The sequence below is a fragment of the Nomia melanderi genome, chromosome 4 (genome assembly GCF_051020985.1).
Source record: "Nomia melanderi isolate GNS246 chromosome 4, iyNomMela1, whole genome shotgun sequence".
Classification (NCBI taxonomy): Eukaryota; Metazoa; Arthropoda; class Insecta; order Hymenoptera; family Halictidae; genus Nomia; species Nomia melanderi.
The window spans coordinates 13,672,017-14,105,641 of NC_135002.1; the positions used below are offsets into that span (position 1 = coordinate 13,672,017).

The window sequence follows — 433,625 nt, forward strand, 5'->3', positions numbered from 1 at the left end:
TTCAAACTTTCGTTTTTGAGATCGAATATAAAATGTTTAAAGATCTGTTGCTAGCTGTTGAATCGCTCCTGATTTTCTTCAAAATGATGTGAAAACATATAAAATTAAAAAAAATTAGTCTTTTTCTCACTTTGTTTTTAATTAAATGCTCATTACTGTTAATGAATGACTATTAATTGTACCACCAAATGTCGTATTTTAAAGTACATATACAACGATATATTTTTCAGTGGATTAATAAGATTAATTATTGAAAAAATTTATGTACTTTCGATATATCGAATTCTGTTTAAGTGTTAAAAAGACTGTATATTTATTTATCAAAGTATTTCTCTTCATAGATGAGAAATATGTAATCGTTTCGTGTGGTTGGTAATTTTCCGACAAGAGTACACGTTATGCCACTTGTTCCTTGTTTCCACTTGTTTTTATCAATGCTTACATGTCTGCACACTTGTTTACGTTTGATAACACAATATATTATTAGATACGCGATAGATTAATGTATTACACATTAATTTTATTCATAGTCATAGCTGAGTTGAAATAAGGACCGGGATATTTATAAACAGACTACGGATGTTTATGATACTACAAATTTTTAACTTACAGAAAACAATTAAATAAGGATCGATGTACTTCGTTGAAATTCATGAAAATCACTGAAGACCCGAATAAAATGGAAATCTCATTAAATTGCAATGTTAGAATTGCACAGAATCTGCAATTTATATATAAGTAAACAAATACATTTATCGTTGAGGGGTACGAGTTGGTTAATTTGAGATTGTTATCGTTAGCGCTACTTAAAATCGATACTGCTTTCTCAGCAATCCGACAATGCACATTATTAAATTCAAGTATATTACAAAACGTTTTGTTATCCTCCACTTTTTAATTAATTTAATTATGTTATCAATGAAAAGTAAAGAAATTTTTATATTCTAATAATATCGCTACTGCGACATATTGTGCGACATCACTTTGAAATGAATAATTCCAGATTTTCGAGAGATTACATTGATTACTTCTTTGGTTTCGGAATATATGGAATAACAAATTTGCTGCGAATCTGTATTCCATTAGCACAATAAAAGCAATTAAGATGAACCTATTAATTTCATTTTAACATTAATCCCGTGCTTTCGGTACATCTACTTCGCATTACAAAAATCGTCAATGATTAAAAATAAAAAGAAATATGATATAAATATCGAAATGTGTATCGAGATCCGCTAAAGTTAATAAATACAACTATAAATGTAAAAGACGATTAATGTAATGACTTCATAAGATTATTATGCACGAAGGATTAACACTATACAGTGAAACTAACTTTGTAATCGTTCAGTTTGCGAGACATTACACAACCATCTCTGCAACAAAAGTTACAATTTAACCCCTTGTCTTACGATTTATTATATATTTATTACGAATGAAAATTTACTATAACAATATTCATATATAGTATTTCCCTCAATTATAATCAACTGATAAGCGATTAACAATAAAAATTAAAATAAAAAATGGGAATATTTACATTGAATAAATTCAATTTAAACTTTTCACCGCGTGTCTGACTGGATGCAATAAGACAAGGGGTTAACAGCGGAGACTAGAACGAAGGTTTACCAGCTGATCTAATCGCAGCGAAATCGTTTAAACAGTACAACAGAACGTGAACTATAAACAACAGTTAAAGCTTGCGAGGGGTGATCGGGGAAATAGGTAACTTACACAAGTAAATTAACGACAGTTTTCTTTACACACATCGTACAAATAAATGGCCACTGCGTGACTACCAATAAGATTGCCATAAATCAACCCTCTGCGGACGAATGTCGTCATTCCGACAACATTAGGCTTCCCATATTTACAATACAAACTTGCAAACAAACAATCGAATTATCCAAACGGCTGGAGACCCACAGAGAAATATTTCCCTTTTTCTCCAGCATTTAGTAGTTCGATACACAAACTAGCTCCCCTGCGAAAGGTTCTGAATACAAACAACCCTCAAATTACAAAATCATATTATGCAATTAATAATCTAGTACATAAATCGCATGAGTACCTACGTTCTCGATAACATTGAATCATTGCATCCTTTTAATTGCAGGTCTCCTGCAACATGGTTTTGAATAACCCAGAACCAACTGACCGTGTCATTCGACGGTCGATGGTGCTTCTATAAAAGAATCCTCGTCCGCGAAGGGTTAAAACGCAACGAAAAATCTATGAAAATGGAAGAGGCAAACCAGAGGGTGGAAGCGGAAAATCGGAAAGGGTTAAAGTAGCTCCTCGTTCTCGTCCGAGACACCGTACATCTGGGGCCGGCGTTCCAGTAGTTGTTGCTCCCGTTGTTTCTGCGCCTGTTGCTTTTGAAGAAGCGCGATGCTGGCAGCTTTGTAGTTGATCGGCCCGTAGGATCGGTAGTCCACATCGGCGTAGTCGAGATCCGTAAATTCCGGCTTGAAGGGCTGCATAAACAAAACATTACAAAACGGATACCTTAGTCTGCTTCGATTGTACGGCGGTGGGTGTGTTCGGTTGCGTTTTCAACGTCGCGCGGAATTCGGGGGCATCTCCCTTTCACCCTCGTCTTTTAAGCCGGAAACGTTTCAACGGAACGACGGCAATTCGGGTTCAATGTACCAGCGAAGAAAGATAGGGGAGGGCGTTCTTCGTTGGACCGTTTCTAAGCGATTTGTTTCGCGAGAACCTTCCCTTGGCCGGACGAATTAAAATTACCCAGGACCCGGAGGAATTGATATGCTTGTTAATTACGCTCGTGAATATTCCAGACGAGCCGGCCGGATAAGGGGCGATGGACTGTTGTGACCCGGGAAAAATCCACGAATGATTCTTCGCGTATTTTTGGAGGAAATGTGAAACAAATGCTCGACTTTCGTTTTGGTATTTTATGACGTTAACCATTTGAGTGTTGTATACCCAAAACTTTCCGCGTGGAGGGAATATTTTTTCGCTCGTCTGAAATCGATGAATTATGTTAATTTATACAATTATGTTGTAATTAAATTGTAATTGTAATTTCTCGATTTCGCCAAATTTAATAATAGTAAGACACAAGTATATTAATCTCATATACTTATAATTATCACCACGACACGGTGTTTATTGAATCAAAGTCGCTTTCTAGTTGAGACTAACTATTTTGAGAATTTCAAGGTGGAGTTGTTTGGTCTTCTGTACTGGACGCGGGAGATGAAGATTGTTTCCGATTTAAGCGTTACTCGTATCACGTTGTGATGCGAATTCAATTTATATTGTCAATGTTAGTGCCACTGATGTTTAGAACTTTGAGAATTCAATGTATAGAAATGATTAATTTCCATTAATATTTTGATGAAATATTTTCATGTATTGTACAAGGTTTTGCGATCAGTGCATATGCAGCTCGAGGTGCATTTTGTGATACGACGAAAAGGGTGACGATATTTTAGGCAACATAAAACGGAATTGTAAAAAATTGCTGATGAATTCCTAATTGAAAGCTTAAATTTCGATTTTCTAATTAAGGGTTCAGTTTTGGTTTCCTGTTATTCGAAATAGTTTATTTATCAGCTAGAAAGTAATTTCCTTCCTAATGTCGCTTTAAATGGTCAGAACGTTTTGGTTACGACGTTCACGAAACTCAGCGCCGCAAACGGAGGACCAACCGGCGTGTACCGGGATTTAACGGATTTTTTAGCTGTTACCGTAACTGCGGTATTAAATCGCTAAGAAATCTATTCTCGACGTTAGTATACAGGTAGCAATTGCATTTTTCGGTTTCGTGCGCCCGAGGCTAGTTTAAGCTGCCAATTAAAGGTGGTATATGCAGACAGTACCTTCTGCTCGGGCTTTCACGTATAAATACGGTCCTTTATCGAGTGGGATTAATTCGATGCAACGTAAACGTATTTCTATTTGTACCGTATATAGCCAACTACCAGAACACACACCACGAAGGATCTATATACACATTAAACAATGTTCAAGACATGTGAGTGCGCGTTAAAAAATTGTACAAGTAAATAATCAACAATGAATTATCATTTCTTGATACCAGGAAAATGGTATGTCATGTCACTTTATAATATAATAAATAACCCTTCGTGTTTATTACTTTCTCTTTAAAATCTTCTCAACAAGTCTGACTCGATGTCCAAGCAAAGGGTTAGTAAACAACAATAACTAAAAAACAAAACAATAAAATTGAACAACATCGGTACAAATGTACACAAATTTAACAATGTTTTGATTAATATTTTTGAAATTACATCTTTGCTTATCTTTGAGAAAAAAGTGCATAGAAAATATCGAGATCTTCGTATTAAGAACATTTTCCGTGCAACTGGAGGAACGATCCGAGCAAATGATATAATCGCGGCAAGCGCCAAACGAAATGCTCTCCGATTATCACAAGGCTGCGCAACGCGACAGCGGTTATTAATATAAAATGTTATTGATATTAACATTCCCCACCGTCTTGGAGGGATATTAGACCCGTCGGTTTGCCGGCGTTTGCTCGTTGATGGAGCAGTTTCGGCGATAACTCGAACTCCGGCATGCACAATTAAACGCAGGAAAAGCGATGTCGTTATTTCAGCGGTAAATCAACGCGTTTCTAACCGGCCGGTTCTAAACTTTCATGAGCGCGTGTAGGTGTTGGACGAGTTTATTGTTCGGCGAATAAACCGTGTTACTGCCGGTAGAATTTTAATGGCCAATCACGCGGACGTCGTTCGTTAGCGAACGCGATAACGCGAATCACTGCTTTGTTCATTACTGATACTTCGCAAGTGTCATACCGAGCCATTCCGAACGAAATTTAGTAGGTTGTACAACGATGTTTTCGGCACGGTGCCCGAGCCGCGCCACTCTTTCGCGCGTTTCCGGTACGCACCGATGAGAAAGGAATGGTTTCAATAGAGAGGCACTATTGCAGGCTTCACGTTTTGTTACGTTGCCGTTTCGCGCGGCAATATAAGACTATTTTCAGATTTCCATGCGTCCACGCGATTGCATTAGTCGCGGGCTACAGCCGTGAATCATTGGGTTGCAATAAGTGCAACATTCCTGGCGAAAAGTATTCGCTGAAATGAACCTCGGTAGAAAATGTTTTCATTGATGATAAAGGGAAGACGATGGTAACTGGTGTGATGCATGCATAAATTATGATGTAACTTTTAAATATGGACGCGCGGTCTTACAGACCTCTATATGAAATATCGTGAATTTTGAAACCAGTGAAATTTTCGTTATATAGTTGATGCTGTTGCTATGTAGAGTTATTTAAATAAGTAAAAACAAATAAATACAATAAATTTTGTTATTAGTTACTGCGAACGAGAATATATAACATTGATCCGTAATTTTCAGACTTCTATTCAAAATAACCTATTCCTGATTTCTTCTTTTTGTAATTATTACAAAGATAAGAGACGTTTCTTGGAGAAGTTATTAAAGAAATTGATTTAACAATACGCAATTTAATTGCTTGATAGTTCTAGTGTTAAAGGTTAAATTCACGTCCATACTTAAAGGTTAACCTTTGCTGTACCGATTTTGAGGACTTATGACCTTGGTTGAGATCATGCGGATCCATAACTAGATTCAGCTAATACAGATACTGTGAACTTATATTTTGTTGTTTTATTGCTCCTTTTTGTTACTAAGGAATGTTATGTTAATGGAATAATTGAATAATGCAAACATTGTAGGAAAAATAATAGTCATCAGCTTAGGCGTGGTACAGCGAGGATTAATGTAACGGTGAATACATCTGTTACTTTAGGAAAGTATGGAATATGAAAGTGGAACAGCGCATTTATCATCTTTTTAACCACAGTATTAAAAGTGCGCTTAGTCACGCGATTTAGTCATTATTAATTTCTATACCTTATTTCTTTTTTGTGTACATACAATTTTCTGTTTTTAACATGTGTACAAAAACATCTTTTAGTGATTATGATTGCAACTTCAATCGAATACTTTCCGCTAGGAATAGTATTTCTGATGGTGACTAAGTCGTAATCGTGAAACTTTGAATTGAATTTTTAGATCAATCAGTTTGTTAACGAAGTATTTTTTTCAATAAAGTACCTCAATATTCTTTCCTTTGATCTTTGCTTATTCTGAACGAACTAATATATTACAACCCAATAATTCGTTTAACTCTTTGAATACCTGAACGGAGCAAGTTGTGAAAGTTATGTTGCTTTGTCTAAAAATCATGAAACAGTAACAGTTAATCCTTTGCACTGGAAGAATTCTTACAAAAGAATGTTTATATACAATAGATAATTGGGAGGGTTAACTAAACAGAGATGCTGATAATGTATTACATTAAATTGGTGCACATTAAATTCTAATAAACTTTAAATGAATTTCATTTAATTATAACATCAATATCAACTTATTATATCAATATTATTTAGTATAAATATAATTTAATTTATAATATTAATAATTACTTACGAAATTTTGTATACAAAAATTTGTTTCTTTTTTCTACAAATCTTTATACCGTTTCTACGAAGAAAATGTATAAGTTTGTTGCAGGTCGAAATTAAGGCAAATTCGTTCATAGCATTTTTTATCGTTTTCTCTTCGTGGGATTAGTATTTACTTTAAAAAATACTGACACGTCGGAACGTTTATGTTTGAGTGCAAAGGACTAAAAACTACGGTAATGAAAGCCGGCTTCAACATACAGAGTTTCGTGATCTACGTGTTGGTACGTATAAATACTGGATTGGCCGCCATACTGACAGACACGTCTAAGCAATACGACGTAATTCATAGAATGCAATGTACCTACAAGGCATGCCGGACGCCAATATGTCCTAGAAAATGTACGTATCGCTCTTTGTCTGCGGACCCTCCTATGAACAAACATTTAGATACAATTGGCATGTATACCGGCAAAAATTCGAGTTTCGATATTTACTTTTCATTCTTCTAATTTATTGTTCTCGTTTTCCGTGAATTTCAGACAAATTAATTCTTTTCATTCTTTTTGGATAAGATACATTTTGGCTTACACTTTCTTCGCAAGATATTACTAATAAATAACTCCTTACAGTTTTTAATGGAAATAATTCAACATTTTGTTGTCTTTTTAATAACATATGAGCGATTTTTAGGTGACTTGGGAATATATTCAGAACTGAAATGCCTAAAATAATCCGGTATTGTGGTTCACTTGCATTTTCTACAATTTTATTGAAATCGTTCACGATCCTGTCTCTCTAAATACTGAATCCGTGACGTTTTTACAAACACATCGCGAGAAAAGGTCAAATAAAGATTCCGTTTACGGAATATACATATATGAATGTTGCATTATTTTAATAGTTGAAAAATTCCAATTCATCCTCCGCAATGTAGAGTGAAGAGTCTGGTCGACAAATTGATATACTTACCAACGAAATGGGCGATGCGACGACCAAACAAACGAAAAACGAACAAATGTAAAACCAATTAATTATTATCATTAAAAATATTACATTTATGAAATAATGTAAACAAGCTTTGAAAATCATTTTGAAAAACAACGAAAAATGTAAGCAAAACAAGAACACACAAATGCAAACAAATACGGCATGCAGTTTTTTTTAATTGAGCGGGAAAAGAATGTGTGAATTAATAATGAAATAATGGGAAATAAACAAAATGGATTCATTCGTCCTACCTGCATTTATACAGTGAACTGAAGATATAAACCAAAAAGAATTCGTTGAGTATGATAATTATGTATTAGTGGCTTTCATCTTGGACCTGTTACATTTGATGACGTCATAATATTCATTTTCTTCAAAAATTAATGTGCTTTCAAATGACTAATTAATATCTTTTTTAAAGAATCCACACTGTCAGTTACAGTAGCTAATCAGCTTTTGTCAATGTACTTCCCACTTATGAAGAAGACTGTTTAACAAGTATTAAGGAGATCGTATAGTAAAAGGTTTGTACAAGTATAACTAGTATAATGAAAACTATATTATTTATCAAAGGGTTTTCTGAAAAATTCCTATAAAATTTCATCAAACGATTCAAAAGAATTGTGATAAACAATTAACCCTTCCTCCGTCAAGTGCATATTTTAACAACGTAATATGAAACGAAACCAAAGAAGATGTTGCAATCCTTTATTATCAGTTTAATGTGCATTCAGTGTACCCATAAATCCATTAATTTTACTATACCCAATTTAATAATTTCCCATCTGCGTAAAGTTTCGCGTGTGAAACTCCTGAGACTTTGAGTTTATTCATCAGCTCTAACTCTGATGTTACCTATCTGCAGAACTGTAACTCTTAAAAACGACTTCCTCCCTTGCTCCCATTGAAGGGTAGAAGCAAGAGCTATGCTATACAGCATCGCAAAGTACAGTTGCCCTCAACTTCGTGTCAACTGGGGAATTCTACTCTGTAAACCAACCCCCCAGAGTAAAATATTGAAGTCGAGATACATCATGTTGGTGTATGTGGTTACAGTTGATGTATGAACAGTAGAAGAGATTTTAGAGAAACCTACATACACAACGTTGTCACAAAATTTTGTGACTGACAATGACCTTCTTCAGATAGCGTTGTTTAGGCTAGCGATCATTATTACTTCCATACAAAGTGAACCGTATAAAATGCTATAAGCTGTTTGAAAAACGTGCTCCAAGCGACAAATTTTCGTTGTTCACTTTTTTTCATGTTGCAAGTAGTGCCTTTATGGAAAAGTATATTTATGTTCATATTACATATTTAACTCGTGTAATCAGACTTTTAATTTTATGAGAGAATTTAGTATTTTAATTATATTGAGATCAAAATTGCCCTCCTCGAAGCACGCGAACTACTTCCCAGCTATCGAATCACCGATAGAATCTTTTCTGTAGACCTCTTGAACATGTGCAGCAACCTTGCTTGGAAATATCGGAAATCTTCGTTTCCTCCTACTTGCAATTTCATCCTTTTTTAAAAGCTTTAATCTAAATTCTTGATTGAAATTAAAAATGTAGAATTAAAAAGGAAGAGTTTATAATTAACATACAAGTAATATTTAACATGAACACAATGGTATAGCAAAGTAATTTGACATTAACAACATTGAATGTAATGATACTTTTTTCCACAAAAATAACTACAACCAATCATTACGGAAGTCCAAATATAAACTGACAACGCAGGAAACACAAACGACCTTAACATGTCCATTCTAACCTCGGAAGCTAATTTTTTTACAACACTATATACGGTTCTAGCACACTGCAACATTTTCCTTAGACATTTTTCCTTATGTCCAAGAAAAACAGAAACAATCGGGAATTCCTGATAGCTCCCTCCATATACTCAACGTACTTAAGAGAAAAATAATTCTCTCAGGTAAAACCGTTTTCATTCGAGCCACGAATTCCCCATTACTCCAGGCCGAAAGCTTAATACTCAGAAAAACCAAAGAACTGAAAAAAAATGACACAAACTCTCTTCCCAAGATTCCATCAGTCTAATCGATCTCCTTAATACCATGCAGTCCATCAGCACCGTAGAACTGAGACAGCGACTCGATCGCGCCGCGGAGGATTCCTAGTCGCTCGCTACTGACCTTTCAGACATCGATCTCCTGACCGACGTCCCGGAAGTGCAGCTCGGCGTACTGCATTATCGTCGGCGCGGACGGCGATCGTCCGTCACCGAGATTCGACGAGGAGGACAGTCTTTTCGATTTATTGCGGGTCTTGGTGTCGGCGGGCGGATCCGCGTAATACGTGCCCTCCCCTTGGCAACGATTCGACTGCCGTTCCCAGATCTGTTGCCGGCCGGCCGGGTTCAGCCTGTGATACTCGGTCGGGCACTCCGCGATGTTGTCCTCGTAGTAATGGGGATAAGAGATTTTACATGTCTCGGGTATACCGAGCTCCTGCACTTGATGGAAGCTGGTCTCGCAGGCGGGCGTGTTGAATGCGTCCGACCGCCTTGCCTCCGATCGCCTTTGCTTCTGCTTGCGATCGCTCCTTTTGTGCTTCCGGTACTTCTGGCCTCGCTCGTTCGACCGATTCACGTGGCGGCGCGATTGCTGCTGTTGCTGCTGCCTCGCGTCCTGGTTCGCCGCGTAGGTTTGTTGGTCCTCGTCCGGATGCACCACGGACAAGTGATTGACGGTCTCGTGATGCGGCAGGGTGGACGGACGGTTGTTAGCGTGAACGAAGGAGTTTTGCAGGGGGCTAACTATCGAGGAATGGTAGAGGCTGCGCGTTAGTGGCAGTGTTAGTTGGCTCGAACTGTTGCTCGGTAACGGGTAGCTGTACTGCTGCATTTCCTGACGGTGTTGCTGCTGATAATGTTCTTTGTAGTTGTATAGGCTGTCGGTCTGCAACAGGCATGGGTTAGTCGTTGGAAGTTCAGCCTGGGGTCAGTGGGCCGCGCGTGGGTACACGTTAGTGCCGGTACAAATCGTGAACATGAAGGAGGTGAAATAGTATCCCGATCGTTACGCTTTGTCGCTTGACGTAAAGCTTGCTGAATTGGTTGCCGCGTTCGGTGAAATGTCTCGGAGTGAAATTTGTCTTGTACGCTTGCTATATTGTGTTTACGTCTCTCCGGGATTTAACTATTGCAAAAATATTATTGTTTCCGGAGTGATTCATTTATAGTTTTATATTTACGTTTTATAACGAATACAGTGAATCTGATTTTTACTGTATACTTTCTACGAATTTGCAGAATTTCTAATCAATTAACATAAATAAGTTAAAATTATTGTTATTCCAACATTGTTTAGCGCGAGACTCACTTTTTCTCTTTAGAGATGAAGAACAGAATGTAAAGGTGTGCGATACTTATTCACCTTCAACTTGCAAATTTGTCTGTGAAATCTACTAACAAAGAAATGTATGGAACGTAATGTAATGTTGCACCGTAGGGACGAATCTCTTTGATTTCGATGATTTTCAATAATTTAAAGTCATCATCGTTGCACACATTTCTTAGTTGAAAATAGTGCAGCACGGAAACATCTTTCGAAAACTTTCTTTACCAGAACGATTCGGATGTTCAATTAGTAGAATGAGATTGCTACGGTCTTCGATAAAAAGCATCGTGCGGTGTCTGTAAAGCCTCCGAAATAATATTTTACCTCCTTTTATGGATAAGGTTTAAAAGCTCACCCTTAAAGCGCGCGTGCGCGCGTGTTTGTGTGGTGGTAGCTGTGTGAGTGAGAACTTACTTGATGCGCGGCCGACAAACACAAGGACGGTCGCTACATAGGTGGCCAGATCCAGCTTAGCAGGGAAAATATGATTTCCGATTATAATTCGGCTTCCAGTAACTCTACCTCCTATTTGCTCGAAGCTGTTGTTTTATATCTATTGCGGACACGTAAATCGTACTCATGCAGTCGGTGCGATGCTAATTATTACGTTGGTGCTTAAAGGATAAGGATATACTTTGTATGCTCGATATTCGTTGCTGCTGCATTCTCTTTGCGTACATATGTGTCTTTTAATCTCGAATGCTTTGGCGTCTTCAAAGGAATCGCTTCTTATGTCATATCGCAGAAAATATAATTATACAATATTCATTGATGCGTCGCGGTCTAATTGGTTACTTCTGATGAATCACTTGCCTGCTTCAAGGATTATGTAAATTGGAATGCATATCCAGGAAATTATATAATTAACACGTTTTTATTTTTGCGAAGGATTATAGGTTCGATCTGACATTGTTTAAAAATATAGAAAAATTATAATAATTGACAACGGTCCGGGTTTGTAATCTATAATTGTGCCTATTAAATATATTTAAGAATTATTATGAAAGAATAATGTTATATCCGTCTAAACCTAACGGAATGATTCGTCAATGAGCACGTGTTTTAGAAGCATGAAAATAATGTATATAATAATGTTAACTCGTTTTCGAAAATTAATTTCACTAGTAACAGATATAGTTCAATAAGTTCTAGTATATTTGCAAAATGATTTCCTTATTCAGCATCGTAGCTCAATCGAAATACATATCGTTTACCTGGATTCAACAAACAGTACATGATTGTAGAAACATTATCTGGAAACATTATCTATAAGACGTCTGTTCCCAAGAACAGATTAAACCTATTCTAAATAGTCCCCCGTATATACAGTATGTCGCTATAAATGTACTATTACATCCCGCTGTATCCTTCTCAAAAATGTTAATCATTCACCCAACGACAATTTTATTGTTAGATTCCAGCATATCGTACGCAAAGACACCCGACTAAAATCCACAAAATTTGAACAACATATAAAAATTCCACAGTTTTGTATCATCGCATTCATTCGTGCGCGTCCCAATGAATGAAATGAATTACACCTCAAACCAAAAACATGAAAAACAATCAGTTAATCAAATACCATAGTTCCAATACTCCCCGAGTGACAACAACCATAAAAACAAAATCCCAATCCCATCTATCCCGGTGCGAAAAGAAAACAAAAAAGGTAAAAAAATTAACCAGAACAGGGAGAAGAGCACACGAGAACGATTCAACTACTCGATCTAACCCCGATCGATCCAGATTCGTGTCTGGCTGAGGCAAGAACGGTGCGACTTCTTTGGTGCGGCAGCAACGTTCTCGAGCATCGAATGCGGGCACGTACTACCAAAGAACATGAGTAGTCGACAAACCTTTGTCTTAGGCAACGAAGCGTTTTTTGGCGGGAAGACGGGAAGGGGGACGTTTTGATAAGTGTGTTTCGAGGGATCGGTTTTCCTGGATTTCCTCGGCGCTGGAACTGGCGGTGTGGTCGGCGGTGGCAGCGTTGGCAGCGCTGGGGCCGACGTAATGGCCGCTACCGGCGTAATGGCTGCCGCCGCCGCGTCCGACCGGCTGGACTGCACGGATTGATGGGTCGTCAATGACGGTGTGTCCGGCGTGACGATTGTCGTCAACGTGCTGGTGCTGCTGTTGTTCTTATGCGGACACTTGTATATCGGTATAGCGTAAAGTTGGTACTTCCTGTTGTGCGGGTGGTTCTCGTGTCGCCGGCAGAGCCTCAGCGAATAGAAGTGCGATCGTTTATGCTTACGGCGACGCGGCTTCAAGCTGTTGTACTTTGGCACAGGCGAGTTACCCCTGGGCATGTTGTAATCGCTATAGTGCGGACCTAGGTGGCTCCTGGTCGACTCGTACCCGGAACTACCGTCGCAGAGCGATGTCGTTCTGCTGAGCGGCCGCGAGCCGCAGCCAGCGCTCATGATCGCGTGATGCAACGTGCCATGCAAAGCCGAAACTCGGGCAAACATAGGGGATACCAACTAAAACAAAAGACAACCGACGGCTACTTATCTATCGACCCCGACTCTTCGCGCTCCAGTTCTTCGTTGCCACCGACGATCGACCTTTGCGTTCAGCTACGATTGAAGATCCTCGAGTTCGATCGTTGTTTTTTCTTATTAAATTTTTACGCGGAAAGGGGAGAATTTTAATACGGACGGAGGCTGGAAGCACACGGAGATTTTTAAGGGAACGTAATTTTGAATAAGCTATACTCGGATGGTGGCTTGAACATTGATTTGAAAACTGATTTTCTTGTAAGAAAAAAAAGGTACCTTTATTAAGTTTAAAAGGGGGTAATTGTTGTTGATATTTTGAAGTAAGTTTGGTGAGTTTCTTTTAATATTGGACATAAACTCGTGAGTTGTCGATCAATCCCTTGACTTATAACTTTTTTTTGAACAGTCTGGAATTGCTTTGTTATTAATTTTCTAGTAGGGAAGCGAATTATATGCTTATAGTAGTAAATTCATTAGAAAACTTTGCTTTATCATGATATTTGAATCGTACAATATTAAATTCATTGTAAAGTATTCTGCATTGTAAATAAATCACTTTAGCTTAGAATATTTCCAACTGCTTACGCCATTGTCGCGTCAATATCTACAATTATTAATCACCAAATTTATGCTTGCTTCATTAAAACACGAACCTTCTCGCGTTCTAATTGAAAAGCCAGAAATATTCAGAACAATCGGGACAATTCAACGGGCAACAGCAGGTCGCGCGAAGCACAAAGGATCAAATTCGATATTCTTGAAAACGGCGCGATATGATTAAATTCGACGAGAAACGCGGGAAGTCACGGGTTTACAAATCTTGTTCGTATTTACCAGAATCTCCGAATTCGTGCGAGTCATAACGAACGCGGATCCTGGAAAGCGGAGAAGACACGAGGCAGTAATTGAGATCACGGGGCGGTTCAAAAAAAAACAAAGGAAAATAAAAGGAAAATAAAATTCGCTCGCCAGGCATCAGCGGTTATTGTCGTTCGAACGTCGACTGTGTGTCGCGGGCTAACAAACAAACAAGCCGGGGCTGGCTCGAAATATACACCGGCAGCGGAGCCGAGGTCTGGTCATCGAGACGGCTATTGTCAAGTTTGCCTTCATTTCAATCTCAGCGCACAGAATTGCTAGCTAGACGGGTTCAAGGAAAATCCAAAGGCACTGGACGGATGAGAACGGCGGAAGGAAACGGGGCGAACGAAAAACGTAACGAAAAAATGGGACAGGAAGAAATGCGAAAAAAAAGGAGAGCTGGCAACGCTTCTAGCGAGAGCATTAATTCCGTTGATCCGACATAATCGCACCTACCTGGAGGGTCGTGGGTCATCGTACCGATAATTGTTGAGCGTGCCACTCGTCGAGGGCGTTCGGTGCCTCGTAAACAGTCCAAGTGATCGATATTTTCGTTTCAAGGTGACCACCTCGCGTCACGCAACACGCGCGTCCGTCCGGCGGGTTTATGACGGCGGGTCGTGATCAGCGAAATTAATTTGTTACGCCGCGGTGCTGCAATTCCGACACCGCGCCACTATGGATGCGACATCGATCAAACGGGTCGCGGTGATGACGATTTATATTACGTTCGACCGTTCCAAATGTTTCTCGATGGACACACTGGACACGACGCGACGGGTCGCGGTTTCCACGGGTTACGCCTGAACATCCATTCATTAACCTCACCCCGTGCGATCGTTCGTTGCTTCTGCTTCATTAAGGACTGTTTCCACGGTGCTGCCCCCTCCCCTCTCTGTTGCCATTTCAGTCTGCGGCACGTATTCCACGCGTGTTTGAAAAGTCACAGGGATTTCGACCGATTATCCGACCGATTTCTGCGGCCAAAAGGGCACCAATTTTTTTCGACTGTGTGTTTGATCAAGCGACGTCGGGCTTGTGAGCTTTTCTTCTTCGATCGTTGTGGAGATTAGTATGCCGTTCGTAACGTACAATAGAATATATTAGTCGCGATTTGTAGTATGTTTGTGACACGTTGAATGCCATAGGGGTCACCGGTGATCCTCAACCAAATCGACTTACTATAATTCACTCAATTAAACAATGATCATTTGAAAATATTATAAATAATGCTACCTAATGCGGTGACATTCAGCTAGATGAACGTGCAATAATAATAGTTCAAATTAATCAACTGATTTAACCGTTTGGATGCTAAACAACTTTTATGGATATTTACCAAAAATGTGAAAGTGACTGGGTGTGTATGCAAAAAAATTAATAAGAGTACTTATCTAATGAGATCACAAATATTGTGTTATTACAAAAAAATATCAAAAAATAACATTTATTCAAATAAAGTTACTTTGATTTATTTCTTGAAAAACATAGTAAGAAAATTATAATTGATACTGATAAACAGAAGCGCCTCCGTGCTCTACGCAATTTTGGCACAACACAAGAAGCGCTATAGCGCTCCTCAGCACTCAAACGGTTAATATTATATTTTTTTCTTTTTATGTATTTTGCTCCATTGAATTGTGCGACATTCAACGTGTTAACCCATTAAGTGCTGAATACTCCCAGCCAAAACGTTCCGTGAGGCATATTTTTTTCCTCGTCTGAAGATCGATGGATTATGTGTTTATGTATTAATTCATATGATTAAGTAAGTCGTAATTAAATTGTAATTGTAGCTCCTCAGTTTCACCAAGCTGAATAATGCTAAAATTAAAAAGATCGAAAACTGCATATATGCGCCCATAGTTCACAGCGATGACTTTCGTCGAACGTATATATGCATCTATTCCACTCAAAGGGTTAAAGATGATATACTCTTTTATTCGTAACGATATACGGTGATTATTGCTTTTTGTTGATATTGCAATTGATGGGGAAATGATTTTTCGATTCAAAGAGAACTAAATTTCGAAGTTAAGGATTGTTTAAAATTATAATATAGCGAATCTATATTCTGGATAGTAGCTTAATCCTTCGCCCTACGATTTATTTTTCAGTTACGATCGACACAACTACTTTGCCATTAATAATTTATTGAAAATAGAGACAAATTTTAGGTATATTCTATATCTATGTTTGCTCTAAAGTATAACAGTTGACAACAGAAGAGTATTATTCAATTTGTGTTCACAAAAATTGAGTAATATTTATGTTCATTAGGTTCCGTTTAAAATCTTCATCGCGAGTCTCACACGTTATTAAAAGGCAGGATTAATTAGAGGTGAGGATATTCTGTGGTATGTTCCTGGAAAGAAGGGACAATAGCTGACCATCCTATTCCCAGTATATACCCTAATGTTACTAATCTAATGGACAGCTATTGTGATAGTATCTTCATACTTTTGGGGTGAGACGGGAACTGTATTACTCCCAATAATATTTTTTTCATTTGCAGATGATAATGGATAATCATTAATTAAATAATGAAGTTCAATGACAGGTGATATAATTTAATGAAACTAGTTGGTTTGTTCTATTATTTCTTATCTCTAAAAATATTGTTGATGTATTGATATTAAAATTGTATAGGACCAATTGCATCGTTTCAAATTTATCAGAGGAGTGGCGTGTAAAATTGTATATGTTAATCGTTCATCAATTAGCATATTAGGCTCTTCAGATCGAACATATATTATAATGTACGCCGTGTTATCGCTTCAGTATCTAATAAAATATTAAAATTATAATAGCTAATATACACTCTTGCTTTGATCCTATTTCTATCAGAAAAGTAGTATACTATCACTATTTTATTCGTAACGATGTTACTATTAGTGATATATTGAATGGTGGTCCTTCGTTGTTAAGTAAGTGGACATAATGTTGTACAAGTAAAATTTGTAATTAGTAATAAATTTGTATTAATAATAATTTTGTAAAACTCAGGTCCGCAGGTTAATCGCTTGAACAGCTTCAGTAAAAAGAAAACTCGCGATTAGTGTCAATGTCATAGGACAAAGAAAACAATACTCGAACACAAAAGATTTACGACAAAGGTGCAGGGTACTGTGCGACAGATAGAGCGGAAGCGCGACTCGGTTTACGACCAAGTGTCAATTATCAGATTTGCAATTATTGAAATGGATGTCCATTCGCAGATCGAATGTAGTACATGGTGAAAGGGCTTTAAATGACGTCGCGTTGCATCTTTGATCAAGCACTGACTGTTTCGTGTAATCACAGGTGCCCCGGCAGGGTGGCGTGAAATGGAAATTGGCCAACATTTATCGATTTGCTGATAATTTAGCGTCTACAGGAAATTGATCTCCGTCTAGGTGTTGCTTTCAAAGCGCGAAGGCGCTAATGATATCAAATGACCATCGCTGACGGCCGTGAATAACGATCCCGTTGGACCTCAGTGTTTATAAATGTCCCATAATCGTTCCTATTATGCGAAAATGCGAACAAGACAATTTAAGCGCCGATCATGTAATCCACTTAATTATCAAAAATTGTTTGCAATTTACATTTCCTCTCTGGATTTCCGAACATAACGGCAGGCACTATAAATCTCAACTGAAAAGATAATTAATTAATCAAGCGATTGCTCGATTAAAAAACAGAAACAGATGTAATTCATAAACACGTTCAATAATTTTTGAACAATTTCTAAACACATTATATGTATGATTTTGTTGAAATTACAATATACACTTTTTTCCTTCAATCTTCGCTCATGAAAAAGTATAGTTCTAGTTACTTTCTTGTACACTCGTTTCCAAAATCTCGGTCTCATTTATTGGAAAGTTTGTTCGAGGGTGAGCGATTCCTCCCACGTAATTTCCCCTAGTTGGCAGTGCATTTTGTGTCACTGCATGAACTATAACAACGACGATACTTTAACAGGCTGAGAGGATGACAGAAGAAGTTCCCTTCCGTGTCTATTTCCGAAATTTGGACCACTCCAACGAGAAAGGATCAGCAGGAGGCAACTTTTATTCATTGTTATATTCCCTTTGATGTCGGAAACGAACGGCTGGCGCACGTTGCCAATTTTAAGTTAAGCGTTTCCTGGGCGAAATAGAGTTGCAACGGCAGCGAGAGCCGGGAAGATCCGTTGTAGACGGTTCGTCACGACGTTTTTTGGGAAACCTGTTTTGCAATTCAAAGAAAGCACGCAATGCTTTCGAGGTATCAGCTTTGAATAGTTGTTACGGAGTCGTCTCGCTCGGCGCTCGAAATATTCCAACCCGTTCCTCTGTGGAGCCGGAATTTTTTCTACCTCGGTAAACAAAGGAGAAAAGGAAAAAAATGCTGGTACTAAGGAAACGAAAACTAAATCATCCTTGTGTGGTTAGACCGTTTGCACGAAGGTGAAAAGTTTCTCTTTGCTTTACCCATGTGTGTTTTACTGTTAATGGATTTGTAACGCGAGGGAAGAATCGGCGACACGTATGTAATTCTGTAGACGGTTCTATCGATGTAGTACAAGATGTACGGTTACCCATATATTTTATTAAGTATTCTATTGTTAGAGTAATAAAGCATTTTACTATTGTTATAATGAAGTATTTTATTATTACCACAATGAAGTATTTTATTGTTAGTGTAATAAAGCAATTTATTATTATCACAATGAAGTATTTTATTACTAGTGTAATAAAGCAGTTTATTATTATAAAAATCTACTACATAGAAGTTATTTTTGTTAAACTTTCAATCGACTCGAAATTCGAAATCGTATCACTGTGACGTATGTAGCAGCAGAAAGCAAATTCAAATTAACGAAGAATGTGCTTTGTTTGGAAATCGAAATCACCATAAGTCGCACTTGTCGAATAAAGTTCAACAGGGGGATAATGTTAATTATACAACTTCGATACTGCATCAGAGTTTCTGCTGTGTTGTTGAAACTAAAGTGTAGTTCCAGTGAGAATAATTTTGCACCGAGTACAATACAAAACTTTAAATGTCGTCGAGCTCGAGCCCGGGTATTATTTCTACGGTGTTTTCTTTCCGGAATAATTATGACTTATTACCAATTAGTATGCGAACTTCGCCGATAATGCTCATTATAAAACATAATATAATTACGTTTTCTTAGTGAAACAGTTTTAAAAATGTTTTATTAAGTTTAATAACTCAAGATACGCAAAAAGACTGATACAAGATAATCAATAATAATCTCTGACACAATTACAGACCGTCATTAAAAAAAAAATAGTAAAGGACAAATGAAACTGAAAAAAATACCTTTCTCAAGTATAAATATCCCAAAAATTCCAAATGTATTTATGTATAAGGTCGGGGCCCTTCGTTTTTCTTTAATCAGTCATGATCTAAATATTACAATTGCGAGATCATTCAAGATGAATTACCACTGAACAAAAGGAAACTTCATTAATGCTGATTCTGGTGTAACGTTATGTTGACCAAAAGGTCTCGGCATATCCCAAATAAAGTTTCAAGAAAAACTTCATTTCTAATTAACTATCATTAAACCGTGTATTGCATACTTTATTTGGAAGCTTACTGTCTTTTATTTTACTCATTTGTAATCATTATTAGTATGTTACATAATATAAACGCCAAATTAAAAAGTAAAATGACAGGACTTTCTAGCTAACCTACTATTCCCAACTAACACCACGTTCAATCAACCTTTAATACTAAACCTACCAAATGAGTCAAAATGTCCAATTCCTGATTTCTATTTTTACAATTATTGAAAAGGTAATCAACGCTTCTCTGGGAAGTTACTAAGGAAATTGATTCAGTAACGCGCAAATTGAATTACAAATAATTCGAAATAGTAACATATTCTAGACCGATAACTCGCGTTTTCATGCCCCAACGTTGTTGCCTGGTCACGAGTTAACTAGTGCCAGTATTTACTTGCATCAGTTATTTCAAGTTTTGAAATGCAGGGCAATATAAAATATTACAAAAGCAAAATATTGAAAGCTATATAAAAGATATGTTCAAAGTTTCATTTCAATTCATTATGTAGAAATAAAGTATATCGAAATTTATTTAGATTGTTCCACTTCATATTTAGTTCGGAATAATAACCAGTGACACGGGATAATTTCTGCGTAAAATTTTCGGTTAACAATGTGTTAATAGACGCATTCTCAGAGTTTCTACAGGAAAACTAATTAAAGTCAATTCTACTGCTTGGTAGTTTTAGTATTAAATATGGACGCGTGGTCTCACAGATCTCTACATAAAAACATCGTAAATTTTGAAAGCAGTAAAATATTTGTTATACAGTGAATAACACTGCTATGTAGAGATATTTAAATAAGTAAAAACAAATAAATACAATAAATTTCCTTATTCATTGCTATAGAAGAAAATATTTAACATGAATCGGTAATTTTCAGACGTTCGTAGTTAAAGATTAATTGTTATGAAAACATTTAACTAACAAAACAGTTCGGGTCAGAAGGAATTTGTACGAATATCCCCAATCCAGCACTACACACGTTAATTCTAGAATGCTGTCGATGCACCGACTCAGGCGAAGTCAAAGACTGCGGTTTGCCAGGAGAAGGAGAATTCTATCAGCTTCACGCGGGACCAAGTGAATGTTCAACAACGTCACTGCATAGTTTACGATTCTGTCGTGCGCGAAGAGAGGTTAGGTTAAACTCTCCCCCTTATTTAACCAAGTGTCCGACCCCCTCTCCTAGCCCCTGTTCGCCTATAATGACCATATTGGAAGCAGGAACGGTTCGTATCCGAAGTAATTGAGTATGGACAGAAGCTGAAAGCGAAGAGGCAAGAAAGGGGATATTAGTCGGGGCCCTTTGTAAGCTATCTTCGGGTTTCGGGAGCATTTACCAGACGTGCCCTCGTTCACTGTGGATCCATATTTTATCGCGTAGCGCTGCTCGACCCGCGACCCCGTCATAATGGATTAATATGTAGATTATCGATCGACAGTTACATTCCGAGTTCAAATATTTATTTATTGATAGACGATTGTCAGGCGTGAAACACAATTACCTGGAATTACCGGTTTCTGCGGCCGCGACTGCTACTGGTCATTACTACTTTATGTTGTTTACTGGACACGTGTATTATAGTTATAAAGGAGAACGTATGTTTACGTTGATAACTTGTTGCTGTGCAGTGAGATAACGGTGTCTGAGTAATCTGTATTTGTGAGGTGTTTATACGTTATACATAAATATGATGGACTATTAAGTTTATGGTTTCGGTTCTGCTGAAGGTCTTCTGTTGGAAAATAAACGATTTTGCGTGTGAATTTAATGGTTGTAATTGTGATTTTCAGATTGTTGAAAGTAGGAAGAACAGGAATGTGTATTTTTAATTAATTTTATCAAGTCGTGTAGGATTGCAAAGAATATTGGAACATAATTCAAAATGGTACCTATGAATATATGTATGTGCTCAGAATTCGAATTGGGTATTAAGAGAATGATTTATATTCTTTTTCACTGAAGCATTTTTATCATATTTTTTCTGCTTCGTATTTAATATAAAGGGAGAGTAGAAATGTATCATACGTTCCTGAAAGGTATATATATATATATATAAGTATAAAGATTTGTATGCCACTTCATTAGAAGGAATTGCACTCCCCTTTTTCCTGCAGCATGTAACGATCATTCTTCGTATACGTGTGCCCGCATACACACGTATGCGTAATAGAAAAATATTCCTGCAGAGAAAAATGCTGCATTGCTGTTCTATTTTCCACAATGTACCATCGATACCACTTTTAACTCTTTTTATCAATGGAATTATGTTCTTACTTTTTCCAATACAGAGTCCCTTTGTCGTTTTACAGTTTTAACCATTAAGTTCTTATATACTTGTAAGAGAAAATTTACAAATTAAACAATAACTAATGCTACAAAATTTTTAAATTAATTTTGAAATCAAGTTGACCAGGGCATTACATTAAAAATTGTTAATTATATATTAAGTATAAGCGAGGAAGTTCTGTAACATATTCTGAAAAGTTGGGGCATCAAAATGATAAAACGGACCTCTTTACAGGACATCCTTTTTGCCTTTTATCTTTCACATAATCTTAAGTTCATTTCACGTAGAAACCCGAAAAAATGAGATTATCTTGAAATTTTATAAAACGAGCACTATTTAACTAATCGATTTCGAAATTTGCATAATAAATTCATATTCTCCTACAAAATGCGCTCTATATAAGAGTCTAACGGTGTAAAAAATCTACTATTACAGTGTCTGCTGAAATTCTTAACTATAGTTTTTAAACAAATTTTTAAATTAAATCATCCACACGAAAAAGGAATGACTTCTCCAACTTTTACCAATTTCAATGAATCACTACAAAACTATGTATACATTTACCCTAGACATCAAATTTTTACCAGCTTATAAAGAAGAGTACCTATTTCTTTCGAAATAGAAATATTTTTACACGAACATTATAAAAATACTTGAAGCGTGTTACAGTAATTGTTTGATAATTATATACTTGATATTCGTGAAGATACGAGGTGGCAATTTCTCCTTAAAAGCAAATATATTTTATACAGACTCTATCATCCCATGAGTAATGTTTCATATCGTCCCTCTTTTAATAGATTCTTTAATGTCATTTTCGAAATGGTATGAAAAAATATGTTACAAACGAGAAAAAATCATAGACAAAAGTTAACGCTATTATTAATTAATTACACTAGTATTAATTTTTTACACCAGAAGTTACAGAAAAAAAGCGACGTAACTTGTGCGACTTAACGTTATAAAAATACTCGAACCGTGTTACACTGGCTGGCTGGTAGTTGCACCCTCGATATTCGTGAAGATACGAGGTGGTAATCTTTCCGCCTCGAAAGGAAGATTTAATAGATGATCATTAGTCATCCGCATAATGGAGAAAAAGCCAATGCAGAAATGAGCAGGGGTTGAATATTAACGGTGAACCTATTCCTAATTACGTTCTCTGGGGCTTAAAGCCTCTCACCACAAATGCAATACACACTGCATAGTTCCTTCTACCAGCCGCGCCGCCCGGTTCTCTGTGTTTCTCGCGTTCCCCGCGTTCCTCTTCGAGGGAAGCAAGGCAGCCTCAGACTGCCGGTACTCCGGCACTCCGGCACTCCAACCTCTTATAATGCGATTATTTCACGGTGACTTTCTGTGCCACGTTTCGCGGTTGAGAGCCTCGAGTATTCGTGTGCTCCTGATATTTTCGACCCCCTTTTATCAAATTACCTTCATTCCTCCCTTGAGTTAGCCTCTCCTCGGCTCCATGGGCCGATTCGCGTAAGCAAAAACGTTTGACCTATTACATTACTTCATCAGAAAAAAGAAGGAAGGGAAAAAAAGGACGGTTTTTTACGCCTTCCTCGTAAAAAAAATCTGGCTGTCTTATAGACTTTTCCAGGCTCCGAACATTTCTCCATCGCTTCGCTCCTCTATTACGCTCTCCATCGGCGTGGCGTACATATTTACGATGCAAACCGTATTTTCGCGTAAAGTAGGTCAAATTAATTTTGTAGAAATTCTGACATGCGAGTAATTATTTTCGCTTATAAGTTTTAGGCGTTGCAGTGAGAAAGTGCTGTATTTAATGAGATAGATTATTTAGCACAGTAGTTTTATTTACTTAGTTCTTTAAATTTTTTGGTAACCAAGGGAGACGAGCGAAAATTCTGGTTCAATCAGCAAAAGGAATAATTGTGTAAGTGTGACTTTTCATTGATTTTACAGGAATACGAAGAACAATTTGATTTATAAAATTAACGCTTCTCAAATTTGTTCATTGTTCCTTTAAAATTTCAAAAGGTTTCGCAGAATAGATTTAAGTACAAAAAGCTGTGACAGAAGTTCCGCTATCAGGTATTCAATAGCGGGGAAAAAAAAGTTACGTTTTTATTCACGGGAGTTGTTTTTATTTTATGAGAGTAGATCCACGCGGGCTTTTCACCGAGGCAGCTTTCTTTCGCAGCTTTGTTATTGTCGCGCTCGATTTCATTCTTTCGTTCTCCCTATTTTATTTCGCAGTCGAAGTTGCGTTAATTAAGGGAAACGCGGCCCCACCTTCCGTCTAATTGTAATTTAAGGAGATGGCAATGCGTGCCTTGAAGGAGGCACTCAATTTAAATAAACGTCGCGCAACGATACACTTTCAATCAAACAGTGTAACACATTTACAGCTACGCGATTTTTGTTTCTTTCCCGTAAACATTGTCTTCCTCCTTCGCAGTAAAATAAATGTTACTAATAAGAATTATAAATTGTTCAGTATTAAACTTTATTTTATAACGTTCTCTACTTAATTGTATAAGTAACAACTTTTAATAAGCGACGCTATTCCTCTCTTTATAATCGGTTAGATCGCATTAATTTAAAAATAATACCAATAAACATTTGAGAGTTTCGAAGGAAATTTATATAATAAATATTAAAAAGTGAGTTGCTGTAAAATTTCTCTTAAATTTGTGAGTTTCATTCAATGCATTTTTAAAATATAGAAATAACGGGTATAGCTATTTCAGTTAAAATCGATTGAACACCCTGCACGATTACATAGAAATGAAATTTTAAAACTGCATAAAGAACCGCGTCGCCCATGTATGACTCTATTTACTCCACTACGCTTTTGTTCCATTTTATTTCGACCTGAAATTGGCCAGTTAGAAAACCTGTAAGCTGGGATTAGAAGGTTTTCTTTCTACCTCCGACAAAATTGTTTGGATATTACGAACGATATTGACTTTATTGACCAACTGTGGTCAGACCAGCTGTGTAAAAGATTAACAGAGTGGTTCGGTCGATGGTGTGCAATTTATTAAAAAATTTCTTTTGTAAATAGAGGTGAAACGATGTTGTACATTCGAATCGTATGATTGATAAAACTCGTTAAGACACGATTTATTACGAAATGTTTTCACTAGTTTCAAGAAATTCAGTTTTACAATTCTATTCAACCCTTTGCCTTACAATAACGTCTAAGACTCGCAGTGAAGATTTTAAATAGAATTTAATAAACATAATTATTACCAAGTTCCTGTGAATTCAAATGAAATATTATTTTCCTTTTATCAATTATTATACTTTAGAGCAAACGTGAATATGGGATGTGTTTAGAATTTTTTTCTTTTTTCAATAAATTATGAATGACAAAATAGTTGTTATAATATTCATTAAGAAAAACTATTTTCCATCGTAATTTTATGTTTGCAATTATATTCTTAAAAATTTGAATTTCCATAAAGATCGTCAATAATAACGTTTACCAACCTTTTCCGTTCTTAAACCCTGCTGTAATCTTAAATCACCTTTTATCTCGAAAAATGTGATCACAGGTTTTTCAGAATCCTCCCTTAATTTCCGAACTGTATTCTCCAACAAAGAATCGCTCGTAAGTCAGCGAATATCGGATCGCCACGAAGTCTGCAAACTATCCTAGCGCGTTCCTTCAGTTTCAACGTGACTGGACGGGACAAATATACATCGTATCGGCAAATGGAATATATGAATGATGAAGCAGAAGCACATGGACAATCACGGTCGTAGCGAAACGAAACGGACCCGTGTTTGCTTTGTTTCATTTTCGAGCGACGCAGCAGTGGTGCAGCCGCGCTTGATTTTATTGGCCGAAAAAATACGGGATCCCGATTCACGAGCCGGCGTTCCATCGTCGAACGCCTATCAGATGCAAAGTTACTCGCAAATGTACCCGCCCACTTACTTATATAGTTTTCCGATTAGAATGATAGAACTTTATCTTTCCCACTTTTCGTTTAATTCGTTTAATTTATTATTAATTTATTATTAAATAATAAAACAATAAATACTTGATTATCTTTTATATTCCCTAGTTTAGATTAATTCAATCAAGTGTTTCTTATTTTATTATTAAGTGTATACGATGACATTATAGGTGAAATACAATATCATTCAAATGATCAGTATGACTGTGTTTGGCGAAGACAATACGAAAAACTGAATGACTATGGTGCATAAATCGACTGGCTAGAAATATTTTGTGATTTGACAAAATTAGACTTTCGTACGGAGTTGTGTTAAGTTTATTGGTAAGTTTCCTGTTTCATCGAAGAAATTACAACCTGTTGACGTTCTCAGAGAAAACATACAATCTGATTTATGTGCCAGAGTTATCAAACACTGACTTTGTTGTATTTATTCCACTAAACGTACTCGCGACTATCATTTAAATTATATCATATTTCACGTACAACATCACCATATACATTTAATAATAAACCAAAGATGGGTTGCGATTTGTAAGTCACCGCGTTAAAAAATATACAGTCCACCAAAAGAACATTTCTTAATTTGATAGTGTATCACATATAAATGAGCGGATACTTTTGCAACTGAGTTGTTTACGAGTCAAAGTGATTGACTCCATTTTCTCAATAGCTCCAAAGTTAAGTGTTAAAACACTTAATTGATCATTTTCGTACATAATCTCATCAAAATGTCTTCTTTCTATTCGATAGAGACAGTCACTTTAACGAATGAACGGTTCAAACCGCAGTTCGCAGTTACTGACGACGATAAGCGGCGTGAGTGAACGCGTTAAGAGACACAAAAGAAAAGTCATGCTTTTACGAGCAACAACGGTAACAACAATAAATTATAGCGATGTGGAACAGTTTGGTATCGATTCTTACTGACCTTGTTAGGCGGCGCTTGGATCCCGTGGAAAGGTAGATTCTCGTAAAACGTCTTCGCCCCGGACTCGGGAAGACCCTCCGACACGCTGTTCACGTGATTGTTATTCGCAGCTTGATTGGGATCTGTAAGTGCAAATGAAACATGACTTTGTATAATTGAACGCTGGGGACATGGAGAGTGCCGAGATTCAGTTGAGTGAAACCTACGAGACAGTACACGTTCGGAAAGTTTCTATGGAGGACTGTTCCAAGTAGAGAGTTTGCCGAGTGCGAGAGAGAGAGAGAGAGGGAGGGAGGAAGGAGAGGGGGAGGGGGGGGGGAGAGGGAGAGAGAGAGAGAGAGAGAGAGAACGAAACAAAGGATACAATTTATCCGACGACGCGGGGGGTGTAATTGTAAACGCTATCACAAGTGAAGAACTAGATCATATATCTATTCTTGTAACTGCACGACTACACGAGGTATCTAAATGTATGATCTTGATGCCTTTATCTGGCTGTGTAGGTCTTTTATAGACGGAGAGTGGAGACGAAGTGTCCAATTTCTCTCTCACAAATTAATTTACATTTCGAGGAATTGCCGAACCTTAAAATTCGTATATTTTGTGAGTCAATTATTGAACATACACTTTATACTATTTCGAGCAACGTTAATTGAAAATGTAAACTAATCTTTCTTTAAATCTGGGGAGAATTAAAGGTAAATAATTTTTGTAAATATATTTCATGTAATATAAAGTGTAGATGTGGGTACCATTATTAATAATGTGGAAAAAGTAGTTTTAATTGATCTGATCATTAGTTCATATAATCTTCTCATTTTTCGTGATTTTGTAATTTGCAATTTATAGTATTAACATCCATCTTTGATTTATTTTAGTGATTTCGTTAACGTGATGAAGTACGTTTAATATCTGCATTCATAAAAATAACGTAGATTTTTCATTTCCACGGTGCATAACGAGAAACTCTGTAATTAAAAGTGTCCTCGTATCGTATGTATAAACACACCGTGCGTATTATTTGCATAGGAATGTTTCTACGTTCAGGATTTATAACAAAGCTTCACTGACACTAAATAAATTCATTTCCACTCTATAATTAAGAGTAAAATACTTCGCATATAAAATCTGTAGAATTATTCTACATATTGTTATTAAACTACCTTCCTCCGAGTGTGAGTGTTCTTAATGAAAAAAAATTTACCATCGTTATTTCTAATTTTTAGCCCTCAATTCATAGATCGTTTAAAAGAAATAATTACAGACTGCGTATCTTGATGCACTTATAAAAAATTCGATAGTGTAAAATTGCACAAAATGCACACAGTACCAGAAAATATATGAAACGTATAAAGTGCAGAGTTTTTTTATAACATTCATTAAGAAGAACCTTTTTATATAATAATTCTATTGTTATAATTATATTGCGAAAATTTCGAATATGCATAATGATCCGCAGTCCGATTATAAATTTTCTAGATAGTAAGAGTATTAGTCATTGCAGTATTTCAATAGCAATCCTGTACGTGCAAACATTTCGAGCTGTGATACAGTGTCCGATTCACGAAGCGGCTAAATATCATCGCATCAGAGTTGGAGCAGTTCGTTTCTAATGGCTGACGGAAGTTCACGCACGATCCGTGCACACGTTACACACTAGATATTACGTACCTGCGCCCGGCTTTTTTCGCTTACGGGAGACGTTGCCCCGATTCAATTCGCACGACGATTCCGCATGCAATATCCTCTGCCGTGGCGCTATTCTTTTGTAAGTCACAGCTAAGACAAAAACAAAAACACAAACACACAAAAAAGAAGCAATTACACGGAACACATAAAGCATTTTTCTCCGTGCTGCTGCCTGCTACGTGCGACACATTGACAATAATTTATTGCATTCACCTACATAACGATTCCTGCATACAATTCTTCGGGAACATTTCAAATCTAGTTTAAACTTTTATTGGTTTCTTGTGAACATTTTGAAAACTAAAAGAAAACACTGGTTTTCACCGAGGAAAAAGTCGTTCAAAATAATAACCTTGACAACATATTTCAGAATCATCAAAATCGACCTATATTATTATATAGTTATATTTATTCATTAACTTTATATACGTATAACTTGTGAACTAATTCCTAAACCTGAAACTTAAAATTTAGACATCATAAAATTTCTTCATCAATCACTATCAATAAATGTAAAAATAGTTTTAAAAAAAATGGTGCCCTGAAGTAAAGTTCAGGCAAAATCGGTTCTATGGACACTTCGATATCCGATATAAATCGTACCTTTGTGATTACGTTACCGGATTTGTTGCTCCCATGACGAATGAACTTTATAAACAAAAAGGAAAAAGAAACACGCAAGTAACTGCCGATGAAGCATTAACGCGCTGTAAAATGTATCAGGATAAAGCAAGTCCCGTGCAAACAAGTTTTTATTGAAAACCTGTTGAATTTTATGTCGTATCATTTTTTTTCCTCTGATTCGCGAGCGTTACTTTGATACCCAATTTCATCGACTTCGCGATGATTGAAGTTAATAGGTTCCGCGTGAGCCTCCGAGCGATGGACGCCGAGTCGAAGCTATCGAACGTGTCGTAACTAATTCGAATGAGAACGAATTAAATGGGAAAAGTGTGTACGCGGTTATTTATGCGGAGTATTCTATGATCGGGAAATCTGCGATCAACGTAAAACCTATCGCGTGCGATTGCCTTATATTTCACAAGACCCACCCCCCCGCGCGGATTCGTTCTCGTAATTAAATATTCCGCGTTGCAAGCTTCGGAACGACGCTATTGTACACTAACCGCTATAATCGCGAAATTAATGGCAATTCGTTACAAAGGATCAACCGAGGCCGCTTTTATCGTTCGCGAATTGATACACGAAATTGCGCAATTTTTCGTACGAACGAGCATCGAATCCCTTTAATACACTCAGCATTATCAAATATTCGGCATACTTCAATGAGTATCGGCAGCACTGCGGCTGAACATAATGCAATTGCAATGTGTAAATTGTGCGACAAATTGCAATTTGTTGTGACTCCTTCCGTTACACTGGATGCATTAATGTGCTTTGCTTTTGATAAGAAGAAGTTACAAATGCATTAACTTCGAGATTGGTATTATCGTAATAAATACCGTTGCCATATTATTCTGAAATATAAAGTATAGTAAACCTGAAATCATCGAAATGGGAATTGAGAATATTGCGATCTATTATATTCTATTGCATGATTGGTTTATTAACCATATTGTTGCACGTGAATGTTCCAGTATCAAAATAGTGTAAACCCAACTGTATCACTTTCAATTTAACCTTTCCTAAACAGTTTGTGCTGCAGAAAGTTACGAACGGTATCATACATCAAAAGTGTCCTCTAACCTCGTAATGGTGATACCTTGTTTAAAAGTATGGATCAACGTTGTGTCCCTAAAAGGACGCGATGGCAATTGACTCGTCAAACACAGTACCTACAGCTACCGCAAAAGCGAAACAAATTAAAAGTAACACTAGATTTAAATAAAAAAATCAGTTCGTTACACAAAAACTGCTATTTTTTCATATAATTCATAGCTAGGAGGTTAAACCATAACAAAAAGAAAGTACTATATCAATGCATTTAATTCGTCACGCGGGACTGCCACAGTCTGCAGCTCGGAGTTAGGGTCGAACAAATTAACGGATTAGCCGCGTGGCGCGTCGTACCCTGGGTAAAAGGTCGACATGGTTCAAGTGTCCACGTCTCAGGCATGCACAAATTAAAGCGATACTCGTCCCTGTATCCTCAGCAGACTTACCTGTCTTTTCCCTAGAAATACCGGGCAAAGTAGCCTGTTCTTTAAGTTGCACTCCAAACATGGCCTTAATCTTATTAGCCCTGGCAAGCATACCCTCATCGTTCAGGGAGGTCACAGTCAGGCTCCTCTGCGCGGTCTCCCTCCGCCGGCGGAACACTTTGGCCGGCACTTTGGTGATTGTCGCTTCCATCAGGAATCGATCGGTCACAGGCACGTCGGCCTGTCTGCCGATCAATTCGTTTCGCAGGGACTCGCTATTGCGAACGCTAAGACCCGACCGCAGGCTATGGGTCCGATTGATGTGCACCAGCACACCGGGTTTCAGCGGCCATCTTGGCGCTGGTGTCGGGTGCACCGGAACCTGGGCCGAGTGCGAGGACACCGTTGGACTCGGTGGCCCGCCGTCTGGACTGTGCAACGATCACGTTTCACACCAGATTCAGGTCTACTGATGTGTGTCCACGATTCGTGGTTACAGGACATTATCGTCGAAAGTGTATAACACTAGATTTATAGAATGAGTCAACTTAACGCATATTTAATTTTATAAACATTGTTTGGTAAATGTTTGTCTATTTTGTCTGCTAGTTGACTATACAGAAATTTTATTAGCTAAAATAACATGGTTCACGGAGAATTTTAAGATTATTCTACCAAACTTTTTATCAATCCCTTTGTTTCAGAGTTATCAAGGTCACTTTCAGTTTTCTATAGGTAAATCTACAATTTTTTACACTGATCTTTTTGGGGAATACTGAGACGAATTCGAAGCAAATTATAACAAATATTTTTTTCTAAACCTAAAAAGACTGACGAAAACTTTTAATTGGAAGAATTTTACGAGATTCTTAAAGATTCTTAAAAGGGAACAGCATGCAACACTGTTGTACATTTTTTAGTCCTGTTGGTAGATTAGTATTAGTCCGTTATTGACTTGATCCCTAGTGTACTGTTTGTAAACATTTCGTTCTGTACCTTGAGTCACATTAAATGATATTGAACGTGGATTATTAATAGTGTTTCGTGACCTGTGTGTACTGAAAGTAACCTTGATAACTCTGAAAAAAGGGGTTGACAAAAAATTTGGTAAAGTTATCTTAAAACTCACCTTGAACCACATGTTATTTTAGCCAACGATATTTCCGATTGAACCGCTAGCAGCAGAATAATCAAAGCTAATCACGCTTCGTGATCGACCTTGTATATTAGTTATCCACTTTTAAACTCCTAAGATCGAAATAAACGAATATCAATTTTTTAAGAACGATAAAATAAACTGTACAGTAAACATCCGTAAATCTAGTGTTGATCGCAGGAAAGTTTGCGAGGTTATGTTTGGAGGGATCTGAAGTCGATTGCTGTCTCATTTTTACTTGGATCGTTTAAAAAGGATTTTTATTGTTAAAACTTTCAGTTATCAATGCAAATTTACTGTCTCCTTACTTGAGATTTAACTTTGCATGTAATGCCTTCAATTGCTTTAGCAATCCAAAGTTTGAACAATGAAAACTCTTACAGTATATAAAATGAAAATGTGACTTGCACTGATTGACTACTGAGCCTTCCATTTGTTCGAATTTATAGAATATGTATATTTCTATAGAATGTTTCACTAAATTTCTTCCGTTGAAAAATAATGTTTAATAATGCTTAATGTAATATTGGCACTTTAGAAAATAATTTTCTGTTACTTTCAAGCGTGGACACACTGTGCGGTGAGTCAACGAAAGAACCGACTTGGAATAGTTAATTGTGACTGTCTGATAGCTGTCTCTGATTAATGAACTAATCAACCACTTACATTGTTGAAGATAGTTATTATAGTTGACAGCTGAGCAATATTTTAATCAACTGAAAGACGATGATTAATGATAGCATATAACAGGTCGCCTACAATGTTTTTTTCTTTGAATAATTAATAAATAATCTTCTACTTGTGACGTTGAAACGTTATCCTGTTGTGTAATAGAAAAATCTTAATGTTTCTTTATAAAATGTGAAATCACGGAAAAATTGAATGTTTCTACGTGGCAATATTCGCAAAACTTGATGCTTTTAAATTTGTCAGAATGTTCTTATTATCTGTTTCATTTATTTATTACTACCCTCTTTTCAAAGGGTATTTACACAATCTAACAAATTTCTGAGTACTTCGATGTGTATGTTACGAATGCGAAGAAAGTAAAAGGAAAAGCGAAGGTTTTAATGAATGGAATTTTTTCATTTGTTACATCGATCCTTTCGTTGACATCACTATGATTTAATTCCTTTTCAATGGCACATTGTTCTCAAAATAATCGATTCAGATGTACATCGCAATTAATACGGCTATCTCAAAAATTGAAACGAATTGCGTATTAACATTTGAACATAATATTATCATTAAAACATTTCCCATACAAAATGGAATCTCACGTTGTTGTTTTCAACATCGAAAAGTCTCATTTAATTTTCCATATTTAATGACTTTTGCTTATTAGACATAATAAGTACGACATACCTCTGGTAAATCTAATATTCCCATATTTACAGTCGAAGTTGCTTTAATATTCCGAGTGCAAACAGCGTTCTTCGGAAACTGCCTTTTATTCCAGCATGACCGAATAATTCCCGGCAATGTAATTTAATGGAATTTAATTACTTGTGGTTCAGAAAGTATGAGGAGTTCTTTGCGGGAGGACAGCGGCTACACTCAGAAGTTTAAAACAAAAACATTTATAACGTAATTCGATGCGACGCAACGAATCGTGCTCCCAGCACTGCCGATTCGAATAAAAGTTATTTTAATCTCAAAGTAACAATTAATACAGAGACCACATGCAAGAATTTACAAAATTACAAAATAATATACAGAATGCAATATACTTCAAACGTGTGCCGCAGATGTATTATTCATACGAATCGATCGTACGATATGCATTAATCACTGATCCATTGCGTCACATTACTCGACTCACATACCAAAGAATCACATCCTTCCGATCCCGTAATGTTTGATCAGCAGAAATATTCCCGTTTATAATTGAAAAATACCGTTTCGCAGCGTTCGTAACACAATCTTCTCCGTTTAGTATTCTCGAAAACTGCCAAATCAGAGAGCGTGCAGTCCCCATTATCGGAAGAAATGCATTTCACTTGGACACGAGAGAAGTAAATTCCTATTGGAATCGATAAAGTAAAAATAGCAGTGGAGATGAGGCTGCCGCTGCCGGTATAAATCGTTGGTCCTCCGTTGCTCGGCTATTAAAACATTAAAACTTGAATGCTCGGGAGGAAAACCGGGAACGGCGCGAGATTGCAAATGAAAGACATTTATCTTGGAGGTATCTTTCAATCTTTCACGACTGTACGATAAGGAGGATCGCTCGTTTCGTTCCGCTTCAACCGAAGGGACGATATCGACTTTCTGCTGATCAGACATTTGTCCCGAGCTTCCCGAAGACGTTCGAATAACACTACTGGAGAATATGGACACAGCACTTAAAAAAGGTTACTACCCAAGATAAAAATTGAAGAGGAGAATCCTTTTGATTGCTTTCTGCCCGACTCCGTACAAAGTAATCTATTGAACGTTACGCGCCGGCTGTGCGCCGGCTCTTTGAAACTTTTTAATTAAACTTTTGGGACAATCGGATCGCGTTCCAAGTATTTCCAGAATATCCCCTTTATTTCTTTTGCGTTCTATTCAATTTCGAAATATTGTGGCAGGCAGTTGTTTGATTGATCGAATCTGAATGCTCTTGTGAACGGCGCCGAACGTTTCAGGTACTCGAACAGTTTGGATTAATGATTTTTCTTTTCCCGGGGGAACACCGTGAGCGAGAGAAATGCAAATTGTTCCTTGAATAATCGGTAGGAACGGCGCAAGTGAAACTTGTTGCGTTAAAATCGGCAGAGTGGAAAACTTATTGTATTTTTATCAGAAAATACAGCCATTTTCGCGTAAACGATGAATCGAATATCGTATATGAATATTAATCGCATTAAAGGTAATTAATCCAACGCGTCACTGATTTAAGTAAGTAAGATTTTTTATTTTCCTTCTTTCCATCTACACATTTACTTTTAGATCTACAATATTTACTTTTTAGAAGCAATAATACGTTCAACAGCACAGGATACAATTAAAACTGATTTAAATTGCGAATAAACATTACTTTAAACGTCACTTCCGTTTTTTCACAAATCCTTCCTCGATCACAAGATTTCCATACTTTCTGCTTTCTTTTCCTAAACTATCAACGTTTCTTAACGCTAAACATACCAGTACTCTATATAATTATCTATTCCTACTGTAACCGGTCGAATAATTGGTTACGAAACAAAGGTAAACAAGTTAGACGATAAATCTTTCTCAATGTAAATAAAAACAAAAGGAAGAGGAAACTTGAAAACCTGATTAATTGAGCAATATGAGAATTGATAACGTTAAATGTTAAAAACGGTTATTTAATCGAAATTTTAAAAACGGTTATTTAATCGGTTACGGTACGTTTGGTGTTGACAAGCATATCCTTGCACGATACACTGCCATTTTGCATAAAGTCCTTGCAGCAAATCGAGTACAAAAACAGTCCCTTGACCCACTGCTATCGATCAGAACTCCCACGTTTCTCGACCTACTGAATTCCCCGTGATCCGACACTTTCCATAATCGTTATACTCATGTTTATTTATCATGCAACCTCGCATATGATTAACGAACGTTCTAAACATTCCTACGACGACAGTCAAGAGCGGGGAGCCGAAAAATTCATATAATCGAAAGGATTCTCCATTTCAGGTCACGACTTGAACGACAGCCAACTCAATAAGAGAGAGCTTTCCACTCATCGGGCATGCAACCCTTCACCTACCTTTCACCTCGGAAATTGTCGCTGCGCCGGAATAGAACCGGGACCATTGTAACGGAGATCGGCCAGCGTAACTAATCATACCCTAAATTATGCAACAACCGCGGCAGTGCTACATTCGAATAACAAAGAACTGTACGCCACCCCTATACATTTGCACGTGCAACCCCTTACCTGCCTTACCTCTACGCAGACTTCGACAGTAAACTATTATAAGTCGGAAGTGGTCACTAAAGTATACAACGGAACATGCATTCAGCCACTGTGCAGCATAAGAGGGAGTGTGTTTGTGCGCCAGAGTGAGAGAGAATGAGAGAGGGGTGAAGAGGGGGAGGGGGTGCAGACTTCCTGTGAGATTGGAGATCAGAGACAATCTCGTGCACACTACACGTATTGTGGGGGTAGCTGTTACACGAACTCACACCAATAAAGTCGGTAAATCATTGTCCTAATAATACGTACATTCAACACCTTACACGATTAAACGGAAACTTCACCGCTGTCTCGGAACTAACGAGAAAGATCACACGAATAACTTATATCGTTGGTAGGCGTGGGCAAATAGTATGGGGAGATGTTTACTAGTGAAGTTATTTGTTTGCGTGTTGTACAGAGTATATGAAACAGTGTTATTGGTTATTCTGCTTCTTATTATTGGACGATTCATTTTATATTCGATTTAAATGTTAAATGGTGTTAGTATTCGATAAATATTTGTATACCACGTAGAATAATGTGATACACGTTGAATCAACATTGAAAAAATTATAATTAACTTCTCGTTACTCATGGATTCATTTTTTTATTGGCAATCTTGGGATTAAAGTATTTAAAATTTGTCATGTTTTCTTCCTCTGCTGTGATTATTGATAACCAACTAAGCATCGTTTCAAGTTTTATTTTCTCATGTCAGAGATTCGAAAACCGATTTACATTTTATTCTTTCGTATCGAATTTATAAGTAACAGTAAGATACAGAAGATAAGACAATCTTATATAAAAAGTCGACTTATTTGGGATTATTATCATCATTTCAATCCCAAAGAGAATCTTCTTGAAATCAAAGGAAATTAAAGCATCACGTGAAAGCTGACACGCGTGAATTCGATCGATTAATCGTGTCCGAAGATCACCGAAGATCGTGTTAATAGCCTCGTTCTAATTGAATCTTCACGAGAAAAGAAACTGCAACCGACGTATACACACAACTAACAACATCCTACGCAACGTGCAGGAGGTTAGCACCGCAATACTGGATTATTTAGCATACCGGTGCGACGTGCTCGCGAATGTGTCTCATAAAGCGAAAACTCCAATTGTCAGTCACTTTTCGGCAAGTAGAAGCACGTTTCGGTAATAGAGCAGCCCATGCAGACGCGAATGCCAAGCTGTCGGAAGTCAAAGTAATTCCGTGAAATAAAGAGAAACTGGTGCGCGAACGGAAGGCGGGCAAACGGGAAACGAAACGAAACGGAAAGAGCGGCGGCCTGGCGGAGGTGCGACGGAGGAGGGAGAGGCAACCAACGAGTCGAGATTAATGGAATAGAAAAAGAAAGGGTGTAGAGGACCAGACCAAAAGGAGGAAAGAAAGCGTACACAGAAAACAGAAAAGAAAAGAAAAGAATAGTAGTATAGCAACGGCGATGCGTTGTATTTCGTACTTACTGTTCGCGTTCCTCCAGCTCGACCACCCGATTACTGTCTGTGTTTTGTTTACCAAGTCCAAATTAAAAAGTAGAGCAGAAACGAATCAGTTTTTCTGTGTTAGTGAGAAACTACCGAAAACGAGACCCGGTGCCAGCTGCTGTGCCCCCGAGGACTACCGGCTCGAAAACCTCCTGAAGTCTTACGTTTAATTGGAGACGTTCTTTTCGAGTTTGAAGTTTACGACGGCGTGAATTTAATTAACGCCGGCTAACTTCCCGGAATATCGTGTTAAACTCTGGCGGGCCGGGTGTTTCGCGAGCCGCGTTTCTCGACGAACGATCACTTTCCTCGTTCTTCAGCGTTTCCCCCATTTTCTTTAGTTTTCTTCCGTTTCACGCATGCAAAATAGATTTACTGAACATTTTCATTTGGCCGACCGCGAGTTCCGGTGCGATGTTTGTCAACTTGCGCGAGCGTCCTTTAGGAATAGAACTTTGTGGATCGTGTTTTAGTAGTGATAAGATTCCAGTTGATAGCGGAGAAAAGATGGGCCTTTGATTTTTAATATTGTTCGTGTTCACTTAGAATTTAACACTAAAACTACCGAACAATTAGAGTGACTTATTTTCGGCTTTTTATAAAAATTGGAACAATGTCTTGAGATTCGAAGGGCCTCCTAATCGTATGTCTGCGTAAATATAGAAATTTAATTGAAAATCTTTCGCAAAAACATCTTCATAATTTAAATACTTATAAAATATTATAAAATTTCTGTAATGGGTTACCTTGATTCTTCCGGTAATTTTAGTGTTAAGTGGAATTCGTAAAATGAAAGCATGAAAATTGTTTGAAATGAGTATAAATATTTGATGGGCACAGATTCCGATCCAGCGAGTAATCGATAATGTATGTGCATATCGGTTTAAAAATGCAATGCACAATTTCATTTGAAGCGAAGTGGATTTTATTCATTAAACGTGAAATAATTAAGTAAGACGCGTGTTAGGGGAATAATTAAAACGAACAATAATTTTATGATAAAATTCGACGAGAATATTCTGTTATTAATCAACACTGATAAAGGGCGCGTGCAAAACTTTCGAACATCTCGTTAATATCGTTTGAACGCTTTAAATGGGGTGAAACGATATAATTCACTGCATTTGCAATTCTTCCCGTTCAAATTAAATGTTCATTAATGCGCGGCAGTAAAACTGTCTCAGTGATATAGTTAAAGTATTTAAATGAAAGCAATGGCCAGTTGAAATCCAATGAACGTTTCTTTAGTTTTAAATGCTATTTAAAATCAGTCGACTGATTGCACGATTGCATGGACGATTAAAATTAACTGGTTAATTAATATTTTAGTATACGGTATGAATTAATGACGATACTTCTTTACGGCGAAAGAAATTGTTGCTGATCGTTCTTCGCACGAAATGTCCAGGAGGTAATCGATAAAATTTTCGCGTTTCCTCGTTCGCACAGCAACACGCCACCGGTTCGCATATTTAATAATTTGTACATGTATATGTAGTTGTCTTTCGCATCCAAATAGGAAATTCGCATTGTCCATCTACTTTACACGATTACGTAACATAATAGACATGCTTTCTTTGTAAACTAGCATGAACGATAATAACAACGCAAAGTAATGTATGCGGGTGCATGGTTGATGCAAACCTGACTGCAGCCATCCAATTACGCTCTGAAGGTTCTGTCACGAAGCTGTTTTTTCTTTATTGAACAACCTCGAATCCGATGCATGAAAATCTTATCTGGCTACTCTAATTACTTTCACATCATTTTTGTTACATAAAGCGTAAACATTCTAAAGTATTAATAAAACTTATAAAAAAAACAAAAAGAAAAAGAAAAATTTTTTAATTTCTTTCGTTTCAATTATAAAAGATTGTTGAACAGATACTTGTTAATTTCGGAAAATAATATGAATTATATAGGGAATTTTATTTGCAATATAATGTAACAGTTAACGGCATTTATTAACAAATTTAATTCAACAGAAAATTAGGATTTCATGCTTGAAAAATGAGTATTAGGAATTCCGATATATTTAAAATATATTTTAATACGTCGATCGTTTTATTCTTACGAATACGAAATATTAAATTCGATGGCTACGGTCAGTCAAAATGATAGAAAATGTACTTTCAATGACGGACGATGATTCAATATCTTACACAATGTTTATCCTTTGTACTGTACTGAGTAGAGAACTTTTTAATAAATTTCTTCGTTTCTACGCGGAGCAATGCTACTCGAAAACGAACGATTTTATTATACAACGGAAGCTCGCTCGTTGGCTCTCATTTAAACGTTACTTTCAGACATTAGCAAGCTTACGCGTTTCACTTTGCTGTAATCAAGCAACATGCGATCTATTTAAATGACAATCACTCTTGAGAATTTACTATTGACAACCTACTGAAACGGCCTCGAAAAGAATTCGAATCGATAACAAATTTTACGACCTGGTTATCAATCTCGATATGTCCGTGTATATATTTGTCATGTCGCGAATTGTTATGTCGATAGTCATGTACGGTGTGCTTTTTATTTTGTGAATGGACAATGTCAAGAATGGTGCGAGTAAAGTGCATGAATGTCAATGAAACGAGATCTCGTGTCAAAAAGGGATGAGTATGACCTGTCATGGGGATTTTCTGCGATACATTGCAAGAACAATTATTATGGAATTCTCTGACTAATCTATTGAGATCAATTGAGTGTGATTTTCTTAAGATCGTTTTACGACAAGTTTGCATTACATGTTTTCAATTTCCGTGCGAAGATCTATTGAAGATATCACAATTAAAATATGCACATTCTTGTATAGTTACTAAAAATAATTAAATTAATAATTATAATTATAATAATAAGTAATAAATAATATTTCATGCGCATACCAAATTGCTTCTGTACCACAGAATTATATTTATTTAAGTTTAAATCTAATTTTGAATTAATATATATTTCAAATGAATAATCATTTCTGATAATTACTAGTGCTGTACGAATAAATATATCATCGTTAAAATTGTGCAAGTTTCATCATGAAGTAGAAGCGAAGTAAAATATGATTTAAATATCTGTTACATACATCCAATTAATCTGTTCATTCATTTCTTTAGTTTTAATGTTCATAATACGATTTTTAATGAGATCAACTTGTATCATTATACATGAAAAATTCAAATATATTATTGCTGCTTAATATATTTTAATGAAATAATCAGTCCTGATAAAATGTAATATTTTTCTTAGTGGTAATTAGCAAAGTTACGCAGGTATTTAGATATTTCTTTGAAAAGGAGATTCCTCGATGTGATAATTTAGGCTAATTGAGAGTAGCGACTGATTAATGAACAAGTGGATTGGAACGCGTTCGTACTGCGTAGATGACGCATCATTCGAATAAGTTCGAACGGTCTTCGAATGTGAAGAAGCTCGCGTGTGTTAAAGTTCGTACGCCTTGAGACGTTTGAACGTTTCGAAACAATCGAGCACCTCCGGCTCAATCAAATACGCTCGAACTCTTCGGTCTTCGAGACTTGGAAGCAAACTTGGAATCGACGTTCTCCTTATTCTGCAGTCTCGAGGATCGCTTGGCGACCAAAGATCGAGCAATAATGTAAATACCTTGTAACTTTTCTGTCAATAATAAGTCTATTATTAAATATATTGATATGTTTAAAATAAAGTTGTCGTTTTCTGATAATAATAAGCCTGTTATCAAATGCTTTATAGTTTTCCCGTTAATAATAAATTTGTCATTCAATTTATAGATATTTTTAAAATAACGTAATTGTTTTTAATAATAATAGGCCTGTTACCAAATGCTTTGTAACTTTTTTATTAATAGTAAGTTCTTTACGAACTTTATAGATATCTTTATAATAACGTAATTGATGACAATAAACCTGTTATCAAATGTTTCGAGGCTTTTCCATGAATAATAAGTTTGTATTGAATTTATAGATATATTTAAAATAACGTAATTATTTTGTGATAATAATGAAAGATAATTATTTTTTAAAACATGATGAACCCAAAGATGAATTGACAGTATCACTTTCAACGGTATGTAATTTGAGATTCGTTTCCAATAATTGAAATTACAATATCATTAAGAGAGTACTCTCATCATCGATTTTTTCTGTATTATAATTATTGTAATGCATACTTATCGTAGAACGTTATCTTTGAAGTTTATATTATCGAGATTATGCTCAATGTTCGTGAAATATTCATTTGTAATGATGGCACAATTTTAATTTGGACTTCTTCAAGATTTTCCGTTAATATTAGATTCTGAATAAGTAAGCATGCTTGTAACAGAAATTATTATAAAGCTGAGCGATGTATTCTGTTTACGCGAAATAGCTTTCAGTTTGATCAAAGAATTATTAAGGTTTAGTGACGGCATATATTAGGAAACTAAATGATTTTCTTTTCTCTTCTTCTTTGTTTAAATTACTTCGTTCGTTTGTATTAGTATGTAAATCTCGAAGAAAGTCCATTAGGTAAGCTATGTCATGCGAATCGTTGTAAATTGCAGATCACAGTGATAATTATAAAACATTTAAAAGAATCACTTACATTTCATCTGGCAACGCTTGCGTCTGCAGACGATGAAAATCACCACGCAGATGATAATTTTCACAAGTATAAGGACAACTGCAGATACGATGATGATCAGAAGGAGATTTCCTTCTAGCTGATGCCACCAAGGTATATGGCCTGGAATAAAGATCGAGTTGATAATATTAACCCCTTAGCGTACTATTTACTTTCATTACTAAGCTCGTGTAATATTTTACTATCGACAATTTGTAAGAAATACAATAAAATTTTCCATTCTACTTGAGATGGAAATTTCATTTGAAGATAATACATTAATAATAGCAAAATAGTTGTTTGCTTTGATCCGTGGGTAATGAACAACATTGATTCTTGTTAAATTAGTTTAGAAATCTTCATGACGAGTCTCACTCGTCATTGTACGGCAAGGGGTTAATAATAATTTTAAAATGCACAAAACATATTGAAACTTCGTCTTTCCTTCAATTTGTATAAACGTGTACATATTCAAAGCAAAGCATATTAGGCATATTTGAAACAAGAATTTCTCAAATTCAAAGCAATTTCAGCCTCAAAAGTATTATGTCTAAAATATCAAATATTAGTACAAAAGTTCAATTAATATTTGGAAAGCGTAGTAGTTATAACATGAATATTGATAAAATAAAAAATTCCGTGAACCTCATTTTACTGAAATTTCTATTCCTCGATTTTCCGTTCGTTGAAAGGTAATATCACAGGGTATTCTTTTTCATTCAAACTAAATACCAAATTTTTAAATAAATTGATCAATCGGGTGCTAAGCAACATTCCAATTGTTCGTATTCTTTCGTACATACTGTAACATATGAACAAAGTAAAATGCTACTGCTTTTCATTAAATAGTAGAAAAAGAAAGTGATCGATCCTTGAAAATTTCGTTACAAATATTTTCAAAATAACGATCCGGGGAAAAACTTACTTCGATGTCCGTGGTGAGCTAAGAAAGAATGAAGACATCAGAATGTTTCTTATCTTCTTAGGTGAATTATTTGCAACAGTATTCTTCTATTAAATATTACGGTTATACAGTAATTATGAATTCAATTACAATTTTGCAAATGCAAATTAATCGTTTTGATATATACATTTCCCTAAGCAATTTATTCATATTTTCTTTGTATACGTATTACGCGCGTTTTAAATCGTACTAAGAAAGCAGGTCATCCAATTAACAAACATGAATTTTCACCAAGCTTACTTCAGATGCAGACAATAAAGAGATCTTTGACAGATATTTTTTAATATGTAAAACAATAATACGTTGCACATGTATTTGATAATTTGAATCCTTTAACGTTTCGCGTTAATAAATCCTCGTGTAATGATATTCGAGTTATTAACAAAGTTCCGGTCTCAAAGGTTTTGTCGACAGTTCATTTTGTTCGATAATAATTCCATTTGAATTTAATATTCCTTAGATGGAAAAGTTAATTATTCTTAGACACCTCATTCCTTTCGTCACTTTGAATAAATTACGAATATTAATGTTCGCGTTTCGGGACTATTAAGTAAGTTATTATATGACCGTAATTTTTTTTATGATTCTAGGCCAAAGAGTTTCAAATGAGGAATAAAATATTTTCATTGAATTTTTCTGTTGAAAGTTTTGATGGAACCATTAGCAAAAGCCGAAAAGTAGAATATGTACAGAGATCAAGTAAATTGGTAAAACTTTCTCGGATATATTGATTAAAACAGCGAACGAACGGAAATTTATAAAAATGTATCATTCGTGAAATATTTTATAAGTTTCTGATCATTGTGTTTTTTTAATGACATTTTGAAAGTAACATATAAATAAATATTTGCTAGAAATAAGTAATTTAAAAGTTATTACATATCTCGTTCGACTAGTATCCGCGGAAGTAATGTTATAAATAAATATAAAACATATTATTTCTCTGTTTTCTTTTATATTAGTATATCCTATGATTCAGCAGGGAAAATATTGGGTTAATGCAAAAGTGTTGACATTCTTTTATTAAGAAATAGAAAGAAGGGTTCTGAACTGTTCACTGGCTACACCAAAACTAAGCAAAAGCGGAGAAAGAGGTGTCCTTTGTACACGTTATAACAGTTTGAAAACAGATGTTATTTGTTTCGAAGAAAAAAATTTGTTTGTTACGCACGCACAAAAGACGTAAAAACTTTTGGATCAAACCGATATTATTGTCGTTTTACATGTGAGAATATGTTTGGTAAGCGAATATATGCAAAAACGGTGTTTGGCGATATATGGGAATGTTGTTTTGTCAACTTTGATAAAATACTGGGGTACGTTCCACGTTTCTCGAAAGTGTACAGAAGAGACGAAATACAGGGAAACTTTTATAACAACATTTCCAGAAAACTTTGAGAAGTCTGTGCTTTCGGTTTTTGTGCTTTCGGTTCTCTTAATCTCACGGTTATAGATTCTCGAGCCCGGACGTGTGCACACGAATTATAGCTGCAGAATATAATACGAGAATTACGAGTGGAATGTAATATCAAGGGACGAAAAATGTCCATGACAGCGGAATGCATTTTGTGTAAAAATTCACATGCGGCTGGAATGGAATTTTCTTCATAATTAAACCGTAAGTTTTAAAACCTGGTTGGCACCATGGTTCATTTACGACACGGCGAAACGATTCATTCCTATTTAAATAAACGCTTTTGAATTAAATAGCAAAAGAGTGCTAAATGCAAGACCCAATATAAAGAGATAAATGATGAGATTTTTGCTCGCGTTGAAACTCTCTTAATGGTCTTTAAATATCGGTGGGGCAAAAAACAGTTAAGTAATTTCATTATTATTATTTCACTGTTATCCAATCACTTGTTGAATGAAATTTTTTATTAATGTACGTAGAAAAATCGATAAACGAAAATGTAAGGAACTTAACGGGATATTATAAAATAACATGTAATGAAAGAACTTGAATTTTTCGAAGTTTCTAATAACGATTTCTAATAACAATTTAAAACATATTTAATTCCTGATCGCATAGATGTATATATACAGTGTTCCGTTTTTATGCAATTTAGTAAATGCGATGAAATAATTAAAACAGTAGTTTTAGTATTAATGTTATTATATCGATATTCTGCATTACCCCGAAATAGAGAAAGAGGATCTTGCATTTTTATGTTTCTCATTTATTAATTAATGGACATACAGGCCAATGTTTTTTTTCAAAGTAAGTTTAGTTCATTTATTTTACTTCTCTTCTTAACGATCACGTTAATTTGATCGGTAATCCTTTACTATGTAATAACATTATTAAAAAAAGAATAATTATTTTTCAACTTACCTGGTACGTCCCGCTCACAAGGATTGGAGTAGCCGATGGTGTTGTTCGCGACACATACGTATGTTCGGAAATTGGTTACCGAAGTATCGAGTCGAATATAGCTCTTTCCATTTCGTATCTCGGCAACCTGTTCCAACGTGTCGTTGTCACTCTTCAAAGACCAAACGAAATCGGTCTCTTTCGGATTAGCTATCGCAGAGCACACTACATAATCCTTGCCGTCTATTCGTTCCTTTTCCACGTGACACTCTGGCTTAACTGTGAAGAGGAAAATTGCCGAATTTGATTTTTTTTTTATGTCAACTTGGAGACTCACGTTCTTCGAACATTTTCGATATTAAAATATTCGTTTTAAATATCGATTTATGTCGAATAAAAAGTTTGATGTTTATAACAAATTCTATCGAATCTGATGACTTTTTAACGTTGAATTTTTAACCCTTGAATCTTAAAAGTTAATCAATTCATATTGAATAATATAGAAAGATGCTCCGTGACAAAATCAACAAATTACGCGAGTACGTTACGAATAATACACCAGATGAAAATTGTATAGACATAAACTATACACATAATCAGAAGGGTATAATTTTCGTTTAATTACTTATTTGCAATTCAGGGATAATTAAACATAGTTCTATTGTTGATTTGTAATCATTAAGGGATATTTAAAGATCCTCGAGTTTTATGAATGGAAGTAAACATGCTCCCTCTGTATGCATCTACCAAATATGGTTACTGATATTATTAATTTTATACAGTACAATATTTCGATTTGTATTTCGATAATTAGAGTCGGTCGTTATATGTCATATGTTATCAAAATATTGATATTAATGAAATTTTAATAACTGAATTTATTACAAAATCAAAATTGCAAATTACTCATTCGTGATTTTCATCTTATATTAACATGTATTGTAGAATCACGATATATTTTACATTTTCTTCTATCTGTCACTGAATATCTTGACACTTTGATGGTTGCTGTCACGTAGATGTGAAGGCGTATAAAAATGCTTTCAGGTCATGGATTTGATGGTTACGTGTCAATACATATTATGTGCTTTCATCGAAAACTGCTACTTTTGCTGCCAACATATTTCAATTATCTGAATAAATATACGGTAATTATTTTAATTACACTAAAAACGATTCCATAAATTCTGCAGCTGCCAAAGCGTTAATGCTTAGACTACTAACGGAATAATGCGTCCCAGAGCGTACTTAAAAATTTCAATCGGGTAAATAACCCGCTCAAATTGCACTGTTGTTCGTCCCACAGGTAGTTTGGGGTCTATTTTACGAAACAAATCAAGTTATTTTATCTAAAAATGGAAATTATTCTATCGTTTGTGCGTTTTGTTGCAATTCACTCTTGATTATTTATTTTACCACGTTCAGTGTCCATGTATCATATAAAATTCCAATGCACACTTCTATTAAATATTAAATACACTCTTAAAGTGCATCGTAAATTTACTGGACATGTGAGAACGATGTTTAAGTAATTTGGCATGATATTATAACAAATTCTACTGATTTCTAATGGACGTGTATTGCATAATGAATCATTAGACCTGGACAGTGAAAGTATTAACATGCTGGCCGCCGGTGGTATCCGATAGTCGGAGCTTCCAAATCGCTCGAAAACAATTACAAAAAAATTCGTGACAAATCAAAATAATAGTTACTCGTGTAACTACATAATACTGTAACATAAAAGCCATGACACTGAATCATTAATAATTAATTTCAATACCATCTTCCTTCGTTACCAAAAAAATAAGTAATATTATACAAAACACTGAAGTTTCTCGTCGTGGTCAACGAGTTAACATAATTATCCCCCAAACTGAAAAAAAAGGGTTCAACAGCTTAACAATTGAATAAGATGTTTGGTTCGGAACGATTGTTCGCAAACGTTGGCCGAAGTTCGCCAATCTCGTCACGGAACATCTTATATTTATATGTCTTTTATATCACCGCTGGGGTCTGCAATGACCCGGCCATCGCCGTACAAGGGTTAACTACCATTGCGTAACCCAGTGCAGCGGTTAGTATCGGAACAACCCGCCTGGGTCAGCTAACCGTATCGCATAAAAGCGAAATTACCCGAAGTCTCTAAATGAAACCAGCAAGACGGCAAACATTTTCAGCCCGCCATTACATTTTATTTAAAAACGGCCGCTTTTTTCCGGTACAAAACACTTTATCCTGGGATTCTAAATCTTCCTCGATAATTCGCATGCCATGAAAAGCGTCTCTCGTTTCGGTCGGCAAACGGTTTCGTTACTTACACTGAACGTTCATGATCATGGAAATGTTACGGTTTCCATGGCGGTTCGACGCTTCGCAGTAGTAAGTTCCGTTGCTGCGTCTCGGCACAGCGACTTTCAAGTCGAGGTCCCGGCCCTCCATGATGGTGTCCGTCGAGCCTTCACGGAACCACCGGAACGTAGGCTCCGGCCGCGAACTCGCGTTGCAGCTCACTCTTTCCGGTATCGTGTCGACCGTGACATTTACTATTTTCTTCGAGATCGTCATATTTTCCGGGGGGACTGGGGAGAATGAAATACGACCTTTTAAAACGGTTGTCTCCGTTGGTAGAATGCTCGAGCGAGATGATACGCGAGCTGGTTAAAAGTTGTCGATCGACGAATCATGGAACCAGTCACTTGTTTAAAGTAACATTTAACTATCATTTTAAATTTAATTATATCTATTATTGTTCCAACCTTTATAATATTAAGTTCACATAAACTCGAAAGTTGAGACTATTTAAAATTAAGATAAGAAAAGTTAAGAGTCATTTAAAAATGTCCTTTTGTTCAAAATAACCCTTTAGAGTTGAATGCTGCAATAATGGCGACTTCAAGCTTTGACAAAGCTACAAAATAGTTGCAAGTGAATACTTCAATTATTCAAATAACAAGAGATTGACGTACGATTCAATGTTTTACAATATTTAATATCTTTTATGTATAATTCAGTCTATTATGTGAAGAATTTTAATTTAACAAATCCCTCGCAAAAGATCGATCGAGAACAAAGTCTGCCACGTAAGAACTACAGCTAACGTGCCAAAGAAAGAAAAACAAGATTAAGATCACGTACATTCCACGTGGAAATGAGTGCTGCTGTTCACTCCGGGCCCGATGTTGTTACTGCTGCTCTGACAGGTGAATTTCACGTTATCCTCGAGCCGGTCGAGTTGACCGCTTGGCCAGGCAGTCAGGTTCCAAACGAGGGTCGACTGGATGCTTTCGAAGTCGTTTGTTCGCGGATCGGGCTGATGATAGACGTTGGAGACGTAGTAGCGGTTCGTTTTCGAGAAATCCATCGGTATGTCGTCCCTCAGCCAGGAGATATTGCAAACCGGCGCGCACTCTACCCAGCACATGATGCTAACGTTCGGCGAATTGTACACGAACCCGTGATAAGTGTGTAGCTTCTTGATAAAGGCGGGCGCCGCTATTGACAATCAAAGAACAAGTTTAACCGTGTTTTCGAGCGATCTCCCGGTGACATTGTCGCGGCTGGCCAGAGATAAGGGGTGACGCGATCGTTCCCGTCGATGTCGGAATACCAGCGATTTTCTGACCCAGAATGTACTATCGCGACTGTCACGCGTTAGTTTCCACGCTGTTGTTGGAAACTCTCCCGGTATCGATGTTTGGTGCATCTTTCATGGAAGCCGGTGAGTTCGCGAAACAATGTAAGAAGCGGGGCAAACGTATCGTTCGATTATTTGCCAGCGGAATTTAATCAATGCCGTTTTCCCGCTATTCGATATTTCAACTTTCTGACGGGAGCTCGTGAGATCGAGGAAAGTTCTTTTTTTTAACGAGTGTTCGATGGGCTCGAAATCTGACTTCAGATTTGAAAGTTCGGTTGCAACTTTGGTGATGTTTGAACGCTGTGGAAGAAATCGGTGTTGTTCAAATGAAAGTTTATTTTGAATTACCTAATTTATTTCGTGATTTTAATGAAGATTTCAATTTGTTCGTAAACATATTACGCTGATATTGCCACTGAACGAAATGCACATCGAATAAAGTTGGATATTATGGAAATGTTGTTATGCGAAATGCAAAAACAACTGCGATGCAGTAAACGTTTCAGGGCATGTAAACAAATTGCATAAAAACGGAAATCGTGTTTATGGAAATTTCAAGATACGAATCATTAATTGTAGATACAGCACGAACGCCATAATGTTATAGTTTCGTTGGAACGTTTTATGTGTGTTATTCGTAATAAGCAGTTGTTTATTAGTCGCAAAACAAGCGTCGTATCGCATTAAAATTGCATTGTTGCTTTGAAATATCTACACGAGAAACTCAAATTACACGTACCTACTAAATGCGCGAGAATATCTTAACCAAACTTAAATCATTAGAACTGTTAATTTCAGGAAACTGCTACCACCTGAATGTTTAGAGTTAAAAACCTCTTCGAATTTCAATATTCGGATATCAATTAACACTAGATTTACGGACATTTACTGTACAGTTTGTTCATTTAGATTTTGGAAATTAGAGGTTTAAAAGTAGACAATTCGGATACATATTTGCGTATCAGCATCAATCCAAATCAACTCAACCATTTACCAAATATTGTTCATAAAGATCAATATGAGCCAAATTGGTTCGTTCGATAAATCCAGCATTAAAAGACAAGAATACACATAACAAAATACTTAAAAGCACCCAATTATCAAACGACGTACACATATTTATACAGTCCACCGCGGAATCGCATTCGAGACGCAAAAAAGAGAATGGAACAAAAGAATGATCAATACAACTGCGTTCACGGTATCATATGCATCTCAGAATCCAGTACTTCTCATTCGATAAACGGAGAAAGGGAAACAGAGAGAAAAAAAAACAGAAAATGTCCGCTTCGATTCCAATAAATCACGAGAAGATAAAGGCAGAGAAATGGGTCACGGCTTTTTTCCACGCAGCTATTACAATGCCATTTCTCCGACTTCTATACGACTTAATGTCACGCGCAAGACGTATGAGAGATTTATTCGCGCACAGGGGGAATTAGAAACTTTTACAAACTAACTTTACAACTCACCAGATACGTCGATAAACGTGGTGGCCGGGTCCCCGTCGCCGGCCTCATTGTAAGCGAGACAAGTAAAGTTCGCTTCAGTTTCCAAATTAACCGAGTCGATGGTGAGGGTAGTCCCATTCACATCTGGAAGCCTGTGAAGGCCTCGTAACCATTTAAACCCAACTACCTTCGGCCGTCCCGGGTCCAGGACGAAGCATGTGATGGTCAATGGCCTCTTCTTTATTACCTGCTGAGGTTCGTACGAGATCGAAGCCGGGCCAGGTTTGTCTGCCGTTCCCAACGATACGAAAGTCATGTACTCGTTTGTTACTATTCCGCCCTAGAGTGCTGCGCACTTTTAAAAGTCATTTTAACACGTCCACCGTCCGTAGTTGTACTACCATCGTGTAACTTTGCGCTTTGGCGATCCCATCGCCGTCTAATTTCCATTCCCCGCAGACCCGGCGGCACTGCACACCGCTAAACAGCCCTTCAACCCTTCCGGGAAGAAGGGCAGCGACGAGCGAGCGAGACGGAATGAAAACAACCGAGTTCTTGTGTAGGACTTTATGCCCTGAATTATGGAATTTTCTGCTTTCGTTGGTGTTAATGGGAAATGGGAAGTGAAACAGTGAGGGACACATTATCGTTGCATCTATGGAGTGTTCTCGTTACTAAAAGTTTCGGTTAATAATGCAATTTGTGACAGTGAAATTCGAGACAAATTAAACTGATGTAGTGAATGGTGTATGTGGTATATTATAATATTGTATGGTTTGTACTGGTATGGTCATTATGCTTCGAAAATACGAAAATTATTTATTGTATGAGTTTGAAAATAAAGAACTGTTGAGGAATGAAAGGGAACTCGTATGACGAGTTAATTTTATAAGTAGTACTGTAGTTGCTTTAATAACTCGACATTTTAACGATGAAAACTCTTTTAGACTCTTGGGTAAAACGAAAATGTGAATTACACTGGTCGACTTCTGAGTTCTACAAATGTTTCTTATGATTGTTAGCGCGATGCAGTGTTATGTTAAATTGAACGAAACGAAATTTATAGAATATTCAAATATAATTTGACTCACAGTAAAGTTTCGATTAAAATGATAATTGAAACACTGCTTCAGGGAATAAAAGGTTACGAAAGTTCTCATATGTGGATCACAGGACTGTGAACGTGTTAACGTACTATTTTAGACAAATAAATATCCTTCATCGAAACCTTCTTTTCTCTTCAAGACGTAATAAACTATTCCACCATAATTATAAAACATTCAAAATTGAAATCATGTTAAAAACGATTAAATGAGAGTTACCGTATAGAATATGAGAGTCAAACGTTACGGAGATATACAAAGAACATCTAAATACTCAACAGAATTCATGGAAAGGGACAAAACGATCTCCATCACGATAAAAGAACAAAGTTCAAGTAAAAAGTCCGGAGTCCACTCTGCTGGAACGCGGAAAACAATTAACGGTCGCAACGATAAAGAAAAAAGAGATCGCCGACGCAACTAGGACACAAAAAGTTCCTGTTCGCGAATCTATGCAGTGGCAAAATAATTTAGATCAACGAACTGCGAAGTCACCGACATGTTGAAGTAGAAAAAAAAACGAGAAGAAGATTGGATCAAAGGATTAAAAATTAAAAGAGCTTACAATGGACTATGACAGGCGCACTCGGTGAAAGTGGTCCCCAGCCAGCGTCGTTTCTGCCCTCGCAAGAGTAGTTCCCGTGAAAGGAACGACCTACTGCTTCCAGCAGCAGCTTGCTCGGATCAATATCGCAGAAAATTAAAGATTCCTCAGTGGTTGTGGTGGTCGCGGTGCTATTCCTCGTGCAATCCGGAAGTTCTTTCAGCAGGTCTCCGTCCAAGTACCATCGGACAGAGGTCAGGCTTGCTGGATTTCCAGAAACAACTTCGCAGGTCAAAGAGACGTTCAAACGGTCCGCCTCGTTCACGGGCGTCTCTGGATCCATTATCACTTCGACCACGGGTTTATCTACGAGCAAATAGACAAGCAAAGCATAAAGTAATAGTGCTCCACGAATTTCAATAGAAAGTCAAATAACAAGCGATATTAACGCTAAGTTTAGGGAAAGTGACAATTTGACGCATATTGAATTTCATAAACAGTGTTTGGTAAATATGCTGTTAGATGAATATATATCCTAATACCCTAGTTTTAAACTTTTAATTTGAGAATATAAACGAATATCAAGTTTTCTAGAAATAACAGGATAAACTGTACAAGTGCTCTTAAACCTTGAAATAATTATTATTTGGCCATATTAAATTATTATTAAGATTATATTAAACTTTAAGCCTAGTGTGTTAAGGAATACAGTTATTATTTGCTGTTTCCTTAGTGATACGGTAATATTATTTATATTCAACTGAAAATAAAAGAGCCGGTTCTTTATGATAGAAATAGATATTGAATTTGCCAAACAAAATGGGTTTCTCATGAATAAATAACGATTTATATATAATAGATAGGTATATCAGTGATTTAATCGTTCTCATCTGAGGTAATCTATAATTAAACACCACTATATTGAAGGTATCACACTCTCCAATACACAGATCAGATTTTTGCTGTTTTGGATGTTTAAAAATCTATCGCGAAAAATTAAACACTCCAACTATATCCTCTGTCAGTCACTTACAGCTGCAATTCGATTCACAAAATCCATCAAAGGTAAACGTTAACCTGTTATCCTAAGAAAAAGTCAATCATCCCGACGGAACGCATAATTGCGCGGTGCTCGTTCCGCCGTTCCTCGGGTAGACGCGTCTCATTAAAATGGATCTAATCAATTTAAGAGAGGAAATATTTCCTCCTCCTCCCGCGTCCCTCTCCCCGTTACTCGGTCGTCGAACGACGAACTGTTTTAAAAGTCTCATGGCTCATGCATTTTTTACGAGACCCGGCCGAAGCATAAAGATTTATGTTCGCGGTAAAACTATTCAAAGTAAAACATGCACGTATCCCGGAGGCCGGTTGTTCGACGCGCGAAAACGAGGAGTCTTATTTACACTGCACGGGATCAAAGATAAACGGCCAGGACAAGGGACCCGAGATTTAGGGACCAGCCGGGAACCACCTAGACAGAAAACTCAGAGGAATCCAATCAGCAGATTGGCTGGAACATTTTTTATCCGCGGGGTAATCAAGATTTCAGCAAGTTCAAAACAAAAGAATCTGAAGACCGTCCGCGGAGTTTGCCCTGCACAGCGAACGGAGCAAGGAAAAACAACCGGGCAAGGGGGAAGAAGCTAGCAGGCGGGCCGGCGAACTAATTTTCTACATTCGAATTCTCGGTTCGCTTCGCGGACTGTTTGTATAAAATACAACGCTCGAGAGTGTTATTAAGACTGCAATTAGAATTTCATTGTGCTGTGATCCTGTTTACGGCTAGGCGACGTTTACTTTTGATGGAGAATTGTTCATGCAATGGGGAGCTCGTTCAATCTGTGCCGCGATACATTAATGTGTCGGTGCGTCGCGCGGCGTGGGATGAAATCGCTCGTTTTCCACGGGACAACGGCAGATATCGATTTCGTTTCCTTTAGCCTGTTAACTGTGGAATTTAGTTTGAAGAATCTCTCGTTTTGCGCGTGATAAAATGATGGAATGAAGTGTGTACTCGTCAAACGCGGAACGAATGCAGCTAGGGTATACTTTAATAAAAAACCAAAGCAAAAGAAAGAATTGCATGTTTATCTGGAAAAATAAAGAATTCATGGTTGAAAGAATTAGTATCATTTGAAGCTTGAAGATGATGTGTATACTCGTCGAACGCAGTTAACTAGATAACATTACTTAACTTTATATCGATTTTTCTATTGTCGGATTAATCGGTTTTTCAATTTTTGTGCTTTTGTTTCTGTTTCGAATAAGAACAATTTATCATCTAACATGTTTGCTTTTATTTGGTAGTTTACAGTAGGAGAAGTGCCGATATGCTTGGTGTTAACTCGTTCACGTCGGGATATGATTCTATATGTTTAATTATAGATCGTAATGATAACAGTGTTTGCACAAATGATGTTGGAGTGCATTATTTTATCACGTGCCTGGCTTTCTGACTTTAGTTGCTAATTGTGAGAAAATGTTGATAAATAGTTTGATAAATAATTTACTTGTTGCTGTTGATTAATTTTAATATTATAAATTGGCTGTGTATCACTGGTAGTAGATACCGGCGTGAACATGTTAATGCGTTTGTTTCTATAACAATCTTTATAGTTACAATATTTTACTAAATGCAACAAATCGTCGTTATAAATTGAAAATAAAATTCAAGTGAAAAATTTAGTCAATTTCCTACACGTTACACTGTGAGTTATTATTTTGTATAAAAACACACGTAAACGTAATTTATTCTCTTTTGCGCAAAATATGAAATATCGATCGTCACAAATAAATGGCGCTGTTAAAGAACGTGCCAAGATGTTCATAAATTGAATATTGTATTGCTTTCAATGTAAGGCTGAAAAGCGAGTGATCTACGATTAAGATCGTCGGAATTACAAAAGAAATGAATATTAATGATGAAAGTGATTATTTCGAGTCTTGACTTTTAGGGACTATCTTCAAAAAAAGACTCTGTCCCGAATGAATGAATTAAATGAATGGTTATTAGTTTTTTATTTGGACAGAGCCTTTAGTGAGTGGAATAATTATACCGAATCTATGCGTCTTTCTATTACGGTTTACTTTATCTTGGAAATAGTTTTGAAAGCAATAAAAACTTCTTGGAATGAATGAAAATATTAATGGTACGGGGTATGTTGTAAGGGTAAATTCAGTGGTAAAGTAATTCAATAAAGTTTAAACACTTTTCTTCACGGTTGGATTCATAAACAGAAAGAAGAAATACGAATAAGAGTTTAAGATACCGGCTGACATTAACTTTCTCAATATTTTTGTTCTTCCCTTCAGATTTATGATCAGCATTTCCTCCAACAAGTCCGCTATCTTGTACGTGCTTGACCGAAATGTAGAGCAATAAGCGTCAGACGCAACTCCAGCCCGACAGTTTAGATATGCTGAATTATTTTAACACTGCTTCCAGAACTTTCATTGAAATTGGCTAACCTTGCGGCTCATAAACATTGCACAATATTGGAAAAAGATCATTGTAGTTCCAAGATCTACTTTCCTATTTACGAGAAACTTTTAAGTATTTTATAATTCAGATTCTTTCAATTATTATCCACATTTCCCTTGAAAAATGTTTAATTTTAAATCGGGGAAAATATTTCTTAAGCAAATGATCGTTTGTAGAAATTACAATTGTAATTCTTCATTTTTTAGTAAAATAAAATAATCTAGTAGTAAAAATCTGAATGGCGAAGGGTGTTAAATTAAATTGTAACATTAAATTTTATTTTCATGAAAGTGTTTCGTCACATCGAAAGGAAAAGATTTTCGAAAAGATCTTCGCGCGAAAAAATAATTGAGAACGTAAAATATCTTCACAATTCTTATAATTCCATTATTCGAATATAATTCAATTTATAAGCGTTGAAATTCCCTCCGATTGACTCGCGTAAAATGTTTTTACGAGTAAGCATGATCGACGTTACCGCACACAGAGAAATACAAGCAACGGGAAAAATAGTTCCGTTCCGTTTCGCATTACAGCAATTTGTCGCGTTTTAGTCTGGTAAACGATATTTATGTGTCCATAAATTCTCGCGAGCACCGCTTTAAAGCCAATACTGGAACGCATAGACCGTTTGCCTTTTTCATTAACAAATATAATCCATTCAATTTTCTCTTCGGAAACCGTTTTTCAAACTATTGATCGCAAATTCGGGAGATGATTGCAAAAATTCATCTGCGATTGCCAACGCAGTTTATCAGCTAAATTAAAATCATTACTAATTAACGCTTATTTATCTATAATTTGTCTAACGACACATGTCTCTTCAAAATCATGAGGAGATCAATTTGAACGTATATCAATTACATTCAACTCATTTATTTGTTATATTTACTTATTACATGAGTCGCTCTGAAGCCAGTGCAGTTAAGTCGATTTTTTTATATTTTCTGATTTTTATAAATTTTCATAGAATAAATGTAGTATCTAGAATATTTAGGGTAGATTAAAATATTGTAGGATGAATGGTTTGTTGTGCGTGCGTGAGGGCGACCAGGTCGTATTGCGACGGACCGGCGCCGGGATGTTTGGAAAATAGTGTGACTGCGTTTAGACAATTTCGAGTGGCTGAAAGAATGCGAGGAAGAGTGTCTGGGACTGAGCGACTGGACCGTGAGAAAAGTGTGTACGTGACTGCGTGAATTTTGACTATGGACGAAAGATGCGAGTGAGAAGGGTGCAAGGGTGAGAAAGACAGAGCGAATGGGGGTGTGTTAAAAGCGAGTGGAAATGCGTGCATGAGGACATTTTGGTGAGCGACAGCGGAGAAGAACATTTTTGGTGCGAGAGTCGTGTGTTGTATTTTTACGTGTTGTCCGTATTGTTTCTTTATCTTATTAAATATATATTGTTTTCCTAATTCTCTTTTTACTGAAGATCCACATTTTCAATATCATCTAATAGTAAACATACTATATAAATAATATCCTTTTTAGCTATTACAGGATTTACTTGTTTCTTCGCTTTTTCTAGGTCAGAAACCACATTTTTATGGGAAGAATAAAATTACTTTTAACATAAAATGTTAATGAAATGAACACAAACATTTATTTACTACTATTAGACGGTACTCCGGAAACGTAATAACTAATAAATTGAATATTTTTAATAATTTTATTTTTAATAATAATATCTTTAATTATTATAATATTATATTTTATAAAATTTAATTTAAATCAGAAATTAAACACTTCAAATAATAAAAAATATTTTTAAAAAGTATGTTTCTTGCATACAGTGTGTTAATATAAGGTTGAACAAGTTCATATATAACAAAATTAAGATATTATAACTTATATAAGTTAAATTAACTTAATAATTCCCAATAGACAGTTTTTAGAACTCAAATGCTCAGAATATTTAGTACTTAAATACTAAGGAACGTTTTTAGTACTTACATAAAACGGAAACTTCAACGAAATCTTCCGACATGGATGCACCCACTGTATTGTTCAAGATGCATCTGTAAGTGCCCATATCGTTGGCAGATGCATTTTTCACGGTGAGTGCTGTTTGCTCCGTGATGCCGCCTTCATAATGGTCTTCAGTTAAAACTATTTCCTTATCGTCCCGTAACCTAGAAAAATAAATAAAACGTACAGGAAGTAAGTGTTTCCGGATTTTACGGTAAAAAACGCAGATTTTTAAATATAGGGCAGGTCTAAAATATGATATTTTCGAAGAAGTCATATGTCATACGCATTTCGTGATTGAACTTTCTGCGAAAGTCTTGAGCTTTCATTTATTACTTAGAAGATGTTTAAAAACTTGTAACAATTAACAATGATTTTCTTTTATTTCTGTATTTATTTATCCATACATCTATTTACCTGTTTATCTATCTATTTATCTATTTATTTATCTATACATCTATTTACCTGTTTATCTACCTATTTATCTATCTATTTATCTATCTATTTATCTACATATTTATTTATTCATTGTAATTATATTCTTTTTGAATTAAACTACATAGATTGACGAATTCGCACGAGTCTCTAGAATCTTGTAATTACCGTATTTTATAGAGATTTTTATATCTACTTCATTAAGGTGTGCATCGCGGTTTTTCTAATAGAACTTGCTCTCGTAAAGCAAATGCTGAAAATTGAACTCTTGCGAGTACCGTCACGTGCATTAGCTTGAAATTTGGTTTTTAGAGCTCCGCGCTAGAAAAAACGTAATAAATCATCCAGACAGATTCACACCTTTTTATTTTGACGTTTCAAGTGCTACCTCCGAGTGATGTACGCGAATGCTTGAATCCCGGTCGTTCAAGGTTCACCAATGCGAGCATTGATGCTAGATATCGTTTCATAACGTATAAATTTATGAGAAATATAATACATAAAGTCGCGATGGTATCGACCAACGGTAAAATGTATTCAAACACAATTTAATATACGATTCCTTACTAGTTTATTTCACCAGGTTCTAAATTCTATTCTTTAGAATTTTCTTCAAGAAATACATTCGAAAAAGTCCCATCTCGTATCTCCGCGTGTCTCCATATTTCAACTTCCTTCTACCTCTCATGAGAATCAATGCGTTTTCTCTTACAAAATGACCGCAATTCATGTGAGTCAGATTCAATTTCAGCAAAGCTCTGTAAGCAGGTGAGATCGGAATCTTTTTCCATTGCATTTGAAACTATAAAAAAAAAGATATACTTCGTAACCGTTCTACGTCTGGATTGTGTAATGTTTAAAACCGCCTTCGCGAGTTGTAACTCGCAGTTCGCTCGCAGACAGAAACGAAACTAACCACAGCGATTTCTTTTTTTTTTCTTTTTATTTGGAGAATCATAAATCACTTAAAATTTCAATTTCCTGAGAAGTAATAGTGGTTTCCGTTGGATATCTTTTCGCATAAGTTACTCGAGCTGTTCCCGTGGCAACGTTCAAAGACATTTCGAGAGTAGCAGCGAGAAACGTTATCGAACGGAAGTTATGTATTCCTGTTTCACGTGTCATATTAACCTTTTGAATTCCAATATCGGTATACGGTCGATAAACATGTTTACGATTAGATACGTTAGTTTGTGACCCGTAAAAATTTTTTGTCGTAAACAGCGCTGCATACAGGGTAAGTAATAGCGGCGATTCAGACATTTGATGCGAGTTTTGAAGCCTTCGTTTTGAGTTTTCACGACGCCAACATGTACATACATTTCTAAATGTAGGAAACATCCTATTGGTTGTCCGATAAAAACGGCAGCTTTTCAGCTGAAAATTTTCCACTGAATGCAAGTAATTCATTAATTAAAAATGATCACATTAGTTCCGTTTCTTTTCGTTAACCCTTTGCACTCGATAGTTTTTCATTAGAAATATTCAACATTTTCCGATGAGATATAGATGTTATTCTTCGAAATTAGCTAACGACGAAACGTATAGGAATTAAGAAACAAAGCTATTTTATTTCAATATTTCACATCTGTAATTATACAAAGCCTAATATTATAAGACTTTATAATTTCGGTATATCATATCAAGTGTCAATTGAGAGTCACTTCTGAAGCGCAAAAGGTTAAATAATGACTTTTCCAAATAACTAAAGAATTGAATCTCAAAATAAATGAAACAGTACGAAAGGAATATAAAAATCTATATGAAATTTTCATTTCATTCAAACACGTTTTCCAGTGTTATTACTTGAAAAAATCAGGGCAGAAATTAACCTCTTGTTCTATAATATCGAGTCAGACTCATGACGAAAAATTTCAACTGAATTCGACAAATTTAAATGATACTTATGAAATATTACTTGTCTATTATGAATTTTTAACCTATAGAGTAAACGTAGACACCAAATAAACATCAAATTCTTTTCTATCGCTACTAAATTATTAACGATAAAGTTTAGTAGTAGTCAGTGGTAATGTTAAAGCAGTTTTATCAAGCACAGCTGTAAAAGAAATCATAGGACAATGAATTAACGCGACAAATCGTGCGAGCTGGCTTAGATCGTTGATAATCTGAAATGTATAGTGCAGTTTAAACATGAATTTTAGAGAGGAACGCGTTGGAGACCCTATATAATGTATTAAGTCGATAAAGAATCTGTATTGTCGTTGGCGAAGTTCAATCCAATCTTCACGAAGTAAGGATTAACTTCTCGTTACTTCCGTCCTGTTTTATAACATAGTTAGTCGTGGTTGGACGAAGCGCTATAAACTTGCGAAGCTGTGTACCGTCAATAAACCTTCTCAGCAGTTTTGCAGGAAAGCGAGATGGGATTCAAAGCAGATGCTTGTACTTTGACGCCTTTCGAGGTCTCTCAGAATGACATAATTATTATATAAGGGCACCGAGGACGAAGCTGCTCTAGTATATAAGATATGACTCTACCACGCCCATAAAGCCATCACTTCATTAGATTCCTGAATATTAAATGCGTTTTTCTTTAATAAGACAAACCACACGTTGTTTAAAATTACAAAATTGTTTAAGATAAAGACAAACGTTTTGGTGGCACAATTTAGTTGCACAAGAATCTACCATTTTAACCTACCTGAAAATTTTTCACTAAAAACATTCAACTTTTTACGATATAGACATTCTTTAAAACTAGATAATCAGAAAACATACAAAAATTAAGTAATGAAACTATTTCATTTAAGTATTTCACATATCGATGGAATTGTACAAAGCTTAATGTTATATATAATACTTTGTAATTTTACTATACTAAATCATTTGGCGACTGAGAGTCACCTCACGAGTGCAAAGAGTTAAAGGAGTTTTACAGTTTATATTCTAAATGAAATATAAACTTACCACGTTACTGCTGTTAAAGTGGCTGGATTCGCTTCGTAATCGCAAAATATTAGTATATCTTCGGTTTCGTTGACAGTGATGTTCTGCGTTTTCATTTTGACTATCGGTGGATCTGCAAAGAAAAGTAATGTTTCGTGTAAATTCTTACATAATAATTTAAATCAATTTCGTCGATTTTTTTTACTATTAAATTTATTTCTTAGAGAAGGGATAGAAGAATTTTCTATTGTTTTTCATCTAGATCAAACATACTGATATCGTATGTTGTATACATTTTTATAGTGTCTCACCGCGAATTTCAGAAACGTTACCGACTAAACGTGGCAAAGTAAAGTTTTACGAATTTTTCATGAAAAACAAATTGAAGAGTCTAGGAGAAGATAAACGGTGTGTTTAGTCAGCCAGCCTTTGAAAAGGAAGGTTAGGTCTACGGAGGCGTACGAAAGTTTGAAATGTTTCCAAGCTACTCGAAATGAAGGCCATAGAAATCTTTAGCGTCCGATGTACCTCTAAAACCCATGGCATAAGACTTTGAAATGTAACAAATATAATTCCGATAAGTGCAACTGAATTTTCCAAAAGAAAATGCTGAATTACTCAAACTTAACAATCCACAAATATTGATCCCCTAAAATCATAAATAACAACCATTAAAACACCTGTATTCCGAAATACTAGAATTCCTTTAAAAAGCAGGTAGCAGCACTACAATATCATTTAATAAGACACTTTTTCACACAAAAACCAAGACGTTCCTCCATCAAAGAACCATCCTTTCACCCAAAGATGGAAGAAGCCCAAACGAAAGGAAAACATTTCAAAAGAATATCGCATCAATTCTCCCCAGCAAATACATAAATTCAGTCGCATCTGTCCGCAGACTTTCTCAAAAACTCTTAACATCATCCTTCCCTCTCTCCCACGCGTTGTCGCAGAAAAGAATTTCTAAAGGAAGGCTCACTCTTCTAGCCTACAAAGTACTCGCCCATCCCCCGTCCGCTCGTACGCGCGAAATTCTAAAACTGCGGGCGCTCGCGTGGCCGCTCGTCGTCTAATAGTTAAAGGCAACAAATCCACGTAAAAAGCGGAAATGTGTCTAGAGTTTTTTGTTTCCGAAAATATGTCGTCGTGCACGGCGGCGGCGTGTCCGGAATGAAAAATAAAACGCGCGTGCACGGGAAAACGCCTAGGTAGCAGCGTAGGGCGCAGGTTCGTCCGCGTTCCGAGATATGTTTAAACACAGCAGCGCAAAATGCCGGGGCATAAAACAAAACCCCTTTTCCCTTCCTCCTGCTCCACCGCCGCTCCTCCTCCCACCATCGTTCCTCCTCCCCTCACCTCTTTCTCCGTAAGTACATAGTCGTGAGAGTGGCCTGTCTAAGGGGAGAGAAGTTGGAACCGCGCCAGCTTCGAGTTTCTCGTTTCCAATCCGTAGATAGCTTTCGTGCTGGCTACAAAACGAAACTTCTCCCCGTCGCGAAGCGACGTAACTGGAAACATCAACGAGATATACGGCTATCTATCTTTCTTTTTTCCGTATCGCGGCAACGGGATCTTTCCACCCCTCTGCCGCCCTGTTCCTTTCCCACCCTTTTCCTTATTCCGCCCTCTCACCCACACCGGAGTTCTGCCTACAAACGTAATTGAAAGATACAAGAAGTTGCTTATAAGCGACGGGATTATCGGGAACGTTCATCGGGATTTAGCGCTTTCTCGCGACGCTATCTCGACATCGGGACCTTGGGGGATGTCCGAAATCTCAGATGTCCTCGATGGAAACGTAGTTAAGTGTACTCGAGACCCCTGATTTTTGGCTGAACACGTTTGGCTTACTTCACCTTTCACCGTTTCGTTTCTATTGTCGTATATACGAGCTGCGTACTAGGAAAATCGGTTGACACCTCCACTGCCATGAGAATTTCGAACGTTTTGGGCTGTACGTAAGTTAATGCAGAAGTTTCGGGTAAGTATCGGGAAAATCGTGAATAAGTTTGAACTAATGAATTTATTGTTTTTTAACGCTTTGCATTCGTATGTCTTGCTGGAGATGACAATACAAATTTGTTATACTTTATTTGTGGTATTTTAGATAGTACCATATTTTAAAAGATTATAAAAATTAAATCTTATAATAAAAATACATAAAATAAATAAGAAATTTGAATTCTATCGCTATAAATTACTTTAATTCATTTCCTGAAAAATAAATACAAGTTTATACCCAACAATATTGAAAATAAATCGGGTGCAAAGGGTTAAAATATTTTCTTTTGCTGCATACTGCAACAAAATTGACTACATATCCTTTTTCAAATTGGGATGTTCTTGGCTTTTCATTTTGATTCTTGCATCAACAATTGAATTCATCTGTATTTTCACATGACTCTCTGATAATATTTTATTCTCATGTGTAAGACCAGAGTTGTCTCCATGATTAAAAAAATTCGGTCATCTCAACATTATGCATCATTATCTATTCGTTAACTACATCGCATCGAATATGTATTATTTAATAAACGATTCACGTGAATCGCAGTCAGTCTGAATAGTCATTTTCAATTTTCCCCCTCCTAAAAATATGATCGAACATTAAATCGCCGGGGAACGACCTATTCCGGTTAATTGAAACTATGATTACATTTTTTAACTCTGGGATGAAGCAGCAAGTTGGTAAGGGTGCGATAAAACACGAATACACCACGTGGGTACAGAGCCCACGGCGGTGAAGCGTAACTTAATTTCAGGTCGAGTATATCGGATGTTGATCAAACATCGCAAAAAATTAGGTCGAAGAATGTCGAGACCGTTATGTACTTTTATTCCTTCGGATCGCTACGGCTAAATTAGAAGCGATCCTTTACGACTTTTTGCGAGCTGATCGTTTACCGTGGAAAATTTCCTTTTAACCGTAGTTCCCTCGGTTTCCCGTATTTTTGCGGCCGACAATTGTACGAGAGAATCATTTGTCTAAGAAGGGTCAGACGACAACGATCACGACACTGAGCCAGAATCTCATCGGAAATTATTTTCAGACGAAATAGTTCATTTCAATGAAATTTATTTCACTTTCTTTACGTGTGACATTGTTACCTGTACTATATGTAAAATACTATTCAATCAATTTTCCAAGACGGAATTTCTTAAAGACTCTTAAAGTCTTTAAGAAATTCCGTCTTGGAAAATTGATAAAAATATATAAACTCTCAGTTTCAACAGGTTTGTGTTTATCATTTTTATTTCATTGAATTGTGATATAAAGAGTCAAGTTCTTATGAAGTTTCGAAGTCGAACAGTACCTCTGTAATTTGTCAGCTTCCATTTCATTAAATAAATTCTCTCGATTTCGCTCGGTTTTTGTGGATGTTGGTTCGTTAGCCAATGCATCGAAGTGTTTAGGTTAAGATGTAGTATTGGAAAACCCGTTTACTTTCCGGGAACCGCGGAAACGTGTGTGCGAGTGTGAGGGGTATGAATGTGGTTGTTTCTTTGAGAAGAGGAAGAAAACCGTACGAGTCAAAGCTGACTTGTGAGCTGCGGTCAACGAGTATATTCCTAGCACGTAGAGTTTTTATTCTTTCCCTTATTTGCTTTTGATTTAAATATTTCATTGTTCGATATTAATGGATACCGTTAATTCCTTTTTAACGCATTGAATGCTGTGTTAAATTTATTTCTGAGATAACGAAATTAATTACCAGCAAAAAGAAAATAATAAAATAAAGCATATATATTTCATTCTGAATAATACGCAATTAAAAAGATGTATATTTTATCTTCTGCAGTAAATTATTAAAATGATTTCAATAGAAAATACTTTGTAATTCGCTAATGACTTGCACAGCTCTCAGCGCGTTAATTATTTATTCCTTTCATTTAACTACTTCACTGTTTGATATTAAAAGAGATGAGAATCATTGTGCTAAACTCATTTCAGAGACAAATATAATAATTAGCCAGCAAAAATAAAATAAAACATATATATTTCATTCTGAAGAATACGCAATTAAAAGTAGAAAATACTTTGTAATTCGCTAATGACTTGCACAGCGCTCGACGCGTTAATTATCGATTCTACATTAATATATAAATGTATTCTACAACAGTACAATAATATTTCACAATTTTCTCGATACATTATTAAAAACAGTGCTTGTGTGGTTGTAACTTGTGGCATAAACAGAGGCATCGGCAATAGTAATCTCTCACTTACATAAAACTTCAATCGTTGTTGACTCTTTCATTGGTTCCAGGTTTTCGTACCGTGTGACCGAGTTTTCGGCGTAACACTTGAACGTTCTACCGTTGTCGTACTCCGAAGCGGTAAAAGCCAAGTAACTTATGGTTTCCGACGTGCCGTTGTCCTGCGAACAAAAAGTGTTAGAGGAATATTAGATCAGCGAGGCATTCGTTGCCAAGCATTTTCAACGCCACATCAACGTTCAAACTTGCGGAACAGAGTAATATTGAATCATACGATAGTTTCCAGTGTCTACGCTACATTAAATTTTATTATTTTCGAAATCGCAGTTTTACTTTTCTTACCGGGCACTTTGTACTTCGCGGAACATCAATGCCATTATTTCCTTTGCCCCTTAAGGAGGATCATATTTATGGCAATTGTAAAAATGTTGCGCAAGCAAATGTAAAAACAATTGTCATAAAATTAATAATAATAAATTCCATATATTTTTTACACATGTATCTCAAAATAATATGTACAATACATTTTATTGTTAATTTATCGTATTTTTAATCACTCAAAATCTTCACATTCGTAAAACACTTCCCATCGCGTTTCAGATTTTATTCTTAATTCTACAAAATTTTCACTTCCATCAATTTTTTTCCATCGCGCTAGTTTCTTTGAAAACATTTTCAACAGTTGCAGCTTGCACAAACCTTTTATCGTGAAACGTATCATAGGTTTTGAGGTTAGAACAATTTTCCAAAATGGAACAATCCGTTCCGCAAAAAATGATTTTCATCCCCTGTCCGCGTGTTTCATATTTTTTTCTTTGGCGTTCGTTTCTATATTCCACTGAACAGAGAAGAAACGAAAACTATGTTTGTTTTCTGCTGAGCGCAAAAGCACGTAACAAAAACAAAGAGAACAAAAAACAAAACAGCGACGCGTACCGGAGTGACCGAATTAGAGAATAGAATTTGCGGAGCCATCGCTACAATTATTTTGCTTTTTTCACGCCGCAGCTTAACTCTACCGCCACAATCCATTCTCGCTAAAGGAAACGTTTCGTACGCATGGACGATGATTTCACTCGGCTTAACGAATAAGAAAGCATTCGTACATTTTTTTTCTTAATCGCTGGCTGATTCTCAAGGCAATTCGGTATACAAAAGTTAATTAAAACCGAGGGGTAGCGCGGGTGAGAGAGATAATTGAAATAAGCTACCTTTGTGAGGAACTAGATTTTTTAAATCATGTTTATATGCTAATTTATTAAACAATTGCAAGTTTGCAATGGTTTAAGGACGTCTGGCGAATAAATATTCGTATGTTATTCGTCGAAATTAAGTTTGAAATTGTTCGGAACTTCATTTTTATTAATCAATTTGTTCACTACAGTTTGAGGCTGTATTTTTCGACGAGAACAGTCGTTTCATAGAGAAATGATTTTCCCATTAAGAATGATTTCCACCAGAGCTTTTTTTAAACAAATTACGGGAGAAAAGTAAATCTCAAGGAAATTACATATTTATTTTATCGAGCAAACTTTTGCACAATAGTGTACTCCTGCGAAGATTCAAGGGATATTCTACTTTAAACCTACTTCAACGTTTTAAACCGTTAAAGACATTCAAAGCCGAAGCCTATACAATACAATCTAATGCACAGAGCAATACACAGCGTGTTTGGGTTAAGTCTCAAAGCCATTATGATCACAACATTTACTTATAATTCAATAAAAATAATAGATCGATTGCAGATTAATGAAATTGTCGAAAGAAAAAGAATTTTATTAAAAATGTTTATCAATCAGTGATATTCTATTTTCTCATGCTGTACATCCGATTCAATGACGTAAACATTTCATGTTGCATATGTTCGTTCGTTCAATGCCATCAACGATAGAACAGCAAGTTACTCCGCTAACTAGATCTAAGCGATCTACGAGTACTTTATTAAGCGGACAGAGTTCGGACATTCGGTTGAAAGTTTCCTTACGATCGTCTTCGCATCCCTGCTCTGTGCTTCTGACTCCTTCAACCATCAAATTCGCATCAATGTCTAATAGCTCCGAGTCTTTAGCTGTAGTGCCTAACTATTAGGTGAATAGCATTGAAAAGAGATTCTATTAATTTTGCTAATATTATATTCTCGAATTTCAATCTGTTTCAGTAAAGTATTGTCAATTCTTTATAAATATTACGAGAATGAATTTATATATTCGATCTTTATCGTCGTGTTTGCAGAAAAAAATGAATTTATTGAAAATTTAATATTTATTTTATGACTTCGGCAACTGTAAAATAGAATAATTTGTTTTGATTCGCGGTTGAATCTAATTAGAAATGACTCTAATGCAGTAGTATAAATGAAGTAGTTAGCCATCGTTTGTGTTTATTTCCTTTTTATTTCTGTGCAACGTGATAATTTCTACCTGTCCGGTGGTTCTGGTGTTAACAATTCTGTAATTCAGAAACGACAGAAGGGTACGAAAAATGATAGCGTAGCCACCGAAGCGGGTCCACTTAATCTAGCGTTCACCACGATGTTTACCGTCGACGAACGTTTGCGGCATATAATTACTTGGCTCTATGTAAATTTTGTCTGTTGGCGAGTTCGAAGCTGCGTGATTCAGTCATCGAGTCACTCGTGCCATAATCAAGCACTCGATAAACAATGCTAATTATGATCCGTGACGCGCTAAACGCCGAACGCTAGACCTACAGGAGCGCAGACATTCGTGATAATGCGATTCACAATTCTGGTATGAGCAATTAATGACTCGTTAAATCCGAACACGATGCCAACCGCGATCCGCCGATGGAAAGTTGAATTTCCGGGAATCGGAATTAGTCGGAATTCGTGATGCGGATCGTTTTGCGCGTCGTAACGCGGAGGCTGATTCACCTGAAGCTCGGCGTTGCTTACGATCGAGGAAGATTGAAATCGCGTGTATTTAATTATGGATACACGATCGTAAGATATATTGCAATTTGTAGCAATGTGACAAGATTAGTAATGTAAACATTGTGGCAATTCCGATTTATGAGATCTACACTGTTGCTCAGAAGTTCGAAGACACGTTTGATAATTATGATTTTCAATGAAAATAAAATGAAAATAATGTAGTTCAATAGTTCTTGCTTTAGAGGAGTTATTTGAGGTTTTCTTGAGGTTATTTGTATTTTGTCTGTAGCAACGTTTCAATTAATGCTTAACCTACCGAACAGTTAAATTGACTTTCTTAAATTCCTCTATACAAACTTCAAGAGTGCAGCTATTGAGACTTTAATTGTTTTATAATTCAATTTGCGCATTGCTAAATTAATTTCGTGAATAAATACTTAGGGAAACATGTGTTATCTTCTTAATAATTGTAAAATGAAGAAATATGAATTAGATCATTTGGACCCGTCTGGTAGTTTTAGTATTAATGTCGTTGTCTGTTAAATGACCGGTTTTAAACTTTGTTTTAAAATTTTCCATTTTTCTACGTTCAGTTAACATTAAATTAATCCTTCTGTTATTCGATTAATCAGTTTTTCAATTTTTGTCTTGTCTCCTGTTTCTGTTTCCAGTAAGAAATATTTATCGTTTAACTTGTTTACCTTTATTTTATAACCAGTTATTTGACTGGTTACGGTAGGCACAGGTATGCACAAATTGTCTGTATGTTTAGTTTAAGAGATTTATAACAAATGTTTTGTTTCATATTAATGTTTATCGTTTGAATTGAATATCGTCTGAAATTTCGTATGTAAAATCTAACTTTTAAAAAATGTTTTTATTAATAGATTATGATTCACGGGTTATGTATTCGGTATAGAACGTTGCACGCAAAGGTTTCATACTGTATTTCATTCTCATATTTCGGACCTCATATTCGAGATGAAGAGAGAGTGGAACACTAAAAGATACTTTCCAGTTACACAAATATTTTCCAATATCAGTTATGCCTTGCCGCAGCACAATGGGCACGAAAATTCGAGCTTTGAAACGAATTCAAATTACCAATTACAGTATGGATCACGTATACCGCCACACAAACGATCGTAATACAATACAGTCCATCCGGAAATTGTTCCGCTTTTTCGGAAATTTTTATTTCACCGTATTTTGTTACAGTTGAGCGAGATTATTTTATTCAATCAAACCGTGTAATCAAATTCAACAAGAAAATGAAATGTAAATAATTGTGCGTAGCGTAAATAAAGAGAGAAAAGAAAACTATGGATTAGTAATTCAATTATAAATGATGTCTAATGTTATAAATTCATGCAAATTCAAATTTTTAAGAATTCTAAAATTATTAAGAATTCTAAAAAACAACGTATTTCGGATTTTACGTTTTATCGTATAATACATTTTGTGCAAGTTTGCACTCTCAGATTTCCCATGAAGTGCATACAAATCCGAAATCCTTTAACAATAAACGTACTGTGACCGATCATATGACCGATATTCAAATCTGATTTAAAATTCTGCATTTTCTTTCAACCATTAACTTTATATTAATTCTTCTATTATCCGATTAACCGATTTTTCAATTTTTTTCTTTCCTTTCGTTTATGCTTCCACTAAGAACAATGTATCATCTAACTTGTTTGTCTTTTTTAATAACTAGTTATTTGACTAGTTACAGTAGAAGCAGCTTTCTATAAAGTGCCGGTACGTTTAGTATTAATTACATTCCGTGAATATTTGAAACGCAATTACTCTTAATAAGAGCGGCGAAAATGATGAGCGAGTTATCGTTTCTTGAAAAGCAAGCAAGGAAAATGATCCGATTTCTTATTCAGCCATCTAAGTTGAAGTGACTTTATAGCTTCAGATATTCCCATAATGGATTTATGATGGCGGCGGAGCGTACAGATCTACGACATACGTGTATGCGTTATTATGGCGTCGCAGAGCGAAATGACATGTAATGATTTTCCGATGCGAGAAGCCTGGAACACCTTATTCATCTGTGAAATCACTTTTTCATGCGCGACTAAGGGTGCCTCACTCTGTTCAGTCAAGAGCTCATGAATAATTGACTGTCGATTGTTTGGTACACAAAGTACATGTCATGCAGGCATTGTTAGGCTATATCGGAAGTCAATGTACAGCTAAGGAGTAAAAATAAATTTAAGTATTTGAAAATATTGTTGTGCGATTGTATTATTCTTAATGAATGTACTTCCCTAAAAATGTTCGTTATTAACAATGAGAACTTTGTATTGTACAGTTCACACAGAAAGTAATAATCAGATGCAGTGGCTAAGACAGATTGACCTTCTAGAGAACACGGTTCTATAAATTGTTTAATTGTATAAATGTTAGATCATGATTTTCTTGAGATAAGTAATCTAAAATTTACACTACTGAGTTAATTTTGAGAACAAGAAACTTTAAGAGTACGTGCAAAATTAATAGTTATCAGGCAAAATATATTTTTTGTATTCTTGAAGAGAAAAATAAAAACAGAAGAATTTTCTGAAAAACAAAAGTTCTGTACGTAGGGTAGGTAGGTTAGGTAGGTTAGGTAGGTAGGTTAGGTTAGTGTAGGTTAGGTAAAATCGCAAATCACGAAGAAAATATTAGGAAGGAAATATCATCGTCCTGTGAAAACACATAAAATGAAGAATAGATAAAGGGAGGTGACTTCTTGTTCATAATGAGACCTCCGCTTTACATGAATTCTATCAGTGATCTAATATTCTAGATGAAACTTATGAAGGAAGGCGGTAATATTCAATTCATCGCGAAAAACTGAATCAATCATCGAGTTTAGCTTACTTTTAAAATCAGATCAAATCGACTAAACGTAACAAATTACAATCACTTTGCAATATGAACAAAATGTATACGTAAAAAGTGATTTCAATGGGTTAATAATTAAAAAAAGCTAGAGTGCACTTTCACCTTCCAAGACCAGCTAGCATTTAAAAAAGAATGAAGAATGTTATCTCATCTTCATCTAAAAATCTATTTAAAGATGGAAATACGAAACGTAGAAAGTGGAACTAGCTATTCTTTTTAATTAAGCATCGTCGTCGAGGACGTCCAAAGTGAAATATAATAGTGTCCATAATTTTACAAAGGAAATAGAACGTTGGCCGTGTCACATTAATTTTGCAAAATCGCCACGTACAGTAATTTTAAGACGGTACTCACGTTCTCCTGCACTTTCGTTTCGAATATACCGAATCTGTCGTTGCTCTTGTCCAAGTACTCGGTCCCGTTCTGCCAGGTGACATTTGCCGCGGGTCGCACCGCTTGTACACTGCACTGCAGCAAGATGTTCGTTCCTCGCAAGACGTGGCCCACAACCCCGTATAAATCCATCTTCAACGGTCGGACTGGAAAAGATGTCACGTCGTAAGAATATTTAAACTTGGCCGAAGACGTTAGCCCGGGAGAAACAGTTAAAGTGGTTAATATTGGAAGACACTTAGGATAGTTCGGGTGAAGCTATTCTGTTGAGTCACTTCGCGTGTCAGCGTATTTTGTTGCGGTAAATTACGACGGAAACACATTTCGTTGAGATTGCATACTCCGTTTGCGTTTTATTTCGATAGGCGAATAACATCAGAATGATATCAAAATTATTTAGGAACGACGTAGGAGAATAATGTAACTATACATTTACAATTCAATATAACAGAATTGGAAGACCGTAAACTCAGTGTTTATAGTTTGCAATACGTGGTTCGTAGATTTTCTACACATAGAATTTTAAATTTCCTAAAACTCTTTGACCGTTTATAAAACTCGTTTTAACCCATTGTCCTGCGATTTTTTCCGTAACTGCATTCGTTAGGACTGCTTCATGGTTACTAATTTACTAGGAAAATACAGGAATTTCATTCTCATTCCATCTCTACATTTACTTTAAAGCATAATAATTGATGACAGATATATAATATTTAATTTCGACTCGAAAGAACTGAATGCTATTTGTATTTATTAAATTTTCTTCGAAATCCTCACCACGAGTCCCACACGATATTATAAGACAAGAGGTTAATATTACACATCTTTGTATAACTACTATAATTATTATCTTAACACATTTACGTGTTAAGGCGTGTACCACCGGTGGCTTACTCTTCGACATCTACATAAGACGGTGTGTACCATCAAATATATAGTCCGTTAGACTGATTTGATAAAGAGAAAGAATTGCCATATAGCTGAAAATTAATTTATAAACATGTTAAATTCACGAATTACAATTAAATAACCACGTTCGCGATGCATCACCCTGCAAGCGCCGCGTTGCATCAATGAATGTCGGGGTCCGAAAATTACAATACACCCTCGAAACAGCCAGCGCGACGCGACGCATCCCAAATCCCTTAAATTTTCATGTACGACCGAACGAAACCGCATAACGTCTCGTCCACCGAATCCATTTAAATTTCCCTTTGGGAGGTGAGCGGCAGATACAGAAGAGATGCGGGACGGTGCAAACACGAGGAAAATAAACGATAAACCCGGCAAGGAACGTATTATTCAGAAAATCCAATTACCGTGTTACGCGAGCTTGACAGTAATGCAACCTTTACCCTTCGACCTTTTTCATCTAACAGGAACGCGAAGTCGCAATTGATTCATGACACGTTCCTGCGCCCGCTCGCGTTCGTAGAAAGTAGACAATGTCTGTTCGGGTATTATACACCACTGAGAAGTTCACTGACTACCTACAAGCTAAATCTGCACAGGGATATGACTAGAAAAACTCTTAAGGTTGTATGCACACGAGCGACACGATTTCGCTGTGACGTAGCAGCGGTGACGCTGCGCGATTCGGCATATTGTTACTTTTAATCTTTAATCCATTTGTATTTATTTGTTTTTACTTATTTAAATATCTCTACAAACCCATAGTATCAACTATGTAACGAAAATTTCACTGGTTTCAAAATTCACAATATTTGATGTAGAGATTTGTGAGACCGCACGTCCATACTTAAAAAGTACGACGTTTCTGATCTCTAGCCATCGTCCTGACATGGCTCTGCGGTTTGCCAAATGACCTATGATCATTGCTACACCGTTTTGTCAATCGCCTTAAGGCCCCCTACGGTGACACATGGACCGACACAAGCGATGAGTTTGAATTGTTGTCACTTTTCGTATAATATATTGAAATATTCATATCCCACAGACAATGAAAAAGATTCAAATCTATCGCTTGTCTCGGGACGTGTTTCCCTCGTATAACACGGTACTCTAAAAGCACGGTCTCGCTAGAACACGGTGCAAAGATTGTAACAGCCCTCCTTTAATACGTTATTCTGATAACACGCTTTCCATACAGCACGATGTAATAAACTTGGACAATCCTCGTATAGCGCGAATGTTTCCATGACACTGAACAGCTCGGTTGATGGTACCCTTACAGCACGGTTTCGATGTAACACGGAACGAATTAGTGTTTGTAGAAGGGTTCACTGTAGTAGGATGTCCAGAGAATATTGGAATGATTATTACGAATTCCGTGAACATAGGAAAATCGTAGATATGGGGATCTTAGTAGAAAGAAATCGTATGTAGCTTTAGTTTGCAGGTACTGTTGGGAGACTTAATTCTCAGTTAATCAAGTACACTATAGCTAAATAGTGTAACAGAAACGATGGTTGTACGCTAAGCGCCACGAGGATCTTGAACGTTCTATACGTGATTTGTTCCTTCGTAGCGAAGGTAAATAGGAACAATTATTAATTATTTGGCATCACAATTATTACATGACACTGTTGTCAACTTATTTATATTATTAAATATTTTTAGCCGACAACAGTCATCTTGCATATTGTATTTTTTTTCAAGCAATTCAGAAGCGTCGGTCATCGATGCGTTAAGCATGATTTTAAAAAAAGTTGCTTTAACTGCGGATTCGATCATCACGAATTTATGCTTTAGTCTTCCCCTTGCCCCTCTACACTTTTAGCTTCTTGGACATTCCTCAAGACGTAACAGCTATACTATGGAGTGTAACACGCTGTGATTTCTCCGTTGACATAGAATTTTGACCAGCGTTTTACAAATGTATCGCACGCTAAGTATTATAAATAATAAATAACATGTTGTATTATCAACATGTTTTGTTTTCTCCGCGCGATACACGCGACAAGTGGCACCTCGACAGCGTATAACAGTGTATTTCACGGTGTTGAACTTGTTCAGTTGCACTGAAATACATACAGTTTACATTTCAGTGGCGTCTAAAATGCTCGTGTAGTCTAGACTTTAGACATGAGCTTACATCGTCCAACATAGTCGGCCAACTTCTGAGAAGCATACTACACACGTAAACGATCTAATGTAATAAGAAAGGCTGAGCTGTTGTCTGCATCTTGCCATCTCTTATAAGAATAATATAGAAGTGTATAAGCACAGGGACGAGACGGCTGTAAGGCGTGAATATAGGAAGATTGAGAAACTCCGAGGGTTGCATAAAGAGGGTCTGCGTCTATGGGTATGAGCTGGAGAAAGGCCGAGAAATCAGAAAGTCAAGTTGCATCAAGGAATTCGACGAAGTCTCGCCGTCATATAAAGATCAAGCCTCTCTGCGCGGAACCGGTGGCGATTTCAAGGAAATTATTCTGAATGGTTGAAGTTGTATATTGTTCTCTAGGTGTGTCTAGTAGTGACACTGTTTGGGATTGTAGAGTGAACAACGCTGTTCTGGAAATGGGATTTAGAATTAATCATGTATATGCTGCGTAAGGTGTTGGCGACATTCATTGCATCGAGCAGATCTGCGCATTGTTAGCATTTAGAATGTTGTGGACGGGTTTGTATTGTCAAATGACTATGTTTGAGAATAGATTTCGAAGAATAGATTCGTTTTATTGTATATTTTAATGATATTTATGTTATATTGCTAATAAATGATAGTATTCATTATTATAAATAATAGTATTTATTAATAATATAATTTATTTCTTATAGAAGCGTGAACTAAATGATATATAAACGTTTGTCAGATTTTATTTAAAAGCGACTACTTTTATGTCCGTTCTATTGAAGTTACGATTGTCATTAAATTGTTAACGTTGCGTCTTTAATTAAGTTTTCATGGCTATTCGAAGTTCATGCGAAATAACAGTGGAAACTGTATATTTTTAAGTGTTTCCTGGTTCAATAAATTACTTTCATTTCTGTCAAGTAATACAAGTTGCACAATTTTAGTTGTAGGTATTATAACTCCATTTATGGAAGACCCGTATTTTATTTGGGTTTATTGAAAGTCATAAACTGAAGTGTAGACCGATATCGAAGGACTGCTTGTATGCGTATCCTATTGGGACTCCAATACTCAGCCTCGGGGGATTATGTTACAGAAATTCGGTAGTTTGAGCATTTTACTACTTTTACAGGAGTAATCGTTAATGTTCGCCCCGATGAAAGCGGTTGCGGAAAATTTTTTCGAAACGTTGCGGTCAATTTTTATTTTTAATCCGACATATACGAAACGAAAATTCAAGTTTCACCATATTTGTTTATAAAATATAATGTTATTTTATGTGTCGTAAAATTTGTATAACTAATAATACACTTCATTAGAAGTGATACTAGATTTTCATATACCAATACATAAGATATTTGTTTTTTAAATACTTCTTAAAATATAAATTTAGCCTATTTTCGGAAATTTTTTAATCTTAATAGTTTCGCTGTATACGTACTTTTCAACTTCAAACAATGATCATAAGTATAATATTATCAAGCTGTATCGTTCCTTTGCACCCCTAAATTGATATCAGAATCCTGTCACAGTTACGGATTTTCATAAATTGTTTGAAACTTCAAAATTGGAACTATGTAGTTAATGACATGTTCAATGAGGTATTAGGGGAATGATGCATCGCGTGAAAGCAGTAATTAATGGATACGTATAATATGCAGAAGTATTTAACGCTTCATAGCACAGTGCTTTCGGCATTGTTCTCGCCTAGCGAGTAATAAAATTTCTAAGCGGTAGTGCAAATGGCAACATGTTCGCTCGCTATCGCCAAGAATCGTAAAATCACGCAGGGATTTCGGAAACCAGCCATAAAGTTCACAAGCGAAAACTTTCGTTTGTCGTGTTTGGCCAGCAGGAAATGAAGAGGGAACGGTCCAGATGGGAAGTTTGACTTCTGTCATCTCGGCTATCTGTGTAATTGAACTGCAACTGCAAACGTGGAACAATTTGCGGATCGCGTTGCAACCGTTTGCTGCAAACGTGGATCGCCTGTTAATAAAAAAGTTTCAGTGAAAATAAGTCGACCATCCTCGGAAAATTGAAACTATTAAAACAGTAATTCGCAGGTGCTTTCGAAGGAACTAAAAAAACATGTTTTATGAGAGCAATTTCTCAATACATTAAATATTAATTTTGTAAAAGGAAATGTTGTTTATAATCAATATTTCATACTTTAACTACCATTATGGAGAAAGAATATTTAAAAATGCGCAGTTTGAATTAATTGTCAGATATTTCAAACTTTTTAAAGTAGCCTCAACAAAGTGACTCGGGGTTCTATTGAAAATTTAATCGGAAAGCGAATATTCTTTGACAATAGAGAGATTGAAACAATAAAGTCATTATTTAGAATGTATTGATTTGTGAAATTAAATGGATTTATATGTGTACGGCGGATTAAATGGGCGAAAAAATGTTTTATGTATGAATATGAGTTAAAAATACGGAGTAACATTTTAAAAAAAAGTTAATTCAAAAATAAAGCCTATAAAATTTATAAAATCTATAAAATCTATAAAATCTATAAAATCTATAAAATCTATAAAATCTATAAAATCTATAAAATCTATAAAATCTATAAAATCTATAAAATCTATAAAATCTATAAAATCTATAAAATCTATAAAATCTATAAAATCTATAAAATCTATAAAATCTATAAAATCTATAAAATCTATAAAATCTATAAAATCTATAAAATCTATAAAATCTATAAAATCCGTCTATAAAATTATGTAAACAACTCGAGTATATCGGAACAATCACAGCGCAATAGCAGCAACCATCATCGAAGAACCCATTCGCCCAGTCAAGACATTCGATGAAACCGACTGTATATTGCGGTCTCCCGCTTTTTACCATCGCGCAAGTTCAATTTCCGGCTACTCCGACGAGCCACTCGCCGTGGATCTCGGGCGTTGCTTCCTGAACCGAAGAAAACATTAAAAAGTTCACATGCGAGGATCCTTCAGCCTCGTCCGGGCGCGAATAAACTGAACTTTCCCATTTCTTTTAGCTCTCCTCCCCACTCCCCTTGCCCATCCCTTTTTCCCGTGTCGAGGAAAACACAGAGAAGAAACTTTTCTTTAGACGATTACACGGGAGATAATTTTCAAGTGAAACCGGGGTGCGAGCAATCAGTGAAACGACGCGGGAGGAACGTGAAAAGAAAGACTGTCGATTCGGAATAGGAGGTGAACAGAGAATCTAATATTGGAGATTGCATTTGCCTTGAACCACCACCTCTCACCCCCTCCACCTCTCTGTCTCTACTCATTCTACCAATTCCTTCAACGAGAATAAAACGGAAGAAAAAATGACAAGCATCCCGGTATTCTCTTTTCTACCGCTCTTATTTTTAACGACGCGCGCGCATTGCATCGCTTTCGTGCTGCCAGCCCCGCGGAACCGCACCGAGCTCGGACCTGTATCCACGATCGTAACCCACTGCGAAAACCGTCTATCGGCTCGGGTCTCGTGCGGTTTCAAAGAATAATAGGGAAATTTTTCGACGAAGGTAATAGGATTCTTCGGGGATAATTGAGAAAAGCGAAAGTAATTTTCCTGAAAACGGAGTTAAAACTGCTTTTCACCAGCACCGTCCGCGCTGCCTCTTCCACGACTCCTCGATCGCTACGTCGATTACTGTCCTTACACTCTTGTTTCAAGCGTTTTCTTAAATCTATTTTTGATTGCTCGTAACGCTGCCCTTCTGCGTAAACCACGATCGAAATCGTGTTTCTTTTCCGTTTAGTGATAGTTGAGTTTTAAACGGGAAATTGTATTTTGAAGGCTAAGCACAGCGATTTAATGTGAATCGTGATCTTTTGGTATTTGCTACGGAGATGTATAAATTGTCTTGGCGATTATTATTGAAGATAGTAGAAGCATTTGATTTCGAAATTTCAAGGATTTGACATTGATAAGAAATCTTTTTACATGACTAGTAACGACGGTGGTATTGTAGGTTTTACTTTTAGATTAGAATTTACCTCATTTAATCCTTCGGAGAATTGTTGTCAACTTTCAAGAATTGTTCCTGATCAAAGTCTTACTAGAAATATGTATATATGCATATCAACGTCTCATTACTCGAATAACTCAAGTATCTACTCATTCGCAGCCTTCGATGTTAGATATCAAAGCTTAATCCCTTGTTCTGTGATGTCTTTCAGAACTGTACTTAACGAAACTACTGCATTGTTAATAATTTAGTAGAAAAAGAACAGAATTCGACGCTTTTTCTACGTCAACGTTTATTCTAAAGAGTTAGAGATTGATAAAAATACATAAATAACATTTCGATTTATCAAATTCGGTTCCAAATTTTCACCACGAGTCTGATATGATATTACAGAAGAAGAGGTTAAAGTGGACATCACAGTAACATTCATTCGCAAAGGGGTAATGCATTTCCGTAGAAATTTAGTTTCAACTATAAACAACAAATCGCGTTATCCGTGCATGATACTTCGCTTCCGAAACGCTCAACTGTTTCTTTTTCGACTACAAGATGGCTCTTGAGAGAGGCGGCACTTTGACGAAGCAGATTCCAGCAGAGCCGAGTTTTTAAGTCTAAAATCGGTGTAGATGCGATTGCCAGGTCTTGTTTGCCCATAAGAAGCGGGCGTGTCTGCGAACTCTGGCGGCTGTCTTTCGGCCGACGTTTCTTTTTCAGCCTTTTTTTTCCACCCTGTCGTTCGACGACAGGTTTCGAGGCCCGACTTTTGACAGCAGCTGCGCCCGCCGTGAGACTTTCGCAGATACGTTGCGGCCACTCGCGACGATTCAACTTTAAATCCCTGGCAAGTCGTTAAAAGCGGCTTATTTAATCGATTTATTCGCGACCCACCACCCGCCGCCACTGGTCCTCAGATATCGGGAAGGAATGAAGTTTCTGGATGAAGGCACCGTCTCCTCTATCGGTTCAATTGAACATTGAATCTCCGATGAATCATTTTATTCCGGATTCCCTTATTTTGTCGCGAAAACTTTTACGTCCCTTTCATTTGTGATAAGACTTATTGGCAGAAGATCATGGTTGCAATTATTGAATGTTACATAATTTAGAGTGTTGCGGATTATCGTGTTTAATAATCACTGCAAATTATCCATTCGCGTGTTATTATGGTGATTTTAATTATCGAGTATTATAAATTAGAGCTTTGCATGGTATTGTGTTTGCTGGTAACTAAGAATTATGTATTTATATTTTGTTAGAGTGATTATTGCAATTATTAAATATTATAATTTAAAGTTTTTATGTGTTATCATCGATAGTGATTACGAATTGTATATTCACGTTTTATTATAATAACAATTCTGATTATTAAATATTACAATTTAGAGTTTCGTGTGTCATGTTCAATGGTAATTGAAGATTATATATTTATGTTTTAACATAGTGATAATTGTAATTATTAAGTACAATTCGGAGTCTCATATGTGTTTGTACTTAACAGTAATTACAAATTGTATACCTGTGTCTTATTACAGTAATGATTGCAGTTTTTGTTGTTTCATAAAATTTAATAGGTGGAATACAATGGTCCTATTAAATCGAATCAGTCGAACTTTTATCGAATTTAAGGAGCGTGAAAGTTCAAGCACACGCCGAAAGCAAGTGTGCTCATCTGAGCGCTCGCCCTGAATGAGCATCATATAAATCTCAAACGAGCGACGGTTTGGACGGTATTGACGTTGAAGCAAGCGTGAACTGAACGCGAGCCGCTTGATCCGATCAAGCTTCTCTGCCAGTACTTCAAAGTGGACACACGATTAATTGTCACTGTGCGAACGTGTTTGTACGGGCTGCCATCGCACGCAACACGGCCGGGGAGTACACAATGGACTTAAGAAGAAATCCTTTTAGAGTTCATCGACATTCCCCGTGATTATAAAATGCCGAAGAACGTAAGGTATAAGTTAATCCATAATAACAAGAAAAATGATGTTTAGATCTCATAAAAATGTTCATTTACTTTTTATTTCTTACTAACTTGCAGAACACTGTGAAACTATTCAGTAAACTATGTTTTATTGGATATAATTACGAGAATATTTTCAGACACAATAAACAAATGTTTAAAAATTTTATTTCATATAATATTCATTTGAAATATCAACTCATAATTTTGTATATTATTTATCTTCATTAACACTAGCTTTACAGATATTTATTGCACAGTTTATTCTATTGTTCCCAGAAAAATTAATATTCGTTCATTTAGATTGTCGAAATTAGAGGCTTAACAACAGATAATTACGATACATATTCGTGCAATTGCATCAATCAAAATGGACGTAAACATTTGCCAAATAATATTTATAAAACTCCATATCCTTCAACTTAATGCGTCCTTAATGTTAATAAAACATTTCATATTGTCGACCTTCACCAAAGAAATGTTACATTTCAGATATATTCGAGATGGAAATGAGTTTTTCCATCGTAATAGACTAATCGAGTCCATTAATCGTTTACAATATTCGATCTAATCGTCTACGATATTTGTTCGGGCGTGAAAATTATTTGGAGTTTGTGTGTTCACGGCTTCCTCGTCGCCAGGAATCCAAGGAAGTATAGCAAAAAGCAGCCGTTGTCGATGTATTCGTGGCGCCGATAATGCCGGCGGATCCTTCTATTGAATTCCGGATAAAAATAGTCATTATTTCTCCGCGATTAAAGCTGTGGAAAGGGTCGAAGCCAATTCAACCGTGCGCCGCTTAGTAATCTTGAGTAATTTATAGGCTATCGCGGTTTTAAATGAAACTGCTGGTGGCAGGGGCGCGAAAACTGCCGATCGTTTGTATGGAAACACCGTACTACTACGGCGGCGTGGGTAATAACATAAATACGTAATAACTAAATTTACCGGGAAACTTTTTGGAGTGTCGCATCCAAATCCGATCAAATGGCTATCAACGAGCGACACTGGTTTCGCGGATACGAAAACAAGATTAACGAATGCACGCCGGCCAATCCTTACTCCGCGAGAAATAAGATTAAACGAATGAAATAACTTGGACGATAAAATGGCAATAACGAACGCGATTCGAATTTATAAATAACGTAGCATTAACTGTTTGATCGGTCATGAATTTTCTTGGATGCAAGCTCAACATGTGGAGCAAGATGCGTAGTTTTTGTTGCTTGGATAAATAAAAAATAATTTACTTTAATTAGTTAACAAATCTAAAACCACCCATTGAAAAATTTGTGAGAGTGAAATTCGGCGTGAAAAATTGCAATGCATTAGGCTTGATTTATTCTATTTACTCTATTTCCGAGTTCGGTAACTTCTCTTGTTAACATATTGTATAATTTTCATTAGTCACTATTACTCTCCTAAATTTTCTACTTGCTTATTTGTTTCATCATTATAAAACTGTGATCTCGAAGAGAAAAATGAATCCAGTAATATTTTCACTTGCTCCAAAAGACGTCAAAATGTTTGCGTTAACTCAATATGATGTAAAATGTAATATTCAGCAAAAAAAATAATTTTGAAGTTTTATACTATCAAAAATCAGTAAAGACACGTGGCAAGAAGTTTCGGTTAATTTAGTTTAATTTAAATAACTATCAGAAATTAATTCTCAAATTAAATTTTTCGTTTAGCGAGTTAATTAAATTTTTTAACTGAAATTATGTAATTGTGAAACTGTCAACCACATTTCAGTTTAATTTGTAGGTAAAGGAAATAAAACGTTTCTTTCGGAACGACGCAACTGTGAATTAATACTCGATTAATGTATAAATAAATGAGTGTTATTAAAATCATAGCAAGTGCAGTATCTCGATCAGAATACAGCTCTCAGAATGGAAATAGTTCCCTGATCGGATAATAATTACAGAACGTGATCTGTAAAGCTACAAAAGCGGGTTCAATTATAATCGCGCCGGTTTAATTCGCACAGCCTCACAAGGAATAATTGATTGCCACTCGATACATTGTACGTGTGACGTGACGTGTACGGGGATTTATATTCAGCGTATCGTGTCATATTAAGGAACCGAAATGTACATACGTTACAATAAACATATGTATCACAGAAAATATGAATCATTATAAATGACAAGATGATAATATTTATAACACTGAATTGTGTAATTACATTTATTACACTTATTTATTAAATGTAAGTATTATATTTACATTAAACCTAACGTAGATTTATGTTCTACGTAAAAAAATATTTATGACCATTCTAATACTATATTTCATAAATATAATATTAAATTTATTTTATAATATTATCAACTTATTAAACATTAGGCACATTTTAAATATTACACAATTTCTTTCAAATTTTTAAGGGTATCGGATGTTTGAATTTCCTTTCTAAACGTAAAACACGTGAAGATGTCTTGTATGTCAGGTCACTTATTTTGATGCTGTAGCTCCTTAGAATTTCGCGATACAAGAGTGGCTTTGACGCGAAATTCTTGAATCTAGATTTGCTCGGTTTGTTTGCTTTTACAGCAGTAATGCCTCTACGCATCTCATTTGTACACAGCGAATGCATCGAAGTATGCATGCGCTTTTCGACGAATGTAATTATTTACTCATTAAATCTTCAAACGATTATTATTATTACTAAGGCTGTCTCTCTGTTCGTAAATGTAAATTACATCGAGCGCATGAGTTGGACTTTGTAATTGTTATCTAAAAATCTGCCTTTTCAGTATATTTCGTAGATATTGTTTGGCCTAACATTCTAGAGAGGGACGAAAAATAACGTGGATAGGATATTTGTAAAAAATAACTTTCGCAAAGATATTGATGTATTAAATTTTCCATATTTTTCAGCATTTCGAAACAATCGAATTTTCTGGGTAGAATCGTATATAACTTTTTCCATAGGTGGATTTACTTTTTCGAAGAATTCTTGTATTGACTACAAGAGTTTCATATTTACTATAAAATGTAATGCTATTAAATTTCTTGGAGCGCGATAAATATCTGGAACCCTTCAGTAAAAATATTATTCATTGCACGTTTTAGTTTCTTAAAGCTTTAATAAATCGAATAAAACAATTTGCTCGTATCTTTCATCAAGTGACATCTGCATTAAAGCACACAAATAAACATTATAAATGTATAAATGTATTGCGAACTTTTAAACAAAGTGTGTAATATATAAATATATATTGCATGAAGTATAGTATACATAGTACCACAAATTAGGATATACATTTAATTTTCCTTGAAAATGCGTAGAATCTTTCTTAACTTTTCAATTCAATATTCATAAACTGAATTTTATTTGTGTCTTAATTAATCAAGAAGCATATTTCTCAATTGTGTTCACTGAATTTTGGACGTGATTGAATCAGTTGCGATTTGCAGGTAATCCCAAAATAAATCAGCAAGAATATTGGTGAAATCCAACGGCGAAGCATTCCGATCAACTTAATATATCGCAGAGCGGTACTATTTTTCTTGCGGTGACAATGGTACGGAAACGGTGCAACGCTCGCGTTCTGCGGTAACAGACACGGTCGGGCGATATAAACGCGGTGTAACACAATTTCTATCGTGGCGATTACTTTACGGGAACGTTGTGGCGTCTTCATGCTGCGGTATCGAACGTACGAACCTCGTGTAATGTACAGATCATGGCTAAACCCTTTATGTCCTGAATGATCTATGCATTTGAGGGTTGCATTAAATTAAATTTATGCAACGTATTGTAGAAAACGGATACCAAAAACTCAAAATTTATTACAGCGACTACTTTCTCAATATTTTTGTGCCTAATAAATCTTTAAAAAATACAACCTGTACAATCTATCATTAATATTGACTTTTCACTATAAACTAAGAATCATGTTACTCACGCGAACGTTAAACTAAACATTCTATAAAATATTAAACTGAAATATTGATTCTGAAATATAACTATTAATAAAAATAGTATCACGTAAGTAGTAACACAAATAAGCTCAGTTGCGATTATAAAAACGTTCTAATTCTGAGAATGTAATTATTCATTGAAAATCCGTATAACTGTGACGAATAAAAATTTGTTTATGGTCAATTTAAAAACTCTATATCGTTATTTTATAGCGACATGAAGCTAACAATACAAAAACAGGTTCAGACGTCTGTGAGGGTATCAAGATTTAATATTAGCTCACCTCATAAGAAATATCGTTTTTTTATGCTCCTTTCCAGTATACAAAATTAAAATTAATTAATACTTTTTTAAATTTATTTAATACTTTTGTCATCGTCGACGTATGATTATCACTGTATACGACTTTTTCCTGTTCTTCAATAAATGTTTTAATGCCATTTTCGAAATAACATCGAAAATAATAATATCAAAGAAATATCTTATGCAGTAAGATAGGTGTTACTTATGGAACGACATAATACAATATTTATCGGAAAACAGAGGGCGCTGACGTCTAAAATTCCCACGATACAGAGATTGTAGACACGACATCGAAACATTGAAGCGAAATGTAATCGAAAGGAGACGTTCTATTGACACGCAATACCGCAGATTTGAGATGGCTGTCGCGACGCGTCGATGGTTCACGGTACGATACTCTCCGGAGTCCTCATCCAACGGTATGAGGTACGTGGACTTCGCGGTACGTAAATTGACAGGGCGCAAATTTGGGAATAGCGAAACGCGGGGCTGCGTTCTAATGGAACGCACTCGGAACGGCCGGATTAACGCTCCCTATCTGTTTCATTCGCCTACACATGTCCCGCTTTGCTATCCGATCGCGACCGTAAAACACGGTACACCGAACGCTGTGGTCTGGGGAGCAAAGAAGTGGATTTCGAGGTGAATGACTGATAACCGAAACTTCGGTAATCAAAATCAGATATACAAGTTAACCCCTTACCCTATGATTTTTTTTTATTAATTATAACTGATGCAACTACTTTAGATTAATAATTCTGATTGATAATCTATCGGAGAAAGAAGATAATTCTATAATCTCGTTTTGAAGTATGATCGATCTAAATATTTTGGATTGATAATTCTCATTGATAATTTATTGAAGAGAAGAGGAAAATTCTGTGATGTCTTTTTAACTACGGTCGATCTAACTACTTTGAATTGATCATTCTTATTGATGATTTATTGAATGAAAGAAAACAATTCCATGATTGCTTTCTCAACTATGATCGATCCAACTACTTTGGATTGGTAAGTTTCATCGATAATTTATTGAAAACAGAAGAACAATTCTATTATCTCTTTTTCAACTCTGATCAATCCAGTCACTTTGAACTGATCATTGTCATTAAGAATTTATTGAAAAGAACAGTATAAGTATAGGCATATTCTATGTTTATGTTTGCTCTAAAGTATAATAATAAAGTATAATCGCCTACTACATATACAACTAAGAAATTATAAAATACAAACTGCAATATTATTTAACAAATGTCCATCACAGAACTCCTAGCAACAGTGTAAATTAATGAAGCTCAGCTATCTAAAAAACCAGCTAATCAGCACAAGAAACTAACAGAGAGAAATAAAATGAACAGAATACGCTAATTTCACGAGCTGCTACTCAAAGTTAGCATCCATCTGCAGGACGAGCATTATGAAAGAATACTAATGATAACATTTCAAATAACATAAGTAATTTTTATTCGATGTCACTAAATTCGGATTACGTATAAACAGTACCGCGTGAATAGTGTTATAATTTACCGCGTAAATAAGAAACTCGCGTAAAAGAAGTACCGCGTAAATGAAGGGCCTAGTGTAACTGGAAGTTTAACAGGTTGACTGCCAGTGATAGTTTTACTTGTCAGGATGCCGACATTGTAGCGTCGAATATTTTTTGTTCAAAATAATATAGCAGTGGAGTACTTAATACCTTTATTTTATTTGAAGCACAATTTGTCATTTGTTTAATATTAAAGAAATACATTTCGATCGGAGTGAGCAGTAGTGAATCTATTAAATGGAACTCTGCCTTGCTGCGTAGGGTCTAGTGGGAAGCAAGATGCGTATGTACCTACGTGGAAGGACACTTGGCCTCGAGCTATCGATTTCGACGCGTGCGACGCCTTTAATCGCCTTATCAACTCCATTGCACGGCCGAGAAACTGCGGGAGATTGCATCCCTCTATGGCCTGCGCGATGTAATTAGGCCGTTGTCACGGATCCGCGTAATTTTCCGACCGAGAAATAGTCCGCGGTCTGGGAATCCCCGGCGAAACATTAGTATTCCGGCGACGTACCATCGGATCTGCTAATACGTCACTGTCTATAAGGTATTTCAATGGGGCAGCTGGATTTTTTAACGACCCTCTTTTATAAACCTTTTTATAGCTCGTACCTGCGGCTTCGTTGGTCAGGTTGTTAATATTATTGATCAATTATTAAATTGCCCGCGACTTCGTTCACGTGGAGTTTTTATTAGGACAGTTTCAGGATACATGGCCATATTTTCTTTAAAACTTTAATGGGAACTAAAAGCTCTAGAACGTCAGATTTGATTTTTAATATGAAGTTTAATTATTTTCTTACTAAATAATTTACATTATTCTAAATGAAAAAAATGTCAATCGTAATAAGAATTGTATTAATTACTTGTACGAAGTAACTGAAGTGGTCATTTCTCTCGTACGGTTATCTTTTCCGGAATTACTCTATGCGTAATTATTTTTTTACGCGACGGGGGTATGTAAAACTGTCACAGTAAGATTTTTGAAATATGTATTTAATAATTTAATAAATATTCGATACTTCGTATTTTAGTCCACTTGTACAGTTTTAAAAATGGTAAAATACGTGTTAAATTATTTGTTTCCATTCAAACTGTGACTACATTTCAGCCCTTTAACAGTTGAATTTTGGAAAATCAATTCTCAGTAAGTTTGTATGTCATAAAAAGAAGCTACCGTACAAATTTCATGTTTCGATGAATCAGTTCGTCAGTCAGGACATTTCTCATCATATAGATAGATACGTGCGTGATAATTTTCCATTGATATCACTTCCAAGATCTCCTTATTTTAATGAAAACCAATGAACGCCTAGAAAACGTTCTCCCATTTCACGAAATTGCATAACTTTTTGGAATCCAATCAAATAAAAAACGAATAGTAGATACCCGTGCAATTCACGTGTCAGTGAAGGTCATCTGTCGCAGAATAGTTTCACTGTGGATGTTTCAACAAATATTTTCCACGCGTGTTTTGGAAAAAACGTGAACCCAAAGTGAAATTTTTTTTTCGTACCATGTCCTGAACCCAGAAAGGATTTCCAGAATGGGAATTTCATAGAAATGTTTTTTTCTCCGCTTTGTTGGAACGAATTGTTGTTGCTGTTTGGCGCGAAGAAGATAGAGGAAAAGTGAAAAGAAAAGGGAAGATAGGCTTGTCACATAAAAGATCGTAACTTTAACTCGTAATCTAGTTGGTGCTGCGACAGGACAAGAACAGTTTTGTCTTTTCCCCGTTAGTTCCCCGGTCATATATAATTCGAAGAAAGTTTGCACCGTGGAAGAGGGATGCGTGAGAAATACGGAGAACTTTTTGATCCCGCATCGGGACACCTATTTATTCCCTATTACGATGGCTTACTCGCAATTCGTTCTACGGAGTCAGTAAACAGCGTCTACAAGGCTAGTTGTATGCGAGGGACGTGTAACAGAAACGAGATAAATTATTCTGATTTACGAAGATAGACTCAATTTTTCTGTTTTTCAACCTCACATGGTATCCAATTCGATTTTACATTTTGGAATTTTGGAATTTGGAACGAACGAACCTTCTACCGGATGTTGTCCTTCAAAAAGTTTCTTTTAAAAAGTGACTTGGAATTCTGATATGATTTTTAGAAAGTTTGTGATTTAAGATTCAGTGATATCGGAAATGTGGGTTTAAAAGGATATTGCGTTCCTCAGTTCAAAGGAAAATGTGTAGGCATTGTTTCATTAAATAAGATTTCTTTTCATGGAATCAGATGTTTTATACCACTGAATAAGTAAGTTTTGACTGAACTAAGTTTAAAAATCTATTAATTTCTAATTTCTAATTAGGTATGTTAGCTCTTTCATGGAGTATTAAATTGGTTCCCATTTATTATTGATTTAGGGATAAATTCAATTTAAATGAAAATGTTGGCAAAATATAGACAAATTTTTTTTACCAACGTTAATGTTTAAATTAAGGTTATCTGTAATCTTATCGTGGAAATCAACTTAATAGTCTGTGAAACAATATGGTAAATAGTATAGTAAAATAAAGTAGAGGGCAGTAAACAATATAGTAAATACTATAGTAAAAAATAGTATAATAAAGAAATTCTGCAATATGTATCATTCAAAATTTGCTCTGATTTCTATGGTGTCGCGAGTAAATCTGTCATATACTATAATAATGTATTAAAATATAGACCGTCTTATAATACAGTAAATGATAAAAATTTACTGTCATTTCTTGCGTTACAGTACCGTGCATTGATGCTCCACTAACATTGTGTGATATTATTTACCGACAATTCCAATCTAAATCACGCGACGTTGCGTATTCGGCAATTTCGTGCAGTAGTTACGGATTGATATAGATCAGACGTTTCATGTGGTGCTACACATGGTATAGTGATCCTTACTTAATACTAGAGCTACGATCCGTATTGTCCTACCTCACACCGTGCATGTACTTGATGCGATGCAATGTATTGCCGCAGCATTATCTTGTCTTTTACCGGAATTAAAGATCTATATCTTCAACTAAAATTTACAGCAATCACTATTCACGATGGCGCCGGTATTGCTGTTTCGCCCGAGTTTTGAATTACCACGCACGCTCGACGAGAAATATTTCCACCGTCGGATTTATGTTAGAATTACGTTTTTATAATTATTTTTATCGGTTTATACGCACTGATGCATGTTAGCACATAAAAGTCTGTAAATAAATATACATATTTGAGTAATACTTGATGCAATCTCAATTTCTTTTGAATGCACATATTAAAACCTTCCGCGATGGAAATGAAATTTTATGTAATTTTATTTTATTAACTTTTATATACGAACACGTGAATTAAAAATGTCACGGAAATCAGTAAACCAATTTCTTTAATAATTATTATAGATAAGTGAAATTTGACCCATTCGGTAGTTCTAGTGTTAATAATTGTTTTAACACCACGAAATGATAAAACCTTTTTCAAGCATTGAACAATACAAAATATATTTTAGAAACCAAAAACCAATTAAAGTCCATAGCTTAACGCGATGAGCACAAGCCAAGCTTAAGCAAACATTGTTTTGTCGTTTTTATCGATTGTGTTGCGTCATTGTTCATTGTTACGCAATAATTCATCCAACGATTCGAGTCAGAAGCTGTAACAAAAACGTATGATTCATTTACTGATTTCTCTATTTTTCGTTTTGTGCACTTAATCGATTTGGCAAATGAATGGCTCATATTTCATTACTGTTTTCTATTCTCGAGAGTTTTGCTCGATAACCGATTACGCGATTTTGAATAACGTTGTTAACCTTTAAGTATGGACGTGAATTTAACTTTTAAGAATGGAAGTTTGAAAATTACAGATTAATGCTCAATATTCTTGTTTGTAGCAACTAATAATAAAGAAATTTATTGTAATTATTTGTTTTTACTTATCTAAACATCTCTACAAAGTAATAGTATTAACTAAAAAACGAAAATTTCATTGGTTTCAAAATTCACGATATTTTATATAGAAGTCTGTCAAATCGGATGACCATACTTAACCTTTTGTTTTCAACGTCGGTGTCGCTAGTATAGCGACATTATCTTTTTCTCTGAATACAGTGTTACTTTACGATCGGGAGGTACTACAAGTATTTGATATTCTCTACAGTATTTATATTCAATAAAATATACTAACCTCACAAAATAATCTGTATTTTTTAATATCCATATATTTATTATGAATCACCTATAGAAAAATAATCTTAAAAACAAATATTTGCTTCGACTAGTTGGTATTGCCTAACCAAGAAAATGTGCCGGTCGTAAAGGGTTAAAGGTTAACAACCTTTATCGTTTTATTATGTGCGACCGCTAAGGTGGTATAATGATTTCCGAAATGAATGCAGATACTGCAAATAACGCGTTGCCGAACTAAGCTTCAACACGTTATACACTGCGGGAAGGTTTGCAACAGTTTTTCGCTGTTCCGCGCAATAAATTTTGTCTGCTGCAATCTCGACGAACAGAACAATAAATAAACGAACAGGAGCAGCGGACCGAGCAAGTCTGCTGGTTTTTATGCGTTCATAACATCTGAAATCGTATAAAATGCAATAAAATAAAAGCATCAGCAATGCTTGACGAAGTTTATATTTCACATGTAACCCATTAAATGGGGAGACCCATTTCTATTTAATTTCGGCTTACTGAACAAATTTTAACGAACATACATTTTGGAACTGCGAGTAAAATATATTTTCCTGAAAATGTACGGAGAAATATGAGTTTTTTCGACTGGTCTCGACCCCGTGGCGCGTATTCACTCTTTTTGTGTTATCAGGTGCGTTGCCTTCAATGTTCTGGCATTACAGCTCTATTAATTGGTTCTAGCTGTACATGTTAAATTAATTTCAGATGATATCGCAACAATGTTATCGCTGTAACAATATAGAAAAATGCAAAACAAAATACGAAATAGTCGGAATTCCAATAAAATTCACTTCCATGGTTCCTATAATAAAAATGAGATTAATCGATTCATTGTTCGGTGATTTAAATTTAAACTAAATTCAGGAGATGTAAATCGCGAGAATGCTTGCGATTCATAATACAGGCATCGCGTTAGGCACGTTGAAAAGAACGAAAATAACTTCGCGCGGACAAATGGTACCAAAGCTGTAATAAGAGATTGGCGGAAGTTGGAAAGAGATGGATCGACCGGGATGAAATCGGGCAGTAGAAAACCGTCGGAAATAAATTAGGGTCAATCAGATTAAAGGGAAACTGTGTGCAGGAAATTCATTAAAAAGGTGCGTGACTCCGGCGTCACCCGGTTTGTTTGGAGATTGTGAAGGCTAGTCCACATTGGGAGACAATTGTTTCTGGACACGTGACCGCAGACAATATACAGATAGCGAGAGACGAAACATGAATATTAAAACAGTTTGTAGACAAACGTTTGGCATATATTTTTCGCTCATTGTAATGGAGAACAGGAGACAAAATCTGGAAACAAGTGTTGAAAGAAATAAGTGGACAAATGCTTCCATAATAGCGGCTTCGAGTTTCAATATCTAAAATTGAAAGCTGCAAATGAACAACTCGATTATTTAAATAACGAAAGGTTGATACATGATTTTTTACTTTTCTGGTATTTAAGGCTTCGATACATAATTCAGTTCTTTATGGAAAGAGCTGTTAGGAATTCCACAAATTCTCGATGACAAAGAGTTAATAGTTTTCCTTGTTTGGAAGTTTAAAATTTGAATTTACTGATAATGGAAATATCCACTAATTTATTTGTCTTATTCGCATTAAAAATTTCTGTTAATTTGTTAGACACGTTTGTCTACGTCACTCGACTAACGGTAGATATACTATAAGGTCTACTGAACAGTTTTGCTTGATAATATCACGCAAAACTATAACTAAAATATAGTATATAGATATACTATAAGGTCTACCGAACACTTTGCTTGATAATATCACCTCAAGTTTCCAAAGATGAGTTATTCTGTAAGAATAGAATCCACAAATTACCATTTCACTGAAAAAAGGTCACTAGTGATGATGGAAATTGTATTGTTCAATAAATATTAATATATGCATTGAAAATGTATTATTTTCTTTTAATTTGAAAAGAAACATTACTACTTTCCTGCAAAAATTGCCAGTTTGAATTAGCCTTTACACGTTACGAAGCAAAGCCTAGCGTCGAAACGAAACGCTGGCGGCGTGGAACGAGGGAAAAATCGGATATTCCGTGGCCAGTAGAGAAGGAGCGGATCACGCGCACGCGCGCAAATTTTTATTATTTTTTTTTTGTTTCGTTTTTAACGAGTTCAGTTTTAACAAACGACGCGGAACCGAAAGACTTTTTTAATGCCACGGCCAAAATGATTAATGACTGTGACTGGCGAGGTTATAATTTACTGACGGCCGATTCTCTTTAACTTCGTTCGTGATTCATAGATCATGCTTAACTTCCGAACTTTCCCGACAGAAATTGATCACGAACTGGATCTTCCTGTATCGTCGTATCTGATATTAATCTTCTCTTCCCTCTTTACCGTCGCAACAACGGAAATCGTAAATTCTAATTGAATCTTCGATTTAACGCAAGGAGTGTAAGTACATAGATAGTCTGGGATAATGCAAACCTGCGACGGTGTTACAACATTTAACAGTGTTCTTATACAGCTTGAGACGATGTGTTTGTATTGAATATAGTGTTGCTACAATTAACATAATAAGTTAATGAGCAGGATATTTGAAAGTATACGTGGTGTCTTTAACGTTGACCATACCATGAACCGGTCAGATGACCGGTTTTAAAATTTGATTTAACCAGCTAACTGTGTTTGACGAGTATACACGTTATCTTAATGCTTGAAATGATACTAATTATTCTAAGGATGAATTCTTTACTTTTTCAGATAAGCATGTAATTATTCTTTGTTTTGGTTTTCAGTAAAATATATCCTAGGTGCATACGTCCTGCGTTTAATGAGCACACCCTTCATTTGTTGATTTTATTGCACGTGCCAATTCCTATATTGGCGATTAAACAGTTTCTCTATTTTTGTCATTCCTCTTGTTGCTATTTCCACCAATCAAAATTTGTCATCGAACATGTTTATGTTTATTTTGCAGTTATTTAATCAGTTACGGAAAAAATAGGTATATACAAAGTGTCGGTGCGGTCAGTGTTAAAAGATCGATTCCCTAAATTAATGGAAAGAAAATGTATTATTTTTTATCAGATCAACAGTATATCTAGTTGTCATATTCAAAATTAAAGATCAAATTGTTGTGCTAAAATTAACGTAATATAGTTAATGTGCAGAATATTTACGGGGTGTCTTTAAAATACCGATTCCATGCATTAAAGGAAAGAAAGTTCATTATTTGATACCATATCGACAATACGACTACGTTATCATCTTCCAAATTACAAAGATCAAATTGTTGTGCTAAGATGAAAATAAAGATCGATTCCATACATTAACGGGAAAAAAAATCAAATGATAATACACGTGAAAAGTGACCAAAAGTAAAACGACTCCTCCGCTTCCGTTTCCCTGTTAAAACTCACCTTCCAATTCCAACGAAAGCTAAAACCCTAATTACTCGAAAAAAACACACGAACCCGTCATATCGGGGCGACGACGTTCGAGAGGCCCGAATCGATACTAAGCCCGATGGAGACTGAAGGAGAAACGAATCTCCCACTTTTGACCCTCTTTCGAAACTTATCCTCTCGACCCCCGGAGAAGCTTCAACGAAATGTTCAGATAATGAATACCCGAAGACCCCGACAGCGGGAGGAGGAAACTTCGCCGAGATTATTTTACTCTCCCCCTCTGGTTCTCTCTCTTATTCCCGGTCGATCGGGATAGCGATAAAGAAACGCTTATCGTCTCGAGTGAATCACTTTTCGCGGGACACCGGTGGTGTCGGTTCGGGCGGGACACGGGAATGGAGATTGCATGCATACAAACGCGTCCCGTCGATACACTTACAGTGAACATCCAGTTTGATGTCGACGGTGAGGGGTTCAACGAGCGCTGTACTGTTGACTTTACACGTGAAAGTTGCGCCCAGCTCCTCGCGCGTGATTTGCATCTGCAGCAGGCTACTGCCAGTACCTATCCCGTTGTCACCGATCGTCGTTGAGCTGGTTGCTGAAAACACAGCCGTGCAGACGTGTTTAGATGTGTTTTTAGATCGAGTTTCGTGATGGGTACGTGCTCATCCCCGGTTCGCGGGAAATTTCGCGTGAGTCTTGACGGTGACTGCACGACATCGCGCACGGAGATATCAAAACAGAGATATTTCGTTATTTTCTGTTTTTCTGAGCTCTTGGAAAGAAAATATTCATGCTTCGTGTAAATATTAGCGAAAGTTATTGTAATTATTAATCTTTATTGTAGTAATTGATCATATTTTCGCTGTGCAATTTTTGTAACTCGAAATTCGAATTGTCATATAGATATTGAACAATAATTTGATAGTAGACAATATTTTCTCTTTTTTTCTAGTTAACCCCTTGCCGTACAATAACGTGTTAGACTCGTGGTGAAGATTTTAAATAAAATTTAACAAGCATAAATATTACTAGGTTCTTTTGAATTCAAATTAAATATTGTTTCTGTTATCAATCGTTATACCTTAAAGCAGAAATTAATGCAGAATATACCTATAACGTTTTTCTTTTTCTTAATAAAATATTAGTGACAAAGTAGTTGTATCGATCATTGTTGAGCAATAAATCGTAAGGCAAAGGGTTAAAAGCTAAAATTAGAAATTTTTCCGAAGCATACTAGTAAAATAACGTATAACTCTAATTTTACTTGTTATTTCTCCGATTTTCTTTTTAGTTTCCCTGTTTTTCTCAAGGAATAAAAAAAAGTAATATATAAGAAGGGTGATTCGACGAATCCGCGACAATTTCGAAAATCTCCGGGCGAGAGCGTTATCTCGACACGGAATAAGGCGAGAAAGCGGAGAGGTTTAGCGTCAATATTTTTGAATCTTACCTTCCAGCGGTTGGTCGTCTTTAAACCATTCGACCAAAGGCACTGGTTTCCCTTTGCCGCTTTCGCAGTACAACGAAATCATCGAGCCCTCGATAATAGGCCCCAAAGTAGTGCCGGTGCTTAACGGGTTCTTTGTACTCTCGTCGATGACACGTACAGACTTCGGATGCACTGAAACAAAAAGGACGTGCGCGGTTGAATTGAAAGTCGGTCAATTACGCGGTTAAAAGGTGGCTCCGATTCATCCCACTATTATTGCTTCTATTCAGCAAATACGGTCGCTTACGCTGCAGTCTTTGCGTTCCGACGTTTCGACTGATTGTGTATCGGTTTTTCCTTCGGAAAAATTTGATACGGTTTACGAATATAAATGTTTTCGCGATAAATTCGGCCGGCTAATGTGGAAGTGTAGGGTGTCGGTGAAAGGAACGAGTATTATTCTTTTTAGTGGTTTATTCTTTGAAATATACGGACGATTTCTGTAGCAGTTTATTCGATCGAATATGCTACTTACATTGGAAACTATTGGTTTATTAATAACGTATTATTATAATTATAAATAATTATTGGATAATTATAAAAGTAAATTAAACAATCTGTTAGGTAAGGCTTTAATATTAACCCTCGATTTATTTTCAATGTTGTTGGGTGTAACCTTGTGTTTATTTCTAGGAAAATGAACGAAAGTAACTTACAGCGATAGAATTGAACGTTTTATATTTATTTTATTTGTTGTTATTATAATAAGATTTAATTTGTATAATATTTTAAAGTGTGCTACCATTTCAAACAATTTCCAACGTTCTATAACAAATTTATATTGTCATCTCCAGCATGACATACGAGTGCGAAGGGTTAAAAATATATTTATTTGGATTTTACTTAATGACTGTTTTTTAATTTAGATTTATTGATTTAAACAAACTGTACTGAGTTTTGAAGATTTGTAAGATTAATCCCTATAATATACACAGGATTTCATTTATTTAATAATATTCGTAATTTCAAGCAAATTCATACAATTTATTAAATTCGCAAATATCATTGCTTCCTTTTTAAGTTAATTTGTAAAACATTTATTCTGGATTGTATGAAACTTCAACAAATTTCATACGTTTACACGCGCGGTTTTTCGAATGTTCCTACATTTATTTGTATATTACCGAGTTTCAATATTTCGTTGCACAGGTGAACGAATGTCGACAGTTTTTTTAAGTAATTAAATTAATTATCCTAGTTGGCTGTCAGTTCAAATAAAATGCAATTTTCGTCGGGTATTAAAGAACCATGCGTTTCCCAGTAGATATTAACGGGACTGAATGTACGTTGGTGCGTTTTCAGATTATATAAAATAAAAATGAATAATTTTGTATTGAACGTTAAACGTAACCAAAACGTATAACAATTATTCAGAATAGAATGAACCGACTAATGAGATACACTGTATAATGCACACAGTTTTCTGGATATTTCGTATAAGCTGTCGTATCATATAGAAAAAAATTCATCAGAAAAATTTGCTTCCTCAAAAACATTTGACAAAATGAAACAATAACGACATTTTCACTGCACACATAAACTACACAATAAACAAATAAATATAAAAATATCCCAAATACCAACAACAAACATTACCATAAATATTACCAAAAAAGAATCTTAAAACTAATCACATAACTCCATATCTTCATACCCGCAATCGAATGTCCCTTCAAATTGCACAAGAATAAAACGAAAATCTCAATATTTCATGTAATCGCATTTTCCAACGTTTCTTACGCAAACGCCCTCAGCATTAGGGGGTGCGTTTACTTTCCCGCAGACAAACAGAGTCGGAATTTCGACGAACGATTCGCGAACGAACCGAAAGCGTGAAAAATAAATTAGCTCTAGTTTGTCCTTACGGATGCTCACGCCTAATGAATTCCGTTTCAGCAATGCCAGTCGCGACCGCGCGAAAGAGAGGGTGGTTCTGCTCGCACGAGAATCGTCGAGAGCAAACTTCACGCTGAATATCACAATAAGATCTCCGGTTGTCCTTCGTTCTCCCATTCGTCTCTCTCTCCCTCTCTCTCTCTCTCTCTCTCTCTCTCTCTCTCTCTCTCTCTCTCTCTCTCTCTCTCTCTCTCTCTCTCTCTCTCTCTCTCTCTCTCTCTCTCTCTCTCTCTCGAATTTAATATCTCTCTGAGTTTCCGCATCGCCGGGACGTTTCGGATTCAGTTTTTAATTCGTGTCTCTCCCGCGACACAGGAGAGCTTCTCCATTGTGGGGCACGCTGGGCAAAAGCGGGGCTGGTCTCAAAACGACGAAGAGAATTGAAGCGGACCACCTTTTCCCGTGGACGAGGCCGAGCTATGAATAACCTTTTCACCGCGTGCAAGTGCTGTTTCCGGGAAGCTAAGCTCGTCGCCGCCGGTCGCTGACCAGCCGGAATTTCTACGGCGGCCGCTGAATGTCAAGTAACTGTTTTCCCTGAAAATTCATCTTCCCTCCACCGGCGAGCGTCGTTACTTTATTCCATCGTGACGGAAACTCGGAATCGTTCCTTCGTCTCGCGGCTTCCGAAGGGAAACCTGCTCGTTTGATTGTACTCCGTTGATTTACGCGATGTCTCGCAAGGAAAAAACGTCCGGTTTCTGTGTTAGAGGAACATTGAAGTCGCGAATTCCAAGACAGTGCGAGTATGACCTTTAACACTCCTGTGCGAGTTATTGATTTCATTGTTTTTAGCTTACCCAGACCTGTTTAATACTAAATCTACCCGACGGATCAAATTGCCCACTTCAGAATTTTCATTTTGCAGGTATTTAATTATGAAGGCATTTTTACGAAAGATTTTAAATGGAATTTGTGTATTTGTAAAGATACAAGACTAGGAGATCTTTCAAATATCAAGGAACGTATTGTTCTAATTGTTATAAAAAAATCGAAATCAGTCTCTCTAATTCCTTGGTAGTTTTAGTGTTAACAATGCTGGACGCGTACATGTAATGAAGATGTATCCGTAGCCAATGTTTGTAGCAAGAATAAAATAGGTAATGAATGAATAAACGAAAATGAAAAGATTGATTTTCTCGAAATGCTGATTGATTGACTTCTGTTGTTTTGGAATTCATGGCTGCAATTTTTTTTTGCGAGGGAATACTTTTGCAATTGGGATTTTTGTAGTGATGTTTCATGAATGTTTTAGATTCAGGTTTTCGATTATTGTTGCACCGAGTTTGTTTTATTAGAGTAGACCGTGGTAATTGGATCGAAATAGGAATTCACTTCACATTTGTTATATTACACATTGTATTTCTCAGTTTTCCTTTCTTATTCGCGAGAGGAAGATTTGAAAATTTGTTCTTATTATTAATTGTCAAGTATATTTACTTTTATACTGCCGACCAGAGAATGAGCCGATTCACCTCGTTCTACCCGGTATTATTTCGATGCAGTTGTTTTAAGCGGAATATTTAACGTTACCATTGATTAGTAGCTTTAATGCTTTCACGGCCTGGAATATTACATTCATAAGTGGTTTTCGGGTGAGAGCAATGGGAATTATGTCCAATAGGAATTTGTTCCCAACATTTCGCCATCATTGCAACTGGCTTCATCAGGGATTAAAGACAGGCTGATACTGGTGTGTGCCTAGGAAGACTGTCTTTATATAGATATCTGGTTCATGTTCCAGATCTGTACTCACCAGTAATTTTTAATTGGTTAAAATTAAGTCAATTAAAAATTACTGGTGAGTACAGATCTGGAACATGAACCAGATATCTATATAAAGACAGTCTTCCTAGGCACACACCAGTATCAGCCTGTCTTTAATCCCTGATGAAGCCAGTTGCAATGATAGCGAAACGTTGGGAACAAATTCCTATTGGACACGGCTCCCACCCGAAAGCCATTTATGAACGTTACTATTGATAACTCACATTTGGATATCACATTAAACGATGTGTACTACCAAATATGTAGTTCGTTAAATTGGTCCGAAAAACAGACAAAATTGCTATATATAGTTGAAAATTAATTTACTTATTGATAATTCCAATATTTTCAAAAATTTTCACTTATCGATATATTAGAATTTTATGGAACATTTACAACTGTTTTAAGCTCATTTTCATCGTAACGAAGCGTGTTTCACTGACCACGAATTTTTTATCTTTGGAAGAGGAGCGATAAAAATTTTGCAAGAACAGCCGAATTTTGGGGTGAGAACGGAAAGGGATTTTTCGCTGTAATTACTGCCCTACGCATGCCACGTTACTCGTTATTTGCTTTATAAAGTGAGATCCGCGGACACCGTAGCAAAGAGTGGAGCGCCAAAGGCATCGTTATAATCCAGATTTGACATATTCCGCTTATCCCGGAGATCACGTGGACCATGTAACGTATTCGTCGTAACGGTTCCCGTGGATTTTTTGACATTTATGACAGTCTGATAACTGATTGTTCGTAGAAATCTTCGTATTCCGGGTGGACGACGTATTACTGCGAACTAACTTTTGAAATATTTTATTTTATTCAAATCTCAATTAAACTTCGGCAGCTTAAATCTCCTTTGCTGATATTCATAGAAATTGAATTTAAATTTTGACCCTTTGTTAATTAAACATATTTTAGATGCTACAAGTTTTCTGTTACTTCTACTCGAGGAAGGTCTCGAGAATTTACGTTAATTAATGAATAAATGAAGTTTAAACCTCTTATTTGTTCGTGTTTGGGAATAATTTAAATTACACAAAGCATATTCTAATCTGTGAGCCTGGCTACGGGACTGAAATGCGTTTGCAGTCAATGCTCTTTGAGGGTTCTAACTGCAAACAGTGTCCTTTTGGATGTCTATTCAAACGCCTTGTCAGCATTACAACTAGCTTCATCAAGAGTTTGATGACGCACTGTCATTGATACGTATGACCTACATACTGATAAGATATTGTTGTTCTAACGTCAACTGACTACTAATTGTAAGTATAAAATTTGTAGAAATTTATAGATCCTTACATAATACTTATAGATATTTTAAAACGATTATCATGAATTTCAACCTTCCACAATTTCTATTTAAGTGTAAAATTTGTAGAAATTTGTAGATCCTTATATGATGCTCATATAGATATTTTACGATTATCATAAATTTCAATCTTTCCACAATTTCCATCCATAATTTTTAAACGTATATCTATTCATTATTTTTCTAGGTAACAATAAAAAGATTTTTTTTACGTTAAAGACTTTTCGTTAATTTATACAAATTTATATGTAATTTGCCCAATGTTTGATTACACGTAGTAGGTAATTTACAGGGTAATCTGAAATCCAATACGAGAAGAGAGGAAGCAATAACGATCCCAGTTTCGTTTTCGAACTGTTAACAATTAAAATCTGCCAATAACAACGCGCGAGTAAGGTTTTTGTCTCTGTCTCTCGCGAGGCACGTCACAATTCGCGCCTCTACTGACCTGCCTTACACATGCAACTAATGGCGGATCGTCATAAGCCGTCAAAGCCATTTTTAACTCTTTGCCTGCGAAATATATATGTTGGATAATATTTTTCTCAGTTTCGAACATTTAATGTTTTTTCCTGAACCAATGTAATAATACTAAAAAGATTTCTTGTTTTTAACCATATAAGCTTCAGTGAATTATTAACACATTCGCGTATAATAACGAGTTATTAACGTGATGAGTGAATTCAAAATGCACAGTTACGTGTCACAGATTGCATTAATCGCCATTGCTTTGAGTGCAAGATAGCTACTGTCATTTGCTGTATGAATACCGATTGATTGTATACAGTTTCAGTTATTATCTTTCCATGTAATTATGAAGCAATTACTCAACGCAGCTTGTCTCTTAACGCAGCTTGCAGCGCGAATGAGTTAACCCTTTACAGTTGAATCTCACTTTAATGGTGACTTCAAACTTCAACATCTATAATCGAAAGCAGCAGGTAAATAATTTAATTATTCGAATAACGAGGGATGGGCACACTTTTTCTAATATTTACGACTGCAATGAATTCGGCTTTTTATAGGAAGAATGTTCAGAAATTAGAAAAGTTATACTGCACAATATTTCGAATTACAAATATTTATTATTTTACGACGAAATATCGATAATATTGTTTACAACTAATACAAGAAAAAAACCTTTGTAAATTAAAGAATGAAACCATCTTATTTCAATGCTTAAAGTAAGCTAAAAGAAATTCAAAAATATAACTATTCTAAAGGGTGTCCCAAAATAAATGCAAGATTTGAATTAAATAAAAAACACAGTTTTTTTTCTTTAAATTGTTATTCTTTTATTGAATCGTAAAGTACACAGGATAGGGTTATGTATGGAATAACACACAGGGCAAATGGCCTTCACGGCTTTGCTGGCACATACGTACTCTTTTGCCGAAATTTTCCATGACCATTTTGCATAAATGTGGCTGAATTTCGTTGATGTAGCGTTCAATTTTCTCCTTCAATGCACACGTGCTTGCTGGTTTGTTGGCATAGACCTTTGACTTTAAATAACCCCATAAAAAGAAATCCAATGGTGTTAAATGACACGATCTAAGGGGCAATTCTTATCACCGAAACGAGAGAATACACGGCCAGGAAATATCTCATGCAGTAATTGAATTGTTTCACGGGCTGTATGGCATGTGGTACTGTCTTGTTGAAAGCACATGCCGTCCACATCAATATCATTCAATTTAGGCAGAAAGAACTGTGTTATCATGTCGTGATATCGAGCATCAGTAACATTCACTGCTCGACCAGCTTCATTTTCAAAAAAGTATGGTCCAATGATGCCTCCAGCCCAAAATCCGCACCAAACAGTGACACGTTGAGGATGCATTTGTTTTTCGACAATCACATGTGGGTTCTCTGAACCCCAAATGCGGTAATTTTGATGATTAAAAAAGCCATCAAGGTGAAAATGTGCTTCATCGCTGAAAATGATTTTGTTCGAAAAATTGGCATCCACTTGCTGTTGTTCAATAATCTATTCAACGAACTCTCTTTGCTGTGCATGGTCATTAGGCTTCAGTTCTTGTGTCAATTGAACTTTGTAAGCATGGCGATACAGATCTTCAGTGAGTATACGCTGTAGAGAGCTTCTTGAAATTTGCAGTTCTTGTCCACGACGCCGAATTGATGTTCCTGGACTTTCACCAACACTCTCGCGCACTGCTTCGATATTGACATTTGAACGGCTTGTTTTTGGACGACCAGTGTGTTCAGCATCACCAATTGATCCAGTCTGCCTGAATTTTTCAATTACTCTCTTCACAGTTGACCAAATTAAATCACTATTCCGACCATATTTTGTACGAAATTTTCGAACTGTGGCCGCCAGACTTTCATTATTTTTGAAATATTGTTCAACAATGAAAACACGTTGTTCTATCGTATAACGCTCCATTTTTACTAACCCTGAACTATCAGCTGTCAAATGGTTTTTTTAATAGGGTTGTTAACACTGTACTGCGCGAATGGTGATAAATTCAAATCTTGCGTTAATTTTGGGGCACCCTTTATTTTAATCGTATGGCAAAGGGGTTAAAGGTTGATGCGTTGAACGAGAAGTTATCGCGAGTCGATCGGTAGTCCAATGAGCCAACGAACCGTCTAAAATAATTTCTAGCAGGTAGAAGATCTAATTGGATTGGCCGTGAGGCAAGTGGCCCTTCGCACAGTTTAAACAAGGTGAATTGGTGCTCGGCATAGTTCGAGACCGTAACAGCACTCCAACCGATAAATTGGCCTTTGAAAGGCGCGACACAGACTGGAAGAACCCGCAGGAACGACCGTTACAATAAGTTCCACTGAATTACGGGGTTTAATTATAATTCTACCCGGGTGACGATACTCGGCCTGTAGACGGGGGCAGAGGGTTCCTTTTGTTGTCCGGCCGCCTTCACGCCAGCCCCCGTGCTAGCGAACTTCCACCGTGGTTCATTGACGTGGGAAAAGAGCAAACCCGCAGGAAGCTTGCGGCTTATAGAAACTTATGTGGCACGTGCCATTTTCATAATTCTGTGCTGGTATATATACAATGCCGCAATAATGATTTCACCATTTTCCTTTCGCGGTTCTCGAATTTTACTGTCCGTTCTGTGGCTCTAATATTTGGTATTTCGAGAATTTTATTATAATAATATGGATATCTATTTTTGATAAACTAATATTTAATAATTAATATTTATCTTTCATAAATTAATACTTATTAATTAATATTTGTTTTCTTATATATATTATTGAAAGTAAGCAACCAATGACTAGGAACAATAAGGGTAGTAGCACTAATTGTAAGATCAATAAGTCATTCACCAGAAGATACCAGTAGAAAACAGAGATACAAAAATTTAATTTCAAATAATACATGTAATCGTAAGAAATAGTAAAATTCACATTTCAAATAAAAATACCGTGTAACTTTTTGTACTCTTCTGAAAATATTTAGAGAACAATTTGATTGTAACATAAATTTTACGATAAACAAACTACGAATCAGTTATCCGTATGAATATTTGTAATGGTATTTGCTACTCGGAATGTCTGGCAATTTATGTTGTTACCGATGAAAATTTGAAGCACAACGAATCTTGTAAGAGCGTTCCGTTTCCGGGGATTTTTCACAAGATCTTATCGTGTGGGCGAACAACATTGAAGGTGAAACGTGACAGCAGGTGAAAGAAATGCGGCGCGTATGCACGAAATGAGTTTCAAGTTTTCAAATTTCATTCCGCCGGCTAGAATCGCGAGTTCTTTCGCTTACGCGTTTGTGTGGAGGAAATATAGAAAACTTCCGAACAGGCATTAGGTTGATGTAAAAGTTCCGCCATACGTTTTCAGCGAGCTGCATACACAGAAGTTGAAACTTTCATAAAATAAAATCGAATCCGGCTTTTTACCTTCCTTTTAAATATCTGACGGAACCCGTTATGCGAAAATTGCCTGCAATATCGATGCTCTTGATTTGGATTCTTTTTATGACATATTAACTAATAAAGGACCGATTGTCATATTAAAAATTCTAAAAATTAATTATATACACAAAAAATATTTATTTTTTATATCTAGCAGTTATCATTTTTACGTCTTCAATGGAATAATTTTATCATTATAAAAGAATTACTGGTTCAGAATTAATCAAATGGACATTGATTTACGATACGACACGAAGTATCATATAATATAGAATTTCCTTTCGAATATCTGTCACACTTTTTTTCACGTCGGATTAATTAAAAAATTTCGAATAAACGAGGAAAATAGGATCTATGAAATTCTTTAATTTAGTTAATGTGTATATTTTTGTAAGTACAAAAATCGCCCCTGTCATAAACCAGACGAATTCTCGCGCAGCGGCGAGGATTACGCGCGGCCATGGGTGTGTGCCCGCACTTAGGTAGGCACGTACACATGGGCCCACGTAACGGGTTTTCCTTCGTTGACAAACCGAATGTACGCGCAACAGCGAGGACTACCTGCGGACAAGGGTGCGTACTCGCATCGGTGTACACCCTTGCACGTTCAAGTAGCGGGATTTTCCCGCTGTTGCCAAATGTATTTTTTATCCAAAACTTCGTCGATCTCTTGTTTCCACTCCGTCAGCATCCCCTTCCAAACATCCGAAGGAGGGGTAAAAAAGTTTACTTGTGGGTGCAAGAGCTCCGACGAAGGAGAGTTCACTTACCGCATTCGACAAGAACAGTTCACTTCCGAGAGTTCACTACACGCATTCGACAAGAACAGTTCACTTCCAAGAGTCCACTTACCGCATTCGACAAGAAGAGTTCACTTCCGAGAGTTAACTACACGCATTCGACAAGAAGAGTTCACTTGCCGCATTCGAGAAGAACAGTTCACTTCGCGCATTCGACAAGTATAGTTCACGTACAACATTCGACAAGTACAGTTCAATCAACACATTCGACAAGCTCAGTTCACTTTCAAGAGTTCACGTACCACGTTAGAAAACTACAGTCACACGAAAGACTCGTTCACAACTCACGCGACAACCACTCGAAATCACACTCGAAATCATCGTGCCGGATTCGAGGACTCGTCTACTAAAATCTCGATTCGAACAAAATGTAACGCGAAGACGCGACCACTGCTCCACCGACGGATCCAGGTGCCCAAGATTAATTTGGCGGGCATCACGTGTACGGTCAACGTAAAATCGCGAAACCATTCGAGTCGCGATCAAGTGTCGACCCGTCGATCGTAACGTAACATTTTCTGGTACTTTCGAGCCGGAGCTGTTACGCATACACATTATCTGTTGTCACTGTATTTCTAAATAATTCTGCATTCATGTAGCGCTCCTCGTCATACAAATGCGTCAAGGTTTCGTTGGAACAGTTTCCAAGCTAAAGACACTCGTGTTATAAAAAGAAATGAGAACTTGAACTGCCTGCAGCTATGTTTCCTGACAAGAACGAGTGATCTCCGGTATGAAACACGTACGTACGAAAAAAATGTGTCGTATGTAATTTTGCACCTTAACTACGTCACTTTGTCATCAGGAACTAGCGAGGAATAAAAATAGCTGCAGCCCCTGATCAACAAATTAGAGCCACCCATAGTTTGAATATTTTTCGCAGTAATCGTGAATTAGAAGGTTAAAACGACATTTAATAATAACTTTTATTAACTCTTAAAGTATATACGTATAAATTACATGCATTTGATGATTGTATCTTCGACTTTGGAATGATTTTGTTAAATTTTAATCATTTTTGCTGTCAAATTTGCTACTGTAGAGGTAGGTGATGCGTACACGAGAGTTTTCAATAAATTCCAGACATTTTCAATGTGGTTCATGTCTGGAGAATACAAAAATTTTACTGCTCGCACAATAAACTCTCAATAACAGTACATTATGTATAATAATATTCATATTATTACTATTGAAATATATAATATATATGTATATCTTTAAGTAGTTAAAAAAAATGAATACTAATTAAATTTTCGCCTGTTACTTCCACAATTACTGCCAGAAAACTACGACTGGCTTTAATTTATTGATCAGCGACTGTATAATTTAAAAATTATACATCATAAATAAATTAAAAACACTTTCATTTTATGCTTAAAACTGCAAAAATAATTATTTTGGATTTACAAACGTATTGAAATATTAAAATTAATTTTTAAGTAATTCTTACATGAATTCGTTACTGTGTCCTATAAAAAGGAATATCAAAATTATAACAAATTTTGTTGTAAGCAGTGGAATAAATATTTTGCCGCAGACACTCGGGAACTTGAATAAAATTCACCTTCTGACTTGTGTTTATTGTTGTTCTTTTTCGGTAGTCGGTTTTAACGATCGGCGTTGCCCAGGTTATTATCGTAGACTTTACACATTACGTAGACCTTTCTGTGCTTGTACTAATTGTGAATGCACATAACGAGACGCTACTGTACCCTGTTTTCTAAATATACACTAATTCATTAATGTGCACACGACCCTTATGAGAATAAAAATCATTTACGAACTAGAAAAAATTTCTCACAGCGCGTTACGAACAAATGAACATTTCATTTTCCAATGCAGTTTTCAAACTGTGAAGTCTATTATTCCACAATTTTCTATCAATTACAAATATTTCCTTCGAACATATAAAAGACACATTTCTTGTTATGAAACGGATTAATAGAACTTTTCATGAAACAAGAGACGAAATTTTACTAGTCACCAAGTAAAAATTTAATTTTATACGACAATCCTTTAAGATACCACGCAACCGGTCTGCTATTTCACCATTTCCCTTCGCTTATTTGCTTCGAATATCGAAAAAATCAAGCTACATGTTCATCAAACGACTAAATATTTTACTTTCACTAGTTTATCAACTCCGCTAGGTTTATTTATTTATCTTGTTCACTTCTGAGCCTACAAATTGGACTAGCTGTTCAAATACGCATTCTATAAACACTTCCGCCACGGTTTAGGCTCGCGTCCCCTGTAATATCACTGGGCGAGATCTCGGTTTTCCGTCTAAAATTTCAAAGTAATTGGCATCCCTTTCATGTAGGTAAATTCAACCGCACTTTAATAGTATGACATGTTGCGTGTGTCAAGATAACCGGTTCAGTGGTTTAGCTGCTACCACTTCGGATTAGTACTGCGGCTTTCTCGTTTGCGGAATTACTGGGATTACCTAGATTACACGGATCGTACAAGTACGATACGTCTAATACGAGTTATTCCGCGCATATCTTACTGTCAGAGATCGCAGGCGTTTAATCGATTAATTAAATTATAAGCTGTCACTAGTTACGATGTATGAAAAGCACTCCTCATGGAAATTGCGCGGTATCTTTCTCACCAGGCATTATGGAAATTGTGAATCTGACTGTAAATACATAACTATCTTTCCGCAATCGTTGAAACGAACCTGCCAAAACAGGTGAAATATTTCCGGGGAGAATTCACTGAAAATAAATTACCGTCGGTGGTGATTTAAATGAAAAACTTAAAAATTTGCGTTTACATTCATTCATACTTCTGTATTCTGTGAGATTATTTTAGTATTTTTATTTCACGTTTGGTAAATACTATTTTGTTTTCATCAGAAGTTTATTTTGTATCCAGAATACTACGACCTGTTTATTTATAATCAATTACTTTTTTTACATTGTATTATCGTTTTAAATGCTACAAGTTATCCTTTCATTTCTAAAATAACTCTGTTTAACTTTTAAATATAAAAAGTAAACGAGAATCAAACAAGAATATTTAACATTAATCGGTAATTTTAATGTTAAAGGTTAAATTTACGTCTATACTTAAAGGTTAATGTTTGCAGGTAACAAGAACCGTGTCTATCCATGAATTTAAAGCCAAGTAAACTTACCAGTGACGTTGAGTATAATATGCTGCACATTATTGCACTCTCGATTCACTGTCAAGTACGTAGCCTCGCATTTATACAATCCTTCGTCCTCTATTGTGACGTTCGTAATCTTCAGGTATGCCTTCGTCGAATTCGTTGTGTACTCTATGTCCGACCTGAAACAATCGAACAAACGAACCAATTAAAACATCATAAAACAATCGTAGAGCTTAAAACGATGAACGGAAATCTAGTACAATCGATAGAGGAAGTTATCTTCCTGCGAAACGCGATTAACGTTCGAATCAGGACAGTCTATAACTAGAATAACATTCTTACTTGTGTACGGATTATACGCAGTTTGCTGCCATTAATATAACACATTTGCAATCCTATTAGCGTGGGGTAATGAATAGAACAATGAATCGGATCAACCTGCTCGTTATATTGCTAAATCGATAGCGCTTTACTTATGCCACTAAGGAAACAATAGCATTAGAATTTATGCGACACAATCGTGAATCCTATTTGCTCGTTGCTATTATGGCGACTCCTCTAGCGCTACGGATACAATTGCCGTACCTGTTTAACATAATTGAAATTATTTAAATTTTCCTCTTCGACTGTTCGCGTTTTCTCATCCCTGCTTCTTTCATAGGGGGACGCAAACAGTAGCAAACGCATTCGTTATTGAGTGGACATTCATAAATATTTAACGATTCCATGTGTTCTACGTAGGCGTGTTACACTAAATGCCAGAAGTTAAAGAATGTAATTAAACATAGCATATTACATAATGGAAATGTGTTATTGATTTTGATAGCAGAAACACGCATGGCGAGCATATTACAACGGTAGGTGTCTTTCTCGTGATTGTAAAATTAGAGCGAAGCTTCGGTTACGGTCATTATTGATTATTTCGGTAATTACAATTCCGAATGTTCAGCGTTTATATCGATATTGCAGTTTCGTTTTGTTAGTGTGAATGCTTAGGCCTTTGTATCTGGCGGGCATCGCAACACTCGAATGATAGTGGTTACTGTTATTAACCAGTGCGTTTGTTCATTAATACGATGCGTTTCTGTTGATTCCGGGTAGAACGATCCACGGATCGGCTGCTCAAATATGTGTTCTAAGCCCTATGGAAAACAGTTTGCTCGGGATTCTCCGTGTTATCCGCTCATAGTGTCTCCACAACAGTTACTTCGAGGAATTGAATGAAACAGGTTGACGCAACAAACTATTGTTAATATTTTAAGTAACCACGTTACTATCACAGATCGAAAAACTTCAGTTAATTATATTACGAATAAAGTCAAATTTCACTGGAGTTATATTTGTTGCATCTTCAACTTCCATTTTCAATGAAGCACGAATGTTCTTAGTTTGATCTCCAATTTCAAAAGACAGATTTTTAAATTTAAAGAAAAGGATTATTTACATTTTTTATATTTTAAAACAAATAATGTGATAATGCTAACACGAAATTACCAAGAAAAGAAGATCCAATCTCTTTTCTTATACTTTTCCTTTCATTTGAAGAATACTATCCACATTCAAATCTTAATTATTTAAAAAAAAATTAAGAGATAGTCCTTCACTTTTTTGCTATTTAAATATTTCATCTATAATTCATTTTTCTACGGAAAAGGTTTTTGATACTTTCAAAAATCCTCGTCTGCAAAAGGTTAATCACTCTGCACACTCCTTCGGATTGCGAACCGCTGCTTTAAAGAAACGTCTGCAGTGCGCACCGCAAATTCTGGCGGCGGGAAAGAAGCAGAAATCGCATTAGCCGAACGGAGAACGAAACCCAATACACGCTCATAACGGATAACAGGTGAAACGTAGCGGAGCCTTTGATCCGAACAGGAAGCGCAGGTGTTCGTCAGATGAAATGGCTACGGCGAAAGCATCAAACGAGACTAAACAATCCTCCTTCAACGATTACAGGAATTCACGTGCAAACGTTTGCGTTCCGCGAGTCCGCCATTGTTTTGGTCCGACTACCGCGTAAATTTAAAATCCATGAACCGGGCTCAAACGAGGCCGCGAATCGGTACGCGTGTGTTCCATTATGACTCCATCGAATATCTTCCGTTTCGTCGAACCCTGTTTTTCGCGCAACACGCACAAACAGAGACATATTTGCGTTCATCGGGAAGCTTAAAACGCTGTTCCATTAACATACCGATTATCGTGGTAGCCAACCATGTCCGGCGCTCGCGCATTACTTAGGAATAACTACAATAAGGGAATTGAAGTTGATTAAAAATATTCCGTGACGAAAGTAACTAGTATATGGAAATATGTGAGGGAATAATTTATGAAATATTTGGGCAATGAGCTGGGAAAACTGAAGTAACGGGAAGCAAAATAGTGTTTATTAACCATTTGTAAGTGCCAGGGGAAATTTTCATACACATTTAAGAAATGCCAGACAATTTTAAATAAAGATGTATGATTGTAAAGAAAAATTTCATAACATTTTTATACAATACTAAAAACATGTTAGACTTCATTTACTACTAATAAAATCCAAAAGAAACTTTTCGCAGGTACATGAAGGAGCGGTGTATCGCTTCTTGGCACTCAAAGGGTTGAAATTAAATGAAATAGAAATGTAGGATTGGATTCGACTAGAATGGCTCGATTCAATTTTTTATCTCGACCAACTCAAGACTCTCTTAAAAATTCGTGTCTCTACATGTACAACGTTAAAATTATTCTCTCTTCTACAAGCATTTTTCTCACTCGCATTCTCGATAAAACATTCGAACGCACTCTGTCAAAATTTTTTGAGGTTTTGTGTCATGACGGGTATACTTGTTCAAAGCCAGCTAACCGGTTAAGGGAATATTCATTTTTGAAATAACTAATTTTATAAGTATACATTACTTGCATGTTGTTGACAGCAATGTAATCTCTACACGCTCTTTCTGAGTAGGATTTAGCATGTAATAACTGCAAGTCGTAGTAAGGCGACTATAGCGCTTCTTCTAGAGCATTTTTTCTTATTGCGTGATCCGCCGCGTTGTGCGAGTCTCAATCAAAAGAAAAATGTAATCGGTGAAATCACCGTACGGACTTTTATGTTCTGTTCATTAAGTATAAATATGTGTACAGATTTCTACATTCTCTTTTCTATATTGTAAAGTTAATTAAACACACTCGACATTTAAAGTACAAAACTTTGTCGTTTTCCAACTTTTGAAATTTTTTTCCTCCGTTTTTCCTATCGTTGTATTATTCTCGACTATTATCGTTTCAAATTCAAACTGTTCAGCTAATAATTTGTCAAGGATAAGAGTACTCTTATTATTAGCATTGTTTATATCTAGCATGGCAGATATTTTAGTGGGCGTATTTTCAATCAATAATTATACCGTCTCGCCAACGGGAGTAATAAAAATTGTTGAAAAGATTATTTGTAAATATGAACACGTACGCATACTAGAATAAGGTACACACTTTTTAAAGAAGTCGCAATAGCTAATGGGTTGAGCGGTTCATCTTCTAACGCAGCGTGTCGTTAATCTGCGCCCGATTCACAGGGCTTTTTCGAGCGTTCGTCGGAAAGAACGGCAAACACCAGTGAGAGGTCGTTAAATTCTTTATTACACAGTCTGACACGTTGAATAATAGGGCATTGAAGCCACACGCGAAAATCGTGTGCGGTAATACCTTGCGTAACGCGGGTTTGATCAGTGCAGGTGTTGTTGCTACCAGTAGTATTATTTTCGATCGAGTTTCAATGTCGGTGGCAATTGCGATTGCAAGTTTGCTTTATTAAGCTGGATATTTTACGGAACGAAAGATAAGAATGCAGTTGTTGGGAACGATCGGCTTCCTGAACGTGAAGCTTTTTTGATATTTGAAAGTTGGAAGCAATTGCGATCGTGATATTTTATTATGTTACCGAACATTTCACGGAACGAGAGAAAATAAAATTATTATTATCGTTGAATTTTTGAAATGTAAGATTTATTGAAAATAAATTAACAATATACGAGGCATTGATCTATATTTATATTTCTAGTCAAATATATTGAAAAAAGAATATATTTATTTATTAAAATACTTAAAATATATAGTGTAACACTAGACTTACGGAACAAGACAATTTCACTCATACTGTCTTTTATAAACATTATTTGGTAAATTTTTGGGTCGATTTTGATTGATGCAGACGCGCAAATATGCACGTTAATTGTCTATTTTTAATATTAGGTTTACGGACGTCTATTGTGCAACTTGTTCTACTGTTTCTAGAAAATTGATGTTCATTTATTTATATCTTGGAAATCGAAGGTTTAAAGATACACAATTAAGATGTATACTCGTGTAATTGCGTCAATTGTAATCGACTTGATCATTCACCAAATAACGTTTGTAAAATTTAATACGCCTCAATTTGACGCGTTCCGTAAACCTCTAATTTCCGAAATTTAAATGAACGGATATCAATTTCTCTAAAAGCGATGCAATAAACTGCACAGTAAATGTTCGTAAATCTAGTGCTAAATTTTGCTCTATTTTCATTTGTTTTAATATCGGTTACTAGTCTTTGCTAGTTCCAACGGCAGGCCACGAAATTCAATTTTGATTCGGGAAAAAGCGCAAGCACAGAATTACGGTAATTCCATTGAGTTGTGTAATCTGTACAATCTGATACAGATTTAATATAATTACTAATTATGGGCAGGGTCAAGATTACCCTATTAGCAGGACGGAACACAGAGGGTCGGTCGGGACATTAATCAAGCATTCCGTTTGTCAGATGGTCCGTCCCGCAGATTGACATACGAATCGCCACGAGCATTCTGCCCGATCCTTTAACCTCCTGATGACCAATATCACACTATGACACGGCAATGTGTTTCTAATCGGCAGGATCAACGGTGTCAAAATGCTTACGTCATTTGATTAACGATCTGATACAAATATGTATAGCGTATTGACTATCCAGACGAAACGCATGCAATACTTGCCTCGATAAATTTCTGTGAGTGTTGTATTCGTAAAACAGATGTGGGATGAGTTTACTGTGCAATGATCAACATTCAAAATAACGATTTATGGAACAATATCCGATAATAGAAGTAAATAGATTAATTACAAACGAAGATAACTCCTCTTCTTGAATAATCAATCAGTACTACTGTTAATATTTCATTTATTACTATAAATGATTGTACAATACTATTATTCTGAATTGATTCTGTTCACACATATTTTCTAAAATGTTCATATCCAAGGATCACAGTTTTTAATATTTTTCTTTTTATGACAAATATTTGATTTCTTCGAAAAAGTATAAGCATCGTTACAATTATTCTGATTGCAGTGAGTATACAAATGGAGTGAATATCAGATGGTCATTATTTGTGTGGTCTAACTTAATCTATCCAAGGATCAGTACGAGAAACAAAGTGCACTCGTTGTTTAAAATGGATGCGAACTGAAGTAGAGTAATTTTAGCGTATCGCTTTTCCAACGAGAGTTCTGGAGCGAACTCCGTTTTTTCCCCCCAAAGTTTTAAAGACACTGAAAATGTCGGGGACGTTAATTACCCGCTTCCGAGAAACTAGGCCGGTAATAGGTAGCGTGGGGTCGGCAATTAGAGAGATAGAACACGACGAAGAACGTTCGAAATTAGCCTGCAACGAATTAATCCGAAGTATAGGGAACTGTTCGTGAATTCGGTGAAATTACGAAATCACTCTTATTACAGTGTTAAACAAAATCGCCTGGAACGTGTATTATTTAATCTGATTAATTTCATTATTGTAAGTCGTTCGCAAAATTTTAATTGGACACCAAGAATGCTTATATAGTATCGGATTTTCAGGAATGGTACTACCAATTTTAAAAATAATCAAATACATAATCCTTTCATTGTCTCTTTTTTCGTATCTTTTATGCACGAGAAGAATCGTTACATACTTCTAATTTTTATTAATTGCATTAATTTCTCTTCTTTTTTGCAGTAATAAAAGTGTGAACGTTGAAGAGATATCGACATTTCATTATTTAATTTATCATTGTAGAAATATGCAATAAAATCGAGCGTAATATTTTGAATTTGCTTTGTCAAATTTAAACACTGAAGTATTATTAATGATTTTATTTTCCTTATTACGTTGCTCGTTATATATTATTTTATAAATTCGCTTTGTCCATTGCGAATGTTGTTTATGATATCAAATATTCGCGTATTTGTAATTATTCCGGTTTCAAAAATAATTTGCGCGATGCTGTTTGTTTAAATATTTGGGTTTTTCCTTTATGAAAACGTTAAGCACTTCCATATGCACTTTGAATTGCTGGGTGCTTTGTATATACACGTAAATTATAGTTGGTATACGAGCCACAGTCGTGTGCAACGCATGATCAAAGCTAACTTGATTACGAGATGATCTGTTAATAGGTTAATGTTAAGATAATACTCACAGCGTAATGGAGAGTGAGTTATGCCCCGGTGAATATGTGAACAGTAAAATGTAATATCTGTAAATTATAGCCAGCAAATTCAGATTTGTTTTGAGATAAAACGTGTAAACGATGCAGAAAGTATATAAGTTATCATTTTTTCCTCGGTCATAATATTGCAGTATTCACTGTAAGTAATTACTCATTCAAGCTTAGAAGTTCAAATTGCTTGAAAGGAGGAACGGTCAATAAGCATTATAATTTCTCAATTATGAATGGCATTCAAACTCTATACCATTGATTTCATATTAATTTAACATTAGAAAACAGTATCGATAGCATTAGTATCTAATAGATTAATGTTTTATGTAATAATGTTATAATGGTTAATAATATTAATTATAAATAATAATATTATAATAATTAATATTCTCAACTATTAGGACATAAAAATATTGTAACCTTCGATGCAATGTCTGTTAAACCGATCATTTGTATCTCTGAAAACAATACCAATTGTAAATTCAGTTTTATCTTTCATGTCAACTTGGAAAGTTACTTTCAAAAGGGGAGTTTCTTGAGAACTGTTGTTTTTATTCTCTACAGTGTAATACACACGAAACTCTCAAGTGAATAGGGGAACATAAGAGCTACTTTCATTTCTATATGTTTTCGAGTTATAAGAAAAATGTCCAAGAACAGTTTTCATTTATATTTAATAAACCTCTCGCGTTTAACTCGTGCAATAATTAACAAAAATACATATAAATATTTATTTATTAATTTAACAGTGACGAATACACCAAACCTGTGTTTTTTTCATTATCAAAAATGTACAAAATTTATATTTTGGTAAGTCGTGCAGTTCTTTTTGTTTCTCTCGGTTTCTCTCAATTTTTCTACATTTCTGTAACGTTCAAGGAATATTACATAAAACTTTTACTATCTTTTCTCCAGCTTTTCCTCGTTATCAAAGTTGCAATTGCGAAAATCTTTGACGCAGGAACATCATCCGGGTGCTTCTTTTATCGCTTCCATCAAACTGAACTCATTCCACAAAGGAGCGAGAGATTAAGTTCGCCTTAAATACCTACGACACGTAATCCGAACTCGGAATTTAATGAGCTTGGAATGGAGATGGAACAGGATAACACCGTGGGCCAGGAAGTACATTGAAAATGAAACGGTCTTTCTCATTACTTACACCGACGCCATTTTGATCCACCATAAGCTGTCTAAACGCGCGATAAGTAATATATTTGCGACTTCGCCCGTGAATATTGTCAAACGACAATTTATAGTAGGAATAAATAAAATACGAATCAAACTTCTATTGAAGAACCGCTGAAAATAAAAAATTCTATTAATATCCACAGTTTAGTCCTAACATTTTGAAGACACTTTACTGACGATCGAAGCTTTCAAACTACTTGAAAAAGATTACAAAAAGAAAATTAAAAATTAAAAAAATCTATATCATAGCCTAGTTTGACATGTACACGGTCACCGTTTGTTTCAGTGGCAATCTTCATAGTTACAGTATTTTATTGAAAGCGACAGGTCGTTTTCATATATTATGATTATAGATAAAAACACAGGTGAAAGTAATTTAATTCTCCTTATGGTAGGTACAAAATGTTGAACTTCACAAATGCGTGACGCTGTGTAGTATGAAATATGTTAAGAATTATGATACTAAACCATTAACTTTAGAAGTACCGAATGTTGAATATGGTCAATACGTAACCCTTATAAAAATTGAAACAATAGATCTTCTTCGGTATCTTTATATATTCGTTATAATATTCAAGCGAAGCTACTCAGTTTCCAAATCATTTCGAATATTTTACACTTTCAAGATATTAATAATTGCGAAATAAGGAAACTGAAACCGATCGTTTTTACAGGTGAAATAGTTTTAATGTTAATAGCTAATTCATTCTAATATCATTTTCCTTTGTTACGAAAGAATAAGTAACTCTATACAAAACGCTTAAAATGTTTAACCCCTCCTCCTATAATATTGAGCTAGACCATGATGAAAATGTTCAAGCAAATTCGACAAATCTAAAAATATTTGTTTATTTTTCGTACAAATAGAATATTACTTATATATTCCCAACCTTCATTTTTTCGAGTAAACGTAGACACAGAATGAGCATGAAAATTCTTTTTGTGTCTACTGCATTATCAACGACAAAGTAGCTTTATCGAGCACTGACGCGAAAGAAATCATAAAACAAATTAAACAAAATCGATATCGATTCGGACATCGAACTTATCGTTCGCAATCATGCAGTATCGTTCAACCCTTCTCGGTTGGCTCCTTTCTCTGGAAGAGGTTCATGTCGGAGTTCATAAGAAATAGCACAGCGGGTTAGGCAAATACGTTCTGGAAGGCAGTCGTAAGTTCCAGGCAATTTTCTTCTTTGCTGTAATCACTTCTTCCATCGCGCCTTTGAACGACAGAGGAGATGCAGCAGCGATGAAAAACGGGAAACGAACGCGGAACGATGAAGACGTATGCAACGGCGCGAGCGGCGGTCCCGGATAGCCGAAGAAAAGAACAAGATAAGCTGAACGGGTGGGTAAATAGACGGGAAGGGAACTAGATAGGCGGACATGTAAGTAAATTGAGGACGCGGGAATTAAGGAACATCGTGTATGACGTATGATGATGACATAGCTGAAGACAAGAAGATATATGAAGCATCTCGGCATATGAAATATTATAGAAGAAGGAATGCGGCATGAAGTACCGGAAAACATGGCATTTTTGGTATGGCATTTTCAACGTAAGAAAATAAGCTTGAATTTGTATCCTTGTACTGGAATTTTTGTGTGCGAACTTTAAGATAGTAAAAGTTTATTCTCGGCATGTTACTAGACATTTAGAAGTCCTGAGATGTGTTGATTGAACGTAGCTGTAGCGATAAAATGAATTTTATTATATAATATAATTAACAGACTGCTACGAAAATCTTCAGCGTTTTATGAGCATTTACTCTTTTCTAGCGAAAATAAAAAAATTGTCAATTATTTGGAACCACAGTGTTAGGTACTCTTGGCTACCGTAATGGTGGTCGAGCTTTGTTGAATTTTGCACATGGTGTGTCGACTAATGAAACTTGTACGGTTCGAAGGACCACCCGATATGATCGGGAACAAAACTTAGAAATGAGTAGGAGGTGAAGTGGACTTTGACTCTAGTGTTATGTGCTTGATCGAAATTGCTACTTGATACTTTGTAATCCGTACTTCCTACTCCGTACTCTGTGCTATGTACTATTTGAGTTGATACTTGTCTAACGTGTTTCTCCAACTTGTCTTGCTCAACTATGTGTATCCAACTTGTGTTTCTCAACTGACTGGACCTCCCAGAATCGTCTTCGACGACACCTTCGCAATGTCGTCTTCGCGGGGGTGAAGACGCTCTGGTTGGCCCTTTTAGATCTAGATGGTAGTGGAAGGGAGACACAGTCCCCTCCCTTCTTGGGTCTTCCTAGTTGCTAATGTTAATAACTAATTCGTTCCGTTTGCAATCGTCGACCGTGGTAGGTAAAAAGCAAGAAACGCTTTGGCCTTAATAACACATGCTAACAGACGGGCTAGAGAGTTAAAAATGCTGGTGACTGGACGCCAGATGTGAACAATAGACAAGGAAAAGCTACAGCAAGAATCGCGGGCCTTATGGGTTCAGGGATTTATGGCTGCCACGGTCCCTTCTCGTAATACCGTAAGGACGATTGCAAGTTGCGACGGGATGAAGGCTCTTATTGTTACGAAAAACTACCAAATGTACAGCTAAGTCTTAAAAAAGATAAAAAGTGTATACAAAACTAAAACTACGGTGGTTTAAGGGCCCGAACGAAACGGTAAGGCTATAAGTGGCCTTAACACACAGTTCTTACGAATACACTATCGTTTACTTATTTACACTATTGTACATTTTTATTCAACGTTAGTTAGTTCATGAGTTATAATTGTTTTCAAGTCATTTGAAAGCTCTAATCACCAGTGACCACCGTAGCTGGTAATAATAATTATTTTGTGTGTATTGTATGTATGTATATTTGTTCGAAAGAATGTCATTCGACGATTTATTTTAGTCAAATATGCACCGATGATAGATTCTTTTATTTGGAAAAATGATTTGAAATGTTATTCGAATAAAATTTTATATAAATAATGACCGTCATTGCCTCACAGTACGGGCAATTTTCGAAATGACTAACTCGAAGGTTTTTCAATTTCTCAGTGCGTGAAATTGAGCCTCGAATCCAGCAGTTTAACATGCAAGTGGTCGGGATCAAAGGGAATCACGAGAACTCATTGAAAATTGCTTTCAAAGGTCAAATATGAACGAGGTCAAAAGTAAACTTTTCGGTTTGAATCAATGTTCGAAATAATCAGTTCAAAACTCGGGCAACTTCTTATATGAAATTGAAGTGCAAGGTCTACAGATTAATATGCAAGTGGTTCAAACGAAAAACTATTACGAAAAGCCATTGAAAATTGCATTCAAAGGTCAAGTATGACTGAGGTCAAAAGTGAACCCTTGAGTTCGGAGTGATTTTTAAAATGATTAACTCGAAACGCTGAGAACTTCCTATATATGATATTGAAATGTAAGATGTACAGCTCAACGTGCAAGTGTTCCAAATGAAAAAGAATCACGAGCGCTCATTGAAAATTGAATTTAAAGGTTGAAAATGACCAAGTTAAAAAATGAATCCCTGTAGTCGGAATAATTTTTAAAATGATTAACTCGAAACTCTAGCAACTTTCGATACATAAAATAGAAGTTTGAGGACCGCAGTTTAATACGTTACTGATCCGGATGAAACTTACAAAATTGTCTCTGTACCAAGATAAAAATAAGAACGGACTATCTCTATTAAAGGGATAGAGCAACAGAAACGAGCCGATTAAATCGGAAGGCAGTAAATGAGAAAAGTTCGAGAAGAGTTCCTGGATGCGACGATAAAAGTTCCGAAATGTAAATGAACATAAAGCATTACGCTATTCTTTCCATTCTTGCCGGGCAATCACCCCCGTTGTCAGCTGATAAGTGTTCATCCAAAACTGCGCTGACGTTTTCAATTACACTGTGCCTGGCATTATCGAGCGGTCGGAAATTTTTATCGAGCGCGTATAATGAAATTGTTAACGGCTTGAGAAAAAAATCGAACATATAAAATAATGAATATCTCGCTGATATTGTGATTGAAGAACTCTTCGTTCCTTGTTTATTTTAACGTCGTGTGTAACAATTAATACTGGATTTAGGGATATTTATTGTATAATTTATTCTACTGTTCCTAGGAAATTTCATGTTCGTTTATTTGGATTTTGAGAATTGAACATTTACTAAATAATGTTTATGAAATTTAGTGCCCGCCAAATTGACGTGTTCCGTGAGCCTAATGTTAGACTGTGGCTGTGTATACGTTTATCAGAAATTTGAAAGTGCAGAATTGCATAGAAGGCACACAAAACGAAATAACATATGAAACATCACAAATGTAATGTATTTTATATTTTTTAGGAAGAACAATTTTCTATCGTAATTCTATTTTTCTAATTATATTCTCAAACATGTGAATTTCATAATGATCCGCAATCTATTAATAATAATAGAAACATTTTATGAAAAATATTTCATTGATTTATTTTATGTAAAATGTGAAATATTTTAGAGCTGATTAATTTCTGTACTTGATCATAATTGAGTAGTGCAAAAAATTGGACCAAGTATGTACTTGAAATATATAAATTGCATCAAAATATGTTTAATGCCAAGTCCACCCTTACACAACAATGCTTTTAATTGTACTCAGCAACACAGAAGTTTCATTCTCGAACTGATGAAATCAAACTTTTTGTTGGTAATGTACGCCAATTATAAAACCATTAACAGTTGAATGGAAAGTTATTATGCAGTACCATAGTTGGACGTAGTTTTTATAGGTCGTTAAAGATTCTCTTGCGATTACAGAATTCCATTTTATTTCCTTGGTGTAATGTGAATCGGATTGGTAAAGTTTTCTTTAATAATGGAACTTCTGTGTTCTTGAGTGGCTGGCGTTCAACGATAATGTAGCTTATTGATTGGCAGAAGTAATAGGAGGAAAATTATATAAGTGATATAGATACTTGAGTACGCCTTTTTGCTTCGATATTGATTACTTGCTGATTGTTATTCAACTGAAAGTTTTTGACAATCACGAATGCAAGAGACTTGGCTTCCATAAGATGTTAAAAGTAAAAGAATAAGGAATATTAATTAGTATAACTCAACATTATTTAGTATTACTCATTGTTAACAATTTAGTATTTTTTTTTGTTCTGAATATTCAATATTTTGTTATATTCAATATTATTTAGTATTACATTTTTCATTACTGAAAATTTATTGTCTTCAATACCATAAGGTTAGCTACAAAGTACATTTTTGAATATTCCTGCACTTTAATGCTTAGCAAACTGCACACGGCATTCTCTTTATAATGTAGCCGTCAGAAATTTTCGGAATGCCGTAGTAAAGCATGAGCAGAATTAATAATCCCGTTCGCTCCGTTTGTTTGTTGGATATTAGTCTAATCTTTACGCTGTGAAAATTGCACTTATCCAGCGAATACGAAACTCAGCGAAATGCGACTCGAGGAACGGTACTTGTGAGATGCAGGGTAATTTCTGCAAATCTGAAGCAACCGTCTTGCATTTTTGTTCCTATTAATTTGGCGATACGAAACTCTCACAGAACACTGTACTTGCAAAGTGTGTCACGAAATTTGCTACAGTCAGACATTAAAATTGATTTGCTTTTCAGCGCGTTACTCAAATCAGGTAAATAAAATTATAATTTTCAAAACAACTCCTCAAATTTGATATTTTTTTCTCTCTGCGGTGTGTTTAATGTAAACAATTCCCCGATATCTCTTTGAATCAGTTCACTGGTCATATTTCGCTCCAAAATACCAACAAATAAGCTATCACACCTCTCTGATTCAATGAAACCCAAAAAATATCGGGAACATTTTGTTTACGCTTGACCAACACCGATACGTTTAATCCTTTTTCAGGAATAAAAGAACCGAATTATCCAGTATTATGCAATTAAATAGTGAGTCTACATTATTCGGATATTCGTCAACAAGCAAAGTAGATATCGACGACTACGATTAAGTATATACAACTTGATATAATATACAATAAACGTGACTTTTGTTTGAAGATATATAATTTAATATATTGACTTCCGAGTAGGAATGAGCAACCAAATTTAAACTTCCAGAATGAAAATAATCTATATCCACATATATTTATAAGCTGTTGGAAAGTAAAATAATTTGAACGTAAAAATACTCTTTCAAATATCTAGAATTTAAAGTTAATTAATCTATAACCTCACCAATATAATCTACAAGTAATTAATTTTATAATTAATTAATAAAAAATGAAAAAATTCTTAACAATGTCGAACTCGTTAAAAAGATAAATATTCTGCTGGTAAGATTGAAACGCTAAAATTCTTATCGTCATTCACGTACCGCGAAAGTGTTGGATGTCGCGAGATGATTCGAAGGAACCTATACAGGTGGTAATTCGGGGATTACGTCGGAGGCAGTAATTTCGGAGAGAAGAAAGATATTACATGACCGCATTAGTGGTTCTGAAAAGGGGCAGATCACATTGGAATAACAACACTCTTGAAAGAAGTTGGCTCTTCTTACGCGGCTTCTTTAATTCCGCAATCGGGGTCACCCTTTATAAAAAGAGTACACGCTTGGAAACGTGGCTTTCTTCTCTCAGGATCTCACGGGTCAGAGATTCAAAGGGTGTTTTACAAACGTTGTAATAATGAAACTATCCGTCAAAATGATACAGGTATCAAGGGAAGACCCGGGGAAACGAACGAGTGGATGAATACCGTGGATTTCTTTGCCAGTGTTCTACTTCTATTGCGATCAAGCTCCCGCATAATCTGAATTTTCTAGTAAATTCACTCCATCCTATTTCAGATCGTGCTTAAACATTGAATTAATGCTCAGAGCGTACTTTTTTTCCTATCCTTTCACATTATGCTGATTATATTCTGAATAATTAATAAATAAAAAATAAATAAAGTGTAATATAATTTGGTAATTCTAAAAAGTTAATGTTTTATAGAACCTCTGTTAGAATTAAGTAAGAGTTATTTTTTAAGGTATAATTAATGTATAAATATTTTGTGAGATGCTACTATATTTATATAATATAAATGATTTTCAACATTCTTTTTTCATCGATTATTTGATATGATACCATAATTAAAAGATCGCGAAAACTCCATCGGACTTAATTTGTTTACTGAACCGTATATGCGTGGTTTTATTAAATATTGTATCGATGAAGTTTCAATATACATGTAAATCTCATGGACATTAATTTCGTTGATAAAATCTCTTTCTGCAAATAAATAATGTCGTTCATTTCGTTCAGCGCGATTTAATTAAATTAGTACTTTTGTATACATATCCATTTAATAAATATTTTGTCGATTAAAACTTCCTTTCTTCGGACATGATTGCAAAGTAAAGAGATAATTTGAAAGTCACCTACTAAGTGTTGATAAAATAATAATAACGAAATACTAAAGAACAAAAAGCTTCAGGCATATCTTACAATTTAAAACTTTTACTCTGTCGTCGTTTTCGAGGATATTGTGTCTGAAAAGTTTTTATGTACATATACACGCGACAAAGCTGCAACAATAAACGTTTACTCTCACAGACCACGTTTTCGTTTCGCTTTGCATTCTAGTTTGTGTAGTGCAATCTTGATATCTTCTCAAAATGTAAACGCAGAAATGTAAGGAAATGCATAGCAAAGAACGTGACGCCAAATTCTGGCATCTATACATGTCTGAATTGTTTAGAAAATTGGTTTTTCGGTGAATTGAAAAGGTCCTAATTATTTTTCATTCCAAATGAACATTTTTGTATAAACGACTTATCTTTTCCCCCTATTTTAAAGCATTTTGCGAGAAACATGATTGAATACTTGAATGAAATTGTTCCGGCACAGTTTATTTAGCTTAGACTAAGAAGTAAATTTTGGAAACATTTTATTGCTAGCTGCAATCCTTAAATCCGGTATCATAAATGACCAGCTGTCGAAACTAGCATGTCATTAAAAAGCGGCAGCTCAACCACCTAAATCCCCAAGCGCACAGCCACCGGTACCTTTGCAGGTCAGAAGTGACAACGTACCCCCTACCTCCACTACTACTAATGTGGGCGTAGGTCAAAACCATGACTAGCAACACCCCAAGTGTTTTAGCTTCTGATTTGTCACTAAGGACACCGCCCTATCGCAGTATTTTTATATATATAGAGAGACATACATCATAAGTTCATAACAATCACACTGTACTCACTGGACAACACACACACTTTAACTTTGTAAACACATACACTTCCTTTCACTCAATATTCAACAAATACAGTCCACTTTCGAACGAGAAAAGGAGAACCCTTTTTTCCTCACATCCATTTCACACAAGGTTAATTCGGCGTGTGAAAGTGTTACGCCAAGTCCACTATTACTGTCTGGACAGCGTGCACGACCAGAAATAAAAATAATTATTCTAAAAATTAAATTAGTTTGCAAAACAAGCTTAAGGCATATATACGTATAAATTGAAAACTCACAGTGAAATCTTTTTGTACAAAACTTCGTTTCCCAGAGAATCAGAATTAAATCTTTGATACATACTCGTGATATTATTGCTGATGTATCTGACTATCATCGACCTGTTCTACTTAGAGAAATGCAAGTACTGTGTGATACATGTGTACCTACATCTCATCGAGTTTACCATTCTCTATCAATGAATTTATGTAAAATAATTGTGAGTACTATTAATATCAGATTCTTTTTAATTCATAACCTTGAATACAAGTAGGAATAAATTTTAATGATCCACATTTATAAGAACAGTTTATGTTCCAGAATTCTCCTAAATTTAATGACTAATTTAATACAAGTTCTTCACATTCAAAAGTTATTTACATTTTAAAGAGTGTTTACATTTTATTTAAATCAAATCAGCACAATTCGGACTTTACATTTTACAGTTACTGAAATCAACACATGTTTTTATGAGAAATTGTTTAGTAGAGGCGTTACAATAAAAGTCGCATTAGATCTCAACAAATATACCCCTGTAAATCCTGGAGGAAATTAAAAACGAAACACTTTCATTGCTCAGTAGGTTTAGCGCCAGGGATTTAACAACGAACGAATGTACGAAAGTCGTTTTGCAGTCGCCGAAAACATTCTCTGCGCTGGTTTACGACGTAGTCGCGGAGAAGGTCTAATTTATGACACCTTTAACTGTCCATCGTCCCAGCTTTCTGTATACTACAGTGACAAAATCTGGAACCATGAAGGAACGCTTCGAGAAATACCAAAAGTTCCACGTTCCTCTTCCACCGGGTAGGAGTTAATGACCATATTGCTCGGAGTGTTGTAACCCGATTATTGTTACTCGTCTAACTTGAGAAGTAAATGGAATTATGATCTTGATATTGTCAATAATATTAAAGATTAATAAATATTTCATAATGAAAACTATCTATTTCACTATTTCTACATTAAAAATCTGGTTTTTCGAGCCCCCAGTAACATTTAAACAATACACCCCTAAATAATCCTCTAGTCCTCACAGCCTTGAAGTAGCACGTATACCATTTCAAAACGTGATTCCTAAAATTGACCGTTGCCTTCTCGAATATTCACACGTTCAAATGAAAAAAGAAAAAGAAAAATGGCTTTCCTGACTAGAGTGACCCTTCAAGAGATGCAAGCGCAATCGCGGCGGTGTCGAGAAAGTTGGTCGGACCCGGCTGATTTATGGGAGCGTGCTGGCGGTAAATTCGTGATATATATTTTACCTGACGGCGATGTCGTTGTTGCTGCGCGTTATCCCGCCGTCCTCGCTGAAAATGAAGATACGCGTCGTGCCGCGATACCATTTGATGCTGTGGAGCCCTTTGCACTGGGGTGATTTCAGAACGCACGGCAGCTGCACCTCTGTGCCGAGTTCAGCCCGCTTCTCGCTCCTCAGCCACGGCTCGTTGCTTCCTGGAACAAACGTACGCAAACGCCGTGAATTGCGCACCGTTCGTTCGTTCGTTTGTTTGCTTGTTTGCGAAAAGGATAACGCCCCGGCGAAATCATTTTATTCGGCGACGAGCCGCGCGCGGGAAACGTGACCGTTGTCCCGTAGACAGTTCGGTTACGATTCGCACGCGAGTTGTTAAATCATCGATACGCGCCGCGCGATTCACGCTAAGGACGCGAAAACTCGTGTACATTTGCAAACTGGACGATTCTGTGAACGTTGCACGCACGTCCGATGAAAATCTGCCTCGTTGACAGGTTTTTTGATTACGTGCGGAGGATTGACCAGTTCATCATGGGTTTTTTGGTCTTTTAGCAAAATCGATGGTGGAATGTTTTGTTAAGAATAAACATACCGTGACAAATGACCGGTTTTTAAATTTGATCAAAATTTTGCGTTTTCTTTGGGTTATTTCACTTTATGTCGATTCCTATATTGTGTGATTAAACTGTTTTTTCAATTTTTGTCTGTTCTTTCGTTGTCTGTTTCTACTGAGAAAAGTGTATTGTCTATGTAACTTGTTTACCTTAATTTTGTAAGTTATTTGATTGGTTAGTACTAAATACAATGTACCTTTTCATGAAATATTCAGAAAGGAAATAAATATGGTTAAGATTCTTAACATTACTCATTAATGTTTCATATCAAGATGGGTGATGAAATCATTTGGATTTGTTCATTGATGAGAAAAGAGTTGGTATTATTGTTCCATAAATAATATAATTTTGTACATGCTGACTTCTACTGTAAATAATTAATACTTATGTCTGCTTTCTAATTGTCGATGCATTGACTATGTTGCGTACGACCTTTCCTCACTTTTTGATTAATTTTTTAATGCCATTTTTTAAAAAGTTTTTAGTAATATTTTCGTGAGATTAGAAGTACACTTTTGTTCACGTTGTATACAGAATTTTCCTTAATAAGGACTTTAGAAAAGTTTTACATCCTGCCTTTATGAAGATACTGTAAAATATCTACCAAAGGAAATTCTGGAGCTTATAAACAGTGTAATATTATTCTCTTAGACATTCGAGAGTGGCAGAAAATGTTCTAGTCTCAATATTTTCTGTTTATCAAGTTACAAGTACTTTCTGTCCCGATCACGTGTACGGGCGTTTATGAAATGTCAGCATACGGAGTCAATTCCCTCGATGACCCGGAACGCATTTCACGAAATGAAGAAGTACGGGAACGTTTCAATATTTCTCTCCTATCGTCGCTGAAGCTATAAATATAGCGCTTTTTACAGAGATATGAAATGATAAATCACACTGGATGCACAGCGCCGTACGGTACGCGGGATTCCTTTTTTTTTCTTCTGTTAATCTGAAAGCGCGCATTGAAATTTACAACGGGCTGTGCGTTGTTTTAATTTTATATTTTGTGGCATCTCCGTCATAAGCCACGACGAACGATCACATCATTTCTCGGTTGTTTATCCATCGACCACGAAAAAATCAATTGGGACGTTCCAAAGACAAATCGGTTTACGGTGATTCGTTTCAACACAAGTTTCTTTATCTCCAGTAGCATCATCGCGGAAATTATCGCCTCGTTATCTAAATATTAGATGGTGGCGAAGATGAACGTTGAATGCCAAGCCAGCCCTAATCTACATACACGCTCCTGATACCATGTTGTGAACGCGGCACTAAATTTCCCAGTCACAACTTATGATAAACAAGAGCATAATTCTTGGTTAATTCTCGTGAAAACTCCGCGCAGTCAGGTGAGAGACTGCGAAACTTTGTGAAACTGGAACCGCCACGGAAATTGACGACTTAAGGTGATTTATTAGCGGTTTCTGCGACATGGGGTATTTCATTCGTGACTACTCCAAGTTTCCGTTGATCGAGTGAACGTGTTTGGGAAAGAATATATGAAAACCGAGCTGAATGAGGTATATACTTGACCCCTTGTTTTATAATATCGTGTCAGACAGTTGGTGTGGTGAACATTTGTAATTGTATTTGATTAATATACATGTTATTTACCTTTTCTGAATCTTGTCAAAACGTGTTATCGCCAGTGATCGATAAAATGATTGATTCGTATAAAATTATTGATTAGAAATTTGTTAGAATTGTTATTTACGAAAAAGATGAACGTTTTATGGGTCACTCTCGTGTTAAAGTTCAAAGCGTATGGTTTGTTCTATAATGTATAATTAAATACATATCGTGTTATTGGATTTTGTCATTGGACAATATTCCAGACAAACCTGGCACATGTTGGTATTATATTATCGTGTTATTGTATTTTGTTATTGAACAATATTCCAGACAAATCTGACAAATGTTGGTGTTATATTATCAATCGTTAATTATTGGAGTAAACGCAGACATGCAATAAGTATCAAATTATTTTATTTTTCTTATAAATTATTAAGGATATAACAGTTTTATACGGCACAGTCTAGAACAAAAATCATAGGGCAAGGGGTTAATAATCGATGAAGTAACGGAAACCATTTCGTTCTCGAATTTTTGAGGAACAGGTTAAATCAAGTGGGAAGATTGGATATTCGTTTACGTGGTTCCGTCGGAAACATATTTTCTTGTATGAAATTCAATTTTACGCGCCTCATCCGTTTCTTCAATTTTCCAAGTGTCGTGCCAACTGTTTCAGCAATCCCCCCTACGAGCCGCATAAACACATCGCCCATAAAAATCCCGTTCACCGCTGAATCGAAAAGCTGTCTCAAAGGGGACAATAATCAGACAGTGGGTTTCGCTTGTTGCAACTTATCCGTGTATCGAAAGTCGATACAATTTTCATGATACGTGACGCGCGAATGAATAAAATACTGTTAAAGAAAATGCAGTGCATACGGAATAAATCACACGGAACTTTCAGCTTGTGTTTCTTTCTTAATGATAACGTTCGTACGTCTCGTGGGATATTTGTTTCTAAATAACCTGATTGTTGCGAAACTGTCTGAGGTATGCGAAATAGTTCTCGGTATTTCTAGTTTTATAATTCTCAGGTATTTGTGATTTAACATTATTACATAGAAATGATGATAACAAGTTATGGAAATATTTATTTGTTATGTATTCTCATTTTATTGTTAAATAAATAATCGTTGGACGAATAGAAATATGAAATTGTAAGAATGCGATAAGATTTACGTAATTTATAAAACTAATTTATGTTAAAAGTGCTCTCGAATTAGACTTAAGATGAAACACTCGGTAGCTTACCATAAAAAAACATTATCAAGCGTGAGTCCCCGACCGTAATCGAGAAAGTGAACATGAAGATAAATTTTATTATCAAGTTTTATTATATTTTCCTTAGTTAATCGCGTGAAAAAATTTAGAAAGAAACCTGACGAATTATAATTAACGAAATACATATTTCAAAGTTTCTCAATTTTTTGCTTGAAAATTTAAATTATAAGAAATTTGAGGCTTTAAATAATTCGAATAAACGAAAATTTCGTGGTGAAATTAATTTTAATATCTTTCTTCTTTTTGTGTTCAAACTCGAAGCAAATTTGGTCTCTTCCAACGGAAAGGGTCGATAGCAGGGATGTGTCAGGAAAGCGAAAATGTTAGAAGGGGAAGTGTGTTTGAATATGTAGGGAAAGAAAATCTGTTAAAGGCTCGGGGTCGCGAACGGTAAGTGACAGAAGCTATGTAGATCTGCTTATCTTCGAGGGGAACTGGATCCCAAAACCCTATCACACCGCAAATATTATATTCAAGTGATGAATAATCTAGAATGTCGAGATGTCCCGCATTACGGTTTCCATTCTCGTCCCCTGCGAAGTAAAATGGCCGTTGTTTAACACCCCTTAGCGTACAGTGAAATGGCACTGGACCTCGTAACTCGTTCTTGACTTCAAAAATACGGTGGCGATCTGTTTCTCATTGAATATTGATTCGCTATGAATGCTCAAGGAGTTGATCAGTTCTTCGATGAAGCTCACGTAGGTGTAAGATGTTTTGTAATAGTGTTTGTTGGGTTCGTGCAGTGTGAGGGAAAATTTCATTTTGACAACATGCGAAAAATAAGAATAACGAACCGAAGTTGTATTCGCTAATAATTATTAAATAGTTTTGAATGAAAATTTACTCAAATAGGTTCGATTAAGAATAATACATTAAAATAAATAATTAATTATTAAAATGAATAAAGATTGAATTTTAATTAAAGATAATTATTTTGAATAAATAGATAAAATATGTGAGTGATATCCACGAATATTCGAATGACTGGAATTTATTTAACTGTTTGTCTTAGATAAATATTCTTCGAAACAATTCGAATAATGCTTACTACTTTGTTATATATATAAAAGAAATAGAAAGAAAGAAATTTTTAAATTCTACTATTAATAATTATATATATATATATGAGACACTTTTCCGAGAGATCTTCAATGGGATGAAGCAGTTTTGTCTAAACGAAATAATTATCATTAGCTTACACTTTCCTTTAACAGGTTAATGGTACACGATAACCTAAGAGTGCAAATTGAAAGATGCCCTCAAGAGTAGAAGGCACTATTGGACACAGACCAAAGAGCCACTTTACAACGTCTAGTAACTCGTAGAAGTCTACTATCATGTGTACGCCGTAACTCCTTTATGCCTGCACGGTAACAGTTCATGTTCTTTGATGAAACAAATTTCGGAAATGCTCTTTGATACTGCCAATTTCATCCTGACACCTCTGGAACTAGCAAATTTCTGCGTTGAAATGTTACACGTTCATTTGACACTGTTATAAGGAGAAATTCGTGAACACACTTTCAGCAATTCTATTCATTGATATTTAAATAATATATTAAACTAACTAAAGTTGAATTATCTGAACGACTAAATGGAACAGTTACTTGTATTTAGATTGACGAGAGCAAGCTAAAGTGAAGAATTAAAACGTACGTTAATACTTCATTTAACGAAAAGTAAGATCATTTATACTTCTCGGTGAGAAACATGATATTTAAATACGAATTTATTTCGCAAATTGGAGAAGACAAACGAAGCGTGTAAGTTCAACACAACTGAGCGTGAAAGTGAATCGTAAATGTGCCAAGTACGATGTTAATCATTCCAATTAGTAGCTATTAATAATAACGAATAAAAGTGAAATACGAGTGGTTTCAGATTCAATAGAGAAAGATAAAGTTACGAGAACGATTCATTCTGTTTATCACATTAATAATTGTTCGGATTATTCAAGTAAACTGATTTGGCAATTGAAACGATTAACTATCCGGTGAATAATCGATTAATCGCGCGCTAGTAATTAGGGTGAAACACACGGAAACATGTACCGTACAGATCGTACAACGAGTCTAACACAGCTGGCTGAGTCCTAAATATATTCCGACCGAATAAGTAGGTTTTGTTTTACGAATTACGTATGCAACGCTGTTCTCTGGAACAGCTTCCTAGATTTGATACATTTTTGTGAGTTCGATTATGCAACCGGTGGGATGAAAGTAGTCGTGAGTTGGAAATATAACACGAATGTTTGATTTTAAATTTGATACGTATTTACATAACATTTGTTTCCATGTCTAAAATAAATGAACAGTTTTACTTAACATTTTCTGACCAAGCAGGAATAAAAGAAAGAAGTTATCATAATATCATAATATCATAATATCCTAATATAATAATATAATAATATAATAATATTATTAAATTCAATAATATGGAACGTATTTTCAAATACAAGCCTTCCGTCCATCGAAATCAGCAAAGAAATGGGAACAGATTTCCAGGAAATTATTAAAGAGAGTGCCCTCCAAAGTTTTCCAATTATAAACTTGATTGAGCATCGCTTTACATCTCATACATACAGTCGATACTTTAACGCGACCGCGCGTCGGTAGACGCGAAAAGACAAACAGCAACATTTAAAATCACCAGCTGCGAATTGATTCGCGGTGATTCTTCAACGCCTGTTTCCATTACAGTTGGTCTACGGTTTCAATCTGCGGAAAACGCGGGACCCGGAATTTATTAACGCAACGTAGGGTGTTTATTATGATCCGTGTCGGCCGAGCTTTATTTCTGCCTGGCGGAATTACGTATTCAGGTGTCTGAGCCCATCAAGGGGTTAGGAATCGCGCGTGCTCGACCGAGGCCAGTGCATGCCCGCCGCGCCGCTTAGATTCAGCCAGCGAGAGAACCAATTTTCAGTGAAACTTTTTGCATCAACATGTAAATTGCCTCGAAGAATGTGTGCGTTACGAGTGAAGACACGGGGCACTTCCTACGGCTGGGATAATGGGAAATTAGATGATCCGTCATAGGTAGACGCTCCTCGAACAAAGACTTGATTCTGACTTCAATTTTATTAGCTCATTTCGAATCCATGAGTACTGTGATTCCTGTAGGTACATGTACTGAAAACTTGGATTACATTCCATTAGAGAATGATGCTTTGAATTTAATAATTAGGTGCGATGATTTTTGTAATCAGAGTGGGCATTTCTTTGTGATGTTAGATTGTGTTGATAGATGTGTATGTTGTAATTAAAAGATAATATAGAAAAGATATAGGAATTGTTTAGAACGTCTATTTTTTATTATTATGAAGATTATTGTTTAATAAGGCCTAATGATACAAGATATTAATAATATAACGTATTTAATATTACAAGTTATACATTTTTCATTTAACTTACCGCATAATAATGTATTAGTTTGTCCCAAAAGTTTCATTAGTATATAATGTCATTGAATTATACAGAATCCGATCTGATGTATACCTTTCATTTTTCTAGAACTCTTGCAATACCATCTTTCTCAAATTTCTGCCGAACTAAAACTAATATAATTATTTTTATTTAACATTTCAAAGTATAAAATGCGAATTTTATATTTGAATGAGTTGTTCACGGAATAGCTTTTCATTGAACTAGGGGTAACAGCATAAACGCTTCATAAATTCGGCTATTATATAATATATTTGAGTTACTGTGCGTTTACGGTTACTATGTGAGAATCACTTGCGAAAGCATGTCTACTTGCGTTCATCGAAATGGATTTCTAACATTCGAACACGACGCATTGGTTAAAAGGAGACACGGCAGCCATAAAGGGCAGAATTTCGGCGGGGAACGGGTCCAATAAACTAACTTCCGCTATATCTGGCATTTTATACTTCGACAAGATCCATAAAATCCGGGGAAGTCGTTACAAAACTGCTTGCCGACGGGGTTTATCTTCGACGTAGTTTTGCCTCGAACAGGCATTTGCCCCTCAAATTTGCACGTCCGTTTACTTTGGGATTTCAAAGTTTGCAACAAGTTCGTGTGACCCTAGTATGAAACCAAGCGCCCGTTAACATTTTGCTCGACTCAACGGAACCGATTACTCGCGGCAATCAAGGAATCATTCGTACAGAGTAAATCAATTATTACAGAGTAAACGACAATAGAAAATGATTTGAACAGCGTTATTATAATTCTTATTTTTGACCATATTTTGTTATGTTCAAATGGAGTAACACTTTTGACTAACTTTTTGTCTTGCAATATTGTGTTAGACTCGTGGAAATATATCGAACAGAAATGAACAAATGTAAATCCATTCTATCCTTTTTAGTTGAAACTAAATGTTATTTTTCTATGAGAAATTCTTAATCTTTGAGATGAATGTAGTCATAGGAAGAGCACGGAATTCTCTTTTATTTCTAAAGAATTATTAACAGTAAAATAGTTGCCATGTAAAAGAAATTATAAAGGTTAGTTATATTGATTTCATTTAATGGATATTATTATCGTATTTTATTATTACTAATTTAAATATTCTCTTTTTAAATTAAAATATATGAAACACAAAGTAGAACTATTTCATTCGAGATTTTAGTTTTGACAAAATCATACGTGAATATCTCTCGAAGTAACACATTCGATACGAGTGATGCAATTGATCGGGGACTATCGTTCACGTGAAAGTAAGTGGAAAAAAGTGTAGACTGACATTTTTTAGTCTATGGTCTCGTTTCCAAATAAACTGCGCACTTTGAACACGTTCTGTTGCCAGTTAACTAAATGCATGTGTGCTCGATAAATCTGTAAATTGGATTCGAATTGGAAACGAGGTTTTCGACGACAAAATGTTATTCCGCATTTTTTACTTATCCTCTCTGCGAAATGACTACCTGTCGATTGAAGTAGTCTTACTAACACGCTTAGGAAAAGCTATAGGAAAACTTTTTAATTTTATTTTCTTATAATATCTCTAGTATAATAGTAAAATTAAATACACGAGTATATACCATTTGACGCAAAATGCTTGCTTTAAATTAAAAATTTTAAGATATGTTTTAGATATTTTTTTATAAATTTCTCACGTCCACTTTATTTTTCCTAAGTATTCTACTATTAATAATTGACAGTGAATGTAGCAATATAGAATTTAGTAGAGATAAAAACAAATTTAACAGATTATTTCAAATCTAATTTAGCATATAATTTAATATGTTGACTATATCTCTTAAGTATAGAAATATTTGTTTATATTTTATAAATATATCGTAATTGTGATAATACTTTCATTATGTTAGTATTCCATTTTAACGAGAACACGAAGCGAACACCGAAAATCTTCCATAACCCGAAACCGTCTGTTTTCCCAAATGCTATTCGGATCATCGATAGATGCCGATGCACTCCAGAAATTTCATCGTTCCCGAAATTTTTCGACGCAATCTCAGCGTCGTCGATAGCCCGACCACTCCGTTTTACCTAAGCATTCGGGTTGGTCGATTTTACAAGGGTTCCACGCCCGAGAAAATTATGCCAGGTACGTGGTTCGCATGAACTGAAAATTTCGATTACTGCCAATCCTCGACTAGAATTTTAACTGATCTTTACCGAATTTTACAATAATAATAGAACGATACCACGATTTAAATCATTGATTTCTAAATTCGTTTTAACTACGTTATCCGTCTTATCATCGAAAAAAAAGGTCAACTTAATGTTACGTAGTAGTTAACAATTAAACAGAGATAGACCTTTTAATGCAATATTCGATACTCGATACTCGATACTCGATATTCGATATTTGCTTTAAATAAAGAGGATTATTAGGCTGTGTTCTCTCCGCTTTTTAATAATTTTTCATGATATAATAATTTATTGATCCGAACGTACAACTTGTTCCATGAGCAAATAAACGGATTACACAAAAAATACTTGAAAATTGGAAAACAATACCGTGATCCCAATTTGTTTTCGTTCAAATGAGCTTTATTTGGAAATTTCTAGATGGACTAAATTTTTTACAGCATTCCTATTATTACTTATACAGTACAGCGTCAGTGGTTTGAACGTGTCCGTAGGGTTAATGGACTACGGTTAAAAACGAATTCGTTTCTGTAGCGTCATTGCAATGTTTTACCGGCAGCGGCGCGGGGTTCGATAAATAATGAAGTTTCTTGTCGCTGGTGAGTAAAATTTACGGTACACGGCGCAAAATCCGAGTCAAATTTTGTATGTCACGAAGAAAACGGTGCAAACAATCTCGCTCGAATATATCGTTAATTGCATAAAAACTCGAGTTAATTACGAAGGAATTAATAATTCTGTTAATGGCGTCGGTCGGCGAGTCGAGTGGCTTTTAGAAGTCATTTCAATCATAATTCCCACTGCACGTTTTTCCCATTTGAAATTGAGTATTAAGTCAAATTGTCTTATAATTTTTCACGGAAATTAACTCTAATGCATTTTCGTAGAAAAGTGAAATTTATGCAATTTAATTTGTAATGAAAATGAATATAACTCGATTGAACTTACTTTGAATGAATAACTTGATTGGTACGAACCACTTTTTCACATTTTTAATACTTTACGAACAATGTAACCGTTCTGAAATAACTCAGACACACTATACGTATGCATGCTTTTACTGTGTTACACAGTGCTATGCTACATTCACGGCGAAAACAATAGTAGTTCACAAACTGCATCGAACTACAGTCATTTTCGCCAATTTGCAACTTGCTCTTCGTGTTGTGCGTTACTTTGCACATAAAAGCCGTAACACGGGGCTAAATTTTTGGAAATAACGGATAGAGGAACGCAGCAGTATAAAATATGAGTTAAAAAAAGATAACTCGATGATTAAACTTTTTAAATATTTTGTACATTTCACGGAATGTGTATGTGAATGTTATTAAATTGTTTGTGTGACTGGTTCACAACGCATTTTCTTCTAAAATACGTGAATCAGCTTTAATGAAGGTTAATAAATAATTTCTCTTGTTATAAAAATATGAATACACACAGTAGCAAACGATACTCGTTTAAACAGAAGAATTTTATATTTTGTTTATATTTAAACGAATATTTCATTCTAAAGAATGTACATGTGCATTTCGCATGTTTATATTTAATTCAGATCAGAATGCATTCCAAAGGTTACTACCGGCGAGTTATAAGTTTCCTTCAGTTTCCAATTTCAACGAATATGTACCGTGCCCATCGCGAAAAATATTCTTCGTCTATTTGAAGTATTCGATTCTCGAAGTTTTCCAAGCGAGAATAGAATTCGAAAAGATAGTGTGTACAATGTAACCAGAATCCACCTCACGCTACCACAAACATCAAAAAGTTTCATCGAAATTCTATTGATACGTAACAAACGCAATGAATTAAACGTAGCAAAGAATTCAATCACGAATTCCACTGTGTATTAAAATATACACAAGTAAGCTTCAACTAAGTGTTAACTAACAAATGATTAATAAAATCAATCTTACAAATACTAGACAAGCCAAAGTCTTCACATTTCAACATGTCTACATTACAATATAAACAAACATTGGAAATGTCAAACTAAAAGACAATAGAAAGTTTCCAAATCTCCATTGTAACGCAATGAAGAGCAACTAAACCTACTAAAATTATTCCTCAAACTTCGTTTAAAAACACGACACGACTATTAATTCCGACCCCATAAATTAGCCCCACGAAGAAACCAATAACCCACAATCAACTCTATATTTCATTACCAAAAGAACCACGCGAAATCAAATAAACCTAAAAAAAGCAGTATCCACTCAACGCGAAACTTCTAGGATGGCTAAAATATGACACTGTTCCACGGTTCAAAAATTATTCGTTCCGGGCTCGAGTTCGCTCGCGCTGCACTCGATCCTTTCCCTGACCATAGTGTGAAACCGCCATGAAGCCGCCATTCTCCTTTGTCTGCCGCATCCAATGCAGAGGCCCGACAACGGATCGATTTTCGATGTGAAGATGACGTCCGATCGAGTGGCTCTTTATCAGCCGATAAATAAGGGGTCGGGACGCGCTTAGAGGGCCCATGAAATTAGAAGCGTTTTGGAAGATCGACAGGATACGCGGGGGAAGGATGAGGCAGCGAGGGCTCGGAAGGCGCGGGGTCGAGGGATGGTTCGAATTGAACATTAAAATGTAAAGTAAGCTGCGGCGGCGAGAAACGAGCGTCGCTCGGGACCACCTGCAGATAACGACGTCCTATCATGAAGCCAAGAAAAACTTATCGACCCCGATACTACGACATCCTGCGTGCTTAACCCATTTCGGAATTATACAAATTGCGAGCGCATTAGCATAAGAACAGGCAGGGAGAGCGGGGCCAGCTCGTTCGGACCCGGAATAAAACACATTCGGATGATGAAGCGTCGAAATGACGGATCGGCCGCATATTAACCGATGCGGCGCTTGTATACGAGGTGGATCTCGCAAATATAATGTCGCAAATATTTCCGGCGCACGAGCAAGAATGTAGTAAAAGTTCATTGTCGACTACACGCCGGTTTTATTTCTCGAATCGTTTACTTTACTGCTATCTTTCCCGCGGCATTGCAAAATAACGCGAACCCTGGTTATTGGACGGCGGATCTTTATGCGAATTACTGTTTTAACGGATCATCTTGGAAAATTGGGACGGAATGTTTATTTTGTGGATTGGGAAATTAAAATTTGTAGAAGTTTTAGGGTTTTACTAATTTTTCTAGGTATGTATGGAGATTTGTAGCTTACTTGCAGGTGTCTTCTTTATAAGTTGTAAAAAGATATTTGATTTGTGTAAGAGCTTTTGGACGAAGGAAATGTGGATAGTTTTAGTATAAATTGCACCTTGCAATGTAGGATAGTTATACGTATAAACAACAACGGACATTTTTGCAGATTGTAATATTTGATTAATTGGTTTTCTGTGAAATTATCATCGGGAAATTAATAGAACACGAAGAAAAGGAAACTCGGGAATTTAATAATTATTTTTGAAGTTTTCCAAGACTCTTAAAGTCGTCCAGTAATTGTAGAATAGATCAAAGCGGAAATAAATCAAAGTATACATTTCATAAGGTACATAAGAAACTTGCTCGCCCTAATTAAATGGAGCAAATTGAAAACAAATAATGAATCTTCACGAACCAGTGGAAACGGACAATTATGTCTGCCGCGTTGATACATTAATAACTTGGAACGTTATTACCTTGGTTCTCCGCTTCGACCTTACAAACGATTTGTAATGGATTTTATTCTGGTCTGCCTGCCGAATGGGAGAACGTTCGATATTAATTTGCAGGGTGAAACAGTTAGAATGAATAGAAATGAGTTTTCCCTATGCGTGTACGCGACAACGTACAATTCAATAATAAATTCATACGAACATGAAAATCAATAACGACAATCTTTTGTAATTTTTCCATGTTGTTATAGAACATTTACATTTCTATGATTACAGATGTTGTATAAAGCATAAAATTCGTTGTAAGTAATTACAATCATTACAACTCATCGCGTTCAAAAATATTTTTTATTAAAAAACGGAAAAGCAATATTAAAAGTGCTAAATTATCTGTCGTCACTTTATGTTATGTAAATACAGCAAACGATGAATTGTTGAGTTAACTCTTGAGTGCTTACTATTTTCATATTCTACAGTAATAGTCAAATAGCCATTCACCAATTTACCCAGAATGAAACCTTAACTTTCTAGTAGAAACAATATTATTTAGAATATATGGCTATCAATTTACAAACAAAGACCAAAAACTACCGAATAATCAAATCAAACGTTCACAAAGGAATAGCAAAATTGAATATCTCGAATATTTGACAAACTCCGAAGACTACAATCCGTGCCAATTAATTTCGAGCATGCTGCAACATCGCATTCGCAGTAAACCGAAACCGTAATCGCATTAAAGTCTGGGGCGGGCGTTATCGCGCATGAAAGAAAATTTGACCGAAAACAGAGGGGGAAGGAAGTAATTGAAATGGCGTGGGCCGCGAAGCATATTTGAATGGACGATAAAAGCGCGGGCTATTGAGGGACCGATGAGACGGACGCGAGCAAGTTGGATGAAATAGGAACGCCACGGCAACGCGGGCAGCCGCGTTCAATGAAGCCACTTCTATTTGCGGCGGATTCGAGCACCGCGGGAGCAGGCGCCAGTTAGGAGATTGCTTGTTGATACATATTCGCTAACAAGTTTATCGGGCGTTGTACTCGTCAAGACGATTGGCACAATTAAATGTTAATAGAGCACGGAACTTCCTGGGCGCCGTTAACGACGATAGCTTCGCTCGACAAAATGGCGGCGCGGCACGGCGCTGCGTTCAGCGTCCCGGCAACGCTCTGCTGATGATGGCTCGGCGACGACTGCTTAATGCGATTAACACAATGTTCCTCGTACGTTCTTCACTCGGCGCGTATTGAAGCGCGGATAAAAAGAGTCTGGACTTGATAATGCGCCAGTATTCCGCGAGGAATACGCCGCGTTTTCTTTGTAAAAATCGTCCTTAATGTTTTCTGGCGGGAGCTCTCCGGACTTCCAGCTGGTTAACTCGGCGAGGATTTTACGTTTTCCGTTAGAAATTCAAGCAATCTCGCCGAATAAGAAATCTTTTCACCGAGCTACGCTGAGAAGGCACTTTGAACAATTTCCATTATTTCGAATTAAAGATAGTTCCGTGTTTTGTGATGCTTTTCCTGGTCTTGGTAATTGGTGGAAATCGTTTGTAGCGGGATTCGGATATTATTAAATTGGAATTTTCTTTTGTGAGGCGTGGGAACTGTTTTTCAGTTCGTTTGCTTTAGGGTGGTTGAAGATTTTGGTTTAAGCGTTAATGCGTAGATTGGATATTATTATTGATGGGATGAAAGGATAAATTCTATGAATATGAATGGAATTTAATCTCTTTTATATACTATGAATTGCGATGCCAGACACAAAATATCTTTTATCATATTGCTTACTAAATGGTTTGGTAAAGTACTGTATTTGTAGATTTAATAAAGCATAAATGTATACCATTCGCGATCAGCCGGATAATATAATATATTAATTAGTTTATATTTTCCATAGTATATGAAATTTGCACCTATGAATTTCAATGAAATGTAACTTTGATTTTCAATTAAATCACACGAATTATAATAATTAAATGGTGCATCAAATTTGAAATCAAGAATGTCCATTTCCCTTTATGTGAAATCGCTGATTAATTAAGTAAAGAACGATGAATTTAAGTTACTGTCATTTTTTATCTGAATAGATATTACGGAAATGATGAATATTGAGTTTAATATTCGATAATTATGGAAATTAAAGTTCTTGTAACTGAGAAGTGATCAATATTATCATTATTCGATTGAAAATGAATAAATTTATGGACCAATAAATCGATCATTAAAAGTTAAGAGATAAGAAATGGTTTCATGTTATCATAATCGGACGATTAACATCAAACGAAAAGAATAATTGATAACAAACGAATACAAATAATAATTAATATTAATAACTGTAATGTATTTAAAATAATATATACACACAATTTCATGTATAAATAAATCTGTATATTATATATATATATATTAAAAAAAAAACTTCCCAAGTTAGAACACAGTAAAATGAAAGCTTAAAAAAAATTGAGCTCAAATTTAATTTCTTTCCTGATTCGACGGAAGCAAGTATTTCATGTATTCATCGAATGAGGAAGAGAAAATTCATATTTATCAAATGAAGAATATTGATGTAACATGTTCGAATTAATAACGACAGATAAATATTAAATAATTCGAAATGGCTGTGTGAGTTATTAAATAGCTTGCTACTATTCAACAGCAATAAAGGTAATTACACAAAATTCTTGTTTCGTATATTTCAATAAAAATTGATATTGGAGTAACATTCGGTAAACTATCAAACTTCCGTTGACTCGAATAGTTTCTATATCCCAGGCAATGGATACGAACCAAGTGGTGCATTATGCATTGCGGGAATTATTCACATGACATTCCGGGTCACGAGTTTCGCAACAAACAATAAACAATCGGACAAGGAAAAACGGCGTTACATTTATTTCGATTGTACGTCCGTCGATTACCGGAACGCGGGTGCGCGGACGGCTAGTTAAGGGGACGAGAGTGATTAAATAAAGCAATATAGCAACACTCGTTCGTTTCTTTCATTGTGTTTCGTTTTCACCAATGAACACTAAATAACCGAAACAAGTCACTGTACATGCAATTTTCTAAAAATATTCCACCAGAGTAATTACTTTATATTTTTAATATTCACGAAGAAGCAACCAGTATAGTAGAAGTTATCGCAGAAATACATGTCATGTCGAAGCTATCGCAAAAGTTCATCGTCGTGTATAAAAATAAAAGTTGTTTCATTCAGATATCACTGTTTCATTGAAGTATCAATCAAAATCATTGATAATTCCTTTTTGTGGACGAAACTAAATGTTATTTTAACTTTTATCAAAACTCGGTGTCCTAAATAAAGACAGGTTTAACGTTGGAAGCGAGACAGGGTGTTAATCATTTTCACATTCTCATCTTCTTTTTAATCGTTTGTGGCACGTAACTTCTAAATCATGAAAATCTATTTGGTGATTTGAAATATGGGAGACACGACAAGTATGTATTTTTACAGTTTGAATTCAAGTTCCGCTTCAAGATTGTTAGGTACTCGTGGTTACCGTAATGGTGGTCGAGCTTTGTAGGCGTTTGCACGTGCTGTGTCGACTAATAAACTTGTATGTCTCGAAGGACCACCCGATAAGATCGGGAACAAAACTTAGAAATGAGTAGGAGGTGAAGTGGACTTTGACTCTAGTGCTATGCGCTTGATTGAAATTGCTACTTGATACTTTGTAATCCTTGCTTCCTACTCCATACTCTGTGCTATGTACTATGTGAGTTGATACTTGTCTAACTATGTGTTTCCAACTGTGTGTATCAACTATGTGTATCCAACTGTGTGTATCAACTCATTGGTCCTCCCAGAATCGTCCTCGACGACACCTCCGCAATGTCGTCTTTGCGGGGGTGAAGACGCTCTGGTTGGCCCTTTTAGATCTAGATGGTAGTGGAAGGGAGACACAGTCCCCTCCCTTCTTGGGTCTTCCTAGTTGCTAATGTTAATAACTAATTCGTCCCGTTTGCAATCGTCGACCGTGGCAAGTAAAAAGCAAGAAACGCTTTGGCCTTAATAACACATGCTAACAGACGGGCTAGAGAGTTAAAAATGCTGGTGACTGGACGCCAGATGTGAACAATAGACAAGGAGAATCTACAGCAAGAATCGCGGGCCTTATGGCTGCCACGGTCCCTTCTCGTAATACCGTAAGGACGATTGCAAGTTGCAACGGGACGAAGGCTCTTATTGTTACGAAAAACTACCAAATGTACAATAAGTCTTAGAAAAGATAAAAAGTGCATACAAAACTAAAACTACGATGGTTTAAAGGCTCGAACGAAACGGTAAGGCTATAAGTGGCCTTAACAAAGATAATAACGGGAATTTACTCGCATGATCAAAGCGTGTTTACGAATTGAAATCACATCGCGAATTCGAGGAATAATAGAAAAATTACATAGGCGGTTACAAGCTGCAAACACTCCGTCACGAAGGGTTAACTCGTTCGCGACCACAGTGATACAGTATGACACAGCGACTGGTGTAGGGAACATACTGTTGAGTTAGAGCCTATGAACACGAACGACGCGATCCCGCCGCGATTCAAGTACAATCTCGCGGTTGTAACGCTGATGATTCTACATAGATGTAAGTATTACATAATATTCGCTGAATAAATCGGTCTGAGGGTTAAAAGTGCGTAGGGGCAAGGGGACTCTTCCATTGACAACGCTCGGTCTTCGGCGCGTGCCAATACTGAACATGCGCGAAAGGGTTAAATGTGTAGAAATTATATGAATAACTTATCACGGAAAACAATTGCAGCAAAGGCTCGGTTCATAGTAAGAGTATTTCAAATGTAACCGTGGTCGCGAACGTATTAAGCAATTCAGGATTTGAAAAATATCGCGTCTTCTCTGTTCTCATCGAGAGAACCGCACTAATCGCAGACAGACGACGAATTTGACAAGTAATATTCCCCTGAACCTTTATTATACGTAAAAACGCTAGCGGCGAACCGATAATGACGTTATCCGACGCTTTGTCCCGCTATTGATCGGCAGCACACTTTACAGACATCTCTTTTGTGCTTCTTCATTCCGGTCTCGCGCGCCCCTTCGCGTGTATAAAGAAAACGTACCTACGCGGGCACCGCGTGCGGCCTCGCGCATCTCCGCACGAGGAAAAGGAAGAAATGATTCGCTGACAGGATATTAAGCCGCGATGATGTAAACGTGAAAGGGTATTCTCGCGACCTGCTCTAATTTCACCGAACTATTCCAAAGCCGCATTCAGAGCACTAAAAGGATTAAGAAAAAAAAAGAGCTCCAGTGGGATTCGCGGCCCGGAAAACGCAAATAACGGGAATCTTTTGGGTTACATTTCTCTTTTCTTTTTTAACTGGGTGCTACGGTAATTTTGTAACTATTGACAGATTGATGATTAACGTATATTAAAAGTAAATTAACGCATTTGCATAATGAAGAAGTATAAGAAAGATGATGGTGACCAGGAAAATTGAGTGTGTACGTGCGCTAATAATGCAAATGGGCTAATAGAGTAAAATATATAGTCTTTAGTGCGTTAAGTATTCTATTAAATGATTGAAATTTTCCCGATAGTTTGAAGGGTTTCAATTAAAGGTAAAAGCCAAGAGGTGAGATAATTAAAATAGTATGTAGTATTGTGTTACAGAAACTGTATTATCTATTACAGAATTTCTCAAATTACATTCCTTCTTCCCTCTAACTGCAAGTTATGTTAACTTTGTGAACGTTTATATACAAATCATTAATTTGTATTAAAAATAAATTAATAAAGAGAAATAGAGTATCCTTAATATACTACATAGGGATACTAGAAAATAATAGAACATTTTTTAGATAATTCGAAGGTTTTCAATTAACAATACAAATAAAGTGTTTTCAAATCATTAAACCAATAGGCAGTATCGCTTTAATAACTTATTTTGAGAATAAATAATATTCTGTCGGGTTCCATTGTGCTATAGCTTTTCAACAATAGCGAGAAATATGTATACCTTGCTTGACCTGGCGCGCCGAAACAACTTATAAGAGTTTGTTGATGCGAAAGTTACAATACAAAACAAGATTTAGTGTGACATGGTGGCGCGACACGTGATGCAGTAGATAAAACTGGGTGCGACACGTCCAGCGTGTCACGTGGCAACCAACGTGTTAAATTCAATATACTAGGGGATACTAATTTTTAACGAAACACGTGTTTCAGAGTGTACGGAATCACACATTGGATTTAATAATACGCAGATTCCCATGAAGATGCACTTCTTCATATGATAAATGTAATATCGAGAATATACTTAATGTTCTCTTAACGAATGTTATAATTATTCGACGATAGTAAAACTCTCTTATTTCATTAAATGTATACATAGAGTAATTTTTCAAGCAGAATTACGAAACGCTCTGAATATTTTAACCTTTAACAGTCCACAATTTTCTATTAACTCCTTGTAGACGAGACTGTCTTAACAGAATGCTCTATGACTTCTTTCCCAATCGCACTCAACAGAGGCATGTTACTGCTCACAATTTATTTAAAAAGGAGGAAAATTCTAGACTTATTCTATATCTACGTTTACTCAGAAGCATTACAACTAATAATAGAAAAATAATATTCACTTCGGTCTTGGAAGAATTAAGTGATATTTATAATTGTTAAATTCTATTAGAAATCTTCACCGAGAGTCTGACACGATATTGTAGGGCAGAAGGATAAACATTTAATATGTCTTTTAATAAAGAACTGAATTATTCATCGAAGTCTGAAATACTGAAAGAATAAAACCACATGTCAGTCTCTCGTTAGCTGAACAATTAAATTATTCCTTCGCAGTTTCCGATTTTATATATCTGAGTACAAAGTAATTATTGCGGTGACATTTGACTGCAATGGGTCAGTAGTAGTATATACATATCTATATCATAGTATGTTATATATTATCCATTATTATTTTCACTGAGAAAATTCTGAAATGTCGTCTCCAAAGCTGAAAACATTTGGTGGACGTTTGGGAAGTAATATGTATAAATTCCATAGATGTCGATAGTAGGAAGTTGATTCTTTGGCAAAATGTCACTAAATTTTTCGATCCGGACCAGTGTGCAGCGCTTCGCAAATTTGCCATTTTACTCCCATGGAATCCGACGCGAGGCGCTGAAATTCTTTTCGTCAATAACGTAGCACCTACTCATCCACCATTGAAATTTAAAATCCGGGAATCATAATATCGCGTTCCGATGGTGAATCGTAAAACGAATGCGCGCACTACCAACGGGAATCAAACTCCACAGAATTCCGAAAGCGTCAGAGCGTGAATCATTACGCTGCCTGATAAAATCCTGCGACGCTGGGTAAGCTATAATGTTTTGCCCTTATCGCTTCAAAACTACGATCCTTTATATCCATATTTACATTGGTAAATACATACTGCCTTCATGTTTCATTGAATGAATTCGCTTGAAAGCTTTGAATATATGGAGCGTGAAATAATATGAAGCAAAACTTGAGAAAAAATAATGTTTTAATAAACGTGTATATCATTCCAGATGTTACGTTCGACTTACTCATCTCGAATCATAAACTATCAACAGCAAAGCGACTTAGCATAATCCCATAATTACAAACAATATTTGGACGCCACGTGTGACGCAGTGACAAGCTGCAACCGTAAAAACCCGTAACCGTAAAGACCAAATAAATAATTGTAAATCACGACGATGACGAAACAAACCTAGACTTTTGACAATTTCCCACTCTAAGACACAAAATAGACACACCAGCGACCAATGACAAAACACAACTTTCCTTTACGCAAAGATGATTACAACTGATCAATCCTGAAAAACTCAAGTCTGCATAAAATATGACACTACGAGAACCAAACAGAACGCTACGAAACCTCTCGAAAGACACAACTCCACAAACGCGCAACATTCACAAAAGTCGCGAAATCGGACTCTGTACGAAAGTCCTAAAAAATCTGTGTAATTACAATAAAGTGTTCCTTTTATACTAACATTTCACCGTGTGTCACTCTCCGATCGAGGCAAGAACCCACCCGTTTTCATGGCAACCCTTCCGTGTGTTACGACAATGCAACACTAGATTTTATTAAGAATAATTCTTTCTGTTAAGTTTTCAACGATGAGACTGTAACGGAATTTATTGAATATACGTATATAAAATCTACTAAATTGTTATAAATTATTGATATATACAATATAAACTTGTTCAGCATTCGAAGAAATAGTTTCTTCTTATTTACAATTTTAATTGAGCTTCGGTATCTATTTTATATTTAAATTTATTAGAATTAGAATTAGAATATTGAATTCAAATGAACAATAAGCCACCCTAATTAGATTAATATTAATCTTAATCCAAAATTTTCCTCCCACAAATTGTATAACGTTTTAAGAGAATGTTAAATATCTACGTGCACTGAGCGTACCTATAATTTTTTTAATGGACATCGATATTAAATCAGAATTAATAATGGGTTACGCCAGTTAAATCGATATTAATCTTAATCCGGAATTTTCCTCCCATAAATTATCGGATACCGAAACAGGCTGATGTTATTTTATTTCACTACTTACGTCCCCCAAGAACAATCATTATTGAAATGCGGCGAGCTATATTCGAAGTAAAGCAATCCCGCAGCGTGTCATTTATGAAATTTATAGATTTACCAATATCGGCGCAGTTACTTTAAAAGCACGGCGACACGTTACATGAGGGTGTTTGAAAACTGCGAAATGTAAATTCCGATATTCGTGCAAGAAACGTTGGGAAACAGAAAGCAGAATAATAGGATCCACATTATTTGCTGAAAGAAGATAAAATACAGTATCTGTAATGCTTCTATTCACATCCCCTACAATTCTTCGCGGTTTGTTTCCTGGAGAATGTTATTATTTTAGTGAAAAATGAATAAGAAAGTTTGAGTACATTGTCCAGAAAGTTAAATCATAAGCATATTTCGTTAACGTATTTTTTTGTTATAGAAGAAAACATATAAAATATACTAATTATTATGTTTTATTTATTTATTCCATAAGTAGAAAAAGATCTATGGTCTAATTGTATCAAAAAGAAAGTCATTTCTTGGACACCTTATCTATTTTAATTAATTTTAATTAATTTCACATGTTCACATGAATGAAATACCTTTTAAAGGACACCAGTAGCACAAATTATGCGCCATTTTCTTCAAAAATCTGCCCGAAAGTCGATCCCAGCTTCCTCCCGGCGGGTTTCATAAAATTTTCAATTGAATCCCGTGTTAGCGCCGAAATGTCACGTTAATAAGGCTTTTATGCGGAGGCCTTTTCGCAGCGAGTGTGAACCAATTTATTTTAGAGTAGTCTATAATGGTTTCCCTTTGAGGAGCAATTTTACTAATAATCCCTATTACGTTGTCGATAACCTTTTTCCAAAAAGCCTGTCGCGTTCTCTGACACCGATGACATTTCAAACAACCCAGGCGTCTGGTTCGCACGCGAATAATTAATGCACTATCGACACGACACAAAGGCGTCGCATAAAAACAACGTTCCCGCGTTCAATCTCACGGATCGTTAGATCGTTCGACGCGTTCCGTGTCGCGTGGGCCATCGATGACCCGATATAGGATATATCAGAACACGTGGCCATAAACTCTTTGGTGGATTTCATCCTTTGCCCTCCAAAGGTGACCCTCAGTCGCCATTTTACTCAAAAAAGCAACATTATGAAATTTAAAGTTCAAATATAGAAATGAAATAATTTAGTTCATAAATTTATGCAAGATTCTTTCTTTGCGTTAATTGCGAATAATATTGCCAATATTTTGTTATGAAATAATAAACATTTATGATGGAAAATATTCCCGAGTGGAAAGAATTAATATAACAAGAAATAAAAACAAATTTATTTACATCACGTTATATAAAAACAACTGCCACGTTCAATATTATGGGTCGACAGATCGTTCAACGTATTTCGCATGACGTTGGTCGTCGATGACCCGACACAAGGTAGTATTAGAAGTTGTAATTTAAAACACAGCCATAACTTTTTCGGCGGGTTTAATGTAATAAAAAATAAAATTCAGTTTCTTCTAAATTATGGTGTTCGTTTTATTATTGTATTGATTTTTCATCTGCTTTCATAGAAATTGAATTCGAAATGACCTCTATCGCTTTGCATAAAATATGTGTTGAAGTAGGGTTGCAATCAATGAGACCATTGAATGTGCATCCATCATTCATACATTTTTCTATTCGATTAGATATAAAGCATAATTCGACAAAGTTCTTCAAATAAATTTACAATCTGTGTACGAAAACCACACATCTGTCAATCCTAGAAATACTCAACATCATTTCCAATTGAACTGACTTCACTTGAAGTTCACTTGAAAAATTTAAGAACCTCTAGACTCAGTTTTCACTGTGAAAACAGCGGTAGAAGAATATTGAAATTCAAGATGTAATCACTGTCCAGAAAATGAAAGAAGGCGCGAATATAATTTCTGCATCATGCTGATGGAAAAGTTTTATCAGCGCTGCATGTACCTACACGCTGTTTGTTAACTATTTCTCACGCGAATTAGAATGCATGTGGGACGAAACTCGCGTAAAAATGACAGCATGGGGTCTTGCGTGATTCTCGCCGCCTTGCTATTTCTCCTACAAAAACAGAAATAGATTCATTTTTCGGGTCACATAACTTTTTACATGGCGGCTCCCTTGACAACCGTGGAACGAATTTCGTGAAGCGGGTTCGAGCCAGATTCAGAATACAAGTAGTTGCATTGGCCGCGGGAAAGGGGAGTCAGTCGCGACTGAAAAATCTTCCCAGGCACGTTTCCTAACGTAAACGAATACCTTTCTCGTTGTTTTCCGCCGACAATAAGTCACCCGTCCGGAGTGATAACTCGATGTCTGTTTATTTTGGGGACAGCGTTTCAACATACCACAAAAACATTTTCGTTTGTCGCTTACTTTAACCGAAAAATGTCTTGACAACAACCAAGAACCGTGACGTCTTGTTGATGAACTGCCATTTAATCTTTCAAGCTTATTGAACCTTTTATAATTCTATCATTACACCGGCTAACTGGTTCTATATTATCATGTACATATTATCATGTCCACCGAAATTCCATAAAAAGGTATTTTAAAATGTATTCTTAAGTTTTGTTAGATTTTGTAGTTTTTGTAATAAATAAAAATTACACTTTTGGAAAATGTACGATCGTTATTGTTTAGTAACAACGATGTACCACCTGAGATTTTCTAGAGTATAATAAAAAATATTAATCTCTTATAAAATTTTATCACTATATCACTGCATATGTATATTAATGGACACGAATGTATAGTTCGAAAAGAAATTTTAATTCGATACACTGGACGTATTAAATACTTTAATTATTTTTACTATATACATTGAAAATACAGGCGATAATTGCTTTATTAATAAATAAATTGAGGGTATTTTGCGAACACAAACATTCGTAGATCCAACTGCATAAGCTGGGGTTAAACAGATATTCGTTTAATACATTAAAGATTCAGAAATCGAATTGAAATTAAACTTCGTTAATCTTTAACTACTAATCTAAACTAACTACATATCAATAACTTTTCAATATCTATTCATATTCATATATTTTATTATAATTCTGCGTTCTTTTTCCCAAAATATCTGATATGAAATTCAGTTTCACAAAACCCACGAAACATATTAAAATACACGCTAACGAAAATCTATAAAATTGAATGCCCAGCAAAAAACATTTTTTACGTTTATTTTTGATGAAACGAAGTATTTTCTTAAATAAACTTTATTTAATTATTTCATTGCCATAACCAGATGATGATGCAACAAATTGTGCCGAAAGAACTAAATATTTTCTACAGATAAATTTAATTTGAACTAATTCAGAGAAATTTAGAATATTTCTAATAATCTGTTAACTTTGGAATACCATTGAAGTAACATAGAATCGAAAACACAGTTAAAGAAAAACATGATAATTAAATCAAACAAAACTCGTTATTAGCGAGCTGATTTAATTCAATATGTACATATAAAACAAAATTCGAGAACTGACCCTTACAGGGAGAAAAAGGGAAAAAATACATACGTAGTCGAGGTTGCGCGTTATTTTACGTTAACACTTCGCTTGGTTTCTGGGATACGAAGCTCTGAAGAACGAAGTTTGTAATGTAGGAGATGCTGAATGGAATACTGGAGTTTCCGGAAACACGGCGACCTACATTTCTCATTGGAAATACGCACGTCGTAACTGCACGGTCCTAAGAAAACGCTGACTCGGTGTCACTGACCACCGAGCTTTTACCAAGTGGATAAAAACGTACGGACGAGAGAGCCGATTGCGCGACCGGAAGAGAAGTAGGTAAAACATTCAAAACGATGCTTTGCCTAAACGATAATATTGCGGTTTCCTCGTACCAAGTAGAGTTGGAAACACGTTTAAAAGGAATGGTTCTGTGTGCCCGAGCCACTTTGCCTCGAAATTACAATATTAACGGTATTCTTCTTCGTTTTAAAAGCAAGCACGAGTCTGTTACAGAGAAATTCATGTATGTCTACTATATCTAGAGTTGTCGTTATTCATGAATACTTTCTTAACACTAAAACTACCAAGCAGTTAAATTAATTTTTTGAAATTTCTCTGTAGAAACTCCAAGAGTGTATTTATTGAGACCTTAACCAGTTATCTGCGTTCGACAAGTATACACATCATCTTAAAACGCAAAATAATGCTAATTTTTTCAATGATAAATTATTTATTTCTTCAGATAAATGTGTAATTCTTGTTCGTTTCGCTTTAGTTTGTCGTTAGAATATATTATAGATGCATTTGCTTTGCGTTTGACGAGTATACACTTTATTATTTGATTTTATTACGCGCGCAATGAGAGATTCCTCAAACTAAATTCCACAGTTAACTGGTTAATTGATTTACATTTCAGTTCGTGCATTGCTAAATCAGATTTTCTAATAATTTATCAGAGAAACATTTGTTAACTTTCTAATAATTGGCAAAGAAGAAATATGGAATGGGTCATTTTGAATTATCTGGTAGTTTTAGTATCAACATGTTGACTGCTACCAAAAACTTCAAAGTTGAACGTTTTCATTGGACATCGATTATTTAACAAATTATAATTGATTTCAAGTAATTCGGAAGCTCTAATCATCGGTGACCACAATGGCAGGCAACGTGTTAATGCAAGGAAACTAAAAGAAAGCTAAGAAATAGAAAATATTTTCATTTCTGCCGAAAGTGTTTATTCTACAAGGAATGTATAACATCATTAGCGACAAGATCATTTTCGCATATGGAGCGTTTTTGAATTTCAAAGTCGCCCGAAGAAACTTCTGATGCTACTGCATTTAACGTCTGTAAACAGTCTTCGAGCGCTTTCTTTAGCTCAAAGGATCCTTTCCAAGTTTTAATATTAACGGTAGTCTTTTGCCGGTTTAATGCTAACGTTTCATTCGTTTCACGAATGGTAGGCACGTATAATCGAGAAGAGAAGCTTGGAATCGGGTCAATTTATTATAAAATCAAAATCAAAAGGTACACATTAGACAATGAACCAACGAATGAATTATCATCAAAACTGAATCACTCTTTTCATAAAAGGTCTCCTTTGGTCCATGAAATAAAATATAAGTAGTGTATTTATGTAATGAAATATAGTGGTTCCAATAAAGGACAGATAACATTTCCAACAAAAAATATGACAAAAATGTAATAAATCCAGCTCAAAACGCTAGAAACTCTTGAAAACTGCTAATAATAGAACCCATAAAATACAGGAACAATGCCTCGAAACTTCAAAACGACGCAGAAACCTACACACATCTCTCTCCATGAAAACTGATAAATCCATCACTTTCATCGAAACATTCCAATAGCGAAGTCAACTCTGACAGTCACTAATAGCGATGTTTCGCTTCTTTAAATCCAGTTGTCGCTGTTGCGAGACTGAAACCGATTCCGTGCTATCGTCTGATTAATTCCGCGCCAGACAAGTAAATTTCAGTCTGATTATCCGCGGTTCGCCGGCTCGCTGCCATGACAGATGTGTCAGATGTCCAATGGAACCGGAGAAACTTGCCAATCGGGCACGGCGAATTATTGAAACGTTTGATTCCGAACTACGACGAGGACGACCATGCTCGAAGGAGCGGCGGCAACGAGCGAGCCGGATGAAATATTACGGGACCCGAGATTCATGGCCGCGAATATCTCTATAAACATTTCATTCGAGTCGCGCTTGTTACGGGGCGCCGGCTTTCGCGGGCTGATGCATTTCCGAAGAGGAAACGCGACGAAGTTTGTTACCGCTCCGCGAACAGAGCGGCAACACCGAAGGGACGTTATTGAATGTCACCCAGTACTATTTTCTTCCTCCCGGCGGGGGATCCCTAGAAAATTGCTGAATGTTGCCGGGGTATGCAAATGACACCGTGCTCGTCAGCCTGGGACCTCTTCTTTATATAACCGCATTTCTTTCCGCGAATCGATAGTGATTGATGCGCTAAGTTACGATCAACTTCGCGGTCTGCGGAGACTGATTTACAACAGATCGGCGGGGAGAATTTGTAATTCCATCGTCGCATCCGAATAAATCAATAACCGGTAATCGTGAATTCTTCGGATGCTTGATTTTAACGGTGTGTTTTATCGGTGTTTATCTTTAGCGGAGAATTGAGTTCTGATTCGTCTGGCTGATTTCACTGCGAATACGAGAATTTGTTGAGAATATTATAAATAGCTATGATCTAGTTTTTGTGTAATGATTGTGAAATAGTAGAGTTGAATTGGGATTGTCAGAAAGTTCTATTAGTACTTTATTTATTTTTCCTGATCGACGCAACCACTCACTAATTGACAATACGGTTTTCGTTAAGAATTGTATGTTTTTACTTGCACAGCTCTGTAACTTAAAATCAATGTGTAAAGGAGTCTCATTATGTCCTTCTGATTTCTTTTGTTTTAAAGCGAAGTGAGTCTAATAAATTATACATTGTTAAGTATTTGTAATTAGTCGATTAATAGGTTTGCAGTAGAATTAGTAGCATTAATTCAGATGTAACAGTGAGGTTGACGATTAAAATATGCTTGTATGCTTCTTATGCTACCATGTAACATACAATTACAGACCCGACTGTTTTAAAACAGAGAACGCGCTTTTTTACGTCATGACATTAAGATTCCGCGACATTAACTGTGGAAAAACGTGCGAAACTCTCTCTCTCTCTCTCTCTCTCTCTCTCTCTCTCTCTCTCTCTCTCTCTCTCTCTCTCTCTCTCTCTCTCTCTCTCTCTCTCTCTCTCTCTCTAGCAGAGCAGTTCTTGTTAAGCGCAACGAAGTCTTCAAGGTACCCGAAACAACGCGTGCCTACAGAAATATTGCGCCACATTCCTCGCTGCGTTTTTATAACGTGTTTCGGAAACTCAAATTACACGGAATAAATTTCTCGCTCCAGTTGTTCGCAGACGCTACCGCATCGAGATAACGGCGACCGAGTTTTACGATAGAGGAGTTTCAGGGTAGATTTTAACTGGAGACTGCTTCTCGGTTCTATCCGTCGAATAAAAAGATGAATACATTCGGGGGAATCTATAATATGGATTGAAACAGTACGCTTTTTTTTAGAGTATAAACTTGAACGTTTATTCCTTTCGTTATCATTTGAGTTTCTTATTATATATCCATCAATTAAGTTCTATTAATATTTTTCAGTGTAATCGTTACGTGTGACAGAAACTCTGATCAGCGAGAAATGTAATGTGTGAATTATTCAGGAATATTTTTTCAATTACAATCATTAAAAAATTAATATTACATGTCAATAACTGAAACGATTTCATCCTGAGAAATTAAACGAATTTAATGTATTGTATTTGACAAATTTTTTAATGAATTTTCTTTGGAAAAAGGTAAAATACTATATTGTAAAATACTAATATATAAAATACTAATGTTATTTTTGTGTGTTTTAGATGTAAGTTTTAAGAAAATTGTTGGTTGGATACAGAAATCTCCAAATTTGAAAGGAATATAAAGGAAGCCGATCCTTCGAAGTTGTCAGAGAGGTTTCCCTTGAGCATTTGGGCATATCAAAATTTGAAGCAGCACTAGACCTCTAAGTACTTACTTACGCGCGTACTTGTTGCATATTCATACGAATGAAAGTAGTAAAGTATTATAGTATACCGGACGTAGTCTTGAATACTTATGTTTGCAGGTAGGTATAGGTAAACATGTACATAGATATCAACTTCTATTAGATCAAAGAAGTTAAACTGCTTTTTGTGTGGTGAATATAATGTAACCTTGATTTTGTCACTATTTACCATTATTTATACCACTATACTACAATAATTACAATATTAATATTTGCCATTAATACCATCGCAATCTTTAACACGAATAAAACCACTTTTATTTTGTTCGTTTGCATTCCATACAGAATTGATCAATTTCTATAATTGACACATCACACAGTGAATAAATAATGATTGTAATACAGAATTTTAATCAATCAATCTGAATGGCCTACATAATTGTACTATACATTAGATCCGACACTTAAGGAAAATCTGTTTTTAGTTTTTAACAAATTTATCAGTTGTTTGTGTTAAATACCTTGCCACGTTTTAATGTAAGAACTCCTTGATGCAAAGAAAAAAATGAAATTATATCGAGCGATACACGCGGAGAACTTTTGGTGTTGCTTTGACAGACTGAAATTCATCAACAATTTCGAAGTGAGCGTCGACGAGTAAACATGTCTCGTCCGAATGAATTCCGCTGTGAGCCATCATGAAATTAATTTCGTGATATAGTTGGCTCCCGTTGATTGTGCGAGTGTTTTAATCAAACCCGCTGACAGAAAATAGAGTCAACAGCATCTTGAAATAAATTCGAATGTATTTTCCTCGTTAAGGAAAGGAACATTTATTGACCGTTCAACGTATAATAAATTCATTTTCCGTTATGCAATTCACGTAAATACTAGCTTTCTGTTGTTCCAATTAAAAACACAGTTAACATTCGCTAAATTGTCCAAGCTATTAAAAAATTCATGCGATGAAAATTATTTCTTGTAAATAATTCAGTACTTAGTTTAATGAACAAACCAGTTTACAAATTATTAAACCAAAATTAAGATAATATTACGCAATATTATTAACGCAAAATATAAAATACTATTACTGTAGTAATTTTGAGGTTTGTATCAGAGGTGCAGTGGGCAGAAACAGTAAAATTGCTATAGGAAAATAAAGAATACGTTTATTGAGATATGGTTTAAAATACAAGATCTATTCTACGCGATGATTCGGATGTGACTGAGTGCAGCCAGCGATGGGACGTTTAATTTATCTATTATCCGAATCTCCTATTACAAATTTGGAGAGATCGCGTCCTAGCACAATTACACCAAAATTTCTCAACTTTACTCGCCAAAATACGAAAATAAAATTCCTAAATTATTAGTTTAAACAATACTAAGTTCCAAGTACTTATTAAACAAACTATGAGATGTTACATAGAAACTCGCCAACTTTAATCATAAAACTCACCAAAGTAACCAAAAGTAACCAAAGTAACGCATCTATCTTCCAAAAAATGCTAAAAAAGTATCAGTAGAATGTGCAATAAAAAATAAACTGAAATTAGCAGAACACTTTCCAAGCCCTCCTCAGAGATTATAATCGTCAATCCCCCTTCTGTCATCGCGCAAATTCCCCTCTACAGTGGTTCATGTGCTACATTCAGCAGATTACGGCAAGAGTTCAGTTTCATCCCCCAACGAAATTACTCGACGCTCGACCACTCGTTTAAATTGCCGCGCACGGTTTTCCCTTCAGAAAAAGGGAAGAGGACATGGAAGAAATCGTCTTAATCCGTCCCCAGCCGGGCCGCGCGAAACATTAAAAACTCAAATGGTCGTTCGGAGCGCACCGATTATGGATAACAAGGATAAGCTTCAGGAACCACACGAGCGTAACAATGGCGTAAGGCACGAATTATTCGCCCGTTGTAATTTAATACCCTGCCCGGGGTCTCGTGTTTCCCGCGAAAATCCCTCCGCGACAGAAACCGAAGGAAAACAACGTGTAATCAGGGTTCGAGGGAAACGCGTGATCCTTCAATTAATCCTGTGGATTTTTATTATATTTTTATTGGAAATTTATCTTAGAGAGTAGTTGCTTGATAGAAACCAGTGAAAACAATTTTGTTATGATTATAGTAATTACAGTAGGTAAATAATAATTGTACTGTATGAAATTGTAGTAATTACACCAACGATTTATCGATTGTTACAGTAATTATTAAGTATAATAATCGGAGTTCGGGAGAACCACGCGAACCTTCAATTAATTCGCCGCATTCCGAATTTTTATTATATTTGTTCGAAATGTATCTAAAGTGCTGGATAAAACAATATAACTAATTTTTGTTCTCATTACAGTAATTACTAAAATTATAATTCACTGATTATATTAATTATTAAGTAAATACTAATTATGCTTTACTAATTGCTAACTGCACTAGTAATTACTTATTATGACAATAATCATTTATTATAATTCATTAATCGTGGAATAATACAATTTAAAAATGTGGAATATTTTCGACTTCGAGTAAAAGTTCTAATCTAGTCACGTTCGACAAAGGAATGAAAAAGATTGAACGGCTATTCGTTCGATTCCTCGAGAGTTTTATCGCAATCATTTAACTCAAAAAATATGTTTCAACAGAATATAATCCTTCAGCGGCGAGAATGACGCTGATCCCCGCCTGTGGGACTTCTGATCTAACCACGTGCATTTTCATTCAGTTACCGCTGATTGAACGATCTTAATTGGCTACGACGGTCATTCCAATCCCTGATACCGCAATCCTATGCAGGGAATAAAGTGATTTCCGATAGCTAACCGTTCACCATCAATGATACACGCGGCGAATGAATTATTTTTCATACGAATCGCTGTCGATAGCCGCCGCATTGTTACCGGCCGGGTACAACCCAATGCTGGACGTTCCTTTGGTTTCCAGAATCGTCGATGAAACTTTGGTCGATTCTACTACCCGCATACGCTTTGAGCCGTCGTTTGAAGGACGAGTTGTTTGAAAACGTACACTTGAATAATTTTATTGCATTCGGCGGTACCATCGTGTTGTTCCGCTGTTCACAGTTGCGGCGAATTGGAAAATGTGGCGAGCGGACTTCGCATTTCTGCACGTTTATATCAAATATGCGTATGACTACATATAATGTACAATTAAATATTAAGCTGTTCATATCGTTTATAATTTCATTTGATTAAAAAAATTATGTTCGTAAAATTCTATTGAAAAATTGATTTATACTGTGCATATTATTTTTACTCGTTAACTTCGGTTATTATCAATTGTTTTCGGAAAAAAATTATTTCTCGTGAGAATTTACGGTTTAGTAATAATCTTTCAAGAATTTACATCTTAAAACATTATTTTGTTAGTAAGGACTGTACCAGAGTAGTTCAATCTTATGCATAAATTTTATGAAATAGAAAGTTTAATGTTAAACTTAAATTGTATGGTTTAAGGGGTTAATTGTCGCGTTTAACAGAAAAATTGACAAGACAATAGGTTTTAGAAGGAATGTAGAGTATTTTATAGAAAGTAATACAGGTCCACTGAATCTAGGGTAGCATTCGAGCGTGTTTACTTCGCCGAGAAAGCTGTAACGTTGTTAGAGTCAAGCTTTACCGAAGAATAATTTCCGGTAGCATCTATGTCGAGGAAACCTTAAAATACTATATCAGAACTTTGCTCAGACGTTCCGGTTTCGACAACATTGTCTCTACAGATCAGACATTTTCTACCCATTATTTTCGCCAACGAAGAATAACATTAATAACAAAAAGTGTAAAAGAGATGTAAATAATACTTATGTTATTGTGACGTAGTCACCAATTATCCCCAGGAAATACTTTTGCAATTCAAATCGCGGTTGGAGATTTGTAATCAATGTTTCTGTATCTGTCATTACCTTCGGTAACAATAGGGTACCTTGTACAGTTAATTGTGATTGAACACGCTAATTATGTCATCAAGAATGAAAATGCAAATTTATTAGCTGCTCGTTTCTATAACGTCAATGAACATTTGCAGCGCATACTTATACGAAACTGCAAATGTGTAGCCATTTTAGAGTTTCCAGTGGTATAGAGCGACATTTGTCAGACTGTACAATTCCATTTCTGTTTCAGGTAGTATGAAAGTTGTAATTATCATTTTTATATGTAAAAATTTACATGCAAATATTTTTTGTGTTCCTAACAGTCTAGTTCACCGATCAATGAGTTTTAAAATATCGTAGAACCTCGATTATCCGATTAATTTGGGCGAGTGAGTTCAAATAAATGGAGGCTTGAGAAGAAATTTTTCGAAATATATTTATATAATTCGATCGTATATATTCCGAGACATCATCTAAGAATCAGACTTATTGAGTTTCAGTTCAATGAACACTCTAGAAAGTCTAGATTTCTGAAGATTATGCCTTGGTTAATTGGCACTTTATCTGCAAACCCGTTAACTGGCTAATTATCAATGTTTAACAATGTATAATCTATTAAAATTACTCTGCTTCAGAACAAAAGAAATCAAAACGACATAAATTCCCTTACACTTTAATTTTAAAGTTACAGTTGCAAGTAGAGCTTTGTAACTAACAAGTGGTTGTCTCGTTCAGGAGCGGTAGATAAAGTGTTACGATCCTGTTATAATGTATATTTTAAGCGGTGTTTGGTAAAATAATGTTATTTCTCCTTTTTATCGAGATGAAATGTAATCCCTCGATCGGAGAATGGACGATTACCGCGATATTTCGTGTTCCACAGCCGCCATTCCGGGCAGATGAATGAGGCATCAATTAGCAAAGACTAACGCACTATCATTGAACAGAATTATGCATAAACGGTCGTTGCCTTTTGAGCCCGAAATGGACCGATCATATTTCATTAAAATTTAATGTCAAAAAAATTCAAAGGAACAGGTTCACCACTGTACGCAATCCTCTCGGAGGTGGATTAATTGGATAAAAAAATCTTTTAGCTCCGAGGGAAAAAAGCTTTCCAACGATTGAGCGCTATTCTTCCGCGACGGACGGAAAATACATTTTCTTTCCTTTGAAAAATGCAATTAGTGCGTCAAATTGCATGACGAAATAACGAAGAAAGATAACTTGTAGGAGTATTTACGTTATTACCATTCTACAACGGAAATGAAGGCGAAGAAAGTTTTTTTTCGTTTCGGAATGGATTTCGATGTTTTCTTCCTTGAAATGCTACCTCGGAGAGGTTTTTATCAAACACTGTTTCTTTCGATAGATGTACGTCAATCGACGATTTATCGTTGACCCTTAAAATATTGAGTGTTTCATATTCATTTTTATTTATATTTAATTGCAATTTAATTACATAATAGTAATTTTCAGTAAAACAGATTTATTTATATAATAATAAGTAAGAAATGAATAAACAAGATCCGAGGTAAATTAGAAAAACACTCAGAAGGCAAAGCGTTCAAAGACATTACATTGACTGAATAATTTCGCTGGAACACAGTTGCGTTCTTATTGACTGATAAGGTTTCTCACGGACGCAAATCTTAAGACTTCCTATTGACTAAACAGACTTGTATAGTACTTGAGCTCGTTGAGAATACTATCGACCAGTAGTTAAACGGCGGCCAGTGCTTAAGCTCGTTTCTGTGTTATTATATAAAGAACTGAATTAGAGAAATTGAGCCAAGTAATTGGTACTATTTAATTAATCGATTATTCTTATTATATGAATCCTAACGAAACCGCGAATCGATAGAAAACCGTTAACAAGTGCTTCAAACAAGTTTATCCTAATTTTATTTCAAATATGCTTTCCTTTGAATTTATATGAAACACATTTCATGTAACGCTGACCAAACAAACATTCGTCATTATTTCGTTCCATATTTCGTAGACTTAATTCCTGGATTTATGTTGGCTACGAACTGTTCGTATACGTTAGCGAATGCTGTGTATTTGTAAAATATTCAACATATCTTCTTCACATGATCATACACAGAATATGTTCCAGGAATAATTTCGAAGCTTTGCATACAAAATATTTGATGAAATTCATTTATACACGCAGTCGGTATTAACCAAATATCGAATATTTAAAAAATGACTGGGAAATACTTTTAATTTATGTTGCTGCGTCTATAATTTAAAAAAAAACAGAAGGCTATTACAATAACAAATTCGTGTTTCAAAGCAACTTTTGAAACGAGGAAAACAGGAATAAGTAATCTCCTTATTTAATAAAAGAAACTACATCACGGAATGCTGTAAAAAGCTGAACAGGATACATCACGCGAATGATACTGAATAATAATTTTCCAGTTGTTTAAATATTAACTGAACCCTGCAACAGCAAAAAAAGTAGACAAGAAGTAAACAATAAGAAAAAGCAGAATATAAAATCAGTGCAAGTGGTGCTTAAAGGCAGATTTTCTTTCTTAATTCAAAGTGAAGTTTTTGCTGCAGTGCAGAATATAAAAAAAGACCAGAATATACAAGAGTAAGTTAGTCAAAAACTTCTGTTGCATTTTTTAATGAAAATTAAAGAATAATGTCACTCAATTAATCTATACTGATCTATGGATTACGTATTTTATTAAAACATTTTCTGTTGTTTTCTAGCTCGTCTATTTTACAATATTTATTGATGCATTATAACATAAACGTCACATTGAAAAGTAAAACAAGACTTTTCGACCAACCGAATACTACGTTACACGAACTTTAGTGATAGTAAAACTAAAATGATAGGAAATTTGAATATCACGAACACAAACGATTTTCAAAAAATAATTTCAAGCATAGAAATTGCACTATCTGTTTCATGAAATATAAATAATTTCAGTTGTACAAAATATAATTTGTACAAAAAGTTATCAATACTTTCGATCACAACGAATCTTTCACTATTCATTCCTCCTAACACTATATTACACAAACATCAGTGACAACAACACTAAGATAACAAGAAACCTGAATATCACGAAAACAGACTATTCTCAAACGAACAGTTCCACGCGCAAAAATAGAACGAAATGAAACGAACAATTCCCTGAAATACAACGCGAGCAATCGATGTAAGTTTTAACAACACCGAATTTTCGCGAAACGGCTCGCTTAATTCGGCGCGGTTATTGGGCAACAACTTACCGGCCCGATTTTTCCGTGGTCCGGCGCGCGGCGCGGCGCTGTAACGGTAATCGTCAATTCGGAACAACAGCGCGCGATTTAATCAATTTCGCGCACTTATTAAGGCAAAAAATGGACTGACCGCGCGGCCGACTGGTGATAATAATACTCGTAAACGTAACCGTCGCGTCGCCGGCCGATATCGCGGGCCACCGATATCGTAATTACATTGTTCGATTTTATCGATCCCGTGAAGCGCGACTGAGAACCGGGGAGAAACGCGCGGAATTTTATCGCGATAAGAAAGCGGTGTGCTGTTCCCTCGATCGGTCGCGCGGAAGGAAAACACGCGCGAAAGGACCAGGATTCCATCCTTTATTCGTAAAATAGATGTAATACACATCCGTCATATTGCTTCCTTCCATTTTCTCCGAAGGGAAACAGTCCGTATCCACCATTGTTCGATATACCCTTCCCTTCCGCACCTTTTCTCCGACCACTCTACTGCCCCGCCCTTTACAGCCACTTTCAACTTACCCATAACTTCGATGCACTGTCTTTCAATGGGAAAAGCTTCTCAGGGAACGTATCTATCGAAAATACATTTTCTATAGAGAACCATAGTAACGCGACCATTGAGAACCCGTTGAATCGAGGAAAGGAATTTCGTGAAACGTAAAGCCACCGTAAATTTATTGTTCCAGGGAGCTTGTTTCATCAGTGACGCATGCACTCGGTGGTGAGACGATTTTGACTGAACGCTGATTGCTGCTTATTCCGTAATTGGTATTCGATAATCGTCTTCGTTTTTCTGGAGTGTTGTTTGGTTTTGTTAACTTTAGGTTTACGGGCATTTATTGTCCCTAGAAAAGTTGGTATCCGCTCATGAGAAATTATGGTTTTGAAAATAGACAATCGGGATATATATTCGTGCCATTGGGTCAATCAAAACCATGAGACATTTACTAAATAATGTTTATAAAATTCAATGTGCGTCTAATCGACGAGTTCCGTAAACCTAGTGTTAAATATGTACTTTTTCTTTTAGTTTAAGTTATCATTTAAGCATGTATGTTTTTATATTTTATCTCTTTTTGTAACACTTTTCATGTCTAAGTGCTCCTTTTCATTTTAGATTACTACCTATGACGCTCGAACAATTAAAAAGTATATTACTTAAAGACGAAATCGATAACAAGTGGTTATTAGCGAGCGTATTTTATAGGATTCGAGATTGAATTTCGATTGAATCGAGTTGTGAAGTTGGAAAGTAGCACGGTCTCGGCAATTTACAGATCGTCTCTAAACAAGCGGTGAAACAAAACACTCCGGATCGCGTTGGTTTCTTTCGCCCCGGGGCTGTAACGAATTGTTCGAATTCGCATTATGAAGTTTCAATGATATCGACGACTTTGTAGAAACATGAAAGACCGTCTCGATCGTGCAATTATTAAAGCCTTGTCATGGTACCGGCCGCTCGGAGACCGTCGTTTTTCCTGTGAAGAGACTTTGATAAACAATAGTGGCGAAGTATTGCCAGGTATATACAAGGCGATCCTTCAATTCTAACCGCTCGTCGAATGAACGGTAACGTCGTAAGACTCCCTCCTGTTCTTATTTGTTAGCCGTCTTCAGAGAATTGCAATTTCATGGAGTAGGTAATCTCAATGCATTGCTTCGTCTACTGTCATAGATATTCGAGAGTAATTGCGACTTTATCGATTCACTTCACGTGACACTAATAAATCAAATAAGGGAAAAAAGGACCGATACCCGAGAACTCCTATTATTTTCGCTAGAAATTACAAATTGTCCTGGAAATATTATAGAAAAAAGTAATTGTTTGTCTCGTGAAATATAAATAACTTTACTTGTATATAATTTTAATTGCATGAAATTAATTGTAAAAAATTATGATTGTATAAAATATAATTTGTATAAAGGTCTATCAATACTTTTGGCCAACGCATGTTTTATTTTTCATTATTAATCGTCAGAGTAGAGAAGAAAATCGTTAACAGATTATAACAATTGCAGATATAACCAAAAACAAAAATTTTCTCTCTTAATAATTTGTTTGAAAAATGAAAATAAACTCGTTTTGTTAGAGGAAAGGAGATACTGAAATCCAACCGTGATTTGTTCTTTGTGGATAGAAATCACAAACAAAGTGTTCAATTTCATAACCGCTGCGCAAAATATGTGTTCGATCCTGACGTATCTTCCTTTGAACTGGAAGTTCTGATTTTCAAACCTAGATCGAAAAAAGCCTGTCTTGACAAAAAGAAGATCTTTTATAATTCAAGTTCTGCCATTTTTAATTTTAATCTTGCTATTACGTAACGTTGTGTAAATAACTATTTAGATATATTAATAAAAACACTTAAATCATTTCATTGATTGATCTGAAAAAATGTTTCGATTTCCGTAAAATATGATAACCGAGTTTATGCCAGTAAATATAATAGTTAGCGTTACAGAGATTGGAATGAGATATAATAACAATGGAACATAGTAGCTATAATTACTACTATTGTAGACAGATACTAAATGTAATTGTGAAAGTAATAGCCAATTATATATGTGTACCTATCCTGTTCTGTATTACCAGTCTATTATCTGTTATTACAAAGCAGAATGCAATTTCACATACGAAGCAAGTGAAATGTGTAGAATACACTTTTTTCTGATCCAAACATTATTATAGAAAGGACGAAATATGAAACTCAGATGTGTAACACCTAAATTCTACTAGTTATTACTTATTTATCTGTTACTCACAATTTATAGTTCAAACAGTTCTTGTACTGATATAATATTATTTTAATATAATATTGTTTGCTATATTATTATAACACAGTTATAATATAGTTTAAACTGAATTTCCAATATTGGGACAAATGTTAATCAACTGACCAGAATGATCGTACACGAATCAAATACATATCACAGATTACATGGATACAGTCCCCTGTAATTGTCATTTATAATTTACGTTGACCTAAATTTAGGGACAATATAACTATTGCGATGATATAACGCTTGGCATTGCGCTCGTCCTACCCAGTGCAAACGTGGATCACAAACAAATTATTTGGTAACTAGCCTGCGGTTGTTTATATAAATTTAACAATATAATTTATTTAGCAATATAATTGGAAAAATAGAATTATAGTAGAAAATGGTTTTTCCTAATAAAAATGTCTATTTCTAAGTTTGTCACTATGACGCTTATTTTATTTTCACTTTTAAATATTATCAATATAAATATATTTTTATATTCTATAAAATTAGAATTCCATGCTGGCAATTTTCAAACGTTTCATACGTAATAGAATAAAATACAGAAAATGCAAGATCAAGTTTTTTTAATAGAATAATGTTTATTGTTGTATAATACTGTACACTGTCCTTTACTAAATCTGCTCGGATTACTATATGTATCGTAATTACGCGGACGAATTTAATAGCTATCTGCACACGAACGATCAGGCCGAAATATGTTTATCCGTATAAACATCTCGAAATTTATAAACCATGGAATATATCGACCACGGTGAATAATTTAAACATTCTCTACAGATTGGTATTGGCCAAGTGATCAAATATGATACAAATGTATAATAATGTAGCAAAACACTCCGCAAATAGTCATCCGCACTAGTTCCTATATGAAGAGTGCTGTGATCAACGATGCCGAAACGTCCAAATATAATATTGAATATTGAACACGAGGACATTTATAATATCTGAACTTCCAGTATGTGAAATTGCTTTTTTTCAGCGGTAATTAAATACGAAGAATATTTCTTCATTTTTGACAACGCAGAGTTACTGTTTCGAATGCGGAAAAGCAATCAAAAAACAATTATTGCGACAAAGCATCTATCTATCATGTGAACCATGTTTGCTGATAGTAATCAAGTGAAAATTATTCAAAAAATTGTACTAATATTGCAGTTCACTTCATCGAGAGGTCAAATGGCACACTGGCATAGTTATGTGTCTCGTGGTGGCTCATTTTTAAACTGTACTCTGTTTGCGTTCCAGCTCATTGGCTACCGACCAGAGGTTTTAATTGATCAGCGGAGCAATTAACGAATTGGGAAAAGGGAGCTCCAGATTGGGTTCATTAATTGCCAGGCTGCGAAAGCCTCAAACCTCTAATTAGAGTTCGCATTCAGACTGTCGACCAGGAGCGTGCGTGTATAATGAAATTTATACTTGGATAAAAGTCAGATACATTGAGCCTTTCTCTACATCGATACAGCTACATCGACTAGAATATTTCTAGCGAAAAACTTTCGAATGCAAAGATGTTAATACACGCCAAAATCCGTGACCTCCAGTTAACCAGTTAATTTTGGAAGTTAGTTTTAAAAATATTTTACGAAGTGTGAAATAAAGTCAATTATCGACAAGTATAGACGTCGAAGGCGGGACAAATGTACCTACTATATATTAAAATAAAAATACTAAAGCAAAAAGGAAAAGAATGACACGTATATTCGAAAAACTACGTAATCAAGTTGCTAAAAAAGTTAATATTACTTTTGGTGTTAGGATGACAGTTATACTCGTGACAGTTATACTTGCAACAATGAATTATTTATTCTTTTAGATAAACATGTGGTTCTGCTTCGTTTGGCTTTAGTTTTTCGTTAGAATATATTATAAGACGCACTTACCCTGCATTCCACGAGTATACACTGCATCGTTTGATTTTATCGCGCGCTATGAGAGATTTTTTAAATGAATTTCACAATTAATAGGTTAACTTGAGTTGGAATTACGAATCTCGTTTGCACGTATTCTCCGTGCGTGACTTAATTTTGCATATTATTTTATAAATCTGCCGTATTGTAACCAAAATAATTTTCTTATTTTCATAAATAACTTTGAATGAAGTTTCACTGTTTCAGATTATTTTTGTAACAGTTGCGTCCACAGTGTTGCGGCAGAATTAACACATTATTGACCAGTTACGAGTTCACTCGTGCTTTCATGCCCAAACGTTGTTGACCAGTTACGAGTTAACTCATGCTTACACTTAGATTAGCTATTGTAGAGGTCCCACGTTAGCCAAGCCGACCTTTTCTTCAAAAGTGAAGAGGGGCAAGGGGACTCTTCCACTCATGACGCTTAGGGCTCGGCGTCCACCAATAATGTCCATGCGTCCGAAAGCCGAGCGTCGTGAGTGGGAGAGTCCCCTTGCTCCTTTCCACTTTTGAACCAAAGGTGGGCTTGATTAACGTGCGGACTTTACAGCACTTCAATTGTTGAAACGCATGGCAATATAGAATATTGCAAAAGCAGAATGTTCAGAGTTATATAGAAGATATGTCCAAAGCTTCATTTCAATTCATTATGTAGAAACAAGGTGTACTGAAGTTTATTTGGATTGTTTCACTTTCATATTTAATTACGGAATAACAACCGGTGACATGGGATGGGGTTAATGTGTTAAATAGCATGAGCAGAAATGTTCGAGATGAAGTAAATCGTAAGGCAAAGCATTAGAGATTCAAAGCCATTTCGAGCAGCGGCGTCACAGCCTACCTAAAGCCTTTAAATTTCTATGCATGTTTGTACTGACGGAAACGGTTTCTTTGTTCGTACTCGCGACTTTATATTCATTACTTCCAGGAGAATAGGCTATGGCATCTCATAAAGTCATGTAACACGTGTCGAGAAATTTCGCCAAAATAATGTAATTCCACGCGTAACCCATTTGACTAACGAAAAATCCGTTTAGTTCGACCGCCAGTGGGAAAATGACTCAATTCTAAGATTTTCAGAAGTCGTCGGAAAGGCTTAATCAGCAACGAGACTCCATAAGCTCACGAGCATTTTCAATTCACTGTATTCATTTTTCTGTGCATTTAATTTCAGGGACTAACGTCGCCGCATAATCAAACTCCAAGCACCAGCCAATAAAGTCCATTTTAACCCTTTGCACTCGTATGTCATGTTGGAGGTGACAATACAAATTTGTAATGGAACATTGGAAATTGTTTGAAGAGGTAGCATACTTTAAAAGATTCTAAAAATTAAATCTTATTATAATAACAGCAAATAAAATAAATATAAAACGTTAAATTCCACCGCTGTAAATTACTTTAATTCATTTCCCTAAAAATAAACACAATTTTTCACCCAACAACACTGAAAATAAATCGAGTGCAAAGAGTTGATTTGTAATAAATAAATCAAAGTTATTTGGAGTTTACAGAAAGGGGTTAAGATCCCTCATCCCTAATATTTCCATAGCCTCCTAAACGAAAATCGAGGGTGCCGTAACTCTTCGCCGATTTTACGACCGCGCCGTATCTCGTTCACCGCGAATACAAATCATCACGAATCATTATCAGCAAACAATCGAGTGAGCCCAGATAGGAGAAAGGGTACGGCGGGAAACGGGTCGAACGGTCTGTTTTAACTGGCTGTAATCGAGGAATTGCCTTCCCTCCACCCAGAGCAAGGGTCCGCGTCAATATTTGCTCGCGTCTTGTTACGAATAAACCCGATGTTTACGAAGCGTCAACATAAAGGAGATGCGCATGAATTTATCCCGGAGACGTGCATGTGCATAGAAGGAGAACCGACCCGGGGCCCGTGTGTCTGCACTGATGGCGGGCATGAAAAACGCATCGCGTTTTATCCGGAAAAGCGGCACGGAATAAAAGAACAGTATATGTTGACAAACATGCGCGGCCCGCTGACAGCAGCCGCTGAAGATTCCACCCGTACCGGGTCGAGCAACGCCTGAATTATTCAACGCGGGTTATTAATAATTAATACACGGTTTTTTCTTCGGGGTTGAAAGGCCGCCTAAGTCTGTGCCTCGTAATAACGCGGACAAAGTGCACCGAGAACGACTCGCGTTCGGATTTTATTAAAATGCGATGCCCCGCTTGGACCTCGTGTATATCTTTAATTGATTAAAGTCAGGTAGATTGAAGTCAGCTTCTCCACAGCGTTGCGCTGCTGGTTGAGGCTGTATCTTTACTGTGAACGCATTCCCGATTGGAAATCGTTACCATCCAGTCTCAGAGAATTATGTTGGACGATGAACATATTTATAGGAAGAAACGCGAAGATTAGGGAGACGTACTTACTTTGTAGAATGTTGTGATAGATTCAGAGTAGGGCAAAGTGCGATTCTTGGTTAGAAAATTAGGGCTGCTCTTAATGCCATATTTGAGATGATCAGCGATGAATGTCTTTGATCATCTGATACCTATGTCTGGTTGTTTCTTCATATTAATTTCTTATAATACATGTTTAATTTCTTTCATGAATTAAGTTAATTTTAATTACATTAAGTTAAACTTAATTCACTTTTCTCCGTATTAACGCTACAATGGAAAAATTATCATTACCTTTTGGACTTAATATTACGACCATCGCGAGAAATGTTGAAAACTATGGATGGCACTAATTTTTTGATCAAGGACTGTATAATAGTTCGATTAAAAATCTTTGCTGTACGTGCGTATGTTTGAATATTTTTGAATATACAGCAACCTAGTGTAACAATGAAAACACAAATCGGTTTCAGATTTTGAAATTGTATATAAATGTATCTTATTAATTTCTTGTTTACGAAATGAAGGAGAGATCAAATAGAGAAATTCGAAGAATCGAATAACGTTTGAAACGTCGTTGCCACGTGTTTCATAAATGACGTCTTCATTATTTGAAATTCGATATTCTCCCAACAAAGAATATTTTCTCCCTTGCGTAATAGCACGATGTGGAAATATGTGAAATATCGTACTATGAAATGTCAGAATACCCTTTGCAGCGAGGTTCGAATGTAGAAAGAATGTAATATAATGCTAAAGTATTATATTTCTGGGCACAGGTATATACCAATGTACGGGCGAATCTCTGATACTCTCGACATTCAATACGCATCGCTAATATTCCAGTTCTTATTTGACTCGGTAAAAATGGAAAAATAGTTCATATTCACTTAATTCCATAATATTTTTCCTTTCCACGAAGTATAATTGAAAGTAAGCGGAACACATTATTCGGCGAACAAACGCGCCGATTTAGCAACAAATTTCGTTTACGGCGTAACTCGGGCATTAAATAAATCACATCCCGCTTCGACTGTTTCTTGAAACTGCAAAAGTTCCGGGATAAATTTTAGCCACGTTGAAAAAATGTTGTAAGTCCACCAACAGCTGGCGCAAACTTAAACGCAGATGCGGAGAATTGACATGGGCACCTATGCCTATTGTGGCGTATTTGCAATTCCGAAAGTTTGAGGTCTGTCAACTTTGCGTGCGCGTCTTGAGATCGTGCAATCGTTTAAAAAACAAGCTTTCATAGGGATCCCACGTAATTCTGCTTGATTGTGGGGGGAAAAGAATTTTTGGTAATTTGTGTTGTCGTATAAGATGTTATTGGATGATTGTCATGTAACATGTCAGCGGAACTGTAACGCAGAAAACATAAAAATAAAATAAACAATATGACTCTTCTGTATTTTACTTCGTTCTCGATTAAATTAATGATTTAATTAATGCTTCGCGTGATCGTGCGAGGGAATTTCTTGCCTTTTTACGTTACTTAGTCAAAATAATTTTCATCAACCGGTGTGTGTGATTTTTTACGAGAGGTGTGGAAAATAATGTAGTAAAAGGTAAATAAGAAAGAAAATAATTAGTAGAAGTAATGATGAAAATCTATGTTTAAGGATTATTTTAAGAATAACTTTCTTTCAAAGAGTATAATGAATGATAGTTCAAGAAAAATACTTGTATTGTTCTATTATATCTCTAAGGGATCGTAATGATCACCAAAGTTAAGGATTGACATTGCAGTAAATCTGACGTGCAATTGTATTTTCTCATTGCTGTAAATCTATACGAGTAATTTTATTATTGTTCATCCAGTTTAAAGAAAGGATTTTTACGTCATCCAAGATTAACAACATCGCATGCATGAGCCCAATAAAAATTATAGCGTACGTGTGCACTTAAGCTTCATTCAGTTTACGTGTTTGACCATTAGGGACTATTTCCATTTATTTGAATGTTGGTTGATATCGCTAATGGCGTGATAGCATTTGTTTATCACATTAATTTGACGTGGAGTGATAGTCAGATGTTAGCGAGATCGATAGAACTCGCACAGCATCGTATAACGGTTACTATGCTGTGATTTCTGTATGTACGAGGAACGAAAACTTTAAAATTCAATACAACGGAAATTCTAACTGAACATAATACAGTATCACTTTACACCTAATTTGAAAAATGATTTTCTAAACGTTTCAACGTTTTTAAATACCTACACGTTTGCATAAATATAGGAAGCCCAATAGTTGCGTCACTACAAGTAGAAATATTAGCTATTGATCAGACGCGGTATCAACCGTCTTTCAAAATATCCTCGACATAAATAGCCTGATACTTCTTTAATGATCAGCGTCAAAGTGCATCAGTCAATACATAAAATATTACATAGATAACATGAAGAAGTAATTCGGAGAATGAATTTCTTTTTCTGTTACATGCGTCTCTTAAAATAATGTAACTTTGTAACGAGAGGTTTTTCATACAATTATATGTTATGAAGATTGTTTCGGGGTTTCTATTAAAATTCTTTGTCAAGTATAAAACCTTTTCTTTCGCAATTAAAACTATCAAGATGTTGTGTACGCGTTTTCTATTCGAAAATCTTATAGTGAAACCCGTACGTCGCACGCCGACTTAACTTTGTGCGAACTGTTTGGAAAGTGGACTGTATCTAATTACTTCAGTGAAAAATACTTTAGTGTTTATTTTTGGTTAGTTCAATAATACTCGTCAGCGGCGAGAGTGTACAACGACGTCTATGTTCCGTCTCGTGTCTAGTTCAAAATTTTTCTTGTGTCTCTCGTCTCTGTACCTTGCGTGGGTTTTTATAAATCTTTTTTGGTAGGGGTGTACAAAATTTGTCTGAGTGGGAATCAACCGGTGATCCTGGAGGTGGTTGCCGATTGCAGCCCCCGGGTGACCCACGCAAGGGTCTTGAACGTTCTTGACACCGACCATAGCGAGTAATAAAACCAAGGATCGCCTCGACTTCTGGCAAACAGATGTAAGTTGAAGTTACGGTAAATCTACAAACTGGCAAAACGTGCCGAAGCAACTACGACTAAATTATTAAAGTAACGGTTCCTTGGGCTTTTATTTCTGCTATGGTAAAAAATACTCAGGGCTCCAATGTGCCTCGCAGAAGGTGTCGTCAATAACCCTCCTAAAGAGATTTAGCGACGCGACACAAGATATGTTGGAAACTTTGTAGTAAACATTTAATACATCGACTGCCATTACACACATACATTGCGCAAAAAATATTAACCTCCGAGGGCAACTCACTTTTTTCCATTTGTTGACAACATTTCACTACAGGAATATATCTTTGGTCATATTTTACACAAACTATATAAATAGTTGTTACAAATTCTTTTATCATTATTCATATTTGAATGACTTATATGTAGAACACAGATGTATGTCGTATACGACTGGCATAGGAGCCAATGTGTTAACGAGTATGTCTTTTGTGTATCGAAGAGAACTCGATTTCTATCGGATTCAAATTGACCGAGTTATTCTCGGTCCTAACAGACCTACTTTACATAGAATGTATTCGATGATCTACGGGGCATCAAACAATTCAATTAACCCAAAGCGACGTATCAGCGTAATCGTCCTCCAGCAACTTCGTCTTCCGCCGCGAGCTCGTTCATCTATTGTCCCGTAATCTCTCGAAACGCCGCTTTAAATGAACAATCGCATCACAGAGGTGGAATAATAAATATTACCGGCTTGAGCACTCTCCCCGTTGCGTTTGTTGATCCGTTCGAGGAGACTGGAATTAACGATCGCATGGGAATCTGTGACTCCGTGCACCCAGAGAGAAAGGATTAACGTTACCGTTGTTAGCATGAAAACCAACATAATTAGAACATTCGTGTTTGTTCGTATATTCCTCTTAAAAAAAGAAACAACCGTTGCACAAAAGCTTCGCAGTTTGATAATTACCGCTTCAAACATTTTTCTTCGAAATAAAATTCAAAATAAGAACAAAAATAATCTAAAATTTAGTTAAACATTTGTCAGTTCAATTCTAGATTTAATTAAAATTTTTTAATATAATTCTAAATTTAATTAAAATTTTTAATTATTGTTGTAAATTTAATTAAAATTTTTAATTATTGTTGTAAATTTAATTAAAATGTTGGATTGTAATCCAATTTTCTACTTACTAATTAAAAATTGAAATATTGATTTGAAATAAATTTTGAACTGTCGGCTATACATGCGAAGCGAACTGTTTTTGAACTAGTTTTTAACAAGCTGAATTTAAGAGAAATTACACGTCTATTATTTATACCTGAATCTCGTTTCATCTAGTGAATAATTAATGCGCTTCTTACTTACTGCATTCCTATGTTCTTTTCATTTCAAACGGAATGAGAGACGGCGTTACGTGATAGATAGTCCGACTGATGAACAATTCACGCAATGCTACTAATTTAAATAGCTCTGCATCAAGTTTTCAATCATTCACGTAAAAGAAGTGACGTTTCTTGATCCGAAATACAAGCTATAGTTTTAATGCGAAACGTACTATTCATTTTTAAATAAGACAAGAAAAATGTCTGTAATTATAATTCCATTTTTCCTTGAGAAAGGTAAATTTCTAATAAACATATTGAAATTTCCACATTAAACGTATTAGTATGTGAACGTATTGTCACGAGGTGCAGTAATTGGGTCGTATGACCTGCTTAATAAAAGTAAATAGACTGCGGATCTTTATGCAAAGTTAAAAATATTTAAGAACATGATTGGAAAAATAGAGTTACGGTAAAAAATATTTTTTTCTAAATTTTAAATTTTGATAACGATAATCACGATCTTTACAATATATTATAAATATTAATAATAGTTAATAATATACTTCGGATACTTAATAGATTCTTTCATATCGTACGCATTCCATGCAATTTTGCGTTTTCAAATTTCCCACAAGCGTATAAACATCCGCAGTCTAGCGACAATTACTCAGAGTATGTAGAAATCTCCAGATGGGTCTATCCAGGCCCTCTTACCGTACTCCGAAGATGACATAGTCAGTATCTGTAAGTTAGCTTACTCGAGAAACACGTCGCCAGGTATTACAACATCTTCGCGCAGTGTCCAATGATGACAAACGTTTATTTGAAACGCTTCATTACCTGTAACAGACAGAATTGAACACTTCAATGTAACAATGTAGACAGATCTTGCAAGAAGAAATTTTGCATTGCTGCTCACGCAATTAACTCTCGAAGTGCAGACATTTTTAACGACGTCGTTTTTATTTTTATTTAATCCTTTCAAATTCTAAATTCTTAAAATCCAAATTTAGATGTCTTTCTTAAATCCAATGTAATTAATTAAGAGTGATCATTAGATTTAAGTGGATAATGAGTTAAGTGATGTCTAAAAATACTGAGTAAAAATCAACCCGGTTACCGTCGTCCAAGGGCCAACGTATCGTTAACAGAAATTATTTTTGACTATATATACTTCAGTATTATCAATAAGTTAACAAATCACAGGTAGATTAAAGCAGATTAAAGATCTATTACTGTTAACAAATTTAAAAGCCTAACGACTTCAATTTCCAGCAAAGATGCACATTTTGTAGGACGCGCGGCTGAAATAGACACACGGATTGTCTTTGGAATTTTCTCCGTGCAACAATATACAATATTAGTGCTTTGCGAAGTATTTGATTGTCACTGGTAATGCTACCATTAAGCGGGAGAGTTTCAAATTGCAGAGTAATCGATGTTTAATAACTTCTGTTAAAGTGCGCTACACTTCAAATAAAATCAGTAGAACTATCGTCTAGAACATATAGGAAAATGATAGTAAAATACGAATAATATGTATCAAGAGTGATAAAAATTATTAAAAAGATATAAAAAATCTGTGATCAAATGACATTTGAATTTGAAGTATATGTATTGTATAATTTATTTAACTATCAGTACTTCAAAATACTACAAAATCTGTATATTCATTCACTGTTTTTACCACTTTTCATTGGTTTTACAATATTCTAATATAATAAATCGCGCAAAACGAAAGTTGCAAAACAAGCTATTTGCAGAGAACGTAGCACGCCTAACCATCCATCAAATTGAAGACGGGAAAAGAGAAAAACATTTGTACATCTGTATTCACGGAAAGACTATAATCAAGAAGCACGAGCAGACTCGTGAAATTACAGGTCCGCGTGTATCATGGCAGCATCTAAATGCATCTAAATGCACAGTTAAATTCACGACGGTATAATGGTATGTTGTTCCACGTACGTCTCGCGACAGTGTACTTACACGAGTGTTTAGCTCCAACATTAACCTACATTCGTGGATTGATACTCCTTGGAACGGAGATATCTGCTTATCCGATTTCCTACCGCAATGGATCGGATGCCCATTATCTACGACCCTTGAGCGTTCATAACGGTGCCAGAGGGTTAGGGCTCCGGTTACTTCCGGCCTGAACGCACGCGTAGGATCCTAACCGTGCGACAATGCATTTGTTAGGATGTCGACGCGTTTTCGTTTCACCAACGGATAGAACTGTCAGACGCGGCGCGACGGTTCGGGGGCTCCGGAGTTCATTAATATTTTCTTCGTGTCAGGAAAATTGATGAAGGGCTCTCGATTATACGGCGACAGGTGGGAAATGGTTTCCCAGGTAATTTACGGAATGACGGAAACGCTTCAAGGTAATTGAGCCCCGGCCTCTGCGCCAGACAACGCCTATAAAACACGCCGAATTTTTACGAGATGCCACCCGATCCGAGAAACGTCGGGATTTCCTACATCTTTTGTTGCATTTGTCATCGTTCGCGCGGAAAATTGAACTTGACTGGATCCCGACCGCGGATTGACGCCCGTGATTTCCACGACGTGTCTGAACAGTTTGCTTCAACGCGTCCCGTCACTCATGCGCGAGCGGAGCAATTCTTTCTTCGGACATCGAAATTAACCGTCCGCCGACAATACGGAACGTTAAGGGGGAATGTCTTGTTGTGGCAGCGAAATCGGTTGATTTAAACGTTCTGATACTTTTTGGGAAATTTTTAACTGTGAATGTTATTTATTTTATAGGTGTAAAGAGTCGTTTAGGAATTGTAAAAGGTTTTTGTTTATTTTTTTATTGCTATTGCATTGTTATGTGGGATCGTAGGTAGCAAATCCGGCTCGAAGGACCAAAAATGTGTAGTGTGTCGTAGTTAGCAGATCCGGTTCGTATAACCAGAAATTGTTACGCTACGATCGACGTGTGATGCCCGCCAAATTAATCTTGGGCACCTGGATCCGTCGGTAGAGCAGTGGTCGCGTGTTCGCGTTACGTTTTGTTCGAATCGAGAATTTTGTACGAGTCTGTCGTGTGATAGACTCGAAGATGATGCGTGATTGAGTTTTCCGAATGTTGTACGAGAACTCTATTTGTCGAACGCGTGTCGTGAACTATGGAAAGAACAGTTTTGTCGAATGCGTGTGTATGACTGTCTTGACGAATGCGGATGTCTAACTGACTTGTCGAATGCGGATGTATGACTGTCTTATCGAATGCGGATGTATAACTGACTTGTCGAATGCGGATGGATGACTAACCTTCGTCGGAACTCTTGCACCCACAAGTCAACTTTCTTACCCCTCCTTCGGATGTACGGAGGGGGATGCTGACGGAGTGGGAACAAGAGATCGACGAAGTTTCGAGTAAAAAATACGTTTGGCAACAGCGAGAAAATACCGCTACCTTGACGAACGTGCAAGGGTGTACCCCGATGTGAGTACGCACCCTTGTCCGCAGGTAGTCCTCGCTGTTGCGCGCACGTTCGGTTAGTCAGCGACGAAAACCCCGTTACGTGGGCCCATGTGCACGTGCCCACCTAAGTACGGGCACGTACCCATGGCCGCGGGTAATCCTCGCCGCTGCGCGAGAATTTGTCTGGTTTATGACAGGGGCGAATTTTGTACGGGACAGAAAATGCGAGGCTGACTTGCACAATGGCCGAAGCCGGGCCCCGGATCAACTGTCCCGAACGCTCGATCGTGTTTGCGCCCGTGTCATAAACCAGAACCGTGTATCGACGTGCCGCGGTCCTCGGTATCCCGAAAGGCCCCTTGTTCCACGACGGAACATGCATCGATTCTTATTTCGCTTATTTTTTTTCGATAGTGCAACTATTATTGACTACGGTGTAAAGATTATAATATATTCATTAGAATCCGAGAAGAAAAACGTTCCTCTATGTTAGATAGTTTGTGTTGGGACTGTGATAAGTTTTGATGAAAATTATACAAAAATTGTATGAGTTTTATGTTTTTCATAGGAAAGTCTATTTTAGTCAATTCAAAGTTTTTAGATCGAAAATTAGGAGTGATTCAGAATAATTACCCCCGAAGTAATTATTTCAGACAATGTAGATGTCAAACGAGCGAGCTAAAAGTACTCTTGAATTAAATGGAATAATGGATGGTTTGATGGTTTGTGAAGTGAGAATGTTTCATACCAAATTTGAACCTACTGTTTTGATTGGAAAGGTATGCACTAGTGAAATTCGGGTTTCGGTTTCTGTTGTTAATTCTCATGTATATACACTTCCTCTCTTTTGATTATGTAATATTCATTATTGAAGTCATTACAGATTCTATATTTTGACTGAAATTTAATCGAAGGTATTAATTACTGAGAAGTTAATGGTCAGGTTAGTAAATTAAAAAAATAATTCAAATTGTTTGGAAAAAAGAATACAGTAAATAATTCAGTCATTACATTTTAATTTAAAAAAATTTTAAGAACATAAGCAAAACAATTTATTTGGCCTCACAAACTTTTTTAGGAATTTTCTTCTGATGCTTAATGCTGTTAAAGTACGCATCTATTCTATACGATCTATTCTATATCGAAAGTACATTTAAAAACTGTTTAGTTTCCAATTGATTCATAATATAATTATTTTGCTTTTTTCAAACCGCTTATCCAAAAAATCATTTATCCGAACGAATTTGTCTCTCAATCAGTTGAAATAATCGGCACCGTACTGAAATAAAAAAATATGTTGCATTAAAACTGAATGTATTCATGTCACAATACAATAAGTCGTATGCATAAAAAGAAATAAAAACTTTCATTGGGAATTTTTTAAATAAATATTCGATTCTGTATGCGTAAACAATAAAATATTCATTAGACTCAGTATTTATTCAATTTTCCCGTAAATACTTCAAATTCGTATGCATAACACTTTACTAAAAACAAGTGAATACTATCGTAATTTCAAGTATATCACTAGTTTGCTTTAATGTCCGCTAATTTTCCGTAGTATTTCTAGTAAAACTTATTAAAACCATAAAAGAAGAGTAAAATCTAAAGAAATAGCAATTCTAGTAACGGATTATGCACAATAAGGAATCTAGCATTTGCTTTTACTTACACTTACTACTTGCAAACATTTATTTTTCTTCTATGCTACGACACATGCAACATAGTGTATCTATTCTTTCAATATCGCGCTTATGGATTAATGCGAACAATTGCGTGCGCATCAGCATTCGAACAGTCAACGTCCTTGCTGTGATAAATCGTTAATCCGCTTCGGTTATTGTTCAGACGGCCTCGGCGGCGAATTAATAACGCTCTCACTTTGAAACGCGGACAGGAACTACTTTCGATTCGGAGATTACACGATGAAAACACGCGATACGTATCACCGATACGATCTTCCCGGCAAAATCCATATCCAGGTAAAGCGCGAAAGCTTTCCACTTCGGTCAGCGCTCTGGATTCACCTCAATGGAATATCGATAGGTGAAAAGGGAATTTAATAATTAATCCTCCGGGATTATGGACTCTCAGAGAATAAAATATTCAGCGTATTACTTTCATTTTGTATGTTTGAAAAAGAAACAACACGAGTGAAGGAAATACGCACAGTGAAAGCTCGGTCATGGAAAACTGATTAGAAAAAAGTTTCTCGTATGAACTAATTATGTTGTTCTGATACAACAATGGATATTCATTATACTATGTTTCTGAAGCCTGTTAATAGATATTATATTCGTTTACTGTGTTCCCATACTACGGCTGTACTGTTTGTTTCAATTAATTTCGAATGAACCTTTATTTCTTGTTTTCCTGCGCCTGTAACTTGTTTATGATACATTTGCAAGGCAACATATCAGAAGTATTAACACGCAGGTTGCTGCAAAAGTTTTGGGAATCTTTCAACGTGATAATCTATGTTTTTCTTAGTGAAGGTTTATATTTTTAAAGTTAAAAAGAGCCGATACAATTGGAAATGTATTAATGTTGAAGAAGAATATTTTGAAAAACAATAAAATAGTTGATACATATTAATTTTATGGACCACCGTTTATGTTTAACAACTGATAAACAGTCTCCGATATGAAAAATATAATTAGTCGAACATTTATGAACTTATTGAACTTTAACAATATTGTAAATAGCAATAATAATATAAGTTGTCTACCTTTTAAGTTGGAAGTTTAGCTGTGTACCTTTTCAAAAAATTTCACTTACATGATAAATGCGGTGAAAGTAATTTTTCGTTAATTACCTGTCAAACGTTAATTGAATTTTTTATGTATAAACGGTATTAACAAACAGGAAATACCAAGCGAGCAAACGCTAATGGAAATATCAAAATACTGTCACGCGAATGTTCCAAACGAATCTGGGAATTAGAATGACGTGGTCCTTCCATTTTCATCGTGTCCACGTATTTGTCTGTCGCATTGGTACAGATTTGCGAATTGATTTCGCGTTAGCCAGATTATAGAGAATCGATGCAATTTCTGATATCAATCAGGCTATTTCCACCTTGTTTTGATTACCTTTGTCCAAGAGGCGTACTGTGCAATTTTCGTGACATCCTGTTGGCTACGTGTTCTCCAATATTGACGAGTATGCAATTACCTCTATTGTCTGCTTAATTATAACTGCCTAAGCCGATGAAACGATGTTACCGAGAACGGAAAGTGTCACGAGTAAAATTTAAGTCCCGAGCGTCGTGACGCGTGGATGAATGGAAATTTCGTTATTAGTTCAGTTCTTTGTTGTCAAACGAAACATAAACTTTCCTCGTAAATAGCTTCCATAAAGGTGGAGCTCATTACTGAAACAATTCATAGTCCCGCCCCGATCAAACCTCTTCATAAAAACGTTATCAGGAAATCTTAGAGAGTGCTTAAAATTGGAGCCATTAAAAGTGAAACGATATCCGTTTTTCAAGCTTCTTCCCCTAATTAATTATTTATCTTTAAAAAGGACTCCGCAATTTATCTACACTCACAGATATAATTACAAGATATTGTACGTTAAAGTGGATCGATGAACAGAAAATTAAAAAACTGATAGATATGCTGCCAAAAATAACATGACAATAAGAAGGTATTTTTCATTCCTTAGTGGAACAGAACATTCCAGTTAAGAATGGAAAAAAAAATGATAAATCTGTACTATAGAATCCTATAACTTTAATAAAATTTTTCCTTATTTTTCGAGAAACAAGAGCGTTCAAAGTACAGCACTTCAATACAGACATCGAAGCAGAAAAGACCTTAAAGGCAATTTTGAAGACTCTCTCAAAGAAAATCTTTGAGCATACCTTTGATATTATCTTCTATAAGTGAGAACAATAGAAAATCTCTTAAACCCGGAGAACTCCGAGTTAAAAAGGAAACAGAAGTATTAAATGTTAAATAAAATAAGTTATAATACCATAACATTCCATAGCAATGTTGGAAATACTCAATTTGCTTATTTTCAAAACCACTTATAGAAATATCTTACTTATCATAAAAATGATAAATACTTTAAGTTTCAGAACCCATTACATTAATCTTTTAATTATTTTTATAAAAGCATTATGGTCTAACTGTCGCTTAGTTTAATTCACCGCATGAATGCATTTTTTAATTATACCATTATATTTGAATTATCATGAGCATTATTAACGAGACCATGAAAAGAATGTCTGCAACGTTCCCATGTAACCACGGTTGCTGAAACAAAAGAAAGATTCGGCTACTTCGAGAAGTGACGAAAGAAAGAGGATTGACGAAAAAGCAACGTTCGGGAGTATCAATCGATAAGAGTGATAGATTGACGGATGAATCGTGATTCTATAGCAGTGGTTCTTAACCTTTGTAATGATCGGCTTGAATCTAAAAATTAGTTCGGCGTCCTCTTGAAAAATATGTTTCTATTCCTTTATTTAGGAAATTACATCTATCGCAAGATAATTTATTTATTAAAAAATAAACATATACGTTTATATACACATACAAAACAATATCTCAATTTTTAATGTCTACATTGCTGTTGTTTATTTATAATAATACTTTTGAAGCGAGGCTCCTTTTTCGAAAGAGCCAACGCATCAGTCATCACTTAAATTTAAGCGATTTCTGGCTTTTATTTTTATTTCAATCGAAAATTTAGAAACTTCTCTCGCACCTCAAGTTAAGAACCACTGTTCTATAGATTCGATCCTTCGACAAAAAGAACAGGAATAGGGCAAGAAAGAAAAGAAAGGGTCGCGGAGAAAAATGAGAACGTAGAGGAGTGGAGACCGCGCGAAGGAATTTATCGGTGTGTGTACGTGTGCACAAGATTGTAAGAAACTGTTATAATATACATTCGATTAATTTTACTGTTTCCTATTCATGGTTGTTAGTGTAGTAAAGATTTTCCCTAACACACAGTTTAATTTGTAGAACCTGTTAAACGTTTGAAACCTCATTGAACCATGGAAACGACATCATTTTATATCCTCATTATTATCGTCGATGTTATTCGGTTGCTTCATATTTTGGCGTAACATTTTTAGAAAAATACTCGCAACATGGGATATTGTGGGGGCGGTGATTTCCGGCGTGCACGAGTGGATATTATTTCTTTCACAATTCTGATTGGTAGAATTACTTTACTGATAATAATTTAGTGGAAAACGAAGAGAATTTGATGTTTATTGTGTGCTTACGGTTACTCTAAAGGTTGAAGATTCATAATAGACAAGTAATGTTTAATTTACATGAACAATAAATAAATAACATTTAGATTTGTCAAATTCCATTGAAAATTTTCATCACGAATCTAACTTGCAGGAGAAGAGGTTAAAATCAATATTTTAGAAAAACCAAGGACTCTAAATGTACCAAACATATTAGTTGAAGTATGTAATGTGTGTAATGTGTGGAGACGATAGAATGTTCTAGAAAGTGTGCGAACAAGATAAATAGAGAGCGTGAATTGATTTTGATGGATTGTTGAGTTGTGAAATTGTGAGACTGTAATTTTATTAACATTTCTTACATAGATAATCATTTACTATTATATAAGTATATGTACAAAACCGTTTGCAAGTGTAACATTGACCAGATATACCTCTCGCCTGAACCAATATCATTCCACAATAAAAAAAATTATTGACGAGACTCATATGTTTCCTTTGGAAGTTTACAATGTCAAATACATGGTTACAAATCGGAAGGGTATTGGAATCAATGAGGTACGCTCCTTCAAAATCAAAAAACAATCAAATTTATACGAAAAACTTGTTCAGAACGATGACCTTAACAACATATTAAAACGACATTCAAATCAGCGAGGAATCGCTGATGTAAATAATTACAATTCTCTAATATTGTCCTAACGCCTGATTAACTATTATTAAATAAATCGCTTATTAAAGAACAGAAGAAAACAGGGAAATGAGCATTTATTGCGCGAGAATGAGGTGTGAGGCGTTTTCTTGAGGTATCCAATACACTTTAATTGACTTCGATCGTAGTAACCGCAATAACAACAGTTTTTATCTTTCAGAATGGAACGGCCGGGGAATAAAAACGATTTCGCGTTATCTCGATACTGACAAGCTATTAAAAAGACTGATGAACGCGAGTAACGCGAGGCGTTCCTTAGCTGCATTTTTCACCTCCGCTCACGTTGCGATTACTGTCAAGAGCCTGCGATACCGCTTACCCATTCAAATATTACATTTCTCTCCCCGCGTTGCGGAATGCATCCTTATTTCGGCTCTCAACGTCGCCACTTAAGGGAATGATTTCTGCTTTATTCGATCGCATGCCAGAAATTACCGAGAACGAAATGAATAACTCGCGTGGCTCGCATAAAGGTATGCAAATTATTTTCTACGCTATCGATGGAATGTTAGGACCACACAGCGCACTTGTAAGTTTATGGACAAATTAAGAAATAATCGATGGAAATCTAAACGTCTTCAATAATAAAAAAAAATTATAGAAACGTCTTGTTTATCAGGCTATTGAATGAAGCATATTTATCCTTTACAATGTTTAACCCTTTAAATTACAATGTCGTGTCAAACTCGTAACGAAAATTTGAGAAATCTACGTGTTATTCATTTTTTAAAAATATAAATTAAATATTACTTTTCTATTATCAATTGCTAATCGTTGTAGTAAACGGAGACGTAGAATACGCACCAAAATTATCTTTTCTTAATAAATTATTCACGATAATGTAGTTGTCCCGATCACAGTTAACTCCTTGCACTTCGAATTTCTTTTGCATTTTTTCCCGATAATTCTATATTATTACCCTATTTTATTTGAAATGATATATATAATGATACATTTTAAAAAACAGATTGTAAAGAGCAGGGTAAATCATTCTTCTTACTAATAATATTGAAAAATAACATAACAATATAATCTATTTTAAAAATATGAATCAAGAGGTTAATTTTATTACTAAACACTCGTACATAAAACACATCGTGAAAACGTTTACAGTCGGCGCACGACGTCCACATCGAGCTCCGCCAAACTAAAATGTCAAAGTGGCAAGGAAACTCCTCCACTCAGGATGCTCACGTCAATAGCTATAGAACAACAATTGATGTTATTGGCTGAGCTGCGTGGCGAAAGCAGACGAAACAGAATGCGACAGACTGAGATGTAACGAACACTGGCGTCGCATTTCGTTTCTGCGCGGCGGCTTGTTAGGTTTACCGAATTCCGGGGACGCGGAGGCTCGGCTACCATGTCTCCTGCAAGACCGAGGTGAAGCGTGCAGTTGAGTCCCCTTGCCCCTGAGCACTTTTAGTTCGACGGAGCTCGTCGGGGAGCAAATTGTAAACGTTTTCACGATGTATTAAATGTACAAGTGTTCTATAATAAAATTAAACATTGTAAAGGATAAATGTGTTTCATTTAATTGAAAACAAGAAATTTCTATAATTTTCTATAATTACTGAAGACGGTTAGATCGCCGTCGGTTATTTGTTCATTTTTCCAGCCTCGATTTTCGACATAGGGTCATTATTGGCGCGCGGCAATCATAAATTAACGAACGGAGGGAACGGAAAGGACGGATGCGACGGAATGCGACGGAATGGGTCGGAATTATAGAGAATTTGGTTCTCTATTGAAAATTCTGCGCTATCTTTCGTTCATTTAACTTTACATCAATTCCTATATTGTCAGATTAATTAATTTCTCAATTTTGGTCTTCCCTTTTGTTTCCGTTTCCATTAAAAAAATGTACTATCTAACTTTGTATACCTTCATTTTCTAGCTAGTTATTTAACTGGTTACAGTAGGAACAGTGCCGATGCGGTTAATGTTAACACGTTAATAAATTACATTAACTTTTTTATATTATATTCTTTTTCTTAAAGCATTAACTGAAGAAAAGCCGATGTCTCCTAAACGAAGTCTTGAGTCTCACAATCAGTATGCAAGAACCGATACGCGTGGTGCTGTAACATGAACCTAAAATCTGTGGCCGGTCCGCAAGACCGGCAAGACGTTTGACGTGTTAAGGAGGGATTTACAATAAAATTATTCAATTGCCCGAAACTCGAGAATAAAAGTGAAAATGATGAAACAACTTAGAGAAAATTGCTAAGAAAAGTATTTGCGATGTCTGAAATAAGTCGAATTGACACGTATGTCATGCATGGCGTTAAATCTGCAGTGACGGGGTCATTAATACGTACGAAATGATATGGTCGCTCGATAGCTCGCACGTATTGATCTCAGAAATCGGTTCGAACGTTTGAATAATCGCAATAAAACGGGCGGTTCATACGACGAAGGCATTGCCAGCTACTGAATACGTATCGCAACGCGATCGCCAGTTTTCTAGCGACTCGCGCGCGAAACTGCCGGCAACGAACAATTCCATTAACCTACAGATGGGCCATAAATTGCCGACTCAGGGGCCACTATTTTAATCTTTATTCTATGTTCCCTTGTTTACGGCTTATCCCAGCATGATGTACAACATTAATACAAGAATTTAACGCCGGCACGAAGATTCTCTGACCGGTGCTATGAGTTATTTACGGTTCAGCGGCGCCGTCACGAAAAAGACGATAGTACACTGTTCGATTCAGGGAAGGATAATACAGACTTCAAAACAGTGGTGTGTATCCAATAAAAAAGTAAATTATTAACACTTTATCTACCGCAAGCCTATTAATCGACTTTTTAGTTTTGAATGCTTAAAAATTGCAATGGTTTAAAACTGCAGTAATCAGAAGGGCATTACGAAATTGACTTATACTTCCATTTTGAAATCACAAAGCTTTGCAAGTGAAAACATATGTTAAATTTATTAAGTGTTAAGTATAAGTAAAAGTAAATTCCATGTTCCTTATTATGCATGATCTTTTATTAGAGTTACTAGTTTTTTAGATTTCATTATTTTTTATTATTTTAGATTCCACAGGAAATACAACGAAAAATTAGCCGTTTCTAGGTCACAAATATTCATTGAACTATTGTTAGTCTGTCCGCGTTAATACCTATTCGTAGTGCTTTGAACTTCGTTATTGGTCTACAACTCGAATTTTTGCATAATTTTGCGACCCATTAGTTTGCAATTAATTTCAAAATTTTCAATTATTTATGACAGGTTTTCGGTAATTTTTATATGGAGGATTACTTTGCGAACAGATTTTTCAAATTAGATTGTAAAAACAGATAATATCTATTTACAGATAATATATTAATAATATTATGATATTATGCAGTTTCATGCAACAATTTTTAGGTGAATAAATAGGAAATTTCGATATCGGTAAATAATTAGGGGCGAATATATTTATGGGGGTAAGCTATATTAAAGGATATTATTATTGCTTATCAATGCTTCATTCATTACTAAGTTAATTTTTACATAGTTCACCCCCTTTTATTAACAGCAGAGCGACGTTGTTGTTAAGGAAATTATTAAAATATGCGCACGGCATATTGCCCGGAAAGATACAAAGGGTTCATTTTTCGAGTTGCGCGTTCTTTCTTTGTCTCTATTACCGTAAATAAATTGAGATTAAAGTAAATTTCTGCGTAACACAGAATAAGCTTTTGAAACACAGTTTTGCTTTCATGCAGTTAGCAGGTATAATTAATAATGTTAGAAAATACATTTAGAAAAAAATAATTATCTAGATTTATGTTAAATAATAAGTTATATTACCTGACCAGTATATTATGTACCGGTAAGGTACTAGCAAAGTGTTTCAAAAACGTTCACATAAAAGAATTCACGGAATGCAAGGAGAAACGAATACAGAAGTTTTATGAAAAAAGAAAAGTTTTATGAAAAAAGGGTAGTCAAATTATCGAACATATAAGAAAAGATTATGCAGCAAAATGGTACATATTTAATTGATTAAATGTAAGTCTAATGTTAAAATGAAAAAGACATTTTTACGAAGAAATGCAAACGGACTTTTCACTCTAATAATAGTCCGAGAATAAGCAGTGTTAAAGCTTCAGACGGGTGAACACAAAAAACAAGAGAATTTGTCGCTTTGATTTACAATTACGCCGTCTCCTATGAAGTATTAATCGAACTAATTTGATGGCCGTTTTAACGAAGGCTGAAAATCCTCCGGGTTAAGAGGATTTTCTTCTTGGAGGGAAATTAAGTTTCACTTCCGGTCGAGGGTGAACGCGCTACCAGCAAGTGCAAATTTTCCGGGAGCATTTACGCAGCAACACAGCGGGATTTATTTTGTCGGATGAAAGCGTTCCTCGTTCGTACCGAATTGTAATCTCTGGACAAGTTGGCATCGGAACGAGAATCTGCTGGAATTACTGGATTTCAGATAGTGATTAAGTGGAACGCGTTTTCCGAAATTATGCCCAGGAGAGGAACGCCGACCGAACGAGCGTTAAATATGCCAAGAATTACTAAATTGCAGAAGAAGGATTTAAATCACTGTCCCCGTTTGGTTTAGCAAGCGACGGGAATTGAAATTAATTAAACAAACGAATGAACGTGAAATTTTCATTTTCGGCACGGCGATTTCTTTCTTTCCCGGGCGTGTTTATGTCGATTATATCAAAAGCATCGAGATAATGGAATTTAGAATTTTATCCGGTTAAATAAGAAACTTTCCAACGAATGACGAGAATTCTATTTCTGAACGAGAATAAAGGAATACGAGAATATATCGTATCCCGTTTCTCTAGCAAAAAATTGTATTCTTTTCGCAGAAATACGTGTAACTACACAGAGTTCTTAGTAGAGAATTCTATTTGAGAATTCTAGAAATTTCAGAGAATTCTATTTCTACACGAGACAAAGAAATACGAGAACTTCTTTATTCATAGAAATACACATAATCGTACGCAAGTACGCAACCGTACCGGGCGACCGTGTAAAGTGCCAAATCCGCAAGTGAACTGATTGAAAAGCGAAGTGCTGGAAATATTTGATCGAATTATCGATAGCGACGTTGGCAGAATTACGTCGTTACGGAATAGCGCGGTTTTACAACTTTTTATTATAGATTATATATCGTTTTAACCGCTGCGTAATTTTCCTAGAGCCTGTTTTATGGGGAAGGAATAAACCAGTTGATATTGTCCGATCGAAAATATCATTGATTTCAATGAAAACCCGATTAAACGACGCGGGAAGGGTCGGAAAATACGTACCGCTGACGTTCCCTTTTGTTTCGTAGAATCTAACTCGGTGTTTGGCCGTGTTTACGCAGCGATTGCAATAAATAAAGGCATTTCGTACGAACCGTTACGCCAACCGGACGCGATTCGTATGGTTTCCTATTATTGGCTTACAAAATATTCATGCGAGCAACGTACGTGTGGAGGCTATGACGGTGTCGTTATCTGATACCAGGCGATTCGGTACAAACCCACGCAGCAATTGAATATCGTGACTCTAATTATAAAAACAATTTCAGATTTAATTAGAAGATAAAGTGTTTGCATGCAGCCCCCGCCCCCCTTGCACGCAGCTTAGACTCGAGCCTCTTCGAGGGTATTCGATCAAACGAATTAATTGATCGTCATAATAATTATTCGCCTGATAAGAGAAGTAAATACAGTAATAACAGTTGGCGGAAATAAAATATTTATATAACAAGGAATATATTCGTGTTCATAATAGAATAACAAATCTGTTTTTATTTAAACTAACATAATAGGATAAGACGTCTTTATGGTACAAATTTATATTCATTATTTATATTTATTTATGGATTTATCCACAGATTCAAATACATAGATGGCTGTTATTGTCAATTCTATTATTAATAATTTGTTTCTATGCGAAGTGTGAAATGTGAGAATTGAACAGTGGGAGTGTTCGATTATTTCTAATTGAGAATTTTTTGGCGATTCTCTTCCACTTGTTTACAATATTTAAATGCGTTTTGAATGTTTGCATGTTTCAAGTTATATTCAAATATATATAGTATATTCAAACTAAAAATGTGCCAATATTAAGTACACGTATTTATATACATAGATGAACCAGTAAGACACATACCTAAGAACAGCTTCCTACATCTGGCTTCCGTAATTGGATATTTTTCTTGTACCGAGTTCTGTGATATCAGTAACAACTAAACCATATGACTGCATGTACAGATATCTAACTATTTTATTTTCCTGTAACCGTCAGTTTTATTATGTTAGTAAATGAAATATAACTGAAAGTTTTTTTTATAGAATCTCGCAGTAAGATAAGTGGAATATAAAGAACTTCTTAGTCAATTATATTAACCCCTTGACCCCCATAATTTCTTTCACGATTCTGTTCGATAGAACCTCTCATAATTCTTATTCAACATCCTATTGCTTATAATTCACTAGAAGAACAAACGCATTTCATGTTCACTCTATATAACGACGTTTCCTTTAAACCACTGAAATCGACAACAGAAACATAATCTTTAATTTCGAATTCAAACGGGTTGAATGACTTTGAGTATCGCAGAGTATTGTATGATAAGGATTTAATTATTCCTATTCGAAGGATCGTACGATGAAACGAACGAACCAACGGAACAGTATATTTCGTTTAACACTAAAATTACCGAGCAATTAGAATGACATAACTCCAATTTTTTATAAACATTAGAATAAGACTTGAAGCTTGAAGAGTCTTCTAGCCTTGCATCTGTACAGACACACAAATTTAATTATAAGTCTTTCGTAAAAACGCCTTCATAATTTCAATACTTGCAAAACAAAAATTCTGACGTGGTAGTTTTAGTGTTAACGTATCGTATACTCGAAAAGGTATGTATTCGATTTCATCCGAAGTGATTCTGAAATCTAAATCCGTCGTCGCAAAGCTCATCGCAACCCGATTCTTTAATTGTTTCGTTTTTTGCCCGGGAGCGTGCATAGAGGCCGCGGATAAATCAAATACCATCGATTGCCCACGATAAATTTCAACGGGAACGGTTTGCAAAAATAGGAGGGTTGGTCATAACAGCGGACGATAAAGCGCGGCGCCGTCCATTGTGTTTCGTTACGTCGGCGGTCGAGTTGCAAATAAACGCGAATAACAGCGACACGTTATCGCAGTGCGCGTTTAATGAGCCCGAAACGCGTCTAGCGCCGCGCCCGCTCGGAATCGCGTTCGGGCAACACGCTTTGCAAAAAGGGGGAACGATGACCAACAATCGACGCGGACGCGTTGCTTAACCTTTGGTATTATGATTTTGCTGGCGCCCCTGCAAACATTCCCATCGATGGATTTTTGTTCGTATGTTACCGTGGAAATAAATAAAAAATTCGGTTTTCAAATTTGGTTTCGGTTTAAATTTATATTAATTCCTGTATTACCTGATTAGTTAGTTCCTCAATTTTTGTCTTTTCTTTGGTTTCTATTGCAACTAAGATAAATTTATCGTTGAGCTTGTTTATGTTTACGTTGTAATTAAATATTCGTTTTGACGACCACCCACTAACGATCGATACGGTTCTCACCGTCGCGTAGGAGTGTGCTTCTACTTGTGAAGCCCTGAAACTTTAATTTAAAAGTGAATCTGACATTAAAAATACAGCATATTTAATTTACATATTTCTCATACTTTAATTTGAAAGTACGAGGAAATCTCATTGTGTCGTTTTGATTCGTTTCGTTTTGAAGTAACGTAATTTTAAGAGATTATCGGCAGTCAACCATTTGCAGTTAAAAAGCCGATTAATAGGCTTTCAGGGGATAAAGTGTTAACGTAACATTCCTTAACAATAAAATAAGAATCACCAGTGCTGCGAGGGTTAAAATAAGCTACTCGTTTCTCGTAACTATTTGACGAACGTCTAAAAATACCCGGCGAGTTTAGCACGCTCGAAATCGTTGGCCCGTGACTTTGTCTATTGTTACTTTGTATCAAGGGATTTTCGTTTTTCAACCTTTCTCGTTCCGATCGAGTGTCATACTGTTTAAATTTAAGGGAGGGCTAATTTTCTTCTTTCCTTTTCCTGTTTTGGTTCGTATATTTTATCTTTGGCACCAGCCGTTCAGTCTTTAAGTACTTTCTGAATACTGATTCGGAAAGTCAGACACGCCATAGTAAAGATTTAATAACTTAAAGTCAACTGTTTAAATTTAATAGTTTAACTCCCTGCCTTTATGATTTTTTAATGATTATTTCTCTTTAAAGCTTGATTAAGCTTTACATTTAATTAAGGTAAGAAAGAATTCTATGTTAATCGTGAATTTATTTTTACTATAAAGATTAAATGTTTGCAAGAAACAGATAATATTTACATTCGAGTTGGAGGAAAAAAATAGTACTCATATTTGGTAAATTCAGTTTCAAAATTTCATCACGAGTCCCACTCGACATTATTATCCAAAGGGATAATATGTAAATAAGCACACATTGGAACCACAGTGTGAAAATGATTTTTAATAATTTGTATAAAGTACTTTCATTATTAATTGTATATTTCAATGAATGTATTTTTCTAGGAACTTTTCTTTCTGTAACACTTTTACGATCAAAATATCAAAAGAAAGATAAAGAAAAGAAGATAAAAAGGGCACTTGAATAAATTAAATCGAAGTTGAATCGCTCGTTGGCTTACCGAGAAAAAACGTTGTGTGCCAAGTTTTAACCCTCTATTTTCAGTGGAAGGTAGTTACAAATGAAATTCGGATTATCGGGTTTCTTTTTATTTTTCCTACCTAATCGCGCGCAACACGAAAATTTGAGAAAATCTGGCACTCAGTAATTGTGCAGTAAAATTGTTACTAATTTGAACAATTTCTAAATTCTAAAGCACAGAATGAAAACAATGCGCAATTTATTAAGTATAATAAAAAGTTCTTTACAATTTTTCAGTAAAATTAATATTTTGCTTAAAATAACGTACAAAAATTTAACCGTTAAAGCAATAACCATTCTTATTTATCACAATCTGTCACTTTTTTGAAAGCCCACTACCGCAATAGAAATTCGTTGGCTTGAATAAAATGATTTTATTTAATCAAATCGGGTTTTCGGAAAGAACTTTTTACTACACCTAATACTTTTAAGCAGATACTTTCGCAGTGCACATTTTAACGTAAGTTATTTCTCAATTATTAATAACTGCTGAGGATTTCGATTTGCTCGGAATATCAGAGAATATTTCGATTACAGTTTCAGACAGAAGCGATCCCGTAATTCAGCATAGGAGCAAGACCCGCTAGATTCGCCGCAGGGAAACGATATTCCACTTCGGAATGATTAAAATCCACAACGTGGCGTGTCGACTTCCCAGTATTTAAAAATGAAAATCCCGGATCCATTACTATCGGTGAACTCACGATCGCACGTTTAAACGCAAACTCTACGTCGCTTATTTGCGTGAGATCATTCATATCCTCGGCCATGTTGATCACGGAGATTTCGCAAGAGCGTGACTGAATTTTAAAGTGACGTTTTAAAACGTTCCGCGTCCGATCAATCGTCACATGACATTTCTGTGAACGCAATTCTAAATGTTATAAGTAGACTATTGATCTTCAGGCATTTTATAGAAACAGGAAAATTCAAAGTTGAAATATGAACATTCGAAACGATAAGGAAAAATGTGTGAAACATACGAAGCACAGTGGCTATTGTAATGTTTCTTTGGAAAAACGATTTTGCATTGGAATGTTGTTTTCCTAATTGTACGCAGAAATAAATTTGAATTTTCATAGAGGATGTGGAGAGAAGTCATAAGTTGCGTTAACGTTTCTTTTACGAAGAAAATGCTATTTTTGAGACCTATAACTTTGGAGGTCCACGACTTTGTGAATTTTTGCTCACATAAAATAATCGTAGTCTATACCGGGGCTATAGTCATACTTATTCTAAAGATAATTCTTCTCTTTCTTTTAAGACGTTTCAGTGAGTCGCAATTGTGCACGCCAGAAGATCCATATTTTTTAAATGACCTCCATGAGGTTGCAAAAAACCCCTATAAAATATCATTTATAAAATTATATAAAAATTTATTCTTGTATTTGAAAACTTAAGATGTATGTGAACAAAATTACACACTCCAAACATGTTTTTTCATTACTTTATCAATCCCACAAAAAATGTCAAAATTTTCGACCGAGAAAGTATAAGATCCCCGTAATTGATTCGCCTGCGATGCTCACTGTCGACCACTAGACTATTATCGCACATGCATATTCATTCGAATCGAACGAATATTTTTGATCGCACGATTCATTTCCAATGTTTGGAATATGACCTCCGACGAAGCGTTACTAGAGATGGGAAAGGTAGATTCCGGGAAAATTAGAACCAAATACAAATTACTACTCGAGTTCACTTGAATCGAAGCTAATTTCCAACTTGTTTGAAATTTAATTTCAACTTGGAAGTTGACAGAAGTGTCTGTTGATTGCTCCCTTTCCTCGTTGAAGAGACACATTCACATAGAACAGTATGAAGCAAATCGATGGACTTTGATTTCCTTACTTTCATATCTTCCTTCCGTGCACCTCAGGTTTCAGGTAGGTCATATTTCAATTACTTTATGAAGGTACTGTAATATTTCCTTGATATTAAAATATTTTTATAATTAATGAAAACAATTAAAATACTATAACATAAATTGAATTACTATCGATTTACACGGTGCACACTTAATCAAACTTCATTTTTTGTAATAATCAATTTACAGAATTTTCAAACGATTCTGTAATATTTCTATTGTTCATTATTAATGTCAGAAAGTAAATCAAGATATTACAGAAAGAAGCAAATAGCGAGAAGGTATAAAAATAAAAATAAAATAAATTAGAATGTATAATATAAAACTGTTATGAATTACTACTTCAAAATTGTATAAAAAGAAAGTAAATTAGAATATAAAAATATTCTACTTTAAAATTACATAAAGATAAAATTAATTAAATTTTAAAATATAAATATTCTACACCAGATAGCTACCAAATACAGGAATTAAATATCGAACGCAACCCCTGCGATGCAATGCAATAAATTCAATACAATGACTTTTTACGCCACGGTTAATCCCGACAATTCACATTCATCGTTCTCACGATTTTGGTAAGTCCCTGATACTGTTCATCGACCCTGCGAAATCATTTACGTTGAACACGCGCACAGCGAGATTAAATATATCTTCGGAGTGCTTATTACGCCCGACAACGTCCGAATGTACGTGCCTTTATTCCGAAATTATTCTTCCGAAGCTGCGACTGGCATTTATTAGCAATCCAACAAAAATGAAAAGGAACACTAGGAATATTCGTACAGCTGGCTGGAAATTAAGTGGACGCATAAAAGGTACAGGGGATGTGAAATGTGTCTAATAACATCGCAAAAATCGTGGCAGTCGTTATAGCATGTGTAATTAATATCATCAAACTCTCGTCTCATTTTTGGGAAGTCTATACGGCGATTAAAACGTCTGTTGGAGAGAGCGAGGATCATCGGCTAATAATATTAGATACCGGAAGAAGTTCACGCAGTTTGTTTGTTAGCAATAAATCGAGTCCGATTTCAATTAGTATTTCACTAGTTTAATAAATGAAATTGGTGTTAGCAGCAAGTTATATTTAAGACGTTGGTATCAAATAAAATTAAATTATTTTACAAAAGTATTCCTAGCGTTTAAATTTTTATTCAAGAATATTTCTAAAGCCCTTCGGAAATAAATACTCGGTTTAACAGGTTCACGCCGGCATCTATTACCGGTGGTACACAGCTAATTTGTAACATTAAAATAAACCAACGTTAACAGGTAATTTATTTACAAAATTACTTATTTACATTTATACACAATTATCAACTGAAGTTAGAAAACTAGGGATGTAACAAAAGAATGCACTTTAGCATTATTTTTGCGAACATTCTTATAATGATCTGTAATTAAACGTGTAGAAACTCATCTCCTCGTGAATGTGTTAAATCGCTGCCGCGCTTCTAAATATTGCTCAGCGAGCACGATGTGAATTTTGGTACGAAAACCGCGTTCGAAAAATAGAAAGGATAAATATGTACATGTATGGTGTACATGGCGTATAAAATTTCCGTGAATGAAAGAATACGTACATTAATTTTAAGTTTTATTTGTAAAATATCAATAATTAAAGCAGTAACCATTTATTGAGTAAATAATAATAATTTAGAAATGATACATGCGATTATATTAATTCTAAGGTAAACAGTGTTGATTAAAACGAATGTGTTAAGTAGAGTCATTTCGATTGTAATACAATTTTATGTTTTCATATTCGACTTCGAAGTAGTAATTGATATATTAGATAATGAGGAAGAAACTTCTGAAGATTACGCTGTTACTGAGTTTTGCTATACTGCACTGTTGATATCAAATTATATTCGCTACTGTAAATTCCCAACGCTTCGTCGATTATCGATACGTCATTGCATCGACAGACGATTTCAGTTGCACGTCAGTTATTAAAACTTCCGTACACTGCAGAAGCTTTTGCAGTTAAAAATCAAATTCCTCCTGACAAGCACTCTTGAAAAGTTTTCATTATTGTTACACTTTCTTCTTGACCTTCATTCGATTAACAATTCCAGAGAGGAAGTTGAAAATAAAATTGTATTTTCATGGGTATTAACCACAACTTGGAAACCACGTTCAAGTGAATTGCTTGAATGTTCAACAGTATTGTATATATTTTTCATGAAAAACACTATAAAATAATCGTCATAAATAAGTGAAATAATTGTAAGTACTAATTGTAAGTACACTTACTTTGAAGGTAAAACATTGATAATATAGGAAAATAGTTTCTAACTTCAATTTACATACAATGAATAATATTGATTTTTATTAAGCCGAATGAAAAATATTCACCGCAAATTTTACTCGTCATTACCACGGGTTAGCACTAGAATCACAGAACGAGTCAATTTGACTCATATTGAATATTATAAACATTATATGCTAAATATTCAGATCGATTTTGATTGAAGTAATTACGCGAATAGGTTTCCTAATATTACATTTTCAAACATCTAACTTCCTAGATCTAAACGAACATCAATCTTTCTAGGAACGATCAAATAAAACTGTAGAATAAATATCCATAAAAGTGTTAATCATCCTAACAAGTTGAAGTTTTACTGTTGTTTCGTCAAGATAAAGCTTATTAAATTATACACACATTTTTTGCGCGAACTTTATCGTGCGTAATAAATGTCGTACTAAGGTAACCACGGTTGAATTTATTATTAGAATAGAGTTCGGCTACGGTTTATGCGTCCCGTGCAACGAGCTTCCGGAAATTTAACGATCGGAAGGACAGAATCGTCCCTGCAAGTAATGCAATTCGCATTTCCTCGAGCGACAACAGTCAGGGGACTTTTGATATTCGCATTCCTCTGTAGCATCGAAAGCTTTACAACTTCGCTCGAAATGTTCTCCCCTGCAATTGGACTACTTCCAAACCATCTGCACTAATTCTGTCTGACTTACAAACCGCATCACCGGATTTGCAGAATTTCGGAAAGCAGGAGAGCAATCGACACATTGTACGGGGACGATGTGATTGAGGCACGCTCGGGAACGTACCAACTCAGCCTGTGTTTTACGTACATTGGCTTCACTGACTCCGTTGCCGCTCCTGACGCGCAGGTTTCGAGAAAAACTTCCAATTTTTGACACGTTGCTCGGGAAAATATAAAAGTAACGCGCGCTCGCCCTTGGTAAACGCTACCGAATAAATTTTGGTCCGATCTTTGGAAAGTAACAAAGCGGCGCGAACTTTTACAAGATTGAAGAAGATGAAAAAAGACGTTTCCTTAGAATCACATTTTTACCGAAACTAATAGGTTATTTGAAAGTATGAATAATTTTATAAGCAAATAATTCGTTTCACGTTGTGTTAAATTGATTCACAGAATCTAACAAATTTTGATCACTCTAAACCATTTCAGGATGTGTTACATTTTTTTGATTAGGCGCTTGGAAATTTTTTAATTCGCGCAATGATTCGTATTTCTCTGATTCCATAGTTAAATGTTACTTTATGAGAAATGTGGTGAGCATTAATTGTAACTGATCTACGCCGAGCATCGATTTGTTCATTAAAACATTACACTAATTATGATTGTAATTAACTGCAGACTCGATCAAATATGACTTATCACTTCGCTTGTGTACTTTATTATAAACGATAATTTCGAAAATTATTTATGCATAATTAATCGTTACCGTTTTATGGGCCGTATGAAAATACAATGCACATTTAATGGAAGCTCCTACGTTTAAAAGTGTATATAATCGCTGCTCAGCGACCGAGATTTTTTAGTCGCGATCCACTTTTCCGGTACACTTTCTAATTCAATTACTCGGCTTTGTAGTGACATTTTGAAATTTCGACAAATTAAATTGGAGCTCGAGATCTGCACTTTGACATGCAAGTGGCCCGGATCAAAAAGAATCACGAGAATCCATTGAAAATTACATTTGAACGTCAAAGGTGACCAAGGATAAAAGTGAACCCTCGAATTCAGCTCGATTTTCGAAACAATCGACTTCCAGTAAATGAAATTGACGCTCGAAGTCGATTACACGAAAACCTATTTGAAAAGCATTTCAGTCGAATAAAACATGATTCATTATCCTCAAATAATTTCGTTTAATTCCAAACTTCTACTCGAAGTATTACCCGAGGAAAGTTTTATTCGAAAAATATACGTGGTTTGTTATTCGCACAAAATTCCATTCGTATAACGGCCAACTAACTCTGCTGCGTGTTCGTGCACTCAATAATGCTTTCGCCACTATAAATCCGATAAAAGGAGGAGCAGTCGCAAAAACTCCGCGTTGTTTGGAATAATCTCGAGTGAACCTTTACGGAAAACTAGCATTAAACGAAGTACGAAACTATAAAAGGGAGAATTACGCGCGTCGCAATCTCCCGAAATAAAAAGGGGCGTTGCATCTTCCGGAAACCGTATTCGCTTGATCGCGACGTAAAGAAATTATACCTATCCGGGGAATGATTAAAAATTCGAATTACTTCCGACCTGTGTAAACTTCGCGCGATTCACGTCGCAACATCGACCGAGTATCATCGTGCGAAGAGAAGAAGAATTGAAGATGTCGTAACCATGAAGTAAGAGGAAGTGGAAAGGAATGAAAAAGAAAGTAAGCGAGAGAACTGAGCGAAATGCTTCCTCTGTTACATATTACTCGCCGACTGTCGCAAAGAGAATGCGACACTTCGATATCGGTTACGTAAGAAGAATCAGTAAAGCGCAATAATGAGATTTCGGGTGCTTCCAAGGTATTCAATTCCCCACCTGACAAAATTGCGTGATCCCTCGCCGAGCGCGCGGCCAAGCAACCGTGAAATGCGGCATTGTGACCGGAACACGTGGAAACGTTACTTTGGTGGTTAACGCGTTGACTGCCATTATGGTCACCGGTGACCGACGCTTTCGAATTGTTTGAACATAATTAGAACGAGAAAATCGATTTCGAATAAAAATATTTAGTAATGTTAGTAACTGGATAATAGCGTAAACTAGTGACTACTGACTAGACAATAGTGTAAACTAGTGACTACTGACTAGATAATAGTGCAAACTAGTGACTAGTAACTAGATAATAATACAAATTAGTGATTATTAACTAGATAATAGTAAAACGTAAGAATTGTGGCACTAAATACTTCATAAGTTTTCATTAAGAACTATTGTTCATGAAAATATTTAATTACATTCTTCTGGATCAAAGCATTCGATCAAAAGAGTACCAACAATGGCTGTCTCGTTGACTTTGCGGCGCACAGTGGTGTATTTTCCCGATCCGGCCGGTCAAAAGACCATTTTAAAAGCTTTACCTGAATCGAAAAATTGTACTCTGAGATAGCTGAATGTGTGAAGAACAATGTCCATGTTTACTAGTATAGAAAATTTGCAGAAAATCAATAAATTAAACAGTTATATAATATGTATGATGTATTAGTATGTATTATATATTACATCATGTAATACATGATATATAAATATATATTTTTTTACATAATTATATGGAATTATATATAATTTATATTAATAAATTTATTGTTATATGCCACATAATTGCATATTATTGTATATTATTACATTACATTCTCATATTTTTTTGTAAAAAGTCGATATTAAAGTTGTCTTTAATTTTGGCCGCTCAGATCGGGCAAATACCCCAGTGTGCGGCACTTGAGTTGGTTCCGTATGACATCCGGTCGCGGATCGGACGAGTTACACGCGTCGTTGAGGGATCGCTGTATGAAACAATCGCCAGCCACGGGATAACGCACGTCTCAACGGTTAACCAACGCGATGGCAAGTAATTACCCGTTCCGCATCCACAACCCCATTAATTCAGGAAGGAGAAGCAATTACTAAAGGAGAAGCTAAACCAACTTCCAGCACTTTACGCTGTCCTAATAAACAGCAACTCCGAATTACTTTCGTGTTACCATGCCTTTGTGCCGCGCGGTAATTAATCCTTTTCACGAGATAACTGTGACCCCCTTGCGTGAGCTAAGAAACTGGAGAAGACTCGTGGAGGAGGAGGGCATTTTTGCGTACTGTGGATCAACATGATTGAAACTTGGAGTTACAAAGATAAAGGATTCTATATCCTTTGAAACACTTTATAAAATTAGTTCTAACGAAAATACATCAATCCTTTTCATTTGTAAAATAAAATAAAATTTGTCCCGACAGCGGGAACATCCAAGTTTCTAAGTGAGTATCATATTTATGCTAGGATGGTTGAGAGAAAGATAAACTGAACTGCCTGCAATACTAAAAATTATTTGAAACACTTGCATCAAGTCAATGCCAGTTACAATAAGTATATACTAATAAAATGATTAATACACCGAAGCAAATAATCCTTGGTAAGTTATGGAAACAAAATGGATAGGAATAAAACTGAACTTTTCTTGAAATCCGAGCTGAATATTACCAACCTTATCAATTCCCTGGATAAAGGTACGTTAACCTTTTTTCGTGTGAGCATTTTGTAACAGAAAATTGCCTGTGATTCGAACATAAATATCAAACAGAAGACAGGAAACATTATTTTTACGCGTTCTAAATTTTCTCTGAGATTACATCCACTCGTTTCGATACACTTCGTGCACGCAGTTTACTTGAAAACAGGAGAGGAAGAATTCAGTTTCCGGTGACTCGGATGCGAGAAAATTGAAAAGAATGAAACGTTTAATCTACCAGATAACTTTGCCGGTACTAGTGACTCAACCAGGGGGATCTTCTCGTCCCGTGAAATTACTCATCCTTCTACAATTACGTTTCAAGTACGAAAATGAACGCTTTGTTTTTCCCTGTCCCCTACTATCCTTTCCCATTAGTACCGCTATTTCGTTTGTAATTTTACCACCGATAAGTGTTACAAGCAACAATGTGCTCTGCAATTAAATATTGAAGCCAATTTTCAGCAACTACAGGTTGGAAAATGTTCAATCAAATATTTGTTACGCCGCTGTCCATAATGAAAAATATCGACGCAACGATATTTATGATAAATACTATTATTTCTGACTGTCGTTTAATTGACATACAACGTTAATTGATTTTGTATTGAAATTACATATGAAATTTATTCGTATGTGAATACGGAAATGAAATTCGAATAAACAATTCTGTTCTATGTTATTGATCCCATTATCGTGAACATAGGGGAGAGGGAATGTTTCAAGCTGAAATATAAATATTCGTTTGATTTTTCCTGATATACGCGGATAACGCGTAAAATTCAGTTGTTGCATTCCAATCACTGCTCAATAGCGATATCTATTTCACTCCGGGGGCCACGACCGGCGAGGAGGGTAGGGGACGAAACAGAAGGGAGATTGCAGCCAATGAAGCTATTACAGAATTATGTCCACTGTTCTGTATAATCCTCTTATGATTTCGGATGCAGAGAACCGATTATAAGTTTAAAATTAAAACGGGCGGGGAAGTTAATATTTCGCGCGATAAATTCGAAAGACATGAATCGTTATTGCCCGAATATAATCGGAAATGCGTTACAAAGAAACCGCATTTGTCAATTTAAAATTTTAACGCCACGTTTTACGCTTCCACGGTTGTGCTCATGGTTAGTATTTCTGTAGAGAGTATTATTTTAATATTTATCGCCGTTTTAAGTGATAAAAGTAGTAAAAAGTTTAGGTGGTAAAAAGGAAAACGTTAAAGTCTTTAAAAATTTAGATTTCACTGAGTACTAAATATTAGAAGATGCCACAAAGGACATTTGCAGCCTAGCTGTCGTCTATCCGTATTTTCTGACAAACAGCAAAGGGCGTTGCTATGTCGCGCTTTATATAAATTAAGAGGGAAATGATGGCAAATGACCTGGACAGCTCATAGCCAAAACGTTCCACGGCGAACAGAAGCCACGGTGACCTGTACACCTAAATACCTTATTAAAATGTTACCACGAAAATACCAAATAATAATGTTACCTCGAAACGTTGCTTGTTCTTACAAATACAAAATTTAAACCAACAGCCGAATTTAATGTACATCACGAATTTTCTATTTACTTTATTTCCTTATTTGATAAAATACATTACCGATTGCTGATTGTTTGGCAAATTTTCTCTTCAAACATATTAATCGAGGAAATTAATAAACATAATTACAACAATCTCAATCTGTAAATATCGCAAATATATTACCATGTTTTCCGAAACAAATAAAACTTGATTAAGCATTTATGAGGCTCCGTGTGTACAATATTATTTCGCTTACTTTTATTCATAGAATACGTTAATATTGTTTCATAAAAAAGGAACCCAAGTCACCCTGTAAATTTACTCATGAGGCTGATTCTCTCCGTATTTTCTTTTCTCTGCCTCTTAATGTGCTGATGCATTCACCATGGTTTCCCTGCAACCTGCATATTCTTTCTTATATCTATGGCTTTTCCCTTCATTTTCCGAATCTGACGATTGTTGTGCACGTTCTCCTGCGTTTCTTAGACTGTCTCAATACCCGTGCACGGTAGCGCTTTTAGTCCGCTTTACTTTGTTGCATTGTTCCGCTCTTTGTGCACGGGCCTCTCTAGATTGCTTTCGGCGCTGCATCGTGCAACTCCTTTCCCTTTCCACCCTTCGATATCCTGCATCAGGATCCTGTTTTTCTCGCAGCGTTTCATTCACATCTTTGAAGCGGCTCAGTAATGGCTCTAAGAAAGCGGGAAGAGATGGAAAATAGAAGGAGAGTGCGTTTCGTCTAGCATCTGCTAGCACACTCATCAGTAAGGCTACCTTAGCAGATCCCTATCTTACAAGGCAACCTTTTCAACTAGCACGCGTCGATTTTGATGAAACTTATGCGATACATAGTTGTCGAGAAAATATTACATCGTTCTATAAGTTCGTGTCACGGTGTGTTGAAACATTGTTGACCGATCAGATTAAAATGTAGAATATTACAAAAAAAAATATTAAAAGTCATATAAAAGATACGTCTAAAGTTTCATTTCAATTCATTATGTATAAATAAAGTATACTGAAGTTTATTTAGATTGTTTCACTTTCATATTTAATTGCGGAATAATATCGGTGTCAACAATATATTGACACTTCTCGCGTTGAGAAGATGAAAGAAGAGCAATACGAGTTTGAACTGATTCACTGTAGTTAGTAGAAGGTATTCGAGAACGACAGGTTACAGATAAAATTATTTATTATTTAATTAATTAATTTTATAATCTATTTATGATTATAATTACGACTCACCCTCGAATGACATTCTGTCTCGTGTAAACAGGAATATAAAACATATAAGTATTTCATTGTCTGAAAATTTGTTTTTTACACTCGAAGTTGAATTAGCAGAAAAAATGTTTATGACTTCAAAGCAGAATATTTATGGGTTCCTACAGGGCATTCTAGACCACAAACATACTAAACAAAGTTCGTACGGAAACCTGTGGTATACACTACGCAACAACCCTGCGAACTGCTGATGAATGTTCCTGTCAGGTTTTATAGTTTGCAAACACTTCGGAGAACACGTCGATGGAAATGAATTAAAAGTATATTAATTACGCTCGCGATTCGTCGTAAATAACGAGCAGGCTAGCACCTTTGCCGCTGGATTCGCGATCGATGGAACAGAGACAGGTCTGGAATTTTTAATTGCTCATCGACCATTATTTCGGACAATTTCGTAATGTGTCGTTTACCGCCGAGTGTTGTATCGATTCCACTGAACTTCATTTCATCGCGTCCTACGAATAAAATTCAATCGCACACGCCCACCGTTAACCGGCTCTCAAGCCCTCGAATATTCGTTACACGAAAGATTTATTCCGATCCACGCATCGATGGCGAGCCGAATTAGAATGAATAAAAAAGAAAATATGGAAAACGAAGATAAAAATGAAACGAGGTCGACGGCTTCGTCACGGTAAAGTAAATAATTCCTGTGGTCGAATACGTTTCAGTTTTCGTTTCGTTACGTCGTGATAGTCTATTTAATACGTTTAATGGCAGTTTTTTTTCGTCGGCGAAAACGAGATTGTTCGAGAGTATTCGCCATGTAGCGGCACTCATTCGCAGGACGAACGAGAACAAACAAGCACGGAGTTTCATCTGCTGCTTTTTCGCTTACGAATTAATATTTAATCGCCGGTTGCGCGATATAGCGGACCAAATAGAGAGATGGAATGAAAATTTAATGCAACGCGTTTTACAGAATTGCTAGGGAAAGGGCGGGGGGAGACGCGTCGAATTCTAATCATTGGAAAAATGATTATAAATTCTGTAATTACGATTCACATTTTAAACTATTCGTTTTAAGGAGTATGAAAAACGATTACTACCGATTCGGTGTACGTACGTGATTGATTAACCTTCTTCTTATTTCGAGTACTGTATACTAAACAGGTAATCCATTTCTACTTAGAATTTATACATTTTTTCGTCGTTTTAATCGGTCCTTTGCAACCAGTAGTGAAATTGTGAACGTCATTCCGCTTATACTATGTACTATTATCTGTAGTATGATATAGTAAGAAGTTAGTACAGAATTCTTCAATTTAAGAAACTTCTTTTCTGAAAGTATAAGAAATTAACGGGTTCAAGACTGTCAAAGATTCTTTAAAGTATTCAGAATCTACGTTAGAGAAGAATACATGCTAAATTTGTGCATTGAACATTTAATGCGTTAAATGCCATGTTAGTCACCGATGACCGACATTTCCGAATAGCTAAAAATAATTATAATATATAACCTAACTGATGTCGAATGAAAGTATTTAATAACGCAAGTAAGTTGACAAAAGTGTCCTGTAAGAATTACGGTGCGAAACAATTGATAATCTTTCCTATTTATCTTTACCACGAAAGAATTAGTGTTAGGTAAAACGCTCAAGATTTCCGTGACGCTAAACGCGTTAAATCGTTTATTTACAACTTTTTATTCGAGATGTGAAAACTAGATTTTGATAATATGAAGACATTCGTCTTCAAACAATTGAATTTCGAGACGTTAAATTTCAAAATTTTTTATTTGATGGTCGCACATGTTGTGTAAATTTCTGCAGAATGTTCTCTAGGGTGAAAGTACCATTCACTTTCGCAGCAGTCGCTGGCCACCAAGTTTGCGGAGGAATCCGAGGCCCGAACCCGTCCCTTACTGCCAAAAAATGTTTCCTCTTGGGCGAACAAAAGCAGCCGGGCCGCAAGCTTCGCCCACCACTGTTGGCAGACGCATACTCTTTCATTTTCGGGTGGTTTTATTTCATGCAACCACCGAACAAGTGGACGAAAGCAAATATCCATTCTACTTCGCTTATGTTGTTCCGCAGAAGCAAACACTCGCGCTTCCAAATGGATGTTACGGAAATCCTAATTTGCAAAATGTTTTCTTTCGCTCAACTGACATTCAACGGTTCCTAAAAACCGTGATATTAGAAGATAATAATATAATATTTGCGCTTGAATCAGATCTTTGAATGATACCTGAATATATAAATTAATTTATAATACACCTGACCCTCGTTTTACGCGAACGAAAATCACCAAAATAGAGCCTGTCGGTTCAAGAGAAAACAAAATATTGAAGGGAAAAGCTGGTATAAGTTTTAGAAATACATACTTGTTTCACATAGTTTAACAAAAGAAATAATAATAATGACATTTTGGAAAACAAAAGTATATTTTATTCGCTGTGACTAAATTCAGATTGCGTAAATTGAGATCGCGCGTAAAAACTACCGCGTGATGTTCCAATTTACCGCGTAAAAAAGAGGCTCGTGTGAAGAAAGTCCGCGTAAATCGTGGGTCAGGTGTATTATCAATATCTTAGAAAGTAGAATTTAAAAAGTGTAATTGTATATACAATAAACCATTCAACTCCGTAAAATTTCAATAGAAATATGAATTTCATGTGTAAATTCAAATGCACCGTACTTGTCTACTTGAACAGTTACCTTTAATCTAACTAAATCCAAGTAGCATTAACACACAGTGAAACTCAAAGATTAATCAACAACGTCAAGAATCAGCGGAACAAATCAACGAAACGACAATGAATATTATAAAAATATCCCATTATCGATCGTAGTAACAAACCTTTACAACCAGTCGATCGATAAATCGTCATATGCACGAGATCGTTCAGCTCCCTTCAGCCTAACGCGGCTCGTCGCCACCTATTTCATGCAGATTACATCAGCTTATAAAACGTAACCGTGTCACAATACGTACCCTTGGCCTCCCTCGACGAATTTTCCAACACTTCGTCGGACAGGATCGGCCGTACCCAACGGCCGCGTCCGGGATGTTTTATAGCCAGATCCTCGGTAGCAGTAGCAAAATATTAGTGGGAAATGGTATTGCGGAGCCGGGTCAATGCACTTTTGGCACACGGAGCTGCGTTGCACCGGCCGTGAGAGAGGGATCGTTACACATGTATATATACATACGGGCACACAGTCGCGTTGCCTGCCGTTGAGACTGACAATGAATAAGTACGGCCCAGCGTCCTGCAGCCGGCCAATGTTTGCCGGACATTTGTCGCCCGGCGACATCGACATCATCTTACTTTTGTCGATCCCAATGAAACAACGGCGCACGGCTGTCTCTTTTCCTTCCCCATCACTTTGGAAATTCTACAGTGGTTGGTCGACTATTTACGTTAGGCGAACGCCGTTATGTACTTAACCCCTTGCCTTATAATAACGTGCCAATTTCGTGGTGAAGATTTTCAAAAGAATTTAACAAACATAGATATTAATCGATTTTTGTGAATTCAAAGTAACTATTTTTCTCCTGTTATCAATTATTATAGTTCAGAGTAGACATAGACATAGAATATGCCAAGAATTTCTGTTCTTTTTTCAATAAATTAGTAATAACAAAGTAGGTGCGTCGATCATAATTGAGAAATAAATCGTACAACAAGGGTTAACACTAGATCTATACGCGTCTGATTTTCTAAACAATATTTGCCAAATGTTTTTACGTCGATTTTAATTGTTGATTACCATTGCCATAATAATATTAACATATATTTGGCGTATGATATACCTTATTGTCGCTTTACCTATGTCAAAATATCACACATATATGACATTTATATAAAATGCTTTGGTTTGGTTTATCTACTATGTTTTAAATGTGTAAAAATTATATGAATAACATATCAGGTGAAACAATTGCGAGAAAGACATGGTCCACATTAAGAATATTTCAAATTTAACTGTGATTACGGACGTATTCAGCAGGGATTGAAAAGGTTCCGGAAATAACTCTTCGAAACTGTTACATATCGGTTCCGCTCGAAGCAGATATAGAGAACCAAAATAAAGTTATAACTGTTACATATTAGGTATATCGGTTCTGAGCTATATCGGTTTCGGTTACGACTCTTCGGAACGAATATTATGTCGATTCTACATCGGCTTCATAAGTGTAATTTTTCGATTCTGCATTGAAAAAAGAATTGAAATAAGGCGTATTACATTGCTAAAAACAAATTCAGCAAGTATAAATATTACTCAACCCTTTTCGAATTCAAATTAAACATTATTTTTTTATTATTGATAATTATGCTTTAGAGTAAACATAGACATAAACAATCCCTATTATTTATATCTTCTTTTCAATAAATTATCAATGGCAAAGTAGTTATATCGATCATAGTTGAAAAATAAATCCTAGGGCGAGGAGTTAAAATGAAGTTAGATTAAATAAATGGTAAATGCGTTTTTTGTTCTTGTTTCCTGAAAATCTTTATTTCCGTAGTACCTGCTGACACGAGTTTGCCACTTCGATCTGAACTATTTGCCTTTAACCAGTTAACTGCGTTCGATGAGTATACGCATCATCTTAAAATCAAAACGAATACTAACTCTTTGAACGATAAATTATTTATTTTTTCAGATATACACACTTCATTATTTGATTTCATTGCGAGCATTATCAGAAATATCTGAAATTAAATTCCACAATTAACAGGTTAACTAAGTAAAATAAGTTGATAAATTAGTACAGAAGTAAAAAAATGTTCGAAAGAAGCTTTAACCAGATGAAATGAAAGGCGAATGAAATTTGCTGAACATCTATCACTCGCTGATATCGACGTCACCCTTTTGGCGATCTCGATGAAACAACCGTACAAGACCTCTTCTCTTTTCCCGTCACTTTTACTTGAATCGAAAACCGCGGTAATTGAAATAAGGTGGCGAGGGCGGGGATGAAGCGTTCTCGCGTAAGATTCAGCGATCCTTAAAGGAACACTGAAACGCTTTCTCACTTGGGAAGGAGTACGGAGTATTTAAGGAATTTCAGACTAAAGCGTGGAGATATTTTCTATGTCGTCGGTTTGAGATTATAAACGCGTTCGCGTAGAATTCGACGGAGGAATAATATTATATGATCGTATTAATAGGTGCCCCCTTAACTTCTTTTTATAAAAATATATTACAAAAAATATTCTTAAACTGCGTTGCTGTCAATGAAATTTAATGTTAATATTAATTGTTAAAATAATATTAATTGTTAATTGTTAAAGTAACTATTGGTTGATTAACGTTGTAAAGTAATGACTACTTGTCAATTTCCTATAAGTGCGCTTTACAAATTGTTAATAATGGCATAAGATCTTCACTATTTACGCAGATTCATCTGCGTGTATGTTTGTATATATGTTTGTATGTTTACATCTCAACCATCAGGTATCAAAAAAATAGCGTTAGATAAAAACGGCTGTCTACTGACTGCGAGGCATCAGTGTCGTTGGCGCTGTTCGCAGTAATGGATGCATAGTATAGAGAAAGGGAAGGAGAGAGAGAAAGAGATTCGATTGCGTCCTCTACAAAATAAACTTCGTCTTTAAAAAACATATTAATCGTGCGTATCGAGTTTTTCCCTTAAAGTCTCCTACAGTGGACTGAGCAGTATTTAAAATACAGTTCAGTAGTTAATGTATTGATACCACTTTTTGTGAAACATATAATATACTGTATTATTTGGCACCAGAAGATGCATGTGATCAGACTTACTGCATGTTTCATTAATATTTAGCACTTGACTGGTATAATAGAATAAAATTGGTTATATTTCGCACGCGATTAGAAAACGGGTGTTTTTCGATTGAATTTTGCTGACCGACGAATTGCAAACGTTTGCGAACGAATTTTTGTCTGATACTTGTCGACCGAGAGATTCCGAGTGAACGTGTTCGAACGAGCGTTTAAACGTCACTGTTGATTCGAATAAATGTTGATTCGAATGAAATCACGATTTTTTTGTTTCGAATAGCGGCGTGCTTGCCTGAATGGCAGCCCGACGGTGTCGATTGTTTCCCGAATTAATTAGATTAAATCGCGTAAAATAACGTTGCCCATTAGTTTGAAAGTTTGTTGATACGCACCTAACAATCTATAACTCAAAACAAATAAGCAATTATGGGGACAAATCAAAATGCGTTCGTAGAAGCAGACGACGATCTCTTTACTTCAGTGTTAAACTACAATTATTCACGGGGCATTTAATGTTCAAAAAATTGGAATACATTCGACTAATTGAAACGTCGCATAGTGTAATATTTACCCGATCTGAGCGGCCAAAAGTGTATATCAAAAATTTTACCTAAAGTGTACAATTTTTGCGGTTTGAGATAGCTGTATATGTGAGGAACAATGTCCTAATAATTTTTTATCCTTGAAGAACTCGAAAAGTATTGAGCTATCCCAAAAGTTAGGCATTTTTCGATTACGCGTTTTACTTTCGAAATTCTTCGCAACACTTTCCATATGTTTTGGAAATGTTTTACGAATATTTTTCAGTCTGGAAGTTGTTCAGACAACTATATTCAGTGGTTTATAAATTTCATTACCTTTGTACTATGAACTTTTATGTAAATATTCATATTTGAACATAACTAATGCACTATGGATGTTTCATACAGTTGGCCAACTTCACGAATGATTTTATCATAGATTAAGATGCGTCTGAGCATTCTTTCAAGCGCAATTGTATTCAGTAAAACTTTGAGACTGTGATCCAAAAATAAAAAGGTTGACATTTTTCCGCCATTTTGTTATAGATAACTTTTTCTGGAGAATTGAAGCCACTTTTTAAGGTCATTAAGTTTAATGCTTCGAAACAAATTTTTTTCTTATAAATTTATATGACTTTTCTTCGAGAATTTTTCAATGGAAAGTAATCCTTTAATTTTGCACTCTAATATAGGAAGTTTACAAAAAGTCAATAAATTAAACAATTATATATTATGTATGATGTATTAATATCATATATACTTAAATGTATAATTTTTAATTAAACGTACAAAATTATGTATAATTTATATTAATAAATTTATTGTTATATGCCATGTAATTGTATATTATTACACACTACTATTTTACATTCCCATATTTTCTGACTATTTTCAAGTCGCCCAAATCAGGCAAACACCCCACTGTGCGTCGTTCTATTTCCAACCGAGCGGAACGAGCAAAAGCTGCGGCTTTTGTCGATTCGAATCATTAACTGCCGGAGGATTCTATAATTACTGTAATTTTACATACGCTTCGTGAAACGGAATTTCAGTGCCGTCACTAAGCGACATCACTGAATAGTCAAATGTTATTTTATTTCTAATTTACTATTCAAATATTATGATTCTCTAATCTCATTTCGTTAATACTAACCAAAATTTAAATCTATTAACCTCCACAGTATTCCCATAGAAACAAAAAGCTAGTGCACCATCGGAATTTCGGTAAAGCTCTGAAAAATATTTTCCTTCCTTTCCGAAAAACAATTAGCAGCGAAGCGAAAAAAAATTGTTTCGAGCGCCAGTACAATTCGCCCGGCTGCAAATTACTCCGACGTGTATCGGTCGACGAATCTTTTGGCTCGGTGACAAATTCAAGACACGGTGCGTTTTTAGGAATGCTGAATAATGAACATTGTAGCAATTTTATTACCTGGCTGTCCATCGACGTGTCATACCCGTTATACGTCATTCCCGCGGACGAGCCGCGATCAAATAGAACGGGACGCAGCCCGGCCTCGTTCCGTTCGAATTTTAATCAAGTTTCCACTACTCGCCGTTGCGAAATTATAATATTTTGAAATGACACGAACGAGTTCAGCCGTGCGATTAACGCACGACACCGTTCGGTGTAAAATGGATTTTAACGGGGACGCTAATTTCATCAATAACGTTGACACGCAGCTGTTTGTACTCTTCCCTACCGTTATAATGCCGTGGACTGCCAGATTTGTATCCATTACCTCTCGAAAAAGCGAGAACAGTTGAATTATCCGGCTAAATGAAGAATTCTTTGCCAGTACACACAGAATAACCGCTAGTAAAAAAGATGTTCGTTCTATATTCCAACTAGTTTATTGAAAAAAGTGATTTCCCCTTTTCTCAGTCTTTGTTATATCATACGAATAATTATAAATTATGTATACCTTATATTAATGTATTTTCTTTCACATTTATGTTTATTAAATAGTGCTTTTTGCTTAAAAAAACATTTTGAATAGATCGCTATTACCTTTGCGATAATAATAAAGAGACAACAACTTCTGTTCCTGCAAACGTTTTCTCGTGATTATTGCTGAAAGTACTTAAATAAACAAATAGTCAAATAGTTGTATAAGTTAGGTTTTATTCAGTCTTTTCAGTATTTCAGTAATATATTAATAAGAAACTGTGTGTACAGTTATTTTTGCTCTTACATTCCCGTTAATGCATCCCGAATACCGGATACGAGGCTAATAAGCGTCCGTAACGTTATTTGGCTAATTGACTCGTGAAAATCGCAAATTACACACGTTAGCTTGGTGCAGTTATCTTTAGCAGGCAAGACTAACACGGAAAGCACGTCTTTGGGCCCCGCGCATAAGTAATTGCTTAGAAATCTGCGAAGCGAACGATGCGAAACTAACAGAGAAATTAACAAGTAATTTCTTTCATTCCAACCGCATTTACCGCAAACGATCATTCAGTGCTGTCGATAACATCGCTGATTTACATATTTTTTCATATTTACGGGGGTCAATTATTTATGCAAATCAGGGCCAACGCATTGCATCGATTGAGAAGGGGCGAAACACGATCACGCGATTTTACAATAGAATACGAGATTCAGCGATTTCCATCTCGAAACAGACGGCGGGACGTCTAATGAACGGGCTACGATTAATCCTTCGCCGTGAAATATTAATTTATTAACGCGCCGAGCGTGTGTTACGGGCGTGGTTTAAATGAAGCAACTGTAGCCTCGCCCGTTCCTCGTAGAAATTTAGATTTATGTTTGTTTTTGCGACAACTAGGAAATTGTGAATCCGCGTGTCCTTTTGGAAATAGAATCCATTAATAATTCGGTGCACCCTTCACGTCGTGAGAGACTATATTCCCATTCGATATTTGTAATACGGAATGAAATGTGCGTGGTGCTTCATTTGCGAGCAGAACACTTAATCCTTAGACACTGCAGCAAATATTAATGAAATGTTGTAGTATTCAGTAAGATGTGACCTTTTTTTATTCTTTTAATTCTTCAATTTAGTCTCGCCCAAGTGGTACTCTGCAGCCGATCTGGAACGTTTTATGTCATTGGTTTAATCATCTTGACTCTATATTTAACACTGCAGCAGTACATCGTATAACAGTATGCTAAAACGATAGTACTAATTGCGATCTTCATTTGAGTAACCTGAGTAATCATAGGTCAAAAACAAAATTCGGAGAATTCAAATAGCTTACTTTGTAAGGATAATAATTTTATCGACGATAAACATCATAAATGTTAACCATATACTTCTTAAATAAGTTAACATTTTATGTATAGGAAAATTAAATTGCAGAATGCACGTAAACCAGACCAGTTTTGCTAATTGGCTAAATTTTGTGTCTTTTGAAACTATTAACTTGCAAACGTTAAATAACAACGTAATAAGGGCAGCACTGCACGAAGAAGGTGTTATAAAACAATTATAAAAAGTATACATGAAAACATGATGATAAAATTATTATAGGCTTCCCCTCTATCAGTGATTTTAAAGAAAAGCCTACTAGTTAGGATTTAATAAAGTCTATTACGTTTTAACCCCTTGCAATACAATTTTATAACAATTTTAATAAAAAGAAACGAAATAACATTTGATTTTTATTTAGATGAACTAAAAATTCTCATGTGCCTCACACGTCAGTACGCTGACAAGAGATTAACATAAAGCACTGAAACAACAACGAAGCAATATAAAAAGTAGCAGCATACTAAGAAATAAACATAATGTAGCGTCAACGCTGAAGTGTTCTTTATTTTCGGTTATTTCGTCTAATACCTCAGTTTATTATTTGGAAGCTGTAAACTGGAACTATCCAACGAGTCGTTAACCGGCTATGACACAATCTACCTAGCAACGGGATATTTTTATGTTTAGGAGAATTCGTAAATTCCAGACAGAAAATGCATAATGGCCGGTTTAACAATAGCTCCTTTTATTTGGACAGCCAATAAAGTGGTCCACTCCTTTTTCGAGAGCAGCAACCTCTTTACTTAGGTATTTATAGCGAACAGCGCAAATCTGGAATTTACTTTGATGAAATTGAACTATTCCCCCTTCAGCCTGAGGGTAAATCACCGAAACAGCCATTTGTAGTGGTCTCAACGATTCTTTTGATCTTCCATCAATCGCATTGTTGTACATGTTACCATAGCAAGGATAATTTCCGGTTGGAAAGTAATGGCGTCGTATCTATAGTATGCCTAGTTTAACAGCAAAATCTTTTACAATGACTTTTTTTACTTTTTCTTAATGAAGGAAAGTAATTTTATTTAAATAATATCATTATTACTCTTTTATATATCATTATTATTATTATTATATATGATGTTAAGGTTATCAGATAACAGAAACATGTAACTGAAAATAAACTTACAGTTAACATTTAAATTTTCAACGATGAAAATATTAATTTAAAAATTCACAGATCTTTGATATTGCCCTTTGTATCAGGTGATTATACGTGTTATTAACACTTAAAGAACGGTACATGTATATTTACGTTTTCTTATATTAATTTGTTTCGCAAAATATTATACCAGTAACAAATATTACACGCGAAAATCAGTATATAACTTCACAAAGTTTTATTAATAATGATACTAATTTAACTAATTTAACTCTTTACGTTGAATGTTATCACAATAGCGACCTCGAGCTTTGATATCTGAAATGAGTAATTTAATTATTCAACACGCGAGAGATATTAAATATTACAAAATAAGAGAACCTCACACATATCAAATATTATACTGCATAATTCAGTTTTATGAAAAGAACTTTTCCAAGTTTAAAGAATTCCGGTCCAAAAGGATTAATAAAACAGCAACACGTTAAAAATACGTTTACAGCTTGATTTCATTTCCTCAAAAATGCTCGGAACTGAAGAAAGATACACAAAAAACCAACCTTCTATTAAGGGTTATACCGGAAGCGAGTAACATAAAGTTGGATACAAACTATAGCAAACGAACTGTTCGCACGAAACTGAACACTAGAACTACCGAACGTTTAACACGATTAATACGTAATCCTTATAAAAATTGTAACAGTAGATTTTTTTCAGTTTCTTCATATATTTATCATAGTATTCAAGTACAACTATTTATTTCTCAAATTATTTCGAATATACTTAGCACTTTTAACCAGTTAACTGTGTTTGAGGAGTATACACATGAACTTAAAGCTTGAAATGATACTAATTCTTTCAATCATGAATTCTTTATTTTTTCAGATAAACATGTAATTCTTCTTTGTTTTCCTTTGGTTTTTAGCTGCATTTGTGCTGCGTTTGACGATTTTTTGATTTTCTTGTGTGCGAAACGAGAGATTTTTCAAACTAAATGCCACAGTTAATAAGTTAACGTATCGATAATTACGAAATAAGAAAACTGTCATTTTGACGAGTGCGGAAGTTCCAGTGTAAATTTGACGTGTCAAGTTGCAAAGCGACGAAGTATCGACGCTGAAGCTGCGCCACGCGAAAGAAAATTTTGCCTCGTACAGATTGATTAAACGAACGGGGAAAAAAATCAGAGCCGAGAGGCGTACACTTTCATGAATATTGAGACAGCCGCAGGTAGCGTCTATGATTCCGAGAGACGATGTTTGAATACTAATCTGGAAACACCGCGGAGTAACTTCGAAATTTAGTTTTAGCCACGCGATATCCGAAACGAGTTCGTTCCGCGGACCGACTGCATACACTTTCGCGGCCCGAATTAAGTTGTAAAGCGAACTTCAACGCGATTAACATGTTTATAAGATCCGCGATGGGCGCGGCGCGATTGCTCCCGCTATTAGCAAATTGTTTTTGACGGTGTTAAGCCGGATCCACTGTCATTCTCACGAACTACGACAAGAGAGTTTAATGAAAACGAAATGCTTTGATATCTCTGCCCCGCGGCGCACGGGACAACCATCTTTGTCTAATTATACCGCGAGAGAAAATTATTTTCCACCAATTTAATTTCCTCTAATGATGCTCCGCGCCGTACGCAGAGCGACATCTAATTTTGCCGTTCTGTTAATTGATAAAGCTTATATGATAGAGCTTACACATTTTTTATTGGTTTTCGATAACCGCGATTGAAATGAAATGTTCGATTGAAATAAATGGTAGGTAAATATTCGTAACGAGGATAGTTAAGAAGATAGGATGAGAGGAAGACAGTAAAGAATGTTTAATCAACGGCAACGAAATCTAATGGATTTTATAAGATCTTCATTGATTCATTAGAATTTGAAATTATTTAATTATTGTAGCTTCCTTAGTTCTGAAGTTTTGAACTATATTGACACTTTTACTTGCCTCGTCGAACTCCTTAATTTTCAAATGCTAAACGAAATATGTCTTCTTTCGTTGAACTTAATTACGAATTTAATGACATGGAATATATTTAATGAAAAATATTTTTAAGTAGTTAGAAATATTTGGTATTCCGAGATTTCACTTCATTTCTTTTGGTTCACCGCGTATATGTGACATGAAAGGAATTTTGTAAACATTGAAATTTCAATAAATAACAGAGTCAATTCCAGAGCAAATTCCAATTTTAATAATTCAGGATATAATTGAAATCTATTTCGTAATATTCCCGCCAGACTCTATTATATACGTAATTCAATGTAAACGCGGAACATTCTTCTATTTGACAAGATCAATGATGTTTAAATTAATATGAATCGCTGTTAATTAATATAATACGAGCAAAATTTGTTTCACTATATTCATAAAGTACTTCAATTGATGTTATGATAAATTACAGGAATATCGTTTCGAACACAATCCCTATCTCACGCAAGTTTATTTCAACAACTTAACTACGTTTGATGAGTGTACTCGTCACCTTAAAGCAAATATAATAATATTCATTTCTTTCAAGAATTAATTACTTATTTGTTCGAATAAACACACGTCTCTTTGTTTCGCTTTATTTCTCCATTACACTATATAACCGCATTTTCCCAGCGTTTGACGTGAACACTCGTCATTGATTAGGTTATAAATAAAAATTAAACATTATAAACTAAAATTGCCATATATTCCAAACACAAAAGAGAAAAAAAACAACTTTTTCAATAGATACTTAACTTTAATTTTAATTCACGTAAAAAAGACCAGTGTTTACGGAATAATAAAACGTTTACCGGATTTTCATCCCTAACTTGCGAATTTTTATTACTTGGTAATTAACACTTGCAAAGCTTAACACGGTAAAATATTCGGAAAGCGGTGCCCCATTCGAATCGTGGCCGAATAAAATTAAAACCGGGTATCTCGTCCGCGAATCGAATTTTCCACTTATCTTGCTAAAACCCGTCAGAAGCAAGTCGGGCCTCGTGCGGACAAACATTTATCAGTCCCGGCGGAAGAAAAATTTCAGGAGATTACACAAAAGTTAGAGAAGATTAGGCGTTCCACTTTTCCGCGTTCAGACGAGGAAAGAGGGGCTTGAAATTCTCGCCAATTTGTAACTTCCAAGATTTTCCTTGCTACTGTTCATTTGTCGATTAATTCAATTTGCTGATGCAGCAGCCTGACGATTTTCCCGCAGGCGATGCGAGCACAATTTATTGTAAAACTTCGATCGCGAATGCAGTTAGAGAACTTGAAATAGTGAGTTATCACTGAACACGGATTTTGATGAATTTATAGGAAATCAGCAAGCAGAAACTGCATACAATACAAAGAAATACATAAAATATACGAAGTGTAGTGTTTTTCATAATGCTCGTTAGAAAAATACTATTTCCCATCATAATACTATTATTCTAATTGTGTTCAGAGAAATTTGAACTTGAATAAAAAGATCCGCGATTTAGTTGTCACAATACTCGTTTCGGATTCAGTGCGCTTTCGTTTTTATTCTCATTTTTATTTCGTTCATTCTCGTTGTTATATACACATCTGCAGCTGCCGTTCGCTGGTAGAATCCATCAGACAAGGTTCCGGCGTATAAATATCGAGGTCACAAGTATTAAGCTTCTATTGTACTAGTTTCCCAGGATCAGTGAGCGAAGGCAGTATGACCGCGTAAAATTTACCGTTCAGAAAGATACGAGGTTCAATTTACTGTGAAAGTATACATATACTATCAATACGAGGATACGGACGCGGAACGTAGCGTTTAATCCAGCAACTGCATAATAAATAAATTATTTATCCCTGAAGCAATGTGAAATTGAATAATTTCATAAGGATGATTCATGAACGTTTTAAATGCTGAAAAATCAAACCGAAAATGTTGCATTGAATATGTTTCCTTAATAAATTTGAAATAAATGAAATGAGAACGTAAACTCCTTCCAGTTTTATGTAAATTACAATCGAAATGTTTTTATCATCTTGTTTCGCGACAATCGAAGCCAAACAGATTGCAAATACAGAAAAGAGGAATAATCCTTCTCATATGATTGTTATTGATACGATTACTTTCTCTACAGCTTTCAATCCGTGAAAATATTAATAGCACGCGACGACGTCAATGAAACGAGATAACAAGCTTTATTGAGAGGCGAATTTTCATCGAATAAATGCGAAATCTCTCTGATACATCCGAATAAAACTCGTATACCTACGTCTCGTTTGTTTTCCCTTGAACAATTCATTGATCGTAATTAAAAGTAACAATAGACGATATTTGTTCTAATTTTAAGAGATTCCCGATTATTATTCCTCGCGAGTCGTAATTTTATACGAACGTATCTCTTTTCACTTTTTTGTTCATTTTCCCACGGAGAAACACCCCATTTGCTGTTACATTAAGCGTACCAATGAATATTCTGCTATTTTATTTAATAATCGGCAAATGTAATTTGAATGTAATACATTTACATTCTTTGCACAATAAAAATGGCGGCGAGCGTGGAGAAGATATTGATACTCTGACGGAAAATATTGGATGAAAAATATTAAACTACACAAACACAACGAATTATTCATTGTTTACATAATCGGTGTATTTTCACAGCAATTCAGTACTATTGGCAAAAACCTGTTCAATATACATTTTATTTTAACTTTACTATATTTATTGAATTACAGCACGTCTGTGCCATACTTCTCAACCATTTTGCTTTATCCTCGATTCATTTTAACTGTAATAACTTCAAATTGGAAATAGAACAAATTACATATTATCTAAATCAAAAGAAATAAAAAATTTAAATAATCAAATCGAATATATCAATTATTGTACTATCCATTGTCTAACTACCAATTCTACAGTGTTTGCAGAAACAACCACACAACTGCATCTTCTGAACACTTCACACTCTTCACCTCGCTCACTAAATCCAACATACAGCTTCCCAAACACATCGTTCACGTCTTCGTTTTTAACGTACCATGGAAATCACGTACCGTGCATTTCATTCATATTCCCGATCCAGCTAGCCGCGCCCACCAAGCACACCCATTGACCATCGTGTAAAACAATTTCGATCCTATCTCTCAATCTAGCGGACTGTTGTGTCGTTACCAACAATGATCGTTCCATTAGAATTCCCAGTAAAAAGAGAAGGACGATCACCTTATCGAGCAGCTTCGACCAGGGAACCACGGAAGCAAACGGGTTTAATTAGTCAATCAGTGCAAACGACCGCGGCGTGACTATCTCTTAGCCGCCAATTGCGCGTCTTGCGAACATTCCGTGCGCTTCTATTTTGCCATACGCGAATCACATCGGCATCCAATCACACGCTCGATCAACCAAACCGACGGTATCGGTTTAATTATGGGAAACACGATGGAGCATTGTGCCGGGGCGCAACGACAGTCCCACGGACTACTCGGACCGTCCTTTGTTCCCGCAACCGTTTCGGAAGTTCCTACGCGGCATCCGGCCCGCTATCTTCATCCCAGACGTTTCACCGATTGCACGGTTTTGCATTTCGCTGGGCGAAGCGCCCAACCCAATTTCGAAAATCCCGCAAATCGGAGCACGCCGGCCGCCCGGCTGACTGTTCGCTGCTGCGTTCAAGAACCCCGGCGAAATCGGACGGCGGCCGCTACGCCGATAAGCCCATTATGTCGACACGAATCTCGTCTTCCGGTTAATGAACTGCGCTTCGTTTACACCGGACGTTCCACCTTCTGCAGCCAGCCTGTCGGCCCTTCCGCTCATGTTCCACTGACGTTCAACCGCTTAACCTTTCGAGTGCCAGTGGACAATCTCATACGTTCTCGGGATATGATGGGAGATTTCAAGGGGTTTGGTTGGGTGACAAAATGGAATATTTTGGAAGTTATGTAAGTCTGTTGGTATTTTACGTTATTTATACCTAACATAGTAGGTAGGTAGGTAGGTAGGTGGATAGGTAGGTAGGTAGGTAAGTAGGTAGGTTAGGTAGGTAGGTAGGTAGGTAGGTAGATAGGTAAGTAGGTAGGTAGGTAGGTAGGTAGGTAGGTAGGTAGGTAGGTAGGTAGGTAGGTAGGTAGGTTGGGTATAAATAAATTTATCATAATTTTCCACGTAATTGTAACCACAAATTTCAAATTTATCGATGTTGACGTCAATAGTTATCGCCTTGCCTAAACACAATGGAAGATTGAAATTACGATAATCGATATAAATTAATCGATATTGAAAGAAAATAGGTTGAAATCTAAAGGATAAAGAGAAGAAAAGAACCTGCAGCGCAATTTCTTTACACAATCTTCGTTTGATCATTGCTGGACAAAGGGGATGCGACCCATAACGTGGAAATATTTACCCAATCACAATTTCGTGGAATCATCTCAGCGATCGTCGTAGCCTCTTCAAGTATCCAGCACGTTCGTCATCGACGAAATAACGCGGAGCAACGAGACCTCCATGAAAAGGTACGAAATGGCTGTTTGCGCGACAGTTCGCCGGCTTATTCAATGATTGGAAACATGGCAGCAGAAGGAAAGCTGAAAATTTGATTCTTCCTTTCGAACGGAACAACACGTGACAGTTTTCTCGATCAAAGAACACGGCGTTAAAGCCGAACGACTGCGCGCCTGTGATACAGCGTATAGGAATGAGTGAACGGGTAACAATATTGTCGCAAAGCGGAACGGGCGTGAAAGGCTTCGATTTTTGATCACTGTATAACAAAGAAAAACAGAAAAAGGGTTGACGTTAACGATCGGCTTTCCCATTTTTTTCCTCTTATTTTCATTCTCTCTCAGTCTCTCTTCTTTTCTTCGTTTTTGTTCTTCTTTTTTTTTTTATTTTTAGTCCGACGCTGGAAACCGATTACACGACCGTTTCGTAGCGCCGAGAATCGTTTATCCCCGCGAGCGAAGTTATTATCGGCGTCCGGGGTTAATCAAAATTACGCGGGGTCCGCTTGGCGTAGGAATTCTTCTCCTTTATGAAAGTCATCTTCTTTATGAAGCCGGGTGAACGAGCCGCGGCAACGGCGGCGGCGTCGTTGCTGCACGTCTCGCCGCGCCGGATCGCAGAAATTCTATTCTTTCCGCGGAGCTAATTGACCGCGCCGTGAAGTCACGTATACGTCTTAATCCGAGGCGGCCGGAAATGAAAGGATTTAGCGTCCGCGCGGCCTGCCAATGGGCGATCCGCTATTTTCTTTTTAATAAGGCGGCCATGTAGCGCCTATTCAAACGCATCTTGACCCCTTTCGAGGTGAACACGCCGCGAACGGGTAGAGAACAATGAGGAGCATTGAATAATTGCGGGGTTTACTGACACGAGTTCTTATTCTCGTCGAAATACGTAATGAACACCGTTAGATGGAACGAACTGGATATACGCGTCTTTTGCAAGGATGCAATCAAGAACTTTTATGGTAATTTGATTTGTTAACCACTCACTCTACTTATGATGTCGTGTGCTAAGAATTGACTGAATTTGATTTGATGTAAATTATGTACCCGCTAGAGAGACATATAATGTTACCAGAATAGCTCTGTCGAGGTTGACTATTATAATCCTGATTAAAGCAAAGCCATTTTAATGTAATTTTCTACAATTAATATTGAATGTAATTCCACTATTTATCCTAAGTAATTATATGCTATAATTATTACTAAGATTGTAAACAATTTTTCGTAGTATTTCATTACGTTTTCAAAGAATACTTGTATTCTGTTTCAGTGTAATCAGAGATAATAATTTCAATGTATCAAATATCTACTCTGACTGATCCCCTTGAATCTCACGCCTCATAAATTTTCCATTAACAATCATACGTCATCTAGGCCCAGGTCCCTGTCAAAACTATTTTGATGGGAACGAATACAGTTATATGCAATCGATCGATGCTTTATGCCGTGAGTGGTTAATAAATCAAACTCCACCCGAATGCGACTGCATCTGGCTCAACGTATTGACTCGTGAATGGTTTCGTGCTTTCCCTAATCTCTTTTCTATTCCCTAGTTGCAACAATTCTCATTCTCCTCGGTCATTCCATTGCACATAAAGATGGAAATTACCGTTGCTAATGTGCACGAAGAATATATTTGTATATAAAATTTTACTTTAAAGAAGAATATGGAAATTGTAGAATTGTAAAATTGTAAAATTGTAAAATTGTAAAATTGTAAAATTGTAAAATTGTAAAATTGTAAAATTATAAAATTGTAAAATTGTAAAATTGTAAAATTGTAAAATTGTAAAATTGTAAAATTGAAAATTAGATTAACGACGAAATTAAATAACTCTCATCTCTTAATTTGAACAAACCATTCGAAAAGAGGATAAGGGAAGAGCAATTCGGTCTAAGAAGAATGTAACATTCTGCTAAAAAAGTGGAAAATAAAAGCACAGAGTTTAATCTTTACTCTGCTATTTTACATTTCTTAATTAAGCTTCTTCTCTGGGTTTTAGAGGAACGTAAACAACAACAATTTTCTACTTTTTTCTGTACAGTTACGACTTAAAAGCATTTTGAAAGGACATAAAACATCGGTGGATATAATCATGTATCCCGCTACTTAAACGATAAAATCTTTCGCAGTGGAAACTGTGTAGATACTCCCTAAACGTGTTCAATTCCAGCGCAACTTTTTTCAAGTTATCTTTAAATACATCACTTGAAAAAGTTTCAAGCGGCCACAGCAACGAGATTATCTCACTAAATGTGTATGGACGTGGGGATATAGTACTCCCTCGAGTTCCGCCGATTCGACTCGAACGATTTATTTAGGAGGCGTGACGGTTTGAAAATTTTTCATGCTTAATGACTTATTTAAGACTGCTTTTCGTTGGCATCGTTTTATGTTTCTGCTACTGTACATAACGCTAAAATATTTATCCAACATGTTCACTGTTTTATCAATTTATTTATACTATTTTATTATTATTCATAAAGAGAAGTTCAGTGTTACTTATAACTCTTTTATCTTGCCTATGTAACTACATTATATTGTATCTGTATTTCTATATAATATATTATACCTGTGAATAATATTCGACAAACTATCTTCTCAAACTACTGAAACAATTACATTAAATATCTGCAATACTTACAACATTCACAATGCACATTAAGAAATCATTCTCTTAAAAGTTGCTCCTCAACGAACCAAATTTAACAAAATGAAAACGACACTACTACTACACAAAATACAAAAATTTGTACATTCCTTCCATTTTCCCTGTAATACTATATTATTTTATTTATACTCAAATCCGTTAAGAAACCTTTATAATCAATTGTTCTATCATTATCGATCAATTAATATATTATTATCAACTCCAATACATTCAACAACAACAAAAAAGCACTCTTCAAAGTTTCCTTCTCATCGATCGTCATCCGCCGATCACTTTATTACCAGAAACTCCTCGAAGCCTTATCAAAAGAATCTCTCTCTCTTAAAACGTTCGCGCATTATGTCTGGACACTTTATTGAATACCACGTTCTAACTATTAACTTCTCCGAAGTAGTACCGAAAGAGCAATTCAACTTGAAACCGGTCGACTTTGCTCCCTGTTCGATATCGGCCGGCGTCGCCGCACCCCTCGCACCTCCACGAAAAATTACGAAACCCGGTTCATCGAAGTATGGCCAATGGGCGACCTCTGTCGTTCCGATTCATCGTAAGCTGTCCCCCTTGCCACCCACGCCACCCTTCCCGAATTCACCGGACCGAATCTTTCCTGATAAAAGCCTCTTCGTCGTATTTCCTTCGACCGTAACAATCCACGGCCGTTCGGACCATTCGTTCTCCTTATCATATTCGATAAGAATTATTATTCCTTGCATGCTCACACGCCGTCGCTCGTGTTGGTCGATCTAGCAACGTATCAGAATTCATTGTGTAACATCCTGTAAATATTTGAGTATATTTGACAGTACGTTTGCGGACGTTAATTGTACAGTTTGTTCTAATGATCTTAAAACAATTGACGTTAGTTCATTTAGATCTTGGAAATTAGAGGATTAAAGGTAGATAATTAACACTTTGTTGGTCGGCAATTTTACGCAGAAGGTATCGCATGTCACCGGTTATTATTCATAATACAAGTGCAAACACGAGTTACCTCGTGACCGGTCAACAACGTTTAGGCATGAAAACACAAGTAAAATCGTGACCGGTCAACAATGTGTTAAAATATACATTTTTGTTATAGCATTAATCAAAATCGAGGTAAATGTTTGGTAAATAACGTTTTTGAAATTCGATATACGTCAAACTGTCGCGGTCCGTAAACCTAGTAATAATAATAGACTCTTATCACATGCGAGACCAATTATACGTTAGGTGTGTAATGTATCCAGCCAAAAAGGCCAATCCCATCGTGAGTAACGTCTATGAATTTTTGTTATCAATTACATACTTAGTAATGAAAAACCAATTTACTTGACTAATTAATAGGAAAACTAAAACTTTTACAAAATGATTACAAATGACGAATGGTAATGGTGAAAGTGATTGTCAGTCGAATTTTCGAGTGTTGTTATTTGTAATTGTTATTGCTTAGTAGTAATAGTTTTTATCGTCATTTTTAAGTTCTGAAATCTCTACAGTCGTATCTCTTTTGAACTTTTTTAAAGCATCTACAATTGAAACACAGGCGACGAAAGATCGCTACGTATCCCGTCGTAAATATCGGGCAGCTGGAACCAGATGTCAATGGTACATGTAGTAACGCGGCTGATGCAGTGTTATCGCGGTGTACTGTTACATTGTACGCAGATGCTAAGTGACAGAGGGTTAAGCCTCTTTGCAAAACCATTGCTAGAGAATAGTACTTTGTACCTACCATGTTATACATTCTATATTTTTCTGACTCATATATACAAAACGAAATATATGAGAAAGCAACTAAGCTGTATCACATTCTGCAAGGTACCTTTTAATATCTCATGTAATTTCTCACAGACAAAATTCTGAAAAATTTAACCCTTTGCAAAATTATGACACAACAAAATTATAGAGTTTGACATTTAATATTAAACTTTGTACAATGCATGTACATGTGAAATATTAAAATAAAACAGCCTCTTTCTTTAATTTATGTACGATTTCTCGTTAAGTCAGTTTGAAAGAATCTCGCTGGTATTTCATTAAAAAATGTTGAGTATTTCTAATGAAAAACTTCTGGAGTGCAAAGGGTTAATTATTCTTTGATACTTTGACTTCCGTGTCATCTGAATTCGCGCAACGTAATTTTATCATAATTTTCTATGTAGACTTTAAAAATTGGACGAATAATTATTGCAAAATCATAATTAATTCATAATCATAATTTTAATACGTTTGAAACATTATATAATTTAATTATTTCTAAAGCGAGTACATATTATTTCATGTTCGGCTTGAGTAGCTTTCGTTTAAAAAAATATCTTGAAGGTAGGCTGGTTAAGAGTTTACGAGGGGTGAAAGATCGCGTGTATACCGAGACCGATCCCCGGGTGTGACACATCGAGACAAAAAGGAGATGGGACGACGCGAGGACGAGGCCACTTCCCTCGGAGAAAAGTATGAACAGCGTCTGTCAGAAGGGTGAATTCTATTGTCACCGGGAATGGGGTGACGCCGAACACTTACAAGACTGGGTACCTGTAATTCTTCATCCCTCGGGTCTAATACTGGAGGATGTCGACGGATCGATGATTCCCAGATTGATCGTTCGCTGCTTAAAATACATCGGGCACCGTGTAATTTGTTGGGCAAACGGAAGAAGGCTGATACTTTTATAGGAAAAAATCGAAGATTAGTAAAAATATTTTCTGTGGGAAAATGTAAATTAACGAACATGGTTGTTTAACATTAAAGCTGCTAAACAGATAAACTGACCGGTTTGTATTTTCTGTATAAATTATGAAAAGATACTTTTCTTAAAATTTCGCTCTTTTGAAATTTTGATTTATATTTTAGTTTTCGTATTATTAACACTAAAGCTACAGAGCAATTAGAATGACTTATTTTAAATTTTTTATAAAAATTAGAACAATATGTTCCTTGAGATTTGAGTTAAGATTTTGAGTTAAAATAATTTATTCAATAGTTTTTATAGTTATTCTAATGTTTCCATAGTTGTAAATGGGGAAGTCCAAAATATATTATTTCTTATGAAAGTTATGTAACTTATACGAAACTTGGTCTACAAGTTTTAAACTGTCGCAGTGAAAAACTGTTACATGACTGTAAGGGACGTGGTTTTCAATCATCATGAGGATCCAGGATTCAATTGTAAGAGGATTGGGTAACCTCTGATCGATGAGTAACAGTATCCTATTTCTGGTAACTGTTCCGTAACAACTGTTCTTAGTGCACCGTTCGAATTTCACATGTTGCTTCGGGTGAGTACCGTCAGGTTCGGTCGGTTCAATTGATGCAAATGAAAGGGTCTGTACAAGAACGGTGGCTTAAATTTCCTGTTAGAGATATTTGAAGCTTCACATTATGTAGTCATTAATTTAAGAAATAGTAATACTAAAGTCGAAGAGTTTAAATTGTTAATCTCATTATTTATAATTGCTTATATTGACCGTTTATTTTGAAAGTGGTGTAAGTCCATTTTTGAAAAAAATGAGATATCACGTAATTCATGCTTAATTTAATGTAAATTTTTTATGTACAACTAGTTCGTGTTTAATTTCTTAAAAAATTCCCATGTTTTGTACAATTTAAAATTGGTCGGTAAATGAAATTGCATAATCATCGATTATGAAAATAGTTTAGTAAAATACGCCTAAAACAAATTTATATAAACAAATTACATATTGATAAAACAGTAGAAACATTGCCAGACTTCATATAATTTGCCTAAATTTTTTAATTAACAGATATGTTAACCTTTCATTTTCTCGAAACAAGAGAAAATGGACTTACACTACTTTCAAAATAAACGATCCATATATAAACTGCAAATAGTTTCACTAATTGTTTCTAAAAAATTTGTTTTTAAAAACAAACTCGAAAGTATTGTATTAAACAAGAAATTACTTCTTTAACTGAAGATGTTTATTAAATTACTTTTTAATAAAAGCACGAAAATAAAACAATTTCATGTATTATATAATTTCTGAAAGAGACAATTAGAAGTTTGAAATAATTTCTATCTACTTACAGTCAATTAATGGAACGTCAAATTATTCTTAATGAAGATTAACTCATTACTACGACCTTAGATAATAGCCAATTGAAATTAATCGACTAGAAAACCTCTTAATTATAGAGAGTGAAGACTGATTTACTCTGCTTTCTTATCTTTTATTACTAAAATTACTTTCTCCTTTCACTTGTTAACCGTGTTCCATGTAAGAAGACTGTCACTTAAAAACCTCAGCATTAAACACCGTTCAACACCGAGCGATACAACTAAAAATCAAAGTGTAATTTATCTATGCAGCCGCCATTATCCCCAATGAAAGATAAACTACCAAATCCAAATACAAATCCCCTCTGTTGAAAAGTAATCCTGATATATCTTTATTTTGTCCCAGCGAATAAATACATTCCACTGGCGTCACCGCCGAATCTTCTGACCGAAAACTAACATCGGGCGCGATCAATCATCCTCGTGTCGTTAGGTTGAAATTAATAAATTCGATAAAGAAATATAGTCGATCCCCGGCGGGTAATGAACGAAAAAATTGAGTCCGGGCGGCTGAGTCGGATTTCTAAACGAGAAATCTTCATTAATATTTCATCAGTCGGACGTTTACTGAATACGCGATCGCCGGCCGTTGATTAATTCCTCGCGAATGAGTTACTGTACGTGAGCACGTACATGTTTAAATCGGATCGGCGTTACAATGGGGTTATTTCCGCGATAAGCGGCTTAATCCCGCGACCGGCCGAGAAGTTTGCCAACTCCCTTGTTTTTTTGCCGCTGCTATCTGTTGTTCCGCCGTTTCGTTCTAACGAGTCGAATTGGGTCGGTTTACGTCTTATTTCGGATCCGTGAATAGGGTCAGGAGATAAAGCCAATTTATTTACAATTTCCCGGTGAATTCTTGTTAGTAAAAATTGTGACGACTTAGCTCTTAAAACTGGATTTATGGGCATTTACTGTATAGTTTGTTCTATCGTACATCGAAAAATTAATATTAGTTCATTTAGATTTTGTAATTGGAGATTTAAAAATAGACAATTAACCCTCTATAGGCCTGTGTGATTTATTTAATTTTTTAGTGAGTGAGTGAAATTAAATGATTAATCAACTTAAGCTTTTATACACGCAGGCGTAAACGTTCAAAGTCGCTGTAAATTCACATTTACAAGATACATTCGTTTTAATAAGATAATTAAAACTATTAAATATATTAATTTGTATTCATAGGTTGATATTTATTAATTTCATACTATATAAATTTTGTTACTGTCACGAAAAAAATTCTTCTCATAGAGGGTTAAGATACATATTTACGTAACTGCATCAATCAAAGTCAATCCAAACATTTACCAAATAATGCTTATAAAGTTCAATATGAGTCGAATCAACTCGTTTCGTCAATCTAGTGTTAATGATTGATATTATAGTATTTCAGTAACAGTCCTGTCACCCATAAAACGACAGTGTTGGCTGAACATAGAGAAAACACTGACAGGACTTCTAATACAATAAATCAAAAGATATATCTCAAACTATAGCAAACATATAACAAAAATGAAAATAAAATTTTTTACGGTTAAGGGTTGGCATGTATTTTATGCACGTTTGAAATAGTTCCAAACCATATGTGTTACAGTTCATATGTTACAGCTTGTGCGAAAGGAGAAACGGAAATGTACGGTTTTATTGTGTTACGGCAGAAATTTATGATTGCAATGGACTTATTTACGCTTCAAATGTAACAATTGAAGTGTTATAAGTGATAATGCGACTTCTGTATGACTTACTTTTTACAGTAAATGTTGAAAAGAACACGACGAGAAACGTAAACAGAAACGACATGCCATTTCAGACTATTTCGTGCATACAATCTTTCCGTGACATCTATACCATACCGTTTTATTTAATAGTTTACTAGTGTAACGTTCAAGATATTAAATATACACGCACGATAAGAGTCCAACTGATAATATCCCTAGACCAATAAAAGTAATATAAACCGCGAAAGAAAGTGACAATTTCATTTTTAAATACCTCTATTTAAATGGGTTGTTGCGGACAATAAATTTAACAGTATTCATTTAACTATTCGCCAACGTCAAATATGCTATTCACTTTTAACAAAGTAGAAATTGATGGACCGTGAGAATTAAAATATTTGAGCAGTTTCTTCGATGCGTTTCCTGTCACGTAGGGAACCGAAGAAGTTACGATAGTGTCTGTTACATTTAATTCTCAGTCAAGTTAGTTTCCATTATTTAATTAACTTACTACCAAGAAAACTTAAACACAACGACGGCGGCGGCGGGCACAAGGGACAGGGCCGAATTCAAATTTCCCTCGGAACTTTAGAATATAATATCGGGTAGTACGCGATAATACAAATCCGAGAGGTCATCAAGATGTATCTCGGCATTTTAACACTTTCAGCTTACGCCGTAAGTCGTCGCTACTTTTCTTGCATTACCCGGGGGCTTAATTCATAACCCCGTGCATTCGTACTGCGAACTGCACCATCGAGATTCGCGGCCATCTAATTTTCTTATGTAAATTACGTTTTCACGCTCTTCCAATTTCGAGCAACCGGCAGCTGATCTAGCTACGCGCGATTTCGCTCCCAAACAATTTACTTCACGGCGTAAACAATTAAGATAAAAGCGAGAAATTATGGACAACAGTGCTGTAGCTTTCTTTTACATCCGTTTCAATATCGCACTGTACTCGTTTAAGATACTAGAAGAATAGATACTAAGAAAACAATATATCTTTTAATATTTTTTCTACTGTGTCAGCAGGAAATCCTCACAAATTAGGATGCTGAGGTGTAATGATCAAATAATTAGTTAACTAATAAATAATATTAGTAAAATATATAAATAGTAAAATAAGTTCCGTTCTGTATGGAAAATATTAAAAATAATGTAAACGACAAATGACCAATAAAGTTTCTGAATAAGAGTAAGTGGAATCGTGTAAAATACAAAATATGAAAATAATGAAATTCTGTTGAAATAAAAGGAAGTAAATTTCAATTATAAATAACATAATAACTGGAATGAAAGCACGTGTCACTGATTATAGGTTTATTAAGAACATAATGAAAAGTATTGAATAGAATTTGATATAACAGTGTTAAAAAGTAATCACGAATGATAATGCAACTTTCAGATTTGAAAAGAAAATAAGAAGCAGTAAATATTACTCGTCGTTAGAACGTAATAATATTTTACAACAATTTCATAGCTTCATTTTATGTTTTAAGAATTTTTATTATTTATCATGAATGTGTACGAATTTTACGTCTTCAAAAGAATGTAATATTCTCGTTTTACGTGGTGCTGCGATATCATAAAATTCGACATGGATCGAAAATTTTAATGATCCGTTACATTCATGAAACATTCTATGAATATCAGAATATTTGATACATCCTGTAATACGATCATTGTGTATCTTCTTTATTCGCGACCGAAAATGACACAATGCAAGTCGATTTCCATTCCGTAGTTTCTCTTCTCGCATACAGCCCGCACCAATTGAAATCTGAGCGCGGAACCCTATTATTCGAAATGAGAATACAAATTGATGCGTTATGCCATCGCAATTTTCAAAATTATCAAAGCAGTTTTATGCGCGTTCACAGAATTAACGGTGCCGCGATGGAAATCATTTTTCCAAAAATATCGTATGCGCGCAAGCGTGATTGCAAAAGTAACGAAATTTACGGACTTAGGCCGTAATTACAAAAACAACAAAACTCGTCGCACCGAGCATAGTTAAACAACTAACAAATTTTGTCAACCAGAACGATTTTCGTTTCGCGTGTTGCTTCCCAGGGTACCCGTGAAAGCGGCTTCCAAGTCGTTTCAATTTTCACCGTACCATTTATCGCGTTTAAACAGAATTTAGGTGAGACCTGGAACTCGTCCCTCCGTGTCCTCATCCATAAAATAATTGCAACTCTATAAATCGTGTGCTCCGGTGTCGCAGCACGCTTTGTGCTAACATTTTTAACTATTTTACAACAAAGAATGACTGAATTTCGTTGTCACGTTGCATTTAGATAAATGTCCGCGTTATCGTGCGAGATATTGTTCATAATTATGTAGATATCTGATATAAACATCACAAAGCGGCGATACTCCATTTCCTTACTATAACGGGATATTACCGTAGGTAAATGAAGGAATAAAATTGTAGCATTTCACCTAAGAGTTTAAAAACCACTATCTAACCACAATCGCAGAAACATGAAACATTTCCAATAATTTTGCAATACATTCAAAAAGTCTGAGGATTCGACTTTTCAATAATCGATTAACCATTTACCTGTTGTAGCATTGAAAATTGATCTTTCCAAAAGCAACCTCCAAAAAATAGTGATATTTTCGCAACGCGGTCAATGTTGCCCAAGCAACCGTAACATTCAACAATTTTCATCAAACTCAGTGATCACCGTTGTCGATTTCAGGTATTCAGCGTTGATCGTTGCATATAGAAAATAAAACTCATACTACACGCCGTTTCATTTAAATTTCTGGAAAAACTAACTGCAGAATGCTAACCTAACCTACCAACATCACGCAATTACCAAACTCTTCCATTATCACCAACAATAACGCTTCAATTAAAACGACGACTACATCAATGAACTATCCAGGTCAATCACAATTAAAGCCTCCCGCCGATCAATCATAAACCGATCAAACACAAAGTCACGCTCAACCTCATCCTCTTTCCCACGAACAAATACATATAATTACTTTCCTAGCCAAAATCACCAAACCCCAAGCGACGGCCATAAACTCGCCGGGCGCACATCGAAGCCAGTGAAACGACGATCGACCGCAGCGTAGCCGACCCAGAAACTAACGAAACGGTCGCATCACTCTCATAAACCGGCGTCTGTCGTTAACAGCCGGCGTCACAAGGGAAGTCCCGCGATCTGCGTCCAATTTGAAGCCATCGGATCGGCGATGGGGAGCGACCCGGCCGGGATGGGATGGATGGGGGGTGACGAAGGGGCTTCCGTCGGTGGAATTCCGACAATTCGCCGAATCCGTCGGGTCCCGTGCCAAAACCGAGTTCCGTGGCAAACGGGAAAAATTCCCTCCTCCATTCCAGAACGTGACTCGGGGGACCATGGGGCTGGGCGGAGGAGGAAGATGGCTCCGTTCGCTCTCTTCACCGAGAGCGGAAATGGCGCCGAATGATCCGCGTAACCTTACACCCACCACGCGCGCGGTCGAAAGAAAAATATGGCGGTTTTCCTGCGCGATGTATCAAATTTCTTTGGCGGATCAGGCCCGCGCATATGATGCGTGAAGCCGTAACGGTGTCACGCAAAGGGAGCAAGAAGAGGATGGATTCCGCGACGACGCGGGGATGACCGACTCTCCTCCCGTGGGAACGAATCCGTTCGACTAGTCGAAACAGCCGTTCTGAACCCCCACGCACGCCGAGAAATATCGCTTTATTTCGGATCGGAGCCAACGGATATTGCGGACCGTTTACCGGCCGACAAGCCGCCGTTAACCTTTATCTTATTGACGGTAGAGAAGGAAGGGGGGAAAAAAGACGGAGAAAGGAGTTAGCCTCGGGAAACGAGGACTCGATACACCACCGGAGGGTGAAATATTCCTCGGCTTTAACCCATCAGTCGCCGGGGGGGGGGGGGGGGGGTATTAGACCCGCTCCTTGTACCATTTTTCCGTCTCTTTCGGGGACTCGGGCTTGACAGTGAATTGATTAAGCTGCGATGGCCTCGTTTGGAACTCGGGTCTAGCAGGGGTGGGAAGATTGGTCATCGCCGAGCGAGGAGCTGTTTGATTTTCTTCAGTGACTAGGTAGACTTTTTATGGCTAATGAAAGAGAGTTGAACGGGTTTCACGAGGATTTGAGTGATTGAAATATTTTGCTTCTTTCTAGTCGGGCTGGTTGTGTGAGAGTTGTGTATTGTGAAGTGGAAATTAAGGTAAGTGATAATTGTTGGAGAGGATTTTGAAAATATCTGTTTAGAATACAAATATTTTTTGTTTGGGAAGCATCGTATGATGTTGCTATAGTTTTTACATCGTGAAGTCTACAGTAATTTTACAGATATACACATCGAGTACTAAAATTCATGTGAGGTATTAATTAATTTCCTTTCATTGATTTCTGATATAAAGTAGTTGAATCAGTTTGACAGTGCATTGACAGTGCCACGAATATCAATTTTGTTAACTGTAAACGGTGTTCTCGTATAACAGTTATAATAAATCTCGTTCTCCAAATAGGACATTCGCAAATATTAAAAACCGCTTCAGATATCGAGGAATTCTTTTCACATAAATTTCCGTTTGCCTAGTGCTGCGATATAAAAATCTGTCGTCGGTAATTTCAGCGGCGTGTAAAAATTTCATGAAATGTTGGGTAACGCGGAAGCCTCTAACGGGGACGGTTAAAAAGAGGAAAGATAGTATAGACGGAGGGATATATATTTAATGTTTAAGTCTCGCGGCGGACGAACAATAAATAATGGCCGCGTACGCATAAAATGTCGTGGAAAAAATTACAGGATGAAAGCGCGTAAATTTGAGTCAGCCCGGACGAAGAGGAGAGGAGAAGCACAGATAAAAATGATAAACGTGTACGTGGAGCGCGTAATAAAAACGAAATTTGTAGGGCGCGTGAGCGTAATGTCAGCGTGGAAACGGATGTTCAAGCAACGGTCCCTCACCCCTTAACTCCTACGCGGGTATTAATTACGGGGTAAATATAGAAATAACACGTGTTGCTTGTCACTGGGATAGTACCTTAGGATAAGTACCCTCTAACAAGCTATGCAGCGACTATTTTTTTTTAAGCTGTTAACTTATAATTAGTAAAGCGTCCGTTATCCAAACGTCCCTTAAAAAGTGCCAGTTATCCGAAATCCGATTATCCGAATAATTTACTTTGAGGAATTATAAACCATTCATTTGATTAATATCGATTTCAAACTGCCCATTCCAGTTATAAATTTACAATTTGGCATCATCAATTTGAACTCTTGCTTAATGAATATTAACTTATTCTAAGATTGAAATATAGATTACTTCCTAATATTGTAATATTATCTGTAAATAACATTTTGCTAATTCTGTATCAACTATTGATAGATAATAAAGGCACATAATATTATTAACCCCTTGCCAAATGGTATCGTGTTAGTTAAAATGACATTTTCTTTTTTTAATATAAATTGAATACTACTGTTCTATTATTAATCATTAACTTTTGAAAACTAGATATAGGATTGAAATAGAAAAGTATCGAGTCCTTTTCGTATTCTAATAAATTATTAACGACAAAGTAGCTGTATCAAACACAGTTCTAAGAGAAATCTTGGGGCAAGGGGTTAAAACACAAATGATAAAGATTATAAAAACGGTCGATTGTATTTATTGTCGAGTAAACATATTTTCTATGTACCTACGAAACGAGTAATATGGTTACGAGCTGTCGCGTAAATAACAAACATTCGAAGCCCGAATATTTCTTTTAGGAAGCTCGTCAATCCCTATTAAGTCTTTCAGAGATTCGTCTCGTTGAAACCGCAGAATGCTGTAAATTTGATTTGCACGATGGGACACTCCTAACAGCAATATCCATTCTCCGCCGGTGACATTGTAAATGTTCGAAGCGCACGGGATGTCAACGCAATTATGCGTATGGATTTCGCAACCGCAGTGGCATCAGTAAACCGAGCCACGCCGACGGGGGAAACAATCACGTTAAAACCCAACACCGACCGTCGACACGTTACTTGACTCGCGTCAATTCGATGAAAAATTACTTCCGATGACGTGCCTCTCAATACCGGCTGCCTTCGACCGTTCGCTCGAAAATCGACTCTTAGAGGCACGTGATAGAAAAAACGTGATGAGCAGACTGTGGATATTTATGCATTTTCGGGAAATTCGGGAAATGAGAAAGAATATATAAAATATCCAAAGTATAGTGACTTTTATGTCTCTTAGGAAAGACTATTCTATTGTAATTTTATATTTTCTTTCTAATTATATTTTTAAATTCTTGAATTTTGAAACCAGTGAAATTTGTGTTATATAGCTGATACTGTTGCTATGTAGAGATATTTAAATAAGTAGAAACAAATAAATACGATGAATTTGTTTATTAGTTGCTACAAATGAGGATATTTAATATTAATCGGTAATTTTCGGACTCCCATAGTGAAAGGTTAAAAGTTTGAGTTTGTATAAAGACCCGCAATTTAGTCCAAAACTCAATAATACAGTCAAAAAATGTTCGGCTCAATACACGCGTGAAAAATATCCAACAAGAATTCAAAATGTTCCAGTACGAGTACGAAAGCTCCATAAAAACAGGTGGCCAAAGAAGAGATATAAATAATGAGAATCTGATTTCGAAGAAATATCTTCTAAACGAAAATTTCGTGTTTTCTCGAACCTGTAACGCTTACAAATACGATACACAATTCGCATACATAATCTATTAGCAGTTTCCTCCAGTTTGCGATAAATGAACCCATAAATCTAAGTCCTTGCGTTGCGTGAGAGTTTACAACATGTTAATTGTCGTTGACGACGGAACGACGAGAAGTACAAATACAAATGACTCTGACTTTAAGCCTTTCAAAATGTACAATAAGAAACTTTCTTAACACTAAACGTACATCAACCTATAAATTTTCTTTCGTTCATGTAATTTTATTTCAATGCCTAAAGTGTTGGTACATTTAATGTTAACAAACAACGCGTTTTAAATAAATCGCAGCATGACTTCAACTTTATGAAATGATGTGCAATGATTTTGCTAAACGCATCGAAATGTTTGGAAAATTGAAAATCTTTATCGTTAAAAATCAATGAAAAAAATAGAACGTTCTACCCTCAGACTTGTTTTCCATCATAATTGAACCGTCGATTTTATTTTGCTGTGTATAATTTCTACCGATAAGTACTCTACAGCTCCTTTTAATTAAAATTTTATTTCACTGCTTTCACGTTGAAACTTTCTACGAGGATATTTATTGAGTGAAACCAATTTAATGTAATCTGAGTTTATGCATACTCTTTTTTCCTTTCAATTGGTTTTGACCAAGAGACAAATAATTAAGTGTACAAGTTTGAAGTACGCTTATGGATTTCTATCGGTGTTCGAGAGTCACCACTACCCATGCATTTCGAAATTTCATCTAACGAAATGAAAGGTATCTAGAGAAATGTTAATAATCGTTTTCGTAACAAATAACTAATGTAACAAAATGTTGTGATATATTTTCAATTGGTTCCAAAAATAATTATATGCTCGACCGGTTTGTATAAAGAAAATTAAAAAATGTCGTACTTATATTTCAAAGAAATTCTCTGTATTCTACAAATGTTAAAATATGGACAAGAATCTCACCGTTAAATGATGGCTTATTTTAAAATACAATTTAAAACAATATAATATGTCTTCATTTAATTCATACATTAATATTTGGTATACTACAATATATTATATATACAATATACGTATAATATAAATATACTCGTTATCTATATTTGAAATACTGACAAATATATATTAATATATCACTAAAAAATGGCCACTTATTCTAAAGTTAATTAATACAAGCATGTAATTGATAATACCATAAAATATTCACAGAAAACTGATACACGTAGAAAAGTTTCTAATCTTTTCACGATTATATTGTCTTGAAAGAACGACCAATTCCCAATAGACGGATGAGGCATCTATCAATCACATCATGATATCAATTATAGCGACGTGAATTCGATCTACACGCAAGCGTATTACAGGATGAGAAAAGCGTGTCGAGTACTCGATGTGGTACACGTATTCGCATGCGTGATCACTGAACCTAAATAATAGTACAGTCGTATCGGAATGATGCGATTATTATAGGATGTATCACGTGCAATCAACTCGGCGCCCCTGCCCTTCGGAGCGCACTCCAATTCACTCGGCCTAAATCGCGAATATTGACGAACTACGGGGTCACAGGGAAACAATAATCCTACTACTCTGTGTCTCTCGAGCAGTTGTTAGCCGACTCGAAATGAAACGAGGTTGTCGAAACGTGTTTTAGACTGTTTCACTGGTAATATTAACTATCAATGAAAACAAGTGTTTTCATGATATATACTGTCAAACTGTGATCAAAGTGGAATGTTTATAATTATAAATAAAGAAAAATAATAGAAGTGGAATATTTGTAATTACAAATAAATAAAAATGATCAGAGCGGAATGTTTATAAATATAGTCAAAGAAGAATATTCAAAACTCTTTTCGATAAGTAGAATATTCCTGCGTATCGAAATTTAACCGTAAACAGTTCCTTGCAAAGCTTATTCCATGTATTTCATTAATTTTCGACGCTTCAATTTCGCAAATAAATTCCCCGGTCTTCACTAGGAAGAGAATTCCTGCTAATTCTGTATGAAATTGGCCACTGTGCATGCCTGCTCGCTTTTTCTCCGATCTGAAACAATTAGCGCGGTGACTGCTCTCGAAATTTGCAATTAACGCGTTCCATTTCTTTAGGCTGACACGATATCAATTTGAAAACGTCGCTACACCGTCAATTATTTCGTGTACTGTCTGACAGCTAGCATTAAATACTAATTAATTTTCGACTGAATAATCAACATGTATGTTCTCAGACACCTACTTTTTATGCATCAATTTCCGCGCTTTTTCACCATTGTGATATTACGAATTCACTTTGCTTGCAGATGTATGTGTTTACCCATTATTTTAACATTCATCGTCAAATCAAAATCGTTATTGCAAATTTTTATTATGAGTTTTTGAATTAAAATCTAAATTTTGGTTTATCACAGATAATTGACGTGCTCAGACAGAATTCAGGTAGAAAAAATGCTAACCCCTGAAAGTGATATTATTTTTAGCAAACATATTCTATTAACACATTTTATAAATATTCTTATTATTCGCGGCATAATAAAGGGATTCCACTCGTGTACAATGAAGTTAATGTTACTTTTCAGCAGCGATTTTTGTAAAATGCACTCTTCTGCCTTGTACGTGAAGAACTCGTAAAGCAATAGTCCTCAGACGTCAAATGCAACTGAAGAGAGAATTTACACATTTTGAGTCTTTTTAGCGAAATTTCATCTAAATAACTACTATGCTTCCGTTAAGGCAACTACATAGACGGTTTAATCCGTTGATTGGATTATTTTAAAGCAGCAATGAAACAAAAGTCGCAAGTAGGTTGTAAATCGTTGGGCAAAATTAATTTAAAGAAACATTTTAATTAAAATAAAGTAAAGCAACATAAATTAAAATTTCGTTCTTACCTGAAGAATTATAATAAAGACAAAATACCTGCATGCCTAAACTTTTCTAATCATCGAAAGAAGTCTAATCATAAGATATTAAACATAAAGAAAAGAAAAAGAGTTAAGAGTAATTTATTCCATAACACACGCTAATTTAACATTGTCATCAGAAACAATAATAAAATCAAATCGAAGAACACTCCAAGAAATAAATAACGAAAAAAAGAAATTAACACAAACTAATATTAATGAATTATCTCGTCTGCCTCGAGTAACAAGCTAAAGACCGTGGCAATTCAAACGGCAAGAGGTTAATCACCGCTGCGTCTGTATCGTCGATAATAATCCGTGTAGCAATTCAATTTCCTTTAATTCCCTTAATTATTAATATCCCGGTCGGTACCATGTCACGCTATTAAACGTTCAATTATACCTTCGTTATCGCCACGAAATCGTGTCCACGTGAACGAGAACAGTTTCCGATAAGATTGTCAGGCTCCCGGTATGGTTTTCTGTCAATATTTTTCACGGGACACGTCTCCAACGTTGATCCGCCCCCAACGTTCGCGAACAATGTATCGCACGATACCGGTTCGTATTGAGTCCAACAATGGGCCTTTATCGGTGGCTCCTGCTTTCCGCGAGTAGGCTCATTCACTTGAACCGACCTAAGAAGTTTTCCGTGAAAGCGACGTAAATATTTCATATCCACTCAGTCAACCGGAGACTTTTTTAGATATCCAGCAGAGACTTTTTCAGGTCTCTGTATAGACCGGATAGCTTCGTTCTTCATGAAATATTCTGACATTAAGACTGCCAGTGACACTGTTTCCTGGTGGCCAAAGGGTACAGAGGTAGTTGCGAGAGAATGTCGCGAAACTGTACACAGTGTACCGTTTCAATGGGTACAATTATAAATTATCAACTCTACGATATTTTATTGTTAATACTAAACGTATCGGCACTATAAAACCGGTCATTTGACCGGTTACGTTTAGTGTTAAAAAAGAATTATTCTAGTATAGAGAAGTTGCTGTATCTCGAGACAGATAATTCAGAGTGGATACTAGTCTGCATTAACAGCTTTCTTTCGGGAGATCTTCGGTTTAAAGTGGAAAATCTTGTACGTGTTTTATTTCAGTTTAAATCAGAGGTGAATGTTATTCGAATTTATTTGTTTATTAATGTGTAATGTGTAATAGTAAATGGAAAGTTTGTATTCTAAGGAATAATTATCTAAGATAATTGGCAGAGCGACGTTTCTATAGTTGAATTACTTGGAAATTATTCTATTCGTTTGAGTAATTTAGATGAAAAGATTAGTTGCGAAAGAAATTTGGATGAAACAATATACAGTGCATGAAAAAGTAATAATAGGAAAAGTTACTACTTGACTGACTACTTACATGTATTCATTAGCATCGAATACGAATTCGTTCGCTGAAAATTTAATTCGGTATTATCACCTTTAATCAATTATACAAATAAAAATTTGCTGAATATTCACGTAGCCACGACAATATGAAAATTATTAACGGAAACAAAGGTGGTTCATACGTTTCATTTCAGTGGCAGAGATAAATGAAGCGATGCGTGCATCGAAACGTTAAAATATTAAAGCGTTTTACTTGTTATTTCATGTGTCAACATTTATCACATTAATAATTAATTATAATTAATATTCATTAACTAGCAGAGTTAATATAAAAGTTCGGGATTGTTTCAGATTGTTTAATTCATATTAGAACAGAGCTGAAACTGTTGTTCAGTGATGGGGTCATAAAATAGTGCATAGGAGACACAAATGGGCCAATAAAACAGACATTAAACTCGACATAAATTTGATCAGAATTTCCTTAGAGACATTCGCAGCACATTCGGAGACTGGCTTCGCTAGAAAATCTTGATATTGTAAAGCCTGTTTACATTTCACTGAATAAGAATAAATAACAAATCAGAAAATGCTGTATTAAGCTAATTCGAATGTAAAGAAACTATACAATCGTAAATGCAAATGAAAAATGTACACTGTCGAAACAAGAAATATTACTTCTCATTCATTCTGTTATATGGAAGGAATAAAGAAAACTTTGCAGTGACTCTGAAAGTCGCTAGAAATCAGGAAAAGTCAAGTAGTTGAAAAGAAAATTATCTTCGACAGGGTGTTATATATTCCGCGTGATACGTTCGAAAAACAATTCACCGTTGCGTCGTGATCTATCGCCGCTAATGGAAACGATATCGTACGAGCCATAAACGTATAAAAATTACGAGTAAATCATAGTCTGCGTGATTTAAGTGACACGTTGTAAATTTACCAATTTATCTATCGCGGAGATTTTCGCCTGACGTGCACGCGTTTGTTACGTGAAAGCGCCGGCCGGCTCAGCTCTGCGTGACTTTTAACTTTCCTCATTTTTACTCTTTTTTCTTCTGTTCCATTCCGAGCACGAAGGACACGTAGAAAATATGTATTTGGAACGGGAAGAGGTGGAGTAATGGAATCAACCTTAGCTGCATTAAAATATGTTCTACGAACCTGATCGTATTAACGTGCCTTTCTATTCAGACTGACTTCCATTTACGAAAAAGAATTATTCCATTCTTTCTTAATACTCCAAAAACTACTTGTATGATTTCTCCTTTCCATTTTCCTTCCATTTTCCATTAAGTAACATACCTTTTACTAATTAACACATCCCGTGCCATCGGAAATTTCGATTATATTTTGCTTATGAACTGTATTGATTTTTTTAATAGAATATTAAGTTACATTCAAATTTTTGGTAATTTTTATATATTCTGATATCGTTCCTTTACGTTTTCACTATTTCGTAACGTGTACCATGTGTCTCTTAAAAATATTTTCTTATAAAAATCGGCGTATACCATATGTGGTATCACAAATTCTTTAAGCTGTTTGAGAAATCGCGCAAATCACACAGTGAAAAGTATAAACAAAAATGTTAATCTCGTTTCTTCTTGATGATTCTGTTGTTCATAGTAATATTTTTATATTATATTCTTTAAATATTTCATTTCATTTTATTCACAACTCAACGATTCTTGCGACTAACAAAGGAATCATTTAACACAGGCATTCACAGTGTAACAATAAATTCAAGAATGAACATTGTGTTTCTCGCATTCAATGAAAGCCGCATAATAACATTAAGAACCGTTTGGTCGGAACGAGGAAATCCGCAAATCCAGACAGTTCATTTCACGGTGCCTGTCACGTAAATCATAATCACGTTCGATTGTACGGAAAATGCCGCAGAAACTGTCCGCGCCGCGGAAAATTATTTCAAAGCAAAGGGGTCCCGAGCTGAAGGAACACTTTTAATTTCGCAAATCTCTCCGCTTGATTTTCCGGTTTCAAACGGGTCTACACCGACGGAAAAGCCAGGCCAGCGTTTCACAAGGATAGATAACGAAGTTCAAAGGATTTTTGGCAAATCCGCGACTGTCTGGAGCCACGACAGTTCCGACTAGAACACTGACATTCGGAACGACCGACTGTTTGTGGTGCATTGTCCCGCGTCCCGGTCGCCAGCCCAGCGTGGATTAGTGCATCGTTAAAGGATCCGGGGACGCAACGTATAATGAGATCCTCCTAGTGCCGACTCGGCCCCGAAAGAACGACAAAAGAGACGTCCTTTCGCATTTTGCAAGTCGTTTCCTGGCTGTTTACCCTCCTGCAGAATAAGTTGTCTTTATTGTATGTTCTTCTCCTTCGAGTCACATGCTAAACCGTTCTGATCATTCTTTTATCGGCACCAGGGGAGAGAAAATTTTCCTTCGAAAGTTTATTTTGTTGAATGTTTAACACGTTCACGCTGGCGCTGTGATTCGGGTTTCTTTCTTACCTACCGGCAAAATTCTTAAAATTTGTTTAAATGTAATTATCAAGAAATAAATTAATTTTTAATTATATATGGCAGTTTTTTGGTATTTATTAAACCAATTTCGCGAATTGTGTGTTCGATGGTATACGCCGTCCAATGTGATATCGAAGTGTGACCAAAGTTGGCGTGCTGGCACGAAGTGATTACTTGACAAATGCAAACGTGAAGATAGAATAAATGTTTTTAATAATTATGAAAATGATAGAGAATGCAAGCTACATTTTTCTGTATTATTCTGTATTCTTATTTACTGTTGTTTACTTTTCACTATTATATTATTATTTACTATTCTTTTTGTCTTTTACTATTATATTATTATTTATTATTGTTTACTATTTACATGAAATAATATTTCATATTTTTACTTTTAGATAATATTAGATACCAAGTATTTATTAATTATAGAAAGTATGATGAAGTATGATTTAAGATACTACCATGATATCGACAAAGCTTCCTCCACTTCAAAGCAGCATCGTGCCAGAAGTTTGAAAACTTCCGAGCTTCCGAAACTTACAAGACTTACCAGATTTTCGTGATATAAAAGACTTTCGCGATCTCAAAGGCTTCCAAGGTTGCTAAGACTTACAAGATATTCTGACCTCGAATAATTGCTAAAGTTGCTGCAAGTTCTACCATGATTGAATTGCTTGTAGATTGGAAAGTGAAAACCTCATATCACCGGCGTGGCTAAATGCCCCTTCATTCAACAATTCTTGAAATAAGGCCAATTCACTAAAAAATACGTTTCCTATCATTTCTCTCACCAAAAAGCTAATATAATTTTGATTACACGAATTAAAACGAGTACTAATTTTGATTAAATATTTACAGAGTAAAATAACGGCGAATGGGAATATTAAAAAAAATAGAAAGAAACCTTAACGCTTTGAAACGCTGAACCTCTCAGAAGTAGGAGAAAAGGGGTAATGAAGCCTTATTTTTTAAATGCAACAAGTCATACAACATTCTCCCAAGACTCATTGCAAAGCACGAAACTCCTACTTTCCTCATCTGAAAGCTATTTTTCGTTACTATGTAACGAACAGACACAGTGTACATTGTTTTTTTATTTCGAAAACTTTACACTCGGTACTAAAAGTGTTAACTGGTCCCTGGGATTTAGAATAGAGCTTTATCGTGCGTAATGTACAGCTATGGAGCCCAGAGACGTTGAGCAAGTTCCTAATCTCGGTGAAACCGGCCCGTAAATCTTGAATCTCTCCGTTCGAATCTGGCATTCCCATGGATTTAAGATGGGTTTACGATACGGGAGAGAAGGGTAGTTGACATTCTTCGGGCGCATTAGGCTCCTGCGAATCGTATGTTATTCGAACACGCAAGGACCTCGCTCTCAAAACTGCCAGAAACTTTAAAGTCTTCTCGGTTAAGGGAACTTTAAACCTTCGCCTTCGAGATTGTGATTGCAAACAAGGGAAACGCGTGGAAGTCGAGGAAGTAGGAATTCGAATAAACTTGAAAAACATTTCTACTTCATTCTTCATTAAAAAGGATCTTTCGAACTTAAAATTAATTTAAACTGAGGATTGAAATAAATGTTGAACTTAACATTAAAATACAAAATTAGTAACTTGATTTAACGATAGTCAGCATCAACAGCTCCGTTACATATGTTTTCTGAATATAAACTTAAATCTTATAATTTACAAAATCATGAGAATGATAAGAAAATATTTGTAATTTGATTGGAAAAGGTTTACGTCTAAAGGGGTTGAAACTGGATTTTATTAAGAAAACCCAGTGAGAAAAAATACCAGAAAACTTTATTTTCGCGATGCGTAATGCATGCAACTTAAATCGACAAGTTAGGTGGACGTTAATAAGAAAAAGGAGGCGAGCGAGAGAAAGAAAAGGTAACTACGTTCTAATTAAATTGGAGGAAGTTGCATCGAGTACAAGTCTGTCGCTTCCGCTGAATAGCTCAACAGCTGCCTTTAAAAGTTCCGATAACTTCCGTTGTGGCCCACAATTCCATTCCATCTCCGTAATTGAAATGGCAAGTTAGTTCGACCTCAAAATAGCTTCCTTGTATTTTCGTAACGAGGAAGTTTGCAGCGCTATTAAATAACGCCTTAATGATCCACGGCGATGCGGCCCTCCCAACCAGAATCAGTTGAATTTTTGCCCAGGCACAGACCTTTCCGTGCTACCTCTGTCCAACTTATCCGGTACAAACTGGGCGGCCCAACTTGCGGCTGTTTAATTCGACCTAATTAATGAGACGGTTGAACATGCGAAACACTTCAACCCCTAACAGCAAATGAGGCATTGGAAGCTTTTTTTCTTTGCCAGATTTATCAGAGTTAAATGATTAGCGAGAATTTAGTAAGTTATTATAAAATATTTAATTTCCTACTCCGTTGCATATTTTACATGTAAGAAAATTACTATCCGTTTAATACGGTTAATTGCCATAAGAAATCAAATAACCTCGCAGGACACTTATAGTTTTAAATATGAATTTTAGAAGAATTTACTTTGTAATAAATATTGTATAAGAGGTAGTTTACTATAATTCACAGTAACATCTGGTTTTTTAAATATTTGGTCTTAGGTTATGAAAACAACATATTCGAAGACAAGAGTTGACGAGCTTGACTGCTTTCAGTGAACAGGCTTGTAAAAGGGAACTTGACATATGAGGGAATCGAAATACATAAAAATTCAGACTCTCATTGCGGTAACAGTGATTCGTTTAACTAAAATAAGAAATGGTTCGTGTTTCATCGACAAATTTCTATAGTCACGTATGCACCGGTGGCTCGATACTATCGGTGAGGAAACTAAGTACTTGGAACCGGATTATAAATGTGCAATTCTATGCGCGATATAAAACGTTCATTACTGAATATATACATTGCTATACGGAACGTTAGGCCAGCTCTTTTATTCCTTTCGTAATAAAAAGAAATAGATGGTATCGGGCAGCTCGTAAAAATCCTTGACTGTTAACGTAAAGCGACAGGTTAGCTATATTTTCATAACCTACTCCTTTACATATCGTACTTTTATACAGAGTGCTCCCGGTTTTCCCTGCGAAACGATATCAATAAATATCACGAACAAAAAATAATAGATAAAGTATTACAATGAACACCAGTTCATAAATATATTATTAACAATCTATATCTAACTTTCAAAGCGACGACAAACTCTTTTCTCGTTCCACAAACTGCACAATCGAATTATCAATATTTACTCACATGTGTAATCACGAAAAATATCAAAACTCGAGCGTATCGCTACGTCGTAATAAAAAACCAGTATAAATTACAACACCCACGAATACAACAACGCTTCGGCTGTCATTAATTCTTCTACGCTATCCCTCGACATCGAGAAAGCTGCTTCTCCAGTATACAAGCACGTTTTATCCAAACTATCCCGCGTTTCATTCTTTCCCCGCCCCTGAAACGAGAGCAATCAATAAGAAGAGAGCCAGCTGCGTAACTCACACTCAGCTTACCCACGTTTGGAAACGAAGAATAAGAAGAAGGAAAAGAAGAGGAGGAAGAAAGAAAAGAAGAGGTATCAGTGGGAGAAGAAAAAAAAGGAACAATAATGATAGCGGAGAAACCCAGACGTCCCTATCTCCTCTTACGTTTTAATAAAACGAAAGGGCCGTTGGTGGAAACGCTCGTAAAGCCCCGCGAAGTGTTCCTTTTTACGCGTACGATGTCACCGGACCGTGTAATCTGGCGGCAGTTCGATCGGGAAAGCCTGCTGCCTATTCGTTATAGATTGATAACGGCCTGAAACGAATTACTGCAATCCTTGATCGTTTGGCCGCGATTAATATCCGATTCATAACGCGATGCGCCGCGCGCGTACGCGCGCATGTATGTTGGCAAGAGCGGCGAGCGGAGGGGAATACTGTTCACGGAATTGCGGATTGCAGAAATCGTGTACTGGGTGTCGAAGAAATGGCTGGCCAAACTTTGGTATCGTGTTCTATTCTGCATAAGGAAGAGAAAAGGTGAAATAAATATATATCTGAAAATTCATCGTTCGCGAAATAACTGATAGGTCTACAGTGATTATGTAAATTGTGGAATTGCAAAATTATAATGTAAGATATATTATATAGATATTCAAGGTGCAGTGCTTTTTATAGTATTTTCCAGAAAAAATAATTTTCCATTGTAATTGTACCTTTCTAATTGCGTTCTTAATTATTTGAATTTGCATAAAGATCTGCAATCCACTGGTTAAAATAGCTATCAGATGTAGAATTCCGAACATTCAGCATTTTTTGTATTAGGTATAAATGAATAAAGGCAAATCGTTTATAATGAAATCAGTCCAGTCTTTGAAACTTCAACGAGAAGCCATTTTCAGTGATTCTTTTAAGTAAGTTCTAACCTCTCAAATTGGAACAACTGGTTTGATCAACTGGTTCGAGTTCGCTTTTAATTCTCCATAGTCCTTCGTTTCATAGTCTTTCGTGTTCATTCAATAAATAATTTTATTGCTTCAGCGGACCATAATATCCATACTGGTATGTACAGACCATGCAACGATTTTAATTTAAAAATGTTAAGTCAATTCAATTCTAATTGCGCTTTCATGGATGATTACGTTTGAAAAATACACAATTGAAAGTTAAATATTTTTACAATACTCTTTCGAACCTATGTTCATTTGACCATCCTGTTTCCTTAGTCCTTCAAATCCCAAATAAAAACTTTCAGGGAAAATACATTTGTTTTTACAATATACACTAACTAAGTTATCATTTTTAGCAAAAATACATATTTTTATGAAAAATGCTATTCTAACTGTCGAAAAAGAATGGGTGATCGCTATATCGATTTTATACTGATCCACCTTTAGGGAACTAAAGAGTTAATACTAGATTTATGAACAATTATTGTACACTTTACTCTATTATTCCTAGAAGGATCGATATTCGTTCGTTTAGATCTAAGAAATTAGATGTCCAAAAATGTATTACTAGGAAACACATTCACGTAATAGCATCAATCAAAACCGACTCAAACATTTACCAAATAATTTTTATAAAATTCAATATGAATCAAATTGACTCGTTCTGTAAATCTCGTGTTAACGCTAGATTCACGAATATTTATTGCACGTTTGACTCTACTGCTCCTAAAAAAATTCATGTTCGTTCATTCGGATTTTGGAGGTTAGATGTTTAAATACAGATAATTCAGATATATACTGATGTAATTGCATACATCAAAGTCGTCGTAAACATTTACCAAATAGTATTTATGAAATTCAATATGCATAAAATTGACGCGTTCCGTAAACCTAGCGTCAAGCACAGCAGAACGCATTGCCAAAGGCTAGCTATTTCCTCGACACCCCGTGTACCGGGTCAGTTGGAAATTCAACACCCCCGGTTCCCCGGACCGATTGCAGACAGTTTTCATTCAGCTTGTTGCGCGATTGCTTTTCTGATTTCTCGCCATCGGGATCCACGTATTTTTACGCAGTCGGATTATCGCCGCGTCGCCGCCGGCTGAAAGGACTTTTACGATGCGGATAAATTTCTTTCCGCTCTCCGTCACCCCTTTCCGCCCGGGATGCTTCCGGTGCCCATGGTCAACGAAATTGTTCGAAGTAAATTGTTCCGGTACGCGGACGGTCGAACGTTTAGCTCTGCGACACTCCGGTAATAAAATAAGGTTTTTGCGATGAGCACCCATCGATTGCTCGTCGGTTTCTGTCTTTTTCGGGTAATACCCGTTGTTCGAGAGATATTGAGTCGGCGCGTGTAGTAGTTCGTTGCTGGTGATGGAATTAGAATTGGAATTGTTTTTTTTTGGGGGAGGGGGGGGTGAATGATGCGCGTTGAATGAAGTTGTTCCGTTGGGATCGTAATTTAGAGGGAAGTAGGAAATCTGTTTTTGGTATGTGTATGTGTACCGATACTATGGTTTATTAGAATTCAGTGATACCGTTTAACACTAAAATTACCGGACGGGTCAAATTGGCATACTTCAGAATTTTTATTTTGCCAGTATTTAAATTATAGAGGCGTTCTTGCGAAAGATTCTCAATTAAATCCGTATATTTGTACAGATGCAGTTTGTCATCATGCATTACGTTGCTACTGTTTACCCCGTAGAAATTAATTTCGACCAGCATCACACGACTGTATGAAATTAATATGATCGTAAAGGGTTGAACTTTCTTTTTAAAAATTTTATAAGGGATACGAAACAGTAATAAAACGATTTGTCGAGCATTGACTAGAGTATGTTCGACAAAATATGACATTTGGAACACTTCCATATGTAGCAGGGTGATATTTGGGTAACCTGATGATTTCGTATTATCCCTTGACTGCCATAATCAAATCTAAGCATTCTGAAGACTCACATAGTGTCTCTCGAGTACCCTTTCCCGGCGCTCCTTTCACATAAAACTTTGTTATCTTCTGCCTTATGTACTAAGATGCAGAGCTGTATTAAATTCTCATATCCTACGAAACTCCCCTGAATGTTCCCTACACTTTTCACTTTTTCTCATTTCTCATCTTGCGAGCAATGATTTTTGACATTCTGTTACTTCACTTTAACTGTGTTACACGTTATAATCTTAATCGGTTGTCGAATTTTCGAATAATTTTGATCGTGGTCGACAACATTTACTTTTCATAGTTACACCGTATTTAAAAGCATTATTTATAAATAACATTTTCGTCTCTTAATTTACGGCGAAAAGGAAAAATGATAAATCAATGATCGTTATTAATCGTTCTATAAAAATATATTCATTTTATTGAAATGAAAAGTGCTCGCAGAAGATTCAAGTTTATCGATGAATGATCCAAACGACTTAAAAGTACTTCTCTCTTTCTACGAAGTGAAGCGTAATCACAAAGTAATAATACAAATGTGTGTGTTTTATAGTGTGTAATATAGTTTAAACTTGTAATTACAATACGCTGTACGTCGCTTTTAATTATCGCTTCGACGTTCGTAAGCGACTCGTACAATACCACAACGCTATTCAATAGAAAGTCGAAAGTGATTAGTGCGTGTTCAATAATTGATCAACGAAGCAGATTTCAACTGAAGTACAATGCAACAGTGGAAACGGGGACACGGTCACGAAGCAATGGATTATTTTTACTTTAATCTAACTAGCGCATCGTTTCCCGCCACGTTATCCTGTAAATAATATTTCGCTAGGTGTATTCAAGCTCACGGCCGAGAAAGCAATGAATATGTATCCAGGGCAACGGCGAATAATTGGAAAGGGGAAAGAGCATTGAAATTTCTATACGTTCGTACTTCTTAAACGGGAAACATAATTCACGACCGACTAGAACGAGGCATACACGAAATTACTAATCGATTATTATTGGAAATTTATTGAGATTGAATTTAACCCACTCGTAAATGAAAGGAATGGAAATGAATTCAGCTGACCTTTTCTGACAAGCGAGCTGAACTGTATTAACAAAAACGCTTTAATGGAGAGCCTTGTGCTTATACTAATGAAAAGGTTCTCTTTTAAAAATAAATGAAGGATCTCTGACAATATTTTCTGAATAAAGAGTACTGAAATAAGAGTCTTCGGAACGTGTAACGAATTCTATAAGAAATGTTTCGTTTCATCGAAATCGGATCCCTGTATTCCAGTTTACTGCTAATGGGAAATTAAAATTTCAAAATCTGATCGGCACAGGAGCTTTGCTCGTTCTACTTTCGATGCCTTGATTTTATTTCGCATGGGAGGAAATTCCCGTGTTCGTCGTGTGACACGTAGACCCAGAAAATGTTGGTTTACGGTGGATATTTCGAGAGTCACGTCCCTCTACGCGATGATTTACGAACATCGGCGAGGGGGGAACGCGATTACCAAAACAGAAAAAGTTCCTAAAAAGACGCCTGAAGCTCGGTTTGCGCCTGAAGAGCGGATATCGAACACGAAATAGTGGACGTGTCAACGTTTCTACCATAAATGCATACCGAGTGCGGGGGGAAGAGAGGATAATTTATTAGATTTTGTAATTGGATTGTCGTACAAAAATATCGGAAAAGGAAGATGTTAATGTGTAATGGAAGAATGCATTTTGAATCTGACATGTATTTTGGACGTAGCATAAGGATTTGAATTATGTTGCAAGTCAGTATATAATATACATAAAATATTTAGTATATAACATATAATATAAAATATATAACTTCAAATTTATATTTTTAATTACAAATTTGTAGAAACTGATATATAAGGTATATAAAATTGTTTATTTTATATTTTATTGCTTAGAATTTCAAATAATTTAAAAAAATACAAATACATAACTCATAAATACTCATAATGCAATTATAAGTATTGCATAGGAACAAATGTTTAAAATATTGGGAAACTGGAGAGGTGCAAAATAAATATTCTCGTTTGATGTCCACGTTTTTATAGTTAATCCTATAAAACAGAAATCCGCGTAAGCGCTCGCAGTCTACTAACAAATTAAATTAACACCTAGCAAGTGTACGAAATATTTTCGAAGCGAATATTTTTAAATCAAAATTTTAGAAGCTTTTTGAAATTAAATCATAGCAGATATTTATAATAATCCTTATCAGCGGGGACTTATACAAATTTTGTTATTATTTCAGCGGGATGAATAAAAGGGGAAGAAATGAGATAAAAATAGTATATTACAGGATGCTGCCAATGGAATTTACCACAAATACAACTGAAAATGAATTTTTTATTATGATAGACATTTAAAATTGTTTTCTTTTATAAAAAAAGTGTACGAAATATTTTCGAAGCGAATATTTTTAAATCAAAATTTTAGAAGCTTTTTGAAATTAAATCATAGCAGATATTTATAATAATCCTTATCAGCGGGGACTTATACAAATTTTGTTATTATTTCAGCGGGATGAATAAAAGGGGAAGAAATGAGATAAAAATAGTATATTACAGGATGCTGCCAATGGAATTTACCACAAATACAACTGAAAATGAATTTTTTATTATGATAGACATTTAAAATTGTTTTCTTTTATAAAAAAAAATAAAACAATTTTCTCAAAAACAGCGTATCCGAAGTTTCTAAAAACTAAGATTTCACAGATCGCACAAATGCATCGGAGTAGTTGAACTACAAGCATCTGCTTTAGTGTATGCATGAGAGGTAAGAGTCTTTAATGGCGGCCAATAGCGTGATGAGGGTCAGGGGTTTTGAGAGAGTTTAGTGATTTCGGAGTGAAACTTATATAAGAGAGTATAACAAGCAATGCATATATACAGTCAGCTTTATACAGCTTTATACAGCTTTAGCGATAGATTACTGAAAATCAAGCTCCTGTATAAATGTAACTAACGTGCTCTTTAAATAAGAGAGACAGAAATAATTTGTATAAAGTAACACAAAGAAATTTACTGTAAAACTTAAAATAAAAATTATTATACGGTAATGATAAGGGAAGAAGAATAATGTAACCTAATGAATATATATGTAATTATTCAAACAAACTTTCACTTGTCATTTCACTTGTCACTAATTTCAATCTTCCTCGATGTTTCATATCGAATTTTTTTTTACTCATATCTGTTCACAGGAAATATATGAAATTAAAGAACTCCTTCATTCGATTTCATTAAAAAAGAATGTCAAATACTTGTATAATAAGAAGATGAACTTTTTATAAACTGCAACAAACACGAAAGGGCACTCACCTCGTCTAATGAAACGAGAGACTCCTCTTCGTTAGTTAAAATGGTACATTGACCATAGACAAGTAAATAATTTTCAAATACTGGATGATGATGAGCGTCTTGAAAGGGCAGTCAGAGGGTGCAATGGAATAAGATCATTAATTGTCTTCTAGGAATTCAAGAAGGGAAGGATGTTTCTTGAGGAAAGGAAGAATTTCAGTCGGGGCTCTTCAGTCTCTAAACGAGGCTGGCTGCTCTCAACAGAAGCCACCTTCCTGTGGTCGTCTGTTCTAAAGGAGAAGAACCAGTGAATAGAAGAGCTGATACGGGGTTGCCTAATTGTCCAATGATGATATAAACCGCTTCTGCGCTCTCGTAGAAATGGCACAAACCGCTTCCTCCGTGTCTCTGACAAAGTGTCGGCCACTTCACCGATGCCGCAAAAGGATGTCAATCAAGAGCTGCGAGTTGATGAATTATGAACGGAAATTGAAGCTGGTAGATGCACTCATTTAGCTAGTATTCCTGAAATTAGTCTATCTAGTAACCGTCAATAATTTGTTCTTATCGCCAACGGTTATAAGACATAAATAATTATTATAAAATAAATTTTGTAACAGGAACAATTGATAAACAATACTATTAATAATGGTAATATGTTAAGTATTTAAAGCTGTTTTAACAGAAAGGTAATTTTTGTCACTTTTGTTCTTATTTTAAAACACTGTTTGTACCTACGTTTCTAACAAAATGTTTGCTTTACATTAAAAGCGGACGTAAAAAATATACTAACGTTCAAAAGTAAAAGATCAGTAAATTTTCATTGAAAAATTTTGCTCAACTTCAAAGTGATACAACTTTATGGAAAAAAGTTGTACGTTAGTCAATCTACACTCATTTCAAAGAGCAAAGCCTCTACCCTCAGAACCCGTACTCATTACTTCTTTGTGATGTTTTTTCGTTATGTAACGAGTATGAAAAGAAAAATAGTTTTCCATCTTGAAAATTTTGCAAGTTCAAACGCTAACACGACTTTCTTAATAAAACACATAGAACTTGAAGAATTTTCCGACGAAAATTTTCTGATTCCTTAATTTTGGACGCTAGTGTAGTTTTTTAAAAAATAATTTATAGCAGTAACTTATACTTAAGATTAACAGACTAGTTATAGCGAACGTGAATTTCAAAATTATTTCTTTACGAGATGTACGCGCTACTTTTGTTGGAAAATTTACAATAGCCCCACCCGCGTTGATCAACAATTATTTTCTACACAAAAAGATTCTTGTTTGGGTTCGTACAATATCACGGACGTCTTCTATACATTTTCGATCATTTTATAGCGGCGCGTTGTATGCGGCAAATTTACTGTTGAATCACGTAAAGGATAGACTCCCCCAAAACAACAATGGCGGCTTGGAACGTCACGCGAATAGCCTATTGTTGGTGCACGTTGCTTCGGGCAAGAAGGTGCCTATTTGCGGTAAACCAGAGTATCGTAATTAATACCGTAATAGTCATGAAAAATTTGTAAACAATCGATTTTATATCAAATGATGTAAAGAAAAAATTTACAACTTTAAAACGCAAACACCAGGTACCGAAGATAAGGTTCAGGCGGTTCTTGTATTAACAATGAATTGAGGTCCGATTTCAATCAGTATTTAATTAGTTTAATAAATGAAATTAGCATTAGCAACAAAATCTGTTTATGTCGTTGTTATCAACTAAAATAAAATTATTTTATATACACATTCTATGTGCTTAAATGTCTATTAAAGAACTTGTGCGAAGTTTTCCCGAATACCAAACAGTAACTCAATAAATGAAGAAAAGATCCCAATAAATATTGGCTTGAAAAATGAATATTTAAAAAATCCTAAATTTTCAATTTTGAACTTTGTCAAAAATAGAAATAATTTAACTTCACAATAAGCATTCACATATAACAATCCAACACTTCGTGCTCTCCAAATCCTAATGCTTCAACAATCAGTGCACTCACTTTGAAGTGCAAAACAGACATATAAATATAATTCAATAGACGCCCAAGCTCTAACCATTCCTTCGAATTCACGAAAAGCAATTCGGACCGCCATTTGTTCGCTGCGTATGTATATACTCCAAGCATCACTACTAAACTCGTGATGGTAGGTGCTCCGATGCAATATATCGAATGAAATATTCATTCCAATCGGTATCACTCCGATCCAGCCGAGTGATATACAATAAGCATCCGGTAGACTGTGATTTACAAGAAACTCGCAGCATCCTTCTTTAGAAGCACAGACAAAAGAAAATTAAATAAGGGTATAAATTCGAGGAACATCTTCCAAACTAGATCCGATCGATCCAAGTACGAGAGAAAGAAATGTAGGCGTACGTTCCGGGAATCACTGTCAGGATCCACGACTCGAAAGGCAGATCCAGCCATTGAACCCAGGGACGGCATTATAATTCAAATCGTGTGCATAAGCCGCGAGCATCTAATTTCGACACGCATTGTGAGACTGATAGAATCCCGATTCACGGGCCGCGGCTTCAATTAAACACGCAGTAATGATCTTTGCAATGATGGCAGGGCGTGCATCAAGGAAGTCAAGTCGTAAAGGGCGCCATAAAACGAACCGCAACCCTTTGCCGTAGGAGTCAGGGAGCAAGCAGATAGAAGGTTGAGGTAGGGCCGATAGCGCACGGTAAAAGAAAATCGAAGTTCCCCTGTCGGTGTTCGGCGTTACGTCATTTCATTTGTAAATTAGGGAAATGCCGTACGCACGAGCGCCGCGAGAAACCTCGAATATGCAGATACGAATTAGCGGTCCCGTGCTATTTTCACATCTGCGAAATGCAGATGCGGCGTCAGAGGCGTTGGCGCGCGGCCAAATCTTCGCAAGCCACCGTATAGCCGAGCCCCATGGTCGCGCGCGCGCACTTGCGCGCCACCTTGAAGTGCGCGTTGTTTTCGCTGTTTCGCCGGGAAGATCCTCTACCCTTCTTACTGTCTGCATCGCTTTACTGGGAACCCTGCGACGCTTTAACCCATTAGAGACTAGAATTTCTTACCTTAGTGTTCTTAGTAATCCTTGCTATCATATTTTGTTGTTGCGTGTACAAAGATTTCTATCGATGTATTCTTGTTCGTAGCTTACTATAAAAGTAAGTGAAAAGTTTCCAGCATGACGATTACTTTATTTTTATTATTTTCACTTTATTACTATTAATAATTACATATTCTTATTTTTATTACTTTCACTTAATTCTTATTATTTTATTATTTATTTAAGTGAAAAAATTTGAATGCGATGTCAATATTATTGTACATCATGTTAAAAATGTGTGATAATATTAAGCTATTATAGATTTTTCTACAATTTTACTATTAATTGCTATTTATCATTGTATTCATTAGCACGAGGGATGACAAGTACTCCAAGACAAAGGGTTGAATTAATCAGACGCTTCTGAACTTATGATACCAGCAGTTACTTTTTACCGATATCGATGTAAATCTGTTTGTCTTAAGATTTCTTTTGTAATTAAAGCTGTTAGATTTACTTTGAAATGAATAGCCTTGTCAGTATGAAAAAGAATTCTATATTCAGTAAAAGTATACATGTACTTTATACATTGAACGTTCATGACAAAGGATAATTGAAAAAATGATTGATATTCGTGAGTATCAAATTTAATTCGAATTTTGAAGTCGTATCACACAAGGCTTGAAATTTGAACGAATATAATCGCTTTATACAGCAAATTGAAAAAGAAAGGTAAAAACTGTACTGCGAATGTCAAAATAGTAGAATTGTTTAAAACTTTATTTCTGGTTGGAATAATTTTAATGGACAAAAACTAACCAGAAGCGGTATAAAATTCCATTGAATTCTGTATTTCGTTGGCTTTTGAATATTTTTATAAGCTACAAATGCGTAAAAATACGCAATCATCAGACGATTTATTTCTATTTACTGACAAAAATATTGCTCTCTTCATATTTGTATATTTCGTACACGTCTGCCTTTATAAGCTGTGCCATATTTTACATTTGAAACTGTTCTAGCCAATTTATTGAATTTCCACGAACATTCTTCGTACCTGTTGTGACGGCAATAAATGTCCGAGTTTACTAGAAGATCGACTATGAGGTACTGTGTTATAAATACGAAATAGTTAGACAACATCATCAGGCGTATATTGACTTCTGGCACATGCGGTCTATTATTCCTCGGAACTGTCCTTTGATGTTCTATGCAAATGCCTAAGAAGACTGAACTATTACTCCTCAAATATAAACCTCTGGGAATGTTGAATAATCAAATCCTCTGGAACATAATTCAAATCACTTTTCCAGAAAAAGTGACTTTTTAACATGCCGCACTAAATAATTCAAACAGCAAAAGTTCTTCACTCGTAACAAATTATATTAAGTAACAAGAAATATATTTAATTTATCCTGAATAATTTTTTTCACAAAACAGTACCGAACAGAACACGTTATTCGTTCTATAATTCCTTTCTCCATACCTATATTTTTCCACGTTCATATAATTCTCTATAGAGTAACGAGTACTTTATATCGATCTAATGTTATATATCTTTGAACTGAATAATTTCAACTGAATTTTTAAAATATATCATTTTCACCGTACTTAAATTGTCGTACACGAATTTAGAAAATCTATCGCGCAAATATATAACTTCCAAAGTAATCTAAAATATTTCACTCTTTAAAAGTACGTGGTTCATCGTACAAATGTTTACTCCTTCAGACAATGCATTCCTGATTGTCAATTCACGGGTATCTCACGGGCAAACGGAGGAGGAATTTTCATCGGAGAAATGAACGTGCTTAAAAGTATTGTCATTATAATACTTTCACGAATTCGCTCGGAGGAATCCGTTGAATACAAACTAATTGTAAGTCCACTCAACGGCGCAGAGTCTACGGCATTTAAACACGATGGATTTTCAGGTGCTCCTTTCATACGCCGCCCCGCATCGACGTTGATCCCTTAATGTTACACATTGATGCACTACTTTGCTCGCGCACCGTAACGGCGTCGGTAATAGCACCGACATGACAGTGTTTTAAAACGTTTCACGGCGAGCTTCTTGGCGTCGCAAAACGAATCAATATCAAAAAAGTTTCGTGCATCGGCGGAGTATTAAATCTGACAGGACACTGTTTGACGTACGAACTAAGTACAAGCATAACTGCACTACGTATGCTGTAACTTGACTGCGAACTTCACATTTTATACTTTATTTGTCATGTTTATCTAAGAAAGAATGTATTCACACATTTTATGCCGTAGTAATGTAGTCCTACTGCGTCAGTTTTGATTTTTTTAGAAAAATTTCAGTAAGATAGTTTTATGTAATATTTAGTTTCTTCACAATTTAATTTTCATAATTTTCATATTTAATTTTCCATTTCAGAATCTGTAGTTAAGTATTAATAACATGGTTCTATCATATATTTTTTATATTCATACACATTTAAATAGCAGACCCTTGTAGTATTCAGCTATACACTTTGAGAAATTAAATGTAATCGTAGACCTGTTAATAGCTTCACTTGCTGTCTAATAGACTGTACTATTTTATTTTTAATTTAATAAGCCTTTTATTCGAAGAAGCAACCATTAATGGTAAGCCTTGTATTAATTATATAAATAGATCTCTAATATGTGAATTTTCGAAAAGATCTAGCAGACTTTTCTTTTATTCAAAGAGATTTGAATAAAAATATTAATCAAATAGTATAAGCAACAAAGTGCAATTGAATCACTGCAGGTAATTTTTTATCATAGGTTCTAAATCATTAATTGAATAACCACTTCTACAAAATGCGTCCAATCATTTACGTAACGTATAGACCAAGTTCAATCTAATCATGTCACGATTTCCCTGAAGTGGTCGCACATTCATTTCCATAAATGTTGAACAATCCACTTATCTATAAGATAATACCGGGCTTTCCGCAGTTATGAATACCGAATGCTTTGTGGTTAATTGAACAGCCGTTATATGCTTACCCGGCTTAGAATTACAGCCAATGATACCTGGCTTACAAGCAGTCGTCGTAACCTCGGGACAATGAGCCTGATGCTGGTCTCAAGTCGCTGATATCTGAGACAAATCCAACTATAAATACACCAGTCTATGGTTCGGTAAAATCGAGCTCCGCAGCTATGTAAGATACATCAGAGACCAACATTCCGTTTATCTCTGGTTGCGATTTGATCTTGTTCATTCGAAAGTATTAAAGGATCTGTTGTTTATTTTTAGGATACTTACATAATAATAAATGAAAATATTATTACAGTTAATAATTTCTAACCTCATCTGTTTCGAAATTATTTTATTCATTTTAAATTTGTATTCATTTGTAAATTAAAACAAAAGAGTGATTAAGATGTCTAAATTACTTTAGTTTATTTAGGATATCATTTAATGAATATGGTTAAAACGATTGAAGATTGAGGTACTCATTACCATTAAATTCTCGTTTTTGATCACGTTTAATACTTGATTGCTTCTAATTAATCGTTAGGGAAGAATAAAAAGAAGTGTATAAAATGATTCACTTATTAAATAGAAATTGATCTGCTTCAGCGAGGAATGTTCACTTTTTCAAGAAGCCAGGTAATCTAAATTGAATTACACAGCAGCGTGCAGCTCTTAATTTCTTTGTATGCAAATAGTATTACTTAAACGACATTACTTCGTTGAATGACTCAGTCTGTTCAATTTGGGTAAGAGAAAATTACTTACGTCTGCAATTTTATGTTTACCAGAAACAAATACAAACGTAAACAAATGTGGAATTGTGTACGTAATACAAATTCGAGATGTCTTATACGAATATATATGTGCTAAGGTTTGGGAATTTACTTACTGCTTGGGCAAGGAGGGGATTTCCACCGTCTGAGCCTTTTTACACTTTTCACTGCATAGAGTGAAATATTAAAAAGCTTTCCTTACCTAAAACACACAAAGGGGAAGGAATTAAAATTTTATAGAAAGAAACATAGGAGGAGAATATAATTGTACACAGTTATTGTGAAAATAATGGAAACTCGGTTCTTAAAGGTTTGAGGTCAACGTTCATTTAAAAGTTTTCTCGAGTGACTTGTAGTAATTGCACAATTCTTGAAGAATCGTATGACATGCGTACTTAAGCTCCCATAATTGCAAGTAACGATAATGGCTCGCTACAGTCGCGTTGAAATTCTTAATTATAGTAATTTCTGTATTTTGCTAACCAAGCCCACTGAACCGCTTCCGAATGCTCTGTGCAGACGTAAAATATTCATATTCTCAATATCGTCCAACTTCTGGGGTTGACTTGATGATGTGGGTCGCGTCCCAAATACAAGTTTTATACGATGTTATAAATTAAACCGAGTATGAGCGCATATTAGTTAGAATACCTGCATACATCTTCAATGCGCCGAGAAACACAAAGCTGTTGCTGGTGTCGTGGAAGCTGTTGATTAAAGTATGCAAAATTCTCATAGCTAAAGATTCATCTCCTGTTTTATAACCTTGTATCACAAATTTTATGAATATTTCGTACTCAAATAAATATTAATATCATTCACTGTATTTCTAGACCCAACTAAGATATTACTCTTTAATATTAATATCAAACCTATCAGACACATTGTTAACGATAAAGTAATTCCGACGGAACAGTGATAAATTGTTACTTTTATATTAAAAATAAAGCGTTACTTTTATATAATTATCGTGTAATGTTGCAATAAATTTAAATTTACATAGTGAAAATAAGATGTCTTTATCTCCTAATTGTATCGATAAATTATCAACGATCAAGGAACTCCAACCGAACAACGATAAATTGTTCGTTACTGTTGTGTTACAAATAAAGTATTGTAACACAACATAGAAATAAACATTTCTATAACAGATGTTTAATGTTGCAGTAAATGAAGATTTACTGAGTAACGCTAAAATTTCTCTATCTCGTAGTAAATTATTAATGATGGAGTAATTCTGGTGTGCATTGTGGCAGAAGAAATCGTTAAAGACGAAAGGTTAATAAACATTATTCGGGACAATTGCAAATATCCTACGAATTACAGGAACGTGGATAGTCGCAGCAGAATACATTGACGGATTAGTATAATGTATACGTCCTCTGCTCCGTGAAGGATTTAACTTCGATGTAACTGCGGCGCGCGACTGCCAAATTACGCCATATTATCTTAATTTCCAAGTGAAGAGCATAGGAAAGTGTAACCCGGCCGCGACGCACCCGCTACATTTAAGATAAACAACCGTCTCGCGACTTATTTTGGCAAGCGCCCCGCTCTATCGTCCTGGAGATCCTCTCGTAAGATTCATCGGGAATTTATAGTGGCTATTAAAACGGACAGGAACGTTCCGCCATTTTTCTTTTTTAATTTCTGGTTTGCATTATGCACAATCCACTTAGAGACATCGTCGTACCAATAAAAATCCGTAAATGGTGCATAAACTAAGGCTATGTATAAATAAAATAATTGTATCATAATTGTATCAAAACACAATGCGCAAACATTACCGCGTAAACGTACAATTCATTGATTAACACTAAACCTACCAGACGAGTCAAAATGATCCATTCCTGATTTCTTCATTTTGCAATTACCAAAAAGACAACAGATGTTTCCCTGAGAAATTATTACAGACATTGATCGATCAATGCGCGAACTGAATTATGAACCAACTAAAGTCTCAATAAATGCATTTTTGAAGTTTCTATAGAGGAATTTCAAAAAGTCAAATCAACTGCTCGGTAGTTTTGGTGTTAAGCAATGAATAAGAATTTGATGAATATTTATCTCCCTTTGCCTGTATTATTCTAACTGCTACAATAATTTCACATTGATCGACAGTGGAATATTTTTAACTATTTACAAATGTGAACTGTTAATTAAATGAAATTTATTTTTGTTGTTCGAAATTATAAACATTCTGGAAAATGTATGACGACATATTAACATGAAAACTTTCATATATTTTTATTTCTAAATTAAATATTCTTGTCATTTTTGTGCATCCCTAATTTTTTTAAATGTGGAAAATTAACGAGGAGTGTCTGAAATTGAAAACATGTTGTAACACGTAAGCTCTCACATGTTTACACATGATCATTTATTAAATTTATGGAGGGTTTCCATTGAACCGGTGCAAGTGTTGCGAGGGAAAATTAGGTCCGCGAAAAATTCGTGAAATGGACTAGCAAAAAGTGGGGCAGCGTCTGAATAAATGATGAAAAACGATATTTGGACAGAAGCCCTTTTTCTGCAGGGGATGAAACATGATTTTCAATCTGGAAAAGTGGCTCCTTTTTCCCCGGAATAGCGAACACTGGCGCTTGTCTCTATCATTCGAAGATATTAACTTAAGAAGGATCCAGATACTTTTTGAAATAAGTAGTTCCTTCAAATGCTAAATAAAAAAGGCCCTTTCGAGAGTGAAAACTAGTATAAATAATATTACAGTTTAAAATCAAATACAATCTCACGACATAATAATTTTAAAAAACGAAGAGTTTTTTTTTAACTGAATCAATTTATTTCACTCTACTATTATGTATTAGTGGTTTCATTATATTTTTTTTAATTGCGGATTAAATATACTGAGTTATAATATTATTTATTTTACCCCTGTTAATAAAATGTTATGGATACGGTGAATGTGTTGTTTATGATGTAATAATTCAAGTTATTTATTTAAAGAACTATAAAAGAACCATTAACAGGTTTGCCTATAAATACATACCGATATTCGCTGAAATAACAAGACTAAACTATAAATATAGGTCATTCCATTTAACTATCATTGATCAATAGAGTTAACTGATTCAGAATCATAGTTTCCAGTTGCGTTGATACATCATACAAAGCATTGTCTTCTGTCAACAATACACAGTGCAAGGTATTCTGTGCGTAGATAATAGTAATTGTGGTTTACGTATCACTGATATCGTGATGCACGATGTTATACCAGATACTATCAACGCAAGTGAAAAAACACAATAATTCAAAATCAAATTGTTTACAATTTGCCAATTAGAAGCATTAAATCAAAACAAAATCAATAATTAATATTTATCTTTCAGAGTTCAATCTAAGAATAAAAACGTCTTCAAAACATTCAAACATAAAATTTAAAACTCATAGTAAAAGTTGTACGAACAAAAATTTATATTTACACATCGGCATACATAAATGATAGTAAATAAATTATGAGATTTTGGTAACGGTCCTTAGGGAGCAATTACAATTAACGTGTTAAACTTTTACGCTCAAAAGTTTTTCACTATAAGTATTCAACATTTTTCAATGAAATATAGTCAGTACTCTAATGAGAAACCATACGTAAATTAAGAAACATAGCTGTTTCATTTCAATGTTTCACATATCGATGTATCATACAAAGCTTAATATTACACAGAGCGTTAAGTGGAACCCGAGCACCTAAATTACTTGTGCTATTATTGAAGATAAGAAAAAGTGACTAAACAAAATGACCTTTACTAGTCATGTTTCCTTACTTTCAATAATAGCGAAAATAATATAGGCGTTCATGTTAAAATTAACACCCTGCATATAAAACTTTCTAATTTTCCTATATTAAATCCAGCGATAACTCCATCGCCTTTCTAGTGCAAAGGGTTCATTCGTACAATCAGTCATTCGCATAATCGAAACTCAGATAAATCACGTTCCACTGTAAACACCAACATCGAACTTCGTTCAAGCACACCCAATTACAGTATGTCGAATCTCCATCGTGTTGAAGAGCAAAAAACGGGAAAGCTGAATCCAAGCAGGTACCAATATTGACCCGCGAATAAAAATGGCTCTTTCAAGAGCAGGCCCGCGATCAACGGGCACGTATAAATCGTACATATAAGAAAGTTAATGGTCTCCTATGGTACGTTGTAATATTCTTCCCCCGAGACACGATCGATCTCCGCGAAGGAAACCGAAGGAACAGTTCGCTGCTACTTAAGTGGCAACACTCAGACGTCTAAATATTGCGCTACGAATTTTCTATGCCCATCTGGAGGAAACAGCGCGCAGTTGCCTCGCAATCGATTTAATTCGCCGGCTATTATTTTTGCCAGGCTATTCCGCTCCACTCAAAATCTACGACTCTCCGTTCTTCCATTTCACTCCATTTCCGTCGTAATTAATTCAGTTTATACGAATGGGACGTCCGCGGATGAAGTAAACAAAGCTCTCCGTGTTGCGCGGAACAAACTAACAAACGCTTCAATTTCTATGGGAACGATTCTAAATTCGGACAGCGCAATATTTCACGGCTGCATGGGATATATTTTCCGCTTTAGCCGGCTAATTAAGAAATAACACGGACGATACGCGGTTGTCCATTATTATACGTCTTCGTGATTGAACTGATTGCTTAGCCCTCGTGATATCGATGGTTCTGACAGTTGCTCTGACGACGACGCGTGGATTGAAACAGTGACCTGTTTGATTCTATGAACATCGTGAATTATATTTCCCTCGTTGACATCTTGCCTTATGATTTGTTTACCAAGTGTGTCCAGCAGAGATATTTTACTGTTCGTAATTTACTAGAAAAAGAGGAAAATTTTACACTTGTTCTATGTCTACGTTTACTCAGAAGCATTGCAATTAATAATAGAAAAATAATATTCAATCGGGACTTGGAAGAATTAAGTGGTATTTACATTTCTTAAATTCTATTTGAAATCTTCATTACGAATCTGCCACGATATTGTAGGGCAAGGGGTTAAGATCATTTAAACGTTGCAGTTTAAAATACTTTTAAGAAGCATGAATGTGAGGATGAGTTTGAGCGAGGAAGCAGGAAATGAGCAGTACAAGAGAAAAGTTGTAACGGTTGAAGGAAAGTGGCCTGCACAACGTCGCAATCTCAAGGTTGCCAGTTTAGCTTTGAAGGACTGTTCGAGAGTTTGTTGGGAGTGCGAGTGAGAAGAATGCTTGTGGGGGAGAGAATGATTTTTGAGTGTTGAAGAGAGAGTTTGTTGGAGAGTAGTGTGTTGACTGTTGAAGCAAGAATTTGTGTGTTGTATTTAGTCATTATCTGGATCGATATTAATAAACATTTATATTTATTTATCTTCTATCATTTCCGATTTATACCGAAAAATCTTGATTCGGGTAGGAATAAATTTTCTAAAACGGACTTTTTAAATTCTATACCATCGACTAATAAAATGTTAACCTGTAGATCATTCTCGGTAAAATAAGAAATGAAAACAGGAAAACAGACTCACGGTTCAACTTTGCCAAACTCCAACTTTTTCATGAAAATTTCAGTTTCCGAAGAAACTCTGAACCGCGTCAAGCAAAGTTCTCTCTTAAACTACATTCCTCCAAACGTATTCTTAGTTTATAACCGTCCTAAACGTATACATAAAAAATGGAAAACCGAACGATTTGAACGTTACAACCCAATAAAACTGCAACATCTGCGGTGTCGTTCCTAGGATTGTTTTAAACATTCTGATTCAAGAATTCCTCGAATCTTTCGGTCAAAACCGCCCTGCACTGTAACAAATGCTTCATGGAATATTTCCAAGCAGACATTGTATGAAGATCTCAAAGTACCTTTCATGAAGGGAATAACTGGACTACATGCTTCAGAACATAAGAATCGAAGTATCGATCACTGTAATTTTCTCATTAGGAATTTAATGGAACAGCCACAAGTAGAAAGGAAACTAAGGAGAAACTGGCTAGCAGATTTAATGAGCAGTTAGCGGTGAACCGTCAATAAGCAGTATCACGCATCAAGTCTGATATCTTCCGCCACATTTACGTATCACCCTGTAGAACAGAGTAAATTGAAAATATGCAATAAATTCTTTCTTATCTTATCTGCATATTCAAAAATATTTCTATATCATTAAAAATACTATATACACAATAATAACACAATTCAATCGTAAATTATTTCATACAACATTCTTCGTGTTATGTACTATATTCCGTAAAATCATGATTACTTTCATAAGTACACTTAGAACTACTTCGTCACCGATAATTCACGAGAAATAAAGAATTCCAGATTCAATCACATTTATAATACTTCCATATTTATAATACTTCCAAACAGAACAATCGATGACAGAAGAACAATATGTAATTCCAACTTTAAAGGATCGGGTTACATTTATTTCTATCAACTTCCATTCGAGATTTCCCTCGCGAGCCCGATATTATAGCTCAACTGGTTAGACGTGTGACGAATGAAGCGAAAAAAAGAATTCAAACATTCGCGGTATCGTCCAAGACCATTTCCATAAGCGCGGCCAACGTGCGAGGATCGGAATGCGTCTGACAACGCTTCAGGCGCAAGCGATGCGTCTGGTTGCGTCAACCGGGCCGTTCGTCCGGATTTCATAAACATCGAGAAACGGTCCAAGGAACCCGGGTCAGGGTTGGGTTCCGGCGAACCCGCGGCGTATTTTTGGCCCGCGTTTCTTGGGAAATCGGCCCGCGAACGACTGACGTAATCGACGTAATCGGCCGTGGGATGTCAGCTGGACGATGACGGGTATGCGCGCGGGTAGGCTGCGGCGCTGCGGCTGTGGCCTCATGCCAATTTCTTGCTACACGAAAATAGGTGGAGGTCGCCGCGGCCAGAGACGGTTTCCCGCTTCGTCGGCAACGTATAGCCTGTGTCATGAAACCACACAAATGACCGATCGATGCGCACACCGCTAATTTCCACGCTCCTCCGGATACACATTATTTTTCCCACGTCGCTTTCCTCCAGATTTTCGAACGGCAGCGGTCGCCTGGAATCGACCGCCTATTAATATCCATTGGAAAAACGCGGCGGATTTCAATTACCGGACCACATGACGTTCGGCCGGTTTTAATTATGACCGATCGCGTTAAAGAGACGGGAACATCTAAAACTCGGCAAGATCGATATTAATTAATCCCTCGCTGTCGGCGGAAACTTTCTCGCCGGGCATACATTTTTTTTCTCTTTGTTGGACGCGTTGTTTCGAACTGTGGAGCGATGTACGGTTTATCGGGCACGATCGAGGTACGGTCTGCTTAGACGGGGTGTGCATATTCATTGCGTTGGCGTGATTCTTCGTTGGCCATTTGTGTTTGCCATTGGCAGATTGCACTTGAAGGTTTTTTCACTGGAAGTGTTGTCTTCCGATGAGACGCGGTTCTTTTAAACTATGTAATAAGGAAACATATGTGAATTGAAGAACAAAGATATTTTATTTCAATATTTCATATATAGATGCATTATACAAAGATTAATATTATATGTAAGAGTTTATAATTTTGTTATATCAAATCAATTTGTGATTGATAGTCACCCCTCGAGTGCAAAGGGTTATTACGTTGACTGCCTTGGCGATCACTGATGACCGAGGCTTCTGTAATGTAATGTAGAAATGTGAGAATTATGATATTAAATTATTAATAATTCTTTATATTTATCTTTGTTAGAAAAGTATAAGTGTTATGTAGAACGTTCACGATATTCGTGGCAGTTTACGTGTTAATTATGAGTTATGTGGAGCACGATACCAGAGAGTCTATTTCCTTCGACCAGTTCCGAGAAATAAATTTTCATCCCAGGTCCGTAGAGGGTAGAGTGCGCTGTAGAGTTTGGTGTACGGTGTTCGATCTCTGGTACACATTTTTCGGAATATGAAACGACAACCCGAAAGCATATGCGCATGCCATTTGGATTTCCCGATTTCACGACGGTGGCCGTCACGTTGACATACCGAAAACGATTGCGGCTGTAAGATGTAATACGAGAAACCTAGACTGCGATTGTTCGTGACTTCTCGGTCCTCGAAATGATTGCGAAATATTGAGTGGTGTTTTCCTAAGAAAGTATTTTTAACCTTATTACAACTTATTATTTATCAAAGTTTATCGGGAAGATTTTCTTGAGTTAGTTAAAAAATGGTTTTATAGGAAAGGTCAAGTTTAGATATTGCAAAAGAATAAGAATCTAAAAAATTGGAAAATAGAAGATGATACCTTATTAAGGCAATTTTTACAATCACTCGATGCGAATACTACTGAAAATGTCTAGTTAACCTGTTAACTTTGGAATTTAGTTAAAAAAATCTCTCATTGAGCGCGCAATAAAAGTAAACAATACTCGTCGAAAGCAGGGCGAATGCACCTATTATATATATTCTAACGTTAGACTAAAACAAAACGAAGAAGATTTACATGTTCATCTGAAAAAGTAAATAATTCATCGTTGTAGAAATTACCATTTTGCGTTTTAATATGGCGTGTATACTTGTCGAACGCAGTTAACTGGTTAAACAAGAAGCTGAAGTTTCAGGAAAAGATAATATGCAGTTTAGACAATTCATTTACTAAGTTCATTTCAAGTCAACAAACAGCGTGTCCCAGAAACTCAAATACAAACAATACAAAGGACTATATGATTGACATAAATATCATACACAAAGTAAGAACTACATTTCCGAAATTTTAATAAAACCAACATTCAGATACAGTCTTTACACGATATGATAAACATAAACATTGTCTACAATCATCTTCATTATATTGCCGTTACGTCTTCCAATCCCCCACATCTCCCCCCTCGTTTCCATCATGAGGCACGATGTACCCATCTCGAAGCCCCTTAATTAACTTCGAAAGGTTATTAATTAACGTCGATAATTCTTGAAGGATCCGCGGACCCAACGTATCAGCCGGTTCGACGTGGAATAAGAAATTCCGAACATCCGCCTGGGGAACCGTGCATTATTAATGTACCAGCGGAATGTTGACGTCCCGATCACCTAAGACTGTCTCTAACAACAATCTCCCCCGGGATGTTCCGCATTTTCCTCGGCTTACTTACCTCTGCTTTTGCATCCCCGTGTAATATCACAGCGGCGCACGGCCAGAATGCTGATAGGTATCGAGATTCAAACTCGCGAAGATTAGTTCCCGGAATTGGAAATTCTGCATAGTCCTCGGCGCCGAGCCGAGCCACCCCGCGAAAAGATAAACCCCCGCGTTCGCCCGACGAATCCAGATGCGTCCAGGTCACCCTCACCGCCACCCCTCCTCTGTTTTCCTACCGCTGCCACGTCACGAAGAATCTCAACTAAGTCCCCTCGTTAACTTTTTGATTTTCATTCGGCGAGACTTCTGGCGACCCGCCCCGCGTCGCGACCTCTTTATTTTTATTTAATCGAGAACTTCGAGGTACTTGCGATTCCATCGGAGCACAACGTTCCGTACGGAGGATTACGTATCGACTGCCGTACTGCATTTTGCAAACCGTACGCCGTGAACGATGTGTGCATAGACCTTTTGGATGATACGTGTGTCTTATAGGGAGGATCTAAGATCGAGTCCCTTTGATTGTTTCAAGAGATTTTGTAGTCTTTTGTGTTAAATTGTCTTAATTATAGACATACGTAACGAATTTCGTAATTATAGATATAATGGAATAAATGTTTCTGACGAATTGAATGTGTAATTTTGGAATTTACGTAGTTTTGTTTGTTGGAATGATCTGTGAGGAGAATGGATTCGTGTGATTTTTATTTTAAAATATTCGAACGAAAGTAAAAATAATATATTATTTTGTTTGATAAATGAAAATAAAATAGTTGGGGAGTTTGATTTTTTTATTGTGGGAATGCTGTATAAAGTAAGTGCGATTTGTGAAATAAGAATGCATTTCTATTTTTTTTGTAACAGAGTTCGTATAAGAGTAGGTAGAAACTCTCGAAATCGTCTTGAACGTTATATTTCACGATTATATGTTCGTGACAACCAGTTCCATTCCTTTATTTGCCGAAACTCACCATTCAGAATCTTCCATTCAATTCCAGGCAATATATTTCAACATGATCTGACAATATCTTCGAAAATGGATATATAAATCTGTGAAATAAAACGTCGAAAATAGGAGCGAAAAGTGGAAGGAAAGTCAACAAAATAGGACGACATCTCGATTGAACATCTCGAAACGTCAAGTGCATTCGGCATGCATCCTTTATACTAGAACGTTCATTGTCATCCGGTCCAATAGATATTCATGAGAAATCAGACGTGACGTCTGTTGGCACGTCCAATCAATATCTATCACGTATCTTATGGGTTTACTCTTCTATGGGGTCGTGGCCAATAATTGCCACGTTCCATTAGCAATTCTGGTTAACGGAACACGAAAATTGAACGCAAATATTTTGCTACCATGATATTCGAGAAATTGGACATGCCTCATTCTTGAATTTTTAATCAACCAGCAGAGCGGCCATGGCGTTCAAAGCAATTCGTTGTTAAAACAGCGAGGCGAGCTCCGAAACTAAATGCAATCACCATTATTGTATAAAGAACTGCAATGTTTATATTCTTTGTTAATATAGTTGGAAAGAATAATAAATTAATGAAAATGGTTATTAAAATTTCTACGCGAAAAATGTTCTATATATATATTTCTTTTATAAATATTAATGTTGAAATCGGGAACTTATAATTATTATGCACATCATACTTCGAAAATAAAAAGACAAAAGGAATTTTTTTGTTTTTCTTACGACATTAAATTTAATTATCGTAAACAAATATATTTGTATTATGTATAGCTATAGAATAACTATTCTTCACAATCTACACTTACGTAAATTCTTTAATTAATTAGAAATATTTCATATCTCAATCCAAAATAGTAAACAAAACTATAGGAAAATACATCTCTTACTGGTCGATAGACTCGATATGCGCTCACTCATTCGGAAACATTTCGTTTCTCGCCGAAGTATCGATGAGTTATTAATTAATTCATCACAATCAAACCCTCGAAGGAACGGAAGAAACAGTAATTGCTATTCCAATAACAATTAGCGAAGGCAAATGCTGATGAAAAATCTCGGATCTTTCAGAGAATGGAGCTTGTAATCATGAGATGCAAAACGTCGATTCGAGCGGATTCATCGTTGAATGGGAAATCAAGGCAATTCGAAGTTCTTAAATAAATATAACTCCTTTCGCGTAAAAGTAACAAAACCTCAACAGGTACACCGCAAATGATTACCCTCAATTGCTTCCATCATCTATAAAGCTTCATTCGAGCGATAAATATTTATTTTCGTCGACGGTAACCACTTACCAGCTATTCCCAACTTTCCAATTTGTAAAATGTTAGGCTTTCAATTTCAGTCTGTATTTACCAATTACTTTAATTTCTTATTTAATTTGTTCTTCCAATGATGAAAGCTACAGTGACAATTGCATAATTGCACGATAATTTTAGTTTTAACCGATAAATCTCCCATTCCAAAACTGAAAACAATTTTTTCACTAATTTATAAAAACAGAGCATAAAAATCAGAATTCTTCATGATTTACCATTGAAAATCTCTTAACCTATAAATTACGCTACACATGTAGATATTTCGAAGTACACGAATGACCATCTTCTGCAAAAATTCTCAAAAACTTATCACTCGCGTTTACCATGTTGCGAACATTCAATATGAGCCGAATTCACCATGAAGAACGAAAACTCGCTGAAATGGCGAATTTTTTGTGAACGGTTTATCCCGAGAAAAAAAGGAAAGGAAAGAAGATGCCGTCAAAATCGGGTCCGATTCACGACTGTCTTGAAATCACCTTACACGCGAAACCCGGAGAAATAAAGTATCCTGCAGTGTTCGTGTATACTGTGGGATTCCGGTATCATAGGGGGGAATCGAAGTATTCCCCAAGCTAGCGGTTCGATCCGCTAACGGAGTTCTCTACAAATGTTTGCCATAAGACCGCTCCTACGGATCTAACGACACCGAGTTTATGCTGCATAAGAATAGGACTTTAAACCGAACGACGTCTACGCTTCCATCGTTCCCGTATGCCTTCCAGGAAGAGGGAACTGGCTGATTCCCTTCCGCGGATGTACTTATTGCGCACTTAGCGCGCATTATTGCGCTGGATCGGATTATGTTATGCGCCACGCTGGACTTGTTCCCAGCTTCTATATTCAATCGGGTTTCCACGATTCCTTCTTCATTTGAACACCGTATCTGCTAACGGATATTTCTTCTTTTCTTTTTAACTGATAGCAAACCCTTCTCCTATGATATCGAGTCAGACTCGTGACGAAAATTCTTAAACGAATTAGATAAATCTTACTTGTCTATTATCGATTTTTAACTTTCAGAACAAACGTAGACGTAGAATGAGCATGGATTCCTTTCTTTTTCTACTAAATTGTTAACGATAAAGTAGTTTCATCAGACACAGTTGTAAAAGAGATCATAGGACAGGAGGTTAATAGTCGAGGATGTTTTAATTGGTGTTTCAATGACAATGAGAACTGTAATGAAATGAATGAGAATTCAATCGGATTTCGATGAATCTTTTCATTTTTATATTTTATTTAGTGACGGATATTTTATATTGTCTTTTTAATTAATAATTACCTGTTAAGAACTTTTAAAATCATTAAATAATATCACGTAATAATTTTTTTTAATGTTAGTACTCAAAGATAATTAATTAAGATATTTCCAATACAGCACAGATATCGAACAGTTTATTGACGGGTTTATCACAATATTCGTATATTTTCATAAATAGCATTTTATGAAGGCTGTTTTATGAGGGCTGCATTGAAAAGCTACCGGGAAAATGGAATTGGTTTCCGGATAACAAGGGAAAGTATATCGTGCAGAAATAAAACCATAAATTGTCTTTACCTGTATTTCTTGATATATCTGTAATTCCTTCTCGTTCTGTAATCTCGGTAATAAATTCGTTGTACAGAGGTAATGAGAAAAAGTTCATTAAATGTTCGTTCAGGCTGACCTTATTTCCGACTTACAGCTGCTTCTGTGAAGCACCAGATGTTCGTAGTTTTTGGTTTACGTTAGACTAGTAAATAACATAGTTATTCAGTGAGACACGTTGCTCGGCAGTTATATGTTTGTATGTAGTGTAATAATTCCGACGGAAATAGAGAAGACAACGGGTTTTGCCAAAGTTACTTCATTCTAGTCAACGTCCTACAAACGGATGTGTCATCCACAGGAATTCAACATCGAAAGATTCTCTACAGACTTGGCCTGTAGATGCTGTTTACCTAAAAGCTATTATAATAGGAACGTTAAAGCAAAATAGAACTTAAAGAACAAATATATTTAAGGAAGGATAACTTTTGGTCTTGACAGCACCCAGACTATGGAATCCAACTTTCGAGAACAGGGAAGTTTAATTAGGAGGAAGGGGACACAACAGCTAATATCTAACAAATAATTCCATTAACCAGTTAACTACGTTTGACGAGTATACACGTTACTTTAAAGCTTGAAATTATACTAATTCTTTCAACGATGAATCCTTTATTTTTTCAGACAAACATGCAATTCTTCTTTGTTCTGCTTTGGTTTTTCATAAAATATATCCTAGGTACATTCCTCCTGCGTTTGACGTGTACGCACTTCATTTTTTGATCCTATTGCACGCAAAATGAGAGATTTTTTAAACTAAACTTCACAGTTAACAGGGTAAGCAAATCTCATAACAGGTAATTAAAACCAAATTTTTTACTTGACCAACTCGAAGCTCTTACAGTTTCTGCTACATGAAATTCAAAGTCGACGTCTGCGCTTTATCATACAAATAGCTCGGACCAAAAAGAATCGTATCGGATCAAAGAAAATCGGCCAAGGGTGACTAAAACCCTCAGACATGATTAGGTTTTACTTGAAGTAAGGAATAAAAAGTAACGGGTAAAATCGTAGAATTTATTTGCTAGTAGCACATAACAATTTCTTTCAAATAAATATTGATTCGAGTAAGAAATTATTCATTATAATCGAGTATCTGCGTTTCACTCGAAACTTTGATTTGAACGATGTTTTCGAATAATGAAACTTTATGATTCAATATGTAATATCACAATTTATCTAGATTACGCAGACAGACGTGTTTGGCTTACACCGAGGCTGCCTTCTATGAGAGCGATGTCTGAAGAATGGCTCGCGCTATCCGTCCAGTTCGAGTCTGGCAATCGTCTGTCAGCCGTTCGTCAAAACATTGTTCGATGGGTTTTGAGTTCGAGTGTTCATACTGTTCGTCATCGGCGCGTTGAACCGCCGACAGTTCATCGACAGCGTTCTCAGGGAGAACATTTTGACAATCTCCGTCTGCCTATGATGGACGGTGCGAAGAGGAAATAGGACACTTGTCATCGGAATTAGACATATTATTTCGACGAGATTGGTGTGATAATTATAACCTAACGTATAATCGGTAATTTAAACAAGAAATGTTGCTTTGCACTATTCGATTCGGAAAATTGTTCTAAATATTTTAATTATTAGAAGAACATTAGACATGTAGTTAAATTATTAAATAATTGATTATTCACTAACAATAAGTATTAAAAGAAAATTGTAATGATTAAAAAAACATTAAATTCAAAAATTTAAATTAGTAAAAGATTTACGAAAAATTAGGGCTATGAATGATTTCGAGAATTTTCGATATTTATATACTCTACCAAAATTTGAAATGATTTGATTAACTGATCAAAATGGAGATATGCTTGTTAAAAGATGTTTGTATAAAAACTTGAAAGAAGAATAAATTCGAAGTAAAATGGTTACAAAAATGTATCGGAAACAATTGATTGTATCGCGTGAATTAGAAATTCTCATCTGCATTGGACAAACCGAAGTTATAATATATTCGAAATTGTAACACGACGACACCAGTACAACGACGAAACTTATCTGAAAAAGACAGCTCGTATTCCCGGCGTCAATTTTAAGTTCTTTATTGAAAGTAACATCACTTTTAAAGTAAGTGGAGTTCGTCCCACTGGTTAGTTTAAGAAGATCCGTTGAAGGAGAGTTCCTCCTGCAACAAGCAGTAATACGTTAACTTTGGAATTTAAATCCTGTGCTTACTTTACTTCGCGAGCTTTTTAGGTACGAAACTTCACTTGTCGATCCATTATTAAGTAAGAATGATTAGTTTCATCCTTGAGCAATATTCTATATAAGTAACACTTTGTACTTCGCATCAATGAAATTCTCTGCAAATTTTCTCAACTCAAACATAATCTATGTACAGATTAACAAATAAGTCAATATAACTGTTAAATAACAGTAAAAAAATTTAACTATAATTTATGTATGAAATACTTTAATGCTGATTATAATTTTAAATATAAATATCAATGACATTTTATCATGCCCGTAGCTATTTTAGTGAAATGGTTTATTATTCTCTATATATAATTTAAGCGATATCACTGTGATTGCCAAATTAGTTTAATCCATATTTATGGATAAATAAGATAGTCAAAGCTCACTATCATATCGATAAAGAGAATATAAATTTCACCCTGGCAATACGATTATAAAGCGAACAATGCGGCGAAGGTAATAATATCAAATATGTTCATCAAGATGCTTTGTTAAGATTATTCAGATTATAGAGGGGATCATTGACATGCAAAATTTCATCTGCTATAATTATTATTCTAATTCTTTCTTCTGCAGACAATAATAATTATATTTTATCTGTTAAAGAAATCAGTTTGGTAATTTCACAATGTCTCCTCTTCACAATTATATTTTTAAAGCATAAATTCATGACGCATAGTGCAGCTCCATTAGCAAGAAACTAATTAAAGATAGCACACTGGACTGACTTATAAACGTGAAGATACCTTATGAATAATCAATTAGTTGGTAACACGATGCAGTCCAGTAGCTATAAAATCCGATGAACGTTTGTGCAAATATTTACGATACACAAATGGTATCCACTACATAATCATACTAAAATCAAGAATCAAATCAAAACCATTCTTTTACCATCAATTCTATCTTTATTTTCCAAAGAATAGTTCCTTCGAACTCATGCTAAAGCAACGTTAGCAATTTATTAAACACGTCATCAACTAATGTAACACTTGATATCACAGACCGAAGTAATCAAGGATGCTTGGAGAAGCTTTCCGATGAAATTTCCTCACGGTCTATTTCAAGATGAATATTTGAACGCAGATCAATAACTCGTTACATCTCCTCAATCCTTTCAAGCAGACGAGACAGACGCTTATATCCTATAAACCGATCATGCAAAGTGGAATCAAGCGATGTGCACTATCTTCTCCGGAAGCGACTATCTATAGAATTTACACCTGAACATTCGCATTCTACTTCGACGCAGTTTATTTCCATCGTTTGTTTCATTTCCAGAAGCAGAGCAGTTTCCGCGGAAAATTCGGAGTGTGGGAGGTCCTAAAACTGTGATAGTATGAATATCACCGAGCCTCGAGAACAGACGTCAGCCGTGAATCGTGCGCAGGGCACCGTAAACACTGGGCTAAGGAGAAACTTGCCAGTATCCCGGGTGCGTGTCCGGATCAGGCTTAGAAGCGATTCCGCGTTTAAACGCTGCGGCGCGGACGAACGGCTAGCGGACACGGGGAATCGTAATCAGTTGAATCGGTGGCTCGCATATCTCATAATCAAACCGGTATCGCCAATTTAGGCGATCAACCGTATGATTGCGCGTGGTCCAATCACGATCGGCTGTCATAGGCGATGGAAACGAGTAAACAGAGAAATGTTCGAGTTGTCCCGAGTTAATCACAACGGGTGAAACGCGTTCACCGATTACTTGATTACCGGGCAAAATACGGCGACAGAAAGAACACGGGTCGCTGGAATTGAATCGCGTGTCATCGGCCCTACGCCATGCTGGCGCACGAAATTCACGAGGTTCGGCGAAATAACACTGCGGGGAACGTTTGTTCGTCATCTACCGCAATTCCTTGGAGTGTATGAGAAGAATTACGAGCGCTGCGTTTCATTCTTTAGCCTTCGTTTATAAAGAAATTTTCTACTTTTTTTCGTTTATTATTTTCTCAGTTTGTTGGTTCGACGGGTTTTACTTTGTTACGTTGTTGTTTTATGATTTTGTTAACTTTTGTGCTTTGTCACTTTGTTGTTATGTGTTTTTAGTGCTTGGATGTTTTTCTACCTAGTTACTCAGCTGCCTTGTCAGGTTGTTATACTATTACTATATTACTACGCTATTTTGTTACTCTGTTAGCGTACTACTCTATTACTCTTTATTTGATTACTCAATTACTCTGTTATTCTGTTACTATGCTACTTTATTATTAGATTACCCTATTACTTCGTTACTCGGTTACTTTCTTATTTGATTATTTTGATGCTTACTATTGCCTTGTTTACGTTTCTTTAAATTTTCAAACCTTTTAATATCCGTTTAGTCGCTTCGAAAACCATTCGCTACACTAACAGTAAGATGCAATTCCACTTTCTAAGAGTATCATAGAACTACAACCTTTGAACTTGATATTTTTACGTGTAGTATTTCAGACCACGGTTCTGAAGATAGAGTCAGGATATCTTACCTCGTTCTCGATCTGGGTCTAAGTACATTACCTGACGAGAGGAGGCAGCCCAGGAAACAGGACGGGAACAGGAAGAGGAAAATTTTATTTCGTTTTAGTACCGCCAGCAAGACTCATCAATAAGGGATACTGTCTGACTGTCTCTGCTTTAGATGCTGAGGTGAATAAGGTCTTTCAGAAACCGGCATACTAAATTCGCTATTACATAATTGAACCTTCGACTGACAAAAACAGTTTAAAAGAAAAAATTTAATTACACCCTGCTTCAAAATATTCCCTTCCTTAGTCTACGCTTTTCAACTCCAAATGAAACAAATACTAATAACACTTATTTCTTTTAAATGGAAATCAAATATTCTCTCTTTTACTGTCAACATGAATTTCTAATAAACACAACATTTCTGTTTTTCTAGAAAAAACAAAGAATAATAAAAAAACTCTTGCATACTTGATCGCCAAAGCATTACAAAGTAAAGGGATGATCAGAGAGTCGATATAAATATTCATCCTTTTCCGGCTTTTGTAGCTTTTCACTTTATTGTGTATTGATTCTACACACTCAGAAAAGTAGATTTCGAGTTCGAATTTTATTTAGTGAAGAAAAAATGATTATCAATTTTTCTAAGGATTAAGAAGCAGAAATATATTCTTAATAGGCTCCATCCATAGAGACATTATGGTTCGTAAGGACTAAACTCTATTATCCTTTTATTCTTTATTTCATCATTCATTTACTCTGATATTCTGATACTTCGTCATTATATTATCCTATTACTTTGTCACGCGGTTACTTTCTTCTTTGATTATTTTAATATTTATTATTACTCAGTGAAGAAAAAAGGATTATCAATGTTACGAAAGATTAAGAAGCAAAGCATCAGTCGCAGGAATATCTTCTTAATATGCTACACCTACAGGCATCGCGGTTCGCATGGATCAAACTGTTTTGAAAGCCTGGAACCCGTAACTCCCGGAGAAATGAGTGGTATTTTCCCCTCAGATTTAATCCATTCATCTCGTTCAGTAGACTCATTAACAAGTACTTGACAGTGCTTCACCGACGGGTAGTCGAGAAGACCATTGTGTACAGTTCGGTGTGCTCAGTGTAATTTGACATTGGTCTCTTTCACCTTTCGCAGACGCAGCTTTTAATCTCGTTCGCGTGAGGCCCGGTAAGAAAATTGTTTTCTTCAGACGAAATGAAGGATCCCTCCGCCTTCTAATTATCCCTGGTTACGCAAAGGCATGCCCGCGACTTCAAAGGGGAAAGTCAATCCGCGCGGTGCAACGCGGCGCGGCACCGTTTAAAGGCGCACGGAGGAAAATTATTACTCTTGAAAACTTGAGAATAAGTGAGAGGACTTGAAGCAGTGGAACAAGTATCGTATTAAGAGGAAATCAAGCATGATAAAGCAGTGCGAACAGCGCACAGTAGGTCAAAATCGTGAAACTCTAGGCATTTGGTGGAAAAATAAATTTTTCATTTCTATATTGTTACATTAATTTTCTATGTGTACTATTATTGTAGAACAAATGTGTATTCGCAATCTAAAACTAGCTTCGTCTATAGTTCAGTAAAAGTTATTTGAAATTTTTTACCTTTGTATAAAATAATTTTTAGATTTATTAGATTTATTAATTTTTAGAATAAAATAAAACTTGTATTTTATACATTAATTTATGACCAAGTCATTATTAACAAACACATTTTGCCAGTTCAGCAACCACCCGAAGAAGCTCAGGAAGCTTGAAGTAAAGATTTTAGAAAATATCGTAAATTAAATTCACGAAAATGCAGCAGGAAGATGATAAATGAAAACACTTCATTGATAAGTGTAGAATAATGCAAATAATTTTTTTAATTTAAAGCAATTTGAAAATTGTGAGAGAAAGTGGTAATTTGACAAAAAAGAAAGTAATATAAATGTTAGTATTTCTACTCTGCATTTAAAAAACACTATTTAAAATTATTTCAACATAAATTTAACAAAAATTCAATGTAAAAAACAAAAATCTAAAGAATATTTTGTATAAGTTTTGAGACTTTCAAATGAAGTTTACTACATTATAAGCAGAATATTGTTTTGTGTCACAAAATTTGGACGGATATTCGACCTACAATAATGGTAGCAGTAGAAAAGTGGTGTAATATTACAGAAACAAAAAATTATTTTTTCGTTAAATGCTTAGTATTTGTGGATTTCAACCTACTGTACGACGTGACGCTGCGTCGTTCGCATTAGCATAATGATCTCTCTAGTCCACGACGGCGACTTTTTGCTAAGTACGTGGGAACTACGACTCGGTCATTATTTACGTAAACATTGATCGAGGAAATTTTTACTTATTCAACGTAGGAAGGAAATTGAAATAAAAAGTTCAATTGTGTCAAATGTTTCGTTAGATCCTCACAGTTTGTTTATTTCGAAAGTATTCTGACTTCTCTTACGGATTTGTCATTCAGTTACTGAATACGTTTTAAGAAGATATCGACTTTCAAATTTTCTTCTTTGTAGACAGGGAATTTTAGACTCTGCATGTTTTGGTAAGCATATTTTAAAATTCTCTTGTGAAGTAATAATACACGAGATCTTCTTAATTTTTACACGGCAGAAGGACAATTACCGTTGAAAGTCCGGATTTTCGAGGAGAAAAACAACGCTCCGCGATATTACCCTCAAAGGCATAGATAATGAATTCCAGGTTACTTTTAGCAGATATTTAAAAAACGCTCGTCAGTTATGTATGCAAAAAGAACTAAAAATTTTCAGAGAGGGAATTTCGCAGAGGATGACAAGAGAGCGGGCAACTTTGAAAGATGAGAGCCGCCGGAGTAATCCGTGACACGGTGCCACGTATCGTTTTCATAACTGAAGCATTTTGAAGTTTACGCCGGGGCATTCTCAAACTCTCGAGGTAAATAAATTTCAATCCTTGTAAAAGAATGAACCTTGAAAGTTCAACAGATGACACACCTATATATACACATGTCGCGTGTGCCATGCTGCTTGGAGAAACGGGTGTTTGCAATCTTTATATTTTACTCAGCACCAAAGGAATGAGATTTCAACTTTGTAAACATTGTATGACGTAATATATAAGTTCATTAATAAATTCAGCAATTACTTTTTATTTGCATATTTCTGTAACAGATAGAATTATATTTTCGCGATTCTATCTAAAATGCTTGAATTAATTGCTATTGTTACCTTATAAAACAAGAAGTTTAATCACTTCCTGTAAAACGATAATGCCAATGAAATTATTCCATTACTCATCACGGCTGAACGAACAAAAAGCATCTCTTAACAAATGGTCATCTCTAAATCAGCGATAGTTTTCAAACGAGTATTGAACATCTACGCGACCTATTAAGATAAATGGCCCGTTAACGAATCGCAAGAGATAAGTTGAACAATATTTGCTAACGTTACAAATATTTCGTACATCTCGCGCGCAACGTTACCATAAATTTATTGACGAATTATCGAGAACAGCGATGTACCCGCAATATAATCCGTTACAATTTATATGAAAAATGGTATGAAACGTTTTATTGATTGCGCGACACGACAAGAGTGATTATTTCGGTGACCACGTGGATCAGTCTCTCCTTCAGTCGGATAGTTTCATAAATCTGGCAACGGGCGACGACGAAAATTTATGCTTGGAACGTGGAGCTGGCGTGCGATCAGGTTGCGAACCATACCTAACCGGCGAACGGGGAAGAGCCGTACTCGCGTGCAGATTTGCATAAGTCAGCCGATACGAAACACCGGCAGATGACGGTTCCGTGACACGACTCGTCGTAACGCAGACGGCAACGATTCCGGGGTACGAACTTCTACGCGCCCCGTGTAAACGTGAACGGGGTGGTGTTATTGCGCGGGATTGAATTGCAGATGTCGGGGAGAGTGCGTAACGGATCGGAAGTCGGGAACGACGAGGATTCTCTCGGTATCTTTACCAGTTTCTTTTTTTTTCTTTTGTCGAATATAATTTTTCAGCTGTACAGTCGTTGAATAAATTTCGAGAAACGCGTCCCGAAAGATGTGTAAGAAATAATTCTGACACGATGTACTCCAATGAAATACTTAATTGATTTTAACCCCTTCACCTATAATATCGTGTCAGACTCGTGACGAAAATTTTAAACCGCATTTGACAGAAATAAGTGTTATTTGTTTCTTTCAATCATAAAGTAAATATTACTTTTCTATTATCAATCGTTAATTTCTTGAGTACACATAGACATAGAATAAGCATCATTTTTTCGATCCCTAATAAATTATTAACGGTAAAATAATTGTATCGATCTTGGCGAAGAAATAAATTCTACAATAGTCGAATTTCTATGTTTGAAAGAAGAGAAAGGTTTTGTGAAATATTCTTGAATTGATTATAAACTAATATTGCAATTATTAATGTTGCTCATTAACAATGAGTGGCACTGTTAATAACGCTGTTCAGTTAATATAGAAATATTTTATAGAACCTTTCTTTCTTCGAGATCTCAGAAATAACAATTATTATTCTAAATCTGTATCATGTTCCGAGTTTCGTCGAAGATTTTTCCTTTTCAGTATCACTGAGGATAGCATTGAAGTATAATTTATTTAATATTAATTTTGGCGGAACAATGAGTGAAATTAAAATATAAATGGACATTAGATATTCCAATTTCGGCGGACAGAAAACTGAGGGGAACGGATATGAAAATCATAAATAATCAAACTGTTGGAATAAAGTGGGATAAAGTTGGTTAAGAGGTTAATTAATTACTCCGGGGGTGTAGCAACTTATACGTTCGTTTGGCTTATCGATGACACGGAACCTCGATAACCTATAAATCAGACGAAATATGACTACGAGGAGGAAAAAAAGTCGATACGATCCGAGCGGAATTGTATTCCCGTAATTATATTATTTTCCAGCGATAATTCTTCAAACGCGTTATGATTTCACCCGGATTACCATTTATAATGGATACCCAAAATCGAGATTTACATGTAGTTTAGCCATGTTGGGGGAGTGGGGACGCCGCGAGAGCGATAGAAATTGCAGAGAAATCGATTAAGCCGAGTTTCGGTGAAATGCACGGCCAGTGAACTGAAACAAGTAACTGAAGTTTCACGAATAACTATATTACGTACTGTCGCATTAACAACGTTAAACTGTAAAGGTCAGTTAATCATACAATTTGTATGCAGCGAGACTTCAAATTATATAGCACGCTCCAAAGGTACTGCAAAATTTAATCAATGAATTATTCTTAGCGCGGGGGGAGGTCGAATCGTTGGATCACGTTCGTGCACGGTTATTCATTAGATACATTTGCTTGCTGTGTCATTGCGGCGATCATAAAACATATGGCACGTGCGTGCTTTTGACGTCTACGTGAAGAAATAATGATATGCTCGAATATATATTATATTACTCGCGCTGATAAGCGATCCGTAAATTTTTTCCTGATAGTGTCATAATATATTCTTATTAATCACTTGTTGACTCGCCGGTACGTAAAAATGGTGTAAAATGCTGAATAAGGATCCTAAATATAATTAAGGAGATTAAAACTCCTCGTTTCCATTAATCAAACAATAAAAATATGATGAATTACATATTATTGTACTTAATTCGCGGGACGTATTAATGAAAATCACTGCTGATAAAATTGATCCAGCTATACATACAGTAAAGCATGTTCCCCAATAAACTTTATTTCCTACGCAAACGGCAATTTTATGATCGTAAAGTGTATGAAATATCTCTTGCCCATTATCCACGAATAAAACGCTCATTCTGCACCAATAAAACAACTGATCCGGAAGGATTGACTGGCAATGCATATCACGAGTGCATAAAACGTAACACCGATAATAAAAAGATCGATTCGTTTTGTAGCGAAGGTTAAGGTTACCGGTGACCACATAAAAACACTCGCATATAACTGTACAACGATAAAAGTGTAACGACAAAACAGTGAAACGGCAAGACTATCTAGCCAACATAACAATTTGCATGTTTGTAACATTTTATGATACAGACGCCACATTGAAAAGTAAAATGACATGACTATTTAACCTCTTGCCGTATGGTTTCTTCCGTAACTGCACTTATTAGGAGTACTTTATCGTTAATAATTTACTAGAAAAATATAGGAATCTTATTCTCATTATATGTTTACGTTTACTTTAAAGCATAACAATTGATGCCAGATAAATAATACTTAATTTACTCAAACGAACCGAACGGTATTTGTATTTATTAAATTTCGTTTGAAATCTTCATCACGAGTCTCGCACGATATTTTAGAGTTTTTACAGATGAGTGACTGAGCGTGGGATGAATGGTTTGTCGTGTGTGCGTGCATTGGAAAATCTTGAGTGGCTGAAAGAATGCGAGGAAGAGTGTCTGGAACCGAGCGACTGGACAGTGAGAAAAGCGTGTACGTGACGGCGTGAATTTTGACTATGGACGAAGGACGCGAGTGAGAAGGGTGCAAGGGTAAGAAAGACAGAGCGAATGGGGGTGTACATTAAAAGCGAGTGGGAATGCGTGACCGAGAGATAGTTGAGCGTGACTTTTTCGAGCGAGACATTCAGCGAGACGTTTTGAGAGAGAGTCAGCGAGTTATATTAAAATAAAGTGTTCTTCACATTTTTGTTATCGTTACCCAGTGAGTGTATCTTTTCGGCAACACGTGGGATTTTTAATAAATTAATCCCACAATATTAAAAAGCAAGAGGTTAATTCTCGTGTAGTTAAAAAAGGTAGAAACTTCAACAGTGAGCTGTATCTTAACAAGTTAAAGGGATGAATCATCCAAATCGTTCGGGATCTCGGTTTCCACTTACTGTAGAGGTTGACGATCGTTGCCAAATTAATCTTTACTATGAAGAAAGATAAGGAGAGAGAGATAAAATATATCGATACCGCCAAATTCGAATTATACTTTCCGTCTACAACTCAATGAATCCAAATTACATTTCATTCTTCCATCTACTTACACGTGTGTCTATGATAAAAGCAGATTAGACAAATAACTTCACTTATCAATTTTTCCGTCGTGTTCCCTTTGCAAATTAACCTGTTGCGCTGGAAACACATACCACGCACGTCGAGACCTTTTTGTTCCAAAATTACCAATGACGTCTTATACACATCGATAGCCTTGTCGCATTACGCATACTAGACTCTTTTGAAATGCATCACTCCGTACAAAATGATTAATAAACAAGATTACTGTATATATCTAAAAAAAATTCTTCACACAAGACTTTGACGAATCTCTGAATTCATTTCCAGCGCAAGAGGTTAAAGAAAGCTAATGCACTGTATATGCATCGATGTCTTACCAGAACAAAGCGAAAACACCGTATATACTCTGTGTTGTTCAGGAGATGAGTACTGAAAGAACTGAGGGTCTAATTGGTTAATTTTCATTTTTTCTCATCTCATTTCCGAAACTAATTTGTTATTCGTGAATGTAGGATGAGTGTAATGAACTGTACGAAGGTTGCAACGGCCGTACAACCTATTTAAAGAAACAGTATGCGAACATTAGGTTTTTGGAACGAGTCGCCGGCCTAATTGTAAATAAGTGATAGGCAATGACCATGAGTAAGAGAGTACATGAACACAGTTAGACGTAATGTACGAAACGTTGAAAATCTGGCTAGGAATCGAGAGGGTCCCAAGCAATAAATAACATCTTAAGAGTCAGGGAAGTACGGGCGATCGATCGGCGTGAACGACGACACTGTGCAAACCCAGTGTCCTTCATCAACGCCTGCTCGTCAAGGGTCTGCAGATATTGAGTTGCAACGAGGGATAAACAGATCAGGATAAGGATGCTTTTCCTGTCGATGTTGCCAGGGAAAGCTAGCGAACTTGCGAAGGTGGGGATCGATACCCGAAGGACCGATCCTCGTCAAAAAGGGGCAATGTCGAGAACTCGACGCATTCTTGTAATCATACTCATACGAGCGAGTCCTTGCCTCTATATACAAATCACGCGAGTTTGTAACGATAAGCAGAAAAATATAAGTGTGAATATAGTCCGACGGAGAAAAGACTTTGCTTGTCATAAAAGCTAAAAGCTTTGTCATGAATGCAAGAGGATACTGGAAGCGAGATTGAATGCGACGAAATGCGATGTAACGATAGAAAATAAAATTCGTAGTGTCGCCAACTTCATTTTCTACCGTTGCATCTCACTCCGTCGCCTTTGGTCTCTATGAGTATACTATTCAGTGGTGTTCTATTAGTACACGATAGTATTTCTTATAGTAATAAATCAAAAGCATAAACAAAATCTCTAGCTAGAGACCTCTCTTATCTCTGTGTCGTCACGGGGCACATCTTCTGAACAACCCGCAGTACAGTTGCCGGCTGCGAACATGTTAATGAAAACAAACATGCACACGACCGTGCACCATTGCTCACTGGTTTTGCTTTCTCGTTAAATCGATTCCCCGCCGACGAGCAAACAGAGAAGGAATTCGAATTTGCCCCGTGTCCCGAAGAAGTGCAAAAGTTCCACTGGCCGGAGCCAAATGGGCGCCGCCCGCCGCGCGGCGGGATAATCGGATGCCCGCCTGTGAAATTGATACGCATAAACGCGTATCGATTCGGTCGAGCGTCGCGGAACGTTCTCGTCGAGGGGCCACGAACACAGGACACCGAATTATTTCGAAACTGTCAAACGTGAAGGATGACCCGAAAGCAGCACCGTGAAACGTGTCGCACTTGTTAAGGGCACGGCCATACGAGCCGATAAATGTCGCTGGGATTTAGTGATGAATGTCACGCAGTAACGGTAATAACAAAACGCTGCGCCGCGCACAGTTCCGATGCTCTGAACAATATTCATTCTGGATAGGGTAATTATAAGGGTGACGATTGTGAAATTCAGAAAAAAACAAGTCATCGAAGTATTCGTGTGTTTGGTTGTTTTTTTTTAAATAATTTTGTGCATTTGAATAGTGAATAAATAGTAACTCTTGGTTTTTTAAATAATGTGCAAAGTATGAAAATCTTGCATTGATAATTAGTATTTATATCTTCCAATGCAAATATGTACTTGATACTAGGTTTACAGGCATTTATTATACAACTTCTTCCATCGTTCGTAGAAAAATCAATGTTCGTTCATTTAAACCTTAGAAATCAGAGATTTAAAAATATTCGTGTAATTGTAGCAATCAAAATTGACGTAGCATTTGCTAAGTAATGTTCATCAAATTCAATATGAGTAAAATTGACGATTTCTCCAAACCCAATGTTAACGATGAACAGAAAGTTTCTTTTCAATTTCATTTAACAGCTATAGTCGCGAGGAAAATCGTATGGCGAAGGGTTAATATTCCCTTAGGATTTTCGTTATTTGCGTCGAAGCTCGTGCCAAACAGATTTTGGCTTCCAGGCATCGTTACAATCAACAATTTTCATAGAGCGGTCGCGCTTCCTGGCGCTTAAAGAAAGTCGCCGGAATTTTCCTGCGACCAGCTTTTCCAGGATCTGTGACGCGGAAAGCCGGGACTTCATAGGTTTCTGCGTAGCTTCGCGCGCCTCGAATTTAATCCCCTTACCACTTTTTATGGGAAGCACGCTTTCAGAGCCTTCCGTATTCCACGGTTGTGACTAAGCGGCCCCGGCAAGTTGTCTAACTTTCCGGCATATAAACCGTGTTAATTTGATCTACACCGCTGAGAAACCGGGCCTGGATTAACTTGCACGTCCGACATGTGGGTCACGGTTTGCGGAGGCGCGCGTGTAACACTGTCACCCCCTTAATCCGCCATTAGACTTATTAATCGGCTCGCAGCAACGTTTCATCGATTACGGATTTACATACACGCACTGCTAGGAGATCGCTTGATGGCCTGGTTGAGAAATTCGGCCGACTGATCAGTTTTTGTTTCTTCTCATTCGACTTTCTGTTGATTTTATTTTCTAATTTTATAATAACTTAATATTCGTCAATACGGTTATAAGTAATGAATCAGGACTGTAAAACTGTAAACTGGAAAGACATCTTTTACCCTTGTAGGTTCCCCTAGACATTAAGTCGTCAGCCAACTGTACATAAATTGTATATCAAGTACACATCTCCTTATTTGAGGATATTTGTACGATTTCGATGAGAGATTTCGAGCGCAATGGAGCTTCCCTAATTTCCTTGTCCAGGTGTCCCGATAATCGAGTATTTCGTAATCTCAAGAGAACGTTTTCTAGCAACAGATAGTTCACCGAGTTACACCGGACACAGCCATGAACCGAATTAAGTTGACGACGAGCCATTCGATAGCTTACTTGGGTAATGTATTCGTTGATCAGTTTCGAACTTCTACCTTGATCAAGGGAGTAGTTGCAATGAAAATTCGGATGATTAGTTTCCTTCAATTTCTTGTCCTCAAGTGAATGTACAAATTTGGGGAAAATTTAACAGAATTTTAAATACAATACTACAATACCATCTCTCAAAAATATATTCGAAATCTTGGATGTAAGAAATTGCAAATGCAAAAAGTAACAAATTATTAGTTAATTATATGCGGACCTGGGAAGCAATGATTATCTGAATGTCGGAAAAACTGATTCAAATAAATATAAATATATTCCTTGTCGTCAGATTAAACGCGACACTCATCTTATGAAAACTCTTCCTCGTAATAAAACAGTACATGACAAAAATATCGATACACATTCATAATATTCATTAGTCATTAACAAAGACGCGAACGTGTCTCAACTCAACATCAAGCATCAAACACCAAAGCATACCACCAAAATAGTAGTCACAAATTAATTGCGTATCCCCTGCCCCGAGCATCATCTACTCCAGCGATATTTTTCGCCAGCAAACAAACGCGAAACCTTCCACCGCCGATTTTCGTTTCTATTTATCTTGCCGGCGTGTCCAAAGTTTATGCATTCGGCCCAGCAATTGGAGTGTCGTCCGCGGGACCGCAAGGAAACAACGAGTGACAAGGGGTAAGAGAAATAGCAACGGAAGAAAAAAGGCGAATAAACGAAAACAATAGGGTCGTAGGTTCACACGTAAAAGCAAACGGAATCCCATTCGAGCGGACTGCGCAAAAAAACTCACCGATTTTCTTGCCGCTCGCGCGGCAGGGTGGGAGGTAGAAGGAAAAGTTTAATTCGAGACAACGCGCGACCGGACAAAACGCTAAGGGAGTCCAAAGGGAGAGCAACGAGATACCAGGCAGTACGGCAAAAGGAGCTCGTTCCCTTTTTTCCTGCTCTCGGTGATTCACTGTTCCGCTGAGGCGACACCGGCAACGAAAAAAGAAAGGGTAAAAACAAATAAGACAAGGGACGAAGGGAAAAAATAGGGCAGAGGATTGAAGCCGATGGGTGGCCCGTTGTGCCGGGGTAGTATTTAAACGTGTAAGTCGCGATACGCGATATAATTCCCGGGTATTCCCAAAACGCGTCTTTGGAACGGGCATATTGTTATCCGCTTGCATTACGGCGCCGCGGTGATACATCACTCGGGGGAATTGGCACAGACCAACTGGAAAGAGAATGGGGCCTCTCGCCCCGACCCTCCGCCGCCCCCGTTTCGCTGCAACGCGTTTACACGCTTCGCCCGGAGCAGCGTCTGACATCGGCGCGGCGCATCGCCACGAGACAACCGTTCCGCACACCGAATTTCACCGATTCTTTGACCGATGCAGCTTACTCTGACGCGAAACGTTCGTCAAAGAACTTGAACCTTCGCAACACCGACGGTTACCATCCCGTAAAGTAACGTGTAGACATGTCTAGGTCCACATCGACCCGTGATTAGACCTTGGTGACACAAATATTGTGAAGTTATACTTTCTTGTTTTGTTAATGTTCTTTTCATTGGTTATAAATGTTAACACTTTATTTGCCGGAAGCCTATTAACACTAAAACTACCAAGCAGTTGAATGCACTCTTTGAGAATCCTCTATAGAAACTCCAAGAGTGTATCTATTGAAACTTTAATTGATTTACAATTCAGTTTGAGTACTGCTAAATCAATTCCTTTAATAATTTCTCTGAGAAACATTTGTGACGTTTTTAATATTTGCAAAAAGAAAAAATCAGGAATTGGTCATTTTGACCCGTCTGGTAGTTCTAGTGTTAATCAGCTTTTCAACTGTGAATGATTAATTATTGAGAACCTGCTAAAATTATACTGCCTAAAGACAAAAGTTGTCTGAACACATAATGGAATTTTCTCGTATGTTGATTTTATAGCGAAGTGATTTTGAGTATGATAAAATAAAGTATATTAGAGGCTAAATGTATATGTTTTAAAAACTATGCGCGATTATATTTAAGGAATATAACAAAACTACTTTTACTGTAGCAATGACAACTGTAAACAACATGGGACTCGATTGATTTTTCAACTACGCACCGTCCTTGACCTTCGCTGCAATTTATAAACCCTACGCACGTTTTTCTTTAAGCCTTTGTGACGAAGTGTTTGCAGCTTACAAAAGCCTAATTTTTTTATTATTCCTCGAATTTGCAATGTGATTTATTATCTTGAAGCAAAAAATAAATTCAACCTGTAAAAATTACATCTTACTAGAATGTTTCAAACCTTCTCTATACATTGTCGAACAGATTTTCATGGTTTAGAAGTTACGTGTCACAAAAGGTTCATTGACAAACATGGAAAACAGAAAATACTACAATTTTAAAGTTACAGAGCTTTACACATAGAAACATACACTCCTACGTGACGGCAAAACTCGAATCGATTGTTATTGAGTGGTGGTCTAGACCACGAGCTGCAGATAAAGTGTTAAATAAACAATAGAACAATGCAAAGAATGTATAAAAGAATAATAGTCATTGACACAGTACATCGATGCTAAAATCGAGGCTGAAGTCGACGATGCTAGCCGATCCGCGAACAGTGGCGTTTCTTGTGCGAACACCGCCGAACACGACAGATATAATTCATTCATCGGCGTTCGGGATCATCGAGCTGCAGGGTCTTGTGAAATTCAACGGGGCAGGGAGTTTGGAAAGACATGTCTTCCCGCGAGTTCGGTACCGTGTAACGCGGGCATAGGAGATTTGAGAAGAAGTAAGTCGAAGCGACTTATCTGAAGATCAAGATGGAGCGTATAGTGATTGGAGAAAGTTTTGAGGGATCAGAGTGTGCTTCGTGTGTGGGGCAAGATTTTTATCAAGGCGTTGAAGATGACAGTTTCCATAACAATAAAGTAGTTTTAAAGGAATTTGTGTACAGATTGAAAGAAATGAAAGATAAATCGTTGGGTTATGTAGGAAATGTATTTAATGTTGGGATTTAATGTTGTTATTAATGTGCATATTAAACGAGTAATTTTAAATAATAATGCGAGTAAAATGTTTTATTCGAAATATCAATAACATTTACTTTATCTCAATCAGTAATTTATAGTTATTACATATTATTATAATTATTATCTATAATTCATTTTGCAGCTGAATCTATGTAAATTACTTAGTTGTTACTAATTTTATAGAGTAGGAGTTGCATGTACATGATTCTACCGTTAAAAAACGCGCAATTTCACGTTTCAACATAAACCGATTGACGCGCCTGTTCGCGGTCATGCCAACTTGTCAGAAATAAGGATTTCGCAGTTTATTATCGGCGAAGACGTACATCAGAACTTTCCGACACCTTTTAGAGAAGCCTTTCCAGTTTCAAACTACTTAGTCACGGATGTCACTTATCGACGAAGTGACTTTGCAAGATGATGGAGTGTGTTGCTACTTGACGCCTTGTATCAATTTATGATTTCCAAGATGGTCGAAAGTTCATCGAAAGTTATTAGTCTTTGAGCAAGGGTGTAACGTTATACGCTGTCACGACTATAATCCGTGAACATGTTTACGAAAATAATATTTTTCATACATCATTATTAAACACAGTAAACATTGCCGATTGAAAATACAAAACTAAGCTCGTAACTGATAGAAGAATACCGACAGAACTGTGAAATCGAAACATGCTTTAACATTTAATTTCGTAGGTGCATTTGTTAGAACTATCTATCGTTAATAATACACTAGTAAAAGAAAATATTCCATGCTCTTTCTATGTCTAGATTTAGTATAAACCATACAAATTGCTACCAAGAACAATAATGTTTCATTTAAACTTAACACAACTCAATGACATTTATGTTTGTTAAACCATATTAGAAATTTTCATCTCGTGTCTGACACGATATTGTAAGGTAAGGGATTAAATTATCCATTCGTAGATTTCGAATTTAGATATCAAAGATTGAAGTTTTCATCATGGTGGCATGCAACCGCAAACGCTTAATATTTTCACAAATTTGATACACATAAATAATACACGAACACAGGAACAATTCCTTTAAAATAAAAATTTCATGCTGTGAATAACTGCGGACTAAATTTCGGAAGTTCACACATAAGCGTACTTCGTAATTCCCAGAAAACGCGCGTTACAAAGCGCGGAAGTAGAGTTGCAGCAGTAGCACTGGTCTATCTATAGTCAGACACGTTCCACCCTTTAACTGGATTTCCTTGGAAATGAGGCTACGCGAGAAATTTATTCTACGCCGTTTCTTTGTTCATACACGTAGAATCGCCGCCTATCCGGTTGCGCGTGGCCGCCACCCTTTTTCTCGAATTTGAATATCAAATACCCAAGCAGTCGGAACCGGCCTCTAAAGCTACGCCTTTCCCGCTGCGGGTCGCGTCGTGGAATTTGTTGAATATGAAATAATCCGAGGCAAAATTATCTTTGCCGAATTTCCAGCTGGGAATCCCGCTCACGCTTTCTTGAAGGCGATCCTTCTCCGGGAACGATGAACCGCGTGTCGCCGTCGTCGTAGTATCTTTGCGCGCTACTTTTTCAATTCGCTCTGGGACTAACCAGAGTTAGCCCCTTTAAAGTCACATTCCAAACATTCACCTTATCCTGTATTATTATACTACATCCCTTTTAGACATGACCAATACCTAATTTATGTATCCAGCAAGTATTTCTTTCCCTCTATCGCTATACGGCTTTCCTTTTGCAGACGACCACCTACCAAATTTATGCACCTGGTAAAAATATCCCCCTCTTCTGAAACTAAAGGTCTTTAGCGATGGAAGCTCGAGATAGCAACTACAGGACCCAAAGTTGACCCTAGAATAACAGCCCCTCTAAACCCACAGATCGCTGCAGCCCCAGTTTTTCCACACTCTCCTTTCCCCACTTACTTAAGTCAGATACCTTAAACGCCGAGGAAAAAGCGCAAAGGTAGTTCAGTCTTTTTGAAACAAGTGATACTTGCGTAATCTTCTATCCGTTTGTACTTGTGTACTTCTGTTTACTGTAAATATATTTCTATAAGTTTTTAACCCTGTACGTGAACTATGAAATCTGAAACTATTTACCCATCAAAATTCCTTAATCATGTAAGTTTCAGACTGATTCAGTTTAAACTAAACACATGAAGCATTGGTTAAAAACAATTGATTACCGACGTAACTTGAGACCACAAAGTACGTTCGACGAGGCGAGCCGGGAAGACTGCGGATGTATCGGAAAAGCCAGCGAAGCCGTGGTTTCGCCGGAACTAAGCCATCCCGTGAAAACTATTTATGATTTTATATCCGGCTCGACGAGACGGACTCTCGTTTCATGCGAACCGTAGCTGCGGAAGGGGGTCGTGGGACAAAAATCAGGATGGTTTTCCATTCGACCCCTTTTGCGCAGCGCCGACTGCATCGCAAATCAACGCGCTGTCTCTCCCACCAGTCGTGCTCTTTCGGATACTTAACCCCTTTTGTTCGGCTAGCGGGCCACGAGGAAGTTTATGTCTTTCTAAAAGGTCCCCGGCGAATGAAGAACTCAAACGTTTTACTGTTCCATTTCGCATGCGGAGGGGCTAACTTCGTCGCGAACAGTTTTTAGCGAACGCCCGTTTTAAATTTTGACTTCGTAAGATGAACCCGAGGATCCTGAATAAAAGAAGATATGTAGTCTCTTCAGAGCAGTTGTATTCGGGATTAAATATGTGGACACTGGGGACTGACTTCTGACGAGCTGACGATGAACGGTCAGTTTAGTGGAACGTATGAGAACGTATCTGAGTTTCGATCAGTTTGATTTCGATGTTTGTAAATAGATTTGCCTGGATGCAATTCGATGGAATATTTAACGAAGAGATTCGACTGAATTTATTTATGTAAACAGAAGAATAAAAGGATTTAACTGAATAATAATTTTCTTCGTACCAATTACATGTGCATTGTCCATTAGTCTCTATTATTATGTTTTAACCCCTTGATCTATGATTTCTTTTACAACTGCTACTAGTTACTAGGATAATTAAGATTACTTTGACCGTAATAATTTATCAGAGACCAATGATAAATTCCCAATTCATTTGTATCTACCTTTACTTCGGAAATCCACGATTAATAACTGAAAAATAATATTTAATTTAAACTTAAAACGCTCGAGTAACATTTGATTTTTGTAACTTTCCTCTGAGAACTATGTTGAACATTGAAGAACTTTCTCACGAGTCTGACTCGATACTGTACAATAAGAGGTTATGAAATTCAAACATCATCCGTTACCTTTTATTACCGAGTTAATTAAATTGTCGTCTCAAATCATGTTAAACATTTCCACCTACATACCAGACTCAATCAACTTGCTAAAATATAAAATCAAAATATTGTTCGCCAGTATATATTCATCTACGAGGGAAGGAGAAGTGCGAGAGCGAATGTGAGAGCGAGAATGAGGGCTAGTGAAAAACAAAATCGAGTGCAAGCGTGGCGATTGAAAAATCTCAAAGGATCGAAAAGCGTCGCACGCCCGGAAGCACGAATATTTTGAAAGCGCAGCGAAGTAAACAAAAAACACGGGTTAGATCGAATTGTCGCCAAGAATGGACGTTGTCCATTTTGTCTCTTTTTCCTATTTATATTCAATTTTTTATTTTTTGAAAGCGTGGTTTTTGAACTGCTATCCGTCCCAATCCTACATCTATTGTGAACGGTGCACCATAGATGGTAGAACAATGCCAAGTAGAATAATATCGGAACAAAAGAAAGCAATGCGAAATGCGGGAGGTAAATGAGCGGGAAAGTTGCGCGGGATTTGTCGTTACCGCTTGCAGCACTAAACTTGCGTAACGCTGGCTGCGAGCGAAAGCCCAAGAAGGGGTAACTAAGGTTCGACAAAGCGGCTTCCCGGCCGCGCGCAACTAAGGTGCACCTTAACAGAAACAATACGGGGACCAGGCAGAAGCAAGTTTCCGCGTAACCAGAAAGCAGCGGATGCCGGCATAAATATTTCAAGCCGTCGGAGCTGCGGATATGATTCACGCCCGGCGATGCCTCGCGACGCAGCAGGAAGACCGACCCTCCGTACCTGCGAGACTGTTCGCCAAAAACATCCGTCGCTATGAGTCAACAAAATAAATCAGACCCGGGGACGCTCCGCGATTCGCGCGACAGAGGAAACGTATCGTCTACCGAGCAACGCCTTTTCGCCGAAGCGAAATCACCTTTATTACATCCAAAATCCACGCCCACCACCACCGTCACGCATCCGACCGTGACGCTTTCGGTGACAAGCGCCGAAATGTACGAGGCAAACACGATTTATTGCCTCCCACGGTGTCATTGAAAATTGTGTTACTCGGAATACAGAATTTACTGAATATTAGAGATCGAGTTTCACGCGCATTCTAAGTTTTCCGGAGTTTTCGCTTTTTTATATAGCACGTGTAGTGTAAAATAATTGTTAAGACAATCCCATGTAATATCACTGCGATTTGAGACTGACAGAATTTTCCGCTGTGCAATTACATTAGATTAGACTACAATGTGCACAACTATCGATGGCAGAGAAAGAATTGTGCCGCTATAGCGGCGTGCTGTTTAAAAAGATGATATACACAGAAGCCACTACAGTGACGTACAGTAGCTAAAAGGTTAGTTACTTTATCGCTCGAGATCTTAGGTCAGCTGGTTGCTAAATGTTCAAGTAACCGGGGTATTCGAGTCGACGGCGCGACGTGGGTCGTTGTCGTAGGTAGTCTTGGGGAGTCTGTCGACTGCTTTTTTAATGTAAGCTTTACACCCCGTTACAAAGATAGACTCTTGTCGACCGTCCGAGACAAAACGCTGCCAGACGAAATAATAAAAATTCCACAATATGTAGCTACAGTAAAAGTAACATTTCTAAGTCCGTGTGCACGTAAGAATAATTGAGATGTCTGTATTTATAGGATTCTCCTGCGACAAGTCTACAATTGTGTAGGATTCTGTTCAATAAAATCTTGAACGAACCTTAATTTGTAGGATAAGAGAAAACAACAGGTTATCAAACAATAATAGTAACTATACTAATACTATTTACTATCACGCTAAATTGTTATGGTAATCAGTCACTTGTTCTAGTTTCACTCGCTGCCGTGTATCCACGCACTTTTATCTTCCATCCCCAATCGCGTTTTCTTTTTTTTTCAAACACATCCCTTCTCACTTGCACTCTGATCCTTTTATCCATAATTAAAACTCACGCAGTCACTTACACACTTCGCTAATCACTTTATTCTCACAGTCTAGTCACTTGGTTCTAAATACCCTTCCTTCGGACTCATTCAGCTACTCAGGATGTACCAAACGCAGTCACCGTATTTCCCAAACGTACCGGTGCCATCCAGTCGCAAGAGGATACAGACCACGCGTACAAAGAATCGACCATTCGTACACTACACGTGGATATATGCCTTTCTTTCGATGTGTTATTCGGAACTTTGTTTGAACTCCTAACTTCTCGCTTTGTAAATGCATTACGTAAGAAATACAAAAATCTCTCAAATGTCTCAGATCTCTCAAAACGTCACCAACCTTTGTTAGAGTATCACGTTTCGTTAGGAAATATTTACAAGAATACTAAAGAAATTAAAAAGCTAAGAAACGTCAGTTAGGTTTGACAAGTAAGTCATCTGCGACAGGACGTCAAAGATGGCTACACACTGACAGGAGATTGAAGAATTGTATTATTCGAAGAAGGTTTATAGAAGCTTTAATAAAACTGAAAATAGAAGTCAATCCTGACGATGTTACATAAAACACTCTTGACGTAAACACCGCATAGAAGATTATGTAAATTCGTAGCTTTATAGAGTAATGCACGTAAGCAAATATTGAACAGGAGTTTAGCTCCTGTGCTGGGGGTCTTATTACTGGGGGATTAGGAGCTTCCAGCCCCTTAAGAAACGATAGGAGATTAGGAAAATTGGGGTAAGTAACGCGGAGATTGTAGTTAAGGATGGGTTGGCCAGTCGGCGAATTTCGAAATCATGGATTCGAGACCTTCTCGTGTGGTCCTCCTTTTTCCTAGGATTTTACAAAATCGTCAGGAAGAAAGAATCCGTCAGGGATTCCCAACGGAGGATCAGATCCCAATTTATCTCTCTTCCAGCAATTTGCTTCGATCTTTAATCCCTTGTGTTATGATTAGGTTGCGGATTTTTATGTAGCTTATGTAGGTCAAATAAGAATGTGCAGTAAAATGTAATGCACAATAAAATATAATATTGTGCTATCGATTCATTGACGTTACAAATAGACAATTTTATTGGATAAAGATCTACAGTTAAATTATGACTTTCATTCTAGTTACATTTACATTATTACTTACATCGCACTTAGTAGGAGTTTTAATATAAAATTATAACTGAATTTCAAATTTTACACCTAACGATAAAATTTTTCAAAAATTTCTGCACTTATTTCTTATATAATTTGCTCCATTTTTAGTGTGTATTCCAAGTTGTTGTTAGTCAAAATACTCGCACTCTACCAGCGAAAATACAATAGAAAGAGAATTGTCGTGGATGTTAGAGAGTTATAATAAAAGTACAAAATAAGAAAGGACCAATTAGGAAATAATAACGAGGAAATTTAAAGAAACTCTTTTCAGGTTTGCGCCAGCGAGAACCGGACGGACGACATTGCCTCCCGAAAGAAGCTGCAGCTGAGGAACTCTAAAAATTAATATCTCCGGCGGGAGAAAGCGTCCCATTCCAGTTGCGCGGTCGCTGCGTGAATTAATTTGACAAAACCCGGTGTGTTTATGGAGCTTCTCAAGGATTTCATCCGGAGTCGGTGCGCGATAGGAGCGCTCTCGGGGCGCGACGTAGCGTCGCGTCTAATGAGGACACCAAGACGCCGGTTAAAAGCTAGTCGCAGTGCAGGTTCAGTAAAAGATTGATTATACCATCCTCGGTATCCTTTGTGCAGTCTAACAAAATTATGAAATTCAATGCACACAATGTATACTGTAAATATGTGAATCAAAAAGTGGAGATCACATCCTAACGACGCAAGTTTTGAATTTATTTTAACATTGTCTCTGTTGGAACAAACAACGGTTATCATAAAAACTACAAAACTATGAACTAAACTCGAACATCGTAACCACCAAAAACTCAAATGAAAATAACGTAAATAAAACAAATTCTTCACTTGAGAGTAAGATTAATATATCAATTCTTCTCTTAAAATTCAAAGAATTAAAATTCACAAAGAAATAATAGAAACGGTTGAAAACTGAAGACAAAGGGATATAGAAACAGAATAATACATATAATAATTGTTAGTCGATCATATAAATATTCACACTGTTAGGTAGTCGTGATTACCGCAAGGATGTTCAAGCTTTGTAGGCGTTTGCACGTGGTGTGACAACTTATAAACTTATACCTCTCGAAGGACTACCCGAATGATCGGGAACAAAACTTAGGAAATGAGTAGGTGTTAAGGTAAACTTGGTTCTTGTGGTGATTTGTTACGTACTAATGTTGTACTATATGTGATCTGACTTCCTACTGCCTGAACCTCCCAGAATCGTCTTCGACGATGCCTCGGTAGAGTCGTCTTAGCGGGGGTGAAGACGTTCTGGTTGGTTTTTTAAGTGTAGAGGGTTGTGGAAGGGAGACAAAGTTCCTTCCCTTCTTGGGTCTTCCTAGCTGCTAATATTACTAACTAATTCGTCCCGTTTGTAATCCTCGACCATGGCAGGTAAAAAGCAAGAAACGCTTTAGCCTTAATAACACATGCTAAAACATACAGACTAGAGAGTTAAAAATGCTGGTTGCTGAACGCCAGATGTGAACAATAGACGAGGAAAAGCTACAGTAAGAATCGCAGGCCTTATGGGTTCATGGTTTTATGGCTGCCACGGTCTCTTCTCGTAATACCGTAAGGACGGTTGCAAGTCGTGACGGGACAAAGGCTCTTATTGTTAAAGAAATCTAACGAATGTACAAATAACTCTTAAGGAAAGATAAAAAGTATACAAATCTAAAGCTACGGTGATCTAAGAACCCGGACGAAACGGGAAGGCTATAAGTGGCCTTAACACACACAAAACCAAACAAATTCCACATACAAATCTCTTTCAAATTAATTCCGAAAATCATCGCCACTCAATTACTAATCACGAGATTATCACGCACCTATAGGAAACTTTCGACTGCAAAATCACATACAATACGTACAATACGACAAACTACATATGCCACACCAACTACAATCCTCCTCAACAATTTTTATTTCCGTAATTCCAATTTCCCTAACAGTATTCTTGAAAATCCCAACCTGCACAAAGATCCGCAGTCTAATAATCGCGTAGAAGTAATTCGTCGCGTAACTGCAGACACGTGAAAACTCCGGTCTTTCTTCTCGGCCGGTTTCATGGCCCCGTGAAAAGGACAAGTTTAATCACCTCCGGGTGATCGCTTGTTCCCGGTACAGGCACGGAATCAGCCGAACTTCATATTCATTACTGTCTATTGTTCGCCGCCGGTGATCCGATAAAAATTTATCTTACCGTGACCGCGATCGATTACCAGTCCACCCAGCCACCCACGCGCCCTCCCGTTTTCTCTCGTTCGTCCGGCGGGGTCCAAACGCGCGCAGACCGCACCCCCGGTATATAGGTCGGCCTAAGTTATCGGACAAGCCGCGTTTATAGGCGGCTGAGACATCGGAAATTGGAAAATTAGCGAGAGCGCGTTCCCCCGTTGTTTCGAGTATGTCCAATTTAGAAACATGAGAACGGACCCCGGTTCATATCGAATGCACCTTGTCCCGGGCATGAGTAATGGCGACAGCTTTGAATGTGACAGACACCGAACTTGACGACACTTCAACATCACCGGGCTGCCAATGAGCCGGAACAGAGCCGCGCCGCGCCGCCCCTAATATCGTTTGACTCGTTCGGCCGGGATTTAAGGGCGTGATTTGTAATTGGCAACGGCAAGATCCATGATTTATGGATTTTACGCCGCGCTGCGCCGATCCGCAAATTCTTGTTTACGACACTGGGCATTGTGCGTTTCTATGGAGTAAGTTTTGAGTCGCATTGTATCGGTTTGATACGTGATTCCTGGTCTGTTTCTTTGTGGAACTATATTTATGGAATGGTGTTGGATGTATTTGATTTTTGACACTTCAACTGTCAAGTAAATATTCATCGAAATTGTTTTTTTGATAAAATGGAAATTGAAAAGTCAGGATTCTTTACAACGACTACTCTACTGTCCTTCTTATATCTTGTACATCGAATAAAAGTCGGTTCAACCGGTACTTAGTGAAGAAAATTAATGTTTGAGTTTATATAAAAAATGGTGTCATATGAATTCGGATGATGTATTAAGGGAGATGTTAGTTTTATGTTATTGTTAATTGTGTTTATGGAAGCATGTTTTTTTGAAATTGGAACTTCTTTATTTTTGAATACTCAACTTTTCATTTTAATTTTGAATGTAGAAGTAGGCTGTGATGATTTCAAATTAGTAAATATAAATACAATATATTGTTCCTGTTGATAATATTATTAATGATAATGTCATCCTTGTGAGATTTGTCCCGAAAAGAATCATACGACAAGAAATTATACAACGGTTTAATAATTGCATTGTGAACGTAGTAGAATTTTATCATGGAAGATTGTCGTAAATTTGATGCAGTGGGTCAAAGAAATAGAATGAGATTTTTGTTTAGTTCATAACTCGGGTAGGCTTGTAACGGGATAAACAAATTTTCCTTTTATCGTAGTCTCTGTTTAATCCGCAGACTAATTATGAGAGTAGTTAAACCGTAGATCTGCGCGAAATGACGCAAACAGAATTTCGTTACCAAGGGACTTTGTCTGCAGGCTCTTAGCGAATTTACTTACCCGAAGGATGAATCTTCAGCTTTTACGGTTCAGTTCATCCGAGCTTTTTCAAGGAACCCGGAAGGATGTCAGTTATAAAATTTCCTTACCTGTAACATAGAAAATGTAGCATTAAAATGCAACGCTATGAATTTACTCTCTTGGTAAATAGCGCTGGGTCAAATAAGAGAACATAAATGCAGTTGAATTTATGTACACGCACGGTATGTTTCACCATTAGCACTTACATAATTCCGTGTGTAAGAACAAAGCGACCTGGTAAAATGAGAACTGTTAATAAAAGTTTCAGAAGCACTGATGCTTAGCGACATAACTGGTAACCATGCCTGACCATTCACCTATATTTCTACTTCCAAGTGTTCGCTGCAATAATATTTGTTTTACTCGTTTACTGTCAAACAATTTATTTCAAAATTATTGATTAAGTACTCTGTAGTATGGAAAATGCAGATGGTATTGTTTCAGTGTTTCAATTTAAATTGTAAAAAAAACAGTCGTATAACGGTGTTTTGAGAAAAATAACATTCCATAACGAAATACTTTACACTTCTTAATTCTTTCTGCAGTTAGTGAAAGTTTAATAAACAAATATAAACACTGTCAACGCAATGAAGTGAAGCCACGTTTGAAGTATTCTTTCCATGTTATCACGATGTTCATCCGTATTTTTCTGAAAATCAGGTAAATCAATAAGAAAATTTATCATTCCATTCGGCAAAAATAAAATCGAACCCAGGAACTGCTTTCATTAAAATATTATTTAACCAGAGACACGCGGTATTTACTCTGCGATCGTTTTCCAACAGTTATTGCAGTCCAATGACAGGCAAGATTGAAACTTAAACAAGTATTTATCAATCCGTATTTTTCAGTATTGAGTTTATTTCACTCTTCTTGCTTTGAAGATACTTTAAAGTACCACTTTCATTAAAATGCTAATACGAATTAAATATACATTGATTTTGTATAAAATTCACGGTCCAATTGTTCTAAAAAATGTTTATGTTTAAATTACATATTATACAAACAATTGTAAAAGACATATTTATATTAAAATTAACAGTAAAATTGATTAAAACCAATTACAATGATAAAAACAAAGACGATATCATCGAATAAAGAGGTTTTAGTAAAGTGTCTAAATAGTGGTACATGTAGGGTACAATTAGCACCAATGAATGATAAAGAATTGTAATTATTCGCACTAGTATATATTGAGAGAATAAATTCACGGACAGATTTTTAAAGTACAAATTGTGCTATTTCCTTACATATCGTTCTCATTAAGACCTTTCGTGACTAAGTTCCAAGTTCCAACTCCCAAGGGAACGATGAATAAAATAGACGTTTATAATCACGTTAGTTTTCAAGGTTATTGCTCCGCGAGGGAGTAAATTACATCGTAGTTACGGTATCGAAACAATTAACGCTTAATGAATTTTAACAACACTTCCGCACGCGGAATTATAACACTTTCAGTACTGCACGCCGCTATGCAGAACTTTTACATCCTTAATACAAGTTTCTGCTGGGAGAAAAAATTTCAAAAAACACCTCTGGTCTTAGACAATTTTTTCCTACGAAGGCGAAAATACTTTCACGCCGAATATACATTCGTTTTACTCAGAAAATTACTAACAAGAAACAAAGATTTTAAAAACGCATTCATCAACAAAGATTTGAAATCGAAAAATTCGAAATCATATCAGTAGAATGAAAAGCTTATTTTATCAACAAAGTTCTACTGCTGATGTTATTAAAAACAATTCAAAAACACGACTTAACCAACGCATGGAAAAATTTCCCTCAATTTTTGCACAATTCCCATATTTCACTTCGCCGTATGCACATCCCAGTCATACTGTTACTTCGCGCATGTCCCAGAAATTCTCAAATCGATTTCCTCCAGAAAACCTAACGAAAAAAAAAACGGAAAAAGGGGGAAAAAACGAAACAAAAAACTCGCCTAGAAATCCTCTCTATATTTTTGTTTCATCTTCGTCCAGCAGATCGCACTGAAAAATCAGCATTCTAATTCATAAGTCAACAGTTCCTTCCAACGAAGCAAATTTCGAGCCAGGATCACGGGGAGAAAAAACCAGAGCAAATATCACAGTTTCGACAAGTATCGGGACATTATTTATCGTGTCGCGATCGAAGGATTGTAAATCAGCGAAGAGAACACCGCGAGTACAATGCGGCCCATTATTTTCGTTCGATCAGTGATGCGCGTAAATGTTATCGATAAGGGACGCGCTGATTCGCGGCGCCCGGTCATTCCGCGAGCGCGAACCAGCTAATCACCGTTTCAAATAATGTAAATATCTATTAGGCAGTTTCCGGCCGGGCCGAGATTCCATTTCGCGGCCGCGAATTGCGTATCGATCCTTTGACCACGGACGGCAAACGGCTACATCACCTGTGACGGATTAATCAATCACGCTCGGAGATCGGTTCAAGGAACTACGAGCGGCTTGAATGGGGAAGAGGGCGGACGGATCGGGTTGGGTCGGGGGGTTACAAGCACAAAGCTGGCTCTGCGGCCTCCTTCGTTCGCCATGTAAATGCCGTTTAACCCGAACGGAAAGGAAAGGAATGGTAAATCAATCGTCCACGACGAGTGTCTCGCGAGGATACACCGAGACGGGACGAACAACCGGGAGAACCCCCGTTGACAAATTGGCTCTCAGCGAACGAAAAGGAACAAGGGGTTCAGCATGTACGGATCGCTTGCGTCAATCTTCCCCCCGACGAATCAATATTTCAAGCTGGTCTTCATAGCAAATCTTTGGGAATCTTGCTCTTTTCACTGTCAACGAGTTACGCCTGCGACGAACCGAGCTGATGCGATTCTATGCTTTTGAGTATCGATGCTAGGTTTCTGGAACGCTTCAATCTAACGCACATTGGATTTTATAAACATTATTTGGTAGGTATTTATATCTATTTTGATTGATGTAATTGCACGAATGTGTATCTTAAATGTGTATTATTAAATTTTTTAATATTCAAGATCCAAACGAACGGATATCAACTTTTCTAGGAACAGTAGGATGAACTGTACAATAAATGTGTACACTTGGTATTAACTCATTAGGATCGAAATAAAAACTTATCATTTAAAAAAAAAAATACATTTTCTTACGGAAAATGCTACTTTAATGATTAAAGGAAGAGGCGGTTATTACTATATCGATTTTAGACTGGTAGCTTCGCGACTAGTTCACCGGTTCGCATTTTACTGTTGAAATGTCTGTTTTCAAGGTGATGCCACCGAAAAACAAAGTGTTAACCCTTCGCGGTCGAAGTTTATGCACAAATGAAGTATATAACTTGATTTTAAATATAAGATAATTTTGATACAATAATAGACATTTAATTTACGTCAATTATTTTAATAGTAAATATTTTAATTCTTTAATTTTTATTTGTAATTTGTAATTTGTAATTTTATATTTTAATTGTTTTCATTTTATACGACCGCAACAGCGAATATGTTCTATCGAGCATAATTCGCCTTATGATTGCAAGATCTTAAGTATTTTTGCTGCTGATTAGTGTACACGGGTACTTGAAATATTAGTGAAAAATTGTGGATCCGATATCGACGATTTTGTTTTATTTTCGCGAACTTAAAGTACCCTTGAAACGAGAAGTCGATCGAATTGAAGAAAACCAAATAAATGAGATAGAAACAGTTTTCGAATAAACGGCAGTAGTTGTGTCGCGAAGAATATCTATTTGCATAGAACAGTAATTGTTTATGGTCAACGGTTAATTCAGCTAGTTCCGAATCGGCGCGAAGCGACGCGAAAGTTGATTTCGTTAAAAGTGTGACAGTGACGAACGACCGTGGGCACACAACAATGTAATACGTCCATTATTCGGAACATTTCCTAATCAATTACATCCTATCGTTCTCCGGAATTTATCGGTGTTTGCTCGCCTAAATGCATATCATTACTCGCCGTGTAAACAAATTCGAAACGTGTGCGAAATGGACGCGCCAGCGTCACGAGAAAGGAAGTAGGCTCCGTCTGATACATTTCCACGTCGTTGGTTCCTGCTAAGACGAGAAATTCGCTTGTCAAACGCATCGGACACGCGTTTTTAATAAATTTTCATCCGATTCTTCAACAAAATTCTAGTACCTCGACCATCAACAAATCCCATGAAATCCGCATTCCTAAACTCACGACTAAAACATTAGAAACGTCCTATTAACACTATAACTACTGTACCAGTCAAGATGATTGGTTCCAGTTTTTTGTTTCGCAATTATTGATATCTTCAAAGTGTTGATTATTCGAAATGATTTTTGTGTTTTGATGAATCTCTGAAGAAACCGAAAATGATCTATTGTTACAGTTCTTGTAGGGATTACATGTCAATCATATTAAATGGTCGACAGTTCTAGTGTTGAAAAACATTTTGTAAAGAGTTCAATTTGGAACGGGACTAAATATCGGCTCGATGAAAATAAACAAGTAGCTTATCGGTCTTCGTAAAATCATTTCGAATCAACCGCGATTCGTTGAGATGAAACCGCGCGGCTGCGCACCGGTCGCGGGTCCACCGTGAAATTAAAAGACAAACGGAAAGACTCTTTCTGGATGAAGGTTAATATTGATATGGAAAATATCAATTTAGTTTTAGATTGACCGGCGCGGCGGCGCATGCTGAAACCACAGAAAACCGCAACCGATCCTGTGATATATTGACCGAGGAAAACCATCGTAAAACCATGGGAAGGTTTGGTTCGAACAATACAGAATTCGCGCATCGCGAGGAGCAGGTCGGAGCGAGACCGTCGGCGCGCTGAAACATTGATTTTCAACGTGGTCCGGAGATCAGTTGAACCTGACAGGAAAGTATGAAATCGGATCACTCGCAAACATCTACGTCAGGACAGGATATTAACCGGGATGTAAAAGGGAAACGATCACGGGCGAAAGGTTTTTCTTGCCGCGACAAAACCGATATACACCGGCGCGGCGGCCGGGGGAGAGATCCTGAACGAGTTGCCAACCTTTTATCGGGCAGGCCTCCTTTTTTCTCTACAATACGCGGCTCAACACATTTTCACGTAGCTCGAGCACGCCAAATTTTGGCGAACGCTCGCATGACGTCGGGGGTTTTAACGCGCTGACAATTCGCATCCGAAGATACGGAACCCCTTTAGAAACCTATCGAGCACCGTCGGAATTGCACAATCTCCGTGGCTTTTCAATTTATGTTAGTTTTGAAGAGAAAAGTAATGAAAGAAAGAAGAAAACGAGGAACAATTGTCCTCAGTGTTATTTGGAAATGCTGGGAAATCGTAAAGTGGTTAACTGTAGAAGTTTCGTATTCGTTTTGGGAATATTGTGGCTTGCGAATGTCGGAGAATTTATTAACGAGTTTCGTTTCTTATTAATTCAGTTCTTGTACTTCCGGTGAGCATTCTTTTTAGAAATGATACTTTCACCAATTTTTCTTCATTTTTTAATGTTCGCGCGGTTTCTCAATAGAATGCTTACGTTAGAACAGTCTATACAGTTAATGGACTATTTTGTAACACAACATCCTTTGTTATTATTAAGTATAAAGATAAAGTATTTTCTGAATATATTTTTGTCAATATTTAAATTTAATCCACTCCTTACAATTTCGTAAAGTGTGAAGTGTTAATATATAACACTACAACTACCGAGCATTTAATACGATTAATATATAATCCTTATCAAAAATTGTAACAGTACATATTTTTCGGTTTCTTCATATATTCACCATAGTATTCCATTAACAATATTTTAAAAATCATTTCAAATATTTAACGTCTTTAAACTAACAATCATTTCGACAGGTGCGGCAATTCTATTGTGAATATCACAGGTATTTACGTGCCCTAATTTCACGTTTATCTGAATCATGAACAAGTGTACAGTATTGTTCCCGTAAATTCGTGTAAATTGACGTTTGTCCCCTTGGCGCAGTTAAAGGTTATAACGACCATAAATCCATGCGTCTTCTATCTCTCGTAACCAGAATCTTCGGGAATTGCTCAGCAAGGCTGATCTATGCGTTTACTGCAGGACACTGCAGTGGTCCGATATGTCACTGCAGGATCGTCTCCGGCGCTATCCTCCCGAGACATTGGCTCCTAACGATTGACCCGGCGGCTTGTTCCTTTGTGGCAGATAAACAATCATTTACATGGGACTCGCATTACCGCAATTACTGAAAATTTATATGATCACTGTTACATGTTGCTGCTCGCATATCACTCGACGCGCCGAAATGTTCCTGATATTTCAGCGAGACGAATGTATTCCGTACCATGAACGTTCCATTGGGCATGCAAACCTTCAGAAATGGCTTTGAATGCTCCGAATACGCGTACTCAGAAAAATTCAAGTTTTTTAAGGTGTAACGCACACACTTCGAAATTGCGAAGAACGTTAACGTTTCGATTTACTGTTTTTTAATTACATTTTGAAGGGTAAGAAAACGGTAAAGAAGTAAATGTTTTATAGAATTTGATGACCTCTAATTGCAAACCAGTCTAATAAAACACGATGGCTAACTCTTAAACAAAGCGTTCAACAAATATCCAAACTCGATCGTTTGAGGAACAAAGTGCCGTACAAAAATACTACACGATTTTCTGTTCACAAAAACAAACTTTTAATCGCCAGTTCCTTTTTTCCACTAAATTATTCATAATCAGTAAAATTACTTCAAACCCGTACCATTCTTAATGTCACCAAAAATTTCATCGCAGATTCCGCCTAGAAGCATCCAAATCCCCGCATAAGGTATAGCGAACGGTGCGAGCGTAATTAGCCGACGTTGTTTGGAAAATTCAATTAGATTCAAATGGAAGTGCCGAGAGTACCATTTGTTATTGCGAACGAAAGAGGGCGATTCCAGCAGAAGCGAGTCTCGCGGACGTGGACGGCAGCCGGGATTCGGTTTGGCGTGGTTTCAAACCTTGAAACAGGCGAGAAACTTTCCTGCCATATTGCATTAAAGTGGTGATTAATTCATTGGCGATAGTTATGCATCTGAATGAAGCTACGGAAATGTTAGGGGCGAAAGGTGAAAGCAGGGCAACCGAGAGGCTTCTTTTCCGTCGCTTTTTGTTCGAAAATTAGCCGGATACGCGGACCGCGCGAACGAGTTCGCCGGAAGTTTCATCAGAGTGGTGGGGCAACTGCAAAGTGTTTAGGATCACGCTAAGCCGTGGAGAGTTGACACTATTGTTCCCGTGAATTCTAGCAAATAAATTGCTCTTAAGTGACCCGAACAATGGGACGGAATGGCGGCTGTGATTGCTATGCGTTCCAGCTTTTTCACGCCCTTTATATCACCGATGAAGCCGCGCCGGCCGCGTGGATCGCTAAACATCGGTTTTAAAGGGAAGTGGGAACGGATCGTCAACCAAATTGCACGGCTTTCTTTACAAATTGAAATTTGTTTCATTTGGCAATTAGGAAACAATGCTGAACGATAATTAACCTTTTCAGAACACCGGCGAAAGGAACGTCGATCCCTGGCAATGATAAATCCATTAGTGGAACATTTTCGCTGTCCCTCTTCCTTCCGAAACGTTTCTCCAACAGATTTATCTCCGACTAATAATTTTCTCCCGACGAATGGAAACGAAACAATATCGTTCTCACTTGGAATGGTGCAATTTTCTTTTGTTCTCCTGGAGATGTTATAAGAGTGCACTTATTGAGATTTTCATTGGCTTATATTTCAGTTCGTACATTACCAAATCAAGTTACTTAGTCACTTCCCTGAGAAACGCTTGTATCTTCTCAATGATCGTAAAAAAAGAAATCAGGAATAGGTCATTTTAACCTGTCCGGTAATTATAGTGTTAAGGTATGTACTTCAATGGTTTGATCGACATGTTAACAGTAATTAGGCGAAGCAAATGTGTATATAGACTTAGACATGAATTTTTGCTATATGTCGCTATATGCTATATTTTTGCTATATGAAAAGCATATAAATTCAAAACAAAATTCACAATTGTTATGATTAATAACTTATAAAATACAGCAACCTACAACACAGTCTAAACAAATATCTACCCGTCCTGCCGATCAATTGTCACCCCTTGCCTTATAACAACGTGTCAGGCTCGTAGTCAAGATTTACAATATGATTTAACAAACATAAATATTACTTGCTTCATTCGAATGCAAAATAAATATTATCTTTTTTCCGTTTTTTTTTATTTAATTGCAAACGTATATATAGCATGTACCAATATTTTCTCTCTTTTCCCAATAAATTATTAATGATACAGTAGTCGTACCAATCATAGTTGAGAAATGAATCAACAGAACAATGGCCACGAAAAATCTCGGATTTTCAGTATCAGTGTTATCGCAAACATTGTGTCATATACGGTTTCGATGATTCAATGGACGACGTGGTACCGTGAATAACAATCGCTTCCAATTTTCCGCGAGAGTAACAAGCAACACGTCGGCCGCGTCGATTCATAGGATAAATTGCTTTGCACGCAACAGCTTACTTACCATCACCTACGATTCAAGCTAGTTTGACCCCGTTCCGGTGGCCGCTAGACGGATACTTCGCCCCCAGGGGCTTGTTAAGGATTAAAGGGAATATGTAAATTAATGAGTACGTTGGAATTGTAAAATAATGCAAACTAAACACCGTGCATCTTCCGCCAAACATAGAGACCCCGTACCCGGAGAGCGGTGTTTGCAGATGTTATTTATACAAGAACCCAGCCACGACCCCGACGTTTAAATCTCCTCCAGTCCTCGATGCTACCCTAAAACACGCGGCAGACTGCGGAACGTAAAGTGCCCTCAAAAAGCTCACCCACCCCCGCCCACGACTCCTCTGCGCAGCATCGACAAAGGAAGCACGAGAAGAACGACTCGAGACCGTTCTCGAGTCCCTTCAATTTGCTCGCGACACCGATGCGGAAAGACTTGACGGGAAATCAACGGGACCGCCGCCGTAGCTGGAAATCAGGATCCACTTTTTAAATGCCTCGCTAAAGTTGGGGACACGCGAGCGTTGAAACGACCGCGCGTCGAAGAAATGCATCGTCGCACATTAGAAGCCAGCATCACTTTTTACAATTAGATTTACAGACATTTACTGTACAGTTTGTACTATCGTTCGTAGAAAATCGATATTCGTTCGTTTCAGTCTTGAGAATTAAAAATTTATCACTACTTCTACCGAAGGTGTCGAGAGACACCATCTGAAATTTTAACTTAAAATTATTTTCCAAATTCAATCATGTATTCTGAATTGACTTTTCGACTTTTCCAATAACAATTATAATATTAGCTATAGGAAATGTCCAAAATTCGATTGAGGAGACATGATTAAACTGAGAAAATAATTTTAAGATATTTACCAAATAGTGTTTATAACATTTAATATCTGTCAAATTGACTGGTTCCGTAAATATAGAGCTAACGCGCGTGAATTTTGTTTCGACGTGTTTATGATAGGTACGTTGATCGTACCAAATTATGATATTCTGGATACTGTCTCTATTTCTTTGGAGCTTAGAAATACCATCGTAATAGATATTTGGTGAATTTGATTAAACGAATTCTTCTGGTCAACTGAGGCTTGTTGAAATTAACTTTTTTATATACATAATAAGTAAAGTAAGATAGCATGTTCAATTATCTTGCACAAACAGTTGGTACAATTGCTGCCGTAACTGACGATCTTTCATTTGCAATTTGAATTTTTCTTGATTGTTTTGTAAGAAAGCAATTAACGTTCCTTTAGAAGTAAATCTAGTGTTCTTAGTTCGATATGTTCGAATCTTCTAACTCTTTTCGTTTTCATTTAAATGTTTTTCGAATAAAATATAGTCATCTCTCCCGAAATTACCCTAGACCGCGTCACATGTTGTTGAAACGACGTTGATCCTGATTTGTTCTGGATAATTTTATCCTTGTTATTAGTTATTAACTCGAAATACGCAGCAGAAACAATGCTCGTATGACATAATCATCTATAGCCTGCCCAACGAGAAGAGACAGTTGACATAAATGAAACATTCAGGAGCTAAGCACCATGATTGTCCAACATACAGAGTTATCTCAGTCGCACTGAACACATTTTGTGCGGGTCACAGCCCGTTATTCACACGCCTAGCGAGTGAAAGTCACTCAAGTATGAAAAAAGGATGAATATAAAGCCGTGCCACGCACATCGAGACATTTATATTCCAAAATCTCCAACGACGTGTTATACACGTCAATAGTCTTATTGTATCGCATATTACGAATTGTTTTCAAATTTATCGCACTGTATAAAATTATTAATAAACAAAATTAGTGTGCATATCTGTGTAAAATAGGCAAAGATAAAATACTTCAGGCGAGATTTTGCCGAGCGTCTGAGTTCGTTACAACACGTCACAATACAATTTTGTCCGCAATTTCATATTTGCAAGAATAAAATAAAACGATTATTCTATAGAATGTTGAAATATTATTATGATATAATGTGTACTCAAAATATACACGATACCTATATATAAAGGTGAAAATTTGCTTTCATACATCAACTGCAAACTTTTTATTTATGTACATTTTCTTTCGTGCACGATTTACAACATTGAAACACTGCGTACTTCTTAATTACACTGTAACGTTCAATCATTCAAAATATGGATAGTTTATGTTTTCGTTTCTGTTTTATCATTGATTTATGATTCGCTGGCTAATCCAGATACTCCACTATGTCATTTAACAGTTTGACCTATATATCGTGTCCGAGTCGTGGCGAAGATTTCGAATATAGTTTGACATATACAAATGTCATTCAATTTCCTTCAGTTCAAATGAAACATTATTTTTCTTATTAGTAATTTGTATAGTTCAGAGTAAATATAGACATAGAAATAGCATGGAATTCTTGAATTTTGCAATAAATTATTAACACGGAACGTACCCCGATCGGTCAAATGACCTGTTTCAAAATTTCATTTAAATTTCTTCATTCTCATTCTTCCATTTAATTTTATATCAATTCCTACGTTGCCCAATCAATCAATTTTTCAATATCTGTCTTTCCTTTTCTTTCTGTTTCCATTAAGAATAATTTATCGTCTAACTTAGTAGTTCTAACAAGTATAACCGCGAAACTAAATCGTACAGCACGGAGTTAACAGATTGACTACCAGTGATATTTTTAGTTAACTTGGATGCCAATATTAGTGCCAATGCCAATTAGTACCTAATACCTTTATTTAATTTTAACAATAATTTATTATTTCTTTAATACTAACACGTTAAGCGCCACAAGAATCTTGAACGTTTTACACGCGATTATTTCCTTCTTAGCAAAGGTAAATAGGAACAATTATTAATTATTTAGCATCAGAATTCCTACATTACACTATCATTAACTTATTTATGTTATCAAATATTTTTAACCGACAACAGTCATCTTACATATTGTAATTTTTTTCTATCTTTTTTGTTCAACACACTCCAATAAGAGTGAGCGGCAGTCAACCTGTTAAGGGTTGAGTTTATAGCGGTCGCCCATTCTTATTCGCATGTATTACCTTGGACAGACTATGCATCCGGACGAAACATCCGTCGCACATCATTTCAACGCTCGTATGTCTTTGGCCTGAAGCGTATACTAGAATACGTCCGAAAAAACGAGACGATGCGCGTACGTGCAGAGGGAATCCAACGGGGTAGACACGGTGTCCCCGCAGCAAGGGATTGTCTCGACTCGCCTGTGATTTGTCCCGGCCTCAACCCTCTCCCCCCTCGCGCCACAACCCCGTTTCACCGCGGGAAGAACGATCGTGCTCCGTCTTGATGAATAATTCATCAGCGCGGCGGCGTACACCGCGCGACTTCCGCAAATCGACTGGTCGGTAACGCGTCCCAAAACGTTCTGATAAATCCTCCGCCGTTTGTTCACGCTTCGAACACTCTCGTTACGGGGCTCGACGGCCCGTTGTTCGACGGTAAACCGGTCCCGCTGATTCACGAGAGACGATTGTGCAGAGTTCGTCTGATTACACGGTGTACCGGGAAATTTTTGGCTACGCGGTGTCGTGAAATGTTGCCGAAGTTGGATAGTTTGATTATACTTTTAGGTTACGTTCGAAATCACTTGTTAGTGATCGTAAAATCTACGTAGTGAATTTAGAAAGAAAGATCGGGAAGAAGTTTCTTCATTTTGACGATTGAGCAGGGTGTTTGGAACGATGTTCGAATAGAAAAGAAATTTGTTCTTTGTCTTCTGTTTTCATTAAAATGCAATTCCGTTTTTGGTAATGAGTAGAAGGCCATTTATCGGCGTCGGTGAAACTGTCGATAATCAAATTTCAGCACCGGGCTACGGTCAAAAAGTGAATGTTTATGAGAATTAAGAATTAGTTGTCTATAGTTTAATTCGATTAATGAATCATTGTACTGATAAATTAATGGAGAATATGCTAAAAAAATGAGCAATTGTGAGTGGTGACAACTGAAAGTCGATGTCAATGCATTTTAGGTGAGTCTTCGCAGGTGAAGGGTCAAACTATCTAACGTCCCTAAAATTATTTTCACGCTTTTCTTAAACAGACTGTGTGTCAGTAGCAGAAAAGACATTAAGCATTTTCATGAATTCTAATTTGCCGGCCGCCAAGAGTTATCCGTTTAAGATTAATGTACTACCGCACGATCGACAGCGGCCGGATAACGTTTTTCTTCGCCGATCGACTGTGCTGCATTAAGGACACGATGCGCCATCTTTTTCGTGTGATTTGCGTATGGAAATCAAGTGCCTGCTAGTTCTTCTAGGCATCGCGAAGGCGACTTCCTTGTTGGTATTTTCCAAGCATTTTAGTGTATGGTGGTTACTTAAAGGTTGCCTCTTAAAAAATATTTCTCTATAACAAATAAAGTAACGGTTGAATTATTTCTTTGAAGTCTTCCGTTGTCAAGTAAAGTAAGTTACATAAATTAAATCATTCCATACTCTTCTTCTAGAATCCTTAAATATTTAATCAAACTATCAGACAGTATCATTTGTATTCAAATAAATAAAATCTAGCTGAAAGATTATTTGAATAATAAAAGTTTATTTTCTTATTATTTCTAATGTTGAAAGCGCCATTGTAATACTCGGAACTAAACTGCGTAAAATTGTTATCGTATGGGTATTATTGGCAAATACACGAATTATTAATTATTCTGATTATTCGAAGCCGGAAGTAGCAATCACGATTAGCGAGTTAATTGTCGGAAGAAAAATGGTGAATTAATTACTGCCGGTTCTTAGTTTGATTAAAGTTTCTTTCGGTCTGTCACAATTTATCAGAGGATCCCCGGCTGTCCCGGCCATCCGAACGCCACGAAACGATGAAATCCTGAAAATCCATCTTCCGTTTCTTTCCGCTGCCGACTTCCATCCCCCCGAACAATTTGGACCAATCCCATATTCTTTATTTTTCCTTTGAGGATTATACGCCACTGCGCGCTTAACTACGCTAGACTTTCTTTAGATTTCCGTTTCCGTGCATACAGAGGTGAGTGAATATGAATTATGTCACGTGGAAACTTTAATTCCATTTAGTCCGCAAAACTTTCCAAATGGTTGCCCTGGATTAACCTTTACTTTTAATTATTCAATGACTGCGATGAACCTCCGAATATTATTCTTTCGCCGCGCAATACACGTATGTACTTTCTAGTTACTATCTTAAGAATTGTTAACTTGAAGTGAAAATGCATAACTTACAGAATTTTTTTCCAAAATTTTAATCAAAGAGATTTGATATTCGATTCGTCCTGGCTAAAGATATATTTCTCATGAAATATAATTTCTACTATTGAATTTTTAAGATCCAAGCTATTCTTGAATTACCTCGGTAACTATGTACGTTCATCAAAAAATTAACCTTTTACATATTTTTGTCATTGTACATGATACGGATATTCTATTCTAATCATTGTTATAAAGATATTGATATTTAGGGTATCTATACACCTTTCACCATAATATTTCTCAAAAATATAATTTATTATAATATACATTGTAAATGTATGAAAAATTCAATCTATAGAAAAAGAGAGATATATTTTCATTAAAAAATGCTATCATTAAATGTATGCACATAATTAAGTCTAATACATTATCATATATTGTTAAATCTAAAACCTAAAATATATATATATTTTAAATCTAAACTTACTTTCTTAATGTAAAAGCTTTTTAATTATTCATCCCTTTGCTCTTAACATTTCTCAATTGCTCCGAGAAATGGACCGCGACTCATAACAGTTATGTGTACCACTCTGTATACTTGTGGCCGGTTAACAACGTTTGTACATGAAAACACGGGTACAGTGTGACTCCATTTATCCGAACTAATGTTGTCACAGTGCTCGGTTTACCGAACATGTTGCTGAGCTCTTATTATCGGTACTCAGGCCACACACGGTGTATCGCTTATATGAACTCGTGTCTTTGCCACTATTCAAGCACCCTAAACAAAAGATACCATATTTCGATAAAATACAGGCTGGGTCTGCTCACATTATCAACTTGATTTACGTCGACCTTATTGTGTGCAGAACAAAACGGATTGAAAGTTCTTGGCTTGCCATTTCTTCCACAATAACACTAGCAAGGATTACTTTATCGCAAACAATTTCATAGAAATACCGATACTATGTTGACTGTGAATGTACATTTATTATAAAATTTGAATATTCGATTGAAATAAAATTTAAGTTGGATGGAATATACTCTTGCAATATACCCTTTAAATTAATTTAAATCTGAAATTGAATATACAGTGGTATCTCGACTTACCATCCGCAGTACATGCAAACTTTTCGACATACGAACCTTTTTGAAACTCCATTTTGACCTGTGGATACGACTTAACTTCGAGAAACGAACCGCGATGCTTTTATAATTCCGGGTTACAATATAATGGAAAACTGGGTTTCGAGATACAAACTTTGGACTGGAACGAATTAGGTTGAATGATATTTGTATTTATTATAATTGATATAAAATGTTTAATACAATTTGAAAGTTGTACATGGTTTCAACTGCGATATATCATTGGTTAAATTAAATGTAAAGGACATTTGAACGTTCAAAAAATATGTTGACTTCTTGAACTATTCTAAATGTAATATTCCAAATTCGAATGCTATTTGTTTTTTTATTAGAAATAACGAAATTCTCAGTGGAAAACACTAATCTCCTACTAACGGAAGCTTTGTTTACCGATACTGACGCAACAGTGATGACATAGGTATGCAGGGCAGCGTTTTGAAATGTACACTGTTGAGTGCTACTCAACCATTGGCCCCGTGTAGACCTTCAATTTACGTTTACGCTTATTCTGTTGGTCCATATTATCGACTAACAGATAATACGAAAGAGCGAATTGCCACTGAACAAGATTACCAACTTCGGAAATGTTACTGCCTAAATGGTTATTACTAATTTCAAAGAAAAATGACATTAATAAAAAAATAAAACCTTTCTCTTTTCAGTACTTCCAATGGTTCAATTAAAAAATAAAAGTACTATAACCTCAAATCATGTTCCCACTTAAAAGACTGAAGATCACTGTATGTGTGATTGATCGTGCGTTTCTATTATCAATTAGTAGTGAAAACCCAGCTTACTTTGCCAGGTATAAAAATGACAGCTGTACAAAAATTAAAACTTGTATTAGTTTTAAGTTGAGATCCCAAAAAGGGTAATCCACGATCAAGATTGTCAAAATTACAAACAATCAATGGTAAAGGTGAAAATAAACGGGTCAACGGTCAAAACAAATCTGGAAATCACTGATCTTAGACCTCAATTTCCACTTGAATTTTGCTCGTGCCATGGAACGCTGAATGAGAAATTATAGAAACGTGGCAACTTCGTGCCCTGTAATCCTGCGCATTAACGCGCCGCATGTAGATTCTCGTTTTCTTAGTTCTGCCCCCGTATTCCAAACAGCGTGTGTATCTCTTGGCAATTTACCCCCCGTTCACATCAAACAACACGGGAATTAATAAAGGAAGGGAAACGTTATGAATAGGGAACAGGCATTGCTCCAACGCAATAATGGCAAGTCATAGAGTGCCAAAGCGATTTTGGCAGAAACCAGAAAACTAAATCGGGAGATTATGTGCCATTCATGTTAGTGCACCGATATTTCTATCAGTGAGTGCCATTCATATTTAACCCTTTGCACTTGGAAGTTTCTTCACTAGAAAGATTTTAACATATCCCGATGAGATAAAGACGAGATTTTTTGAAACTCGAAGAGAAATCACACGTACATCGAGGAACAAAGTTATTTTATTTCAATACCTCACATATTAATGCATTATACGAAGCTAAATATTAAATATGAAATTTTATAATTTTACTCTATGAAATCACGTCGTGAGTGAGAGTCACATCTCGAGCGCAAAGAATTAGATATCAATAAACAAAGTGCACAACGTTTTATGTTCGAGAATTATTTTGCATTCTTCTATTCGTGATAACTTCTTAATTTAATAATGACCAAAACACGTCATTCAAGTTTGGTTTCATTTCTCAATGGTTTTTCGTTTTCATGTTCATTGAATATATCATTGTCGTTTTTCATCGAATTATACTAATTGTATAATAGTGTAGATTAAGATTGAAGCGTATCATTGCACACTGTTTTGTATATTAATTGAATTCGCTTGGAGTTGTGATTTTATGAATAATCATGTTTGGAAAGTAAAGAGTTTAAGAAGATAAACTAATGCTTATCGTGTTTGTATTAAAATACAGGAACTTAGAAAAACATGGGAAAAGAGGAACCGAATTTTTTTCACGGCTTCGTTTTCGAAAAATTGAATCTTTCAAGTTCTGCTGAAATTTTCCACTGAATAGAAATCAGTTTGCCGATGAGTTGTCGCTTCTACTTCTCGAGGATATGAATAGACGCGTGGACGGCGAGTTTTCGAACTCGATTTCCTCGATAACAAGACCTTAAATACACAAATTTTTCTATACAAATCCACAATTTTTAACATTCTTGTCCTTCTACATATATAGATTCTTATACACACACACAAACACAAATAAGTATTTCATTAGAAAGAGTTTAAAATAATTGACTCCTCCAAGAACATTGTTTAAATATGATTTCCAAAAAAATTGTTGTTACTCGATTTCAACAAACTTTCATTAATCATTCACAACAAACAAGCTTCTACAAGAAATTAGCTTCTCACTGATAATAATATATTCACAATTCATAATGGAAACAAAATAAATTAAAACTGAATAACATCAATTTCGATAAATTAAGTTCAACCTAAAGTTGCACAAAGAAATGCTTACCTCTAAAAGCTGATTCGCGAACGTTAAATAATTTACCTTACGGGGCATGAAAGCGTCAATAGAAACACCCACGTATTTAATGAAAGGCGGGATAGAAGAGGGTAAGTAATCCTTTGTCGGGTTCTCTGTAGAAATTTTCGGTGATTATCTCGACTGCGTGAGATTTCCCTCGATCGGGCAGCATTTATTCTATTAAAAACACCGGCGGTTAATGGATCGCAAATAAGTATTCGGAATGCAACGGTAGTTAATGAAGAACTCCGGAGTTTGGCCGACGAGAAACGCTTTCGCTTTGCAATCGCGTTATCGCTCGTTATACAACTTTCCCGCGAAACAAAAAGAGAATCGGCCACGGTTTAAGCCGGTTCGAATCTCGATAAGGGATGATGAAAGGGGTTGGCCCTGGCGACGCTCCGCCATGAAATCTGGAATTTCTCGAGACTCTCTGCGTCTCCGGCTTTGCGAGATTTCGGCACGGGCACTGCTCCGTAACATTTTGCAGCTAAGGACACGCAATTTTGCGTAATGGGCGCCACCGTTTCAATTATTAAGTTTCATTGTCAGTTTAGTCGTGTTTCGGTAGATTAAAATGTAAATTATGTTATTACGCCCGGTGCGCAAACACGACAAACTCCTGACATGCTTAGTCAGCGACCGACGGCCAAAGGTTCGCTATTTTCGAAGCTTGCTCGGTATACAACTTGTCTTGATTATTGATGAGTAGCATTTTCGTGTATTATTTGTGAATCTATCTTATAGATACGTGTTTTGGTGTAGTAATTCATTCTTTGTTTACTTCGGAAGATGGTGAATTGAGATTAAAATGCAGTTGTATTTTATACTTTTTATTAGCAATTTCTCGTGATCTTTTGTTGCGGTGTATATTCGCAGTTTACAATCTGATTATAGGTTCTACTCTTAATTACAATTAAATACTCTCTGTTTACTATGACACAGTCATATATCTAATAAAACGTTTAATTATTAAAGGAACACTTTATTTGCTTTGAAATGATAGTATTCCTCAAACTTTTAACCCTTAGGAGTACACAATTTTAAAGAAACGAAAAACTCGATTTGCACGATAATAGTATGAGTATAAGTAATTTCAATTCAGTTTGATGAGTTAAAAAATATCCCACCATGCATTAACTGTCTAAAAGGAAGCAGAACACTTTGAAACCCACCTAACCCCAAACTGTTAAACGACACTGTGTAATAGACTGTGTAACTTTGTTTGTATTAAATATTTTTAATAAATTAATGGTAAAATTTGATGAATAATTAGACACTCCCTTCGTTATACAGTGTCCACGAGAATCCCGCGTTCAATTTGCATAATGCGGACAAATTGCAATTCACTTTTTTGCTACGTGTGGGCCTACAATGCGACAAATGCCATTGAAATCGGTACGGCTGACTTGTTTTCCAAAGAAAGTCTGCTGACATTTTCCAACGGTACTCGCGAGTCGTCGAGGAATATACATTCAACGGAGGCCTCAGAGCCATCTCAAAAATGGCATTGTACTTGCCGACTGCAGCGCAAAGCCAGACCGTAATCGAAACTGGTGACATAACAAACGCGTGCAATACTTCAATCTAACATACCGCTTCCATACTATAATTCTGAACAGGAATTTCAAAAAATGACAAAAGAGTAAGTGCAAGTTACTGTTCCTTCGTAATTAACACGAAGTGAGAAAATTACACACTCTTATGATCGTTAAAATTAAAAACTGCGCAGTTCTCTATGTAGTATATAATAACAACTTCGTTCATATATATTTTGTTATAAATGAAAATGTATCCCTTTTACGAAATGGAAAATAGAGGAAACATTATAAAAAGAAATTGAAAACACCAAAACCAATATTATATTAGTTTAATGAAATTGTAAATAATATAAATGGCACAATGATGATTACCGTGTTGAACAAAATTGATTTTCAGAAAATGGGGAATAAAGATAAATAATCGGTCTGTCACGAGCAAAGAGACTGAGAGAATGCAAGAGTTCCAAGAGTTAGAAACATGAATCTTCTCTATCGATGGTAACCCGATTTTATTGAGATGAAACCGTTTTACGAAAGTCGATCCGAAAGACGGATACTTTAAAACATGGCCGAGTTTAGGATATACTGCTGCATGATTTTCCATTCCCATGCAAAGCTTGATAACTTTGACAGCGGGAGCTGAACAATTTTTCGAACGCAAAAACCAATTTCCTACGGAATCTCACTGGACACTTTGCAAGTATACGTTAAATAGGAATACGTATGTAGAACTTTCGTGCAACGGGATAGTCAATGTATTCTCCGGCTTGCGGATGATTCCAATGCAATGAGCCTCTGGTATTTCAACCCTTTTTCTAATTGAATGTTCCACGTTTACCTACATTTTGTTATCGTATCAAGAGAATTGAATTTTGAACACTTTTACGTGGATAGTGTCGAAAGAAATTTTTCGGAATTTTATCTCAACATTGTTCTCTAAGTTGAATCATTTTTTCTTAACTGACTTTTCGACTTTTCATGGTTATAGAATTAATTTATCATATATTCGCATTGGCCGCGACCCATCGTCGGTCAATTCCTGGAATTTGATAACCAGGCAGCAACCGCGATTTTTATTACGAATGCGCGAAGGGACTCTGCTTTCGCATACTTCCTGGAATTCAATATTAAATCAATATTAAATCAATATAGATTGTATTAAATATTTATTGAAGTATTCATATATTGATAAAATATTCACGTTTTATCGACACAAAAGTTATTTGGTAAAAACATTTTCATACAATTTTCGTCTAATGTAGTTTTCTGCCATTTCTGTCAAGCGTATCAATAAATCACGTGGCTAATAGTTCCTGGGAAATGTAACGTATACATTTGCAACGCCAGAATCTTTAAAAAGAATTTTAAATTTGCTTTGACCTGGTCGTTCATTAAAAACAAGTAGAAAAAGGTAGAAACTTGCGATAGGAGCGTGTAAAAAATGCGAACCAGTCGTAGTTACATTAAAAATATAACTGAACGAACCACCAGCGACTGAGAAATCTAGTAATGAAACTAATTGCAGTAATAACCGTAGTGAGAAATACTTTGTGGGTACAGTTTCATAGAAGGTGACATCATTATTTCAGTCTCGCGCCACTCTGATTTTTGTGGGTTGTTAATAAAGCATATAATTTACTTCCCCGTATCCGTCACAGTGCTGCGCCAAGTTTACTTGTTTCACAGCGTGATAATGTGCTCCGCCATATTGCGCTCATTTAAATTACGTTGCGTGGGATTAGATTTCGCATGGACGCGTTTATTCCACGGTAACGCGGACAGTGATCCTTTGAAACCGAACGAAACTTAATGAAACAGACGAATTTCATGTGATATTGATCAATGTAACAATTGAATGACACGTCTCTTTGTATCAATGCCATTTACATGCGCGACAATAAAACTGAAATGTAAAATATTGGTCCGCTAAAGTCGGAATCTTGTTGATTTCTGCGTGCAGTAAAACTTAATCTGTCGCCTTATTTGCCATTAATTAATTAGAAAAAAAAGAATTCTACGCTCATTGTAAGTATGTATTTACCATAAAGATTAAATGTTCACACGAGAAAGATGATATTTAATTTCGCCTTGAAGGAAACAGATGATACTTATATTTTAAAGTTGTGTATTCCAACAAAGCACAACTCCATATGAGTTATTGATGTAAACGTTTTCAAATTATTGAAGTTATATTGTGTAGCCAATACTTGTAGCAAAAATGAATAAAATCGGTAATGAATAAATGAATGAACTAAAAGTAAATAATTGTTCATTACAATAATTTCTAATTAATTATCTTCATGCGTGCATCTTCGTTAAACTGATTTTATATCAACAATATGCTTCATATAATTATGTTATTAATTCACCGCTAAATAAAACTAAAAATATGTATTTCCTATTTCAGTGGAAATAATTGACGAAGTAATATGTGGAAACATAGATTTTCGTTTAAACGCTCTATAGATTTCGAGAGCATACCAATATAACTGAATATGTAACCATTCGAACTGAATGTCATTATTATCTAACATGATAGAATCAAAGCAGATGAACAACGTAATCGAATAAATGGCAGAGTATATGCAATTGCTGTCAACGCATATTGATAGAAATTCTGACTCATTTTATTTTCAGTGTAATCGCTAGCGGCGACTGAATATTAATGTTCATGTTAATGGGAAATTTTCAGTTCGAATTAGTGCGTCTAACGAATATATTTACAAACTCCTATGACGCGAAAAATACATTCTGAAAATGATTTTCATAGCAAATAACATTTTCTGAAAGCGCGCAGAGTAAAAGTATTAACTCCTGAAATACAATAATTAAAAAACAGACAAATTTCATATTATTATAGATAAAAATACGCTGTTCTGTATTTAATTTAATTCCTCAATGACGAAATTACACTAAATTATGTTACACTTGTAACATACACGATTCCATTGCATTGCAAAACATCAGCAATCTCAGTGGGAATCAACCGTCCATGAATAAATAATTTACAATAAAACACGTATCTCACGAGTGCGTTATTTTCAATGAAAACAACATTTCCCAAATTTCATTAAAGGCATTTTGTCCTGTTATTTATTCCTATCGTGCCTTCCCGGAAAAATGTGCATTTCCTGGATCCCCATCATTTTATTTACTAATATACGATCTGAAAATTTATTTAATATCGATCGTCTCGCGTGGAGTAACTGAATTGTTTATACAAACCATCGAAAAGCTGCTTTTTCAATCACCGTTGGATTTCGAAATCGCATGGAGAAAAAATTGTAACATTCGATAACTTGAATTCAATTGAACATCCATTAATACGTTCTACGAACTTTTACGAACATTTCTCAAAAATACCATTTGCAAAAACACATAGATGGAAATAAAACTTCCGTGTTTCTGAAAATGGAACAATGGTTAGTATTAAATTAAAATTCATGCTGGCACGTGCGATATAAAAAAAACTCTAATTTAATCACCGTTATAAGTGTCTGTTCGTCGTATATGTTCCGAGAAAAGGATACTCATTTCTAGAGATGGAGAATACTTCTGAAGTGCTAGTACCGTACGTTAAAGTAATGAACAAACCTACGATAAGCTGTTTTTTGTTCAGCGAAACAACCACCGGAAACGCGTGTGGAGGAAGTACAGTCCTAATTGCGTGTGCTGAACATCAGTTGGCCTAATTTTTTTCATGCGCAGCACTTTCACTGGCGAACATAATACCGCCGACTCGCCTAACGACTGTACCAACTGTTCGCAGTTTCTCCCCATCTTCCGTGCACACACGTGCTAAAAGTTTTCGCGCATAGTGCACAACAACGCGCACACAGATCAACTGAAAAATAGTGGAGAGAAAGAACGTGCTGACACCCGATAAACGCACAGGTTCAAATGCGGCAAACATTAAATGGACCAGTGTGAAATGAAAATAAGTGTAAAAGTGAGAATAAAGCTGGAAAAATATCTGTAAATACACGGGTCTCGAAAACGTGGGCACTATGATTCCCATTGCACTCTGAACTGTGATATTTTTATTTATTTCAGATGCTTCAGAACTGTTCAATGAGCATAATTCTCTGTTATACATATCTTCTTATAATGTTAATTTAAATCCAGAAAATGAATCATACTTAGTTCATAACAGTATTTCAAACGGTGTTATACTTTCAGACCTTTATGTCCTGAAGATATTTCAAAGTATCAAGTTTAAAGTAGCAATTTTATTGGGAGGATGTTGCGAATGAAATATGGTTAGATTGTTTAATTTAATTTCATGTAATTTAAAGCACCTTGCTCTGTAGATGAGAAATTGTATTTTGTACTCAGCAAATAACATTTAAGAATAAAAATGAAAGTAAGAAATAACAGTGACATAGGTATGTAAGAAATTCAAGACACGGAGGATAAAAGAACTCGAGGTCGTAAAGGGTTAAAACAAGAATGATCTTTTCCAAGAGAGTGAATCTTTCATATTTTTCTACAAACGAGCGCTAAAAAAGTGCGAGGTCAGACTTTACTAAGGCAATAAAACTTGGACGGTGTGTCCAGGATCCGATAGTCCCCTACTGGTCTTCCATGAATTGCCCATAAAAGCTATAAAAGACTGGATGATATACGAAGTGCAATCAATATTCCGTAACTATAATTTTTAATACCGTAATGCAGTATCAACTACGCGAAGTTTCAGATCACTCCAAAATTATACTCGATATCCGTCTTTCCAAACTATTTTTATCCCAAAAATAGGTTCCACAATGTTATTCTAAATAGACACAAACTCGAAAGTAACTTATTCTTCTTTCCCTCACAATATCAAGATGATACTTCTTCAATAGTCTCTTAAATTAAATTCGATAAATTAACACATTCCCATCTAAATATGTTTTTCTATTTAATCACAGATAGTAATACTAACAAAACAATGTCTTCAAGACTAATGAATGCATTATTTCGTTACACGTATAGTTCTCTGACAACAGTCTCTAATTGTGGGTAAATATTAACAAATAATTCAATAAAAAATTGAATCATTAATATTAACTCATTTCAATGTCATACAGTATCTGTATACCACCGGTGGTAAACACTATCGTAAACGCATCAAGAAAGTTCATGTGACTCGCCACACCAACGTCCCTGGTTCTAAGCGATTTTCCCAGATCGAAAACACTCTTCCCTCCACTGCCGAGTGGAGAGTGTCTGATTTAGAAGTAGTTATCTACGGCGCACCTGAATACGTCTCAGCGATGAATGCAAATTCCAGCCAATCGTCTAGGCTAAAGTAAAACTGCAGCGGCGCGCACGCGGTGTCACATGGGAGCCCGGAGTAATCACGCAAGATTAATTGCGCTACTATCTTGGCTCCGCGCGGCTGCACCGGTAAACGTCAGACAGGAAGCGAGAGGGCTGGGGAAACCAGGTGAACGAGGGAAAGAGAGGCAAGCACGGTTTTAGGTATCGAAAATCGACTGTGATTGCCGGCACAGAGTCTTCTGGCCGGGTCGTAGCGCACGCGGCGCCACTAGCATACGTAAGCGAAGTATATCACGGAATTCAGAACAGGAGTCTGCCGCACACCCCCACGGATACAAATCTTCTCTCGAAAACGCGGAGAAGGAGACGCCGCGCCGCGCCGCGCCACGCCGGTGGTAGGCAGCCGGCGAACGAGGGGTGTCTGACAATGAACACGGGGACGCCCCGGAGTGTTTCCCTGTACGGAGTTCAACAAACAGCCGAGGAACGAGTTTCCGAGCGACCGGGGAACCAGACACGGGGAGGACAAAGCGGAAAAAGAAAAAGAATTGATTTCGCAGGACGTCACCATTTCTTGGCAGCGGCCACTGGCAACGCCCCGACCCTTCTCGCACCTGCCAGGGAAAAAAGTACCCGCGTCGCAGTACCTAATTGAAAAACAAATAATCTCTGTCTCTCTGTCTCTTGCGTGGCGTCGGCCACCTCGCCGGGCCACCTTTGTCGCAGATTCTCAGCGAGCTGAATTCCTGAACGCGAGGATGCCGGGGTTTGTTAGCTGATTGGATTAATGAAATTATTTTTTTATGTGTTCGTGTTGGGCTGATTTTTGTGAACGGTCAGTTGAAACGGATTTTTGGCGAGGAGACTAACTGATGCGGGTTACTTTGTGTTGGATCGTTATTATTTTCATGTTGCTTTTGTATAGAGCTTTCTGCTAAGTGGTAGATGAAAATTTTGTGAAGATAAATGAGGGAAAGGGGATATTGTATGAGTGTGAGACTTATAGCTATATATAGTGTGAGACTTATAGATATATATTTATTGAAACGTTAAGAAAATTTGTAAGATGAACTAGTTGTAATTTATAGACGATGTATATATGCAATTTCTGTTTACTGTGGAAGACTGATTTTATGGAGCATGTTTAACAGCATTTAAAATACAGACTTATTCTATTTAGCTTATTCTGAGGTGCCATTACTTTATTTCTTAGAGTTTCCTGCTTCTACATTCCCGACTTTCCTGTGTCATGAATCTTACGAGCTAATGTTTGCCAGAGGTTTTATCGAGATTGAGGTCCAAGGATAAGATTACACTGCAAGTGAATGATCGTGTTTAAAATCGGAAGTGTTCGTGTTGTAATGCGACACATTAAACGATTAGAAGAAATGGAAATAAATGAAATTTTATTAATATCTCTCATGTGAAAAATGCAACGAAAGTGATTACTAACATGATATAATCAGCTAGTCTTGAAATACTTCTTACAAAATAGTTAAAAAACAAACGTAACTACTGTGCAAAGTACAGTTTATTATTAATTAATACTGATTTAATTGTACATTGTGTTGCAGGTTAAATATTGCAAATGAAAAATATTCTTTACCAATTAATGAAGTTTTACTAGTGAAAAACTGTTAATTCGATTGTGCTGCATAAAATTTCTTGAATTTTGCAGTACAGGTACATATATAGTTTCATCGAACCAATAATTTAGCTTCGTGCTGACTTCCCGACTGGCGTCGAAAATTATCTGCTCATTGAAGCAATAACGTGCAATTAATGTCATTATTGCTAGGTAATTGGGAATTTGTTCCAGTAAATTTCTATCCCATAAACCGTGAAGTAATATTGACATGCGACAACCGATGGTGATAACGTCACCCTTGTTAATCGATGATGATATTGGACGATAATAATACTTAGAATATTTTCCAGTTTAGCATATTTCACTAAAAATCATTCTATTCAAATTATATCCCATTATTATCATCATATGCACAGTAAATCAATAAAAACATCAAGACTGTATAACAAATATCCACATGCACAGGAATTAAATAATTGCTTTATCTTTTTGTTCGGTAACAATGCCTGGATCATTTATTTCATAAACCATTTATACGAATGAATAAGACCTTTTCCCGACGCGAAATCATTGTAAATAAATTGTATGAACATATTACGAATAAATATATAAATATTCCAGCAATTTATATAATTCATTAATCAACATTCCGAAGTTTCTATATTGCCTTCGTAAAACATTTACACAGATTTACATCAAAAGAAACCATTACCGAGGTACGTAATATTCAAAGGAAACAAAAATATTCAGACAATCATAAATCTGTTTAAACAACCCCCACGGCAAATAAACACAACGAAATACCACGAACCTAAAAAAACTCTAAAAATGCCCGTACATTTTGTCCAGTTCGTTCTGAAATGCGTTTACATTCGTATTAACTTCATCACAGGAGCTGTCCATATGTTTTTCACCACTTATTTTTTAAACACTTACCCCGCATCAGTTTCTAACAAACAAGAACCAACCCAACATACCACGTTAAACATTTACAATATCATTTCGCAGACTCTTTATACATCAAGCGTAACCACATCGCCTTAATAACCAAAACCCTCCTACGCAAACCTACGAAACCAGGTTGCACGTTCGCATTCTCTAAAATCATCCCCCACAGAGAACACCCCTGAAAGCTCCTCACAGTCATTCAATTTCGCGCGCGTCCTTCAACCTCGAAATCTCGGTAGAACGCTAGATTCATCAACCGAATAATTCTCAAAGTAATCCCCGAGCCCGCAGCGTCTGACCGTGTTACCCAGTGGCGGCACGCATAGTGCCGCGTTCCAATTTTTCACTGGAACAAACCCCGGAGATTCCGTCGTTGCCTTAATTAATTAATTTAAAAAAAAAAGGTGGAGAGCAGGCAACAGAAAACAAATTAGTGCAGGGGAGCGTAGCTGGCGAGGTATTCAGCCGACGCCGGGGATACGCGAGACAACATTGTTCACGGTGTACAAATGATAGCGGGACGAGCAAGGAGACCAGGGTAATTGTTTCGATGCTGTAATGGGGATCCTTAAGCAGGTAAGCTACGACGTTCCCACGTGCGGGTTTCCTGTGGATTGTGTATATTCGGGCGCAGTCAACGACACGTAGAGTCGCGTCTGGGGTCACGCCGCGGCGCGCTCCCTCATGCGTGCTTCCTACCACGCTCAGTTCCCACCCATTGACAAACCAAGGAGGAATAGCTTTCTCGGTAGACCGGCTACGTGTAAGGAACTTCCGATGGCCTCGAACGACCCTGCCCCAAACTTTAAAAAACTTTCGAACCAACGAAATATAGAGCGGCCGCGTTTGTCGTCTCGAAACAACCGACGGCACCGTTGTCCGCGGACCTCACCAATTTTATTTTCGAGTTTGGGAAAGTCCCCTTGGTATTGGAATTTCGCGCGGTGGACGTCTGAAACGATCCAAGTTTGTTGGTGGATTTTGTGGTGGAAAGAAAGGACGGTTGAGTGACGTTGGTCCGAATGTTGGATAGTTAGGTGATTCACTTGTATGTTTTCGGATCTGGTTGGTGTTTGTAGAGTAATGTTGATAGTTTATTTATAGAACTATTAATCCTATACATTGCAAGGCACCGGAGCATTTGAAATTTATTATTACAAAGTGTAAAATTTTGTTATTAAATATATTATGAAATTTATATCAATAACCGGTAAAAAGCAGTAAAATACACCTGTGACTTTTCTTTTCGTGCGCGTGTTATTCATTTATTTTGACAATGTGCTTTTTATATTAAAATTATTTCGAATTGTTGGTAAGGTCAGTGAGAAAAAGATTGGAGTGTAAAAGGTTAATGGAGCTTTTAATAGATATCTTATATCAAAATATTACTTCAATATTACCAACCGAACTCCCTACTCTACAATTTCTTTTGTGTTCCTCAATTTCCTTCCTAGATTCACTTACCACGCAGATTGGATTAAGACCGGATTAAAATTAATTCGGACAAGCGCTTAGACGGTTCCCAATTTACGAAGGTTACACTTTTGTACGTAGTTTTACAGAACTTTCGTGAAGAATTGTAATTTATTCTCATTACTTTTTGTGAATTTATTTAATAAGATAAATATAACACGGCAAGCGAGAAGTCCTACAAAATACAACATACTATAGACCAGTGGCGGAGGACAGTGATGAAGGTGTAGTGCGGAGAAGGTCTCATTTAAGTTGAACGTTTACGTTATTTCCGCTGCCGGTGAAAGGGAGGCGAAATGAGTAAAGGAAGTCTGTGTGGTTACGGAAGATGCATCTGAAAAAGAAATTCTGCCGAGGTCATGTTAAGTGTCACTAGAAGGACACTGGCATCTTTTTATAATTCAGTAATGAATTCGTTTATTTTATTAGAAATTTAAAATTTACGTCAATAAATATATGATGATTAAACTTTCGTGCAGTGGATTATTCACAGTTCCTCCCATTTTTATCTGTATTTTATATCTTAACTCTTCGCGAACGAGAACTTTCCAAACCTTTAAAAATTGTTCCCATAAAAAATTGCATTATGTATTGAAATCTTAAATTTCAAAAAAAAGAAATTCACGTATCAATCTATCATGTTTTGAAAAATTAAATTATTCATTTGCAGCTTTCAATTTTAAATATGATATATCTTCTAAAAAATTTAGAACATTAATCTTCTAAAAAACTCATTGATAATAGGTATTTAAGCTTTGTAATTCCATATTACATCATTACTACACTGTGCAATTTTATGAAAAATTGATGTTAAAAATTCTGCACTACCTACGATTAAGTTGTTTCGTATCTGTTATTTCGAAACGATTTGTATAATGTTTGGATCGATCTGGAATTCTATTTAGCAGTGCCGTTATATCTTACGGTGTACTCTGCTATCCACAGGTTCGGATTGTCTTACATTTTGTTTCGGCGACGCTCTGAGACTGTTTACCCGTCTGTTTAGCTTCTTATTTGTATACAGAGTGTAGATGAGTTTCTGCAGGCTCCTATCCCTTTATTTGCAAAGGCGGTCGAATTCAATTAAAAGGATTCTGTAGGTTGGTTCGAGAAAGTTACACGATCCCTGCGAGTTTGTCGCAAATTACAGACGTAAATTGAGGGAACGCAACGCTAGTAACTTGTTTTTCGCTTCGAGACTACCAAGTTAAGGCAACATTCAAAATGAACCAATTAATTAAACACATTGACTAGATCAATTACTAAAGTTATCACCGAGTAGAGCGTGTAGTGCGTGCTTACCAAGACTCCATAACTGAGAACACGTTAATGTACAGTAAATCCTGCTCATACAAAACCAGTAAATATTCAAAGTTCATAATAAATGGACATCTACAGTGAACATAAATTCACTTCTCTGAATAATTATTGAAAACGAAATACAGTAGACTTGAAGTATTACAGTAGAACTAAAAATTTTAAAATACTTAGCATAGTCCCTAACTTAATATACAAACAAAATGGTAGCCAAACCTTCATATCATTTTGCAATAAAATTGAAAATCGTGTTTGTCATGAAAAAATAAGATCTTCGACAGTCTTTTAATGGTGTATATAGTCAGCGGTAAGCACTAAAACTACGGAGCAGTCAAATTGGCTTTTTGAAACTTCTCTACTGAAACTCTAAAAGTGCATTTATTGAGATTCTCATTAATTTACAACTGTGTTTATGTATTGCTGAATCAAATTTTTCAGTAATTTCTCGGAGAATCACCCTTTCAATAATTGCAAAAAGAAGAAATCAGAAATACGTCATTTTGATCTGTCTGGTAGTTCTACTGTTAATAACTGTTATACCGAATAGTAATAATCAATCATAATACCATTTGCCTTTCTTATAAGAGAATTAGTAATACTATATAAACCACTAAAAATTCTCGTAGCGGCCAACGTATTAAAACAAACGATTCTAACACAATCAATATCGTCAACTGTCGATCGACGAGTTACTGATGCAGTTATCGGCTCCCAAAGACGTAAACACCGAGCGATTTAATAATATCTTTAACCGTGCCAGAAGCAGGCGGTCGTGTCCTGGTCGACGATTGTCCGACCAGTTTTATTTCCGAAAATGAAATAGTCTCCGGTTCCCTAAAGACCGTGCTCCTCCCGCGCGTCTCCGGGGCGCGAAACAATGTTTCACGGCGTACAAAGAATACCACGGGTATTCTACCAGAAAGCTGTCGACGGACACCCGACGCTTTTTCACCCGGCGAGGAAGTGTTGGTACGGTCGTATCAGAGCCGCAAACTCGTCTCCCCCCGCCTCTTCCGCGAAACTAAACACCACCAACCGCAAGAAAAATAATTCGTGAGAACGCGATGGCGGATACGCGACGAAGATAAAATTAACTCACGACTTAAAAAGTGTCCGCGCCGCGAGTGATGAACCTCCCCTCCGCGGCGAGAACAAACTCAAGAGAGGGACGAACAATGGGGAAGAGGAAAAGGGTGGTGAGAACATTTTTATTACACCCCAGGAATTGAACTTTTGTTAGCGATGTGGCTGCGCAACGACCAAGAGGATTCCCATCGAGCCATTGGAAGTCTAAGTTGAACCTTTAGGGAACACATGGGAGAGCAATGATCGCGGAATTCCTGCAGTCATTGATTAGAGAGGTTGGAGAGTAATTAGAATGTTGTGTTGACTTTTGGTACGTTCAGTGGTAAGAGACACGTGTTGATTTTCTGCAAACTGTTGGAACCAAGCATGAGAAATTAATTGACCCATACTACGTTGACATGATAATATTATATTAGCGTGTTAGTCCTTTCCGGTTCGATTTAATCATGAAATATTGTGCATGATAGAAACATTTTATTTGCATTAAAGAAAAGAACGTGCTTCGTTTTATGATTCATACACTTTGTCAATTAAAAGAATATTAATTAAACGTAATCTAGTAAGGTAATACTAAATATTACGCCAATTTATTCTCTTATACAAATTTTGTGCATGTAAAAATATGTCACTTTAGTCGCATGACGAGCGTAGTTCGTCACTGTTCGGTTTGTCACAAAACGAGCTGTACTCGTCATTTTACTGCAAGGGATTAATACGATGGAGTTTATAATTTGTTATATAGGCGTACGGAAAATGTTGACTATAAATATAATTGATCGTGTTTTCCAAGGGACAATGTGACGTGAAGAAAATCCTAGTTAAATCATGGGATAAAGTTGTAGATTTTCTTTAAAACTTCGTTACAGATTACGTTCAGTAAATTAATTTTGTTTTAACAGGGGTGCAAAATCGAATAGCTTGTTAATTACATTTACAATGGTCAGTTTACAGAATCCTTTTTCATCTCGATGTTTTTGAACATGCTAGATTCTACATCTTCTATCGCCATATAGACCAATTTTCCATGTGTACACTACCTATACTAATATCTACACATTCCACGTTTCACAGAATTTCATCCAATCATTTTTCCCGTATTTTCGAAACGAACAAATAAATTGTAGAGATCCTTTCATGTCCGAATATCCAGTATTCGAATATTGTACAAGATCCAATTAGTAATTGCAATATTCAAAAGTTCTGATATTCGAACAAAAAAATTTCGTAACGAATGAAAGTTGTGGACAGTTTAAAGAAAATAGTATTGAACGACTTATTTCTATTATATTTTTCTACAAATGTGCATATTAATATATCACTACAATATATTTGAAACGTACTCCTTTATATAGTTTTTCCGTGAATTTCTATTCGAGTACATTTAATATTGCTCGAAATGAAAACTGCGCGATGTTTGTTGAAACTGTGCCGCGCCTTATCAATCAGAGGTCCAAAGCTATTATCGTGTCGTGCATCCACGGTAAATTAGACGCGTTCTCGTGTTCAAATACACAAGACTTAGAGCATCGATAAGAATCGCTGTTGCAGTATTTGCACGACGGGGCAAGGGCGAAACGTAGATTACGGAGTATAAAGGTTAATAATATAAGCGAGATATAATGATAACGATAATGATGATGGAAACGTTGAATAAACGTGTGCATTATGGAAATGATTACTGCCGCCGAGTTTCTTGACATCATAGCTGAAATATGAAGATGACGTTTTAAGGGGGTATAAAGACAAAGACCCGGATCGTTTTATTATTGCAATGCTCGCTATGACTACTTAGGTTGTACCTCGTTGCTCGTAATAATGCATTCAGTCACGGGTAAAGCTCGCGAAACTAAAAAAGTATGAAACAACGAGGGTGAATCAGATATTTCGATATGCGTTACACGCCATATTAATTATGTAGAAAGAAGGAAATAAATCTCTCTACAGCATCTATTTCACTAAAGTATTCACATGCAATTACGTTTACTAAACATTCTTGTTAAACGCAGAAAACACTAAAACTCTTCTTATAACATCACTACTCAAGATACCAATTACAAGGAAACAGTACACATTCGAGACAAAAGTGCATTCCCACAAATTTTAATTCACTAAATGCAAACTATACGATTAGTAAAAGTTATTAAAAAACTAAGGCACATTACTGAAATCAACATTAAAACGCAAATATTATTAAACTGTTACCTTATTAAAAAGTTAACTGAATAAATTATTTTGCGTAACATAACATTAGAAATATAACTGTACTGTCACCCGATTAAAAAGAATAAGTTGCATTATTGAAAACAACATTAGAATGCAAGTATCGCTACTTTCACCTTATTAAAAGAATAAGGTGCAGTGCTAACTACACATTAGAACGCAGGTATCACCCTATTAAAAAGAATAGGCATCACCGTTGAACACAACATTAGAACGCAAGGACATTTCCATCGAAAGTGCAAAGTTCAAGCGAGACAACCAATTACCGAAGCTACCTTGAAAAACCTGGAGCAGCTAGCAGGCATTGCTGAACATATAATAATATTCCCATCGTTCCGGCGAGGACGTGAAGCAAAATGTAACGCGAGTACGCCGCGTTCCTTCTGGGGTGGTCCGGCGTCCCCCAGGAAAAGAGGAAAAGGGCCGGTGGCGTCCCGGTCAGATAGGCATTATGCAAAGCTGAGTTTAATGCAGCGAGCGGTATCAAGGCGTGTCGGACGTGTTAAATGACATGCGAGTCTTTCTCGTCGCGAATAACACGACCGACGAATGCTCCGGCATCGTTAAGCGAAGCACCGTGCCTAAAGGTGAATTCTCATTAAGGGTAGCGTAACATGTCGTTAGCATGCGCAGTGTCGATTTTCGTTGCACGTCACATACACCTTCAAATTTCAGCTAATCCGACCGAATCCATTACATCGCTCGCGTCGGTACCCCCTCTCTTCCTGCTCCGCGCCCCTTTCGCCCCGCGGGAGCTCGCCCTCTTCAGCGCGCAAGAAACTTTCCGCGTGGTTGGACGTTTCCTCAAATGCCGACGCATACGCAATAAACTCATAACGAGATAACGATAATCTGTAGAACGCTGTGGGGCGAGCGCGCGTGCAAGCGTCTATACCCGGAAATTATAATAGATTCCGGTTGATATGAACATTTTTAAGCTGGCTCACAAACGCAAACGGCGCCCATTGTTTGAGCACCGTTTATCCAAACATTGCTGATGGCTCAGGTTAATAGCGGCTTATAGTTGCAGTCTGGTTTAGGGAATTCTATTCATTACGCCCTACCTTGGCTATTCCGTTTTCATTAGGGGTATTAGTATTATTAGAAATTCGGGGTTCGCACGCATTAGTTATGCATTTGCGTGCACTGGGAACGTATTTAGGGCTAGTAGTGGGAGAAAACTGTTGAAGAGTGTTATTAGAGGATTGTTCAAGGGTAATAGGAACAATTGATCTAGCGGGGAATAAGATTCTTTTACGAAGTACTTGTAATTTTGATCTTAGGGATTCATGCGGAAATACGTATATTTGTGTTGAATAGCAATTATGTATTAGAACGTACTGTGTAAACAATGATCGTTTCAAGTGAATGATTAAATGTGATGGACGATTTTAGTCGGTTTCCATACTCAACATCCTGGAGGAATTCTGAATATTGAATCACGAAACATTAGACGGATGAATAAATAAATTGAATCCTACATTTATGCCACGATTTTAATTATTCTCCTCCTTCCCTGTGGGATTCCGAATTTGAAGGCACGATGGAAGAATATTCGAAACAGCGTTTAGTGGGATAGACGCAGTCTCGCCGGAATAAAAACCGGGACGACGGGAGAAAAAGAAAATTGAACGGCAGAGTGTTGCAATCATGGTGGGTTGTTCAAACAGTTTCCACCCGCGGCTGCACTTTCTTGGAGAGGCCACAATTGCCTCGACGATACCCGTAAACACTTATCGTAGTTATCCTAAGAGGGAGTTTTAGGGCAATTATGTAGTTAACGGCGTTTATGTAGAAGTTGGTGGGCCTTCGATTAAATGGGACGATGGGTGCTTAGATTATTGATCGCAGGGATAAAGTTTCGTGTACAGATGTGTGCACCAACTGCTGCGCGCAATTTTCGCGTCTGAATAATTAAAACGATCGATTTACAGAGTTACAGTTAAGAAGGATGAAGAAACTAACGTTTAAAATTTTCTTTCTATCGATGAAAATCAGACTGTTGCTAGATAATCGCGGATTCCTTGCAGCAAGCACTTGGTGATTGCTTGTCATCGAATTAAAAATTGGTTTGATATACACGGATGGCAACGTCAGAGATGTGTTAGGGAATGACTCGCTGAAATTATTAAGTACTAAAGTTACTAAATAATAAAGCTGACAATTTACATATAACATTATAATCCTTAATTATTCTAATGAAAAGTATAACAATTTTGGGATCTCTGTTCAATATCACCTTTTCGTTACATCCATTTGTAACCAATCGACCAGAAAAGTTCATTCGCCGCATCAGACGTGATTCACCAATGTCTCATTGATCATTTCCAAAAACCATTGTTTCTACCTCATCCGAAAAAGCAGAACATTTCTAGTGCAAAATTTTCACATACAAAAGGCAAAAGACATACAAAAATTCAAACGTGCAGTTTTACAAGCTAACACCTCAAACACACTAACCCCCAAGATCGTTATTATTACAGGAACAGAACAGCACCGGTGAAAGTGACGATTCCAACTTGCCTGCCGCAGACCATCTTCAAAAGAAACCCGATTCCCAAATGGGTTAAGGGTAGAACGGAAGGCGCGCGATATGAATTACGTCGGGGCGCGGAATGTCGGTCAAGCATAATGGCGGAACGTGTCGCGGAGGGGAAAGATGGCCACGTCTAAGTGGCGAGAGGGTAGTTAATTTTTTTGCCGGGCTTACTTTCGAACGTCGGAAACTCGATAACGGACGATCGTAAATTCCACGAGCCGCGTGCACGAGCGGGCGAGCGCGAGAAATTGAAGAAACGGACAGAGGTTCCCGCGGAGTTTCGCTCTGTTAGTAATTTCTAGGGCAACGTGACGTGGCCCGAGCAACAGGAAATATGGAGCTACCCAAAGTGCGGATACTCTTGGCCGCTTCTGCAACGATCTCGGATCCTCATCCCCCTTCAGTCCCTCCTCAACCCCTGGTCCAGGACTATCGAACAATCGGCACGAAATACGCGACGCGAATATACATGCGAATGCACTCTCCGCGGCCGGGGCGAACTCTCCGCATTCGAGCCGGAAGCCGCACGACCGGAACCAACTTCCCTCCGCAATTATTTCGCGAAACGGATCACGATAAAATGAACTTCGGTTAAGCAAACCATGCTGCGGCTTCGATGTTTCCGTTAGCAAATGTTTACTCATAGAAAATGCTTATTTGATAGGTTTCGCCGGGTTTAACGGTCCCAGAATTTTCGCTAAGGACCTTACCGTCCTCTTTCCGTCCAGGCTGCCATTATTCTAAAATTAATTGATGGCCTGTTCCTTTTGAGAATGTTTTGAATAATTTATACGCCGGCGCACTTAACCGACCAACCGTGAACCTGGTCGAACGGATGAAGTACACGAGAACTCGGGTTTCGGGATTGTTGCGTTTGATCGAACGTGTACCGAGGGAAATTGTTGACAACGATCGAGGAACGATTGTTGGTGTGTCATGTTGTTTGTAGGTTGAACGAGGAATGCTTATTGATAGTAGAATCGCTTGGAATTTTTGGATTGAGGGGAAATATGTGATCATGTAGCGACTGTACCGATTGATGAGGTATTTGGTGTAGTTAGTGATGGGATGGAATTGTATGTGAGATAGAATATGTTCAGTTAGATATAGATTCATTTTGATAAAAGAATGTATTAAACAGTATAAAATGTATAAAACATTTGTAGGACAAATAACAAGCTTTCTGTTTACTACATCTAACGGATTTTTTATGTGAACGTGAAATTACACCTGCAAAGGTACTTCGAAAGTTTTAATCGATCAACGGAAATATTTTTAATTGCCTTTATTCAAATTAACTGCATCTCAATTTCATCATCTGTCGAAATTAAACTTAATATTATTAAATCGAATGAAAATCAAATTCTGCATCCGATTCGATCTAAATCTTATTTTCAATACTTTCCATGGTATTGGAAATTGTACATGTAGTTACATACTGAAATAATTACACTGTAAAATTTTTGATTCGCTGTAATTAACATCCAACTAGTATTACCGTTTTTTTCCGTTATAGCAAACCTATGTCGATTGCCCAAATTCACTGCGTAAGGATGAAAATTCGCAGCCCAGTGAAAAGTTAATATGTTAACACACGTTAACACGCACCAGCGATAATACAATTAGATCCTGTTTTCCATTCGTAAAACAGAGCAAACTAGGTTGGAGGGGAAAAAATCAGTGCGCTCCCGCGTCGAAAATTAAAAAACGCGAACGGCCGGGTACGTTCGACGGCAGGGCGGCTAGACGTGTTCCGGAAAAGTGGTTGGTTACGCGTTTTTACGATACACGTCATTAAACGGTAAAAATGTTACGCGGCAAAAAGGATGAACCGCTGACACAACAAAACGCGGAAATTGCGGCAATTGTAACGGCGTAACCGTTCCGCGAAAATAATTCCGCTCGTGTATGTGTGTGCTGTTGCGCTCATGGCTGCCGCGGTTTTCATATGGCAATATGATTCCACGCTTACCGGGATCGATAATGCTCGTTAAATATCTGTTTCACCGGATCAGTAATGAAAAAAAACGTTTTTTCTTCCCTCCCCTTTCGCCGTTCGATATTTATACCACGCTCTTTTTCCTGTTGAATTTTTAGCGAGTTTGTCGTGATCGGTCCAGTTAAACATCGTTTTTCCCACTGAACCGTTGAAAACTGATACAACGGCGCGCAGTAATGCTCTTTCGTTCACGCGAATGTTCCTCGCGTGTCGATAATTGTATCACAAAGTGTTTGTTTCCCGACGAACGTTTACAGAGCATTTAACATAATTACACACTCATATTATTTATTGTTTCACCCCCGAAATTATTCGCAAGCAATTTACCGAGCAAAATCGATTAGCCAATTGTGAACAGTGTAAAGAAACGTAATACGTGTGTAACCGAAACGCTTGATTATTAAATTACACGATCAAAGGTATACGATAATACCATAATGAAGTAAATAATATAAAATTGTGTACTTCATCTTTATTTGTCTCATGATATCAAACTTAAATTTCACTATAATATATGAATAAAATAGAAAAGCTCCGTAGCTAACAATACATCGTGGATAAACGAAGATTTAGAACAGACAATCGGTTAATAGTCCACCGATGATATGAATTATGATTGCCGAGTAACCAACCAGAGAACTGGAACTGAACCTCTCCACGGGGTCGCGCGAAAAAAAAATTTCACCGAACGCGACCAAGTGAATTGCACGCGATCAGAATTCACCGAACCGATGCCAATTATGTGTGTCGGTCTACGCATGGTAAACGCAGTCGTTTATTGTCCTCGGAAACCAAAAAAGGAAAAAAGAGGAAAAATAAATATGAAGGGAAAACGGTTCGAAAATGCCGGCTATTTATGCATTTAATTACACGCCTGCGATACACCCTCGTATATCCCCTATATAAACATTGCGTATGCAAGTTAGCCCTTAATTAAATCCGGCTCCGCAGCGACGCCAAGATGTTTTATACCAGCCGTTCGTCTCGGCAGAAAGGGGCGGGGGCGGCAGAAGAAGAGTTGAAGGGGATGTCGACGGGAAAAGGGAAAAACGAAATCCACCGTTGATGGTTTTATCAAGTGCATGAATAGACGCGCTTGAACCGGAAAGGCGGTTGGTCGAACTACGAACGACTGATTATCAAACTACGGAATTATTGAGACTATAAAGATCAATGTATGATAAAATATATTGTTTTTAAGATGTGTGTTATTATTTAACCAATTGACTGTGTTCGGCGAGTGTACATGTCATATTAAAATCAAAATGATACTAATTCTTTCCACGATAAATTATTTAATTTTCCATTTTCAGTTTTTCAATTATTTAAATTTTTGTTAAAATACGTTATAGGTACATTTGGCCGGCGTTGGATGAATATACACGAATTTCTGAAATTAAATTCCACAGTAAACAGGTTAATGGATTGTTTGAAAAGTTCGGATTATACATTTATTATGGATGTTCTGATTCTGGAACTTTATTATAGATTTTGCTGTAATTGCTCGTGGCTTTTTGGCAAATTATTGTAACGGTAATCGTACAGCAAGAATGTCCGAATGAAGTTGCTGTAACTCGGCTACGCAATTGTCAGACGTTTTAATCAGCAAATTGTTTTTCGTCGGCGTCAACGAGCTGCCATTTCGAGATTAATGTTGTGATTGTTACTTATAACTGTAAAGTTATCTTCATCCTCGTAACTAGTACAATGCACTTACGTTAATTATGACATTATGCAATTACCGTTGTATGACGGTACAAAATGCAGAAATTAAATAATTGTGTGTACCATTTCACGTATACGAAATGACGCAGCTGGAAGAAGTTAGTATCGGTTTTCACGAAATATGTGTTATTCATAGTCGATGAAATATAAGAACTAATGATATAAATAAATAAAAAAAACACTACTCTAAAACTTCATTGTAAAGAATTTGCAATGTATGCCTTTATTAACTACTAAAGTTTCGGATTCTCTGGTGACTTTAAGTAATTTAATATTCATCGCATTCTCTATAAATATTAATAAGAAGATCAGCAGTAAATATACTAAAATATAGTGAAAATCTGGTCGAACGATGACTCACGAACCTGTAAACAATAAATTCTATGGCATTCTAGCATTAAAAAGATTAATCCATCATAGAATGCAACCCCCCCCCCCCTATGTATACTAAGATTTTCATCCGCTATGCCCTAGCAGCATAATTTAATTTCATGAATGTGATTAAAATTCTACGCCTGTTAAAATCCACTTATGAAAGGTTGCTCGACGCTTATTTCTCTGCTTTCCTCATTTCTAGCTCCCTTTATGTTTTCTCCGCTCCCTTCTTCATTCATACGCATCTCACCCCCGCCCTCACTCGTCTAGCCGTTTACTAAGGGGCTATCACAGTTTTACAATCATTCCTACGATAAACATTACGCTGCCGAGAGTTTCGTGCATTGTCTTGATTGCGCATAATTGAGTTCTGCAAATGAAGCTGAACGTGTCGCAGGGAGCAATAATTAGATCTTCTCGAGACGATTTAATTCACGCGGAATTACCCTAATCCCGTGTCAATTGCACTAGAAACTTTCCTATTAGACGATGGACGTTTTTAAACGCTTTAATTATATAGTTTGAATAAATTAAACTAACTGTTATTCTGCAAATGTTGTCGAATATCTGTAGCAAGTTTGATTAATTTTGATTTGAATTGCTCGTAGTTGATATTTATTTAAGCATATGCTTAGACAGAAGTGATTTTTTTCTTCATTATGTATTAATGAGAGTGAAATAAAGGTACAGTCGTGGAGTAATAATACATATATTTATTTATAAGCGTGTTTTAAAATATTTATAAAGCGTTGCTTAATGTTACATGATCTGTATTTTAGTTTAAATGTAATAAATAGTCTATAAGCAAATATATTTCTGTATTTTCATTTATGTATTAGTTTACAGTTTCATTGTTCTGCGACTGTTCCTTGATTTGAACTGCTGGAATCTAAAGATTAATTCTCTTGAGCTGAATTTCTTCGATTTTCTCTCTTACTACCCTTTCAAGCTGTCTATTTACCCTCTCATACATGCAGAAAAATTGCTACATTGTGACTTAGCTGGGTAATTGATCAAGATTAAAGTAAGTGGCTCTGCCATTGTGCAAAAATCCGCTTCCATTAGGTTAGCACTTCGAGTGGAACGCCCAACAACTTAAAGTCGACTCGGTTGGCATTCAGAGTGAAAAGGGTTAGCACAAGGGGTCTGACAATGAGTCGCTGTATACCTTCAGAAAGTGCCCTGAAGCTTCTTTCGCTTGATCCATAAAATGCTTGGGGATATAGTAAACTACCTCTCGCATCGTATGACATTGAGTCTAACCTTAAACCTAATTTCTCGACACGAATTGCGTCTGCTGTCATTTACAAACGAGCTGTCAATTTCATACCTTTATTTTCGAAGTGAAATTTCGTCAAGCGTAAGCTTTGGAAAAGATGATGCACAGATTACAGACAATGCAATTCAGAGACATACATCAAACATTCAAAGTATAGTGCTTTTTATAGTATTTGTTAGAAAAAACTGTTTTCAAAAGTAATTCTATCTTTTCACTTATGTTCTTAAAAATATAAATCTATGTAAAAATTCGCAGTCTATTAATCAACAATACAGTAAACAACCTTCCAGTTAATTCGCTTTTCTATAAAACAATTTACAAAACTTAAAACTTGCATAAATATAAGCGATGCAATCGCAAATGATTAAAGAATTTCATTAATAATCATTTACTACTTTTGAACTAAACATAAGAAAAATAGTTAACGAGAATGTAACACGTTGTGGATTAAGAAGCAAATTTTGAAACATTCTTTCATGACATTACAACTCTCCGTCAGCAATACATTGTAACTGATATATTAAATGAGATATATAAAAAAGTAATACTTTCAGTAAACACCGTATAATTGGTGAAAAAAATATAACGCGTATTTGCTCGATCAAGTTATCGTGACGAACAATGTATAATCGGAACAAATTACGAAGAAGAAAATAAAAAACATAATGGATGCTTACAACGTAATATTTTTTAATTGCGAACAATATTTTCCTTGCAAACATCACCGTGTCGCTTCGTCGTACACGTACGCGTACCTACACGTTTTCACGCATCACGAACACGGTAACGCGGAAACGCATTAACGATTCTATTTCCCGAAACCCTGCGAATCGTTGGCAAACAGACAGATTAAACGTCGAAGTGTACGCGTATTTTCGAGGGTAAATACGATCGGAAAAACAAAATGCATTTCCTGTCAATTTCCTGATGTACCCAGGAAGACACGGGTGTGTGCACATACAGAGACACCCGAGCACAACCATATTTAAAAATGTGAGACTACTGTGCCTGAGAATCTTTCGTGTAGCGAACGATGTTTGCTTGGGATCCGTAAACAGATGTGATGTTTAACGACTAAACTAAATATCGGGTGTACCCGGAAAAGATTCAAAGAGATAAAGTGGCTGTCGCAGCCCCTCAAGGAACCTCGCCTATTTTTTTTTTATTTCGTTTCAGGAAGGTGAACCGTACAAATTACTACGTGAAAGCCTCTACTCGGATTGCGCTTCACACAAGTAACATTATTTATTAACCCCTTAACATTAAAGATATCGTGCCCGGTCAAATGACCGGTATTAAAATTTGATTTAAAATTCGATTTAAAATTCTGCATTTTCTTTCAACCATTTCACCTCGTATCAATTCTTATATTGTCCGATTAATCAGTTTTTCAATTTTTGTCTATCCTTTTGTTTCTGTTTCTTCCAAGAAACATTTACCGTCTAATTTGTTTACCTCTACTTTATAACTTTTCATTTTATAAAATACATTTATATAAGATTCAGATACGTTTAGTGTTAACTGTTGAATTTTCTCAATGAATAGTATTATTCCGAAACTTCAAATCAAGTGTCAATCTTATTCCCATTTGCTTACAAACAAGAAATTGTTATCATACAATTTCTGTTAAGCTTTTCATTTATACGGAAAAACGAAACAGTAGTCCTAATTTCGAAGAAATTATTGAGGTTTAATATTGTTCTTCGTGAATTCGTTGTACCGTACAATTTACAGTAAAAGTAGTTTTGTTTCTTTTTCAAGTACTTTCAGAACGCAAATATTACGTTCCTAAAAAACTGCATGCACCAGGAAAATTCAAATATTTGAGGAAAACAAATTTCACGTTTTAAAACTGTAGAGTTATGCGGAAATACAATCTAGTTAGTAATGCACAGGTTAAGGATGGAACAATTGAAATTACAATATTAATTAACAGTACAAGTGATAAGTGAAGTATATGCAACAAATTCTGATTAAAAGGAACAGATCGTTTATAATATAAGAAAAAATAATGCTGTACTTGAAGGGGGGACCAAAATCCAATAAAGGGACATTGTTTTTTTCACTTTTATTCACGCCTTTCATAAATCACCCTTCTTCTGAGCAAAAAGTACCACGTAACACATCTGAGTAAGGGAGAACTTGGAGTGTTCGCCGGCCTCAAAGAAAACAATGTGTCCTCAAGCTATCATAAGGAACACGTGCTGTTCTACCAAGTTGATATTACTTGAATTTGATAAAAATGCAAATACGTATGTAGAAGGCCAAGCAATTCTCATACTTTATCCGAAATTAAAGTGAAGGAAGCCTCTTTAGATGAATTGCAATGTAAGACGGAAGTACTGCATCACTCGCACTTAATAAATCTACTGCAATGTTAGACAAGTAAATTTTCCTTTCCTTATTACGAGCAGGAATTTAGAACTTCATGTTATGCTATAATGTGCCTCATACTCAGTGATTCTACACGAAAAATTAAATTCAAAATATAAAACAGAATATTTCAGTAGCGCGTCTCGTTTCCAGAAAAATTACATTTGAATTTTAAAGAAGTATGTGCAAAACTGCTGAATATGGTTCTGATGACTTTTTCCGTTCTTATTTAACTCTTCTATTCATTATAAGTATAACAGATATATTTATAAAGACTATTTATTTAAAAACAACGTGTACAATTTAGCACTAAAACTACCGAGCACTTTAACTTTTTCAAATTTCTTCATGGAAACGATAAGCATTGCAAACATTTCAATTGATTTATATTTCAATTTATATATCAATGAATCAACTTCTTTAATAATTTCTCAAAGAAGTATCTGCAACTTTTTGGTAATTATAAAAGATGACATCAAAAATGAGTCATTTAAACCCATCTGGTAGTTCTAGTGTTAGTGTTTTAGAGTAAAATAATTTCTGACCAATGAGCTTTAACATTGACTATACAATATTTATTCAAAATTTTATAGGAATTTGCATCTGAATACGCATTCTCAAATATAAATACACTTCGTTAGTTACATCTAATACTGCTGACAGCTGTATTTGCGGGTGCGACTAAACTAATAATCTTACACTTCGTTACTGCGAATAACCTGCCCAATATCAAGTGAATACTGTAGTAATAAATCCGACAACTGGCAACCCGAGAACAAAAATATATTTCGCTGAAATCCACAGATTTCGTCAAACCGCGAAATAAAAACCTCAATAACGGGGTGCTCCAGAAATTATGCACTCCTTCGCGGAAATATTTCCACACCGTGCTACATCATTAAAAGTATTCCGTGTTAGCTACGCGTTCATAATTCCAAACTGCACACCGGAGAGCGAAATTATCGTGCATTATTTGTAACGAAAACATTTAACGACGTGGCCTCGTTTATCCTATGGGATACGTCTCGCTCGAGGTTTAATTACATGTACAAGGTAGCTTACGTAACTGTGAGGAACTGATACTTTAAAACGTACAGCGATAAAAAAGAGATACAATATCAAACAAAGAAACATATTCGTTTCATACAATTACATATAAATTTCATGCAGTACCGTTTTACAAATAAATGCAATAACACCTGGTTTCTTTTTCAGACAAGTGTTCGTATTATAATCTCGTGTATATACGTAGATCTGCACTTTCTAGAATTAAGTAACTAAATACTCATAATTGAAGGAATAAAAGATTTAATAGTGGGAAAGCATCAGATGTAATAAAATATTCAATTAATTTCAAATGATTTTTATTTGCAAGTTATTAATAGAAAGTAATGCTGATTTGATTATTCCATACGACGTTAGCCTCTCTTTACCTCCTCTAAAGTAAGAGCGACTACATCACTGATTCGATAAAGCAGATTTTTTTCCTTATCCGAGATATTTCACACTACAACGATTAAAAGCTTCCATAATAGAGTTTATCTCTAAAATATTCATTTTACGCAATCTTTCTTTTATTTCCACCAAAAGGTATCAATATTTTCAGAAAATTTGTCAAAGTTTAGTAAATAAAGGATAATATAACATTTAACCCTTACAATAATCTACCTACCTGTACGAAATTTCAATGAATTTTATTTCATACAAAACAACAACTAATTTAACGTATATATTATTACAGAAAAGTGTTTTTCGTTTAGCACGTTGCCCGCCAGATAAACCCTAAAACTAAAAAGTTAAGATTTTTCATAATAATTCCTCTACTATTTTTCTTATTTCTCATGCATCCAACATAATTTGGTTCGTACAATACGTCCACCAAGAAGATTAGTGTGTAAGCTTGTATAAAAAGAATAGTGTCGCCCGAATTTAGGTGATGTGGCAGTCAAAATCGACAGCTTTGAAGAAGAAATATCTCGATATTTCTGCATACGATCATCAATGCCTCAAGAGGCATGATATTCAAAGCAAAGGAAACGCTTGTAGAATCCAAAAAGATTGCGCAAGAGCATCGTATAATTCCTTTCCTATACGACTATTTATTTTCAACCGTTCTAAACTCGCGGAATGTCGCGACCACATAATTCGCCCTGCATACAAACACGTTTTAAAGGGAAGAGAAAAAAAGGATGAAGACAGTTTCCGCGACTCGTGATTCGAGTGGAACAAGAAAAATGTCACTTCGCGTTCGCGAACCGATACGCTGTGAAAGTTGCCAAGCAGCAGAAAAAAAGATGAAGAAGGGAGCAAGGGGGGCAGAGGGAGCAAGGGAGAAGAAAAGTCTGAAGCCCCCGCGCTGAAAATGTCTGCCGCGGAACCGGAGCACTTGTCGTTACGCTCGCTAATGAGGGCGAAGCACTCCATTAAGTCAACTGCGCGGTAACTACGATAGAAACGAGGCAAACTCAACATCCAAAGAGATATACGTTCTTGCACGCTGTCCATCACATTGCAGCTTTTTCAACGACGGTATCCGCGGCAAGCGTGGCTGCGATCGCGGCGCATCCCTTTTGGAATAACTCGAGAAAAAAAATAATTCGCGTCTCAATTAATTTGACCAGTTAACCGTGTTCACCGAGTACACCTACTATCTTGAAACTGAAAATAATACTAATTTTTTCAAATAAACTTATCTACTTATTTCGTTCAAATAAACATGTAATTCTATTTTATTTTGTTTTTTAGTTATTTTTTAATTTTAATATATACTTTATTTATATTTATTATAATATATTTTGAAGCTACAATTGTACAGTTAACTAGTTAATAAACAGTTAATATTTGAAGAGTATTTACGGAGAAGGCAGGAAGTGGCAAATTTCAAATATTTTAGAAGGAAGGGGAGAGTTACACATTGTAAATTATACAATGCATTGTATCGTTACATTATAATAGCATCATCTTTCAGTGTTGTCAGTAGTATTGGAGACTACATATAAAAAGGAAAATTAACTCCTATATGGCAAACAAATTGTCTGCGCTTATATTGATTTTATTATTGCAATATTTTCGCGACAATCTTTTATTTTCGGAGCAAAAGTCGACGTAAGAATGTTGACGTAACAAATTTCTTATTTGTTACTGTGCCTTTTTTGTTGTTCAATTGCGCATAGTTGTGATAAACCATCAACGGCTCTAATGCGCATGTCCAAGAGAGCAGGAAAATGAGCTTGAGATCTATTATTCCTTCATTATTCGTCGCTCATTTTTGATCGCGAAAAATTATTTAACGGAAGAGACATTTATATAAATGGGTAATGTAAAATCGACACTGTGAGAATTTTCTTTGTGGTAGGAAGAAACTTTTTCCTGAAATGGAATATGGAAAATGTATTCGTTTAAAGATGGAACGTGGAATTACATTATTATCATTGAACAAGGCGAAGATTGCACGAGTTTAGTTGGTTACCTAATATTATCTGTAATCCTCAAAACCGGTGACTCGTTCTTGTTTTGTTAGTTAAATGAGTTCTCAGAAACAAAACACGCCGCATTTGATATCAGTCAGCGTAACAGTCAACGAGCAGTGCAGTATTAAAGAAAACAACGTAGTCCTTATTTCACGGTGCTGCTATTATAAATAGGAAAGCGGAAGTGTACGTGAATTTACATTTTCGAAGAAAAATCAATAGAAACCGAAGAGAAACGAGATTCTCTTTCTTTCACTAAAACTTACAGTAAAGTAAACGTAAAATGACAATAAACTGAATTCTGTTGGAATGGAAAATTATATAATTTTCCCGAGACTAAAAAGATTTCAAACAAATGCGATCAAATAAATTTTAACTAGATAAAAGTTCCAACGAAGTTTAACGTAGATTTAATATCCTTCAAAACTTTCATTGAAATGGTAAACTTCTATCTAATTCCTGTTTTCATCAATTAGGACTTAAAAGCGTGCATTTGCATGAAGATTCGCAACCTAATGATAACAAATGCAGACATTTTGGGAAGTTTGGTTTGCGGTGACAAGGGTACAAGATGGAGGAAGGTTCACGGGGAATTTCAACATGTTTCAGAAACTACTGTTTCTAACTAACTGTCTTTTTATCTATTTAGATGAAATTACGTGAAAATATTTTGAAGAAGCTGTAGCAATAATGAATTATAAATATTAACTTGCTCGCCTTGCGCACTATTTTACCCCATCGATTCCCTCGCACGCTATTAGCAAGACCAAAACAAGGACAAGCTATTATCAAGTAGTTTCATGACATGGTAGGTACGACCGTGTGATTATAAGAAAGCCGATTCAACGATTACAGAACGATTATAGAGTTGGAATTCAATGTTCTTACTCAAACCTCGTCGAAACTAAGGAAATGAGAAATCCTCAACGGATATCTGAGCAAAGCTCTGAGAGTCATGAAATTTACAGCTTATTAAGCATATGGAAGGATGTGAATCTGAATGTAATGTGAATCGTTTGAGAGTGTATTCTACTGTCCAAAGTGAATGAGATGAGGAACAAACGATAAGATCCGTCATTTAGAATTTGTAACATGTTTCTCGTCTTTTAAATAATTAAACAATATTGAAAAAGGAGAGATCTGTAAAGAAACACATGCAAACGATTGTTTTCCATTTAAAATGCTAATTGCTTATTGATATTAATAATTTCTGAACGTGAAAACTCATCTTCAAATTCGTTAGGTTTCTTCTAAACGAATTTTTACAGGCATACATGTATCGGTATTGATTTATAAATAATAAGTAAACAAATTTCAACACGGTCGCCGAGTTTATACATTGGAAATTAAATGAATTTTGGGGCATGCATTAGAATATTTAGTTCGCGGAATAAATTGTGCTTACTCCGCCAAACCATTGCGCCAGCTGATGCTGATGTGAAACATTCATAAATTTTGCGCGATGGAAATTAAACGTGATTTCTATGTAATAAATATTCGAATATTCAGCCTGGCCCGTATATCACGGTCGTTTTACATATTATGGAATAATATACTAGCGTTCCAGAACATTTATATATACCAATATATGTAAAAATTGATAAAAATATTCAGTTTCGAAGTAAGTTAAATCTTTTTATTTAAAGTTGATAAAAATATTCAAATTTGAAGTGAAATAAATCTTTTTATTTGTTATTTACAGTATCATAATTCAACGAATAATATTTGTACTTATAACAGGCAGTGAAATGCATTAATCAAACTGTGGTATTAATATAATTTATTATTCTGATTGTATCGTGGTATTTTTTACCAATTATCTGATGCAATAAAGAAACACATAGTTGTATGAGAAAACATTGATGACCTGGAAAACTCCGAAAACATGATAAAAGATAGTTTTACCAGTTATTAAGCTTTCAATATCGTTCGTGTCAGATGAAAAATGTTCGTTGCATCGTCGCAATTTGAAAAGAAATTGTGATGGTACTACTTAAACGGACCAGCCCACACACTCTCTGTCGACTATCAGATGCACCGACGCAGACAAAAAATGTTCTATTCGCTGCATCATATCGACTCTCCTAACAAGTTCCTGAATATTTGTTACTAATAGTAAAAACAAAGTAACTGTTTCTTTCAACTATCAATTTCAGAGTGGAAGAGCTTTTGAGAAGCTTTGAGTGGATCCCGGAACAATCACGAAACAGCCAATACCAGTCTGTACTATCCTCTCGTACTCTAAGTGAAGCATGTCAAATTGGCAGCCGATTCGATGGCTTTTGACGGACTACAGAAGTGGATTACCGTTAAGCACTCGTACATCAAACACGGTTAAAATAGTTACCCGGCTTAAGGAGTTCGGAAAAACCTTAATAATGAGCAACGCGAACCGCATGTTGCACGAGCGAATTGATTCGGTGATACTTTCATCGCAACTGACGAATATACTTCACCATTCGACAGCAATTTCTTTGGTTTTCTACAATTTGTGTATATAGTCAAAGTACACATAAATATATAAAATATATAATAAATAAATAAAAATGTAGAAGTATTCACTTGCTCTGAATAAACTTCACAATCAAAAAGCACAATTATTTATATATTTTTTTCTTTTAACAATTATAATAACAATTATAATATATATAATATAATTTTCATTCCCTAATAATAAGATACGTAGTTTCAATGATATAATTGATGTACGAGATAAGGCATTTATAATGATACATTATACTATAAACAATCATTTTATGTTTAATAAATAATGACTCCGTGAACAATCAAAAGAGTACTTCACTTAAAAAAGAGACTATTTGTGCTAAGAGTTTTCCGTTTAGTACACACATTAATGCACATTTCCGAAGCGCTTGATTTTTCATTCATGAAGCACCTGCAGTGACGTGGAAACGCGCAAGTTCCAGGGAGCGTGGTGTGTTAGTGAAAATTCATTACTGCTTCGCGAACTGATCGCTAAGAAGATTAGTCGTATCTTTATTGCGCCGCAATTATAAAGCTGCTGTCCCGTAATGCATACTTCGTGATCAGTTACGTTCCACACGCCATCGTTTAAAATAGATTCTGAACAAGGCCTTTGCGCAAAACTTTGGAAACTTCATTTTTCCTGCCGTATATTTCGCTTCGTGTGTATGCTTGTACATTCCTGACGCTTAAGCTAAGTTTCACTACCGTAAACATGAAACTTGAAGCTTGCATGCGCGATTCGGCACTTTGTTTCATATATATTGCCAAAGATAATGGAATAAACAGACAATTTCGTCGTATTTCTTACGGAAATTTAAAGAATCCTTTCGCTTCATTCGATTAAACATCGAACTATCTAACGATTCACATTGATCATATTTCATGTTAACAATTTTCTATTATTTTTCACAATGCAACAAACACCACAAAAAGCTTCATACTACAAATAATTTGCTTCATTCCATATCACTGTAACCTGCTTAATATTTCACGAAGATGTGACTTCAAAAGTCACAAAAGCAGGGGGCTAATATTAACATCCGTGTTTGCGTCTGAGAAAGTCGCAATGTGTCGTAATTCAACAAACCTCGCCGCGTTTTCAAGTTCTACGCCGAATCGTTTTACAAAAGAATTTCATTCGTGCCACGTGTTTCTTCCTCTGCAAGCTTTAATTCAATTTTTAATTTCGCGGAGAAATCCTTCCCGCGACACACTTTGCTATACTTTCATGGCTGATTACGCGGATTACCGTGACGCTTATTGCTAAGCCCGGAGTTTTTTAATCCGACCTGTCATTGAAGCGGCGGAACGCATCTCATTACTAAACACAGCTGTGCAACCACATACCATATTCAGATAATTGTGCATTGTAAACGTAGGATGCGGTGGTTGCGTGCAAACAACTACATTGATTGCGGAATAGGCAAATATGTATTTTCAAGGAAATCACGTGTGCTCCGTAGAAAGCATCTACCGCCTCGCTCGTGTCTAGCAATTGCAGAAATCTCGTTCAAATACATTTTCCTCCCTATTTTTCTTTCGTTTTTTATATTTTTCAACGTAAAAAATACCGAGAAGATGAACCTGAAAATGATTCGATAAACAATGCGGCGGACAGTAAAACTTTGTTGCGTTCTCTAGTCGAGTTTGAGGAATATTTGAAAAAAATGGTTGTACTTTTATATTCACGATTTTCTTCATTTCTCGCGGAAATATGCATCAGAAAATATTTCACTGTGAACGCAAATCGAGTTACATATTCGTAAGGAATCTTCAACAACTTTCAGCAGGATCGACGACGAAAACTAGTTATCCTACTTAAAAAAAAGTATCCGCAAGTTTAAGGGCGAAAAAAAGGAATCCTTAAGACTTTCGAGGAAACTTGACCATTTCTCGGGGAGAAGTAAAGTGGGCTACGCCCGTATAAAAATATTAATCGTTCTGATTTTCGAATTCAAATTAATTTGAATTTGGACTACTTTTTTAGGTTTCTTTTTCATTAAACGTCCCTCTTAAAATGAAACGAACAGGTCCATTGGATGTAATTTATCGGTATCCATGTAAGAAAATTCTAAAAATGAGTGAATCTTGATCCTCCAACTGCCAATCCGCATGAGTCATAACTGTCAAAAAGTAGAGGAGAAACCGACGTTCCTTCGAATATTGTCGTGAATCGATATTTTAAAAATATTACGAAGCAAGTGCAGTGTAGAAATTCGTAGAACCAGCAAATATATGTCAAACGCACACACTCCTCGATACGCAGAAATATGACAAATTCGTCAAATCTACCTAATGTTAAAACCCAAAATAATACTAATTTCATCAATGATTAGCTATTATTAGCTATTCATTTTTACAAATAAACATGCAATTCTTGTTCAGTTTGCTACAGATTCTCGTTATAATAAACATTAGGTGCACTAGCCCTGCGTTCGATGTACATCACTTTCATTACACACCGCACGAGAGATTTTTAAAACCAAATTCCATGGTTAACCCCTTGTCTTGTAATATCGTATTACACTCGTGGTTAAAATTTCAATGAGAATTTAACAATCATGAATATTACTCAATCCTTTTGAATTCAAATGAAATATTATTCTTCTGATATCAATTATTATAGCTTAGAGCAAACGTAGACATAACATATGCCCACGGTTTTGCTCTTTTTCCAATAAATAATTAACAATAAAATAATTACGTCGATCACAATTGAGCAAGAAATCATAAGGCAAAAGCTAGTTTAACACTAGATTTAGTGGAACGAGGCAATTTGACTCACATTGAATTTTATAAGCATTATTTGGTAAATGTTTGTGTCGATATTGATTAATGCAGTTACGCAATTATGTGTCCTAATAGTCTACTTTTAAATCTCTAATTTCCAAGACTTAGATAGAGGAATATCTTATTTTACTAACAACGATAGAATAAACTGTACAGTAAATATCCGTAAATCTACTGTTAATATTAGTCAACGCGTCAAAGCCGTGTTTGGTAATGAAAAATCTATTTCTCGGAGAATTACGATATTTCGAAGCACGTTTCGCGTTACCGTTTCGGAATACGAAGTTTAGTCGAACTTCTTAAGATTTCTTCGCTGGCAGGTGGACCCCGTGCCGCGAAACTTCGGTTGTTTAGCGAGAAAAATAGCTATCAGCGAAGTGTCGCAAGCCGTCGCATTGCGCGAAATTATTACCGTATTCCGGTCCGCAGGATCGGAAGAAAACTGGCACGGAACGAGGTCGTCGAACGGAAAGGGAGAAACAAAGGGTGCGAGGGAGCACGAGGACGAGGCTGGAGTGTCCCGAAAGCGAGTCCCAGCACCGAGTGCCGGAGCACCACACTAAATTAAGGCTGCAAAACGTAAGAAACGTTCACGTGTACAATTTTACAGTGAGACGTGTGCGCAGCAAAATTCACTAGACTAGAAACGAATGGAATTAATTTTCTGAGTTGGACGAGGGCGGGTGAGCCCTCCTGGATTTACAGCGCCGCTCGACTTGTCGGACGGAAATCAGTTCGAAATTTGTATGTTCCAGTAAACGATCTTCAGGGACTGACAATATGTTAGCCTCGTCAGCAAATAATGCTGACAATGTTTGAAATATTAAACGGTAAACTGTTTATATAAATCGGAATTAAAAATGATTACATTGTTATCAATAAATAAATATTGACGATGTATGATAATAAATCTTTCATAATAACAAAAATAATATCATTTGAGCCAAGTGATGGAACGTATAACGAAGAAAATGCCAGCGATGAAAATAGTTTGACACCAATATCATCGAATTCGCGTGACAAAGGTTAAAGAACGTACAACGGATAAAGAATTCGAATCAAACCGATTCTAAATCAGCGAATCGAGGTTACTCTAGAATAATTATTAGCTGACTTTCCGATTAATTGCGATTTCGTATAATAGTTTCCAGGAACGACGCCCGAATTAATTGTCGCGGACGTGTCACGATAAAAACGACAAGGGAAACGTTTCTAATCGCGTGCGGTATTTATTTACGTAATTACTTCCCCGCAAGCGGGACCAATTATTCGAAATCGTTCGCGGAAATCGCCGGCGATCGTGACGCTTCGTCGGGATTCATAACTCTTTATGCGTGTCGCGGTAAATTGCCAGATTTGTTACGTAGCCGGCGATAAATTTGGGAAGTTCTATTCGAAAATATCTGTTTAAAGCGGAACAAGGCCTGCCCCCAACCGGTGGAACAGCTCGAAATGGTTTTTAACTGCCCGGGAACCGGCGCTAGACGGCGAAACTTTCGTTCAATTAATTATGCAAATGAAATTCTCGCCTCGTTCCTTATCTGCTGTTTCAATTTTCGCGATGTCGCATTCAAACGGAACTTACGAACTCGTTAATTTGCCGGGTTTTCTTGGGTGGCTCGGGGAATTTTTACATGTCGACGACGCAGCAGGGCGAGTGAAGTTTGCGCTTTTCATTCGGGGATTATGACAAGCATTAAATGACGACCAGACTATTTACTGATCTGTAGAGCTCGTTAAGTATAGCGAAACCTGGGTACTCGTTTTCTTATTTCAATGCTGCTCTAGCATTCATTGGTTCTTTTCATTGACGTTCTAATAAGATTTTTAATTACTTAACCGAATCCGCAAGATATTTCAAAACAACTAGTATTCGAATAGAATCAATTTTTGAATTATTTAGAAACGATGAACTTGACAAAGTATAATGAACTCTTTAATAACTTATTTATTTAATATATTCAGAAAAAAAACACTAAAACCTAGAAACGAACTTATCGAGTGAAAAAGATTTTAAAATTGATTTTCAAATAGAACAATCGTTCTTTATCAGACAGCAGCCGCATACTTCATTCACATATCTTTCAATATTTTATCATGCAAGAGCGCTGAAATACGAACCCTTACAAAAATAAAATTGCAAAAATAAATTCGCTTCGGAGTATAAATTCCGAGCAAAAGCTGAACGGTCCTCGTAAAGAACATCGAATATTCGACGACTAGTAAATTTCGACGATCGATGTCGGTCCGATACATTTCTCTAAATCATTAACAATTCAATTAACGTACACAGCCGCGCGGATATTCCACAGACGCACAAGTGGACAGACGATAAAATGCTCGTGAGCCCAAACCGTTCACGCGAATATGAATCACGTTGCCGGATTTACGTTGCGAATTATGGTATTCGGGATTCAGCCGGCCAAGAAATTTTACAGTTCCCGATCACGCGACGCCTGATTATTTGCGAGACCTCTGGTACCTTCCGAGAAACCTCCGGCGATGAATGAGACCAGCGAAAAGCGGGTAACCAGAATTTTCGTGGCCGAATCAAGTCATCATTGCAGACCCACGCTCCCGTTAACTCGGAAAATATTTACGATCTATTATCGTGTCTGTATATATCAGCGGAAGAGCCTAGTGACATGAGATATGTAACGGATATTACATTTCCGGGTCACTAGATTGATATTCACTGATTCCGTGAGCACCCGCGGCTACGAACACTTCATGAACCAACGGACCTCGTGCATAGATTGAAAAGGGTGGATCGGGATTTTTGCTGTATATCAATATGAAACGTGCGTGCACTTATTTAGAAACGGCCACCATGCCCAACGAATTTCAATTCATAGATCGACGAGAAAAACGGGGACACGAAAGTTTATGACGTCTATTTTTCGTCTGGGTGATATTCAGTAAATATTCGCCTTTTATTTCACGATCTGTTCCGTGGCAAAGTTTGTAATAGTTTAACGATAATCATTTTCTTAATGAGAAAGAAAGTAAAGTGGAAAGTTAAGTGTCGAACGAAAAATGGTGTTTTACTTAGGGTAATAAAGACTGAAAGATATTTGCGTTTATAAAGTTGAATTAGGAAATTTTATCGTGTGTTAATTTGATATTATAGAGAGAGAAATTGAAATGGAAATAGCTGATAGTGGAAAGGATGATGAAAATCTAGATTTTACTACTAAAGGAATTCAAATATTTCTCCTGAGATTGAGTTACGCTGAATGTTCGATTAACTTTAAAACTACCGAGCAGTTAAATTGCGTTTTTGAAATTTTTTTATAGAAACTCTAAGAGGTCATCTGTTGAGACTTCAATTGATTTACATTTCAGTTGGCGTATTGCTGAATCAATTTTTTTAATAGTTTCTCAGAGAAACATTTGTTATCTTCTGAATAATTGCAAAAAGAAGACGTCAGGAATGGGTCATTTTGACCGGTCTGGTAGTTTCAGTGTTAAGTGTAGTGGATAGTGTAAGGAGTGAATTTTCATGGTAACGTAAAATGAAAATCATATAGTACCATGCGTAAAATTTCATGTGAACAATAGTACTCGGTTAATCCCATCGTAATTACACTTCCATTTTTACTATTTGATACAGCTAGCCGACAGTTAGTGCCGTTTTTTATCAGAAAATCGAGTTTATAGCCTCTCATGGGAGTAACGAGGCTTTCACCCATACCTCCAGATGTTGGGTGCGATTCATCACACCACTAAAAGTGGTTCTCCGAGCCACCAGCCACCGTAAAAGCAGGGCTTTAAGAAAAGAAGATCTGACTCCTCTCGCCGCAAGAAATTTTTCCTTGGAAATTCCTTAACTAAATGGGTTACTCGAACCCATCAACGAGACTTGCACGTAGAATCAGACGACAATGGGTGGACGTTCTCTCAGTTCTACTGGCAGCAGGGTGCTGCATTACTGATGAACGAGTGAACGAGACAAGGTGAAAGTTAATCACCAACAATCGCACAATCGTGACCACTGTTCTCCCTTTTCAATTAAGTTGCCTGTCTCAAGGACCACAATTACGAGAAAGACACATTGTATGTTTCCTAGCTGACACTGACTTGTAACAGTCTCATTTACGATGAAAAAGAAGGACAGGTGAATGGAGAAAGGCTGTTACAGAAGTTGGGTAAGTATCTTACATATTAATCATTATTGAATTACTTTTACAGCAATTACTTGTATCCTATAAAAGAGAGGAACAGGCATTTCCAAGCGACAAATAAAATGTGGTTAAATCGCTTCGTGTACACATCACGGTAGAAATTTTAATACATTAAAAACATATTCATTACCTGTAATTAATCTTCGATTACAATATCAGTGAATTCTGATCTAACGATAATCAGATAATTAAAACCTGTTTCTTATTTCAAATACATCGATATTAAACGTAAAATTTCATGCACGTAATGCACAGAAATAAAACATTAAATCTAACTTTTCAAACGTACTGTCACACTCAACGGATTAAAAACATATAACGACGTTCGAGGGTGAAAAGCTATATTTCCCGTGTAAGTGGCAAGCGATCGCAACTTGTAGTTGAAACGCCCGACGGGAACTTATTCGAGGAATGTACGCGCAAACTCGTTAAGGACAGAAAATTTCATAAGATCGTTCACGTTAGGTAGCCGAGAATTTTCCGGCAGCGTGGAATCGAATTCGTCCCGTTCCCATGCAACCCACGAGTTCGCTGCAATTACCGGTATTTATAAATTTCCCATTCATTAAAGACGCAAATAATACTCGAAAGGTTCGCAGCCCGAGTCTCGAGGGCCTGACGTTTAATGAAGTTCTCGAATAACTTCGTGTGCGCAGAACAATTACTCAGCAATTCGTTAAACGGTTGAAGTATCGTCCGTATTTTTTACTTAATTAATTTCTTGAGCTTGTTTTTTTCCTCGTTTCCCCTGGAGCACCATGCCATTTTTTTCTCTCCCTGTTGTGCGAGTAGTGTTCTTTTCGACCCCCCCTTCTCCCACACCTTGTCTCTCCTACCACGTCTAACCCGACCGCTTCGACATAACTCTCTAGAAAGTCAACGAGCGCAAGTAGTTTACGAAAATACGTTCCGTAAATATTAGCGAGCAAGCTAGACGCGATGGTACTTCCGTTCGGGGATAATGAACCTGTCCAGACCGTACGGGTAACGAGCGGGCGCCAACTAACGAATAAATTAAATAATAGAGACCTGCGGAAACAACGGAAGAGCTTTTTCTGTTGTTTTACCGTGCTAACCAACAATCGTTCGTTCCTTGTAATACCGCATAATTCGAAATGGAACTGGGACTTCTTTGAATTCGAACAATTTTTCATTTTAACGTATTCAGGGAAATAGATGACGGTTCTGGAAACGCTCTAAATCTTTCTGAAGGGGAAGATATTATTTGGAAACATTAGCTTCAATCGGTGTGAGAAGATTCATTGACGAAGATGAATGAATTTCAGTTTTTACGGGATTCAACTTTTATACTCTTCTCTCCGGAGCAGATCGGATACTGCAAATGAGTAATGAATAAAAATGATAGTCTTTGTTTCTCTAATCGTCGTTATAATGTAAGATTCATGAATTTAAGAAACAATTATGGATTGCAAGGAATTGTATAAATTCTAAATTAACTTCGAAACCTGACATTCTATGTTTTCCGACCTGCATTGCGAGTCGTAATAATGTACACAGAATGGTCTGGCGATCGTGTAGAAAGAAGTCGAAGGAAAGGTTCGCAGGAACGAAAAATAGACTGACTGGACAAGTGCAAATCGATTGGGGACCGGGTTAAAAGTGTTTAAAAATTCAGCATACCTCCGCCGGAAAACATAGCGACGAGTTGGTAGTTGGCGTCTCCAGCAAGGATTCGCCGTGGACAGAATTCGACAAAAAGCATCTAATAAATGCGAAGACGTATCAATAATTTAACCGCAGCAAAGCTATAATTTTAGTAAATATTCCTTCGTAAACTGCACGTTATTAGTCAACATTAATCTTAATAATAAACCAATAATAAATTACTTTCGGTAAGAGTTCCACAATTTCTTTCGATAAATAATTAATTTCAAGAAATAATACCAACATTGTGCGAATTAAATTCAGCCAAAAGCAATATCTCAAATAATATAATACAAAACTAGCAATTAAGAACTCGAACACATAAGAACACATAAAAACTCAAACACGAAATGTAGAAGCTTATCACCTTGCTAACCGGTAATGTTACCCGAAAATTAATCCCTTAAATTTCAGTGTACATACTTCACTTACATAGTACATATTAAAGTGATAAAAAGAATTTCATCGAATAGATACGATCTAAAACACTTTTATAAAATCCTATATTACCTTCAGATAGAGCAAAATATAACTTAATTCGTGAGCAGTTCGGGTTGTGGAAATACGATTTAATTCGTGACCGATCAACAAGATGCTATGAATAGACATATCAAACGAAAGAACGTTGCCGCACTAAAACTAATGTTACTAAAAGTTGCCCGTTGTTGTGGAAAAGTTTACAAACGCGAATGGGTGTCGACTCAACTGCGGTATTGAAGGCTGAAGTGCCATCGGTCAACCGATTACCGCGAATTTTATTCTTGACCTCGAACGCAGCAAGTAAAACTGTCTTATCTGGCGGATGCTATTGGAATCGATAGCCTTGTTAGTGAACGTTTGCGGTCGAGTGGCTCGCTGGAAAGCTGTCAATGGTTTTCGTCGGAGAGGCGAGCCGGCTTACCGCGGAATTACAAATTACGGGATATTGCAAAGCGCCGCTTTACCGCGCGCACGCCGTCTCGCTGCGAGCAATTGTTGAGCCGAACGACTCGAATAAGACGCGACTCGGATAAGGGATCGGCTCGCGTTCCATTCCTCAGACAGAGTCCTCGTTTATCTTTATTAGCCTGCTTCCCTTCAACAGATCAATGGTATTCCTCGACGATGAAAAACGTCCTGAGGATATCATCGATAGCTTTGTGGCGAATAAATGGTCGTTTGATTCCATAAAGAATTAATAACACATTCAAACTGGTCTATTCAAGAATATACTCATCGATAAAAGATAAAAAGCAATCGAGCAAAGCGATCGAAAGTGAATTTCACGTTTTATATTTATATATTTATATATTTATATATTTATATAACTATATATCTATATATCTATATATCTATATATCTATATATCTATGTATCTATACATTTATACATTTATACATTTATACATTTATACATTTATACATTTATATTTGTAGTAGGCGTAAAAATTAAACGTAAGGTAAAATAGAATATTAACATATTTAACAAGTTACAAAGAACACATACAGAAAGAACCTCGACGTCTCGAGCGTTAACGTAAAGTGACTTAAAACGACTTAAAGCGACTCTCCTAAAAACAAAAGTATAACGCCGTGAGATCCCGTGTCGGAATCGTATGTCTTCGAGAAATGTCGCTAATGATCGTCAAACAATCGATGACCGCTTCTCGCTCGACGCTTGTGCTACTTTACTCGCGAAAAACGGACTGACCCACCATATATTGTGAATAATTAGGTTTTAAAAATTGCAATATCAACACTAGAACTTTGAATATCCGTTAAAATGATGGGTTTCAACTTTCTTATTTCGCAATTATTAATATTTTTAAAGCATTAAGCAGAAAGAAATCGAAAAACTATATATTGTTACAATTTTTATAAAGATTTATATTAATCATATTAAACGCTAGTTGTAGTGTTAAAAATGTGGGCATGAAAATTTGGAAATAAAACGTTTCATTGTGTGCTGTATCGATTTTCAAACAATGCAGTTCAAAGAAATTTAAAAAACACCTGTATACTTATTTTGTATGTTTTATGTCATTCTTAAATTTCATTAATTTCTATTAGCACTGTATGAAAACGGAATAATATATTGGAAAGAATTGGATTATTGGCGAATGTTCAAATTGGATTATCGTTATCTCTTCGTAGAAGAGGGTAAGAGAAAGTTAATAGCATGAAGTTCATCGTGGGAAGAAACGAACGATCCGGATGAGTGAACGAAGTTTGCGCTGCTTATTTGAACTGGATGCCTCTGAATTCGAGCTGGTCGATGCTTGATTTAGCGGTTTAATTTAATTGGTCGCAATATAAAGTTGGCCCAGCCGGAATAGTGCGCCGGTTGTAACGCCAAGTAGTATAAATCAAGATTGAGGGTGATACGATTCGTCAATCAATTAAACAGTATGCCCTTTTTTTCATTTACCATCGATTATATACATCATTTAACGAGGTTATTTAGTATTTTAATTAGGCAAAACAGTAATTAACATGAGATTGATGGAATCTTCCTTTTAATAATACATATTATCCAAGCAGTCTGAAAGTCTCACTTGCGATAATAGGTTAAGAAATAATAATTCAAAGAATAGCATATCCGTTACTTATAATTAATGCATACTCACATTAAATACACATTAGTATGTAATTTATTAATATAAAATGTCATAATAATAAATCATAATTACCGTCCTTGCCTAATAAATCATTGAAAATGTCAATAATGAATATCAAAGAGGGAAGCGAAATTATTCGTTAAAATGAAACTGGTAGTCGACGTTACGACATAGCTCTTTGTATACCCTCTTGCGACATATGAAGTATCCTTTTTCGTTGTAATTTACTTCGGCCTTTGACAGTTTTTACTGAATTGCTTGAATGCGATACTCGACAAAACTGCTAGACCCCTTTGCGCATCCTAGACGCAGTTTTTTGTTTCCGGAACAAAAGCAGCTGGGAATTTCAAGAAGAACTGTATTCCCAGTCCTTATAAGTAGGATATTGGATACGACTTTGAAATTTTAAACGACAACAAGTCCGAAGCTGCAATTTCAGTACAATTTCCCACGCACCAAGCGGATAAAGAGATCGAATTACGCGCGAACTTATCCTTCTGCGATTCTTGTTTCAGCGCGGAATGCCCTCTCAATAAAATGAATTGAAGTAGATTAAATCCCATGGCAAGAGGAGCTCGGAAAATCCCTCTCGGTTGTCTTTTAAAACATTTGATTGTCAACAGAATAGAAAACTAATGGTATATTGGATAAATGAACAAGCTCTTGTTCCGATAAAGTTCTGTTTAATCTAATAACGATAGAAAATACTGCAAAATGCCTCACATATCTGTACATTTGTCATAAACATAGAAGTTAAAATTCAATGAAACGGATCGACAAAGTTTAAGAAAAATGTCTGAGTGTAATATTCTTTAATAAACATCCTTCGATGAAACAATCCTTTATAGATACCAAATATTAATATCTGCAGATTGAAAGACTATGAAAAGTTTATTTGATGGCTTGTATCGTTATAAATGTTCACTATATTTCAAACGGTTTATAAACATTCAAATTATTATCCAAATAGTATCTAAAATATTCGAATATTACTACTACTTGAAATAGCACAGTTACGAATTCGCAGAAACAGTGTAATAACGATCAAAAATCACGTACAGTTCCAACGGTAAACGTAGAAAATCCGTGCAGCAGGATCTTCACGGAACACTCGCCATAATTCCGGTGAGCGACGCTTTAATCAACGAAAACAGTGGATTGGGACTTATGTAATATAAATATTCGATTTACGAGGGACACTTGTCGAACTTCCATTTTCAGTTTTGATGGAAGTTCACCAGGTTTCGCCAAAGTAGAAGGATCATTTCTTTCCTTTTTTTTCTTTCTTATCGACGGTAATTCGATTCCAGGAGGTGAAACTGCGCTATAAAGTTCGACCGTGCCGGAGTTACATAGTACTGGAAAACTTCATAGCGCAACTCGCCCCTTTAAAATTAAACTACTGATTAAAAAAAGAAAGTGAGACGAGCGAGACGGTGCAAAAGGCAAAGAAAAGCGGCGAGAAGAAAAGGAAAGGATTCGCTTTGATTGGCTGGTGAGCCTCGTTAACGCGTGACAACTGGACCGGACTGTAAAGCTATTATAGGGGTCGACCGATAATTTCGCGGATATTTTGATAATCTTATTACCGACTGGAATCGAACCCGGCGACGCCAATCGGATAATCGATAACGTTTTCATAACGCCGGAGCGAGGTGTTAACAAGGTCACAGCTCTCGCGGGATAAATCGTCTTCATCGGATTCACGGGAAAAGCCGCTGCTACTTTTCCTGGGCCGACGGTTTTTCACGCGGAAGGGAAAACAGTTCGTTTTCTCCTAAATAATGTAAGACGACTGACAATTTCATCGCAGCGACCACGGTTTTACCGACATGGGAACGTGTGTACAGGATAAGCTGCGGTGTAAGAGCTGTACTTTACGATTCCACTGCATTTTTAAATTCCGAGAGAGCTGCATAACCCTGCCACGCATTTTTATCTCCGCTAACATGCAACGCACTAAAGCTTTTCCTTTCGTGACTGTTCTTGAAACATTCGGGATATCGAGTGAAATAGACACTTGAAACTTGGCATTGTTTTTGGTAATACGAAGTTCGAGAAATTGTGAACCTGACCAATGAAGATAGCGTACACATGTTATGTTACATGTATAATTAACCCTTCGCATTTGAAAGTTATGTCGCTGTGAATGTATATTTCCTATGTGAGGAAGTTATATGTAAATTAAAATTAATAATGTATTATATAAAATTTGATAGTGAATGTCAAGTTATATTATTTTATCGTCTCTCAAGGCGATAAAGGGTTAACACAACTTTATCAAGGAATCCGCAGTACTCATTAATATTAAAAGCAAGACTATTAATTATAAAAACGTAAGTTTAGAAAATGTGGAAGTGGTTAAATCATTTCATACAATACTTTATTATTGTAAATGTAGCACGGTGAATACTTTCCAACATAAATTATTTTCAAAAATGTTTAATTTTCTTTTAATAGCACAAAAGTTTCACCGATAAAAGAACATACCATTTTTGAAAAAACTTTTTTAAAAATAATTGTTCAGAAAATATTAAATATATTTTTTGTAGCACACTGGAAGAATGAAAATGGTTTTCGAAGGCGGGAGTGAGAAATACATTTGCACGAATATCATGAAAGTATTAGTGACTGTCACTTCGATATGCTCCCTTGTGAAACTTGCTTAATGCAATATTAATATTTTAGAAAGCCCGTCAAGAAACTTCTCTTGCATAGTATATGTATATAGCATACATTACATTGTTACATAGAATTTATAGTATACATAATATTCTCATATAAAATATTTATAACGTGTATTATATATTATATGTAGTGTAAGTTGTAATAAAAATGATCACATACTATTTCAGTGATACCACGTTCACACGACTTGTTTCTAACTCCTTTTCACCTCACCTCGAAAAACCCATTCCTCGGGGATCTTTCCTACCCTGACAGGTTGTACTTGATATCTTCTGTCGAAAGGGAATATAATTTTGTCTGTTAAAGGCGGAGTAGATCTTCAACTCGCTACACCCGTAGACATACATTTTACTTTTATTAATAATTCAACCATAAATTATCGAAACAATATTCACACAGTTAAAAATCATAGTAATCAATTCAGCGAATGAAGCTCTCATCTAGATCGAATTCATTCAAATCGATAATCTGGATTCTAAAATAAAAATATTATAATTCTCCTTTTCTATCGGAAGTTGTTGATAATCATTAACAAACGCATACACTAAAGTTAAGAAAATTGTTAAATGTCTATTTTAAGAACTTATGCACGATCTAAGGGCTGATTTTGGAAGAACAAAAACGTAAACTTCTGTTATCCTTTCTTCAGAAGGCAGAAGAACTTTGTTACTCTGTTACTCTGAAACAATCGCGGTGCAATCGCGTCGCTCGTGTGCATAGGCTCTTAGAAACGAGAAAAGAGAAGGACATAAACGTAAACATCTAAATGTAGTTTGTTGCTTCCACACGGAACCATTTTCTCATATTTTGTCTACTCGTTTGTGAGAGTCACGTTCCAGGGATACGCCGTTAGTTTACCGCTTTAGTTCTTCAACTGGATGTCCTTAGAAACATACGTGCCCCATGGACGCTTCACTTGCAAAATAAGCGGTGCTTAGGAGAAACTTTCCGTGACTACACGTTCGCAGTTCCGTCACGTGCTCGTGTTTTAAAATATGGAACAGTAAACCGCGAGAACTCCGAAATTCGTAGTAATTAAATCCCATAAGCCCGTTCGTTGAAACCATTCTATCGCTACTGAATATAAAAATTCGGATCTGCGAAGCTCGTTGCTATTTTACGGGTTGCTTGTTTACATACATTAATAATTACAGGTCATCGATAATATTAAATCAGGAAGTAATTACCCCCAAATTAATGCAGCATAAATTATAAACTGATTTAATTTGCAAAATAAATAAGGGGTAATTTGGGGTGACTATTAATTTTATGCTGTTTTGATTAGCGTGTGTTCTACCTGCTTCGATGCAATGGAACGAACTACGGATTTTGATAGGTCCAATTCGTATCAAAAAATGCCGGTAAATTTGAAATTCAATAATACATATTTACCTGAATCTATGCAAAACTTCGAAACGAAGGTGAATTTCTTTTTAACCTCTTGCCTTATATATATATACCTACAATTTTTCTCTTTTTCCAATAAATATTCAATGGTAAAGTGGTTGTATCTATCACAGTTGAGAAAGAAATCATAGGGCAAGGGGTTAAAGGAAACCAAAGCTGAACATTACGCGTAGAAAATGTTGTTTCATACCTTCGATCTATTTTTTCAGACTGAGTCGCATCCCTTTGGCTAATATCCCGCTAATTATAGGACACGTCACGTCATTTTTCATTTGTCATTGTGTAATACCTTCAATTATACTTGGCGTTCTTGTCCCGAGTAGGCAATGCTTTCAGTATTTCCATTACAATGCTCTCCCGTGATATATCAAAAGCTCGACATTTTACGTAACTTCCCGTCCCATCAGTTTTATGAGCCTGGCATTCAGCCCTGTTTAAAACAGAAAACGTATCTTAGGCTACCCCGTTGTTCGCTTTCGATTGTATATACGCGGAGAGCCGGCCCCAACGCGATTGCAGACAGAAAGATGGAAATTAAACCTGTGCTAATCATGCCAAGAGTAGATATGTTGAGCCCGGCCATGACGTGTCTCGTTCCGCCACGTGACAATGCGTGCGATCCGAACGGGCGAACGCGAAAAATCGAAAAATTAAAGGACACCGTGTCTGCGTACACCGCGGCACAACCGGCAATAATCCCGGCCGTTCGTGAATTCGCGAGAAACGAAGGGCGTGCACGCCTATACACGTTTGAGAGTATTTTACAAATGTTTTCAGATAGGCGAAAGTAGAGTAAAAAGGAACCCTTCTTTTATGGTAATAATAAAATATCTGGAGCAATACATGCGTGAAACCTGTCTTGGAAGTCTTAAGTAGATCTTTGGCTATAAGGAAATAAAAGATATTTTGAATAAAAACATTTAGTTCCGATGGAAAATACGATTTTCTAAAGGTATTGAAATATCCGTTTCGCAAAAATGGTCGAGTAAAACAGAACACGCATGTAAAATCATATAAAAATACAAAATCTTTATTTCTATTAAATCAAAATTGCTAACTGAATATATTTAATTCGTAGCTGATATAAGTGAACTGCAGATATGGATGATTTTATGAATAAAGATTATAAATATATGTGTCGTCTTTTTTTTCTGCATTGATGCACTCTATCCGGTCAATTTGTGTATATCAATACAATTATACGTAACCAATTAAACTTGTAAACACAGCACATAGCCAGCGAATGGTATTATACGGATCATTTTTGTTTTCTAACTAAAGGTTAATTGATGTTCCATACTTCGTAGTACATATATGAAAGGAGTGATTTTATATAGAAAAAATAAATCAAAGCATATAATAAAATTTTTTCATTCGGAGCATCGGTTTGAAGGAAATTAATGCTGAAAAATTGCGAAGTATAAGCGCGTTGAGTTGAATCGATGGAAAGTTATTCTGCATGATAAAACATGCACAAAACGGAAAACAAAATTATTGCCTGTAGAACGTAGTTTTCGAAAAAAGCTGGTTTGGAAATTTGTTGAAAAATGTTCAAATTTCTTTTTTAAAAAGCTGGTTTCAAATATAGAACAATTCTTTTTTTCAGAATTACATAAATTCTCTTAAACACTTTCTTGTGTTAAAGAAAATTGATAAAAACTGAGAAAACTCTGAAAATTTTATTGAAAATTTCATCATTTTATTCTGTATAAAACTGTTCATGGAACACAAATATTGTACGTAAAAATATATTGTTAGGGTAATAAATAATTATTAAATTTCCACAATAATTACATAGAAATTTGTAGCCACGAAGTAACGCACATGGGGAAGGACGAATGATCAGACCCGTTCATATTCGCCGCAAGTAGAAATAGCGAGTAATATCCCGACACACCGACTGTGCTTGATTTTCTCAAAAACAGAATTACTATCCGTATTCACTGCAAGTAGAAATATCAAGCGACGGTCAGACATATTCGTCGCTGGCACATGTAGGTTTTTCCTAGGAACAGAAAATATCAAGTAACCAACTCCATTTTACATTTTTAATTTAGTTTCATATATAACATAAGTTGACCAAATCCACCACCACCTAAGCTACTCTTTTTTATATTCACCCTACACAAAAGTACACGTTTCCGATGAAAATTGAAATAATTCACAGATCATTTATTTCTGTAAAACGTTGATGGGAATGTTGCAAAATTGAAAAATAATTCACAAACAACATACTTAATTTCAGAAAATGTTAATATCAATTTAACATTTGTAGTAACTAGAGTTCTAAAATTTACAGTTAACAAATATTAAAATAATCAACAGACTGTTTACTTCTCTAAGTTTGTGCGATCTTGTTTTCTGTAAACCTAGTAGTCATACTGGTCGAAATTATTCTATTAAACGCTCATTCAGATAATTTGTTACCCAAAGATAATCTTTTTGAGTATCTGTTCTTGAGATCCTTGAGAATCTATTTTAACATTTGACATATTGGTGTAGTACACAAAGCATAATATTATACACAAAATTTGATAACTTCACTACATGAAATCAAGTGGTAACCGAAAGTTACCTCTCAACTACCAAGAGTTAACACTAAACGTACCACAACCGATCGAATGACCGGTTTTCAAATTTAATTAAAAATTCTGAATTGTCTTTCGTCCATGTAACTTTATATCAGTTCTTACATTATCCAATTAATCAGTTTTTTCATTTTTGTCTTTCCTTTTGTTTCTGTTTCCACTAAAAAAAATATACCGTTTAATTTGTCTAACTTTATTTTATAACCAACTTCACCGGTTACGGTAGGAATATGTATATATAAAGTGCAAGTAAGTTCATTATTGGTATTTTCCAAAAATTTCAGTAATTACAATTTCGTCGAAGTATATTCCAATTACGAACGAGATTCTCAAGCGTATTCCGAGCGGTGTATGTGACGTATCCTCGAGACTGCAAAGCGTGCGCCCCAGCGCGGGCAAACCGTGAGCTTAATCTGAACAGTATTTATAAGGACAGACATGCGTCGCATATTAATCCGAAATTACTTCGCGCATGACTATCTTTTCCCGTTGGCTCAGCGTTTCCTCACGTTGGAAACTCCGCGAATTACCACCGCAATCATCCACTTGGCCCAGAAACCGGCCTTCCTCATCCTTAACGCGTAGCTGTTTTCTTTGGCCAGGCTCGAGCGAACAGGATCATAAACAAGAATGGAATTGGACTGAGCGGAGACGCCGCTAACATACTTAAGCGGAAATGAATCTCCTTTACACTAGGAACAATCTGATTCCACGACATTCCTCGATCCGCTGTTCCCCTTAAACTTTCGGAGAGCGTTAAAGGGTCCGAAGTTTCGTGGGAATTAAAAGATTCCACAACTTCACTGTCCTTTCATTTCAGTGCCACCGGGTGATTGCGAAAGTTTTGATGCGGCCTGCACCGGTGTCATTATTTCTACTACGGTATATACTTGTTACCCGAAGCGCGGAGGATCTTCGCAGAGGCAAAACTTCGCTGGCCTCCTTTTTTTCCTTTAACTAATTTCCAATATGCGCGCGTCTGCGATAGGCAACAGATCGAACGGTGCTTTGTGGGAAAGAGACGTTGCATCGATCGTTAGATTACGAACGATGTTTACAAAAATACTGGCACAGATTACCTTTCGGATCGTTCAATTCTATCATTTTTCGAATTTTCTGATATCAAGGTGATTTTGTAGACTCTACGTGGTATCAAAGAATTTCGATGTACCCGAATATAACGTAGTCAAAGTATAATCAAAGAGCTTGTTTTATGTTATTATATTGATCATTTCAAATAGCATCATACATTTAAATCATTTTAAATAGATGATAAATTTTAGTTAAGTGTAGGTTCTCTTATTTTAACAGAATCCATGATTACTCAAAAAGAAAGATTAACATTTTATGTGGATAGAAAGTAATTGTGTATGTTGCAGCATTATTGCTTTCAATCCTTTGAAATGCTTTGGATATTTCGTAGACCCTGCTGCTTGTTATAGCCCCTGGCCAATGCAGAATGATGAAGGTGCACGCCTGTGTAAGACCGGAAATCCTGCCTGTAAGTAATACCTCAGGGTTCCCCAATTTGGGGACAGCAACATCAAAAGTTTCGACAGAAGTTTCGCCTCTGTAAGGATACTCTATGCCTCAAGTTGTATCACACTGAATACAGAGTTTCTTCATTCGAAAAATTTGCATCGGACACTGCTGAAGCGAGTCCGAGCGTGGTAATGAATAATGTTCGTGAATCTCAAAATTTCATTCGAAAAAGATTCCTTTGTTTCATGTTGTTCATAATTATTGCGTAGAAGACACTGACACTTGAAATAGGAAGCATGACATAATTAACACTATAACTAGCAGTCAAAATCACTGGTTTCGACTTTCTTGTTTCGCAATTATTAATGTCTTAAAAACATTGAGTATTCGAAATGATTTTAAGAATAAATAATTTCTCTTGAATTTTATAATTAAATGTCTGAGGAAACTAAAAATAATCTATTGTTACAATTTTTAAAAAGAAAGTCGATCACAACTTAATGTGACACTTCATTAAATTTATTTTCACATAATAATGAATTAACCACGTCTGACTTGAACTTCATTTCGAAGAAAGTAATGTAGGTTCTTTCTCATATTCATAATCAAAATTAAAATATAAATTTCATTTGCCATGAGTACAGCAACTGTGAAAACTCGACGCGTCTATCGCCGATTTTATTCAATTCGCGCGCGATGGTGAAGCTGTGAAAAATGTTTGGTACGTATATTTTAATAGAGTAACGTTCGCGCCGAAGGTACGAAAATCGTTTTCAGAATCGGAGGTGGAAAACACGATGGTTAAATATAGAAAAAACTATTGGAGACGTTAAAAAAGCTTAAATAAAAACATAATATACCACGAAAATTCTGACGAAACCAATTAGACGATCATTGTGTATTATAACCCTGCGAATCCAACAAACTTCATTATTCCTAAACATTCTTAACACTAACCGTTCCGGTATTTTGTATATACTTTACTTTAAGTTAAATGAATGAAAGAAAACCCAGAAGTTTTAATCATATTTTAAAACCAGTCATTTGGCCGGTCCACGGTACGATTAATGATAAACCGCCATTAATTGCAATGCTGTTTCGATTACCGTTTGCAGGTTAATTTATAAGACAAGGACAAATTAGTTCGAATAACGAGCGTAATTAGGATCGACCGCATTTTTCACCGAAAACAAATAGGCTAATATCAATTGAAGAGATTCCTAGGATTGGGATTCGGTAATGGAGATAGAAAGCAATTACAGAGAAATGTTCGGTCCTAACTAATCGGAATCGGGTCGTCTCGGAACACGATAAGACCAGAGCCTCATACATACTTCCGTCGGACTCGAAGAAGCTGTAAAAAACATTAAGCTCACAATTTTCATAATCCTCTATATTCTTTCGAATACTCCTAAAAATACGGATTAAGCGTTATAATCAGTAGATCGATCAACGAACTAACACGCTTGACTCATGCCAGGCGCAGCAGAAGTTTCGTATTTAACAGACGCATCGAAAAACGAAACAAATTGTCACATCTGTTTCAATTTAGAAAAAAATCGTGGTATTAATTCGTCACCGAACGGTTTGACGTAACTTCCGCTAACTAATATGGCTCAATCTAAATCGATCCGTATTCCAATTTATTACGAGTGGCAGATTGCGCGTGTGGCCGCTCGTGAATGACGCGTTGAATATTAAAAAAAAAATATATGTATATATATATATATAAAAATATATACATATAGATACATAAATACGTATCTATATGTACACATGTGTTTATGTACACGTTTCTCACTGCTATTTACGAGGAACAGTTTCCACAACAATCATAGCAATCGAGCCCTCCCTCGAGGCACGTCATACACCAAAACGAAACGCTGCTGTTTATTTACAGATAGTTGCTCACGCGAGTGCACATGTATACGTGTATACACATGGTGTTTAAATTTCTGCGGAATATAACATTTGCCACCAAAATGAAACAACGACCCAGGAGGAGCGAAAAAAGTCTGGCTAACAAATGAACATAACCACGGCCGGATGTTTCGATGCTGAACTTACATTATTTAAAAATTGTTTAGAACTGTGTTCACAACCTGGTCTCGCGTTGTGTTACTAATCTGTGACAATTGTTGCACCGACCCTACTACCAAATGAAAGCTGTTCGTTAAAAAATATAACGATTTAAAACTCTGCACCTTTCGACAATGTTTCGACATGTAGATTATTCTTTTATAATTCTAAATAGATTAACTGTTAAAAATCTTCAAATAGAGAATACGTTAATAATGTGAGTGAAATTTCACTACGTTTATGAAGTCGAAGAAATAAAATTGTATATTCTATTATTAGAATAATTAGTGGTACCAGTTGGTACGCATTTCGATAGTATTAAAACATAGTTCGCGTACGATGGAATTCCATTTATACGCTTAAATTATTGAACTCTATATGCTGGAGCCCGTTAAAAACCTCCTTCGATCAACCTATAAGCACCTACGTTAAGTAACATACTTTTTTATGGAGCTTTGGAATGTTATAGAATTTGCAATAGAAAATTTTTAATGGCGCATTTTTATAGATGCTTTAATACAGTATGAAGTTTAATATCATGCCTAACATTTACTCTGAGGTTTTATTACTCGAATATGCAGCTCAGTTAAAAAGAAAAAATGGGTATTCATTGTAAAGTTTCTCAATGTTTTTCCCATTCGAATATACTAAATCATCAATAAACCTACAACTGTAAGAAAAATGTATTTTCTGATAGCGCTCAATTTTGTAGAATAAACGCTACGATTATTTTCATGAATATTAGTCTAACTTTGACAAAGCTTTACTGTGAAACGAGATTGTACACACATGTGTACGCTGACCCGAGATTTGCTTGTAGTGATCGAAATGACTGCTTCCCCAGCTTAAGAGGTTGAATAATCGCTTCTGTCGAAGATGAGTGGCTGAAACCTCGATTCCTACTGATTGTGCTCCGCGCCCTCAGTGGTCAGTGTTCAGGGCTATTCTCAGGATAAAGATGGAACGGAGGGCGGGGACCATAAATTTCCAAGGTATTGATACTTAGAAAAGACCTAGAGATTTTCTTTCACTCGTTTCCGGTTTTTCATTGTTTCCCTCTTTCAAAGTACACCGGGAAATCCCCTAGGAAACTTTCTCAAAAAGGAAATTTCGTTCCCTATTATGTATTCGTAGCTTTAATTTCATAGTTCTGTTCAAATAGTAATAATTCATAAATTACTTATAAAGCAATTTACAACATCAATATAGATAGGGAAGGGTAGGGTAAAACGGAATACCAATGTTTTTCGTGGATAAAAAACTCGTATTGAGCTAGTGTTACGTGATGTAGACTTAATAAGTCGTTATAGTTTGTGATCAACTGTATATCAGTGCACAAGTATTATCTACGAAAACCCCTAGTGTATCGTTTTACTCTATTCTTCCTTACTTTTAAAGCAAAATTAGCAAATGAAAGAATTTAATTTCTTAAGAGAATACTGCCAATATCTCTAAGTAAAGTGACACGAAATATTATAGAATTTAAGTCTGTGATCGCTAGATCCATAACCGAATAAGTTGCATTGTATGTTATGTTCCGTCCGATGCGGAACAAAACGGCGAAAATCCTCGAAGGTTCGTTTATGATATGGACGTGCCAACAAATTTATTTTCGGGATTAGCTTTTTTCGAAACTCAGTTTATTTATTTTAGTCACAAGGGGGCAATTTCACCCTAAACCATGATAAAATCATTTAGTTAATCCGCGCATGTCCAGACAATAGTTTTGGAATTTTTACTTCGTTCGTACAGACAACCGACCATATCATAAACCAGGAATTTCCGAAGGGTCGACGCGAACCTCGTTCGTAACTGTTCCGCCAGACATGAGTCAACTTGGAGGAAATTTCCAAGGCATCGGCAAATCTTCGAGGATCCCTCGCACGTGGCCATTGCCCTCACCCTTGCACCAAGAGGGCTGGCCAAGGGGCGTCGTCCAAGACGCCCCCGATATTTGGAATTATGTGCCGATTGGGTATTTTCGACTTTCCAATCAGCGCACTCGACACAAAACCTGTAGGTGTCGTATAAAAACACCTATAGGATCGCACAGTTAATCAGTGTTTTTACGGAGTAACGAGATATTCATTCATTCACACATTTAGTCAGTCCATCGTTCGGGACAACTACACTCTAGCTTCACACTCCGAAGAAGCATCCAATTCGAAATTCGAGAATTCGTTCGTCTCGAAACGCGCAACATCAAACGGGTTCTCAGTATCGTGAGAAACTAGTGGTCTGATCTCAATCATTCGGAGATCAGAGTCGAATCAGTCGATTTCTGAAGAAATTTGGAAATCGAAGCGTCGCGAGTATTAACGAGACCTAAAGTTAAAGCTGGGATTTACAACCCCAGCCGAGGAATTAAATCCGCGTTAGTATTCGTGTACGGGCGTGCAACTATCGAGGTTGCCATGCTGCGACGTCACATTTTTCGGTACTTCGAGCCGGATCTACTACGGAACAGTTTTTGGTCCTTCGAGCCGGAGCTGTGACGTAACATGTTACATTATTTGCATTTTATCGGCATACTATAAGGATAATATAATGCAGATATTATACCGATTGATACCAAACGTTAATAACAAACTACACAATTACCTTGAAGATTGCTAGCATTTTAATCCAAAATGTTTCACTCTTTACACTTGAAGAACACGTACTGCCCCCGCAAATTTCAGACTGAACAAAAGGGAATGGCTCGGTTAGGTTCAACATCTATTCGATCGCTTGAAAATAAGTAACTTCATCAATGAAAGCAGAAAATATTGAGAATAAGAGTACAATTATCACGCAATACTACAATATTAATTCTCGTTACGAACTTTCCGATACGTGTTCGCACAAAACTCGCTTAACGAACTAGAATCAGCTACCGCGTAATTAATCCGGGCGTGTTAAACCGTCGGATTCATGTTTTTCTATTTAACTCTAGTTACTCGGCGAGTCCGCGACTTGCTCGTCGTTCTTTATCGCGCCCTATCTGCCCGTTAATTACCATATTAACGTGCCCGCTCCGTTTCGCCCGTTCATTCCCGCATTCGCATATCATACGGCTAATTAGTAAACTCTAAATGGTGCTGACGATTTAATGAACAATAAATTTTTAACTTTCACCAACGTGTTCGCGCGTTCGTTACGCGGGTATAGATTTCGACTGAACGCGGGATTAACACGGTTAACGTAATTAATGCGATGGAATACGGAACGGCGCAGCCGCGCGGGGCTTTAGCTGGGCTAAATGGCCCGCGCACCTTTTATACTGAAATTAAGCGAATTACTCTTTCTTCATTTTGCAGAACAGATAAACTTGGCCGCTATATTAATTAGTTCTTTAAGACCCCCCCCCCCCCCAGAACAATAGGCAAACCGGGCTTAATTGAAAGTTCCGATGATTCATGGCAGCCGAGACAATTTTTCGTAGCAACTTCCGCAACTACCCGTGCATCGTTGCATCAAAGAATCATTTGAGATCTATTCTTCCCGCGGAAATAGGATATCGGACTTACTGTCTTAAAAAGTTCGCGATCGAACTACGGGTATGTACAAGTTCCTTTACGAAGTAAGCGGGCTGTTTCGATCAACGTTTCGTTGAGTGCCGAGATGTTTCGTTAAAATGAAATCGGGAACTCTAAGATTGCTTCATCTCTGAATCTCTATTTCGCTGTAATCTTTTTAATTCGTCTGTAATGGTTGCGATTTCTTCGGTTTTTTAAAATAATTGTTAACCAGTTAACTGCGTTTAACGAGTACACACTTCATTTTTTCATCTTGTTACACGCAAAATGAGAAATATAAAACTAAAAATTCCACAGTTAACAGGTTAAGTCTATCGAACGTCAGGACAAAATACAGTTTCGTATAGAACGATTTCATAGGATAAAGATAACAGCGAATGATTCCTCAAATAATCATTGACGCTCGTTAAAAATTATGTAGACGGTAATTGCTACAGTTCTTCCTTTAATCGCTTCATAAAACGGGCTGTCTGTAAATTGAGCGATTTTAAACTTTGCAAAGACTTAACTTCACTTTCATATTAAACAATCACTTCAGCGTAAAGGCTCGGAGGAAACTTTGTGCCCAATGATTTTATCGTTCACCCTTAGGCATACGTAGCTAAAAGTAATTTACATTTGAAATTACTTGAAAACAATACTAATTACAAAGGTATGGAAGCTTCAGTGACGTTAAAGTTGAATGAAATCGACGATGTAACTGCGTTGTAAAAGCTGTAACGCCTCTTAGTTCCCTTACCTTTATTCCACCATTTATCGTTTACCGCAAATAGCACCTTACCTGAAACGAAAGACAATACCGTTAGAAGTGTACATAAACTTCAAAACTGATCAATCAAAAAGACTTATCTTCAATAAAACCTAAAACTCAAAAATAATGGCAAGAAGAATAACCAAGCTTCTCCCACTACGTCTAATTTCATTCTCCAACCATAAGTCTCCAAATTCACGATATCAAAAGCAACGAATAAGCAAGAAATACCAAAAATCTCTTAAATCCCCCAGTTCAACACAATCGACAAAAACTCGCTTATTCGTCCCGACCCATGGAAGCACGGTCTCGAGCACTCCGAAAAAACTAAACCATCGGTCTCGTGTTCTTTGGATCTCGAACATTCCGAAACTAGATCCTTCAATTTCATCCAACCCCCGGCCCGCGCGTGCCGTCGAAACTACAGAGATTCTTCCCCGATTAAATTTCAGACGTCCCTCCTGGTTCGTCTCGAAGCCTGTAAAAAGAGGAATCTCGCAATCTTCGAATCACGGGGCGAGGAATGGTGTAAGGTGGGGCGGGGAACGATGGAAAAAAGCGATCGAAAAAGTTACGGCCTTAAAATTTTAACGAGTCTCGCGTTCGGAGCCGTTTGAACCGTCGCATTGGCGGGCACCGCGGAACCAGTCAGCGAAAAACACCCGCGCGCCTTCCGGGGAAAAAGACGCCGTTGGTAACAATGTCGCCGGAGGTCGGGGAGAAAACCGAAAAAAAAACGTAGAGGAAAAAGTCATGAGAACCGTGACTTAGGTCATAGAGAATACGCGTCGGCAGCGGTGAGCTTTTATAGAGGGTATCAGGCGTGCTGAAGGTAACGACGTAACAAGTCTTCTACGTGGTCCTAATTCGAACCACGCTAAACCGATAGCTTATACGCGCACAGGCAAAGCCTGGTGTGAGCCCGCCCGCCCGGCCGTGCGCGCGCGAGCGAGCACGCGGGCTACAGGGTCGAGAGGGTGAAGAGGGGCCGAAGACGCTAGGCGAGAAGCGGTGTTGTTCCTAAGTGGGCGGAGTGCCCGGAGCGATCCAGAATTGAGTTCGTGTCTTGAGTCTCAACCGACTAAGAATCTAGCTCGGAGCCTGAGCTGCCACGTAAAGGGGAGTGTTACATATGTGGCTGCGATTCGACCTAGCTTCCCGAACGGAGGACGAGATATTTAGATCTTCCGGATCCGGTCGACAGCCGTTGATCGCTCCCTGGACCCATCTATCAGCGCGGCGAAAGTCGACGAATAGGTCAGCGAATTCTCCGATCGAACGTCCCGACTTACGAATGGATTTGCTCCTGTTAAAACGCTCGGTGTCAAGCAAACGCGATGATCCACTGAAACCGACGCTTTGTCTCGTGAGAGTGAAGTCGAGGAACTAAAAGTGGATTGTTGTTTCGGCTCGATCTCGTAGACGCTGAAGTTTATTCGTTAATGTCATCGGAATAGTATTATTGTGTTATTGTTGGAGATAATGTTGGGGGTTATAGGGATGTATATATATGTATGTAGTGCGAGTAGGATACTTAAGAATAAAGATATGATGTATTAGAGAGATAAAAAAGCATCGTTAAAGTAACTTTAAAGCTGTAATATGGTCTTTACTCAATCGTTTCTGTTATTGATCACTCGCGTCGTATAGCGCGGGGTCTAGAAAATATAACAGATTTATGGTGTCTTGAAATATGCTAATAAAGATACGTACGTTTAAGAGCAATGCAGATAAAAGGTACAGTTACGGCTTATGAAATAATGTTCCTTTCAGTCTTGTTTGTGCCTGGCGTTTGTCAGCGTATACGTTCTGTTACCATTTATATAAATGTAAAATTTTAAAGACATTAAAGAACCATTCATTGTTTTGTGGAACGGTTTTTCTCCTTGTAATACCTTATATCGCATCATCCTATATTCCTTTTATTATTCTTATTCATAAGAATTTACCCGTTAAAATATTTTTAAAAGACAATCGTTGTTAAACTTTCATTAAACTTCCTTCAGTACGATTATATTTCACGAATGAACTACGAAGGTCTGACCTTTCCCGCTGAACCCATGCAAAGGAAACATTTATGCAGACAATGCTTACCGTGCATTGCAAATTGTTCACGATGGAACTACAAAGATTCCAACATAAAACAGAATTGCTCGACGGATAAACACCAGAATAGATTGATTTTCCTCGCGATCAAGAATATCAATTACAGGTGACCCACTTGTGATCGGAGATCAAGTTATATAATTTCAGGACGAACATCGAGCGAGCCAATTACTATCCATATTTGTAACACAAATCCACCGATTACATGACATTCGCTCTTAACCCACTCACGCAAACACTCTTCTCCAGGATCGACCTTGGAAACACGCTTCATTCTTTAAAATATCCTTCTGATGTTACAAAAACTGAAATCAAACCGCAGTATATACTTTTCTAAACTATTCAATGCGATTTTCGCTAGCTCAGATATTTAACAATACGAACAAATATTAAAAATCCAAAAATATAATTTAAAAATTCAACTTAGTCAAAAATCTAAATCTAAAACGCGCGAAAAGAGATATTCAACTTCATTCCTTATTCCAATTCGGTTGAAACCGTAAGAAATTTTCGAGAAAATGTGACCGTTCGGGCGGCAGTCCGTATAAATAAACCAATTTTGCGATAATTCCCGGCAAACAATGGTTACGCGATTAAAAGGAGTGGTATGGAGCCCGGGCAGCGTCCAAGTACCATTCAATTCAACTCAGACGCTCGCCCCTGGAAACCGGGGCCCTGCAATAGGGATTGCTTTTTCCTGTTTTTGGTTGCTCGTTTCCGTAAAAATTGAAAAGTCGCGGGGAACAGAAGTTTCTTTCTCGTCCGAAGTGTAAATAAGTTTTAGCGTGGGGCTCTCGGGGTGCAGCACAACCGTGCCGAGGGAACTTTCCCGAGAACCGAAAGCTACGTGGCCAATTTCGTGGCAAGTCGTTTTGATGGTCGCTGCGGAAGGGTATGAGGGAGCGGTGCAGGATTATTTTTATCAACATAGAATACCATTTCGCGACCGGGGAGAACGATCTTTTCAAGCATCGTGAATGCAGAATCCGCGGCTTGCCGTGCCGAAAGATCATCGCTCGGATATTGGGAGCGCTGGAATTGCCACCGCCATGCCACCCGCTACGCTACGTGTGTATACATGTATCCCGGCGTCCCCATAATCGGTTCCGAAGTCCGCTCGCACCTGACGAGGCTCGTCCGACAAGTTTCGCCTGACGTAATGGATTCCGTTTCGATTTGAGATCTCGGTGTGACATGACTTTACAAGAGTTATTACTCCCGCGGACGATCGTCGTGAGCTTTTACGCCCGGAAATCAGATTTCCCAGTGGCCGTTGAATATTTTTCACGAGATTTTTGCACGCGTGTGCACTATACCGCCGCGATCGAGACCGGAAATGGGCCACTTCGCGACATCCGGACACGACTCGCAAAAATAAAAGGCAACCTGCTTTTGATTCCGGCTATGGAAACGGTATCGACGACGGTACGTGGTAGGTTCCTTTTTGTGGAATCGCAATTAGGCATTTTTTGGTGCGTTATGGAAGTGTAACCAGTTAACTGTCTCCAATGAGTATATACATCATCTTAAAATCAAAATGATACTAATTCTTCCAATGATAAATAACTTATTTTTTCAGATAAACACATAATTCTTCTTCGTTTTGCTTTAGCATTTCATTAGAATATATTATAGGTAAATTTAGCCTGCGTTAAATGAGTATACACTTCATTATTTAATTTCATTGCGAACATTATCAGAGATTTTTGAAATTAAATTCCACATTAACAGGTTAAGTCGATTTTGAACGATGCGATGTAATTGTTTGTTTTTGAAGCTCTAATTTCGAAACTATATGGATAGATAAGTGTTGTTTTTGAGAACAATAAAATGAAGTGTACGATAAACGATTGTCAATCTTGAGTTAAGTATAAGAATCACCTTTCCAAGATTTAAACAATAATATAAAAATTATCCTTAACCTCCTAATGAAAGATTTGTCTATTGACTTGCAATGATTTAACTGATACTTTTACAATTTATACAAGAAATCTAGATCTCATACAATATATAATTTCCTTTTTAGAACGAACATGGACCTTTCATCAAATTTTCCCACAATGAATTATGGATTTCAATAGAACGCCAATCAATTAGCTTTATTATATACTGACACATAAACACAGCAACATAGCATCAAACGGAATACAAGTTGCTCCGTGGATTCGCATGGAAAGATTACGACGTCGTCATCATCCGACAATAGAACGTCGAAAGAAAATACCGAGGTAACATTTTATTTTTCGAACTGTCCGCAGACGATACTTTTGTCGTTCTCTTGCCTTTATTCCGTTCGATTTTCAGTCTCTCATGATTCCGTCGTTTCTATACGACCGAGCCAGAAAACTTTTGCCCCCGGGTTTCCTTTTCTTCCTGGCGACTGGTTCATTTAAACGTTTTCCTAAAACTACACTTCAAAATTCGCTGTTTCATTAGAATCCGAGGAGCGGATTTCCCACGGGCAAATATTTCTCGAAACTGTGGTCCTGTATCTCAACCTCGCGCGTTTTAGCGAATCACAGGCGTGGCTGTACGTATGTACGAGCGTGTACACGGTGTGTGAGTCCTTGGTAAAATAAAAATTCGCTGGTACAAGACCGATCGAATTTCACAGAGCAGAACGTCAACGGATTTTTCACTGAATTCGTTCAAACGGCCGTGTATTTTCTCACCAGACTGACTGCATTTTCTACGGTCCCCTGCGTGACAACGTTAGTTTCATTTAAATTTTGAAATAATTGAGTGACGCTTGACTACGAACCAGAGAAACGGCAAACAAACAGCTATTCGTACAGCAAAGCAACATCGCGATAACCGAAACTCAGCAACGCCTTTCCGATTTTCAGCCAAATTATAACGAAAATATAACGAATCATTTAGAAAATCTTTTACTTTCATAGATGAATAGGTGAAATTGAGACAGAGAATCTGTGACTCATACGTTCGTTCGACTGACTGAACTACATGCAGCCGATGCAATCAAAAGAAAGTTATTTCACACGTTGAAATAGCTCAAAAATGTGAAATGAAGTTTTCCCGTTTGAAGCCTCAATTTTAGAGGAAAACCAGCTTAAACATTTCCCGTGCACACCTGCATTCGACTGGAAGCTCTTTGAATATGTTCAGAGTTCAATGTTCACGTTCGATTTTTTCCAAAACTCCAGCAGTCCTGAATAAAACAATTTTATTTAAAATTTTTCACTCGTTTCTTGCTCAAAAATGATATCCCAAATAAACAAATTTTATTCTGAATTTTCGATTCACTTTCGTGTAAATTAGCTTCGTTTAATAAGTTCGAAAAATGAAAACTCACTTAGAATGAGTAACAGAACTTCGTATTTACTTTTAAACGTTTTGCGGGATATAAGTTTTAGAGACACGAAAGAAAATGATTGGCGACTGAACTTTCAATTAAAATAACCAATGGCACTGGAAAATTTATTCTGTGAGGATTAAATTGAGTCAGAATGATTAAACGAGGCTGTTAAACTGTGTAAGTTACGTCACTGTTACTTTACGACTTTCATCCTAAAATCGATATTTGATTGGTAAGATTTCAAAGTGACTCTCTGCAGTAAATAATGCTTGCACTTGGAAGCACACGCTGGTAAATGGAATTTCAGTATTTCACCGCTAGATTGAACATCGACTGACGTGCATCGATTTTTTTTGTACAGGTTAAGCGCATTGGTTACGTACGAACGCAACCACTGGTCATTTCAACTGATAAGAACAAGATAGCCGCTAAGGAAAAAGGATATCGACTCGATCTGTTGAACGACTCTTATCAACTTTCTTCTATCGATGATGGAGAAGCTTACTTCAAGGGTAGAGTTCAAACATAAACCAGAACTCGTTTCTTTACCGTGAATCTGTCGACGGAAAGAAAGAGACCCTTTTTCCATTTCTTTCGCATCAGCTGAGTGCTTATGAACGCTTTTCAGCGTGTTTATTCAATCTCTATGGAATATGAACCATCGTATAGTCAGAACAGAGATAGCGTTTGTGAAGGACACGTGAAATTCCAATCAATCTAATTTATATTATCTATCAATTGTAATGATAAAAATGCAAAATTGAAAATGCAAACTTTAAACCATGAGATCTTTAGAAAACTTCTTCATGTACAATATTAAGACATTATATACAATTCAATTTTACGTGTTTGACATTGGATTGATTAAAGATAATTTTACTTTCATTAAATACGTTTAAATATTGTGAATCGAGTGTTTAGAATGAATGTATTAAGCAATTCAAAGTGCTATCACACTGATGATTTCAATTGCTCCCGTGATTATTTAATACAAAATTATCACGAGCATCGGGTTATCATTAAATCAATCAGAATGCGAACAATCTGCGATCCTAGTTTTCAGTGAAGCAAGTAATCAATGGAATTATTAAACTCTACGATGAATTACTGCGTGAAATATTTCAGAGTATGAAACGTAAATATCCTTTCATCCATAGATGTGGTAATATTGTATATCGTCGGTTACATTACATAGTATTAATATTTTTTATTTATCAACAGTGCACACACGGCGCAAACTTGTATTTTATTGGATTCGCTTTCATTTGTACGATGAAGAAATGTTGAACGTGAATGGAAAGTAAATACAGGCAAATATGTATGTATGATTAGTACAGTAACGAACTACCAAGTTTTCCTCCAATATTTGATCTAGTTGAATCACGCTAATTGAGAGCATCGCATGCTTAAAAATAAAATTCAAAGTCCACGCTCTTGAAATTTTCGATACGCCCAATTTTATGTGAACTACATTGGTCGTTACAATTTCCATTAAGTTAATTGCATAATATGCCACCGTAAAAACTCCAAAAAGGCAAATAAATGTATCCCACAAGATTCGATACAGTTTTCGATATAACTTGTATTAATAAATATTTCTCACGAAAACTATTAAAGAAAGAAGAATATTTCAGCGCCTCTGATACTAATACTTATTTTTAATTTATGAAGCAACAATAATTATAATAAGATAACTATGTTTCATTATTTAGAAGTTTGGAAAGCTTCTTAGTCTTAAAAGAAATTTCTTCTTTGAAACTTCTTTACAACCATACTTAATAATTATAGTAAATTACAGGCGCGTGTAGTGAAATATTACTTCATCTCAGGTATGAATAACATTTAAGTGCTTTTACCTGTTATAAATTTTTCCTGTGTGTTGATAAAAGAGAAGTTGCTTGCGCTTTAAGGTTTCCCCGTGAAAGCTGAAGGCAACGCTTCGCGTCCATCGTTCTTTATGCAACATTGGAAACATCAGGTACCCGGCTTGTATTATTTATTTTCATAATTGCGATTCGTGTCGACGGTAAATTTTTAAATAGAGAGTAACAAGTTTATTTTATCCTGGGTGAGCGTGTCACGTACTACAGGGATTAACTGCAGGTTCGTGTGTGTTTGCTGCGCGTACAGTAACCTCTAGCAATATTTAAACTGTATCACGACGATATATTGTTTTAGTGAAACGGTCTCGAGCGACGAGCACACCTTGAACGCAGCGTAGATTATGACTCCGACGTACAGGATGGGAACGAATTCCCGGAATTCCTATTAAAATGGCTAGAAACTTCATATGAAATTGCTTTTGTCATTTTATTCTATTTTATTTACTAGCCTGCTGGGAATATTCACACAAGATATTTGTTTGTTGAAGTTATTCAACTAGCCTTTCATTATTGTTATCGTAATAAGTCACGGAAATATTGATAGTAATATTATCTAATTAGCGTTCGTTAACACTTTATATTCTCAAGGTATTTCAATCATTATATATGCTTTTAATTTTTAATTCTTGAAATAGAACAAACATTTTTATGAGTTGAACGATATTAATTACAAATAATAAAAGTTAATCGATTACCTTTTGTCGTTAAAGTCTTTGTTTGTTACAAGTACAGAGTCGTGTAAATATTTGAATTTATTAAATTGAAAATGAAACCTTCATTATAAAGTTTAACCGATATTATACAATAAACATTGCAACAACGCTTCGAATATGTTTACAATTATATTTTCGATTTAATTCAATTTCATTTAATTTAAAATACGCAAAGAATGTTATTTCCTTTATTTTACGTTATCAAGGTTTCAGGCTTTTGTTTATTATTAAAAGTAAAAGCTGATGCCAGCCGGTGATGTTCGCAGAAAAGTGTAGCGACACGATTCTTATTCATCTCGAGACCAGGTGTTGTTTTTCCACAGAGAGAAACTAAGATTGTCCGAGACAATGTTTTCCATACTAATCCTATTTCATCAGCGTTGTTCACCTTATTCAAAGCATAATCCTCTTCCATTAGAAATTTAATCAAATTTTTATTAAACGTTTCCACAACGGTCTGAAAATATTAAAAGTCCTCAATCTATTGCCAGTAATGTAGGTTACGCGCATAAAGCATTCTCCTGTTGCTTTAATCGTTGCATGTTTAAATAATTGTCCCTTTGACATTTCTCAACTTGCATTTAATTAGCATCGAAATTTAATTAAAGAAATTATTAAGTATTACGTTTACAAATGTATAACGTGCAAAACTACATACATTACTACCCAAGACGATGATATATTTGAAATTAACGTTCAGATTAATTCGATTTTAGATTCTCCTTCAGCTAACTCAATCCAATTTCAATAAATACTCTGCAAATTTTTCCCTGGTTTGTTGCTTCACACAATATTTGAAATACATTCACAGAAATTGGCGAACCATGCGTCGCATCGCAAATAAATCATTACGAGCAAACGTATCTCGTTATTTGGCTTCGTATCGGCAGCAGTCGATCATTACTGATCGACGCTGCCGCATTTCCAGAAATACAGTCTCGATTTCCCATGACTTCTTTCAACCTGTCCTCTTCATCTTTCTGATCTTCTCTTCCTCCATACTTCCTATCTCATCCCTCTCTCTATCTCTCTTTCTTCCTAGTTCACTGTCTCTCCGAGTGTCTCTTCGTTTCCGCGCGCAGAACGTCGGCAAACTTTCCATAACGAAGTTTAGCTGGATCTAAACTAACGTAAGTTATTTGACCTCATATCGGTCACTATTGGAAACTCGGTTGTGCGTTCAACTTCGTCTGATTGGTCCTTCCTGTGTATGTCCGCAGAGTAGCTCACTCCGCTGCGATTACACAGGGATGGCAGAGAATTGTAATACAATCAAAGAAAGGATGATTCCTTTTCGAACGAGAAATCGAAATAATGGCGAACCATTTTTCATGATGAAGTTACGTTTTCAGAGAAAACTTACTTTAAAATTATAGTTTTCTGTTGGATGATGAAGTGAAAGCATTGTTTTGTAATTCTATGAGATAATGAAAATCGTTTGTCGAATCGATCGTTGTTCCACAATTTGCGAGAAACATTAATTTATGCCGTTTATGATTAAAGTTTAAGATCTCGGTGAAGTCGAACACTTCACGAATCCTTTAAAACTACTGATAATATTCATCCAATTAGAAATTGAACAGAGGATTTTAATAATACGATATGCAGCGAACTTTTCAAATTGAAGTTCACTGAAACGAAATCCTTCGCGGAAAAAGTTCCGTGCGCTAGTTCGATTTACTTTTCCCCGAGAAATCAATTTCCATTTGGGAATATATGTACATACAGTATCGTTCATAAATATTCAGGTAATGAAATCTATTCAAAATATCATTGATATTTAAACTACGTGTATTCTTATCCATAGATTCTTCATATTTCAATGAAAAATTAATGAAATCAGAAATATCGCAACGAATTCCGTGAGCGAGTTTTTCGAAACGAGCTCCGAAATTACCAGAATATTTCTGATGAATTTCAGGTGACACAGAAATCGAATTTCTCATGAAACAGATAGAAACAACTGGTTTTTGTCGCAGTCGATTAAAAAAATATCAATTGTTTTCAAAATGGCAGCCATTTGAATACACGTACGTATTGCCTACACGTGTGATTCTTCCATACAATATCGTTGTATGTTGTCTCATGAAGTGATAAAAAAAAACATGAACTCAGAACATATTTAACAATAAACATCATTTTCATAGCGCAGTTTCAAAGAAAACCTCATTTAGACATTAAAAAAATTATGATGACTTGATATTCTTCTCGTATAAAAATTGTATAAATTAGAATAAAATTCTATATTTAAAATTAAAATATGGTAATACTTTTCAAAAATATTTTTGAATAATCAATATTTTTTCCTATCTAGATTTGTGAAGCCTCTGGAGTAATTGCCATATTGTTTCTACTGAAGTTCGTTTGCCTATACATCGGGTAATGCCAGTAATTGAAGCGATTAGGTCTAATGACACTGATTTACCTAAACGACAGAAAAATAAGCTTGCGCAAGGAAAGAGTTCCCATTCGTGGAAACGATGCGTTTATCCTCCTGCGTTTGCAACACGATCCATCTACGTATCAACTAAGGCAAAACAGCAGAACGTTCATCGAGAATAATTAAGTCAATTGCCTCACTTTAACAATGGAATTGCATTTTCGCCTGACGATAAACACGGTCCAATTTGTCGAATGCCATTGCATAAATGTCCGCCGGACTCAATGAGGGGAGCGAAAAAGGTATTCCGTCGGTAATTAAACGCAAACTGGCACATTAATTGATCGCATTAGATGTGCGTTTCTTCTAAAGCTTAGAAACAAAAACAACAAACGAGATCGCATTTTTCCGTTCGTACCATACTTCTAAAAAGCACACAAGTTAGTAATGTTACGTTCAAATAAATTCCTTCATTCTAGTTGCGGTGCAATGAACGAACACACATGTGATAGTCAAACACGTTGGTGACAAAGGGTTATAGTGTAGCTTAACTTCCTATATTTGTAATGCAATATACGTATATCAGGCTTAGTCGGCGAGAATCTGTTGACAATTTAGATAGGGCGGATAACGTAATGTCTCGGCTCTCCAAATGAAATATCCAATGTCAAAAATTTCTCGATTAATCCTATTTTGAATAAAATATATAATATCTAATAATATCGATCAACGTACATTCAACGCTGTACAATCAAGAAGCAACTGATACGTACAATACAAGAAAATTATAAACTTTAAAATTCAATATTGAATTTTGATCCTGTCTTTTGAAATGTTAAGATTTTGTCCTTGAATTTATGCAAAATTTTTCTTCATGCTAGTTGCAAAGAATATTATCTATATTTGATCAGAAAACAACGAATATTTATAACGAAAAATATTGTCGAATGTGAATAGTTACGAAAGTTCAACACTTCGACGTAAATTTACGCCATCGTGTACAAAAATCCGAAAATAGTGCACCTCGTAAAGTTCATCAAGATTTTCGTTCGATGGAATTTACGACGGTTGAACAACGCACGGGGACAAACGAAAGAGAAAAATTTTCTGCCCGACGCGGAATTACCAACGGTACCATCGTTCTCACGGAATTCACCGTTTAAGTACAACGGTCCCAGACACGAAACTGTTCGGAGAAATCGACCGTGCTGCTGGAAATTCACTGATTGAACTCCACAGTGTTCAATTTCTGGTTCGTCGCTGGTCCCCCGTATCATTTTTCTCGTTTTGAGAAATGCGAAATTCCATGAACGCGATATTCGACCGCAATTCATTTTCCCCGCCGAATCCGTGAAGTACACTAACAAATTAGGTCAGCCTCTTTCTCCAACATTTCGAATGAGAATATTCTGGTAATTACTGTTCTTTTTTTCGCAATGCTGCATTGGTAATGCAAAATTTGAATTTTCCCGTCCTGAAAAAATGAAAATGTCGGTGGATTTTCGTTTGCGTACAGAAATGGAATTTTTCGTAGGAAATAATGAACGAAATATGAAACGTGTGCTGCTGATATACGGTTTCGATTACAGGAAAATTGAATTTAAATACTCGTCATGTACGTTCGCTCTCGGACGCATTCCGCTATGTCTGTTCCAAAGCCCACTGCTTCTACTTCTAAACATCGACCGTGCTACGAAACTCGTCCTATTTAAAATAAACTTGGAGAATTGAAATAACCAACAGTTTCCATTTAATTATATTAAAGCCTGTAAAATGACTGTTGTTTGTGGCAATGTTGTTATTTAAAAACAGCAAGAATAATATAAACACTAAATAGTTACCCATTAAATCCACTGCATTGAATTGCATCAGTATTCGATAAAATCTCAAACCAGTTTAAAGTTTCACACGATCGAATTTCATTTTTACATGTTCGACTTAATTCTTACATAAAGAATCATGCTTATAAAAGTGATCTGTGATTCTTTTACATATTACCTCTTGCGTAGGTTTCCCGTTTACCTCTTCATGTTCATTTTCAGAGATAGAAGTAAGATCTTGATAAGGTTATTCTCACGGTAAAGACAAAGTGCGCGAAATGTAATGCAATGCATGTCACGTTCAACATTAATCAGAATCTGTTTTGCACTTCAAATATCCCGATGGTATCAAGGTTTAAATAATTGATATTGCATTCATAAAATATAGCAGTTCATCTTGCACACGGAAATGATACCGAAAGACATAAAACGGGAATGAATTTTATACAAAAGAGTAAAAAAAAAGAGTTCGTATGCATTCCATTTTTATGTTACCACGCACCCGAATTTCCAACGTTTCCATGTTTTATCTTCGGAAAAAATCTGGTTCCCAAGATTCAAAGTGACCACCGTCGGCATGAATTCAAACATACGGATAGGAATGCATTTCTACGATACACATATTTATAGTATCGACAACTATTATCGAACTGGAAAAGAGAATTTATTCTAGAACAAACTAAGAGGACCATTTACTTTAGGTATCCCATACATTACAACTCAAACTGTATATTCGTAATTTCGATTGTTTCGGAAGAGCATGATCTCGCCGTAAACAATAGTAACGCATGAAAAATTCTTAAATGTATCCTAAAGAGATCATTGAACTTTGCCAGCCTCAATTACCCGAACACTTTATCGAACTTTCATTACCCTCATTACCTACATGTACACTCGAAAACATTTTGTAAATAACCGGCAATGCCGACGCTGTTTTAAAATAGTTCGCGTGCCGCGAATTGTTGCTACGGAAATATTTTGCGCTCCCGATCAATTTTGGATAACTAATAAATTCATAAACGGCGACTGAGGATTGCACGTTCAAACGTCGGATCGATGACCTGATTAAGCTTTGAACTCATGTATTCCACTTCGATTCCGCAATTAAAGTCAATCGAATTTTTCCTGTTTATAATCTACTCCCGGCAATGATGTCCTCTTGTTGATTGTAGTTACAGAAATATGCGGAACGATTGAAACGTTCAACCTACAATATCGTGTCAGGCTTCTGGTGAAGAGTTCAAACAGAATGTGTTAAGCATAAGTATATTTTAATTCTTTTCAATTCAACCTGTATATTATTTTCCTGTGGATTTCATGAGTTTAATACTTTCACGGCTTAGGCAATCATAATTATTCGAGATTTCCGGGTGAGAGCCATGTCCAAGAGGAGTATTTTCCCAACGTTCCACTATCATTGCATCTGGTTTCATCGGTGAGTCAAAGGCACGCTAGTAATGATGTGCACTTTGTAAAAAGTTCAATATGTAATGGTATCCATGCTCATGTTTTGAATCAGTGATCGCCAATCGGGTATTTTTTAAGTATTCTACTGAATAATTAAAAAAATTAACAATTTACAATGAACAATTAACAATTAATAAAATTGAAAGAGTGGGATTTAACTGAAATCCTGTGTTCCTGTTGACGTTCTTACGGTTTCGCAAGATTCCAATCGCCTCTCCGTGTTTGCAAGGGAATGAGATTTAATAAGATTTAATAATACCATTTTTGTCTGATCCCATACGACATTGTACCCCGTAATCATACAATTATCCCAAATGTGTAAAATTATTATTTTTCCACCAGCAATTACTGTATTTCATAATAAACATGTCGAATAAACGTAGTATTCTTTCTCTCCTTACAAAACTCTAAACAATAAAACAACCCTGCCGAGCGCAGTTGCAAAAGGTACCATAAGGCACCGGGATAAATAAAATATCCTCCGGACGTATCGCTTGACTATGAAACACAACGTTCGCTTCCTCACCGGTTCTCCGGGAGACGAGTCGGCCAGCACGGTCCCTCGCTCAGCAATTACTTATCCGTGATGAAACGTGAAAATTCATGTTCCCCTGGGGGCTGCATAAGCGCGATTCCGCGCGAATACGGGTCTGAGTGTCTTTACATTTCGCGTCCGGCGTTTCCCTGCTTCTTAAGGTGGCGAGGATTTCGCAAAAAATATAATGGGCCGTAATGCCGCGTCCGCGTATTAAATTTAATCCGTAACGGAAGACTCGTAAATGCCACAGAAAGAAGTATAGCCACGGTGAAAAGGGTAGGCGGGAAATGCGGGGCACGGGGCTGATGGTGAACGAAGAAGGAAGGGAAAACGAGGAGGAGGAGGAGGACAAGGAAAGAAGCAAAATGAAAGCATCCCGCGCGTATGCAAATGGGTCGGTCGCGCAGCTGCGACGGCGGCCAACGCCATTCTGAGTCGCATAGAGCAGCACGGCGAAAGCTCGTAACGATTTTCGTCGTATAAAAATGAAGCGAGAGGTATCAACGCGGCTTTCTTCTCCCCTGTGAACGGTACCCGGGTCTCGCCTTTCGCCGGGGCCTTCAATGAATATGCACCGTATACCTTGCACTTTCGACCCCTGTTCCATGACACTTAACCCCCACATGATCTTACGTGCGTGTGGTTTTCCCCGCGCTGAGAGGATCCACCTCTTAGACCCGACACCTATTTCAACGAATCTATAAGAGCCGGCTTAAACAGAATCGTCGCCGAATGCGTCGTGTTATTTGAAAAGAGGATAGCACGCGTTTTAGCGCCGTGTCATCATCCAGCGCGCATCGCGCGAACGGATCGCAACAGAAATCGATGGAACACAGCGGCGCTAACAAGACCCCGGAACACGAGCCTTGAGAAGATTAAGCAGAAATAATGCTCGAATGTTGTTTGCCAAATTGGATTTACCTATGGAACGACGGAATAGTAAATTCGGTATTCGTCAGTGAAGAAATTATTCAAACAATTGGAAATTTTCGAGCAACGTGGGTGATGGTCTTAGAGTTTATTATAATGGTGAACAGGTTCACTGCCGCTCACTCCGATCAGATTACTTCGGATACTGATCGGAGTGTATGTTTTTAGTATTAAATAAATAATATATTGTTAAAGTTAAACGAAGGTATTAAATACTCCAGTGCTATATTATATTGAGTAGAAAATATTCGAAAAAACAATGTCGGCGCCCGAGTTAATAACTAAAGATGTCACAACCAATCAACCTGTTAACCTTCCGTGATTCTCTTAAGAGTCACGTATGATAGTAAATTCGTTGGTTCGTTAAGTTACCATCAGCCACGGAATGCAATTTAAATTAGCCGGAGAGAGCTTCGAATCTCTTTGACCAGGTAGATTCATATTGGAACCCACCGACCAAATGGACCTGTCTGTTACAGAAATCATATTATCCTGGAAATTCTCGGTCCGCTGAAGACGGAATGGACATAAATATGATACAGTCGGCGATTCCTATTAGGCGTGCTTATAACTTTGATAATATCCGCGTAACAAGAGAATAAAGATTGCCTTTTATTTTTGAGCGAAGCTCTTCGCCAGGAGCCCGTTCTATTTAAGACATAATTGCCCTCGTTTACTATGAAGGCTATTACGTATTCAGAAATTCTAAGTCACGGTTCCTTGCTCCGCCGTATTCCATTTGTTGCCTTCTGTCTCAGATGTGATCGGCACGTTAAGAACGAAACTTAAGTAGAAACGACGTTAAGTATTGTTTAAAAATATGATTCCATTGCTTCGTTGCAACAGCAATTAGCTTTGCCTATGTATTTGACGACCCAGACAACTGATGCGGTTTTTCCTCTACGGTCACTTAAAAAATCGCAGTCCATATGTTACACAATTTTTCATCGCTTTCACGCTTCGGCCGAGCAGAAGAACTAGTTAATGCATCAGTTATTGCAACAATTTGGTGCTCAATATGTAATTCTTGAAGTGGAAAATGAAAAACTGAAAAATGTCTGCTGCTAACTTTGCAAACGAATAAAATCGGAAACGGGGTCTTTGAGGTTTTATACATTACTACCGTATTGTTGAATAATTATAAATTGAATGAATTCTATCGCTGAGCGAAACGAATAGCTAATAACATTTTATTATTAACAGTAACCGGTTAATTATAAGCTTCCCCTTCGTCTGTCTGCAATGCAGATTGATGTTTTATAACTTGGCCGGTTAATAATAGCAGTTTGATTGCCGCCATCAGAGCGCCTCCTCTGCAGTCTGACGACGTAATAATTATTCCTTCCCCGTTTCAACTTTCTATCGCTGCAGAACTAACTATCCTATTGTTGTCAAAATGATTCTCGCTTCACTCGATTCTATTTATTCCCAAAAATACACGCCCCATTGTTTTAATTCTAAATTGTTCGGTATTTAGTTTGTAACCAGAATTAACATAACATTCACCAATTGTTACTGAGGAATATTAGAATTCAACATTTTTTAAAATACAATGTTACAGGAAATAACACTTTTTACTATGAACTAATTTCCACTCGGAGATTCAAAAGAAAAATTGAAAAATCGCAATCGTGAGAGTGAAAATAATAGTCGTTGTGAAGTCCAATAAAATGTTTTTTGTCGAATTGTTCGCAGGAACATTAACCGAATGAAAATTCTTTCCATTTCTTGTCCTTTGTAGTCAGTTATCATTCCAGTACCCATGTTGGCGTAATATATTTGAAAAATCTACAATAGCAGCAGTATAATCTTATTCGTATTCATGAAACGCATTTTCACAAATGTACCGTTTAAATTTAGAAGCGACCGTATAAATTAGATCGCAATAGAAGTTGTTCGAACACTTGTTTCCTGTTGCAAATTCGGGCAATAGAAACTCGGCTGTATGTTGCAAACCTGTTAAAATTCACTCGAAACGTGGCTGTCGTTCTGCTACCGCTATCATTATCATTCAGTGACAGTTTGAATGTATCAAGCGTCAATAGCGCCACTGGTACGATAGTGATTTGATGTAAACATGTAGAGCGTTAACGTATATCTAGCTAATCGACATGTACTACGTGAGGTGTAGCACATAGACTGATTAAAATTAATTAAATGGGATCATTGCATTACATTCCTACCGTTTCCATTCACGCGAACCAAAACGAATTTCCGCTGAAAATTGTGCATACAGAGTGTCTCACTTAATTCTACGATCTCGAACGACGCGACGGATAAACTGTTTATAGCGCGAAAAGAGTATTGTATTTTATCAGATGAATTTATTATAAATTTCACTAAACATATTTTGATTAGTCGAATTTTATTAAATTTAAAAATCTAACAAATCGCGGACAATTGCAACGAATAGTAAAACTGTTCAAATGACATCGTCGTAAGAAATCTGTGGAAGAATCGCAACACAAAGCATAGCATTCGTGAAGTTCTCCCTTGAATTTTGTGCATCTTTCAGAGGAAGAACCGTGTTATATCGGGCGTTTTCCCAATTCTCTAACCGTGTTAAAGCGAAGTCCTGCTGAAGAAAGGGTCGGTTTCAAGAGGTTTCAGATTCATACCGAAGAAAGCGCAGCAATCCGGGAAATAGAGACACTCGATATAAAGAAGTAAATTGAAAACTTACATTTATATGAATCAAGTTTCACTTACAATGGATTCTAACTCGTTCTTGCAATGGTTCCTTATGAGTTTTTTCATGGAAAACCACAGAACTTTTACGAAAAATGTATTTTGTACTAGAAATTAGCATGGAAAAAAACCATTATTTATGAAATTACCTAATAAATAGTGTATTCTGCCTAAAAAATGACTATATGTAAAATAAGTTGAGTATTATATCTGAAATCATTGAAAATCAGTCCTTCTTAGTTAGTAATACTAACTAAACTTTAATCATAATAACTACTTATCCCTTACTTTCTATTCCTTTCTATTATACACTAACATTTTTCCTAAGATGTATTCCGATCCAACTAATTTATAACACAAAAGTCTACACGAACAACACAAAATTCGGCACGTATCACATTAGTACACGTACGGTTGTTACTGAACTAGATAACATTCAATAAATTTGATTAGACTAAAATTTGATCGTAGCATTATTCGCATTTCAAGAGTTTCATTACCTTCTATTAAATATAATATCAAATTATCGCGGGAATTGATTAATATCATATTACTATTCAAGTTTATAAATATTCGTGTGAGGGGAAGTGTGTACAATATCGATACTGATTACATAGCCACAAATTTGAAATTGTGATCAAGGGTACACGTGCCCGACCAACTTCCAACAACGATTTAATTGAAAAGAAATGAATATATGCTAGACATTTCATTTCGCAGTATTCAATTTATTTTTATACACAGAACTGTTCGCTTTCAGGTTATACCACCATTTCAGAAAGACAATATACGTGAAAATGGTTCTACGTTTTCAATTTGGTCAGAATTGAGAATCGCTAAATTGAAATCTAGTAAATAATTCTATTATTTACAAAATATAATGGAACGATCGTACTTTTCGCATTTTCATTATTTAAAATGTTGAGAAAAACATATCCCGTGCAAGAAAAATGATGAAAAAATAAGAAAAACATCAAAATAAATGATGAAGATACATATATATGTATGATATGATATATATGATAAGATGTGTGTGTGTGTGTGTGTGTGTGTGTGTGTGTGTGTGTGCAGATTCCAAAGTTTACCTGTCAAGCAGAAATCAATGAGAAGGAATATACAACTTTTGTAAATATAATTGTAACGATTAGACTGTGGATCTTTATGCAAATTCAAATTCTTTCAAATACAATTAGAAAAACAGAATTCAGATAGAAAATGGTTTTTTACAAAAAATATTTCAGAAATCACTATACATTAGATATTTTATAAATTTTCTCATAACGTGTACATTTTGTGCAATTTTGCACTTCGAAATTTATCATGACTGCATGAAAATCTGCAGTCTAGTAATGATTATTGAAACTGAAATGAAATTTCTATGAAATAAATTTTGTACGTATGATACATTCATTTTCAATAGAATAAACTGCATAAAATTTGAATTCATGATACCTGCGGGTCGTCAAGCTAAGCTTCTCACACAGATCGCCAAGCTCTCGCGTAAAAACCCGCATTGGCAACTTCTCTAATTTATGGTGCGCAACTACAAAACGTAAACTCATCGTTTCTGCGAATGCTCGCGATTTTTGTAATGCATAATTCACAAAGTGAACTATTTCCACAAGCTAATTTTTCGAGTTCATTTTCTCGTTTCTCTTTTTCCATATGGATCACGCAGCAACACCAAAGTTACCTTGTCCCCGTTCCCCGACTACTCTTGAATTTTAATTAATCAAAGCCAACCAGATTTGAATTACGGGTTTCCATCGCTCCTATAATCACATTTAGCTAATGCGTCGTGCTCACCAAGATGAAACGCTAGTCATTCGGTGTTTCACCGTTTGTACCTACTAATTTGAAGTAATGCAACTAATCTGTATCGCTGTTAACTGTGGAAACAAATGAAACTCAATGCGAGGAATGATAAAAATGTGATACCTGCGTCAAGTAATTGAAAACGATAACACTTAAAACTTAAAACGGAATATAGTTATTTTTAACCAATTAACTGAATTGAATTATTTATTTTTTCAGATAAACATCTAATTCTTCTTTGTTCTGCTTTGATTTTTCATAAAAATTTTTCATTAAAAACGAGTTGAGAAGAACCACAGAGAACTATTATTATATACAAATTTTTACTGAAATAAGTTGAATATATTTTCCTGAGAAACGATATTTTAAAACCATACAAAATAGAGTCACAATTACGTTTCGGTTGAAAGTATAAGGTGCTCGGACTGAAAGTAAAATGCATTCAGAGGGAACTAAGCTTTGAAGTTCTTCATTCAACTTGGCGACTGAGCGAAAGCTACAACGAGGTATGTCCTACATTTTATAAAAGAAGTTTCCTCGATAATTGACTACGCTTTCGAGAAAATACATACCAGCAATGTACCAAATATAGGTACATAAATATCACACAAATTGTAACGCTTCGTGTGTCAACGTTCATTCACAGTTCTTTGAAAATTCGAATGAAAGTTACTTCACTATTGACGCAGACGATATTTCGATATCGTTCAAAGTTCGTTTATCCTTGAACGCGATACGTGCAAAAACGGCAACAGCGAAACTTTAATTATTTATTTTAATAAACACTCCACAAACATGCACTTCATGGGAGGGCAAATGAGAAAGCTTCGAGCTTATCGCTGTGAGCGTTTACGCATAAAACTTCCACCCATACATTTATGGTCGTTTTAAGTTATAATAGCAGCCAGAATTCCGTATCACCTGTGCTGGCGTATACGCACGAACTTCGCCATCGTGTCAGTTGATTGTTAACAAATAGCAATCTTCGAATCGAATTATCATTAATTACAGTCTTGCGAAAAATTACGCTGGAACGTTCGATAAATAATTGAAAAATTTCACAGGCTTCGCCTCTCCTTGTAACTCCGAGATACAAAAATATTCGACGCAACGAACTCCGATATTTTCGCGCTTAGAATTTCCAATTTTTCGAACGATTTATGAGCTACCGAAAATTCATGTCCTATGTCCCATTTTCTGCACATTCATAAAAATTCCGTTTATCGTTGTCATTGAATACAGTTAACGGGGACATGTATACGCTTTTAAGGAACCCTTGGCGGTTTTAAACACAGAAAGAATTGAATGAGTGAAAAAATGTTCACTCAATTAAAATTCATTTATCGATATCGTCGTACAATTTTACTATATAAAATCCATGGAAACTTTTACTTTACACGATAAAAACAGTATTTTCTGAAGTTCTTTAATTAATAACGTTTAACGAAGGTTTTAGCTGAAAGTACACGACGGTAAAAGAGTTTTCTTTCAAATTATTGAATGCAGTTGCGAATAAATGATCATTTAACGAAACAGGTAAATGTGTTTCACGAAGTGATACAACAGCAAGTAATTGACAAAATCGTATTATTTTTAATATTACTTTAAATATCGTTACTTAAAAGTGCAAGTTCACAGGCAACCGTAATAAATATTTTTATCGTACAGTTTCACTTATTCTGATTCTATTCAAATTCATTCCGCTCGATAAACTTGTCAAAAGTGTTTCACTTTAACCGATAATATTTCCCCGCGGGAAAGTACACACGCTCCGAGAAAACGCGAAACATGTGTCGCGGCAAGCTTTACTTTATTTCCGTAAAAACGGAAGCGAAACGTCAATGAAAAGGTTTCCGCGCGTAATGCGCTATATCCATAAATATCTGACTTCGACAGTGGCGAACACTGGAGCTCCCCGGAAAACTATTACATGGATCAATTCGCGTGAGTACAGACTCTCTGGAAAATTGTCTGAAGATATCTCAGTTTCCATCGAAAAATACCATAGAAACAAGTCAATGGAAAAACATGAATAAATTTTATATTTCAATTAGTTTTAACACTAAAACTACTATACTGGTCAAAACGACTCATTCGTGTCTTCTTCTTTTTGCAATTATTAAAAAGATAACAGATGTTTCGTTGAAGTATCAATAGATGTGGTCTTGGAATTTCTATAGAGAAATTTCAAAAAGTCAATTCAACTGCTCGGTAGTTTTAGTGTCAAACGAACGTACATTCTTTAGAACAGATATTTACGGAAAATGATATTTACAACGATTGAATTTAATCGTTGTAAAAATTTATTCAAAGAAGGTATGAAAACTAGTAAAATAATCTTAATTTCAAGATTATATTGAAATGTGCATTTAGCAAACGGAATGTTGTTTCAATTAACATAATTTTCATTTAATAGAACAAATATTATTTTTTATAATAAATGTTCGTCCTTTTCAACGAAATGTAAAAATACTGCACAGGCGAAAACCGTCGTAAGTTTCAGATTTCACAGTTTCCGATAGGCTAAAAAAAGAGCTTCTGACTGCGAATAGTTCTGCACGCAGTTGTGCAGTAATCCTATTACATCATGCACCACATGAGTCACGTAAGAAAAAGAACCACTATTTAAAAGAAAATCTGAAGTGTTAAGTATTTGCTATAATTTGAAGAATTATCATAAACTGTAACGTGTATTTACATGGCATTCCAAAAATACCTGGAACTTAATAATGCAGAAACGAATATAAACTTCAAATCAAATTAAGCCAAAGTAATAATAGTTAAGAATTGCTAAAGAAATTACGTTTCTCTGACTAAATCAATTCCCATAAATCAGTAGGCAGAGGTAATATTGACAGTAATTTCTTAATATTATTATTAGAAATAATACTGAAAATAATTTCATAATACTATTGTTAGAAATAACTTCGAAAGTAGTTTCTTAATATCAATATTGGAAGTGATGATTGATAGTAATATCTTAATGTCATTATTAGAAATAATATTGAAAGGAATATCTTAATATTATTAGAAATAATATTGAAACGAATATCTTAATATTATTAGAAATAATGATTGAAAGTAATATCTTGATATTATTATTAGAAATAATGCTTGAAAGTAATTTCTTAATATTATTTTGCTTCTCGTCGATGTCACGCGTATATTAATTCTCAAGTTAAGAGAACAGGTGAAATAAATATCTTGTATTCAATAAAAGCGAAACCCATTGATATTCCTGATGCACGGCTGACCGCGTGTAATAACACATTATACAGTGGGGTCAATCACAGTTTCGGAAGCATCGAAATACAGGAATAAACTTGGCAGTCGGCCAATATGCCTCCGCTACCCAATGGGATGCGCGTAAAAATGAAAACTCGGACCGCCGTATCAGATAACCACATCCTTATGTACCATCGTATCAATTTAGCCGCAATTGCAGAACGCCCAAATGTGTGTTCTGTAATCGTGCTCGTTTGCAGCACGTTCTCGCGCAAAAATTTACCTAGCTCTCCTCCTGCTCTCGCTTCCGCTTCCCATTCCTTCCTTCATTCTTCACTAATTTCAATGCTCGATATAACGTAATCTGGTCACAACATACTAAGAAACGTAGCATACCGTTCATTAATTTATTTCTCGAGTGAAAATAGAATGTGATCTTTGTCAACGAGACTTCTAGACAACTTTAAAAATTCATCGAACGCTTGGTTTCCTTTAATACGCATTTACTATAAATTATATTAACACTAAACTTACAGAATGAGTCATTTTAACACAAATTGAATTTTATAAACATTATTTGGTAATAAATTTCCAAGATCTAAATACACGAATATCAATTTTTCTAATAAGAATACAGCAAACTTTACAATAGTTGTCCGTAAATCTGCATAGTGTTAACACGTTAACTGCCACGAGAATTTTGAATGTTTCGTATAATGCATAAGACAAATAGTATTAGAAAGAATCATTAATGATTTGGTATTCAAGTTCTTAGGTCACAATATTATCCAATTACTCACATTAACAAATATCTTTTTCGACGTCAATTTCGTTATTACAATTATCTTTAAGTAATTTGGAAGGTCCGGTCATCGGTGATCACAGTGGTAAGGTTTTTGGCGTGTTAAAAAAAGTACCAAAAATTGAATATAAAAATCATTTTGGAATCAATATATCTGCATAGAATAACTTTTAATAATTGTATCTATAATTTCGTGTGTCTATAGTAGGTACTTATGTACGTAGTTTTGAGCTGAAGATACAGCAGAAATGATAACTCAACAAATTTCCAAAATAAATTTGTGGCTGTAAACTGAGCACAATAAAACAGTTTTTGGTCTTCGGAGAAACTCTTATGAACTGAATGCTGCTTAAATGGCTTCCGTCGGAGTGATCAACAACATCCTAAAAGTGTAACACAGGCTTCAGTGAGTCATGAGGGTGGTCTTATTAGGCACACCAGGAGAATTCACGTTAATTGTTTCTTCCGGCGCCAAAAACCACGATGCGAGTCGAGGCTTGACAAACTTTCAAGGACGATTCCCACTGTGACTGAAGGCAACGTTGGCGACATTGCCGTTCGGATACACGAAATCTACGTTGTTGTTAATTGATGGGCAGCTTCAATTAATTCTGACGAACACAATTAGATACGGAATGGTGGTAATAATAATTAATGTGTCCTTGAAAAAGGAGACGAGATAATAAATGATCTTATAATTGCAGCAAATAATAACTATAACACGTTTTTGTTACATTACGGTGGAACAAAATGTAAATTAAGCAATGCACAAAAAAATACAATACGAAAACAAATAAACTTTTTAAAAAAGATACGATTATCTCAAATATCATCTAAAAATAAATCGAATAAAATTTGTATTTACAAATGGGTAAAAAATTCGGTTTGTGTTTTACTTCTGACATCGTTCTAAAATGTTGCTTTTAGAAGAGAAACTGATAAGTAACGAAAGTGGTGCTTTTAGGAGAGTTTATTCACTATACGGCATTATTTATGTTTTCTGTGACTTCCGCGACCTCTTAGGTAAAAAGGTTTAAAATACGTTTACGCTTAGTGAATCAGCACTGGAATATGAATCATAAAGGCAAAGTACATATAATATTTTTTAATATTTACGTTAACGTTAAATTATTAGACCATAATTACTTGGACTATATTTGTTGAGCCCGGTATTAATCATTTTCGTTCCTACGTTGCGTGCATCGATACAGAACACCTTAAATTATCGATATTTCCTGCTGCTCGATATTTCATATATATTCCAAACGCATCAACTTAGCCGATAGCCTCGTGTACGAGATAAAATTGATTGAATTTTATTTACATACGCGTTCTCACTTATTTATGTAACTTTATGCAATCGCAATATTTTGTTGCAATATGCACTAGCCTTTAGACATGTAGTGTCTAAATAACGTTTCCAGTTATTGTGAATAATAACATTTCCGATTATTTTTAATAATCCAAAAATACAATCAAGTTTTGGAAAGCTTTCTTTTTATTATGAATTAACTACTTGCCCTATGATTTCTTTCACAACTAACTAAAACTACTTTGTTGTCCACAATTTATGAATTAAACAGAATTCGACAGCGACTTGATCTATGTGACCACGTTTACTTTAAAGGTTAAGAATTGGCAATGGGAAAGTGATATTTATAATGAAAAACAGTAATGTTTAATTTCGATTGAACAAAGTTGGATTTCATTTAAATTTGCCAAATTCAGTTAGAAATCTTCGTCACACATCTGACACAATATCATAAGGCAAGGAGTTAATACGTTAATGCCTTGGGGGTCACAGGTAATCTCCGCCCAAAATTCAATTACTGTAATTCCCTGAATTAGACGATGATTATTCGAAAACATTTCTATATTGTAAATAACGCTAACTAATACGGCGATATTCAGCTAGACAAACTGCGATAATAACAACGCAATTCAATTAAATAATTTAATATCGTATTTTTTTCATTTCACATGTTCTACACCTTAACATCGTGCCGCATACGGCGTGTTAATAATAATAATAACAACGATTCAATAGAACAATTGTGTCGGAATTTCGTGCATGTTTACTAATTTCAGGCAATAGCTCTGTATCTAGAGAACAACAGACACGCTGGTCGGACTCCCGGGCGCGAAAACTCCGTTCTTAATTATTATCATCGTGTGAACCCGCGGCAAGGGTAATTATTTCCGTCTGCAGTAAACGCTTCCTGTGAAACGAACCGACCCCACGAGAGATAGAGCGAAAGTTATGTAAGGCAAACATTACTCTGTCTGGCCGAACACTTATTTTCCCTGAACACCTCAAAGCTCCTTCCAATACCACTGATACGCATAGATACTCGTAGATATTATCCTAATATAATTAGTAGACGTATAATTACATTGTACAAACATTACTTATTAATTGTTACCAACGGTAAAGAAACAAAAATACTTGAGAATTCCTCAAACGAATAAGCAGAAGGTAAGGATACATTTTACACAATAAAATTTCGCTTTACGCCCAGAAGAGAATGTTACAGCGTCCACGATTTCTCACATGTTCCGTAATTAATTACTCGCTGTCCTATCATTCCGCCGCGAGCCGGCCACCCTAGTTTTCACGGGAAAGTGCGATCCTCTAGGACAAGTTTTTAATTTGCGGCCGGAAAGTCGAGAAACTACAACAATCTAATATGTTTTATTCGAAAATAGCGCGAACTACGGGCCTCTCTTGCGTGTATTTAAAAACAAGGCAAACACATCGGGGAAACACGGTGGAGAGTAGCCGTGCGTACACCTCCGACTTCTAATTTGCTCGTCAGGAAAAATGAAATCTCTTCTCTCGAAAATTAATTCTCGTTTCATGAATCTCCCTCACGCCGGCCTAGGTCGGGCCGACACGCGGCCGGTTCTTTTTGAAACGCGTGAAATTACAAAGTTCGTAGGGAATCGAGTTCCCATAAAAAAATGTCCGCATCGCGTCCGGGTAAAATCGTGTTATTTATACGGTTTACTCGATGACGTTGTTAAGAAGATCGTTCCGCGAGCCATCCCGGATATAATAACTCCCCGTGGTTCATTATGAATCGCCTGAGTTGCACGGTTCCCGCGCTCGCGGCGTTATAACTCGCGCGATCTGCGATGAAACGCGCGTAACGGGCAGAAATTATTGATACGCAGCGTGGTAGGTACGTGAGTTATACGAAAACAAATGGCACTGCCAAACTAGGGAACGGCCGTTCACGGAAGTTGACCGCGCCGCCTGCATCCGCAGCCGCGAAAGTTTTCGTTCGCTTCCCCCGCCGCTGTCCCGTAAACGAACAGTTATGATTAAACAATTTGTTCCACATTGCCGTCGACAAGTTGATCCGGATACCGCGTTTTATTTAATTACGTTTGCACGCGCACAAACTCGTCGCACCGATCATTAAAACTTTATTTCACACGCTGCTCGACACGTTCGAAAAGTGTTCAACGTTCAAACTCCGGACGTTAAAGAATGTTGTCATTGAACCTATGGATCTGTACGCGAATCTCCGTTTCTACACATCGTTCGCATTAACCAGGATACCGGGGAAACTTGTTTCGCTGCCAGTAAAGTTTCTTGCGGTGAAAATAACAAATTCAGTAGATCAAATGAGCGAAAATATTTTACGAAAACATTTACCAAAACAACGTAAAAAAAGTTGCACGATGAGAAGAGAATATTATGGAAGTTACGCGGAATGTGTAACGAAATAATTGCATTATCGACCACTCGTTGAAAACTATTAACTAAACTTTGCTAAAAATTGTTCTCTTACTTCGATACTTTCACAGTAATGAGGTGGATCAGACAGACGTGCTAATCCTCATAACTGATCATCTCAAGTTACCGTATACTGTTTCCTTCGTAACAAATATTTCAAAACGAAATTACATGCTTTTATAAAATGTTTATCAATCTTTTCATATCAGTTTTATTCCATCGAAATGTTTTAAAATTGATCAAAGAACTGTATTGCATAAACGTCCTCGGATTAGACACAAGTATCACAGAAAGTCATTTTCAATATCTACAATTTGTCTGTTAACATTTTTAAATTCATTCAAGTTTGAACTGTCTAATGATCTTCAGTAGAGATATACGATAGAGTAGGTGAAGAGCACGAATGTTTAAGATTTTTGTTTAGAGCATGAAACGCATTGCCCGCATGGGAAAAAATTTAATTAGCGACTCCACTTCCCCTCAGGACATATCCGTAAAGAAGCTTTTCTTTTCTTCAAGCCATTTGTAATTACTCCAAATTACCCGGCTACTCACTGAGCTTACGTATTCACGCAATTTAGGCACTTTACACTAATTTATTTACATTTTAAAAGTCCGCGAAAAGTGGAAGCTCCGGAGTAATTTGTTACTCGCACAGTCGATGGAGGAACTTTTAAATCGCGTGGGATCCAGTTCCCCGCTACGCAGCATATAACGGAGCTTGGCGAGGCCTTTCTCACTCCTGGAAGCTTCATTAAAATTGAAACTTCCTTAATACCGCGGGCTATTAAAAATACGCAAGAATTTTTAATCATCTCAATGTTCCCACAAATTTGCCCGTCGCATCGTATTCCCGATAAATTCTGCCCGTGATTGCTAAGATCGCGTTAGAACTTTTATCCTGCCTTTATTATTATTAAAACGTCAACATTCAGCAATGACGTATATAGCTAATAGAGCCTATCCAGCGATAACGGGTGCCGCAAACTTTTTACTCAGTTGCTGATATCATAAAAATAGCGGAGGAAGTCAGTCGAGCCTTTTTCGCTTGGTAAGAAGAAGATAAAAGTGATATAGAACGATAAATTTACTGGTATTGAACTTCAGAAAAATTGACAGCACGAATATTCAAGAATAGGTACTACATCTTTATCGTCGCTAATTCATTGAAATTTATGAATTACGAAGGGAAAACTTTATTCGCAACGGGAAATATAATAATACATACGACAGAACGTCATAATTCGTGTTCCGTTTTCGACGATATAGGATTAAAAATGTCAAATTTCGAAATAAAAATAGCATTAATTATGCGTGAGATTGTAAATCAAGGAAATAAAGAGATTTTTACGTTTAACTAGCAATGGACCATCGCCAATTCGTGACGAGAGTGTCAGTGTCTTCAACAAATTATGAGAATTGATATGGTACCATCGAAAATAATTTCAGGCTGTGTGCATGTAATTTAACCATTATCATTTGTACGTCTTCCATGCTTGTTAAAACATCGCGGTAGATAACATTCGATATTTATTGTCCGTGTTATCGGAAATCGTTAACGCGGGCCACGTCTCCGTAATATTTCTTTGTGTCGCGAAGCTTCAGAATCCCTATAGAAATAATGGAAGAGAAAAAATTGCGAAGTCGGGTTACGGTACATTGAGATATTTTGCCATGTGAATTAAACATGAAATCAACGTCGAGAAGAGTGCTTTGCAGCGTCAGTATTTTTATCGTGTTTCTATTACCGATCAATGCGCACTTGATTCCGCGATTTTGAAAATGAATTACTGACTGCCGCGGATGGTTTGTTTAACTCTGCCGCATCACGAACTCTAATCCCGAAGGCTGCAAAAAGATTTTGTCATTTTTCGTGACTTTTTTCAGTGGCGTTTTCAGCGACACCCGAGCCAACAATGAAAATGAAATTCTTATCGATAGAAACTATTTCAGTGTTTTACCCGATACTATAGAAAACGCTACCATCATCACCTACTTAGGTACTCGTTTCACATTTAGAATTTCGTAGCAAATGTAGTCCTTATTTGCAAAAAATCGAAATTTTGGTGTTTCCCTTGTAGCTCTCATGCGTTATAACTGTATTATAATCAATAAGTTTTGTCGAGCGATATTTCTCAGTTAAACTTACTAATTAAGTGAATTATGTGATACTAATTGTAAACAAAATGTAAAATGAAATTATAGAAACGCTAATATGTTTATTTAGTACAATACAAATAACACAAAAATAAACCAGGAATTAAACATTTTATATCTCGTTAGCAGACATTCATAAAGGGGATCAACTTCCATTGATAATAAAGCATCGTTAGGTCAAAATATAAGACATCACAAAGGAATGACAGTAATGCGATACCGTAGTTTAATGCTTTTATCCTGCAAATTTGTTTCCGACAATTGCATCAATGTACCATAACTCCTTTTCTCGTGCGATTTGAAAACATCATGCAATATTCTTCGTTCAATCACCCAACGAAATAAACGAAACAGTAAACCTCGTGGAAATTAATCGTCCGAACAATGTAATAAATGTTTCCAAATTTAAGGTACAAAGTGAACCATTTGCCTTACAATTAATTTAGACACAAACGCTCCTAAATACAATGAGCTTCAACTTCTACTGACACACTTCTGTTATAAAGAAAACTGAAGTATAACAAATTCAATGAAATTTATTTATGAAGATATGAAAATTATTTTCGTTGCGCAATTCACGCAAATTACAAAATTCAGGGGTTATATAATCTCGGTGGTTGTCGAAACCGGGTGCTTTATTCCCGCACGTTCAATGCTGAAACTGTCGTTGTCGAGACAACGATAAAACGAGTTTACATTCGCGCGTCATCAACAGAAAACTCGAATACAATTAATGTAGGTTTCGTGCCCGACTGGTAGGGAACGCAACGTGATATCTACAATTTCGGACGACGCTGAGAAAAGTTTCAACGATTAGCCGGAGGATCACACCGTGATACTAGTTAAACTCCAGCCAGAGCGCTTTGCTTATGTTTGAAACGAATTCAGATGAATACCGCAATATTATTATATAATCTGAAGTCACGTCCGTGGTTTCGCATTAAAGTTCAACTTGCTCTGTTTGGTCCGCGAATCCGTACTGCATCACGTGTCCAAAACTGTGTTTCCACAGTACCGGGCGCATCAGGAGTCGCATCAGCGAATTAAACAATCCGAAGAAAATGAAGCTATCATGGAAACACGAACAAAATTGTTATTTCACTACGTTATTCTCGACTTCACAATTGGCCCCTAGATCCGTGCTCAAAGAAGAAATCCTGATATTGAGATAGAACTTTTCTTGAAAGCGGTATGCAGATAGCTTCAACCTTGAAAGTTAATATTTACCGGCATGAATTTTCTATAGGAATTTTCATGCGAAATTCTAACAAACTTCAGAATGAATAATTTCCGGGAAACTTGATGGATGAGGATCTAGTTTTGAGAATGAATTACTGCTGAATGGTAAAGTCGTTTTGCAAGTCCTTCTGTGGGATCTTTAGAACTTGCGACTTAATCATTGTTGAAATGCAATTTCTTCGGCTACTGAATTTCATTGAAATAATGCAAAATGATAATTTCGAGAAGACCGTATGCAAAAAGACACTAAAATCCAATTTCCATATGTTTGATTTAGTATATACCATTTTTTAATGAAAAGTTAAACACAAACTTCTACTTATTTTTTTACAAAGAACTTGTGTAAGTTTAGTTCCTATTTTTATACGAATTATAAAATATAACATTATAACAATAGATCTTTCCATAGAAATTTGTATTACAAAAAAAATAACTTTTTTGGAAAAATTAAATAAATGAGATAAAATATTTTAAGATAAAATATTCAAAGATTTTTCTTTCTTCTAGAATTTACCGTGATTCAGTCTCTAATTCCATGTATTCAAAAACAATGGAAGAAACTGTTACGTTGTTCCCTCTGAGCAGGGTAAATTAGATCTCCCTAAATTCCACATCAAACCGTCGCATCGAATGTACTTGTTAAGCTGCGAGCAGAAGCCAATTTTCTACCGAGATTAGATCATGCAAATAGTATCTCTGCAGGTAAGGAATTACCGTGAATAAGCGTTTCTAGGGGTAGTCCTGCGTGTCACGGGAAAGTGCCAATTATAGCAATGCTATCGTGTTTCCAATGACGTTTACTTCGCACCTCCATTCTTATTTGTCGGCGTGAAGAAATAACTCAAAGTAAATAAATCCTGACATTACTTTCCGTTATTTGAATTTCGTGTTAGAATTGTACAAAATAAAAGTATTTATTATCTAAAACCATATTAAAAGAGAAAATCATAATAAAACCTAATTTTGACCGAATAATTAAAAATTTGATATTCCGTCACCGTTTTTGACAACTATTAAACAAACATTCAATTTTGTTGGTAATAAATATTAATAATTGTAAATAATTTTAGTATGCCATCACTTCAATATTCACACGCGTTCATATATATTTATTAATTAAATTAAATTTCTTCTTCCAAAGTTTTTAAATATAATTTGACAATAACGAAGAATGCGAACATAATAATAATAATGGATAATAATATGTATGAACTGAATTTTATAAAATATTCATTCTATTTTTGATTAAATACAAAATTCAGAAAAACAATGATACGCGACAGAAAGAAATAATAATAGAAACATTAAAAATTTGAATATCAATTGAACGCGAGAGTGAACCAGTAGATTATGTCACCATAAGGCTAACATTCAAGAAAGACAAACAGCAACGACTGAGAAGCATAGAACGAAAACAGGCAAGGACTTGTCATTGCACATACTTGGTGAAACCTTACGAAAGGCGAATATCGTTTTTTGTCAAGAAAAAGTATAAAACACTAAAGATAAGATGAGACAAACTGTGCTGCACATTCAAGTGACTAGTCATATGTCACATAAGGGTTCATACTCATGCGATACCCCCTCTCACTCACTCGGCACTATGTATCCCTCTTTATCTTCAATCGCTATCTAACATTTCGTTGGACCTCAAAAATTGTGTAAATTTACGAAAAGAAAGTTGTACTGAATGAAATGATATTGAATATGCGTATAAAATTCTTTTAACGTTAACATTTTTTTATAAAAGACATTTTAGTTTTTCCTTTTGCTAAAATCGTACCTTAACCTCTTTGAGAGGTTAAGGAAGTGTCGAATTTGATACTGTTAAAGTGCTGGTAATTATAAGTTAATTTAACACCATTCCTGTAATTGTAAGTTAATTTAACTAATATTTAACGGTAAATCTGAAACTACAAAAGGACTATAATTTTGTCAAAAAGAACAAGCAATTTTCTTTCAAGGAACGCAATATTATTCAATCAATTAAAACATATACCAAGATAATTATACTGGCAGTATTCATTATTCGCAACTGCACATAACCTACTAACTCATTAACCTTTTACACTCGGAAGTTTTTTCGCTAGATATATTCAACCTTTCCCAATAAAATGTTAACGGTATTTTTTACAACTAGCGTAAATATAAATAATACTCTAATATTAATATTTAAGTAAAACCAGTATGTCCTATGTATGGTTATGATATTATACAGATATATTAGAAGAAAAAGAGACATTTTCAATATTTTGCGAAAAACGAATCGTATAACGAAAACGAAACATTTTAAACATATTTAGACTAACCTGGTCGATTTTCCTCCGGGCAGCATCCATAACGTGAAAGAACATGCACTTCCCGCGTGTCAGGTTCGAGAGTTCTTCCGAGACTTTTATCTTCATAAAAATATCTGATTCTTTCAAACTTTTTATATCAATCATAACCGAAGGGTTTATAGCTTACCAAAACAAATTCAAAACGTGTGTTCCACAATATTAAAGAAACTTATTTCACTCAATTTTGCGATATGAAAACGCGGACATGTTTAAATAACCATACAGTAATAAGTTTTAACATCGTATTTAAAAACATTCATATGTTAAGGATACAGAAAATTCAAAAGTTATGAAATTATTTAAATATATTTCTATTTGCTTCATTAAATTAACATTATGTTTCCGGCCAATATAGAAGGTTTCATATCATTAAAATAAAAGATACCTGATTCGTCAAAATTTCGCGGTTTATTTAAAACATAATTTTCTGTTTTCTTGATTAAGTTAATAAATCTAAACTTTTCCGTCGAAAAAACTTAAACGAAGCTAAACAAAGTTAGATCACTTTTCGATGTCCCCATAGAGAAATAATATTTGAATACAAAATGATTTAGACAATCAGGATGCCGTATCAATTGTAAATTGAAGCTTCCAACTATGAAAAATTTAATACACTCGCATATGCATGGAACACAGTATAATTACATGCGAAACACGATACTACTATAACGAAATATTTTCATTAAGTTATCCTTTGTAAATATATCCATGTCGATTACATATCGTTTGACAACAGAATGATCGTTGAAATGAAATAATCCCTGAAACAGGACGCACCGTTACAATACTGTTACAAACGCAACGTGATAGGTGAGCAAAAGCATAATTGAAAGAAAAAGGACACGCGCGAATTGTAACGACCTCTCGAAACACGAAAAAGCACGATCGTTCCGCTCGAGTGTGACGTGCATTAGTATTTTTGCCACTTGACAATTGAGGGACGAAATTCTCTTCGGTCTAGATACCTATGCGAGTCAATATGCGTCGCGTTCTCCAACGTTTCGCGATTCAGTGACTCACACTGCCAGATAACTTCGTGCCCAATATTTATCGTGCACGATAGATGATACCACTATCTGTCTCATGTTCTAGCATAATGTTACGTGCACGCTTTTGAAATTGACGTCGATAATCGAATAATGTATCGGTTGTCGATAAGCTCCTTAATCCAACTGAACTCGTCTCCGAGCTCGTAACCGAAGCTTTTTTCCGTGAAATTGGCTTCTTTCTGCAGGCCTATTGAATTGACCCCGTCCCGAACTGTCTGTTACATCAAATTTGAACGAACTTTTTCTGAGCGAACATTTTTGGCTGTTACATTCAGTTTCATACGCCGAATTTCGTACGTAAAGTTACGTCTGTATATAAAAGAAAAATAAATAAAGATGAATAAAATAAACAGATAATAAAATTACTATAATTTCTTTTTCACTATTGGAGATACTATTTTTATATTCGAAGACAGGCTGTGAAGCGAAATAAATTTTTAATAAATCACGAAGAAGTAACATTAAATGCAGAACCAAATTACGGTTGCCTGGAAAAGAACCATGAATTCAAGTATATTATATACGAAAATTTAAACCGCGTGTTCGACGAGCCGCGAATTTGTTACACGTGAACCGCCGGCATGAAAGAACGCACAGAGGCAAGCGAAAATTTCGGTTGACCGCCGGCTCCTGAATTTGTTCGCTAATTTCAAACGATTTCCATACATTGATCTAGTCCGACGTGGAATTCACGTTACTTGATACGTTCGTTAGTCACGCGTAGTTTACGCTTACATATGTAAGCGTAAAGTTAGTGTGAGACCGACTGAAACGTATACAAACGACATCGAACCGGTACAGGAAGGGGCCGTTAAATAAATGTTAACGTTTAAAGTTGACGCTTCTTTTTCGTGGCGTATATTGCTCGTCGGAAAAACAATTTGCTAGTCTTTCGTTCCGCGTTTGCGCAGCGTGGAAGATCGACGATCGACTTGTAGGTAAGTACCTACGTATCGTTTCATAAAATTGCGTTACCGTGAAGCCATCCTTTTTTTCCCGACCACCCTTCCGCTCATAAAATATACGAGTCTGCCAAATATGCATTAACTCGTTGCATCGCAAATGACTTTCATGCAAACCGAATTTCCCGATGTAACGTCCGGGCCACGGGTTTATGCAAAATCACTTTTTTAAAAGTAATTCAGAGAAACAGACGAGAAACAAACCTTTATATTTCCTACTATGAATTTTACTCGGTTACGATTACATTAAATTTGATGTTTAGCCTTCTTACATGCAGTTTCTGTTATTTGGGTTCATACATTTTTATACGTTTGTCCGTAGCATGTATTATAAATGTGTGAAATATTCGTCTCCATTTATTTGAAATTCATCGCTGGATTCTGACGAAAATCCATAATATGAAAAATAAAATGAGTTACATATTATTCAAAGTGTACACAGATGAGATAAAAATTCAATGGCTCCCTGGACCTCTTTAAACTCTGTAATTATATAATTCTGTATTATCGTGAATATTCATGTGACGTGTAACTATGCAAATATAAGGTACAATTAAATTAATTCCAACGCAGTATGGGATTTACATTTGAATAAAAAAGACAATGAAACGAATAACAGTAGGTCACGTAACGTTGTCCCCAAACGTCTACGGCATATTATATTTTGTGGCAGCAACAGAACTGCAAGAAAACAAGTATTTGCAATATCAACATTTTTTATGTCTTAAAAGTGCCCCTTCGGGCCACGTGCGACCAGCAATAATAGTTTCTTCTGCGTCTGCCAGCAGAACAGAAGAGTGTCAACCCTTCCCTTGCTTCTAAACTCTTCTTGGTTTCTTATGTAAGCTGTGAAACGCAAGTTTTTACTATACCTCTACTGTACTATATTTTATTGCCTAACTTTAGGAAGACAGTTGCGATCATGAAATTTACGAAACTACTTCTTACTTACAAATTTATACGATTCATTAATCTTTCTATTTCGTCGTAATGAATATTTTCCTTCTTCATTCAATTGTACCCACATTTTATTTCATCTGTCTGGTAATTAAAAAATAACGACATCACTGTAACAAAGATAATACTTTCTAAAAACAAGCTTTGCTAAAACCCATCAACGCAAAAAATACCCGAAACTCGCAGTTTTAGTAGCAAAGATTTCGATTCTGCATTGAATTAGACTTGAAACCTTTCCCATTTGTTCAAGTTCGTTAATTTTTATTTTAATACTATCTGCGACGATAACCACGTCGAATGTTAACTGTGTCTTATACTAAAACGTTTCTGAATGCATCATATTGTTATCAGGGTCAGTATCAAGGTTATTTGAACTTATTTTATTTGTATTTTAAATTATTAAACGACGGTTTGAAGCAAAATAAAAATTTTAACTCACTAGTGATTCGGCTCGATAATTAATTAGTTCATGCGACTTTAATAAATAGAAAGAAAAAACAAGTAAAAATGTATTAGTTTAATCAGATCCAAAAGTTAGTTTCGGAAGATTGAGAAATATTTAAAAACAATTTTATAGAATAGGAGTAAGTGTTCAGAATTAAATTCATTTCCAGCTTTCCCTATGTTAAGCTACGTCTATTGTAGCAAATCAGTTCTGCGCATTCATGCGTCCGATGCGGCTCCTCGCAGACGGAAGGTTTATTTTTGTTGTCAGAATTCGCGCTGCTCCAGCCGCCACTAGAATATATCTATTTTGAGCGCGTTGTGTGTTACTTCTAGGAAAGTTCATAGGGAAATATCTCGTAGTAAAACACCGTCGAGCCAAACAACGTAGAATCTAATTAAGTCGACTCAATTACAGAGAAACGGAATGCGTTCAGTGTAAATCCTCCGAGAGACGTTAGCATGTGTTATGCGCGTCACAGTTTCTTTATAAATGCCTCCATAAAAAGCTATAATCTGTTGATACTGCGTATCGCACTATACATATTTCTTTTTAAAAGGATTAAAATTAAAAATAAACGACATTACAAACATACTAGCTTTTCCCTAATTGCATTTATCTGAACTTTTTATTCAATCAACACTGGGTGTACAGAACGCGTTGATTTGACGCATATTGAATTATTTAAACATTATTTGATGAACGTTCACGTCGATTTTGATTGATGCAATTACTCAAATATGTATCCTAATAGTCTATTTTCAAATAAACGAACATAAAATTCTTTTAAAACCAGTAGAACAAACTGTGCAATAAGTGCCCGTAAACTTAGTGATAAGTGATAAATACGGAATGCAGATAATACAAACTATTGACTTCAGTAATATTCGTTAAAGTTAACAGTAAATGATAATTGAATTAAACAAAACGTTTTTATAAAGCAATCAGGCAATTAAATAACTACTTATAATTAATGAGCATTTTTTTATGAATATTATTATTGCGAAAATACAGAGCACCTTTCGAAAGGCTCGCAATGTACGGCCTATATGTGTTGTGCTCACGCATTCGCGCATAGTTCGAGATCGCGGGTATGCAAATTCAAACGAAAATTAATACTGCAATAATATTTACGCTTAACCTTGCGACATCGTGTTCGTATTAATTGCCGGTATCGATTACCGATACCGGTCTGAATAGGGCCGTCCTATTCTGCCGCGTGCTCTTCCAAAATTATTAGTTTTTCGACGTCGCATCCTATTACACCGGAAGGAAGGAAGGAAGGAAGGAAGAAAGGATCGGTTACAAATTCCTCTCTTTCTCGTTCGTTTCAATCGCGATCATTTGCATTGTCGTTAATCCCGCGATTAGCATTAAACGCGTTCGCAGCGAGATTAAACGAGTCCAGCTATCGGGACACCTTTCTTTTCCTGGGCGTGTTTCAATTCCCTCGAATCCTCCGCTTTTCTGTTCACCTTTTTACCGAATCAAGTGTGTCCGACAATTTTTAGGGCAAACTTCTTCTTACACAGTCTGTAAGTTTTATTATTAAAGTTTTGAGTGAAGTATTGTACAGTTAGCTGTCACGTTTCTAAGCAGCAACGGCGATGCAAGTTACCAAGAAAGGAAGTGCGAAACTTGAAATTTTCTAAAGACGCACTGACAACCACTCGAAACTTAATTCCGTAGTTGTGCGCGCAGCACACGTTCGCGCACATTGATTCGACTCGAGTCGTTAATCCTAGAACTGTCAAGAACTGAAAAACTCCGGTTTTACACGGTTGGAGGTGTTGGTTTTCTAATATTTAAAAGTTCGCACGATATAACGAAAACTGCATGGGCTGCAACTTCGCCTCGTTGAAGCGCGAGAATTCTAAATTGCAGTTTTTCAAACGAAACCGTGACGAGCTATCTGCTTCAAAACATTTGTACTGAAAAGGCTGCAAAACCACCAAATAAACCACACAGACTTCAACTACAGCCAGAGATGCAGTGTAAACATAAAATTACTTCGAGTTGAAATGTTTACAACTCTGTTAATTATCCAACAACTATAACAATTAAAAGGAATAAAAAAAAGTTGTAGCAATAGCAACGAAACAATTAAAATTTATTTTTGAAATAAAGCAATATACAATAAATAGATTTCTATGAAAGATAAGAATTTGTAATCAAATTTATTCACATTATTATTTTATTCTTGTTGAATGCTATTTTGAAAGCTCTTTTCTATTTTAGACGAAAATTTACAGTCAGTGGGATCAAAATTCCATTCTTTGAAAGGTACGAACCACTTTCGAACCGTCAAACCACCAACAGAATCCTCCCTGTAAAGTGCTTGAATATTTTCACCGGCTCTGGTAGTATTGAAACCATGACTGAACTTGAAGGGCCACAAATTTTGGGAATGTTCGTTTTTTCCGCTAGGCTGTTCCTCTTTTTATCACAACAATCAACTCGATATTTTCATATAGAATTAGAAGTCTGTTAAGACCATTTTATTCAACTCAATAGTACTTATTCTTCGATTACTTTTATAATGAATGAAATATGTCTATCATGTTTGATACAGTTTTACGAATTTCCCTTAAAAGTTTAATGAAAATTTGAGATGGTTCGTAGCTTCTAATTCATTTCAAGCCACTGTCTAGCTACATGCAAAATTCGCAGTAGATTTATCTAGTGACGTTTGCAGGATTGAGTAATAGACAAAAACTCATGGACGTCGTTTCTCGTTTATATATTAGTAGAGATTTTATTGTTCTTGAGTCCTGAGCAAACTTATGTTAAAGCCGTCGAGAGTTGGCATGGATTTACCCTCGCCAGCGTTTCAACACTCGAAGTGTCGTCCACCACTCCTGGCTTATCAACTTTATTCCCTTCTTGTTTTATCCTTCATATTCTGAACATAATCCATGCCAATTAATTAAAGTAATTCATTAGAAATCATTTGATCATTTGTATAAACATACCATAAATATCTTTAATATATATCTATATATCTCTATATCTATCTATTTAATATCTTCAATATCTATAAATATTTTTATTATAAAATAATTCATTAAAAATTGAGTCATTTTTATAAATTTACAATATATTATAATTTATAAAAATTAATCGTAGAAAAGAACGCATCATTTGTCACTTTTATTTAGCACCTAGATAGTTTTAAAAACCTCACTGAAAAATACAAAGTTCTTTTTCATCGCCCCATTTGTCGCCCTCTTTCTGTCATATAGAAGTAATGTCGGTTTTTAATCGAGTCAAGATAAGATTACCTTTTATTAAAGTTCAATTTAAGTGTAAGAATCTGACAAGCGAATAGAAATAAGAACGTGTTAAATAATCATAGGAAATACTAGATATTATATAACTGATTAAAGAAGACAATAGTAGCATAGTAAATTTACTTTTGTATTCGCAGAAATTTACTTTCACCGAATCAATAAAATATTATTTTCTTAGTTAACATTCTTCGTTCCATTATTTTTCAAGCTTTTCTTGCCTTGCTGCATTTGTTATTTGATTCATTTATATTATGACACAGTAAATTACCATATCTAATATATTATATTTTAAATTTCACCCAGATATTGGGTAGTCAAGGAATAATAATTAGAAAATAATAACCATCGAACCGATGAAAAATCAAATCAAGTACACTTAATCTTAACACTGCAAAGGAAAGAAATATTATATAAAGAATGCCAGAAATATTTCCACAGTACTTTCCATTATATAATAAAAAGGAATAAAAAGTCGAAAAACTATTCAGAACAACATCTGTATGGAGCAGCAGAAATAGCTGAGTTGTCGGTAAGAGAAGAACCATTGTTCGAAAACTAAAGAAGAGCCCACGTAGTACTTCTGCTCCAAATCATGCAGGAATGACTGCTAACAGTTAACTGGAAGAACGCCTATCCTAATTCTACAAAAAAAATTACGTGCTGCTGAATTTTCACTAAAGGGGCACATCAATAAAACTAGAACATCGTAAAGAGTACGTCCAATGAAACTTTAAAGCATTCAATTCCGCTTTGAATTTTTTTCATTCAGAATTATGCATAACGAGAACATTCATTCAGCCACAATTCCCTCAAAAGGTGCGTCAAGTATGGAAGTTAATAATCCGGATATTTATGAAATTTCATATTTTTCGTAAAAGAAAAACCTTTCGAATAAATGATCTTCGATTCAAATATTTTAAACTGAGAATACATTAACTCCCAAAACGACAGTTCCTTTTTTATTATTACTATTTTACTAGTCGTTGAATTTATATTTTTACATGTTATAATTATAAATCTAAAACAGGCATTCGCTGTGAAAATGCAGACGGCCAAGGTATGATACTTTAACACATTGACTGCCACGGTGGTTACCGATAACCCGAGCTTTTAAATGATTTCAAAAGAATTATAATTTATAAAATAACTAATATCGCTTCAAAATGTTCGATAGTGTAAATAACTAGATAATAGTGTGACGTAAGTGTAACTAATTAATAATTGTTCATTTTTATCTTTGCTGCAAAAGAATGAGTGATACATGAATAGTTTTTTCAGGGCAGTCGACGTGCTAAAAATCTACACTTCGAACTCTTTCAAAATGGTTGGCATTATGTAACCGAAGTTTCACTTGCCAGTAAATAGTGTTGGTGTGAAGGAGAATGGGGAAGCATCCTCTACAGGAAGCCATCAAGCGAAAATATATAATACTGGTGCAAACAGGAAGTTCCATTTGTAAAAAGTTCGAATGCTTTCGCATAAGCGAACAGAACGATTTCTATGAAACGCCATAAAGAATAAGAATTCTGTAGAGTTCATTAACTTCTCGCGAGGACCGATAGAAGATAGGCCAGAATTTCTCGCCTGGCCGCGGACTATCGATAATAAACGCGAAGAATATTCGTGCAGCGGCGGTGGCGGTAGTGGTTGCGTATCTTCTCCCGACGACATGCGAGCCATAAATTTTTTCGCGGTAGTTCCGCGGAATTCACAAACACGGCAACTTTATATTTCTGGCCCGTTTCGATTGCCTGAGCATGCATTTACATCTGGCCGTTGTGTGCAAACATTAATTTGCTGTAGCTAGATGCTGCGGCGGTCGAGCTTTATCTGCGATTTTAATTCGAAATTACGCGCTCTGATATTTCGTCCGCAAAAATTGAAGGAACATTATTACACCGGTATTTCCGTTTTTAAGAATTCGTATCTATATATTATTAGAAATGGAATTTTCCTACGTCTGCGAAACGTTTATAACTATTGCGAGCGAGAATTATATCGTTTCATTTTTTCCGGAGAAAAATATCATCCGATTCGAAACATTGAATATTTCACGAGACTTTCTGTTGCTGAAATTGGCGAAAGTAATTATGTTTCTTTCGGTAAAATATTCGTCAACGATAGTATCGAAAAGCTTTGTTCATTGTGGACAGAAAAATGATTTGCTTTTAATGACTTGCTCTAAAAGGCGGTAGCCATAGTTATTAACGTTAACCAACACGTAAAAGGTGAACACGATTATAAAAATCAGTTCGAACGCTCATTGTGTACCTCGGACAGTTATTCGTGATAGTCGAAGTTAAAATTGAAAATCGTACGAATGAAATATTCCATTCCATTTAGTTGCATGCTATTTAAAAAAAAACCTTTCTATCTAATTGAGTAACGGAAACATTTATGAAGCCATTGAATCAATATCAAACATGTCAAAAGCCCAATATGCAATTTAACTAGTATGTCGACCATTCTTTCATTAAATTGTGTGTTTATAAACAAAGTACCTTCAATTAGTAAAATGAAATATTTCCCCTCTTTGTTTATCAGAAAATTCCATTTAAACGTTGATCGATTACCAGCATCATCGGACATAATTCCGTTAATGCGTCTGTTTGTTGCTTAATATTTCCACTTTCTGCCTCTAATTAAATATGTTTTTTTCAAATTCCCATGTAATCCAAGACACAACGATGCATATTATATTTGCTCCTAACAACAAAACTTCGTGACAATTACAATTATCACCAAAAACTCCATTTGTCAAAGTATTCGAAACAATCGACGCATTCTATTATTAGCAACCGCCCGCGGCATATCCTATATTTGAAACTCGTAATCGGCGTGAGTACCGAGAACGCTCGAGCAACGCAATCGAAAGCTTCTTTATCACTCCGTAGTCCAAGTTTGTTTGTTGCTTCCGCTGCAAGTTCCACAAATAAACGCGGAACACGTTCCCGAAGCACACGGAGCCGCGTTTGTCCTCCTCCCCCCGGCCGCCCCGCGGAAAAGTGTATTTTTTGTTTCGCGTTTACATCATACAGTTACCGCGATTTCCCGGAGAACTTCCCACTCATTTTCACTCATTTCCCAACTATAAATTTCCGCGTGTATCGCGGCCCATTTGCGGACGCGGCGTTCCCGCATTCTTGCTCCATCTCGCAAGGCGTTTTTCATCCTATTCACCCCGTCCCGCTTGCTCTCCCTACGTCTGTGAATTTCTCTCCGGGTGTCCGTAACTTTCAACGGAACCGTGCAACTTCTTTTGAATTCACGCGTGACCCGTTTCCACGGGTGCCCGGCGAATCCCGAGCCGCGTTTCCCCGAGCATCGTGTGAAATGAATCTCCCCCCGTTCTCGCGCGCGAGTGTTTCGCACGTTCCACAACCCGACGCCCGTTCCCCGACGAGACAATGGCTTACCTTCAACACAACGCGGGATCAGCAGCGCGGCGAGCAGAAAGATCGCCGCGATCGCGTCCTTCTCCATAGTCCTGCGGAAGATACTCCACTCGCGTTCGCCGGCCATCCTCGTCGCCTAAGTGTCAGCAGCTCGCCGTACTCCGCAACGAAAATCCGCGGTTCAATACTTCACGCACCACATTCGTCGCACCACCGTACTGCTCCGATCCGTATCCTATCGAGAACCGATCTCCCTTCGATGGTGATCCTCACACACGGTCAGCACACTCACAGAGTCACGCGGCGAACACCAAACAACAACAGCAACCGGTTGTCGAATCCCGATCCAGTTCGCAACGCGATCGATCGTAGCTGGCCCCGAGAGTCACTGGTGGTTGGTCGCGTGCATTGGTTCCCACTGGTCCCTTAGAATCGGAACATCCCAGTTGAAGAAGCTAGCAAGCATGGGAGAAAGAAGATCCGGGGGAAGCGAACGGAAGACGCCGGCAGATCCGGAAGGGGATGCGCGCTTTGCTAGAGTGTAAGCGCGACCCCGTCGGTTCGCTAAAAGCGTGTCAGCGGAGAGCGCAAAGGCAGAGGCGACTCGGAGAGCACGTGCACGCTCGATAAACGGCGGGCTACCGTGTGCAGGACCACCGTGGACGCGGCGTAGAGGGCAAGAACCAGATGAAACGGGAGGGATTGAGTCAGCGGAGACCGGGTCCAGGGCGTCGACAAACGCGGGAGGGAAGATCCAGGATGTTTCGGGGCAGATGATGCTTTCGTTCGACGTTGTTTATCCTTCTGCTTGTGTCTCGCGCGTTCACGACGAGTATACTGGGACCTGTCCCGTAGAGCTGCGGCACCAAGAGCGTCGCGCGTTCAGTCGGGTAAACCACCTCGACAAACTGACCCAGAGAGTGCGGAGGAGACCGAGAACAGCCCGCGAGACCGACTGACGTGCCGGGGACGAGGCGGCGCGACGCGACACGACCGATTCGTACGCTTACCCGAAACTAAGCGATTCGTGGCGAACGGCGCGCACCTGTCGTTCCGCGGGTCGCTGCGCATGTCCCTACGAAGGAAGCCGACCGCCTGCAACGGTAGCTCGTCCGTCCGGGGTGGGCGCAGATGGGAGAACCGTGGCAGTCTCTGCATGAACGCGGAAAGGTGGTGGAAAGTCCTGAACATGGAATTAAGATTTTCCGTGTGACCTGAACCTTCTCCTCCCCCGCGCGGCCCTCCGCCTGCCTGGCTGTACCCTACTGCCGGCGCGTCTACCGACATTTCTGCGTCGCGGAATTTTTCCCGCTTATCGCCGACGCCGATCCTTTGCCTGACCAGAGATTTTGGTATCGTTGCACCTAGGTACTGGTGTGTTAATCAACGGGAACCGCGATGGCAATCGCGCGCTAGGAAGTAACGGATTCGGATTCGCTTAGTTCGAGTTCGTTGCTCGGAGCGAAGCGAAATTTTCAGATTAACAGACTGCATGGGAACGTGTTAATATCTTTTCCACGATGCGACGTTGGAAAGCGTGTTGATACTTTGACAGAAATGATTTCCATGTTTTAATGCATTTTAATGAAAGATAAAATTTCGGTAACTCTTGATATTGTCGCTTGGAGTACGCAAAACTTCGGTGATAGACGGAAATAAGCGTAAGCTTTTTCGTTGCAGTAGATATACTTTTATTACTTTTCCCTGTAGTCTATATTTTTTCCTCGCCTCATATGTGACACCAATGTGGTGCCACTGGACGGCATAGTGTTAATATCTGTTGCATTCATATTTTCTTCACACTTGACTGATTTTCGCCTGGTAGACGCGCAAATAATTTCTGTGCTTTGACCCGCACAGAATGTGCTAAATTTGAACTTTTGGGATTTATATTTGGAAGTTAGGTTTTAATCAAAATGTAGTAACGCTGAAAATGGCAATATACATATTCAAAAAACGTAATGCAATTTTTAGTTATTTTTGTTTAGTAATAACTAAAGAATTGCTTGTAGAGTAAACCTGATAGTTGACATGTAATCTATGGGAACAAATTGAACATTAAATTATAGGCACAAAATGAATTGCCTGCACTTTCTCTTACCCTCTTGATAATTAATTACTTTCTGCTTGAACATTGCAAGTAATGTGGGTGTATTTACGTATACTATACTTATATTAGCTAATTAATAATTAACGTAAATGATATATCGCAGAGGCTTAATTAGATTCCGAGAAAAATAAATTAGTGTTCTTTTGAAACGCATGCTTCAAATACGCTGTCCACTGAAATGATCTTTTTGGTCAATCTCTCGGTTATCGGATCACGATATATCTCTGTCATTTGTTGCCTCAAACTTCAGTGATTTCCGTTTCATTAGCTGAAACGTTCATCGATTCGAAGAGCTACATTTTTCGTTTTTATACTGAACGAAAATTCGATTTACGGAAATTAATTTCCGCGCGTATTTTGGAAACTACACAATTTTCACGGTACGTTGCCTTTGAAACGACCTTGAACAAGGAAGCGTTTCGCAAGATGGCGTTAGACACTTTAGAACGAGCCAGCGTCATCAGTACCGATCCCCTTCAGCGGTCGCTTGAACACCTGTTTCCTATTGAGTCACGCTACATGACTTCTTCCTTCCGCAGGGTAAAAAGAAATCAACCTTAAGACGGCACGTTGTTATTACCGAAGAGATTTTATGGATATAGCTTCGCGCGAAAGTGAATACAAACGCAAGGAAACGATTAATCTTTATGACTTACATTTATTCCCTCGTAACAACTGATTTCTTTTCATTTCAATGTTGCAACATTGAATAAATTTAAAAGAAGGTACCGCATCAAGTACCATTCCTGTATGCGAGCGTGAAATTGATCAGAATCGATGGTTGTCTAAATAAAAAAAAAGTTGTAACTTCACGTGTAACGAGAATTGGGTAACATTGTATATGGAATTAAATGAATGCATATAACAGCGATGTACGCAGCTATTAATGAAATTTATTTGGTACAAGTGGTAACGCAAGAATGTTGGTCTTCATGGAATTAACCCCTTACGGAGAATTCACTAGTTCCGCATTGTTTAATTACTAAGAGACGTGTTTAAATTGGATACTGTACAATACTGTGTCAATAAATCCGAGGTACAAACACGCGAAGCATACACGTTTTAGTTTCAAAAGATTGAACGTTGAACAGCCGTTCGTTGAAAACGTTGGCTAAACGTTAGTGCTAAAACATATTTTAATCCTTGTCGCCGTAACAAACAGAATCATCAGAAATATAATTAGATCAGTAATCAAACGCTCTGTGACACAATCATTCCGAGTAACGTGCTGAACGTGCTCCAGTTATTTGTGCAATTCGGTTATTTATGTTTACGACGATTGGTCAGTCGGCGTTCGTTTAATTAATGCTGCCTTCGTTTCCGACAAAACAAACAAACTGAAAAGCATGGAATTTCTTTGGGCAAACGGATTTCCCGATTGCTCAACGTCCCTGCTAATTACACGCGAGTGCTTATTAGATTGGGGACGTGTAATTGGGGCGGGCAGAGATATAATGCGTGTGTGACGTCAAATTAAAATTTTTCACTAATTTTAATATATTCGATTCGAAATAACCCGTCCTCTGTTCATCGTAACTGATTCGATTTTGTTTATTCTCTCTTATTTTATCTGCGAGCACGATTATCGAGCTTTGACTTTATTTACATGTTTAAATTAAAGGCTTAGTAATTATTTCGTATCGATTAATACGCGTATACTGATTTTGTTAAACCTCGCGACTAGCGATGTACTTTTAAATAGGTCATTATTAACTCTTTCACAGCTCATTGGAAAGAGAGAATACTCGAAACAACATATAAAATAAACACTTCGATCCACCTTATTTTACTCGTACATATATAGACTAAAATTTTTCAAAAAATTCAACATGCCTTTTCGATAAATAAACAAAACTATTTCAATGGAATTCAGCTTATCCGTATAACATAGAAATTAACGTTGGCTTGCCCATACGACATACTAAACCTTTGAGAACGAATGTCATCATATTGACGATATCATTGCAAACAAATAATTTAATTATTCAAATAATCAAAGGCCAGTACGTAGTTTTCATCGTTTTTGGTACATAAAAGTTCAATATATAATTTAGCTTCCTCCACCGAAAATTTTAAATGTTCGAAAAATTCCTCGTCCGCAAAGAGCTAAAATGCCAAAGGGTTTATTGATTATTCTTCGTCTTTCACCATTGGTTTAATATGTAACTACTATTACTTGTCATCTCCTACTTAAAAAAACGATGTGATCTATTTGTCATGTTAGCGTTGCACATTTCACATGATGAATTTTACTTAGCACCGAACGTAGAGCATAGTTATCGACCTTATGAAATGTAAATTCGCTCGGAATGGAAAGAAAATACCGGCAACTATGATTAACATTCCTGCTTCCGCGGTGCGTCGAGAGAAAATATTATACTGACGGTTGGAGTTCTCACTATTCACTGCAAATATTCAGCCAATAATGATCCCTCCATTATTTTGATTTATCATCAAACAATTCTCTTATTAAGTCTTTCCAATTAATTAATTTAGAAGCAGGGGTTCTGAAATTATTTGTAGCTGAAAAATGTAAAAGCTGTTTTCTGGAAATATTAACGCAGAAGAACATTTATTATCCCGGACTAATTATTCAAAATGTATAATGAGCGTCAGTCAACAATGCAATATTTTATGAAGAGAACAGCAAAATTATTTTATTCCAACTTGTTTTCCTATTCTTTTAATTGTAAATAATGGTAGTATGAAAAGCTAATGTAGTTATGAGAGCATGTCTTTTGTGTTTTCTTGAAAACATAACTTGATAATCGTTCCACTGTCTTGCATAAAATTAGTGTTGATTGTGTTGATCGAACCAAACAGTTTATAGTAAATGTGAAGTAAAAATCTAGAAGAATCTTCAATCTCTTTTCTTTAAAAATTTTTTAACCATATCTTCAATTTATATATTTTTTTTTACTCGCTGGTCGTACATAAATAAATGTAACTACTTGGAACTTACGTATTTATATAAATACTTTCTATACATTTATTCGTATATAAATATATGCCATTATATACATATGCAGTTCAAGTGAAAGCAAAATCACTCAAAACAATACACTTACTAAAAAAATAATGAGGAAAACAACAGCTGAAGCATTATTGGATTGCATTTTTTAGTTAAACTTCCAGGAAATGTATATCTGACGCTTCACAAACACTGCAGCTAACTTCTTCAGAGGTTAAATGATACTGTATCATTTGACCCCCGAAGAAGATATAATAAAGAACACAGAGCATAATAAAAACTATTAATTAATCGTTACAAATGATATCCAATGAAGGAAATTAATTTCAACAAGGCATTAATGATGATTACAGTATTATTGAAAGTTGCTGTGCGTTTCAAATGTTTAATCGTCGATGTATTAGCACTATTAAAAGAATGGATTTTAAAATAATTATTTTTATAATTATAGCAATATTACATGCCTGAGTTCATTTAATTTTATTCCACTCCTCGTAGGAGAAAATAATAAATATATGAAGTAAAATTTAGTATGTATACTTTTTAGCTACAGCAGTTGACTTTGATAACAAGTGAACAGCGTGTTGTTAGTGAAACGTCGAAAGCCAAGGTTAGATACTTGAACCGATCCTGGACTATCTGATTAAGATCCCACACGAATTTCCCGTATATAAGTGCAAGTGAAGCATTCATTAACCTCATCGGTATAATGCGAATGCAATTTATGTAGTGATCAGTGAGAAAAAAATTTGAATGACTCTTATACACCACAATAACAATGTTGAAGAAGAAACTGTACAAATCTCGAAAGATGACTCTAAAGAAAGATCTCTTAAGAAACGTAAAACGAGTACAATGTTACTGAAGTACACAACAATGTTAGTAAAAATATTTCAATCTAAAATAATTTATTCGTTTACAATTATTAGAATCTTGTGGAATTAATAATTTTTTCAAAATTCCTCTTCCCGTATGCATTTCGTTTTCAATACAGTGTTATTTATTTTTACCGTTCAAACTGAAATATTTGCTTATAAACTCCGATATTCACAAATATTAACATAAGAACCATAAATGAATTTGTTGAGTCTACTTTGTTCTTTCTATATTTGTATTATCTTCCCTATTCTCCTATATTTGAATATTTCATACGTAATTCATATAGTACAGTCTCAACTTCATACAACTTCGGATGAGACACTATAACCAACTCGCATCGTGTACACAATACGCTTTTCATGTTTTACATATAATTGAGTTTCATAAACGTCTCACTGTCAATATGCAATTCGATGCAGCAATGCAGCGCAAATAGAACGTAGAGAATAGGTAAACTTACAATTAGAATGCATTATTGAATGTTAAACGAAATTATACAAACATTTATTATTTGTGATTTTCAAACAATGATACAAAACAATCATTGTTGTGACTACAGTTTATAAGAATAATATAAATCAGGTACAATATTTCATTAAAAAATGCGATTTTTATCAAATTAATAATCTGAATAAATTTAATCAACACGTCCATTTCATCTTCAATGCAATAAATTCCTTAATGAACGCAAAGAATTTCGTCTAACTTCTTATTCTTATACATTGTTCTACGAATATATGATCTTTCTTAATATGCAGTTTATAAATATTAATAGAGTATAATATTAAGAATATGATACTAACTTGAAATATTTAAGAAACCAGATTTGTATATTAATCTTTTCCATTAAAAAACATAAGCTAACTTTTAATTGAATAAGTAGTTTCAAAATTTTGAACAGATATGTATCAACATGACGGAATGTTGTAGTCTTTATCAATTTATTAATTCTTCTTATTATTCTGCGATAGCTCCATGAAATTCATATATCTAAATGAAATGTAAATAATTCATGTAGCCGCTGATTCCACAAGCCTCATTATATCGTTATGAAATAATATTGCTCTGTTTCATTAATCATACAGACTGATAGTATACTTCTGATGAGTGCATATTGTGCGGTTGATACGAACAAATAATTCATGTCTCACGATAGTACATAAGTTTAATCAAAATAACTATAAAGTGAAAAGTAGAAAACCGATTATACGAGCACTATCTAAAGCTCTTTGTTTCTGTCAAATAAGAAATCTTTAAATAAAATCGTATGGAAGAAAATTGAAAGAATAAAAATACTTGATAAGACCTTAAGAAAAATTGTTCCTTGTCTTCTTATAATATCCATAAAGCTATTGAAAACAATAGCATGTTAACTCTTACCATTATGAAAATGTAATTTACTGAACATTTATTTTGTTTCTAATGTTAGTGTAATTTACATATATGTAAAGAATAATGAAATATAAATCACGAGCCTTTTAAAGGCATTCAAGCCTTAAACGTTTTCTAATTTCTACATACAAATATATTTTCATGGAAACTATGTATTTATGACATTAAACTATTGATTAATTAATTTATCTGGAACATGATTACGAAGAATGTCACAGAAGCCCTTACTGCATAATATTCGATTAAATGCTATTTATATGTGGTTGCATTCTTCATTATTACCCAACGCCATTTCAGACTCCCCTGCCTGTACGCTTCGATTTAATTAAATTTTGCGACGATATTATGTTTACTGAAACAAATATTTGAGTTATCACTGAGAATTACAAGAATTTCTGCTACTACTTCTGTTACAGTTAGATTAAAAAGGTGTCGAAACACAGAATTAACATTAAAAATTGTAACTCTTTTTTACAAGCATCATACACGTATGACAAAATTAAATAATTATGAATTGTTTACATGAGTAAGCATCTTTTGAAACAGTCTTACACTAGCGTAAAATGTGTGACGGTATTTCCCATGTAACTTGATATTCCAGTAAGGGATTGCGATCCATTGTTCACTCGAAAATTTGAAGCACTAGAAATTTGGAACACTTCAATGAATGAGACTAAGTAATTACGACGATTTAATGAACGCTGCGTGTTTCGCTTCTCTGCCGATGCTGCCGTTTATATCTGCCGTCTAAATCTGCTTCGTATCCACTTTATTGTTTTTAGTTTCAACATTGTGACAGTGTTATTTACCTGTCAAATGTTTACTAATAATTGGTGCAATGGATTGAAGTATTCATAAAATTCAGACCCCTGAATTATTGATATCCACGAAATTCTTGGAAAGTACCTCAAAATTAAATAGCTATGTTACATTAAATCACCTAGCTAATTGTTTCACTACAAATATGATTTTATCTGTTTACTTTAAAGTTTTGCGTACTTATAAGTGGATTTTCATTTCTGGTTGAATTTTAAATAAACCTTCAGTTTGTTTTTACTGACACTATTCAAAAACAAACAGCACACTCATTTTATATAGTATATTATATTACCATTGATTCAACTTAATCTAACTAGACATTTTTAAACATATTTTTGACAAATCTAAAGAATTTGTTTTTCTACAGCCTCATCTTGAAATATATTATGTAAAAGGCGATTTTTAAATGAATAACTTGATGCACTTGCATAATCAATTTACTAATTTTAATTATTTCACATATTTGCTAAGATACAAAGTTTCTAACTATTAAGATGATTACGAGCTCGATCAAATAAATATTGTTCTCGGAAACGGTGTTTTTACGTGCAACATATACAATCGGTTTAATAATTGCTACCAATATGGAAGCAGAATTTTCATATCCTCAGACTCTTTGTTCCATTCAAGTAGGAATAAAAATCCAATTATAAGAGACAGGTGGAAATTGGAGAGTAAGCACTTCAGATTACACTTCTGCCGACGAGAAGAATCGATTCGTCATAGATTCCCTCTGATTGCTTCTGGATTTCGATAAACGTAAATGGATGAGCTTGTTAAGGCAGTTCTTGGGAAAAGCAATTAGAAATAAAAAATGGATTAATAAAAACGAATTGTTACATCGTTAAAACTGAACTCGTTCGAAATATCAAGTGTCCATCAAAGCTTTACATTCAGTTCCCCGTTAATTTTCCTAGTGATCTTCAGTAAAATAATTTATATTCCTTCGTAAAAAGTATAACTCGAAAAATCACGTAAATTTGAAACCATTAATTCAACGTTCACTTAATTCGACAATTTTAACATTTTCTACCCCACTCCAACAAGACTATTTCAATTCCACCTTATTATCCCCAAAATTAAGATACCATCCGAATAACGCCAGCTAAGTCCACTATCCTCGGATTCCAAGATCCAAGATTAAACCTCGAAGCAACCTTAAAGTAACCTGTAAACTTCCAAAAAAATCCAAGAAGACATTGCCAAACCATTGTAGTCCCTTTCTCACAGCACAAGTGAGAAATAGTTAAAAATCAAATTCTCTCATATCCCCAAAAATAATAACATTTCTGACAGTCCAAACCTCAATTCCACCCTACGCGAATCCTGCGTCTATCGAACATTGAACACGCGAGCTTTTCCATTTCGCGGGTACCATTAACGAAGGTATTCGAAAATAAATCTCCCGTACATTATAGTTGACGCCGCAGTTAAAAAAGGAAATATTTTTCCGGTGCACCAATTCGTTTGAACAAGCGGCGCGCGTCTCAGAAGTTTGGCATGAACTGCAGCCCGCTGCGATTGTGCCCGCTGGAAGAGAAGAAATTTTCCGGCGTCGGCGACCGCTCCCCCTCGATTTAATTAATCGAAGTCTATTCGCGCTCTTATTAATCGCTTTGCAAACAGAGCCGCGTAATTATTTACCGTTCCGTGAACGGTCGCGTCGAGGGGTAGGGGTTGCGCGAAACGAAGTCGTCGATTCCCAGCCGCAATTACCGGGCCGCATTTATATTCCATGGCGGGGCGTGAATCCCAGCGCGGAGCGGCCGGAGTTTTATAAGTTTATGCGGAAAACGCCGTGAAATTTTCTGCAGTGATACATCAGCCAGGTCGAACGACTCGTGTAACGTGTAATTTACGTTTCCGTTTGGCCGTGGGGATTCACCCTGAAGGCGAAATCAACGAAACGGAATGACGCTCCAGGAATTCGAAGCACAGGCGGATAACAATAGAAAAAGCTGGTTGGTAGGGTGAGGAGAGGCAGAGTGGGAGGGATAGGAGAAATCGTCTACCACCGTGCGAACGAGCGATGTCGTAACTACGGCCTAGATTCCGCTGAACTCCCGATTCTGATGATAGAAGCATCGATAAAAATCGCTAATTTACTTTTGTTCGTTTTCGCGAGGGAAATGAACGTTTGCATCGTGGAGGACAAATAGAGGATGATTTTTTCGATGGGCTAGGTTCCTACCAGTTTGTTTTGATTAGGTTGTCTTTATGAAGATATAACGTATAGAAATATTAAAGATATATATACATTTTGTCCCCTAAAATTAATCTTTAATCAGAGGAACGATATAGTAGCAGTTGTACTTTGACATGTATACCTTCTATACTACTACTCGATTAGGATGTATTAGATACAATGATACCTTGCCATCGTTACTCTATCATTTTAACTTCGTTTTTCTATTACGCTCTCCATTGCTCGTTAATTGTGTTGCCGCCCAATTCCAAAGTTGTACATCGTGAAAATATTCTTTCATTCATGGAAGTTTTGGAATCCGTATTCCCCAGACGTTTAATCAATTCTAATTCCAATTCAGTCCCGTCGGAATCAGTTTTCTTCAGAAGCTAACGCCCGAATTACACCCCGAGTTTCCATGAATAATTGCATAAAACGATGGCCGTCTGGGTCAAATGATTCACCGAACGATCCCCAATGGTTTTTTTTTCCATCCACCGAGCTGTCCGAGGTTCTGGAAGTTAACGGGTGGGAGGCGAGGAACGATGAATGAGTAAGGTTATATTGAACAATGAAGGGCTGGAAGCTTGTCCTTTTCCCCGGCACCTATTTGGCTAGATTGTGCAGCCTTTGTCCACTTGAATCAGTCGACTAACAAGTCTCTGTTCCCTTATCCATTCGCGCGCGCGAATCGATGAAGTTGCAAAAAAAGATTTAACGTCAGCTCTTGGCTGAAAGGTCGTTCTTTCATCGATTACCGGCGGGGGAAAAATGGGAAAAAGGCCCTGAAATGGCGGGTAGCGGCGGCGAGTTGAAACTTTTTCCTCGGCGAAGAAATTCGTTAATGTAGAGCGGGAAAACCGTGGTAGGAGTGCGAAACCTCGGGCCCTAGAAAAATATCGTGTCAATGTTTGTGCGCCGCTTTCACGGAAAAGACTACTTCCGTGGGGAATCGTGTCGGACTTCTTGCACCTCTACGAGAATTTAATATCGGATGTCCCAGTTCCTCGAAGGGCTGAAGCCACCGCATTCTGCCCCGGGGATTATTCAGCCATATGCATAAGATTTCTTTGTACCGGAAAGCAGCCGGCGACGATTTAGTGAGGGACTTGGCCCACGTCGGAAGGAGACGGTGAATGATGATGGAAAACCTTGCGCGCTGCTCTCCGAGGGCAAACCTCTGCTTGCAAAATACGCCTTTGCACTTCGGGCTCCAGATGCCAACTAATGAGATATCGCGCGTGCGGCACACCTCGACTTGTCGTCATTGTTCTTGATTAAAAAATTCTAATGGTCTGCACACTGAGCAGTGTACTGGAAACAAACCGTTTTAACTGGGATTGGCACGTCACCCGAATTTAGGTGATGCCATTTGTTATGTGAACTTAACATTAAACGAACCGCGAATGACCGGTTTTTTAATTTGGTTGAAAATTCTGCGTTTTCTTTTATCTATTTAACTTTATATCAATTTCTATATCATCCGATCAATCAATTACTCAATTTCTATATCTTCTTCTGTTAGTGTTTCAACTAAGAAACATTAATCTTCTAATTTGTTTATCTTTATTTTGTAACCAGTAATCTGACTGGTATATACAAAGTGTCGGTACGTTTAGTGTTAAACATTAATTTTCTTGGTGACGTATCGCACGAATCGAATTTTGTTGGATATAGCAGATATAAGATAGAGCAATCGTTATGGAGAATCTTGACTTTTGAGTTTCTGCTTTATTTGAAGAACTGATTCTACTGCATAGGAAGTCTAATGAGTGTGTACTTAGCAGTCAAAGTGTCAATTGCTTTTCTTTGGTTGATTTTATTAACTCTGTTATGTTCTTCTGTTTGGCCCTATCACGTTATCATTTTCTCAATACCAATTTATTTGTCTGATCTTTCGTATAATATTCGCATTATCATTTTGTCAGGGATGTTTTTTAAATTTGAGGGCGGTATAAGGAAATCGTATCTAGCTGTGTGTTTCTATTTTTGCAAAATTTTGACGCGCATAGTACTTTTTCGAATGATATGTATTTTGGTTTTTGTAAGAGTTATTCAGAGTGAAAGGAATATAACGACCTTGAACGAATTGGCGTTGCTTTTTATAATTGTCGATGAAAACTCGACTGAAAGAATTTGCTTTTTATATTTTCGCTTTTTTTTATATGGAAAGCTTGCATGGCTCGTTTGTATTACTACGTATAACGAATTTAGCTTGTATATATCGTATACAGTACCGTTGAGAAGTTTATGGATAAATATTTTATGAGACATTCTTCATGTTTAATGTACAGCTCATTTGAAATTGAAAGTTTATTTTAATAAACGTGGTTTGCAAAATTTCTCATTGGAGCCTGGTGAGGAGCCTGACTCCCATTGGAGTCTTCCCATAAAGACGAAGCAACGAGCCTGAGTTGCTGGCGTTATCTTACTTTAATTTAAATTATCCGACGCGTTAATTAGTTTCAAATTGCTTTAAAGGATCCGTTTGGCAACGCAGGGAAAGTGACTGTACTTAGAATAATGAGATGATAAGGTTGGACGTTTCATAAAGAGTTACGTGAGACTGGCCTGGAAGAGTTGAAACTTGAGGAAATTGTGTTGTCAAATACAGCTCTATGAATTCTGGGCAGATTAAAATGTACACGAAACATTTTGCAACTAGTTATTAAACAATTCCGTTCCGTCGTGTTTCCATTCATCCTTTTATATACCGTATACACTTTAAAATATTGTTTGCATTCAAATACTGCTGTCAATTAAACGCATTTTGATTCATATTTTTATTCTCAATTCAATATCATTTAATTTCAAGTATAATTACAGGCATAATTGAATATATTGAATTATACTCGAATAATTGAAAAAACGTGTGTAATTATCGCCATCGTTGATATAAACTGTATGAAAAAATAATTTAATATCCCTGGTCTCTTATTATTCATAACAAACCTAGGGATTTCTCAAAAATAGGAAAATCTATATTTCTATATATTTAATAGTAGTATTATATTTCGAACTCGCACACCATTATCAACACTAATAACCTTCATACTAATATTTTAATAACAAATATACTAGTTTAATCATTCAATATTATGAATAATTATGTGGAAATGGATGTATTTGAGTGTGAGAATAGATACATTGATGAGTGATGAATGTGTGTGCAATAGATGAACGACGCGACTGTGTGTCTGTGAGCGCGTTTTGAATGAATGTTCAAAGCATTGGAATATTCTAGACTCAATTGATTTTCTTTATATTGATTTCTATGTTAATAATGTTCGTTTTTTATGAATCTAGAATATTCCAAGTATACGTGAAGTTAATGCATGGTAACGAAAGAATGTTCTAGAAAGTGTACGAGTGAGACAAGAGCATCTTAGTATATAAATAGTATGTGCGTTGTTTGATTGGATGGATTATTTTGTTGTGAGTTGTCATGAAATAATTATACGGTTTCAAACAAAATTCTCTTTCTCCTACAATTATAGCATTCGATTAAGCGTTCGATCAATTTATTCATAAAAAAAGTACCGTTGTCGTACCCGAAGAAATGTCATTCAGGTGCACATGTTCGTTCGCGATGCTGAAAGTGTAAATAGTACCCTCGTGGCGCGCTCGATAGCAGGCGAAGATTAATTAATAGCATAGATGAAGCGGAACGCCGACAGGCGAATGCAACGAAATGGGAGACAAATTTTGCTGTTCCACTTTGAAATGAGCGTTCATTCAGATTTTACTGATTACGCGCTCGCAAAACTTTCGCGAAACAAATCGTCGGGGTGAGAGGCTTTTCAAAGTGAAATACGCTCGCAGGAGCGCGTCGCCGCCGCGCCGGCTGAGGGAAGATGGTAATATTTACATTCCTGCATTCGTTATAAATTTTCGCCCGTTTTTTCTTTCCTTTTCTATCCCGTTTTTTCAACGCCGGAACGCGTGCCGGCACGAAATACAGCAATGCGAGTAATTAAAAGAAATAAGTTTTCTATTAATGTATTATAATTATAATTCCTTTCGGTTTGTTAACGAATTCCCTTACTTTCTTTATTAAACCACTATCTAATTTTCTTGCACACAATCTTCTACCCCTTAACTTTCACACGTGACAGTATGCATTTCCATCGCGCAAGGGTCGCTGAATCGCGCAATGGAAATTTTATCCAGACAAATTTGCAGTAATAAACGATGATAATTATTTTAGGAGATCGGCACGGATGTCGTGGGCCGACGTAATATTTTCTGTTGCCGTTTGGTTAAGAGTATCAAGTGGCTTTGAGTAGTATCGCGTTGGGATAAGTATTTACAAAATGTTTGCTTTCACGATTTGGTTATTCATTTATGAACGGAAATAATCAAATCTTAATAATTACGAAACAAGTTAGTGTTACTTATTAATTAACTTAGAATGTATTACAACAGTATTTCAATAAATATTCAGTATTTTAAATAAATGTATTGTATTGAAGTTTACAGTCCCAGAATTTGTTTAAACTCTTGTAGGAACTATTCTTTTTAATACAAATATTGGACAACAAGTAAGTGGCAGTTAAAATGATTTTCTAATTATTTATATCAAGTTTAATATTGTAGATTGTTGGATGATCTGACTTCGCTTTTTGTTTAATATTTAATAACTTATCAAACGTATAAAACTTTGGCACAAAGATAGTGTTATTTAGTATACGTAAAACGTATAATTCTGCACTATGGAACATACTAAAAGCGGAATTTTATGTCACACTTAAAGTGTTTGACACGAACAGTTTGGCAGGTCAAATGTACAGTTTCTATCGACTATACATTACGTATATTCTGTACAGCTATACATTATCAGAACTCTTTGCTTTATAATATCATATCAAACGCGTACTGAAGATTCCAAACTAAGTTTCATAAACACGAATATTGCCCACGTTGTTTAAAGTGAAATTAAATAATATCTCACTAGTATTAATATTCACCACACACGTGATAAATATTCGCATGTCCTTCCTCGAAAAAAAATCCCAATGGAAACAGTTTCAATTGATTACATTTCCTTTCAAGAAAGTAGTAAAAGTAAAACAGTTCTAGTAAAATTAAAAAGAAAATAAATAAAAAATAAGATACGTAAGATCAAATTTTGTATTCAACAATTATTGATGTATTAAAAAGAACACGTGCAACTATGATTGCTTTTTAATGATTAAAACATGTTATAAAAATACCACGAAGACAATGATCAGACGTTGAAGCAACATGAGTGTTAAATAAATGTTGTCATTCAATCGAAGATTTTAACCGATAGCTAATCGGGCTTAGTCTTCTTTCCTTCAGTCGGTTTCTCTTCACTTCTGCGAGCCATGATTGCGAAGGAAAGAATCGGGAGGACGAAGCACCGTCTGCAGAATAGCTTCGTCACGGTGACGATAATTGTGCCAATACCCTTTCACCGAATCCCTAAAGATCGTACCAATTCGGAAGATTACCTCCGACATCTCGACTACAATCCCCTGCGGAATCAGTTTCTGCCTTGAAAAATGAGAACGCCGGTATGACAGTATTTGATTACGTGGGAACCGAGCACGATGTGTGTGCTTTGTTCGTCTTGTTTCATGCGATCAGCCACCGAACCGTACCCGATGAAATCTTTCGCCGAGGATGACGATTTAATATCCATCATGACTTACCGCTACGTGAATCGTAGACCTCAAGAGAATGTTTGTACGTTAATACCGTTCTTTCGTTTCGGACCAACATAGTGAGAAGGTTCCACTCACATGAATCGAATTAATTTCCTGTAAATCTATTCAGCTTGTTCAAACTATTGTTCTTATAGTTTAATGAGTAATTCATGTTCAGTTATCAGTTTATCACTGCTACAGCTGACTAGTATTTTCTCATCTATTTTTATTTTATATTATAAACTTTACTGTAATCCGACGTAATACTGTTTTCGGTTTTAAAAAGGTATTTGTTTATAATTTCTTTTATAATAATCGAAGCGCAAGTGAAGGTTAACGGAAACTTCAAAAACTAAATTGCAGTTTTGAAATATTCAGTTTAGACCTCATATGGTGCCACGGGTATTTTATAAAAATATTATTCTATTTATATATTTAGTAAAATCTACGAATATTTTATAGCTGTCTTCTGTAACTAATTGTTGTTTTTGTCGTTAATACGAAAACCAATTTGCTATTAATTTGAAGCGTAAAGCCAAGGAACTGTCGTACCCATTACAGGAAAACAGGTTGAAAGAATGTAAGTAAGGACAGAACCACTTTCTGATGTAACTTTAGTAAGGCACGCAAGATATTCAGAGCTCAATACGGTACACAAGGTAAATGGTAAATATATTGTACGCTATTTGAGACATACACTGCAGATTCCTACAGGTAGAATTGCATAAGGCTTCCGCATGTAAACCGTATCCTTTCAGAAACATGCCGTCATATCGGATGGCTTCATATGGAAACTTATACCGCACTCATACCAACACTTTCTACATAATTATCGTGCGCGCAAAATACGTATATCCATGGAATAATACATAATCATAGTAGTACATAATACTAAGTGGCTTAACTACGCGTACGCGATAAATATTTCGTCCAACATCAAAATATTAGATCGAATAGATAGATATTCCAGGAAATTTGAATGAATAAAATTATACAATAATCAACTCGCAGATGATAAACCTATTTGTAATTAAACTAAAATAGTATTGTTCACAAATTTTTCATTTCAAACCTTAGAATTGATATCGTGAAACAATTGCTAATGTGAAAAGCAATTACCCCAAATCGATGACAAGGAAAAGGTAAAGAATGGTACTGTTGCGTGCTTATATGTTACAATTTACAAACCCCCCTAAAATGATGTGCCACAAGAAGTAGTGATTACATATGCACATTGAATAAATAGAAAATGAAACCAATAGCGTTTTTGTTATATTTATTAGCTGTATAGTATATATTTATTAACTATTGTACATCTCATCTGTTTGCTATGCTAAACTTTATTCAAGTGATAAATTGTTGTTAAAAACCATAATTTATAAAATTTACAATCTCCGATTGCACAAAGAAAGTTTCTTTTCTATCATAACAGGTCGCTACAGGAAATTGAATAGTTATGACATCTACCAGCAATATTGGTAAGCTTCAAACATAGCT

The 433,625-nt window shown here is 36.1% G+C and overlaps 1 protein-coding gene and 1 long non-coding RNA gene across 4 annotated transcripts; one reads left to right on the forward strand and one right to left on the reverse strand.

Annotated features, from left to right (window-relative positions):
- Positions 1-2,339: 2,339 nt before the first annotated feature.
- Positions 2,340-417,115, reverse strand: nrm (neuromusculin). 3 transcript variants are annotated; one of them, XM_031972985.2, is made up of 23 exons: positions 416,125-417,115; positions 125,054-125,243; positions 107,703-107,857; positions 94,830-95,000; positions 93,813-93,974; positions 71,032-71,216; positions 64,897-65,047; positions 60,687-60,798; positions 57,306-57,484; positions 51,891-52,235; positions 50,244-50,510; positions 48,270-48,626; positions 47,453-47,713; positions 45,153-45,410; positions 42,779-42,796; positions 41,836-41,976; positions 37,234-37,270; positions 30,716-31,125; positions 28,575-28,682; positions 26,904-27,025; positions 12,669-13,298; positions 9,607-10,371; positions 2,340-2,480 (listed from the first exon to the last, which is right to left on the reverse strand). In XM_031972985.2, exons 1-22 carry the CDS (start codon positions 416,228-416,230, stop codon positions 9,610-9,612), a joined length of 5,127 nt encoding a protein of 1,708 aa, XP_031828845.1. In that variant the 5' UTR covers positions 416,231-417,115; the 3' UTR covers positions 2,340-2,480; positions 9,607-9,609. The 3 variants fall into 3 exon arrangements, with proteins under 3 accessions (XP_031828845.1, XP_076222589.1, XP_076222590.1); XM_076366474.1 differs by lacking the exons at positions 12,669-13,298; positions 28,575-28,682; positions 30,716-31,125; positions 37,234-37,270; XM_076366475.1 differs by lacking the exons at positions 2,340-2,480; positions 12,669-13,298; positions 28,575-28,682; positions 30,716-31,125; positions 37,234-37,270 and adding an exon at positions 6,848-6,890.
- On the forward strand, positions 273,779-276,087 carry LOC143174436 (uncharacterized). The gene is made up of 3 exons (XR_012998402.1): positions 273,779-274,137; positions 274,757-274,959; positions 275,939-276,087. It is a non-coding gene; the product is annotated as an uncharacterized LOC143174436 (long non-coding RNA).
- Positions 417,116-433,625: the final 16,510 nt, after the last annotated feature.

What these genes read in the sequence shown, in the direction of transcription:
- nrm (XM_031972985.2), bottom strand. Translation starts at nt 416,230, where the DNA reads ATGGCCGGCGAACGCGAGTGGAGTATCTTCCGCAGGACTATGGAGAAG. An exon ending in TATTATACTCAACGTCACTG is followed by an intron (nt 95,001 to 107,702) that starts GTAAGTTTACTT and finishes TTTTTGTTTCAG; the next exon opens with TGCATCCGAAGTCTGTACGT. An exon ending in ACTTTAACAGCAGTAACGTG is followed by an intron (nt 57,485 to 60,686) that starts GTAAGTTTATAT and finishes TTATTTTTCTAG; the next exon opens with GTTACGGGACGATAAGGAAA.